The sequence below is a fragment of the Girardinichthys multiradiatus genome, chromosome 23, assembly GCF_021462225.1.
Source record: "Girardinichthys multiradiatus isolate DD_20200921_A chromosome 23, DD_fGirMul_XY1, whole genome shotgun sequence".
NCBI classification, from domain to species: domain Eukaryota; kingdom Metazoa; phylum Chordata; class Actinopteri; order Cyprinodontiformes; family Goodeidae; genus Girardinichthys; species Girardinichthys multiradiatus.
In genome coordinates this window covers 8,446,627-9,023,342 of record NC_061815.1, presented here as the reverse complement: position 1 = coordinate 9,023,342, position 576,716 = coordinate 8,446,627, and the positions used below count along the sequence as shown (strand labels likewise).

At 40.9% G+C, this 576,716-nt stretch overlaps 1 protein-coding gene, 1 long non-coding RNA gene and 3 other non-coding genes across 7 annotated transcripts; all 5 read right to left on the bottom strand.

Annotated features, from left to right (window-relative positions):
* Positions 1-280,480: 280,480 nt before the first annotated feature.
* LOC124859948 lies at positions 280,481-287,114 on the bottom strand. The gene is made up of 3 exons (XR_007036229.1): positions 286,825-287,114; positions 280,917-280,960; positions 280,481-280,826 (listed from the first exon to the last, which is right to left on the bottom strand). It is a non-coding gene; the product is annotated as an uncharacterized LOC124859948 (long non-coding RNA).
* A 46,946-nt stretch (positions 287,115-334,060) lies between these two features.
* trnas-gcu lies at positions 334,061-334,142 on the bottom strand. Its single transcript has one exon. It is a non-coding gene; the product is annotated as a tRNA-Ser (tRNA).
* A 1,549-nt stretch (positions 334,143-335,691) lies between these two features.
* On the bottom strand, positions 335,692-335,773 carry trnas-gcu. The gene has a single exon. It is a non-coding gene; the product is annotated as a tRNA-Ser (tRNA).
* Positions 335,774-337,321: 1,548 nt separating this feature from the next.
* Positions 337,322-337,403, bottom strand: trnas-gcu. Its single transcript has one exon. It is a non-coding gene; the product is annotated as a tRNA-Ser (tRNA).
* A 155,766-nt stretch (positions 337,404-493,169) lies between these two features.
* On the bottom strand, positions 493,170-499,748 carry slitrk4 (SLIT and NTRK-like family, member 4). 3 transcript variants are annotated; one of them, XM_047354618.1, is made up of 3 exons: positions 498,546-499,748; positions 495,345-497,874; positions 493,170-494,751 (listed from the first exon to the last, which is right to left on the bottom strand). In XM_047354618.1, the coding sequence occupies exons 2-3, from the start codon at positions 497,830-497,832 to the stop codon at positions 494,744-494,746; spliced, it is 2,496 nt and encodes an 831-aa protein (XP_047210574.1). In that variant the 5' UTR covers positions 497,833-497,874; positions 498,546-499,748; the 3' UTR covers positions 493,170-494,743. The 3 variants fall into 3 exon arrangements, with proteins under 3 accessions (XP_047210574.1, XP_047210572.1, XP_047210573.1); XM_047354616.1 differs by having other exon boundaries at positions 493,170-497,874; XM_047354617.1 differs by having other exon boundaries at positions 493,170-497,874; positions 499,007-499,748.
* Between the last annotated feature and the right edge of the window lie 76,968 nt (positions 499,749-576,716).

Genomic DNA, 576,716 nt, shown 5'->3' with positions numbered 1-576,716 from the left:
GTCTGTGAAGACTGGAGACAGCTGATCAGCGCAGTGCTTCAGGCTGGCTGGTGAGACAGAATCCGGAGCAGCAGCTTTCCGGGGGTTCTGTCTCCTGAAGAGTTTGTTTACGTCCCTCTCCTGGATGAAAAGAGCCGTCCTCGGCGTGGGTAGGGGGCTGGTGGGGGGGAACTTCAGGGTGGGGGTTGGAGGTGCCAAGGCCCCTCTTGAGGTTGGGGAGGTGGGGGTGGTGGATTGTGGCTGCTGCTGTTGGGGGGCGTCGTGGGGGATGGTTGCAGGACTGCCCCTTTGTCTTTCAAAGCGGCAGTAGAACTCGTTCAGGTCGTTGGCGAGGCGTCGGTCGTTGATGGAGTGGGGGGCTTTCGGCTTGTAGTTGGTGATTTGCTTGAGCTCTTTCCAGACAGACGCAGAGTCGTTGGCTGAGAACTGGTTTTGGAGCTTCTCAGAGTACAGTCGTTTGGCCTCTTTCACTGCCTTGCCAAACTTGTACTTTGCCTCTCTGTATATGTCTTTGTCCCCACTCCTGAAGGCCTCTTCCTTATCCAGTCTTAACCTTCTGAGTTTAGCTGTGAACCAGGGTTTGTCGTTGTTGTAACTCACCCTGGTGCATGATGGTACACAGCTGTCCTCACAGAAGCTGATTTAGGAAGTCACAGCCTCTGTGTACTCGTCCAGACTGTTGGTAGTAGTCCTGAACACATCCCAGTCTGTACAGCCTAAACACGCCTGGAGATTCTCCACAGCCTCACTGCTCCACTTCCTTGTCGTCCTCACAACAGGTTTGCAGAGCTTTAGTTTCTGCCTGTATGCAGGAATCAGGTGGACCATGATGTGGTCGGATTGGCCTAGTGCAGCACGTGGGACGGCATGATAAGTGTCTCTGATGGTGGTGTAACAGTGATCCAGAATGTTGTCCTCTCTGGTCGGACATTTTATAAACTGTCTATATTTGGGGAGTTCATGGGTGAGATTACCTTTGTTAAAATCACCAGCGACGATTACTAAGGAGTCCGGGTTGGTCCGCTCCACACTCAGTATCTGGTCGGCGAGCATGCGCTGTGCGACCTGCACGTTAGCTTGCGGCGGGATGTAAACACCGACCAGGATGAACGAAGCGAACTCACGGGGGGAATAGAAAGGCTTACAGTTTATGATGAAGGCTTCCAGGTCTGGAGAACAGTGCTGCTGAATCACTGTCACGTCGTTGCACCAACCACTGATTGAGGTAAAAACAGATTCCTCCACCTTTTGCTTTGCCGGAGAGTTCCGTGTCTCTGTCCGCTCTGTAGAGCTGGAATCCTGCCAGCTGCAGCGCAGAGTCTGGTACTGTTGTTTTTCTTCAATTTCATATCATCAAACGTTCAAGTGATCGCCGATCACGATCACTCAGGATTTTTTTCCGGCCACATTTCTTCCTCGGAGACGATGGGTCCCCACTGTCCTTCGAGTTTTTAATAATGTGTTGGACAGTTCTTAACCCAATTTTGGTGGTTTCTGCTATCTCCTTAGATGTTTTCTCTGCTTGATGCATGCCAATGATTTGACCCTTCTGAAGCAGACTGACATCTTTTCCAAGACCACAGGATGTGTCTACTGACATGGTTGTTTAAGAAATGAGAAGCAAGTCATTGTACCAGTTGGGGTTAAATAACTTGTTGCCAGCTGAAACGTAATTGTTTAATTGTTTAAATGTTACATGTTCCATGCATAGTTTCATGTTCATGCTTGACTAACCAATTGGCTGTTTAGACCTTGGTCGGGGTTATGTTGTACATTGTATTTGCATTAGAAGGGTTCTATAAGGGCATTTTAAATTGAACAAAAAAAAACTGTTTTGTTTGTTGTTTTTTTTTTTCTCCATATGCAGTCAAGGCGAGAGCAGCTAGAACTGTGTTCCTCAGGACAAGCACAATGGTATGGATTTTTTGTTAAGAATTGTTGCTATCTCCATGTTCATGTAGGAGTGAGACTATACCAGATCTGTGTGTCTGGGGGACATTTACTGTCAGGTATGTGCTTGTGATAGTTTGTTTGTATCAGACAACACCCTGATTGGCCAAATAAACCAGTCTTAAAGATATTAGATATGCTAATGGTTGTCTAGGTAACTATGTGCGCTGGAATGTAAAATCCCTTAATGGTCCAGTGAAATTTAGGAAAATTATAACACATTTGAAACAGCTTAATACTAAAATTGCTTTTTTACAAGAGATGCAGATAGTATTGATCTTAGTAAAAGATGGTATGGTCAAGTGTTTCAATCTAATTTCCAATCAAAATCAAGAGGGGATGCCATCATGATTAGCAAGCAGGTACAATTTACAGCTTCCATTGTACATACAGATACTGTTCAACATTATGTTACAGTGGTAGGGAAGTTACATACACTCCCAGTGATCTTAGTTTCAGTCTATGCACCAAACTGGGATAATTACCCTTTTTTAAACCTTATTTTAAAGTAAGCCAAATATATCAACACAATTTCATAATTAGGGGTGGTACAAAGTGGATGCTTTCATCCCGTGATTGTAGTACATCTGGGAAAATTACCCTGCCTAAGTATGCCCAATTAATCAATTAATTTCTCAAAACATATGTGGCTGATGTGTGGCACTTCTTTAATCCCACTTTGAGATCTAGTTTATTTTTTTCTTCTGTTCATAAGACATATTCCTGAATTTACAATTTTTTTCTTGATAAACGAATCTTGCTCTTTGTGAGATAATGCGATTATGGGGCAATGGTCATTTCTGACCACGGTCCTTTCATTATGAAACTGATTGTTCCGGTCACGCAATCTGTATATCATCCTTGGCGACTTATAACCCTTTCTTTTCTCCGAAGAGGACTTAAATTATTTCTTGATATTAATTGAATGCAAAGGATGCCACTCCGTAGTCATTGAAGGCTTACTTGAGTGGTCAAATAATGTCCTATTATACAAATAGAAGAAAAGCTTCTAATGGCTAAGAAAGTTAACTGATGACATTTAACAATTAGAGAAAAATACAACCATTCCCCTTCACATAATTTAGTAAAGAAACATTTGTCATCTTAAGCTAAATTTAATGCTTTGTCTTCCCAGCAGGCCTTATATTTAATATCTAAATCTAGGATTTTCAAAGCTTGAAATGGTTTGCGGGGGCAATTTTTGGGTGTGGATTTAGCATGTTTGAGATGCAGGTGCTAACTGGGACGCAAACATGTCTGCTGTCACTTTGGCCAGAAGGAGTCATAGATAGAATGACTGATGACAGGGAGAGAGATTCGTCTGTACATGTGCCGACAGATTTGGGTCGTCAAAAATAAAAATATTAAAATAGATGAGAATAGAGGATTCTATGTAGGATTATCTAAGCTCTGATTTGGAGCCAATCACAAACAAAAGCCATGATATTTTTTTTATGGCAAAACTCCTTGCAACACTTCATTCAACATCATTCCAGTGTACCATCGCTGTCAGTGATCATCTGCTGAACGTGTACAAGCTTGTTCATGGCAAAATGCGCACATAACTGATCAAGTGCGCACAGCCTGTAATCACACATCATGTCAAAGACCCACTGTGCTATGATGTTGATAATATAATTAATAGGAAATAACTAAACACATTATAAGGCATATTAAATCCTTTATTGGCAAACTGGATGCTAAAATCACTTCTAAGCAGGTGAAAAAAATCACCATTTTAAGGCAGCTTTTCCATGTTGTGACAAAGACAGTGTATGCTTTAACCTTGTCCCTAAACAAGCATTATTGACAGTAACGTCATGTCATTGCACGTCAGTTGGAGCTGGATCAGTTTGATTACGTTGTTTAAATGTGAACATATGCCAGGGGAGGGTTTTGTTCATGCAATAAAAAATTATTTTGTGTCACCAAAAAACAATTTAAACAATCAAACTGTCGCGTTCTGAGGTTTAGATTGACCAAAGCGCAGACAAGAGCTAGGCAGCATAATGTTTAAAGAAGTCTTCTTCTTTATTCAAAGAATAATCCAAAACGTAGCAAAAACACTGCAGGTACAAACACAAGACGAGAATTCAAAAACTTACAAAGTTTACTCTACAGAAACATAGTAGACACGCTACTTAGGCAAGGGTAGTGAATGGGAGAAACCAGCGAGGAACTAAGAACACAGACCAACTAATATACAGAGAGAACTGAGAGGGTAACAAAGGGCAGGTAATCAAAGAAACAGGGAACAGGTGTGACATGGAAGCAGGGAGGGAGAGGGAGCAGGTGAACCTAATACAAAGACTAAAACATGAGGAAAGGGACTAATTAACAAGACTGTGAGCATAACGAAACGAAACTGTAGACCAAGATAAATAAAGCATAGAATCAAGAATAAACATGAACTAAAGGAGACTGAGAAACTGGAGGGAACACAACAACCTAAGATCTAAGGACTTAGCAAAACAGAAACCATAACGAAACCCTGACTACAAATGTAAACAAACCTAAACCAACACTGATAGAACAAAATGAGGATAAAGCAGAGGAAACGAGGACTAGAATAAAAGTAAACCAAGATGTAAACAATAACTAAAGCTGACCTAACAGGGAGGCTGGAACTATAGTAACTAAACCGAGGAACTAAACTAGGAAAAAACAAGTACCTAACATAATAAAACACCAATATACTAAATGAGAAACTAAACAAGAGAATCCAGGGAGACAAATGACTTTAATAATAATAATAATAATAATAATAATAATTAAACCATAACAAGAAATAGGGAAGCAACCACAAAAGGAACTAGGAGCGAGGGGAGAGAAAACAACAAACACTAGGAGGCAGTAGGAGGAAATAAACAAACAACCATGGCTAGAAAGTCAAAACACAAACCACAACAAAGTCCAAAATGTCACACCATGACACAAACATGTTGTATATTGTTCAAATATTGGCAAAACAAACAAAACAAATTTAGTAAAATCATTGGAAAATAATTTATTTTAATGTATATAAAAGTTCAATTTAACTTTTTTGGAGGACAGTTATGTGACGTTGTTTTTTAAAATTAGCAAAGTTATAACATACAGATTGCCAACTCCGACAACAATCTATTTTTATGTTGCTAATAGTACATTCATTCTTAAATATTGTGGCTGTTTATTATAAACTGCGATCTCTTCAAACATACAGGTCCTTCTCAAAATATTAGCATATTGTGATAAAGTTCATTATTTTCCATAATGTCATGATGAAAATTTAACATTCATATATTTTAGATTCATTGCACACTAACTGAAATATTTCAGGTCTTTTATTGTCTTAATACGGATGATTTTGGCATACAGCTCATGAAAACCCAAAATTCCTATCTCACAGAATTAGCATATTTCATCCGACCAATAAAAGAAAAGTGTTTTTAATACAAAAAACGTCAACCTTCAAATAATAATTTACAGTTATGCACTCAATACTTGGTCGGGAATACTTTTGTGGAAATGACTGCTTCAATGCGGCGTCGCATGGAGGCAATCAGCCTGTGGCACTGCTGAGGTCTTATGGAGGCCCAGGATGCTTCGATAGCGGCCTTTAGCTCATCCAGAGGGTTGGGTCTTGAGTCTCTCAACGTTCTCTTCACAATATCCCACAGATTCTCTATGGGGTTCAGGTCAGGAGAGTTGGCAGGCCAATTGAGCACAGTGATACCATGGTCAGTAAACCATTTACCAGTGGTTTTGGCACTGTGAGCAGGTGCCAGGTCGTGCTGAAAAATGAAATCTTCATCTCCATAAAGCTTTTCAGCAGATGGAAGCATGAAGTGCTCCAAAATCCCAGACCCCAGACCATCACTGACTGTGGGTACTTGACACTGGACTTCTGGCATTTTGGCATTTCCTTCTACCCAGTCTTCCTCCAGACTCTGGCGCCTTGATTTCCGAATGACATGCAGAATTTGCTTTCATCCGAAAAAAGTACTTTGGACCACTGAGCAACAGTCCAGTGCTGCTTCTCTGTAGCCCAGGTCAGGCGCTTCTGCCGCTGTTTCTGGTTCAAAAGTGGCTTGACCTGGGGAATGCGGCACTTGTAGCCTTTTTCCTGCACACGCCTGTGCACGGTGGCTCTGGATGTTTCTACTCCAGACTCAGTCCACTGCTTCCGCAGGTCCCCCAAGGTCTGGAATCGGCCCTTCTCCACAATCTTCCTCAGGGTCCGGTCACCTCTTCTCGTTGTGCAGCGTTTTCTGCCACACTTTTTCCTTCCCACAGACTTCCCACTGAGGTGCCTTGATACAGCACTCTGGAAACAGCCTATTCGTTCAGAAATTTCTTTCTGTGTCTTACCCTCTTGCTTGAGGGTGTCAATAGTGGCCTTCTGGACAGCAGTCAGGTCGGCAGTCTTACCCATGATTGGGGTTTTGAGTGATGAACCAGGCTGGGAGTTTTAAAGGCCTCAGGAATCTTTTGCAGGTGTTTAGAGTTAACTCGTTGATTCAGATGATTAGGTTCATAGCTCGTTTAGAGACCCTTTTAATTATATGCTAATTTTGTGAGATAGGAATTTTGGGTTTTCATGAGCTGTATGACAAAATCATCCGTATTAAGACAATAAAAGACCTGAAATATTTCAGTTAGTGTGCAATGAATCTAAAATATATGAATGTTAAATTTTCATCATGACATTATGGAAAATAATGAACTTCATCACAATATGCTAATATTTTGAGAAGGACCTGTATACTCTCAAAAAAAGCAGCTGAACCCAGTGAGTCTTAATTATTGAGAATTAAAAGATCAAGGGAGAAAAATTATTCAACAGACATATTTGTCTTTTACATTGTTAATATTTATCCGTCAATTTGTTGCAAGTTACCTCAAGCAAAATAAGAGAAATAATCTTGTCAGGGCAGATGACAAACTTGCTGTGAGTAGCCCAACAAAAGTTAACTAATTGTAACAGTCCAGAAAAGCAAGGACCGAATGGAACGGAAGGAAAAATCAGCAACTGGATCCTTTATAATGATGCATCGTAACAATCCCTGCATATTTCTAGCAACACAGCAGAGGATCTGTTTGCTTTTCCTCTTGTTCCAGCCAGTAGCACACCCAATTTCAATTTCCATTTGGGATTAATAAAGTATTTTTGAATGTCTGAATGTGAGGGATAGATGGATGGAGATATGACCGTCTACCAACAGGTAGATAAGTGATAGATCAAAGCAACTTTCTGATTCTGACAATATTGGGGCAATTCTTTATATATTTATAAGAATGTTTCAATTTAAGGAGAGAGGCATTCAAGATTGTTATGAAATCATATTTAGAGTTAATTTATTTGAGTTCTGTTTATTAACCTCTTGATGTGAAGTACTACCTGATGTAATGTTATGAAATTATGGGTACTCTGTACTGGAAAAGACGATGAGTAATACCTTCTATCACTTTCTTTTAGTAAAACCAGAAGCCAACCAGGTTGCATTTTCTCTTATTTCATCTCCAGTGTTGCAATAACCACCAACTTCCAGGAGATGTTAAATCTTTCAGGCAATCAGTATTTTTCAAACAGCACTGGTCTTTGAAAAATGGGTACTTTGTGCCCTTACAGATATTTACTCAAATGGGGAAGTTTTTTTTTTTCCATAAAATACAACCAAATGGGAAAACTGTGTAGAGCAGGGGTGTCCAAAGTTTGGCTTGGGGGCCATTTGCTGCCCCTGGACCAATTTTGTGTGGCCCGCGGACTCAAAGTTTTGCACAGGTTGTTGATGCAGACATTTTACATTTTATTTTTAATTAGGGCAATATTATTACTAACTAAATAAAATATTTTTACAAGGGAACACATAAGGTACATTACACAGTATTTGTGTTGTAGTAAACACATTTGCCACTTTAATTTCATAGTAAATATCCGACGACTTATCTCAAAAGCAGACAGTGGTTCACTCAAATCTTCTTTTAATTAATTTATTAAACTTGCCTTATACAACAAATATGACTCAAAACTGTTTTTTATGATTATTATTATATATTTTTGGCCCAGTAGTTGTTTTAACCTGGTGACTTGATCCATATGTCAAAATGTTCCGAAACCCATGGTGTAGACGGATGCTGTTTGCTTGGGTTTGCAATTTAATGTGCAAATCTGCCTGTGCAACTCTTGAGGGGATCCGTCTGTCAGCAATGTAGTTTATCCGAAATGTGTGTCTATCTTACCTTGCACAAAAAAAATTTATATAATTTCCTTATGTAGTGAGAGCTATTTTGCTTCTTCTATTTGTTCTCTGTCATACCTTGCCTAAAATATGTCCAGATGTTATTTTTTTTATATTCTAGCTGCTGAGTGTGAAGAATTATGAGATACTCTTCTCTGCAATGAGGATTTCCTTCCAAGTCATTTGAATGATTAATATGCATCATTTTAGCTGTGCAGCTGCTGTCTGGCTCAAAGACTTGTTTTTAGAGGGGTGATAATAGAAACTGACCATCTTACAAGATTAGCTCCTCAATAATTTTTCCAGTCAGCTTAAAGTGAAAGTGGTTTGGAGTCAAACAGGATTGTATTGATCACATCTGAAAAAGCCAGAATCACCTCATGCAGAATGATCCTGGTCTGAACAAGCTGAGACGCACTGAAAGAGTTATTCTCATTTTCTCACAGTATTGATGGACACAATAGTCTAATCACAAGCTAAAAAAAAAAAAAAGAAACAGAGGGGAAAAGGGAACTATTGAGAGAGATGAGAAAAACCTTTTCTATCTAGCGTAAGATCACAACCCCTGAGGAAATCATTGTCATTTCTTAGAACTGCATTTTTTTCTCACGCTAATAAGATCCACTATCCTCACTCTTTGGGTCAAACAATCTTAATATCACCCAAGTCGAAGCTCCTTTTTTTAGGAATAAAAAAAAAAAAAAAAAAATCAGGAAATCTCCTTACCCTGTGCCTCAGAGAAACAATGGGGGTTGGGTGCAGTGCATATGTGTGGCGGTCAAGGAGGGAGGGCGAGGGGGATCCTTGGGATGTCTTTCTGGCTTGTGGGACATGTCATCTGGTCACTTTAATAAAATCCAAATTTTGTTGACGCATATTGTCCCAGGAGCTTTGTTTTACCCTGGCTGTCCTGGGTGCATTTTCACAGTGGGGTCCAAAACCAGGCTCTTTATTATGTAAATTGAGTCTGCTTCTGCTGAGTTTGGCCTACTCTAGCCAAAGTGTTGCCACTTTAGCGTCCATGTTCCGTGGACACAGACTGTGATAGCATTGATGTCAAATTGTTTTTGAGCAGTTATGGCTTAAAACCTTACTAGAACCACCCAAAATGTTGTGGCCATTTGTAACTATAGCAGATTTTAAATTACATGCATTGCTCACTACTCCCAAGTGTGTGAAGGTGTGGGAGGAAATAAGTTGTAGTTACAAAATTAACAAAATGGGCTGAGGAAAAGAACAGGATTTGTACGAGTGCTTGACATTCTTGAAAATGCTTTAATTTTAACAAGGTGTTTTCAAGGTTTGAAAAGTGCTTGATTTCTGTATAAAGTCCTTGAAAGTGCACTGTTTTGTAATAAGAGCACCCTAACAGTTCGATTAAAAACCTCAACTTGATATTTTCATGTTAAAGGCACAAAATAGAGAGCGATCATTTTGCCTTTAATGAAGTCTCAGAGTCCGGAGTCCTCTGGCATAGCTATGATGTAGGCCTACTTTGAGCATGTAACCGTGTCTTGCTTGTAGCGCACATCTCTAGGGACCAGGAGGAAACAGCATGCCCAGTGGTAACTTTTTGTTTTGACTGATTGCTCCCATGGTTGAAATGATGACCAAATCCTTAAGTAGTTTCCTGTAAGATATGCCAGAAGTGACCCACCACCATGTTCAGTGTTGGAATAATTGTATATAGATTTATCTTATATTTTTTCCTTTTTCTTTAACTTTACTATTTGATCTTTATAATGTTTCATGTATGTGTGAATAAGGATGTGATCAGTTGTTTGCAAACAAGGATCAAAGGTGAAGTGGGGAAGGAAGCAGTCACAGTTGAGGATGTCATAAAGATGGTGGCTGATTGTGTTGAACAAAGGACACACAGATCTTAAGATGGGGGAGACTGTGGAAGTGTGCTGTTACAAGATAATGGTGTTTATGACCTGTTTACGTTGCAGCTGTTTATCCCACCCTTTAGAGCAGCAACGTTCATGTAACTAGGGACCAGCCTAAAGATAATAAAAAGAGAGGATCGGACAGATGTGTTTTCAGAGCGGTAGGAAATTTGTAACTGAAGCACATCTCTGTCCGTTCTCCTCGCAGCGAGTAAGAAACTAATTATTTGTCTTTCTGTTCTTTTTGTGATGTTATAAGTATTTTAGGTTGTTTGAACCTGACATTTTTTGGTCCTTCGAGCCGGATTCCAATTACGCCTGAGGATCCCAGCGGGTTGGTGGGATCCAGTAAAGACCATGCGCACGGCAGGCTTCATCGGGGAGACTCTCAGACCCTTTCCGGGACTGGACCTCGGCCCACCCGCTGGGGTCTGATGGCTGACGGAACTCCGAGAGAGAGGGGAAAGACAAGTGGTGAGTTGAGTTTGGATTAAAAAGTGTGACGAATGACTGGGGGTCATTGCGTGAATAAAACCCTGTGAATCCCAGGCCCTAACAGGTAAAAGTAGGACGGCGGAGTCCTGAAAAAGTACTAAGAGTTAATACTGAAAATTCCGTGTTTAAAAAGGGGACGGCGGAGTCCTCAAACGTATTAAGAAGTAATACTGAAAATTCCGTGTTTCAAGGATGGCGGAGTCCGCGTTTAAGTATTTAAACAAAAAATACTAATAGAATTCCGTGTTTAAAAAAAAAATTTGTGAATGTGAGAAATGAATGGAGGATTTAAACCACTAGGTTTGCCTCATACCAAAGCAGTAGGATTGTAAGTCACTAACTTTTGTGGATGCAAAAGCAAGAATTCTCCACTCGAAAGAGTTGAAGTGAGAATTACCACAAAAGGAGATTTTTCTTGTCACCCTATTGAGCAGAATAAGCCAGCATTTAGAATACCCTAGGTATTGAGATACTGGACCAAATTTAAAAAAAAAAGGGAAAAGGGGCAAGTAAAAATAAACTAAAAAACGAATTACAATGTAAAGATTGGAAATTAAACTCTCAAAAATTAGTTAATCTACAGATGCAATAATTAAAAGTACAAACATGACCCAAGAAAAATGGAAAAAGAAGGTTATGAGGATGTAGATTATTGGTTCAAAGTCGCTATAAGGAGAGAGGAAGGAGTAAAGAAGCGTAAGGAGGAAGAGAAAGAAAAGGAAGAAGAAAATCGTAGGAAACAATTAATGTTTCATAGAGCAGAAGATAATGAGACTGGTTGTGTCGGGGCTCGACAACCAGGAAATGCAGCTGTACTACCACAAGGAGAGCAAGAGCAGGAAGAACAGATAGATGAGCAAACACAGGCACATACAACAGCAGTAACCTCATCTATTTATCCAGGCTTGCCCCTACAAGATCCACCACCTGAATACCCCACTCCACTGCAGACTAGGTCTAATAAGATCTCCCTAAGATGGTCTTGACAGCATGGGAAAATGTTTTCTCCAATTTTAACTCACTCCCCAATAGTAGTCCCCACAGCTTTTAAATTATCTCATGACGAAAAACCTAGTCTAGCAGAAACATATCCCATGATACAGGTGGCCAATCCAAAAGTTGGAAATAATCAACCTCCTGCCTTTTTGGTATATAGAACATGGACAATGGAGGATGTTAAAAAGGCTGTGGAGGGAGTAACCTCCCCCATTCAGAGTGGAGAAGATTTAGAGAGTCTTAGGAGATCTTATCATTTGAATGGTGAGGAAGTTCAACAAGTATGGATGACAGTCACAGGGACTGACTGGCATCACGTTAGGGGAAATTGGACTACATGCTGGTTCCAGGGATGCAATAAATACCTGGGTAAGGAGACATTTTATAGGGTTCCCTACAGCAACTCTAGAAGACTATGTAAATCATGCCCTCCATGCAGAGAAAGTAACGAATGATAAAAAACAGAAAAAGATAACCAGCACCTTTTTTCAGCAAGAAGAAGATGAAGAACAGATTTATTATCAGAACAAAAGAGGAAGAGGATGATTTAGAGGCAGAGGACAAAATTGCAGGGGTCAGAGAGGAGGAGTAGGCAGAGGAAATTACAGACAATACACCTCAGGGTGCTGGTGCTGTGGAAAAGAAGAACATATGGCCAGAGACTGTCCTGAAAAGAGAAATAATAATTCAGCATGACTAGGACAGAAAACAAGATAAATTGTTCCTAGTACGTCAGACAATGATGGAAACAAAAAAACAAAAAAAAACTCAGGGGCAGGATGTCCTCCTAGATTTCCAGGACCTTCTCTCCCTAGATAGCATTAAACCTGAAGTTACCTTACTGTTGAATGGAAAATCAATTACTTTTCTTTGTGATACCAGAGCATGCAGGACCACCTGTAGAGAAACAATCCCAAATTCCAGACTTAGTGATCAGCAAATAACAGTAAGGTCAGCTGAGGAAGTCTGTGATTATGAACCAGTTTGGATAAGAGATCCCAATGGACAGTCATGTCAGCTATCTATTCTAATGTTCCCTGAGTGTCCGGTGAATCTATTGGGACGAGATGGATTACTACATCTGGGGTTAGCATTAATTCCGACCTCAGAAGGACATATTGTAGTAAAGAGAAAAGCAGAACTCAGTCAAGGAGGTTTTTTCGTGTTGAAAGGAGTAGGAGCACCTTATTACTATTATTCACTGGATGTTCCGAACAAACCACCCCTAGACATAGGGACAGCTTTATTAGCAGAAGGAAGAAATGTCATTACTCGACTACAAGATCAGATGACACCAGATGACCAACATATTACCATGTGGTATAAAAATACTCCTGGACCAGATAAAACTTATGAAGAAGCATTAACTAAAGTAACCCCTACCAAAGTCATGGTAACTTATGTTTATTCAGATGGGAACAGTACGTCAGTTGCTGAAGTAGTGTTAGCGGAAGACACTAGGAAGCTCTGCAAAATGTGGACACCTCCACACATATCTTTATTCAAGGATAAAGAACTCAAGTGGCAGGACATGGGAAGAATAGTGCAGAGGGGAAAAGTTGCCACAGACTGGTTTGTAACAAAAATTGAATACAGAAATCAGTGCATCCACAGAATTAACTAGGAAGCCATTATTCTGGACAATGACAGTGCAGGAAGGGATACATTTGCATACAAGGCAACAATGAGAAAGATTCCTTACTGAATAGGAGGAACAGTTCTTGAGTGAAGTCCCTGATAAGTTATGGTCAAAAGACCCTACTGACGTAGGCTTAGTAAAAGGAGCAGTACCTGTCCAAATCAGAACAAAAAAAGAATACAGGCCCAGTGTAAAACAATACCCTTTGAAACATGATGAACGTGAAGGAATAAAACCAATAATAAAGGATTTAATAACTGCAGGGGTGATAATAAAATGCGAGGACTCACCATGTAACACCCCCATTTTTCCAGTTAAAAAACAAGCTCCATCCACAGGATGGCGCATGGTACAAGACTTACAGGCAGTTAATAATGCAGTTGTTCAGAGAGCACCATTGACATTGTGTGGATGTTGTTGTATTCCCTGTCTTCGTTCTCTTCTTAACCGTCTCATCACCACAGCTATTTGTCCTATGGAAGACAGAGTCACCCAGCTCTATCCATTACTTAAACATCAGGATCATGAGGATGATGAAGACCCGACTGACCACTTTTCTGACCTGTACCCAGATCAATCTCTATATGATTATGTGGTTTAAATGTCAGTAAGTGCCTCTGAGTGTAATTATATTTGTGCTCATGAAAAATTATCTTACAGTTAAAAATCCAAAGGAATTGGCTGTTTAAGTGATTTGAGAATATGAACAAATATAAGATAAACAGGGGGAAATGTTGGAATAATTGTATATAGATTTATTTTATATTTTTCCTTTTTCATCAACTTTACTATTTGATCTTTATAATTTTTCATGGCTGATTGTGCTGAACAAAGGACACAGACCTTAAGATGGGGGAGACTGTGGAAGTGTGCTGTTACAAGATAATGGTGTTTATGACCTGTTTACGTTGCAGCTGTTTATCCCACCCTTTAGAGCAGCAACGTTCATGTAACTAGGGACCACCCTAAAGATAACAAAAAGAGAGGATCAGACATATGTGTTTTTAGAGCGGTAGGAGATTTGTAACTGAAGCACATCTCTGTCCGTTCTCCTCGCAATGAGTAAGAAACTAATTATCTGTCTTTCTCTTCTTTTTGTGATGTTATAAATACTTTAGGTTGTTTGAACCTGACATTTAGCTGTAGAAAAAATACCTTAAACTCTCTTTTTCTACCTTGAAATTTTAAGACTTTTCCTAAAGTGACCCCATCATTTTAAAAAGTGATACTTTGTTTTTGTTTATTTTTCCATGTGGGCTGTACACCACTAGGGAGAGTGGAAGGGTAAATTTTCATGCCACAATGCCGCTGAAAATCTTTCAAATTTCTCAAGAATGCTGAGATTTACTCGTACTCGTACACGTACTCGTCATGTCCACTTTATCCGGGACCAGGTCGCGGGGACAGCAGACTCAGCAGAGACGCCCAGACGTCCCTCTCCCCAGACACCTCCTCCAGCTCCTCCGGGGGGAGCCCAAGGCGTTCCCAGGCCAGCCGAGAGACATAGTCCTTCCAGCGTATCCTGGGCCGTCCCCTGGGCCTCCTCCCGGTGGTACATGCCTGGAACACCTCCCGAGGAAGGCGTCCAGGAGGCATTCGGTATAGATGCCCGAGCCACCTCAACTGGCTCCTCTCGATGTGGAGGAGCAGCGGCTCTACTCCGAGCCCCTCCCGGATGGCCGAGCTCCTCACCCTATTTCTAAAGGAGTGCCCGGCCACCCTACGGAGGAAGCTCATTTCAGCCACTTGTATCCGGGATCTCGTTCTTTTGGTCATGACCCAAAGTTCATTGCCATAAGTGAGAGGCTCAGCTCTCTCTTCACCACAACGGACCGGCACAGTGACCCCATTACTGCGGCAGCCGCACCGATTCGTCTGTCAATCTCCCGCTCCATTCTTCCCCCACTCGTGAACAAGACCCCAAGATACTCCTCCACATGAGGCAGGAACTCCCCTCCAACCTGAAGAGGACAAGCCACCCTTTTCCGGTCGAGAACCATGACCTCTGACTTGGAGGAGCTGATCTTCATCCCAGCTGCTTCACACTCGGCTGCGTACCGCCCCAGCGCATGCTGTAGGTCTCGGCTAGAGGGGGCCAGCAGGACCACGTCATCTGCAAAAAGAAGAGACGAAATCCACTGGTCCCCAAACCAGACCCCCTCCGGCCCTTGGCTGCACCTAGAAATCCTGTCCATGAAAGTTATGAACAGGACCAGTGATAAAGGGCAGCCCTGCCGGAGTCCAACATGCACCGGGAACAGGTGCGACTTAGTGCCGGCAATGCGGACCAAACTCCTGCTCCGCTTGTACAGAGACCTGATTGCCCCTAGTAAAGGGCCCCCGATTCCATACTCCCAGAGCACCCCCCACAGGGCATCACGAGGGACACTGTCGAATGCTTTCTCCAGGTCCACAAAACACATGTGGACCAGTTGGGCAAACTCCCATGAACCCTTGACCCTGTAGAGGGTATAGAGCTGGTCGAGTGTTCCACAGCTGGGACGAAAACCACACTGCTCCTCCTGAAGCCGAGGTTTGACTATCGGCTGGACTCTCCTCTCCAATACCCTGGCATAGGCCATACTAGGGAGGCTGAGGAGTGTGATCTACCTGTAGTTGGAACACACCCTCCGGTCACCCTTCTTATGAAGGGGGACCACCATCCCAGTCTGCCACTCCAGAGGCACTGTCCCCGACCACCACGCAATGTTGAAGAGGCGTGTCAACCATGACAGCCCCTCAACATCCAGAGACTTGAGGTACTCAGGGCGGATCTCATCCACCCTCGAAGCCCTTTCACTGCGGAGTTTTTAACCACCTCGGTGACTTCAGCTTGGGTGATGAAAGAGTCCAACCCCGAGTCCCCAGCCTCTGTTTCCACCAGGCAATGCGTGATGGCAGGATTGAGGAGATCCTCGAAGTACTCCTTCCACCACCCGATAATGTCCCCAGTCGACGTCAGCAGCTCCCCACCCCCACTGTAAACAGTGTTGGCGAAGCACTGCTTCTCCCTCCTGAGGCACCGGACGGTTTGCCAGAATCGTTTCGGGGCCAACCGCCTTTTGCTGAGATTTAACAACCGTAAGTCAAGACTAGCAAGGCATGTGACAGACAAACTGGCAGCCTTCCGAGAGGTCTGGGAAAGTGGGTTGTGCATCTTCCATACCTCTACAACCCTGAATTCACAGTAAATGATCAGTTGGTTCCATTCAAATGTATTTTTTTATTTTAATATATGCAGTGTTACTTACCTAAAATATATTTTTTTATTTTATTGTGATGTAACATCCTTGATTCATGCAGCTTTCTGTAACACTCACACTGAGTGATTGTATTCTCTTTTTTTTTTTTTTATCAACAGGTCGCAGCCCTTTCCGGCAGTATATGCCAAGCAAGCCAGCAAAATATGGCATCAAAATTTGGGTGGCCTGTGATGCAAAATCCTGCTATGTATGGAATATGCAAGTGTACACAGGGAAGCTGCCAAGTGGAGCATCAGAGAAGAACCAGGAGATGCGGGTTGTGCTTGAATTGACAGTTGGACTGAGGGGCACAATGTCACATGTGACAATTTTTTCACCTCCTATGAACTCGGCCAGCAGCTCCTGAAAAGGAAGATGACCATGGTTGGCACTATTTGGAAGAATAAGCCTGAACTCCCCCCTGCACTCCTCGCAGCAAGAGGCAGAGTGGTCTTCTCATCAAAAGACATGATTAAAAATGAATTAAATTGAGTTGAATTGAACAGGTTGTTTGATCATGCAAAATAGATTTTGGATTTAAAATTAATTTAAGCTGCTTTATTTTGGGGCTTTGGTAGGGCAGGTCATTTTTGACCCATAGAACAAGGTGAGTAAACAGAATGTTAAGATGTTAAACTTTACTGTGGGATAAGTGTACAAACCATGAAGGAATGAAATGATGGGCAAAACACGGTACATCCCAGAAAACTAGAGTAACGAGAAATTGAAATTGCCAGGATTCAAATCCTTGAAATCCTAACGACTATTTCACCATGCAGTCCATTTTATTTTCAGTTATATTATTTCGAATGTACAAGAGATAAAGCTAAAAGTTAAAACAATGTTTCAATCTAAAGTGCATGCCATAATGTGGCAGCAACCATTACCACTTTTTGCACCATCAATGCAAGTTACTACTGTATGTGTGCTTATACAGATAAGACAGTCCACCAAATGTGTTAGAAAACTGGATGTGTCACATGTACTTTTGGCAGAATAATGTACTGCATTTCCTGTTCACTGTTTTTCACCCTTCTTTGTGTCAATCATTGTTTACAAGGTTCTGGTTTCTGTTTGTTTTTCATGGATTCATTGTGTTGATGTTTCAGCGCTCTGAACTAAAAGTCACGCTGGCTATAATTATCCATTATGGCCAATGTCTAATATCCCTACATCATTGGTGTCTTGAATTATTGTTTTTTTCATGCTCTTAAAATGAAAGATCTAAGTACCAATGTGTTGTTGCCTCAAATAACTTAACGCATAGTTTCAAACATCTGAGAGCATTTCCTTTGAGTTACCACTAAATTGCATCACTGTGCTCCCTCCCTTTTTTCTTCTCATTTCTCTGGTTGTCTGTGTTGTTGTTCCTTCTTCACAAACACATAAGCCGTCCTATGCTTCACTTCATATTGATGACCAAAGCTTAATAACAGAAGGCCATGGTTGACTTGTTTCTAGCAATTATCCTGTGGCCCATTATTGGCAGGTAGGGATCATTTGGACAGTGTATGTGTTTGTGTGGTGGATATGTGGGGAGAAAAAAACCCTGTCAATGGCTTTGTGTGGTTGTGTAACTAAACCTGGCATGTGTGCAGCCTTCCAAACTGATATGTGTACGTGTCTGTAGATGTACCTGAAGAGACTAATGGAAATTGGCAGCCTTGATGACATTAGCCAATTAGCTAGTATGCCCTCATGAGCACTGAAGCAAAAGTCCAAGGTTAAGCTAGCAAACTTTTTTAACATAACTGCTACACATTAGATATACCAACTATATGATGGCATTTCTAACTTGTAGGTATTCTAGCTAAAAAGTCAGATCTATAAACTCTACATTCATAAACAGGCTTACCCTAAAAAGGAAATTTTGGAGGGTTAAAAGTGTTAGCTATTAAAACTATTAAACCGTCATGATAGGCATTATGATGCCGAATATGAAAAAAAAAAAAAGGCTAGTGTTTTTATGACGTTCTAATATGATGGTAAAGTTCAAAAAATGCTTTTTTTTTTTTAAATGTCTACAAAAAAGAGTTTAAGGCCTCTTCGAAGTCATGTGACAGCATGTAAAATACTGCTATTGGTTGTTCGCTGTTTTTTAAGTATTGCATCGTTTAAGGAAAAATTGTAGATATTTGACAGGCCAAATTATTGTACAATATTGGAAAATAATGTACCATAATGCAATTCCATCAAATAATTAGTTTACAAATGCAGTGTGCCATTGTGGTTAAGTTCTTATATGAACTATTTTTGTAACAACTTAGAATTTAACTGATGATGTCAGTTCAGTCAGCTGTTATGCTCATTTCGTATTCCTGCTATCCAGCAGATAATCTAAGCCTCAGTGGTTTATATGGATTGTATTATGAAAGAAACTTTGATAAGAACAGCGGTTAAGCAAGAATGTAAGTTTGTATCCTGGATAGCATTTAACGACTTCTACATGCTAGTGCATAACAGCTAGCAAGCTTAGCTGCCCCTGACACATTGCGAATGAATGGCACAAATTAATTGTGGTTGGCAGAGAAAAGATATAAATGCCACATTGTTAGGATAGATTTAAAAATTTGAATATTATTTTAGTAACGTTTTATACTTTAACTACAAGTTTTTAAAAAATGTTGCTTCTTTTTCACTTAAAAGGAAAACCAAATGATTTCATCAGAGATGGTGTTTATTTTCTATGATTATACTCTTAAGAAGGAGAGAAGACGTTGTGAAACAGGGGATCCTCCGCAGCCAAAAAAACTTCCTGTATGCATTATATCCTGCCGATGTGAAGCTGTATTACTCACTGATTAATTGGAGGTTTTGAGTTTTAAAGATATATTAAGGAAAGTGATTTTTGATTGGGAAAATGTAACTACATATTCTCTGTAATTTACAAACTGCTTATTGTACAGATGTTTTTTACTTCCATTTGATAAATATAATATACCTTGACAAATGTTGAGTCTAAAGTTCAAAGCACTAAAAAAAAAACAGAATAGTAACCTAAATAATTTAAAGAGTGTTAGAATTTGCCATATTTTGCTGAGGACTATAATTTAAAATTGGTTGTTATTTAAATTAATTTATTATTTTTAATTGACCTAATTTAGATTATAATCTACCAAAATAAACTGAATGCAAATTGTTATATTAGGTTTCTAGGCAGTTTGTTTTATCAGAGTGCCGTTAGCTCAAGCTACGTATAGTGAGAAAGTTCTTTAAAATCTTAATGAAGTCCACTATAAGTCAGCAAGTAGTGATAAAAACATTTGGATTTTAAAACAGGCTGACATTTAAGCAACGGCATTAAACAACTTTCTTGGGCTTTGCCATGCTCGTAGCTCGGGAAATTGTGCTGTTCAGATTCATGAAAGGCTTACCAGTCAGAAAAACTGATTCATTTTAAAGTTGCTAAATTGAAATCTGTCTGAGTTTGCTCCAACATAACCTAAAGTCTAAAGCTCTCAAAAGGGTAGCTTTAGACTTCCTGCAAGATTTGGACTTTCAGGTGGATTTATACATTCAGACAGTCTCAGCAACGTTAACTTAAGCATTCTTACAAGGAAGTTGTTTGTCTAGGAATGGAGCATCAAACATTTTCAGCTTGAGTTTTATAAACAGGAGGTTCTTCTGACTAGCTGCTAATGGACAATAGAGAAGCACAGTAAAACATACACCCCCATTATTTTCAGTTAAAGAACCAACAACGGTTGTTTCTGGTCAACAACTGGGTGAACCTGTCAAACCTGCTCTTTTCAGGAGTGTCCATGTTTCTGATTAACCATCTAACACTGAAGTCTAATCGTCTGTTCTGTCTGCATACTTCAGCACAACATGTCCAATATGTGTTAAGGGGTGCCAATTGAAATACATCTGTAAATGTGCCACGCTGCTGATGTCCATTACCCTTTTAGCTTTTCACATCTCTGAGGTTTTATTCATTTTTGTACAAACTAACGGTAATGGTAAATCTTTATACTATAGGTATAGGTATGGTACATTTTCTATTACTGATAGTATCTTCACAGAACCTCACTTCAAAAAATATGAACTATCGCTTATCCCTTAGGTAATATAAAAGCCAAAAAATATATATATATATCTCCTGATTATTCTTGTTGGGAGTATGATTATTGATTGAATAATCTTGATCAATAATTATAATTACAAATCATAATCTGACAAAATCAATTTCTTAACCATAAATCCTCATTTACGAATCGAGACCAGAGATGTTTCTGGTGTTGTAATTGTGGCTCAACGCCTCTGACAATTACAACCGTTAAACACTCCGTAATAATTAATAACTATGGCCGGAGATGTCACTGTTTAATCGACCGTTTCTGCCGAAACGTGTGGAACTTGAACCTTATTTTGACTGACACATCACTTTTTGCACACAATGAAACACCAAACGCTCTCTCTTTATCTATGTGAATATTTATTAATTTTCACCTACTCAACATGCAAAATTCTACACACACAGGGGTAACACATCTAAATAAGCAAAATCAACAAACGGTAGTGGGTATGTATTGAGTCAACCAACAGTTTATGGCACTACAGATGAAGGGAGAGGATATGAAAGGAGGGTGTGGTGATGACTGGTGGGGGTTGGAGTGCAGCTTAGAGTGTCTTTTATGATCTTCTCATCATAAAACTTCCCCCTAACTCCTGAACACAAAGGATTGATATATTTTGGCGGCAAGCTAGCACAGTGAGATTGAAGACAAAGGTAAAATGGAGAATTTTACCATGAGGTCGTTTTAACAGTCCAGTCTTGCAACGCACCCGCGTTCAGATAGTAAACACAAACAGCTCTGGGGAACATGGCGGATCCCGATATTACATAACACATCAAAGTTTCAACAAGCAAGGTTACATGCACATATTATTCAGAACACATGAGATCCTAACCAGCGATTCTGATCGCTTCTACAACCTCTGACCCTGCCCAGGCCTTCTAATAAATAAATAAAAGATTAAAAAAAATGGGTTTTACTTGTGTCGTCTTCTTCCGAATGAGGGAATTCGAGCGAGGAAAAGTGGGATTAAGTTAATGTGCGTCCACAATTAACTTCAGGGGAGTGGTCAGTCTTTGTCCTTTGGTCTTCTTGACAAAAAGGAAAAATATGATCTGACCATCAAAGTCGACTTGAACATGAAACACGGTAGCGGTTCGTCCCTCCGAAGCTCCGTGTCTCCAGTTACGTGTTAACTCACGTCTTCGACCGGCAAAGTGAAATCTCTGGCCTTCTTAGTCCACAGACTTCAGTTATGAATGGTTCGTTGTCCAACGAGAGAGAATGAATGAAACTCTTCACAGAGTTCTTCTCTTAAAGTGACGCGCTTCAATCACCAGATCGGTTTCCAGCAGAAGGCAAGTTTTCAAACATGAGCGCCTCCTATATAGCACCCTGTGACGTCAGACTGGGGACGCCCAGTCATATCAGTCGCAATGCTTGATGGGATATGTAGGAGCGGGCTGTCCTGGGTACAAAATGGCCGATGCCATTGGAGGGGCACAGTGACGTCCAACAACGTGCAGATAATCCAATACTCAGCAAACAAGTGGTCCAACATTCTGGAAAAAGAACAAACATCACAAAGACTTTTATGCTCTGTTTTTCAATGTCAAATTGGAAAGGAAGAACAAAAATAAATTCGAAACTGGGGCAAGGAGTCGTAACAGGAAAATGGCGTCGAGCAGCGTTACAAACCTGAACTGGGATTTATGCACATCTTTTTCCAGCTTTGCAGATTACAGCATTTTCAAATGTCAAACTGTGTTTTTCCGAACTTTTATCTGTCAAACAAAGCAGGCTAGATGCACCTGTGAATGTTTATGTCAGCATGTGCACGTTTGGCCGTCCGCTCCTCTGTGTGTCTAAAGGCCAGTCGGCAGTGGACTGTTCCTGGGAGAGCTAACCTTTGCTTGTTTAGAAGACAGAAACACACAGACAGTCTGAGGTAGAACTCCCCATGGAAGCTGATACACACACAAACATATGGAAGCTTCCTCTGCATGCAGAAACACAAAAGTAGCAACATAGATACATGCTGGGTATCTGCAAAACTGGGGTCTGGAATGACAAAAAAACTGTTTAATCGCATACACAGATTATACACACATATTTTTCAAAATACCTTTGCAGACATAAGGTTATGTTGGCGAATATGTGTTTCTCTTTTGATTCTAATATAGATTGCATTTTTAGGAATCAATTCTGTAGACAAATCAAGTCAGACAGAATTGGTCAATCAAAAAGAACCATTGTTCAAAGATCTTGTCACAGTGAATCGTATGGAAAACTGTTCTAACCACTTAACTGCAGAATTAGAGCTTGTATTTGGACTGCCATCTCACAAGAATCCAGTGACGGCTAACTTGAGTATTTATTGTTGTGAAAAATGCATTATCTGCTGAAAATTTCTTGACTGAAGGTTAATTGCTCTCTCATGACTAGCTAGTGAAAAAATAGGACACTTGATTTGTTGTTTTTTTTTTTACATTTATTTTACCAGGAATAAGACTCTTAAAAATTGTCTGTTAGGATATTGTTACTCAGCATTTTAAAGATTTGCTAAAATTCTAAAAGCTATTTGGGGCCTTCAGACATAACATTGTAGCAGTTTATGAGTCTTGTAAGGAAGGGGTTTAAAAAGAACAAAATTGTTTGAAAACAGTTATTTCTACAAGTGGAGAAAATTCAAAACAAATGCTAACGTTCTCAAGTTTGGCCATTCAGTGAAGTTCACCATGAAAGAAGACCACAAGATGCTAAAAGAAGTCTGCAAAAACCCTAAAACGCCATCACGAAACCTACAGCAGGCTCTTACTACTGTTGCCATGAACGAGTATATCTGTAAAATCTGACTAGCTGGGGGGAAGTGTGTAGTAACTTTTTCCTCAGAAAAACTTTTTACTGAAATCTTTTGTTTAATGAGGAAAAAACAATAAGTTGGGTAGTTTTTCTGTAATAAAATCGCTTTCTTTTCAATAAAAAAAAAGTATTTATAGGTATAGAATTACATATTACATGGGGGTTGTTCACATTACTGTATAGTTGAAAAAATACAGTGACTTTGACCTTGTTCCCCCTGTTCACGGATCTTTTCATATATACAGGTCCTTCTCAAAATATTAGCATATTGTGATAAAGTTAATTATTTTCCATAATGTCATGATGAAAATTTAACATTCATATATTTTAGATTCATTGCACACTAACTGAAATATTTCAGGTCTTTTATTGCCTTAATACGGATGATTTTTGGCATACAGCTCATGAAAACCCAAAATTCTTATCTCACAAAATTAGCATATTTCATCCGACCAATAAAAGAAAAGTGTTTTTAATACAAAAAACGTCAACCTTCAAATAATCATGTACAGTTATGCACTCAATACTTGGTCGGAAATCCTTTTGCAGAAATGACTGCTTCAATGCATTGTGGCATGGAGGCAATCAGCCTGTGGCACTGCTGAGGTCTTATGGAGGCCCAGGATGCTTCGATAGCGGCCTTTAGCTCATCCAGAGTGTTGGGTCTTGAGTCTCTCAACATTCTCTTCACAATATCCCACAGATTCTCTATGGGGTTCAGGTCAGGAGAGTTGGCAGGCCAATCGAGCACAGTGATACCATGGTCAGTAAACCATTTACCAGTGGTTTTGGCACTGTGAGCAGGTGCCAGGTCGTGCTGAAAAATGAAATCTTCATCTCCATAAAGCTTTTCAGCAGATGGAAGCATGAAGTGCTCCAAAATCCCAGACCCCAGACCATCACTGACTGTGGGTACTTGACACTGGACTTCTGGCATTTTGGCATTTCCTTCTGCCCAGTCTTCCTCCAGACTCTGGCACCTTGATTTTCGAATGACATGCAGAATTTGCTTTCATCCGAAAAAAGTACTTTGGACCACTGAGCAACAGTCCAGTGCTGCTTCTCTGTAGCCCAGGTCAGGCGCTTCTGCCGCTGTTTCTGGTTCAAAGGTGGCTTGACCTGGGTAATGCGGCACCTGCAGCCCATTTCCTGCACACGCCTGTGCATGGTGGCTCTGGATGTTTCTACTCCAGACTCAGTCCACTGCTTCCGCAGGTGCCCCAAGGTCTGGAATTGGCCCTTCTCCACAATCTTCCTCAGGGTCTGGTCACCTCTTCTCGTTGTGCAGCGTTTTCTGCCACACTTTTTCCTTCCCACAGACTTCCCACTGAGGTCCCTTGATACAGCACTCTGGGAACAGCCTATTCGTTCAGAAATTTCTTTCTGTGTCTTACCTTCTTGCTTGAGGGTGTCAATAGTGGCCTTCTGGACTGCAGTCAGGTCGGCAGTCTTACCCATGATTGGGGTTTTGAGTGATGAACCAGGCTGGGAGTTTTAAAGGCCTCAGGAATCAGCGATGCAGCAGGAGGTGGAGAGATGAATTGGGTCCTTGTCAGCAGTTATGCTCATCTGTTGTGACTAAGAGCTGAAACAAAAAAATAAATAAATAAACACTGATTAACAGTTCTCGCATATCCAACCCTCCCCTATAATTCTGAGATATGGATCATGAATAATCATCTTCGCATCAAATGCACTGTTGAGCAGATTAAAGCATCAGAAGTGTATTTATTAGGTTTTTATTGTATATATTTATTTAATTTTGATCTCACAATTTTTGTACTTGGACAATGTGTAACCAGCACAACCTGATATTGAATAAGCGGAAGAAAATGGATGGATGGATGAAGACTTTGATTAGAATACATATGTACTTTAAATTTGTACCCTTTAAAAGAATTTTGATGACTTGCCAGTGAGAATGATCTCTAGACAGAGATTGAGTTTCATCAACAGTTTCTTTATCCCCTAGATAAAGTCCTGAGTTTGTGTACAGCTAGCTTGGAAACCATAAAAGCATGCACGCACCTCTAGATGTTTAATGGCTAGATGTTACTCAGATGATGGAACAGGTAATGACAAGAGTGAACTTCTAAGAAAAGGAGTAGAAAAGTGATCATTGGTCTGATATCGCCCTGCAATGGACTGGCAACCTGTCCAGGGTGTACCCTGCCTCTCGCCCATAGACTGCTGGAGATAGGCACCAGCTTCCCTACAACACACTATGGAAGAAGCGGTAGAAAATGACTGACTGACTGACTGGGCTGATTTCACATCAACCAATAAGGTTGATTGTCCCGCCCGTCCTACTGTGCAGAGCAGCAATGCTGCTCAGATTGCATCAGACTGCTTGAGAGAGATCTATACTACTGGTCTCTTCTGTTAATGGCCTTAAAAACTACCTTGAAAAACTTGGAAATCGGTAAGAAAAAACCCTAAAACCGATCTGCAAAATATGTTATTGAAAATAGTAATGTCATGTTTCTTAAACTCTACAGCATTTCGGTTGTGAGCAGATTGTAGTCCGGACATCCCCATTCCAGCCACGTGTAGCAACGTTGAGTGATCACATGGTTAGCATTATGGCACAGAAAATGCACTGGAAAGTAGTTACAATACTTAGTCATCGCCATAATTTTGTAAAACTAAAATAGTCCTTCTGCAGGTTCTCACTTCCTCCCACATTCCAAAAACATGACTGTTAGGTAAGTTGGTTTCTCTAAATTGCCCTTAGGCATGAATGAGTGTGTCTGTGTTGCCCTGTGATGGACTGGTGACCTGTCCAGGGTGTACCGCCTCCTGCCAATTGACTGCTGGAGATAGGCACCAGCTTCCCTGTGACCCACTATTGAAGAAACGGTATAGACTGACTGATTGCTGTAAGGTTTGTGTATAAATATTGTTGCGTGTATATGTATTTTTTAAATGACACATGTACTAGTATTTTCAATTGTGTTAATTCAGTTCATAGTGCTTATCAATGCAAAGTGCCTTTCTTTTAGCACTTGCTAGTATTTTTGCGCATTGCTACTATTCTTATTAAATTAGATGTACTGTGATGCTTCCAATCCACATTTTGATGCTAGATCATTATGTCACAGATATGTATTTCATTAGCACTTTAAAATAATATAGAAATAATATTTTTTCTGTTGCCACATATAAACAATTTGTTTTGGTTTTATTAATTTGTTGGTCATAAGCAACTGTGATAGCTTGAATTATATTGTTGTACAACATGGAAAGTTAATGGGTTTTGAGCTACTTTATTCTGGCCTTGTTCTAGGTCAGTTTTTTTTTTTTTTTTTGTGGGTGCACTATTAAACTCATAGTGCCTCCTTGAAGACAGGATCATTTTCAGAACTGGATAGCGAGCCCCAGCCCAAAGATCGAACAAACTGATGAAATGAGACACTGACTGAATACCTAACAGACATACTGAAAAAGACTAAAAAGACTGGGTTACTTTATTTTTTTATTTTATTTTATTCAATTTAATTTTTTCCAAAAAGCGCACAGTTTTGTTTATGTGTGCACTTTCCTCTGTTGTTACGTACCTCTAGGCTCTCATGAGTCCTCTGATCAGGTGTAGTACTGGTGTAGTGATTACAGTAAACTTACCTTGTCATATCTGCTAACTGCAAAGGGACACTAGAAAGCACATACAAGTGTATTGCATTAGGTATAAAGGTAACACTAACAAATGAGATCCAGCTAAAGTGTTGACAAAAACAATTAGGTCTTGTAATATTTTCTTTATTTGAAAACTACCATCCATTGCACATTTCCCCAAATTATCACTCACTGGCCTCTTGAGATAGAAATGTAATAGGGCTGAAGCATTGAAATCATAGGAACTGCAGCACTCTCAAGCAAAATCGTCCACAGACATTCCCAAAGGAAAAACGCATTCAGATTGATTTACCCTCAAGCAGCAGTTACCAAACACACACAAGGATCCACACAGTTGGTGTTACTTGCGGGTATAGGGCCAGGCAGATACTCTGCTCTCACACATCTAAAATGCATAACCACATAAACAGACAGAGAGAGCTGAAGTCAGTTCTAGGGTGTGACCAATTGAATTTCTTCATTCTTCATGTCCGCAGGCCAAAGGCAGCAGCTACCGCTGAGCACCGCAAATTTCGTTGCTTCCTGTGCCAGCATCATGGTGCTCGTTTGTGTGTTACTGATATTCTGTCAGTGTGTATTAGGTGGTATTCTGGCTGAACAAGCACTTTTTTGCATGTACAAGGAAGCTGGCTGGCACAGTACATGATGTGTTCAAGGTTCTCAACAAACCTTGGGGTGATCAAGTGCAGTATTCAGTATTCTTACAGCAGTTATGAAGCTGGTTTAAAGGCAGCAACCTCATGAGTTACTTTAGCTGTGATCGATTTATGATGACCGTGAATTAAACTTTTGAATTTGGTAAAAGCCTTTCAAGTGCATCAAGACTGATGAAAATTCTCAGCTGGAAGAAGTAAGAAAAAAAGTATCCAAGAGGGCATTAAATATTCAGATACTACACTACAAATAAACACAGTAGAAAAAAAAAATAAATAAATTCCGGACAATCTCAAGACATCAGCCACAGTGGCACATTTGAGTTTCATAGTGGAAAATCCCATGGAAGCACCAAGCCTTGAAAAGACATGTGTGGCAAAGCATTAAAACAAACTGTTTCAAGCACAAACCTGCATTATTTTATTGGGATTATATGTGATACACAAAAAATTGTTAAGTGAAGAATGATACTTGTTTTTGTTATATTTTTTCACAAATAAAAATGTCAAAGTTGGAGCATAAACTTTTTTTCAACCCTAAAATAAATCCACTACAACCACTTGCCTTAAGAAGTTACCGTACCAGTAAATAAAGTCCAGTTGTGTTTAATCTCTGTATGAATACAACTGGTATGTTTCTGGCCTCAGAGGTTTGTTAAAGAACATTAGTAAACAATCAGCATCATCAAGACCAAGGTACACAGCAGACAGGTCAGGGAGAAAGTTGGGGAAAAGTTTGAAGCAGGGTTAGGTTCTAAAACAATATCCCAAACAGAGTTTTGTTCAGTCTCTCATGCCGTCCACTTAAAAATTGTGGCTTTCATGAAAGAGTGACAAAAAGAAAATTGGTGACAGAAACACCCAAGTCAAGTCAAGTTTATTTATATAGCTCTTTTCAGCAACAAGGCACACAAAGCGCTATACATTAGGAAAAACAGTACATTGATACAGAAAATCAAACACAGAAAAACAAATCAAATGACATTAAGAATCCTCGGGACTTTACTGGTAAGAGCTGGTTCTAATCCAATCTTTCTAATAGAGGTAATTAGCTCATTAAGTCATCTGTGGTAAGGAATTCATCCTGTGCTAGAAGAAAAATTATAAAATTAATCCTTGAGGTCGCTGGTATGAGGCAGTTATGGTCCCATCATTCAAATAAGCTGGGTCACTGGTATAAAACATTTCTAGTCCAAATCTTTTAAATACTAATAATGTTTGGCTTTCACTGGTATGAAATTGTTGTAATACAATCCTAAGAAATCTAAAAATCTCTGGTCATTGCTGTAAAAACTGCTTTATTTAAATTTTCATATACTAATAATATTTAGCTTTTGCTGGTAATCCTTAAGAGAAATCTGAAAATCTATGAAAAGTAATGAAATCACACATGTAGGTAAAGTAAGATAGCAGGGGAACAAAATAATATTTCAGACTGTATTCTGGGCAGAATACAGTCATGTGTGCAGTTTGCCTAAAGTCATCAAGGGGACACAGCAAACGTGGACGAATTTGGTCTTAAGACTCAATACATTTTTGGTTTTCCTCCAAAACACAATATTTGGCAGGAAACCAACACTGCACATCATCCCGAACACACCATCTTCCCTGGGTAAGTTTTGAGTTAATGGGGAAATGGATGAAGCTAAACAGAGATCAATCATCTAGGCTTCAGCATTGTAAATGAGAAATAGTTCTCAATTGTTCATCTGGTTAAATAAATATACAAAAAAGACTGGGATGGAGTTTCACCTTCTGGCTGAACATACAATAACCTAAATATATGGCCAGAACAAGAATGGAATGATCCGGATGAAAGCCTAATCATATATTAGAGGCCTTGTTTACCTGACAGCTTTTTCTGGTGAAAGCAGAAAAGTTTAGTTACATTTCTACTGTCCATCAACACAACTACCATCTATGAAAATGATACAAATTGAAAACAGAGATTGAGATGCTAGACATTTGCTACATGTACAAGAATCTCTGAAACTTTAGTTGCTCTCAGAACAGCTGACAGATTCTTAAATTGGTGTAACAACTTTCATTGTTTACACATCAATCAAAAACCCAAAATAAAGTCAGTCATTCATTTTCCACCGCTTATTCCATAGTGGGTCACGGGGGAGCTGGTGCCCATCTCCAGCAGTCTATGGGCAAGAGGGTACACCCTGGACAGGTCGCCAGTCCATCTCAGGGCAACACACAAACAACCATACACACACTTATTCATACACCTAAGGGGCAATTTAGAGTTACCAATTAACCTAACAGGCATGTCTTTGGACTGTGGGAGGAAGCCGGAGTACCCGGTGAGAACCCACACATGCATGGGGAGAACATGCAAACTCCATGCAGAAAGACCCCAGGGCAGGAATTGAACCCAGGACCTTCTTGCTGCAAGGCAACAGTGTTACCAACTGCCCCACCATGCAACCCCCCAAAATAAAGTGCAATACTAAATTGTACCAGAATTAATATATGTGAGGTCTTTTGCAGATCAAGTTGTGTCAGACAGCACTTCTTTAAAATATGTCACTGATTCAGCAAGCTTTTCATGCATTGGCAGGAAATTGCAGAGGGGGCTTGAGTGTAAACGTCTGACCAGCTTTAATCTTAAACTGGGTTTTAATAGCAGCCAGTCAGTGTCGCTGGGATGATCTGGGGCAGCATCCAGACACAGGTTGGAGTTAAATTTAATAATGAAGCTTGAAGAACCGTAGGACACTTATACATAATCTCTGACTGTTAGCCAGCAAAGACTATAAATAAATCTTTTCTCTCTTTTGATTTCTAAAATATTTTTTATTCTATGTCCCATTTCAGACATTCATAACAATCAGTATCAAAAACTGTTTATAATTAAATAAATAAAAAAAAAAAAACAGTCCAAATTTGACATCATTTTGAATACATGCAAACCAATAATGCATGTGTTAGTATGTTAATTTGAAAGAAGCTGGCAGGTCCAGTACAAGCACCAGAGAGCAATTAGGGTGCCATCAAGAGTTGAATAATTGTGGTAAGTGATCAAAGCGTCTTTCAGTTAGTCAAAACTGAATTTCCAAGGAAACTTAGCTCACCACTCGACTGATGAATCTTTTATTCTAAAAGGAAGACCGCTCACAAGTAAGAAAAATCACAGGAGAGTAAAATGTAATCAATCAACCTGTATTAGTTCAGAAAAGAGTACAGGTCCTTCTCAAAATATTAGCATATTGTGATAAAGTTCATTATTTTCCATAATGTCATGATGAAAATTTAACAATCATATATTTTAGATTCATTGCACACTAACTGAAATATTTCAGGTCTTTTATTGTCTTAATATGGATGATTTTGGCATACAGCTCATGAAAACCCAAAATTCATATCTCACAAAATTAACATATTTCATCCGACCAATAAAAGAAAAGTGTTTTTAATACAGAAAACGTCAACCTTCAAATAATCATGTACAATTATACACTCAATACTTGGTCGGGAATCCTTTTGCAGAAATGACTGCTTCAATGCGGCGTGGCATGGAGGCAATCAGCATGTGGCACTGCTGAGGTCTTATGGAGGCCCAGGATGCTTAGATAGCGGCCTTTAGCTCATCCAGAGTGTTGGGTCTTGAGTCTCTCAACGTTCTCTTCACAATATCCCACAGATTCTCTATGGGGTTCAGGTCAGGAGAGTTGGCAGGCCAATCGAGCACAGTGATACCATGGTCAGTAAACCATTTACCAGTGGTTTTGGCACTGTGAGCAGGTGCCAGGTCGTGCTGAAAAATGAAATCTTCATCTCCATAAAGCTTTTCAGCAGATGGAAGCATGAAGTGCTCCAAAATATCCTGATAGCTAGCTGCATTGACCCTGCCCTTGATAAAACACAGTGGACCAACACCAGCAGCTGACTGTGGGTACTTGACACTGGACTTCTGGCATTTTGGCATTTCCTTCTCCCCAGTCTTCCTCTAGACTCTGGCACCTTGATTTCCAAATGACATGCAGAATTTGCTTTCATCTGAAAAAATACTTTGGACCACTGAGCAACAGTCCAGTGCTGCTTCTCTGTAGCCCAGGTCAGGCGCTTCTGTCGCTGTTTCTGGTTCAAAAGTGGCTTGACCTGGGGAATGCGGCACCTGTAGCCCATTTCCTGCACACGCCTGTGCACGGTGGCTCTGGATGTTTCTACTCCAGACTCAGTCCACTGCTTCCGCAGGTACCCCAAGGTCTGGAATCGGCCCTTCTCCACAATCTTCCTCAGGGTCCGGTCACCTCTTCTCATTGTGCAGCGTTTTCTGCCACACTTTTTCCTTCCCACAGACTTCCCACTGATGTGCCTTGATACAGCACTCTGGGAACAGCCTATTCGTTCAGAAATTTATTTATGTGTCTTACCCTCTTGCAAGGTGTCAATAGTGGCCTTCTGGACAGCAGTCAGGTCGGCAGTCTTACCCATGATTGGGGTTTTGAGTGATGAACCAGGCTGGGAGTTTTAAAGGCCTCAGGAATCTTTTGCAGGTGTTTAGAGTTAACTCGTTGATTCAGATGATTAGGTTCATAGTTCGTTTAGAGACCCTTTTAATGATATGCTAATTTTGTGAGATAGGAATTTTGGGTTTTCATGAGCTGTATGCCAAAATCATCCGTATTAAGACAATAAAAGACCTGAAATATTTCAGTTAGTGTGCAATGAATCTAAAATATATGAATGTTAAATTTTCATCATGACATTATGGAAAATAATGAACTTTATCACAATATGCTAATATTTTGAGAAGGACCTGTATATTAACAGTTAGTATGCATACAAATGACTTTTTTCATTGCACTGAACGCAGTCAGCTTGTCCGAAGCCAAAAAGGATGCCTGGCTTAACCTTACACAGCCTTAGATATCAAAACATGACTTTCTGACCTTTAGTTAGGATGGGGAGATAACAAAGGCCTTAAGCACACCAGTAACTCCACATCTGAATTGCTAAAAAAAAAAAGTTCAGACTCAAATCCATTTGGGAAGCTTTTCGTCACAGAGTGGTTTGGGGTTGGACCAAAGTGCAGACAAGAGCTTGGAAGCAGCATTTCAAAGCAGTCTTCAGCTTTATTCAAAATATAAAAAAATTAAAAAAACGTAACAAAAACACTGCAGATATAAACCAGAGTCAGATCCAAACTTACATAAGTACTGCAGGTACTCAAGGCAAGGATGCGGGTAGTGCACAGGGTAGTGAACGCGAGGGACCAACAATGCATAATGAAACAAAACCAACTAATATACAGAGAGAGACAAAGGCAAGTAATCAAAGGAACTAAGAACAGGTGAGACAAGGAGCCAGGAAGGCAGAGGGAACAGGTGAACCTCATAAAACTGAGACATGAGGAAAAGGAGTAATTAACAAAACAGTGAAAAAGACCTGAACAAAAACTATAGACCAAGATAGATAAAACATAGAATCAAGAATAAACCTGAACTAAAAGGAAACGGAGAAGCTAGAGGTAACCACCACCTAAGACCTAAGGACTAAACAAAGAAACCATAAAGAAACCCAGACTACAAAAGTAAACAAACCTAACCCAACACTGATAGAACAAACTGAGAATAAAGCAGATGAAACGAGGACAAACAAAGATGTAAACAATAACTAAAGCTGACCTAACTAGAACTATAGAACTAAACCTAAGGGACTAAATAGGAGAGGGAACAGAATGCCTAACATAAATAAACACAGAGAATCCAAGGGAGATACAGAACTATAATAATGACAGATATAAAGAAACTATTCTAAGTGAAACAACTAAGCAAAGAGTAAACAACAAAGTCACAAACAAAGTCCAAAAAATGTCACACTCTGACACTTTTAGATGACCTTCAATGGGCCATTCAAACTGTAGCTAAATTGTCAAAAATGTAAAAAAAGACAAGTGAGCCAAAATTCTTCCACGGTGATGCAAAACACTGATTAACAGTTATAAATACTTAATGGCAGTTTTTGCCCCCGGGGGTCGTACTAGGAGGCAATTTCTTTAAACACATCTTTCTTTCTTTCTTTCTTTTGACACAGCTTATTTTTATCTGATTTGACAGTTTTATGATCAGAAACATTTCAGTGGGACCAAAAATAAAAACAGGAGAAATCTGTAGGGGTTGAATACTTTTTCACTACACTGTATTTCAGTAAAATCTTGTCATGTTTTTTAGCCTAATAGACTTCAACAATAAGTAAAATTGGACCACATAAATCTAATAGTATCAGCTAATTTTTTGTGCCCTCAATTTTTGGCATTAGGCCATTGTTGCCTTCACTTCACAAGGATAGTAATTTGCAAAAAGGCTATTGAGCGAATGAGTAGCACATCTTTATCATCATGACCTCAAATTGTTTTCAGATTGAGTCCATTACAAGTTATGGTGTTCCATTTGCAAATCTCCATTCCCACTGAAAGCAATACTGACCACTGACCACTTCAGCTGTAGATTGATTAGCAGGATAGCTATTGGGACTGAAAAAACATAAGGAGACTGATGAGTCAATTTCTGTAAAGATCACAGGCTTGTTAATTTACTTTCACTTCAATCAAGTACTTGCCTCAGGTCAGTTGGTTTCCTCAAAGAATTGGTTGATGTCCCCTTTAACTTTGTGGTGCTTTGAATAATTTTATAAATATACCATATTATGAAGAGACAGTCTGCATCATCTGAAGTAGGCATGGGCTGGTAACTGATATCAATGTTCAGTGCCTTATCAAAAAAAAAAAAAACTTAAAAGCCTCTCATTGTAAAGCTATTTAACCTGGAATGGTGCTGTGAGTAGATTCTCATTTCATAAACAACCATATCAGAAGGCATATTCTGTGGTCAGACAAAAGATGTCAGTCTGTTTCAGTAGGGTCATAGTACCGAAACAAAGTGCTGAACATCAAACAAAATAACAGGTAAGAAAACAACAATGTAAATCACTTAAAAGCTCAACACAAACATAGTAAAACCAAAAAAAAAAAAAAAACAAATAAAATCAATATCTATAAAATCTGAGTAAAATCAAGTCCCAGTTGTGTTGAAGGCCAATGAGTAATAATACATTTTAAAAATAGACAGTGAACATTTCATGGACATTTCATTGACAAGAACTGTGGTCAGAAACAAATCTCAATTGATCATGATCAGCAAGAATTTCAATGTTTGGTGAAATCAAATAATAAAAGAACACGGATTCACGGCTTGGTCCTGTAATAATAGTAATATTATTTCCACAAACACACAACTCTGGGGAACAAAGTATTTATTTTGCTTGGCAGAATAAAGATTGGACTCTTGAGCAATGAAAGAAAGCCGTGTGGTCTAATAAGTCTAGATTTAATCTGTTCCACGGTGATGGAAGCATTAGTGCAAGAAGAGAGGCAGATAAAGTGATGCACCCATTATGCCTAGTCCCAGCCTGTGGGGGCAGTGCTATGATATGCAGTTGGTCTGGTCTACAGGTCCTTCTCAAAATATTAGCATATTGTGATAAAGTTAATTATTTTCCATGATGTAATGATGAAAATTTAACATTCATATATTTTAGATTCATTGCACACTAACTGAAATATTTCAGGTCTTTTATTGTCTTAATACGGATGATTTTGGCATACAGCTCATGAAAACCCAAAATTCCTATCTCACAAAATTAGCATATTTCATCCGACCAATAAAAGAAAAGTGTTTTTAATACAAAAAACGTCAACCTTCAAATAATCATGTACAGTTATGCACTCAATACTTGGTCGGGAATCCTTTGGCAGAAATGACTGCTTCAATGCAGCGTGGCATGGAGGCAATCAGCCTGTGGCACTGCTGAGGTCTTATGGAGGCCCAGGATGCTTCGATAGCGGCCTTTAGCTCATCCAGAGTGTTGGGTCTTGAGTCTCTCAACATTCTCTTCACAATATCCCACAGATTCTCTATGGGGTTCAGGTCAGGAGAGTTGGCAGGCCAATTGAGCACAGTAATACCATCGTCAGTAAACCATTTACCAGTGGTTTTGGCACTGTGAGCAGGTGCCAGGTCATGCTGAAAAATGAAATCTTCATCTCCATAAAGCCTTTCAGCAGATGGAAGCATGAAGTGCTCCAAAATATCCTGATAGCTAGCTGCATTGACCCTGCCCTTGATAAAACACAGTGGACCAACACCAGCAGCTGACACGGCACCCCAGACCATCACTGACTGTGGGTACTTGACACTGGACTTCTGGCATTTTGGCATTTCCTTCTCCCCAGTCTTCCTCCAGACTCTGGCACCTTGATTTCCGAATGACATGCAGAATTTGCTTTCATCCAAAAAAGGTACTTTGGACCACTGAGCAACAGTCCAGTGCTGCTTCTCTGTAGCCCAGGTCAGGCGCTTCTGCCGCTGTTTCTGGTTCAAAAGTGGCTTGACCTGGGGAATGCGGCACCTGTAGCCCATTTCCTGCACACGCCTGTGCACGGTGGCTCTGGATGTTTTTACTCCAGACTCAGTCCACTGCTTCCGCAGGTCCCCCAAGGTCTGGAATCGGCCCTTCTCCACAATCTTCCTCAGGGTCCGGTCACCTCTTCTCGTTGTGCAGCGTTTTCTGCCACACTTTTTCCTTCCCACAGACTTCCCACTGAGGTGCCTTGATACAGCACTCTGGGAACAGCCTATTCATTCAGAAATTTCTTTCCGTGTCTTACCCTCTTGCTTGAGGGTGTCAATAGTGCCCTTCTGGACAGCAGTCAGGTCGGCAGTCTTACCCATGATTGGGGTTTTGAGTGATGAACCAGGCTGGGAGTTTTAAAGGCCTCAGGAATCCTTTGCAGGTGTTTAGAGTTAACTCGTTGATTCAGATGATTAGGTTCATAGCTCGTTTAGAGACCCTTTTAATGATATGCTAATTTTGTGAGATAGGAATTTTGGGTTTTCATGAGCTGTATGCCAAAATCATCCGTATTAAGACAATAAAAGACCTGAAATATTTCAGTTAGTGTGCAATGAATCTAAAATATATGAATGTTAAATTTTCATCATTACATTATGGAAAATAATTAACTTTATCACAATATGCTAATATTTTGAGAAGGACCTGTAGGTTTAGCATGTTAGATGCCCAAGATGACCAGGTTATTCCATCGCTAAATGTCTTCTTCTCTGATGGCGCAAGCATATTTCAAGATGACAATGCCAGGATCAAATTTTCCTAATGCCACAGCAAATGTGTGCTGTCATCAAAATAAAGGTGGAGCAACAAAATATTGGACTTTGTGCCTTTTTACTTTGGGACAGGCACTGTGTACCAAGGTTAAAACCATTTAATTCAGCCATCATATTGTTTTATTGTCTTTTTAAATGATATGCTAGATATAATACTGCCACAACTAGTTTTCTTCGGATACATGCATCACATAATAATGCAGCACTGCCCCTCTCAAATCTTAGCTACTCTAAGGCTACTCCACTTCTCCCATGCTTACAAAAAAGACTAAAACAGCTGTATATCTGGTCATAAATTAAAATCACAAAACATGATGGTGTGAAATCTAAATGAGCATCAACCATTACTCTGATTAGGATACAACTGTTCAAAAACTACAGTTGTCAAGCTGCAACTATTCTGAGTGTTAAGCAGTTGACTGCAGCCATGACCCATTATGGACAAATAAACAGGCTGATATTGTCATGGCACTTAAAATTAGACCCTAGCGCAGGCAACACCCATGAAGGATTTATTTAGGTAAAAAGGTAAATGATAGTTTCTTCCATGCTTGGGTTTTGGTTTCAGAATGGCGCTGAGGAGGAGAGGCAAGTTATTGTCTGCAGGAGTGTTAATATAGAGGTCAGTAATTGAGTACTCCGTCTGATGGAGGCTTACTTGTCGAGGAGGTGATGAGGATCCAGAGGAGAAGGTGATTAAGGGGTTAAAGAAGGTGGAATAAATTGTTGGAGGAGGTAGCAAGAAATGCCAGAGTGGTGCAGGTGGTGGACCCAGGAGCAGAGAGGAGAATCATGCAGGTTCCCTGCGATGCCAAAAGGGAGCTTCACAAATGATTTCTAGGCAAGGAACTTCTAGGGAGTCCAGGAGGCAGTGCTGGCGGATACTAGAGACCAGAGATGGACAGCGACAGGAACTGAGCATCTTCCTGAGATGCTCTCTGGGAACTTGACAAAACGCTATACAAGTGCAGGCTACTCACCACTAGCTGATGAATAAGGCCTGATTGTAGGCTGCACGGTGGCGCAGTTGGTAGCACTGTTGCCTTGCAGCAAGAATGTACTGGGTTCAATTCCCAGCCTGGGGTCTTTCTGCATGGAGTTTGCATGTTCTCCCTGTGCATGTGTGGGTTCTCACTGGGTACTATGGCTTCCTCCCACAGTCCAAAGACATGCCTGTTAGGTTAATTGGTAACTCTAAATTGCCCTTAGGTGTATGAATGAGTGTGTGCATGGTTGTTTGTGTGTTGCCCTGCGATGGACTGGCGACCTGTCCAGGGTGTACCCTGCCTCTTGCCCATAGACTGCTGAAGATAGGCACCAGCTCCCCTGTGACCCCACTATGGAATATCACTGTTGAGAGACAACTATCTTGCATCTGTCCTAGGAAATCCACTCTTTTAAATACTCCTTCTGTTTAGCCCAATCAGTGCTTTTTGTGTTTTCCTAAAACCCACTGTACTCACACACTTGTATGCTCGCTGTTGTGCTATATCAGACTGTGTAATCAGCTGTGTAGCTCGCTCATACTGTCCCCTCAGTTCATTTATTCTTCTTGTCCTGATAGCTTTGGTTAAACTTCTAATGATGCCTTTTTAGATCTCCACTCTTTATAAGTCTAACTAATTCAAAACATATGAGGCAGACTGGCCAAACACCTGACGGAAGTAAAAAGGAAAGCATATGCTTCTGTCCATTCATTTTTAAATGTGCGATTTTCATAGTCCACTTTACATATTTTTGACAAAGGAGTCTTCTTTTATTCACTCATCTGTGCACCACCAGGTCATTATACTGTCAGCAGGCATGAGCTCCCAAACTAGTAACGTAGCAGCTTTTAACAGTAACGATAATAGCAACACAGAGCACTACACTGATGGCTGGAGGCAGAGGTTCCATAGCTTTAGCTGTCAGTGGGTCAGTGGAAATAGAACTGGTACCGTATCAAGTAGAGAGAGATTGTGTGGAGCGGAGCCATGGCGCCTACAAACAGCGAGTAGAAAAGGGGCATTAGACACTAGCATTCAAGAACTCCGAATAGCTTTTTCTTTGTCGTTTTCCGGCAGTTGGCATACAACGACGTGGTGCATCACCACCATCAGTTGGCTTTGAGCATGGACCAGAATGTCATAAACCAACATAGCTGCTCGTCACACCTGTTCAAAAGTCAGACACAACAGTTGGCAGGTCTAAAATGTCAATATCTACATAGTAAATAAAACAATGCTTTGCAGTCTGGACAAAAAAACATTGGGTCTGGACCGGAGTCTGGGGTATGAGGACACCTGCTTTAGACCTTTTAACACTAATTAATCACATGACACTCATGATAGAAAATGGCAAATTGAACTCAAAAATTTACATTTCCACTGAAAGGGATTATGATTATTGATTATAAATCAAAAATTATAATTAAAAATCATAATTTAGAAGAAATAAATTCTAACCAAAAATAATTTCTTAGACCTAAAGATTAGAGATGCACTCTGGTGGTGTGATTATCTGGCTCACAGCACTTAATAATTGCAATTAGTTAATTATCATTAAGAATTGACAACTATTAACCAAAACCACACCAAATGTCATTGTGTTATCAAGCATTTTCACAAATGGTGGGAGACACTAACCTTATTTTGACAGGTCACTCTTACACACAATATACACAAACACTGTCTCTTTATCTATTTATTAAACCAATTGTCCCTCTTACAACCAACAACTTCCACCTAATTGAGCATGCACTATTCTAAAAAAAGGGGTAAACTACAAACTATACATAATGAAAATAAACAATACAGTATATGCGCACTGAGTGTCTGAAGATCACACAGACAGTTTATGGACAAATGAGAATAACAACAATTTGGATTAACTTGGAAAGTGGAACAGAGCCACTACACGGTGAAACCTTCCACCGTGGGTGCGTCTCCACAGCGACTATCAGCTGGAAAAATGATAGGGCTACGCCCCAGATGCAGAGCATCAAGCATCCAGAACCTTAGCCAGTAACAGCAGATAGAACTAAATCTCGACCAAAGGGGTTGTAAAACTCTGAGGCGGGAGCTCGGTGGAAAAACCCCAAGGGTAATAAAATGATGGAACAATGAGATGGCCCGACCACGAGGCCCAGACCCGAACTGCAGTCTGCTTCGAATGAAAAACTTTCAGCTTTAACTCCTGGCAGATTGGCTATCAGCAGGACGAAAACATACCCAAACTTTGTTGATGGCAACTGCGCTTTGCAGTTCAACAGAATTCAAACAGCAAATCAAAACAGTTCAGCATAAATACTTCAATCAATATTTCATGCAACCAGTTAATATGTTGGATTAACCCAAGGTGATCCTAATTCACCTTAACTATGCCTCACTCTGCCTAGACTTCTAAATACACCTATCCGATTTAGTATAAAAAGAACGAAATCACTTTAATGTAAATTAAATAATGTAAAAATAATGTAAAACCTCGTCTTCTTGGAAACAAATCCTCTGTGGGTTTTACCTCCACCTGGGTTGCGTCTGACAGTCTTCGATCAAGATATGGATCTTCCGATCTTCTTGTTTCAGACAGAATGCCAACTTTCAAGCTCTTCCGGGAAAAACCAGTGTGGAGGAAAAAGTGTCCTGCCAAAAAATGGCAGTTAAGCAATTTTTTTCTGCAGGTTTTAATAAACTCTGGTGACATCAGAGCTGTGATGCTTGTTGAGCTGTGTTTCATGCTGGGAGGTGTAGTAACAGTCATTAACCCGACCAAAATGGAGGATGACCCAACATCACTTAAGGTACTACTCATTTTTGCTGCCTGGACTTTAGACATCATTGGCATTATTAACTCTTTATGACCGGCGGGAGCACCGCCGCGTCCATTCGCATATCTATTATTAAACGCCTGTGGAATTGCGACCAAATAAGCTAGAACAATACTTTTGTTTGCAAATGAAACCGGAGAGTTCAACTTAAATATTCTACTCACCACGTGTCCCAGAGCACAGTTTTTATTTTCCAGAAACTGATGCAGAAAAAAACTAACATTAAAATCCAGATCAAAGTGTACTTCCTACATCGGAATATGCATGATGACGTTGGTGGATGAACTATCACATGTTTTTTTTTTTCGCACCAATGCCCGCAACAACCGGAAGTGATGTCATTTTCTGGTTGTTTTTTTCTTGGGAGTGGTCTTTTTTTTTTTTGCAGAAGTTGTAGATTATTCCCGGTGAACTTCGCTCGCACTGTCGCTTTCATTTTCGTTGTTATTTGCACTTTTTATTGTTTAAAGATGGTCTTATGAACATATATGTGTGCTCATAGGTATCTGGCACACTTAGAGATTTAATTACACTTCTGTAAATAGTTTATTTTGATGTACATATTATCTTTTCTCAAACTGTTCACAATGTACATTTTGTATTGGCTTTGGTCTCTGTTCATAAAAATTTGTGTATTTCAAAAATTAAGTTATGGACACACTCCAAATAAATTCCCTGTGGTTTGAAAGGGTTTTGTGCAACTTTTTTATTTTTCAATTTTTAAGGGATACAGCTTTGATACAGCTCTGTATTTAGGAAAATATGTCCAAAAAAAAAAAAACGATTTACATTTTTCTGGTGGTTAATTGCACTTTTTAGCAATTTACTTAGTTAATATGGAGTTATTATATACACAATATTAAAATGTTGGATGTAACGGGTGTGTTGACGTATAACAAATTGAAATGCTCCACAAAATGGTTCTACAGCATGTACAAATGTAAAAATATGCTCTGGCGAACTTGTTCTATGGTAGGTCATAAAGGGTTAATAAATAGAAACACTTTCTCATGGTTTTCTTTACATTTATGACTAATTACATTGAACATAGATTATCACCCAAGGCATGAAAACTGTGAATAACCATAAGTAATTATCTAGCACACAAAAATTGCAAAGGAACTTAAGATGTTATGCTTTATATTTTAGAATTCTTAAATTAGCCACCCTTTGCTGTGATGACTGAAATATTAACTTTAGCTCTCTCTCAAAGAACCTTTGGGAACTTATTTCAAGACTGTTTGGAAGACCCATTCAGGTGACCACCTCATGAAGCTTATCAAGAGGATGCTAAGGGTGCAAATCTTCATTCCTTTATTATAGGGCGAAACCAACAATGGAACAATTAGGCGGTCATTTAGCAAAAACATATAATTCACCTTCCTGCTTGGCAAAACAGTAGACAAGACAATACTTAGTATAAGTGTCAATATCCTTTATAGAAGTGTTTTACCTTTGACATAGTCCTGTAATTATTTTTATTTTATTATAATGGCTTATCTTTAGTGTGCGACTGTTCTTTCAATTTGATGTTGAAGTTACTGCTGAGGGACAAATAAAGGATCATTCGAATTTATTTTGTATATAAAGCATTATATTTTCTCAATAATAGATGGCAAAAATAAAAAAAGCCTTAAAATAGTGACATCTTTTCAAACATTTTAACATACTTCAGCTTTGTGTAGATTTGAAACCCCCTGGCATTTTGTGTTTATGGTATAAAGTTGCATCTTTTTCCTTTATTTAATTCAGAATGTTTTCTGTGTTCTTTTTACCTTAATGTGAGCCATGTTACATTTTGTTGTTCTTAATAAAGTTTGAAAAAAAAAAAGAATATGTTTTTTTTGTCTGTCTGTCATGTTAGCAGAGTTTAAAACTTACAGCAGCAGCTGACGGAGGAAAGCTGCTGCGTCTCTTTTATTAGTGAGTGTCTCTTTTATTAGTGAGTTATTAGTTGTTAGTGCTGCTGCCAGAAAAATTGTGACAGGCAAATAAGAATGGGTCAGTCTATATAGATTTTATCGCAGATGAGTATCTTTGAATAATTTTTTTTAATATCAATTAAAAATATATCGATATTCGATTATTTCACCAACCCTAATATCTACATATATCTATATATAGATATATCTATATCTCTCTCATATTTATATATATATATATATATATATATATATATACATATATATATATATATATATATATATATATATATATATATATATATATATGTATATATATATGCTTATATATTATAAAACACCATCTACCAGACTTAGTGTTTTGGAAAAAGTAGTTCACAGAAGATATTTGGGTATATGTAATATAAGATGCATTAATAAGACAAAACAATTTAACATATAAATCCATATAGAATTTCCCTGTTTTTATCGGTTTTGATATTTAACCTGCATCCATCACAATGACTCGAAGGGTAAAATCACTGACCTCTAAATACGACTAAAGGAGCTTCTGCCCATTTAGATGGATCCAGCGAGAATCTGTCTTAGACATAGATTTCAAGTCATATTACTTGAGCTAAGAGGAATAGGGCCCACTGGCTAATCATTATACTGTACTGGCCTTCAAACTTACAAGCTATTGATTTCTCTAAAGCCTGGAGGACAGAGAAGACAGTAATATGAGACAGCCTGGACAAAGGGGTTTACTCCCATCAACTAAACCTGATGAGATCACAAATCTTCATTAAGTCCTGTTTTCAAACTTAGACCCATTCTGTTTGCCAAATAAATGTAAGAATCTCCTTGTTGAACAGAGTTTGATATCTTAACTTTCACACAATGTCTACAGTGTTCTTTGGTTTATTTTTCAGAGCTGTGATTGCTTCGATTTTACATAAATAAAACAACATCAAAACGTACAATCAGATTACACTCAACAAGACGTCAAAAAGATTCCTTGAGGATACTAGTCTATATTGACATCAAAGCATCATGCTGTTAATGAATATTAATCTCCTCTTCCAATACATCCCAAGGGTTCTCTATTTGATTTGGATCTGGTGACTGTGACTGTGGAGGCCATCGGACTAAAGAAAAATCACTGTCATGTTTAAGAAACAAGTTGGAATCTATTTGGGCTTTGTGACATAGTGAATTATCCTGCTAGAAGTGTTGGGACCTTCGCCATGGGTTACAACATTAAAGGCCAGTAGGAACATTTCTGGAACTTTCAAAATAAATGGTATTAATATTATGTCTTTGACCCATAGATACCTTCCCCCCTCCACTCAGTCTCATTCCAGCTGCAGACAGCGACTACTGAAACTCCCCGGCGAGTAAGGCTTCTACTTTGAAGAATCCTTGGATCTAAAAGTGACTAACATCACGCCGATTGTATGCAACAAAGTTAGGTAATGATTTGCTGTTTGAGTACCCAGCAGTCATTCATAAAAAGGGGGTAATTTAGACAAGCTTAATATTAACCTCCGAGGCCTGCAGAAGCAACTTGTGCCCCAGAGAACTCCCCAAAGTAGGTCTAATTGAAGTGGTTTTTCCCCACAACCTGAAGGAGAGGCCGGCTGAATACAGCGCCCCTGCAACAAAAGTCCCTTTGTTGAGTCCGCACGTAGATTACCGGTTTACAGTTTTGCTTCTCAACCTGTTAGGTATTATTTAGTCAACTCAGAGGCAAGAACGATACAGTCAATTTTACTTGCAAGGGTAGGTCACACTCTGCAGTGCAGACTACAAAGTATTGGCAAAGAGTATGTGGGTGTTATCTCAACTTAAAAAAGTTTGTGCTTTACGACCCTAAACTCTCCTCGGGTCAGGGGCAACAAAGTTATCTATGAGCAGACCCATCTGCTCTTCCTGAGACATCACCCTAAAGGAATGGGTTTTAACCATTAAACGTCTGATACTGGTTTTTACAACTTCCTCCTCTAATACAGATATTCTGAAGAAAGACAGGTAACCTAAAGGTCATACACTTTAGAACTCCTTAGAGCACTTAATACAAGAATTTCCATTACAACTCCTTTCTTCTGATTACAAGGTAATCACAAGTAAAGGAAAAATAAATTCTTCAAAACCATCACCCCTCTCAGCTAACAGATAATCCAAAGCCATTCTACTTTGCAAACTCATGTTCTAAGAGCTTGCTGCTCCTTGGTCAGAACAGTGAACCCTTCCTCTCTAATAATGGGCTGATTAAATTATAAGTTGTGACTGTAGGTAGTAAGTGAGCTAGATAACATACTCCAGACCAATTAGAAGGCAGATACAGATATTATCTATTTCCACACATCCAAACCATTTTCTTAAGACATGAGTACCCATCTCTACTAGGAAAAGTAACAAGAACCCTGGTTAATTTACCTGCCTGGTCATACAACTTACTTCCATTCGGTACGGCTGTCAGATTAAGAGTTAACACAAAGGGCTCTGGGACCAAAGATCCTGAAATGGTAGAAGCAGCAGTTCTGATAGGACATGACTCAAATTCATGTCTGTTGATTAAAGCACATGAAACAGACATAATAGATTTGCAACCTTCTGTCTTTCCAAAGAAATAAGGTGTGTGTTCCTCCTGTGCGATACAAATATCTGTACCTATATGTGGATTTCCAATTGAATCCTATTACCCCAAAGTCTATAAAAAATTCCTGTAGTAGCACATATTAAATTAGTCTCACTAGAAAATCTACTAACATTTCTGCTTTGCCTTACAATATAATTCCTCACCCAAGGAAAAATGACCTCCACCAGCTGGTTATGTTGCCTATCTGAAAAGAAAGTAGTATCAATAGGAACACGTACTAAAAATGGTTGATCATTAATAGCACGTGAAATCAGACAACATATATAGCAACTGTCATTTCTTATCTTCCTCACGGTTTGATGCATCAGTTGCCACCAGACATTATCAGCATGATCAAGGTAGTCAGAAAAGTGATGAATCTCTCTTCAAATCAGCTGATGAGTATTATTGGCACAATTACTCAGATTAGCCACACATTGTCTTTGCTGTACCTTTCTTCAAATGAACACAGGAGTAATAAAAATACTTGCAATACCAATCATTAGCATCAGAACAGAACATCTTCCATTTAACTGCATCGTGACCTTGAAGTGGAATGTCCTTTCTTCTGGTACTGAAAACAAATAATATAAACAAAACTTAAAAATCCTGCTGCCTCTCCTGAGTGGCTTCTGCGCTTCAAGCTGCCCTGTTACCAGTCTGGTACAAGTGGGCGGTCGTATGAAGCTCCTCTAGAAATATGGTTAGAAACAGGAACTCTAACCTGCTGGAAGTTAGGCTTCCATAGTCGAACTAAACAGCAGTGGAAATGAACACATTTCAAATTTGTACCATAATGATAGATATCAAGCAATAAACATGAAAGTTAGATAAAAACAGCCGAGATTTCCTCCTCAGAGTCAGTTTCGCTGTCAAAGTGGGAGAAAGGAATTTGGCTGACCCTTGCTGTCCAGGCAAAGGAGCACCTAGTAGCCACCAAATGTTAAGAAATTAAGGAGAATAAGCATCATGGCGCATGTTTGACTGTCTCTCTGTTGCAGACGTCGCCAGTCCATCATCCAGAGAAAGGTTATGTGCAATGTGTAGAGGTCTTCCCTGTATATTTAGTATGTGTCTCTCACTGTGGTGTGTGTGCAGTGAGGCAAATGACATTATGATTTCTAACTTTCAGGCAATGCGATGGCCTTAAGTAGATTCTGAAATAATGTTGCACTGCCCAAGAGATTGTGCCCTTGTAAAAACAGTGTTCTTCAACCACCTCTTCAATCACTCGCCAGTTATCAGCTTACAGTTCTTTGTCTTGTGGTGGTCCGCTGTCCTCACACCTTTCAGGCTGTGGATGATCCAGTTGGAAGATGACCTGTGTCCTGGAAGCCAGATGAAGCTGGAGGAGCTGGAGCTTTCATGCAGCTTTCCTGGGTGACTAGTAGGATCTGATATGGGCCATTCCAGTGCCTGGACTTCCAGTGTTTTCTCCTAGATTCTCTGACCAGAATCCAGTCGCCAGGAATAAAGGACTGGAGGGTGGAGGTGGCTGCTTCTGGTAATGCAGCCTTCACCGTCTGTGAAACTTGAGAAAACACATTGGACAGGTTTTGACAGTAAAACAACATCCTATCTTCACACAAAGATGTGGAAGAAATTGATCTTAGCAATATCCCCATGTTACTTTATTCTGACATTCCCCCCTTCTGGCGCAGGGTCCAACCCATGCGACAATCCAGCAAAAGGTTTAAACAAGAATGTTCTAGTAACCAAGATCACATTACATAGAACCAAAAAAATGAATTCTGACATAACTATGTGTCTCTATGAATTTAACGAAATCAACATAAATAAAATCCAGATGTTTTTAACTGTAACTCAATTCCATTAACAACAAAACACAAACTTCAGTCGTTGTACAGTTCATCAATATTTCACTTAGAAATAAGTAACATATCATCCTGATTTGTCTTGTATGAAGATAAGTATTAGATTAATGGAAATCTAATGTAATTCTGATGCATACACTCTACAAATTTAATCTAATAAATAATTCCTGTCAAGTATGAAATCATAACTCTGATTCTTTATCAAAAATATATTCCTTACTTTTGGCATATATTGAACTGTCAGTTAGCTTAATGGCACCAGGGAAAACTTTCAATCTAATAAATCACCAATGATTCTGTATTATTATTATTATTACTATTTCATTAACCTTTTAATAGTAAAACACATAAATCTAAAAGTCATGCTACATCCTTAATTATTATACAAAAAACATGTTATTAAGGCAACAATCACTACAAGCATTTTGATTCTATTGTCTCTTAAACAGTGTTGATAAATTTTGTTATGACAATCTTCAGGATCCTTTTTAAGATGAGTGTACATAGTCCAAAGAGATCTCAAACTATTTAGAAGCACAGCAACAGTTTCCTCTTAAATAAATCCAAATTCATGGATGCTGAAACCTGTTGCCAATTCTTTTTACTCTAACTCTGTAATAATAATAACTACAATCCTGAGAGTTATTGTTATAATTCTCTTTTTGTTTGGCTCAATTTGATTGCAGCTGCATTCAAGAATTGCTCTGCTCAGGTTAAATGCAAAGTATTTTAAGCCGGCATTGACATTTTTATGGTATACCCAAACAAAACAAAAACTGCCGAAATTAAGATATTAAGAAATTAAGATAAGAAGCTTGACTCCAAACTGGACTTTTTCCCACATAGTGTTTCAAAGGGAAGACACACATCATTTTCCTTAATTTGGCTATTTAAATTTTGAGAGTTGGGGAGAAAATTATTACTAGAACCCCTCTTTAATAATCCAAATGCTGATAAATGTTCCAAATTTTATGATTTAGTAATCTGAAATTACCTTGTGTACCTTTGTACTCCTATGTATTCTTTTAATCTTTAAACCCTAAGAAATCAAACAAGGAGACTGGAGTTTGAGCCAAACATCCTCTTTAGTGTTGAGAGGGCCTTTATTTTTATTTTTCTCTAAAATGAAGGATTTTACTTGTCTTTATTCTATTATAAAAATCCTAACCTTGGTTCCAAAACAAAACTCTTCAACCCCAATCTGTGTTCCCCAGAGTAGAAATTATTGCATTTCAAAGCCACCAAATGACTGGAACTCATCATTGGCTTAGATCTATTTTAAAAGGTAATCGGTCTACCTTTAATTAAATATTATAATTTTATGGACCCAAAATCTATGACTCACGGGCTTCAGGAGTCCAGGAACCACAAGTTGAGTACTACTGCATTGAACAATGGTGTTAGCTTTCTGCAGAGATTGAAGGATTGGCTAAATATATTATTTCTGCTTGGACAATAATCAGATTTAAAATGATTAGTTCACAGCTCCTAATTTACCTCAGATCATATTTGCTTCTAACCCAGTTCATAAGACGCTTCAGACAAACATTATGCTAAAAAACCAAAAACAAAACAAAAACCAGATCTGTTTTAAAATAAAGAAAAAGCATGCTTAAAAACTTGGTACTGTGGTGGGAAATAATTCCACGGTTCTGAAGGCCTTTTCATGCAGTCTTTTAGGAAACATGAGATTAGTTTAATTTTTGTGTGGTACCACTGTCCAATCAGATTCTTTCTTACCTTCAAAAATAACCCAATTTTTCCCATTCTCATTTTAAAGGTTTGTTTTATCAAGGAAAATGTGTTTAACAAAACCATTTACTCTCAAAAGTTTTAAAAGTTTTAGCCAGTGATATCTTAGAAAACAAGTGTTTTAATATTTTTATGCAGCACAGAACTGATTAGGTTTCCTTTCCTTCCCCAAAGGGAGAAAAAAGAACCTGCAGAACCAAGCCTTTCATAGTTTTTGTCAGGACCTGATATAAGGTACAGTGTAAATCAACACGCTGCATGAATCAGAAGAGCGAAGGAACAAAATGTATTCAACCTCTTCCCAGCAGCTGCTGTGAAAAACAATGAATTTGTACTTTCCACAAGCGTCAGTTGGCACTTGCTGACATAAACTGCACCAAACTGTAAATACTGTGTCAGAGACTGTATGAAGACCATCTGCAGTAAAACTAAGCCTGTTTTAATGAGGTCTCTACCCATTAGATTTATGGGATACAAACTCTGACAACAGAAAATAATGGCTGAAAGAGACCCATCAGGTTTTACGCATGCAATGGGTTTTGAAAATGCTCCTTCATGAGATCTGTCCTGAGAATAACATAGAAAACACATGGTTACTGCTGTGTTTTGGAGATGTAACTTTCTCTGCATTTTAATAACTTTTAATAACTATAATAATTGACCCTGAATATTCCACGACGAAAGAGAACTTGTTTCTCTAAAAGAATTAACTGGAAAGTATCAAATGAGCTAAGTTATCACCCTTTAAAGATACTTTTCTAACCCTAAAATAATATTTTAACCCGCTATATCTGTCAACGTCAAGCCAGCGTGTCACATGAGCAGCGGTTAATAAGCATTCTTCGTTGCAGAAAATAAGAAAAGATGTATTCAAATATGTGTGTCTGTACGTTACCCCCCTCAGTTTCTTAATCACCCCAGAGTCAGACTGTCATGGCACAGAGTTCTCTATCAGTTCAAAAACAACACAAGCCTTTCAGGTTTGTTGGTGGGACATTCACTCCTTGTCCACTTTAACTTCTCCAGGAGGGAGAAAGAAGAAACGTTGCTCTGGCCTGTTTCTCTTCTGCCCGCATAAGATGTGCTTTCAATATAAATCCAGTGTATCACTCTTCTGGCTCTGGCAAACAGCATGGATCGTTGTCTATCTCTGTGGGTTTGGGCCAGACTTCTTCTGAGTTTCGTTCTGGTGGAAACTCACACTGTCATTTGCAGCAAGCAGGCAGGCATGCAGGCAGGTCCTCTCTCCTTCAGGCCATGATGAAGAGTGTCTCTGGTGGAGTAGCCATGGGAAGGGAAGGTTTCTAAAGTCCAGACTCAAAAACGCAGATGTTGAACTCAAATCCCATACATGGGTGTATGTGTGAGAGAGGCAGATGAAAAAGTTTAGTATAGGTTCAGATTTTGCACACAGAAATATTCAGTCAGTCAGTTGTCCACCATAACATGCACTATACTCCTTTCTTTTCCGACTGATCGCAATATTTAAGACAAACGAAACTTCCTGCAGGAAAGTTTTAACTCTTTAACACCTTAATTGATGCACTCTGTGCTTTTTAATCTTTTTCTTATGTTTTTTATTTTCCTCATCTCCATCCATCAGCTGTTTTACTTGAAACTATTTAAACTATTTAACTTATTTACACCCCTCCTTGAACCGTCACCTTAACGTGGTGGAGGGGTTTGAGTGCTCAAATGATCCTAGAGGCTATGTTGTCTGGGGCCTAAATGCCCCTGGTAGGGTCTCCCATGGCAAACAGGCTCTAGGTGATCGGTCAGACAAAGAATGGTTCAAGAACCCCTCATGAAGAACAAAATATCGAGGCACGTGACGTCGCCCGGTAAGGCAGTGCCGGGGTCCCACCCTGGAGCCAGGCCTGGGGTCGGGACTCGTCGGAGAACACCTGGTGGCCGGGTTGCTCCTCGCGGGACCCGGCCGGGCCAAGCCCGAACGAGAGACGCGAGGCCATCCCCCAGTGGGCCCACCACCTGCAGGGGGAACCGTGAGGGACCGGTGCAAAGAGGACTGGGTGGCGGACGAAGGTGGACACCTCAGCGGCCCGATCCCCGGATCCTTAGGCTGGCTCTAGGGACGTGGAATGTCACCTCGCTGGGGGGGAAGGAGCCTGAGCTTGTGCGGGAGGTCGAGAGATATCGACTAGAAATAGTCGGGCTCGCCTCCACGCACAGCATGGGCTCTGGAACCCATCTCCTTGAGAGGGGTTGGACTCTCTTCTACTCTGGAGTGGCCCACGGGAGAGGCGGGGGGCTGGTGTGGGTTTGCTTGTTGCCCCCCAGCTCAGCCGTCTCGTGTTGGGGTTTACCCCAGTGGATGAGAGGGTCGTATCCCTGCGCCTTCGGGTTGGGAAGAGGTCTCTGACTATCATTTCAGCCTACGGGCCGAGTGGTAGTGCAGAGTACCCGGCCTTCTTGGCGTCCCTGTCGGGGGTGCTGGATAGTGCCCCTCCCGGGGACTCCATTATTCTGCTAGGGGACTTCAACGCCCACGTGGGGAATGACAGTGACACCTGGAGAGGCGTGATCGGGAGGAATGGCCTCCCCGATCTGAATCCGAGTGATGCTTTGTTATTGGACTTCTGTGCTAGTCATGGATTGTCCATAACGAACACCATGTTCAGACATAAGGATGTCCATCAGTGCACTTGGCACCAGGACACCCTAGGCAGGAGGTTGATGATCGACTTTGTTGTCGTATCATCAGACCTTCGGCCGCATGTTTTGGACAATCGGGTGAAGAGAGGGGCTGAGCTGTCCACTGATCATCACCTGGTGGTGAGTTGGATCCGCTGGAGGAGGAGAAAGCCAGACAGACTTGGCAGGCCCAAGCGCATAGCGAGGGTCTGCTGGGAACGCCTGGCGGAGCCCTCGGCCAGGGATGTATTCAGCTCCCACCTCCGGGAGAGCTTCGACCAAATCCCGGGGGATGTTGGAGACATAGAGTCCGAGTGGACCATGTTCTCCGCATCTATTGCCGATGCTGCTGCCCATAGCTGCGGCCGTAAGGTCTGCGGTGCCTGTCGTGGCGGCAATCCCAGAACCCGGTGGTGGACACCGGCAGTAAGGGATGCTGTTAAGCTGAAGAAGGAGTCCTATCGGCTGTGGTTGGCTTGTGGGACTCCTGAGGCGGCTGACGGGTACCGTGAGGCCAAGCGTGCTGCGGCCCGGGCTGTGGCAGAGTCAAAAACTCGGGCCTGGGAAGAGTTCGGTGAGGCCATGGAGAAGGAATACCGGTTGGCCTCGAAGCGATTCTGGCCAACCGTCCGGCGCCTCAGGAGGGGGAAGCAGTGCTTTGCCAACACTGTTTACAGTGGGGGCAGGAGACTGCTGACCTCGACTGAGGAAATTATCGGGCGGTGGAAGGAGTACTTCGAGGATCTCCTCAATCCTGCCATCACGCATTCGCTGGTGGAAACAGAGGCTGGGGACTCGGGGTTGGACTCTTTCATCACCCAAGCTGAAGTCACCAAGGTGGTTAAAAAGCTCTGCGGTGGCAAGGCTTCGGGGGTGGATGAGATCCGCCCAGAGTACCTCAAGTCTCTGGATGCTGTAGGGCTGTCATGGTTGACACGCCTCTTCAACATTGCGTGGCGGTCGGGGAGAGTGCCTCTGGACTGGCAGACTGGGGTGGTGGTCCCCCTTTATAAGAAGGGGGACCGGAGGGTGTGTTCCAACTACAGGGGGATCACACTCCTCAGCCTCCCTGGTAAGGCCTACGCCAGGGTATTGGAGAGGAGAGTCCGACCGATAGTCGAACCTCGGCTTCAGGAGGAACAGTGTGGTTTTCGTCCCAGCCGTGGAACACTGGACCAGCTCTATACCCTCTACAGGGTGCTCGAAGGTTCATGGGAGTTTGCCCAACCGGTTCACATGTGTTTTGTGAAAATGGAGAAGGCATTCGACTGTGTCCCTCATAATGCCCTGTGGGGGGTGCTCCAGGAGTATGGAATCGGGGGCCCTTTATTAGGGGCCATCCGGTCCCTGTACGAGCGGAGCAGGAGTTTGGTCCGCATTGCCGGCGCTAAGTTGGACCTGCTCCCAGTGCATGTTGGACTCCGGCAGGGCTGCCCATTGTCGCCGGTCCTGTTCATAACTTTTATGGACAAGATTTCTAGACGCAGCCAAGGGCTGGAGGGGGTCTGGTTTGGGGACCAGAGCAGCCGAGTGTGAAGCGGCTGAGATGAGGATCAGCTCCTCCAAGTCCGAGGCCATGGTACTCGACCGGAAACGGGTGGCTTGTGCTCTTCAGGTTGGAGGGGAGTTCCTGCCTCAAGTGGAGGAGTTTAAGTATCTTGGGGTCTTGTGCACGAGTGAGGGAAGAATGGAGCGGGAGATCGACAGACGGATCGGTGCGGCTGCCACAGTAATGGGGGCGCTGTGCCGGTCCATTGTGGTGAAGAGAGAGCTGAGCCGAAAAGCAAAGCTCTCAATTTACTGGTCGGTCTACGTTCCTACCCTCACCTATGGCCATGAACTTTGGGACATGACCGAAAGAACGAGATCACGGATACAAGCGGCTGAAATGAGCTTCCTCCGTAGGGTGGCCGGGCACTCCCTTAGAGATAGATACTTTGGTTGGCCAATGGTTATATAATACCAATATTAAACTGCACTAAATGCATTTTCTTCTTTTTCTATATTGTATGTAGCTCTGCCCCCAAAACATTTAGTTGAAACGAAATGGCATAGATAATTTTTTTTCTTCCATCTAAACATGTAAATGTGCTTAACCCTTTATGACCTACCATAGAACAAGTTCGCCAGAGCTTATTTTTACATTTGTACAGGACTCAGAGAGAACGTCAAGCAATGCTTATACCTTAATTTCTCCTTTTAATGAATGAATACCAGATTCTTTCAACGGTAATTCATCAGTACTTAACTTGTGCATATGATCGCATGATCTTATGACACCCTTGGATCCAGTTTGAAGAGTTTATGTCTGTTTGCCAGCAAAGAGACATTAGCGCGCTGTGCCTCCCCTGTCCCGATGATCACTGGTGTGGAAGAGATCGGACCATTGGGAAGGTGGGGGTTGTATACGGCCATTGGCATCATGGGAAGTCCGCTGTTACACCCCTTCCCCTTCTGTAGTAGTGCAGTAAGTCGGTTAAATGCCCCCGGGACCGGGTCGCAGGGGCAGCAGACTCAGCAGAGACGCCCAGACGTCCCTCTCTCCAGACACCTCCTCCAGTTCCTCCAGGGGGAGCCCAAGGCGTTCCCAGGCCAGCCGAGAGACATAGTCCCTCCAGCGTGTCCTGGGCCGTCCCCTAGGCCTCCTCCCGGTGGGACGTGCCTGGAACACCTCTCGAGGAAGGCGTCCAGGAGGCATCCGGTATGGATGCCCGAGACACCTCAAATGGCTCCTCTCGATGTGGAGGAGCAGCAGCTCTACTCCGAGCTCCTCCCGGATGGCCGAGCTCCTCACCCTATCTCTAAGGGAGTGCCCGGCCACCCTATGGAGGAAGCTCATTTCAGCCGCTTGTATCCGGGATCTCGTTCTTTCGGTCCTGACCCAAAGTTCATGGCCATAGGTGACGGTAGGAACGTAGACCGACCGGTAAATTGAGAGCTTTGCTTTTCAGCTCAGCTCTCTCTTCACCACAACGGACTGGCACAGCGCCCCCATTACTGTGGCACCGATCCGTCTGACGAACTCCCGCTCCATTCTTCCCTCACTCGTGAACAAGACCCCGAGTTACTTAAACTCCTCCACTTGAGGCAGGAACTCCCCTCCAACCTGAAGAGGACAAGCCACCCTTTTCCGGTCGAGTACCATGGCCTCGGACTTGGAGGAGCTGATCCTCATCCCAGCCGCTTCACACTCGGCTGCAAACCGCCACAGCGCATGCTGTAGGTCTTGGCTAGAGGGGGCCAGCAGGACCACATCATCCGCAAAAAGAAGAGACAAAATCCACTGGTCCCCAAACCAGACCCCCTCCGGCCCTTGGCTGCGTCTAGAAATCCTGTCCATAAAAGTTATGAACAGGACCGGTGACAAACAGCAGCCCTGCCGGAGTCCAACATGCACCGGGAACAGGTCCGACTTAGTGCCGGCAATGCCGACCAAACTCCTGCTCCGCTCGTACAGGGACCGGATGGCCCCTGATAAAGGGCCCCCGATTCCATACTCCTGGAGCACCCCCCACAGGGCATCACGAGGGACACAGTCGAATGCCTTCTCCAGGTCCACAAAACACATGTGAACCAGTTGGGCAAACTCCCATGTACCCTCGAGCACCCTGTAGAGGGTATAGAGCTGGTCCAGTGTTCCACAGCCGGGACGAAAACCACACTGCTCCTCCTTAAGCCAAGGTTCGACTATCGGTCGGACTCTCCTCTCCAATACCCTGGCGTAGGCCTTACCAGGGAGGCTCCACCCCAGTCTGTCAGTCCAGAGGCACTGTCCCCGACCGCCACGCAATGTTGAAGAGGCGTGTCAACCATGACAGCCCTACAGCATCCAGAGACTTGAGGTACTCAGGGCGGATCTCATCCACCCCCGAAGCCTTGCCACCGCGGATCTTTTAACCACCTCGGTGACTTCAGCCTGGGTGATGAAAGAGTCCAACCCCGAGTCCCCAGCCTCTGTTTCCACCACGGAATGCGTGATGGCAGGATTGAGGAGATCCTCAAAGTACTCCTTCCACCGCCCGATAATGTCCTCAGTCGAGGTCAGCAGTCTCCTGCCCCCACTATAAACAGTGTTGGCGAAGCACTGCTTCCCCCTCCTGAGGTGCCAGACGGTTTGCCAGAATCGCTTCGAGGCCAACCGGTAGTCCTTCTCCATGGCCTCACCAAACTCCTCCCAGGCCCGAGTTTTTGCCTCTGCCACAAGCCAACCACAGCCGATAGGACTCCTTCTTCAGCTTGACAGCATCCCTTACTGCCGGTGTCCACCACCGGGTTCTGGGATTGCCGCCGTGACAGGCAGCGCAGACCTTACGGCCGCAGTTACGGGCAGCAGCGTCGACAATAGATGCGGAGAACATGGTCCACTCGGACTCTATGTCTCCAACATCCCCCGGGATATGGTCGAAGCTCTCCCGGAAGTGGGAGTTGAATACATCCCTGGCCGAGGGCTCCGCCAGGCGTTCCCAGCATACCCTCACTATGCGCTTGGGCCTGCCAAGTCTGTCCGGCTTTCTCCTCTTCCAGCGGATCCAACTCACCACCAGGTGGTGATCAGTGGACAGCTCAGCCCCTTTCTTCATCAAGTGTCCAAAACATGCGGCCGAAGGTCTGATGATACGACAACAAAGTTGTTGTCATTGACCTCCTGCCTATCCATCAGTGCACTTGGCACCAGGACACCCTTATGTTTGAATATGATGTTCATTATGGACAATCTGTGATTAGCACAGAAGTCCAATAACAAAGCATCACTCGGATTCAGATCGGGGAGGCCATTCCTCCCGATCATGCCTCTCCAGGTGTCACTGTCGTTTCCCACGTGGGTGTTGAAGTCCCCCAGCAGAATAATGGAGTCCCCGGACAGGGACACCAAGAAGGCCGGGTACTCCGCACTACCGCTCGGCCCGTAGGCCGAAATGACAGTCAGAGACCTGTCCCCAACCCGAAGGCGCAGGGATACGACCCTCTCATCCACTGGGGTAACCCCAACACGAGACGGATGAGCTGGGGGGAAACAAGCAAACCCACCCCAGCCCACCACCTCTGCTCGTGGGCCACTCCAGAGTAGAAGAGAGTCCAGCCCCTCTCGAGGAGATGGGTTCCAGAGCCCACGCTGTGCGTGGAGGCGAGCCCAACTATTTCTGGTCGATATCTCTCGACCTCCTTCGCACAAGCTCGGGCTCTAACGATCCGGGGATCGGGCCGCTTAGGTCTCCACCTTTGTTCGCCGGCCATTCCTCTTTGCACCAGTCCTACAAGGTTCCCCTGCAGGTGGTGGGCCCACTGGGTACCGCAAGGAGCAACCCAGCCACCAGGCGCTCTCCGGTGACTCTCCACCCCAGGCCTGGCTCCAGGGTGGTATTAAACACATATAAAATAATATAGTAGGCATTACAATAGCATGGACTGTATTCCTAATAATTTTATGATGAGCAGTTAAAAGGTTCTGATTAAAATCCTGAAATTTGAACGTTCATAACTCGGTCAGTTTAGGTATAAATCAATCAGTCTCATAATCCATCAAAAGCCAGTCTGAAGGATTAATTGTTTCTCTTTTTTTTCATTGAGTGATCTTGACTAAAGGAAATACCCAATATTTCTGTATATTTCTCAGACCAAAGATTTACTTTCAAATAACCCAAAAGGGATTCCATTTCCAAAAAAATGAAAGGATTATAAGAAAGATCAACATGAAAGTAAATTAAAAGATGTAATTACTATAACATAAAAATTAATCAAACGGAAATTGAATTTACTAGTTGTTTAATTAACCAAATTAACCCAAAAAAAAAAAAAAACAAGTAAAATTGAATCTAAATACAATGATTAAAGTCTAACATTTATCAGGAACTTAGCAGTCTCTTGGTGGTCTACGAAGGTAAACTCTAATTTGATCTAAAGGGGGAAGGCTTGGGAGAACAAAAAAGAACAAAGCCAAGGTTCAGAACCAGCTCAGCTTCCAGTACCAAAACCACCAGGGATATAACTGAACAGAGTGCCTTACTGGTCAGACGTAGCTGTTTGGTGTTTCTGAGTTGGCAGTTCTGCCACCTTCATTTGTTTCCAGATTGTCCCATATGGCTACAACACTGGTTCTGGCATGTTTGGCACTGATTTAGAATGCCTGAAGGTTTCCCAGTTATCATTTTTTCACCAAAGGAATTCTCGTTCTTGAACCGGTTCAGTTTGCGTGTCTTTTAAACTTTGGTGTTTTGTTGAACACCAATGCGCATTTGCATACGTTTTGGAAACTAAGCATGAGTGATCAACAGTGGGCATCCATAAACTACTGTTAATACAAAAAAGGAGACACCAACTCTATGCAAGATCAATGGAATGTACAATGTTTTCATCAGCATATGTTTAGCATTTGCGATTGTAACAGAAATGAGTAGATATACAATGCATGTTTAGTGAGTATTTGTAAACATACAAATGATGTTTATATGGTACGTTCTTCGTCTGAGCCACAGTACTTGTTGCTTCTATTGTCTGCAGCTTTGACCCGCTCACAGATGATGGTATGGTTTGCACAGAAGAACCAACTATTCCGTGGTGCTCGAGTTGAACTAGTTTGTGCTCTGGAACCTCTTTTCGTTGGTGAAAACACAAGACAACACATTGAGATCACGTTCGAGAACTGAAACGGGCTTCAAACTGCGTTAGTGGAAAAGAGGTAAATGTGGACTTGGAGCCTGGTGAGATTTACTCTGCCAGACAAAACATAACCAAGAGGTTGAGGAAAACAAAACAAAAATTTTATTTTCTCAGTTTAAATATGTATAATACAGCTATTGACCTAACATTCACATCAGAGGTCACCACATTAATTGGCAACCCAACCCAAGTAATCCACACAAGCAAATAAATCAAAGCAATTAGTCCAAAACATATGGAATACAACCTGGAATAGTTCTGCACATCACCCCAAAATGACTATGCCAAAAGTGAAGTTTGCTTGCAGGAGGGAATCTAATAGTGTGGAATAATGAACGGAGAATGTACTGAGACATTCTTAATAAGAGTCTGATGATGAAATGAGTGTGGATTTTCAAGCGAGACATAGTAAATCCTTAATGGATTTCAGAGAAAGTAAAAGTACTAGTGTGGTTCAGTCAGTTACCAGACATGTATCCAAAGGAAAATATATGAAATGAAGTAAAGATCAGGGTGTATAGACTGATGATGATTGGTACATACTGTTTACAAAGAAATGTAAGAAGAGTTTCATAACTCTTTATAAAAGAAGATTAATGCCTTTGGTTAAAACTAAAATATTAATAGTGCATTTAGTGGTATATACATGCAGGGAAATTCCTGCCCAAAGATATGAAAATTGACCATGTTTTTGTAGTATTCAGTGTGTTCATTATATTTCTCGGTGCTACTAACTATATGAGTTTCAAGTTGGCTGTAGTACTGATAAATACTGATACTATACACTGCACCATGTTTATGTTTTATATTAATGTTAATATTAAATTACTGTTAGTACATTTAAAGAGAAACTAAACCCCATATAAAAGAATAACTCCCTCAAACAAATAAAAAAAAAAATACAACCAAAGTGGGCAGTGCCAAGTGTGAAGATAAGCTGAGGGAATTAAGCGAGTGTGTGGTCACGAGGATGAGGGAAAGTGGCAACTAGCTTAATTTGATATATTGAAACCTTGAGAGTGAGCTGAGCGAAGATGGTAGTTTTGTCATGGACAGATCTTTTAAGGTGGAGGATTATTTTAGCCCCTCATCATCAGAGGTTAAGATAGGCTTTATGGAGCCCAGCAGGCCTGAGCCTTATCAGTTTGAGGTGCTGACTCAAGGCAATGACTCGGCGATGCCCAAAGCCGGTGCTGGCGAGGCAGTGAAGAAGCAATTCCAACTCCTGACCTGCTATGGGGTGTGTGTAGATGGTTTTATGTCCGAACATGGAGGCTGTGACATAGACGTGTAACAAGCTGTACCATTGAACCAATAGTAAAATGCAACTGCAGTACCCATCGTTCAACCCAAAGAGGGCAGCACTAAGACAGTTTTAGGACATATATTGCCGAATTTAATTAGTTTACACTGGTTCCCATACATTGAAATTCCCAAAATAGCACAGTAACATAAAGATAGCAACTTTATGGCCCGGTTTATACAGTTTATGTGCAAAACAAAAGTTGATTTGGTGTTTAATTTCTCTTTAATTTACATTTTAGCACAATAATGTGGTAGCAGTCAATTTTCATTACTTAACTAAATATAACTCCCTTGTTCTGTTGGGGGACTTCAATGCTCACGGCAATGACAGTGAGACCTGGAGGGGGTGTGGTTGATTCTCCCGGACGAGCTGGCACAAGTGGCTGGGGAGAGGGAAGTCTGGGTCGCTCTGCTTAGGCTGCTGCCTCCGCGACCCAACCCCAGATAATCGGAAGACAATGGATGGATGGATGGAACAACAAAGTTGGAAAACACAAATGTTGGGTTAATAATGATGCTGATTAAGACATTAGGACCTTATTGTTGTCCCACAGTCACTACCTCACTCACTGTTTTACTGTTACTACCTACCATGTAGTCAACTACTCTCTCAAAGTGGTGCTTTGTACTTTGCTTTGCAAGGCATTTTGGATTGCAACTACATACTTAAAAAAATATTCAGATTATAATGTGCAATTGTTTTAAAAGGAAATGAGTAACTTAAATATTGATTTTTTAGACCTCTGTAGTGTTTTGGGAATGTCATTTTTGAGCAGAACTCCCTAAACGTGGCCTAATGTTTAAGGGGTTAAGAGAAGTGACTGGGACAGCCAAATGATGCTAACATGCTTAGTCATTTTCATGAATATGTTTTCTTAAGTTCTGTTGCTTTTTCTTTAGCATTAATAACCACGCTCTCAGCCGTTCTGGCTCTCATTTGTCTAACCATTGAAGCTTAGATTGTATTCAAGGTTAAAAGACCCATTCATGTCACTCTCACCTAACAATCCAAATCCCCTTAGATTCCAACTGCACATGTAACTACTAAATGCATGTGGACTTACAAGCGCCTCTTCTTCATTGACATCCAGTACATGTAGCTTGTTGAATCCTGCTTGCTTTGAGCGTTTCTCTTCTTTTAACCCCATTTCAAACTTAGCCCGCAAGCAACAACTCTGCATTGTAAAAGAAAAAAACTAGAAAGGCCAACCAATAGGCAGGCTTTTATTTCCTGTATTATGAAAGGACAGAAGCCCAGCACTAATTGGTTTTTATTTTGATCTCAGCAGCCTCTGAATAAGTCGTCCACCCCCAGGTAATGGAATGGCCCGACCACTTTAATTACTAACTACCATACAAGGAGAAAGACAGCGAGAGAGAGGGTGAGAGATAGAGAGGGCGAGAAGCCCCGAGTTGGAATTAAAGAAAAGATGATGGGTTTAAGAATAAAAAACTCATTGAAAACAACAACTGAGAGGAGAGATAGGACAGGAGTCATACCTTAGTTGTATGGATCTAACCCCAGGAAATGATTCAATGTTATATGGCAATGAGGCTCTAATTAATTACTGTGGAGGTAAAACGTTTAGGTATAAATCTGGATTGACTGGGTATTGTGATATCCAACAGCACCAAGTCGTCACTGCTTTATTCATCTTGTAAGTGAATTATTTGGCATTATTACAGAAATTTTGTAACTTTATATGGACATCACATAAATGCCTTAGCAATGAAAGATCCATAACAATAGCTTAGCAATAATGTTACACAATCTCTTCCTATGCTATGCAAATGTTCTGTCTGAACTGCCACTGTATTGTGAGTCACTTAGCCGTAGCTAGTGCTATTATTTCTTAACTGGGATAAATTACTATTGTAATTTACTATTTACTATTGTAAATCTGTCTGGTCACATGATGTGGACATGCTAATTATAGCCGTTACTCTATAACACATCATCCTAAACTCCCTATGCATTTGACACTGAAGCTTAAAGAATTTATTTTCTTTCTTATTCATGCAAGTTCTTCACCAATTAAGCCAGGCTGCCACAGATTATTTGGCAACTCTGAGACACCCCATTTGGAGCAATGCAATATATAATATATACCAAAATGTGTAATATGTGCTAGTATATAGTGCTACTCAAATGTCACACTTGTTTTAAAATTCCAACAACATTATAAAAGGGAAGTTTTAGATGAAGGGAGATTTCATGGGATCCCACAGTGTCAGGTGTCATAGGTCTTTGAGCTAATCCTGTACTCCTGATGAGTTTGGGACTTTTTTTTTTTTTTTGCACAGTGTTGTTCTGTGTGCTTAATTTGGGGTGAGAGGAGGGTAGAGAGTTGGGATGAGACCCTGTTTAATTTAGAGTGGTTCTTGAACATCTTGAACATAAAGTCACATCTGTATATCATTGCACAAGATAATGTTACAATTGTGTAGGGTTTTTTTCAGCGTTGTAACCTCATGCCTCTGTTTTTTTTTTTAGACCCGTTATCAGGAAGACACTGATGACTGATTCACTTTATCCCAAGATGAATAGAACATGTTAATATGCAAACTATGCATATAATGTAGTATCAATACAATTAAATTTTCTTTCATGAAAGTACATGAAACAATAGTGTTAAAGTAATTAAATATGATTAGGTAGATGTAACAGGTGGCAGTTTCCTTTTTATAGTGCACTGTGAAAATGATATGTGTTTAATATACAAAATACATCTGAGGACTTTATGTTTTACATAATCCACTTCCTTTGTTCATGGTTGGATCCAAGCGAATAGCTGACAAATATAGGTGGTGTATCAAGAACAGAATGACAGTAACTTTAGGTTCAGCCTTTCTCTATAGGATCCATATTTAGTCATATTTGAGGTCTCACCAATCATCCATTTGATTTTAAATAGAACTGTCATTTCTGATGCTCATCTTGTTTTTTTGTTTTTGTTTGTTTCATATATCATATCATATATCATATAGATATATTCATATATCTTCATATATCTATTAAATAAATATTCAATGAATTGAGATTACATTTTTAATATGTGTGTGTTTGCTACAAGCTATGTGGTTCTCTTCATCAGAGTGGATGGAAACGCTGGAGCAAAATTCAGCACAATTCCACAAGAAAATCTGTTGGAGACTGCAGAGGATATGAGGCCGAGAAGGAGGTTCACCTTCCAGACTTTTAATTCATTTAATAAGAATCTGTAGCAAGATGTTCTTTGTCCCAGTGATTGTTGTGATTCTATAATGTACTTAAAAACAATGTTGAATAAAGATGCACACCATACTTTTACTTATATATAAAACTATATGATGCTGAAATTAGTGACTTAAACATAATAACCAAGGGTTACTTGTGAGCTGTCAGTAAAAAACCCAAAGCGAACCAGGGTGTGCAGAGAGCGAGACTTTAACTTTCTGATCTTAAGAGTAATCTTCTAAAGATTCTTCTTCTTACAAAATCATAAACGCACTGATGTATATCAAAATGCTACAGATGAGTCTGTATGACTTAGTCATGTACCAAGTTACGTGGTGGATTTTCACCAGCTATGTCAATGTCAAATGAAATGTTAAAATGATCAGTTACACTATGAGCTGCAGATCCCTTGGAGCAACTTCCAATTTCTCTTTTCATTTTTGCCTTTGAAGTGTCACTTTCCAGCTGAGAGGCCACTGTGATTCTGTTGGTAAATGACACTTCAAAGATGGACTAAACCCAGTGCACCTCCCAGGTTATAACACAAAACGCCATGAAAACGCTCAAAAAGCCAACTTTTCTGAACTTTTGCATTTAATTCACCCTACTTGCATGTGCCAGTGAATAGTTTTAAAGCTTTTTCTTCAAATCATGTATAATACTTATGGGTGTTATACAGTTTAGTTCAGTTACAAATAAATCACCTGATTTATTTATATCCTTGCAGTGTGAATAAACCTTAACTCTTTACTGACCCAAATTATCTACAACTATATTAACAAATAAACTGTGTTACAGCTGTCAAGCAGATGGTTAATTAATTTGAACATTTTAGTTTGAATATCGTATGCAAGTTAGAAAACTTGGGCATAATTGGCTATAATTCCAACTGCTAGATGGCAAATTGTTCCCATACAATGCTTGGTATGTATGGAATTAACATCAACTGGCATTAGTAGGAGACATAGTTGGAAGAATTAAAAACATAAGTGATTCAAAGGAAATTAGCAGCAAAAGTCCAAACTGGGTTAACACAGAAAAAAAGTCTAATTCAGGGGCAGGGTGGGAGAGTTAACCCCCTTCAGAAAGCACATAGACAACTGTGGTTGTTGTACACTTTTATTTTTTTCTTTTACATGTTTTATGCGAACATTGTGTTTTTCTGAAATATATTTTTACACATTTTAAGCATCTGTGCTTTTTTAAAAGATATTTTTTACACAGTAGCTTTTTTTTTACACATTTTCTGTTTTAACACCTCACACCACCATGACCCCATTTCTTGCCTTATCTTAGTGGGAGCAATGAGTCTGCTTCTTCGAATTGCACTGGCGCCTGTTTCGGGGATGCACAGTTGACAAGAATAAACATATACAGGTCCTTCTCAAAATATTAGCATATTGTGATAAAGTTCATTATTTTCCATAATGTCATGATGAAAATTTAACATTCAGATATTTTAGATTCATTGCACACTAACTGAAATATTTCAGGTCTTTTATGGTCTTAATACATGATTTTGGCATACAGCTCATGAAAACCCAAAATTCCTATCTCACAAAATTAGCATATTTCATCCGACCAATAAAAGAAAAGTGTTTTTAATACAAAAAACATTAACCTTCAAATAATCATGTACAGGTATGCACTCAATACTTGGTCGGGAATCCTTTTGCAGAAATGACTGCTTCAATGCGGCGTGGCATGGAGGCAATCAGCCTGTGGCACTGCTGAGGTCTTATGGAGGCCCAGGATGCTTTGACAGCGGCCTTTAGCTCATCCAGAGTGTTGGGTCTTGAGTCTCTCAACGTTCTCTTCACAATATCCCACAGATTATCTATGGGGTTCAGGTCAGGAGAGTTCGCAGGCCAATTGAGCACAGTAATACCATGGTCAGTAAACCATTTACCAGTGGTTTTGGCACTGTGAGCAGGTGCCAGGTCGTGCTGAAAAATGAAATCTTCATCTCCATAAAGCTTTTCAGTAGATGGAAGCATGAAGTGCTCCAAAATCTCCTGATAGCTAGCTGCATTGACCCTGCCCTTGATAAAACACAGTGGACCAACACCAGCCCAACACCAGCAGCTGACACGGCACCCCAGACCATCACTGACTGTGGGTACTTGACACTGGACTTCTGGCATTTTGGCATTTCCTTCTCCCCAGTCTTCCTCCAGACTCTGGCACCTTGATTTCCGAATGACATGCAGAATTTGCTTTCATCCGAAAAAAGTACTTTGGACCACTGAGCAACAGTCCAGTGCTGCTTCTCTATAGCCCAGGTCAGGCGCTTCTGCCGCTGTTTCTGGTTCAAAAGTGGCTTGACCTGGGGAATTTGGCACCTGTAGCCCATTTTCTGCACACGCCTGTGCACGGTGGCTCTGGATGTTTCTACTCCAGACTCAGTCCACTGCTTCTGCAGGTCCCCCAAGGTCTGGAATCGGCCCTTCTCCACAATCTTCCTCAGGGTCCGGTCACTTCTTCTCGTTGTGCAGCGTTTTCTGCCACACTTTTTCCTTCCCACAGACTTCCCACTGAGGTGCCTTGATACAGCACTCTGGGAACAGCCTATTCGTTCAGAAATTTATTTCTGTGTCTTACCCTCTTGCTTGAGGGTGTCAATAGTGGCCTTCTGGACAGCAGTCAGGTCAGCAGTCTTACCCATGATTGGGGTTTTGAGTGATGAACCAGGCTGGGAGTTTTAAAGGCCTCAGGAATCTTTTGCAGGTGTTTAGAGTTAACTCGTTGATTCAGATGATTAGGTTCATAGCTCGTTTAGAGACCCTTTTAATGATATGCTAATTGTGTGAGATAGGAATTTTGGGTTTTTATGAGCTGTATGCCAAAATCATCCGTATTAAGACAATAAAAGACCTGAAATATTTCAGTTAGTGTGCAATGAATCTAAAATATATGAATGTTCAATTTTCATCATGACATTATGGAAAGTCATGAACTTTATCACAATATGCTAATATTTTGAGAAGGACCTGTAGATGTGAATGTGATGAATAACTAGCACTTTTTTGTAGACTGGGTGTCACTGGGAATGAGAATAAATTTCTCACCCATGGATTTGCCAAGGTGTCCTCTCTAAAATACTCTGCAAACTGCTCACACAGCCTATCCAAATGTGCAACGATCACCTGCTATGCAGTGTCTAGTTGCAGCTCTGCCCTCCCCACAAAATCTTAAAAATGTCAGAAACATTTCCAATGAGCCCCGTTTAACACAAGCACAGCACAATTCCAGCTTTTTCCTGAATGCAGATACCATGTGCCAAAAAGACATGGTTCTATTTGCTCAGCAGAGAGGTATTCATTGTGTTTATTTGGTCAAAGATATTCCAACATTGCAACCCAGTTCATGTCCTCCATATGCTTCACAAGTGGAGAACTGATTTTGGCAAGGAATAGGAGCACTTCCTCACACAAATGATACAAGCAAGTGACAATCTTGCCCCGGGACAGCTATCGGACCTCAGAGTGCAGCAGCAGCTGTTGGAAGTGAGTGTCCATCTCATTGCAGAGGAGGGAGATGAGCATTCATGGCACATGACTTTATTAGGTTTACAATTTTTACTGCATCATCCAGCACCTCAAGCAGCTCTTTTGGCATCTTCTTTGTTGCAAAGCCCTGGCAATGGATGATGCACGGCTCTCAAACACCCGCCAGGGCAATCGCTTGCACCTGCTTTACCAAACCACTGTGGCGGCCTGTCATTGCCCTTGCACCAGCAGTATATATTCCACAACAGCAGCTCCAATCAAAACCATTCTCCAACATGAAATCATTCAAAGCCTTGAATATTTCTCCTGCTGTAGTGCGAGTTGGTAGAGGATGACAAAACAAAGACTCCTCCACACTGAGCTCTTTAATATACCTCACATACACTATTAATTGAGCACAACCAGTGACATAGGTAGACTTGTCCAGCTGAATGGAGAAGAAAGGGCTCTCTTGAATAGCATCCAGCACCTGTTCCTTCACATCCAATGCCATTTCTGAGATTTGGGGTTGGGTGGTGTTATCAGACATCAGTATGGCCTCCAGCTTGGTAGTAGCAGCTTCACTGAACACGTGTCTTTGGCAATAGGTTAGATTAATGTTTTACTGATGTTGTGGGGTTTATGTGTTTTAGCTGTGCATAACACCACATGATACAGTATAAAGCTTCAGTTACCTTGTCATATACAGTGCTAAAAATATTAATTACATACTGCTTTGGCTGAAAGCCCTGGTCTAATCAGTTATACAACATCAGTCTGGCTGTCTGTCTTATTATTATTCAAATTTGTAGCTTTAGTTGTTCCAGAATCTAAATTCAATTAAATTCAAATTCAAATTCAATTCAAAAATAGAAGGGGGAAGACAGGGGGAAGAAAAGAAGGGATTTAGTGAGTTTGAGGAGAGAAAAAAAAAAAGATGTAAAATCTGCATGCATATATTTCATTAAAGATGACTAAAAACTTAACTGGTTTTATGAATACATACTGTTGTACTCACAGGTGAAACTGTCTGGCAGATGCGTGTCAGTGTTGTGGGAGATGAAGCCAGGCTAGGGGTCCTTACAGAGGATGGAGAGGGGCCTGAGGTCCTCACAAAGGAAGGTGTCAGGCTAGGGGTCCTAAGAGAGGATGGAGAGGGCCCAGAGGTCCTCACAGAGGAAGGTGTCAGGCTAGGGGTCCTCACAGAGGATGGAGAGGGGCCCGGTGGTTTCTGAGCAACCAGGTTGAGCTTCAGTCAATCCTTATGAGACCCACCAAAGCGTGATTTAATGAACTGATAGGACAAAAACAAAATGAAGCAAATACAAAATGAAAGTGCTATCACAAAAAATAGGTAAAAAATATTATTACAGCTTGCTGCACAAGACAGAATTAATCTTGTGAAGTAACCAAAAACATTCACCATTGACAAAGACGGAGAGGACCTCAGGAAAGACCTGGGGACATAAGAGGTGGATTCTGAACCCACTGATTTCGGGGCCACAGGAGGAGGCTGGAATGCAGGCTACCAAAGCATACAGGGGTTGGACAACGAAACTGAAACACCAGGTTTTAGAACACAACAATTTATTAGTATGGTGTAGGGCCTCCTTTTGCAGCTAATACAGCGTCAATTTGTCTTGGGAATGACATATACAAGTCCTGCACAGTGGTCAGAGGGATTTTAAGCCATTCTTCTTGCAGGATAGTGGCCAGGTCACTACGTTATACTGGTGGAGGAAAACGTTTCCTGACTCGCTCCTCCAAAACACCCCAAAGTGGCTCAATAATATTTAGATCTGGTGACTGTGGAGGCCATGGGAGATGTTCAACTGCACTTTCATGTTCATCAAACCAATCTTTCACCAGTCTTGCTGTGTATATTGGTGCATTGTCATCCTGATACACGGTACCGCCTTCAGGATACAATGTTTGAACCATTGGATGCACATGGTCCTCAAGAATGGTTCGGTAGTCCTTGGCAGTGACGCGCGCCCATCTAGCACAAGTATTGAGCCAAGGGAATGCCATGATATGACAGCCCAAACCATCACTGATCCACCCCCATGCTTCACTCTGGGCATGCAACAGTCTGGGTGGTACGCTTCTTTGGGGCTTCTCCACATCGTAACTCTCCCGGATGTGGGGAAAACAGTAAAGGTGGACTCATCAGAGAACAATACATGTTTCACATTGTCCACAGCCCAAGATTTGTGCTCCTTGCACCATTGAAACCGACGTTTGGCATTGGCATGAGTGACCAAAGGTTTGGCTATAGCAGCCCGGCCGTGTATATTGACCCTGTGGAGCTACTGACGGACAGTTCTGGTGGAAACAGGAGAGTTGAGGTGCACATTTAATTCTGTCATGATTTGAGCAGCCGTGGTTTTATGTTTTTTGGATGCAATCCGGGTTAGCACCCAAACATCCCTTTCAGACAGCTTCCTCTTGTGTCCACAGTTGATCCTGTTGGATGTGGTTTGTTCTTCTTGGTGGTATGCTGACATTACCCTGGATACCGTGGCTCTTGATACATCACAAAGACTTGCTGTCTTGGTCACAGATGCGCCAGCAAGACGTGCACCAACAATTTGTCCTCTTTTGAACTCTGGTATGTCACCCATAATGTTATGTGCATTTCAATATTTTGAGCAAAACTGTGCTCTTACCCTGCTATTTGAACCTTCACACTCTGCTCTTACTGGTGCATTGTGCAATCAATGAAGACTGGCTATCAGGCTGGTCCAATTTAGCCATGAAACCTCCCAAACTAAAATGACAGGTGTTTCAGTTTCATTGTCCAACCCCTGTAGATCTTTGTGTTAAAACCACTGTTCAACTGAATTGTGAATCACTTGACAAAGCTGTAAAAGTGACTAATAAGGGATTATAATCAGATGCTATATTAAACTAGATTACCTTGGCAGCATGATAGCAACAATCGCAGGTTGCTGGCAATCGAAAAAGGGCGGTCTGTCCCCCTGATTGGATGGGGCATTTTTCTATCAGAAACAGTACATTATCTCATAAATGATAATTAATCATGTCTCACCTTTTTCATGTGCTTCACTACACATACAGGTGAGTAAAACAGTGGGTAGGCCTTACCTTCTGATAGAGAGCATGCCAAACCCCCTTGCTGGCAGATGCCCTAAGCCTTGCCATCCACTCCTCATCTCCCCATGCCTTTATGGCTCTTTGGTTTGAAGGTCATCTGAAGATAAAATCAAATGTAATAAAATAATAACGCAATTTTACTGCATTCAGCAAAATAAGTAAAATATCTCAATGTATATGATACCAATTTTCAAAAATCCAAAGCAAAGCATCATTTTGTGTCACTAATAAATAACAGTTAATAATAACAATAATAATAACAGCACACTTAACTTATAGTGCACTTATTACAAAAAAATATACAAAGTAACATTAGTGACAATTTACTACAGTGTCAGTTAGGATTATATATTACATCACAAAAAGAGGACAATTATCCTTGTACATCTTGCATTTGTTGGATATGTTGTTTTTCCAAAAATATCCTTGCAACTTAATTTCAAACAAAAATACTTAAAAGTTTTTTTGTTTAATCTAAAGAGGCCCGTTCACCTTGATTGGCTGTCCTCCATTGTGAGCTCGTACGTGGATTGGCTCGTAGAGCTTCGCCTCGATTGGGTGACGTCCATTGTTAGATTCGATGGTCCATTGTGAGACGAAGCGAGATTAGCTGATCCGTCCAAAGTGAGAATGGAGAGGCGTGAAGCTCTTTGGAGGAGAGTAACAGACTAACGTGAGTGAGGTAGGGGAGCCAGATTCAGATAACAACAATTGTTTTGGGTCAGGCCGACTCTTAGTTTTCCGTCTGCCTTGAAAGTCTCGCCAGATCCGAGCAAACAACTTTCTCCAAGATTTATACCATTTATCCCGAGTCCAGGAACCGCAACCTGCCTGCGATCCTGTGTAAGGGTCACATCCAGTCTGTGATTCAGTTCACATAACATCTCATTCCGATTGTTGATTGACCTGCAGATCCCATCATACATGCCAGGCAGCCTTACAATAGCCAGAACAGCTGCTGACGTTTCTCGAATTTTTCAATATGCCAGATAACCGCCGACTCCAAAAAACAGAAATCCTGTTATTAAACATCCAATTGTGTGCACATCTTTGACATCCTCGACTGACATTATCATCAAACACACAATTCTCCACTTCTGCCAGGAGTCCGTCATGTATCTGGAGAAAAATGTCCCGTCTGGACAAGAGGGTTCCCCTTCACCCTGTCTCCTCGTCAAGAAAATTTGATCAAGTGCATTGAGAGACCAGCTGACCAAATCCATAACTCAGAATTTTGGAAGATATGTAAAGAGAAGCTCCAAAAATCTGTTGAAATAGGGTATAATACAAAATGTTAAGAAAATATACAAATAAATTACCCCTCCTTGAACTGCCACCTGGTTGAGGCCACGTTGTGGAGGGGTTGAGTGCTCGAATGATCCTAGAGGCTATGTTGTCTGGGGCTTAAATGCCCCTGGTAGGGTCTCCCATGGCAAAGGTGATGGTAATGAGTCAGACAAAGAGCGGTTCAAGATGCCTTCATGAGGACCAAAATATCGAGGCACGTGACATCGCCCAGTACGGAGCCAGGGTCCCACCCTGGAGCCAGGCCTGAGGTCAGGACTCATTGGAGACTGCCTGCTGGCCAGGTTGTTACTCGCGGGACCTGACAGATGCGAGGCCATCCCCCAGTGGGCCCATCACCTGCAGAGGGAACCATGAGGGACCGGTGCAAAGAGGATTGGGCAGCAGACAAAGGTGGAGACCTCAACAGCCTGATCTCCGCATGCTTAGACTTGGTCTAGGAGCTGGAGGAGGTGTCTGTGGAGAGGGAAGTCCGAGTGTCTATACTGAGTCTGCTGCCCCCGCAACCCGGTCCCCCGGATGAAGCGGAAGACGACGAATACGAGTACAAAAAAAGTAAATACCACATAAAATGTTTGCATTTTTAGGATTTTAGCATTTTGAGGATCCCTACTTCATGACTGGTAGCAACCGCTCAATAGTTTTTGATAAAACAAAATGGGTGACACAAATGTTCTGAGCAGGCAAGCCCAATGTCTATGAACTCCACATGTATAAATTGTTCTACCCGGGAATGCATTCACTAAACTGCATAAATGAAAGTACAAAATATAATGAGCATAAACAACTGCAATGGCCCCTGTATGCAAATACATAAGCAAAATGAACAAAAGACATACTTACAAGCTTACATGAGACACTCACTCAGTACTCAAAACTAAATATGCTTTCCCCCACTCTTTCCACCATTTACTGTCTGCCTACTGTCAAAAAATTATAAAATAAAGGCCACTAGTGCCCTCCAAAAAAAAAACTGAAAATAAGGAAAAAATAAGGAACTTGCAATGGTTTATTGTGGATTAACCAAAGTGAGGTTCTAACCTTGTTATTGTTGGAAAATTCCAATGAATGTAAACCCAAAGTCTGCAGTACTACATTGGTCATGAACCCTATACATTTGTCATTAGTCAGTATGTTTAAAGAAAATCAATCACTACATGCATCTCAGGTAAAAGCAGTTGCATTTTTATCTTTTACGAGAGCTCTAATGTATATATCATGTTGTTACTGTTAAGCACAACTAGAAGCTTTGCTATATCCAGAGTTGCCAATGTTTCACCAGCTGAGCACGCAGATCTGTACTATTGCTGTTCTCCTTATGTCTTTTTCTTTAAAGTATATATATGTTTTTATTTCCCTTTAAAGAAAAATGTGTGAAAACATGTTATGTTAACAAACTTCATTTGTGTGAACTCACCTCTAGCCAAAACGGAAAGAAACGTTTTAATGTGTCAGAGAAACCAGTGATGTCATTGAGCAGACTTGGGAATGTTCTAAAGGAGAGGAGAGTGGATTATAAAAACCTGAAGAGTTGAATTGTGTTTTGATTCTGACTTGCTTTAAGGTTTTAACTGAATGACCTTGGTTTTCCTCTGTAAGGTTTTAGGTAGGTGGGTTATAGCAGGCTTAGTTTGTGTTTGACAAGTGTTGAGCTCCTGTGGAGAGATGTGTATTGCTGCTCTGGTGTAAATCAGGAATTGTCCAGAAGATCAGGAGAACACTCAGGAGAAATCTTTAAGTATTTCTAGGATAGAAAGAGAACACAACCATGAATGTCATTTTTTATGGTTTTTAATGCTGGCCAGTCATTGTGTTTACTTAGCCCTGAAATAAATTTTTAGCCTTAAGGTCCAGTCCAAATTTTGCCAAAAGAAAATGTTGAAAGTCAGGTTTGCTTTGTCCATTTGATAGGCCCAAACCACTTTTCAACCACATTATGTCATGTTTGTTTTGTTTGAGACCATCGAGCAGGCAACAACTATAGACAATAATGAATGGTTTGAACAGTTTAGTGTCACCAGTAAATGAATGGATTGTTCTTCCAGCCTTGGTGGGAAAGTCCAGGATGGCACTAAGGAGGAAAGGTTGTTGAAACTATGGTATGATCAGTGGAGATGATGGAAGAGATGGTTATCTTACTGTTGAAGAGATGGTGGAGTTTCCGGGGGTGAGTATACCCACAGAGGCTGAGATCGGCGGGTGGTGGTGAGTGGTGCTGGATGGTCCAATTCAATTCAGTTTTATTTATATAGCGCCAATTCACAACACATGTTGTCTCAAGGCACTTCACAACAGTCAGGTACATACATTCCAATTAGTCCTAACCATTGAACAGTGCAGTCAGCATTAGATATTTGTTCAAACTGGATACAACTTTTTTTCTATCTAAGGAAACCCTGCAGATTGCATCCAGTCAGTGAGTTGCAGCATTCCCTCCTCCCGGATGAGCATGTAGACAGTGGACAGTCACTGGCATTGACTTTGCAGCAATCCCTCATACTGAGCATGCATGTAGCGACAGTGGAGAGGAAAAACTCCCTTTTAACAGGAAGAAACCTCCAGCAGAACCAGGCTCAGTGTGAGCGGCCATCTGCCACGACCAACTGGGGGTTTGAGAGAAAGAACAGAGCAGAGACACAAAGAGAACAAAGAAGCACTGATCCAGGAGTCCTTTCTTTGGGAAGGAGAAGTAAATGTTAATGGATGTAGCTCCTTTTGTCGTTTCACCTAGAAAGAAAGAACAGATAAACTCTGAGCCAGTTTTCAAGGTTAGAGTCTGAAAAAGAGCACATATAATTAGTTACAGTAAAGCCCAGTCAATCACCATGTCTAGGAGAGAGAAAGGGTTAAACACTGGTAATATTTTCCTTGTTTTTCCTTCCAGAAGAAGACACAGAGACAGTAGATCCTTGGAGGGTGGACAGGCAGGTAAGTATAGTTGTTGGACATGAGGACGTCCTTGCCAATCACACCCTGCAATCATAGTAGGTAAGGCACAAACATACCAATCTGCACACAACACTGTGGATATGACAAATTTAGACATCAAACAATAGCGATATATATAAACTTTTCACTTTTAAAACACATTTTTCAGATTTTTGGAATGTGACCTTTCAGTCAATTTAATAAACCTCCAATTCATCACTGAAAACAAGAGTTTTAAACATTGTTTTTTTTTTAAATCGATCATTTAAAAGAGTCATCCAGTGAACGCAGTTCTCAAAAACCTGACACAGGCAGATCATGACAAATACACTGTAGCCGGTTCTAAAGAAGAAGACAAGATTTTTGTAGTCCTTTTGGGAAAACTCAGAATTGATGTTTACACAGAAAATGTTTTCACAAGTAAAAGTTGTTTTAAGGAATTTGTAATTAATACAAAATAATAAAGTTCAGGTTTGACTGGTCCATGTATTGCAGTTTTAATGCTTATCTAATTGTAATGCCAAAAAGGTATTTATAGATCCATTCATTCTTCTATTGTCTTCTTCTTATTTCAGATCAGGTCGCAGGTACAGAAGAGAAGCCGAAACATTCCTCTGCAGGGTTACACCCTTTAGCTTATTCTGGGGATCCCAAGTTGTTTCCAGAACAAAAGGGGTACATGTAGCCCTTATAAATCCAGAGTGGGTTCTCCTCTTAAGGAAACTTGCCTGCACACTGTAAGTCATGGCCTCAAGATGCCAACAAAACAATAGCATAAACCATAGAAAAAGATGTGAGACACTGACCCCCTTCTCTCCACAGCTATGTCTTAAGATCCATTAACAATAAAAACAGCAATAGGGACAAAGGGCATCCCAGACAGAGACTAATCTATACTCAGAACAAGCTTGAATTTGTGGCAACAATGTGGACACAGTTCTATGGCAAGTTAAAAAGCACATTAGAACATATCTGGCATGCTGCACTCCCCCAATATCTGCAAAACATGTCCTCAGTCTTCTCCAGATCCACAAAACACATGTAGACCAAATAAACTAACATGACCACCTCAGATACTACGAAAACGTAAAGATCAGGTTTACTGTTCCATGCCCAGGACAAAAGCCACACTGCTCCTAATGAAAGCGAGTTGCAACAGTTATCCACTTTAGGTGTAGGGTGTAGGGTTTTAGAGGTTCATCCCTTGATTGTTGGAACACTCTACTGGTCTGAAACTTCACAGATGTTGTCCAAGCCCTTCGTGCAACAATAAAGAGGAATGTCAGTGACAACAGCCACAGAACTTCCAGAGCCTTCAGCATGAGAACTACTTTGGTGACCTTTGCCATAATGATGAACTTGCCTTCCCCAGAGTTCTCAGACTTTGCCTCTACTATAGAACATGGTGACTGGAGTAAGGAGATTGTCAAAGTGTTTTTTCAGCTTCTCAACAATATCCTCATTCTGGGTCAGCAGTAAGCCCACAAACAAATTAAAGGCTGGGGTGGGCACCGCTTTCTGGGTTCTGGGTGTGCCTGAAGTCCTTATCCATGGCCTCTCCCAATTCCTTCACCACCTGAGTTTGAAGAATCTAGGTGTTTAATAACTATGCAATATTCTATGTGTTAAATAATAAATATACTCTGAAATATTTTAATATTGTATAAAGAAACCACATGCTTAGCTTCCCAGCCTCTTACATGCAAAGCAAGCGCTCTACCACTTGAGCAAATTCCCCTTCAACAAATGCTTCAAAACTACAAAGTTTATCCAACCCTAAATATGAGTTGCTGTAACAGTTGCTAATGTGGATTTGTAGAATCCTTTCATAGTGGATACTTTTTAAAACACTATTGCAAAATAAAAATATATCTATCTAAATAATAAAATAATACCAATGTGGAAAGAAAGTATTCTATAGCTATAACTTGCCTCCTTTTAAACTAACAAACCAGCTATATTTCCATAGATGTTTCTATCACCTGGAAATTAGATTAAACTTTCATTGTTTGGGTTGTTGCTCTCTCCTTTCTATTCATCAGCTCTTGCTTTAATCTTTTCCATGCCTCTTTCCTCCCTGTTAACTCACCTTTACTGCCTCTGCCTTTTTGCCCCTCAGCACTGTGTCCTATTTGTGGCTGTCTGCTAGCACAGGCTGCTGCTGAGGGGTCCACCTTTGCGTTTCTGAGTTTTCTCAGAGGGGTGTCACTGGCTTGAAGTGAAATATTTGTACAGTTCTTGCAACCTTAGAATTTCAACCGCCCTAAAAACTAGTATAGAGATACACACACACACACACACACACACACACACACTCCTCCTCTGCTCTGTCAAACAGAGTCGGTGTCCTGTTTTTATGCCTGTATGTATAACTCTCCCCATTGTACTTTGTTTTCTGTTTTTGTTTATGCCACTAGCAATTTCTACAAAAAAAGACAAAAGCCTTGGGTTTGTTTCATGCTCATGTTAGGGTGTTTTGTATGGAAACATTTTACCTGATATCATGTACCTGTAAAGACTTGATCCTTGTGAGGCTCCAAACACACTGTAACCTTATACTTAATGTCTTTCACTTAAGAATTAATTTGATTTCTGTCTCTTTATAAGTTCTTTCTTGCCCAGCCTCTCTGAGCAAAGGTATACATGCCTGTTAAACCTTTTATACAGTTTGTTATGCTACCATAAACTTAGAAATAGAATAGAAATACATTGGAAATATCTTTTATTGTCCCACATTGGGGAAATGCAGAAAAATAAAGGTGTCATAGTTTTTAAGGCCGACTTGACCCACATGCAGAGAACACTCAAACGGAGAAACGTTTCAACAATTTATTTACAATTCAGGAATGTATGTGGAGCGTGGGAACCAGCCAGGCCGTCAGACTGAAAGGGGAAAACGACAAGGTGAGTTCAGATTGTGGAACTAAACAACTAATTAGACAGTTAGGCTTACTATTCGGGTGGGGCGATCCACCAGAGGGAGAGGGTTGTGAGTCTGGGAACAGTGAAGCCGTGCTGAACCCGTTCCTCAGGTAATCCTGGAGGGACCATTGGAGGGTGGACAGGGTTTGCTTCACCGGACAGGTGAATCTCCAGGGCGAGCCGCCAGCCGGGGAATGATCCAGAGTCCAGACTGTGGTCTAAGGTATTCTTCAAATACGCTCTTTGTCTGGAAAATGTTTGCAGCAGGCCAGGTGACAACCAGACTCTGTCAAAAGGTGGAAAAAAAGAACACACTGCACTTTCCAGTAAAGTGCTTGTTGGGCCATCATCGATTTCGACAGGTAAACGAACTGCTACTACGCCTCCCAGCATGGACTGCAGCACTGACATCACCGTCAAAGGTGATAAATACCAGCTTAAGCTAACACTAGCTGACATTTCCAGCCGTAGTGTCTTATCAATGCTATACGAGGAGACAATCTCTGAAGAAATAAAAGCTTTCTGTGGGTTTACTTTTGTTCGCCACACTGGCAACTCTTGGAAGAGCTTGACAAAGCTGAGGGTCATGCTGATATAGAAGATTGGAAGATATACTGATTGAAAACCTACTGGGTGCACTGCTCCCCAAGGTGAAGTTAAAAAATACCACAGAGGTTTCTTTTCCAAGGAGATGAAATTTCTTCCATGTTTGAATCAGTCCACTGCCAACGGTTTGTTGGGGGTCATCTGGGGGTTATAAACTGGCTGGGCTGCACAATTCGACATGGGCAGTTCAGCAGACGTCAGAGCTCTGACATCACCCGGGATTATAAAACCCGCAGAAAATAAATCTTCATTGCCATTTCCAGTATGTCTCACGGGACAACGCAAAGGAGGCGCATATCTGGAACGAAAGAAAGTCGCAGGTGAGTTACTTTTCCCTCCACACGGCCATAATAACGATCAGTAAAGTGGATGTTCATGTTTTGTCCAGCTGATTCCATATCAGCCAGGAGTTAGAAGTTGGACTTTTAACGTTTTCCATTCAAAGCAGCTGCGGTCTGGGCCTCGTGACCTGACCACTCCTTTGTCCCAGTTTTATTACTGGAGTTTTTCCACTGAGTTTCGCCTCAGAATTTTATGACACTTTGTTCAAGATTTGGGGCAATCAGCTAGTGGCTAAGGGCGCAGCTCACCATCTACCAGCTGATCGGCGAAAATTGAGACATCAGCACACCAGGAGGACTTCTCTTTCTAAGGTAACCCAAATTACACATTTTGTCCATAAAACTACTGGTTGGATCTTCCCAGTGCGCATATATTTTCTTTTATTATTATTGTCAGATACTCATTTTTATCCCCCTTTGTGTAGAATAGTGCTTATTAGTTAGGTGAAGGTTTTGGACCAGAATTGTAATTATATCAAGGCTATAAGGTCAATACATGTTCACATATTTAATGGGAAGGATTTGTGTTTATTTTGTGTAAGAGAGATTTATCTGTCAAAATAAGGTCAAAGTTCCCCCACCTTCAGTGACCAGTTGATTAAACAATGATATTTAGCATGGTTTTGGTTAATAATTATCAATTATAAATGATAATTAACTTAATTGTAATTATTAAGGGCTTTGAGCCCATAATCACAACACCAGAGGAGATGTCTGAAATCTATTCATAAGTAATGATTTTGGTTAAAAAAATATTTTTCTGAATTATGATTTTTAATTATAACTTTTAATTAATTAATCAATAATCATAATCCTTACAGGTTCATCATATTTTGCCTGTTTGAACGATGGAGAAGTTAATAGCCGCTGTCAGCTGATAGAACCAGGCCAGATCAGACGCAATATAGAGCCCAGCAGCCGGGCTCCTTAGCCACTAACAGCTGATAGTGAGCCAGTCTTGAAACAAAGGATCATAAAACTCTGAGCAGGAAACAAACAGGAGGAAAATTTGTCTCTTTGGAAAAGAAACCTCTCTGCTTTACTTTAACTTCACCTTGTTTAGTAGAACTATGTGACACACTTACAACTTTTGGTTTGACTCTAAATGTTAAACAGCAAACACACAATCAGGGACATAATTTGGACTTGATCATCACTTAGGGTCTAAACATTTCCAAGGTGTCTGTAACTGATGTTGCCCTATCTGAATACTTTTCTGTTATTTTTGAAAGCATTATCTCCAATGGCTCAGTTAGCCAAAGAGACATGATAAGAAGATGCATCTTTAAGGATGGTGCTGTTGAAACCTTTAACCAGATTTACTCTTCATATTGCTCCAAATAAAGTCAAGGTCATTTCTGGGAAGAAAAAGTCTCCCTGGACAAGTGCTCCACTAGTCATAAGTAAAAAACAAAAAGGGAGTGTCAAAAAGCTGAAATCAGGTGGTGAAAGACTAGACTCCAGGTTTACTATAACATCTATAAAGAGAGACTCAACAGATATAATTTCCAACTGAAAAATGCGAGAGAATCTTTCTTCTCTGAGATCATCAGCAAAAACATTAACAATGCTTGTGCTATATTTACCACGGTCAACAAGTTAACAAACCCTCCTGTTACTGTAGCATCTGAACTCCACTCTACCAGGGCCGGCAACAAATTTGCTAACTTCTTCAATGAAAAAACCCAAAAGATCTTCGATGTCTTCCAGTCAGGCTTCCTGCTCACCACAGTACAGAGACCGCCTTGTCATGGTGTTCAAAGGCATCCATATAAATGCAGACTGTGGAAGAACCACAGTGCTGGTATTATTGGACCTTAGTGCAGCGTTCAACACTTGATCACTCCATTTTATTAGAGTGCCTGGAAAACTGGGTCGGACTTTCTGGAACAGCACTTGATTGGTTTAAATCCTACTTGAAGAACAGGTACTTTTATGTCAGTAGGTAACTTTACAGCAGATATCACAAAAGTCACATGTTGCGTTCCACAAGGGTCCATCTTAGGGCCCCTCCCATTTAATATCTACATGCTCCCCCAACTCAGATTTTAATAAACAACAACATAAGTTATCATAACTATGCAGACAACACACTGCTATACATTACAATGTCACCAGGTGATTATGATCCCTTTTAAGCGCTTGGTAAATGCTTAGAAGAAATCAATGCATTGATGTGCCAAAATTTTCTTCAGCTGAATCAAAACAGAAGTAATCAGTTTTTGTGGACCAAAGGAAGAGTGTTTAAAGGTTAGAACACAGCCTTGGTTAATAAGTTAGAAACCCCCAATCAGGCTCGAAATCTAGGTGTGGTGATGGACTCAGACCTGAACCTTCAGAGGCACATAAAGACAGCAACAAGGTCGGCCTTCTGTCACCTAAAGAACATCTCCTACGATTAAAAGACTAATGTCTCATCAGGATCTTGAAAAACTAATTCATGCGTTCATATTTAGTAGAATTAATTACTGCAACAGTGCAACACAGGTCTGCCAAAAAAGTTGATCAGACAGCTGCAGTTGATCCAGAATACTGCTGCCCGCGTTCTCACTAAAACTAAGAAAGTGGAGCACATCACCCCGGTTCTAAAGTCCTTACACTGGTTCCCCGTATCTCAAAGAATAGACTTTAAAATACTTCTGTTAGTCTATAAATCACTGAATGGCTTAGCACCAAAATACATTACAGGCTTGTTGTCTATGTATCAACCACCCAGACCTCCCAGGTCTTCTGGCTCAAATCTACTTTTCATACCCAGAACCAGAACCAAACATGGAGAAGCAGCGTTTAGTTCTTATGCTCCACTAATCTGGAATAAACTCCCAGAAAACTGTAAAAGCACTTAAACCCTTGCTTTAAATAGAGATTAAAAACTTTTGTTTAGAGTGGCCTTTGTCTGTGCTATCTAATTATTAGTTAAGTCTCAGTCCATCTTTCCTTTAATTTTCTTATAAATCATTTTATCATCAACATGGATGTGAGGGGGGTGTGGTGGAAGACGACCATAGGAGGCTCTACAGGTTTTGGACCAGTGCTGCTCCACAAAAAGAAAAAAGGAATAAGTCCTGGAATTCTGAATAAACTCCTGTTAGCAATAGCCGGGGAAAGGACTCGAACTTGTCTGATGGTAGCAAACAAACAGCCACACAGAGAATCGACCAGGTCTGGCAAACAGGGGCATCTTTATCAGCTGTGTGCCTGTGGGATTGCACGCCAAGCCTGGAGAAGGAAAGCTGCCGAAGCCGCCGAAGAACAATAAGAGATGAGTTATTGTTTGTTATTATGGTTTTCCAAGACAAAAAACGTTTTATTTTTTGTTGTTTTTTTTTTCACTGGATTATTTTTTCAAGCACTAAGAGTTTAATGTGTTGAACTGAGGACATTTGCCAAAGCTTTAGTTTTATTTATAAAATGACACTGGCATTTGGTTGAACTAATTCCTCCACAGGGAACAACCTGATGTTGCCAACACCAAGCTTTCTTCTTGCCTTCTTTAAATCATTAAATCCATGTTTTGAGTGTCAGTGTATGCTGCATCTCAAAGTTGGGACACACATCCAGCATGTTCAAAAATTACAGGAGTATAGCTTAGATGAAGATCAAATTGTATATCCTACACTGTCAAGAGCGTAGAAAGTATTCATTTGTCATTGTGAACAAAACAATTCTTGGATTCGGCTCTTTCAAGTGAATGACAGGAGCCGGCTCATGATTGAGAGGTGATTTTTTTCCCCACTCACTCTCTCTCTCACTTTTTTCCCTTATCAGACCGCACGTGGTTGGTCATCATGTGGGTTGTCATCTCTGTCTGCAAAAGCAGAACAGTGGAGGGTCAGCAGTTATACACCTTAGATGTCTATTTGGCAATGGGAATGGCTAGTGCTGCAACACCATGACAAGGCTGATTTTACAATTAATGGGGTTTGTCCAATGTTGCTGCTTAGGACAGTTTTCAAGGTTAATAAAGTTAATAAAAATGATTTGGTCTTCTGGCATCTTGGCATACTGAATTTTAAATAAATAAACCAGTTTGCACATATATTTACTCTATTGTGGGCAATAAATCAATTCAAGCGACAAAAATCTTAAGACCTTTTCGAGTCGAGCCAAAAGAACCGGTTCTCTAAAAGGAGCCGGCGTTCCCATCACTAGTAGAAAGGGGAAGCTGGAGTGTTATTTACTTAAAGCTGCATAACATCTTATGCCATTAAAATACAAGAAAGGTATGTGACTGGGTTAATAAAAACCATTTGGGTTGACAGGTGAGACTGCAACTACACAGAAACAGCAGAGTCAAGTCAAAGGCAAACACTTTAAATTATCTCCGATTGAAAGTTTTCTGTGTTGATACATATAGTTGACATAAGAGCAGAAAAAGAGGTAAAACGATTTGTGCCTACAGCACTGAAAGCAACTCTGAACCTTGAAACATAATTTCATTGATTACAAGTCTACATTTGACCTTGTGGGAGAAAAAGCTTCAATAAGCAGAAACTTTTACACTATTATTCAAAAAACTTCAACAGAACTCGCTTCATTCAGAACAAGCTCATTCAGTGACTGTGAATGGCAGGTAAATAGACATTGATTGTCGATAATTGTCACTGTGCTCTTTGGATTTGTGCCGACTTCCAGAAAGGGCAGATGCTATCTCTGTCTTGACCATCGGCTGGAGCTAAATGGAGAGATGCCGATATCTCACTCAGAAGGGAGTGGATTGACGGATGTCTCGTCCCAGGCGCTTTGTGTCTGCTTGCATTTACTGATGGTTGTCACTACGCCTCACATTTAAAGTCTGCCGGTTATGTTGGTCAGCTCTTTGTTGTAAATAAAGGTTTCTGCCACTACGATTACAGTGCAGAGGTTCCCGCTGCAGACGAATGGCTAAGACGAGCAGGGAAATGTGATTACAGCAGCAAATGACCTGTAAATGGCAAAAATACACCGAGAAGAATGTAAATAATGTACATCTAATTGGTTGCTATTGTTCTGTGGTAAGTGTAAATTACTCTGTCACGCGGTGCTGTGGCAGGGTTTGGGAATACTGTGCTGTGGTCGCAAAGATGCACAAAGTGAACTGAGCTGAACTTAATTTTGTCAGCTTCAACCGACAGATAAACACAAAGCAGGAAGGCAACCCTGTGAGTATGTCATTGAAGCAAATAACATATCTGACTGAGAAAGGCCAGAGCCTGTGGGACAGCATGCGGCCAAGGCAAACACTCAGTGCTCAGCCCGTCCAATAATTCTAAGATGCCATGAATATAAACTCCTATTTGTTGGATTTCTGAAAAGTTATACCCCTTTATCATGGTTGTTTTCTCCAAAGTTCCATCTCACCTGCACTGAACCTGAAAGAAATGACAAAATCAGAGAATGAAATAGACTCAGATCCTGAGTGGGAGCGACTCAGAGATTGATTCAGTTGTTTTCTCTGAATGTGGAAGCGAAAGAGGTAGAGAGGCCAAAGGAAAGATAGTGTGATTTGGACAGACAGAGAAATGGAAGAGCGAGCACTGTAGATAGAGATCCAAAGTGACATAAGAGGACAAAAAAGCAAAGTCTTGAAGCAAAAAAAATGAGATAGTGTGATGATAATGGCAATCAGTGTGGAACAGCGAGAGCGGGATGAGAAATATAAGCAGGGACAATGGGGAAAACTAAGAGAAGGGTAGAAATAGGGCATAGTGCTGAAGCCAGGAAGGTTACAAAATCATACTGTTGATGTTAAGACCTGAAGAGGAAGCACACATAAACTTATTTCCAACATGTTCAATAAAAAAAAATAAAAATAAACATGTAAAATTTATTTTATGTCATTTAAAGTTAACAGAAAATATGACAGCCAGAGGAGGAAATGACTGCAATGAAACGAGGAATATTCAGTGTAGATGCTGTGGTTATGCAGCTGAAATTCACCATTATTTGTAATTTATTTAAATGTAATTCAGGTAACATAAAGGAAGATTTTATGTTAAACTATTTCAGGAAAAAGTGCATGTTCCATTCTTTGTAATTGGAATATAATGTGTGTTGTTTCAAAAGTTTACTAATTATTATTATTATTTAATTTATCCTTTTTTGATAAGCAGTGTGTGGATGGAATTTGTTGGGGTGGCTTGTTGGTTTGTTGAGTTTTTCCTTATTTTTGTTGCAATTTCCGTGGTTCTAGGACAGAGCAAAGATTAGTTAGTACACATTAGACTTGAATGTTGTTTATTGGTTTAAATTAGACCTGACTTTTCCTCTATAATCTTTAGTTAGTGTTAATTTTTATCACTGATTTTGTTCTCTTTCATAAATATTAAACCTTAGAACAAACATAACCTCAGGTAAAACAAGCCAATAAAATCAAGCCACACATAGAAACGTTTAAAATACTAACCACTGTCTCATATTTTCCCAATAAAACAAACAGCACGAATAAACCTTGGACTGTCTGGAGAACTACATGGGCAAATGTTTTGAAAACATTGTAATGTGCATCCATGACCACACCAACATCAAAACGCACCCATTCAGAGTGCTCGGCCAGCACCTCCACTATCTCTTCAGAGAAAAGCTATGTTGATGCTCTGGACTATTGACAAGAAGCTAACCAGCCTGGATGCTCTCCACAGGGAATTCCAACCTCTGAGGGAGTCTCTGTAGTACAGCCAGGAACAACTAGCTTCAGTCAGAGCTGAGAACCAAACGCTGAGGGATAACATGAAAAAACGTACCGATGGAATGTCGCAGCTGTCTGGAGAAAATAAAAAGGTTAAGGAGACCATCTTGGATATACAAGCACGGGGCATGCAGGACAACCTTGTTTTCTCTGGCATCCCAGAACAAGCAGAGGAGGACATTAAATCCATGGTTCATGAATTTCGAACCTCAGCTGAAACTCCCAATTGACGAGGTAAAAAATATCACCTTCCATCGTGTTCACCTCGGCCAATTGTTGCACAGTTTGAGCACAACAAGCAAAAAGAGCAGGTCAGAACTCGGGGCGGAGAGCTACTGGGAACGAACTTCAGCATTAATGACGAGTTTCCATAGGAGATCCCTGATCGGAGGTGAGTATCATTCCCAATCAGGAAGAAATATATCACCGAAGCCACCAGAGTTACAGTGGCTGTAGATAAACTCTATGTTAACGATCAGTTGTTTAGGGAGAGGGAGATCACTCCGAGGCTTTATTAGGAGCAACAGCAGGTTAGCCTAATACATGTAACACTGGTTAGTTAAAAAGTTAGATAACAGGCAATTGTAATCTAACGTAAAACACAGCTCAGCATGATGTTTACGTTGTTAAATGTTGGCAGGGCCAAAACCAGGCTTTGGGTATCCGTTCTATTTTTTCTCCTTTCATTTTGTCTGTTGCCCTACTTCTTTGTCACTCTTTTTTCTTTGCTGTCTCAGGTTCGAGGCTGGGTAAAGATGCTGGCCTTCTGGTCAGGGTCTGGGCTGGTGTTGGGCGTCAGGTCTTGGGGGCGATTGGTGCTGGGGCTGGCGTTTCGGCCCTCTCTGGATCGTTTGAAGTTTTTTTTTTATCTCAGTCCCTGGCTTTAGGGCCCGGTCAGTCGGCTGGGTGGGGCAGCCATGCTCTGGAGGGGTTGGCTGGGCAGTGTGTGGTGGTGATTAGGATGTGGCTTCACTTTGGTGCAGGGGCTGGCCAGCCAGCCTGCTTGGTGTTGCGGGGTAAGCTGTGGGGTAGTGTGTGTGGGCTGCAGGGTGGCGTGGATGGGTTGCAGTGTGTGGGGTGGGGGGTAGTGTCCTCTTTTTGGATGTGGGGTCACTGGCATTTGAATTGGCTGAGCGGTGACGGTGGAGCTGAGCTGGTTGATGTTTCTCCCTGGGCTGTCCTTGCAGTGGCAGCGATGTGCTGTGTTTGCAGGGACACGGTGGGGACCGCCAGCCCCAAGTTCGTGACGCCGGCTGGGGACCTCTTGTTTGTCCCGTCTTGGTGTGCAGTCAGGGGTCCACACGGTGAGCATGGTGCTCAATGGTGTATGCTCTGTTGCACTTGTGGGCGGAGGATGGGGTGGCAATGCATGGGTCCCTTGCGGGATGTGGGATGTGGCCAAATAATGTCCACTTTTATGCGTTTCTGTGACTCTTCCAGTGTCTCTGTATCTCTGTTGCAACTTGCTGATGATACTCTGTGACACTCTAAGCTCAGTGGCAACTTCCATCTTAGAACATCCTGTTTGAAGCCTCACTGTGGCGAGGTACTGTTGATCAGTTGTTAGGTGTCGACTTGCTCTCATTATGCCAAAATGTGAACAGCATGACAAGGACTCTGATTGAACCAGGAAAGGTATTGGTTGATTCATTGATCAACACCAGTGTAGGATCTCTGCTCCTCCCCTTCTGGTTGGTTCTGGCAGCTCATTGTCTGCAGCTGCAACGCATTCTCCTAATGAGCTCATGGGCTTCTTAAGGTAGCTGCTGATACAGACCTTTGCTGGAACATAACCTCAGTTATGTGGACTCCTGTCTGTCTGCCTATCCGTCTGCCTGCCTGTCTGCCTGTCGACCTGCCTATCTGCCTATCTGCCTACCTGCCTGCCAACATCTGGTAATACTCCCTCCTAAGGACTGCACTGTAAATATTCTCATCACCAGTACTCTCTCTCTCCTTGGATTCCTGGGTTTGCCTCCTTCTCTGGCTTCTGGACAACTCCAGCTCAAGATTCCTTAAACAAAGTCTACAGTAGAAATAAACCTCATTTACCATCTTATCCTGTGTGCTGAGTCTGTTTCATCCTCTGGTTTTGTTCTACTTCGACTATCTAAGCAATTCATGATAGTATGTTCCAGCCATCTAACATGTCGAAGAACAATTCAGATGATGAACAGACTTCCTTAAAGGAACACCTACAATCTACTGAAACCATGCTTCAACAGCTACTGCAACAACAAAGGACTATGGATTCTCACCTCACAGAACTTGGTGGTATGGTTCACGCTTTAAGCGAATTCATAACCAAACTCTCACCTGCCTCTTCCAATCCTCCAGCTCGTTTAGAGAATGCTCAGCCACCCACAATTCTATCTTCTGGGATCCGAGAGCCTGACTTCCGTCCGTCTGAACTGTTTGATGGTAATCCTAATAACTTTGGTGGTTTTTTTCTCCAGTGTGAATTAGCATTTAGGGGCCCTTTTCCCTACTGCTGCCTCCAAGATTACTTATATTGTTACCTCGCTAAAGGGATCTGCTCTGCGCTGGGCGCACGCCTATTTGGCATCTAACCCTGTTGAGTCTCTTAGTTATGCCATTTTTTTCAGTCACTTTAAGAGAGTCTTCGATCAACCACTCCAGCAGGAGGCAGCGGCTAAGAAGATACTCACCCTCAAACAGGGAAGGAGAGCGTTGACTGAGTTCGCCATCGACTTCCGGGTGGCAGCGCAGGAGGTGAGTTGGGATGAAGCAGCACTCAAGGGTATTTTTGTTAATTCCCTTGCAGATCAAGTAAAGGACCAGTTGGTTTTGAGAGATGAACCCGAAAGACTGGATGAATGAATCAACCTATCGATCCGCATTGACAACCGTCTAAGAGACAAACAGAAAGGAACTACAATTCACAGTGGCAGCACTCTCTGTCGCCTCGAACCACTTTCCTCGACGCACCCACTTCCTCTTCAGAGGGATCTGCGGAACCGGAACCGATGCAGATTGGTCACACTTGACTCTCCCCAGAGGAACGACAACGTCGCTTTAAGGGTGGTCTTTGCCTATATTGTGGACAAGGAGGACATTTTATCACAAGATGCCCCAAGAAGGGAAAAGAGAGGGCTCGTCAATAGGTCAGGGGACTTTGATGAGCATATCCCATTCTTCCCCTGTCTCTCGTCTGTGTTTTCCGATCACTATTATTGTTGGCCAAGAGAAGTTTCCTGTTGACGCTTTTATTGATTCTGGTGCTGAACAGAATCTTATTTCCTCGGATCTGGTTGATAAACTTCAAATACCCTCTCAGCCTCTCATTCGTCCGTCTACCTCCCCTGTTGGCGCCGGATTCTTCTTCGTGGGTAAGAAGGACGGCACATTAAGACCCTGTATTGATTATAGAGGATTGAATCAAATCACTATTAAAAATAAATACCCACTACCACTTATTGATTCCATACATGAACAATTACATTCTGCCAAGATCTTCACTAAACTCAACCTGCGCAATGCTTACCATTTGCTCCGGATCCGAGAGGGTGATGAGTAGAAAACAGCTTTCAAAACCCCCCTAGGACATTTTGAGTATTTGGTTATGCCTTTCGGGTTGACTAATGCACCCGCTGTTTTCCAGGCTCTTATTAATGATGTTCTTCGTGACTTTCTCAACCTCTTTGTTTTTGTTTATCTGGATGACATTTAGATTTTTTCCCAGGACATAGAACAACATTGCCAGCATGTCAGAACAGTTCTCCAGAGGCTTTTTGAGAATCAACTCTTTGTTAAAGCCGAAAAGTGCGAATTCAGTGTCTTCTGTGTCTTTTGCCTATCCGTCTGCCTGCCTGTCGACCTGCCTATCTACCTACCTGCCTGCCAACATCTGGTAATACTCCCTCCTAAGGACTGCACTGTAAATATTCTCATCACCAGTACTCTCTCTCTCTCTCTCCTTGGATTCCTGGGTTTACCTCCTCCTCCTCTGGCTTCTGGACAACTCCAGCTCAAGATTCCTTAAACAAAGTCTACAGTAGAAATAAACCTCATTTACCGTCTTATCCTGTGTGCTGAGTCTGTTTCATCCTCTGGTTTTGTTCTACTTCGACTATCTAAGCAATTCATGATAACCAGTAAGTTGTGCAAAAGGTACTGAAACACTGGCAAATTGAACGTGTGCATTCAAAAGTTTACAGGTGTCATTTAGTTCACCTATGTTATAGTGCATTTTAGGATTATCCTTACATTTCATCCGAAAGCCGAATATATATGTTTTTGTTATAGATGTACAGACAGACAGACAGGTAAATAAGTTGTTACTACCACACTTAAGACATCCAGAAGGTACACAAACCTTCGCTAGACTTCTTTGAATATAGATTCTGAACTGTCCGGTCTCAGTGAGCGAAAGTACATGAGGTCCTTTCTGATGTTCCCTTTTCTGCCGCTGGGTCTCCACAGGCCTGTGCCCTGGCACCTCTTGTATTCATTTTGTACACTAAGCACCCTTAGTAACAAATCTTAAAGTTTACTGACAACACAGTAATTGTATCCTTTTTCAGCAGTAATAACCCTGAACACAGGTCAGTGAGTTCATAGACTGGCTTGTTAAAGTTTAACATTTCCAAAACAAACAAGGTGATTGTAGACTTTGGAAGAAATTGTACTGTGCCACAACCTTTAGTAATTACTGACAAAAATGTCAGTTACATATAATTACAAGTACCTTAGGACAGGATTAGATGGCCCTTGCACCCATGTGGACTTTGTGTAAAAACATAGAAAGTATATTCTTCTATTGTAAGCTTTGTGGTTTTGATGTGGATTTTACTTTTTTGGGCATGTTCAATTCTTGTTTTATGGTGTCTATGTTCATTTTGATGGTCTGGACAGATAGGAACAGACTGCAAAATTATTACATTGTGTAAATAATTGTTGGGATAAACCTGCGGGACCTCACTCACCTGTACAAGACTCGCTCAACTCTAAAGCAATAGAGATATTGGTGCAACAGGATCAATTTCTCGATAATAACTTCCAGCTGCTTCAATTTGGATGCAGGTATCTTTTTTCAAGGTGTAGGACAAATAGATTTAAAAAATCATTTCTTTCTCCAGTCACAAAATTTCTTGATGATCTTTCAAAATGACCCAATATGTTTTCAGCTGTCACCTAATATTAGTGCAACCTACCACTGTGTAACATAGTTCATAAAGAGTTGATATTTCTCTTAGAAAGACCAGAAAATTAAGGTTCTTACTAAACTGTTAATGTTGGTGTTTATGGTCAACCAGCATGAAAATGAAAGTCCACTATCAATTATAGCCTTTGTTCAAATTAAGGCCTAATTCTACCTTACTCCAGCCCTTTGTAAAACTGTATTAGACTGATTAAGCTTCAATTCAAATAAAAATCCAAATTTACAGGGAAAAAAGTGCAAATGTAGTAAAAGGAAAAAAGAAGGCCTGGCTCAGTGATCCATTTACATGCTTAAACCTATTTTATACTGCTGCGCCTACTCATTCCCCAGCAACAATAGGCAATAATTTCCCATGTGTTGATCCATTACATGGCTCTCTTCATAAACAGAGCGCACTGCCGTACTCTCATGACTCAAAGCAAATGCTGCTTAGACCAACAGAAGCATTTTGGCCATCAAAATGACTAGTATACTGAGCTCAGAAAGGCGGGAGAGTGGGATATTTAAATGTGAAATGAAGGAAACAGAATGCAACATATAGTTAATTATTTTACCATGACGTGAAATCTGTGCTCAGAAAAAAAGAAAAAAACACCACCTGGGGATTAGAAAACATGTAATAATCAGGAACCAACTGTTAATCTGGAGGGAGAGAATGAAGAAAGAGGAGTGAATGTACCAGATTGTGTGGGTGGACTAATTACTAACTACTCTCCACCAGAAACATCAAAGCATTAGAGACAATAGAGGACAACAGGGGCTTTTTTAAATCCATGTTTCTGAACCCCCCCATGCACATGCACCAGCTATATATGATAGCAGAAAAATAAAAGATTAGTTTGACTTTGTTTTTTGGTTTAAGCTCCTGTGTTTTGATGTAACCTAGAATATACTGGGAGACAAGATGTAATTTCACTGTTATTTCTTAACATTTACACTCCCTCATTGTATGCTTTAATTTTGTTTGCACATTAAGATATTATGTAAATAAAATTTGTGCCTCAGGGCCAACAGCAGAGACTGATAAGGTGGGGAAGTGGTACAGAGTAGAGGCACCAATTGGCTCTACCTGCTGCTGCTCTTCTTATGTGTGTGTTTGGTGAAAATGTTCTATAAAATGGGCAAGAATAGAGGAACTAGTTGGTTGTTTCCTCACAGATGACCAGCGAACAAGATCGGACGGAGAAAGACGCTACAATTAATGAGAGGACCAGAGACACATCCCAGCTGATCAGCTGCATTAAAAAGGGATAAACCTGTGTGCCCTGGAAGGACTGTGGTTCGAAATTGAGAATCTGAAAAAAAAAAAAAAAAAGGAAAATCCACTTGTTGTTTCCGAAAGAAACATCCCCATTGGGTGCATGGATGAGCCTTCTTCAAAGTTTTCCAAACTCACTACTTTCAGCATCAGGAAAAGACAGGTTAAGTTGATTGATTAATTTCTATTATTGAAATTATTATGTGTTGCTGAATTTAAGCTGACTCCTGCAAGAGCGTTATCAATTAAAGAAAGCAAAGAAGAATTCTAGATAAATTATGGACGATCAGTTATTTGAGTCACCTTATTTTTGGTTTTTCAGTGGTAGTAAAAAGTCTTGTTGCCTGGTTCTAAGAGATTTTAGGTTTTTATAAGTTACCTTAAGCCAAACTTGTTCAAATAGTGCCCTTGGGGCTCATGCCGAGTCACTAAAATTAACCTAACCCATATACCAAGTGCCATTTGTAACACAGAAGTATCTGTCGAGGAGTGGATGACTGCTGTAGGCTACTCGGTTGTCCAGACCATCAGTTGAAGAAGGGTGAGACTTCTGGATATAGGCTGTTAGAGGTTAGGCCTGTCATTTCCTGACACCAGCTTAAACAGAACTTTCAGTAAACCTGCTTAGTAAAACCTTTCAGGTTTAGGGAAGTCCGGACCTGTCGGATGGGAAGTAGGAGGGAGGGGTTAGCTAACCGGACAACGAAAAAATATATACAGGTCCTTCTCAAAATATTAGCATATTGTGATAAAGTTCATTATTTTCCATAATGTAATGATGAAAATTTAACATTCATATATTTTAGATTCATTGCACACTAACTGAAATATTTCAGGTCTTTTATTGTCTTAATACGGATGATTTTGGCATACAGCTCATGAAAACCCAAAATTCCTATCTCACAAAATTAGCATATCATTAAAAGGGTCTCTAAACAAGCTATGAACCCAATCATCTGAATCAACGAGTTAACTCTAAACACCTGCAAAAGATTCCTGAGGCCTTTAAAACTCCCAGCCTGGTTCATCACTCAAAACCCCAATCATGGGTAAGACTGCTGACCTGACTGCTGTCCAGAAGGCCACTATTGACACCCTCAAGCAAGAGGGTAAGACACAGAAATAAATTTCTGAACGAATAGGCTGTTCCCAGAGTGCTGTATCAAGGCACCTCAGTGGGAAGTCTGTGGGAAGGAAAAAGTGTGGCACAAAACGCTGCACAACGAGAAGAGGTGACCGGACCCTGAGGAAGATTGTGGAGAAGGGCCGATTCCAGACCTTGGGGGACCTGCAGAAGCAGTGGACTGAGTCTGGAGTAGAAACATCCAAAGCCACCTTGCACAGGTGCAGGAAATGGGCTACAGGTGCCGCATTCCCCAGGTCAAGCCACTTTTGAACCAGAAACAGCGGCAGAAGCGCCTGACCTGGGCTACAGAGAAGCAGCACTGGACTGTTGCTCAGTGGTCCAAAGTACTTTTTTCAGATGAAAGGAAATTCTGCATGTCATTCGGAAATCAAGGTGCCAGAGTCTGGAGGAAGACTGGGGAGAAGGAAATGCCAGAAGTCCAGTGTCAAGTACCCGCAGTCAGTGATGGTCTGGGGTGCCGTGTCAGCTGCTGGTGTTGGTCCACTGTGTTTTATCAAGGGCAGGGTCAATGCAGCTAGCTATCAGGAGATTTTGGAGCACTTCATGCTTCCATCTGCTGAAAAGCTTTATGGAGATGAAGATTTCATTTTTCAGCACGACCTGGCACCTGCTCACAGTACCAAAACCACTGGTAAATGGTTTACTGACCATGGTATCACTGTGCTCAATTGGCCTGCCAACTCTCCTGACCTAAACCCCATAGAGAATATGTGGGATATTGTGAAGAGAACGTTGAGAGACTCAAGACCCAACATTCTGGATGAGCTAAAGACCGCTATCGAAGCATCCTGGGCCTCCATAAGACCTCAGCAGTGCCACAGGCTGATTGCCTCCATGCCACGCCGCATTGAAGCAGTCATTTCTGCCAAAGGATTCCCGACCAAGTATTGAGGGCATAACTGTACATGATTATTTGAAGGTTGATGTTTTTTGTATTAAAAACACTTTTCTTTTATTGGTCGGAAGAAATATGCTAATTTTGTGATAGGAATTTTGGGTTTTCATGAGCTGTATGCCACAATCATCCGTATTAAGACAATAAAAGACCTGAAATATTTCAGTTAGTGTGCAATGAATCTAAAATATATGAATGTTAAATTTTCATCATTACATTATGGAAAATAATGAACTTTATCACAATATGCTAATATTTTGAGAAGGACCTGTATTGTATATAAAAACACCATTTACATACAATATAAAGTGTAATATTGCATAAAAAACAAGATATATATTTTACAATATAGGAAAAGCGGCAATTCCTTATGTATTATTCAATATATTGTAATTGTACATTGTAAAAGGCAGGAATATTATTGACAGAAAATATATATGGAAACATATTTTCATTGTAGGGGAGGGTCATATCAGATTACTGGGTTAAGACTCTGCCATAGTGAAGGCCTTGTAGGGAGGTAGTACTTTCTTGATGGGCCTAAACTGTAGGTGGAGCATTGTATGAATTGACAGTGGTGCAAGCAAGAAGACAGGAAGTGGAGATGGATGTTGCCAGATTTCCACACCTCTAACATTGCTTTGCTGCTTCAGTTCAACACCCTCCAGTCCTGCGCTGCATCACTGTTACATGCCCAAACAAATTCCACATGGACACACCCCTCCTTAAAACACATACACAAACAGCAACAAGATCGTTATAAATACTGGTTATTAATATCCGCCCAGATTAATTTATCAGACCGATACTGATATGGTAAAAAATGACTTACATCGCCCAATACCGATGTCAATGCCGACATATTGAGCATCCTAGAAATGAGCAGCTCAGATTGAGCAGTTTGGAGTTGAAGTGAGAGAGGCAAGGTCAAGATGGTTTGGACATGTGGACAGTACAGACAGAGGACATATTGAACAAAAGATGCTGAATATAGAGCTGCCAGGGAGGTGGGAAAGAAGACCACAGAGAAGGAACATGGAGTTTATGCAAATGGTTCTTGTAACAGAGAATATGTTTCCCTCCAAACAGAGAGACAGTATGTGTCCCAATAAATGTTTTATGGAATGTTATATAAAGGTCCAGATCTAAGCATCTGTTAACTGTTAAGCTAGCTTTGAGTTTTTCAAATTACTGTTGATTTGTTTCGTTTTCTAAAAAGAGTTACCTCTAACAATTAAATATGATGTTCTTGTTTTTTTTATCTGTATCTTATGTGTATTCTTTTCAGCTAATACCTTAAACATGGAAAATACATAATGTTATTTTAAATCTCTTTAAAATATTAAGAATTTTGCTATTTTAAATTAGGAAAACAGATATGTTGGGGGCATACTGTTGCCAGAAACAAAAAAAAACTCACAATATTTGATATTTTTAAAAGACTTCACAACTTTCCTTAAATATATTATTAAATATGCCTAAATCTGTTAATACAGTAATCCTGCCAGCTTCATTAAAATAATTTTTTCTCTCTTTCATCAACTTTTTTCCTTCTTTTCCCTGTGGTTTAGTTGTTATTATTATACAAGAAACTGGCACAAAATAGACAACAGGGCTAAAAATATGTCCAACAAAGGCTATAGACTCATTTGAGTCAGTTTTGAACATTCTCTTTTATGCAGCTTTGTTTTGGTTTCTTGTCTTCATTTTGCTCGAAAGCTGCATCAGACCACACCTGATGTATGACTAATGCCCTTAGTAACATACTTTTACTTACTATTTAATGTTGCTGAAATACTAATGTGTCAGATCTAATTGACATGCTGTTATTTAACCATCTTAGACATTCCAGGCTCTAAACTTTCGATATATTAATATGAGTGTGAATAATTTATCTCGCATTTTCTCATTGCTTGCATTTGCATGCAGTAGATAGGCAGTTTATCAGCTGTACTGATTTGAGGGGTAGTAACATCAAGTGAGATATTAAAACACCCCATTTTATTTATTTTGTTCATAAATAAATAAATAAACGTACCTTCAACCCTGGTTAAGACATCCTCACTAGACGGGACTCCTAACCTTTCAAAATAAAAGCACTTGTTTATTCAAAAGAAAAATTAACATTCTATTTTTTTTTTTTTTTCACTAAATTATGTCATTTTTACTGGAACATACCACTTTGACTTGACAACAAACATTTGCAGTGCAGATTTATAACACAGCTTCCTAATAATTTTGCAAACCCTTTGACTCAGTGGAGAAAAAACTCCAAATTCTATTTAGTGCAATAAATAGCAGATTGGACATTCACAACAGAACAGTTAGCAACATCATAACAAACAGTTTTTTTTCGAAATAAAAGCACCCCTTGTTTGATTCATTCAGAAATTCAACAATATCATGTGTTAATCCAATTTTACTATTTTTCTTTGAACAAAATGTATATTTATATTTTCAATGGGGTACATACCTTCCTTTAGTAATCTTCTAACTACCTTACACCAGTCTAGAACAGTTTTGTCTATAATGAATTAACTGTTTTGGCAAAGATAGATGCTCATTAGGACAACACAATATATATTGAATTCCTAATACACAGCAATGCAGGTTTATATACAAACTATCCTTAGAACATTGGAAAAATGACTTGTGAACGTACTTGTCAAATCCCAGACATATGACCATAATTACTCATATTTAAAACATTTACTAGGATGAATATTGCAACCCTACCTTGCTGTTAAATAACCCTATCAATTTTCTCTGGTTGGTGTGATAAGAGTCTGTGGCACCTATAAGTAGACTGACATCAAACATCACTTTAAAGGCAGTTTGCATTAGAAAGTGTGCAGTGCACATACCTTGTCTTCTCATCATTGTATGGCATCAGTATTGTTTGATGAATTAAGTTTGGTCTGTTGATAAATCACAATATGTTCTGTTATTGCTTGTAAAGACCTGTACAATTTGCCCTCAAGGTTCTTCGAAGGGATGTAAGTTTCCATTTAAAATGTCTTCACTTGAAAAACAGATATCCATGATTTTGGTATGTATTTACTGCATAAATGACTTTAGCTTTTATTCATTTTCCTCAGTTTACCTTGAGGCATATATTGATTTTATCTGACCATTGCTGAACATATGTGAAGAAGATAAAATAGGCTTAGTTTTAGGGATGAGATGATTTTACAGAGTCACAACTTCATTGCAAACAACCAAAATATCACAGTTACAATATTGAATACCAAAGTGTTTTTGGAGCCAAAGGAGGTTACTTTGAAGAATACAAAGTCTAAGCAAGAAAATAATCCAGGTACATGATAATTATAGTACAAATGCATTCTGATAAGCGACTATATCTAAAAACATAAGTTTATTTTGTTGCAATATATACCAGGATGGTCCAGAAAGGTTTGGTCCCATTTGATCATTCTATCAGACCTTTGGCCTGTTGTAAACCTTCAGATTAGGTGCTTTTCTTTGCAAACGCCTCTCTTTACTTTGCTTTGCTCTGTGCAGGATGAAGTGGTAACATTTCTAAACTTGTCCTCTGAGAGTCTGTCCCTGGTGGCTTAACCATAATGTTTTATGCACTAGTTAAACACATAATTTCCAAAGTCAGCCAAAACAGAGGTAGCTCATGTCCACACTGTGTGTTTGAACGTTTATGAACAATTGCACTTGCTTCTGCAAAATGGGAACTTTGCAAACAGTTGTAGAGTGTAATGACAAGTAACCAGTGAAGCCCTGCATCAGGTACACTGAATGCAAATGTTTTAAAGATGAGCAACATCAAACTGTGTGTAACGTAGGTTGGTACGCCTGCTGAAATATTAATGGACTGAAAGGCCTGAGGGACATATGCAGAACTCTCCCCCTGTGTGCCAACATGCACCCTGTGGGGGATAAATGAGGTGCCAGCACTGGAAGTTTGTTTGAAATGTGAAACACATGAAATAGCTGAAATATTTCCCCTACTTCTGAAATACATGACTGTGTACAGAAACAAAACAGTAAAGTGTCCCATGTTTTTTATTGTATGTTGTGTATGTTTTAAAATAGCCTCCTTTTATATGAACTTAAAAAATAAAAAAACTTCAGTTTTTAAAAACACTTTTAAAAAGTGTTAATAGAAGGATAACTCATTTACTTAACAAGCAGAACTGGTAAGAGAGTTAATATCAAAAACTAACACTAGTTAGTGCTTAATATTACACAGAGATAAAGGACCAGCTCACTATAAAAGGTAGTCCCAATTCTGTCACCTACAATGTAGCCTACCACAGTGTATGAATGGGTGAATGACTGATTGTAGTTTAACACACTTTGAGGTTCTCGGACTTGATAAAACGCTATACAAGTGCAGACCATTTACCATTCAATGAAAAGGTAGAAATGACATCAGTGCTGGTCTTAAACACAAAACAGTAGATCTGTAAAATATTTTGCTTATTGTAAGTCATAAAGTTTGTATTCTGTTACATAGGACATACTGTGACAGTCATTTATTCCACGAAACATTCATGTTGTAACATATTGTAGCAAACCGCCTGGGTTCAAACGAGCCTTTAACAGTTGAACACTTATGCAGTGTACAAATATAAATTAGGTGATAGAATTTGTATTGATCACGAGGAAACCTTTTCGACCCCGGCCCAGACACCAACCCCCTCTCCGATCGCAGCCCCCAACGACCCCCGTTCCCATCCGGAGACGGGGCCATGTACAAAAGAGGGGTCTACCTGGTCTAAACGACCTTGACAACCAGAGCTGTCCCAGGATGAAACAGTCCCAATTGAATTCCGATCTTAAGAAGCTTGGGATGCCATGCCTCAGCAGACAATAAGTGGATTTCTGAACAGCAGGAGACATCATTGTCAAGCTGTAGTTGATGCTCAAGGGCACATAACATATTATTGAGACATTGACATTTTTTGTTTGGGTATACCCACCACTGTTGTTGGTTTTAGTTTCAATAAATTGTGTGAGATGAGGAAATCACCATTGCCTGCTTCTACTTAAATGCCATACTTTCATGATATAATATTACTGTAGCATAAACTTGTTATTTTCTGTTAAAAAAAGCTAAATATCCCTATCTTTTGGTGAGTGGTGTATATATACAGTATATATATTAGGGGTGAAATGGTATGTTATTGGGTTTCTTTTTCTTCAACACTTTTTTCACTTTCTGTGATCTTTTTTTTTTTAACACACTAAAACACAATTGTGTATTTAGAAGGAAGGATCCATATACTGGTGTGATGCAGTTTCCCAGCATGTGGGGAGTACAGATGTAAAAGAGGAGACAATAATAGACTTACCCCTTTGTGCAGACAATAGGGGCAGTTGATGCGTACAGAAATAAAAAAGAAAACTCAGCCTTGGTGGGGTCTGTCCTGAGCAACCAAAACAATATTGTCTCCAAACCTCTGGAGCCTGGTCTAGCTGTGCCAGTTTATTGCAAATCAAGTCATTTTCATAAGCAAAGCGGGTCTTCCTATGTCCTATACTAGGTCCTAATTAGACCATTCTTTTTTGGGAAGCTCATAAAAACACATTAAGTGCCGTGCTGTTGATTATAAGCTCGATTTGTGTAAGTGGTCATTTTACATTTAGGAATTTATTTTGTCAGAATGAGAAGAAAACATAATAAAGCAATACAGAAAAAATTGCCTCTTTCTACAGTTGCAGTGCAGTAAAAGTACAAATTATCAGGCAGCTACCTAAGAGTTGTTGGGCTATTGCATAATGCATTATGAAAATAAGTTTTACTTTTCAATCTGATTGATTTATGTGCTGCGTTTTGCAAACAAGGATCTGCAAAGTACTACAGTGTTAAAAATGCAGCTGTTGTGTACCATTAATAAAGATGCATTCCAGCATATCCACTGTCACTGACCTCATCGGGAAAATCTGACCACTAAAGAAATAGCTGTGAAAAAAAAGACAAACAAACTCATCTTTATTATTTCCTTTTAGAGATCTGAAGTAAGGTAATGAGGAAGTGAGGTAATGAAAAAGGCAGGGCTTTTACAATTAAGAACAGAACATGAACTATGTGTGATCTTTTCAGTACTATCATAAATCATGGGCAGAGTCAATCACACTGGCTGATCAAAACATGTGCAACATAATAATTGACCTTAAACAATAACTTATCATTAATGACCATGGAAGCACTGCAAACAATTAATCGTTGATGAATTCATGCAAAACTATTTCTAATATCAACGGGTACATAATTAACATACAGAGAAATAAGAGGTACGGGCTGAATAGTGGTGTGGAGCTTTGTACTCTCCCCTCACACCAAAAAGTCTCAATGGTTTTAAATTGATCTCTGGTCTGGGTACATGGGTGCATTGCTGTACAACCATTGACAAATCTTTGATTTTCTCTGGGGATTCTGAAGTGTTCAATCAAATATGGAGACAGAAATATATCTAATGTCAAGTTAGTCAAGTTAGTGAGCACATACATTTTTAGATGACACCCATTGCATCTTAGTAAAGTTTAATTCAAAATTAGTTGGATCTGGAAGGTGTTTTATTGATTTTTACACTCCCTTTTATATTTAGTTTGGACTCTGACCAGACAGGTCCTTGTTTAAATAAAATATCAGCTTCTTCATAAAAAAATACAATATTATTCACATCAACTGTTAAAGTTTGGAAGGATTGTTTTTTTAACTGCAGCAGTCTGCTTTAGTTTTGGCCTCCTTGGTCATTAGCTTCAGCTTCTGGGACCAATTAATATAGATTGATATTACATGCTATAAAACTCATTTACTTTCGGCATTACATAACTGCCTCTAACAGAACCTAATTTCGGAAATGTTGTCACCCATGTCACCAATAATGACTGGTGCTGTCAAATAAGATATCACTCTGCTAACAGAACCAGTGGAGTTTAACTGTCATGTCAAAAGACTGGCTGATGATCAACATTCCAGTAGTGAACAGGTTGGCACATTAATAGGACCATGGTACACCAAGTCCACTAGGTTCACATCATTCTTTTAAAACTATCCACAAATAGTAAGACTTGGTCCCTGCACCTCCCCAATACTGGCATTTACCATAGAAGCACCACAGGGATGTGTGCACAGACCCTGCTCTATATTACCTTTATACCTGTGTGCAGTTAAAGGTACAGGTCCTTCTCAAAATATTAGCATATTGTGATAAAGTTCATTATTTTCCATAATGCAATGATGTCAATTTAACATTCATATATTTTAGATTCATTGCACACTAACTGAAATATTTCAGGTCTTTTATTGTCTTAATACGGATGATTTTGGCATACAGGTCATGAAAACCCAAAATTCCTCAGTCAGTCATTTTCTACCGCTTATTCCATAGTGGGTCACGGGAGAGCTGGTGCCTATCTCCAGCAGTCTATGGGCGAGAGGCAGGGTACACCCTGGACAAGTCGCCAGTCCATCGCCAGTCCATCGCAGGGCAACACACATACAACCATCCACACACTCATTCATACACCTAAGGGCAATTTAGAGTTACCAATTAACCTAACAGGCATGTCTTTGGACTGTGGGAGGAAGCCGGAGTACCCGGTGAGAACCCACACATGCACAGGGAGAACATGCAAACTCCATGCAGAAAGACCTCAGGCCGGGAATCGAACCAAGGACCTTCTTGCTGCAAGGCAACAGTGCTACCAACTGCGCCACCATGCAGCCCCAGACCCAAAATTCCTATCTCACAAAATTAGCATATTTTATCCGACCAATAAAAGAAAAGTGTTTTTAATACAAAAAACGTCAACCTTCAAATAATCATGTACAGTTATGCACTCAATACTTGGTCGGGAATCCTTTGGCAGAAATGACTGCTTCAATGCGGCGTGGCATGGAGGCAATCAGCCTGTGGCACTGCTGAGGTCTTATGGAAGCCCAGGGTGCTTCGATAGCGGCCTTTAGCTCTCTATGGGGTTCAGGTGAGGAGAGTTGGCAGGCCAATTGAGCACAGTGATACCATAGTCAGTAAACCATTTACCAGTGGTTTTGGCACTGTGAGCAGGTGCCAGGTCGTGCTGAAAAATTAAATCTTCATCTCCATAAAGCTTTTCAGCAGATGGAAGCATGAAGTGCTCCAAAATCTCCTGATAGCTAGCTGCATTGACCCTGCCCTTGATAAAACACAGTGGACCAACACCAGCAGCTGACACAGCACCCCAGACCATCACTGACTGTGGGTACTTGACACTGGACTTCTAGCATTTTGGCATTTCCTTCTCCCCAGTCTTCCTCCAGACTCTGGCACCTTGATTTCCGAATGACATGCAGAATTTGCTTTCATCCGAAAAAAGTACTTTGGACCATTGAGCAACAGTCCAGTGCTGCTTCTCTGTAGCCCAGGTCAGGCGCTTCTGCCGCTGTTTCTGGTTCAAAAGTGGCTTGACCTGGGGAATGCGGCACCTGCAGCCCATTTCCTGCACACGCCTGTGCACGGTGGCTCTGGATGTTTCTACTCCAGACTCAGTCCACTGCTTCCGCAGGTCCCCCAAGGTCTGGAATCGGCCCTTCTCCACAATCTTCCTCAGGGTCCTGTCACCTCTTCTCGTTGTGCAGCGTTTTCTGCCACACTTTTTCCTTCCCACAGACTTCCCACTGAGGTGCCTTGATACAGCACTCTGGGAACAGCCTATTCGTTCAGAAATTTCTTTCTGTGTCTTACCCTCTTGCTTGAGGGTGTCAATAGTGGCCTTCTGGACTGCAGTCAGGTTGGCAGTCTTACCCATGATTGGGGTTTTGAGTGATGAACCAGGCTGGGAGTTTTAAAGGCCTCAGGAATCTTTTGCAGGTGTTTAGAGTTAACTCGTTGATTCAGATGATTAGGTTCATAGCTCGTTTAGAGACCCTTTTAATGATATGCTAATTTTGTGAAATAGGAATTTTGGGTTTTCATGAGCTGTATGCCAAAATAATCCGTATTAAGACAATAAAAGACTTGAAATATTTCAGTTAGTGTGCAATGAATCTAAAATATATGAATGTTAAATTTTCATCATTACATTATGGAAAATAATGAACTTTATCACAATATGCTAATATTTTGAGAAGGACCTGTATATTAATCTTGCTAACATAAAGTTCACAAATAACACAACCGTCATAGGCCTCATCTCAAGTACTGATAAGAATGGTGTAGGGAAAGGTCTGCCCACTGATTATGGTGTGCAACAATGAACCCTAACACCAAAAAAATAAATAAAATTGTGGTGATGTGTCCCTGCTACTAAGCATAGGATAGCAGGAGTTAGAGCAGGATATCATCTTGAAGTTTTAGGGACCTACAATAGCAGTAACATAAAATGCAGTACAAAACACACTGTTGAATTTGAGAAGGCAATTGAAAGAATGCCTTTCCTCGAGACTTTTAGAAAAAAAGTTTGCTAAAGACATTTTTTATCACTGATCTGCAGAGACTGTACTGGCTTACTCTACTCTGGCATGGCTCTGAAACCTTACAGAGGCAGCAGTCCGAGCTGTCTGTCTCTTTGGATAAAGGGTGGTCGACACTGCACAAAATAATAATTGGTACCCCCCTTCCCTTACTGAAAGAAATTGACAGGTCACTCTGCATTAAGTGTGGTAAGGCGTATTTGTCGCTTACTGTTTTCACTGTTGCACTCTGTGGATTATTTGGTGTGTGAAGGTTCTCTAGATTGATCTGATTTTTCTTTACAGTTATATATCTGACTCGTTCTAATAAATAAACACATTAAAACACATATTTTCTGTTGTCGCATTTAACGTCTGAGGACCCTCCATGGTTACATGTTTTTTTCTCGTAGTGGTAAGGGGTCGCTAGCTTAGCGTTAGCTCCACCATGGCTACCCATTTTGCTGTTTCTCTCTGTGAGTCTCCTCCTCTCTCCTGCTCTCTGTGTCAGATGTTCAGCTACTCCTCTGCCTCCTTTAGTGATAATGGTATGGGTAATAAATGTAGCATTTTTGTAGCTTTGGAGGCGAGGGTGTCGGAATTGGAGGCCTGGCTCCGCTCTGTTGAAAAAGTAGCAGATAGCCAATACCCCTTAGCCAACGCGGAGCCACCGAGGGTAGCTCCCCCTAGCAGTCCTTCAGCAGAGCCCGCACAGCCGGGGCCTCAGGCCGGCTAGGTGACGGTACGTAGAAAGCATAGTCCTAGATCCCAGCCAACAGGTCACCACCAACCCATCTGTGTTTTTAACAGATTTTCCCTGCTCAGTGACACAGCCGCTGAGAAGCCAATTCTGGTAATTGGCAGCTCCATAATCAGAAACATGGCACTACAGACATTAGCGACCATAGTGAAATGTTTGCCAGGGACCAGAATGGGCGAAGTCAAATCCTACTTGAAACTGTTGGTTAAGGATAAGCGTAAATACATTAAGACTTTTATTCACGCTGGCGGTAATGGCACCCGGCTTATGCCAATCGGAGGTCACCAAAGTTAGTGTTGCTTCGGTGTGTAAGTTTGCCAAAACAATGTCAGAATGCCGAATGGAGGACATAATGACCACTTTCACTCTCTTTGCTACATTCTCATACTGCTCTCCAATTTAGCATTATTTGTTGTTATTTCAGCTTTTAACTTTATGTTCTTTCTCTTTTCTCTTCCTAGAAGCTACACCTGGCCTGACTATGTATCTATCTGTGACACCTTCTTGGAGGGCGGCATCGTCCGAGCTTCTGCTCTCAACAACTTAATGCTCATCTTCTACCAGTGATAAACTTGGCCCTGTCTTTCAGTGTTTAACCCTATTTTTGGAATCAGGTTTCTTCCTGTTAAAAGGAAGTTTTTCCTCTCCACTGTCGCTACATGCATGCTCAATGTGAGGAAATGCTGCAAAGTCAATGCCAGTGACTGTCCAGTGTCACTACATGCTCATCCAGGAGGAGTGACTGCTACAAGTCACTGACTCGATGCAATGTGCTGGGTTTCCTTAGATAGAAAGTTTTTTAACCAATTTGAATAAATAACTGAATCTGACTGCACCTTTCGATAGTTAGGATTAATTGGAATGTATGTACCTGATTTGAAATCTGTATAAAACTGTCTAAAATTCTACCCAGATCACTACAAACTTTTTGTTAAATATACCAAAGGAAAGGCCCCTGCTTCATTTCCATCGCCCGTCTCAATGGTCCTTTTTGCCCATTCCTGGCAATGTTCAAGTTCGTTCTCAAAAGACAGAAACTAGGCCCTCCTAACATGCCCCTTTTCCTCACTCCAGAGAAAACTCCCATGACCTCATCTTGGTTCCTCAAACATTTCAAGCAGGTCCTAGTTCAATGCGACATGCCCCACAGCCAATTTTCAGATCATTCCACAATTGGAGCAGTCACTACTGCAGCAACCCAAGGTCTCTCTTCAGCCACTCTCCAGCAATTGGGTCGCTGGTCTTCTTCATCCTTCTCTTCCAATGTTCTCCTGGATTTCCACATTGTTCTATCTGCTCAACATTTTCTCAGTTCTCAGGTAAAAGCTCCCTTCAATTCCTGGTGGTGATTGGCTTCATCCATCATTTATTTTTTCTCAAATCTTCATTTTATTTGCAGAACTCTTCCCTTCAGCATCTATCAGTCATATCTAATCTTTCTCCCTCGCTCTAGATCAACTATGTTCTTTTAAAGGTACTTTTCTATTTGTTTTGCCCTTCTTTAATTGGAGGCGGTTTATTCTTTGTCTACTTAAGCTTTTAATTGATCACGTCTATTCTCCTTCCTCCTTCACTGGTTTTAGCACTATTTACTAAAACCAGCCGCCACAAAGACAGTTTCTTCCCCCAGGCTGTTTCTCTGATGAACATTCAATAGAGTACAGAACAACAGCATACAGATGTTGCAAATGCACCTCTTATGTTAGATATGTGTATATTGTACATTGTAAATTTGTATATTCTGTAATGCAGAATATTGCATTGTACATTGTATATTGTTCATTGTAAATTGTAAATTTGTATATTCTGTAATGCAAAAACAGAACAAAAGAGCAAAGTGTACCGGAGTCAAATTCCTTGTTTGTATGCACGAACTTGGCAATAAAGCTGATTCTGATTCTGCTTTCACGTTCATTTATCTTCCAACCCCTAATTAATAGATCTGTATTATAACTTTATTTCATGTCTTCATCTGCGTTTCTTTCATGGCATTTTCAGCATTCCATACCTCTTACGAAATGTCTTCAAATTGTTTTTTTTTTTAATCCAATCCTATTTTCCGTTTCATTTAAACTCCTTCTTCCCTTCATCTACCCTCTCATTTCCCGCCTTTATTCCTTCATAACCCAATCTATCTATTTATTTTTCTTAGCTAATCTTTTCATAAATTTATTCCATATCTTTATCTGTATATCCACTGTGGAATATACACATCATCATCCATTGCCCTCAAGGCATATCTATCATCTCTCATTGCTCTCTAAGCATATCATCATCATCCATTGCCCTCACGGCATATCTATCACCTCTCATTGCTCTCTAAGCATATCTATCATCTGCTTTGCTTCCATATTATTTTCTATTTACAAACTTCTTTTCTCTGCTTAATCCTTCATGTGGCTTTCGCTTCACTCTTCCTTTTTTATTTTCATTCTATTTTTCTGATAGATGCCTCCTTTAGTACTCAATTAAGCCTCATCTCGGCCTCGGCCCTTATTTTGAGGGAAAGACATCTCTAAATCTAAACCTTACAAGTGTTCATATTGACTCATGTCATTCTCACCATTCATGGCTTCCTGCCAGCTCCGAGCGCCAAAGAAATAACCTTGTAATTTCACATCATTAAAACTTTTCTAATTGCCATCCCTTTTCTTTGTGAGTCTTTTCAGATTGAAATAATGTTTTATCTGATCTTGCATTGTGAATGGTTGTTTAAAGGTATACCAATTATTGCCTAAGTTGGTTTCAAGACTAACTTAACTTATTTTCCAGGTTCTACAAGATATTTATTGGTTCTTAAGCATAAATATTGCATAGTAATATTGCATCACTACTTAGGTCAGGGTTGTCAACCATCTTTGATCAACTTGTTTATATTGTACATAACCCATTAGTCTTTCTTATTCTTTCATTCCGCTTGGTAGTTTATTTGGATTGTTTTAGCATAGAAAATAATTTGTTGATTGAAATTTGTTTGACTTTGAGTTGACCTTTGTTTGTTAATAAATTCTTGTATTTTAAGAAATTGTATGAATTCACTCCGTGTATGTACAGAGTTTTGCTGTTCAATAATGCCAGAGCTTGGCTCATCCCTTTAAATTTTGTCCTAACACCACTGCCTTATTGAGCTGGTATTCACAGGACAATCCTGAACAGACCAAAATATTATTTAATAAAATATAAAAGTATTAATATTAAATAATATATAATTATGTTTATAATCACGACATGCTGCATGGTGGTACAGTTGTTACAGTTGCACTGTTGCCTTGCAAGAAGAATGTTCTGGGTTTGGATCCCGACCAAATTTGCTTACTCTGCAATTAATTTATCTAATAATGGAGTTTTGATGAAAATTCAGACTGAAAGACTCACCCTCACCACCTGTTCCATCCTATGACTCCTCCATGTGTCTCCCCTCCATCCAGTCAGCATCAAGTCTACATGCCTCTTCAGCCAATCACCCTCTGATGCTTCACTTTTAAGGACTGCCAGTCACGGTTCCCTCCTGCTCTTCAGCCGACCTCGACCCTCCTCCACCCCACCTCCACCATCTTCCTTCCAATCTCCTCCCGGTCTCCTCACCTCCTCTGGCCTTCACCCCACCACCAGTCGGATCCCAGGGGGGGAAGACATCTCTAATCCTAAGCCTAAAATGTCCATTAAACCTGATAATATTCTCAGCATTCATGTCTTCCTCCAGGGTCCGAGCGCCAAAGAAATAATCATTTGCCAATAAACCTCTCTAATCGACATCTTCGTGTTTCTTATTGTGTGTCTTTCAGGTTGAATTTACCTTTATCTATTTTACCTGTATGCCCTCGTCATACTCTCTGCCTGACAATTCAATGGCAAAGGATTCCACCAGAAAGTAATGCTCTTGCATTGCTTTGCTGCACATTTGACCCAATAGCATACGCATTTTAATCACCAGCTAAGCCATAGATTAACATACTTAAACAATTAGACTATCTAATGGTATAACATGTCCCCTTATTTTCCAAAAGGTTAGATCCATACATTTATATGCATAACTTCCAGGATGCATCGCAAGAAAGGAAAGAGAGTGACAGCTGCTTCATTGGCAGAATAAAATAAAATTCTTGTGTATTTTGACCTTCTCAGCAAGGACTGATTTCTACTTTCAAACAGATGAGTTTGTTATTTGCTTAGTTTGAAAAACTTTGCACCATATTGTGTTGTTTTTAGTGTGTTGGAGTGCCTTGCAGTAGGAATGTGTCATTTTGGCAAAAGCTCTTCAGATATTGGTGTTGAACTGCTTGGCAAATGGAGCTTCTGTTGTGAAATATATCCTTGGGTGATTGAAAAACCCACTGTGCAACAGACAAAATGTTTGCACTTGATACAGTCACATGCCAATGGACATTTATCAGGTTGTACCTCCTCCTACTGCTCACATCAAAAAAGCATTCAGATTTATTTCTATTTCTATCTCTTTAACACACAAACACACACACGTGCAAATATTCACCACTTCAGTTATCTCTGAGACAGTCAGGGGTTGAGGAGATTAAAGAAAGACTAACTGCAGAGGCCTAAATGAGTCCCCTGTGATAACTATCATTTCAGAGCGTGATAAAGGGGAATCCAAGGAGGAGACAAAAGGTGGGTGTTGAATAGGAAGATAAAATAACTTAAAGGACGTACTAATTTACAGTTTTGTTTCTCTTGTGAGACTGATTACTCTTAAATAATCTGTAAGAGAAAATATGGAAATGGAAACAGAAAGATCTCAACAGTCAGCAATAAAGGAAAGTTAAATTAGCAGAAATTGTCTGATGTGTATAAAAGGCTAAATAAAGTAGTTTAAAACAGAGCAATTTTTAACCATTGATGTTGCCAGTGAAATGGCTGATTTAAAATCTCCCCAGGTGTTGTTCTACTGTTCTGCCTGTAAATGGCGAGGGACTTATTTACCTAAGGCTCTTTTAACTGAAGTTAATTATTTTCCAATATAAGCTCAAGAACAGACACAGGATGTAACATAGAACCTGATTGCAGTTCTGTTGCTAATGTTTTTGTCCTGAGCAATGAAGACAAATGGCCGCAAACAGGAAAATAGTCATGGCTTGCTTTCTGGTATCAAGGTATTCTTGTCACCCTACTGTGCATTCAACGGCATCCGACGACATGATCCTATGTCCCCTCCCTACACATCTGACACTGTAGCATCCACAATTAGATCAGTATATAAGATAGGAAGCAAAGATTTTCTTTGGACTAGTCGATAAAATTAACTTCACAGTGCTCAAATGCCATGTCTACCCCACATGTATGTTGTTGCTACAGAATCAATGCAAGTGCGAGTCAAATATAAGAGCAATGGCCAAGTAACATTTTCTAATCAGATGTTACAAAACAAAAAAAGAATGTCATGACAACAGGAACGTACTCGAACCCGACTCAAAAGAACACTGGATTCCACACCCTTGATCCAAATACACACGCTTTAACCAGAATGGGAGTGATTTAAGATTTGATAGGGCTTGATGTCCCACAAAGGCAGTTTCATTTCTTCACATTTAGCCCAATGTAAGTGTTTTTCAATATACCAGTATACATGGTAAAATAGGAAAAAGTGGCGGAATGAACACTTTTTTCCACTAACACTTCGATCACCTGTTTCCGTACAGTGTCAATCTCTCCAGCACTTTTTCCTTCCTTGCAAGAAAGGAAATTAATGATTTATGGAACTGTGCATGGCAGGTAGGACAGTCACACAAAGGGACTGACATTCTCTGCTGTTTGTGGATGTATAGACCCCAGAAAAATTCAACTTAATCCTGCCTCCCACAGAATCGCAGAGAGAATAAATATTTTGAACACAAACAATAAATCACCAATAGGAACCACAGGATTAAGATATGAATATGGTTGCCTGAGAGATTGATAAACATGGCTTAATAATTCATAGAAGGCTAAAAACATCAACATAAAAAAAGGATTATAAAAGCTCCACACATAAAATGCCTGGTATAGGTATTCAGTGTTTCATTTACCAGGCGAACATAACACAGCACAACACAACACATAATTGTGAAGTTAAAGGAAAATGATACATGGATTTTTTTTGGGGGAAAAAGCCAAGGTGTGGTATGTAACCAATTCTACCCCCTTTTCTCTGATATCCATAAATAAAATCCAGTATTACCAATTACATACAGATGTTGACTAAATAGAGTCCACCTGGTTGTAATTTAAACTCATTGTAAATAAAGTTGCTCTGTGAAAGCGTCAGAGGTAATTTTAGACAATATTTTTGAACAATCAGCATCATGAAGACAAAGGCACACAGCAGACAGGTCAGGCATAATGTAATATAAACAGAACAACTTCCAAGGCCAGGGGCCTAATGTACAAAAGAGTGTGCAGATTTCATACTAAAAGTTTGTGGTAGGAAGACATTCTAAGCGTAGATATGAAACTAAGCGTAGATATGTCACCGCACATGTAGCCTTCATACCTCCCAATTTGCGATGGATGTGATGCAGCGGCACGTGGCACTTGGACCGCTCTGTCCCTGTCCCTAAATAAATATGCAAAGTAATATAAATAGCTGGAAGTCACACAACACGTGCCCAAATAACCATGGCAACGGTGCTGTGACAGTCAAACAGCCGGTTCCTGTCAGCGGAAAAACGAGAGATTGTGATTGTGTCTGGACATCATGAGGGATGTTTGTAGTAAATTACAGCAAACAACAACTTCTTGAATGACATCAGTGACCCAACCTGACTTGAAATAAAATGTTTGTTGGCTCGAACCCGTTTTCAACAATGTCTGCATCAAATCTACACAGCACTCTAGCTGCTGCACTAAGCTCAATTACAGCTCAAAGCTGACCCTTATAATGACGTGAATAGTCTTACTATATTTCTTTTAGGAAGACTGTTACCACACGTAATGTGAAGATCTTTAAATCTTTACAACCATTCAGGACGCCACGAAAAAAAATTGAAAATCACCTAGAAGCCAGCCATCGCAGATGTAGTCTGCTTGAAGTTTGTTCCCAAGGAGGCCAACATGCCACTGCATTAGTGAGATGCATTAGCATGTCATGAATAGGAAGCACATATTTCGAATATAAATGCCTTCTATTCATAAAATCATATTCACTTACAGATGGGGCCCTTAAAGTGCAGTCCACAGCTCTGATTACATTCAGAAATCAGCTCCTTGCTGCAAATGAGAGCCACAGTTTAGGGGAACGTTTTATAAGTGAGCAACATATGGATGAGGCCGACCTATATGCGTGGCATGGCCCGGCTCTGGGATGACCGTTAAATACTCGATCTGTCAATCAGCTCTCTCTGACATCTCTCTCCCCAGACACTTCCTTCAGCTCCACCGGGAGGAGTCAGCTGAGAGACATAGACCCTCTAGCATGTCCTGGGTCATCCCCTGGGCCTCCTCCCAGTGGGACGTGCCTGGAACACCTCACATGAAAGGCGTCCAGGAGGCATCCGGTATAGATGCCCGAGGTACCTCAACTGGCCCCTTTCGATGTGGAGGAGCAGCGGCTCTACGTTGAGCTCCTCCCGGAAGGCTGAGCTCCTCACCCTATCTTTAAGGGAGTGCCCGACCACCCTTCAGAGTATGCCCATTTTAGCCGTTTCTATCCGGGATCTGGTTCTTTCAGTCATGACCCAAAGTTCATGGCCATAGGTGAGGGTATGAATGTACACCATCCCCATTACTGTGGCTGCCGCACCGATCCGTCTGTCGATCTCCCGCCCCATTCTCCCCTCGCTCATGAACAAGATACTTGAACTCCTCCACTTGAGGCAGGAACTCCCCTCCAACCTGAAGAGTGCAAGCCACCCTTTTCTAGGCGAGAACCATGGCCTCCGACTTGGAGGAGCTGATCCTCATCCCAGCCGCCTCACACTCAGCTGCAAACCACCCCAGTGCATGCTGTAGATCTTGGCTAGAGGAGGCCAGCAGGACCACGTCATCTGCAAAAAGAAGAGACTAAATCCACTGGTCCCCAAACCAGACCCCATCCAGCCCTTGGCTGTCCCTAGAAATCCTGTCCATAAAAGTTATGAACAGGACCGGTGAAAAAGGGCAGCCCTGCCGGAGTCCAACATGTACCGGGAACATGTCCGACTTAGTCCCGGCAATGCAGACCAAACTCCTGCTCCGCTTGTACAGAGACCGGATGGCCCCTAGATGTTGTAGAGCTGGTCCAGTGTTCCACAGCATGGACAAAATCCACACTGCTCCTCCTGAGGCCGAGGTTCGACTATCGGCCGGACTCTCCTCTCCAATACCTTGGCATAGGCCTTACCAGGGAGGCTGAGGAGTGTGATCCCCTATAATTGGAACACAACCACCGGCCACCCTTCTTATGAAGGCAGGACCAACCCCATCTGCAAGTTCAGAGGCACTGTCCCTGACCGCCACCCAATGACCTCCACCCAACCCCCACTGTAAACAGTGCTGGCAAAGCACTGCTTCCCCATCCTGAGGCACCGGACGGTTTGCCAGAATCCCTTCAAGGCCAACCGGTAGTCCTTCTCCATGACCTCACCAAACTCCTCCCAGGCCCGAGTTTTTGCCTCTGCCACAGCCAGGGCCGTGGCACGCTTGGCCTCACGATACCCGTCAGCCGCCTCAGTAGTTTCACAAGCCAACCACAACCAATAGGAATCTTTCTTCAGCTTGACAGCATCCCTTATTGCCAGTGTCCACCACCAGGTTCAGGGATTGCCGCCATGACGGGCACCGTAGACCTTATGGCCACAGCATCGACAACAGACACAGAGAACATATTCCACTTGGACTCTATGTCTCCAAACTCCCCTGGAATCTGGTCAAAGCTGGTGGGAGTTGAATACATCCCTGGCCGAGGGCTCCGCCAGACGTTCCCAGCAGATCCTTACTATGCGCTTGGACCTGCCAAGTCAGTCCGGCTTTCTCCTTTTCCAGCGGATCCAACTCACCACCATGTGGTGATCAGTGGGCAGCTCAACCCCTCTCTTCACCTGAGTGTCCAAGAGATGTGACCAAAGGTCTGAATACATGACAACAAAGTTGATCATCGACCTCCTGTCTAGGGTGTCCTCGTGCAAAGTGCACTGATGAACACCCTTATGCTTGAACACTGTGTTCACTATGGACAATCCATAACTAGCACAGAAATCCAATAATGAAACACCACTCAGATTCAGACCGTGTGGGACATTCCTCCCAATCACGCCTCTCCAGGTGTCACTGTTGTTTCCCACAAGGATCGTTGAAGTCCCCCAGCAGAATAATGGAGGGGAACTAAGCAGTACCCGTGACATGGACGCCAAGAAGTCCGGGTACTCCGCACTAATGACAATCAGAGACCTGTACCTGACCCGAAGCTGCAGGAATGCAACTCTCTCATCCACTGGGGTAAACCCCAACAGGAGACGGCTGAGCTGGGGGCAAAAAGCAAACCCACTCCAGCCTGCCGCCTTTGCGTGCAGGCCACTCCAAAGTAGAAGAGAGTCCAACCTCTCTCGAGGAGCTGGGTTCCAGATCCCACGCTGTGTGTGGAGGTGAGCCTGACTATTTCTAGTTGATATTTCTCGACCTCCCGCACAACCTCAGGCTCATTCCCCTCCAGCGAGGTGACATTCCATGTCCCTAGAGCCAGTCTAAGCATAAGGAGATCAGGTCGTCAAGGTCTCCACTTTCGTCTGCTGCCTGATCCTCTTTGCACCAATCCCTCATGGTTCCCCCTGCAGGTGGTTGGCCCACTGGGGGATGGCCTCGTATATCTCGTTCGAACTTGGCCGGGTCCTGCTAGAAGCAACCCAACCGCCTGGCACTCTCCAATGAGTCCCGACCCCAGGCCTGGCTCCAGGGTTGGACCTCGGCTCCACCATACTGGGCGACGTTACTTGCCTCAATTTATTGGTCCTCATAAAGGTGTCTTGAACCACTCTTTGTCTGACCTGGGTGATGACCCAGAGCCTGTTTGCCATAGGAGTCGCTGCCAGAGGCATTTAAGCCCCAGACAACATGGCCTCTCGGATCATTTAAACACTCAAATCCCTTCACCACGTTAAGGTGGTGGTTCAAGGAGGACCTATTGAAACTAAACTGTAATGTTGTTTTACTCGTCCTCTGGTGCACATCATTTTCTGATGTGTATTATGTTATTGTATGAGGCTAAATTTATTCAGTTTAATCACTCTGGTTCAAACCATAAGTGCTCAAACTCATGAAAAAAGCATCGGGTATGATCCTCCATGAATTAAATAAAACTTAATGGAGTCATGTTTCAGTGGATTTAGGTGAGTTTTAGTTTTATCTGCTTCATTATTGTCAATTGAAAAAGTTTTCCTAACCCTAACCCTTTTCACGGCAGGTCAAATGTTTGTGTAGATTTATGCATACTTTCATGCAACGTTCAGTTCAGTACATGCCGAGTTGTGTGTAAAACATTGCGCCGCAAGATTTCTGTGCGTAAATACACTTCGTACATGAGATGGTCATCCACCTAAGGAAAGCATTAATCAGAGATGAAGCCCATGGTAACTGGAGGAGCTGAAGAGTTCCACGGCTCAAGTAGGAGAAGACTAATGGTGGGGGAAGCAATAAGAACATTTTTGTTGAAAAAAACCTCCTGTTTGCCATTTGCTACAAGCCATGTAGAGAAAATCCAAACATCTGGAAAAAGGCCATCCGGTGAGATAAGAAAGTGAACTTTTTCACCAAAAGTGAACTCTTTTAGGCCTGAATGCAATGTGCTCACTATGCACATTACCTAACATATCATTCGCATGCTCAGTTACAGTTTTGGCAGTATCATGCTATGGGAAAGCTTTTCCTCAGTGCGGAAAAGGGATGCAGGTCAGAGTTAATAGGAAGATTGATGGAGGTAAATACAGGACGACACTAGAAGACAACCTCCCTGCAAAAGATTTAAGATTTACGCAGAATTTCTTCTTCTAGAGGGTCAATAACCCCAAAATCACAGCCAGAGCTAAATAAAAATATTAAGATCAAAAGATATGTTAAAATTGACCTAAGCTCAGACCTTAATCCAATTAAAAATCTGTAAAGGTTTTTGAGAACCTTACATTCACAGATGTTCTCCTTCTAATTTGACTGAGTTTGAGTAACTTTCCAACAATGAACTGGCAAAGATTTTGGTCTCTATATGTTCAAACGAGGTGGAGGAATACCTGGACATGCAAGTCCAAAGTCCTTTAATGGAAGTCATTTGGTATTCCTTTTTCTGGTTTCTTAATGTCGTTTTACTCTTCATCCGAGAACTTTTTCTCTCATCCAATTTTCAGTCTTGATGTGGTTAGAACTGGATGAGTCCAGTTTCCTTTTCCTCACATGACACTTATGTTTTAATTCAGTTCAGTTCATTACAGTTAAGGTTATTTAGGTCCAATTCAAAACAAGTCATATCAGGGCAGAAACAAATTTAATTCAGTCTAGTCAATTTGTTTTCAAGACGTTTGGTTCAGTCTAAAGGAACATAAGGGCATTGGTGTTTTTGTAAAACATAATACTAAAACTATAACAGTAAAAGATAGCTTTAAACATTTGTTTTCTCAGACACGTTTCTTTGTTCAGCTAGCTTTTTTCTGAGACTCAGGACTTTATGTCTAAAGGACATAAAAAGCCAAAGAAAGGGGACTATAACGCAAATAACACACAGATGTTGACTTCTGTTTTATGCTGAATCAAATAAGTTGGAAAGATTTTGCTGGTAAAACGGGGGAAGTCAGTGAAAGGTTAGCTTGATCTGTTAGGTCATGAATGTCATCTTTGCAGCAAAGTGTAAATTATGGGAACCTTTATACACTCACCAAACTAAATCTACTTCGCATTTTAATATCATCGAACAAAATAATGCTCCAGCATTGCTTTCCTGTGCATCCGATACTGCAGCATACTTAATTTGATTTCCAGCTAAGACAGACTGGCACAGCTTTTTGGAGACTTTTTTGGAGACACTCCATGTATACTGCATATATGTATCGAATATGAACATTACTTAAAGTGGAGCTAAACCCCATGTCAAAGAGCAACTCTGCCGCCAGACAAATTTTGAACAATGCCACCAAAGTGGGCAGCGCCAAGTGTGAGGATGAGTGGAGGGGGATAAGTGGGGGTGTGGTCAGGAGGATGAGGGAAAGTGGCAGCTGGCTTAATTTGTTAAATTGAAACATGTAGAGTGAGCAGAGTGATGCTGGTAGTCATGGATATATCTTTTGAAGTGGAGGACGTTTGACCCCCCTCATCATCGAAAGTTAAAAGAGGCTTTATGGAGCCCAGCGAGCCTGAGCCTTATCAGTTCAAGACGCTGGCTCAAGGTGCTGACTCAGCGATGCCCAAAGTTAGCGTTGCCAAGGCAATGGAGGAGCAATTCCAACTCCTGACTCACTACTGGGGCGTATGTCTGGGTGACATGGTTTTATACCCAAACACTGGGGCTGTGACTTAAGCGTGCACCAAGCTGTACTGTTTGAACCTATAGGAAAATTCAATTGCAGTAGCCACCATTCAGCCCAACGAGTGCCGCACTAAGATGGTTAAAGGTAAATATTCCTAAAACAAGTTTACATTAAAATGTAAGAAATAGTAGAGTAACATAAAGATAGCACACTTAAGGCCCAGTTTATACAGTTTATCTGCAAAAAAAGTTGATTTTGGATTTAGGTCCTCTTTAATTTAATGATATGCTGTGAGGACATCCTGTCTGCACTGATAAAGGTTCACCTCACCTCAGCTCTCTTGGACTGTCATCCCGAGAGGGTCAGTTGATCATGAATAGAAAAAAAGAGCCAGATAAGCTGGTGACTTTATAGCAAAAGCAGCAAACCCTGTGCTCACACAGGAAACTGTGAATTTTGCTCTCTTCATGACACACACTATGAAAATTGGTACTGCCTCATAAGCAACACATTTCACAGACATTACATGACTTGATGTTTTACAAAATGCACTTAATTTTTTCATAAGACCTGCACAATATATGCTCTTCAATATGCCGACTTACATGACAATGTAGAAAAACTGTGTGACAGCAGCTTAAGGTACATTTGGCTGTTTTTTCTTATATCTTGAGCAAAGATATTTGACCAAGAGACAGAAGGTTTGACAGATAGTGTTAAACAAAACTCTAGCTGTTCTATCTACATAGAAATATGTTTCAAATAAAACATCTGGTCACCAAATGAGGAAAATACTTCACGGAAAGTATTTACAAAGTTGAAATATGAGTTACAATGTATGTTTCTATATTTAAAATTACTGCAACAAATAAACAAAAAAGAGCAAAGGTTGTCACAAAAGCTACTTACTAACCCATCGATTTAAACCTGCTGTGCTGCAACAGGGAAACATCTATAACATGCAGGGCAGTGTGCCTGTGGGCTAGGATTGAGAAACATTTATTTAAGCCACACTATGAATACTGTGGCTAAACAATCTGCTGGATAAAACCCCTAAGGGCCACATTCAATTTGACTGACAGGTTAATGTTATACTACAGAGGAGCTGGAAAACAACACAAAACATTAACAGGTTTCCAAATACAACTGCTTTTTTAAGGTCCAACCAGCCTGATTGTCAAGTGACTGCACAGGTGATCATTAACATGATATTATGGCAATGAGCAGTCATAAAAATCGTCTTTTATATGCAGCTAATGGTATGTTTACACCTAAATATCAGTCAGAGGGCAGTGAACACATTCAAACCAAGATGATGGGTTTTATAAACATGAACAAACCCTGTCTGTGGGTCAAATTCTTATGTATTTCTTTAAAAAATGTAAGCAATTGAATGACTGATCTGTAACTGTGTGATGTTTTAGCTTTAAAACCCCATCACTCAAGATAAATTCAATAAGTTACACTAGACAAAGCAAAGAAAATAGTATTTGTGTTTCTTCCTTCATATTAAAGCTGAAACTGATAATGGAGACACAGAAACCTCCCATATAATGGAATATTCCACAGATTGCTGGAAAGGATACAACAGATCATAGTGCATGTGTTATACCAATGGCAGTAGTATTTTTGGTAGCAGGACAAAACTTATTGGGTGAGTACTGCAGTATCAGCATAATTGTCCATGCTGAAATGATGTTTTCCAGATTAGGTACAATTTAAAAAGGTTCAGATAGTACTAAAGGTCTTGGAGATAATAGGGTGGTCTTATTTTGATGTGATGGCCGCATTAACACATAACCGGAACACTGAATAGACTTATTCTGTGGCATAACAGACAACAGTTTGGGACTTGTAGTGATATAGCATAAGATTAAAGCATGTCCTATTTTTACTTAAGTCTCCATAGCTTTTGCCTCACCCTAAAAATGAAGAAGACAAACCTTTACTGTGGGAGGTAGAAATGGCGATTTGGAAGTCGGCGTGTGAGTTGTGTGGGAGGGTTGGCAGGGTTGTTTTTGTGCAGCATTGCCTGGCAGTTCGATGTCAGGGCTAACAGGCTCAGCATAGTCAAAATCTGTTGTGTAAAATATGCTAAATCTTGTGTACAGTAGATTCTAAAAGCTTCTTTATTCCTAAAGTTTCTGCAAATAAAAAGAGGGGACACATCTGAAATCAGTTTTTGCAATGCAACACAGCAGAGCTTAATCCATTTAGCATACATTATTGTCACTAGATGTGTCTCAAGCTGCTCTTTTGAAGATGGTCTCGATTGTGTTGAACAGACAGATTCTGGTCCTTCTGGGAAGGAAAGAAATGGCATTTTTTCTACTCAAAGTCAGCAGCTCAATTAAAATGGATCTGTCACTTCCTTTTGGTGTCTTTTGGGAATAAGATGAGAGACAAATGATTAACTATGTGTTTGTAGTGACCTGTAATGATTTTTGTTTTCTGGATGGTTTTCTTGGATTTAGTGTGAGATATATATCAGCAAACAAATACAAACATTAGATTTATTGTTTTACCTTAAACCAACCTTATTGTTTATTGTTTTATCATCATTTGTTCTCATAATCTCTTTACATACCTGTTTTGGCTAGCCTGCAGAATTTGTTAGTTGACTTTGTTCATTACCACTGAAATGTTTAGCCATTGGCTGAAACAAAAAATTAATGCATCATAATTATTTAATCATAAATATGAAAACAGCTCCTTGCAAAAGTATTCCTAACCCTTCAACAATGTCACATTTTATATTTTATTGGGATATTTCTATGATAGATCAACACAAAGGACTGCATAATTGTGAAATGGAAGGCAAGTCATATACAATTGTGAAAAATGTGTTGTGCATTTGTATTCAGCCCCTCTTACGCCCCTTTATCCACTAGTCCCTACTCTACTCGCATTTTAGGCTTTTCCATTAGTAACAGCTACGTGGAACCGTTACTATTTTTAGTACCTGGTTCCAACCGTGTGGAGTTGTGATGGAGGCACAAGCCCAGAAGACTGTCCGTCACTGATCGGTACTCGGGCGGCGTCACTAGTCACAGCTTATTTTCATAACTAATATCTTCAACTGTTAAATCATTGTACTCTGGGCTTCTCGTCTATATGATGACTATAGCAAGCTAGCATTAGATAGCGTTAGCTTACCCTCACAAGTTTTCTAGCTTGCAAAAACCCACAAAAAAAAAACAGTGCCTGGCACTTATACTGCTCTATGGCTTCCCTCGGAGTGCTTTGTCTAAGTCTGAGAATTCAATTCAGTTTTATTTATATAGCGCCAATTCACAACACATGTCGTCTCAAGGCACTTCACAAAGTCAATTTAATTGAATCATACAGATTTCAAGTGAGGTACATACATTCCAATTAATCCTAACTATTGGAAGGTGCAGTCAGATTCAGTTATTTATTCAAATTGGTTAAAAATACTTTGTATCTAAGGAAACCCAGCAGATTGCATCAAGTCAGTGACTTGTAGCAGTCACTCCTCCTGAATGAGAATGTAGTGACTCTGGACAGTCACTGGAGTTGACTTTGCAGCATTTCCTCACACTGAGCATGCATGTAGCGACAGTGGAGAGGAAAAACTTCCTTTTAACAGGAAGAAACCTGATTCCAAAAATAGAGTTAAACACTGAAAGACAGGGCCAAGTTTATCACCGGTAGAAGATGAACATTAAGTTGTTGGCAGCAGAAGCTTGGACGATGCTGCCCTCCAGGAAGGTTGTCAGAGGTAAATACAGAGTCAGGCCAGGTGTAGCTTCTAGGAAGAGAAAAGACAGATAACATAAAGTTAAAACCCGAAATGACAGCAAATAATGCTAAATTGGAGAGTAGTATGAGAATGTAGCAAAGAGAGTAAAAGTGGTCATTATGTCCTCCAGCAGCCTAACTAACTATAAGCTTTATCAAAAAGGAAAGTTTTAAGCCTAGCCTTAAAAGTAGACAGGGTGTCTGCCTCACAGACTAAAACTGGGAGCTGGTTCCACTGGAGAGGAGCCTAATGATAAAAATATCTGCCTCCCATTCTACTTCTAGAGACTCTAGGAACCACCAGTAAACCTGCAGTCTGAGAACGAAGTGCTCTGTTAGGAATATATGGAACAATAAGATAGATATCTAATATATGATGGAGCTTGATGGGTAATGGCTTTATATGTGAGAAGGAGAATTTTAAATTATATTCTTGATTTAACAGGGAGCCAATGAAGGGAAGCTAAACTAGGAGAAATATGATCTCTCTTTTTACTTAATTGCCGGAGGTCAATTTAATGCCATCCAGGTTAAGTGGTTGACTAAGCAATCTCTTTTTCAAAGACCCCAATCCAAAGATGACAACTTCTGTCTTGTCTGAATTTAGAAGCAGAAAATTTAAAGATATCCAAGTTTTTATGTCTTCAAGAAATGCTTGTAGTCTATCTAACTGATTGGGCTCATCAGGATTTATGGGTAAGTAAAGCTGAGTATCATCAGCATAACAGTGAAAATGTATCCAGTGCTGCCTGATCATTTTACCTATTGGAAGCATATATAGTGAAGAAACGTGTACCATGTACTGAACCCTGTGGTACTCCACAATTAACCCTGGGGTTTGAAAATGATTTAACATTTACATGAACTAACTGTAATCTGTCAGACAAATAAGATTTAAACCAGCCTAGTGCTGTTTCCCTGATCCCTACAGCATATTCCAGCCTTTCTAAGAGAACATTGTGATCGAATGCAGCACTGAGATCTTACAGGACAAGTAAGGACAGAAGTCCGTTATCTGATGCTAGGAAAATCATTAGTTACTTTCAGCAGAGCTGTTTTAACGCCATGATGAGCTCTAAAACCTGACTGAAACTCAGATCAGACAGATCAGTGCTGTAGAATGCTCACACATTTGATTAGCAACTATTTTCTCAAACATTTTAGATAAGAACAGAAGATTGAATATAGGTCTGTAATTTTTTAAGTCATCTTGATCAAGCGAAGTTTTCTTAAGTAAAGGTTTTACCAAAAGCGCACTTTTTGGTAAAAAAGCTGTTAATATGAATGTTTTTGCAGGTGCAGAAGCGAGCAGGGTGTTATCTTGTATTCTCTTCATCCTTCTTTCTTTCCTCCATTCTTTTCTCCTTCTCTCTCCTTTTCCTTTTTGCCCCACCTCTCTCTATTTCGTGTTTCTTATTTTTTTTTTCCTTTTTATTTCTGTCTCCATGTCCATAACAATTGAAATAATCCCAAAGCACTTTCTAATAAAGTTTATTTTAAAGCAGAGCTTTAAAGCGTTAGCTGTAATGCTCCACTTGTGAAAGTAAATCTGTTGGGCTTTATTTTGGCACTCAGACAACAATTCTGAGTGCTACTCTGCCAGACAGGACACAGTAAAAAAAAAAATAAAAATGGATGGCTCAACGGAGGTATGACTCTGTAAGTTTAGCAACTGTACTAAAGAGAAACATAGTATTATTCTTATTATCTTCTATTAATGATGAGAAATAAGCTGTTCTAGCTTGGTGAAGAGTATTTTCATACAACAGTAGACTATTTTTCCAGATTAAGTAGGAATCGTCTAGGGGTGTAGAGCGCCATTTACTCTCAAGGTTTCTAACATTGTACTTTAGAGTACACAGCTCTGAATTAAACCAGGCAGCCAGCCTCCTATAAATCATTATCTTCTTTTTAAAGGGGGCTGCATTGTCTAATGCACCACGCAATGAGGAACACTATGAACAAAAGAATCAATATGTGAAAGGGAAGAAACAAAATCGTTGCCCTCCACTGTGTTTTTCTGTGATAATGAGGAAATTAAAAGTGGAGTACTCAGTTCAATTAAACTCAAAGGTTATTAAAAATGGTCAGACAGAACAGGGTTATGAGGAAATACTGTTATTTCTTTACACTCAATGCCATATGTCAGCACAAGGTCCAGAGAATGAAGACAAAGGTGGGTGGGTTTGCTAATGATTTGAGCAAAGCCAATTCTATTCAATTAAATTCATTTCAATTCAAAGATACTTTATTGATCCCCGAGGGGAAATTAGAATTCCAGTACCACCCATCCAAACATACATCATGACACAAGACAAGGGGGGACGGGTCACCGAGGCTTTGCTGCCCACTCACAGGCGCTGCCCTTGCTAGATGAGAAAAGAGACCACATTAGGTAAGTAGAGGGAAAAAAAATCATATTTCACACTTTATCCCTAGTAGGATACAGTTTGAGATTGCAAAAAACCTCAGCACAAAGAAGCGACAAGTTTAAAAAACAACATCATGCTGGGAACGTTGAAGGTGGTGTGAGGGGGTGCATATGTTTATCTTGAGCATGCGTGTGTGTGCAAGTGAGTGTGTGCAAGTAAGTCCATGAAGCACTGTCCCAGAGGCCATTGTCCTTGATGGTACATTGGAATGTTCATCAACCGGCCACAAAGTTCTGAGCAGGTCCACAGATGTCCTCAGGGAAGGGAGGGGGCAGAGGGAGCAGAGCGTCATGTTTACATAACTTCCAGGAGAAGTTGAAGATAGCCAGCCATCAAGGCAGTGCACGGGAGCCAGATTCAGAAAAACAATAATTATTTGGGTTAGGCTGATTTTTCCGTCAGCCATGAGAGTCTCGCTGGTGCTTCTCAAAGGCGAATCCAAACAGCCAAATTCTGGGTCTTTTGCCAGATCCAAGCGAACAACCTTCTCCAAGATTTATCCCATGTCACCCCCGAGTCCAGGAACCGCAACCTGCCTGCGATCCTAAGGATCACATCCAGTCTGCGATTCAGCTCACGTAACATTTCAGTCTGAGTGCTGATCGCCTTGAAGATCCCATTACACATGCCAGGTAGCTTCACAATTGCCAGAACAGCTGCTGACATTCTCCGAATTTCTCGATATGCCAGGTAACCGCATAGCAGAAATCCTGATATCAAACATCCAATTATATACATATCTTCCACATCCTCGACTGACATTATCGACAAACACACAATCCTCCATTTCTGCCAGGAGTCCATTGTGTATCCAGAGAAAAACAACCAGTCTGGACAAGTTGGGCTCTCCTTCACCCTGGCTTCTGGTCGAGAAAATTTTATCAATAATTGAGTCTAAGATAGCATTAAAGGCTATATTTAGGCTATCACTTTCAGTGTTAACATGAATGTTAAAATCCCCCACTATAATAACTGTATTTAACACTAAATCAGATTAAAAGTCTGAGAACTGATCTAAAAATTGAGAATAGGGGCCTAGTGGATGGTACAAAACAACAAACAGAAGTGGTTTTAGTGCCTTGCAATTTGGATGATGAAAACAAATGATTGAATATTTAAAAAAGTTGTAGCTATTAATTGGTCTGGGACTAATCAATAAATTGGACTGAAAGATGGTTTCTACTCCTCCTCCTTGGCCAGTATTTTGTGGTATGTGAAAATTTAAATAATTAGTAGGAGTTGACTCATTTATAGTAACATAATCCTCTTGCTACAGCCAGGTTTCTGTGAGACAAAATAAATCAATCTGATTTTCACAAATCAAGTCACTAACTAGCAAACTCTTTGAAGGGAGATATATATGTTCAGTCCACATTTAATTGTTTTATTTTTCTTTTTAGTCTGAGTTTGGTTTATTTTTATGAGATTTTCCAGATTTCCTCCGTTTGGATTATTTTTTAATCAGATCAGACCAGGTTTTCCCCAAAATGCTTGCTAATTATCAATGTAGCCCACATCGTTTTCTGGACACCACCTAGACAGCCAGAGGTTGAGTGACAGCATGCAGCTAAACATGTTTTCACTGATCATATCAGGGATGGGACCAGAGAAAATTGTTTTGACAAACATCAACATTGTTTTGGCAAACTTAAACACCAAAGCAACACTAACTTTGGTGACCTTCGACTGGCGTAACCAGGTGTCATTACTGCCAGTGGGAATAACAGTTTTACTGTATTTACGCTTATCCTTTGCCAGCAGTTTCAGGTAGCATTTGATTTCGCCCATTCTGACCCCTGGCAAACATTTGACGATGGTCACTGGTGTCTATTCCCATGTTTCTGACTATGGAGCTGCCAATTACCATAGTTGGCTTCTCAGCGGGTGTGTCTTTGAGCGGGGAAAATCTGTTAGAAACACAGACGGGTTGGTGGTGACCTGTGGGCTGGGATCTATGAGTATGCTTTCTACGTACCGTCACCCAGCCGGCTGTGCGGCTCTGCCTGTGCGGCTCTGACTTCAAAGCTACAAAAATGCAACATTTATTACACGTACCATTATCAATAGAGGAGAGAGGAGGGGACTCAGAGAGAGATACACCAGAACGGGTAGCCATGGTGGAGCTAATGCTAAGCTAGCGACCCCTTAAAACGATCAGAAAACCGTGTAGGAAACGGAGGGTCCCCAAACGTTAAATGCAGCAACAGAAAATATGTGTTTTAACGTGCTTATGTATTAAAACAAGTCAGAGATATTACAGTAAAGAGAAATCAGATCAATCGAGAGAGCCTTCACACACCAAACAATCCACCGAGTGCAACAGGAAAACAGGAAGTGATGACTATGCCTTACCACGCCTCACCACACTTATGTTACAGCATATATCTGTAACATAGATATTCTGAGAATAGTCATAGACTAAGTAGCAGGTCCTCCATTTTTGTTTTGTTTGTGTCACAAAAATAACATACTATTTCAAAATATGGGGCCGCCTTGCTATTGTTGATCCTGTCCACACTGAATTGGTACTCATTTGTCACAGAAACAAACCAAACCATGTAGGGTAGAACTAACCAGCTGTCCAAAATAGCTCAAGTCCAGCTAGATTGGATGGAGAACATCTGGGAGCAGCAATTTTCAGGTCCTGGCACATATTCTCAAATGAATTAAGGTTTGGACTCTAACTGGGCCATTCTAACACATGCATATATATGAATATGCTCTTAACTTAAGCATTCTATTAAAGCTCTGGTAGGTTCATCTTTCTGGTTGAAGGGGAACCTTTGTCCCAGTCTAAAGTTTTTTGCAGCTTCTAACATATTTCTCCCTGTATGGAGATCCATCTTTATGTTCATGTTTATGCATTTGGCAGAAACTATTCTCTAAAGTGACTTATAAACAATACAGTAAATATCAAACCTAAGGTTCTTAGAAGGAAGTCAATGGTCAGAACCTGTGAGAGGTGACTGGGGTGACACTGTAGAAATAGACTGTAGGTATACAAGAAAGTGCATGGAGAGAGTGGAGCTAGGGTAGGAGATTCCCAAAAGACCTGGGTTTTCAGGAGTTGTTCTGGTAGTGTTCAGTAGGTCATTCCATCATTGTAGAATAACACATGAAGAGTCTGGAATATCTTGAGCGTGGTGTTAGCTGCTAGTGGACAATCCCTTGACGACTGGAGTGAGAAGAAGCTTGTTGGCTAACATCGGTGACTTGAATTTGATGTGTGTGACTAAGAATGGCCAAGTGAAGCTCAATGAACAGCTCTTTTAGATTGACTGAAGAGCAGATACGCCGCCGACCCGTCTCCTACTTCAAGTAAACTCCATGATGCTGCTACCGCCATGTTTTTACCCTGTTGATTGTGTTTTAAGGGTGATGTGCAGTGTTAGATTTCCACCACACCGAGCATTTTGCATGTAAACCAAAAAGTTTATTTTTGGTGTCATTAACTAGATATTCCAAATATTTGATGTTTCCTCTACATGGCATATGTAATGTTGCAAGCTGGAACCTGCCCATTTCCTGGTCTGCTCTCCGCTCTGCCACTAATTGCATTCATTCTGTCCACCTGTGCCTGATTGCTGTTTGCTGCCTCTCACTCAGGTCTCTGCCTACAAAAGCTCCTTCCAGCCAGAGGTTCGCTGCCAGATTACCTTAAGCCTGACAGCCTGCAGATATCTAGCTTTTCATCCTTGCCTTGAATTTTTGCCCAGCTGTATTTGACCTTAGCCTGTTGCCTGACCTTGATTTAAGAATTACAGATAGGAAAACTCTGCTACTGGAAAACTGGACTTCTGGAATGTGCCTTTAGGATTGCCCCTGACTGACTTTCTTGGGCTGTGTTCTGCACCTTGTAGCTGATTCTGGATCAGTGTGGACCAGCTCATCATAAGGAGAAGACTCCAGATTTCTGTAGAGACCAGCTTCTGTCCAACACCAGTGGTCAAACAAACTTTTTTACATAACGTTACTGTGTCCGGCTGAATTATCCATAAATGCTGTTTTTTTTTTTATAATGCATGACTAATAGTCAAAAGATATCAAGAGATAATGATACTTGAGCGCTGGACTTCCATTTTATTTAGGGATATCTCCCTAAATTGTGCTGAACACAAATGCATGCTACACTTTGGATTTTTATTTGTAAAAAATATTTTTAAACTACGTGTATTTTCCCAGTACTTCACTATAAACTATTTTGTGTTGGTCTGTCACAATAAATCCCAATGAAAAACGTTGAAGTCTGATGTTTTAACCTACAAGATACGAGAGGCAGTATTATGTTTGCAAGGTACTGGATATGGTTGACATTTGGAGCATGTACTCATTTTCTCATGGGAATTGTACAATACTTTCTATAATTGATTGTTTTGCACATAATACTGGACACGAAGAATCCCGTGAGTCTTTCATACAGTTGCCTTTCTTTAGGGAAGTTTAATGGCTGAGTAACAGCTGAGCTTGCCAAATCAAACAAAATACAACAAGTGCTTAACAGACTATTTTTTGTTTTTTCTTGCATAATGCAAAATATCAAAATCTGTCATATTATGATATAAGAGGCACCAGATGAAGACTCCTACTCTTCCAATATTGGCATAAATAACTGTGGACAGTTTGATTGTGCCATTTTGTTTTGAAGCTATCTGAGCCAGATTTGGGTTATGTGGTAGACTGGTGAACTGTTCGCTTCTTCTCGCCCATCACTAACTGGGACGGTCTCCAGCCCACCACCAACCTGTCCTGCATAATTTGTTTTGAGACTGGTGCCATATAATGTATAGCTGGCATCATATTAGAGCAGTCTGTAACATTTTAATTAGTCCTTGCATTCATTTTAGTTGAGACTGAAAGCATTTGTTTTTCTTATGTAAATACCACTCTTTGTTGTATTGATTTTTTTTCTGTCCTAATGCAAGAATTAGAGTTTATATGGTTGGTTTAAGGTAAGCAACGGAGTTAGGAAGGTGAGTAAACATGGTTGCTCTTAAATGTGTTTTCTGCAAACAGTTTAAGCTGTTTTTCATTTGTTACATCGAAGTAGGAAAATCCTCTAGACAAAACAGTCATTAATTATCCTTGGATTCCTTCCACAACCTGGAAGTTTATGCACATCTATTGTATCACTATTTTACGTTAGCTAGTCCATTTTTAGTCTAGAGGTTTGTCTTTGTAACATTTTTGAAACCATACACTTACATACAATATATAAAACACATAAATATATAAAAAGACAAATAACATGTGACATTAAATCAGAATAAACTCTTCAGGTTTATTACAAAATAATCTTTATTGGCTAAATTCCAAAACCCTGAGAAATCTTCAGAAGATTACTCTTATTAAGATTACTATTACAGTCTGTTAACAATTTAATAAAACCTAGATGATAATGACATTGCTTTTTCTTTTTTTTAGCTCTGCTTCCATATAAATTAAAACAAAAGAAAACAGAATATAAATCACAAAGTAAACTCTTTGGTTTATCCTTGGGTACAGTTTCAAGACGCCAGGTCTTGTGGACTGATGACACTAAATCTGTAATATTTTACCATAATGACTAATGTTACATTTGGGGGGGGAAAGTAAGGAATCTGGAGGAATGGCATTTTCACATAGGTCAGCTATATTTTGGATAAATGTTTCCCCTCATAAATGAAATCATCATTTGAATACTGTTTGTAATCACTCATGTTGTCTTTGTCTGATATCAAAACTTGTTTGAAGCTCTGAAACATGTAAGTGTGCCTAGAAAGCAACAACAGAAAGCCAAACAGGTGTCAAAGAACTTCAAAGAATTGTATACTTCTACATTTTTGTTATTCAGTAGATTAGAAGAACAATATAATCTCCATGTAAAATACAGTAAACATTATTATGTTTTACCCAACTGGTGCTAGCAAATAATTAAAAATATTGTAGATAGGGGGAAAGGCCAGGCAGATAAAAAAACACCTTGTTTTTTAAATTAAAACCTCCAAATAAACAATTACCTATCTGTGTAACTGTGTCCTTAGTTCATTGGTTATCTGAAAAACCTGTTATAGGGTTGATGCAGAGAGAAGGAACAAAATGACTGCCCTAAGATCGAGGTACAAATAACACGAAGAAGCAGAAAGCAACAGAACCATCAGCCATTATGTTGGTCTGAACGTACCTAATTATCCTCATCCAAAGCCTCCTTCCCTCCATCACTCTACCTTCTCAGATTGTGCTCCTTCTGTAACTATGGATTCTGATTAATTAACAGAACTATAGCTTAGCCCATTAACAGTGTGTTGTATCACTCAGTATTTTTAACAACCTGCACTTTACAGTCCCACTTTACACTTTTCAAGGCAGTGGTGACCTATTAGGCCAACTTCTGACTGTGCCTTGTTCTCTCTTGCTGAGTTTATGCTGCTCTAACTTCTGCTTCCTTCTCTCTCTCTGTCTATTTTTGCCCTTCTGCCTCCCATTCTGTCTTTCAGTGTTTCCTCTCCAGATGTCTTTCTTGTTGCTCTGTGTGGTTGATTTTTATCTTCCTGTCCCGCCTTTTTTGGTCCCATTAGAATGGTCATTACCTTGGAGTAATCATCTAATTTTGCCCTACATGTCTTCAAAAATAATTAATTGAACAAATTCAGGGCATATATTTTATCTTTTACTTCTTGTGACTATTGACTTAGCCCTCATGGAAGTTGTGATGCAGTGGAATAGCTCTCTTCACCATGCCACTATGTTAACTAAACAATGTTAATAGATGCTTTATTAATACTGTTGGCTTATTCGACTTTATTTGCCAATTGCATTTCATGCAAAATAACAAATAATTGTACATAACAATGTTGGGACCCCGGCCATGGATACAAAATGAAAGGCCAGTAAGAACTTTTCCGGAACTTTCAAAATAAATCGCATGAATCTACTTCCCGCACAGCCAGGAACAGGGAATAACAGCGGACATCCCATGACATCATTGTTTGAATATAAACCCCGCTTTTGGAACAAACTGACCGCTTCCACACAGGTTCCCAGCGGAACTGGACAGAGGGACACAGCGCGCTAATTTCTCTTTGCTGCCAAATAGACATAACTCTTCAAATTGGATCCAAGAGCGTCATACAATCCCACGATCATATGCACTAAGTTAAGTAGGAATGAATTGCTGTTTGTGTATGCGGTATTCATTCATGAACGGGGGTAATTAAGGTACAACCGTTGCTTGACTTTCTCTCTGAAATCTACAGAAGCAAACTGTGTTCCAGAGAGTTCCCAGCAGAGACCCTGTCTCTACAACGCCGAGTGGAGCAGTTTTCCCGATCTGAAGGAAGGACAACGGAACTGCATTACCGTGGTTACAGCTGTAACGTGCAGTTTGGCCAGCCGACAGAGCGAGCCACCCCACCCCACAGCTACGGAGGTTAGCTGCAAGTTAACCCTTTTTTCACTGTGTATGCTTTCTTCAACTTCGTCAGCCCGGACAACTTTTTCTCAGCACAGTTCACGTAAGAGGTTGTGTTTTGGGCAGAGAGAAGTAGTTTAGAATGAAATAATCTAAACATTTTTCGTTTTATGACGTTTGGTATTGTTTGTGTTGAAAATCTGCTCAGTTTAAGTGTTCTGTGTTTTTGTTTTTTTAAAGTTAGGACAAACTTCATTTAAAGGGTGATTTTAAACACAGACGACCGGCCATAACGCGCTATCCGTGCTTATGCATTTTAACTCTTTTATTAGTGGTATTTTATTCTAATGATAAGCTATAAGCTTCTTTTGTTAGCTCCAACCGCTAATAGCTAAGAACACGTGCTTGCCTACTAAAGATAATTTACCCAAAATGGTTGTTAGTTCTCAAGCTAGGAAATAATATTTCCCTAAATATTATTTTCCTAAACTTGATAACTAATTAAACACCATTAAGCCTCACTTCTCAAAGATTTGGTTCTTATTTAAAATATTTCCTTAAATATTTTACTATTTCCTTAATATTTCTTTAAATATTATTTTAATAAATAAAGGCAGCTAATTAAACACCGTTGAGAATTGGTCATCCAGAAGGTTGGTTTTATTCAGCAAATCATTCTTTAAAATATTATTTTATTAAAATAATATTTTATCTGATCTTGCATTGTGAATGGTTGTCTAAAGGTATGCCAATTATTGCCTAAGTTAGTTCCAAGACTAACTTAACTTCACTTCCAAATCCTTCAAGATAATCCTTGGTTCTCAAACATAAACATTGCATGGTAATGTTGCATCACTCTTTCGGTCATGGCTTTCAATCATCTTTGATAAACTTGTTTACATTGTACATAACCCATTAGTCTTCCTTATTCTTTCATTCTGCTTGGTAGTTTAGGTGGATTGTTTTAGCATAGTAAAGAGTGTGTTGATTGAAATATGTTTGACTTATGTTGATTTGAAATATGTTAGTAAATTCGTGTATTTTTTGAAATTGTGTGAATTCATTCCATGAGTATGCAGAGGTTTGCTGTTCAATAATGTCAGAGCTTAGCTCATCCTTTCAGTTTTGTCCTAATATCACTGCCTTATCGGGCTGGTATTCATAGGACAACCCATAACAGACCAAAATATTATTTGGTAAAATATTAAAGTATTTATCTTCAGAATTACAGCAACAAAATAACAAATAATTGTTGCTGCTCCATTTAGACATAAATATACTGTATTCACTCAATATGAGTTATTATCACAAATAAAAGAGGTTCATTGTAAAGCAGCTGTTGATGCTCATTAAATATGTAATCAAACTGTAATTGTCCACCTAAAAGAAGAATTACAGAGAGTGTAACAATAGGTGCGTTAGAAACGAGTAGATGTGTCCAATCGTTTGAATGATACCTTGAAAAGCTGCAGAATACACATTGTTTGATTTACTGGATTAGAAGGTAAATCCAAAATAACTCTAGGTCAACTAGCTTGGATGGAAAGCATATGTTAACATCAATTTTCAGGTGTAGGTAAAGATTATCTATTGGATTTAGATCTGTTCTTTGAGTGGGTCATGAGAGAACATAAATAAGCTGTGATCTAAACCATCCCATATTAGTTCTGGTTGTATCTTTAAAGAGGTTTTGCAGCTGGAAGGTGAATCTCTGAATGGGAATCTTTCCCAAGTTCTTTGATCCCTCTAACCTATAACTCTGACTAAATTCCTTGTTTCTTATAAAAGAAACATCCACATAGAATAATGCTGCCTTTTTACTGTGGGGATAGTATGTTTAGGGTAAAGTGTATTGTTAGCTTTCTGCTCAAACGTTTTTATGTTTTGGACAAAAAGTAAAATTTAGGTGTCATGTGACCAAAACACCTTCCTCCACATGTTTGCAGTGTCACTGCTGGCTGGAGTTATGGCTTGAAGTCCCACTTGCAGCTGTCAGCATCATGTGCTGTGCTGCTATTAACCCTTAGTGTCTTATGGTTCAGTGTGAGCCTAACAAACCTTAGAGAAGCTTCAAGTACAGACACACAAAGTAAAATAAACACTCACTACCACACACCATGTCCTTCAACCGTGATTTCGAAACACAGCTACGGCTTTCATTTTGACCTACTACGGCTATTGAGGTCCCTAATATTTTTGTAGTCACTCTTAAGTTTGTTTTTTTTTTTTTAGCTTTTCCCGGCCTTGCGATGTGCTTTACAATCCGTGGCTTATCATTCTCTCTGCTGCTTCTGTGAAAACTTTCTTGTGCAGCTTACGTACAGTTGACCATGCTAATCACCAAACAATAAACAACAGCCTGTTTTTGTCACTTTCAGGCCCTGCTCAGCCCCGACTGGAACTGCTGATGAGGAGGTACCAAGAAAACCAGTACAGGGCCAGAAAAGCCAATAATAAAAACGGTCACAAAAAAGGGTGAGTGAAGTGGAGCTGGTCACTCATGGAAAAAGCGCAATAGTGAACCTGTTAACTGAGCTGTGGAACTCTGTAGCCAGAATTACCATAGGCATTTTGGCTGCTTCTTTGATTAAGGCTCACTTTGCTTGGCATGTCATTTTAGGTGGACCGCCATGTCTTGGTAGGTTTGGAGTTGAGCTTTATGCAATTACATTTCAGATAATGGATTACAAAATGCTGTGTGAAATGTCCAAAACTCGGGATATTCTTTTATAACCAAAACCTGCTTCAAACGTGTTCACAACTTTCTCTCTGACCTGTTTGCTGTATTTTCTAGTCTTAATGATGCTTTTTGTTCACTAATGTTCTCTAACAACCCTTTGAGGTCTTTACTGAACAGCTGGATTAATAATAAGAATGAATTTGATGAATACTTTATTAAGGTACTGTACAAACTGATTACAACATTGTTGTACCTCCAAGAAAACATGTCTCTTGCAGACTATAAAATAGGGGAAAATGTTCAGATGTGAAAAACCCATTGCTTTTTTCCCCATATCATTCCCAATCACTACAATTTTACTCCACTGCCTAAACGTATCTGCCACAGTAAATGCCATTCATAAGCCATTAGCTTTAAGTGGGAGTGGGTAATGAAGTCTATTGTGTCTGGAATGGAAGAAGTCCCCAAATATGAGCTCCATGTGGTTATTTAAGAAGATCTGCCAAAATAACAAATAAAAGAAATTGACTTTCTTTAAAGCACTTCAAGGAAGGACATATATTGCATGCACGAGTGTATGGTGTAATGTCTTGTTGTGATCAGTTCTAATTAAATTAAATACATGTTTGTTGCAACATTAAGACGATCTAGTAACTTCTGGCTGAAGCTACAGAAATAAAGGGCATTACATAATATAAAAAAAAAAAATGAAAATGTCTAAAAGCTTGCAAGCTTAGAGCTTTAAATTTTGACAGACTAAACATTCTCTGTAAAGATATTTACAATTAAGCAGCACTGAGCATTAGATAACTTAAACAAAGACAACTCTTTGAATTACAATTTAATGAAGAAATCACTCAAAGTTGTCAGTTACAAACCTATGGGATACCAGTTGTTTAAAAGGTCTTGTCTTGCCACTATGCATCTCTTTTTAATGTTTTTTTTTATTCTTGGCCTAGTTTTGGCCTTTGACAGTAGTTGAACTGTTTTGCACTGGTTTAAAAAAATAATTAACAATATAATGTCATCGTTTTTAAGGCTGATTTGACCCATATGCAGAGAATACTCAAACAGATAAATGTTTAAAGAATTCATTAACAATTTTGAAATGTACAAGGAGCGAAGTTTCCTGGAAGGCCATCCAGGAAAACAACAAGGTGAGTTCAGATCGGGATAAAGACTTGCTAATTCTGTGGTTAGGCTTACTATTCGCGTGGGGCGATCCGCCAGGGGGGAAATTGTTGCGAGTCTGGGACAGTGGGATAGTGCTGATTCCGTTGGGGCTTCTTGATGATCCAGGAGGAACCGTAGGAGGGTGGACAGGGAGAGAGGTATCGAGACAGAGAGGTATCCAGGGCAGCCTGCTGCATGGAATGAATCCAGAGTCTAGACTGTGATCAGAGGTTTTCTTGAGATCTCCAATAAGGAGCAAGGCTGAGGTACCCAAGACAAGGTAAACACACTGTTAGTAAAAATCCTCATAAAACAATCACAAGATACAAGGTATATGGCCAGGGAGTACTACCACGAAGGGCAAAAACACTCAGGCGCAGAAGTGCACGTGAGCCGCCCTCATATAGTCCTCTGAACTGATGAGTCAATGAAGAACACCTGTCACACCTTCGGTCCTCCAGCTCCGTGGCCCCTAGTGGTAGAAAAAGGAAGCAGCAGGCACAGAGACAACCAGACTCTGACATATAACATATAGGGAAAAAGCCAAATGCTGGCCTAGTGCTTGATTCACACGGTAAGATAATTATGCAGGTTTTTAACCCTGTTCTTCCCATTCCGACAATCTTAAGGAAACCCTGATTATCATGATGGAAATAAAGTTTTCTTATGAGATGTTCTTGCTGTGTGTGGTGTGTTAAGAGTGATATAGTCTACTCGGCATTACGCTGGGTCTGACCTCAAATGGGGGAGATTATTCCAGGTTAATTCACTATTCCACACTTACCATGAATAATAGGAATTGCTAAAGCTTGGGATTCTTGGAATTTTGCAAATGTTCTGGTCCAATTTGTGATGCTCTACGATTCAGTTATGACAAAGGTACGATAATGATAAATCGTGAGATTCGGCTTGATTTCCATGAATACTGTAAAAATTCAGTATGCTTTACATTAAATCTATTAAGAACACTGCATGAATGTTAGGATTAGGATAACACTATGCCAAATGCATCTAAGAATCAGGTACGATAAAATCTGAATTTGTTACTATTCTTGGCAATTCATGGAAGTTTCAACCAAGATATAATAAAAAGTGAGGAGGGACTAGCAGGAGTGAATGTTCTTTGAATGATGAACGTTAATATTTAGAAGTTAAAATGTTTTAAGTGAAGTGATTATTTTTTCCCAGTAAAATGTATAAACTAAAGTGCTTGTTTTTTTGACATAAAATGTCCCCATAGTCTAAAAGACTCAATAAGGTAGTCACAAGAAATTTCCTTGCGTTAAAAGAAAAACATGGCCTGTTTCTGAAGAAAAAAAACAAATTTTTGTTTCAGTTTTTTCAAAAGATTCTCAACATGAGCTTTAACAGTTACGGTTTTCATCAATCACACTGTTTAATATTTGTAGGAAGACGCATGTTTAATAGGAGAACCTACTGAAAATAAATGAACAGGGTACAACAGAAGGATTTTTTTTTTTGTTGTTGTTGGAAAACCGCATGACCCTAGTTTTGTCAAATGTTTAATATCAGTCTGAGTTGTCATAGTTGTAACTAAATGTGATCCAAGGCAAACTGCAGATTCTCAAAAGCTTGTGCAACAGTGCAAGCACAACAGTAGACACTGAGGACAAACACGAAGAGCTGGAATGGAGAAACAAATCCCCACATAAATTGTCAGTTGAATTTATCAGTTATTTCTCCCTACTAAGTTCAAACAGATAGACTAGTTGTCCAAAAGAGAGACTGAGTTGTAATTGGCTTTCAACCCCACATGGTCTTGTAATTAGATTCAACACTTGTGTGAATATAACCTTTCGCTTTGCTAATCTAACTGCTGACCCAAAAACACACTTTCCACTGCACATAGTAACATTTTTGAATATTCCACAGATAGTGTGTTAGGTCAATTGCTGAGTTAACCTTGTGCACTCTATGGGCTGTCCTATATAGTGGGACTCATTTCAAAGATAATGTAACAGATTCTCAAAGGTTTAATGGTTGTTCATGCTAAGGAGACACGCTTAAAGTGCTTTTCTTGCTGTCATTTTAACCTTTTCTTAGCCAAAAAACTCCCCCAAACTATTTGTCCCAAAACGTATCAAAGGCTGTGAATGTGAACTCAATGGGACCCAAAGCTAATATTTTGCATCTGGAATGTTTAACTCAGCCATTTCTTTGCTGTTTTAATACTGAAGTCTTGATCACAGATTACAAACCTCACTTTTCATTGAAGTGTCATGAGATAGTAGGAGTGGAATGTTACTTCCAGTTCGCAAGACAACATAACACAAGTTATTGCGTTGTCAAGAATGAAATGAGACAAGATTTTGGTGATATTTTATAGAAAAATAAGAAACACAATATTTATTTGTTTTCAAAAATGAATTGGGGGTTTTTACAAATCACAAACTGTGTTTCAAAGTATCAACAATCAGTGCAGAATAATCCAGTCCAGGGTTATCTGGTTCTTATTTTAAACAATCTATTTTCCATGTAAAATGATATGAGGCGTCAAAGTAGCAAAAAAAAAAATAACTTGAAGGTGTAAAATACTGAACATGGTAAAATTGAGTGCCATAAAAACTAACTTGTAATTAATCTCGCCTCTGTGAAAATTAGAATTTGTGAATTTGTTGGTCATTAAAATGATAACATGGTAAATATTAATGTTATAAATATTAAGGTTATCAAATTTAACATTGCCATTTTCATTCACTGCCTTGATTTTAGTGCCTCCATTTTTACCACTTCAGTTTTATCATTCATCACATTCACAGTGTAATTTTTGTTTCTTCCGGTAGATCGGAATACGGCATCAGCCCCGGTGCGACAGCAAAGTACTTGTAGTCCATAGAATTTGCATGAATTTTCAATTCAACCTGGAAAGACTCAAAAAGGGAGAAACAACGAGATAATGATTAGCAGGTTTATTAATGAAAATGATCTATTTGGCGCTAGAAAGTCCATTTTAGGATTAGGATTGGGTACGTCTTCCCCCCGGGAAGCCGATCCTGGTGGTGAGTGGCGTGAAGACGTTTGTAAGGAATATGGGAGCCAGATGGTGGAGAAAGGGGAAGAGGAGGTTCGAAGCTCAGCAACAAGCAGTGTCTTCCATGATGAAGGTCTTTAAATATAATATCGTGGGAGTTGATTGGATGAGGAGAAGAGCGGACTCGTCTCTGATTGGAGCGTTATGGAGGAATAACAATGCGGAGGGGAGGTGGTGAAGTTGAGTCTTCCATGTTGAATTTTCGTTAAAAACTTCATTAGTACGATAGTGATATTGCTCACCTTTGTATGGAAATGGGACAATAAACGATTTGCTGGAAGTTCTCTAGGGTTCACAACTTGGCATACAGCACTCTCAAAAAATGCCAATATGAGTGTGATGCTGTAAGATTATTTTCAGGCTATGTGTGGTGACTTTTGTCAAAGGAAACAAATAAACAAAACTAAAGACTTAACTCAATCACTGTTGCGCACCATGGGTTTCTGGTTTAGGCAATAGCCTGTTATTCAAAAGAGTCCAATATACACACAAGAGTATATCTTTTCAAAAGGTAATTTCCATGGAAACAAGGAAAAATACTATGACAAATGTCGGTTCCACCCTTGAGATCCAGTAGTTAAACCCAGTGATAGGTTCAACACGATGAGCCGGGAATCAGGCACCTTCTCCGCAAGAGGGAGGTAACACTGCTCGGTCGGCTGACAGCTGCCGAAGCGAGCTGGCGCCGAGAAACGCCGCACCTCTTTTTTTAAATTAAGTGGAATCTTAATAAACCGAGTAGAACATCTTAAAAGAGTATTTGAAAGCGCATTCTTTACATTTTTTATTCACAATATTTGCCGCCATTGTTGCTCGAGCTCAACCAATCCGCTTCAACCCGCAACGAACCATGGGAAATTGTGGGTCACGGACTCCAAAACTCTGCTGTCGCATCGGGGCTGCTGCCATATTCTGAACTAATGCAAGTAACAAAAATTACACTGTGAATGCAATCAATGATAAAACTGAAGTGGTAAAAACAGGGGCTCTAAAGTCAAGGTAGTAAATGAAAATGGGCAACGTTAAATGTAATACACTTGATGATGATTCTGAAGTGGTAAAAGTGGAGGCGCTAAAATCAAGGCAGTAAATGAAAACAGGCAATGTTAAATTTGATAACCTTAATATTCATAACATTAATATTTACCATGTTATCATTTTAATAACCTCCAAATTCACAGATTCTAATTTTCACAGAGGCGATATTAATTGCAAGTTAGTTTTTATGGCACTTTTTGGAACTTTTGCCATGTTCAGTTTTTTACACCTTCAATTCATATTAAGTTAATTTTGTTACTTTGACCCCTCATACTTTAACATCAATGGAAAGCTTGGAGGCCGATGCAATTTTCAGCATCATTAGCAGCTACGGTTAACTAGTAGTGCTTACAAATCATTTATATCTTGTTTGTCACTTGGTCACCTGTCAGATGCTGTGAGACAAGTGATTTAAAAGTGGTGGAGTCAACTATGTCAACACAACAGGGCATCTAAGGAAATATTTATTTTATTATTTGAAAATATGACCATCAAACAGGGTGCCAAAAAGCATTGACTTCAGTTGCACAAGTTGTATTAAATATCACCATTTCATGTCATCAATTGCAATGCTCTTATGAGGTCATCTGCAGCTTTTCCAAGAGTTTTCATTAAGTTCTCACATTTGAGTCCCTTCGGCTCTTGGCCCTCTCTCCGCAACCCCATTTCATCCAACTCAGTCAAGCTCAGAAACACACTGTGGCATTCTTCACAAATGTCACCTAAAATAATTTGTCTAATGTCCAGAACAGTATTAAAACAATGATTACAGATAACTTGAAATGTTTGATTCCCAAAGGAAAAACTACTTAATGCTGTTGCAAACAACAGAAATTCCACCATGTGCTTAAGCGGTTCTGTTCATATGTAACCAAACCTTTTTGTTGTTTTTTGGCAGCAGTAATTGCCATTATTTTTCACATTGTTTCAGAAAGAAACCTGATGGGTAAGGCATAGAGAGAGGGGGAAGACATGCAACAAAGGTCGCCTGGGCCAGGAGTCAAACCCGCAATGGCTGCATCAAGGACTGAAGGCTCTGAATATGGGTCACAAGTTTTACTCCCTACACCACCACTAAGCCCGTAACCAACCTTTGAACTTGAAGGAACAAGCATTGTGTCCAGTGTGGACCCCTCCTTTAACCCATTGACTGGATAAATGGATAGTTGGACTCCACCACTGACAGGACGATGGCATTGAGTCTTAAAAACCTAGACTACATGGCTAATTTGAACACAGCATAAACACTAATGATGTCGTGATAGTAATGAAAAAAAGAATCAATTAATATGCAAATACATAATATGCATCTCTCATTTGAATTAAGTGTCCACCATTATGTCCTCCTCACTGGAGGACATTTTTGACCCTTTAAAATCATGTAGTTACAATTAATTAAGGGTGACTGAACACAGCTGTGACCGTCTGGGTCTCAGCTACTAATGTGAGATGTTTTTTGTCTTTCAGGTTTTAATTGCAACAGTGGGACTGTTTCACTTTCTACATGTGGGACTTGCAATTCCACATGCACATGCTGGCGTTCCCCCTCTCTGCCTGAGTGAAGATGGCATAGGAACCCTGTGTGCCAGTCTGGGAAGCAGAAGCTGGCCCTAGCTGCTAGCCCAAGAGCAACTAAGTATAATTTGCTTGTAGTTTGTACTTTTTAGGTTGTTTACAAATGCTAAACTATTACTGTGAGTGTGGTTTGATTTAGGCATTTTATTCTATTACATTCGAAATCCTATATGTTACTGAGAAAAAAAATATATTAAATCGAACCTCCCCACATAAAAAAATAAGGGAAGCAACAGCAGTGATCCTTTGACTAGTAATCTGATCCCTACATGGAGGCACATCTATCAGACACTAGAAGTCTAGTAGGGATAAAAGATCTGTTGCTGTCAAGGAAATCATATACCACAGTGTTCGTACTGTCATTGGTGAGTGAGTAAATACTAGTAAAAAGCATATAATTATTTCACTGCATTTTAAAACAATAGAATCTTCAAACACATACAGGTCCTTCTCAAAATATTAGCATATTGTGATAAAGTTCATTATTTTCCATAATGTCATGATGAAAATTTAACATTCATATATTTTAGATTCATTGCACACTAACTGAAATATTTCAGGTCTTTTATTGTCTTAATACGGATGATTTTGGCATACAGCTCATGAAAACCCAAAATTCCTATCTCACAAAATTAGCATATTTCATCCGACCAATAAAAGAAAAGTGTTTTTAATACAAAAAACATCAACCTTCAAATAATCATGTACAGTTATGCACTCAATACTTGGTCGGGAATCCTTTGGCAGAAATGACTGCTTCAATGCGGCGTGGCATGGAGGCAATCAGCCTGTGGCACTGCTGAGGTCTTATGGAGGCCCAGGATGCTTCGATAGCGGCCTTTAGCTCATCCAGAGTGTTGGGTCTTGAGTCTCTCAACGTTCTCTTCACAATATCCCACAGATTCTGTATGGGGTTCAGGTCAGGAGAGTTGGCAGGCCAATTGAGCACAGTGATACCATGGTCAGTAAACCATTTACCAGTGGTTTTGGCACTGTGAGCAGGTGCCAGGTCGTGCTGAAAAATGAAATCTTCATCTCCATAAAGCTTTTCAGCAGATGGAAGCATGAAGTGCTCCAAAATCTCCTGATAGCTAGCTGCATTGACCCTGCCCTTGATAAAACACAGTGGACCAACACCAGCAGCTGACACGACACCCCGGACCATCACTGACTGTGGGTACTTGACACTGGACTTCTGGCATTTTGGCATTTCCTTCTCCCCAGTCTTCCTCCAGACTCTGGCACCTTCATTTCTGAATGACATGCAGAATTTGCTTTCATCCGAAAAAAGTACTTTGGACCACTGAGCAACAGTCCAGTGCTGCTTCTCTGTAGCCCAGGTCTGGGGAATGCGGCACCTGTAGCCCATTTCCTGCACACACCTGTGCACGGTGGCTCTGGATGTTTCTACTCCACACTCAGTCCACTGCTTCCGCAGGTCCCCCAAGGTCTGGAATCGGCCCTTCTCCACAATCTTCCTCAGGGTCCGGTCACCTCTTCTCGTTGTGCAGCGTTTTCTGCCACAATTTTTCCTTCCCACAGACTTCCCACTGAGGTGCCTTGATACAGCACTCTGGGAACAGCCTATTCGTACAGAAATTTCTTTCTGTGTCTTACCCTCTTGCTTGAGGGTGTCAATAGTGGCCTTCTGGACAGCAGTCAGGTCGGCAGTCTTACCCATGATTGGGGTTCTGAGTGATGAACCAGGCTGGGAGTTTTAAAGGCCCCAGGAATCTTTTGCAGGTGTTTAGAGTTAACTCGTTGATTCAGATGATTAGGTTCATAGCTCGTTTAGAGACCCTTTTAATGATATGCTAATTTTGTGAGATAGGAATTTTGGGTTTTCATGAGCTGTATGCCAAAATCATCCGTATTAAGACAATAAAAGACCTGAAATATTTCAGTTAGTGTGCAATGAATCTAAAATATATGAATGTTAAATTTTCATCATGACATTATGGAAAATAATTAACTTTCTCACAATATGCTAATATTTTGAGAAGGACCTGTACATGACATTAAATTTCAATGAAGTAGCATACTGGGACTTGGTATCAACAAACTCCTATTCTTAAATGACTCAGATCGCTGTCACCAGAAACATTCTAATTGGATATCCCTAATAGAAATAGTACAGCTACACAGATATGGGAATATGTCATTTAATCAATTAGAAATGGTTGGGTAAGCATTCAAAACTATAGCATCTATCCTTCTACCTTGATGTGGTGAACATTATTCATGATCTCGGACAAATTTTAACAGTCATGTAAAGTCAAACAATGATTTGTTGTTACTGAATTGCAATAGAGAGCGCTTATAATGAATTTCTAAAAAAATCACAAGAAGAATGTATATTTAAAACAATGTGTCAGCAAGTTCGTCTTGCTCACATTTGTGTCTGCTTAATCTTGTGGAGATTTCCTCTTTCATTCCTTGGCTTCCTTTAAAGCCTCCTGATTTATCCCCATAAAGTCGAATAATTCTAAAAGCAAACTTGAACAATCCCTTCTTTATATTTTTGTTTTTTTTAGTTTCTGTGTTAAAGCTTTTCTGCATTACCGACTTGCAGTTACCTCCTCTCTGAAGTCACTGCCTCCCTCAACTTTCTTCAATTTTAGGTCTCCAAACCAATAATGATTGCTCCACTGCCTTCATATATTAATGTGTCATATGCCAATGGCCTGACTGGGGCACAACTTTGACTGACTGGGCCACAGAAACACTTGGGGTGAGAAAACAGACAGAAATAGATTTGGAGAGAAACAAAGAAATGAGAAAGTTTTAAGTACTGTTTCAGAAGTTGTGAAAAGTGATTTACAGGTTCAGAGAGCGTGGTGGCCTCTGGGAAATGAGTTTGTGTTGCTAATTTGGCCACATTTATGTGCACTTAGCCATATGCATCTGCTTGTTTTTCTTTTTCTGTCTGTAAATCCTGATAATCGCTGCTATTTGGTTCTTCCATTGAGAGATATTTATATGGATTGGGCTCTAATTATCTCTGTGGTGATTTTCACCAAGTGGGTAATGTTTGCTGTTGGGTGCATTTAGCACTGTTATGTTTTCCATTCATCTTTGAATTCATATTTTTTCAGCAAGTATTTTTGAATAATGAGGTGATAATTAAAAGTGTCTGGACAATAGAAGGCCCCAAGAGAAATAACTTTGTGGAGCTTAGTTAAAATGCAAAGGGAGGAGCCTGAGCAGGAAAGACTGGGAGATGATTTATAAAGGTTTGTAGAATTTTAAATACACATCTTTGGTGTTCATTACAAGATTTCTCAATCAAATAAAAACTCAATATCTTACTCTAAGCCTGGGCCATCACAGCTGCCAGCTGATAATCCCCTTTTACTACATCCATATATATATATATATATATATATATATATATCAAAAGGATGTCTCACATCTAGGGATGTAATGGTACACTTATACATGTGCCAAACAAGTACTTATCCTGTAGTAATTTAATAAAACATCTCCAGTCTGTTCTATAGTAGAGATATTTTTTTTTAGTTTCTCGCGATTGAAGTGAACTGAAAATGTACCAAACAGTAACTTTAAAACTGAAGTGCTGAGGCTGGTTTGTGCAGTGGTAGCCAATTACTTAACTTGAAGACAAGGGTCGACAGGCAGGCAAGAGGCAGCAGAGTGAATATTCATAAAGGGCTATCGAAAAGCTGAAATGGAAGCTTGGGAGGTAATTATATAGGCAATGTAGTGAGGAGGGTAACTAAGAAGTCACTTGAAGATTATGTAGGTGTTTCAATGGAGGCTCGAGGGTACAGTAACAGGTGAATCATTTTAATATACAGGGAAACAAGGGGTAAACATTGAGGAATTACTGAGATCATTGGTGGAGGGAAACTGGATTAGGTTGCGCTGTATTTGGACAGTCTAGTGATGGGCTTGTAGCACTGCTGGATCTCTTAAGTAGAGGCGGTCGAGTTGTGCTGGCAGCTTGGGATAGCATTGCTGGCTCCGCCATACCTTTGGAGGAGATTAGCTCATAAGAGATGAAAGAATGAGACATAAAAAAGCAATACCGACTTCATCTGTCAACACTGTGTAATCCTAATAAATTAGTCCGTTATTGCTGTAATGTGTTATGCTTGTATAAGTTGATGGAAGCGCAGTTCCTATTTTCGCCACGTTGCGTCAGTCTACTAAACCTCAAAGTAATAAACGCTCTTCTTTCTGACTTTTTTGGTTGTTTTTATGCTGAACCTGCACTGAGAAAAGAGGAGAAATGGGAGGTAAAGCTTGACATGATTTTATATATATATATATATATATTACTATCTCTTTGTAGGCACAAATTGTTTAATGTTGGTCCACCACTGATCTGTTTGTATTGCTGATTTCTCCTTAGAATCTCCAGTACAGTCTTCATGCACAGACACACTCTCTCTATCGGTCATCAGGTTCTTCAGACATTTACCCTTCATTCATGACCCCTAAAAGACAATCTATTGATAGCACCTTGATGATCTCCCCAAGAAGAGATTCAAGTGATGATATTTCCTTACAGGCCAAAGAGGTGACATTTTCACTTCATTTAAATGAAATTATTTGGTTTAATTATGTGAGAAATAGTTTCTGGATGGAGTGGGACAAATCTAATAGCTGTGTGAGACACATACTGCATTTCTCCACTGTTATACCTTTCAAAACTAACTACATTCTATTTAAGCTGCAAACTGAAAACAAAAGGGGGGGGGGGGTGGATAAATGTATTTGGATGACTTAATATACCTGTACTTAAATAATTTGGGTTGTTTTAGATGTTTAAGCTAGTCAAAACACTACTGGGAACTAAGCCAGGAAGAGAGAAAATACACAAATAATACAGACAAACAAGGGCGGTTAAAGACCCATTACGGTGGAAACTGGTCAACATACTGGTCCTTCTCAAAATATTAGCATATTGTGATGAAGTTCATTATTTTCCATAATGTCATGATGAAAATTTAACATTCATATATTTTAGATTCATTGCACACTAACTGAAATATTTCAGGTCTTTTATTGTCTTAATACGGATGATTTTGGCATACAGCTCATGAAAACCCAAAATTCCTATCTCACAAAATTAGCATATCATTAAAAGGGTCTCTAAACGAGCTATGAACCTAATCATCTGAATCAACAAGTTAACTCTTAACACCTGCAAAAGATTCCTGGGGCCTTTAAAACTCCCAGCCTGGTTCATCACTTAAAACCCCAATCATGGGTAAGACTGCCGACCTGACTGCTGTCCAAAAGGCCACTATTGACACCCTCAAGCAAGAGGGTAAGACACAGAAAGAAATTTCTGAACGAATAGGCTGTTCCCAGAGTGCTGTATCAAGGCACCTCAGTGGGATGTCTGTGGGAAGGAAAAAGTGTGGCAGAAAACGGTGCACAACGAGAAGAGGTGACCAGACCCTGAGGAAGATTGTGGAGAAGGGCCGATTCCAGACCTTGGGGGACCTGCGGAAGCAGTTGACTGAGTGTGGAGTAGAAACATCCAGAGCCACCGTGCACAGGCGTGTGCAGGAAATGGGCTACAGGTGCTGCATTCCCCAGACCTGGGCTACAGAGAAGCAGCACTGGACTGTTGCTCAGTGGTCCAAAGTACTTTTTTCGGATGAAAGCAAATTCTGCATGTCATTCGGAAATCAAGGTGCCAGAGTCTGGAGGAAGACTGGGGAGAAGGAAATGCCAAAATGCCAGAAGTCCAGTGTCAAGTACCCACAGTCAGTGATGGTCTGGGGTACCGTGTCAGCTGCTGGTGTTGGTCTACTGTGTTTTATCAAGGGCAGGGTCAATGCAGCTAGCTATCAGGAGATTTTGGAGCACTTCATGCTTCCATCTGCTGAAAAGCTTTATGGAGATGAAGATTTCATTTTTCAGCACGACCTGGCACTTGCTCACAGTGCCAAAACCACTGGTAAATGGTTTACTGACCATGGTATTACTGTGCTCAATTGGCCTGCCAACTCTCCTGACCTGAACCCCATAGAGAATCTGTGGGATATTGTGAAGAGAACATTGAGAGACTCAAGACCCAACACTCTGGATGAGGTAAAGGCCGCTATCGAAGCATCCTGGGCCTCCATAAGACCTCAGCAGTGCCACAGGCTGATTGCCTCCATGCCACGCCGCATTGAAGCAGTCATTTCTGCCAAAGGATTCCCGACCAAGTATTGAGTGCATAACTGTACATGATTATTTGAAGGTTGACGTTTATTGTATTAAAAACACTTTTCTTTTATTGGTCGGATGAAATATGCTAATTTTGTGAGATAGGAATTTTGGATTTTCATGAGCTGTATGCCACAATCATCCGTATTAAGACAATAAAAGACCTGAAATATTTCAGTTAGTGTGCAATGAATCTAAAATATATGAATGTTAAATTTTCATCATGACATTATGGAAAATAATGAACTTTATCACAATATGCTAATATTTTGAGAAGGACCTGTAGTTGTAGCACATGATTTAGCAGTATGGGTATGTTGTTTTTGTTAGGCTTTTAAAGACAGGATAATCAGCCACACATAAAAATATTAGGCCATGGGAAAAAATAGAATACTCATCAAAGACTAATCTTAAGATCTTAAGGACTGCTCCGTAGATGGATGTAAGGACACGTTATGCATTGGAAATTGGTCACCATGTTCCCTTGTCTGTAAGATCCATACTCTGAAAAAGGCTGAGGTGAGTACTGAGTATTCATTACTGTGGAGTTCAGTTTTAGAGAGGCATTGTGATGATAACTTCACAATTAAACACTATTTTTACCTGGCAATTACGATTTTATTCCCTATAGGAGCACTTTTTTGACTCCAAAAATAATGAAGGCTACATTGCTTGGAAACTAGAAAACATGCAGCGCAAACTCAGCAGTGGTAACAGCAGGAGGAGCAGCAGCAACAGTAGTAGTAGTAGCACCATCAAGCAAAAGAGGACCACAGTTTGCAGGGTCTGTGAATGCAGATCATCAGTTGGAGGGTGATCAGCGCAGAGAGGCCATTTCCCTTCTGAGGCACACCACAGATGAAAGGCAGATCTTCTTGAAAATGCAACAAACATTTCAGTACTGAAAAGCACTAATTCATGATTCAGAGAAGTGTGACAGCCTCATTAGTTTGTTCCCGAGATTCCTTGATACAAAATGCCTGGTGAGTCCTCTATGAACAGAAAATCTAAAGATGCAAGCTTTGCTCTAAAATCTCTTCGTTCTTTACAGCTGCTTTGACACAAAGCACATCTCTTTTCTTATTGCTGACATGCACACCTCAGACCTAGTAAGGTTTTGCAGTCCATTTTCACTTTACCTATTTAAGGTCTTATGAATAGTGGCTTGCCAAGTTATCTTTTCACCTTAGTATAGCTTGTCATGTTTTCTTATCAATCTCCTGCTTTGATGTTATTAACTTATAGATTAATTTAGGTTTGATTTCTGTTCTTTTTTTTTTGGTGCTACAGGATTACCAAATGATGTTTGGAGAGGAAATTTCAACAAAACTAATGGAAAAATGGGGAACCTCTTTGAAGCAGAAAGTCATCAAAGAAGCCAATAAGCTCTCTAGGACATCAATGCTGGAATCTCTAGTTCAGTCTGCAGAAGAGAACCCAGAGGACAATGAAGAATCATCAGGTTAGTCCTAGCTTTGTCATACTTCTTAAAAAATGTGCAGAATATTGGAATTTGTTTTTCCATTTCAATGACGAAATATCCACACTTAGTTGAATGATGCATTAATTCAATCTGAAAAGTCTCAGAAAGAAAGAGATGGCAATTAGAAAAGTTTTAATAATGTGAAATTACATGGTTACTTTCTTTGGTGCTCCGACCTGGGAGGAAAACATGAATGCTGAGAATGACCTGAGCTAAGATGATCATTTGTAAGGCTTAGATTTAGAGATGTGTTCCCCCCAAAATAAGGGCAGAGGCCGGGACGAGGCCTAATTGAGTACTAGAGGGTGCATCTATCAGGAAAGTAGAATGAAATAAGAAAGGAAGAGAGAAGCGAAAGCCGGGGGAAGGATTAAAGCAGAGAAAATAAGTTTGTAAATAGGCTATGAAGGAAAGAAAATAATAGAGAAGCAAAGCAGATAATATATATGATGTGAGGGCAATGCAAGGTGATAGATATGCCGAGAGGGCAATGCAAGGTGATAGATATGCCATAAGGGCAAAGCAAGATGACAGATATGCCATGAGGGCAATGCATGAAGATTATGCTTAGAGAGCAGAGTAAGGTGATAGATATGCCGTTTGGCAATGTTTGATGATCATATGCTTAGAGAGCAGTGCAAGATGATAGATATGCCGTGATGGCAATACATGATAAAGTGTATATTCCGCAGAGGATATACATATAAAGACATGGAATAAAGCTATGAACAGATCAGCTGAGCCTAAGAATAGATAGAACAAGTAAATAAGGAATAAAAGCAGGAAATGAGAGAGTAAATAAAGGTAAGAAGGAGTATAAATTGAACGGGAAATAGGATTGGATAAAGAAGGAAAAATAAAGTGAGAAGAAGACATTTCAGAAACTGTGGAATGATGAAAATGCCATGAAAGAAATGCAGATGAAGATATGAAATAATAGCTATAATAAAGATCTATTAATAGGGTTTGGAAAATAAATTGAATGTCATGGCAGAAAGCAGGAAGGAGAATAAACGTAATCAAATGAAAGCATAAGAAGACAATTAAAGAAGGGCGAAACAAATAGAAAATAACTTTTCGAAGAACATAGGTGAGCTAGAGTGAGGGAGAAAATTAGACACGACTGGCAGGTGCTAAAGGGAAGAGTCTTGCATAACAGAAACTTGATGATTGAACAAAGCCGATGATGGAAGTCAACCACCACCAGGAATTGAGGGGAGCTCTTACCTGAGAGCTGATCAAACATTGAGCAGATAGAACAGAGTGGAAATCCAGGCCAACATAGGAAGAGAAGAATGAAGAAGACCAACGACCCAATTGCTGGAGAGCGGCAGAGGAGAGACCTCGGGTCGCTGCAGTAGTGGCTCCTCTTATTCTGAAGGAATGGCCTGAAAACTGGCTGGGAGGCATGATGCATTGAACTAGGACCTGCCTAAAATATTTGAGGAACCAGGATGCAAACATGGGGCTCCTTCTCGCGTGAGAAATGGGGGAATGCGAAGGAAAAGGATTTGAAAGTAGAAAAGGCTAAATCTGATAAATAATAGAATTCGGGTTGATATTAGCAAGGATAAAGAGATGGATTCAATCAAACCATAACACATTGAGAGGAGAAATTGGATTAGGCTGATGGGCAGAGACGGCAGAAGGCCGAGGAACTAAATTGAATAACCTGGAACATGACGAGCAGGAATGAAGTTATGAGTTATGAGTTATGACTTGCCAGGGTGCACCAGAGGCAAGGCATAATGCCTTAGAAGACAGGCGGCTTTGACTAATGGGATTGATCACTGCTGCATTATCAGATAAAGCGGCGATGCGCTTCTTCCAGAAATGCCCTTGATGCAGTGGGCTACGGTGAAGAGATGATCTCATAGAAAGCTGGGGATTCGGATTGGGAAAGGAAGGAGGCCTTACATCAGAAACGAATTGCCCTGAGAAAAAAACCCAAAACCCACGGACAGAGCTACGTCCGTGCAAATGACCTTACTAATATTGACTGTTCATAAATTGTTTCAGAAGAGTTTGTTATTCTGCTGTGGAAGTAGCGCAATTATTGCTTGTGTTGAAACGCATAGTCCGGGGAGGTGCTGTAAACCACTGAACAGAGCAGGGTGAAGCAAATTTGGTTACTCAATGATCTGCAGTATTTTAATGTCTCTGAAAACTATGCTATTGACATTATGCATGACATATTGGAGGGTGTCAGGCAATTGGAGTTGAAGTTCCTTTTTGGCTACCTCTCTGACAATAAAAAAATATCCAAATATGAGGCCATTGAAAGAATATACTCATACAACTATGGATATCTTAAACGAAATAATCGTCCCAACAGAATAAACTTGGAACAAATGAGTAATTCAATAGGTCTAAATGCTATTCAGACATCTTGTTTGATGAGAAATGTCCCACTAATATTTGGAGATGTAGTGCCAGAAGGCAATTCATATTGGAGACTGTTGCTGCTGCTGCTTCAAATTCTCAATATTGTGTTTTCACCAGTCATTACAGAAGGGATGACCATTTGTCTGAAGTATCTCATTATTGGTCATCATCAGTTATTCAAAGAGCTCTACCCAAAGCAAAACTCGATACCCAAACACCACTTCATGATTCATTATCCCAGGATCATACGAACAATTGGCCCCAATTCTTCACTTCTGGTCAATCAGATTTGAGGCGAAGCATAGCTTTTTTAAGATCACTGTAAAAAATTTCAAAACCATCACAAAGACATTGGCCCAAAAACATCAGATGGCAATAGCATACCACTGGGAGTCATTGCCTTTGAAAGGCATTGATTCTGGACAAGTAAAGATAGTGAAAGTACAGGTCCTTCTCAAAATATTAGCATATTGTGATAAAGTTAATTATTTTCCATAATGTAATGATGAAAATTTAACATTCATATATTTTAGATTCATTGCACACTAACTGAAATATTTCAGATCTTTTATTGTCTTAATACGGATAATTTTGGCATACAGCTCATGAAAACCCAACATTCCTATCTCACAAAATTAGCATATTTCATCCGACCAATAAAAGAAAAGTGTTTTTAATACAAAAAATGTCAACCTTCAAATAATCATGTACAGTTATGCACTCAATACTTGGTCGGGAATCCTTTTGCAGAAATGACTGCTTCAATGCGGCGTGGCATGGAGGCAATCAGCCTGTGGCACTGCTGAGGTCTTATAGAGGCCCAGGATGCTTCGATAGCGGCCTTTAGCTCATCCAGAGTGTTGGGTCTTGAGTCTCTCAACGTTCTCTTCACAATATCCCACAGATTCTCTATGGGGTTCAGGTCAGGAGAGTTGGCAGGCCAATTGAGCACAGTGATACCATGGTCAGTAAACCATTTACCAGTGGTTTTGGCACTGTGAGCAGGTGCCAGGTCGTGCTGAAAAATGAAATCTTCATCTCCATAAAGCTTTTCAGCAGATGGAAGCATGAAGTGCTCCAAAATCTCCTGATAGCTAGCTGCATTGACCCTGCCCTTGATAAAACACAGTGGACCAACACCAGCAGCTGACACGGCACCCAAGACCATCACTGACTGTGGGTACTTGACACTGGACTTCTGGCATTTTGGCATTTCCTTCTCCCCAGTCTTCCTCCAGACTCTGGCACCTTGATTTCCGAATGACATGCAGAATTTGCTTTCATCCGAAAAAAGTACTTTGGACCACTAAGCACCAGTCCAGTGCTGCTTCTCTGTAGTGCAGGTCAGGCGCTTCTGCCGCTGTTTCTTGTTCAAAAGTGGCTTGACCTGGGGAATGCGGCAGCTGTAGCCCATTTCCTGCACACGCCTGTGCACGGTGGCTCTGGATGTTTCTACTCCAGACTCAGTCCACTGCTTCCGCAGGTCCCCCAAGGTCTGGAATCGGCCCTTCTCCACAATCTTCCTCAGGGTCCGGTCACCTCTTCTCATTGTGCAGCGTTTTCTGCCACACTTTTTCCTTCCCACAGACTTCCCACTGAGGTGCCTTGATACAGCACTCTGGGAACAGCCTATTCGTTCAGAAATTTCTTTCTGTGTCTTACCCTCTTGCTTGAGGGTGTCAATAGTGGCCTTCTGGACAGCAGTCAGGTCAGCAGTCTTACCCATGATTGGGGTTTTGAGTGATGAACCAGGCTGGGAGTTTTAAAGGCCTCAGGAATCTTTTGCAGGTGTTTAGAGTTAACTCGTTGATTCAGATGATTGGGTTCATAGCTTGTTTAGAGACCCTTTTAATGATATGCTAATTTTGTGAGATAGGAATTTTGGGTTTTCGTGAGCTGTATGCCAAAATCATCCGTATTAAGACAATAAAAGACCTGAAATATTTCAGTTAGTGTGCAATGAATCTAAAATATATGAATGTTAAATGTTCATCATGACATTATGGAAAATAATGAACTTTATCACAATATGCTAATATTTTGAGAAGGACCTGTATGTGAGTTAAGAAATGGGTACATGGTAGCAGATAACCTACAAGCTGACATGAACTGTGAGGTTGATGTGGTGTTATGGGTTGCATGTTATGCCATGGAGTATCGCCTTGGTCTCATTGTGTGCTCCAAGATTGAGGATGGAATGCCAATATTTAGTCAAATAAGTGACATTATTGTTTTTGCTGGTTATTGTTTTCTTGCAGTTGCATTTTCACTCCTACCATGTGGTGAAGGAAATTAGTTTGATGCTTCTCTGCTGAGGGTTCACCAGTTGCAGTTTTTCCAACTGTTTGACTTTCAGACAATGTATGTTTTTGAGAGGAATGATCTGTATGTCGTTCTTGTGCATGTGTTGTTGTAGAAGACATTGAAAGAGGATTTTTTTGAATGTTTGTTTAGAATAGCTTTTTCGCATTAAATTGTTTGGTACAAACTTAAGCACATTTGTGTTGCTTATGTTGTAGTTAAAATTGCACAATATAGTCCTTAAGTGTACCATTTTGATGAAACTAATGTTGCATTTTTTCGGTAGCTTACATTTGGTTAATTGGGGGTTGCTTGGTTCACAGTTGATAATTGCTAAGGTGTAGTCCAGTGCTAAATATTTAGAAAATTTTGGCAATTGTTAAAATTGGATTTTTTTATATGAAGGATGTCCTTTGTTTCCTCAAGTTGCTGTATACTTAAAACTTGCTGTTTTAACACTGTTAGTGCTGCATGTTTAAAAATAAAGTCTATTTGGACTTTGTGTTTGGTTGCTTATTCATGTGTAATTATCTTTAAAGTTAGAGATAATGTTGCTAGTTTGGGATTTTTAAAAGCTAGAGTAAACATTATGATACAAGTGTCAAAGATCAACTGTTACAAGCTAGAATTCACTCGGTTTTGATGATTAAAAACTTCATTTCTATTGTACATTGGACTCTATATCGTACAGATTAGACACTGTCAGAGTTTATTTTTATCCTCTGAGTGTACTGTCAGGCAATAGAAGTGTTACGGGTAGTCTGAAAAGAGTCAAATGTTATTGGTAAAAGAGTTCATTTATACTCTCAAAGTGTTAGAACTTTTTATACTATTCTGGTGTTACGTATTTAACTCCAATGTCCAGTGTGGTTTCAACTCTGGGAATTTGGACCCAAATAATCACCAAGTTTGGTGTAAACTTTACTCTAAAAATGTTAAATATACACTTCACAATTTGCTGTGTACAAATGTAGGAAGTGTTAACATTGGAGCATAAATGCCAACCTAAGTTAATGTATTTTGCTCTATTTTTTCTATTGCTGCCACAAATTTCTAATGAAGGTAGACCACGAGAATTAAAGGGACAGTAGGGCAATACCTTATTTTTAGTGCACTCAGCATCCTTGCCAGGCCTTACCTCCTCAGACAAAAGCACAGTTCTTATTTTGGCCCCCTATCAGATACTTTCTAAAGATCAATGGACAAGTGTAATCCCTTTAAACTTCAACACTCAAAACATGGAGAATCATAACCCCCATAAGAACATTTATTCACACATTCATTCATCACTTGATTGAGGAATGTTAAATAGCCCTCACACAAACATGCTTAAAAATAAATGAGCATATGACCTTGAGTGCTGACACTTCGCTAGCCAAGTTATTTGGAAATTCAGTTCAACTGATGCCTTGTAACACATAAAAAAAAACTTTTAGAACTATACACATTCTTTTAAAAACAGAAAGAGACAGATAGCAGCATGGGAATTCTGAAATCCTGCAACAACGCTCTATCTTTAAAGGTGCATTGAAAAGATCATATCTTTAATAGCAATTAATTACACTTGGTAATTAACGTTTGCTATTATCACAATCTTTCACTGTATACTAAAGGAAGAAACCAGTCAGTTTGACACATATGGTTTCATGTCGGTGGGATCTATAGTCCATGTTTATGTGTAGCTGAATGAATCTTAAGAAAACCCAACTCCTTTGGAGAGGAAGCTTTACAAAATCCTAATAAATGAATTGCATAACAAGTGGATATTCAAAGCAATGTTCCAGCGGCTAAAATGTGCAAAAGAGCTGCAGATGTTGGTCGAGCCACTTTTTATGGTGTTTCTAAAATTTATAATAAACATTTTCAGAGCAACGCTATATATCTGAGAGAAAAACTTTAACAGCTCACCCATGCTGTGAAGAAAACACCCTCTGGTTAGTAACTAAGAAATGATTAGCAGGTGAAATGGTCCATCTAAACCTACTTTATTATCCATTGCAATTGGTCAACTATGCAGTATACCATCAAGATTTCAGTGTAAAAAAACTGCACAGAAGAGGCTGGCTACTGCTATCCAAACCCAGGACTACAGCAACATACAGCATTTCAATCGGAAAAGACTCTCAAAGAAAAGGGATAGCAATTAGAAAAGTTTTAATGATGTGAAATGACATGGTTATATCTTTGGTGCTCAGACCTGGGAGGAAGACCTGAATGCTGAGAATGACATGAGCTAAGATGATCATTTGTAAGGTTTAGATTTAGAGATGTCTTCCCCCTGATCCGACACTGGTGGAGGATTGGCGGCCAGGGAGCGAAGAAGCCAGGAGTAGATGTGGAGGAAGATGGTGGAGGAGGGATGAGCTCAGCTGACAAGCGAGGATGAACACTGCCGAAGGTCCTTTAAAAGCAAGGCGTCGGAAGGTGATTGGATGGAGAATCAGGCGGACAGGATGCTGATTGGAGGCCGGGAGACGCACAGAAGAATCATTGGAAGGTGGAGGCAGTGAAGGTGAGTCTTTCATTTTGAATTTTCCTTTAAACTCCATTTAAATTGGAAATATGCATTTTTTTTCCCATTGGTATATTGAAAGAAAACCATTTCATTTTATTATTTGGATCATTTTAAAATATAAATGAAATGTTAAAAATTGTGAAACAGTTTACTTTTTTTCAAGACATGCACATAGGAATTTTCAGGTGACCAGAATTTTCAGCATTATCACCCCTGACCAGTGATCATGCGGTCTGAAGCCTAAAACATGATCTTTTTCTGATCAGACAACAGAAACACAACAAAACTCTTTTGTGTGGAAGTTATTGCAAATGGAAGAAGGTCCAAGTTGGCTGTTAGTGAGGTGTTAAAAAATAGAGTCAAGGAAAGACAAAAGATAAAAGAAGAAGAATTAAAAAGCAAACTTATTTCTTAAAATAAGTCAAGACATATCTGCAATGCTTTCTGGGTGTGAGAGATGAAAACTTTAGAAGATAACAGAAAGGCTAAATGGAGAACAGCACAGTTATCTGTTTTACCTCAAGCTTTCAATCTCTGCCTGCTATTGAACAGGCTTGATTTGGAAATATTCACAACATCTTAAAAATTTTATTCTTAATATAAGGGTCTGAATTATCTAAGGAATACAGTAAGTAAAGGTAACCATGCTAATAACTAATGTAAGATGCTACATACTCCAAATATACTAATAATAATAACTCCCAATAAGTTTTTCTTATAATTGAAATAGTAATACCCTGCTAAATACTAGGTGCCCTAAAATGTGCCTCTGCTCCTGATATACAGCTCTAATTCCAATGAAGTTGAGCTGTTGTGTAAAACATAATTAAAAACAAAAACAATGATCTGCAATTCCTGTTCAACTTATATGCAATTGAATAAACCTTATTATTTTTGGCAAATATTCACTCATTCTTAATTCGATGCTTGCAACACTTTTGTTGTTGACATATGGCGTTGGCTTTGCATGGTAGAGCTTTAACTTGAACGAACAACGAACTGTGTTAACTGACAATGGTTTTCTGAAGTGTTTCTGAGCCCATGTGGTAATTTCAGTAATTACAGAATCATGCCAGTTTTTAATGCAGTGCCTCCTGAGGGATCAAAGGTCATGAGCATTCAATGTTGGTTTTTAGCCTTACCGATTACATACAGGGATTTTTCCAGATTCTCTGAATCTTTGATGATATTATTGACTGCTGATGATGAAACTCCATAATTCCTTGCAATTGTATGTTGAGAAACATTAATTACATTTACATGCACAAAATTTCAAAATCGGATTAAAAAACAAAACAATTATGTACATTTGGACTATTTGCTCAAGCAGTTGTTCACAAAGTGATGAACCTCGCCCCATCCTTGCTTGTGAATGACTGAGCTTTTTGGGGATGTTCTTTTTATACCTAATCATGACTCCACACACCTTTTTTTAATTAACCTGTTCACCTGTTGAATGTTTCAAACAGGTGTATTTTGAGCATTCCTCAACTTTCCCAGTCTTTTGCTGTCCCTGTCCATGTTTTCTAGAACATGTTGCAAGTATTAAATTCAAAATGAATATTTGCAAAAAAACAATAAATTTTATCAGTTTGAACAAAAATATCTTGTCTTTATACTGTATTCAATTGCATATAGGTTGAATAGGATTTGCAGATCATTGTATTCTGTTATTTATGTTTTACACAACGTCCCAACTTCATTGGAATTGGGGTTGTAAATAGCTAATAACTGCACACAACAGTAAGGCTGATTAAACATGCCATATATGTTCTTACAGAGTCATTTTTAAAAAAGAAATCAGAAAATCTTTTTTGTCCGGTCGAACCTTTAGAAAATGTTAAATACCTTAGAAGTTACAAACGGCTATTGTGTACATTTTGCAAATTAAATGTTTGCTCAGGTTATATACTAATAAACAATATTATTGGCTTTTTTAGATCTATAAATAAAAATCACTGATAACTGCTGATAATTGCCGAATTATGTTTCATTGCACAGCATATTTTTCTGTGTCAGGAGAGCCCATCTCTTCCAACAAACAGTAGCAACAGCAATTAAGAAATGTTGCTGGCTGTTGATTAATGGGTCATTAAGTAACATATTGAGTGATCCAACTGCAGAGCTGACTCTAATATACAACTGCAAATACTCGAACACCTTAATAAACATCCAGAGAACTATTTATGGTGAACAAGCTGCAGTTGTACTTTTTAATTTTGTAAGGTGTGAATGAGATCAGTTTACACATCTATTTCTTGTAAGTGCTGGTAATTAGACACAGGTCAAATCTAAATACAATGAGCAATAGGTATTTGTTCTGTCTGTGAAGGAAAGTTCTATTAATAATATTCTAATCATCTACATGAGTTATATTGACTCCTCCTTTTGTTTTTGAGTTGTTCTCTAAAAAGGAGTGACAAATATAGCTTAAACCAGATGGGTAAAGCGAAAGACATGCATTTGGTTTCCTCACTCTTTGACCATGAATGAGGTAAAACTTTCCTGTTTTAGGTCTCTGACAATACTGGTTAGATTCCCTTAAAATTTAGAAGGTTATATACTGTACATGCCTTGTGATGGCCTGGCAATCTTTCCAGGTTGTACCCTGCCTCTTGCCCAGCGGCCGCCGGAGATAGGCTCCAGCACCTTTGAAACCCTGCAAAGATGAGCGGGTCTAGACAATGGACGGACGGACCCACATACATTTCTTCAGTATTTGGCAGAAATGTCATGCTTGGTTTTACAATGGTAAGCAATGTTGACACAAAGAGAAGCAGACTTAGGACCGATGTAGGGGAAACAGGCAGGGAAATGGAGCAACAGAATAATCCAGCTGTAAACATAGAGAAATCAGGAGCTTAAACACTGAGGCAGGAGTGGTAGATGACAGAAGAACCAGATGAGCTGACCAGAGGTAGACTGAAAGGAGGGAAACTAAGGGAGGGAGTCTAATCAACACCAAGGAAGCTTAACTAAGACATAAAGAAACTATGAAATCACGGTAAGACAAGTTAAGCAAAAATCCAAAATAAATAAATCCAAATGCTCAAAGAAAAGAACACAAGCAAAACTAAGAACCTAAACACATAGGAATTAACTAATATGGAAACATCTTACTGTCATGTCACGGAGCAAAGCACAGGTTTGTGTTGTCATGTGTGTGGTTGTCTCTTACCTCAACCTATAGGGTGGGACAGGTAGGTGCAGCCACAGCTGTGGAACATCACGACTAATCAGGAGGAGCATTCTTAAGCTGCTGGAACCCTGAAGGAGGCATCAGATTGTTAACTCCCATGAGTATTAATCAGACCTGTTCTGTGTGCTAACTTTTTATGACCTTGCGTTGTACTTACCTTGCTCTCTTCTCCATAGAGTAGAAGGGAATTCTGAGAACCTGAACCTGGTTCCCTTGCTGTCCATGTTCCTAGATTGAGTTCTCATGTGGCCAATAACACTTCATTGTGCTTGACCTGTGCTAAGTCTCCTTCAGTTTTCCGGAACCTGCTCGTGTAGAGAAGGTATTCACATCTCCTCCTTGGGTCCTCAACCCACAAAAACTCTTGCCTGTCCACCCTCCCACCTGATGCCAACTAAATTTGTTCCCCTTAAGCCTCTTTTTTTATTGATTTGGCAGTATTAACAGGGTCATTGTTCATTTGGAAGATACACTTGCACCCAAGCTTTAACATGACGAGCGATGCACACATGGGAAATGTGTTTTTTAACCCATATTTGTTTCAAGAAAGCTGAAGTTGAAAAGCAGAAGGTTTAGCATATAGCATATTTAATTAGACATTGTTTATATCATTAATTGGGTTTAAGCCTATCTAACTGATATACCCTCCCATGCAGAAACAAAACATACAGGCCCTTCTCAAAATATTAGCATATTGTGATAAAGTTCATTATTTTCCATAATGTAATGAGGAAAATTTAACATTCATATATTTTAGATTCATTGCACACTAACTGAAATATTACAGGTCTTTTATTGTCTTAATACGGATGATTTTGGCATACAGCTCATGAAAACCCAAAATTCCTATCTCACAAAATTAGCATATCATTAAAAGGGTCTCTAAACGAGCTATGAACCTAATCATCTGAATCAACGAGTTAACTCTAAATACCTGCAAAAGATTCCTGAGGCCTTTAAAACTCCCAGCCTGGTTCATCACTCAAAACCCCAATCATGGGTAAGACTGCCGACCTGACTGCTGTCCAGAAGGCCACTATTGACACCCTCAAGCAAGAGGGTAAGACACAGAATGAAATTTCTGAACGAATAGGCTGTTCCCAGAGTGCTGTATCAAGGCACCTCAGTGGGAAGTCTGTGGGAAGGAAAAAGTGTGGCAGAAAACGCTGCACAACGAGAAGAGGTGACCGGACCCTGAGGAAGATTGTGGAGAAGGGCCGATTCCAGACCTTGGGGGACCTGTGGAAGCAGAGGACTGAGTCTGAAGTAGAAACATCCAGAGCCACCGTGCACAGGCGTGTGCAGGAAATGGGCTACAGGTGCCACATTCCCCAGGTCAAGCCACTTTTGAACCAGAAACAGCGGCAGAAGCGCCTGACCTGGGCTACAGAGAAGCAGCACTGGACTGTTGCTCAGTGGTCCAAAGTACTTTTTTCGGATGAAAGCAAATTCTGCATGTCATTCGGAAATCAAGGTGCCAGAGTCTGGAGGAAGACTGGGGAGAAGGAAATGCCAAAATGCTAGAAGTCCAGTGTCAAGTACCCACAGTCAGTGATGGTCTTGGGTGCCGTGTCAGCTGCTGGTGTTGGTCCACTGTGTTTTATCAAGGGCAGGGTCAATGCAGCTAGCTATCAGGAGATTTTGGAGCACTTCATGCTTCCATCTGCTGAAAAGCTTTATGGAGATGAAGATTTCATTTTTCAGCACGACCTGGCACCTGCTCACAGTGCCAAAACCACTGGTAAATGGTTTACTGACCATGGTATCACTGTGCTCAATTGGCCTGCCAACTCTCCTGACCTGAACCCCATAGAGAATCTGTGGGATATTGTGAAGAGAACGTTGAGAGACTCAAGACCCAACACTCTGGATGAGCTAAAGGCCGCTATCGAAGCATCCTGGGCCTCCATAAGACCTCAGCAGTGCCACAGGCTGATTGCCTCCATGCCACGCCGCATTGAAGCAGTCATTTCTGCCAAAGGATTCCCGACCAAGTATTGAGTGCATAACTGTACATGATTATTTGAAGGTTGACGTTTATTGTATTAAAAACACTTTTCTTTTATTGGTCGGATGAAATATGCTAATTTTGTGAGATAGGAATTTTGGGTTTTCATGAGCTGTATGCCACAATCATCCGTATTAAGACAATAAAAGACCTGAAATATTTCAGTTAGTGTGCAATGAATCTAAAATATATGAATGTTAAATTTTCATCATTACATTATGGAAAATAATGAACTTTATCACAATATGCTAATATTTTGAGAAGGACCTGTACCATACAACCCACTTCATCCACACTTTTCAATTACAGACTGATGACTTAACAATCTTCAATCAATCAAATTTATTTATAAAGCACTTTTCATAAAGTCTGCCATAAAACAAACAGTGTTACATTGAACCACTGGAGGCACACACAATAAAATGATCAAATCAAGTAAGCAGATCAAACAAATAATTGTATTAACATTTTGAAGAAATTAAAGTTAGAGAAATCAATCAACCATAGAGGAGGAGAAACTGTAGAGATATAGGTATATTTTTAAAAGCTAGAAGATAAAATGTTACAAATAAATTACACTTACTACACTAATACCTGTAAGAACACCTTTCTGGTCAGCATTCGTTGCTGAGTTTAGAAGTATCTGTAATATAACTATAGTTTGTTTAGAAAGACCAGAAAGAACACCATTACAATAATGTATCACACAATAGTTCAATAAGAATGAACCAAAGCCTCTGCATTGGACTGGGAGATGAATGGCACTCTGTCAATATCCTTCAGTTGATGAAATACACTGATGATTTTCAACATTGCTAATGTGGTCTGACAAACTTAAATTTGAATGACTAAAACTAACATACAAAAACTTAATTAAACAAATACTGGTCAAAATAATATAAATAATTTTTAAATAAAACAAATAATTTTGGAACAGAACTAGCTCCCCAAAACAGAAGAAAATTAAACAAATTAACAAATTACCCCTGCCTTTACAAACAAATGGTATGACCACCTGTGGAAGTTAAGCCAGCCATATAAGGAAGACAAAAGATGCTGGAAAGTGTGGCCCTCCACACCTAACAACAAAAAGAAATAAATCAGTCACAATCATAGCAAACTGACAAATAAAGTTAACTAAATATGTGCATTGTAAATAACTACAAAGTCAGACTAATAAAAACAGTTTTAATTCAAAAAGAAAGTTTAAATTCTCCAATATTTAATAAATAAACTCATTTTAAGAATTAACAGAAACAATCACCATTCAACACCATCTTGGTTGCAGTTTTTAACGGTGGCCCTGAAGTGCAAAGCACATCAACAAATCACTAGTCACAACTACAAATTTTAAAACACAACAACATATCCAAAACACTACGAAATCTTACAAAAACACAACATTAACTAAGCACAATAACAAATAACAAAAACACAACATTAACTAAAACACAACATTAACTAAGCACAATTACAAATAACAAAAACACAACAACATTAACTAAAAAGCAACATTAACTAAAACATGACATTAACTAAGCAAAACGACAAATAACAAAAACACAACATTAATTTAATGGAAGAGCATAGGTCCTAGTGGGAAAACCTCGGAAATCTGATTGGATGAGGCCACTTTTGGCTTTTGAACCGGAGGTTAGGGCTTTGGCGCATTTCTTGTAAACATGAATATTGCTGTTGATCCAGATGTATCCACCGCTATCAACGAATATTTTGAGTCAGGACATACATACATGGTGTTACTGGACTTGCTTAGGACTAACCACAACGTTTCAGTTAGTGTGCGTACACTGAAGATGCATGTAAAAGAAGCTGGGCTGTACAGACGACGCAACTACTCACCATTTCATGAGGTGAGACATGCCATTATGACAGAGCTGAGAGGACCAGGGCAATTGTTCAGCTATCGGACCATGTGGCAAGTTTTCAAACAAAAACACACGGTATGTGTCAGACGTGATGGGGTTATGATACTGCTGAGACAGTTGAATCCTCAAGGAATCGCTCTGTGGACTCGCAGGAGATTTACAAGACGCACGTATCACTCCTCGTTCCTCTGCTGCTTGGTGCTAGAAGCCTCGTGATCAATTGTGGTCAGAGCTGCGGATGGTTCTGCCCTCCAGAGGCTGTGCAAGCTGCTTTTTCTTCCAGGTTTTCTGGTAAGTTTGGCTCACCGGTGGCGTTTTCTGCTCGTGCTGAGTCTGTTCATTTTTTTTTTTGGCAGTAGTTGCTTTCCGCTTACCTGCTTTAATTGCAGCGTTCTGCTCCAAGCGGTGCGGTTGGCCTGGCTGTCCGCGGTGGAGCAGCCTGCTCTCTGTCCAGCAGGATCCGTTGCCACCAGGACAGGCTGCGGCCTCAACAAAGTGGTCTGCTGCAGATGTGCCTTTGGCATCTTGGAGGAGAGCCAAGCGGCACAGGCCCGCGGGACTGTCCACAAGAATGGATCAGCTTTTGACAGAGTTGGCCCAGATGAAGGCCCTCCTTCAGTCTCTCCGGGCGGATAGTGGCCGCGGCGAGACTTCCCCTCCTGATCAGGGTGGGTCCTCGAATTGTGAGTATGATGCTATTTCGGTCGTGGCCTCGGGCACCCTTTTTCAAGAGGACTTTCCAGAGTTGGGCTCCCGGACCTCATGTTCGGGCTCCAGTGCCTCTCAGGGAGGTGCAGGGGAACCGGTGTCCGCGGCTATTAGAACGGCTCTGGGCCGTTTGCAGCTGGATGTTACCCCAGCCCAGTCTGCTCCATTTAGCGCCTTCTCTAGGCGTCGTGATGCAGAGGCCGCCTTTGTCGTTCCTCCCTCGGTGGAGTACGTCCAGGAGCTGCATGCTTGCTGGACGGACACGAGGGCCTTTTTCTGCCCAACGGCGGATGGCAGGGCCCTGGCTGCCATGTATGAGGCGCCCAAGTTTGGGTTGGGCTGCATGCCCCCTGTCGAATCTCCCATTGTCTCTCTTATTGTTCCTCCTTATCTGGAGGCGTTGAGGCCTAATGCCCGTTGTCAATGACCGCAATGCCATGTCACAGAAGGTTTACTTTGTAGGGCCTACAACTCGGGTGCCCGGATGGGCCAGATCAGAAACTCACTCTCCCATCCAATGTTGGGCCTCTCCTCTTCTTTGGAGTCGGTTCCCTTGGACCAGTCGACTCAGCGCTTGTTGGATGCACCCCTGCAGGCCTTTACCCTGATGACGCGTGAGCTTAGACGCACGCTCTCTATGCTGGTCCATGCTCTGCGCCAGATGTGGCTGGCGCAATCATCCTTAACCGAGCCTTGCAGTAGAACAATGAGGGCTCTTCCTGTGGTTCCAGGGGAACTCTTTGGTTCCGCCACGCTGGAGGCCTTAGAACGTGCAGCCCAGGCCTCCCGAACAAGGCAGCAGCTGGCGGGTGCCCATAGGCCTCTTGCTACTGGGGCAGTTGGGGGCTTGTTGTGGAGTTCCTTCCCCCCTCCTGTTCCTTTCTTGGGGTCCACGAGCATGGCTCCTAGACCGAGACCGGCTAGGGCCCAAGGGGACTATGGTGGGGCCCAGGGTTCGCATCCAGTTCGGGCTGCTCAATCTGGTCGGTGTTTCCATCGGACTTCTGGGGGCCAGGGGGCCCGCCGGTGACGTTTTGGAGTTTTTTTTCCCAGGCCAGCTCAGTTATTGGGGTGGTCATGCCCTGGACTCATGGGTGTTGTCCACTCTGTCCCAGGGATACCGTCTTCAGTTCCGCCGCCAGCCTCCCGTCCCCAGCCGAGCCAAGAAAACGGTCATCTGCGACCCGATGAAGGCTCAGGCCCTGGACTAGGATATCAGCACCTGACCGGGGTGCCTCTAGAGGCCATTTGTGAAGCAGCTTCCTGTACAGCGCCGAGCACCTTTGCCAGATTTTACAGAGTAAACGTCGCCACGCCACATCCCCTGAAGGGCATACTGGAGAAACCGCCTTCTGCATCCCGCTGAGGTTGGTGGTGTTGCTGTGTTCCTTTGGGTGTCCGTGGGATCCCTCGGGACCTTGTTGGTATGCGTCATCCAGTGCTTGAAGCACCGCCTCTGGCAGTCAGTAGGGATGAAATAGAACGAAAGTTACAACTGTAACTACGGTTCTCTGAATCCCGGATGCCAAAACGCTTGGTCCCTCAGTCTCTGCGTGCTCGCGAGAAGATTGTCAGGACTGGGCTCCCAGTGTCATGTAAATATATAGACTCATGTGAGCCACCGGTTGGTCACACGTGACCATGTTGTCATTAAATTCTCGACCTGCGCATGAGCAAGAATGGTCATTCAGTACTTGAAGCACTGCCTCTGGTGGTCAGTAGGGATGAAATATAACTCTTGGCACAGTTTATACAATTGAGAGCAATGACAGAAGGATTGTTGTTTGTATTTCCACAAACAAGCCACATCATTCTTCTTGAAAAACCTTCTATTTATCCTGAGAGCGCCAGGCCGAATGGCTTCAGTTTGTCATAACCATCTACATGCCATATGTAATTAGACCCCATGGAGTGATACGTGTGTCTTGTAAATCTCCTGCGAGTCCTCAGGGCAATTCCTTGAGGATTCAGCTGTCTCAGCAGTCTCATAACCCCATCACGTTTGACACGTACCTTGTGTTTTTGTTTGAGAACTTGCTACATGGTCCGATAGCCGAACAATTGCCCTGGTCCTCCTCTGTCATAATCGCATGTCTCACCTCATGAAGTGGTGAGTAGTTGCGTCGTCTGTACAGTCCAGCTTCTTTTAAATGCTTTTTCGTTTTACGCACACTAACCGAAATGCCGTGGTTAGTCCTAAGCATGTCCAGTATCACCTCGTATGCATGTCCTGACTCAAAATATTTGTGGATAGCGGTAGCTACATCTGGTTCACCAGTAATATTCATGTTTACAAGAAACGCGCTAAAGCCCTAACTTCCGGTTCAAAAGCCAAAAGTCCAATCAGAGATTTCCCAGGTTTTACCACTAGGACCTATCCTCTTCCGTTTAGTTAATGTCGTTGTTTTAGTTAATGTTGTTGTGTTTTTGTTATTTGTAATTGTGCTTAGTTAATGCGTGTTTTAGTTAATGCTGTTGTGTTTTTGTTATTTGTACTTGTGCTTAGTTATTATTGTTGTGTTTTAATTAATGTTATGTTTTTGTAAGATGTCAGTGTTTCGGAGATGCTGTGTTTTTAAATTTGTAGTTGTGACTAGTGATTTGTTGATGTGGTTTGCACTTCAGGGCCACCGTAGTTTTTACTTTGAAACGCTTTATTTATGAAAAAAACAACAGTAACTAATTTTAAGGGCAGTTTAACATACCCTATTAAATATTCAGTTCTAGATGAAAAAAAAAAAAAAAATTTCCTAAATCAAATTCTAATCTACTCTTTTATCTGTGGAAAATAAAGTGATTTATTTGTACTTTAAGAAAAATTAACCTCATTTTACTCACAAAGCATATCATCAAACATTTACACTTACAGAAGACTCCACCACTGATAGCTAGTCTAAAATAACTTCCATAAGACACTTCCTATAGCCATCTACCCGTCCCTAACATCAGTCTGAGGAAGGCTTGCGCCATTCCTCATTTTCAGCTGTGAGATGTTTGAGAAGTTTTAAGTCGCTCCACAGAATCTCAATGAGAACAAAATCTGTAACTGACTTTGCCCAAGACATTCCAGATTAATTCTTTAATACTCAAACAGTCCTTGGTCAATTTCCTGGTATGTTTTGGAATGTCATGCTGCAGGGTCCGGTTCTGCTTCAGCTTTAATTTTCGAAAGATTGTTTCACATTTTCCTCAATCTCTGATGCCCTGTAGAATGTTGTGGATTCTGTGATGGTGAGTTTAACAGGTTCTACTGCAGCAAAGAATCCACAAACCATGGTACTTCCACCTCTGTGCCTCACAGTTTTTAGAAGGTTCTTTTCCTGAAATGCGGTTTTGGTGGGCATCAATTATTTGCTCTGTTATGGTGTCCAAATAACTACATTTTATAATAATTTGTCCAAAGAACATTACTGTACAAGTCCTAGGGTCTCAAGTACAAAAGGGTGTGCAGTTTTCATACTAAAGGTTTGCGGTAGGGAGAAAATCTGAAACTTGGGGTGCACAAAAAAATGTAGATGTACGAAACTGTGCACAGACATGTCACTGCACAAGTATCTTTCATCCGGTGATGTGACAGTCAAAGAACATAAATGATTCCTGTCACTGGAAAAACGTTGGATAGAGCTAAATAAATCCACAGTTTTGGCTTTTGTGGAAGAAGGACAATAATAAACCCTGTTTGCAGTTTGCAACAAACCATGTAGGGCATACAGATAAAATACCAGCCTCACAGTGAAACAGGGTGGTGGCAGAATCATGCTTGGGGAAGCATTTATTTATTTATTTATTTATTGCATGGGCAGGAAAACTGGCCAGAGTTGAAGGAAAAATGGATGGCGCTAAATGCAGTTTTGACGAAAATTCAGAATGAAAGACTCACCTTCACCGCCTCCACCTTCCAGTGACTCTTCGGTGCGTCTCCCGGCCTTCCAATCAGCATCCTGTCCGTCTGATTCTCCATCCAATCACCTTCCGACGCCTTGCTTTTAAAGGAGCTTCTACCGTGTTCATCTTTGCTTGTCATTTCTCATCATTAAAACTTTTCTAATTGCCTTCCCTCTCTGTGTGAGTCTTTTCAGATTGAAATATAGGACAACCCCATACAAAAACCTGTTAGAGGCTGCAGAAGACTTGAGACTGGGGTGGAGGTACAACTTGGAACAGGACAACAGCCCTATTCAACAAAACATACAAGCAGTATCACAACTGAATGATTTAGATGTGTCAGAATGGCCCAGTTAAAGTCCAGACTTAATTTCAATCAAGAATCTTGAAAGGCTTGGAAACTAATCTTGTGCAAAGCCAATGGACAAAAACGTTAATGTGACAAAAATTGGTAACATAAAGTACTGAATCAGGGTGACAGAGTACAATACCACAATTATGCACCATTACATGAAGGTCTATCAAACAGAATATCAATCTAATAGAAAAAATACTTTTGATAGGCAGTGTATAGTTTGAATCTTCTTCCTTATTGTCTGAGATTATGAATGCCTTAAATCTAGGAAACATTCTTAAAAAAACATGAGAGCAGTAACTTCAAACATCTTTTGAGGATCCAGCTGCCATGTATACATTCGCAGATGAGGGTGTGTCTTCAGGCTTGATGGTGATGGATAATGAGATAAGAAAAGATCATGATACGAGGATTGAAAAGAGGAGGATGTACAAAGCCATTAAAGCCTGTGCCGGTGACAACCTGAGAAATGTATCTCTGTCTTTCCCACAGTGACCCCAGGAACAGCCTCTCCAGTACCATGTGAGATTTTCTACATATTTTCTCTCTCCTTCCCCATTCATTCTCCATGCCTTCTATCTCTGTTGCTGAACCCTTCTTTTCTCTCATGTATTTTATCTTCTAACAGAAAGGCTCTCACAAAAATCTATGTGGTCTATTTGTGTCAGTGCTGCTCTCATTGTCCCCTCGCAATAATTCCTTTCTTTTACCTCCGTGACCTTTTGTATCTTCCCCACCTGACGCCAGGGTTCCTCCACTGTACCCTGGTAATATAAATGACTAACGGGAAGTTCTTTGTGATATCAAGGCAAGGCAGAACACTGCTGATATTCTCAACTACTACCTGCAAATCACACTCTGAGCATCATAGGGAAACAGTTCAGGGGCTACAGACAGCACAGTTTGAAATGATAGAAGAGTTAAGGTTTCTATTTTAAACATTTATACTCTCTAAAAAAATAAATTCAACATTTCAGTATGGACTTATCTTATTTTTAGGTATTTCTGTTTTTTCATTTATTTGAATACATTTGAATAAGTTACAATACTGCTTTTTTATCCTTATGGTATTTCAAACTACGGCATATGTCGGTGGTGCTGATAAAGTAATTATAGCTGAGATAGTCAGGGTGGACAACATCTGTGAACATCAATTTTCAAGTCCAGCCACAGATTCTCAATTAGGTTTACATCTTTAGGAATTGCACTGGGCTTTGACTGGACCATTCTAATACATTGAAATGATTGCCATGTGTTTAAGTCCTCTCATCTTTACATAAACTCTGACCAGCTTTTCCATCAGAAAAGTTATTCCCACAGCACGATGCTGCTGCCACCATGCGTTAGCGTAGGAATGGGCTGGTAGAGCTAAAGCGTGATTGTTTTTTTTATGACATAAAGGCCCACAAGGTAAACCTTTGTCATGATATGTGGGTGTTGAGTTTTGTTTTGGGTCTTGCCTTTGATCATGATTGTTTGTTTTGCAGGTGGTGCTTTAGTTCATTTAGGTTTAGTTTCTTAATTCTTCTGATTATGGTGCATTTTAGTTCTATTACTTCTGTAAAATGTATCCTTTGTTTCTCTGTTCAGTTCAGTTAATTTCCAATCATGTTTTGTTTCTATTCTCAGCAACGGCCACTATAATCAGTTTCATTCAGTCCACCTGCTTCATGCCAATCAGTCTTACTGCTTCACCTGTGCCATGCTCCATATATACTCTTCTGTTCACTCCTTGCTGGAGAATACAGTTTTGCCCATGCTGTCAGCCCAGGTTTATGTCTGCTTCTGCTACCTCATGCTAGAGGCTGATATTTTTCGGAAATCCCACGGGTCACGGAAATCCCATGGGAAACCCGTGGGATGGGAGACAGCATTAGTAAAGATCACGTGATTGGGACGCAACAGGATAAAAAATGAACGGGAGCAGATGGGAGCGGGAGCTAACCAATAGGAGGGAAAACAAACCATGATCAATTGTCTTTGGAAATGTAAAACTTAGACTTTGTTATAAACTTTAAGAAAAAAAACTTGGACCGCCATTGTGTAGTTTTTTTCCAAGAAGCCCATACTATAATGCGAGTCCAACGAACTACACAACTCACAAGCCACAGTGCTTCTGATCAATGTTTTCCACCTGCGTTCAGAACGTATCACAGGGCGCAAACACAGGTGGAGAACTGGAGGTGGTAAACATGGGTTTGCAATGTAAATTCAACAGTAAGGACTTATCTATTAAACTCAGAGCTGACAGGAAAGTCGCAAATATTACCCAACTTCAGGAGAGTTGAATGCAGCGGTGTTAACACGCAGTATGCTGCTTGTAAAACGTGTTTAGTCGGAATCAAGGACACCAGTGATTAAGGCACACTTGTAAAGCAAATTCTGGATTGAATCAGCCCTGCATCTCTTAATTTGTCAAACGAAAAGTAACATCACGTGTCAATTCTCATCTGACCAACAAAATTGCTCGCATGTGCACTAAAGATTTAAGAGCCTTTGCCACAGTGGAGGGGAAAGGCTTCATCAAGGGAAGATATTAAATAAATACATTGTGAAATAGAGAAAAAATTAATGTACCATTAAATGTACAATTTATTTAATACATCATTAAATGTTAAGTGTACCACTAATTACGTCATGTCGTCTTTAAAATAATACTTAATTATTCAGTGGCACATTTAATTGCATAATAGTCAATTTCATGATATAATGGTCCATTTATTGTTTCTAATGATGTATTAAATAAATAAATGGTACCTTTAATTTAATGGCACGTTATTGTTACATTTCTTTCATGTTACATTTACCTTACTTGTGGGACATTCACAACATTTATTTATTTTATGATGATTTTATTGTATTAATTTTTTCCAGTTTGACCCTCCATTCTTGATGCCTGTATAGAAGGTCATGTCAGAATTTGAGTCAGGTGTTCTGGAGCAGACACACATCTAAAACTTGCAGGAAAGGGGTCCGTGAGGACCAGGGCTGTGAACCATTGAGGTACAGTTTCTAAAATGTGAAGGTAATGCCTTTTTGCACTTTTGTCCACCAAGTACAGTTCTCTTGCTAGGTGCATTTTTCTTTCGTTCCAGCAATTTAAAACATAAAAGTAATGTCATTGTTCAAAGGAAACAATCACTTAATAAATGAGTAAAATACAATTACGTACAATTGTTTATTCAGCTAAGATAGGCATGGTCATATTTTATTATTTCTTCATTATTATTCTTTTTACTTTAACCGGCCTTTAGTACAGCTAAAAAAAGGGACCTAACTAGTCCTTCAAAGAAATTGCCAAAAGTCTAAATGAAGAAAACAAAAATGGGAATGGCACGGGAGTGGGAGTTGTTCTAAATGGGAGTGGGATGGGAGTGGGAGTCAGTTTACCAGGAGTGGGATGGGACAGGATTTTTTTTTTATGCTGGCCTGGGATTGGGATGGGACAAGACATTTTTCTGTGGGAGCGGGATGGGACAGGAGAGAAAATCCACTCCCGTGTCACGCTTTACCTCCAGCCAGCTGTGGGTCTTCTTTTTTTTTTGGTTATTTCTTAAACCTTTTTTACTCACACCATGCTATGCAGATATTTCACTCACAATGATGGGATCCTTGAAACTGAAAGCTAAATTTATGCCATTTTTTACTATCCAATTAATTTGACTAATTATTATGCTGTGGCCATCTGGGGACACTCATTGAGCATTTTTGATCTTTTACAAAAAAATAAAAAAGACACTGACATCCACTAAAAGTAACATTACGTCTTGATTTATGGGTTGTGAATGACCCAAATTTAGACAGATTGTGGTAACACAGAGTTAATAAAAAATAAATACGGAGAACTTACAGGGAAAATCGGTGGGAGACCAGGTCTTGGGTGAACATGCAGTCTAATAGAAGAATCCAGCAATTGACGATGAAAAACCAGGAGCTTAAATACTGTGGCAGGGGTGGAAAGTGATAAAGGAACCAGAAAAGCTTACTAGTGGAGAAATGGAACAGCTGTGGAAGAATGAAAGCAGGAAAGTTGAGGTAGGGAGACTAATTAACACAGAGAAACTACTAAACAAGTGGAACAGACTCACACTGATTTACGTGACATAAACTAGAATACACAGAGAACAGTACACAATAAATAAACTAAGAAAGTAAACAGAAAAGGGATAACTAATATAGTAATGCCTTTCTGACACAAATGAACAGAAATGAATAAATAATAAGAACTAAATAATGCAAGACCATATAGAACATAAGTAATCATCTAACACCCATGACCCATGTCATGATATAGCAGAACCCTGTGAATTCTACTCTACTGGTCTCAGTAAACACAAACTTAACAAAACGACCTTAATTTCCTCATGTTTAGACCCTCATAACATATTTTTACACACATGCATAACCAGCAAGACAGGAAACAGTGTGACGACATTTTTATTTTACTTTGCACAGCCCCACCTCCAGCCGCCAATAGAAACACAACAGGTTTCATGCTGAGTAGGGCAAGGTAGCACAGGTATGTGGTGCTGGAACTGTGAGGCATAAGAGTTTTAGCTACTGCAGGTGAAATATTAAATGCTTACAACATGAATTATCTCTTTAATATGGGTTCACATTATATACGGCATTAATTTAGTAGATTACCACAAGGCCAGATCCAATGTTCCCAAGCTAAATTCAACAAAAGTCCCAAGTATCAAATGTTTTCAGCACTCTATTGTACTATAATTCGAGGTCGTTCTGATAGCATCAATGTCACCTTCGTACCGTTTGTGGCTAGGAGAAAGGAGGAGATGGCAAAGAAGAAAGAGATGAAGCTGGGATTGGGAGTCCCAGGGAGACATGGTCTAATTGAAATGAATTCTGACTAAAGCAATGACTTTAATGACATTTTGAATCCAGGACTGAAGTAATGACATGGACGGGCCCCCGAGGGAGAGTTGCACTTTAAAAAGCCAGAGTTAGACACAGGGAGGTAGGATGGAAAAAGACATGACCTGCAGGGGGACTTTATTGGAAAAAGAGACAAAAGGGAGCAGGTTAGTCAGGGGAAACTTGAGGATAAAGCATTTATTAAGAAAGCCAGGGGTGACAGAGAAAGCCAGAGAGTCATACTGTAATAGAGGCAGCAGGATGGCAACAGAAAAGTTTAACACCATAGAGGAAGTAGCTGAGTTTAAAAGGCATCCAAGGAGGGAAGAGGCTTTTTTTTGTTCGACATTTTCCTCGGCCTGTCACTAGCTTCTCTTTTTCAGCTCATTTCCCAGGCTGTGATAAAGTGTTGAGTCAATAGGTCAACCTTATAAAGTCCAACCAACCGAGGCCCTGTCACCACATCACAATGATCTTACAAGTCATCTCGCAACTCCCCACTTGGTGCCTCCCGAGCCCCTTGCAGCGGTCCCATCCCCCACTCTGGGAACCCCTGTTCTATTGCATTGCTGCATCCAGCACGGTCTGAGACAGAGATAATTGCACAATATTGTGACTTGGCACAATTGTGGATGTACAAGGTAGGGTCAACATGAGAACATGCTGCTGATATACAGAGCATACACTGTAAAAAAGTAACTGTAAAATGTACAGTAAAGCGCTGGCATCAGGGTTGCCAGCCAGTTAATGTAATTTTAACTGTAACCTGACTGTAATTTTTTTAGTTTTACTGTAATCCTATTACAATTTTACTGTAATTTTATACAAATCTTACTTAATTTTATTACAATTTTACTGTGATTTTATAAAAATCTTACTTAATTTTATTACAATTTTACTGTGATTTTATACAAATCTTACTTAATTTTATTACAATTTTACTGTGATTTTATAAAAATGTACAGGAATCCTATTACAGGATTACTGTGATTTTATAAAACAAATTACTGTAATTCTATTACAGGATTACTGTGATTTTATAAAAAAAAAAACTGTAATTCTATTACAGGATTACTGTGATTTTATAAAAAAAAATTACTGTAATTCTATTACAGGATTACTGTGATTTTATAAAAAAAAATACTGTAATTCTATTACAGGATTACTGTGATTTTATAAAAAAAAAAAAAAAAGTAATTCTATTACAGGGTTACTGTAATTTTATGACAGTAAGAAAATGTCATAAAATTATAGTATCCCTGTAATATAATTTTATGTTACAGTAGCCTAAGAGCACCTCCTAAATTGTAATTTCAACAGTAATTGAACTGACTCTGCATACTTTGGCTATTTCTGTCATCGTTTTGTGAAAGCTCACATGCAGGAAAACTCTCAGGAGAGTCAGAATCAGTTAAATGATATTTATTGAATGCAATAGTTAATGTGCAGCAGAGAGTCTGGTCCAGGGGGAATTAGTGACGTGGAGAACCGGGAGCTCTGAAAGAGTGACACTGGTGAGAAGGGGAATCCAGAGAACGGAGAAGGGTAGAAGAAAGGAGCTTATAAGATGATGTGTGCTGGTCCGCCAGGGGGAAGGTGACTGTTCGATGGGTTGTTAACAGCGGGGAGTCCAGTGAATGGATGTTTGTTACACAGCGTTGATGAAATCCAGAAGGTAATGAAGACTGCAGTGGTGCTGGACGAACAGGTAATGCAGAAAACGAGGTTGAAGATGGATAGGCTGGTCAGCGGAATGGAAGCCAGCTGTGGGAATGTGATCCATGTAACAACGGAGGTCCTTGTAATGGCGGAGGTAAGTTCACAGGAGAAACTGCACGTAGGAACTGGAACTGGATAATACCTTCAGGAGAGGAGAGGCACAAGGATTACTGTTGGTTCTTCAGGTGAGAGATCAGATGGTTGTGGTAGGATGCTCAGGTTGGTTCACAAAAATCTCAGAATAATGCTCAAGGGAAATGCTCAGAAAAATGTTCAGAAGGAGGCTTGATGTTACCAGTGATGGTTAACACTCCAGCAAAGAGTGACTGGCTTCCTGCTCCTTTATGCTGCCAGTAGTAGGAGGCTGATTGCACTCGATGAGTTGCACCTGCGAGGAGGTGCAGCAGGAGGTGGCACGCCCAGCCCAGCAGCCGACTACAGGAAGCCCTCTGGTGGAGAATCTTCAGAACTGGAACCAAACAGAGCACGGAGCCAACAACCGCATTTCCTGACAATCGCTAGCTGTTGAAGTTAAAATGTCAAAATGAAACTTAATTTAACAAACTCAATAAATCTCAATAATTCTGAAGGAAAAACAATAGCTTTTAAATCTACTTTATTTTACTGTCAATTTAAAACCAACAAACAGCAGTATAACAAAATACTAAATTTTTTAAAACAGCAACATTTGCTTTTTACATAAGTATCAAAAGTATGGTGACCTGAATATAAAAATATACTGGCAAGAATTGATCCAAAATATTATAAATTCATAAATATTTTAATGCATAACTCCCATGGTGATAACATTATAATGCATACAACCTATTAAATAGGCTGGAAAATAGTGCCAATAAAAGAACCCTGCCGGTACATCTTTAACATTGCAGCCAGTTTAAAACATCAAGGACAAAGAAAACAAAATTGAACAAGGACTGAGTCCTGAACACACCTCTCAAAATAAAGTTGAGTGATCTGGGTCCTGTTGCAAATTTCATGGAATTCATCAAAGGGTTGCTAGAAGATAAAGAAAGGAAAAATGTGGGGCGAAACAATTAATCGGATTCATCGTGACTAATCAATTATTGAAATAATTATTAACTAATTTAGTAATCAAATGATCGTTAACTGGATTATACAGACTATAAAACATGCCATTTGCTAAAAGAACAACCCACTCAGAGCAGTAATCATACATATATTAATATAAATATGTATATTGCATTAAAGATGAAAACCTTTTTGTAAATATGCTCTATCCAGAACTCCTCAAGTGGCAGAACTCTAGCTTTACATGGTTCAGATTCTGTAATAATGGATTAACAGAAACAAAATAGTTGACAGATTAATCAATTAACAAAATAATCGTTAGTTGCAGTCCTAGAAAAATGTGTCAACACATGAACTGTATAGCAAATTTAACCACATTTATCACAGGTAAATACAGAGAGGAGGAAAAAGAAAAACATGGTGGACACTCTTTCTCTTACCTTAACTTCCCTTGTCTGTGTCAAGAGAAAGTCAGGAGAGAGAGCGATCAGTGATGAAGAGAGTCTAAAGTGGTGGACGATCCTGGTCTACTGAAGCTGGTACAATATAGAAACAAAACAAAGAGCACATAATCAGAGAGAACAGGCGAGAACAACGGCATAACAAGGGTGCCACGCCACGCCACGCCACGCCACCCCAGCCTCAGCCCACAGGCGCAGCAGAGCAGGCACCACGGAGTACCGTGCTCACAACGAAAACAAAGAAAACTTACAGTTGAGGCACTCTAACCAAAGGCAGGAAGGAAAAAATTGCATAAATCTATTGTCTGGTCCACACCTAAATGTTAGTTGTCATCTAAACAATAAAAAATAAAAAGAAATCTGTCTATTTTACTAGAATAACGCAGAACCGATATCTTTTTGTTGCACACCTTAAACTCCGATAAGGTAGCAGCAACCCATTACTAAATTTAAGAACACGACAAAAAGGAGAAGCAACAGGTCAGAATCACTTCAGCCATATTTTCTACAGAGGGACAGCCAAAACTCTTTGACATCAAATCATCTGAGTGACATGCGCTTGTCAACACATCAAGTGGACGCACACAGCATAGTAAACTTTCTGATTAAATGCATTTATTCAGAATAGCAAATTAAATTATTTTTTCACGGGTGGAGGACGCTCATGGCAATTATATTTGATTGAGGGTGATCACACTGAGAAGATCTGTCTGGTCTGCAGTCATAAAATACCACAATGCTACTTCCTTAAACATATGTGTGAAATGCACATTTTTGGGGGTCGAATAATGACAAAGGAAGTTTAACTGAGCAAAGAACAGATTAACACACAACTGTCTGGATTATGCTGATTTAAAAATCACTTTAATGTCGCCTGATACACAGTATGGCAGAATTAGGCACACATTTAAACATGTCAGTTTAATGCTGTCACTAAAAATAACAGAAAACGTAAAAGATTCACCATAATGCCAAAATTTGTGTTAGTTAATAATGTAACCACCTGCATATTCTGGGTGAAAAACACGTAATAACGCAACTAAAAAACATTCTCTTGCACATGATGCAAGCAAACAAACTCATAAAAGCGCTAGAACAGTTCAATATAGTAGTTTTGACCACTAACACACAAACAAATGCAATAAAAATGTTTGATTATAAAGGTATTTACCCAGTTAAAGTCCCTCTTTAAAGTTAAAGTCCCTGACTGCCTACAGGAGCCCCCCCACCCATCCTGAACAGAATCCTCGCCTGGCCAACCATCTGAATGGCTTCTACTGCAGACATGACAGGAAGCTGTTCACACCTCAAACCATCTCCTCCACATCCCATTCAGGAACACGTTCTTCCCACAAAGCTACCAACCCCCTACCTTCAGATCCTCTGCCTGCACTAAAGATATCCGAGGAAGAGGTAAATAGGCTCTTTCATCGCATGAAAACAAAGAAAGCTGGAGGACCTGATGACGTCTCCCCATCATGCCTGAAAGCCTGTGCAAATCAACTCGCCCCAATTTTCACCCGGATTTTCAATAGGTCACTGGAGACGTGTGAGGTCCCCTCCTGCCTCAAACAATCCACCGTCATCCCGGTGCCCAAGAAACCCACCATCCTAGGATTAAATGACTACAGGCCTGTAGCCCTGACGTCTGTGGTCATGAAATCCTTTGAGCGGCTGGTGTTGAAGCACCTGAAAGACATCACTGGCCCCCTGCTGGACTCCCTGCAGTTTGTTTACCGAGCAAACAGGTCGGCAGATGATGCTGTTAACTTAGGTCTACACTTCATCCTGCAACACCTCGACCGTCCAGGGACGTACGGGAGTGGATTTTCTCTCCTGTCCCATCCCGCTCCCACAGAAAAATGTCTTGTCCCATCCCAATCCCAGGCCAGCATAGAAAAAAATCCTGTCCCATCCCACTCCTGGTAAACTGACTCCCACTCCCATCCCGCTTCCATTTAGAACGACTCCCACTCCTGTGCCACTCCCATTTTTGTCTTCTTCATTTAGTCTTTTGGGAATTTCTTTGAAGAACCAGTTAGGTCCCTTTTTTTTAGCTGTAGTAAAGGCCAGTTAAAGTAAAAAGAATAATAATGAAGAAATAATAAAAATATCAAACAAGGAAACAGACCATGCCTATCTTAGTTGAATAAACGAAATGTACATAGTTTTAGTTTACTCATTTATTAAGTGATTGTTTCCTTTGAACAATGACATTACTTTTATGTTTCAAATTGTTGAAACGAAAGAAAAATGCACCTAGTAAGATAACTGTACTTGGTGAACAAAAGTGCAAAAGGCATTACCTTCACAATTTAGAAACTGTACCTCAATGGTTCACGGCCCTGGTCCTCAGGGACCCCTCCCCTGCAGGTTTTAGATGTGTGTCTGCTCCAGAACACCTGATTCAAATTCTGACATCCTATACAGGCATCAAAAATGGAGGGTCAAACTGGACAAAATTAAAACAATACAATCATCATTAAATAAATAAATGTTGTGAATGTCCCATAAGTGAAGTAAATGTAACATGAAAGAAATGTAACATTACATGTGCCATTAAATTAAAGGTACCATTTATTTATTTAATACATCATTGGAAACAATAAATGTACCATTATATCATGAAATGGACTATTATGCAATTAAATGTGCCACTGAATAATTAAGTATAATTTTAAAGACGACATGACGTAATTAGTGGTACACTTAACATTTAATGATCTATTAAATAAATTGTACATTTAATGGTACATTCAATTTTTTTCTATTTCACAACATATTTATTTAATATATCCCCTTGATGAAGCTTTTCCCCTCTATTATGGCAAAGTCTCTTAAATCTTTAGTGCACATGCAAGCAAATTTGTTGGCCAGATGAGAATTGACACGTGATGAGTTCTTACTTCTGACTTTATGCTGCAAATGCAATTTTAACAAGGTTCTGATCGCAGGTGGAAAACATCGATCAGAAGCACTCTTGGCTTATGGGTCGTGTAGTTGGTTTGACTCGCATTATAGTATAGGCTTCTTGGAAAAAAAACTACACGATGGCGGCGTCGATCCAAGTTTTTTTTTCTTCAAGTTTATAACAAAGTCTCAGTTTTACATTTCCAAAAACAATTGATCCTCGTTTGTTTTCCCTCCTATTGGTTAGCTCCCACTCCTGTCTGCTCCTGTTCATTTTTTATCCTGTACTGTCCCAATCACGTGATCTTTACTAATGCTGTCTCCCATGGGAATCCCATGACCCGTGGGATTCCCGAAAATGTCAGCCTCTAATTTGGACATGTGAAGGTTCCTCACAAAACATAAAGGAATCAGTAACAGGGAAAGTGAATAAAGCAAGAACTGCATGAACCGAGAATGGTGAGGGAGAGGTAATAACCTGGTTAAATTTCTTCTGTTGTATTAGCTTGTTGTTCCAAGTAAAAATAGCTGTCTTTCTTTTCTAAATATAGAAATTTTGACATTTCATCCGCAGGGAAAACTGATTATTTATTTATTTAAGAAAGGCTAATATTAATATTTATAAGAATATATTAGGATTATCCTAGTTTCTCATACAAAAATAACCAATTTTTAAACGTTATCTGGAACAAAAATCCTATTTTCATCAGAAATCTGGTCACCTTACAATAGCAAGTTACACGACTGAGTTATGCTCCTGTTTGTTAAAAGCAGCCAATGTTTTTTTTTACAACTGTCGGCAGTATGCACTCTCAAACATCAAGACTTTATTTTAGAAACAAAATATTAAAAAATAAAATGTTTGAGTGGCTGGTTAAAAGATTTTCTCCACCAGCCAGAGTGGCTGATGGAGGAAACGATTTTATTTTCATCCCTAGTTCTAGTGCCTGCTTTCCATTTGTCCTTATGTACAACCTGAAAGATGGTTGCACGTGAAAAATCCCAGTAGATGAGCAGTATTCAGACCACCCTGTCTGACACCAACAACCATGCCATCACAGTCACTTAAATCCTCCCCCCATTCAGATGATAAGAACATCAGCAAGTTGTTCTCATCACAGATAGATGCCCAGCTGCATAATTAGCTACTTGTGTTACTAAGACAGAACAGGTCTACCTAGCATATTGCCAAGCAAGTGCAGTTTTGTTGTTTACAGGGCTTGTGTTATTGTGCAGTCTCATTTTCTATCTAAAAGTTCCCAATGAATCTTTACTATTCCACAGAGAGAAGGAGTTTGACTAATAGAGCAAGGGAAAACAGAATTGTATCCAAAAAATATAAGATCCAGAAAAAAATCACAAGATTATGACAAATGTCAGTGTTAACAATGAGCTGCAGCAGCATTTATCAGTGAGAGCTGCCACCTCTAAATATCTTTGTTTGATGAGCTATGTTTTGTTCAACAATCAATCCCTCCCTTAGCTCTTCTGCTGACCCCACCATCACAAAGAGCTGTGCATGTTCTCACATGCAATTCCACAATTTTTTTGAAGCATAATTTGTTGAAACTCACGCCATCAGTAGAAGTGATGGCTGTTTCCTGAATAATGAAAGTCACTGAAAGTGACGGTTGAAACAATGGCAGCGGCATGTTGTGGTATTAATATTAGGGCTGCCTTTTAGGGCAAAGAGAGAAGACAAGGAAGCACCCATTCAAATAGTAATTGCTCACAGTTAATCATCGTTGCCTGTGTGTCATGAGACTGGGCAAATTTCGCTTCAGGGGGAAATTAGAATGTGATTGTACATCTGCAGCCATCACAAACGCGTCAAATTAAACAGGAAGTAGTATAGGGATTTTATTGCTTCGGATTCATTAAATTCCATAGTTTGACACAGAATCCAATTCCCTCGGGAAGAGCATTTGAGGAAACTTGGTTAAAAGGGGAATACCACTTGATTTTGTAAACTACTGCGACATTAGCAGCTTTCCTTGCTTTTCCCCCAGGTTCCTTAATTGATTTCAGAGCAAATGCTGGTGAATATCCTTTATGGCAGCAGATGTGGGGTAAAAATGGAACTGTATGTATCATGAATTGTGTAAATAGTCGAAGTAGAACAAAACCAGACGATGAAACAGACTCAGCACACAGGATAAGACGGTAAATGAGGTTTATTTCTACTGTAGACTTGGTTTAAGGAATCTTGCGTTGGAGTTGTCCAGAAGCCAGAGGAGGAGGAGGTAAACCCAGGAATCCAAGGAGAGAGAGAGTGTACTGGTGATGAGAATATTTACAGTGCAGTCCTTAGGAGGGAGTATTACCAGATGTTGGTAGGCAGGTAGGCCGATAGGCAGGTCGACAGGCAGACAGGCAGGCAGACGGATAGGCAGGCAGACAGGAGTCCACATAACTGAGGTTATGTTCCAGCAAAGGTCTGTATCAGCAGCTACCTTAAGAAGGGGAGGAGCAGAGATCCTACAGTATGATTGAGGCAGTTGATTCCCAGTGTGGAACTGACAATGGAGAGGAATCTGTTTTCTGACATGTAACTTCTGTAGATAAGATAAATATCACAGATGACTTGTCTGTGGTCTTGCTAAGAGTTTGACTCAGCTCCATCGTAACTATGTCAGAGCTAAGCATTGACCTCATTACTGCAGACAAAGGTCCTATCATGTCTCTACAAGACTCTGCCATTACTCATGAACACAAATGAATTTTAATACAGACAATTCCATATACTGCTCATATAGTGCACAGTTTATGTATACTCAATTCTTGGCACCTTTTGCAAAAAATACTGTACCAATGCATCATCAGAATCAGCTTTATTGCCAAGTTCGTACATACAAACAAGGCATTTGACTCCGGTACACTTTGCTCTTTGGTTTTGTTTTTGCATTACAGAATATACATATTTACAATGTACAATATACACATATATAATAATAAAAATGTGCATTTGCAACATCTGTATGCTGTTGTTTTGTACTCTATTGAATGTTCAACAGAGAAACAGCCTGGGGGAAGAAACTGTCTCTGTGGCGGCTGGTTTTAGCGAACAGTGCTCTGTAACGGCGGCCTGAAGGTAAAGCTCTGAACAATTTATGTGCAGGGTGTGTGGGGTATGCAGAGATTTTAAGCAGCTCTTTTCCTGACCCTAGACCTGTATAAGTCCTGGATGGAGGGAAGATTGTCTTCATGGGATGAAGACGATCAGTATGTGGCTCTGCTACTTAGTCTGCCTCTCCCCTTCAACTCTACATTGTTGGCCATGGGGATTCTCATCTTCCTGGGTGCAGGGCCAGGGTGCAGCAGAGCAAAAGCCTCTGTCCCCCATGGTTCTGAGCCTGGTAGATGGGACCTGGAGGAGCCGGCCACTGGACAACCTGAGGGTGTAGATGGAGGTTTGGAGTGAAATGAGTTCCTGCAGATAATATGGACCATGGCCATTGATGCAGCTATGGGTGAGCAGAATAATTTTATATTGGATGTGAAATGAGACTGGGAGCCAGTGGAGAGAGTAAAGGATTCTGTCAGAAAGGTTTTATTTGAACCACGGTAAGGTGCTGCCCACAAGTCCGGCAGTGTCATGGAGGCGGTCCAGGAGGATAGCATGGTCCACTGTGTCAAAAGCAGCAAACAAATCGAGAGGAATGAAGAGAGATGGTGACCCAACATCAGGTGCCATCAACAAGTCATTGGTCACCCCAAGCAATGCTGTTTCTGTGCTATGTCCTGAATGAAAACCTGACTTGAAATTTTCAAATAAGTTTATGTTCTTCAGATGGAGTTGGAGCTGGCAGGAAACAACTTTCTCGAGGACCTTGGACAAAAAAGCAAGAGTGGAAATAGGCCTATAGTGTCATGATTCCAGCCCTTCAGCTCACCTTGACTGTGCAGATTACTCATTGCCTTCACCTGCACTGAGCTGCTCCTATTTAATCAGCTGCTCATCACCAGCTCAGTGCAAGATCGTCTGTTGCCTCTGTCACAGCTTTCAAGCCTTGATTCATGTTTCAAGAGTTTTTTCTGGTTATCTGATCCTGCCTGTTTTTTGACCACAGATTTCTGCCTTGTCCTTCTGCTGTTCGGAAAAGTCCTGACCTCACGTTTCTGAAACCTGCCTGTCTCTGACTTTGTCTCTGGATTACTGGACTATCCCTGCCTGAAACCCTCCAGTGCTTTACCTTGGATTGTCTCCCGCTTCTGCATCTGGTTGGTGGAAATATTCTCTGTCTCCTGTTTGTTCCTGGAACCCCCAAGACCTCCTGTTGTCCACTTCCCCTTCCTCCCCGGCTGGATTTCAATTCCCTGTTAAACCTCCATTCCTGTCCTTCCTGTCTGACCGCTTCAGTGGAACCTCTTCGACCCAATTATTATTATTATTTTTTTATATGAAAACTTTTGGTTAACCATTCTCTTGTCTGGCTGCGTTTTGGGTTCTGGTTGAGTTGCATCATCGTTACAGTACGATCTCGCCAGTATGAACCCACAGCCGAATCCCGATTGGTGTTCTAAAGTAGAGGGGGCTATTACTGGCCTAGAAAGAAATGTCCAGGAGCTTTTACGGGGACTTTCTTCTCTTAAAATCACCCAGGTCCAAGCTAGTTCCTCAGTTGCTCAACCACTCCCCTCTACTGTTACTCCGACAGCTAACGCAAACAACAAGCCTAAGCTTCCCCCCCCTGAGCATTTTAATGGGGGTTCCGAACAATGCAGACCTTTTTTGACCCAGTGTTCCCTGCTATTTAAACTCCAGCCCACTGCCTTTCCTTCGGAACGGGCCAAGGTGGCCTATACAATCTATCTACTGTCTGGTAAAGCTAAGCTTTGGGGAACTTCTGAGTGGGAGAATGATGCTGACTGCTGTGACTCATTTATAGAGTTTTCTGATGAGATGAAGAGGGTTTTTGATCCTATTCGACCTGAGAGAGAGGCTGCCAGGAGACTGTTCTCTCTCAGACAGGGCTCTCGACCTGTTACTGACTACATTATCAATTTCCATGCCTTGAAGTCTAGTTGTTTTTGGAATAATGAAGCCCTGTTTGACGATTTTTACCAGGGTCTGTCAGATGATATCAAGGATGAAATTGCTACTCGTGACCCTCCCAAGACCCTCGAGGCCTTAGAAAGGCTGGCCACACGGATTGACCAACGCCTTCGTGAACGTAAGAGGGAGAGGTCATCATCTAACTATCAAAGACGAGTCTCAACCGTCCAGGTCAGTTCAAGCACTATGCCCCAAGTCTTCACTCCTCCTCCTGTTAACACTGAGGAGCCCATGCAACTGGGCAGGACCAGACTCTCCACTGAAGAGAGGGATAGGAGATTCAGGAATCAACTATGTTTTTATTGTGGAGAGAGGAATCATCGGGCCTTTAACTGTCCGTTAAAAGGGCAGGCTCAGTACAGTTCCGGAGGCCTTTGCTGAGCCCTATCCTCAGGTCTCAGAACCCTCCCCATAATCGGTGCACCATCAGATTTCCCGACTCTCCTGAAAATAAGGAGGTACCAGTTTTCATTGACTCTGGGGCTGATGCTAACTTTATTGATGTCAGCCTAGCTCATAAGCTTGCACTGGAGTTGGAACTTCTAGAGAGACCACGTGAGATTTTTGCTATTGATGGGCATCTCATTGATCAAGTAACTCGCTGCACTAAGCCTGTTTCTGTACTCATTTCAGGAAACCACCACGACAGGATCATGTTTCTTCTAACCAGGTGTCCAGAGATTCCTGTGATTCTGGGACGCCCCTGGCTCATCAAACACAGTCCAGTCATCAACTGGCTCACTGGTGAGGTTCAGTCTTGGGGGCCATCATGCTCTACTAATAGTTTGAGGGAAGCCCCTATCATGACATCTCCCCGTGAGATCAACCTTGTTTATCCAGACTTGTCTAAGGTCCCTAAGATTTATCATGATTTGTGTGAGGTATTTAACAAATCTAAGGCCACTTCTCTACCACCCCATAGAGAGTACGACTGTGCCATTGACCTTCTCCCTGGTACTACCTCTCCTCGAGGCAGAATCTATTCCATTACAGGTCCTGAGAGAGAGGCAATGGAGGAATACATTTCTGACGCCCTCAAGGCAGGACTTATCAGAAAGTCTTCTTCTCCTGCAGGTGCAGGATTCTTCTTTGTTGGCAAGAAGGATGGTTCACTTAGACCATGCATCGATTATCGAGGTCTAAATGAAATTACAGTGAAGAACAGATACCCTCTACCTCTCATGACTTCTGCTTTTGAGCTCCTTCAAGGTAGTACTGTCTTCACCAAACTGGATCTGCGTAATGCCTACCATCTGGTCCGCATAAGAGAAGGAGACGAATGGAAGACAGCTTTTAACACCCCTTCAGGTCATTATGAATACTTGGTCATGCCTTTCGGGCACACCAATGCCCCAGCCGTCTTCTAGGCATTGATAAATTATGTTTTAAGGGACATGCTAAACAGATTTGTTTTTGTATACCTTGATGACATCTTAATTATTTCAAAGGATCTTTCTACCCATATCAAACATGTTCGTGAGGTTCTTCTCAGGCTTCTCCAAAATAAATTATTTGTTAAGGCCGAGAAATGTTCATTCCATCAATCATCTGTATCCTTTCTGGGCTTTGTCATAGCTCCTGGCAGAATTCACATGGACCCCTCAAAGGTGGCTGCAGTCCTGGAGTGGCCGGACCCATCCAGTTTGAAGGAACTTCAACGTTTTCTTGGGTTTGCCAATTTTTACCGCCGTTTTATCAAGGGTTATAGTTCTGTGGCCGCCCCTTTTTATCAACTCACTTCTATAAAGACTCAGTTCAAATGGTCCTCAGAAGCCAAACAGGCCTTTGACAAACTAAAACTTCTCTTTACCTCAGCTCCTATTCTGCGTTTTCCAGATTCATCGAACCCTTTTGTTGTGGAGGTTGATGCCTCAGAGACTGGGGTTGGCGCTGTCCTGTCGCAAAGGGTTTCAGACGATGCTAGGTTACATCCTTGTGCTTTTTTTTCTCGCCGGCTTTCGACCTCCGAGATAAACTATGATGTTGGGAACAGAGAACTATTGGCTATCAAACTAGCGTCAGAGGAATGGAGGCACTGGCTTGAGGGATCCACACATCCTTTTACTGTGTGGACAGACCAAAAGAACCTGGAATATCTCAAATCTGCCAAGAGACTTAACCCACGCCAGGCTAGATGGTCACTATTTTTTAGTAGATTTAACTTCACCCTAGCCTATCGACCTGGCAGCAAGAACATCAAGCCTGATGCACTTTCTAGACTTCATCAGTTTTCTGTCTGTCCTTCTGATTCTGTTGATCACGACTACATCCTTTCCCCCAAGACCAGGCTAGCTCTTACCAGTATCGAAAGCCTGCTCAAGAGGAGTCATCAGAGAGAACCACCTCCTGTTCAGTGTCCTAAGGGACTTCCGTATGTTCCTGAGGAAATGGTGTCTAAAGTCCTTCAGTTCTGTCATGGCTCTAAACGTTTCTGTCACCCAGGTATTACTAGGACCCTGGCAGTGGTCCAGTCAGGTTTCTGGTGGCCCACACTCAGAAAGGACATGCGAGAGTTTGTGTCAGCATGTACCACCTGCTCCAGAGTTAAGCCCTCAAGACGCCCTCCAGCCGGTCTACTAAGGCCTCTTCCTATTCCACACCGACCATGGTCCCACATCTGTATGGATTTTGTCACCGGCCTACCTCCTTCTCATGGTAACACTGTACTCCTCACTGTGGTTGACAGATTTTCCAAGATGACCCACCTCATTCCTCTCCGCAAGTTACCCTCAGCTCCTGTACTCGCTGATGTAATAACCCGAGAGGTGTTTAGACTTCATGGCATTCCCCGTAACATCGTTTCAGATAGAGGACCTCAGTTCATTTCCCGTTTCTGGGGTGAGTTTTGCACCCTTCTTGGCATTGACGTCAGCCTTTCTTCAGGTTTCCATCCTCAGACGGACGGCCAGACAGAAAGGATGAATCAGGAAGTTGAGACCAAATTACGCATCCTATGCATGGATGCTCCCAGTCGCTGGTCACAGAATTTACCATGGGTGGAGTACGCCATCAATGGATTGCCATCAAGTGCCACAGGTCTGTCACCATTTCATGTTGTTTATGGCTATCAACCGCCTATTCTCTCTGTTCAGGAAGGGGTTACCCAGGTTCCTGCTGCCCATTTAACAGCACGTCGTTGTCTCAGAGTCTGGAGAAAGGCCAGAGCATCTCTCTGCAAGACCTCAGCTGTCTATGCCCGTAATGCCAACCGTCACAGATCCCAAGCTCCAAGATACCTGGTGGGTCAGAAGGTCTCGTTATCCACTAAGGATTCACCCATCAAGGTAGAGAATCGCAAGTTGGCACCCCGTTTTGTGGGTCCTTTTCCTATTGCCAAGGTCATTAACCCACTAGCTGTGCGTCTCAGTCTACCTTCTTCATTACGTGTGCACCCCACTTTCCATGTCTCCAAGGTCAAACCTGTAAGGTCATCCAGGTTTTGCCCTCCTTCCAGACCCCCTCCACCCCCCCGACTCATAGATGGAGCCCCTGTCTTCACTGTAAAACGCTTGCTACGTTCCCGACGTTGGGGCCGTGGCATCCAACACCTGGTGGACTGGAAGGGCTATGGTCCTGAGGAGAGGTCTTGGATACCTTCTCGCCTGATCCTGGATAAGGGCCTTATCCGTGATTTTCATCGCCGACATCCGGACCAGCCCAGAGGGGCGTCAAGGGCCGCCCCTTGAGGAGGGGGTGATGTCATGATTCCAGCCCTTCAGCTCACCTTGACTGTGCTGATTACTCATTGCCTTCACCTGCACTGGGCTGCTCCTATTTAATCAGCTGCTCGTCACCAGCTCAGTGCGAGATCGTCTGTTGCCTCTGTCACAGCTTTCAAGCCTTGATTCATGTTTCAAGAGTTTTTTCTGGTTATCTGATCCTGCCTGTTTTTTGACCACAGATTTCTGCCTTGTCCTTCTGCTGTTCGGAATAGTCCTGACCTCACGTTGCTGAAACCTGCCTGTCTCTGACTTTGTCTCTGGATTACTGGACTATCCCTGCCTGAAACCCTCCAGTGCTTTACCTTGGATTGTCTCCTGCTTCTGCATCTGGTTGGTGGAAATATTATCTGTCTCCTGTTTGTTCCTGGAACCCCCAAGACCTCCTGTTGTCCACTTCCCCTTCCTCCCCGGCTGGATTTCAATTCCCTGATAAACCTCCATTCCTGTCCTTCCTGTCTGACCGCTTCAGTGGAACCTCTTCTACCCAATTATTATTATTATTTTTTTATATTAAAACTTTTGGTTAACCATTCTCTTGTCTGGCTGCGTTTTGGGTTCTGGTTGAGTTGCATCATCGTTACATATAGTTCCCAAAGTCATCTGGATCCAGACTAGGCTTTTTGAGTACAGGGCAGATGACGGCTGCTTTCAGCACAGTTGGAATTCGCGTAGACTGAAGAGAGAGATTAACAAAGTGGGTGATGTCTGGACTAACAATGGAAGTCAGCGATTTCGACAAAGCCGTTTGAATGGGTTCTAAGATGCATGATTAAGCTTTCATTTTCTGCAGGATTTCCTCAATGTAGTCGGACCTCAGTGAACATCGAGAAGGATGGCAGGAGTCCCAGATAAAGGTTCCAAGGCAGGGCACAGAAGAGGAACCCGTTAACCTGTTGCTAACTTTTACTCTGAAACAGTTAATAAGTCTGTTACATTGCTCCTCAGTTGTTGTATTGATACAAGGCACCTGTGGCTTCAACAAAGAGTTTATTGTTGAGAAAAGCAGCTTGAGGTTTCCAACATTTTTGATAATAAGGTTGGAATAGAATTTAGAGCGCACATCCTTCAGCAGTTTGGCGTAAGCCTTATGATGATCACGGAAAGCAAGCTTGTGCACTGTAAATCCGCTGCCAGCAACAGAAAATGTTGTTTTATTTATATACTGAATGTTGGATCAAATAGCTACATTATTATTTTTCTTCTCAATCTATGTTTTTTTTTTTTGTCTGTTTTAAAACCAAGTAATGTTGTTGGACATGTTATAATAAAAACTGTTAAGTTATACCGCTGGCATTTTTTTCAGTGCTTTGAACATATAGGTATCGGTATGGGATGGGTCTCAGCAAGACTAATCATTTAAAAATGGATTGGATCGAGAACCAAAAAATCAGTATTGGGACATCCCTACCTCAGTGAGAGGTAGAAATAAATTATAGCACTAATGTTACATTCACCAATTGGACATAATCCCATTCACCCACCCAGGAACAGGTTCAGATCAGTTTCTACAAGCTGAAGTAGAGATAAACCTAATGATCCTTTCTGGATGTACTAAAGATGACGCAACTATATTGAGTACTGAGTAACATTCGAAAAAACAAGTGGTTGCCCCTTTAATCTCCTTTTAGAGTACACAGCTATAATTTTTGGTTGTTCCTTGTCATTCTGTTTTCCAACAACAAGCCTACTTGAAGCTTTGAGTAGCGCTAGATGGCTGATTGGACTTGTCCATTAATCAACACCAATCAATGTAAGCCAGACAAAATGTGGTACTTCTTCATTAAACACACTCAAAGTTCTGCAAAGGCTTTTATACGTAGCTAATTGATTTGCTTGATTGTCTGACAAACTTGATGAATACTAAATTACAAAGAAGTGCGCTTTTAAGAATCTAAAACAACCCATAGAAATTGTCCAAATTACAGCACAATCGGCTGAAAGCAGTTATCTGTAATCATAGTCTACTGATTGCCACAAAATTGCTGAGTGAACACAGAGTTTTTGAGCTCTTAAAAATCATGTTTTTCCATCTGTAATTCCTAGAAAGTTAGTGACATTAGCTATGGCTCAAAAAGTATTAGCATCCATATCATTTTAATTTGCTAAACAAGGCAGAAAATTGCATTTATTGCCCCATCTCATTGTGAGAGATACTGACCAAAATGTCATCTAACAGAACCTTGTGATTATTGACCTCTTTAAATTGCAAATATTAAGTTATTAGTAAATTATCACTCTTCAGTGTGGAAGTTGTTACTGAAGGAAGAAGACTCAACGTTAACTATTTTAAGTGTCAGTGAGGTGTTTGAAAAAGGAAATATAAGGAAGCATAGATATATGTAAAGGTAATTACAAAGAAATAGTTTTTGTCTGTAGGTGCATGATGACTGTGAAATCAGGATACTTCAACTAGAGTTCAGCAGATGCTGGTGCTATGTTATACTTTATTGTCTAATTTTTGTTGTTTTGTACCACACTTTTTTTGGAACAGCATGGAGCCGTCTGTCACAAAATTATAATTTGTACCTACCCTGAGGAAATTTCCCTCAATTGACTTGAATTGAATGTATTAAGCTCCTCTGTTTTATTCTTTTGAGCCTTCAACCTCTGTCTGATTAGTCATGGAACATGCTGGATTTGTAAAAGTTTGCAGTTTTTTTGAAAATCTCAGTTCAGATAACTGTCTGCCTTCTCTAGGGAAAAAAACATGGCAACTGATGTCTACAGTTATTAAAGCTAGATGTGTTAATTACTAATATGCTCTAATAGGGCTGAGCGACATGGCCTAAAATCAAAATCATGATATATGAGCAGTTCCCCTCGATAATGATAAATGGACGATAATACAAAGCGACCCCAAACATTACAGAATTACAGCATCTGCCTTCCCCTCCTTGAACCACCATCTTAATGTGGTGGAGGGGTTTGAGTGCCCGAATGATCCTAGAGGCTATGCTGTCTGGGGCTTAAATGCCCCTGGTAGGGTCTCCCATGGCAAACAGGCTCTAGGTGACAGGTCAGACAAAGAGCGGTTCAAGACACCCTCATGAGGACTATACAATCGAGGCATGTGACGTTGCCCGGTATGGTGGAGCCGGGGTCCCACCCTGGAACCAGGCCTGGGGTCGGGACCCATCAGAGTGCACCTGGTGAAAGGGTGGCTCCTCATGGGACCCTGCCGGGCTAAGCCCGAAGGAGAGACGCGATGCCATCCCCCAGTGGGCCCACAACCTGCAGGGGGAACCGTGAGGGACCGGTGCAAATAGGATTGGGCGGCAGACGAAGGTGGAGACCTCGGCGGCCCGATCCCTGGATGCTTAGGCTGGCTTTAAGGATGTGTAATGTCACCTCACTGGGGGGGAAGGAGCCTGAGCTTGTGTGGGAGGTCGAGAGATATCGACTAGAAATAGTCGGGCTCACCTCCACGCACAGTGTGGGCTCTGGAACCCATCTCCTGGACTCTCTTTTACTCTGGAGAGGCCCACAGGGAGAGGCGGTGGGCTGGGGTTGGTTTGCTTGTTGCGCCCCAGCTCAGCCGTCTAGTGTTGGGGTTTACCCCAGTGGATGAGAGGGTCCCATCCCTGTCGTTTTGGCCTACGGGGCAGGCGGTAGTGCGGAGTACCCAGCCTTCTTGGCTATTCAACTCCATTATCCAGGAGAGAGACATAGAGTCCGAGTGGACCATGTTCTCTGCATCTATTGTCAATGCTGCTGCCCGTATCTGTGGCCGTAAGGTCTGTGGTGCCTGTCACGGCAGCAATCCCCAAACCCGGTGGTGGACACTGGCAGTAAGAGATGCTGTCAAGCTAAAGAAGAAGTCCTATCGGCTGTGGTTGGCTAGTGGGACTACTGAGGCGGCTGAGGGGTACCGTGAGGCCAAGCGTGCAGCGGCCAGGGCTGTGGCAGAAGCAATACCCGGGCCTGGGAGGAATTCAGTGAGGCCATGGAGAAGGACTACCGGTTGTCTCGAAGCGATTCTGGCAAACCCTCCGGCGCCTCAGGAGGGGGAAGCAGTGCTTCGCCAACAATGTTTACAGTGAGCGTGGGAGGCTGCTGACCTCAACTGGGGAAATTGTTGGGCAGTGGAAGGAGAACTTTAAGGATCTCCTCAATCGTGCCATCACACATTCCCTGGTGGAAACAGAGGCTGGGGACTCGGGGTTAGACTCTTTCATCACCCAGGGTGAAGTCACCGAGGTGGTTAAGAACCTCTGCGGTGGCAGGGCTTGGCAGGGCTTCGGGGGTGGATGAGATCCGCCCTGAGTACCTCAAGTCTCTAAATGTTGTAGGGCTGTCACGCCTCTTCAACATTGCGTGGCAGTCTGGGACAGTGCCTCTGGAATGGCAGACTGGGGTGGTGGTCCCCCTTCATAAGAAAGGTGACCAGAGAGTGTGTTCCAACTACAGGTGGATCACACTCCTCAGCCTCCCTGGTAAGGCCCATGCCAGCGTATTGGAAAGGAGAGTCTGGCCGATAGTCCAACCTCGGCTTCAGGAGGAGCAGCGTGGTTTTCGTCCCGGCCGTGGAACACTGGACCAGCTCTATACCCTCTAAAGGGTACTTGAGGGTTCATGGGAGTTTGTCCAACCGGTCTACATGTGTTTTGTGGACCTGGAGAAAGTATTTGACTGTGTCCCTCGTGATGCCCTGTGGGGTTGCTCAAGGAGTATGGAATCAGGGGCCCTTTATTAGGGGCCATCCGGTCCCTGTACAAGCGGAGCAGGAGTTTAGTCCGCATTGCCGGCACTAAGACGGACCTGTTCCCGGTGCATGTTGGACTCCGGCGGGGCTGCCTTTTGTCACCGGTCCTGTTCATAACTTTTATGGACAGGATTATTAGACGTAGCCAAGGTCCGGAGGGGGTCTGGGCACTCCCTTAGAGATAGGATGAGGAGCCCGGCCATCCGGGAGGGGCTCAGAGTAGAGCCGCTGCTCCTCCACATTGAGAGGAGCCAGTTGAGGTGGCTTGGGCATTTATATTGGATGCCTCCTGGACGCCTTCATCGTGAGGTGTTCCAGGCATGTCCCACCGGGAGGAGCCCCAGGGGACGGCCCAGGACATGCTGGAGGGACTATGTCACTCGGCTGGCCTGGGAACGCCTTGGGCTCCCCCCGGAGGAGCTGGAGGAGGTGTCGGGGGAGATGTCTGGGCGTCTCTGCTAAATTTGCTGCTCCCGCGACCCGGTCCCGGATAAAGCGGAAGATGACGAGTACGAGCATCTGCCTTATCGTCCTTGCTGAACCCAAAATGTTGCCAAATGATTGAAAATGCATTTTTTGGGAATGAGCTGCTCCCCTTCCTCCTCAACCATGTCTACCACTGCCGCCACTTCAATATTTGAAATTTCCTCCATTTTCTCAACCTCAACGTCTCTTCCACTTCTTGTTACAGACTGGATGGGGTGGAGACATGTGACTACAAATTGTACACATAGTGCAGCATCTTAAAAGGTCCATGAACATAGCCTACCTATACACAGCTAAATAAGAAAAAATTACACTGAAAATACCAACATGGGCAAAATGACGTTGGTCATTGTTGTAAGTTTCGACATCTGTAAATTTTTGGTTTATTGCCCGGACCAAGCTTTTGATATAGATAATCAAAGCTAAAGGTAGGGAGGCTGGAAAACCCGATCTTGAATGTTGTGAATTTTAGTTCTTAAAGAGAAATACAAATTGTCAAAAATGTATGCCAGCATGTCAGACATTATATAATTACCCACAAACATTCAGATTGTTTCATCTCTTGTTAAAACTGGCTAAAGGATAGAAGTAGAGAAGTCAAGAAAGCTACCATGAGGTACTCCAGAGTCAGGCTTATCCTGAAAAAGTCTGTTTAAAGCAGAGCTGACAGTGATTACATTAAAATAGTAAGGCATGAGATAATAATATAAATACTTTAGCCAGTTCAACAACTGTGAAATCAAGCATTCAGAGGGTGTTATCATGTGTTTAACCAACTCACTGTTCAGTTCTCTATTTCCACATGCATGCTGATACAAATGGACACAAAGAACTTAATATTGTTAATTGTAGGGACAATTCTTGCTGGTTTGCTGTTGAAATATCTCCTGCTGTCTTAAGATTTTGGATCTGGTACTCCACCCAATCTGCCACTTTTCATTTACTGAACACTGTTCATGGTTCAAGAACTTCAAATTGGACATTGATTATTTGTCTGTTTTCTCTTTCACTGTGTTGCTTGACTAATGTTCAACCCTTCTAGCACAGAAAGTACACTTGTCCCCCAAAACAACAATGTCACTTTATTTGACTCTCAGCCAGCTTAAGGTCTCCCTGCTGAGGAGGATCCAGATTGTTGTGGTATAGAACGTACTGGATCATGAAGCACTCTTACAGCTGCCAGCAGAAAGTCTCTGCCATACAGTTTTTATTCAGCATCATTTACAGAAACAGTAGCACATGCCAACAGATAAGCTCAGGTTATTCATTGATTGAAGTTGTGTGTGAGTGTGTGTTGCAGCACATTGCATCATTTGTCTTCCTGACAGTTTGTACAAAGGGCTTGATCCCAGGTCCTGCATATTCATGAGGGCGAGTGTCTGATGGTTTTTGTGTAAGAGCAATAAAGATGAGACTGATGAAACACGGTAAAAGAGTCAGATAAAGAAGAGAAGGTAAAACTATGCTGGAAGTCAGGTTTGCAGGTTGGCAGGGTTATTTTTGATTAAACTCACTAAATGAATAAATATAATATAAATAATATTAACTATTAATCATTCTGTATAGTATAAAATGTATTTATACATTCTGAACAGTGTATTTTAGGATATGATGTGACAGACTAACAAAGTAGTGCATAATTATGAAGTGGAAGGAAAATATTGCATGTTATTTTATTTTTTGAGATAAAACTCTGAATAGAGTGGCATGCATTTCAATCCATTCCTCTATACTCTGACAGCCTTAATACAATTCAGCATAATCACTTGCATTTGAAATTCCATGTCTGTGTAATTTAACTTTAGTATAAATCCAGCTGTTCTGCGAAGGCCTCAGCGGTTTGTAAGATAACCTTAATGAACAAACAGCACCATGAAGACCCAGGAATACAGTAGATAGGTCAGGGAGAACACTGTGGAGATGGAAAGAGAATGTTGCAACTGCAACCCAATCACAACGTAGCCCACCTATACCAACAGGTCAGGCAAAGGGAACATTAGTCAGAGGAGCAACTAAGAGACCAAGGGTAACTGTGGAGGAGCTACAGAGGTCCACAGCTCAAGTGAGAGAATATGTAGACAGGGCTTTTCATTCAATCTAGGCTTATATCGAAAGTGGCAACAAGAAAGTCATTACTTAAAGACAGCCATAAGAAATCTTCTCTGTCCCAATTAAATTTTTATTATTTTTTGTTTTATAAAGTGCGTTGAGACTTGAATTGTCATTGGCCTTAAGTCATGCAGGGCAGTGGTTCTCAACCCTGGGTGTTCAGGGCCCACAGTCCTGCATGTTTTAGATGTGTCTGTGCTTCAACAACCCTTATTTAAATTGTAGAATTGCCCAATCAGCATGCCATCAAGTGCTTCAGAACCCGTTTAAATTACCTATTAATTTTAGTCAGGTGTGCCGCAGGAGGGAAACTCCCAAAACCTGCAGAATCGTGGGCCCTGAGGACAAGGGTTGAGAAACACAGTATCGCAGTATCATGTTGTGGAGATGCTTTTTTTTTTTAGCAATTCGATTAAAACTAGTTAGTTTAACTGATCAGAGTTGATAGGAAGATTAATTAGTCTGAATAAAGTGCAACTGTGAACCCTAAACAGTCAGTGCTACAATAGAGCTACAATAGATAGCTTATTTAGATCAAAAAGTAGCAGCATAAAGAACTTGCAGACTTGCAACGATAAGTATCTTGCTTTATTTACACCTTGTAGCATGAACACATCTTGTTACATTTTACTTACAGAATGGAGAGAAAAAGTCAGGGTGACTAAGAAACGTCTTAAGTGCATAAACGGGTAATCTTTATTAAATGATTAGATTATTTAATAAAGCAGACAGCATTCTGCTCTCGGTGGAGGAGGACGCTTTTTCTCTGTCTCCCACCCCCTCCCATATCTGCCCTACAACAGCTCTGTGTCTTGTCTTTGGAGCCGCTTCTGGCATATCTTCCAAATGCTTAGTTATGGATTTGGTCAGCTGGTCTCTCAATGCAATTGATCAAATTTTCTCGAGGAGAAGACAGGGTGAAGGAGAGCCCAACTTGTCTGGACTGGATGTTTTTCTCTGGATACACAATGGACTCCTGGCAGAAGTGGAGGATTGTGTGTTTGTTGATAATGTCAGTCGAGGATGTGGAAGATATGTATATAATTGGATGTTTGATATCAGGATTTCTGCTTTTTGGAGTCAGCAGTTACCTGGCATATCGAGAAATTCGGAGAGTGTCAGCAGCTGTTCTGGCAATTGTGAGGCTGCCTGGCATGTATGATGGGATCTTCAGGGCGATCAGCACTCAGACTGAGATGTTACGTGAGCTGAATCGCAGACTGGATGTGATCCTTACACAGGATCGAAGGCAGGTTGCGGTTCCTGGACTCAGGGGTGAAATGGGATAAATCTTGTAGAAAGTTGTTTGCTCGGATCTGGCAAAAGACCAGGAATTTGGCTGTTTGGATTCGCCTTTGAGAAGCACCAGCGAGACTCTAAAGGCTGACGGAAACTTAAAAGTCAGCCTAATCCAAATAATTCTTGTTTTTCTGAATCTGGCTCCCCTGCATGGCCTTGATGGCTGGCTATCTTTAACCTCTCCTGGAAGTTATCTAAACATTACGCTCTGCTCCCTCTGCCCCCTCCCTTCCCTGAGGACATCTGTGGACCTGCTCAGAACTTTGTGGCCGGTTGATGAACATTCCAACGAACCATCAAGGACAATGGCCTCTGTGACATTGCTTCATGGACTTACTTGCACACACTCACTTGCACACACACGCATGCTCAAGATAAACATATGCACCCCCTCACACCACCTTCAACGTTCCCGGCATGATGTTGTTTTTTAAACTTGTTGCTTCTTTGTGCTGAGGTTTTTTGCAATCTCAAACTGTATCCTGCTAAGGATAAAGTGTGAAATAATTTTTTTCCTCTACTTTCCCAATGTGGCCTCTTTTCTCATCTAGCAAGGGCAGCGCCTGTGAGTGGGCAGCAAAGCCTCGGTGACCCGTCCCCCCCTTGTCTTGTGTCATGATGTATGTTTGGATGGGTTGTACTGGAATTCTAATTTCCCCTCGGGGATCAATAAAGTATCTTTGAATTTAATTGAATTGAATTGAATTAAACTAGTGAGGTTGATGATAAATTATGGGTTAATGGTTTGTCATTATTTCTAATTAGCATAGATTAATAAATTACACTCCTTCTCTCGCAGCACCTTAAACTTGTTGGAGAGGTGAGACTTGCAGAGATTAATTTCTAGCAGGGATTCAGGCAATAACCACTGTCTGTTTCGCTCAGCTAACAAGAACACCTTCGAACAAAGTGAGCTGTGTGCATCAAATTGCGGTTTACCTTGAGTTTGACTAATGAGTGTGTGTGAAGACACCACAAAAAAGATGTATGACAGAGAGTTATTTATCCAAAGATATGCACTAAGTAAAGATATTCAACTACAGGTTACTGGAAGCCAAATTGTTGAAAAGTTGGAGACAATGAAGGTCTGATTTGGGCACCTTCAGAGCACCATTCAGGGAGATGGACCACCAGCCTTCATGAACAAAATGCCCCCTGACTGAAAACAAATGCTTGGCAGAAGTGTACAATATTAGCCAAGGTTTCACCTTCTTAACTAGTGAATCCCCCTGATCTAATAGAAATCTTGACATGCAGGGTCTGTGACTGTGTTTAAACTTCTTGGCTGATTTCATCACTGTAGGCAGTTCTATGTACAGATGTGAATGCATCTCAGTTGCACTGAGGATACGCTGAGTTCCTATCCCCCAGATTAGGTTCCGAAATAATCTGAGTTGCATTTGGCTACACTTTTTTGTACTGACAATTTAGAGAAGTATGAAAATCAAATATTGCAGCAGGCATCAGGTTGGCAAGAATAATGCAACACTCAAGTATCAGGAAATGGCACATAAGTAACGATGAGATTCTTCCCTAACCTTAACCCCTACATTTGACCCCAGGCCTTATCTCTAACCTTAGTATCAAACTACATGTTTTTTTGCCTTTGCACCAGAGGTTGCGTTAACTGAAAATTTTCAGTTTTTGAATGTTTTTTTTCAGCAGTGATGAAAAAATCTGAAGGCCATCATTCATTTTGACAAACTGTAATTCACACCCCCGTCTACTTGGTGGTGAGTTAGCAAATTAATTAGCTGTTTACTCCTGCTGAAGCAAGTGCTTGCCAGATCAGGAAACCCCTCGTCCAGAGAGTCTTGCCGACTTCTAAACACTTTCTAAACAATTACAAAATTGTTCTCTTATATCAAAGCTTTGGCTGAAGTTTTGCTTGTAATTCCAGTTTCTAGTGTGGCGACAGAGTGCAGATTCAGCCTTCAGAACAACATCAAAACAGCCACCAGAAGCTATCTGTTCGAGGCAAATGTCCAATACCTTACTGACAGTAACCTCTGCAGCAATCCCACTCCAGACATTTGATTACGCACATACATGCGGACCAGGAGTAAGTTTTGAGACTGTGCATTCAGGTCACAGCAGAAACTGAATATTTGGATCTGTTCATATTTTAAGTGCAATTAATTTCATTGTTTATATGTAAGTACTGGGACCACAGTCGGTATTTTTTGGTCACTGAGGAGAAAAGTTAAGTGTGGTTATGTGGTTCTGACTCAGTATTAATTAAAATGAATGAAAATAAATGCTAATACATTTTTAATTATCATAAAAAAATAAAGTGACTGGTAAAAAGAGATTATGCCACAATTTTCTTTACCCAGTCAGTTAAAATGACCGGCAACAAAAAAGTCTAGCGCAAACTCGGCTTTGCACAGTTGTGAACAGAAAGAGTATTTGAAGATGTCTTCTTCTGTACATTTGTTAACCAGACGTAACATCATTCATGAACCAGAAAGGGATTCTGACTATGGGGCAAGTACATAGACTGTCTTATTCCCTATTTACATTAGTACCAACTCATTCACATTCATATTTGATAAGATAATAAAACTGCTTTTATAGCTTGGCACTAAGATGTAAAGCTGTAAAAAGGGTGGTTGATGAAGACAGATTTATTCATAATTTTTGGGGAGTACTGTAATTGCATGCAGGTTTTCTAATGTGGACCTCTGCTCAAGTATGAACATTGGTGTTCTTATCAGAAGAGGACTATAGACTGTGTTTAAAGGGCATACAAACATGCACAGCTTTAAGATAATATTGTCTTTCCATTACATAATATATGTAAACGATCTACAGCTATGTCAGGCTAATTGCTTTGGACATTTTGAACAATTCCTTGATATGTCGTGCTATGTATAGTAGACACAGGCACCACTTCTATAGAATTTATGTATGATTTATCAACAATGCTTGTTCTGATAAGATATGTATATCAATGTGTTGTAAGCTGTCTGAACTGGACCGAGGGATCAACTAAGTGATAGTTATTTTTATCAGTTTTCAAATCTCAGTGTATCTGTTTTTTTGAAGCCTTTTTAGTAAAGTTATAACTAGTACACACATTCGGGTTTCATTAGAAAGCTAACTGTTAGCATGGTGGACCATAATTAATTGGAAAACAAACTTTTGACCAAGTGCTCTTTGGATCCAGGAATATTTTGGTAAAGCAGTTTTTTTCCAGTGACCACTGGACACTGTTAATACTCAGCTTTTAAACCCTCTGTCAGTTTTTGTGAGTTGAGGGTTGGATTAAATTGCAGACAGGCACTTGGGTTGAGCATTTTGGTAGTTTAATCATTTAACAGAAGTTGCACAAGAGAAGCAGGACAAGAATTGTGGGCAGAACAACAGGCGGTGAAAGTCTATGGAAGTAAAACAGAGAATGGGGTAGAAAAACCAAATAATGCAGCAGGGAACAATAAGAAACATATATTTTATACTGAGGCAGGGTTGGAGAAATGATAAGGAAACCATATGAGCTAATCAGAGGAAAAGAATGCCAAGTGACGCACAGAGACAGGTAGAGTAGCTAAAGGAGGGAGACTAAATAACCACAGCAGAGCTGAGCAGAAACATGGAGAAACCCACAAAAGTATCTAGCAGGAATCTAACAGGAAATTACTCTAGATGTCAAAAGAGCACTAAAACACAAAATAATGAACTAATAAGAAAAACATCGAATGATTAAGAGCAACGGGAAATGCACAGAAGAAGACAAGACCTTAAAAACATGAACAGCAAGGGAATGGTCAAAATATACACAAATAAGTAAGTCAAAACCCAAACAGCTCAGGATCATGACACTCTCTTAATCCATATTTACAATCCTAAAGTTTACACACCTGTTTTTCTCCTTGCTGGATGTTAAATCAGTTGCCAGACATACCACTATAATTGGAAAAAAAATAATTTCTGGGAATATTTGTCCATAGAAAATTTATGTTAATGCCGAAGCTTGTTTTAGCTGTACATCAGGTTGTACAGTCTGCTCAACAACAATTATTAATATTTTAGCAAGCCCATCGCTTGTCTGCAGCTTTCTTACCCTCCAAGAGCTCTTGCTGACATATAATTAGCGTTCAGATTTATAGAGTATTTCCCCAGATAGATCCAAGGTTGGTTGGGTTCTCTACTGAGTGCTCATTATGGGCAGGAAATGGTAGTATGCACGTCCCTTGTGTGATGATCTTGTTTTTCTGTGAAGGACTAAAGAGATTTTGGGTGATTAGCCAACTGTGAGGTGTCTTCTTAAGACGCTGACCTCATGGTGCTTGGCTAACACTCTGTTTCATGCTTGAATGGACTAATTGGACTATAAATCTTTTAGCATTCCAACTGTGACAGTCAGTGTCCATCTGACCTAGTGGGGATATGTGCTGCTTCCTGGTTGAAGACCCCAAACAGAAGCAGTAGGCCAAAAAAGTATGATTTTTGAAACCAGTCAATGTGCAGTTTGGGTGAGTGCATGGCTGGTGTGAACCTGTATTTTAATAATCCTTTTAGGATCATCCACAGTGCCACTCTCATCAAGTCAATGTGTAACTATATGTATAATTCTTTTGCTGCATAACAATTATTATTTTACGTCTGTAATCACACCTGTGTACAACCTACCAAGGAATTTTCAAATCAAATTACTGAGCAGTTTTAACATCAAATAAATCATATTAGCACGTTAGCATGGGTTTTGCATCAATAAAAAGGGTTTAACTCTGCATGTAACACTACTCCAGATGTGTTTACACTGACGTCTAGGTGCACTAGGTTGACAAGGAATAACTGGAAGCATATATATGGTTGCTGTTACATATCATTAGTTCTAGATATAAACAAGGAGTTAACAGGTTAACGTAAGTTGCAATGAAAATCTACATCCAGCCAAAGCTCATAATGTATCATCGACTCTCAGCTTATACACTGCTTTGCAATAGAATTCAAACATTCTGAACTTTTTCCACTGTTTCTCTGTTACAGACTCAAACCTCTATTGGAATTTTGTGTGACAGACCAACACAAAATAGCACAAAATTATGAAGTGGAGGGAAGGAATAGAAGGTTTTCACATATTTACAAAAAGTGCAATGTGCATTTGAATCTACCCCACCTGAGTCTGTACTTTCGCATAACCACCTTTGGATGCAATTACAGCTACAATTATTTTGAGGTATGTTTCTACCAGGTTTATAGATATATAAACTGATTTTTTACTAATTCTTATTTGCAAAATACGTTAACCAAAGTCAGATTGGATATAGAGTTTGTGAACATCACTTTTTAAGTTTTGTCACAGATTCACAGTTGGATTTAGGTCTGGACTTTGATTGGGCCATTCATAAAGTGCCCCTTTTCCATTGCTTGTGGAAAGCTCAGGGCGGTTTCGATACAAATTTACCTGGACTTCTCTTTCCTGGGGAATAATTTCACTGGTAAAAGGTCCTGGTCTAAGGTAGGACTCTTCAGATTTCCCAGGGATTGTTAAAGAGGTTGGAGATATGGCACCACCAGTTGCAGTAGTGGCAAAAGAGAGTACCTAAATTAATCGTTTTTATATCATTAATTTGTCACAAAATGTAGTTAAGATGTTTATTTGTGCAGTCAATTCAAGAAGAATGACCCTAAATTAAAATGTTCTTTAAAAGTTTTTGGAGCAGTGAAGCTCTGCTTACAGACTGGTATGGCGGCTAAGCTAAGCTAACTGGACTGTTGGACTGGGACTTTCTGGCACTCTGGGATTTGCCACTACCTGTTGTCTTTTTGTGGTGGCTGAAAATGAATATATGGCATTTAGGAGGTATGTAGTGAAGAACTGTAGGTACCAGAATATAAACAGAGGAACAGCAGGGAACAAAGAACACAGACCAACTAATATACAGACAGACATGAGGTGGGAACAAAGGGCAGATAATCAAAGAAACAGGGACCAGGTGTGACATGGACGCAGGGAGACAGAGGGAGCAGGTGAACCTAATAAGACTAAGACATGAGGAAAGGGACTAATTAACAAAACAGTGAAACAGGCCTAAACGATAACTATAGACCAAGATAAAATAGAATCAAAAATACACATGAACAAAAGGAAACTGAGAACTGGAGGTAACACAACAACCTAAGATCTAAGGACTTACTACAAAAGTAAACAAGCCTAAACAAACTCTGATAGAACAAACTGAGAATGAAGCAGAGGAAACGAGGACTAGAATAAAAGTAAACAGTAACTAAAGCTAACCAATGGAGGGACTGGAGAATAAAGATAAACAAGAGGAAACATAGCTAAGAGGGACAATGAATGTAAAGGGGACAAAAACTGAGTAATTAACAACTAAAAGAGGAAAACTAATGACGAGAGGAGTAACAGAAAAAGAAACTAATAAATAGGAGAGTGCAAAGGAACATAAAACGAGAGCAAAGCTAAGGAACCAGAGGACTATAATAATAATAAAGAAACCATTCAAAGAGAATAAACAGGAAAGCAACGCCAAGGGAACTAGGAGCGAGGAGAGCACACTGGGAAGCAGAAGATAACCAAACAGAAACCACAACTTACATGAATACAAAACACAAATAAGAAACATCTAGCTAAAGGTAAACTAAAACACAACACCAAAAACAAAGTCCCAAATGTCCAAACCCTGACACATTTTCCTAAGACTGGCTTTTTGTGTAAACATATCTTAGTGGAGTATGAACCCTTTTAATATTTTCCATAGTTTTATGCAGATAGCTTTATAGGAGGAGAGACCGCAGATCCAGGTTTGGATGCAGTTTCCTAAAAGCTTCCACTGATGCTCTTCATCCGCTACTCCACTGTCTATACATCTTCTTCTTTATATAAATATTTGCTTATGGTTATGGTCTAGCATTGCTAGACCACGTTCTCTATCCCTGCAGAAGAAACGGATGCCCACAGCACGATTCTGCCACCTCCATTTTTCACGGTGCAGATGATTTGTTTGCAGAGATGTGCAGTGTTAGTTTTCCTCTACATAGTGTTTTGCATGTAGACCAAAAGTGTTATTTTGGTCTCATCTTACCAAAGCACCTTCTTAACACCTTTGCTGTGAATCCTACATGGATTGTGGTGAACTGTACATCTGAATTCACATGGTTTACTTTCAACTATGACATTCTTCTTTCAACTCTTCCATAAAGCCTAGATTTTTGTACGGCATGACTAATACTTCTCCTGTTGACAGATCCTCCCCATCTAAGTAAGTTTGCAATTAAGCCATGCACTTTCTGTTTACTTAATGCAGTCAACAGTCCTCTGTGAGATGTTGGGATATTGTTTTCTAACCCAACATGTTCCGTAACCATGTTCCTGACCCTGCCTGCTTTGCTCCTTGGTCTTCATGATGCTATTTGTTCACTAATGTTCTCTAACCCCTGTGGTACTTAGAGAACAGATGGATTTATACTGGGAGTAAATTACACACAACTGGACTCTGTTTTATAACTAGGTGACTTCTGAAGGTCATTGATCATGCTGGATTTTATTTCAGTCTGACATTTAAAGGGACTGAATACACATATATGCCACAAGACAGTTTTAGTTATCAAATAAACAAAATATATGAATATTCCTTCCCTTCACGACTATGTTCTACTTTGTGTTTGTCTGCCATTTAAAACCTTCATAAAGTCTGATAAAGTTTTTGGCTTTAACAAAATGTGAAAAAGGTCACGGAGAATAAATGCTTTGCAAGGCATTTCATGTGCTAGACTTTGTTTGAAAAAGAGTATTTCCCACACTTTACTTGTATGTGAGTATTTTTTAAAAATGAAACTCATGAGGGTTGTTTTGGTGCCAATGTGCTGGCAGTGTTAAATGGAAGGATAATGGTCTAGACTGCTTTTTTTTTTGTTTGTTGAATAAACTGTCGGTAATGTAGATCACTGCAGTCCCACTCTGCTTCCTCTAAAGAGATTGGACAATAAATTGCAATCTTTGGACAAAATGAAAACCATTAGAATCCAAAAGGTTTGCTCACACCTGAGAAAATAAACAAAAGGGGAAAATGACTTCATCCAGACTTCAGAGTCTGTATGTATTTAAGGCTTATTTCCTTTATAAAACAATGTCGTATGTGCTCAGCCTATCCTTCCCACTGACTTATTCTTTCATCTCAATGACTAATGGAGTTTAAACGAAAATTCAACATGGAAGACTCACCACCCCCGCCACGTCCAATCACTCGTCACTGGCTTCTCCAATCAACGGCAGGTCCGCACTCCTCCTCAGCCAATCATCTCCCAGGGCATCACTTTTAAATAAACTCTGCATGGAAAACACCGCTCTTCTGCTGTGCTTCGACGATCAGCTGCGACATGTCCGACTAGTTTCTGGCGACTTGGTGGTTCCTCGTACTGTTTGTGACGAATTCCGCCCTCCTTCCTCCTCCTCCGCTTGTAGGAGCGTTTGACTGGCCTCCTGCCTAATGACCCCTTTTCCCCTCGTTTCAACTCCGGGCATGTGGAAAGCGCCTTAAGAACTCCTCCAATCCATCTACTAAGTGTTGCTGAAGTCGCCCTTCCTTCACCCCGGCTCCCGCCGCCGCGTCACTCGGCCCGGCTTCTGCATTGGTTCTCCTCTGATCTCGTCTCTCAAACCGATCTTCCTACTCCCCAGGCTCCGACGTCTTCTTCTACTCCGGTCATCCCACAATCTTCCCTGCTTCATTCATCTGATCCATGGATTCTCTCCAGAGTTTCATATCTTCTTTACTCAGCTCCTCCGGGGGTTCGCCTCCAATTCTGCCACATCAGCATTTCCTCCGCATTTACATTCAGGTAGATTATATACTTCCATGCATTCTAACATCCCATCTCACTCAGGCGCCGCTCCAAACCCTGCAGGGGCAGCTCATTCATCTATTTTCTCTAATATTCTCTAAGGTGGATCACTGTTTCACTTTCCCTGATGGCTATAATGCTGTGTTTAAATTATCTACTCCCCACCTTTCAAGAATCCCTTTTTGGCGAGCTTTCGGCCGCCTTTAAGCATTTCAGAGACGTCTTCTGCTCTGTTATCTGAGCGTAGAATAAGTGTGATACCTATTCCTCTCTTATCCTCGACCTTCTTTTCAAACATGGTTTCCAGATTTTTCTATTATATTACAAATTCTTCTCTGCCAAAGCTGCGTCCAAACTCGCTCAATCAGGAGCTGCCTACACTGGTTTATTCTCGCCACTGAATTTTGTCATGACCCAAGCTACCTCTGATTCCTGCGGCTCAGTTTGGCTCGTTTCAGTTCTTTTACGTTTGCTCCATCTCGGTTTATAAAGAGGGTCTCTCATACGTATGGTTCTTAATCCCCTTGTTGTCAGAGCCTTGCATGTGAACACATCGTTGTAGCTAAAACATATACAGAACGTAAATACCTTCAGTAACTCTATCAATATGCTGCTTTAAATGTTTTGCTTTATTATTTACCTTAAAAATGTACAACCCCCGTTTATCTTTGACAGTCATTCCTGTTAGGATTATTAATCTGAGAATATTATTTAATATTTAATATCAATATTTTAATAATTTATCAAATAATATTTCGGTCTGTTAAGGATTGTCCTGTGAATACCAGCCCAGTAAGGCGATGGTATTAAGACAAAATAGAAAGGTGTGAGACGAGCTCTGACATTATTGAACAGCATAAACTCTGCAAACACATGGAATGAATTCACACAATTTCTTAAAATACAAGAATTTATTAACAAAAATAAATCAACTCAAAGTCAAACATATTTCAATCAGCAAACTCTTTACTATGATAAAAAAAAATCCAACTAAACTACCAAGCAGAATTAAAGAATAAGGAAGTTTAATGGGCTATGTGTAATATAAACAAGTTGATTAAAGATGATTGGAAATTGGAAATTATGACCAAAAGAGTGATGCAACATTACCATGCAATGTTTATGTTTGAGAAACAAGGATTATCTTGAAGGATCTGGAAATGAAGTTAAGTTAGTCTTGGAACTAACTTAGGAAATAATCAGCAACATCTAGACAACCCTTCACAATGCAAGATCAGATAAAATATTATTTTAATAAAATAATGTTTTAAATAATGATCTGCTGAATAAAACCAACCTTCTGGATGAATAATTTCTCAACGGTGTCTAATTAGCTGCCTTTATTTATTGAAATAATATTTGAAGAAATATTATTAAGAGTGTATTTTGGAAAAGAGCCAAATCTTTCTGGAGAAATGGGGCTTAATGGTGTTTACTTAGTTGTCAAATCTAGTAAATAATTTTTAAGGACGATTATTCACTAGCTTGAAAACTAACAACCTAATAGCTTAGCACCAGAAACAAACACATACCTTTAAAATACCGTTAATAAAAGGGTTAAAATGCATAAGCGCGGACGGCACGTAATGATCAATCTTCTGTTTAAAATCACCCTTCAAGTAAAGTTTGTCTTAACTTTAAAAACACACAAAGAACACAACCTGAACACATGTGCTGCAGATAGCCTGCTAGCACCAAGATAGCTGAGTTCAACACAAACAAAACTTCATAAAATGAAAAACATTTAGATCATTTCATTCGAAATCTGTCTCTGCTCAAAACACCTAACCTCATGAACTGTGGTGAGGAAACGTCCAAGGGCGAAGTTTGAAGAAGGTATCCACAGTGAACAAAGGGTTAGCTTCCCGCTAACCTCCTCAGCTTTTCACGATCAGAAGGTGCGTTCGCTCTCTGAACAAAAGGGTTAGGTCCGGAACTGTAGCTGGGTGGCCAGTCCTGTCCGCTGCGGTCTCTGCTGTCTTCCTTCCAGGCTGGGAGACCGTGTCTTTGCAGGGGGGTTTCTCTCGAACACCGTTGCTCCTACAGGACTCGGAGAGACAGTCAAGTAACACTTGTACCTTAATTACCCCCGTTCATGAATGAAAATACCGGATACACAGACAGTATTTTATTCGTACTTAACTTTGCATATGATCGATGATCGTATGACATCCTTGCATCCAGTTGAAGAGTTTGTGTCTGTTTGCCAGCAAAGAGACATCAGCACGCTGTTCTCCCCTATCCAGTCCCTCTGGAAGGCTATGTGGAAGAGGGCGGATGTAGCAACAGCTGTGCTTTTATTCAGGTAGTGGCGTCACAGGAAGTCCGCAGTTATCCCATTTCCTGGCTGTGCCGGAAGAAGGTTAATGCACTTTATTTTGAAAGTTCCAGAAAGGTCTGTACCGGAGTTGAATGTTGAAATCCATGGCTGTGGGTCCCAACATTCTTTTGTGTGCTTTTACCACATATATTTATTAATTTGTAACCATCGCCTTCTATATTTTCTCCGTACAATAAATTAAATGCAATGCAAATTATTTTAATCGCCTGCGACTTTACTTAGCTTATTATATTAAAACTACTAAACCTTCATATTAGCTCCCTCTACCGGGGGGATGTACTTTTAAAAGCAACCTGTTTGCGCCATAGAACATTTAAATCATTTACACATTTGAACATTTATACCAACCTTCTTCCTTTATTAATCAAGCGCTAAGGAACCATTTACTTTTTAATATACATCTTATCTATATTTTATCCCATCTAATTGTGGAGCACACTTTCTTTCTGCATATCGGGTTGGCGCTGCGTTGTTCAGTTTGAGTCAACTGATTTACAGCACCTTCCTGGTTTAAGCATTTTCAAATTTAAGCATTAACTGCATTAGTGCAAAATAACAAACTCTTATTAAACAATCCATGTATTGTCAATATTAGTAGTTCATTTAATGGACGTAGCTCTTACCGCCAGCGAATCCCCGCTGGCCATGACTCATAACTCCATAATTTTTGCCAGTCATGTTCCAAGTTTCTAATCCAGTCCTCATGCCCTGTCTCATTTTAAATTTTCAGGTCTTCCGCCATCTCTGTCCATCAGCGTACTTTTGCCCTTCTTCCTCTCTCCTTCCTCTTTCGCAATTTGCCAAACACTGCTGTTTCTCAGGTCTATCTCTTTCTACTTTCAAACCTTATTTCTTCGCCTGGCCAACTTTGAGAAATTTTGAGCATTGTTTTGCATTCAGTCCCAGCTTCATCACTCATTGCTTGAACTTCATCGTTTTAATCCCCCCTACAGCCACAGCTCTTTTGCAGACATCGATTTTCAAAAAAAAAAAATCATATTTCTGAGCCCACTCCGAGCCTTTTCTCTCATTACGCATTAACTTCTCCTCAAATACATCTCAAAACATTGTATACCGTAATGCGCTTAATTCACCAGGTCACTCCTTTATTTCTCGCCTTCTGAATCTGGTTAATTCCGTCCCCTTTCTGCTAGATTTGGTTTCTTTAGATGAGTTTGCCACTCTGACCTGTTTTTCTGGTCCTCTGTTCTGCACAACTGGAATGGTATATCTTTCCTACAGGGTAGATGTAACGAAAAGAGCTTATAGCAAATAATATAAATAATAATAATAACTAGAAACCTGCAAGCAGCTTTGAAGGCCCTCGCACCCCTCAGCGCAACTTGGGCTGTTGAGCGACCGCAGGAGCCTGGCATCACCTCATACACGCCACATACAATGACACCGCGTCACTTCAACACGTCGCCAGTAGGTGGCACTTTGAGCGACATGTCATATGATCTTCGGTCATGCAGTTTCAGTCTGGCAAAAAGCATTCAAAATTTGGAGTAAATCGGACCTTCCAGATGGAAGCTGCACTCACTTGTTTGTTTGTGGGTGGGGCTAAAACGACATAATCAATTGACTGTGTCAACATGTCCATCATTAAGTCATGATCATGTATACTACATTTCAAGTGGATCCGATGATGTATGAGGGAGATATAGCCCTTGAAGTGTCCTAGGGGGCGCTGTTGATCCAAATTTAAATGTAATCCAATAGAGCTGTTTGGGGGCTGACAAAGATCAAGCATATTCAGTTTGGAGTGAATCGGACCATGCATGTGTAATTTAGAGCCAAACGTATAGCCGTGGCCACGCCATCATATTCACACCCTCCCGCTAAAGCAGTAAGTACTGTCGACTGTCTAAGAGCATCATGTTATCTGTTACTTGGGACATTTTCACATTGATTAGGTGAAGAACATCAAACATTGACTCTGTAAAGGAAAACTTGCTACTTCCTGTTCTCAGGGGGCGGGGCTTCGATGATGTCAGCATCTGATCAGTGAATATTGTTGAGGCCTAGAGGCAGATCAATCCCAGAAGGTTTCATTTGTCTGTGACTTTCCTTGTAGGAGCTATATAAATTTAGTGTTTTATGGCGAGAAGTCATATTTTGAGGCGTGGCCACGCCCACACCCTTTCATGTATCAAAAAGCTTTTGATAACTTTTGATCCCCAATGCCTTAAGAGTATACTGAGTGATTTTCAAGTTTCTAAGTCAAAAGCTGTAGGAGGAGTTTGCTCAGATATGCGGGCTAGAAACGCCCACAACAGGGTCAAAAAGGCAACTTCAATCCAAAATGGCCGACTTCCTGTTGGGTTTGGACCAATGCTCCAAGAGAGTTTTTTGTAGGTCCTGAGAAGTTACAGATGTGTCCCAAATTTCAGATCCCTCGGTCAAAGCATGGCTTGGGGCTGATTTTTTGAAATCTTCTAGGGGGCGCTGTGGACGAATTAGGCCACGCCCACCAAATATGTCATCAGATTTCTGTTGGGGACTGGACAAGGTTAAATCACATTGAATTTGGTGCAGATGAGGTAATGTATGTGAAAATTAGAGAGAACGTATGGCTATGGCGTGACATCTGAGTTTGCTGCGCCGCCATGGCCACGCCCTTTTATGAAAACTCACTGTGCTTCAATCGAAGTTAGACCCACTAGTTATCTGTCTTGTGACACAGTTTGAAGTTGATTGGGTCAAGAGGGTCAGAGAGGCACCTTTCCAATTTAAAAAAGGAACTTCCTGTACTGAGGGGGCGTGGCTTTGATGATGTCAGCATATGACCCCATAGGATTGTCGCGAACCCAATGGCCCTCCTTCATGCCAGTTTTGGTGTGACTTGGAATTTATTTGGGAAAGTTATTGCAATTTTTCACTTTTGGCGCGAACGCCAAGTTCGTGCCCCTGCCACGCCCCCTAAACATGGGCAAAAACTCACGATTTTGATAACTTTTAATCCCCCATGCCTTAACTGCATATTGACCAAATATGAAGCCGATGGATGAAAATCCCTAGAAGGAGTTCGTTAAAGTTCGAGGTGAGTAAAAGTGAAAAACGGGCAAAAATCGGCGTTTGACCCAAAATGGCCGACTTCCTGTGCATTTGAGGGCATACCCCCAAGATACTTTTTTTCCTGGTTTGAGGAGTTCTAGCATTGTGCCAAATTTCAGATCTGTACAACTTATGGTTTGGCCTATCTCACGTTTGGGGGCGTGGCTAGGTGGTTTGGCCACGCCCACTGACGACGATATTAAAGAACAAAAATTTCACGCGGGGGACAATTTTGGGTAAAATTTGGTGAGTTTTGTGATATGGAAAAGTCCCCATATTGCGCTGCCAAAAGTCCCCGGAAGAATAATAAGAATTCGAGCGATTACAATAGGCCTTCGCAGCTGCTTTGCTGCTCGGACCTAATAAATCTTTATTTATCCAGATGAAACCTAAGATTTAAAGCATCACCATTTACAAGTATCAACAATTAGATTGATAGAGTGACATACATAAAATAATAAAATCGTCTAATAAAAACATGACTGACTCAAAAGCAATTGCAGTTATTAAAGCTGTCTTCTTTGTGGTCTTTCAATAGTGCTTTTAGCTCACAAAGTGTCATGAGCTCTGTCAGTTTGGATCTTTGCTGAAATTCATTCCAGTATGTATTTAAACCCTTTGTTACCCAAGAGCCCAGTCCTTACCTGGTGTTGGGCCTTAGTCATAAAAGGAAGCCGGTAAGAAGCTAGTAGTTCCTGTACATACACTTACAAATAAAGGAGCAAGTGTGTCTGTTTGTGAATAGTAAGGGAATAATGACCAGCAGCTTCATACAGATGACAATGGTGAACACACAATATCCACAATCAGTGATAAATCATAGAGCACACTGAGTCCAGTTTCTTGAGTTTTTGCTTACTTGAATTTATAAACAAGTCACCATAGTCCAGAAGAGGAAGGAATGTTGCTGAGATTAAGTAATCTCAGACAGGTTGAGAGATATGAACAATAAACTGCAGGAAGATCTTCAAGGCACTCTAACAGAACAGAACTTCCTTGTGTTCTGTTACAGTGCCTTGCACAAATATTCATCCACATATAACTCTTTTTTGTTTGTTAGGTGACAATTAGAGTACTTTACTGGCATTTTATTTGACAAACTAAAATTGAGGTAGTGCATCATCAAAGTGAAGTGCTTGGAGTCAACAGTTTATATAACCACCTTTCAGTTCAAGCTCACTCAGATCAGATGAAGAGCGTCTGTGAAAAGCAATTTTATTACTAGTTGTTTTTTGGTCTAGATTTTGACTCGGCCATTCTGTTTTGATCTAAACCATTCTATTATATAATTGTCCTAATTGTGGGTCAGTCCATTGTGTGACATGATCACATACAAGATCACAGTATATTTAATTGTTGAGTTTATTGTTCCAGTATTTTAGTTGTGTAGTTATGATCCAGTGTTAATAAATTGTGGCTCCTAATACCCACATTTGTCCTGAAAATGCAGAATTCTTCTAACCCATCTGTTAGGTTTCAACAATGTTAGTCAATACAAGCTTGGCAAACCCGATGCCCTTTGTTCCTTTATTTATGTTTTATACTGAGTGACAGTTTAGCTGTTGGCATCTGACCATTGGCCATTTTACCCTCTCTTTTACTGTGCAGTCACCATGGGAACTGGCAACATGAAAAACCGTCTGTATAACTAGCTTCTATCCTGTCTATAAGGAAAGATAGAGAGAGAAATGAATGAGGCCAACAGGCATAGGAAGGAAGAGTAGTAAAAGATTGAGGAGAGGAAAGAAGGGGGCAGCCTGGGATCCCTTTGCACCACTCTCTCATTATTACAGTGGAAAAGATTGAGAAGAAAACCAAAAAGAAAGCTTTAAGAACAGATCAGAAGGGAAATGTCAGCCAAGGACAAATTGATAAAAGACACAGAAAAAGGGTGAAAGTCGAAGAAATGAATACAAGTTATAATAAGCGGGTGGACAATGTAAGAGGAGAGAAAAAAAAAAAAACAGACGAAGGGGGGATTTCAAAGGCAGAAGTGTTTTGAGCTGTGACATCAAGCACAGATGACAACATGAATGAGTGCACGCAAGTGTGACATGGGAAGATAAAGAGATTGAAAAAGTGCACACATAAAGCAAAGAGAGACAAATGGGATTTGAGATGTGACAAACTATAAAAACAAAAGTAGGTGAAGGATGGAGTAGTAACTCCCAGCACGGATAAAAGCTGGATTTAGATTGATGTCAAAATGAGAGCAAGCGTCAACATGAGAAGAACTCCATAAAAAGCCTTTGTCGGTGAAAAACCTATAATTGGAAAGCTGTTTCAGATCATCACAAAGACTTTCCAGGTCATTCTGGGCTAAAGGTTTACTGGTGTTCCGGGACTGAGGCTGATGTTGGACTTTCAAACAAACATCCTAGTAGAGACCTGCATTGGGACTGGGATCCCATGGCACCTGCAGGACCCAACAAAAATCTCATGAGAACAGGCGGTGCAAAATAGTCACTCGGTACCATTATTGTTGAAAGGATGGAGAGTATAACTGAGGTTGATAATAAAATCAAGACTGGAGACAAATAAATACCATAATTGAATAATATAATTATTAATTTGAAAAATTATTCAAATTAAAAACAGATCGAGAGAATCATAAATCTCTTTATGAAATAAAATATGCCCAATTTCATCCAAAGATGCAAAACAAATCATTCAGAACATGGGTTTTGATGGGGATGAAGTGGTGTTAGAATTATGATTATTGATTAATTAATCTTTATCAATAATTATAATTAAAAATCATAATTTGACAAAATAAATTTCTTAACCAAAATCCACATTTATGAATCGAGACCAGAGATGTCTTCTGGTGTTTTAATAATTGTGGCTCAACGCCTTTGATAATTACAACCGTTAAATACTCAGTAATAATTAATAACTATTACCAGAGATGTCACTGTTTAATCGACCGTTTCTGCCGAAACGTGTGGAACTTCAACCTTATCTTGACTGACGGATCACTCTTGCACAAAATAAACACAAAACGCCTTCTCTTTATCTATGTGAACATTTATTAAATCACAGCCATGATACACTCGCTCTTCCGATTTAATAATCTTCACCTACTCAAACATGCAAAGTTCTACACAAAAAGGGGGTAAAATATCTAATTAAACAAAATAAAGCAAAACAGCAGTGGGTGTGTATGGGATCAAACCAGCAGTTATGGCAAAAATGATAATATGACAAAGGGGTGTGGTGGTGAGTGGAGATGGGGAGCGGAGCTCAAACTGCAATTCAGTCATAAAACATCCCCCAACTCTGTGCGGGGTGAGCACACAAAGCGTTATAAAACTTTTGGCAGCAAGCTAGTAAGCAGTAAAGTTGAAGACAAAGAAAATGGTGAATTTCACCATGAGGTTATTATAACAGTCCAGTCTCACAGCGCACCTGCGCTTGCTCTCAGGTGGTAAATAACCCCGCAAAGCACACGCAAAGCTGGGTAGCACAGCGGCTTCCAGACATCCAACACGGCACATCAAAGTTTCAATAAAAAGGTTGCATGCACATATCATTCAGAACACATTAGATTAAATGGCGAATCTAATTGCACTAAAAATCTCCTCTACCCTGCCCGGCTATTCCTAATAAAGAAATAAAAAAATTATAATAAAAGGATGTGTTTTACTTTGTTGAAGCCTTTCTTCTGAGCGGAGTTGAGAGAGAGTGGGGTGGAAGTTGGAAGTTAATGTGCGTCCACAGTTAACTTCAGGAAAAGCGGTCAATCTTTGTCCTCTGGCCTCCATGGCGAAAGGGAAAAATATGATCTGACCGTCACAGTCGACTAGGACAAAAACAAGGTGGCGATTCGTCTCCTTGAAACTCCGTGGTTTTTTTTGTTTCGTGTTAAACTCACGTCTTCGATCGGCAAAAGTGAAATTTCTGACCTTCTCATTCCAGAAACCTCAGTTATGAATTTTTCCTTCGCCAATGAAGGAGCATAAGTGAAATCCACTTGGGACTCTTCTCCAGATGATGCTTCAGTTGCGTGGTCACCGTGTCACAGTCTCCAGCTGAAAATTGGCGCCTTCCTATATAGTGTCTTGTGACGTCAGACTAGGGACGCCCCGTCATATCAGACGCGGTGCCCGTCAGGATTTGTAGGAACAGGCTATCCTGCGGTACAAAATGGCCGATGACGTTGAAAAGGGCATAGTGGCGTCCAGCAATGTGCAAATGGTCCAGTATTCAGCAAACAAATGGTCCAACAGTGGGAAGAAGATTCCTCCCTCACTTCAGGCCGAAAGGCTGTTAAAGAAATAACAAATAACCTCAGTGCCCAACCGTTGGACAATCCCATCCCGAACCCATGTGAGTAAATTTTTACAAAGAATGCTTTCCTGCACTGTTTAAGCTTGCTAGGTTCATTTGGAGTGCAAGTACTGTACGCTATTAGAGAGAGCATTCGGTGTCTGTGTCTGCATTTCAGAAGAAAGTTCAGGACTTATGAATTTAGCCTATTCTTTCAAACGTTTTTCAGGGTTTTTTCTGTTTTTGTGAGGTTTGTCAGATTTTCTAAGATATATATTTATTTTCCTACTGCACAGATTATTGTATTTTACAATATTATTGTTTTTGGACCTCGGTTTATATCAAAACATGTGATTCAAAACAAAAAGATTTTTGTTGAATATATATTTATTCTGCTCTTGTTCAACTGCAGTAAAACATTCAGTGGATATGCAAATACTGAGTGAGCTCGCAACACTGACAGAGACAGGCAAGTGGAGTGCCAGTAATAGTCAGATATTCAGTGAAATCGTTATTCAAAAAACAGGCCCATGCAGGGCTCTACCTCATAGCATGAGATCATTCCATAGTAAAATGTTATTTCTTGGGAAGGTGAAGTCTTTTAACCTTGGGTCAACTGCTCCCTTTGCCAAATTATATGGCCATTGTGTACCTTACATCACCGTTGCATTCTACCTACTTCCACTTCGTACCTGCAAACAAGTCATTTCATAGCAATGAACTGGACCCAATGAAGTATAGGTTTATTCCTCATTGTAGTATAATATTTTAATAAATTATTCTGAGAAATAATCATACAAATGCTCAAATCGCACATATAATTAAATATGACTGATACTTATCTTAATACTGTACAACTCTATTTTGCCATTAAAACCTTACTAAAATGACTATTGAATATGTCACTGATCTAAACTAACTCTAGATAAGATTTTTATTACTTTGAGTAACATAACCACATTTCTTATATTAGACTATGGATCAAAAGCAGAAAATAATGACCAAAACTGCACAGGTCAGAAATGGTGTAAAGACTAAATGACCAGCATTCAGTCTGTCTTGGAAGCGCTCTCCATTCCCTCAGCAGGCCCGCTGACAGGTTTGCCGGGGCCCGGGACATCCATCTGCCTTTCACACCCTCCCACAGAGTGGTCACAACAGAGTTGGCAGTCTCACAATGTTCCACCTGAGTGGTTGATGAAGTTGGCGGCACATTTAAATTAAGCTATGAGCTTGATTGTGTCTCTCTCCTCCATGGTGGGCAGCCGCTCCCACATTGCTTTCGTCCGCTCCTCTCTGGTTTTCACACTATAGACCCTTAAAACAATGTAAGACTTATTTTTGAAAAAAAAAAAAAAAATCTGGAAGAATTTCTTGAGTTGCCCTGCTGTGTTGGTGGTTTGAAGAGCATCAAAATAGCCTCCGACACTTTGTAATCATTTGTGTTGCAGCATTTTGGAAACTTGACTGGAAATAAAACATGAAAACAATTTGTAAGCACTGACATTAACTGACTAATAGTTGCTAAAGGTGCTAGAGTTTAGATCTGTATTGCGTGTGATCACCTCTAGCACAAAATCTAAAATACTTGATCTAATACTGAATCTGAACTGGATATTTGCACACTTAACTAAAGTTCTTTTATACCTTGTTCGAGAAAAACAAAACCTTATTTCCACATGCAAAAACATTAAATGGGGAATGCTAGTGTTTTATTGGTTGTTACATTTGAATTAGATAAGCATCAAAAACAAATATAGACAAATTAAACATAAACTGGAATATTCTAATCTGATCATTGGCTCTTTAAAATACCATTGGTGATCCATAAAATTTTTACCTTGCTTGAAAAACACAAAGTTCTCATCTCTCACCTCGTGAATCCAATATTCGTACAAAAAAAGTTTGTGTGACAAAAACACTTTCTGCTCTATCAAGGTCAGACCCCTTGATATGTTAAAACGTGGGTCCGCTTAGTTGGCATACAAATTATGCATGACATCATGAAGCTAGAAGCATTCAAATGGGTTGTGGTGCCTAAATGTTTGGAAACTATATACAGCATTATCATTCATTTCTCCATCATCATTACCGAAACCTCTGATTTTCTATCAATGTGTTTCAGTCAGATGAACAATTTAGCAGTTAACAATAAAATATTATTTATTACTTATTAATCTTACTTTTTGGGGGCTCATTTGCCCTTTTCAGGATCGCTGGAGAGCCAGAGCCCATGCCAATTTCCAAGACGTTTGTCACAGATAGACAAATTGTAATTAGCAAAACAGGAGTATCATGTTGTACAAGCTATCCATCAGATTATAACTACAGCAGGTATAATTATTGAAATATTTTCCTTAAACTACTAAAACTGTTTAAAAGACACTAATAACACCAAACTCTGCCACTGGGTTTGCAAAAACAACTTAAATTACTATTTTCTTCTAAGCTACTAATGTGTTTTATGTGTGTTGACGTGCTGAATCAGTTTTAGGTAGAACCAGACTCACAACCAGTTTTAGGTAGAATCACACTCACAAACACTCACACATTCATACGCACCTCAATGGGCAGTGCTATCATTGAGACTGAGTCAGCCAGTTAATATAAATGGTGTAAAGCAGGCTGGATGTGGTGTTTCTGTGTGTTGTACATTACTGTCAATTAGAATTTATCCACTGCTTTATTCTGCTTCATTTTATAATTGGCTTCACTGTTCAATTAATGAACATCTAATAGATGTTTTGACTGCTCAGCCATGTTTTGAGTTGTGGGAAATTTCTTCACTCGTCCAATTATTTTGGTTGGTTTAATTACATTTTTTGAAGTAGATGATGGTTGTAAGTAACATAGAGAAACACTTAAATTACCATCAGGGAGATATGAAAATCATTTATTGGAGGTTATTGTTGGTGTCGTTTTCTTAAGATGGCCATACAATAAAAACATGTACGCTGTAACATGTTCATGTCATATTTAGGTCTTCCACACCTAGACATTTTAAGTCAACATCCTAAAAGAATAAAAGGAAGCGGAACATGGAGCAGAATTATGAGGCAGCAGTGAGACTTGTTCTGATTATGATGCATTTTAGTTCTGTTACTTTTAGATTTATCTTTTGGTTCCATTGTCATAGTTTCTCTGTTTGGGTCTTGTCATGTGTTGTTTTTATTCTCAGCCACTGCCTCCATAATCAGCTTCATTCGGTTCATCTGCTTCATACCCATTAGTCTCCTTGTTTTCACCTGTGACATACTCTTTATGTACTCTTCTGTTCTGTTTACTCCTTGCTAGAGTATCCTGTTTGCCATGCCACACCTGTCCAAGAATGCTTTACTTGTGCCTTTGCTTTAGTCCATGCCTCTGTTCTTGTCCATACTCCATGCCTTATTGGCTTCATCCCTACCATAAGTTTTTGACTTTTACTTTATTGAACTTTTCAACTCACCATGTTCCTTCTGCCTGCCTGTCTGCATTTGGGTCCTACTTCAGGAGATTGCCATAGATCTGCTTCAAACTAAGTGGTTAACTTAATGAAGTTAAGAACACTGCTTTAGTTGAGGAGGGTATGAGCCACAGTGTCAATCTCAGGCGGTTGTAATTATATTTGGCCCTCAAGATCATATCAAATGTGCATTACAGCTGACCCGCCGAATGTTCCGCTAATACTACGAAACCCAAAATTCCTTGCCACTGTATTGGTGCATAGTCACAAACAGCAAGCGCCGCTCATTCTCTGTTGACAGTCATTAACAACCATGCTACAGTCACATCAGACAAGTTAATTACACCTTCCACAAAAATGGCCAAATGAAAGATAGACAATAGGAGCTTTTAAGACAGGTGGGAAGCAGATTATTTGTTAACGAATATAAACGACAGAGCTGTTTGTCTTGTGTGCAGAGCTGTAAGGAAAGAATAGAACATAAGAAGACACTATTAAATGAAACATCATGAGAAGTACAAGGACCTGGACGTAAAGCAGAAGGTCCAGAAGGCGGAGGAGATGAAAAAAAAGTCTGGTTTCCCGGCAGACTATGTTCATGAAAGCAAAATCAAAAAGTGAAGCTGCTGTATTATGGCAGCAGAAATCGCAAAATCTGCCCGGCCCTTTAATGAGTTAGATATTGTCAAAAAGTGTATGGTCAAAGTTTGCAACAACCTGTGCCCAGATAAATTTTTTAATGTGAGCCTGAGCAGGAACACCATGGCTGAGCGTGCATGTGAGCTTTCCACTAATCTACATGAACAACTAATAAAAAATGAAAAGATTTTAATGCATACTCACTTGCTGTAGATGAGAACAGCGACATGTCTGATACTGCTCACCTGTCAATCTTCATCCATGGAGTAGACTCGAGCGTATGCGTTACAGAGGAACTTTTAGGATTAAAATCCATACATGGCATGACCACAGGAAAAGATGTCTTTGAAGAGGTATACAAATGCGTAAATGAAATGAAGCTTCCTTGGGAAAAACTTGTGGGACTGATGACAGATGGGAAATGCAGGAGGAACATGCAGGTGAGCATACAGTTTTTCACTGCATCATTCATCAGGAAGCGCTGTGTGGCAAAGCCCTGCAAATGGAACATGTTATGAGCACCGTAATACAAGTAGTTAACTTCATAAGATCCAAAAGTTTGAATCACCACCAGATCAAGTCTTTCCTGGAGGAGTTTGATTCAGAATACAGAGGTACCATATAGCACAGAAGGGAGATGGCTAAGCAGAGGAAACAGATGTTTTGAGCTACGTGAGGAAATCTGTCAGTTCATGGAAAGCAAAGGGAAAAACACAACAGAGCTCAGGGATGAAAGGTTTCTGTGTGAGCTCGCATTTCTGTGGGACACCTTGAGCCATTTCGATGTGCTTAACTTGCAGCTTAAGGGACGGGGGCACATCATTACAGACATCTACACTGCAGTGAGGGCCTTTAAAGCTAAGTTGTGCCTGTGGAAGACTCAGATGCTGCAAGGAAACTGGAGTCGTTTTCCATGCTCCCAAACCATGAAAGAGCAAATTCTCCTGCCATGCTGCCTAGCACAGTTTGCTGAAAAAATCAACGTACTCAGTACTCACTCCTGTGTTCAAGCAAAACTAAAGTTTGTTTCCATATGAAAAAGGTTGAACATTACATATCAGTTGCAGTTAATTTTTCAATAAATATTCAGTTTGGCCCATGACTTTATCTCAATTTTATACTTTGGCCCACTGTGAATTCCAGTTTGACACTCCTGGTATAAGGGGATGGGTTGGGTGGTTCGGGAAAGAACAGTGTACTATGCACAATTCACTCGCACTCTAAGTTTTACCTCATTATAAAGGGGCCGTTCGCTTTCTAAATCTGCAACGGAATCAAAGACCATGGGGTTGAAAAATAGTCCTAAATATCTATGTGTCTGTTATTCGGAAGTACTACTAACAGTTTGGTAAACATAATTTGATAAATGTTTGCTTTTGTTGGTCCTGCTTGCTCATATTTGTCATGTTACTATGGAAATAATAGTTTATATTTTTTGCTAATGATACATGTAGTTAATAGTAATAAAAATATTTTGAAGCATTTTAGTTACAGTATCATAACTAGTATGCTAGGGATTACTTTCTCTAATGATTAGAATTATTTAAATCTGAAACCTAATAACAAAAACTACAAAATTCTCCAGACTCGCCTTCAATGACACAGTGAGGACTGAAACTTGAATGATTTCTCTGTATTCTCACCATTTTGCCCTGCTTGTGACAGTACCACGTGCTCTGCGTGTGCAATTACTCTACTGCTGACATATTTAGGTGAGCAAAGTGTCACACTGCAGCAAGAACTACTCTGTGTTTGTTGGCTGAGTTGAATATGAATCCAAACATTGTTCAATAAAGGAGGTATAAAAAAACAGTGGTGTTGTGTTGTACTTTGGTAAATTAAACTTCAACACAAAGAGACATTTGATTTGTTTCTACCACTATTGCCTGATTATTTTAAAGGATGATTGGGAAAGCAAGTACAAACACTTGCATCTTCAGACAAGAGTTAATTCTCTCTGTGAGCCTTGTGTAAAGAAACTGCTAGAACCCTTCAGACTCTTTCTGTTGGCTTCCTTTTGACAACTTTTCTGAGTCACCCTTATAAATGATAATGGATGTACTCAAATAAGCTAAATCCAGATATTGACCAATTTATTATAGGATAAAAAAATAAGTTTCTTGCCATTTACAGATAATAAGGAAGATCCTGACAGCCCAAGAATTCCAGAGGATGCAGGGGTATGTGTGATGTAGAGTGGGCTAGGTGCCATGGTATAGGCAGGTATTTCCTTGGCGATGGAAAACTGGCTTAAGGTAGGTAGGCAGAAATTCAGCAATAGAGTACAACATGATAGAAACATGATAGAAAACAGGATACAGAGTAATCTCAGTGGACTGCTTATGCAGTCTTAGATGGAGAACAACATCTGAGCTAAACAACCAAAGAGATTTGTAAAACTCTGAATCCTTGGTGATAGCTAAAAAAATTATCTTACGTATGGGGAAACTAGACTCTGTGCCTACATATGCTTTCTGGAAGGGAGGAAATGCTGGGGTTGTGTCCTCTTCTTGGATATGGGGTCACTGGCATTTGGGTTCCGTTGTGGGCGTTGAGCTCGGTGGTGTCTGCCTTGTTGCGCCTGTGGGCAGAGGCTTGGGTGGTATTGCATGGGGCCCTTGCCTTGCTGGGGTCGCTGAGTAGTTCCCCTGGGACTCCCCCCTGCTCTTCTCTGTGGGGGTTGCGGTAGTCCCCAGGAGAGGTGGCGCTCCTGGGGTTCCTGCGTTCTGGGGGGCCTTTGGATGTCTATGGCTCGGATATCCGTATCTGTCCCAGGTCCAGGGTGGCAGGTCTGTGGCTCCAAACAAAAAGAAAAAACAAAACCAAATGGCCAACGCAGGTAAACTGTGCTAGGCAAGTCGTTCCAACTAAAGTCTGATGTCTGGAACCATTTCAGATTCAAAACAACAAAAAACAATGCACTGCATAAAACCAAAGTGATTTGCAAGATCAGCCAAGCAGATGTCAGTTATTGTATAAATACTACTACCTCAGGAATCACTTGACAAGGTATCATTCTATGCTAACGCTAACATCCGACAACAAGCCTTCCTGGCCAAAACAAAAGGAAATGAGGGACTCATTAACATTTGTAGCCATTTCTCTGGGGGGCATTAAAATAACAGAGGCCTTTCCAACTTCAGTTTGCAAATATTTACACCTGTACTTGGTAGTGGAAAATGAAAGCTTCCAGCGGCTCGTTCTTTTGCTTGAGCCATACTCCGTTATGGTGTAACTAAAACATCTGACTGAAACTGCTATCCACATGATGTGCACGTGTAAAAGACAACATCTAAGCAAAAATGCAGTCAGCAGAGAGAGTCAGCATAACATGTGACAATTGGACATCACTGCCAACAGAGTTTTCCATGACAGTGACTTCTCACTGCTTCGACAATGAGTGAGGCCTCATGTCGCAAGTGTTACAGACCACCGAGGTCTCGAGCTACACCGCTACTAATATAGCTGATTTGTTGAGGCCATAGAGAAATTGGGGCTGACCAGCAAAGACCCAGCAGTTATGGACAATGCTGCAAATATAGTTTGTATGGTGGACATAATGCAACTATTACATGTTGACTGCTTCACTGACTTACTGAAATTAGCTGGGATTTTTAGACCTGCTTGTGAGGCTATGTGACAGATGCTTGCTCGTGTGAGGCATGTAGCAATGTTATTTTAAAAGAGTACGATAGCCAACCACATACAAAAAGAAAAACAAAATCTGCTTTAACTGCCAGCACATGAGCTAACAGTGAACTTTATGACTACGTGGAACAGTGCGCTGGACATGCTGGATCGCTTTTTGAAGTAACAGCCAGCTATCACTGCCACTCTCTGTTCACAAGGATTGTGCAGGAATAAAAATTATCTGTGCACATTAACAGTGAAGAATCCAAAGATTGCTGAAGATTGGGTGTGGGTGTTGAAACTAATGAAAGAAGCTACACTGGCAATGTCGGAGGACAAGCAAAGAACTCTCTCCTTCTTCCCCCCACCTATGGCGTTGTGCAGGTTTCATCCCCAGCCTCACAGACAACATGGTGGTGAGGGACTTGAAGGCTGCTGTAAATAATTACTTGGGGACAAGGTATGCCAAAATCTGTATTTTTGTGTGTGTCTTGATGTAAGAGTCAGGCATAATTAAAACTGTTTTTTTATATTTTATATGTGCATTTTCTTTTTACTGACTAGTTGTAGCAGTTAATGATTTAAAATCCATGCACATTTATGCATGTGTTCTATTTTAAATGCATACTATATTTATTTTCACTCATACAATTTATAAAAAAAAACATTTTTGAAATTTGATGAAGATATGATGCACATAGGGGGCATTGTATGCAGCATCGGTGCTGTTTTTTTGCTTTAAGGCCCTTCCATTCCTGTCTGCTGCAGAGCAAAATGACACCTTCTCCTGACTATAGACTGAAGCTGCCACTGCTGCATGTGATGTAAGTATTTAGAGAAAAAAATGCTTGATTTAATATGTTTTCATTGATCATTAAGATTCTTAATTGAATTAAAGAAGGAATTATTATACAATGTAAAGGAGTTCATAAATAATTTATTTATAAATTCATTAATGATCGATTTTAGTTTTTTCTGTTTTATTCAACAGCAAAATACTGATGCAGATGAAGGAGGTGAGGAGATAACAGAAGCAACTGTGTCCAAGAAGCCCAAGAAATCCGGCACACTGGAGTCTCTCCTTGGGAGTAGAGCAAAGTATCATGGCCAAAAAACTCCAGCAATAAGGGCTAAAGAGGAAATCAGAAGATACAGGACAGAAAAATATTGCTGGGCTAAATTAAAATCCTCCGACCTGGTGGATGTCAATGAAAGGGAGTATCCATTGTTGACTCGCCTTTCGAAGAAATACCTTTGTGTTCCACAGACCAGTAATGTGTCAGGGAGAGGGTGTTTTCAACTGCGAGTGATCTTGTCTCTGCAAAAAGGAGCTGCCTGACTTCAGATCATTTCAATGAACTTGTTTTCCTTCACAAGAATCTCAAAATCAATGAACAGTAAAATCGTAATCCTCCCGCAGTCTTTATTTTATGGGAGCGAGCCAGATTTTATGGGAGGCGAGAGACAGTTCCCCCCACAAAACCAAGACATAGAGACAACAAAAAATAAAAATAACAAATAGATAAATACATAAATACATAAAACATAGCCGGGTTCCACTCAACCCTATCTGGGACAGCGAACGGGGAGGAAAAAAAAATAAATGAACAGCATAACTGTGTCCACTCGACCCCTCTGGAACAGTGGGGAGAAGTAAAAAACAAAAATAAAATGAAAAGCATAGAGCATAGGAGCGGTGTCCACTCAACCCCCTCTGGGACAGCGGCGAAAAGTACAAATAAATAAATATCTACTAAAATAATATAAATAAATATCTACACCACCTAAGCTTCCAGGGTTGTGACGGGTTATAATACACCTTTTCAAGATCTGTTGTTTTCTCATCTCTTTTTCTTAGAGACACCACTTAAGCAATGACAAGAGCAACTCAGAAGATATATGTTTTATTCACTCAATCAAAAGACAGTATACATGAGAAGGTTCACTCAGTGTAAAAATAATTATAAGGCTCTCCAATAGAAAACATTTCTCTGACACGATAAACCTCACAAGTGTTTAAATACATCTCTAGAATCGCTGCATAAATTCTAGATGAAGATTTCAGTTCATACAAGACTGTCTCCAATATTATTTTCACACACTTATCCTCTGCTTTTTAGGCTTCATAGTGTCAGCAGATTCTGGATAGCAGGGACGAGCTGCATAGTTCGGAGTCAACGCATGATGGGGTCATAGTGGAGGTGATAATATTCCTCATCAACAGCATCCAGGCATTGGTGTTGATTTTGGCCGGAGCGATTTGTGTCACAGCCGCAGCTTTCTCAGCAGAATTTCAGACAGGTCACGTTGAGCAGATGAAGTAACGCAGTCATCACTGTAGATATGAGCACGGAAGACATCCATCCATCGACTTCATCCCGCTCCTGCGTAGCTTGTAGAATCGCGAGTTGCCGGAAGCCTTTTTGTCAACCTCATCCACCAGTCCCGTGGTACTATCGACAACACGCTCCCCTTCCTCTTTGATCTCTTCATGCGAGGTACTTAATAAAAAAAAAACGCTCGGAGACGGTGCTCTCGACGAAAAGGATAAGGAGAACATAGAGAAGAAGAAGGAGGGAGACGGTGGGAAGTACGGGCCCATATTGAAGCTTACAGAGGAGTCAGGAGAGAACACGGTCTCCTCAGACCCGGTATATGCAGGCAACTCGAGAAGTCACTCTTTGCTTCAGAAGAGTGAAGATGGCATCTGACATGACACAGCTTTTATTTACTCAAGCGACCCAACTGCGAACAGAAAAAAAAAAGCTCCAGAAATCTATGTACAAGGTTTCCAACAGCAGCTACTAGTGGATAAAAACGATTAAGAACCAATTGAAACAGAGCCCTAGTTGAGCATCGTAGTCTGTGAGGATGATGACAATAACATAATAGTGGATCTTCAATGGAAAAGAGGTACTGCCTCAGAACGCAATGCTTGACCCAAACGACAAAGAGAAGTACAAGAGGTTGTAGGAGAAGGAAAGGGAGAAGGACGAGGGCGAGGACGACCGGGGGGGATGCCAACGCCAAACAGGAGTGCACGAAGTCGTAGAAGAAGGAGAGGGAGAAGTTTAGGACAACCGGGGTGACGCCAACAAGGAGTACCAAGAGAGGGAGGAGGAGGTGGAGAAGGAGAGAGAGGAGGAGATGGTGGTAGAGGAGAACGAGACCTCAGACTGTTCATCTTTCTCTAGAGTGCTCCTTGGTTCTCTTTTGCTCCTTAGTTCTCTTTCGCGACTGCCACGCGCCCCCCTCTTAGTTCTCTTTACCCCTTAGATCTCTTTCGCCACGTAATCCTACTTCCTCTTTCACTGAAGGAGGTGGATTACGAGCATATGGGTTCTGAGAGGCACCAGGTCCTACAAGCTGGATGCACGCACGCACGCAAGGTGGTGAGGGAATACGGCAAAAAAACCCAAAAAACAACAATAATAAGAGAACAGAGGCAGACAGGAGGTCTGTACATAAACACAAGTAATACACACCCTGTCCGTATGTCCGTATATACACAAGAAATAAACCACTACCCTGTCTAACCCCGACGACCGATCCCTCCCTCCAACCCCAGTGGGGTCCACATGACCCCGGGTGGCACAGGAGGGGTTGTACATGAAGACAAAATCCACGCACACAAACACATCCACTTCTGCGGATGGTGCCGGGTGTGACAAGAACACACTAGGGGTCACCCCACTCCACTCTCACCCCCCTTTGGGGAAGGCAGTGAGACAAACTCACTCGGGGGGGAGAAGAAGGGCATAACACCAGGGGTCCATATTACCCCCTTCGGGGAAGACACGGGCTATGACATGGGGGGTCCATGTGACCACCCCCACTCAACTCTCCCCTTTGGGGTAGGCGGTGAGACAAACGCACCAGGGGTCCATACGACCCCTACTAATAATTTTTTTGATGTGATACAGAGGGCTTGCTGCAGCCCGGCTTGTGGGAAGACCACGAAAGAGACAGGATGGGAAAAAAAAAAAACAACAAAACTTGAGCGGGCAGCACACAGGGTCCATGCGACCCCTCCGGGAATGTGGGAGGATTAATGCAGTATGCCGTAATGGAATGTCGTAGTTCAAGCACACTTTCAAACAACTGATTTCTCATTTCAAGGTTGCACTTTTGAGACCAGGAACAAGTCGGCAGAGCACAAATGGAGAAAATGAGGAAAAACCGTCAATTTCTGAGAAAATAGTGATTTTCGTTTTATTGCAAAATGTGCAAGTTGAAATTATGAAGTATCCACTCAGTTCTTTAAATGACAGTTTAGGAGGTTTTAAAATACATTTTTATGTTTAATCGTGGCTTGTTTTCAGCCTAAAACTCAGCCAGCTCGTATTCACATTTTGGGGAGGGGAAAAGCCTCAGCTCATTTCTGTAGTGGTTTTGTTTGGCTCTGCGCTGGCTTTGTTCTTGTCAACCAATACCCAGCGTGCTTCAAGAAACCTCATGGCTACTTAACAGCTCCTATGAAAAATAATGTGTTTCTTCACGATGGGCCAAGCTCAAAGTGTTGCAAATGAACTGAATCGCACCTGTTACATGTTCAGTAGTACCGCTGCCGGATTCTCCTCAGATTCTGAATCAGAAGGAGATGAAGCGGAAGATGATAGCGACTGCATTACTTTGGAGAACATTCCTAGTTTGCAGTTGTCTTCAACCCCAGACGAGGATGACGAAGAAAGCTTTGGCGGCTAAGGAGCTACAACATAAGATATCAGAAGCCATTTCTATCACAACATTTGAGGAAAACAGAGAAACTTAAATTAAGAAGATACTGATACTATTGAGCTCGGCTTTGTGTTAGATGTTTATTTCTATAAACATACTTATATGCAGAAAAAAACGTAGTGTATTGTCATCCCAATTTTGTCAATACTCGTCGATGTAAACCATAAGCTGAATATTTCCTTTGCTTCCCCTGTTCAGAATTTGTAAAGACCCCGCTTGAGGAAAAAGAGCCAGTGGCCACAGGATCCCCATTTTATCACCAGTGAGCAACTCCACAGAACTACACTGAGGATCACGCCATCATGCTGCCTGGTCGACATCCTGGCCACAGGGATTGGCATGTGAAGCTACTGCCAACACGTGTCAAAGGCCTCTGTGTGGCGTCTCTATATGATGTCAGCTAAGGAGCTTTGTATGTACAAAAATATATTTTTGTAGAACAGTGAAATTCTTCTAATGACCAGTGACATAAAACTTCATCAAAAATTAATAACCCTGTGATATTTTTCTTTCAGGTGAGCATGCAATTTGCAAATCAAGTTTCAAGGCGCTTTGGACTCAGCTATTCCCACACATAAGAAGCTGTATGCCCGCACCGACCTCTGCTGGCAGTGCCAACAGAATAATGACCAGCTCATAAGAAGTGCAAACCTTCCAGAGGAGAGGAAGACTGCAGCAATCAAAAAACAACAGGATCATGTTCAGCTTGTTCAAAAAGAGAGGGCCATCTAATACGAGGTGACTGCTGCCTGCAAAAAGACCTGCGACGACTATCAATTGTCCATCGGCCCCTCTCCTCCTTCAAGTAAGAACATCAGGATGCACAACAGCTTTGACTTTGCACAGCAGGTATTTGTTCCACATTGCACTTTTTTTTCTTATAAAGTATAAACATAAGACTGCTTTAATGATACACAGCTTTTGTTTAATCTGATCCTTGTTTTTTTTGTCCTCTGTCTTTTCGTTGTCCGATGAGCTAACCCCTCCCTCCTACTTCCCTATGTCTAAAGTGATTGCTCAATCCAGTTCTCCATCCAACGGGTCCGGACTTCCCTAAACCTGAAAGATCTTACTAAGCTGGTTTACTGAAAGTTCTGTTTAAGCTGGTGTCGGGAAATGACTCGCCTAGCCTCTGACAGCCTTAATACAAAAGTATCGCCCTTCTTCAACTGGAGGTCCGGGCGACTGAGTAGCCCACCGCAGTCATTCACACTTCAACCGTCACTTTTGTTCACAGCTGCTCATTCCCTAATATTACAACTGGCTCTTGGTATATGGGCTACGTTAATTTTAGTAGCTCAGCACGAGCCCCAAGGGCACTGTTTTTACAAACTTGACTAAGGCAACCTATAAAAACCTCCTAAAATATCTTAGAACCAGGCAACAAGACTTTTTACCACCAATGAAAAACCAACAATACGGTTACTCAAATAATTGAATGTCCACGATTTAACTAGAATTTTATATGCTTTCTTTAATTAGTAATGCTTTTGCAGGGGTCAGTAACAGCTTAAATTCGGCAACACAAAATAATTTCAATAATAGAAATGAATCAATTAACTCAACCTGTCTTTCCCTGATGCTGAAACTAGTGGGTTTGAAGAAGCTTTGAAGACGGAGGCTCATCCATGCACCTGATGGAGAAGAATTATCCTGCTAACAACGAGTGGTTTCTTGAAGGGAATACAATTTAATCTTCAGTTTTCTTCCTTTAAGTGGCAGGTACTGATGCTCCAGGCTTCGATGGTTAAACAGGATCTTTGTTGTCATATGTCTCCGTAGACAGTAGTTTCCAGAGGCTGAAAAGTTGAAGGAAACCCGGAGACATAAATGAGGTTGATTCAGGACTTCCAGAAGCCTGAAACTTAGAGCAGTCAGCTGTTCACCGATCAAGTTCACTTCTGTTGTCTGGATAAAAAGGCTGTAGATGAAATCAGATTCTTAATCTCGAGGCACAGTCCTTCTAGGGCACAGGTTGATCCTCTTTTTAATGCAGTCGATCATCTGGGCTGTTTCTCTGTTCCTTTTCCATCTGAGCTTCTTTTCTCCGTCCGATCTTGTTCGCTGGTCTTCTGCGAGGAAACAACCGCAGTTCCCTCCTTCAGTATTGCCTTTATAGTGCAGATGCTCTCACCAGTCAGCCCTTTATCAGGCTTCTCAGTTATTGCGCAACATACTCTGCTCAGCTTCTCAGTTATTGCTCAATACTTTAGTCATGGTCCTCGTGACTTTCTGGTGCTGTTTTCCGGCCTTGGAGATGCCATTAACAGCCACGCAGCTGGCTGTAGTCGCATCCTCCCTTCCTCCCGTTAGCCTTCAAAAGGTTCGCTGTCAGCATGCAGCTGGCTCTCGTCACTCCTAGTAATCCTACAGTTCTCTCCCTAATCTGCTCAGTCTTAAACTTTACACAGTAGTACACATTTAATTCTCAGCTTTCTGCATTTGTTATTAAACCATCACTTCATTCTTTTTATTCATACATCACAACTGATCAACATTATATCTTTTTCATATATATATAGCTGATTGAGAAATTTTAAATCTTAAATGTTTTTTTACCTTAATTATCCGTTCTTTATCATATTTCAATCATACATCTTTTTAACTTGATAATCAAAGATTACTGATTTCATTTAATACTTGTAAAATCATGGAAAATCATCATACATAATTTCTTTGGATGCTTGTTGTTTATAGTTCTGCAAAAGATAAGACAGTTAATATGTGGCTCCATACAGGCCTCTCCAGTCTTCCAGTCCCAGAATATGAGAATATGCTTGTTTCATTCTCATGCTTTCTTCACTCTCTACTGCTTCAACTGTGTATTTTAATAATTATTGGATGGATTATACATAAGGATATTTATTGTAACTTTTATGGATTTAATAATTGTTGCATGGATTACATGGAAAGATCTCACCTTATTTTGACAGTCTTTATCAGATGCACTTTCCCTTCGAACCCACTGCAGCCTGGGCCAATGTACTTCCTGACACCACGGATATGTGGACTTTTTGGTGTATCTTGTGAAGGCCTGGAGAAACAGGTGAATTTCCTGATTGATGAAGGCATGTCATCAGGGAAGGGGAGCAATGAAGTCATCAGCTACATGCACCACTTCTTCACTCATTTCGGAGTTGGAGAAACTGAACACAATGATCTTCATTTTGACAACTGCACTGGGGAAAACAAAAACAATTTTATTCTGTGGTATGGCGCCTGGCGGGTTGCACACAAGCTTCACTCCACACTAAACATCCACCTGATTGGTGGCCACACCAAATTTGCCCCAGACTGTGGCTTTGGGCTTATCAAACAAGCATACAAGAGGACCAGGGTCAGCACATTGGCAGATATTGCCAAAGTAAGTCTATTCCATCTGATAGAAAATCAAAGAAGAAAGTCAATCATATGCATGAAACTAATATGCTTATTTCTATTAGTGACCTTCTGTGTACAGGTAGTGGAAAACAGCTCTCCTGAAAGTCGCCTCAACATCCCACAGCTGGTCGGACTGGAAGATGGCACGGTGTTAGTCAACATGTTTGACTGGCAGACACACCTGAGTCCCTACTTCCGAAAGCTCCCACAGATCAAGAGTGATCAGCACTTCAGGTATCTATTACGCAGACTTCCACAATCTGTATTTGTCAATAAGAAAAATACATGCAATATTTTAATTGTCTTTTGTGTGCTTTTATTAACATCTTTGATGCCAAAAGACCTGGTGTGGTCCTAGCTAGGACTCACAGCCACACAGAGCCTGTTAGCTTTCAGCTGCTGTGTGACCCGGAAGTTCTACCCCCTGTTGTCTGTGTTCCTGCCCTGCCTGCACCTGGACTGGCCACGGACAGGCAGACTTATCTTTATTCAAAGATCAGGTCTTTCTGTTCCGATGAAGCAAAGGACATTACATGCCCAGCACCATAAAGCACAACAGAATAGCATACAGAAGAGGATGATGGTATGTCACTGTGACATTGGTGTTTTGGCTATTTGTAATGTGTATAGAGTTGCAAATAAAAATCCCATTTGTGACATGATCAAAGTCAAGTTATTACCCATTTCTCTTCCTGGGTCCATTAAAGTCAAGAGGTTTGCAGACAGAACATTTGATGGGTACAGATTAAGTAGCTGCAGCACCAGCCTCTTCTAGATTAACACGTATTCAAAAGGTGTAAACTATTAGCCCATAGCTCTATTCATACCTGCACACATAAAATGAAGACTGATAAACAATATTTCTGCATGCTACAATAATCTTTGGACATTTCATATTACATTTTAAGAAGAACACATCCATATTTCCCTGATATTTTGCTAATTGCTGTGAGATAGGATTTCAAACTCTGCCCAAGGCAGAACATTTAATAGACTGGAACTTCAAGTGAGACTTATCTAAAAACAAGAGGAAACCAAACCAATCACCAGGATGCAGACATTATGTTGCAGTCATGATGCAATTTGCAGACATAAATAATATAAATAATACATTGTAATGCAGTGCTGTAAATTATCTTTACATAGAAAAGTGCTACTATGAGTTCAGTGACAGTCTGTTGCAGTCAGTTGGAGTTTCTGTTGACAAACGATTGGGGGAGGTGGGCTATTCAAAGTAGAGGCTGACATTTTTTCGGGAATCCCACGGGTCACGGGATTCCCATGGGAATCCCGCAGGATGGGAGACAGCAATAGTAAAGATCACGTGATGGGGATGGTACAGGATAAAAAATGAACGGGAGCAGACGGGAGCGGGAGCTAACCAATAGGAGGGAAAATAAACTAGGGTCAATTGTCTTTGGAAATGTAAAACTGAGACTTTGTTATAAATTTTAAGAAAAAAAAAACTTGGATCGACGGCGCCATTTTGTAGTTTTTTTTCCAAGAAGCTTATACTATAATGCAAGTCGAACAAACTACACGACCCACAAGTCAACAGTGCTTCACCCACAACCCAACAGTGCTTCTGATCGATGTTTTCCATCGTGGACGTGATAAAATTGGATTTGCCATGTAAAGTCAGAAGTAAGGACCAATCTATTAAATTAATAGAGCTGACAGGAAAGTCGCAATTACCAAACTTCAGGAGAATTGAATGTAGCGGTGTTAACATGCAGTATGCTGCTTGTAAAACGTGTTTAGTAATAATCAAGTACACCAGTGATTCCGGGACGAGCGTTCTCAAAAGACACACTTGTAAGGCAAATTCTGGATTAAATCAGCCCTGCATCTTTTCATTAGTCAAACAAAAAGTACCATCATGTGTCAAGTCTCATTTGACCAACAAAATTGCTCGCATGGGCAGCCAAGATTTAAGACCCTTTGCTACAGTAGAGGGGAAAGGCATCATCAGCGTTGCACAGGATCTGCTCGACATTGGAGCCAAATATGAAGAGATGCAGGTGGAAGACATACTACCGTGTGCACGCACAGTCTCCCGCCATGTTGAAGAAGAATATGACAAAGTTAAACAACTGGTCATGGAAGTGCTTTGTTAGGTATGTCACATCCCACTATTTTGTAAAGCAAAAAACTTTACCTTTATCACTCAAAAGTCCATCAGTAATTGTCCTAGCAGTAGATTTCTTTCCCCTTTTTTAAACTGCTCAATTTTTCAATATTCTAAACTGGTCATCTATTTTATGTAAGATATTGGAGGCCTAATGACACAATACTTAATACCTTTTGTGCAGACTACAGACCATGCTGTAACCACAAACCTTTGGACAGAGGAGAGGACCAGCAAACACTACATCACTGTCACAGTTCATTACATTGTGAATTGGAAGATGATGAACTGGATTTTGGCCCCAAGGGAGATGGAGGGTGTCAAATCCAGTGACAACATCAGAATAACTGTGGAGGAAATTCTTCAGGTAGCTCTCTCTTTCAAATCAGATTGCCTTTACTTATATGGCATATAAAATAAAACTTGCCAGGATACATGATTATTTATCATTCCGTTTTATGATGATCTTATGCCTGGGCTTATCTTTGCTAAGGTTTTATGTGTTGCTTTTGTCAAAAAAAAATGTACCAACAGGAATTTGGCATCCTAAGCAAGGACACTGTCTTTGTGACAGATAATGGCTTCAACGTGCTTTCAAGGATTATGTCAGAATCTCCTGTGCTGGCCAAAATATCAACTTGATCTTAAAACATGTATTTGACCACTTGGATGAGGACACCCAGTCCACAGTAGGATCATCAAACTGTTTAGGGACACAAAGACTCTTGTCACACACTTCAAAAGAGCAGGGTAAGATAATATAAAATCTTGTCATGTCTGCCTGATAAGGGTACTATTTATAAACCATAGGTGAATTAAATGAGGAAACATGACCTGCTGTAATTAATATATGCAAGCATCAAAGTTATTTAATTTTGTTGTGATTATTAATCTTACAATATTATTTAATATTTAATATTAATATTGTTTATAATTTATAAAATAATATTTCGGTCTGTTAAGGATTGTCCTGTGAATACTAGCCCAGTAAGGCGATGGTATTAGGACAAAATAGAAAGGTGTGAGACGAGCTCTGACATTATTGAACAGCATAAACTCTGCACACACATGGAATGAATTCACACAATTTCTTAAAATACAAGAATTTATTACCAAAAATAAGTCAACTCAAAGTCAAACATATTTCAATTAACAAACTCTTTACTATGCTAAAACAATCCAACTAAACTACCAAGCAGAATTAAAGAATAACGAAGACTAATGGGCTATGTACAATATAAACAAGTTGATTAAGGTTGGTTGAGAACCATGACCAAAAGAGTGATGCAACATTACCATGCAATGTTTATGTTTGAGAACCAAGGATTATCTTGAAGAATCTGGAAATGAAGTTGAGTTAGTCTTGGAACTAATAATCAGCAAACGTCTAGACAACCACTCACGACGCAAGATCAGATAAAATATTATTTTAATAAAATAATGTTTTAAATAATGTTCTGCTGAATAAAACAACCTTCTGGATGACCATTTCTCAACAGTGTCTAATTAGCTGCCTTTATTTATTAAAATAATATTTAAAGAAATATTATTAAGGGAGTATTTTGGAAAAGAGCCAAATCTTTCTGGAGAAATGGGGCTTAATGATGTTTACTTAGTTATCAAATCTAGTAAATGATGTTTAAGGACTATTATTCACTAGCTTGAAAACTAACAACCCTTCTGTTAAATACTCTTTAGTAGCAAGCACGTGTTCTTACCGGTTAGCAGTTGAGCTAACAAAAGAAGTTAATAGCTTAGCACCAGAATCAACACATACCTTTAAAATACCGTTAATAAAAGACGCGCGGACGGCGCGTTATGAGCAATCTTTTGTGTTTAAAATTACCCTTCAAGTAAAGTTTGACTTAACGTAAAAACACACAAACACAGAACACAAACAGGGCACATGTGCTGTAGATAGCCTGCTAGCAGTAAGATAGCCGAGTTTCACACAAACAAAACCAAACTTCATAGAATGAATATGTTCAGATCATTTCATCCTAACTGTTAATCTGCCCAAACCTAACTTCTGACAATGGTGAGGAATTGTTGTCCAAGGGGCGAAGTTTGAAGAAACGTCCACAGTCAACAAGCTTCGCTACTGAGCTAACCGTTGAAGGTGCATTCGCTCTGTGAACAAAAGGGTTAGCTCCAGAGCTGTAGCTGGGCGGCCCGTCCTGTCCTCTGGCCACACGGGTTAACACGATGAGGCAGTCTCTGGTGTCTTCCTTCCAGTCTGGGAGACCGCGTCTATGCAGGGGCTTCTCTCGAACACCGTTTGCTTCTGCAGGGCTCGGAGAGAAAGTCAGCAATGCTTATACCTTAATTTCCCCTCTTTATGAATGAAGTTACCGGGTACACAAACAGTGCTTCACTCATACTTAACTTGTGCATATGATCGTGTAATCTTATGACACTCTTGGATCCAGTTTGAAAAGTTTGTCTTTTTGCCAGCAAAAGACATTACCCCGCTTTGTCCCCCTCCTATCCCGATGAACACCGGTGTGGAAGAGAGCGGATGTAGCAACAGCTGTGCTTTTATTTGGGCAGTGGCAACACAGGAAGTCCGCAGTTATCCCGTTTCCTGGCTGTGCTGGAAGAAGGTTAGTGCACTTTATTTTGAAAGTTCCAGAAAAGTCCGTACTGGAGTTTAATGTTGAAATCCATGGCTGTGGGTCCCAACAGTTTCAACTGTGAGCCTCTTATGAAATCCAATGAAATAGTTTTTTCCAAAAAGACCAACAAATTTGTATTCACTGTAATCCTGTCTCTCCTCTTTGAATTCCAGGTTACAAAAAGAGCTGGACCAGTCATTGAAGCAAGCTGTGGAGACAAGGTGGAATACCAGTCTAGCATGGCTCCAATCTGTAAATGATGCTCTGAGGTCTGGTAAGCTGCATGAGATCATGCTTCGCAGAAACGAGCTCCGTTACCTAAACAACATAGACTGCGATCTTCTCAAGGACATCATCAAACTCCTGAAACCTTTTGATGAGGCTACCAGAGACCTCTCTACAGAGCAGACACCTACCCTTCACCTTGTCCTCCCGACCAAGGCGACAGGGGTCTGTCCATCCAGGATGGAGGCAGTGCTGTTATGAAAGAGGTACTACAATACATTAATGATTTTTATTGTTAAGGTGGTGGTGACTGACATTGCTGACAGGAGCTTATCCAATAACAGACAAATTAACACAAGAAAATAATTGTGAGTTTGATGTTGTCAAAGATAACATGTAGTTTAATTATTATATAAATTCCTAAATGCTCTATGAGTAAAATCAAGCATGGTGCTTGTCTGCCTGAGAACTCATGCTCCAAAAAAATATATTGCATATTTTGTCATCATGATATCATTGCATGTATCATTATGTGATTTCCCTCCTCCCCTACGTGAAAGTGAAGTTAGCCCAGGCAGTGGAGTTGAAGTAAAAAATCCGGCAGTACCATAAGCTAGCCACAGCTTTCTCTCCGAGCTTAAGAGGTTTCTTGAGGAAAACTCTCCCTGATCAGGAGTACGAGGAGGTCATAAACACCCTGGCAGCACTCATAGAAACAGGGACAGAGGAGAGAGTGAGAGGTTGTGTGGAGAAAGAGGGTGAATAATACTAGCATCAGCTGAGCACTTACACAGTAATTGTAAATGACAAAATGCCTTCCTTTATGTTATTTTGAGGCATACATTTACACACACGTATGTGTGTATTATCTGTTAGGTAATGTTTAATATAGGTAAGACGTGTTGGACCAAAAACAAATTGTTAGATCAGTGGTTTTCAAACTTGCTCCTCAGGACCCACTGCCCTGCATGTTTTACGCATTTTCCTACCTCCACACACCTGACTTAAATAACTGGGTGATTAACAGGCCTCTCCAGCCCTTGGTGGATGCTGAGGAGGAGATGTAATCATTTGATGCAGGTGTGCTGGAGCAGGAACAGATCTAAAATGTGCAGGACCTGCGGACCGAGCTTGAGAACCACTGTTAGACTGCAAAGAACTATATTGCAAATGGCAATGTTTTATATGAGTGTATTCACACCTGCACAAAAGGTCCGGACCAAGGGTGGAAACGAACTCTGGTCCGTTTAAAGCAGACCAAACGTGGCAAGTGTGTATACACCCATATGAGTCTGTCTTCTTTAAGGTTCATCCCCATCCAGCTCATCCACAAGGGCCACAGAGGTGCATAACGTCTTTGCAAGTTGTGTTGTAGAGGAGGAGAGGGAGGAGGACAGTGGCAATATGGAGTCTCTTTTTGACTTCTGGCAGGAGAGGTCAGGTGGGCTAGTGCCAGTTGCCAAGAAGCTGCTAGAAATCCCAGCAACAAGTACTCCTTCTGAGCGTACTTTCAGTGCTGCTGGAAGACTGATTGAGGAGAGACGTTTCACCCTCAATCCAGAGAATGTAGATGCACTTTTGTTCCTACACAGCAACATAGAACGTTCCTGGACATATCCAAGAATGTGTTTAATTTTAGATGGATGTGTTTATTCTTTCTAAATTGTGAAGGTAATGAAGGTAAATTTTGTGATGGTAAATTCTGTTCACCAAGTACAGTTCTCTTGCTAGGTGCATTTTTCTTTCGTTTCAGCAATTTGAAACATAAAAGTAGTGTCATTGTTTAAAGGAAACAATCACTTAATAAATGAGTAAAATACAACTATGTACATTTTGTTTTATTCAACTAAGATAGGGATGGTCTGTTTCCTAGTTTGATATTTTTATTATTTCATCATTATTATTCTTTTTACTATTAACTGGCCTTTACTACAGCTAAAAACAGGGACCTAACTGGTCCTTCAAACAAAGAAATTGCCAAAAGACTAAATGAAGGAAACAAAAATGGGAGTGGCGCAGGAGTGGGAGTTCTAAATGGGAGCAGGAAGGGAGTGGGAGTCAATTTACCAGGAGTGGAATGGGACATGATTTTTTTTTTATGCTGGCCTGGGATTGGGATAGGACAAGACATTTTCCTGTGAGAGTGGGATGGGACAGGAGAGAAAATCCTCTCCAGTGTCGCCTTCTAATTCAAAGTTATTCAAATTAGCAGCTTTTTTCATCGCCCTGATTTCATGGAGAAAAAACAAGGAATCTTTTAGGGCTGATTTCTCAGAAAAGTAGTCTGGCGAGTGCAGACATTCAGATGGTCATATCTTCTTCAATTCTTTTTCAATTTCCACAAGTCTGACATCACTGAAAAGCCTAGACTCCACTCTTTCAGGACCTGTAAATACCTCAAAACGACCCCGGGTAGGCTTTTTCCTGACGGCCAGTCACATTTGTATTTGTAATACAGCTTAGCCATTTTCATTATTTAAGAGCAGATTTAATTGAATTGAATTGAATTGAAGTGAATCAATCGCAATTAATCGATTCTGAACCTGAATTGGAATTGAATCAACTTAGGAATACCCAGCCCTACTAAATTGTCCTTAAAATGTGCTAACGTCTGTCTTCATTAGCTGCTAAAAGCTAATACCTCTGCTATTGCTAAATGGTAGTCATCAGGGCTTGTTTTGTTCATGCTACAATCAGCACTCCAGCTTTCAGACGCACATTAATATTTACATTAATATTTATATTAATGTAGTTAAAGGTATATGTGTGACTTAAAGGAGTTGCTAAATAAACTATTAGCTTTTCCTTGCTAGCTAAAATGTTCCTCTTTGCCATGTCAGTAGTCCATCACTCCATTTTAAAATTATCTACTGTGATGGCTAGTTAACAACATTAAAAATCAGTTGTCCAAATGGTTATGGTCCAGTCCTTTGTTCCATTTTGTAGTTTTCCTCATTGTTCCCGTTTTTACTTAGTAGTGTAGTTGAGTGTTACAAGTCTATTAGAAGAGTTTTTTAACTGAAGTATTTTTTAACTTTAAGTTGAATTATTTTTGTTAACCCTGACTGAATGGGAGTGCTCCCATTTGCATATCCATTTTAAATACCTGTCAAATTGCAACAAAACAAGAAATAGCAATATTTTTTTGAAAATCAAACAAGAGTTTTAAACTTAAATATTATATGCACAATGTGTCCCAGTGCACTGTTTTTTTTTCTGCTGAAACTTTTGCAGAAATCCAGTAAAAACTGCAAAAAACAAACATTCTAATCCAGACTTCTCTGTGCTTCCTACATCGGAATATGCGTGATGACATTTGAAGATGAACTACCAAGTGGTTTTCTGGCACGCCAATGCACGCAACTCCTGGGAGTTGTAGGTTTTCCGTGGTACACTGCGCTCGTACCGCCGCTTTCATGTCATCTCTGAGTATGTATTGCTCTTTTACACACACACACATGGGCGCACGCTCGCACACACACACACTAGACACTCAACACACACTTACACACTCACGCATTTATGGAGCCGAACGCGCCAAAGGGTACTTTACCTCCCTTGAAGCTTTGGAGTTATTACAGCACGAAGGAAGGTAGGATTCTGTCCACTCATCTGGTCTGGATCCTGTCAGAGTCTGAGAGTGTATGTGTGTGTGTGTGTGTGGGAGTGTGTGTTTTGTGTACTTGTTTAACTAACCACTCAGTGTTCCAGTTGGTGCTGGAATTCTCAGGTGCACTGGACGACAGGTGTTTCCTATCTGCTGATTGCTTGGAGGAGTACTTAAGCGGGAGGCTGCCAGCACTTCGATGCCAGAGTGTTTGCCTTAGTGGTAACAAGCTCAGCCACTTCTAATTTTGTGCTTTGTTTTTGAACTCAAGTAATCTTGCAGTTTTGTTCCCTCGCAGGTTTCTACCTGAGGCTTTGTTTACCTTGCTGAGTTCCAGCTTCGTTTCCAGAGTATCTCTGAGCTTCCAGATTATTAACAACTGAGTTAAGGAACTACCTTCTTGTGGATTTCTCTCACTTCCGTCTGAACCTTTTTGACACGGACCAAGCTGGCGTCTTCCCGTTTCCTTCGACTCCAAGACCCAGGCTTCAGCTTTCACCCCCATGAGAGACTAAATGTACATCCTTCAATCAAACGAGGTGTGAAAATTTTTACAGGTGGGCGGGACTTCCGGTGGCTGGGACATCCTAGGGTGGGACTTCCGGTGGTGGGCCTTCCGGTGACCAGATATTGTCATTAACCGGATGTTGTCATTAGCCGGATATCGTCATTGGCCGGATGTTGTCATTAGCCGGATGTTGTCATTACAAGGAAGCGAATCTTTCTAATTGCATGTTTTTAGATGTTTTTTACATCTAAAAACAAAACATGTAGTTTATCCACTTTAAAAGGTCACTCAGGTTAATGCAGGCACATCACACAAAATTCTGATAAAAAGAGAACCTGACAATTGTAATTTTATTTTGTTTTAACACAGGGGTTATTTAGATGGATGTTTTTACATCTAAAAAACAAGGAGACAAAAAGTAGATACAGAACATTTCTTCCTCTGCTCAAATGTTTGAGTAATCTAATCTGCACCAGCAACTTGTAGAGATGATCTAAAAACAGAGAAACAAATGAACTGAAAAAAAATAGTGAAAAAGTAAGCCAAACATGGAATTATCAAAAATGTTATGAGTGCTCAGTATGATGTTTCCAAATTAGAAATGTACAGGTCCTTCTCAAAATATTAGCATATTGTGATAAAGTTCATTATTTTCCATAATGTCATGATGAAAATTTAACATTCATAAATTTTAGATTCATTGCACACTAACTGAAATATTTCAGGTCTTTTATTGTCTTAATACGGATGATTGTGGCATACAGCTCATGAAAACCCAAAATTCCTATCTCACAAAATTAGCATATTTCATCCGACCAATAAAAGAAAAGTGTTTTTAATACAAAAAACGTCAACCTTCAAATAATCATGTACAGTTATGCACTCAATACTTGGTCGGGAATCCTTTTGCAGAAATGACGGCTTCAATGCGGTGTGGCATGGAGGCAATCAGCCTGTGGCACTGCTGAGGTCTTATGGAGGCCCAGGATGCTTCGATAGCAGCCTTTAGCTCATCCAGAGTGTTGGGTCTTGAGTCTCTCAACGTTCTCTTCACAATATCCCACAGATTCTCTATGGGGTTCAGGTCAGGAGAGTTGGCAGTCCAATTGAGCACAGTGATACCATGGTCAGTAAACCATTTACCAGTGGTTTTGGCAGTGTGAGCAGGTGCCAGGTCGTGCTGAGAAATGAAATCTTCATCTCCATAAAGCTTTTCAGCAGATGGAAGCATGAAGTGCTCCAAAATCTCCTGATAGCTAGCTGCATTGACCCTGCCCTTGATAAAACACAGTGGACCAACACCAGCAGCTGACACGGCACCCCAGACCATCACTGACTGTGGGTACTTGACACTGGACTTCTGGCATTTTGGCATTTCCTTCTCCCCAGTCTTCCTCCAGACTCTGGCACCTTGATTTCCGAATGACATGCAAAATTTGCTTTCATCCGAAAAAAGTAATTTGGACCACTGAGCAACAGTCCAGTGCTGCTTCTCTGTAGCCCAGGTCGGGCGCTTCTGCCGCTGTTTCTGGTTCAAAAGTGGCTTGACGTGTGGAATGCGGCACCTGTAGCCCATTTCCTGCACACGCCTGTGCACGGTGGCTCTGGATGTTTCTACTCCAGACTCAGGCCACTGCTTCCGCAGGTCCCCCAAGGTCTGGAATCGGCCCTTCTCCGCAATTTTCCTCAGGGTCCGGTCACCTCTTCTCGTTGTGCAGCGTTTCCTGCCACACTGTTTCCTTCCCACAGACTTCCCACTGAGGTGCCTTGATACAGCATTCTGGGAACAACCTATTCGTTCAGAAATGTATTTCTGTGTCTTACCCTCTTGCTTGAGGGTGTCAATAGTGGCCTTCTGGACAGCAGTCAGATCGGCAGTCTTACCCATGATTGGGGTTTTGAGTGATGAACCAGGCTGGGAGTTTTAAAGGCCTCAGGAATCTTTTGCAGGTGTTTAGAGTTAACTCGTTGATTCAGATGATTAGGTTCATAGCTCGTTTAGAGACCCTTTTAATGATATGCTAATTTTGTGAGATAGGAATTTTGGGTTTTCATGAGCTGTATGCCAAAATCATCCGTATTAAGACAATAAAAGACCTGAATTTTTTCAGTTAGTGTGCAATGAATCTAAAATATATGAATGTTAAATTTTCATCATGACATTATGGAAAATAATGAACTTCATCACAATATGCTAATATTTTGAGAAGGACCTGTATTCTACAGCTAAAAGACCTTGTTTGGAATCATGAGAGACTCCATTTGGTAAAATGGATGATAATTTTAGTTACCTTAAGCTTTTCTTTTTTCATCTTAGATCAATAGTTATTGAGGATTTAGAGAAAACAGTTTTCTCCTCATCCCACGTGGGAGCCAGAGGTTGTAACCTGTATGTCTATGTAAAACGTCACAAGAAACTGAAAAAATAAAAAATAAAGGTTATAAAGTCCTCAGACATGTCACTGTTTATTGAATTAAGGCAGACATCCACAACTGTTTCTTGTGTATTGTCTCAGACAAAGTTTTCACACTGACCGTGCTCTTTTCCTGGACCAAAGTCTCGACCATTGTCTCAGTCAATACACATCCACTGTTTAATGAATAGGTGACCAGACCTCAGACATCCGCAGCTGTTTCTTGCGTAGTGTCTCAGACAGTCTTCACACCAACTGTAGTCAAATTAATTAAGAGGACTGTGCTTTTTTCCTGGCCATAAGTCTCGAGCATTGCCCCTGACAATTCCCATCCCCTGTTTATTGAATTAACACGTCTGCGCTGTTGCTGAGGTATCTCGGGGGGGGTGTGGCCAAGGGGCGTAACTATGCGCGCTGATAGGATTTTGTCATTAGAAACAGAGAAGGTAGCGTAGTCAGTCATCCTGGTTCTATCGAGAGATACAACGCAATCTTTACTGGGAGATCGGCTTCAAATCTGGTAGCTAAAAGTTTATTTTTAACCAATTACACTGAAATATTTTTAGAACACTTGTAATGAGAAGCAAAAAAAAATGTCGGAACATATTTTAGGAAACGAAGAAGGTGGTGAACATTCTGCTTCTATCGAGAGATACAATGCAATCTTCAGTAGTAAGTAATCATCTTTAAGAATTCTTTTAGTGCTTGTGAATGCTCGTTGGATAATAATATTGTTTAACTTATATTCTTTAGAACCCACGAGTGACGCGACGAGCTGGATGGTATCGTTTTTACACAGTCTGACTATGGTAATTATTAACTGCAACAACATCTGGTTTAGTCAACTGGTGAATGCTATTTTGTGATTTAAAAAATAAATGAAATAAATTCTATTTACAGACTTAACAAGAGATGTATTCCTGAACGTTGGAGAGGTCAGCGTTTGTAACCGTCTGCCTCCGAACAAAATAAAAGTTGAGACGGAAACTTGTCTTTAAAAAAGACAATCCGATCCCAGCTAAACATGGAATAGAGGGTGAAGCCATTCATACGCCACAGTCCCCTGACCGTGCGCCGGAAAAATTAACATCTTCGGAAGAGGAGAGTAAGTAAAAAAAAATAAATAAATAAAAAAAAAATATATATATATATATATATATATATATATATATATATATATATATATATATATATATATATATGCATATGTTTTCACAGGTCTATGCGATATTGCAGACTTGTTTTAACCCCTCATAAAATATTTTACAGATATATCGAATTATTTAATCCAGAACCCAAGCATCGATAACATTCATCAGAACTGTACCAGTTCAGTGCAGGAAGAGTTGGAACCGCCCGGAACCGTTCAAATACCCCATGTACAGAGTAAGTTATAGTATTTCAAATTCTGTTCTATCCAAATCTTCACAGAAACCAGATTTTTTTTTTTTCAAAAGACCTGCATTGTAAGGTAACTTTATTTTGTTTCGCAGAATATCTTAAATTGAGGAAAAGACGGCGACTCTGTGCTTTGTATACCAGGGCGAAGCTTGTTAGAGGTTTAATTAATGGTAAGTTTAATTCTTCTTATACTCTTACCTACTGAATTAATTCGTATATTTCATTAATTTATTTTTTTCTTTATCTTTCCAGAGGCAACGTTGATGGTGGAGCAGATTTCATCGAGACCTGGACAGCAACAGCGCAGACAGAGAGTTCCCCTATCCTTACGTGACCGTTGTAATAAAGCATCAAGTTTAACGCTTCTGGCTGCATGTCAGACACTGTTACTGAAACATTGCGCTGATATCAAGGTAATTTAAACTGATCCCTGGGTCTTAATCTTCTTCTTCTGATACTCATGTTAATATGGATAGCCAGATCACACATGCGCTGAATGAGATAAGGAATGTTGTTGCTCAACTTAATGAAATTCCTGTTAATGCAGAAGTAGCTGATAACATCAGGTTAAATGCATCTCCTGCTAACAGTGAAAACGTAATAAATCAAAATCTGTACGGTGACTTTTTAAGCTCGCTAGAACAGGCTGTTGTAGATTTAAATAGAACACCATCTCCATCCAGCATTCAGCAAAATGAATCAGCTGGCTTACAAATTCCTTCAACGTCACACGCCGCTGATCATACTGGGCAGCATGGCGGTAATTTCAATCCGGAGGTTGCAGTCAACCCTGATCAGATTGAGGGAGATCCTCCTGTGACTGTTGAACGTGAACGTTTTAATAACATTGAAATAAGGAGACCTTTCACCATCCCACCTCCCTGCCCTGGTAATGTCCCTGATCTCGCTGCAGTCTATATAAACATCATGCGTATTCTCACTGAATTAGCCGATACTGCAAAATCTTTAGCCAGACGTAACGATGTTGTGCAGCTAGAATTAGTCGGGGAAAATCTGAACCGTAACATCACGTTTACCATTAACGATGATGGGAATATGATTCTGCCTGCTTTTGAGGATTTTTTAGATGAGTTAGTACAGTCCAACGCTGAAATGCCTGCAGATAATAACTTGGAATTTGTTCTACAGGTAGTTAATGACCCTTGCTGAAGAACCCCCTCCGAGAGGTCTTCTGCATGTTCGTTTATTCACCGTAAGCTGAAAGAATTCACACCCATTGAAATAACACACTCAGACACCGTTGTATTGAATTCAAAGTACCTGGCCCAGGGGAAGCTCTCATGTGATCTGAATACACACCGAGACGACTTCGGGGCTTCTCACTTGGGCTCATTGCTTTTATTAAAACACACATGAAAATGGGCAGCGCCCCTGTTTACAGTTTTTTCACACATATAGTTACGTACACACTTTTCCGGCTTACCATATTAAGAAAGTTATTATTCTGCATATCCTGCACCTGCACTCTGCTTTTCTGCTGATATGAGAAGGGAGTACTTGGCCTGTTAATCTTTTCACATCCTTTTCCCACCCCTACAGTTCTTCAGTATTTTTCTGCTTCACCACACTCAAGGCCAAGTTTGTGTAATAACAATTCTGCAGGCCACTAACACGGGATATACATTTTATTTCCCACACTGGTTATGAACATAATAATAATAATGCACACACATAATATATCTCCACAATTTCCCCCTTTTTAAGTCACCTATGTGACTTCACCACTACTTGGAGATGCTAAATAAAAGAGTTTAGCAGTCATTGCAACCTGTGGAGCATAAGGAAATGTTTGTCATAATGCTTTTTGACCCTGCCTCCAATGCCACGCCCTGTTCCCAGGGACTATTGCCTGTCGGGCCTTTGTAGTCCCAAGGATGCTTACAACCTTCTAAATCTTGACAGGGAGTCGTGACCCCTCTAACTGGAGAGTGTCCATCCGTGCTTTATTCCATAGTCTGTCAAATGTTGCCAATATAATATTCTACCATCCTTTTGTTCCCTAGACAGTAAAGAATTAGTTCCCTAAAACGTTTTTGCACCCTAGACAGTAATACATGTTAGACATGTTTTTGCACCCAAACAAGTTTTAGCACTCAAAAAGTATTAGCACTCCAAAACGTATTAGCACTCAAAAAAGTATTAGCACTCCAAAAAGTATTAGCCCTCAATAAAGTATTAGCCCTGTGACTTACTCTTACGGGTTAATCTTCGTCCTCCTCCTCGTTAGCAACAACCGCAAGCAAAGGCATCATATGGGAAGGAGGAGAAGGTGCGTTTTTCCCTTCTATGGTTGTAGTAATAAAGCGAACAATTAAAGATCTTATACATGGCACACAGCAACATCCACAGGTAACCATAATAGCTACGAAAACAGCAATGGATATGAACAATGACATAATCAACCCTTTCCAGTGTCCAAACATTCCTGTCATCCAGTCTTCTAAAGGATTGTCTATACCTGAGTGCTCATGCATCGTGGCCAAAAGTGTTTTTAACCCTTCTAAGGCTTTTGAGACTGAACCATCCAGTGCAGTGTTGTTGGGAATAAAAGTGCAACACATATCCCCAAACATCGCGCAGACGCCCCCTTTTTCTGCTAACAACATATCTAATGCCATTCGGTTTTGCACAGCCATGAGGGAGGTTGGTGCCAATTGTTCGGACAGGCCTTCTACTGCATCCCTGGTTAGGTTAGCTAGACGTAAGACATTGTAATGGATGTAGCTGATGCAGTCTACGTTTTTATTTGGGGTCACCGGAAAAAAGGCTGCAATTATTGGGATATTTTCAAAACCTGCTGGGATTTGGTCCGCGATTTTATATTCATTTGGCACTCCCCGAGGTACTCCTATAGCATCAATGTAAGTGGGGGAGCCTTGACTCAGGTCAAAAGGTTCCTGCGCTCCTTTTCATGACGTGCCTCCTTCTTCTACGTGTTAACGCCCTGGTCTTATCCTGTGTGGTCGGGGCAGATGTTATATTAGGTCCTATCAGGATCAGTGGTGCCTGTAGCCTAACCATGGACACAATCCTACAGTGTCTTGTGGTATATTAGTGAGCAGTCTGTGGTTGTGCAATAATAGTAGAGTCCTGCTCTTGCCCAGGGACCTATCACTGAGCCTGGCACCGTGATGTTACACCAATCGTGAGGAATTTTTCTTACATTTGCCTGTGGTTTTGTGGAAGTGAAGTCAAAACAAGTGTATGTGCCATTTCTCCGTAGAGGGGTAAATGGTCCTGTTTTAGTGTTATTTGGGATGGGAGGAAAAATGCTGGCTAGTGTGGCGCAGTTAGCTGGTGTGGCCTCATTAGTTAGTTGTATCATGCAATTGTAACCCCACGTGTCCTCTGGATACAGAGGTGCAGGTTCAGTAGTTAAATGTGGTCTTGCAGCCGTGCATGCTATACAATCTGATTTACTTTGTTCTTTGGCAGTCTGAGTTATCCATTGGAGCCAGAGGTTATCTTTAGTATATCCCGTGGCCATCTGGATAATTTCTATGGGTTTTAAGGTGTTGTAGTCTATTTGTATCCTCCCCTTGTCTGACTCTGCCTGATTGGAGTGATTTACGAAATTTATCTTGATGCCTTCCGGATTCTGTGTGTTCCATCCTCGTCGAAGACCAAACATGAAATAGGCGCTGTGTGTTCCTAGGGGGTTGTGTGTCAAGGCTTTAAGTGTTAAAAGAAATGGATGTGGGCCGTTTGAGGCGGTATTCGGTAAACTACCGCGTATCAGAGAAATGTTTAGTGCTTCAAGTTTAGGTGTCGGGTCAGGGTTAAAAATATCGGTATTCCATGGTCCGCTGTAATATATAGTATTTTTCCACCCCCTACCGCACAAAGGGGTGGGTCTGTCTGTACTTATGGATGCGCAGTGTGTGGAGAGTTCAACATTAGCGCATAGGTAATAGTGGAGCCTCGTCAACCATGTGCTGCCTGGGATTTGGTAAGAGCTACAATTGATGACGTCGCAGAGATCAAATTGGAAAGTCGTGGTCGCGCCGAGAGTGTAATTTAATTATATTCCCCCAAACGCCTGGAGGCATTTATCTGGACCCTGGGGTTCGGATTGTCTTTTATTGATCCTGGGATGACTGGAGCATGTCTGGAAAGGAAGTTCACAGAACAATCCGAAAATCAATGTAACAATGAAGAATGCTAAAACACCTATACCTACCATGACCCAACCCTTAAGGGGCCTGGGTCCTAGATTTTCACCTCCCATTCTTTTCAAAGGTACCTGCAAAGGGAGATAAGGATTAACCATATGGTAAAACAACAAAATAACTTTTTATTTATTTATTTATTTTTTAAAGTTCAGAGTGTTCAGTTCAGTTCTCGGTGGGAGAGCAGCTACGACCACCAGTGAAAGAGAGGAAAGCTCAATCACATCCGCCTCTTCTGTGTGATGTCCTGGTCTTCACTCACAGGTGTAGACTGACCTGGAGCTAAGTGGTCTCACCAGGGGATTATTCTGCCCCTATTTAGGCTGTACAGACTGGGATGTGTTCAGGTCTACTACCAACAGTCTGGACGAGTACACAGAGGCTGTGACTTCCTACATCAGCTTCTGTGAGGACAGCTGTGTACCATCATACACCAGGGTGAGTTACAACAACGACAAACCCTGGTTCACAGCTAAACTCAGAAGGTTAAGACTGGATAAGGAAAAGGCCTTCAAGAGTGGGGACAAAGACATATACAGAGAGGCAAAGTACAAGTTTGGCAAGGCAGTGAAAGAGGCCAAACGACTGTACTCTGAGAAGCTCCAAAACCAGTTATCAGCCAACGACTCTGCGTCTGTCTGGAAAGGGCTCAAGCAAATCACCAACTACAAGCCGAAAGCCCCCCACTCCATCAACGACCGACGCCTCGCCAACGACCTGAACGAGTTCTACTGCCGCTTTGAAAGACAAAGGGACAGTCCTGCAACCATCTCCCACGACGCCCCCCAACAGCTGCAGCCACAATCCACCACCCCCATCTCTCCAACCTCAAGAGGGGTCTTGGCACCTCCAACCCCCACCCTGAAGTTCCCCCCCACCAGCCCCCTACCCACGCCGAGGACGGCTCTTTCCATCCAGGAGAGGGACGTCAACAAACTCTTCAGGAGACAGAACCCCCGGAAAGCTGCTGGTCCGGATTCTGTCTCACCAGCCAGCCTGAAGCACTGCGCTGATCAGCTGTCTCCAGTCTTCACAGACATTTTTAACACCTCACTGGAGACATGTCATGTGCCAGCCTGCTTCAAGTCATCCACCATCGTCCCTGTTCCCAAGAAGCCAAGGACCACAGGGCTTAATGACTTCAGACCCGTCGCCCTGACCTCTGTGGTGATGAAGTCCTTTGAGCGCCTTGTGCTCTCACACCTAAAAGACATCACTGACCCCCTCCTTGACCCCCTGCAGTTTGCCTACAGAGCAAACAGGTCTGTAGATGATGCAGTCAACCTAGCCCTTCACTTCATCCTCCGGCACCTGGACTCCACAGGAACCTACGCCAGGATCCTGTTTGTGGATTTCAGCTCTGCCTTCAACACCATCGTCCCAGTTCTGCTACAGGAGAAGCTCTCCCATCTGAGTGTGCCCGACTCCACCTGCAGGTGGATCACTGACTTCCTGTCTGACAGGAAGCAGCGCGTGAGGCTGGGGAAGCACGTCTCTGACTCCCTGACCATCAGCACCGGTTCCCCCCAAGGCTGTGTTCTCTCTCCTCTGCTCTTCTCCCTGTGCACCAACAGCTGCACCTCCAGTCACCAGTCTGTCAAGCTTCTGAAGTTTGCGGACGACACCACCCTGATCGGACTCATCTCTGATGGTGACGAGTCCGCGTACAGATGGGAGGTGGACCATCTGTTGGACTGGTGCAGCCAGAACAACCTTGAGCTCAACGCTCTAAAGACAGTGGAGATGGTTGTGAACTTCAGGCAGAACCCAGCCCCACCTGCCCCCATCACCCTCTGTGACTCCACAATTGACACTGTGGAATCTTTCCGCTTCCTGGGAACCATCATCTCCCAGGATCTCAAGTGGAAGCCAAACATCAGCTCCCTCATCAAGAAAGCCCAGCAGAGGATGTTCTTCCTGCGGCAGCTGAAGAAATTCAACCTGCCAAAGACTATGATGGTGCACTTCTACACAGCCATCATTGAGTCCATCCTCACCTCCTCCATCACCATCTGGTACGCCGCTGCTACAGCCAAGGATAAGGGCAGGCTGCAGCGTGTCATTCGGTCTGCTGAGAAGGTGATTGGCTGCAGTCTACTGTCGCTCCAGGAACTGTACACCTCCAGGACCCTGAAGCGGGCAGGGAAGATTCTGGCTGATCCCTCCCACCCCGGTCACAGACTCTTTGAGACTCTCCCCTCTGGCAGGAGGCTGCGGTCCATCCGGACCAAAACCTCACGCCACAAGAACAGTTTTTCCCCATCTGCCACCAGCCTGGTTAACAAAGCCCGGAAACCACCCTGACACTGTCCCTTTCCCCCACACCCCCCCTTTTTTTGCTGACAGGACACCTGTAACCTGTAACTCTATGCGTTACATTAACGCTCAGCTTGGACTCCTGCTTTACTTGCACTGCTTTACTTGCACAATGATCACCTGCACTGTTGTATTGCTCTTGCATCTTATACTGCTCTATATTTACTCTCACTCACTTAAAACTGTGCACATATATTTATATTATATTGTAGATATGTTTATACTGTTTAATTTGTACTGTATTGCATCGACTACGTCAAAACAAATTCCTTGTATGTCCAAAAACGTACTTGGCAATAAAGCTTTTCTGATTCTGATTCTGATTCTGATTCTGATTGGTGGGACCACTGATCTGACGGTGCACCTAAGGTGTAGACTAACCTTTAGGTGTAAATGAACGCTTTCTCACCCTAAGGGATTATTCTGCCCCTTGAATTGGGTGAGAAAGGTCTTCTGGTGTGCTGGTGTTGTCCCTCAGGTTCTGCTGGACCTCTGGCAGTGATCTCAGTGGTGCCTCTGCTGCTGCACACTGGCTCCAAAGATACCACGTGTCTCCTTTGCCCTTGACCCTCACCGCATGTGAGGTTCTCTCTGTGACCTGGAATGGACCCGTCCACCTGGGCTCTGACCACTTCTGTTTGATGACTTTCAGAAGGATCCACTCTGCGTTTGAGGTGGTGGCTCGAACCTCGGATGGTTGGGCGGCCACCTGTTTTGAGAATGCTGCAACCAAGCTGTGGAGAGATCTATAGTAATCACGGTCAGACATAGATTGTTCACATTCAGTCAAAAAAGGTAACCTACTTTTTGGGCCTGGAAAAGGTCTTCCAGTCTGCAGTTCATGGGGCGTCAACCCATGTCTCTGGCTCACTGAGCTTCTTACTGACATCAAAGCTAAAGGTAATGCTGTGACCCAATTCATTTTGGTCTGTGCACAGATTTTAGCCAATTTAGTTTTGATTGTCTGGTTAATCCTTTACACCTTCCCTTGAGTTTGGGGGTGGTACACTGTTCCAAAGGAATGTCTCAGTCCCAGGAACTTTTCAACCTCTCCAAGTTCTTCATTTTTGAAATGTGTGCCGTTATCTGACCTGATTTTCGCTGGAAAACCGTGCCTGGGGATGTAGTGATTAATCAGACAATTCACCACTGTTTTGCTGTCTTCCATTTTTGCTGGCCAGGCTTCTGGCCAACCGGTGAACGCATCCACACACACCAAAAGATATGAACCCTTTCACTCTCTCAGTCATGTCTGTGTAGTCTATGATGATTTCCTTACCTGCTACCGGGTCCACAGGGAACTTACCTGGTGCAGGCTTCAGAGTGGGTCTCACATTGAATTGTTGGCAGGTGCTACACAAGCTTATCCAATGACCCAATGACCTACCGTCTGTTTCAGGTATGGATGCCACCAGTGCTCAAGACTCTTCATCATTTGTGCAGTTCCTCCATGTCCCGGTCCATGTGCTTCTTCCAGCGCTGTTGTGGTCAATCCTGGGGGTAGGATGGGATGTCCGTCTGGACTTCTCCATAGTTCATCCTGGTCTTTTCTTCCCCCTCTTGCCTTCCAGACTGATTTCTCTTCTGGTGAGGCCCCCTTTTGCAGTCTACTCACCTCTTCCAGAGTCGGTTCTGGTGTCCATTCAACTTCAGAGTTCATCAAGAAGTGTATGGGCAGATATCCAGCTTTGGTTTTGGCTGCTTGGTCTGCAGCTTGATTTCCTTGAGCCACCCTAGTGTGGCTGTTATCATGTCCTTTGCATTTTATGACCGCTACTTCTTGGGGAAGTAGTAGGGCCTCAGCTAATCTTCTCATGTCTTGCTCATGTTTAATTGGTTTTTGTCCTGCTGTTCTAAACCCTGTTCTCATCCATTGCTTTAGTTCCACGTGCGCTGCTCCAATGGCATAAGCTGAGTCTGTGTAGATGTTCACTTTTTGTCCTTCCCCTAGTTCTAGGGCTGTTATTACTTCTAGCACCTCTGCTCTCTGTGCTGATTGGGTGTCTGTCAGCCCTTCTGCCTTAAGAGTCACAAAGTTCGTTCCTGTGTCTTCCACCACCGCATAGGCTGCTTTCAGACCCTCTGTGTCATGTCTAAAACAACATCCATCTGTGTACAGGTTTCTTGCTTCTGTCAGTGGTTCTCCTTGTAGGTCTGGTCTGATTTTCTCACTTACCTCAACTTTTTCGGCGCATACAAGGGGCTCTCCTTGTGTCATTCTGTCTGCCATGTTGATCCCTTCATGGCTGTAGATGATATTTGGCACCTCCAGCAGCTTACTCAATCTCTGTTGTCTCAATGGTGAGAGTGTGAAAGTTTTGGAATTGACAAATGCCACTACCCCATGTGATGTTAGAATGTGTAGTGGATGTCCCATCACTATGTGGGCTATTTTTTGAATTATTTTTTGCCAACCCTTCTGCATGTCTGGTACATTCATGGTATCTTTGTTCCATGTTGTCAAGCATCACGCTAATGTACATTAGCACTGTTCTTACTCCCCCTTTTTTCTGGAACAGCACCCCGTTCGAAGTATGTGCTGTTACAGAAACATCCAAGTGAAAGGGCAATGTGTAGTCTGGATGTGCCAAGTGAGCAGCTTGGGAAAGGCTGATTTTAAGAGCAATAAAGGCTTCCTCTGCTTCTGTTGTCCATTCTAGAGGCGCCGTCAAATTGCGCATGCCCTGTTTCTTCACTAAGTCGCGGAGTGGGCCAGTTAGGTCAGTATATCCTGGAATAAATGACCTGCTGTATCCAGTGAGTCCCAAGAAGGAAAGCATGTCTTTCACCCGCACCGGTTTTGGATGAGAAAGGACAGCAGTATGATGTGAAGGGGACATTCCTGTCCCTGGCTGGGAGATCACCCTGCCTAAGAAATCCACCTGTTTCCTGCAAATTTGCAATTTGGCTTTGCTGACCTTGTACCCAGCTTTTGCCAGGTGTGAGAGTACCACAGCCGTGGCCTCCAAGCATTCAGAAACAGTTGGTGTCGCCAAAAGAAAGTCATCCACGTATTGGATCAATGTGGTGTTTGGTGGGAGGGGACAATCTTGGAGGGATTCCTTAAGGACCTGATTAAATATTCCTGGTGATAGAGCAAAACCCTGCTTCAAACGAGTGTAGCGGTACCTGTATGACTTATATGTGAATGCAAAAACATCTCTGCACTCCTCAGCTAGAGGCAGGCAGAAGAAAGCATTGGCCAGATCGATGCAGGTGAACCATGCATGGTCAGGGTTAAAGTTAGTGAGAGCAACATATGGATTAGGCACTGGTACTGTGGGAGTGGACAGTGCTGCATTTACAGCTCTCAAGTCGTGGGCCATTCTCCATTTCCCAGTGCCCTTCTTTTCTACTGGTAAGATGGGTGTGTTCCAAGAAGAGCCGTCAGCTGGTTCCAGCACCCCAGCGTTCCACAGGCCTTCTATGGTGTCAGAAATTCCACTTTCGGCTGCTGGTTTGTGAGGGTACTGGGATTTCCGAATGGGTCGGTCAGTGTTAAGCTGGAAAGTGATGGGAGAACACTGAATGAGTCCCACGTCCGTGGGGCCCTCAGCCCAAAGTGAAGATGGCATGCTCTGAACTACAGCTGCAGCCATTGGATGATCTGTTTTTTCTCTGCCATGATGTCTATCAAGTTGCACATGTTCCAAGGTGCCAACGTCTGTGGACATGTTTGTAATGCGGTAGGTGTTACCTGAGGGGGAATAAGATAGATTGGGTGTGGATAAAGAATGCCAGTCAGTGAGAGCTAGGGAGCGTTTTAACACTCCTCCCAGCTCGCGGGCTTCGTGGGCAGGGTGGAGGGATAGTGAAACATGGGGTACACCATCCGACCACATTTTGAACCAGTTGTCCCTTTCTGTAGACAGCTGCACAGAGGCTATGACACCTTCAGGGGCTACATAAATGTCTGTGGTGGCAATCTCCCAGGAAGTCCCCTCCAGCTCCTCAGCAAAGCTTTCCTGATAACACTCAGTTATTCCTGTCATAGTAGAGGGTGACATGTGGCGGGTCAGGGGGAGAGACGTAGGGCGCCAGGGTCGAGATCCAGGATTTCCACCGAAGGAAAGACGAGAGAATGCCTCCGCCCCAGTGTCCACCAAAAAAGGAAGGTTTTGTCCATACACCGTCACGGACAGTAAGGGGTCCTCAGTCCCTCTGTCCGGGGGGGTTCCGTGGGGGCCCTCAGTAGTGGTCCAGGCCAAGGCTGGGTTCATCCCAGGCTGGCAGCTGAAGTGAAGGTTGCTGCTGTTGACCTCCACGCGGTAGACCACCCCGTCCTCAATAAGCGCGTCGCCCTGGGCCTCCTCTGGGTCCATACCCACGACCATATGCCTCAAGGTTGTATGGACATTCTCGGCTCTAGTGACCCTGCTCCTCACAGTAGTAGCAAACGTCAGCACCCCCCCATCGCGTCAGTGGTCCTCCACGGAATCCACGGCCCCTTGGCCCGCCCCTGCCCCTGAACCAGCCTGGTTGGGCATGATAAGGACCAGAGGTTGCAGACCTCGGTGCAATCGTGTCCTGATGGCCAGGAAAGGGAGGAGGCTGGGGACCCTGAGAAACCGCACCTTCATACATTATTTTGGGGGTTTTATTGTCTTTATTCTTGTCTCCTGCTTTTTGCTTGGCTTCAGCTAACTGCATTTTTAACAATTGGGTCTGCAGAGTTTTAAGTTCCTCCTCATCTTTCTTATGTTCCTCTCTTATTTTGGACAGGTGGTGAATCAGATGGCGATCCCGAGTTCCAGTGTCCGCTCCAAGCATGTCAGGATTGTCGTCCATAATGGCCTTCACCTGTTGGGGCAGTCCCTTAAGGACAGCATCTCTGAACCAGTCTCGCTGTGCCCCCTCATTAGCTGGGTTAGTTCCTGTCTGAGTTTGCCACATGGATTTGCACTGGTCCAGGTATTCCCTGGGGTTAATTTTAGGGTCCCATTCAAACTTAGGAATGGTGCGTCCCCTGGTTACAGGGTATGCTTGTCTCAATGCATCACCTAGCCAGTGGACATGCTGGGTGAAGAGGTCAGAATCTGGGGCTCTTGAGGTAAAAGCAGCTGTCTCAATCTCTCTACATGTGTGGTGTGGCATGCAGCGTCCTGCCACTGCTCCATAATCCCCCAAAGCTAAAGTGGTGCCAGCGGTTAGGGTGTCTAAAGTCTGGAGCCACACTGCTGCTCCTTCAGAGATGGGGGGCAACTTGTCACAGTGAGCAGTAATGTCGCCCAGAGAGAAAGGTTTATACCTACCGGGGGCTCCAGAGCCTTGTTGCTGTAAAAGGGGATAATTGGTTTTTGGGGCATAACTAAAGCCTTCTGGTTTAGCTGCAGCTGTGCGGGGTAAATGTTCCCTTAACTGTCCAACTGTGTGACAGTGTATTGGGAATCCGTCCTCAGGATGGTTTTGCTGCGGACCTGCTCTGTTTTCTCCACTTTCCTGTGGCATGCTGTGCCTGCTTACCTGCACCTCTACAGCTGGGGTAGAGGTGTAACAAGGTGTGGGTGTGAGAAAAGGATTAGGACACAAAACCCTATCTGGCCTCCAGGATCCACTTAGCATTAAAGCCACTGAACCTTCCGCATCAGTCCCTGCTCCTTGTAACCCAGAGCCTGGCCCCCGTGCCCCAGCCTCTGAAATTAGACATGATTCTTGTGGGGGTGAGCGAAAGGGATTTGTTTTGCTCAGGCTTCTTTGATTTTGTTCTTGTCTTTCTCTTACCTCTCTGTCTTGAAAGGCTGCTTTTTCTGCATCCTGAAATGACCCATCAGATGCCGGCATAGATAATCCAGAAGTTCCACTGACAGATTCATTCCCCTCTTTTGGAATGTCCAAGCCATGCACTACCAATGTTCCATTTTCTACTTCCAATATGGGGTACAATCCACCAGGGGGCGGTGTGGGTGCACCAGTGAGGGAGCTGCATGAGGAGGAGGGTCTATATGGTGGAGGTGTGTCTGAACACGTCCCCTGAGCTGATTTTGACCCCTCTTTCTTGTCTCCCTCTCTGGGTTTTTTCCGCTGCATTGTGTGAATTCCACTCTTGTAAATCAAAAGAATATCTCCCCAAAATCGCTTGTCTTTTTCATATTTATGTATGTTTGTGTTGTGCTTACCTTTGGACCAGACAGAAGCGTCATTCAACTTACCTTGTGCGTCCTGTTTGTTTTTCTTCGCTGTGTTCAGTTTCTTTCTAAACCAATCACCTAAATCGCACTTGTCCGTCAAAGTAATTCCTTCCGCCTTCGTTGTTTGTCTTACCTTTTTTACGATCTTATTTTTAATCTTCTCAGCCTCGTCTTTACCCCTGGTTTGGAGAACCAGTGCTTGTATGTTATTTAATTGTGTTTCTAAATCCATCCATGCTGTTGTGTTCGGAAATTTACCTTCCATGTTGTTTAAAATCCTGTGAAATAAATGTTCAAATAACGGTTCACAATATGCATATAAAATCCGCTTATCACTGTATTGTCCTTTGTTAACAACACAGTGTTTTTATTCAATCCGCAATGGTGGCTGCCACCCAGACATACACACTCACACAGACACAGTCAGCACTTGTGACAGTCAGTCCCGTGTAATATCAGCAAAAACAGTTAACATTCATATTTCTTCTTTAATCCGCACCACAGATAGTTATATCTAGTACTTTGTCTTTTTATTTTACCCCAAATAATCATCCAGGTCGGTCGGAAACACACACATTCCAGCTCGTATTTCCTCAATTCAACACAACAGTCAGTGACAGACACTCGCACACAGGAAATATGCATAAATATGCAAAAACAATCCACTACAAGCCACTTCCCCCTATTTTCAATAAATGCATTTCATTTTCGCTCAAATAATTAAAAATTCAACCGCATTTTTAAGTCAGAATGTGTGTTCAAAGATTTAAATTCGACTGCACTCACAGTCAGTTGTGTAATTCCTCCGTGTGACCACTAGATGGGACTCTAACCCTTCATAAATTTCTGACTGCACTTCCAGTCGCTTGTGTAGTTCCTCCGAGTGACCACTAGATGGGACTCTAACCCTTTGTAAGATTTCTGGATGAGCCTCTAAGTCTTTTTTGTTTGTTTTTTTTATCCAGAGATCTCTCTTTTTTAACCCTTTGTGGTTTGCCACTTCCACAGGACTTCAACCTGGCTTTCTCTTATCAATCCGTCAATTAATAAGTTGAGACGCCACGCTCAGCAATATAAGGACTTTAACCTTCTTAAAGGACTTTAACCTTTGACCTTTGACCTAAAAGGACTTTAACCTTTGGCCTTATTTCAGCTTTTCATATCTGACTCCATTTAAACGCGTTCCCTTAATGCACACTCTTTTACAGTTTTGCAGAGTAATAACATTCAGAACCACTGACATCCTAGAGATAATTTAGCCTATACATAAATTCAATCGGCAGAATTTAATACAGTAGGCTCTGCATACCTTTGTGATTGATGATTTGTGGGTGCCCCTGGATGTCAGGAGGTTCGTCTGTCACACTCTCTCTTTGTCCGAATTCCCCGATTCAGCGATTCAGCCGTGAATCACGTCGGAGGTGACCAATTGTTGAAGCACCCCCTCCGAGAGGTCTTCTGCGTGTTCGTTTATTCACCGTAAGCTGAAAGAATTCACACCCATTGAAATAACACACTCAGACACCGTTGTATTGAATTCAAAGTACCTGGCCCAGGGGAAGCTCTCGTGATCTGACCACACACCGAGACGACTTCAGAGCTTCTCACTTGGGCTCATTGCTTTTATTAAAACACACATGAAAATGGGCAGCGCCCCTGTTTACAGTTTTTTCACACATATAGTTACGTACAAACTTTTCCGGCTTACCATATTAAGAAAGTTATTATTCTGCATATCCTGCACCTGCACTCTGCATTTCTGCTGATATGAGAAGGGAGTACTTGGCCTGTTAATCTTTTCACATCCTTTTCCCACCTCTACAGTTATTCAGTATTTTTCTGCTTCACCATACTCAAGGCCATGTTTGTGTAATAACAATTCTACAGGCCACTAACACAGGTTATACATTTTATTTACCACACTGGTTATGAACATAATAATAATAATGCAAACACATAATATATCTCCACACCCTGGAGGAGGGTCAAAACGTAAGGTTAAAGGAACGTTAGACTGTGAACTGATTAATAAGAAAAAACGTCACCTGTATATTGTAGATAATACCGGTAATCAGTTATGCTTTGCCATAAGTCTTGCACACGTCTCTGACTCTAACCTTACTGATAATCAGGCTTTAGAGCTGGGGAGGGAGTGGCAACACAGGGCTGGTTTAGATGATCAGACAGCAGTAACTTTCAGCGACATTGGTAAATTTGAAAACATTCTAAAGAGAAAAATTGTAGTGTTTCACAGAACCGTTACAGGCTCTGCAGCTCTGTGTAAATTTGAGACCAGTTTCCCTGATTGATCAAACCCTCTCTTTCTGCTGTTATTTCAAGGTCACTACTATGGGATAAAACATCTCAAGGGTTTTATAGGATCGAGATACATCTGTGCATATTGTTACGGGAGCTATGAAAAGCCAGACACACACCATTGTGAAGGCTATTGTCCGGTGTGTCACTCATACCAGTGTATGCGCGAAATTAACGAACCTGTCGCCTGTGCAGGTTGTCACAGAATCTGTCGTAACTCTTCTTGTTTCAGCAGACACAGGGAACCCCGCAAAAGACCTAGTGCTGACAGGCCTATGAGTGAATGTGAGTTGGTAAAACTGTGCAAGGTTTGCAAAAGGATATACGTTATTCCAATCAGCAAGCAGGATAAACCACACGTGTGTAATGTAAAATGCCGTATTTGCGGTGAGAATATACTGTACCTCCTGATTTAGATGTGACGTGCGATGGTCATCTGTATTACATTCAAACCACCCAAGCCTGTAATCAGTTAGATGATAAACTGTTTTTTTTATGATTTTGAATGCTTCATTGACGAGAACGTTGTGCACATCCCCTATCTGGTCTGTGTTAAAACGCTGAAAGGTGTGGAATGGCATGCTTATGGATTTAATTGCACCCAAAAATTTCTTCTCCATTTCAGGAGACCGATGTACAGAGGCTTTACCTTAATAGCTCATAACGCGCGTGGATATGACAGCTACCTGATTCTCACAGCTATGCTGCAGTTAGGCATTAAACCTCATCTCATCATGCAGGGAAGTAAAGTTCTCTGTTTAACCGACCCTGATTACTGGTTAAAATTCATTGATAGCCTGTCCTTCATGTGTATGAAGCTTAGTGTGATGCCGAAAGCATTAGGTTTTAGTGATCAGACCAAAGGTTTTTTCCCCCACCTATTCTCCTCTAACAACATCTCCAGTATGTGGGGTCTTTTCCTCCTCCATCCTCCTACGCTGTAGAACGCATGAGCCATCAAGAACAACAGGTGTTTAACAGCTGGTACAGAGAAGCAAGCAAAGGGGTCTTTGACTTTCAGAAGGAAGCTCTTCGTTATTGTAAAAATAATGTGGACATTCTATTTCAAGGTTGTGTTAAATTCAGGGATGAGTTCTTTAAGGAGACAAGTGTGGATCCGCTTAAATGCGTCATGATAGCCTCAGCCTGCATTAAGGTTTTTGTAACCAATTTCCTTCCTCCTAAAACCTTGGCCATCCCCTCACCTCTGTACTACAGGCGTAGCAGTAAGACGTTTTCTAGCACGTCCATTCAATGGCTTTGCTGGATTTCAGACAGCAGAAAAATTGACATCGAACATGCATTAAACATGGGAGAAAAGAAAATTGGTCCATATTCTGTGGATGGGTATGCAGAGATTAACGGAGTCAAAGTTGCATTTGAATTTTACGGCTGTTTTTTCCTCGGCTGTAAAAAGTGTTACATGCCTCATGACAAATGTCCGTTGAGAGGGGTTGCATTTGAACAGTTTTACGCAGCCACTGTTGAGAGAAGCAAGGTACTCCAAACTGTGTACGGCCTTGAGGTCATCTGGGAGCATGAGTGGACTGAAATGAAAAAATCAGACCCGGGGGTGATCAGCTTTCTTGAGAAAGTTAACGCACCCGAACCGCTATTACCCCGAGATGCTCATTATGGTGGACGCACCTGTCCTATGAGGTTGAGTTATACAGCGGGGCCAGGTGAAACTGTACACTATGTGGATTACACATCTCTGTACCCCTATGTAAATGCTAGCTCCGTCTTTCCCCTCGGGCACCCCACCATCATTTACAAAAATGTTGATGACCCCAGCAGCTACTTTGGCCTCGTCAGAGCTGTGGTCTACCCCCCACGAGGGCTCTTTTTCCCTGTTTTGCCTTACAGAACATCTCAAGGTAAACTGGTGTTTACGCTCTGCCGCACATGTGCTGAAATAAATAACCAGTCAGGTCCCTGCAGGCATAATGATGAGGACAGAGCTCTGACAGGTGTGTGGGTGAGTGTAGAGTTTTGTAAAGCGTTGCAGTGTGGTTATCGCCTCGCCAAATTCACTGAAGTTTGGAATTTTGAGAAGAACAGTGACACAATCTTTAAAGGTTACATTCACTGCTTTTTAAAGGGTAAGCAGGAGACTTCAGCTACCCTTCTGAAGCGGTGGATGAGGAGAGCAGGTCAAAGTATGTAGCAGACTACAAACTCCACCAGGGTATCCAATTAGACGCAGGCAAAATTGAGGTGAACCCTGCCAAAAGACAGGTAGCGAAACTGTGCTTAAACAGCTTTTGGGGAAAGTTTGCGCAGCAAAGTGATCTGTCTCAGACCACAGTCATCACTAACCCTGATGAGTTTTTCAGCTTCATGTTCTCGAGTAAATACAGGGTTAAATACGTCCATTTCTTCAACCATGAAATGTGTGTAGTGCAGTGGAACTACATCAAACGTGTCATCTCTCCCCAAGCAAGGTAAACAATGTGTTTATTGCAGCATTCCCCACCGCTTATGCACGTTTAAAACGTCTCAGCAGCATGGAGCAATTGCAGGACAGATTGATTTATATTGACACGGACAGTTTCATTTATGTGACAAAAAGTGGTGAAACTCCTTTGGAGCTTGGAAATTATCTGGGTGATCTTACTGACGAGCTCACGGGAGACAGCATTTTGGAGTTTGCATCAACAGGACTCAAGAGTTATGCATATCAAACCAGAAAAAGCTAGTGATACGTGCTAAAGGTATCACTCAGATGTATGAATGCAGCGAGAGGGTCAATTTGGACAGCATCAAACGGCTGGTCGAGGGCTACTTACAGGGGTCAGGTGAGGGTGTCATTGAAATTCCTCAGCACACGATCAGGAGGGATGAAAAGAGATTCCTCTTAAGAAATGCTGCATTTGTTAAAAGGTTTCGGTTGGTCTATGATAAGAGACGTCTTTTTTCTGACGGGAGAACTCTGCCTTTTGGTTATTAGAGCATAAGAACAAGAAGAAGAAAGATAAAATAAAAAAATAAAAATTTAGCATTCTGCCGATTTACAGGAGGTTGATTTTGATCCTAGATTTAGAGCGTCTTTCTCATGTATGATAATAGGACCCAGCGGTTGTGGAAAAACCTTTTTTGTAAAAAGTGTTTTGCAGAATTGTAACCATGTCATGGATGTTGTTCCAGAAAATATTGTATGGATTTACACATCTTTTCAGCCGATGTATACTGAATTGCAGAAGATGAATAAAAATATTACATTTGTGGAAGGATTGCCTCATTCTTTTGAAGATGAAAACCTGTTTCCTCCTGATCAGAATCATCTGATCATTCTAGACGATGTTATTGCCCAAGCCTCAGATGATAAAAACGTGATGAAAGTCTTTACCCAGTTTCGTCACCATCGTAATATGAGCGTCATGATGCTGACTCAGAATGTTTTTCACCAGGGAAAGTACAGTCGCACCATTAGTTTGAACTGTAATTATATGGTGTTGTTTAAAAACCAGAGAGATAAACTGCAGTTGAATATACTAGCGCGCCAAATGTTTCCATCGCAAAAGGGTGCCTTCCTGGAGAGTTTTGAAGACGCAACGAGAGAAGCTCATGGTTATTTAATCATCAATTTCACACCTACCTGCCCAGAACATTTCAGACTGAGAACAGGCATACTTCCTCACCAGTGGCCTGCTGTATACGTACCCAAAACAAAGTAAATAATCATGTCTGCACGTATAAAAAGGAATGTCCCATTATTCAGAGCCAGTCCACAGAAACGTAAAGATATTCTCGCACACTGCTCACCCGACTTTCCTCAGGCTCTGTGTGAGATTGCTCTGAATATTTTAAAAGGTAACATTAAACTATCACCCTCTCAACACCGGAAATTGAAGAAGCAAAGAAAAATCATCAGATTGTTGGCTGATAAAAGAACTGGTATCAAGCGGAAACAGCTGGCACTCAAAAGTCAAGGAGGTGGTTTTATTCTCCCCATCTTAACGGCTCTTGCTCCCTTGATCGGTGATCTAGTGGGTGGTATAATCAGGAGATAAAGTCTCTCAGAACATCGCAGAAGATGCTTCTCATTTCCCCTCATCAGTTCAGGCGTCTGACCCAATCAGACACGTCCATCAGACAGACGGCAGAGGAGAATTTGGATGCTGAAATGAGAGCAATATTAAACGAACCCGGTTTGACTTCTTATGAAAAAATCAAGCAATACGATGCGCTTTTGCAGAGGTATCTCACTCTACTCAAGCAGGGTGTGAAAGAAGAACAGCGGGTGAGTTTGACGCTTCAGCATGACACATTGAGCGAGACTCCAGACCATGAGCAGCATGAAGAAAAACAGGTCCCGGGGCAGGACCGGGTTGCTTCGGATCAGATTGTTGTGGATGTACTGAAAAGCCTACCGAAGCATAACCGTAAAAATGCCGAGTACATTTTGATGAAATTATCCGAAAGAAGTGAGAGTTGGATTTTGCGAGGTGAATTTGTATTTAAAGGAAATGTTGTAAAGGGGTCCCACATGATTGACTTGTTGAAAAATCTCATCCTTCCGTTTAAAACATCTGGAGCACCGCTACCCCGAGGATGGTCAGACTTTCTACATACCTTGTCAGAGGTAAACATCCCCATATCTTCAGTCATTAACCCTTATGCTCATGATGAATATAGACGGTTCAAAACAGAGGGTACATCGATTGAAAATGGGGGTACACCACCCAGCGTTAAGCACAGAAGAACAAGAAGAAGAAGGCAGATAACTCTTTCTCACCATTGCTCGAGATCCGAGCTGAAAGATCCAAAAAATGCTGATGGGAAGTCAAAAAAGTCTCTTCGTAAGACGACACTACCACCCCGATGGATTACATTTTCACCATAAACCGTTATAAGAAAATGAAACATGTAGCCTATTTCTTTTATTTAATGAAATATTTATTTATTATATTTTCAAGTCTAGCTTCGTTCTCTACTTCACACACTAACATATGATGTCATTACACAAATATTAAATCATAAGAAAAAACAAACAATGAAAAAAAAAAAAGACAATTTAAATTCCATAACAATCCAGAAACATCTCCAAAGAGCATGTTCCGTGAGTATAAAATGTACAACTTTGATTAATGACACATTTCTGATATTTTTTCACAAAGTTAGATACCATTAAATCATTCTTAATCACATCTCCGGTGTATTTTGACAACACTTGCTGCAGTGATAATCCGCACGCTCTATGACATAGATAAAAAATGCAATGGTGACCGCACACAGTGGACAGAGTGTTTTGAAGCTGATTATTATGATACAATATTTTTGAGGATCTGTCTTCTAAAAATGTTACGATGCTTGATGGGTAGAACTCGAAATCCGGAGAGAATCCATAAGAGTCAAAAAAGCTGGATTGACCATTCTCATTCAATGTCAGAGCTAACCAGTGTTCTCCCGGCATGTGTGAAGGATGTGTGTTCTCAATAAAGTAGGTCGGCCCTGGGAATTTGTCAGCTAGCAGCGGCAGCTGGTCACACGGCTATACACCACAAAACAAATCTCCCAGCAGATGATGCAGCAGGTTCTCAATTTCATGATTATTCATGTCTGATTAGATTAATAATAATCCACCAGCACACGCCTCTTTGAATCAATCTCTAAAATAGAGTCATAACAAGCGTAGAAGATCAGCGTGGTGGTATGAGGCAACGGGTTTCTGAAACGCATTTCCAGTCTTAAATTCCCACTGGAAACTGGAGATAGAGCATCTGTGTCCTCACCCGGGTTAAGATTAAATGCGAATAGAGAGTATCCTTGATTAAATTCCTGACGTGTTATACTCAGCGGAAGATCTTTTAGATGTCGTCCTGTAGCCGTAAACAAGTTGTAATACTCTCTCACTGAACTACCTTGGTTAAAATTGGACTGGAAGGCCTCAGCTGGAATTTGTCTGCCATCCTTTCACAAAGCTAAATATTCCATATCAAAATGATTAAAGTCAAACGGATTGAGATCGCGTGTTCCTGTAAAAGCGTCATGATCCACTAATGCAATCACCACATACTTGGGAAAGATGCCTAAGAAAAAATTATCTTGGTTGAATACCCTTGAATTTTCAGGGATGGAATATGTTTTTATATTCACACGTGAAAGTGGATAGAGAGCCTTTCCTTTCATTAAAGCTGTAGTGTGACCCAGTCGTACAGCTGGAGAGACGGTAACTTTTTTGATGAAAAGAGATGCTCCTAATATCCTGAGTTTGAAAGTGGAGTCTCTTGCGGCCATGAGACAAAAATAATTGTTGGCTCTTGTAAGTTTAATTTTGAGGTCAACAGAGTTTAAAAGAAGTCTCTTGCAGAAAAATATGTCTGCATGCAGGGGGCCTAGGAGATGTACCTCCCTGGAATTTTCCATAAAGCCTGCTCTGCTGTTAAGACCTTGGTTAGGGCCGTTAGTTGTAACAATAGAGTTCAGAGCCCCTACAGTGTCTTTGAAAAAAAGACCAGAGCTAAACTGGCTTTTTAAAGAATTCTCAGAAAAGTTTAACAATGTCTCAATCATGGCTCTATATGGATGTGTAGCGCTGGATTGTGAAATCCATTGATCTCCGAGAGTGACATCACACTGACTGAAGATGGTGTTTAACGGGTAGTTGATGAGCCCTACAGGTGTATCATCTGGCAGGTTTGTTTCATCCTCGTTAGTAATTTTCACTCTGAGATGCAACAGCGTATCGTTGAGATCTAGATACTTTTCTCCGTCTCCCGGAATGAAAAACTCGATTGGGCCTCCATCGGTGATTGCTGATAAAGGCTGGATATCGGTGTAAATTTTATCTTCAATCGATAGCTGCGTCATCGGGGCAGAAAATAAGTCCAACTCTGCCAGCGTGCACTCTGATGATTTGTTTATTATTATTATTATTATTTAAATATATCAAAACTTGCGGATAACTTCCTTCCTCTTCGTTTGTCAGCTCCAACTGATCTCCTTTTTCGCGTTTGTCGTTGTTTTTTAACCGTCCTTTGGATAAAACCATAATTCCTGAACCTTCTTGACCTTCGGTGCGTGTAGAACCACTCATTTTACTCATGGCCCTACCTATGACATCCGAAGAGATATTTGATGCAGCCGTTTTAAGATGGGGTTTTGCAATAGCAAATCCTTTTTTAACCAGAGGGGATACGAAGCGGAATAATTTTGAAAATAATGATCCAATTCCGTGTCCGTACATGACCAGGGCCCCATAAAACCCTGGCAGATTACCGCCTGATTGACTTACATAGTAATTTACAAAGCGATTTGGATCACGTCTCAGACTTAGCTGTGCCATGTTCTCTCTTGCTTGCTTGATGCAGTGTTGAAGGACCAGGGTAATATGAATGATAATCAATCAGTCTTAGAGGTTATATATATCTCTGGAATAGTTTATACAAATACAATTTATCTCATGCTATGTTGTGATATCACCGGTCTGAAGTGTAGTCTTACGATGGTCTTTCCATAGACGAAATTTATAGGAACGTTTTGGTCCGATTTAATTTCTAAACGGATATTTTCAATATGTCTTCTGGAAACTGGAAGTTAGTGGGCGGGGTTAAACGTCACAGTAACCATATCACTGAAGTCGCCTTGTACTTTGACTGTCCGCAGTAAAGGTGCAAAAGTGTCGCCTACTATTTGCGGGCTGACCACGTCGCTGTAACAGTATAGGTGATAGAAACCAGCCTTTATATCTGCCGGAAAAGGAGCCAGTTTTGGTTCAGATACATGAATCCATTCCCCTGGTTTCACGCCCATCATATAAGCTAGAGTGTTGAAGAAGCATATTTCATACGGACCGCTTGCTTGAAATGCAAATCTCTTTTGAAATTTGCTGAATTTAATGTGGATACCCGAGTTCCTTTTTTTGAAAAACAGTTCCATCTCTGTCTCGAGTTGAATAACGCTGTTATAGTAGCCACCTCTGATCCTTTGCATATTGATCTCCACATCGCCAACCTTCCTCCATTCAAAGTAGGCATCATGATCCGGTAAATTATGCCATGTATGAGGGTATGAAATCTCTGCTAATGGAACCATCCATTGGCCTTCTAAATCAATATGTTGAGCTAAATTTACACGGAAACTCGAACTGGTATTATTTTTAAACACTTCCTTGCTAGCGTTAGAGGGAAGGGTAACGTAAAAACCGCCATCCTCTGTCTTGCTGTTCATGATGCTGTATGAATCGTTAGGTTTTAGCACACACCTATTTTATACGTTTTGTAGTTCATCAAACTTGATCCAACTGTTGAATTTCTCAGACCAATTTTTCCAGCGTACAAAAACCTGTTTGACACCTTTGACGGTGCATTGATTTAATATTTTCTCCACTTGATACATCTTGTCCTTAAATATTTTTACTTTTTGAAGTTCCTCAGCGTAAAAAGAACGCTCAATAGGTTCTCCATCCAAATCTTTGAGTTTGTATACAGGAGGAGATCGGGGTATCCACTCATACACTGTAGACACTTCATCTGTAAAACTCTGTATTTTTTGTCAAACACTCCATGTACCTTGGATATTCTGACAAGATCCCCCTGTTCAAACATTGTCACTGAGGCCCTGCAATATCTGTTGGAGGTAACACCGTACAGATTCTGAAACACTTGAAAGGCATTTTCTGAGGTCACTTCCATTGGGCTCATCTTAATGCTGGTGTGGTAGCTGTGGTTGTAGCTTCTAGCAAAATTTTGCAGGACATCAATGTACCGCCGGGTGTTGTTAGCAGTAAAATATCTCCACATCCTTGTTTTTAACGTACGGTTAAACCTCTCAACCACAGAGGCTTTTGCTTCACTTGCTCTGGCAAAATGTTCAATACCGTGTTTCTCCATTAGAAGCTTAAATTTCTTGTTAAAAAATTATTTCCCTGCATCTGTCTGAAGTTTTTTTGGGACCTGACTTTCTTTAAAAACCGATTCAAAAGCCTTTAGCACCTCTGCATCAGTTTTCCTCTTCAAAACACGTACATACGCCCTCTTTGAAAAGATGTCAATGACTGTTAATAAGTAATTGTAACCGTCATTTTCCTTGGCCAGAGCTTGCATGTCAAAGAAATCGGCTTGGAACTGTCTCAATGGTCTGGTGACAAAAACTCTGTTTCTCGGGAACTTTATTCTTGCTGGTTTATGTAGAGTATAGGTATCTTCTCCAGATAAAAAATCTTTAACTTTTCAACCGCTACCTTCTTCCCTGTTTCATTTTGCAAAACCCTCCTCAACCTTTCTAAACCCCCTAAAATTCCTGGATTTGATGGGTTGTAATATAATTCAATTCAATTCAATTTTCAATTCAGTTTTATTTATATAGCACCAATTCACAACACATGTTGTCTCAAGGCACTTCACAACAGTCAGGTACATACATTCCAATTAATCCTAACAATTGAAGTGCAGTCGGAGTTAGCTTTTTATTAAAATTGGATAAAAAGGTTTTCTATCTAAGGAAACCCAGCAGATTGCATCCAGTCAGTGACGTGCAGCATTCCCTCCTCCCGGATGAGCATGTAGAGACAGTGGACAGTCACTGGCGTTGACTTTGCAGCAATCCCTCATACTGAGCATGCATGTAACGACAGCAGAGAGGAAAAGCTCCCTTTTAACAGGAAGAAACCTCCAGCAGAACCAGGCCCAGTGTGAGCGGCCATCTGCCACGACCAACTGGGGGTTTGAGAGAACAGAGCAGAGACACAAAAAGAACACAGAAGCACTGATCCAGAAGTACTTTCTATGGGAAGGAAAAGTAAATGTTAATGGATGTAGCTCCTTTAGTCGTTTTACCTAGAAAGAAAGAACAGATAAACTCTGAGCCAGTTTTCAAGGTTAGAGTCTGAAAGAGAGCACATATAATTAGTTACAGTAAAAGCTCAGTCAATTTTCATGTCTAGGAGAGAGAAAGGGTTAAACACTAAAAGACAGAGCTATGTGGATCATCGGTAGAGGGTGAGCATTAAGTTGTTGCCAGCAAAAGCTCGGACGATTCCCCTCTCCAGAAAGGTGTCACAGGCAGACACAGAGCCAGGCCAGGTGTAGCTTCTAGGAAGAGAAAAGAGAGAACAAGGTTAAAAGCTGAAATAACAGCAAACAATGCAAAATTGGAGAGTAGTGTGAGAATGTAGCGAAGAGAGTGAAAGTGGTCATTATGTCCTCCAGCAGCCTAAGCCCATAGCAGCATAACTACACAGATAGTTTCAGTTCAGATTATTTAGTTAAACGGCGCTTATTTACAACAATGTCGTCTCAAGGCACCTCACAAAGGGTCCTACTGATGGTCATTGTTATACTAAAAACCACAATGATTGGGATACCTCCCTCTGTCAGACTGATTATAACCATTGGAAAAGAGAAGGGGTCATACAGGTAGCAGAAATGGAGGGTGTGTTTGCACCTCAACCATAACTGAGCCGGTTTAGGATAAACCTGACTCCCCCTTACTCCAACCAACAGGGAGGGAAGAAGACGGAGGTAAAAAATAAGGAAGATAGCTCAGGATAAACTAAGCCACTCTAACTATAAGCTTTATCAAAAAGGAAAGTTTTAAGCCTAGCCTTAAAAGTAGACAGGGTGTCTACCTCACGGACTAAAGCTGGGAGCTGGTTCCACAGGAGAGGAGTCTGATAACTAAAGGATCTGCCTCCCATTCTGCTTCTAGAGACTCTAGGAACCACCAGTAAACCTGCAGTCTGAGAACGAAGTGCTCTGTTAGGAACATATGGAACAATCAGATCTCTGATGTATGATGGAGCTAGATCATTAAGGGCTTTATATGTGAGGAGGATAATTTTTTATTCTATTCTGGACTTAACAGGGAGCCAATGAAGGGAAGCTAAAATAGGAAAAATATGATCTCTCTTTTTAATCTTCATCAGAACTCTTGCTGCAGCATTTTGAATCAGCTGAAGGCTTTTAACTGCATTTTGTGGACATCCTGATAGTAACAAATTACAATAGTCCAGCCTTGAAGTAACAAATGCATGGACTAGTTTTTCAGCATCACTCCTAGATAGGATATTTCTAATTTTGGCAATGTTCCGGAGATGAAAGAAGGAAATCATAGAAACCTGTTTAATATGGGATTTAAATGACATGTCCTGGTCAAAAATAACACCAAGGTTTTTTACTTTATTATCAGAGGTCAATTTAATGCCATCCAGGTTAAGTGATTGACTAAGCAGTTTCTTTTTTAAAGACTCCGGTCCAAAGACGACAACTTCTGTCTTGTCTGAATTTAGAAGCAAAAAATGTAACGTCATCCAAGTTTTTATATCTTCAAGACATGCTTGTAGTCTATCTAACTGAATGGGCTCATCAGGATTTATGGATAAGTAAAGCTGAGTATCATCAGCGTAACAGTGAAAATTTATCCCATGCTGCCTAATAATTTTACCTATTGGAAGCATATATATATAGTAAAGAGAATTGGCCCAAGTACTGAACCACAATTAACCCTGGAGTTTAAAGATGATTTATCATTTACATGAACAAACTGGAATCTGTCAGACAGATGAGATTTAAACCAGCCTAGTGCTGTTCCCCTGATCTCTACAGCATATTCCAGCCTTTCTAAGAGAATTTTGTGATCGAGTGTATCAAATGCAGCACTGAGATCTAAGAGAACCAGAACAGACACAAGTCCATTATCTGAGGCCATAAGAATATCATTAGTGACTTTCAGCAGAGCTGTTTCAGTGCTATGATGAGCTCTGAAACCTGACTGAAACTCTTCAAACAGGTCATTGCTGTATAAATGCTCACACATTTGATTAGCAACAATTTTCTCAATACTTTTAGATAAGAATGGAAGATTGGATATAGGTCTGTAATTTTTCAAGTCATCTCAATCAAGCAAAGGTTTCTTAAGTAAAGGTTTAATTACAGCTAACTTAAAAGCCTGTGGTACATATCCATTTACTAAAGATAGATTAATCATATCTAAAATGGGGCTGGTAATCAGAGGGAACACTTCCTTAAATAATTTGGTTGGGATTGGGTCTAACATACAAGTTGAAGGTTTAGATGAAGCTAATATTTCTGATGACTCAGGAAGATTCACAGGATCAAAACAGTCCAAACACAAATCAGGTTCTGCAATTATTTCCAATGTTGTCTCACTTGCTGTGGATGATGTAATCATCTTCGAGAGTATGTCAAATATTTTCTTTTTAATAGAATCAATTTTATTTAAGAAGAATCCCATAAAGTCATGGCTGCTAAGAGCTAAGGGAATGGATGGCTCAACAGAGCTATGACTCTGTGTAAGACTAGCAACGGTACTAAAGAGAAACCTAGGATTGTTCTTGTTCTCTTCTATTAATGATGAGAAATAAGCTGTTCTAGCTTGGTGTCTTTTTATACAACAGTAGGCTATTTTTCCAGATTAAGTAGGAATCCTCTAGGTGTGTAGAGCGCCATTTTCTCTCCAATTTTCTAACATTGTGCTTTAAAGTACACAGCTCTGAATTAAACCAAGGAGCTAGCCTCCTATTAATGATTACCTTCTTTTTCAAGGGGGCTTCATTGTCTAATGCATCATGCAATGATGAAGAAACACTATGAACAAAAGAATCAATTTGTGAAGGGGCAGAAACAGAATTATTGCCCTCCACTGTGCTTTTCAGTGATAATGAGGAAATTAAAAGTGGAACAGATTCTTTAAAGGTTGTTACAGCATCGCCTGATAATGATCTACTATAATGAAATTTTCTTTCAGGTGTGGAGTACTCGGTTAAATTAAACTCAAAGGTTATTAAGAAATGGTTCGACAGGACAGGGTTATGAGAGAATATTGTGTCTTTACACTAAATGCCATATGTCAGCACAAGGTCCAGAGAATGAAGACAAAGGTGGGTAGGTTTGTTAATGTTTTGATCAAAGCCAATTGAGTCTAAGATAGCATTAAACGCTATATTTAGGCTATCACTTTCAGCATCTACATGAATGTTAAAATCCCCCACTATAATAACTTTATCTGTATTTAACACTAAATCAGATAAAAAGGTCTGAAAACTGATCTAAAAATTGAGAGTAAGGGCCTGGTGGACAGTACAAAACAACAAACAGAAGAGGTTTTAGTGCTTTGCAATTTGGATGAGGAAAACTAAGGATTAAATATTCAAAAGAGTTGTAGCTATTGATTGGTCTGGGGCTAATCAATAAATCCGACTGAAAGATGGTTGATACTCCTCCTCCTCGCCCAGTAATTCGAGGAATGTGAAAATTTAAATAATTAGTAGGAGTTGACACATTTATAGTAACATAATCTTCATGCTGCAGCCAGGTTTCTGTGAGGCAAAGTAAATCAATCCGATTGTCACAAATCAGGTCACTAACTAGCAATGTCTTTGAAGAGAGAGATCTTATGTTCAGTAAGCCACATTTAATTGTTTTATTTTTTTTTTCGGTCTGAGTTGTGTTTATTTTTATTAGATTTTCCTGATTTCCTCCTTTTAGATTATTTTTTTATCTATTCAATTTTGGCCGTGGGCGAGACACTGTCTTAAAAGGGTAATGGGTGGGTAGCAGTACAGAAGCTGCAGAGAGGAGTGTTAAACTACGACCCTGCTTCCTGGTCTGAACCCTGGGTTGTCAGAGTTTTGGAGAACTAATAAATTCAGCCAGATTCCTAGAGAGAAGAGCAGCTCCATCCAAAGTGGGATGGATGCCGTCTCTCCGGATCAGACCAGGTTTTCCCCAAAATGTTCGCCAGTTATCAATGTAACCCACATTGTTTTCTGGACACCACCTAGACAGCCAGCGGTTGAATGAAAGCATGCGGCTATATATTTTTCAAGATCCTTCTTTCAGATATCCCAGTTTTATGCTCACTCTGATGACTACTTGTCAAATAATGGAAAAAAAAACACCTGAGGGTATATTTATACTTCTTTTTATATTTTGTACCCGTATTTAATAGAGAAACAGAAGAAAAAAAACACATTCAGATAATAAAGATAAATTCAGACATTGCAATCTTTAAAAAACAAAACTGTTATATATGTATACCAGTAGAAAGCCGAGAGAGAATACAGAAAAGACAAAACAAGTCATCAGTCATCTGCGATCAGATTGTAGCACTCTGAAACAGAGTTAAGCTGCTTGAGACAGTCATTACCATTCATCTTATTGTACATATCCGTGATTGCACTATGGAAGCCTTGTACCGATTTCAGTTCATATAAAACCGTCTCTGCAATCGTTTTCACTCTGAAGTCATCTGCTTGTATGCGTCAAAGTGTCAGAAGTTTCTGAATAGCAGGAAGGAGCTTGGGTTTTATGAGTCGTCGCACGATGCGTTGAAAGTTGATTTGGTAATACTCCTCCTCCAATATCTCCAGGCACTGATGCTGTCGTTGGCTCGGGTGGTTCGTCATGCACCCGTAACAGGTTTCTTTGACATAGTTCAAACAGGTTATGTTGAATAAATGAAGTATGGCTGTTTTCACCGTATTGATGAGAGCGGTTGAGATCCAGCTGTCAATTTCATCACCCTGATTACTCTCCTCCTCCTCTGGTGAAGGCTGAGGGACAGGTATCGGGTCTGGAGTTTGTGGGGAGGGTGAGTATCTGATGGTTGCCTCGTCCTCCACGATCACCCTCTTGTCTTCAGGTTGGATATCTGTGTGTACAGACTCAGCCACGCATAGCGGTGAATAGAGGTTGGGAGAAGGCGAATGATACAATCTGAGGTTGTATCCTGTCGGTGTCCATGGACTGAATAGGGACTCAAAGAGCTGCGACGATGAGATGGCTGGTGAGTAGAGGTCTGGAGAAGGTGGATGATACGGCCCGGTGTTGAAGCTTTCATCATGATCGGGAGAGAAGACGGTCTCTTCTTGCTGGTTGTAGAGGTCCCAGTATGGTGTTTTCCCGTACATTCTCAAGGTCTGCTGCTCGCCGTTGTGAAGAAGAAGAGTCTGTGAGCTCGCAGTTAGACCCTGATATATAGCGCAGGAAGGTGGGAGGGTCCTCAAGAAGGGGAGTGGGTCCTCAAAAGAGGGTGGGTCCTCAAAAGAGGGTGGGCTTTAGATCCACAACAGGGAACGTCAGCACTCCTTTCACTGACATAACATCAATCCAGCAGCGTGAATTTTGGAAAAGGTTGGAAAGACGCTGTCCAATTTCATTCATCTTCTCAACCCAAGCATCATATGGTAGAGCCAGCACAGTCTTGAATACACCGCAGTTCTGATTGAATGCCTCCAACACAAACAGATCTGAGGGGGTTGTCTGGTTATTCCAGGGGGGCGCCCGTTGAGGGGGAGGTAATGTCAGGGCTCTGTGTGGGTGCGCAGTGTATGTGTGTGTGTGTTCCTTTCCACCCTCTGCTCTAGAGCATTTCCTGGCAGGTGCTGCAGATCAGGGCCTAATCACTGGCCTTCTTAAGGAGCTGAGACCAGAAGGGAGACGTCAGCTCGTTGCTACATTTTTGTGGTACTGACCGTGATATGCAGTGCTTGTGCATACATTTTTGCTGAACCTTTATCAGAATTTTTTCTTGTCTTTTTCCCCAGACCTTGCCTGATGGGTTTTTAAGGCTCCTAGTCCTGTGATTTTTTTTTCTGAGCTTAAAGGTTTCGTTCCTCATCTCCCACCATGAGTCTCCCTGCCTTCTCAGCTTCTGGCCCTGGCTTGGGTGAGTTTTTTTTTGGAGAACCTTACTTCTGTTGTCACCTGCCTGTCCACCCTCCTACGTGGAAACGCTTAAACTGAGTCATCACTTGAGAGCTAAAGGAAATAAAGGAAACTGCCTACCACACTCATCCTGCCAACCTCCATCTCAGAGGAAAGACTTACCTCCCCAGCTAAACCACAACCGCTTTGGCTGTAAGTTCTTGAACAAACCCTTCTAAAAGAAAACACCTTGAAATTCTCCTGGGATATCCATAACCTTGTCATCTTCCCTTCCAGAGAATAACCAGTCTTCTGCTGTCATTACCTGGGTCCCTGTCTCGCCTTGTTCCTTTTTCTTCACAAAATAAATCTGTTAAAATGCTGTCCTGAATCTGTGGTTGTGTTCTCCTCAGAGTTTAAAGAAACGCTACATTATAACACCAATGGTTCCAAACTAAGCATAGCAGTGCTGTTTTCATAGAGTAATTTGTAAATTTGAAATTTTACAAAGTCTTTTGACTGAGGGAGCACCTTTTGCAAGAGAGAGAAGGAAATGTTCATCCTCAGAGCAGGGAGTTGCTGTTAGCGCTCTGGTCTTTAGCACCTCCAACCCTCCTTCTCAAACTCCGTGGGCTCCAATAAATCTTGTTGACTCCTCCGGACTTTCTTTTTTGGTGGACCTGCAAAGCAAACACTGTAATCAGACTACTGAACATTAAAATGTGTTTGCAGTTAAAATTGCAATTATTTATTTTGCACAGCCAGTGAGCTCCCAAAATATGTTGTAGGCACCACAACATGACATTTCAGACATGTTGGTCCTTCATTGACATTGTATTATATTATAATCATGTGCAATAACCAGGCTAAGTTCTAACATGTCTGATGAAGGGCTAACATATCTCAAACACAATGTCATGGTGCAAAGAAGAAATATTTGGGACGCTCACCAGCTGTGCAGAGTTATTCATATGAATTTTTTACAATTATTACAACATACCATATTAAACGTGTCTAGCCGAATCCTTACACACCTGTTGGTGCAGCAGCAGAGGATGGACCAGCCTGCACTGGAAAGAATGGAGCAGCCAGCACAGAAGAAGCAGCAGAAAGATCTGGAACGTCTGGGCCTGGGATGTGAATGGCAGGCACTGTTTAGGTTTTTTCTGTCATGGGAATTATTATATTTTTTTATAACAATAATGACAATTACAACAATGCAGCAAACTCGCTCAAATGTACCTTGTGAATGTGCAGTTGAATGACAATAAAAGTCTTAAAAGTCCTAAGCTGGGGAGACAGAAAAGCATTAATCTTTTCAACCTGCTGCATTTTTGTTGCTTCACTAAACAACAGACCTCATGTATCTGATAGCCCTGTTGCTGCTTCTTCTGACTCTTCTGGGTGGTTGTACCCAGCAGCCTGCTCCTTCTCGACTCCTCGCTGCATGTTACCGGTGGTGTCTTGCGGAGCGATGAAGGGTTCGAGGAAGGACAGAACCACCAGGTTCTTCCATCTCTGTGCTGTCCCTGCTGCTGCACCACTCTCTTTTATTTCCTTCTCCTTTTTATACTCTTTCCCATATGTGTCCCTCAGGCTCTTCCTCCATTTTCTGCACATTTCCTCTGAATAAACCCACTGATTCATCATCTGTGTGCAGTGTTGATGGTGAAGAGGAAGAAGATACCTCCTGGTCCTTGGGTCCCCAGTTCTCTGGAGAGGGTCATAGAGAGAGAAATAGGAGCTGAAGCAGTTGTTCCACTGGCGAGCAAGTAACCGTGGACCGGAGCTGTCTCAAGGCTTATACCAGCTCCACTGGTCAAATTGAAATCTAATGTTTGTGTGCCTGTAATTGCACTTTTGTAAATAGTTTATTGTAAAAAGTTAATCTTTTGTTTTATCTTGTGAACTGGATGTGTTGTTAAAACCGTACTGCTAACATTAATTGGAAATAAAAAGCGACATTAATATAGAGAGCTTGCTATGAAATCTGATCAAATATTGGCCTGGTTTTAACGTGTTTTTTTTTTTTTTTTTAAGTTGGACAACTGATTTTGTTCCCCCGTTTTTATAGTTTCTTAGCCTGCTTATTTACATTTAAAGAAGAAATAACTCTTTCTTCAATTCCACAAGCTGTGTTCTGGGAAATGTTGCTTTAGGAAGCTTGTGTCACCTGATTCTGCATATGCCTTTGTGTATTATTTCTCCTTTGTATCCTGCCCTTTTCTCCTTCTCAGTGCTGGCAGCAGGCTGGGGGACACGAGCACAGAGGCAGATGCATCTCTCTACAGGGAACAGAAGGAACGAAGCAGACTGAAGTGAGAGGAGATAAGAAGAGGGGAGAGCAAATGAAAGATGAAGGAGATTGAAATGATGGAAGGAAGAGAAGTAGAAGAGAGATACATGGAAAGCTTCCAAAGTGGCTCTTAAATAGTTTTAAATTGATCATTAGTGTAAGCAGGAAGAAAGGCACTGCAAAAACCTTCTCCATTAGGGGGACTTGTGCCCCCCCCCCCCCCTTTCTTTCTGTCACTTCCTTTCTCATCGTTTACTTTTATGCATTCTCATGAGTTTCTTCCAAGACCCATTTATCTTATTTTGCTACTCAAACAGAGAAAGAGGGTGGATTTTGCTGTACCTGCTGGCTCACATGCAAAACACTCCCCTGCTGAGGAAAGCAGTTGTGTTGTTATACACACATTTTAAACATGTTAAAATGAACATGACACCCAAAGCTGTGGTCAGCATTGTTCTTTTTTCAGTTAGGTTTCAGCACCAACTTTGTTCTGCATTTGCTATGGAGCTTGCTCCCACCGTTTTACGACTGTTAGGCTATTAATGTGATTTTCAGTGCGGCTTAGTGTAAATATTTCTCCATCTTTTGATGTTGGATGATTTGGCTTGGTGTCTCATTGAAATGAGAACATAGCCCCTACATTCAGTTTTAAACTTTTTATACACAACATAGGTCAAAATGACCTAGTTAAGATGTTTTACATCTTCGAAATTTTTTTTTATCTCTCAGTAATCCATGTAAACGTACATTACATTGCTTTGGGTCATACTTCTTTCTAATTGTTTTTTTAAGTAGTTTATTATTTACTGTTTCAAGTTGATTATTATTAAATCATTATTTTTATTTTTCCTTTCCTGCTTTATGAAAAAGGAAAACTTTTGTATTTCTACATCTACTTTATGACCAACTACATTTACATTTGATATATGTGTCATACCTGCCTGTGTTTTTGTAATTTTACCTGGTCTAGTCCTTTGTTTTCTGTCTCCTGCCCCCTTCTCTGCTCGCCTGTCCGTTTCCAGCTCATGGTTTAGCTCCTGATCATCGGCGCTGCTTCTGACTCCTAATCCTGTTCCTGGTTCTGTTCCGGAGGGGTTCATGGATGAAATGCCTCCACGCCCCGATTCTGTTCCTGGTTCTGTTCTGGAGGGGTCCCAAGCCGAGCCGTCCTCACACTTTGTTCCTGTCCATGAGGGTCTCATGGATGGACTGCCTTCACTCCCTGCTCTTGTTCCCGGTCCTGTCCTGGGGGGCTCCGAGGACAAACTGCCTCTATCCCTGGTTCCCTTTCCGGAGAAGTTCGTGGAGGACCTGTCTCGACTTCCTGTTCCTGTCCCTGAGCGGTGCGAGGACGCACCCTCTCTGCCTGCTGTGTCTTGGCGTCCCAGCGGTTGAAGGTCCCAGCGGTCTCCTCAGCGCGTCTCTGAGCTCCACTGTGGGTTCTCCAGGTCCCACTGCCGGCAGTCAGATCATCAGCTCTTACGTCATTGGCCTGCTGATAGCTTGCCCTTAGGTCGCCCGCCGGCTGATCGCCGGATCTGCCCGGGACTGCCTCCGGGCTTGCCGTCTGAACTCTGGATCTGTCAGGGACAGCCTCTGGGCCGTCCGCCTGTACAATTGATACACTTGTAACTGATACAATTGTATATGATGTAATAGGCAGAACTGTCGATTCAGGCAGACGTCCAGAACAAGAGGTTTGAGGGGCGTTGGATGAAACATTGTCCAGCTGTTATACAGTCAGATCAGACAAACAAGTTAGTATCCAGTATTTTATTCACACAACTAGTGAGCCCATACGGTACAGCTCATATATTAATATTTATATTAAATGTATGTGACTTAAAGGAGTTGCTATTTTTCCTCTGTTGATGACTGAGCTGCTGACTCCACATATGACATCATCAATTTAGTTTGCTGTTTTTTTGCCATCTTGTGAGAGACCATAACAGTTTCTCGCTGCCAATTTCAGTAGTCGCTCACTTTCTGTGATGGCTGGTTAACCACAATTAAGAATCAATTATCCAAAAGGTTTTTGGTTTCTAATTTGGCTAAATCATACTTTGAGATATTATTTATTTAGATATATATTTTTTTTCTCTTTTGGTTTGCATTCTGAACTGGTTGTCTGCTCTTAATTAGTTAAAACTAAAAACTAATTTGGCCTTATTCCAAATTCCTCAAAACAAACCTTGGTCCTGAAACAAACGCGTTCACACTGAACTGTGTCATCACTGCTTCATTTTATTGGTTATGGTTTATTCCTTTGCTCCCTTTTTGTAGTTGTCAGTTTTTCTCAATCTAATTTCTCAATCTTCTCATTTTTACTTAGTAGTGTAGTTGATTGCTGCTAGCCTAGTTAAAGAGTTTGTTAATTTTAAGTACTTTTAACTAGAAGTTTATATACCTTTGTTAATAAATTCTTATATTTTGAAGATACATTGTTATGTGTTTATTATGTAAATGTGTGCATTGCTTGCTGTTACTGAACACCAGTACTTGAATTTCTTCTTTCAACTAATGTTCTATAATAGCATGCCAAATTTGGCTGAAATTAACAGGACAATACCCGACAGACCGAAAGTTGTTTGGCTAATCATTGTTGATTAGGGCGTGCCCTGATTTGTCAGTCTGACAAAAAATTGTAAATAATTAATAATAGTTGCTAATAGTTAAACCAATCACTGTTGCCCAACAGTGGTGCTTTGATTTAATAGTGTGACTGAAAATGTTATATTGTAACTTTATAATTTTATTAAAAGTTGTTAATTATTAATTATAATTATGTATAGTTGCTAAAAGCCAAACCAAAATGTTGCACATTATCAAAGTAATTATTGGAATTTTTTTTGTTGTTATTACTGAGGAACTTAATTTTAAATCACACTTGGATAAATGGGTACTTTTTGACACAAGTTTGTAAAACTGATGTAGTTTTTTATTTTCAAATAAAATGTAAAAGACAAAATGAAAATAATTATTTCTTATCAAAAAACAAAATATTTCAAAGATCCTTGGAATGTTCAAGTAATGCAATCAATTGATTTTTTAACATTTGGTCCAAATGCAGACAGGCAACCAGAAACAGGCAGGCAGAAGCAGCCTGGTGAGTAAAAACTATTTAATCAAAAATTGCAAAGGAAAAACCTACAGGCTGATATGAGTTGCAGTCGCAAGCATGGACATGGGCTTGACATAGCATGGGAAAAACTGTCTTGGATCAGACGAGCAAACAATATAAACCAGTGAGGAGCAATGAGAAATGGGAAGTATAAAAAGCACGGATAACAGGTGGAAAGCATGAGTCTGATGAGCAGGCAGCAGCTGGCCTAAATGAGTTTCATTGCAGGGCGGATGAGTGACAAATAAACATGAATGGAAACTGCATGGAATTAAAAGAAAACCAAAAAGAAATAACAGATCTAACAAAACATAAAAATGCATCATAACAGAAAGCAAGAAATAAGAAACCAAATCCAGAGGAAAAGCAAAGCCCAAACATGTACAAATCGTGACACAAACACTATGGTAACAAATATGGGTAATTTCTGGCCTATGTTGTGCATTAACGGATTAAACATAGTTTAACTGGCATACTTAACCCATTCTAGTCTTATCTCTAAACCTACATTTTGTCTGTACATAATGGGATAAAGGGCATCAATGATGACAAGAAGGTATGGGTTTTAGCTCCAGAAAATATTGATTTTTAGGGGGAACAACAAGAAAATGAGTAGGAGCAGCACTCAGATCCGCGCTCACACAAAAACTCCAAATCCACACGTCTTGATTTCATTATCTTAAAACAAATATCAAAGTATTATGAGATATTATGTGTTTTCTTTTTTACAAATAAAACTGTTCCAAAAATTAATATTAATAATATTCATAGCATATGAATTGAATATTTTCAATATTAACAACAAAGGGCAAATACTTGTTGAAGCTTTACACATTTTGTCCAAATACAATCATAGACTTCAGAGTATTTAGTTGGGATTTTATGTGATAGACCAAAACAGAGTTGTGCATAATTGTAAAGTAAAAGTGAAATAATTTTTTTTTTTATTTAATTCTTTTTTTTTTTTATAATGTAAAAAGTGTGGTGTGTATTTGTATTCAACCCCAGTTAATCTGCAAATAAGTGCATTTAGAAGTCATGATAATTATGAATAAACCTAATTTGAAGTAAATAAAGTCAACCTGTGGGTAAATTAAGAAACAGTACATAGGTATACAATTTATATGGTACATCACCCTAAACACACCATATCCACTGTTAAATATAATGACAGCATCATCCAATGGGGATACGTTTGTTCAGCTGGTATACAGGTCCTTCTCAAAATATTAGCATATTGTGATAAAGTTCATTATTTTCCATAATGTCATGATGAAAATTTAACATTCATATATTTTAGATTCATTGCACACTAACTGAAATATTTCAGGTCTTTTATTGTCTTAATACGGATGATTGTGGCATACAGCTCATGAAAACCCAAAATTCCTATCTCACAAAATTAGCATATTTCATCTGACCAATAAAATAAAAGTGTTTTTAATACAATAAACGTCAACTTTCAAATAATCATGTACAGTTATGCACTCAATACTTGGTCGGGAATCCTTTGGCAGAAATGACTGCTTCAATGCAGCGTGGCATGGAGGCAATCAGCCTGTGGCACTGCTGAGGTCTTATGGAGGCCCAGGATGCTTCGATAGCGGCCTTTAGCTCATCCAGAGTGTTGGGTCTTGAGCGTCTCAACGTTGTCTTATCAATATCCCACAGATTCTCTATGGGGTTCAGGTCAGGAGAGTTGACAGGCCAATTGAGCACAGTGATACGATGGTCAGTATACCATTTACCAGTGGTTTTGGCACTGTGAGCAGGTGCCAGGTCGTGCTGAAAAATGAAATCTTCATCTCCATAAAGCTTTTCAGCAGATGGAAGCATGAAGTGCTCCAAAATCTCCTGATAGCTAGCTGCATTGACCCCGCCCTTGATAAAACACAATGGACCAACACCAGCAGCTGACACGGCACCCCAGACCATCACTGACTGTGGGTACTTGACACTGGACTTCTGGCATTTTGGCATTTCCTTCTCCCCAGTCTTCCTCCAGACTCTGGTGCCTTGATTTCCGAATGACATGCAGAATTTGCTTTCATCCGAAAAAAGTACTTTGGACCACTGAGCAACTGTCCAGTGCTGCTTATCTGTAGCCCAGGTCAGGCGCTTCTGCCGCTGTTTCTGGTTCAAAAGTGGCTTGACCTGGGGAATGCGGCACCTGTAGCCCATTTCCTGCACACGCCTGTGCACGGTGGCTCTGGATGTTTCTACTCCAGACTTAGTCCACTGCTTCCGCAGGTCCCCCAAGGTCTGGAATCGGCCCTTCTCCACAATCTTCCTCAGGGTCCGGTCACCTCTTCTTGTTGTGCAGCGTTTTCTGCCACACTTTTTCCTTCCCATAGACTTCCCACTGAGGTGCCTTGATACAGCACTCTGGGAACAGCCTATTCGTTTAGAAATTTCTTTCTGTGTCTTACCCTCTTGCTTGAGGGTGTCAATAGTGGCCTTCTGGACAGCAGTCAGGTCGGCAGTCTTACCCATGATTGGGGTTTTTAGTGATGAACCAGGCTGGGAGTTTTAAAGGCCTCAGGAATCTTTTGCAGGTGTTTAGAGTTAACTCGTTGATTCAGATGATTAGGTTCATAGCTCGTTTAGAGACCCTTTTAATGATATGCTAATTTTGTGAGATAGGAATTTTGGGTTTTCATGAGCTGTATGCCAAAATCATCCGTATTAAGACAATAAAAGACCTGAAATATTTCAGTTAGTGTGCAATGAATCTAAAATATATGAATGTTAGATTTTCATCATTACATTATGAAAAATAATTAACTTTATCACAATATGCTAATATTTTGAGAAGGACCTGTATAAGGTCAATGAGAGAATGGACTGAGCTAAATGCATGCTAACACTGACAGTAAACTTGTTGGAGGCTGCAAAAGACATGAGACTGGAGAGGAGTTTCACCTTCTAGCAGAACAGCAACCCTTAATATAGTTGGAGAGCTACAATGCAGTGGTTTATTATGGGGGGAATTTACTGCCAGTTCAATTTAAAGGCAGGATTTTATTCTGCTCGTACTCAAACTTAGTAATGCTTGCACTCTAAACATCTGCTCAAATATATTCTTCTCTTCCTAATTTCTTTGTTTCTGGGCTCAGATTGATTGCTTCTTGAACAGATATTTTCTCCTCCCACATGGTTCCTTCTTCTTGCACGCAAACTTGCTCTCTGCACAGATCAAACATGGGCTCTCAAACCCCTCTTCCCTGCTTGTGGATTTGTTTTGCTCTCTCTGGGATTGGAGCGGGACCATCGCCGTTTCCAACCAATAGAATGACAGTGTGCAACTGTGAGGTCACAGCCTTAGTTGGGGTGCATTTGTTTTTCCTTCCACCGGGTGTGCTTGTGTGGCTACTGTAGATTCTACATCTCCTCTTCCAATGCTGCCCACTGCTAGTAGGGAACCGCGATTAAACCGAAAAAGAACCGGCAGCAGCAATAGCAGCTACTTGTTTGGCTTGGAGGCATCCCTTCCTCGTCTAAACTCGTAAATTCTTGTAGTATTGTGGGTGTGCTGGGTCCTAGCTGATGCTAATTTGCTGTAGCATGACTGCATTGAGCCGTTCTTAAGGTGAGAATAGGTATTTTTGAGAATTAAGATGAATCTATACAAGTATCCCATTTTCAGAAGGAGCCGATTATAAACACGTGAACTGTTTACTTTGCAGTAGATAGTATTTAGTAGTGTACTGTATTTAGGGCCATTACCATATTAGACTTGCTAACATCAGCGTAGCTTTGTGATTGAATTGCTGTATTAGCTCGTTCACACAGAACACTAACCTGTCTTTTTAATAAAGATAATCTGTATTCAGGTTTCTGTCACAGTTATTGCTACAGACCAGGAGACTCTAGTGCAGGCAACAACCAAAGAGGCAAACTTCAGTTTTATTGAGTCAGAAACAGCTGAATCATGGGTAGAAGAGAAACAAAAATCGTATTGTTCTGTAGTTCTGATGTTTCCAGGGGAACAGGTAAGTCACACCATGATGATAGGGTTTGACAGGAGAGGTTGTTGTGTGGTGATTGGGGTTCTCTCTCTTACTTTCCAGCCAACTGGACGGGATGTTGGAGGGTGGACAGGCAGGTGAAAGGCTGAATCCAGAGCTGATGGTGAGGTGGGTAATCTCTGGAAGTGGTTCTTTAATGGAGGAGGAAGGAGGCACTTGGTCCAGCAAACACAGCGAGGTGCCTTGGGCAGAACCACGATTAGGACCTGAATCCACTCTAAGACAGGCAACACAGGCTCAGTTAAGTCACCAAGATTTGACAATACAGAAATATATTGTCCAGCCGCTTAAAAGCAGTATGCTTGACCTCTGATGGTTCTCAGCTGTGTGGAAGCACCCGCGTGTCAACCCCTAGTGGAGAGGTAAGAGAGAGAACATAACTGCATTTGCAAACAAACCAACCTGTGCTCAGGTCTAGTGGTATGACAGTCACAGTGATATGATTGCAGCTGTTGCTGGTTTCTAATCAGATACTGATGGATCAGGTTCTAACACCACAAATCGGTCAACAAACCTACTTTCAGTGATGCTGCTGTCTGTATCTAGGCTGCTTGTTTTTTTGTTTTTTTTTTCTATCCTAGAAACAACCCAGCTGATTCAAAACAAATGTTTCACCCTTCTTCACTGGAGGGTGTTTTCCAACTACAGGGGGATCACACTCCACAGCCTCCATGGGAAGGCCTACACCAGGGTATCGGAGAGGAGAGTCCTGCCGATAGTCGAACCTTGGCTTCAGGAGGAGCAGTGTGGTTTTCGTCCCAGCCGTGGAACACTGGACAAGCTCTATACCCTCTACAGGATACTCGAGGGTTCATGGGAGTTTTCCCAACCGGTCCACATGTGTTTTGTGGACCTGGAGAAAACATTCGACTGTGTCCCACGTGATGCCCTGTGGGGGATGCTCCAGGAGTATGGAATTGAGCAGAGCAGGAGTTTGGTCCGCATTGCCGGCACTAAGTTGGACCTGTTCCCGGTGGATGTTGGACTCCGGCAGGGTTGCTCTTTGTCACTGGTCCTGTTCATAACTTTTTTGGATAGGATTTCTAGATGCAGCCAAGGGTCAGAGAGGGTCTGGTTTGTGGACCAGTGGATTTTGTCTCTTCTTTTTGCAGATGACGTGGTCCTGCTGGCCCGCTCTAGCCAAGACCGCTTGCAGTCTTGGCTAGAGGGGGCCAGCGCTGGGGGACTATGTCTCTCGGCTGGCATGGGAACTCCTTGGGCTCCCCCCGGAGGAGCTGGAGGAGGTGTCTGGGGAGAGGGACGTCTGGGCGTCTCTGCTGACTCTGCTGTCACCGCGATCCGGATAAGCGGAAGATGACGACTATGAGTACAAATGTTTCATTGAATAATTAAAATGCTATTTTTGACAGCAGTGAATGTCACTAATCTTTACAGTGTGAACCTGCTTATCTGGAGGGCAACAGCAGCTAATTCCCTGTCCTCTTCTGTGCCGTGTCTTCCATTTCAGTCAAAACTAATTATAGATGTAAGGATTTTGATTATTGATTAATTACGATTTATCAAAATTATAATTAAAAATCATAATTCAGAAAAATAACTTTCTCAACCAAAAATTATTACTTACGAAAATAAATCAGATATGCACTCTGGTGTGGGCTCAAAGCACTTAACCTTGGTTTAGTTCTTATTAAAAAATAAAAACTCACTCACTGATGAACACAAAAAATGAAGGGCATATTATATCTTATAATTTTAGTTTGCTTACCCAGTTTTACAGATACACCGTACAGTTTCAGTCAGCTTTGTATTTAGTTCAAGTAACTAAAGTTTGTTTCAATTAACTCAAGTTTTCTCTATTTCAGTCCAGTCCAGTAATTCTGTTAAGGTTCATTTCATCTTATGTTAAGTTTGAGTCTAATTCGATCATTTTGAACCTGGCTGGAAAAAGTCTAAACGTCTTTTAAAATCTTTTTGTTTTACCATAGAGAACTGACCTAATATTATTATGGTACTGTTGAGGACTCTAATTTTTACATAACATGAAACAGACATTTATTTCCCCAAAACAGACAGTCAAATACAGACATGTGGCCACATGAAAGTTTAAATACCCTGTTTGTAAAACAATTGTGAAAAATTGAAGATGGGTCTATGAACTTTCCTTTGGTTATACCATTTTCAATACAGGTAGAACCTTTGCTATCTTTATATGATATTTCAGAAAAGATTCTGGAAATCCTGTTAAGATATAAGTTTGGCAAAGATCATCAGAACATCAGACCTTTATTAGCGCTTTTAAGGTCCCTCAAAGATGCATTACAATGACATCAGTCATTCCCATTCACACACATTCACACACTACTTACTTATTTCTCTGTCAGAGTAGTTTTATTTGCAAAAATTTGAACATAATTTGACTTCTATTATTCTTAAAATGCACATCGTTTCCTCATAACACCTTTTGTTTCCACCAGGTCTGTTTTGAACGCTTCAATTCTTTTTTATTCACCAAGAATCAATAAGGTGGTCTTAGTGGGATCCACCTTAAAGATGTTGTCTGTTGGGTGTCATGTTATCATTGTCAGGTCAGTGAGGTTCATACGTCAGTCAGAACCTTGGTCATTTGCTCTGTGCACATAATGTTTTATAGATCCAGGCTATGATTAGTCAGCAAAACTTCCACCTATAGGAGAAAAATTGATTGTTAATGAATGAGCTGCATTTCCTAGGAACACTGTCTTCCTCCTGGATGAGCATCACCTGTTGAAAAACTTTCATCATTGTTTGTTTCACATATTCACTCAGATCTTTATATTATACCAGTAGGTGAAGTTGTTAGTATCTCATGTAGACTGACATATACTGTTGCATTTGGAGAGGATCTCAGATTAAATAAACATAGTTAGAGCTTCAATCCAGGTTAATTTTGTGTCTGCAGACTTTAGCCAATTTTTCTTTTTGTATTCATAAAGAGCAAGATTCAAATAATCTTCAAAAGACATATTGTGGCAGAATGTAGACAAAACCGCTTATTGATTAACAAAATAACATTCAAGCACACAATCACCATATTAAAAGGCTCTACTTCTAGAGAATCACATAAACCTCTGGGGGCCGGTTTTGGCCCACGGACCTTGAGTTTGACACATGCAGGGTAGAGTTACAATCTTTATCAGAGCTTTCAGCAGAGACAGGCTTATGCTGTTTGCAGAAGTTTTATCTTTGTTTTCAGGCAGCTGCATTTCCTGTGTCAAGGTCGTTTCACAGAGCTGAAATTTTACTTCTCTCAAAGAGGAAAAATCAAGAATGCACACAATCTGAGCCAAATATGGAATTATTTCCCTGTAAAATGAATCTTTTGCATGTTATCATGGTGTCGTTGGTAGTATAACACCATAGAATGATTTTTAAAGCACCTGTTTCTCACTAATACCTGCCTACAAAATCTTTTACTCTCAGATTACTTCTTTAACAACATTCTGTTCTCCCTTCTCTAGTCATTGTTCACTGGGTTGTCCTGTTGGACAGTGTCCACGTTGTCCACATTGTCACCTCCTCTTTTAACTTCCTTTACCACATCCTCTAAAACCACCTCTTAGTCCTTATAATTTGGGGCTACCTTGGTATTCAGTTAGCTTAAAGTTTTTTCCCCTGTGCTTTTCTTAAGGTCTCAGTATTATGGTTATGTCAGTTAAAGGCTGCTCTTGCTGTTTTTTAATTCGTCTTTTTGTTTTAATCTGTTTATCAACTCTGTCCACGCAGGGACTGAGAGGTCCCCTTTGAAATTATACAGGTCCTTCTCAAAATATTAGCATATTGTGATAAAGTTCATTATTTTCCATAATGTCATGATGCAAATTTAACATTCATATATTTTAGATTCATTGCACACTAACTGAAATATTTCAGGTCTTTTATTGTCTTAATAAGGATGATTTTGGCATATAGCTCATGAAAACCCAAAATTCCTATCTCACAAAATTAGCATATCATTAAAAGGGTCTCTAAACGAGCTATGAACCTAATCATCTGAATCAACAAGTTAACTCTAAACACCTGCAAAAGATTCCTGAGGCCTTTAAAACTCCCAGCCTGGTTCATCACTCAAAACCCCAATCATGGGTAAGACTGCCGACCTGGCTGCTGTCCAGAAGGCCACTATTGACACCCTCAAGCAAGAGGGTAAGACACAGAAAGTAATTTCTGAACGAATAGGCTATTCCCAGAGTGCTGTATCAAGGCACCTCATTGGGAAGTCTATGGGAAGGAAAAGGTGTGGCAGAAAACGCTGCACAACTAGAAGAGGTGACCGGACCCTGAGGAAGATTGTGGAGAAGGGCCGATTCCAGACCTTGGGGGACCTGCGGAAGCAGTGGACTGAGTCTGGAGTAGAAACATCCAGAGCCACCGTGCACAGGGGTGTGCAGGAAATGGGCTACAGGTGCTGCATTTCCCAGGTCAAGCCACTTTTGAACCAGAAACAGCGGCAGAAGCGTCTGACCTGGGCTACAGAGAAGAAGCACTGGACTGTTGCTCAGTGGTCCAAAGTACTTTTTTCGGATGAAAGCAAATTCTGCATGTCATTTGGAAATCAAGGAGCCAGAGTCTGGAGGAAGACTGGGGAGAAGGAAATGCCAAAATGCCAGAAGTCCAGTGTCAAGTACCCACAGTCAGTGATGGTCTGGGGTACCGTGTCAGCTGCTGGTGTTGGTCTACTGTGTTTTACCAAGGGCAGGGTCAATGCAGCTAGCTATCAGGAGATTTTGGTGCATTTCATGCTTCCATCTGCTGAAAAGCTTTATGGAGATGAAGATTTCATTTTTCAGCACGACCTGGCACCTGCTCACAGTGCCAAAACCACTGGTAAATGGTTTACTGACCATGGTATCACTGCTCAATTGGCCTGCCAAATCTCCTGACCTGAACGCCATAGAGAATCTGTGGGATATTGTGAAGAGAACGTTGAGAGACTCAAGACCCAACACTCTGGATGAGCTAAAGGCCGCTATCGAAGCATCCTGGGCCTCCATAAGACCTCAGCAGTGCCACAGGCTGATTGCCTCCATGCCACACCGCATTGAAGCCGTCATTTCTGCAAAAGGATTCCCGACCAAGTATTGAGTGCATACCTGTACATGATTATTTGAAGGTTAATGTTTTTTGTATTAAAAACACTTTTCTTTTATTGGTCGGATGAAATATGCTAATTTTGTGAGATAGGAATTTTGGGTTTTCATGAGCTGTATGCCAAAATCATCCATATTAAGATAATAAAAGACCTGAAATATTTCAGTTAGTGTGCAATGAATCTAAAATATATGAATGTTAAATTTTCATCATGACATTATGGAAAATAATTAACTTTATCACAATATGCTAATATTTTGAGAAGGACCTGTAATCTGGCAAGGTTTTTCATTGTCTCTTAAATCTTTTGAATGCCTAATCTCCAGTTTAAGATCCCCGTGTAGTTTTAGGATTTCAGTTATAATTAAGTTACCTGAAAATCCGTATTTTTTATGCCATTGTTTACATATTTCTTCGGCCCCCTTCACATAATTTTCCATAAACTTTACATCTCCTTCTAAATCAAAGCTTTTGCTCTGTCCCTTCCCCATTGTTTTTTGTTATTTTTCTTCAAACTATGAATGTTCCGGATAGAATTTCACTTACATGAGATCACAGAGAGGCCATTAACACACCCTTCGACTGCAGCTATCCCGCAGCGGTGTTAATTTTCAGGGATGAAACCCGTCCTGTATCTCATAGTGATCGTCAGTACGTAATTTTATTCGGGCAAAAGAAAACACAGGACTAGCAGAATCTTGCTAATATTCTTTCAAAATGCTTAGTCCTCCAAACACACACAACACAGTCACACAGATAGTATTTTAATTACTCCACAGTTGTTTAAGGTTAACCTGGTTTATTTTGTGAGCTCTACTATTCTTTAACACTTATTTTCATTTCCTTACGGCGGAATACTACCTAGTCGTTTTCTGATCCCCTTATGGTGGGATCCTACCTAATTTATCGCTATTCCTTTCCAGCGGAATAATACCTTTCCAATTGCTGTCTACTTACAGCGAGACACTACCAACGACTTGTCGCTTGCGATCCCCTTCCGGCGGGATCCTACCTAATTTATCTCTATCCCTTTCCGGCGGGATATTACCTTTCCATTTGCTGTCTCCTTTCGGCAAGACACTACCAGCGACTTCCAACTTTCTTTAATATTAAACAAAATGTCTCACCCCTGAGCTGACTTCTAGGAGACTCTGTCGGACCCCCAGAGTCACCCGACGTCAAGCAAGATGATAACCCACTGGCCTGATGAGAATTTACACACCGGGACTTTCAGCCACCAGGCCCAGGTGTGGCTGCGTGGCAGCACTTAACTCGACGTCAGGCTGTTCCCCGGGATCCGCCAGTCACTGCAAAGACAAATAAGATCAGATTAGTTCTTAAATTCTCCAGCTCGAAGGACCAATTAATTGTTGGGGTGTGGAATGAGTGATCAGCTCAAACCAACAGTCAATATCAGAGGAACGACACAGAGACTCTTTCTACTTCTGCGAGGGTAATCACACTGATCTGCAGTGGACTACAGAGGTGTGATCACCGACGGAGTTGATTTTATACAGCAATGTAAACCAACATATCAGGTTACAAAATAGGGGTGCAAGACAGGTCAGGCAGAGTTAGAGTGTGGAAAGAGGAACAGCTGGTTCTGCTTTTGGGTGTTGTGAAACCAGCTACACATAGACCAAAATAACAAGTGAATGCAGAATGTTTCAGAATGCTGGGTTACATCTGCATCTGACCTTTTAGAATAGACAAGAAATATATGTGAGTGATAATGGTGAACATTTAATGTATATACATTCAACCTAACATTAATTTAGGACACACTTTGTCATGTGAGTCTCATCTGTGATTCCTCAAGGTAAAATGCTGGGATTTCTGCTGTTTCTTTGTTTCGTTTTGTTTTGTTTTCTCTTTATCTCCAGGCTTGGGGTCCTGTGCTGGACCTTTGTTGGATCCAGCTGCTTTTTTATTTCTGGTAATGCTGACTGTGTTTAAAATGTGTATTTGTAAAACAATGTAAAGGTTTAATGTTATGTTTTTCACAGTCCTGATGATGATGTCCACATGCTATAAAACAGTCTATCCAACCTTATTCTGGGGAACTTCACGTACTTCTAAAATGGAGCTGAATTACTTCCCCACCAAGGTTCAGATAGGTTCAGTGTCTGCTGTACTGGTTGTTCTGGGTTTTATTTAATGTTTTAGCTTTAAACAAGACAGTTTAGAAATGAAAGTCACGTCAAATGTCTCCATTTTCTGTGTTTGCATTGCTAACCTTCAGATATGTTACTGTGCTTGTATTTTGCAGAAAGAAGGTTGAACATTTTCACTAGTGTTACTGTCAGCCAGGTTACTGCATGTCCTTTAACAGAAAAGTTAAACTATCACGCATTCCTTTGAGAAAACTATAAGGGCAGATTTCCTAATAAAAATCAAACCTTTTTAAATAAAGTCTTGGATTTGTTATATTGTTAACACAGTTTTGAGTTCTTATAAAAATAATTGCTACCTGTGAAAAATCCCACACTAACTCTCCTTATGGACTGTTTTTTTCAAATTCGCATCAAACCAGCACAAAGCTAAGGTGGAGTATATGTATACTATTGATCCAGATTCCATATGTACAAAGAATCGTATTAGAAGCACATTGTTGTCATCTAGTGCTACGTTATTCAGCCCAAGGCACGCTGCCCTATATGTTTTTAGATGTTTTCCTGCCTTAGCACACCTGATTTCAGTTGATAGCTGATTATCAGGTGTGTTAAAGCAAGGATACATCTAAAACATGTGTGTTGTGATAATGAATCTGAGAATATGATTTAGAATCAGAATCAGCTTTATTGCCTAGTTCGTACATACAAACAAGGAATTTGACTCCGGTACACTTTGCTGTTTGGTTTTGTTTTTGTATTACAGAATATACATGTTTACAATGTACAATATTCACATATATAATAATAAAAATGTGCATTTGCAACATCTGTATGCTGTTGAATGTTCAACAGAGAAACAGCCAGGGGGAAGAAACTGTCTCTTTGGCGGCTGGTTTTAGCGAACAGTGTTCTGTAATGGCGGCCTGAAGGTAAAGTAAAGGTAAACTGAACAGTTTATGTGCAGGGTGTGTGGGGTCTGCAGATATTTTAGCAGCTCTTTTCCTGACCCTAGACCTGTATACGTCCTGGATGGAGGGAAGGTCAGCCTTAACGATTCTCTCTGCATTCCTGATTATTCGTTGCAGTCTGGACCTGTCCTGTTTTGTGGATGAGCCAAACCACACTGAGATAGATGAAGACAGGACAGATTGAATGATGGCAGTTTAGAAGATGACCAGCAGCCCCTGTGGAAGGTTGAACTTCTTGAGTTGCCTCAGGAAGTACAGTCTCTGCTGGGCCTTCTTTCAAACAGTGTCTATGTATGAAGACCATCCCAGGTCCTCAGTGATGGTGGTTCCTAAGAACCTGAAGTGGTCCACGGCCGATACAGTGTTGTTGAGGATGGTGAGGGGGGTGTATGGGGGTGGTGTTCTCCGAAGGTCCACCACCATTTCCACAGTCTTGAGTGGGTTGAGTTCAAGGTAGTTGTGACCACACCAGTGTACCAGCCGATCCACCTGCTGTCTGTATGCAGACTCATCACCGTCCTGGATCAGTCCAATGACAGTGGTGTCATCTGCAAACTTAAGGAGTTTCACAGACGAGTCCAATGAGGTGCAGTCATTTGTGTACAGGGTGAAGAGAAGTGGGGATAGAACACACCCCTGGGGTGCACCAGTACTTATTGATTTGGTTCGGGAGAAGATGCTCCCCAGTCTCACCTGCTACTGTCGGTCTGTCAGGAAGCTGTTGATCCACTGACAGGTGGAGGCTGGGACGTTGAGCTGGGTGAGGTTCTGGTGGAGGATGTCTGGTATGATGGTGTTGAAGGCCGAGCTGAAGTCTACAAACAGGATCCTGGTGTACGTCCCTGAGTGGTCGAGGTGTTGCAGGATGAAGTGTAGACCTAAGTTAACAGCATCATCTGCCGACCTGTTTGCTCGGTAAGCAAATTGCAGGGGGTCCAGCAGGGGGCCTGTGATGTCTTTCAGGTGCTTTAACACCAGCCGCTCAAAGGATTTCATGACCACAGATGTCAGGGCTACAGGCCTGTAGTCATTTAATCCTAGGATGGTGGGTTTCTTGGGCACCGGGATGATGGTGGATCGTTTGAGGCAGGAGGGGACCTCACATTTCTCCAGTGACTTGTTGAAGATCCTTGTGAAGATCGGAGCGAGTTGATTTGCACAGGCTTTCAGGCATAATGGGGAGACGTTATCAGGTCCTCCAGCTTTTTTTGTTTTCATGCGCTGAAAGAGCCTATTTACATCTTCCTCGGAGATCTTTAGTGCAGGCAGAAGATCTGAAGGTAGGGGGTTGGTAGCTTTGTGGAAAGAACTTGTTCCTGAATGGGATGTAGAGGGGATGATTTGTGGAGTGAATGGCTTCTTGTCATGTCTGCAGTAGAAGCCATTCAGATGGTTGGCCAGGAGACTTTGTTCAGACCGGTCCATACAGCTACTGAAGTGTCACCAGTAGAAAGGCTGTTCTTAAGCTTCTCACTGTAGCTTCTCTTAGCTGCTTTGATCTCTTTTGTTAGTATGTTCCTGGCCTGCCTGTACCGCGCCCAATCTCCACTGCTGTGAGGTTCTTCCTTTTCCCTGCACAGATTCCTGAGGTGTGGAGTAAACCATGGCTTGTTATTCCCAAAGGTGCAGAAGGTCTTGGTCTGCACACACATGTCCTCACAGAAACTGATGTATGATGTCACCACATCAGTTAGTTGGTTTAGGTCAGTGGCTGAGGTTTCAAAAACAGTCCAGCCTGTGCATTTAAAGCAGGCCGGTAGCATCTGCTTTTGATTCCTCAGTCCACTTCTTAACAGTGTGAACCACGGGTTTGGAAGCTCTATAATAATGATCCAAAAAACCCAGAGCAGCCCTGGTAACAGCATGATATGAGTCCTTTAAAGCTGTGTAACAATGGTCCAGTGTGTTTTTGTCTCTGGTGAGACACTTAATATGCTGTCTGTATTTGGGGAGTTCATTTGAGAGGTTTGCGCTGTTAAAATCTCCCAGTATTATGATGCAAGAGTCCGTGTATTTTTTCTCCACGTCTGTAATCAGCTCAGCAAGATGTTTTTCTGTGGCAGAAGTGCAGCCATGCGGTGGAAAATATGAGCCAATTATGATAAATGAGGAAAACTCGGTGAGTAAAACGGTTTACAGATTATGGAAAATGACTCCAGATCCGGACTACATGTTTTTCCTATCACTTATACGTCTCTGCACCAACCTTCATTTATATAAAAGCAAATTCCGCCTCCTCGCCTCTTCCCCAATAGCTCCGCCCTGTGATCCGCTCTGAGCAGCTGGAAGTCCGGCAACAGCAGTGCGCTGTCCGGGATGTTTTCACTCAGCCATGTCTCGGTGAAGCAGAGAACCGCTGATCCGCGGAGGTCCGTGTTTTCACAGGTGAGAAGAAGCAGGTCGTCCATCTTGTTGTTTAAAGAGCGGACATTTGCCAGGTGGATTGAAGGCAGTGGTGTGCGAAGTCCTCTTTTGCGGAGCTTTACCAGCGCGCCAGCATGCTTTCCCTTCCGCCGCTTTCGGCGCAGTATCCCGTATAGTGCCGCAGCTCCACTTGCCAGGAGCCCAATGAACCTCGGATCGATGAAAGATGGTGAAAAAATCCCAAGAGAGGACTCTCTGATGTTGAGACGTCCCTCTCTACTGAATGAGACCACAGGATTGTGGCCCGACACCACAGTACTGTGGCTCAAAAAACATAAAAGCACACAAACTACAAAAACAAAGAGAGAGCGAAGCTCCGAGGCTGCCATCGTTGGCGCCAAGATGGCGCCGCGATATTATTTATCAAATAATATTTCAGTCTGTTAAGGGTTGTCCAGTGAATACCAGCCCATTAAAGCAATGGTATTAGGACAAAATAGAAAGGTATGAGACGAGCTCTGACATTATTGAACAGCATAAACTCTGCACATATATGGAATGAATTCACACAATTTCTTAAAATACAATAATTTATTAACAAAAATAAGTCAACTCAAAGTCAAACATATTTCAATCAACAAACTCTTTACTATGCTAAAACAATCCAACTAAACTACAAAGCAGAATTAAAGAATAACGAAGACTAATGGGCTATGTACAATATAAACAAGTTGATTAAAGATGATTGAAAACCATGACCAAAAGAGTGATGCAACATTACCATGCAATGTTTATGTTTGAGAACCAAGGATTATCTTGAAGAATCTGGAAGTGACATGATAAAATATTAGTTTAATAAAATAATGTTTTAAGAATGATCTGCTGAATAAAACCAACCTTCTGGATGACTAATTCTCAACGGGGTCTCATTAGCTGCCTTTATTTATTAAAATAATATTCAAATAAATATTATTAAGGGAATATTTTGGAAAAGAGCCAAATCTTTCTGAAGAAATGGGGCTTAATGGTGTTTAAAATGTGTTTAAAATCACCCTTTAAATAAAGTTTGTCTTAACTTTAAAAACCCACAAACACAGAACACAACCTGAACACGTGTGCTGCAGATATTCTGCTAGAACCAAGATAGCTGAGTTTCACACAAACAAAACCAAACTTCATAAAATTAAAAACGTTTAGGTCATTTCATCCTAAATATCTCTCTGCCCAAATTCTAACCTCGTTTGAATTGTGTTGAGGAGGAGTTGTCCGGGCGACGACGACATTTGAAGAAAGCTCCGTGAACAAAGGATTAGCTTCCAGCTAACCTCTGTAGCTGTGGATGAAAGACAGCTCGTTCTGTCCGCCAACCAACTGCACATTACCATAACCACGGTGATGCGGGGCCGTTGTCCTTTAGAGTGAGTACTTGATTGAGAATCGGCATGTGTCTACTATAATTCTGCCTTGTGTTCGGGTCCACCACTTTTCATCTAACTGGGATTAAGCTGTGGACCATCAGGATGGATGATGAGATGATAGGCAAGAGGTTCAACATTAGATATTTGCATTAGATTAAATTCCATGCCCCTGTCAGACCTCTGTGTTGGTGTGCAGTTTGTATGTGTGTTTTTTCCACCCTCTGCTCTAGAGCATTCCCTGGCAGGTGTGGCGGATCAAAACCTGATTACAGGGCTTCTTAAGGAGCTGAGATCAGGAGGGAGACACCAGCTTGTTGTTGCTACCAGTGTGCGGTGCACATTCTGGTGACCGTGTCCTGATTCTCTTATCCTGGTCTCCGTGTCATGCTCAGGTGAGTTATTGGAACACTCCTTACAGCTCCAGCCATGAGTCTCCCTTCCTCCTCAGCTCCTGGCTTGCCTGCTCAGGATTATATCCCTTACAAGAAACCGTACTCCTGTCCACCTGCCTGTCCACCCTCCTACGTGAGAACGCTCATGCTGAGACATCAAGCCTCTCAAAGGGAACAGAAAGAAACTACTCCTGCTTGCCGCACACATCCTGCCGATCTCCTCCACAGTGGAAGTACAAATCCCCCAAACATCTATCTCTTCAACCGTAAGTGCAAAAATAATCCTCCAGAAGATATCACCTCTCAACTCTCCCGGAACAACAGTAACCCTGTCGCCTTCCTTTCCAGTGAAGATCCTGTTACCTTGCTGTTGCTGTCTGGGTTCCTATCCTGCCTTAAACGTGGCAATATACAAATAAATCTGTTGAAACGCTGCCCGGGTCTCGTGCTCAACTCAGAGTTGAAAGAAACACTCCATTATGACAGGCTCTTTTTAGTTGGTATTTTCATATACTTCATAATTTGAAAAAAAGTGTCTTAGGATCAGATTCTGATCTCACATCAGGTTTAATACAGCTGGAAAAGACCAATCAGGCTCAAAATTTGGGTGTAGTGATGGACTCGAACCTGAACCTTCAGAGGCACATAAAGACAGTAACAAGGTTGGCCTTCTATCACCTAAAGAACATCTCAAGGATTAAAGGACTTCTGTCTCAGCAGACCCTGAAAAACTAACTTATGCATTTATCTTTAGTAGAATTATTCACTGCAACAGTGTCTTCACAGGTCGACCTTAAACGTCGATCAGACAACGGCAGTTGATCCAGAATGCTGCTGCCCACGTCCTCACTAGAACTAAGAAAGTGGTGCACATCACCCTGGTTCTAAATTCCTTACACTGGCTCCATGTAGCTCAGAGAATAGACTTTAAAATAATTATGTTAGTCTATAAATCACTGAATAACTTGGCACCAAAATATATTACAGACTTGCCAGTGTATCAACCACCCAGACCTCTCAGGTCTTCTGGGTCAAATCTACTCTTCATACTCAGAACCAAACATGGAGAAGCAGCTTTAATTGTTAGGCTCCACAAATCTGGAATAAACTCCCAGAAAACTGTAAAAGTGCTGAAACCCTAAGTTACTTTAAATCAAGATTAAAAACCTATGTGTTTAGAGTGGCCTTTGACTGTGCGGTCTAAACATTACGTTTTCAGTCCAACTTTCCTTTCATTTTCTTATCAATCATTTTATGCCACTGTAATGTACTTTTTCTATTATGTCTTTTTTTCATGTACAGCAATTTGAATTGTTTTGCTACTGATAGGTCCTATATAAATCAACTTGCCTTGCATTTAGCATGTTTGTCTGCAGTGAGTCTGATTCCAGGATAGCTCCTCAGAGGCTCCAGCCCAACCTCTCTCTCTCTCCAGACTCCTTTGCTCAGCCCAAAACTGAAGTAAAACATCAGAGGTTGGAATTAACAAAGTATAAATACTTTGTTACTGTACTTAAGTAGCTTTTTTCAGGTATCTGTACTTTACTTGAGATTTCTTTGCTAACAACCTTTCCTTTTACTTCCTAGATTTGATCACACATATCTGCACATTGTACTCTTAACATTCTTGAAACCGGCTCCTTACTTTTACACGTATAAATAACAACATGACAGTCGCAACACAACAGAAGGAACATCAACCACAGGAGCATGGTTTATGAAAGAAAAACACTAACAGTGACAGGGATGAAGACAGTGGTCTGGGAAACATTGTAAAGGACGATTGAACAGATTCAGAAAAGCAAGACATTCCCCATCCATAGTCTTATTTAGGAAAACTCTTCAATGTTGTTGGCTCCAAAAATGATTCATGCCAAATGTGCTGTATTTTATGCCAACCTAACAACTATGAGCTTCTGGCATTTAAGAATTCTCCATCAAATCTAAAAAAACAAACACATACCGGTTAGTGTGAATTTTTAGATGTCATTTGGAGCTAATTTAGCATGTGGTTTGGATTTTAAAAATGCATTTTCTGGCAGAAAAGACTTTCATGCAAAAAACCCAGAAAGCTAGCATCCCTATGTTCCAGTATAGTAATCTGTGTCAATTCCCCTTAAACAAAATGACTTGTACTTATGTACACTGAACTATTTTACTCTTCTCTTTGTGTGTATGTCTGTGCCTTGTATGTGTACATTGTCATACCTATAGAAACCACATAAATCACCTGAAAAGGTTAACAGCCTAACTTTACCTACCTTAATGAGGACATTAGCCACTGATGAAGGCCCATCCAAACAATTTAAACTGTGGGAAACCAAGAGATTGTGACAAATAGTGGATTGGCCATTAAAAACATGTTGCCCTGGGTTTGCACCCTCTCAGCATTCGGCAGGGTTGACTTACATCAAGATTAAATTAATTATAAACTCTCTATAACTTAATGCGATTAGTTCATACTTAGTGGATCAGGAATTAGGGAATGTAAATCAAATTAGCTAAAAATACTTGGGAATTGTTGCAGTTTAATTCCATGACCATTTATTAATTGAAGTACTCCAAAGGTGATGTATTTAGTGGGAAATCATACAATGTTGGCTTCATCAAATGCCATCTGAAGGAACCGGTGGTGCATCCAAGTGACACATCTCTTTTTTTAGAGGAGGACAACTTATTTTCCTTCAAGCAGGACAATGTTCAGAAAAAGTCCAAGCAGCTACAGTCCTACCTGGCCTTCCCAGTAGAAACCATGGATGTGCTGAAATCTTTCCCATCAGCGTGCAAATTGTCACTGAAGCTCAACACACCCCTGCCTGCCTCAGCCAGGCGTTTTAGAACTGCGGTGCTCATTTCTTAGACCCGAAAGGGCGCGTCGTGATTGTAGGAACTTTAAGAACCATCTGCTGAGGCTCAATAAAGAATTTTGCTAGTCTTGGAGAGATGAGTAAATTCCTAACAAAAGAAAAACGACTATTAGATTCGAAGTTATATCTTTCTACTTTAATTATTTTTTTTTTTTTTACAGATTGAAAAGTATTAAAATAAACTCATAACATAATTAGTTGTTGTACTTAAACAATTCTCCTGTGCCAAAGACCTATAGATATTTATCATTATGGATCTTTTTGCTTTTCACTGTTACTCCAAATAAGTTTGGATTAACTTTGAGTAGATTTATGTTATGTTATTTTTGTCATAGTATTATAAACCGACTTGACCCACATGCAGGAAATGCTCAGGAGAAACAAGAAAGTTTGTAAATAAGTTTATTAAATAAAGGAATACTGGATACTCTGGTACATGGCGGGGCTGTAAAGACGAAGAGAGCAGTAAGTAGGAGTGAAATTAAGAATTAATGAATAAGTATTTCCTTACTAGGCTGGGTGAGTTCTCCGCCGGGAGGAGAGGTATTCAGACTGACCAGAATGAGCACACAGTACGGTGAGTACGAAGGCTTCCAAAACAGGAGTGTGCAACAGCGAGTGGTAGTACGGTGCCGGAGCTGGGTCGCTGGAGAGCGGTGGAGGATGGACAGGTTCATTGGAATCGATGTGAGGCAGGAGGTACTTGGCGGAAGCCAGCAAGGTTAGTCCTGTAGAACAACAACAACAAAGTGGCGTCTAAAGCGCCGAGACAAAGTGGGCTTAACAAAGCAGTTCGACGATCCAGCCTGGGTAGTATCCTGGTAGTCTCGATCTAGCATACAAGAAGACAAAAATTGGTTAGCAAAAGTCAAACGAGAAATATTTAACTATACGTGAGAAGGCTGGAGCTCTACCACTGAAGGCTAACACTCGAGCGGTGAGATGCTGGCTGCCTGCTGCTTAAATACACCGAAGCTCATCAGTGAAGATAGGGAACGCCTGTCACCTCCACCAGCACTCCAGCACCTACTAAAAACCAAGCACATACACAATACCTAGCCATGTGCCCACCACGGCAATTTTAATATAATACGTGTCATTTTTCATTCAGGACAACAATGATTTAGTTCACCTAGCTAAATGTTTGAGGTTTGCTTGCCTTGTCTTTATTAGGTGAATTTTTATCTCACCTTTTCATCAGTCACAGACTCAACACCACAACCAGCAGTGAGAGCATCCTGCTCAAAAAACAATACAATTTTGTAAAATTGATATTACAGATATTTATACACAGGTATTGGTAGTTGATAGCTTTTTTTTTTTTACAAGATTTTTCTAGACATGCTATTTGAAGAACACCCTTCTGAGTACCCTAGTGAATAAGATGGTTGGCTCTTTGCACCTTAAGGTTGCAAGAAGGAAGGTTCTGACTGTTGTATGTGCTTAAGCACTTAATAGCATTTCAGATTACCCAATCTATGTTGGTGGAGTGCTCCAGGATTGTGGGATTTCTGGATGGGCTTTAAGGGCTATTCCAAGCAGGTTGGAATCCACAAGAGCTATCTCTTGTCGGCGATCCTATTTGTGGTGTTCATGGACAGGACCTCAATGTGTAGTGTTGGAGAAGAGGGTGTATGGTTTGGAAAACGTAGGTCCTTATGTTTAACGTTTAGCAGATGATGTGGCTCTGGTTGCTTTATAAAGCCAGAACTTTTAGCGTGCACTGGAGCAGTACACAGCTCAATATAAAGTGGCCAGTATGAGTGTCATCTCCTCTTTCTCTGAGGCCATGGTTCTTACCTGGAAAGGGGGGACTCCTCCCCCAGGGATATTGGTCGGTTTTTGCTTCAAGTGGTATTATTTAAGTATCTTAGTGTTTTGTTTGTGAGTGACAGAGTAAGAGGTGGACAGACAGATTAGGGCTTTATCTGCAGTTATGCAGGCACAGCTTAAATCTGTGGTGGTGAAGAAAAAGCTGAGTCAAAAAGTGCAAGTCTGGATTTACTGTTCTGTCTAAAATTCTACCTGATTAATCTGATTAGGATGCCTTGAAGGTGCCTCCTTTTACAGGTTTTCCAGCCAAGTACAACCCACACTGGGAGGAGACTGCGGGGAAGACCTAAAACTCACAAGAGGAACTATATATCCCATCTGGCCTAGGAACACCTTTGGATCACCCAGAATGAGCTGGAGGGTGTCGCTGTGGAGAGGGATGCCCGGCTTTCCCCCTTGGAACTGTTACTCCAACAACCGGATGGATGGATGGATGGAGATGGATGGATGGATGGATGGATGGATGGATGGAAAACACACGCACTACTATTTACTAAACTGTCTAATGAGGAAAGAAGCCAAAATAAGACCCACTGTCGAGCTAACACGTTTACCTCAATGAATAGGCAGTACTGGGTGTTTCAGTGCAAAGTTGTCCAATTCTGGGAGGAGTGGATTGAAATATGTCTATTTAACACGAGATTCACAAAAGCTGCAAATAATGCATTTATTGTCTGTCATTATTTTCCCAAAAGCAATAACAACACACCTGATTATGATTATTCTACGGGTTTGTGTATCAATGTAGGTCTACAAATTGATCTTATAAGATTGGTTTTGGGAGTATTAATAGCGGTATAAAATAGACAAAAACATACACATTCAAAACTATTTTATATAAAACATGCTATATTTGATCTCAGTTATAAAATCAAGGTAACATATTGTAAAAAAAGTGTGTGCCCCCAGAAAATATTTGGATTTCATGTATGCTCCCTCTGGAGCTTTACTCACCATCTCCCATGTAAGACGACCGGGTAACACCGCAAGTTTATTTCTGCACCGCTGTACAAAATTGTGCTACCACATGCTTTGTGTCCGTGCATACCATTCACTTGTGTTCACTTTTTTCATAGTCAGAAATTGTAACATTTATAAAGTACTTGTTTTTTTTACCAATAATCATCATTGCTAACAAATTATTTGAATAACAAGCGTGGCAGGTGAAAAGTGGCTGCTGCAGCGTTTTCAGAACCGCAAAAGTGTGAACAGTGTTGATGAGGGACCATCATACAGTGGGAAGCTTTTTATTTCACTAATAACACACTTTACCTCTAATAAACACACTCTTCTCTGAGAAAAAAAAGAGTACCTTCATATTCATGAGTCCCGCATTTCGTAGTTATTTCTGTTTTTAAAGACAGACTAGTTGCAAGCTACTTTTCCATTTGATTTGATGATTGTGACTAAAAGTACTCACTGACATTACAGTATGACAAAACTGAGTGTGACAGTCATTCAAGTGAAGATGACGCATGACCCCACTGCCCACCTACCAAATAAATCTTGTATTAGTCTTTCTTTTCCCCTTTTCATTTGATTTGATTTGATAATTTTTGGTTTGTTCAGCTCCACCTAAGTTCTCTCTGTGTTAAGGGCAATACATAGCCGGGCGTACTTGACTTCGCTGAGATCCGTGCAAAGCTTGTTTTTTATGTCCACGTACACGGTGTCACGCAATAAACTCCTCAGGCGGAAAAAAGTGTCCACATTAAACTGTTTTATATCTGACACACGGCTCTCAGCAACCAGTCGCGAGTACAGGTTCCTTCTAAAAAAATTAGCATATTGTGACAAATTCATTATTTTCCATAATGTCATGATGAAAATTTAACATTCATATATTTTAGATTCATTGCACACTAACTGAAATATTTCAGGTCTTTTATTGTCTTAATACGGATGATTTTGGCATACAGCTCATGAAAACCCAAAATTCCTATCTCACAAAATTAGCATATCATTAAAAGGGTCTCTAAACAAGCTATGAACCTAATCATCTGAATCAACGAGTTAACTCTAAACACCTGCAAAGGATTCCTGAGGCCTATAAAACTCCCAGCCTGGTTCATCACTCAAAACCCCAATCATGGGTAAGACTGCCGACCTGACTGATGTCCAGAAGGCCACTATTGACACCCTCAAGCAAGAGGGTAAGACACAAAAAGAAATTTCTGAACGAATAGGCTGTTCCCAGAGTGCTGTATCAAGGGACCTCAGTGGGAAGTCTGTGGGAAGGAAAAAGTGTGGCAGAAAACGCTGCACAACGAGAAGAGGTGACAGGACCCTGAGGAAGATTGTGGAGAAGGGCTGATTCCAGACCTTGTGGGACCTGCGGAAGCAGTGGACTGAGTCTGGAGTAGAAACATCCAGAGCCACCGTGCACAGGCGTGTGCAGGAAATGGGCTACAGGTGCCGCATTCCCCAGGTCAAGCCACTTTTGAACCAGAAACAGCGGCAGAAGCGCCTCACCTGGGCTACAGAGAAGCAGCACTGGACTGTTGCTCAGTGTTCCAAAGTACTTTTTTCGGATGAAAGCAAATTCTGCATGTCATTCGGAAATCAAGGTGCCAGAGTCTGGAGGAAGACTGGGGAGAAGGAAATGCCAAAATGCTAGAAGTCCAGTGTCAAGTACCCACAGTCAGTGATGGTCTGGGGTGCCGTGTCAGCTGCTGGTGTTGGTCCACTGTGTTTTATCAAGGGCAGGGTCAATGCAGCTAGCTATCAGGAGATTTTGGAGCACTTCATGCTTCCATCTGCTGAAAAGCTTTATGGAGATGAAGATTTCATTTTTCAGCACAACCTGGCACTTGCTCACAGTGCCAAAACCACTGGTAAATGGTATACTGACCATCGTATCACTGTGCTCAATTGGCCTGTCAACTCTCCTGACCTGAACCCCATAGAGAATCTGTGGGATATTGTGAAGAGAACGTTGAGAGACTCAAGACCCAACACTCTGGATGAGCTAAAGGCCGCTATTGAAGCATCCTGGGCCTCCATAAGACCTCAGCAGTGCCACAGGCTGATTGCCTCCATGCCACGCCGCACTGAAGCAGTAATTTCTGCAAAATGATTCCCGACCAAGTATTGAGTGCATAACTGTACATGATTATTTGAAGGTTGACGTTTTTTGTATTAAAAACACTTTTCTTTTATTGGTCGGATGAAATATGCTAATTTTGTGAGATAGGAATTTTGGGTTTTCATGAGCTGTATGCCAAAATCATCCGTATTAAGACAATAAAAGACCTGAAATATTTCAGTTAGTGTGCAATGAATCTAAAATATATGAATGTTAAATTTTCATCATTACATTATAGAAAATAATTAACTTTATCACAATATGCTAATTTTTTGAGAAGGACCTGTACATGCAGTTTCTCTCGCCACTCTCAGGAGTATCCCCCTCTTGATTCCTAGTATGGTTTGATGGCCTTTAACACCACCTTCTTTCTTTTTGTTTTCCGAAAGCTACAAATTGAATTAGCTCTTTCTTCTCATCCGACATCATACGTCATGGCAGAAAGTGTGGGAAATGTAAGAATTTGTCACCAGAAATGGGGAAGATTGGTGAGCTCGACTATGAAACCTTAAATTTCCATGGACAGTGCGCGCAGAGTCCAATCTGCTCACAGTACAGCCAACTATGTTCTGCCCTTTGTCTCCTTCGATCAGTTACCCCGCTCAGCACTCTTCTCCATGTGGAAAGTTTCTGTTGTTTTTTTCATCTAAAATCCTTCAGTCACACTACGCTGTTTTTGGTCTGCATCTGTTTGGGTCAAACAAAAATATGGATTATAACAAGTTTAATGTTGGTATTATACTAAAAATGCTGTGACTGTTAGGCTATCATGCAACACTAATGTTTTGTCTGGATTGTGTAAACAAACAGAAAATAACATATGCCACTTAATTCTAATTAGAATAATTATCCACTCATGTTGACTAAACTTAACCCCAACTTTTTCTGCCAACTTGCCCTGCCAAATGTCTTTTACTACTGCAGAACGATGCAGACTTTTCTTGACTGACAGTAAAAATTTAGTACTTTGTTCCCAGCTTTAGACAGTTGTCACATTTGCATTAGGTAGTTATCTACTCAGACGTCAATGATCATTTAGATGGAAAACTTGGGCTGACATTTCTGTGTCTGTCATATTCACAGGGCTGCATGGAGGTTTTCTGGTGTTTTCTCTACTCCTCCTTCTTGTGTGAGAAAGTGTGACTGGCAGGTGCAGGCACCAGAGCTGGGGCTCATTAAAATTCATTAGGAGGACTGTTGGAATAATTGAATAAAGATTTGTCTTATAGTTTCTCCTATTTATTAACTTGACTATTTGATTATATAACTTTTCATAATGTATGTGTGAGTAAAGGATGTGTGAGTAATTTTGTCTGCAGGTTAAGGTCACAAAGTGGAGCTGAGCTTGCGAGAAAAGAAGCAGTCCAGTTGAGGAGGTCATAAAGAGGGTCTGATTGCACTAAACAAGAGGCCAGAGTTGACCCTGCAAAGTTGGAGGAGACTGTGGGAAAGATGTTAAAAGATAAAGGAGTTTATGACCTGTCTAAGATGCAGCTGTTGTTTTCCCCCATCCTTTAGAGAACAATGTTTTTGTAAACTAGGGACCCCCGAAAGACAATAAAAAGAGGAGGCGGACAGATGCTGTTCAGAGCGGTGCGAGATCTGTAACTGAGCATATCTTGACCGTTTCTCCTCGCAAAGCGAGTAAAAGGAACTAATACTTTGTCTCTCTTTTCTTTTTGTGTTGTTATAAGTATTGTTAGGTTGGTTGAACCTGACAAGGACCTCACCAGGTCCTACCTGGAAAGGAAAAAAGACAAAACCTCACTGGACCACCAGACATGTGTAAATGTGAAAAAAACATGGAGCTGAATTAAAAGATGAAAACTATATTTGACCAGATAATAAACCTGTCCTACCAAAGAACCTATAAATGGAAGCAATATTTGAGCCATCGTGTTTCATAATGTCTCAACAGGGGGGAATAGTAGGACAGATATATTAATATTATATAACATATTGATTAAATTCTAAAAAATTCTTATTAAAAATTTTTGTAAAACATGTTTAGCATGTGTAAAACATTATCCACAAGGGAATTTAAGACAACGAAGGGGACAATTTGCAAAACTAAGATACCCTTTTCAAATAATTCATATGGATTTTATTGAGTTAAACCACAGTGAAGGAAACAAGTTCTGTTTAGTCATTATAGATGCATTTTCTAAATGGATAGAACTATTTCCAACTAAATATTACAACTACCTCAGGGTTAACACCCTATGAAATGTTATTTGGAAGACCATACAGATTACCACAGTTAAAAAATAAGTGGGAGTTAGATGAAGAAGCTAACCTAGTTGATTATATCAGGAGTATGTTAGAAACCAACAGAAATATATTTACACTAATGAGGAATGTTCTATTTCCCAGCAGGAAAACTAACTAGTGAAACCAGGAGACTGGGTGTTAATAAGGAGTGTAAAGAAGAATCATTGGTATTTCACCTAAGTGAGAGGATCCATATTAGTTATTATTAACCTCTGCCAGGGCAGTAAAATAACTGAGACATGAACCTGGATTCACCTTACACATTGTAAAAAGATCCTTTCGGTTGAAAGCTCCGTCAGGGGAAGTGATTTATAGACTGATAATAGGGTGGACCCAGACATTTAGAGTCTGGAGAGATCTGAAAGTCAGTGAAGACAATTAAGACACTGGAACCATTTAGATGAGTGACAATTTCAGCCAAAATGATTTCTAGATGGATGAGCAATGCTTTCCGATGCTGGGTGTTTATATTTTTTTTTTTATATTGATTTTTATTTTTCTGGTATTTCTGGAAACCAGTCAAGATGAATTAGAATGTAACAACATCTGTTATGAGTTATATGAAACAAGTAGCGCTAAATCAAGGTAGGCAAGATAACCTAACTATGTGCACTAAACAAACTTCTTATACTTATGGTATTCAAGAGTGCGTGAAATCTAAAACCATAGCTGTGGTGCTGATCCCACTCATTAGCTTGACCAAATGAGGAAGGAAAGGACAGGATTATAGAAGTTATAAATGGTACTTAACTAATGATAGAAGAAACACCTTATGGTCCATGAAGTAGATGATGAAGGAAATAATTGGACACCAGAGTGGGGCACCACTGCTTATGCTAGTTATTAAAATAAGTTGTTTAAGTTCCATAAAGCTGATAATGCAATCCAGGTAGCAAAGCGAAGAGAGTGAAAATTATGTTAGGAAAGTTAACCATAGATGACTAAGTTCCAGGTTATTACAGGAGTATCAGGAACAAATAATAACTGATTATTGATGGTAGAGCAAGGGCTAACATGACTAAAAGAGATTGTGTTGTGTGTATGGGTTCAAGGCTTTTATTATAAATAATTCCAGCTGTGATACCACAACTCTGTGTGATGGAAGTAATGAATCAAACTAATCCTAATGAAATGTGTCAGCATAAGGATTCTGTTTTTTCTGTAATTAGAGCAGATAAGGATAAATCAGTTTTCCATAAGCGAGTCACCACTGGAAACTATACATGTATAAATATGACAGAGAGAGGTAATAAATTGGACTGACCACATTTCTGACCTGTATGCAGATCCATTTCTATATGATTCTGTGATTTAAATGTCAGTAAGTCCCTCTGAGTATAATTGTCTTTGTACTCATGAAAATAATCTTACAGTTAAAAAATCTGACAGAAGTGGCTGTTAAGTGATATGAGAATATGAGCACATATAAGACAAACAGGGAGGAAATGTTGGAATAATTGAATAAAGATTGGTCTTATAGTTTCTCCTATTTATTAACTTGACTATTTGATTATATAACTTTTCATAATGTATGTGTGAGTAAAGGATGTGTGAGTAATTTTGTCTGCAGGTTAAGGTCACAAAGTGGAGCTGAGCTTGCGAGAAAAGAAGCAGTCCAGTTGAGGAGGTCATAAAGAGGGGCTGATTGCACTAAACAAGATGCCAGAGTTGACCCTGCAAAGTTGGAGGAGACTGTGGGAAAGATGTTAAAAGATAAAGGAGTTTATGACCTGTCTAAGATGCAGCTGTTGTTTTCCTCCATCCTTTAGAGAACAATGTTTTTGTAAACTAGGGACCCCCGAAAGACAATAAAAAGAGGAGGCGGACAGATGCTGTTCAGAGCGGTGCGAGATCTGTAACTGAGCATATCTTGACCGTTTCTCCTCGCAAAGCGAGTAAAAGGAACTAATACTTTGTCTCTCTTTTCTTTTTGTGTTGTTATAAGTATTGTTAGGTTGGTTGAACCTGACAAGGACCTCACCAGGTCCTACCTGGAAAGGAAAAAAGACAAAACCTCACTGGACCACCAAACACTGAACTCCTGTCACCTCGGCTCTCTGGATGGCCTCGTCTTCCCCTGGAACTCCAATCATCCCTGCATCAGTAAGTCCAGCTCACAAATATCTGCTCATTTCTCATCATCTCCAAACAAGATCTAACCACTTACCTCTCTTCCTAGTGTCATTCTGGAAACCGGTCCCGATACCTGCAGAACATAACTTGTTTACATATTTTAAAATAAATGCTTTTCTGAATTGTTGCTGTTGTGTCTGTAATTGCCACCTGAACCAAAAACCATGACAGAACAATCTGACCATCAAGTCTCTGCAGCACAATAATGTACAGCCCTTTCTGACCAAGGAACCGTTTTAGATTATCATAATTTCAATCAACATTTCAGCAACAAGCCTCCACAGCTCACGCCACAAATAAATTATCACATCAAGTTAATCAGATGACAGCTTGTGTTTCTAGTTTCAATCCTCTTCCTCTGCCTTCAGCTTCCTTCATTCCGACTGCCTTACCCACTATTGGGACGCCATCTCCCGAACTCCTGAGCCTTTTTCTGAGTAGCTCATCAGGTGCCAAGGTTTCCTCTTCTAGTGTCATCCATCTAATCACTTATGATGAATTCTTGGAAAATTTAAATTACTATTTTTTATTTAAAAAATGGATGAAGAGTCTGTCAAGAAGCTTTGGAACCTCAGGCAGGGAAACAGATCTGTTGCAGAATTGGCGAATGTATTTCGCAATCTAACGGCTGACCTGAATGATCTCAGTGATAAGTCAAAAGATGGACTGGCCAGCAGAGACGATCCATAGACATATGTCATTGATAACAACACAAGAGAAGGAAAGTCCAATCCTGGTCAGGTTTCTAAACCTGTCAACTCAACAAACACAGTAATATCAGAAATCAGTTCTCCTCTGCCCCACCAGGGAGCTTCAGAGCCCATGCAGATTGGATGCACTAAATTTTCCCCAGTAGAATGTCATTTGGAGAATGCCTTTATTGTGGTTTGCCCAATCATTTTGTTTCTACTTGTCCAGTCCACCCAAAAGCTCATGCCCGCCAATGAAAATAGCAAGATACTGATGAGCATGATCCAGCAAACAAACTCCCCGCTTCGAAATCTACTCTACAGTCTGTTTAGATCAGCATTTATTTTCCATGTGTTCTCTCATTGACTCATTGGCTTTGAACAAAATCTTATCAGTCCAGATTTTGTTAATCAGTGTAACATTTCTCTCCAGCAGTTAGCACCTCTAGTTTTTGTTTCAGCCTGGACGGCAGCTCTCTTTAGACCATTACTCACCATACCTTGCAATTTGTCTCCAGTAATCATCATGAGGAAATTTAAATTTTTTGTTTTCCCTACACGATACTCCTTGTTATTCTTGGTTTCCCCTGGTTACAAAAACATAACCCATATATAAACTGGTCAAATTCATTCATTGAGTCCTGGGGATGTTCCTCTTTGTCTACTTGTTTGCAGTTCGCCATCTCACCAATATCTCAACATACTGTTATGTGAGACTCATCCTCCTGACCTCTCTAATGTTACACCAGAATATCGTGAACACCAACGTGTGTTCAGTAAAGATATTGCCCCATCATTGCCTCCACATATGACTGTTCTATTAACCTTGTTCCTCGTGCCACCTTCCCCTCCAAGCATCTTTATAACCTCCTGCCCTGAAAGAGATGCGATTGTAAAATACATTAGTGACTTACTTAATGCAGGTATCATTCACCCTTCCTCATTTATCATGGGAGCTGGATTCTTTGTTCTTTAGCTGTCATTTCCTCTTCTTTTGAATCTGCCCAGGAAGCCAATGTCTTCTCAAAACCAGACTCACGCAAGGCTTACTATCTTGTTCAGATCAAAGAGGGAGATACAGCAAATGGGAAGCGGACTTCAAGACTCCTGTAGGTTATTGCAAATATTTTGTAATGCATTTCACTGCCTGGCCAAAAAAAAAAGTTGCCAACTGGATTTAACTGAGCAAATAGGTACGAGCCTCCCATTGGATAATTACTGCATGGGTGATTATGTTTAGCTGGCAACAAGTTATTTAACCTGAACTGGTGCAGTGAGTTGCTTCTCATTTCTTAAACAACCATGTCGAAAGCACATCCCATGGTCGTGGAAAAGATGTCAGTCTGCTTTAGAAAGGTCAAATCATTGGCATGCATCAAGCAAAGAAAACATCTAAGGACATTGCCGAAACTACCAAACTTGGGTTAAGAACTGTCCAACACATTATTAAAAACTGGAAGGATAGTGGGGACCCATTGTGTTCGAGGAAGAAATGTGTCCGGAAAAAAAAACCTAATGAATGATCATGATCGGTGATCACATAGATGTTTGGTGAAATCAAATCAAAGAAAAACAACAGTAGAACTCCAAGCTATGTTTAATAGTGAAACTAAGAGCATTTCCACACACACAATGCGAAGGGATTGGGACTGAACAGGACTGTGTAGCCTTAAGAAAACCACTAATCAGTGAGGCAAACAAGAAAAAAAGGCTTCAATTTGCTAGGGAGCATGAAGATTGGACTATGGAGCATTGGAAGAAGGTCACGTGGTTTGATGAGTCCAGAGTTACCCTGTTCCAGAGTAATGGGTGCATCAGGGTAAGAAGAGAGGCAAGTGAAGTGATGCACCCACCATGCCTAGTGCCTACTGTACAAGCCTGTGGGGGCAGTGCTATGATCCGGGGCTGCTGCACTTGGTCAAGTCTGGGTTCAGCAACAGTTCAAAGAATGAGGTCAGGTTATTCCATCAATGGATTTTTTTTCCCTGATGGCATGGGCATATTCCAAGATGACAATGCCAGGATTCATCAGGCTCAAATTGTGAAATAGTGGTTCATGGAGCATGAGACATCATTCTCACACATGGATTGGCCACCACAGAGTCCAGGCCTTAACTTCATTGAAAATTATTGGGATGTGCTGGAGAAGGCTTTGCTCTGTGGTCAGACACTACCATCATCAATGCAAGATCTTGGTGAAAAATTAATGCAACACTGGGTGTAAATAAATCTTTTGACATTGCAGAAGCTTTTCCAAACAATGCCACACCGAAAGCTAAAGGCGGTCCAGTGGAATATTAGAGTGTGTGACCTGTTTTTTTTTTGTGGAAACTTTTTTTTGGCCAGGCAGTGTATATGCCTTTCCTGTGTTTTAGGTGCTAGTAAATGGCATTCTCAAAGATTTACTTACACAGATCAACATGTCAGGCAAGTCCGCCAGAGGCTCATGGAGAATCAACTTTCTGTATAGGCTGAGAAATGTGAATGTCAGACCACTTCCTTACCTTTCTCCAGTATATTTGTGAGGATTGAGAGGTGTGACAGATCCTGAGAAGATCTGAGCTGTTCAGGAGTAACCTGTTCCTACATCCAGGAAGCAGCTGCAAGGCTTCATGTGGTTTGCCAACTTTTACAGAAGGTTTATCAGAGATTTTAGTATTGTTGCAATCCCTCTAACTGCTCTCACTTCCACCAAACGATCTTTCATCTGGTCCAAAATGGCTGAAAAAAAAAAAAAAAGTGTGCCCTTGAATTCGTTTTAGAGTTTGATGCTTCAGACGGTGGTGTGGGTGAAGTCCTCTCCCAGAGATCTCCATCCGAAAGCAAAATGCACTATTGTTTTTTTGTCCGCCAGTCTCGCTGGTCTTTATTCTTTTCCTGTTTCAATTAACCATCACATACAGATTCCGTTCCCATAACATAAAACCAGATGCTATTCACAGCATTTTTCAGCTGATGAGGTAACTAGAGATACTAAACCCATTATTCCTCAATACTGTACTGTCAGGGCTCTATCTTGGGATCTGGAGAATCAGATTCAACAGGCTCTCCAATGAGAACCATATCCTGGATAGGGTCCCCCAGGTCAGCTTTGTTCCTGCTCCATCAGGTCCAGGGTCATTCACTACACTCATGTTTACCGATTCTCCTGTTATCCTGGATTTAACCACATTGTTAGACTTCTCTACTACTTTTGGCAGCCATCAATAACAAAGATGTTATTTGATATGTATCTGATTGCACCGCCTGTGGTAAGAACAACATTTCCCATCATCCACCTTCAGGTCCTCTCCATCCCCTTACTGCTCAGACCTTGGTCCCACATTGCATTAGATTTCGTTATTGGTCTCCCCACATCCAAATAGGTCAATAATACTTACCATTATCAACCCCTTTTCTAAGGCTTGATACCTCATACTGTTCTCCAAATTTTTATCTGCTCCTGAAACCGGTAGACTCAAGATGAGTTCAGGCCCCATAGTATACCCAGAGAGAACGCATGAGTCAAGAGCTTGAAAACACTCTGTGGTGTTTGTGTTTTTAATCCAGCAACATGGAGTCAACATCTTCCATGGGTTGAATATCTCACAACTCAGACATCTCAGCCACACCTGGTCTTTCTCCTTTCAAAGCATCCTCAGGCTATGAGCCATCCCTTGTCACATTGTTCTTCCAAGACCCCATTATTCTTTTTGTTTGGACTCATCTCTTCCATTGTCAAAGAATGTGCAATCAGAATAAAATGACCCTTCAAATAACTTCTGCCCAAAATAGGAAACCTGCAGCATCTCAGACCCTGTATATTCACTTGTCAAAAGGTTTGGCTTTCAGCTAAGGATTCTACTCTCAAGACATGCACTTGCAAATTGTGTCCCCGGTTCCTTGGTTTGTTTGAAGTAGAGTCTGTTATCAGTCCTTTTAATGTCTGTCTCAAAACATCCATCCCACTTCCATGTCCAATACAGTTTTTTATGTCTCATAAGTGAAACCTGTCCAATCTATTCCTTTGTGCCCTCCGGCCAATCCCAAACCCCCTGTCCAGGTCCTGAAAACACACTGATTATACTTTCCATCAGATTCTTGATGCCCATTGTCATGGATGGGTTTCAATACTTTGTGGACTGGGAGGGTAGACCTTTCCATGGTCATCTGTCTAAGTCTTCCCTTTCACTTCAGGTTGTTCACCAGGCAGTGTCCATTAAAGGGTGGGGGTGGTACTGGCATATACCCAGACTCAATTGGATTTAGGTGTCATGTGTTACCAAACAGTTACATTTTGGTTTTATCTAACCAGATCACACTCTACTGTATTTTTGCTTTGTTCCCTGCATGACTGGTGGTAAACTGCAAACAGGACCTGCTTTTGTTTTCTGTCTCCTATGGCTTTCTTCTTGCAACTTTTCTGCAAAGGCCAGAGGCCTCATGTACGAAAGAGCACGCAGCCTTCATACTAAGTTTGCGGTATGGAAATTCTGAAACTTGCAGCACACGAAAAAAAATCAGATGCACGAAACTCTGTGTAGACATGTCACTTTGTGGTGGATTTGACGTAGCTGCACGTGGCACTGAGAGCACCCAGTCCCTGCCCCTAAATACAAATGCCAAGTGGTATAAGTAGCCGGTGGCTTGCCCTGGTGAGTTTTAAAAATCTACAGAAGACTAAGTAGTTACTCAAAGCCATCAGTGAGCTTGGTTGTTCTCTGGAGTTTGAAATAATGTCTTCAGAGTGTTAGCAGCTTTGCTTTAATATGTCACCATTAGACGCTGCTGCTAGCTCCCAGTACGTCTGGCTGCCCGCTTGCTTACTTGCTGTCTGGGGACTGCAGAGGTCAGAAGAGGATGGGAGAGAGTGTGAAAAAGAAGAAAAGACACAAGCAGAGAGGGAAAGTAAAGGAGAGGCAGACAGTGGCATAGCGAGGTGGGAGAATGTCTAAACAGATAGACACAGGACAGACAGCAGGGAGCAAACTGAAAACAAACAAGAAAGGACAAAGCCAGAGATTGGAAAAGATAACTGTGAAAAAGGCTGAGGGACAATTAAAGAAAAAGAGTGGGATGGACAGAGGAAGAGAGTGTGTAACTTGTTGAAGTTAAAGGCAACGCATCATGACAGTGAGGCAGATTGGAGTGCGGGGATAATTTATTTGCCAGTGTTGCCAAGGGGAACAGCATCTATGATGAATGTGTGGGTTGATTATGCAACCAATTGCCTATAATTCACCCAGCTGACACAACATCACGAATAGTGATCTCCTGGAAACTCCCTCATAAGGAGAATATATCAGTCAGTCAGTGATTTTCTACCGCTTATTCCATAGTGGGTCACGGGGGAGCTGGTGCCTATCTCCAGCAGTCTATGGGCGAGAGGCGGGGTACACCCTGGACAGGTCGCCAGTCCATCACAGAGGAGAATATATATTTTTTGAAAAACATTGGACAAAAACGTAAGACCTGCAGATTTATCAGAAGTAGGACAGATGCAAGGAGGAGACCTGGACACTGTTTGATATTAAAGATAGCAGTCTTTTGGATGATGTTCTGCAAAAGCAACTGGATAAATGTTTGTTTGCTCTAGTGAAGCTTTCTCAATAAAAACCCTGCTGGGCTTATCAAAGTAGATCTTGACTGAAAAAAAATAACAGAGCCTTGCAAATGTGTGTGTAAGTAAATCTGAAAACAAATTAATTCCAAGGCCTCAGAAGTTTGTTAGAGAACTTTATTGAACAAACAGCATCATGGCGACCAAGGAACATATCAGACAGGTCAGGGAGGCTGTTGTAGCAAAGATTGAAGCAGGGTGAGTAAATAAAGTGAATTCCAAGCTTTGAGCCTTTCGATCCATCTTCTCAAAGGAAGGAGGGCATTGGAACAGCTGCAAACCTACCTAGGGCCCGGCATCCAACTACAGTGACAGGCTGGGCAAGAAGAAAATTAATCAAAGAAACAGCCAAAAGCCTCATGGTGACTCTGAAAGACCTGTAGAGTTCTACAACTCAGGTGGGAGAATATGTTGACAGGACAACTATTATTTGTCAGTCAGTCATTTTCTGCCAATTATTCCATAGTGGGTCGCAGGGAAGCTGGTGCCTATTTCCAGCAGTCTATGGGTGAGAGGCGGGGTACACCCTAGACAGGTCACCAGTCCATCACAGGGCAACACACAAACAACCATGCATACACTCAGTCATACACCTAAGGGCAATTTAGAGTGATCAATTAACCTAACAGGCATGTCTTTGGACTGTGGGAGGAAGCCAGAGTAACCAGTGAGAACCCACGCATGCACAGGGAGAACATGCAAACTCCATGCAGAAAGACCCCCGGCTGGGAATTGAACCCAGGACCTTCTTGCTGCAAGACAACAGTGCTACCAACTGTACCACAGTGCAGCCATCCTATAGTATTTATGCTTTAAATGTCCCTAGTAAAGCCGTGACCTAAATCCAATCAAGGATGAATGGCAAGACTAGACAACAGCTTTTCATAAATGCTTTTCTTCCTGTTTGACCTTGGGCAATTTTGCAAAGATCTCATATTGTTACTTCACAAGTTCATCCCTATTTCACCTTGTGACCCCAGATGTTCATCAAAACATCACCTTATGACCTGAGATTTTCAACCTAATTTCACCTTGTGACATCACATGGTTGTCTTATTTGCGCCTTCTGACATCATATGTTTATGCCTAAATCATGATGTGAGAACGGACATTCATCCTGGTCTCACCCCAGATATCAGATGTTAATCTTATTCTAACTTAATGATATCAAAGTGTTACAGCAGATGTTCCTCCTGATATCAATGTTTGACATCACATATTTATGCAGATCTGACAGTGTCAGAACAGATGTTCATCCTGATTACACCTTCTGACCCCAAATGTTTATTTTTATTTTACTTTGTGATCCCAACTGTTCTATTGAATTTCACCTAATGACCTCAGGTTTTTATCATGATTTGTTTGTGACATCACATGGTTTATTTGTTCACACCTTCTGACATCAGACCGTTTTGCTTTTCTCACCTTATGACATTGAAAGTCCTTCTTATTTTAGAGGTTCATGCCGAACTCAGCTTGTGACATCAGATGTTAATCTCATTCTTCATTTATGACATAATTTGTTTGTCTTGATGTCATCTTGTGACACCAGACATCATCCTGATTTTACCTTCTGACCCCAAATATTGATCCTGATTTCACTTTGTGATCTCAACTGTTCATTGAAATTCCACCTTATGACCTCAGGTTTTTATCCTGATTTGATCTTTTGACCCCAGATGTTGATCCTTATTTCACCTTGTGATCCAAAATGTTCATCAAAGTTTCACTTTATGACCTCAGGTTTTTATCCTATTTTTTTCTGGCATCAGATGGTTTTCTTGTTCCCACCTTGTGACACTGAAAATCATTCTTAACTTAAATGTTATTGCTGAACTCAGCTTATGACATCCAAAGTTCATCCTGATTTCGCCTTATGACATCGCATGTTCATGCCTACATCACATTGTGCATAAATGTTCATCCTGTTTTCCCCATGAAATGAGGGCCTGTATTCACTAAGAATCCTAAGACTAAAAATAGCTCTTAGAGACATCATTCTAGGAAAAATCTTAGAATTTTTCAAATTTTTTTATTTTTCTTTGAATTTTCCCTCGGCAAGACAGAACTTTTTTACAAAGCATCTTAGGCCTTAAGAGAGCTCCTAATGTGAGGAAATATTAAGAGTAGTTAGGGGGACTTTTAGTGAGTCTAAGAATGTCCTAAGCAGGAAAGACGCTGGAGATAAATTCTCCAAACCATAATAACAGTGAATTAATAATACGCTAACAACTAATTAAATACCATTAAGACCCATTTATCCAAAAGGTTTGGTTCTTATTCAAAATAAAATGTCCTTAAATATTATTTTAATATTTACTTAATAAGGTCCCTATAACTATTATTTTGATAAATAAAGGCAGCTACTTAAACACCATTTAGAACCCTTTTATCCAGAAAGGCTTGGTTATTTTTCAAAATAATAATTCCTTAAATATCATTTTATTATTTCCTTAATAATATTTCTTTAAAAGTTTTTAATAAATAAATCAGCTAATTGGTCATCCAGAAGGTTGGTTTAATTCAGCAAATCACTCTTTAAAATGTTGTTTTATCAAAATAATGTTTTATCTGATTTTGAATGGTTGTTTAAAGGCAGACAATTTTTGCCTTTGTTATGTAATGGAAAATTCTTGTATTAAATGCTCTAAGGTGTTCCAAAGTGTATGACCTGAGGTTACCTCTCTACTCAGAACATCTGTGTTAGAGGAGGAAGCTGTAAAAGCCAGTATCATACGTTTAATGGTTAAAACCTATGCTTTAGCGTGATGTCTCAGGAAGAGCAGATGGTCTACTCATAGATAACTTTGTTACCCCTGACCCGAGGAGGGTCTAGGGCCATAAAACACAGACTCTTTGAAGTTGAGGTAACACCCACATACTCTTTAAATACTGTGTGTAAATGTTGATCGGGGCTCTGCTTCACTGACCAAGCTCAGTGACAGGGTCTTCAAACACTGAATGCCTTTGAATAAAACTTATAAAGACAAAGCCCGGTTTTGCTCTTTTAATGAGTTAATCTCTCTCCCACTTTGAAAAGAAAATTCCACTACAGTTAGTTCAAGACTAATTTAACTTTATTTCCAGATTTTCAAGATAATCCTTGGCTCTCAAACATAAATATTGCATGGTAATATTGCATCACTCTTTTGGTCATGGTTTTCAACCATCTTTGATTCACATGTTTATATTGTACATAACCCTTAGTCTCCCTTCTTCTTTCATTTATTTTGGTAGTTTAGTTGGATTGTTTTAGCATAGCAAAGGCTTGTTGATTGAAATATGTTTGACTTTGAGTTGACTTATTTTTGTTAATAAATTCTTGTATTTTAAGAAATTGTGTGAATTCATTGTGTGTTCAGAGTTTTCAATAATGCCAGAGCTTGGCTCATCCCTTTTATTATCTAATAAAATATTAAAATATGAATATTAAATAATATATTCATATTCATAATCACAACAGTGATATTAGGAAGGATAAATGAATAAAATAAACTATAATAATTAAAGCTGCAAGCAGCCTTGAAGGCCCTCGCACGTCAGAGCAACTCGGCCTGTGTGGCGACCACGGGAGCCTGGCATCACCTCCTACACGCTACTGATGATGACAGCGCTTCACTTCAACATGTCGCCACTAGGTGGCACTGTGAGCAAAACGTCAAATGATCTTCGGTCATGCAGAGTTTTGGAGTAAATCCGACCTTCCAAATGGACGTTGAACTCACTTGTTTGTTTGTGGGTGGGGCTAAAATGATGTCATCAATTGACTGTGTCAACATATCCATCATTAACTCATGATCATGCATGCTACATTTCAAGTGGATCCAATGATGTATGCGGGAGATGCAGCCCTTGAAGTGTGATCCAAATTTCAATGTTATCAAATAGAGCTGTTTGGGGGCTGACAAAGATCAACCATATTCAGTTTGGCGTAAATCAGACATTCCTGAAGGAAGCTACACTCATTTGTTTCTTAGTGGGCTGGGCTAAAGTGATGTCATCAATCGACTGTGTTTGGGGGTTGACAAACATCAACCATATTTTGAAGTGAATCGGACCTTACAAGCTGTTTCATATTTGTTCTAACCATTTTTTGGTGATAAATTAGACACAGGTGGTGGTTAACTGCCATGTATTTAAACCCTAAATTTGATGATGTGTTCACTGCAGCCATGGATTCTAGGAGGAAACCCACCTGGAGAGAAAAGGAAACACTAACACTCACTGAGTTAGTTGAAGAAAGAAACGGTATGTCCTACCTTAACTAGTACAGACAGGAAGAAAGTATGTGAGGACACCTCAAGATTTTTAACTGCATCTCATGTAGCCTGCATTCGCTTCCCATGACTATGAATAAAAATGGTATAACAATGTCTCCGAAAGCCACACAGAAAAATCCTAAGTCCAAAGTCCAACCTTACCCATTGTGTATGTATACCATTTTGTCCTTTATTTCTTTATTTTTGTTTTCATTTATTTGTTTTCACTTAAACACTTTAACATAATTAAGATTTTCAAATAATTTTATCTGTCAGAAATAATACAGACGCATGACGGTACCCAACCCTGCCAGTTTGAGCGCAAGCTCCGAAGCACCTCAAGTCATAAGGTGTCTAAGGAAGGTCTGACAGATGACTCACTCCCAAAAATCCTGCAATAACTGAAAAGGTATAGGTTAAAGCTTCACATTAAAGTAATCAGTATGAATATTACACTCTTGCACTAAAAAAGTAAAATAGTGAAAACTAAATTCTTAAACCCATGCATGTATTCGTGTCTATTTTGTGCTTATTGAGGAAGTTGAAATGCGTACCAGAAATTGAGGTTTCCAAAGTGTTGTCTGAAGACTCTACCATCACAAACGCTGGCCGGGGAGCTCTCATCTCTATCTTCATCACTGTCATCACAGGGGATGTTGTGCCTCTTGCAAATAATATGCAGAATTACACATGCATTTATAATTTGACATACTCTTTCAGGAGTACCAAATATCAAATTGTGGAATAACTGCAATTGCACTAGCCAATGCCTTTTTCTACCACACATTTTGAAATATAGGGAGAGACTAAAGGTCACCCTTCAATCAAAGGAGGTGTGAAAATTTCGACAGGTGGGGGCGGGACATCTGAGGGCGGGACTTCCGGTGCAGGGACTTCCGGTGATGGGACTTCCTGGAGGTGAGTGTTGTGGAATTTTCTTATCAAAGTGGGTAGAAGTTGACTCACAAGAAGAGAAAATCCGGACTTTGTCTTTATAAGTTTTATTCAAAGGCATTCAGCGTTTGAAGACCCTGACACTGAGGTTAGTCAGTGAAACAGAGCCCCGATCAACATTTACACACAGTATTTATACCAGAACATGACAGTGTTATCTCAACTTCAAAGAGTCTGTGTTTTATGACCCCAGAACCTTCTCGGGTTCAGAGGTGACAAAGTTATCTAGGAACCCTTCTGTCCTTCCCGAGATATCATCCTAAAGCATGAGTTTTAGCCATTAAACTTCTGATAATGGCTTTTACAGCTTCCTCCTCTAACACGATGTTCTCAGGAGTGAGGTAACCGAAAGGTCATACACTTTGGAATGCTTACTGCCATTCCATTTTGCAAACTCATTGTTCTAAGAGCTTAGGCTGATGGAATTATAAGTTGTGACCGTAGGTAGTAAATGAGCTAGATAAAATACTCCAGACCAATTAGCAGGCAGATACAGATATGATCTATTTCCACACATCCAAACCATGTTCTTAGGACATGAGTACCCATCTCATAAAGGAAAAGTAACAAAAACCCTGGTTAATTTACCTGCCATGCCATACAACTTACCTCCATCAGGTAAGGCTGTAAGATTAAGAGTTAACACAAAGGAATCTGGGACCAAAGATCCTGAAATAGTATAAGGATCAGTTCTGATAGGACATGATTCAAATTTATGTCTGTTGATTAAAGCACATAAAACAGACCTACTGTCTTCCCAAGGAAATAAGGTCTACTTTCCTCCTGTGTAATACAAATATCTGGATCTTTAATCGGATTTCTATTACCCCGAATTCTATAAAGAGTTCCCGTAGACGCTCATGTTAAATTAGTCTCACTAGAAAATCTACTAACATTTCTGCTTTCCCTAACAGTATAATTCCTCACCCAAGGAAAAATGACCTCCACCAACCTGCTATCTGGAAAGAAAGTAGCTAGGGTATAAGCAGTATCAATAGGAACAGTTACTAAAAATGGTTGATCATTAATAGCATGTGAAATCAAACAACAAACATAGCAACTATAATTTCTTATCTTACTCACAGTTTGATGCATCCGTTGCCACCAGACATTAACAGCATGATCATGGTAGTCAGAAAAGTGATGAATCTCTCTTTGAATCAGCTGATGAGTATTATTAGCATAATTGCTAAGATTTGCCTTACATTGTCTTTGCTGCACCTTTTCCCAAATGAACACAAGAGTTATAAAAATACTTGCAATACCAATTATTAGCATCAGAACAGACCATCTTCCAAATAGCTGCATCGTAACCTTGAAGTCGAATGTCCTTTATTCTGGTACTGAAAACAAACAGTTTTTTCCAAATAAAACAAATTATAAACAAACTTAAAAATCCTGCTGTCTCTCCTGAGTGGCTTCAAGCTGCCCTGTTACCAGTCTGGTACAGGTGGGTGGTCGTAGGAAGCTCCTCTAGAAATATATTTAGAAACAGGAACTCTAACCTGCTGGAAGTTAGGCTTCCATAGTCCAACTAAACAACAGTGGAAATGAACACATTCAAATTTGTAATAATACCATAATGATAGATATCAAGCAATTACCATGAAAGTTAGATAAAAGCATCCGAGATTTCCTCCTCAGGGTCAGTTTCGCTGTCAAAGTGGGAAAAAAGAATTTGGCTGACCCTCGCTGTGCAGGCAAAGGAGCCTAGTAGCCAACAAATGTCAAGAAAGTAAGGATAATAAGCTTCATGGCGCAGGTTTGACTGTCTCTCTGTTGCAGACGTCACCAGTCCATCATCCAGAGAAAGGTTATGTGCAAATGTGTAGAGGTCTTCCCTGTATGTTTCCTATGTGTCTCTCACTGTGGTGTGTGTGCAGTGAGGCAAATGACCTTATGATTTTTAACTTTCAGGCAATGCGATGGCCTTAAGTAGATTCTGAAATAACGTGGCACTGCCCAAGAGATTGTGCCCTTGTAAGAACAGTGTTCTTCAACCACCTCTTCAATCACTCGCCAGTGATCAGCTTACAGTCCTTTGTCTTGTGGTGGTCCGCTGTCCTCACACCTTTCAGGCCGTGGATGATCCAGTTGGAAGATGACCTGTGTCCTGGAAGCCAGATGAAGCTGGAGGAGCTTTCCTGCAGCTTTCCTGGGTGTCTAGTAGGATCTGATATGGGCCATTCCAGCCCTGGACTTCCTGTGTTTTCTCCTAGATTCTCTGACCAGAATCCAGTCGCCAGGAATAAAGGACTGGAGGGTGGAAGTGGCTGTTTCTGGTAGTGCAGCCTTCACCGTCTGTGAAACTTGAGAAAACACAGTGGACAGGTTTTGACAGTAAAACAACATCCTACCTTCACACAAAGATGTGGAAGAAAATGATCTTGGCAATATCCCCATGTCCAAATTAGGAGACCTGCCACACATCACTTCAAAAGGACTGAGATTTGCCTGTGTCCTTTGTCTCAATCTCATATAAGTGAGAACAATAGGTAGAGCCTTCACAACACTTGGCTAATTTTCAATTCAAAGTCCCATTCTCAAACCTAAGTGCTTAACTACATGAACTTCATCAAAACATCCAACAAAATCAAAAGAATTGATCTTCTGACTTCACCTGATATACTAGCAGTGACCATCAGCTAGATATTCTGAATATCAAAAGGGTGACATGATGTTTGAGGAAGGCCTGATTACAGATCAGTATTTCATAGTTTCAGAATACCCAAAAAGAATTTCAAAAATGGTCTAATCTGTGGAGATGTAAAATTTCACAAAAGAATCAACAGCATACTTTCAGAGAGGTTTTCAGAATGTGGTCTTAGGAAGCTATGCACCATTTATATGCACTTCATCCTCCGGCACCTGGACTCCACAGGAACCTATGCCAGGATCCTGTTTGTGGATTTCAGCTCTGCCTTCAACACCATCGTCCCAGTTCTGCTACAGGAGAAGCTCTCCCAGCTGAGTGTGCCCGACTCCACCTGCAGGTGGATCACTGACTTCCTGTCTGACAGGAAGCAGCGCGTGAGGCTGGGGAAGCACGTCTCTGACTCCCTGACCATCAGCACCGGTTCCCCCCAAGGCTGTGTTCTCTCTCCTCTGCTCTTCTCCCTGTACACCAACAGCTGCACCTCCAGTCACCAGTCTGTCAAGCTTCTGAAGTTTGCGGACGACACCACCCTGATCGGACTCATCTCTGATGGGGACGAGTCCGCGTACAGATGGGAGGTGGACCATCTGTTGGACTGGTGCAGCCAGAACAACCTTGAGCTCAACGCTCTAAAGACAGTGGAGATGGTTGTGGACGTCAGGCAGAACCCAGCCCCACCTGCCCCCATGACCCTCTGTGACTCCACAATTGACACTGTGGAATCTTTCCGCTTCCTGGGAACCATCATCTCCCAGGATCTCAAGTGGGAGCCAAACATCAGCTCCCTCATCAAGAAAGCCCAGCAGAGGGTGTTCTTCCTGCGGCGGCTGAATAAATTCAACCTGCCAAAGACTATGATGGTGCACTTCTACACAGCCATCATTGAGTCCATCCTCACCTCCTCCATCACCATCTGGTACGCCGCTGCTACAGCCAAGGATAAGGGCAGGCTGCAGCGTGTCATTCGGTCTGCTGAGAAGGTGATTGGCTGCAGTCTACTGTCGCTCCAGGAACTGTACACCTCCAGGAGCCTGAAGCGGGCAGGGAAGATTCTGGCTGATCCCTCCCACCCCGGTCACAGACTCTTTGAGACTCTCCCCTCTGGCAGGAGGCTGCGGTCCATCCGGACCAAAACCTCACGCCACAAGAACAGTTTTTTCCCATCTGCCACCAGCCTGGTTAACAAAGCCCGGATTGTCACTAAGTCCTCACTTGAGGTCTGAGCTACCCTTTTTCCCATGAGTGCTACAACTTTTGAAACCCCATGTTATTTTATTCTGACATTCCCGCCTTCTGGCGCAGGGTCCAACCCATGCGACAATCCAGCAAAAGTTTGAACAAAAATGGTCTAGTAACCAAGATCACATTACCTAGAACCAAAGAAATGAATTCTGATATAACTATGTGTCACTATGAATTTAATGAAAACAACATAAAGAAAATCCAGATGTTTTTAACTGCAATTCAGTTCCATTAACAACAAAACACAACTTAATTATTCAGTTCATCAATGTCTCACTAAGAAATTAGTCACATATCATTCTGATTTGTCTTGTATGAAGATGAGTATTAGATTAATAGACATCTAATGTAATTGCATAAATCCTACAAATTCGAATCTAATAAATAATTCCCACCAAGTATAAAGTCATGACTCAGATTCTTTATCAAAAATATATTCCTTACTTTTGCATATCTTGAACTGTCAGCTAGCTTAATGGCACCAGGGAAAACTTTCAATCTAATAAATCACCAATGATTCCGCATGCAAAACTAATTCTTCAAACTAGTTTAAACTATTTCATTAACCTTTTAATAGTAAAACACATAAATCTAAAAGTCATGCTACATCCTTAATTATTATACAAAAAACATGTTATTAAGGCAACAATCACTACAAGCATTTTGATTCTATTGTCTCTTAAACAGTGTTAAAACTCAGGAAGGGAGGTACTGAGCGTCACCATGGGAGCAAAGGTGTGAACCAACCTGGTAGGTGGGCGGAGTCAGGCAGAACTAACCTCTGATGGGCATTATGGGCGGACCCACAGTTCCTTCATTCAAACCCATCTTAGTGAATCTTAAACTGCAAAACTGTTAACATGCACCTACCTCAGAAACAAGCTGCTTCTTAACTCTCCTGAAAATTCAAAGTTTAATCAATGTGGGATTTAGAAACATTATTCAAAACATGGATTATTGTTTCATGCAACATATAAACAAACATTCATTCCAACAAAACAAACACAAAACATCAAAGACAGACAAATGGCCAAATTTGAAGCTTCAAGAATTAAAATAAATTTTTAACAATCTCTTTTCAGAATATGTTTTCTCAACCATATCTTTTAATGCTGTAATTGATTAATTTTGTTATGACAATCTTCAGGATCCTTTTTTAAGATGAGTGCACATAGTCCAAAGAGATCTCAAAGTATTTAGAAGCACAGCAACAGTTTTCTCTTAATTGATTCCAAATTCACTGATGCTGAAACCTTTTGCTAATTCTTTGTACTGTAACTCTATAATAATAACTACAATCCTGAGAGTTATTGTTATAATTCTCTTTTGTTTGGCTCAATTTAATCGCAGCTGTATTGCAGAATTTCAGGTTAAATGCAAAGAAGTATTTTAATTCAATTCAATTCAAATTCAAAGACACTTTATTGATCCCCGAGGAGAAATTAAAAAAGCCGGCGTTGACATTTTTATGGTATACCCAAACTAAACAAAACTGCAGTGTTTAACTTAATCAGAAATTAAGATAAGAAGTTTGTCTCCAAACTGGACTTTTTCCCACATAGTGTTTCAAAAAGAACAAACATCATTTTCTTTAATTTGGGCTATTTAAATTTTGAGAGTTGGGGAGAACTTATTACTAGAACCCCTCTTTTACAATCCAAATGCTGATAAATGTTCCAATATTTTATATCTTAGTAATCTGAAATCACCTTGTGTACCTTTGTACTAATATGTATTCCTTTAATCTTTAAACCTCTAAGAAATCAAACACGGAGACTTGAGTTTGAGCCGACCATCCTCTTACTGTTAAGAGGGCCTTTATTTCTTTTCTTTTTCTAAAATGAAGGATTTTACTTGTCTTGATTCCGTTATAAAAATTCTAACCTTGGTTCCAAAACAAAACTTTTCAACCCCAATCTGTGTTCCCCAGAGTAGAAATTTTGAGTATTACTGCATTTAAAAGCCACCAAAATGACTGGAACCCATCATTGGCTTAGATCTGTCTTAATAAGTAATCGGTCTACCTTTAATTAAATATTATAATTTTATTGACCCAAAATCTATGGCTTACGGTCTTCAGGAGTCCAGGAACCACAGGTTGAGTACTACTGCATTGAACAATGGTGTTAACTTTCTGCAGAGATTGAAGGATTGGCTAAATAATATTCGGAGACATTGTTATATATTATTTCTGCTTGGACAATAATCAGATTTAAAATTATTAGTTCACAGCTCCTAATTTACCTCAGATCATATTTGCTCCTATCCCAGTTCATAAGAAGCTTCAGACAAACATTATGCTAAAAAGCCAAAAACAAAACAAAAACCAGATCTGTTTTAAAATAAAGAAAAAGCATGCTTAAAAAAACTTGGTACTGTGGTGGAAAATAACTCCACGGTTCTGAAGGCCTTTTCTATGCAGAGTCTTTTAAGGAACATGAGATTAGTTTAATTTTTGTGTGGTACCACTGTCCAATCAGATTCTTTCTAAATAACCCCATTTTTCATTCTCATTTTAAAGGTTTGTTTTACCAAGGAAAATGTGTTTAACAAAAATTACTCTCAAAAGTTTTAAAAGTTTTAGCCAGTGATATCTTAGAAAACAACAAGTGTTTTAAGATTCCTATGCAACACAGAACTGATTAGGTTTCTCTTCCCTTCCCCAAAGGGAGAAAAAAAGAACCTGCAGAACGAAGCCTTTCATAGTTTTTGTCAGGACCTGATATAAGGTACAGTGTAAATCAACACGCTGCATGAATCAGAAGAGGGAAGAAAAACCTAATATAACCTCTTCCCAGCAGCTGCTGTGAAAAACAATGAATTTGTACCTTCCATAAGCGTCAGTTAGCACTTGCGGACAAAAACTGCACCAAACTGTAAGTACTGTGTCAGAGACTGTATGAAGACCATCTGCAGTAAAACTAAGCCTGTTTTAATGAGGTTTCTACCCATTAGATTTATGGAATACAAACTCTGACAACAGAAAATAATACCTGAAGGAGACCCATCAGGTTTTTCGCATGCGCTGGGTTTTAAAAATGTTCCTTCATGAGATCTGTCCTGAGAATAACATAGAAACACATAGTTACTGCTGAGTTTTGGAGATGTTGTAACTTCCTCTGCTTTTTAATAACTTTTAATAACTAGAATAATTGACCCTGAATATTCCACGATGAAAGAGAACTTGCTTCTCTAAAAGAATTAACTGGAAAGTATCAAATGAGTTAAGTTATCACCCTTTTAAAGATACTTTTCTAACCCTAAAATAATATTTTAACCTGCTATATCTGTCAACGTCAAGCAAGCGTCACATGAGCAGCGGTTAATAAGCGTTCTTCGTTGCAGAAAATAGGAAAAGATTTATGCAAATGTGTGTGTTTGTACGTTGCCCCCATCAGTTTCTAAATTGCTCCAGAGTCAGACTGTCATGGCACAGAGTTCTCTATCAGTCCAAAAAACAACCAGGCCCTTCCCCGGTCTGTTGGTGAGATATTCAATCATTCTTTGTCCACTTTAACTTCTCCAGGAGGGAGAAAGAAGAAACTTTGTTCCGGCCTGTTTCTCTTCTGCCCGCATAAGATGCTTTCAATATAAATCCAGTGCATTCACTCTTCTGGCTCTGCAGCAGCATGGATCGTTGTCCATCTCAGTGGGTTTTGGGGCCAGACTTCTTCTGAGTTTCGTTCTGGTGGAAACTCACACTGCGATTTGCAACAAGCAGGCAGGCAGGAAGGCAGATCTCTCTCTTTCAGGCCGTGCTGAAGAAGCGTCTCTGGATGTCTCTGCATCACGATAGCCTCAGCCTGTATGAAGGTTTTTGTAACCAATTTCCTTCCTCCTAAAACCTTGGCCATCCCCTCACCTCTGGTCTACAGGCGTAGTAGTAAGACTTTTTCCAGCGCGTCCATTCAATGGCTTGGCTGGATTTCAGACAGCAGAAAAATAGACATCGAACATGCATTAAACATGGGGGAAAAGAAAATCGGTCCATATTCTGTGGATGGGTATGCAGAGATTAACGGTGGAAAGGTTGTGTTCGAATTTTACGGCTGTTTTTTCCATGGCTGTAAATTGTGTTATTCACCTCATGACAAGTGTCCTTTGAGAGGGGCAGCATTTGAACAGTTTTACGCAGCCACTGTTAAGAGAAGCAAGGTACTCCAAACTGTGTATGGCCTTCGTCTCGAGGTTATTTGGGAGCTTGAGTGGACTGAAATGAAAAAAATCAGACCTTGGGGTGATCAGCTTTCTTGAGAAAGTTATTGCACCCGAACTGCTATCACCCCGAGATGTATGATGGTCGCACCTGCCCTATGAGGTTGAGGTACACAGCGGGGCCGGGTGAAACTGTAAATGGTAACTGCGTCTTTTCCCTCGGGCACCCCACCATCATTTACAAAAATTTCGATGATCCCAGCAGCTACTTTGGCCGCGTCAGAGCTGTGGCCTACCCCACACGAGGTCTCTTTTTCCCCGTTTTGCCTTACAGAACATCCTAAGTTAAACTTGTGTTTAGTCTCTGCCGGACATGTGCTGAAATAAATAACCAGTCAGGTCTTTGCAGGCATAATGATGAGGACAGAGCTCTGACAGGTGTGTGAGTAAAGTGTAGACTTTTGTAAAGCTATCTTTAAAAGTCACATTCATTGCTTTTTAAAGGGTAAGCAGGAGGCTTCAGCTACCCTTCTGAAGCGGTGAATGAGGAGAGCAGGTCAAAGTATGTAGCAGACTACAATCTCCACCAGGGTATCCAACTAGACCCAGGCAAAATTGAGGTGAACCCTGCCAAAAGACAGGTAGCAAAACTGTGTTTAAACAGCTTTTGGGGAAAGTTTGCACAGCAAAGTGATCTGTCTCAGACCACAGTATTCACTAACCCTGATGAGTTCTTCAGCTTCATGTTCTCGAGCAAATACAGGGTTAACTACTTCCATTTCTTCAACCCTGACGTTCATAGTGCAGTGGAACTATAGCAAACGTGTCATCTCTCCCCAAAGCAAGGTAAACAATCTGGTTATTGCAGCATTCACCACTGCATTTGCACATTTAAAACTTCTCAGCAGCATGGAGAAGTTACAGAACAGACTAATTGATATTGACACAGATAGCCTCATTTTTGTGACGAAAACTGGTGAAACTCCTTTGGAACTGAGAAATTATCTGGGGGAATCTTACAGACGAGCTAGGGTGAGACAGCATTTTGGAGTTTGCATCAACAGGACCCAAGAATTATGCATACCAAACCAAAAATCAGAAAAAGCTACTGATGCGAGCTAAATGTATCACTCAGATGCATGAATGCAGCGAGAGAGTCAATGTTGACAGCATCAAAGGGCTGGTTGAGGGCTACTTAGCAGGATCCAGGTAGGGTGTCATCGAAATTCCCCAGCACAACATCAGGAGGGATAAAAAGAGATTCCACTTAAGAAATGCTGCATTTGTTAAAAGGTTTCGGTTGGTGTATGACAAGAGACGCCTTTTATTTGATGGGACAAATCTGCCTTTTGGTTATTAGAGCATAAGAAGAGGAAGAAAGATAAAAAAAAAATGTTGCATTCCTCCGATTTACAGGAGATTGATTTTGATCTTAGATTTAGAGCGCCTTTCTCATGTATGATTATAGAACCCAGCGGCTGCAGGAAAACCTTTTTTGTAAAAAGTGTTTTGCAAAATTGGAACCATGTCATGGATAATGTTCCAGAAAATATTGTATGGATTTACACATATTTTCAGCCCATGTATACTGAATTGCAGAAGATGAATAAAAATATAAAATTTGTGGAAGGATTGCCTCATTCTTTTGAAGATGAAAACCTGTTTCCTCCTGATCAGAATCATCTGGTTATTTTAGATGATGTTATTGCCCAAGCCTCAAATGATGAAAACGTAATGAAGGTCTTTACCCAGATCGGAGGGAGAAAAGAAGCTCAGATGGAAAAGGAACAGAGAAACAGCCCAGCTGATCAACTGCATTAAAGAAGAGGATCAACATGTGAGCCCAGAAAGGACTGTGCCTCAAAAGAATTGAGAGTTGGACTTCACAACGAGAATTTGTATTTAAAGGAAATGTTGTAAAGGGGTACAATATGATTGACTTGTTGAAAAATTTCATGCTATTGTTTCAAAAATCTGGAGCACCACTACGCCGAGGATGGTCAGACTTTCTACATATTTGTCAGAGGTAAACATCCCCATATCTTCAGTCAGTAACCCTTATGCTCGTGATGAATATAGACGGCTCAAAACAGAGGGAGAGGGATCATTTATTGAAAGTTCTGAAGCATCCCCCCGCATTAAGCAGAGAAGAAAAAAGCAGATAAGTATTTCTCCGCTTTGGTCGAGATATGAGCAGGAAGACATTAGAAATACTAACTGAAGCCAAAAAAGTCTCTTCGTAAAACAATACTACTTCCCCGATGGATCACATTTTCATCATAAACCGTTATAAGAAAATTAGACTTGTAACCTATTTCTTTCATTGAATAAAATCTTTATTGATTATATTTTCTTGTCTAACATCATGCTCTACTTCACACACACACACACACACACACACACACACACACACACCGACATGCATTTTCATTATAATTTAAACAAAATCACAAAAAAAGACAATTTAAATTCCATTTCAGCCTGGAAAGACTCACATAACGGAGAAACAACAAGAAGATGGTTAAAGAGTTTATTAATGAAAGATTATTTCTTTGGCGCTCTGAACCCTGAGGAAGACATAAACACTGAGGATGAAGTGGGTTTGAATAATCATTTTAGGATTATGATTAGGTACTTCTTCCCCCCCTAGGATCCAATCCTGGTGGTGGTGTAGGCTTTGGTATGGAAGGAGTTGGGAGCCTATGGTGGAGAAGGGGTGGAGGAGGGTCAAAGCTTAGCAGAAGAGCGGTGTCTTCCATGCAGAAGGTCTTTAAAAGTGATGCCCTGGGAGATGATTTGCCGAGGAGGAGTGCGCACCTGCCATTAATTGGAGAAGTCAGTGAGGAGTGATTGGACGTGGTGGGGTGGTGAGTCTTCCATGTTGAATTTTCATTTAAACTCCATAACAATCCTGAAACATATCCAAGGAGCATGCACTGTGAGTGAAAAATGCAGAACTCTGATTAATGACAAATTTCTGGTATTTTTTTACAAAGTTAGATACCATCAAATCATTCTTAAACACATCTCCGGTGTATTTAGACAATACTTGCAGTGATAAACCGCATGCTCTATGACAGAGATAATAAATACAATAGTGACTGCACACTGTGGACAAAGTGTTTTGAAGCTGGTTATTGTGATACAATATTTTTGATGATCTGTCTTTTAAAAATGTTATAATGCTTGACGGGTAGAAATCAAAATCCGGAAGAAATCCATAAGAGTCAAAAAAGCTGGCTTCACCATTCTCTTCCAAAGTCAGAGCCAACCAGTGTTCTCCCGGCATGTGTGAAGGATGTGTGTTCACTATAAAGTATGCGGGCCCTGTGAGTGTGTCAGTGAGCAGCGGCAGCTGGTCGCACGCCTATACACCGTAAAACAAATCTCCCAGCAGATGATACAGTAGGTCCTCAATTTCATGATTATTCATGTCTGATTAGATTAATAATAATCCACCAGCACATGCCTCTTTGAATCAATCTCTAAAATAGAGTCATAACAAGCGTAGAAGGTATGAGGCAACGGGTTTCTGAAACGCATTTCCAGTCTTACATTTCCACTGGAAACTGGAGATAGAGCATCTGTGTCCTCACCCGGGTTAAGATTAAATGCGAATAGAGAGTATCCTTGATTAAATTTTTGACGTGTTATACTCAGTGGAAGATCTTTTAGATGTCGTCCTGTAGCCATAAACAAGTTATACTCTCTCACTGAATTGCCTTGGTTAAAATTGGGTTGGAAGGCCTTAGCGGAAATTTGTCTACCATCCTTGCATAAGGCTTAATATTCCATATCAAAATGATTAAAAGCAAATGGATTGAGATCGCATATTCCTGTAAAAGATGATCCAGTAACGCAATCACCACCTACTTGGGAAAGACACCTAAGAAAAGATTATCTTGGTTGCACACCCTTGAATATTCAGGGATGGAATATGTTTTTACATTCACACATGAAAGTGGATAGAGAGCATTTGCTTTCAATAAAGCTGTAATGTGACCCAGTCCTACAACTGGAGAGATGGTAACTTTTTTGATGAAAAGAGAGGCTCTTAATATCCTGAGTTTGAAAGTGGAGTCTCTTATGGCCATGAGACATATAGAATCATTGGCTCTTGTATGTTTAATTTTGAGGTCAACAGAGTTTAAAAGAAGTCTTTCGCAGAAAAATATGCCTGCATGCAAGGGTCCTAGAAGATGTACCTCCCTGGAATTTGCCCAAAACCCTGCTCTGCTGTTAGGACCTTGGTTAGGGCCTTTAGTTGTAACGATATTCAGAGCCCCTGCCGTGTCTTTGAAAAAAAGACCAGAGCTAAACTGGCTTTTTAAAGAACCCTCAGAAAAGTTTAACAATGTCTCAATCATGGCTCTATATGGATGGGTGCCGCTGGATTGTGAAATCAATCAATCTCCGAGAGTGACATCACACTGCCTAAAGATGGTGTTTAACGGGTAATTGATGAGCCTGACAGGTGCATCATCCTGCAGGTTTGTTCCATCCTTGTTAGTAATTTTCACTCTGAGATGCAACAGCGTATTGTTGAGATCCAGATACTTTTCTTCATCTCCCGGAATGAAAAACTCGATCGGGCCTCCATCGGTGATTGCTGATAAAGGCTGGATCTTGGTGTAAATTTTATCTTTGATCCATAGCTGCGTCATCGGGGCAGAAAATAAGTCCAGCTCTGCCAGCGTGCACTCTGATGATTTGTTATATAAAAGAGCCATTATTTAAATACTTCTGTCCTCTTCGTTGTCAGCTCCAACTGATCTCCTTTTTCGTGCTTGTTGTTGTTTTTTAACCATCCTTAAACGATTACCAGCGGGTCTTGTTCTGGGTCTTTTGGATAAAACCATAATTCCTGAACCTTCTTGACCGTCGGTGCGTGTAGAACCATTCATTTTACTCAGGGCTCTACCTATGACATCTGAAGTGATATTTGATCCAGCCGTTTTCAGATGGGGTTTTACAAATCCTATTTTAACCAGAGGAGATACGAAGCGAAATAGTTTTGAAAATAATGATCCAATTCACGTGCGTACATGACCGACGCCCCATAAAACCCTGGCAGATTACCGCCTGATTGACTTATATAGTAATGTACAAAGTGATTAGGATCACGTCTCAGTCTTAGCTGTGCCATGTTCTCTCTTGCCTGCTTGGTGCACAGTGTTGAAGGACCAGGAGAAAATGAATGATAACCAATTGGACTTAGACGTTATATATATCTCTGGAATAGTTTTTACAAATAAATTTATCTCAAGCTATGTTGTGATATCACCGGTCTGAAGTGTAGTCTTATGACGGTCTTTCCATAGACTAAATTTACAGGAACGTTTTGGTCCGATTCAATTTCAATATGGATATTTTCAATATGTCTTCTGGAAACTGGAAGGTAAGGTAAATTTACACGGAAACTTGAACTGGTATTATTTTTAGACACTTCCTTGCTAGCGTTAGAGGGAAGGGTAACAAAGAAATCACCGTCCTCTATCTTGCTGTCCATGATACTGTATGAATCGTAAGGTTTCAGCACACACCTATTTTATACGTCTCGAAGTTCATCAAACCTGATCCAACTGTTGAATTTCTCAGGCAAATCTTTCCAGCCTACAAAAACCTGTTTGACACCCTTGACTGTGTGTCGATTTGATATTTCCTCTAATTGATACATCTTATCTTTAAATATTTTTACTTTTTGAAGTTCCTCTGCGTAAAAAGAACCCTCGAAAGGTTCTCCATCCAAAACTTTGAGTTTGTATACAGGAGGAGATCAGGTATCCGCTTATTCACTGTAAACACTCTGTATTTTTTATCAAACACTCCATGTACCTTGGATATACTGACAAGATCCCCCTGTTTAAATATTGTCACTGAGGCCCTGCAATATCTGCTGGAGGTAACTGTCAGGTTTAAACAACCTAAAATACTTATAACATCACAAAAAGAAGAGAAAGACAAATAATTTGTTATTTCACTCGCAGCGAGGAGAACGGACAGAGATGTGGTTCCAGTTACAAATCTCTCTATCGCTCTGAAAAACATCTGTCCGCACTTCTCTTTTTATTATCTTTCGGGGGGCCCCTAGTTACAAACACGTTGCTTTCTAAGGATGGGAAAAACAGCTGCATCGTAAACAGGTCATAAACACCATTATCTTTTAACAACACACTTCCACAGTCTCCCCAATCCTAAGATCAGTGTCTCTTCTGTTCAGCGCAATCAGCCTTCATCTTTATGACCTCCTCAACTGCGGACTGCTTCCACCTCAGCAAGCTCAGCTCCATTTATGATCTTTGCCTGTAGACAAACTCATCACATCCTTTACTCACACAAACATCATAAAATGGTATAAAATCAAATAGTCAAGTTAAAAATAGGAGAATATATAAGATAAATCTATATTCAATTATTCCAACACTTCCTCCCTGTTCGTCGAATATCTGCTCATATTCTCATATTACTTAACAGCCACTTCTTTTGGATTTTTTAACTGTAAGAGTATTTTCATAAGTACAAAGACAATTATACTCAGAGGTACTTACTGACATTTAAATCACAGAATCATACAGAAATGGATATGGGTACTGGTCAGAAAAGTCGTCAGTCGCATCCTCATCATCTTCATCATCCTGCTGTTTAAATAACGGATAGAGTTGGGTAACTCTGTCTTCCATTTAATAAATAGCTGTGGTGATAAGACGGTTAAGCAGAGAACGAAGGCAGGGAGTACAACAACATCCACACAATGTCAAAACTTGCAGCAAACACAGCAAAGGAAATTATTACTGATGATACTAAAATTTTATACTTCTCAAACACATCTAGCCAGGAGTCCCACATCAAGGTGTCTACTCCAGACTGCTCCTTAAGTTTGCCATTTAGAGATCTCAAACCTTCTACGGCTTTAATGAGGCTGCCATCAGTAGCAGTGCTGTTAGGTATGAATGTACAACATTTTTCTCCAAAAATAGCACAAACTCCTCCTTTTTCAGCTAACAACATGTCCAAAGCAATTCTATTCTGGAATGCCATCAGGGAAGTTGAAGCTAATTAGTCATGGACAGTTTCAAACCCGCTTTGTGTCCAATTTCCTAGTTTTTGCACATTGTAGTGAATGTACTTGATCCTCTGTTAGGGTTTTTATATCTTTTGTATTGTTTATCACTCATGTAAGTGCTTTTCCCTCCATACATGTTACAGGAAGGGAGATGGTCACAAGAATGAGTTATGCTTTTATTATTTTATTAGCAGCATCTGGGGGCTATTCACCAGGTCCCCACTTCCCACTTCCTCTGTTTGTTTATAATCAAGACAAATGAACCCTAACCTTTTCTGACCCACCTTTCTGGCCACCTTGTCCCTGTGTATGCATGCTACAGATAAAAGGGTGATGATCAAATATTAAGGGATAATTCAGTTCACATAATGTAGACCAATTTCTATCCAACATACTGAGAGTTTCACGTCTTTGTTTCCCACTGCAAATGGGGAATTAGCTCAAATGGTAGAGGGCTCGCTTATCCTGTGAGAGACAGTGGGAGCGACGCCCACATTCTCCATGGAAAAAATCATTTAATACGGATTAATGACATTAGGTTTTTTCTTTTCGGTTTAGCACTATGGCTATCCTAATATCCAAAAACAAAAAGATAATAAAAACATAAAATTGTGCGATTTGTCAGATTTCTCAAAATTTCCATCATTGTTCAGTGGTTTTTTGGGGATGCAGAGATAGGCATCATATAACCTTCTGACCAACGCAGATTAAATATACAGTAAACTAGCAGTGTATCCTGTACGAGGACCAATAGGTTTAACACATTCACCAGATAAACAGAATCTTAAATGGTAGAGCGCTCGCTTAGCATGCCAGAGACAGCAGGAGCGACGCCTGAATTCTCCGGTGTTCAGTATTTTAAAAAATAATTGCTCACATTGTTGTAAAATTTATAGTAGAAGGAACGACCAGGGGATTCATCGTTCACACTATCGTTCACACGGCCACCTCGTCCCTGCTTATGCGTGCTACAGGTAAAAGGGTGATGATTAAATATTAAAGGATAATTCAGTTCACCTAATGTAGAACAATTTTTATGACATTAGTTATTTTTCTGTTGGGTTAAAGGTAAAAATACATGCACTAGATAAACAGAGGAAAAAAAAGTATTGTCTGTTGTGTAGATTTATCTTCTAACTTCAGTGATAGCAATTGCTGACATTGTTGTACAGACCAATTGCTGTTCAACATACGGAGTGTGTCAGGTCTTTGTTTGCATCTGCAAGTGTGGAATTTTCTCAATTGGTAGAGCGCTCGCTTAGCATACCAGAGACAGCAGGAGCGACTCCTGAATTCTCCAGTGTTCAGTATTTTAAAACTAATTGCTGACATTGTTGTAAAATTTATAGTAGAAGTAACGACCAGGCGATTAATTGTTTACACTATCGTTCACACGGCCACCTCGTTCCTGTGTATGCATGCTACAGGTGAAAGGGTGATGATCAAATATTAAAGGATAATTCAATTCGGGTGAAGGAGAATAATTTCTATCTGACATATGGAGTGTGTCAGGATGTGTTTTCCCAAGGCAAACAGGGAATTATCTCAAATGGTAGAGCGCTCGCTTATCCTGTGAGAGACAGTTTCAGCGACGCCCGCATTCTCCACGGAAAAAATCATTTAATACGGATTAATGACATTAGGTTTTTTCTTTTCCGTTTAGCACTATGGCTATCCTAATATCCAAAAACAAAAAGATAATAAAAACATAAACTTGTGCGATTTGTCAGATTTCTCGAAATTTCCATCATTGTTCAGTGGTTTTTTGGGGGTGGAGAGATAGGCATCATATAACCTTCTGACCAATGCAGATTAAATATACAGTAAACTAGCAGTGTATCCTGTAAGAGGATCAATAGGTTTAACACATTCACAAGATAAACAGCAGCTTAAATGGTAGAGCGCTCACTTAGCATGCCAGAGACAGCAGGAGCGACGCCTGAATTCTCCAGTGTTAAGTATTTAAAAAACAAATTGCTGACGTTGTAAAATTTATAGGAGAAGGAACGACCAGGCGACTCATTGTTTACACTATTGTTCACACGGCCACCTCGTCCCTGCGTATGAGTGCTACACGTAAAAGGGTGGTGATCAAATATTAAAGGATAATTCACTTCACATAATGTAGACCAATTTCCATCCAATATACGGAGAGTTTCAACTCTTTGTTTGATTCTGCAAATGGGGAATTAGCTCCAATGGTAGAGTGCTCGCTGGAAGATTATGCCATCTTTCAACTGAGACCACAAAGAGAGCCTTCTGTTCATTCTGAGGCACACATACATTAACGCAACAGGTAAACGATGAGGATGGGATTTGAACCCATGCGTGCAGAGCACAATGGATTAGCAGTCCATCGCCTTAACCACTCGGCCACCTCATCCATGTGGATAGATGTCATAGGTAAATGACAGACGACCAAATATTAAACGATAATTCAATTCGGGTGAAGGAGATTAATTTCTATCTGACATATGGAGTGTGTCAGGATGTGTTTTCCCAAGGCAAACGGGGAATTATCTCAAAATGTAGAGTACTCGCTTATCCTGTGAGAGACAGTTTCAGCTACGCCCGCATTCTCCACGGAAAAAAATCATATAATACGGATTAATGACATTAGGTTTTTTCTTTTCGGTTTAGCACTAAGGCTATCCTAATATCCAAAAACAAAAAGATAATAAAAACATAAACTTGTGCGATTTGTCAGATTTCTCAAAATTTCCATCATTGTTCAGTGGTTTTTTGGGGGTGGAGAGATAGGCATCATATAACCTTCTGACCAATGCAGATTAAATATACAGTAAACTAGCAGTGTATCCTGTAAGAGGATCAATAGGTTTAACACATGCAGCAGATACACAGAAGCTCAAATGGTAGAACGCTCAATTAGCATGCCAGAGACAGCAGGAGCGATGCCTGTATTCTCCAGTGTTAAGTATTTTTAAAAGTAATTGCTGACATTGTTGTAAAATTTATAGTAGAAGGAACGACCAGGCGATTCATTGTTTACACTATCGTTCACACGGCCACCTTGTTCCTGTGTATGCATGCTACAGGTGAAAGGGTGATGATCAAATATTAAAGGATAATTCAATTCGGGTGAAGGAGAATAATTTCTATCTGACATATGGAGTGTGTCAGGATGTGTTTTCCCAAGGCAAACAGGGAATTATCTCAAATGGTAGAGCACTCGCTTATTCTGTGAGAGACAGTTGGAGCGACGCCCGCATTCTCCACGGAAAAAGTCATTTAATACGGATTAATGACATTAGGTTTTTTCTTTTCGGTTTAGCACTATGGCTATCCTAATATCCCCAAAAAAAAAAGATAATAAAAACATAAAATTGTAAGATTTGTCAGATTTCTCGAAATTTCCATCATTGTTCAGTGATTTTTTTGGGGGTGCAGTGATAGGCATCATATAACCTTCTGACCAACGCAGATTAAATATACAGTAAACTAGCAGAGTATCCTGTACGAGGATCAATAGGTTTAACACATTCACAAGATAAACAGAAGCTTAAATGGTAGAGCGCTCACTTAGCATGCCAGAGACAGCAGGAGCGACGCCTGAATTCTCCAGTGTTAAGTATTTAAAAAACAAATTGCTGACGTTGTAAAATTTATAGGAGAAGGAACGACCAGGCGACTCATTGTTTACACTATTGTTCACACGGCCACCTCGTCCCTGCGTATGAGTGCTACAGGTAAAAGGGTGATGATCAAATATTACAGGATAATTCACTTCACATAATGTAGACCAATTTCTATCCAATATACAGAGTGTTTCAACTCTTTGTTTGATTCTGCAAATGGGGAATTAGCTCCAATGGTAGAGTGCTTGCTGGAAGATTATGCCATCTTTCAACTGAGACCACAAAGAGAGCCTTCCTTTCATTCTGAGGCACACATACATTAACACAACAGGTAAACGATGAGGATGGGATTTGAACCCATGCGTGCAGAGCACAATGGATTAGCAGTCCATCGCCTTAACCACTCGGCCACCTCATCCATGTGGATGGATGTCATAGGTAAATGACAGACGACCAAATATTAAACGATAATTCAATTCGGGTGAAGGAGATTAATTTCTATCTGACATATGGAGTGTGTCAGGATGTGTTTTCCCAAGGCAAACGGGGAATTATCTCAAAACGTAGAGCACTCGCTTATCCTGTGAGAGACAGTTTCAGCTACGCCCGCATTCTCCACGGAAAAAATCATTTAATACGGATTAATGACATTAGGTTTTTTCTTTTCGGTTTAGCACTATGGCTATCCTAATATCCAAAAACAAAAAGATAATAAAAACATAAACTTGTGCGATTTGTCAGATTTCTCGAAATTTCCATCATTGTTCAGTGGTTTTTTGGGGGTGGAGAGATAGGCATCATATAACCTTCTGACCAATGCAGATTAAATATACAGTAAACTAGCAGTGTATCCTGTAAGAGGATCAATAGGTTTAACACATGCAGCAGATACACAGAAGCTCAAATGGTAGAACGCTCGATTAGCATGCCAGAGACAGCAGGAGCGATGCCTGTATTCTCCAGTGTTAAGTATTTTAAAAAGTAATTGCTGACATTGTTGTAAAATTTATAGTAGAAGGAACGACCAGGCGATTCATTGTTTACACTATCGTTCACACGGCCACCTTGTTCCTGTGTATGCATGCTACAGGTGAAAGGGTGATGATCAAATATTAAAGGATAATTCAATTCGGGTGAAGGAGAATAATTTCTATCTGACATATGGAGTGTGTCAGGATGTGTTTTCCCAAGGCAAACAGGGAATTATCTCAAATGGTAGAGCACTCGCTTATTCTGTGAGAGACAGTTGGAGCGACGCCCGCATTCTCCACGGAAAAAGTCATTTAATACGGATTAATGACATTAGGTTTTTTCTTTTCGGTTTAGCACTATGGCTATCCTAATATCCCCCAAAAAAAAAGATAATAAAAACATAAAATTGTAAGATTTGTCAGATTTCTCGAAATTTCCATCATTGTTCAGTGGTTTTTTTGGGGGTGCAGTGATAGGCATCATATAACCTTCTGACCAACGCAGATTAAATATACAGTAAACTAGCAGAGTATCCTGTACGAGGATCAATAGGTTTAACACATTCACAAGATAAACAGAAGCTTAAATGGTAGAGCGCTCACTTAGCATGCCAGAGACAGCAGGAGCGACGCCTGAATTCTCCAGTGTTAAGTATTTAAAAAACAAATTGCTGACGTTGTAAAATTTATAGGAGAAGGAACGACCAGGCGACTCATTGTTTACACTATTGTTCACACGGCCACCTCGTCCCTGCGTATGAGTGCTACAGGTAAAAGGGGGATGATCAAATATTACAGGATAATTCACTTCACATAATGTAGACCAATTTCTATCCAATATACAGAGTGTTTCAACTCTTTGTTTGATTCTGCAAATGGGGAATTAGCTCCAATGGTAGAGTGCTTGCTGGAAGATTATGCCATCTTTCAACTGAGACCACAAAGAGAGCCTTCCTTTCATTCTGAGGCACACATACATTAACACAACAGGTAAACGATGAGGATGGGATTTGAACCCATGCGTGCAGAGCACAATGGATTAGCAGTCCATCGCCTTAACCACTCGGCCACCTCATCCATGTGGATGGATGTCATAGGTAAATGACAGACGACCAAATATTAAACGATAATTCAATTCGGGTGAAGGAGATTAATTTCTATCTGACATATGGAGTGTGTCAGGATGTGTTTTCCCAAGGCAAACGGGGAATTATCTCAAAACGTAGAGCACTCGCTTATCCTGTGAGAGACAGTTTCAGCTACGCCCGCATTCTCCACGGAAAAAATCATTTAATACGGATTAATGACATTAGGTTTTTTCTTTTCGGTTTAGCACTATGGCTATCCTAATATCCAAAAACAAAAAGATAATAAAAACATAAACTTGTGCGATTTGTCAGATTTCTCGAAATTTCCATCATTGTTCAGTGGTTTTTTGGGGGTGGAGAGATAGGCATCATATAACCTTCTGACCAATGCAGATTAAATATACAGTAAACTAGCAGTGTATCCTGTAAGAGGATCAATAGGTTTAACACATGCAGCAGATACACAGAAGCTCAAATGGTAGAACGCTCGATTAGCATGCCAGAGACAGCAGGAGCGATGCCTGTATTCTCCAGTGTTAAGTATTTTAAAAAGTAATTGCTGACATTGTTGTAAAATTTATAGTAGAAGGAACGACCAGGCGATTCATTGTTTACACTATCGTTCACACGGCCACCTTGTTCCTGTGTATGCATGCTACAGGTGAAAGGGTGATGATCAAATATTAAAGGATAATTCAATTCGGGTGAAGGAGAATAATTTCTATCTGACATATGGAGTGTGTCAGGATGTGTTTTCCCAAGGCAAACAGGGAATTATCTCAAATGGTAGAGCACTCGCTTATTCTGTGAGAGACAGTTGGAGCGACGCCCGCATTCTCCACGGAAAAAGTCATTTAATACGGATTAATGACATTAGGTTTTTTCTTTTCGGTTTAGCACTATGGCTATCCTAATATCCCCAAAAAAAAAGATAATAAAAACATAAAATTGTAAGATTTGTCAGATTTCTCGAAATTTCCATCATTGTTCAGTGGTTTTTTTGGGGGTGCAGTGATAGGCATCATATAACCTTCTGACCAACGCAGATTAAATATACAGTAAACTAGCAGAGTATCCTGTACGAGGATCAATAGGTTTAACACATTCACAAGATAAACAGCAGCTTAAATGGTAGAGCGCTCACTTAGCATGCCAGAGACAGCAGGAGCGACGCCTGAATTCTCCAGTGTTAAGTATTTAAAAAACAAATTGCTGACGTTGTAAAATTTATAGGAGAAGGAACGACCAGGCGTCAGACAAACATTATGCTAAAAGGCCAGAAATAAAACAAACCAAAAAAAAAAAAAAACACAGATCTGTTTTGAAATAAAGAAAAAGCATGCGTAAAAAACTTGGTACTGTGTTGGAAAACAACTCCACGGTTCTGAAGTCCTTTTCTATGCAGTCTTTTAGGGAACATGAGGTTAGTTTTAATTTTTGTGTGGTACCACTGTCCAATCAGATTCTTTCTTACCTTCAAAAATAACCCAGTTTTTCCAATTCTCATTTTAAAGGTTTGTTTTACCTAGGAAAATGTGGGAAAATGTAGCCCTGTTGCCTTGCAGCAAGAAGGTCCTGGGTTTGATTCCCGGCCCGGGTCTTTCTGCATGGAGTTTGCATGTTCTCACCGGGTACTCTGGCTTCCTCCCACAGTCCACAGACATGCCTTTAAGGTTAATTGGTCACTCTAAATTGCCCTTAGGTGTATGAATGAGTGTGCTTGGTTGTTTATGTGTTGCCCTGCGATGGACTGGCGACCTGTCCAAGGTGTACCCCGCCTCCAGCCCATAGACTGCTAGAGATAGGCACCAGCTCCCCCGCGACCCACTATGGAATAAGCGGTAGAAAATTACTGACTGACTGTTTTACGAAGGAAAATGTGTTTAACAAAACCAATTACTCTCAAAAGTTTAAAATGTTTTAGCTGGTGATATCTTAGAAAACAACAAGTGTTTTAATATTCCTATGCAACACAGAACTGATTAGGTTTCCTTTCCTTCCCCAAAGGGAGCAAAAAGAACCTGCAAAACCAAGCCTTTCATAGTTTTTGTCAGGACCTGATATAAGGTACAGTGTAAATCAACACGCTGCATGAATCAAAAGAGGGAAGGAAAAAAATAACTAATATAACCTCTTCCCTGCAGCTGCTGTGAAAAACAATACATTTGTAAGTTAGCACTTGCGGACAAAAAAGTGCACCCCATTATGTCAGAGACTGTATGAAGACTGTCTGCAGTAAAACTAAGCCTGTTTTAATGAGGTCTCTACCCATTAGATTTATGGGTTACAAACTCTGACAACAGAAAATAATACCTGAAAGAGACCCATCAGGTGTTACGCATGCAATGGGTTTTAAAAATGCTCCTTTATGAGATCTGTCCTGAGAATAACATAGAAACACATGGTTACTGCTGAGTTTTGGAGATGTTGTAACTTCCTCTGCTTTTTAATAACTTTTAATAACTAGAATAATTGACCCTGAATATTCCACCACAAAAGAGAACTTGCTTATCTAAAAGAATTAACTGGAAAATATCAAATGAGCTAAGTTATCACCTTTTTTAAAGATACTTTTCTAACCCTAAAATAATATTTTAAACCGCTATATCTGTCAACGTCAAGCAAGCGTCACATGAGCAGCGGTTAATAAGCTTTCTTCGTTGCAGAAAATAGGAAAAGATTTATGCAAATGTGTGTGTGTTTGTGCGTTGCCCCCCTAAGTTTCTTAATCGCTCCAGAGTCAGACTGTCATGGCACACAGTCCTCTATCAGTCCAAAAAACAACCAGGCCCTTCCCAGGTGTGTTGGTGAGACATTCAATCATTCTTTGTCCACTTTAACTTCTCCAGGAGGGAGAAAGAAGAAACTTTGCTCCGGCCTGTTTCTCTTCTGCCTGCATAAGATGCTTTCAATATAAATCCAGTGCATTCACTCTTCTGGCTCTGCAGCAGCATGGATCGTTGTCAATCTCAGTGGGTCCAGACTTCTTCTGAGTTTCGTTTAGGTGGAAACTCACACTGCGATTTGCAACAAGCAGGCAGACAGGAAGGCAGATCTCTCTTTCAGGCCATGCTGAAGAAGCGTCTCTGTGTAATAGCCATGGAGAAGGGCAGGTTTCTAAAATCCAGACTCACAAATGCAGATGTTGAACTCAAATCCCATACGTGTGTGTATGTGTGTGTGAGAGAGGCAGAAGAAAAAGTTTAGTATAGGTTCAGATTTTGCACAAAGAAATATTATCAGTCAGTCAGTCAGTTGTCCACCTGCCTGTCACTTCCTTCCACAAAATGCATTATAGTCCTTTCTAAAACAACTTTCTTTTCGACTCTCTAATGTCCCTTTTAACTATTACCTTCTTTTCCGACTGATCGCAATATTTAAGACAAACGAAACTTCCTTCAGGAAAGTTTAAACTTTTTTTTTTTTTACTTATTTACACTCAAACTTCCACGCTGTGAAAAACCAATGTTATCTTCCAAATTAAAGCACATTTAACACAATCATCCCCACTTTTTCCTTTCATTATTTTATAAATCAGAGTCTGAAGAAGGAGACACCCCTGATGCCTCAAGGTTCCGGAACCATTTTTTTTTCCTTTTTACCCGTGTGGCTTTTCTCCTTTTTGAGGTGTAGAAAATTGCTAAAAACCACCCGCAAAACCCTGTGTTCTACTTTATCCCATTGTTACCAATGAGAACCTCCCTGTATACCTTTACAGGGTGACCGGGCCCTCACCAATGTCCTCCCTCTCGCAACTCCGGAACCTAATTAATTAGTTAGGAGATGATGGTTAATGTGTAATAAAAATAATAATATACATTATATCATACAGAGTAACTTCTCACCCAGATATATTTGAAGACAAATAGTTCGGATCCAATCGGCCAGAAGCCGCAGGCGGGCACCCGGACTCCCCTCCCGTAATATGGAAGTGGACTGAGAACAACTCTCAGGCTGGCCAGGCGTCCGTGTCCCATCCTGCCGTCTCCTCTGGCACGTTAAATCCTGTTCGTGATGCTAAAATTGTTGTGGAATTTTCTTATCAAAGTGGGTAGAAGTTGACTCACAAGAAGAGAAAATCCGGACTTTGTCTTTATAAGTTTTATTCAAAGGCATTCAGCGTTTGAATGACTCTGTCACCGAGCAAGTCAGTGAAACAGCCCCGATCAACATTTACACACACTATTTATACCAGAACATGACAGTGTTATCTCAACTTCAAAGAGTCTGTGTTTTATGACCCCAGACCCTTCTCGGGTTCAGAGGTGACAAAGTTATCTAGGAACCCATCTGTCCTTCCCGAGACATCACCCTAAATCATGAGTTTTAACCATTAAACTTCTGATAATGGCTTTACAGCTTCCTCCTCTAACACAGATGTTCTGAGGGGTGAGGTAACCTAAAGGTCATACACTTTGGAATGCTTACTGCAAGAATTTCCATCACAAACCGACGGCTTGGTTGAGCCGGAATGGTACAGTGTGGATGTGGAGGGTTAGTATAGACCGTGCTTTCTTTCACCGAAATGGGTAATTGGGTGTTGTTGAAGACATATCTACCAGGTTGGCGCTCTTTTCTCTTGACTTCTCTTGACATAGAAGGTGATGTGGCCCAAATTACAGCTCCGGCCATTGAAACTTCATAATATATGCCTTGTAATGGTTCTTGATAATGTGGTCCAAAATCTGATTCCCATAACTGCTCCTTTCACTTCAAGGTGGACTGTATTGAATATCCATGGCAGGTTTTCAGGCCCATCTGGTGAGAGTATAACTTGAGTGTCCAGCGGGTAACGTCCTTTGTTGCCAGGCCAGGACATTGTGCGATATGAGAGGAAAAAGTTACTTACATCCCATGGCAAGGTTTGGCCGTTTCCAGCATGGTCAGGCTTTTGCAGATCTGCTTTCCTCTGATACTCTATATTAGAGACAAAATATCTCTCGGAGTTTGGATAGAAAGGGGCAAAATCCGCTCTCGGTGTGTCCTGTAGAACTAATCATGATGGTGTAATGGAAATTCTTTTATTAAGTGTTCCAAAGTGTGTGATCTTTGGGTTACCTCACTTCTGTGAACATCTGTGTTAGGGAGTAAGCTGTAAAAGCCATTATCAGAAGTTTAATGGTTCAGACTAATCTTTTAGGACAATGTCAGGAAGGGCAGTTGGGTCTGTTCCTAGATAACCTTGTCACCTTTGAACTCAAGAAGGGTTTGGGTTATAAAACAGACTCTTTGCAGTTGAGATAACACTGTCATGTTCTGGTATAAATACTGTGTGTAAATGTTGATCGGGGCTCTGTTTCACTGACTAACCTCAGTGTCAGGGTCTTCAAACGCTGAATGCCTTTGAATAAAACTTATTAAGACAAAGTCCGGATTTTCTCTTGTTGTGAGTCAACTTCTACCCACTTTGATAAGAAAATTCCACAACAATGGCAATTTCAAATAGGGGATTCCATGCATCAGGCCATTCCAGGTGTTAGGCCCAATTTTAACTCTGTTGTCTGTATAGGAACCCGATGGGGAATAACATTCTTCTTTTTGTGTTTTTCTTCTCCTTTGACGCTTGACGACTTTTGTCCCTTTTCCTTGTCGGTCCGTCAATTTTTGTCTTTCCTCATCCATTTCTACTTCTGTGGCAAAGAGTGCCAAGGCCAGGAATGTGAGCGTTTATTCCTGTATGCTGCTGCTGCTTCTACTTTCCCAGAGTCTTCTTTTTGATGTTCTGGGATGACTGTTATTGTTGCTCCTATTGAGTATACACCTCTAAATGGGACTACAACCATTTGCACTGCCAGTTGTACCCTGTGGGTGGAGCTAGGATCAGTGGGCGTGTCTGTCTAATGAGCCACAGTACCTGGAATCTGTAGCACCCTATCACGATGCCAGTTTTCAGAGGTTACTATGAACTCTCCCACCTTCTGTTTGGGCCTGGCTCCCTGACTGCCCCAGGCATCTAGACTGGTGGTGAAGTAGTATAGCCCTGTAATCCGAGCACCCCTTTCCTTGGGAGTGTCGGGCAAGTCCTCCAGGGGGAGGTCTGGATTTGCAACAACTTCTAATATTAACTGTCCCCAGGATGTCAATTCCCAGGGCCCGTGCTGTTTGAGAATAAATCCCCAGTAGGCCATCTGATCCAGTCCTTTCTTCGACCCATCAGTGTATAGGACCCACTCTGGCGGCCTTTCTGTCACAGACAGCTCTAAGGGTGTTTTCTTCTTGGCTGGTTGTGCTGGGCCAATCTCAAGGTCGGGGTCCAGCAGGATGTCTTCCCATCTTCCCCACCTTGTATTTGTTGCATTTATGCTTTCCACCATCCCTTTTCTGAGATACTTGTGGACTTGGCTCTGAGTGATGACTTTAATCTGCTGTCCTTGTGCTAGGTCTTTTAAGGTGCTCCAGTATGTAGCAAGCACTGCTAACTATTTTTCTTCTTGGGGGAATTTCTTCTCTACAGATGACAAAGTGTAACTCCACAACGTTACTAACCCCCCATTTTCATTGCTTACTTTCAGCATGGAGTTCAGCTTCAAACCTGCTGCTGTAATTCTCTCCACCACTGTTTGCAGTCTCTCTAGGTGCTCCTCTTCGGTGTCATCTGCGATGAACACATCATCTATGTACACTGTTGCTCCTAGGTCACCGAAAACTTCCATCACAGCTGACTGGAACACATTAGGGGAGTTCTTGTACCCCTCAGGTAACCTTTGCCACACATAACTCTTGCCTTTGTGTGTAAATGCTGTCTTGCCTTGTGATTGCTTTGCGAGTCTGAGGAAGACAAATCCATTTACTAAGTCAATGCAGGATTTATATTTCTTGACTCTTAGCATCTTCAATGCTCCTTGGGGATTGATTAGGCTGGCTCGGTTTACTATGGTTCTTCGATTGAGGGCATTGAAGTTGATTACTGGCCTCCAACCTGCTGCTGACTCTGGTTTCTTTACTACTTGAATGGAACTGTTATTGATGTGATTTAGCTCTTCTCTGATGATTCCTACAACGCTTAATTATTTTACTATTTTATCCATTTCTTCAACAGCACCCGTGTTCAGGGGGTACTGTCGAACAGGTGGATGCACTCCCCCTTCTATGAGGTGTACATACTTCAGTCCCAGGTCTCCACAGTCGTTCTAGAACCGGGCCACATTAGCTGAGGTGATGATCTTCCGTAACTTCTCTTTCCCAGCCGGGGAGAAGTGGCTTTCTTTCAGCTTCTGTTCAGTTACTTCTGGCACATCTACTGCTTTGTACTACTCTTGAGCCCCGGTTCCACTCTGAGTCGATCCTACTTTTACTAACCTTGACCGTAGCTGGCTCAGCCTTTGAGATAGAGAGTGGCGCTCTCCAAATGGTTTGTTGAGTTCTTTCAAGTCTGTGACAGTGATGAGGTTGTATGGACCCTTCACCCAAATGATTCCTTGCCAAGTTCCATACGTCATCTCTTCTACAGTCCCGTTGGCAAATTGGACCGTAAGGTATCCTGTCGTCTTTAGGCCTCTGCGAGTCATGGATACCTCAGCCCCGGTGTCCACTAGATAGGGTTTTCCTCCCACTTCTGTGTAGATTTCATCCCCCTTCCAGTAGGCATTTTCCAGGGTGACTGACGGCCGTGTCATCATTACTTGGCAGGCCCCCCAGTCCCTGATCTGTGGGACTCGAAGAGGGCCTTCTTTTCTTCAGAGGACAGTTTGTCGTACTCTTCTCTAGGGAGAAAGGTGTTTTTCTTTTGTGGGCCTTGCGATGCTGGTGGTCCGTAAAATCTTCTTTGCGGTTCTTCTCTTCTCTGGAGCGGTGGTCTGTTAGGGGGGTTGGCTGGAGCTTTCACACTGGCCTTAGTTGGTGGTTTGGCCCCTTGTCCTGTCTCTTTCTTTCTTCTTTCTTCATAAAACTGCTGCTCCAGATCATAAGAAATCACTGCTTGATCCATCTGTGGAATTGTTGTACCCTGCATCGGCATTTTGGCAAAAGCTATCTCTCCTCTCCTCCCTTGGGTTACTTCTCGAAGGGCCTTCACATATCTAGCTGGTGAAATTGTTTGCTTAAGCACATGCCACACCGGTGCAAGGCGCTGATCTCCATCCATGCGCAGTCTAGCTCTCCATGTCTTCCAACACCAACCTCCTATAATGGCTTTGAGCTGTTCCTTGCTTGTCTAATGGATGGGCTGTTACATGGCTCAACCACAACCTTTTAGCTTCATCACTTTCAGTAGCATTGGTAATCATCGGCCACACATCTTTGATGTAATCTTCATTACTTTCTTCTGATCTTTTCTCTCTAACTAAGGTCTTGATTTTTTTGTACTCACGAAAAACATCAGCTTTGGGGCTGGATGCCGTGTGTTGTTCAAACATTTTCCTTATAGGCTTGCTTGTGAAGAGTGGTGCTGACGGCTGTGGAGGTTCTTCCTCTTCTTCCTCGGCTGAGAGCTCATCAACCTGTCGCTCGATCTCTTGTGCATACTTGTATGCAGCTTTCTTTAGTCTTCTTAACATCACATCATGCACAACTCCAACATAAGCAGATCTGAACTTGCTGGTCAGGGGCCGATAAGTTGCTAGGGTGTGGTATGATGGCATCATTAGGATGTTTTCCCATTTTCTCTGTCCTACTTTGAGTGGCTTGTGAGGGGTTGCCGGCTGCACTGGGATTGAAAAAAGGCTTTCACTGTCATCACTCTCTGCCCCAGAGCTCTCCTGTTCTGATGGTTCTCCTCTTCACTGTCTTCTCTTTCTGGGTTCAAGGGCTCTATTTTAAATGGACTCAGGATCTCCTCTTGGGCTGGACTTTGTCTTATCTTCTTCTTTGCTTTTAAATCTTTTGTTGGAACCGGCTCTGTTTCATCTAGATCTTCCAGGCTGCAACTAGCTAGGCTTGTTTGATTCTTGATATCTCTAATTGAGGAGGACCTTTCGGCTTCTTCTCATCCATCCTTTCTACTAACGCCAGCTCTCTCTTCCTCTGACTCTCATGCTGGCTAAGGGAAGTGACGATGACTATTTCGGTCAGGGAGGCATCTGTCAGCAGATTCTTGACTACATGGTGTGCTGTTGCAACGGCTACTTTTTCTGCCGATTCCCATGTCAGGTTATGCAATCTCAGTCCGTCTAGGCATATTATTACCCTTCTGAGGCCATGGTTGATGGCAGCATTCAGTCCTTCTTCCAAGGCTACCCACATTTTCTCTCTGTACTCTTTCAAGTCTTCACCCTTTTTGTAAGCGGCAATGGGATAGTGGATTACAGCATAATAAGCGAGGTTGGCCCCACTAGTCAGATGCACTTTGGTTGCTTTGTTCTGGCTCACTTGTTTCCTCAGCTCTCCAACCTCTTGTTTGTAATCTCCCCCTGCCTGGGCTCTTAACCTCTTTCTGAATTTGGTATTGTGGATCTTGAAGTTATCATTTGTGAAAACTAACAGTCCGTCTCCATCTATGCCCCAGGGGTCTCCAATAACTTGGTAGAGTCGAGTCCCGTTTTGCAGGGAAATTCGTCTTGCATCTGTGGGACTCGGCTCCAGGACTTTCCTCATCATGACTCTGTCTGACTTCTGACTAACCTTTCTTGGCTCTTTTCCTTCAAAATCCATCTTTCTTGTAATTTTGGGTTGGTTACTGGCACTGTTTTCATTGGCTTCTTGTTCATACTGGAAGGTAAGGTCTCTTACTTTTCTTTGTGTGGGGTCATGTTCCCTGTGGCTTGAGGTGTTGGCCATACGTTGGAGGCTTCCCTTATGGCGCTCGAGGGCAGCTGATAAGTGGACTCTCTGCCTGGCAGTCTCTTGCAGTTCTTGTCTGGCCAGAGCAATCTGTTGAAGTAGGTCATCCTTCGGCTTTGTGATGAATGGGGTAATAGTTGCTCCTTGGCTGGGTTCAGCTTTTCTTTGGTCTTGCTCTTGTTCTGACTCGATGCCCTCTTCTTCACTCTCTGTTTCTTCAGTCGAATCATAAGTTGGTATCTAAGTGAACTCTGTGGTCTTTTCTTGGATACGGTCCGATAGACTCACTACACTCCTCAAGCAAACTCACTTTGTTGCCGTCTTGGATGGCTCGGAGCCTTTCTTTGAGGTGGCTCTTTTTTCTGATCTCCTTTTCAAACTCTTTGAAGCTTGCCGTGGCTCTGATGTCGGGGTTTGTAGGGTACCCGTTCGGTCCAGAGTCACTACACTCCTCAAGCAAACTCTCTTTGTCATCATCTTGGATGGCTCGGAGCTTTTCTTTGAACTGGCTCATCCTTCTGATCTCCATTTCATACTCTTTTAACCTTGCCGTGGCTCTGGTGTTGGGGCTTGTGAGGTACCCGTTCAGTCCAGATACACTAGAAACCATCTTTACAATTGGGTCATATTTTTCGGATGGACTGTACAGTGAAATCAGTTTCCCCAGTCCCCATAGTTCAATGAACCCTGTCCACCACCGTAACCATTGACCAATTTCTTCCTTCCTCTGGACTGCCTTGGGGCATGGCACCACGGCAAGTCTATATTTATTCTGAACAATAAAATACGCCATCACTTTGGAGGTGATCTGTTAGCTCACTCTCTAGTGCTTCTTTCAATTGCTCTTTGTTGAAACTGAAGAACATTTTCCTTACCGACGGAACCCATGTTGAACATCCGTCCCCACCTAACAGCACCTCGGTAGGTATGCGGTGTAACTCTAACTGTGTTGATGTCTGTTGTTCTGTTGACGGGAGTGGTCCTTCAGCTCCCCGCGCCGTCCATTCCTGTGTTTCTCTCTCTTCGTCCATCACTATGTCTTTGTCGTCTCGAGTTGTCCGTCTCCAAAGCCTCTCGAGGATCCTTCGAGTAGGGATGGATTAAGACTATTTGGCTACTAGCTTTACTGTCTGGGTCTGGTCATTCTACCCTCAATAAAGTCCTATCCTCACCTGCACACTATGCAGTTACTGCGAGGGTTGTGACTGACGGCCTTATCAGTCACAGACAACCTTACTCCCTTTCAGGCTTTTGGTCCGGGGTACTCAGGCAGAGACGTCCTTCTGCTGAGCATCCTTCTTCTGGGGCCCCTTTATCTCTGTCAGGGTCCCTGTTCGGGTGCCACCTTTCATTGTCCGATGAGCTAACCCCTCCCTCTTACTTCCCCATGTCTAAAGGGATTGCTCAATCCAGCTCTCCATCCAACGGGTCCAACTTCCCTAAACCTGAAAGGTCTTACTAAGCAGGTTTACTGAAAGTTCTGTTTAAGCTGGTGTCGGGAAATGACTCGCCTAGCCTCTGACAGCCTTCATCCAAAAGTCTCGCCCTTCTTCAACTGGAGGTCGGGGTGACTGAGTAACCTCTCGCAGTCATCCACACCTTCGACAGTCACTTTTGTTCATGGCTGCTCATTCCCTAATTTACAACTGGCTATTGGTATATGGGCTAGGTTAATTTTAGTAGCTCAGCACGAGCCCCAAGGGCGCTGTTTTAACAAACTTGACTAAGGCAACCTATAAAAACCTCCTAAAATTTCTTAGAACCAGGCAACAAGACTTTTTACCACCAATGAAAAACCAACAATACGGTGACTCAAATAACTGAATGTCCACGATTTAACTAGAATTTTATATGCTTTCTTTAATTAGTAATGCTTTTGCAGGGGTCAGTAACAGCTTAAATTCGGCAACACAAAATAATTTCAATAATAGAAATGAATCAATCAACTCAACCTGTCTTTCCCTGATGCTGAAACTAGTGGGTTTGAAGAGGCTTTGAAGACGGAGGCTCATCCATGCACCTGATTGAGAAGAATTCTTCTGGTAACAACGAGGTGTTTCTTGAAGGGAATACAACATAATCTTCAGTTTTCTTCCATTAAGTGGCAGGCACCGATGCTCCAGGTTTTGATGGTTAAACAGGATCTTTATTGTTATATGTCTCCGAAGACAGTAGTTTCCAGAGGTTGAAGAGTTGAAGGAAACCCGGAGACATAAATGAAGTTGATTCAGGACTCCCAGAAGCCTGAAACTCAGAGCAATCAGCTGTTCACCAATCAAGTTCACTTCTGTTGTCTGGATAAAAAGGCTTTAGATGAAATCAGATTCTTAATTTTGAGGCACAGTCATTTCTGGGCTCACGGGTTGATCCTCTTCTTTAATGCAGTCGATCAGTGGGGCTGTGTCTCTGTTCCTTTTCCATCCAAGTTTATCTTCTCCGTCCGATCTTGTTCGCTGGTCTTCTGCGAGGAAGCAATCCCGTTTCTGCTCTCAGCATTGTTTTTATAGCACTTGATGCCTTCATTGGTCAGGCCCTTATTAGGCTTCTTAGTTATTGCGCAACCTTTTCAGCTCAGCTTCCTGATCATTGCTCAATACTTTAGTCATGGTCACTGTGTCCCACTGATTCTGCTTCTCAGCTTGGAGATGCCCAATAATAGCCACGCTGGTCTGTAGTCGCATCCTGACGTCGCTGTCAGCATGCAGCTGGCTCTCGTCACTCCTTATCATCCTCCAGTTCTTTCCCTAATCTGCTCAGTTTTAAACTTTACACAGTATTACACATTTCATTCTTCAGCTTTCAGCATTCACTTTAAAACACCGTTGCAAAACCATCACTTCATTCTTTTTATTCATGCTTCACAAATGATTTATGTCATATTTCTTTCATATATAGCTGATTGAGAATGTCAAACCTTAATGTTTTTTTCCTCTAATTCTCAGTTCTTAAACACATTTCAATCATACATCTTTTAACTTGTTAATCAAAGACTACTAATTTTACTCAATACATGTGAAAGAATATAAAATCATCTTACATCATTTCTTTGGATATACTTGTTTATATTTTTGCAAAAAATAAGACAGATAACATGTGGCAGATAATATGTGGCTCCACGCAGGCCTCTCCAGTCTCTCAGCTCCAGAATATGAGAACATGCTTGTTTCACTCCTCACTGCTTCAACTGTGTGTTTTACTAATTATTGCATGGATTACACATAAGGATATAAGGATATTTATTGTAACCTTTATAGAGTTAAATTGTGAGCAGTTACTAAATGTTGCATGAATTACATGGAAAGATCTCACCTTATTTTGACACTAGGTGCGGCTGTGCGGTAGGGCTTCCTCGGCGTCGGCTGTCCCCAGGGTCCTTCAGTCACTGCAAAAATAAAAACAAGATTAGGTTAGTTTAAAAAATCCTCCGGCGTCGAAGGACCAAGTTAATGTTAGTTATTAATTAGTCAAACTCAGAGGAAAGAAGTAATGACACAGGGTCTAAGTTCTTATTGCGCAAGAGGTAGCTCACACTCGGCAGTGCAAATCTACAAAGTGTTGGCACCCCTCTCTCTTTATTTATACATGCTGGTTCACACACAGTTCAACAAAAATTCAGGGGGTGTGTGTGCATGGGGTCAGGAAGGTTAGGGTTCATGTGTCTTGATTTTAAACAGAAAGGGAGTGGGGACTTGGTACGAGCAGCCCCTAGATGTTGCTGATAGTAGCATAACTCACTCCTGTCCCCCATCTCCCTTTCTGTGGCATGTGGGAGGGAAAAGCAACTTTGTCCAGACATGAGTGATAAACAATACAAAAGTTTTCAAACCCTGGCAGTTGTTTCCTGAACCTGATCTTCCAACGCAAAGCTGATCTTTTCTGCATGTATCCGTAAAACCCTAGCATCGCCCTCTGGTCCCTTGGTCGGGCGAGCATGTGTTTCCCACGCCATCTGAGCATATTTGCGGATCTCTTGCATGCTCATTGTCTTGGTTATGCAATACATAGTGACATCGTATCGCACACTTTCATGAAAGTTGTGGAGGAGCAGGGATTTAAAAGCATGTTCCTCCTCAATGCTGGGCGCATCGCGTCCTTGGAAGTAAACAGCTCTCAAGCGCCAATAATACTCCTTGGGTGCTTCGCTTTTCTTTTGCTGGATAGTGAAGGCACCAAGTGTGGCGGAGGCCCGGTCCGTGTACACAGAATATTCTTCCCTGGAAGCTTCGCAAAGTGTTGAATAATGGTCTCGGACTGCGGGGGTCAGGCTCTCCATGAAAACATGGACGCTCCTGGATGTTGTCTTCCAGATGAGCTTCAGTTTTTCCCATGCTGATGGGCAATACAAATCTAGAAGACAGCGTTCAACTTTCCTAAGATAATCATCAATGTTTGATTCTGCATTATTAGGATCGAAGCGCTCTATGTCTTTGGCCAGAGACTCAAGCTGGCGGGTGCGCAATCCACTCTCAGGGATTGGTGCCGGGCCATCTGAGTCATCATCGGGGAGTTCACTCCGGCTGCACTCAGGGTGTATCAGTGCATCACGCCTCATCCTCAGAGGAGGCAGTGGAGGCTGCTCCCGGTACAACGGTGGGCCCTGTGCTTCCCGGACTCGGGTCCTATGCAGCGGTTGAGGGCGGTAGGAACCACCTGAATCCCAGGGGCGGCTTTCCTGTCACCTTGGTGGAGGTGAGGGATCGTAAAGGACCGTACTGCGAGTCAAGTTTGAAGGCTGCTCGCATCTGAGCCGTGAACTATTTACACCTGCTGGGTCCCCAGCCAGGTACCGTTCATGGCTGCTGATTGCAGTGGGGTGGGGCACCGCATCACTGAGCCTATTCTGACTACTTACACCTGTTCTTGCCTCGGTGGATGTACAGGGAACCCCATGAGCCTGGAAAGGTAATCTCTGGAGAGCAGCTTCTACATCCTCCAGATCTGACGTGCAGGTTCTCTCAGGGTTTCACAGGTGTGGCTCACATCCAAAGGATTCAACCTGTGAGGTGGGTTTCAGTTCGCCACCCCATTCCTCTAGGGAGGGGGCATGGCTACCCTCTATCGTCTCCAATCTATTTCCAACTTCTGTTAGTTCACCTCTAAGGACATCCACCGTCTGCAAAGTATCATTTGAATAATTTAGTTCACATAATGTAGACCAATTCCTACGACATTAGTTTTTTTTCCTTTGGGTTATAGTTAATATATGCACTAGACAAACAGAGGAAAAGAGGTATTATCTTGTGTATGTTTGTCTTTTAACTTTAGTGATGGGAAATAATGACTTTGTACAATTCATAGTAGAAGGAACGACTAGACGATTCATCGTTCACACCATCGTTCACAAGGCCACCTCGCCCCTGCATATTCGTGCTACAGGTAAAAGGGTGATGATCAAATATTAAAGGATAATTCAGTTCACATAATGTAGACCAATTTGTGGCCTGACCACAAAATTAACTTTGATAGTGGTAGTCCTGTTTCCATTGCCGCTTTTTGGGAGGTTCCCCCCTGGCCAGACCATTCTGGTATTCTAGTTCTGCCCTATTCTGTCTCCATCTCCTGTGACGATTTATGTTTGCTGAAAGCTGATTTGATGGTGAAGATGCTATTACATCAGCAGCAGGTGCCGGAGCTGATGCATGAAGTGGTGGTGTACAGCACTGATGCAATGAAGCTAGAGGAATAGCCAGCAGTGGGAACTGTCCTTGTTCAGATGGGGACCAAACTGGGGATGATGAACAGTAGCAGAAACTTGAAGAAGCAGATTGGAGTTTTGGCATCTGATTCTGCTCATAATAAGGCCAAGCAGGTGATTGTGGCTGCTGACTCTGTGCATACAAGAGGCAGGTAGGAGCTGGGTCTGGTGAACAGTGACCTTGCTGGCATGATAATTATCTTGTATGGGCTGGCAGTCTTCAAGCAGCTGTTTAACATGGCAGTAGGTTTGCACAATTGACTGTGGAATGGGCAGAACTTTTCCCTTGCAGTCTTTTGGTCGGTTCCTCGCTTGTTGGTATACTTTTAGTAGCTTGAGGCAAATGCACTCAGTGATTCTAGTGGTGTCAGGTCTCTGGGCAGTCTGGCCATGGGTCATGAACAGCTTGTGTGGAAAACAGGTTATTAAAGTTGCAGAAAAATTGCAAATTCATTAACAGTAATTTGAATGAAGCAGTAATGAAATGTAATTGAATTACTCTCCTCAGTTTGATCAGCTTAATCTTCTAGTCCTAAAACTTTAAATTACAAATGGGATTTGCAAAACATGACTTGGCTTTCTTTAGTTAATATGCAAGCAAATTTTGCATTGTGTCAAATAACATGTCACCTTTCAGCGGCCTGTTGACCCGGTGCAGAGCCACTGTGTTTCCGGGAAGCTCTCCATGGTCCATGGCAAGGTTCTCTTCTTACTTTTTAGGGTGTATTTGGAGGGCCGCTTGTCCATGGCATATAAAGCAGAATACAGTTGCATGATTTCTGCCATCTCTGTGGTTGACAGCACAGTTATTGTACGATTGAGGCTCAAAACATACTCCGCCAAGTTGTCAATAGCCTCCCATCCTGGAAAACCTCTGGAATCACACCGGGTAGTATCCTTAAAAGAATAAAAACTATTGATATACAGACATACATACACACTAAATCATATAAAAATAAACATTTATTTACATTACCTGAAACATTTTTCTTGGACTGCTGGAGGTGTCATTTTCTGTAAGTTCCCCGCTGATCTCAGACTGGATAATCCATATTTGTAACAAGGAAAAATGCTCACATACCACAGGAAAAAAATTAAGAATTACCTTACTTAGTCTTGATAAACCAAATTGAAGCATAATATCAGGTGCTGAAATCTGTTTCTGATTTATTCATGCTGTTTATAAATGAAGTATGCAGGTGTATATATTGAGAAATGTAAGCAAGCCAACCAACACTAACCCAGCAAATAAAAGAGGCAGAATACTGTACCTGTGGATAGAGCCAAAACAGAGGCTAAGATCGAAATATGATTTCATAACAAGACAAACTACATCCCCACATTTTGCATACAACATAAGTCAGCTACGAAGTGGTGCACGCTCCAAACCCACCGGGGTCACATATTACCTGGGATGAAGCACTGCTTGGTCCACCAAAGGAGCTGTCATCAGTACACGCACAACTGACTGGACCAATAGTATGATTGTGAGAGACAGGGCTTGCATCAAAACTGGTTTCCTGAGAATGTACAGGAGAGACAGGAGAGTTTACTTATATGCTTGGATAGGAAAGAAGCTTTTCCTCCATATTCATAATCTCCATTTATGTTTTAGTCCCTGATGCCAAGGCCTTTCTAACATAAAAGTTTCAGATCATCAAACTGTCCATCAACAGCCATATTCAGTACTTGATGATAGCTTATCCAATTATCATAATCTGGTTAATTAGACAAATACATTGGAAGGGGAAACATTCATGTATAAGCATCCAACAAATGAGTTTAATTGGTTTTGTTAATATGAAAATCCCAAATTAGTCACAATACATACAAATGAACCTTTGTCTTTAAAAATAAATCAAATCATTATAATGAAATGATCAAATTACCTCAGATGAAGTGGAGGATGACCCTTCCTGGAGAAAAGGAGTATTAGGGGGTGACAGCTCCAACTGATCATCATACTGTGGAAACTTATGAGGGCCGTCAGTGACCTCTTGATGGTGACATCAGGACTTTCTTCCTCCAGAACTTGTATCTGTGGCAAAACAACTCCCAGCTTTGCTGTCCTGCTTGGGACCTAATAGGTCTCCTCTGTCTGACTGAGCTAAAAGATACTCCACAGCAATGCGCTCCCCAACAAAGATCATCACAAACGACAATTACAATTGTATTTTAAATTTACTGTATTTTTGTATAATTTCATAGGTAAAAGTTCAGTACCAGTGGGGCTGCCTGGAGGAACGAACTCTGGCAAGACACCCTAGTACTCTGTTGCTAAGGGTGTTGATGTTGGACATCAGACGAACATCATAGAGTTTAGTGTGTGATCTACAACTCATATGTAAAGCATCTTGAGCTCTTTTCATGCTCCATCTGGATCCACCCTCAAGTATATACATTTGAGTGTGCACAGCATTGCTTCTCCATCCTTAAAAAACAATGTTTAAAAGGCATTACAAAGATTGGCTGCATTTATGAAATGATAAAACTAACTCTTCTTTGTCTGCATTTTCTTTTCAGAAATTATAGATAATAATTTCTGAATAATAAATACAGACAAAGAAGAGTTAGTTTTCATAAATGATTATCCGATGAACATTTTTAAATGTACAATAATAACTCAGGCAGGTGTGTCAATAATGAATGACTTAAAAAATACCAAGTTACTATTTACTTGGTATAAAGGTACACTGAGGTCGATGAAAGCTTTCAACTGAAGAAGACCCTCTGCCACATCTGAAGGTTTGCACTTCTTTGTCTCCCTTTTGTGTTGAGCCCAGTTTGGTGTACAGTTCAACACCAGGAGGATCTTGGATGCAAGGTAGGTGCTTCTGCTGCACTTGCCACATACGTGTCATGCTCTCAGGGTTGATCAGGCGTAAACCTAAAGTGTCAGTCAGTCCCCACATGGAGTCTAATAATCCCTGGATGAGGTTTCGGGTTTCTTCTACACCTCCGGTTCTTCTTCGGCAATGTTTAGCAAGCTCACTGGAGCTAATGTTGGCCAAAACTTGTGCTTCTGTGGGAATATAACCAGCATACTTTTTCTTCAGCTCTGACCTCTTGGCTTCTTTAAGGTGACTCACATCATCTTGATCCCACTCATAAATGCAGCAGGACAACTTGGAACAGAGAGTGCCATAAAGAGGATGATGCTTTGTGGTAAGACCAGCTGTGAATCGTCTCATGAAGTGAAAAATGTCCAGTCTCACTTTTGTCTTCCATAGTCGAAAGCACTCAAGAACTGGAGGTTTAAACAAAAAAACTAAATACAACTCAAATAATTAAATTCTGCAGTATTAATTTTTCTGATGACTCAGGGCTCATTTTATTAAGACTGTGACATAAAACATAACTGTTACATAGGCCATAAAAACCTGTTCAAAATATATTTCTCTTAAATTGTGTTAATTATCCAAAATTTATTTTGATTTGGACATTTAAAAAACACTACATTTAAGTGCAAAAAAAAAATAATAATCATAAGATCACACACCTGATGCACCACAGCAGTCTCTGTCAATATAAATGATTTCTGGTTCTGGCTCCCCAGCATTCTGAAAACGCAAGACAATGCCTTGGCATAGCTCCTCTAAACCTGCTCCTTCACCTGTGGTTAGCACACAGTTCAGAACTTGGCCATACTCGTTGGTGACGTTTGTCATCCACGTAGCCGTCTCTGCAATTCCACCAGCAAGTTTTTTGGTGATCTGTTTAGTTTAGAGAAAATCTATAGCAAGAACATCAAAATGTGAATAATAATTGGATTGAAAAATATTTTTGTATTTTACTATACCTTTTTGGTAGAGTCAAGCTTTAAAATCCTGCCATATGTTGAGGTAATGACACCCTTCATCTCATCCAAGTGACAGTGCATGCCAACGAAATACTCTGTCTCAAACCAGTCAGACAGATATTCAATGGTGCGCTTTGCCCACTCCTCGCTGTGCAACTCTTCTAATGCTTGCGGCACATAACTGGAGCTATTTCCAACAGTTCATGGTTTCAGCAATGTCACACACCTTTTGTCCAGAGCCAGCTGTGTTGTGAGAATAGCTGGGAACTTGTTTCTGTGGGCAAGATCTAACTGGCTTAAGACCTCGGTGCTCCATGGACATAAAGGAATCATGCATTTACTGCATCTTGGATAATCTGCCCCAAATCAAGTAATATCTCGAATCCAGGTCTTACCTTTGTGTAGATCCCAGAGTGGTGCATTTGGTATTGCACTGAGGACACATTAGAGAAATACCCCACATCCGCATAGGTGCCCAAAGAAACATTCGCTGCCTGAAGTAGAAATGGGGATCAGGAGGTGTAGTCATTACCTTTGGTGAACTGGGTGGATGAAACCAGTTTTGGGAGAATTGTTGTCTAAATTGGCCTGCAGGGTTGTAAAGGCACTGTGCAATCCATTCCTGGTCTGCTGCCTTGATGACCCGCAAGAACTGCTTGGGAAGAAAACTCACCCAATTCACCTCTGGAGGCCTAAGGTGGACAACATGAAAGGAAGCAGCCAGAGAAATTGGCTGGGGGTGTTGCATTGGTCAAAGGCACTGTTGTGACTGAAGTGGTGGTTGTTGGTGTGGCATTGCAGGTTTCCCATGTTGTGGTTGGTATTGTTGCAGTTTGAATGGTAGTAGTTGGTGTGGCGGAGATGATGATGTTTGGCGTAGTGGATCATGACCTTCTTTAATATATAGTTAAGCAGCCCAACTGCACCCTTGACCTTTTTCCCACAAAGTTCACAATATTGCTCTGCATGAAAGTCAGACAAATGTTCAGAAAAAAGTTCCACATTGATGTTTTCACTACATATTGCACACTTTAGCTGCCCTGGGTTTTGATTGATTGACGAGCTTTGACGCTGCCTGCTCCCTGCATTTGAGGTCCTCTGCTTTGTGGGGTTGGCTGGAACTTTGCCTACACTTGAACTGCTCTGTGTGGCGGGATCTGCTGCAGCTCCATCTAGACTTGAGCTCCTGGGCATGGCAAGATCTACTGAGGCTCTTTTTACATTTGAACATCTCTGTGTGGCTGGATCAGCCAGGGCCCAACATACACTTTGGCTGCTCTGGATGGCTTGGTAAGCTATCCCTGCACCTGACTTGCTTTGTGCTTGAATCCCTGTTGAACTTGCCTGCTCAGCTGACTGTGGGAAAACAACATTACATTTCTTGATGGCACGTGATGGCAACAGGACTTCCAATTTAGTTTTCATCCATGACGAAAACAGTGCAAAGAGTCCCCCCCCCACCGCCCACACTCTCAGCAACCTAGAGTGGTGGTTCATATGTTCAATGGATGAATAGATGAACTGCCTCATCTGCAAGTGGCACATACTGCAGTTATCAGCAGTACTCAAGGAACCATATTTAATGGAGTCCTGGACACCATCACTGAGAAACCGTTTTACATTCTGACAATCAAACAGGTGTCGGTGTGTGTAAATCGGAACGACTAAAGCTGAAGGATGCATATTTTTACGTCCCCATCATCCCCAAACACAGGGAGCTCAGTTCCAGTACAAATGCCTGTGGGCGGAGGCTGGGGTGGCATTGCCCGGGGCCCTTGCCTTGCAGTTGCGGTACACTGTGTGGTGGGGGGCAGGATGCAGCGGGGGTGCTTGGAGCCGGGCTTAATGTGGTGCTTGCGCTGTGTGGGTGTGGCTTCGTCGGCTTTTTGGGGATTGAGCTCAACTGTGGAGGTGCCTCCCTGTGGGGAGCGGGCATGTGATCGATATCTGTCTTCTGGTTGGGGGTGGCCCTTTGGGAAAATCATGTTAGGGTTCATGGGGTGTGGAGGGATCATGGGGTTGAGATCAGAATTCATTGGGGGGTTGGGACTGTTTTATCCTGTGGCGGCTCTGGTTGGCGGGCTCGTTTGGACCAGGAAGACCCCTCTTCTGTACATGGCCCCCTCTAAGGATGGGAATTTTTCATGAGTTTAACAATGTGAAGCGGCAGAATGAGTGTTCTTTAAAGCTGGTCATTGTTCATGACAAGTTTCTAGTTACCATTGATGGAACAAGAGATAAGGATGCATTTTTGATGCAGATGTTATAGTGTATGTTTAATTTGGCTGGGAAGACAAACATTTCAGTTTTAGAGAGGTTTAGTTGCAGATGATGGGCTTTTATTCATTGTGATATGTTATTGATAGTTAATGCAAAACACTTTGATGTGTTAGTGACCACTTATTTACATCTGAAGTTGGAAGATAGATCTTGGAATAACATCAAACTCAACCTAACCATGTTACAGTTGCAAGTTTGCAAACCAGGTTATGGTAACTTTTGTGTTCAGGAAACAAATTCACTGGTATTAGCTATGTGGGCTAACATAAGTAATTTCATTTACTCGTACACTAAAGATATATTTTCACTAGCACATCTTGTACAGTATTACGTGTGAATAATTTATTGACACAATAAAAGTTCTGAGCAGTTTATTACTCCAGCTTTCTCTACAGCCATATTGGATTTTAGCGTTAGGCTTAGTCTGAAACCTCTGACATTCCCACTTGGAATTCAGATCTCAGGAGCACGATCCTGTTTTTATCTTACAACTTAGAACTTACAAATTCTGGCTCCTGGGAGAAGAAAAAGGACAATTACACTGCATCCATTATCCAAACAGGCAGTGCCAGAGATATTTTTTGCTAGAATTGAAAAGGTCAAAATCCTGTTGTTTTCCTGTTTCAAAGGGTCTGCCAGTTTGGTGATACCTGTTGCAAAAAGTTTAAGAACCACTGTTATATATCATCGTCATAACATGCCAGCACTGAACCATTTAGCACAAGAACCACTTATTTTCACACTACAGTTATCCCATTGAGGTGATAAACAAAAGTGTTTTCTCATGACAAGAGCACAATAAGTCACCTCACAATAATAGATTTATTATACTGAACATTGTTCTTTTGATATGTTTTGTGTTTTTAATGGGATTCTCTTATCTCTGTTTATTTTTCTGGAAAGTATTTTGAATTGGGCCAATCGTCTGTACTTGCTGGACAAATAAACTTGCCTTGTCTTTCCTAATGCTTGGACAAACGTTATTATTGTTTCTGTTGAAAAGGATTTTTCAATCATGAAGAGTAGCTTTCCCCATTAAAATATTCAGAAGAGAATGTCTGACATATTAAAGTATTGGTTCATGCCTTTGATGTAAGAGAGGGACTTACCTGCCTAAAATCTCCGTCTCTGCAATGTTGCCGTGTGGTTTGAATGTGGCACTATGTATGTATGTTTTTTGTTCAGGGTCTGCTTTTCTCATTTTGAATCAGAATAATTTGTAAGAGATTCCATCCATCCATCCATCCATCCATCCATCCATCCATCCATCCATCCATCCTCTATACCCGCTTATCCATGCACAGTTGATCACACCATCATTCTGCGGAACAGACTTCCAATAAAAGCATTCCTGTTCATTGCCAAATCATCTTACAGCCAAATACAGTAATACGAGCTGTGACTGTAAAAGGTACCATTCTCATTGAGGATGTTACTTTGTTGAAAATTATGCCTATTTTTCCATTTGTCAAATATGAGTGCGGGAGAATTGTAAATGCAAGCAAGCTTTATATCAACCCATTACTTCGTTAAGTGTATTCCTCTTTTTAATTTAAAGGCACCTATGGGTCAACACACTTGTTTTTTGTCTCCTTATATCAATACGAGATTGAATCCTTGGAGTACAGAAGCTAATTAACCATAACTGAAACAATTACAGTAAGCCTCGAGGAGCACGGCTTATTGAGCCTTTTGTACTGCAACAGGCACTTGGAAGTGTAATCCAATATTTGTTTCTGTAAAGCAAATATAGGTCACAAGGAATGTGGGAGCCTCGTTCAATAGCCAAAATCTATTTTCATACATGCACACATACTACCAAGATACATGCACATGGACAAAAAGCTGGATCTTCTGGAAGTAAAGCAGTTCAAGGTTTTCTCTGTACCCTACACACACACACACACACACACACACACACACACACGCGCGCATCAGCACACACAGGTTCACAGAACCGGGATCTGAGGCAACATGTTGCTAAGGTAATAACACAACCAGGTCACACAGGGCTGCTTGCCGGAGCATGGAAAAATATGACTTGTGACTAAAGTGTTCAAATGCATTCTTGCCGGGTTTGGGAAGGAGGCTTAGGGAGTTTTGGGAGATATAAACACAGTACACTGTCATAATTTATAGGTGTTTGAATTTTGATTAGGGTTTTTCCTCTGATCATAACTATGTATCCAGGTGGTGCTTTAGTTTATTCCCTTACGTTTGTTTTTACTTGTTCTGTTTATAGTGCACATTATATTGTTGCATTTGCTAAATCTTTCTTTGGATTCTTAGATTGTGTCCTTTGATTTCTGTTTAGTTCTAGTCAGGTTTTAGTTACCACTCCCTGCTACTGTCAGACCATAATCAACTTAATTTGGTCCAACTGCTCCATGCCTATCAGTCTAATTGTTTGCACCTGTGCCACACTCTATATTTACTCTTTCATTTGTTTACTTATGCTGGAGTATCCTGATAGCCAGGTCACCTTGGCCACACCTGGTAAATTGGAGGACAAATTGAGGTTGTTTGCTCGTCAGATCAGGATATTCAGAGGATCTATTCCTCTCCACCCCCTCCTGAGCTGATATAAAAGTTAAAGGAGATGGAGCAAAACTATGAGACAGCAGTGAGAGGCTTTTACTGCTGCCATCATCATCATCCTCACCATGTCCCTAGAGAGCTGCTGATGAGCAAGCTTAATGTCTTCAGAGTGTTGCTCCTACCTCTGATAGTCAGTCCGTCCCTGCTGCTCCTGCCTCCAAGGGGTCAGTCTGATGTTGCTGCTTCTGCCTCTCAGGGTCCGTCTCCGGGTTCCATGTTCTGCCAAAAGGTCGAGGACGAACTTCCTCATGTTCCTGTTCCAGAGTTCTGCAACGAGGGTGTCCAGGTGGACATGCCTCAGGCTACTGTTCCAGAGTTTTGCGACCAGGGTGTCCAAGTAGACTTACCCCCGCCCAGGACCCCAGAGCCTCATTGAGGGTTCTCCAGACCTCCACGTCGTTCTCCAGAGCCTCATCGAGGGTTCTCCAGACTTCCATGCTGTCCTCAAAGGTTTCCTTCAGGGTGGTTCCAAGCCTTCAGGGTCCAACCTTGGTTCCAAGCCTTCAGGGTTTCTTTGTGGGTTCCTGAGCTTTGTCATTGGTTCCTGACTCCACGTTACTTCGTGGGTTTCCACTTCCTGAGTTTCTTCGTGGGTTCCCGACTCCAGAGCCTATTTGTAGGTTTCCGCTTCCACAGCTTCTTTGTGGGTTCCCATTACCTAAGCTCTGTCCAAAGGTAAAGTCACAAAAGCTCTTTTCAGAAGACTTCCACGCAGACGCTGGCCACTACGCCACTGCCGACCTCCAGGGCTGCTTCTGAATATCTAATGCTAAGCTATAAGTTTTTGTTTTGAATTCATTAAACATCTTTTCAACTCAACGTTCTGCTGCTAACTGCCTATCTGCATTTGGGTCCTTCTCCAAGAGCCACTTCCTAAGACTTCACTTTTCATTAATTTATGTCTTTTTGTATTGCATGCAAAACGCTGTGTTTGAGAGAAAACTACGCTGTACATCACTATGAATCCACCATCTCCTCTTTGTATCATGGTGGTGGCAGTATCATGATGTTGGGATGGTTTTCTTCTGCAGTGAAAAAGAAGTTGGTCAGTTGATGGGAAGATGAATGGAACTAAATACAAGGCAGTCCTGGAAGAAAACCTGACTCTAAACATACAGATTGAAGTACAATATAATTGGATGAAAGAACATTTATTTGTTAGAATGGCCCAATGAAAGCTGGTTGAGACATACGTTTATCTGTAATTGCAACAAAAGTTTCTCCAAAGCACTGACTCAGGGGTACTGATCACATATGCACAACACATTTCTTAGATTTTTATTTGTACATTTATTTGCACATTTTCTTTTTTTTTTATCATTTTGATTAACTTCACAATTGTGCAATATTATAAAGTTGATGGCTGCATCAATTACGGCAGATTGTCGAGGTCCTAAAGCACCAAAGTAGCTCCAGACTATCTGTTATGTTCACTAACCTCTTTTTCTCCTTTTTGTTTCAGGTCTGCCTTACTGCCCCATCTGACTCAGCCACCGCAAAAATAGTGGCATCTCATAGTGTCATGCTTCTTTTCCCTGGGCTTTGACCTGTAGTAATCTTGCCGGTAACTGTTGTGAACTATTGGTGTTTGCTTTACTTTTCTTAGTAGATGTTTAAATTTAAAACGCAAGTGTATCTGTTTACAGTGGAAGCAGGAAGGGGTTCTCTGCCATTTTTGTTCAGTCATTGTACCTTTTGTCTTTTATTCCAAAGTTAGAAAGGGTGGTGTGTTTGTGGTTTTGGCCTTGGAAACCCTGAAGCTTAAGTCTCTCTGTGTTGAAGTCCTGTAATTGGTTGGCCTGCTTAATTGTAAAATAAATACTTTTTCAACAACTATTCAGTGTTTGAGAGTTTTTTGTTACACTTTGTGCCAGACAACATCTTTGCATCAATCACCACCATTTTTCTGAAATGCTTTCATATGTAAAAGGATGCACACATTTCAATAATGTGGTCACAACACTGGTCCTCAGGGCACATTGTCCAACATGTTTTAGAGGTCTCCCTGCTCCAGCACAACTGATTCAAACAATACCAATACTCTCTCAACATGCCATCAAGTGCTGCAAAGTCTGTTAATCAGCCATTTATTTATGGAAGGTGTGCGGCAGCATGAAAAAACCTCAAACATGCAGGACAGTGGGCAGTGATTGATGATCTGAAACATTCAATGTTTCAGCTCACTCTGTTGAATGGTCATAGAATGCCGCCAGCGCTCATGCACACATTATTATTTGTATTAGTGGTATTTAAAGGTACATTTGGGACTTCGAGGGGTTGCTAAATAGAACCACAGCTGCTATTTTAATGTTGTTAGCTGAACTGCTAATCCCGGATGTGACATTAGCATGCCGTACGTCCGTCCATATATGTTTTTCACCACCACCTTAGTAGTCCATCACTCCTTTCAATCAGTCCCTGTAATGGCTAGTTAGAGCTGCAGCAGGAAACCTTTGTAAAAATTTATTTTTTTACATATTTGTTAAGTGTCACTATGTCCTGACAGTAGAATATGAGTCAAATATGAGTCAGATCATCTGTAGAAAACAATAATGGTCCTCCAAGTGGTTTTTCTGTCATTTGCAGAAATGTTACACTCCTAGTCAGAAACAAACAATCAGAGCCTGGAGGAATGTCTCAGCAGTCTCAATCATGCTCCCCCTCAGATCGCCAATGTGCTGCAGTTGTGCTAATGATTTGAGGACCAAGTTTGTAGTCAAAGTATGGGGAGGCCATAGTCAATGTAAAGCATACCAGTGAATGTGCCATATCTGTTTATGTCGTCATTGGTGGCCCTGCTTTCTAGCTAGTGAGTTCACCGTGGGCTGTAGCATTGGAGAGAGCAAGGTGAGGGACATGCAATGTGTGCTTATTCAAACTTTAAAGCTAAGTCCACAGTTTTCTCAGAACTCCTTACTGCAGTTTTGATACACAACATTTGGAATCAACTGTCCAAAACAATTTTTTTTGAAAACAGTGTTCAACAGTGTTCACAAAGCCTCAAGTTAGTGATTTTAACAGAAAAAAACATTTTAACATAAAACGTTTTTAAGAACTAGTTATAATTTATAAATATTTATAGTTGGCTGATAGCCAAACCAACATGTTATTGCACAACATATTCTTAGGCTCTGTAGCTCTATATTTTAATCTTCCTATAAGCTGAGAGTGCCAGGTACTCTGAGGAGTGTTGTCAGGTCTAGCAGGTGCTGGAGGTGGCGCAGGGAGAGAAAGCAGAAACGAACTCCACCTACCTCTGCTATGTTCGCCAGATGCATTGCAAACAAGATGGATGAGCTACAGTAACAGATTGCCTACAGCCGTCTTATCTGTGAGTGTTGTCTGCTTATTGTTAGCGGATCCTGGCACACCTGCTAATTCCAGATGCCGCAGTATAGCTATTCGACTGCACCATTCACACCACTATCAGACCGAATCCTCCAGCAAGAGCAGAGGAGGAGGACTCTGTGTTTATGTGCCAAAGGACTGCTGCACAGACAGCAGGTTCATAGATATCCACCTGTCACCACACATAAAGGCCATGAGTGTCCAGTGCCAACCTTTCTTTCTGCCATGGGAGCAACTGTAGTCATTGTGACAGCTGTCTACATCCCTCCCGATGCTTTTTTTTTTTTTTTTTTTTACCGTGTCCTGTCCAGCAGAGTAGCACTTAGAATTGTTGTCTGAGTGCCAAGAAATTGCCCAACAGATTTACTTTCACAAGCGGAGCATCACAGCTAATGCTTTAAAGCTCTGCTTGTTATTTATAAAATAAACTTTATTTTAAACTTATTTGGGAATATTTCAATTGTTACGGACACTGAAAGGAAAAGGAAAAAAGAAGCTCAAAAAAGAGAGAGATGGGGCAAAAGGGAAAAAGGGAAGAAAAGGAGGAAAAAGTGGAGGAGAGAAGGAAGGATGAAGAAAATACCAGATTACACCCTGCTTGCTTAAACACCTGCAGCTGTTCTTTTTTTTTTATTTTTATTTTTTTACAAAATAGTACACAGTAATTATAGATGTAAAATGTACTTAGTGAGACGTGCAGCCCAATATAGAACATCTGTGTATCTGTCAACACCTGAAGCTTAACACCTGTGAGTATGAGTGTAGACGCACTTTTGTATACAAGGTTTCTCCACAAAAATATGCAATAGCGAGTGTGAGGACCCACAGACCTGCCCCATGGTCCCTGGATGGACACTGAGGAGATCCGAGCCACAGACATCCAAAGGCCCCCCAAAGCACAGGAACCCCAGGAGAACCACCGCCAGGACTACCGCAACCCCCCCAGAGAAGAGCAGTGGAGAGTCCCAGGGGAACCACCCAGCAGTGACAGTGCAGAAGCCCCAGGGAGCCATAGTGACGAGCCCACAGGCCCCGTCGGCAGCCGTCCACGCCCGAGCAGATCCAGCCATGGACCCAGAGGCCCAAGCAGCCACCAGGAGTGAGCCAGCACACACCAAAGCACCTGGCCCCGGACACCGAGAACCACAAGTACACCAGCGGGCAGAGACTCTAACCACTGGCAGGTAGTGTAGCGGGGAGAAAATAAGCTGATCCAGGAGAGGGAGCAGTCCAAGACCCAACCTGTCACAAAAAAAAACAGGCACACACAGTCACAATCACCCACTCCCACCCTTATGCATACACATAAAATCACTCGCACCCAAAGTAAAGACAGACAACAATGGACGTCATACACTCACTCACACTCCCCATGCATATTCTATACTCCCAGGTCCAGGCGCCAGTACCCCCTAGGGGCAACCAGCCCCCGGACCCAGGAGGTGGTCCCCTTCCCTCCTGGAGCATCCCTCCTGATGCTAAAGTTAACATGGCTCTCAGCCACACTAATGGTGTGCTGTGGACTTCAAAGCAGGCCCCAAGTTTGTCCTCCTCAAATTCCACCAGCACGTCAAGTGTGCGACTAGGAGAGAAAACACATTTGATCTTGTATATACAAACATTTAGCATACCTACAAAGTGTCACCCCTCCCTCATCTTGGACAATCAGATCACCTTTCTCTGCTCATTGCTCTGGGCTAGACCCCCCTGAGGAGTGCAAAGACAACCTGCCAGACAATCCATCAAAGCCTGGCCTGGAAATGCCCTCCTCTAGCTGGAGAACTACCTTCCCGAGCAGAGTGAAGTGTTTTTGAACATTGGGATTACACACGTAGACCAAGTCTGGCTTCTTCATCCATCTCAGTGTGGTTTGGCTCATCCACAAAACAGGATAGGTCCTGACTGCAACAAACAATCAGATAATCATCAGGGATGACCTTCCCTCTATCCAAGACTTATACAGGTCTAGGGTTAGTAAAAGGGCAGCTAAAATATCTGCAGATCCCACACACCCTGCACACAAACTGTTTAGGTTTTTACCTTCAGGCTTTTAACAGACAGCGCTGCAGAGAGCTGACTGTTACCGCCGGGACTACCGCAACCCCCCCAGAGAAGAGTAGTGGAGAGTCCCAGGGGAACCACCCAGCAGCGACAGTGCAGAAGCCCCCAGGGAGCCGCAGCGACGAGTCCACAGGCCCCGCCGGCAGCTGTCCACGCCCGAGCAGATCCAGCCATGGATGTTCGGACTCAGTCTGGTTTCTTCTGTGTAAGATATGACTTGAGACTTGGTTTAACTTCAGTTAACCTCACTGTCCAGACAGTTGCTGCACATCTGTATCCAGAGGCTATATTTTGTGTAAGACCACAATTTGAAACTGCATTAACTTTGCAGTTAATTTTAGTATCTGACCTAATTTTTATGCATGTATCCATTCAGGAACTCTAGTTTGTTTTATGTTTTGAAAGAACAGGATTTATTGCCAGATTAAATCCCAAATTTAATGTAAGCCACCCTGCCATAAAGGGGGGTGAACCAAAATCAAATTGCAATTATTACCCTCAGGAGGTGTAGCAATTTTCTTTTTCCTTTGCATTTAAAAAAAAGAATACCTTAAAGGTTAAGAATAGTGTCTAATCACTAGTTCTCCCAAAAAAAGGTGACAAATTAACACTAAAATCACAAAATATCCTTAGAGAAAGGAATAGCATTGTAACACTTAAGAGCATAGTGTTGTCATAAGTCACAGGTTGAATGATCAACTGGCGCACCCATTTTACAATCAAATGTTTCCAATATATGTATAGTCAGATATACATATATAGCTGGACATACATTTGTTGGATGTTGTTGCTTTTAGCAATTTCTCATAACTTTGTTGTTGTTTTGTAGTGTCTGCCAGAATGATGGAATCAAACTCCATTATGAATTCAGCAGACGTGGAGATGCAGAAAGTTGTTGCTGATCTCATCCGTTTGTCCCCAGATGAGCGGGATGTTTTAAATCAGTTTGACCTTGCCACATGTGATGAGAGGATTCAGGAGTTGGTAAACTTAATTAAGTATCCGACTAAAGAGGCTCTGATTTCAGATGTTCTTTGTCAGCTTACCTTGTTGTATCAGCAGAAATCACAACTGGAAGCTAAAAGACATCTTCAGGTACAGACTGCCCATCAGATGTCTCTTCAAAGGTAGAATGCTGCAATGCTTGAGCTCTCAAAAGCTGAGGAGAGGACCAAGCAAGCTGAAGCAAAGTTAGTGGACCTGAAGGCAGATGAGCTCAAGAAAGCTACATCCCAAAGGGGGGAACAGGCCGCCACCGTTCAGGTACCGGATTTGCATTTTCACTCACAGTACCCACAGCAGGGGGCAGACCCAGACAACAGGCATCCAGCACCTAGGTCAGAGTCTCCCCTTCCTAAATGTAGTCAAAGTGTTCAACTTACTTCCACAGACCTTAACAAAAGTGTTGGAAGTCAGATGGTGTCCAGTGGTGTCCTGCCAAATTCCATTGCAGTGAACAACCACCAAGATGACCAAGTGCCGGACTCGGCGTGCACAAGTTGTCCAATTCGGTGGGAGGAGCACCGTTCCGGCCTGATCGGCACCCCTCTCCCCTCTGACTCTGTGTCAACCCCTAGGGGCCAGGAGAGATGCACATGGTTCTCAGGTGACTCGATCCAACCTGACCCACCACCACTTGCATGAGTCCATTCATTAGAAAGCTCTCATTTAAATAATGAGAAAACTTGTTTTCTTCCACCATTTCATGAACCTAACCAGCATGACTTCTCAGATGGACGTGGTCCACCTAGGGAGCATAGTGTCCATTTCAAACAGCTTGAATTCCTTGCTAAAGACATAGAGGTTTTTGATCCAGGTAGCCAGGAGTCAAATATTGAAGCTTACCTGCTAGAGGTGTAACATTGTCTTCTTGACTTGCGTTTTCCTTCTGATCGTGATAAGCTGAGGCTTATTTGGAAAACAACAGCTAAGAGTGTTCATGTGTTCATAAAAACTCTTCCTCCAGAAATTAGTGACAGTTATCCAGCTCTCTGTCAGGCTCTTAGAGAAGAGTACTATGTATACAGAGATGAAGCTGCAAAAACAGGATGAACCTCCCAGAGAATATTTCCACCGTTTAAAGACAGCTTATTTTCAGGGATGTTATGCTCCAGGTCTTGAAGAAGACCACACTTTTAAGTCATTGTTTCTTCACAACCTCCATGTTAGCGTGCAGTATGATGTGACCATGCACTGCATAACAGAGAATCTCTCCGTGCAGGAGACTCGTAGATATGCTCAGCTTGTGTGGGAAACACGTGTCCGTTCAGACAGACCAGGAAAAGGCAAAGTTAGAGTGTTAAACATTCAAACTGAGAACAGGCCTAAGAAGAAGCGCAATGTAACTCCCCAAGTGATGCAACAGAACCAGGGGGGTGGTAACTGGCGCCAGCGAAAAGGTAAGCAGCCGGTTAAATGACAAACACCTTTTCACAGTGCAACATTGAACTGTAAGGTTGGTGGTAAAGAGTGGAGCCACTCCAAAGATGTCATCACAAAGGAGGAGTATGAGATGATCTGCAGGTGCGTTATAACTGAGGTAACGGCGTTCCTAAAAGACATGGCAAGCCGTTGCAGTCCAGAATCAACCCTGTAAAATCTATCAAACAAGGTATTAAGATGGTAACTAATTTCCAACACCCTATATTCTGTTTTAATCTTTTTCTTTCTTATGGTTTTGAACTTGAGAAATTATTAAGGTTTTAAAAGCAGTATTATTATGGTGTGAAAGTTAGTGCATGAGTTTTGTTTTGTGTTTTTTTTTTTCTTTAAACATTTTATTAGTGTTAGTCTCTGCCCAAACTTGCCTCACTCCTGTCCAAACAGTAACCTCTGAACCAAAATGAACTGTTGAACTCTGCCTAACAACAGGAAACCAGTGACTCTTTTCACATGGCTGAGGATGGATGTTTAGCCCCAAAGAATGTGGACTTCATCCCATTCTTTGGAACTAAAAGGGGGGATGTTGGGACCCAGCCGTGGATTTCAACATTAAACTCCAGTACAACCTCTTTAGAAACTTTTCAAAATAAATTGCATTAACCTTCTTTCCGGCATAGCCAGGAAACGGGATAACTGCGGACTTCCTGTGACGCCACTACCCAAATAAAAGCACAGCTGTTGCTACATCCGCTCTCTTTCCACACGGCCTCTAGTGGGAAGGGTCAGGAGAGGCCCAGCGCGCTAATGTCTTTTGCTGGCAAAAAGACATAAACTCTTCAAACTGGATCCAAGAGTGCCATAACATCACGTGATCATATGCACAAGTATGAGTGAAGCACTGTTTGTGTACCCGGTGATTTCATTCATAAAGAGGGGGAATTAAGGCTTAAGCATTGCTTACTTTCTCTCCGAGGCCTGACGAATCTGTGTCACAGAGAAATCCCCAGTAGAGAAGCTGTTTCTACAAGCTGAATCGGAAGGATGGACAACGGCCCGCATCACCGTGGCTACGGTAATGAACGGTAATGTCTGTTGACGGACAGAACGAGACGTCTTTCAAACCACAGCTCCGGAGGTCAGGTTAGCTAAAAGCTAACCGCTTGTTGACTGTGGATGTTTCTTCAAACTTCGCCCCTTGGACAACGTTTCCTCAGCATGGTCAGAGGTAAGGTTTGGGCAGAAAAATAATAGAAAGATTTAGATTGAAATGATCTAAATGTTTTTCATGTTATGAAGTTTGGTTTTGTTTGTGTGAAACTCGGCTATCTTAGTGCTAGCAGGCTATCTGCAGCACACGTGCCCTGTTTGTGTTCTGTGTTTTTACAGTTAAGTCAAACTTTACTTCAAGGGTAATTTTAAACACAGAAGATTGCCCATAACGCGCCGTCCGCGCTTATGCATTTTAACTCTTATATTAACCGAGGCATTTTAAAGGTATGTGTTTGTTTCTGGTGCTAAGCTATCAGCTTCTCTTTTTAGCTCAACTGCTAACCGGTAAGAACATGTGCTTGCTGCTACAGAATATTTAACAAGAAGGTTGATAGTTTTCAAGCTAGTGAATAATAGTTCCCTAAACATCATTTACTAGATTTGATAACTAAGTAAACACCATTAAGCCCCATTTCTCCAGAAATATTTGTCTCTTTCCAAAATATTCCCTTAATAATTTTTCTTCAAATATTATTTCAATACGTAAAGGCAGCTAATGACACACTGTTGAGAATTAGTCATCCAGAAGGTTGGTTTTATTCAGCAGATCATTATTTAAAACATTATTTTATTAAAATATTTTATCTGATCTTGCATTGTGAATGGTTGTCTAAACGTTTGCTGATTATTAGTTCCAAGACTAATTTAACTTCATTTCCAGATTCTTCAAGATAATCCTTGGTTCTCAAACATAAACATTGCATGGTAATGTTGCATCACTCTTTTGGTCATGATTTTCAATCTTCTTTAATCAACTTGTTTATATTGTACATAGCCCATTAGTCTTCGTTATTCTTTAATTCTGCTTGGTAGTTTAGTTGGATTATTTTATCATAGTAAAGAGTTTGTTAATTGAAATATGTTTGACTTTGAGTCGACTTATTTTTGTTAATAAATTCTTGTATTTTAAGAAATTGTGTGAATTCATTCCATGTGTGTGCAGAGTTTATGTAAGTAAGTAAGTAAAATTTTATTTATATAGCACCTCTCAAGACACAGATCACAAAGTGTTTCACAACACTAATACAAAGTACAATTGGAATAATATATTTATATATGTAAAATAGAAGAAGATATGATAAAAAATCTAAAATAAACTAACCAAACACAAGCCTAAAAAGATGAGTTTTTAGCTGTTTTTTAAAAGACACCACCGAATCCGCAGTCCTTACACACAAGGGGATAGAGTTCCAGAGTCGGGGAGCTACTGTTGCAAAAGCTCTATCACCCTTAGTTTTCAGCCTTGTGTGATGTACAGCCAGTAGGACTTTATTGCATGACCTCAGAGACCTGGGGGGATTGTACGGATATAAGAGTTTAATGATATAAGTTGGGGCTTGTCCATGAAGACCTCTATAAGTCAGGACCAGAATCTTAAACTGAGCTCTGAATTTAATGGGGAGCCAGTGCAGCTGGATGAGTAACGGTGTGGAGTGGGAATACTTAGAAGATTTTGGCTGTTCCATACTGTCAGAGCTCATCTCACACCTTTCTATTTTGTCCTAATACCATCGCCTTACTGGGCTGGTATTCACAGGACAACCCTTAACAGACCATAATATTATTTGATACAATATTAATATTAAATATTAAATAATATTCTCAGATTAATAATCACAACATTCTTAACCAAAAATCCTCATTTATGAATCGAAACCAGAGATGTCTTCTGGTGTTGTAATTGTGTTTCAACGCCTTTGATAATTACAACCGTTAAATACTCAGTAATAATTGATAACTGTTACCAGAGATGTCACTTTTTAATCAACCGTTTCTGCCGAAACGTGGGGAACTTAACCTTAACCTAACAAATCACTCTTGCACAAAATAAACACAAACGACTTCTCTTTATCTATGTGAATATTTATTACATCAACAGCCTGATCCACCTCGCTATTCCGATTCAATAATCTTTACCTGATCAAACATGCAAAGTTCTACACAGTAGGAAAAAAAAATATCTCACTAAACAAAATAAAACAAAACAGCAGTGGGTGTGTATGGAATCAAACCAGAAGTTATGGCAAAGGTGATAATATGACAAAGGAATATGGTGTTGAACGGAGTTTTGGGAAGCGGCCCGCCAGAAAGTGTAGCTTAATTATAGTGAGCCATAAAACATCCCCCGCCGCTAGGGATGTTCAAGAACACAAGGGGTTATAAAACTTTTGCCAGCAACTCATAAAACATGAAGTTGAAGACAAAGAAAATGGTTGATTTTTATGGGGTAAGAACGCTGTCAAAAACCGTCAGCAGAAGAAGAGAAGAAGAAGCAGCAGCACTAGCACCAAATAAACGGACCAATAAACTACGGTACAAACCCAGGTAATGTTAAGAAGTTTATATATGTCTTAATGTCGTTAATATATGCTTTGTATTTATTTCAAGTAACTCAAGTTTTCTCAATTTCAGGAATAGTAATTCTGTCCAGTAATTTTGTTAAGGAGCATTTCATCTTGTGTTAAATTTTAAATCTAATTTGATCATTCTGAACCTGACTGGAAAAAGTCCAAAGATCTGTTAAAATCATTTTGTTTCACCATACAAATTGACCTAATATTATTGTACTGTTGAGGATCATACTTGCACGTATATTTTTTAATTATTATCATGCACATATACCCTATTTTTTACACAACATAAAACAAACATTTCACAAAAACAGACAGACAAAATGGACAGACATTGGCCACATAAAATGTAATTACTCTGTTTGTAAAATAATTTCATAAATTGAAGACAGGTCTTTGAGCTTTCTTATGGTTATCAGTATTTCAATACAGGTAGAACCTTTACTATCTTTAGATGATTTTGGAAAAGTTCTGGAAACCTTATTGAGGTAAAAGTTTGGCAAATGATCATTAGAACATCAGACCTTTATTAGCTCTTTTAAGGTCCCTCAAAGACGCTCTTTAATGAAATCAATCATTCCCATTCACACACATTCACACACTGACAACTTTTCCCTCATGGCTGTCATGATTATCCACTTGATGGTTTTTAGGATTTAGTATTTTTATAATGTAAAGCACTTTGAATTGCCCTGCCTGCAATGTGCTGTACAAATACATTTACTTAGTTACTTCTCTATCAGAGCAGTTTCATTTACCAATAATTCCCATATAATTTTCTTTTTATATATTTTTAAAATGCACATTGTTTTTTCATATCCCCTTTTGTTTCCACTAGGTCAGTTTTGAATGCTTCAATTCTTTTTATCCACCAAGGATCAATAAGGTGGTGTTTGTGGGGTCCACCTTGAAGGTGCTGTCTGTTGGGTCCGTCCAGTCTGGAGAAGTGTCAGGTTATCATTGTCAGGTCAGTGAGGTTCATAAGTCAGTCAGAACCTTGGTCATTTGGTCTTGGGTCGTTTTTGGTCATTTGGTCTGTGCACATAATGTCTCATGGATCCAACCAATGATTAGTCAACAAAACTTCCACACAGTGTGATGTTATTTCTCCAGCTTCCACATGTTGAAGAAAAATTTATTGTTAATAAATGAGCTGCATTTCCTAGAACACTGCATTTCTCCTGGATGAGCACCACCTGTTGAAAAACTTCATTATTATATTAGTCAGTTGTTTCACATATTCAATCAGAACATTAAAAATTGCAGTAGGTGAAGTTATTAATATTTCATGTAGACTGACATATACTGTTGCATATTGAGATGATCTCACATTATCCATGTATGCAGCTGCAATGTCTATCATCTCCTCTTTCTCATCAACTTCCCCTTTTCGTTCTTTAACAACATTCTGTTCTCCCTTATCCAGTCATTGTTGACTGGGTCGTCCAGTTTGACAGTTTCTAGCCCAATGACCATGCTGTCCACAAACCCAGCATACAAAATCTCTTCCATAATCTCTCCCTCTCACTTGCCTCCGTCCACACCCCCTAAGGCCTCCATTTCCTCTGAAAATTCCTCTCATTCTACCCCTCCCCCTACTTACTGGTCCTGCATAAAATATTTCATCTTCAGCATAGAAGTTATCAGTAGGGGGTTGTTTTTTCTTTCCACTGACCACCTTTTCAGCATGCGTTGCCAAGTTCTGCTAACTGCTAACCGAGCAGGTGGGTTGATCAATATTATGTTTTGTGACTCAGTTACGAATCTCACGTTTTTTAACTGCTGCAGAAAAGGACTATCATCAACATTATCATGTTGCCATCCACTATTCCTTTTAAACACTTCTTCCATTCTCAGTCTATACTCAATGATTGGCTCTCCTTTTTTCTGTTCAGTCTGGTTAATGATGGTATAATCTGCTCTCTGTCTAAACTCCCGTTCTAACGGGGGCTGCTTCCGGACGCAGTCCCCCATTTTGAGTTTTTATTTTTATTTTTTTTTATATCTATTAAAATCTATTATTAAGAACTGACTTCTACTTCTATTAATTTATATTAGCACTATTTATTTTATTCTCTGTGCTTTATTATATATACATTTATCCTATTTACTCTAGTTTATTATTATTATTATTATCCAGACTCCGCTCTTTTTTTTTTTTTATCTAACAGGGGTATAGTATTTTTATATATATACAGGTCCTTCTCAAAATATTAGCATATTGTGATAAAGTTCATTATTTTCCATAATGTCATGATGAAAATTTAACATTCATATATTTTAGATTCATAGCACACTAACTGAAATATTTCAAGTCTTTTATTGTCTTAATACGGATGATTTTGGCATACAGCTCATGAAAACCCAAAATTCCTATCACAAAATTAGCATATTTCATCCGACCAATAAAAGAAAAGTGTTTTTAATACAAAAAACGTCAACCTTCAAATAATCATGTACAGTTATGCACTCAATACTTGGTCGGAAATCCTTTTGCAGAAATGACTGCTTCAATGCGGCGTGGCATGGAGGCAATCAGCCTGTGGCACTGCTGAGGTCTTATGGAGGCCCAGGATGCTTCGATAGCGGCCTTTAGCTCATCCAGAGTGTTGGGTCTTGAGTCTCTCAACATTCTCTTCACAATATCCCACAGATTCTCTATGGGGTTCAGGTCAGGAGAGTTGGCAGGCCAATTGAGCACAGTGATACCATGGTCAGTAAACCATTTACCAGTGGTTTTGGCACTGTGAGCAGGTGCCAGGTGGTGCTGAAAAATGAAATCTTCATCTCCATAAAGCTTTTCAGCAGATGGAAGCATGAAGTGCTCCACAATCTCCTGATAGCTAGCTGCATTGACCCTGCCCTTGATAAAACACAGTGGACCAACACCAGCAGCTGACACGGCACCCCAGACCATCACTGATTGTGGGTACTTGACACTGGACTTCTGGCATTTTGGCATTTCCTTCTCCCCAGTCTTCCTCCAGACTCTGGCACCTTGATTTCCGAATGACATGCAGAATTTGCTTTCATCCGAAAAACGTACTTTGGACCACTGAGCAACAGTCCAGTGCTGCTTCTCTGTAGCCCAGGTCAGGCGCTTCTGCCGCTGTCTCTGGTTCAAAAGTGTGAATGCGGCACCTGTAGCCCATTTCTTGCACACGCCTGTGCACGGTGGCTTTGGATGTTTCTACTCCAGACTCAGTCCACTGCTTCCGTAGGTCCCCCAAGGTCTGGAATCGGCCCTTCTCCACAATCTTCCTCGGGGTCTGGTCACCTCTTCTCATTGTGCAGCGTTTTCTGCCACACTTTTTCCTTCCCATAGACTTCCCACTGAGGTCCCTTGATACAGCACTCTGGGAACAGCCTATTCGTTCAGAAATTTCTTTCTGTGTCTTACCCTCTTGCTTGAGGGTGTCAATAGTGGCCTTCTAGACAGCAGTCAGGTCGGCAGTCTTACCCATGATTGGGGTTTTGAGTGATGAACCAGGCTGGGAGTTTTAAAGGCCTCAGGAATCTTTTGCAGGTGTTTAGAGTTAACTCGTTGATTCAGATGATTAGGTTCATAGCTCGTTTAGAGACCCTTTTAATGATATGCTAATTTTGTGAGATAGGAATTTTGGGTTTTCATGAGCTGTATGCCAAAATCATCCGTATTAAGACAATAAAATACCTGAAATATTTCAGTTAGTGTGCAATGAATCTAAAATATATGAATGTTAAATTTTCATCATGACATTATGGAAAATAATGTACTTTATCACAATATGCTAATATTTTGAGAAGGACCAGTATTTTGTTGTACCATCAAACCAACAGAATTCCTCAGACGGGGCCCCAACATCTCCTGGAAAACAGGCTTCTAGATCAAACACCTAGGTTTGATCCGGTTTTCTGCTTTGAGTTCTAATCTTGGAGAATGCAGGAGTTTTAGACTGAGATTTGATGGCACCTAATATCCAAATCAGAATTCCCTATGACACATCTCAGCTGTTAACAACTTTATGTTAGCACCAGCAAGGTTTCGGGTTGTCTCACTGAGTGAATCATGTGATTCTGCATTCATTCACACACCCCATTTATTATCAGGCCTCTTCAAAACACAGAGGATACCGCCTCGCATATTCATATAGCGCTAACGCCAAGCATACCGGCTTGCGTATTTCTTTTAATATACTTAGTTGGTTTCGTCTCACCTGTGCATTCGTTCACACTGCCTGTCAGAACGCGTTGATCCACCTTCCCGGTGCCCCTCGGTCGATTCGGCGGTTACCAACACAGAATTCACTGTGCAGGATTTTTGTTCTCCAGACGTTCTGGAGGCTGTGCAGACTGGAACCCCACACGCACCGCTGGGCCCCGGGGCGGCAGATTTCTAGCACTCCGACTCGAAGGACCAAAGAAATGTTAGAGTTAAAAAGCTGATAATTACAGATCAGTGCAAAAGAAGACACAAATGAACCAAATAACTTTGACTTGCAAGGGAGAGACAGTCCTCTGCAGAACAGCGATTTCCTTCTCACAAAGGAAGAAGGCCTTGCACCAGCCTTTTATTTACGACACATTTTTACAAGTAAAAAGCTGAAATTGGTTCAGCCAATTCTTACAGAGATTTCAAGTTAGAAGAGTGGTCATTCCCATATATGGTATAAGCATGTCATGTCCAGGGATTGATCCACTCCACACATTCCTTAACTTTCCACTCCCTTTTACACACTAAAAAAACCATCACAATGATAACTTATATACATTTTCCCAACACAGACTCATAGCACAGACATCTGTAATCATGAAGTGCTTGGAGTGATCAGTTTCCCAGCACATTTGAAATTGCCTCCTTCCATCCCTAGACCCACACCAGTTTGCTTAATGGCCGAACCAGTCCACAGAGGATGGCTGGTGCTCAGGAAACAACCTGACCCTGAATGTCCAGAAGACCAAATAACTTTTTATGGATTTAAAAGGACCACTCTTCTCTCCTCATCAGTGGAGTACGGGTGGAAACTGTTAGCGCTTTAAGATTTCTGGGCACCCACATATCCGCAGACCACTTCTGGATCTGCAGCAACTAGCCTCTGAGTAAGAAGCCACACCAGCCACTATACTTCCTGCGCTGTGAAACCTGCATACCAGGTTTCACAGCTGAGAACAGGAAGTCAGTGCAGAGAAATCACTCGCAGCCCTCTGCCCACCTTGGAACATGTTTCCACATCCTGCCGCCTCAGGAAAATCAAGGCCTTTGCAGGAGACCCCTCACACCCTGCCCACAATCTGTATGAACTGCCACTCTCCTGGAGACGTTTCAGGTCAATCAGGTCACACACCAAAAGACGGACCAACAGCTTCTTCCACTGGGCCATCAGAATTGATAACATTCTCACACACACACACACACACACACACACACACACACACACACACACACATACACGCACGCGCGCACACACACACACACACACACACAATTATATACAAGTAAACACAAAATGCAGTTTTTAAATGAAGGTTTTTATTCTTAAGGGAGAAACAAATCCGAACCAAAATCCGAACCAACACATGTTCATGTCATAAGAAAGAGACTGGGTAAAATGACCTGCATGGCATAGCTCCTAGATGGAAACCACTGCTGAGCAAAAAGAACATTAGGGCTCATCTAAATTTTTTGAGAAAACATCTTAATGATTCCCAAGACTTTTGGGATTAAACTCTGTGGACTGATGAGACAAAAGTTGAACTTCTTGGAAACTTCTCTGTTGGATTCTTGTTTTCAATTACTTAAGGTGTGTAAATCCATACAAATGTTGGTTGCCCCAGGTAGATACCCAGAGTTGTCCTGCAATTAGCCTTTTACAGAAAATTAGAAGGGATCCACAATGGTTGTTTGGGGTTTGTCATTTATGTTGTTCTAAAAGACGTGCTGTTTATGAACCCTTTTTTTCCCCACAATCCCACTCCAATTGGCATATTGACAGTAATGTGGGATTGGATGACTCTTTGAAAATGTTAAAGGGTGACTACACTATTTCCTGAGGCCAAAGCTCAGCCGATTTACTATTTCTGCACATAATAGCTAAGAGTAAATATTCTCGCCATGCTGGAAGCTCTTAGAATTCATGATTTGGACCTCATAATAACGTGGATTTCATCTTGTGTCACTCCTTATTTTCTGTCTGTAAATGTCCTTCAGGAAGATAAAATAGAGAGGAAGGAAACACACTTGGCTGAAAGTGCAGCTGAAACTATAGGAGGGACAGCCACTAATACAAACTTTCTCTACAAAACATTTAAAGATGCACAAAAAAAGGAAAATAAAATGACACAGAAAACCAACAATTACTCTGTGTTGCAGCCAGTAGCTTTTGTTGATACAAACCAGCACGAATATGTGTCATGTCAACACTCTTCTAACAAGTAACATTGTTGACCTACTGACAGATGCAGTCAATACAGGTGCACTACAACATAAGCATGGACAGGTACACATTAATTGAATTGATTTTGCCAAGTGACTGAGTGATGGCAACTGTGCAGAATCCTAAAAACCATCTGAGAAGATAATTAGAGTATTAATGTAGATTAGAACACAGTGCTGCATCCACCAGCCCTCACATTACATGCACAACCAATTAAACTCATATTTTAGCATACATTAAAAATAAGTATTTTCTCTCTGTTCTGGCTGTTTCCTCCGGTAATCTGACAAGCAAATGAGTGCACTCATAGTTGCAACCCTGTAACATACACATCCTCGCTTATTAGAGGCTTTGTTTGCATTCAAAATTCCTCTGCTAAAAAATGTAGAAGAAAACTCTTTATTCAACCTGGAGTCGTAGTAAAAAGTAAAGTGAACCCTCTGTTCACTTTGAGGTTTTAAGGTGTAAATTAAACTTAGCTTGCCAGATTTAAAAAGTGTGTAAATGTAACCTTGAGTTTTTAAAACCCTAAATGGAAGTTTGCCATTTCATTATTTATTAAACAAAGAAAACTGTACAGAAAATGTACGTACAAAATCAAGAAATCCTAGAACTTGAATGTCTTTTAACTTTCTTTTACCATGAGGACATACACTATATTACCAAAAATATCTGTCTACTTTAAATGTAGAGGAACTGAGAGGACATCCTACTCTTAATTTATAAGGTCCAGTTTGCTGATGGACCCATCATTTCCCACAATAGCAACTTTGACAATTCTGTAAACATCTTCCACAAGGTTTAGGAGTGTGTTCATAGTTAGATGAGAAAACCAGAACTGCAGCTTCCGCTCCAGTTAATCCTGAAGGTATTTAAGAAGGCTCAGGTCAGGACTCTGTGTCATGTGTCAAAGTCATGTTTCCCAACACCAAACTTTATACACCTGCAGCCATGGGAGTGATTGGAACACAATAATTCATTGAGTTGGTGGTGTGAGTTAATCAGTGGCAATATAGTGTACATTTTTGACCAAAATATAAATGTAGCTGACAGCATTTAAGTGAATTAAAGCAAAGTCAAATGAATGTAAAGGTAACCCATAGCTGATTCTTTATGAAAGTAAGGTGAAGATCATCACTGTTATCTCATATGTGGACTATAAATCTGCTATGAATATACAGGTGTACAGGTAAAAGGTAAAAATACAGGTAACAATATAGACAATCTATGTGTTTTTGAGTGTCAATTGCAGTTTTGTGTACTTAGGTCTTTATCAGGACATGTTGAACACCCTGAACTGTATTGAAGAGGGACAAACAGAGCAATGAGCAGTGCACACGGGGAGTTTGGAGACAGAGGATACACACATTAACTTGTTAAATACACAATGTTTCTCTTTGGTTTTTATATTTCAGTAGCAATACATTATTTTTTTTATGACAACCATCACCATTTTCTTCTGTTACTGTTGTGTTTGTTGTCATAATGTTTTGAGTAATTATTGCTCAGGTTGATTACCTCTGTTTCTTCCCTGTATGCAGGATACACATAACTCCAGATCATGCCAGAGAGAATCCAGCACCAAATATGTAAGGACTGTGTGTGTAGTACACATGAAATCCAAAAGAACATCAAAAGACTGCAGGCCATAATGTTCAGTGTATGGTCCTGATTCCCTCACCAGATGATGAGTACAGCGATGGCCCTGATGAGGAGGAGCCATACTGCGCACCTGACGCAGAGCACTCCAAGGATGGAGATTTGTAAGTTCATTTCATATACATTTTCTAAGTTAAATAATATTTTCATTTATTTTTTTATCTCTCATCAATACTTCATGAAAAAACATTTAATATTATCACTGTATTGTCACAAATGTTATTACTAATGAACCTTGGGGAACAGACATTAGTAATAATTGAGAAAGATTTTGGGCTGACTCAGTTGATCATATAATCATTGAACATATTTGAGAAAGACAAATTTGTGTTATTATGATTAGTATACATATCACAATGCAAAATAATAATGAAAGCAGTGGCTATGGACAGATTTTTTGTTGTCCCAGGACTACCAACAATTTTAAAATTGTGTTTTGATGTTGTAGTGACCTTGAAAACATGTTTGATACCTGCCCATCAGCTCAGCGGAAATTTTTAGTATTTAAAAGTTATTTGAGGACCCTGTTTGCTGTGTGTGTTGTCTGTTTCAGAGCCTGCACTGTGATTGTGTGGCAGATCATGGGCACTATGGTGGCTGTAAGGAGTGTCTGCAAGACCACACCAGGGGGCAATTTGATGATTGCAGCTGGCACCATGTTTAGTGGGTGTTCCCCAACAATTGCCCTGAATCTACAGTTTGAAGACATATTTTAATCTGCAGCCACACAAAGACCTTGGAACACCAAAATCCAAATCCTAAGAGTTTTCACTTGATTATGGAGATACAACTGTCAGTTCATGTTCATATTTGTATGGTTGAATATCTATTACTTCCAGGAAGTCTTCCAGCATTTGTTCATATTCAAGAAAGGCTTCTTCTTCCATTTTTAAAACAATAGGAAAGTAACAGCCTTCTTGGTTTTTCCGCGTTCTTTTGGAGCTGGTCTTGGCATTGTAGACATCATGAACCCAGGACGGCATCTCTGCCCCCCTCCCCAATCACCCTATTGACAGCAACGTATCAAAAATGATAAGTTATTTAAGTTTGGTTTCTGTAATATTTTGTGGAAGTGTTTAACTAAATGATATTCATGTATTATCGATATTTTAATTTCCCCATTAAATACATTTTCACAGCAACAGTTGCCTGACCTTGGTGTTTTGGGAGACCTATTTTAGCATCTTGCAGTCTGCTTACAATGTAAACTTTCTTGAAAAGCCAAACATGGGCAGTTTATTAGGATTTATAAAAATGTTATTCACTTGTAAAATATTTTCAGGACAGTGGAACCTCTGATTTCAAATTCATTTTAGACTTTATTTCCGACACCTAACTCAAAAGCTGCTTTCTCTTGTGTCTATTTTACTCGTACTCGTACTCATCATCTTCCGCTTTATCTGGGACCGGGTCGCAGGGGCAGCAGACTCAGCAGAGACGCCCAGACGTCCCTCTCCCCAGACGCCTCCTCCAACTCCTCCGGGGGGAGCCCAGGACGCTCCCAGGCCAGCCGAGAGACATAGTCAATCCAGCATGTCCTGGGCCATCCCCTGGGCCTCCTCCTGGTGGGACGTGCCTGGAACCCCTCCCGAGGAAGGCGTCCAGGAGGCATCCAGTATAGATGCCCGAGCCACCTCAACTGGCTCTTCTCGATGTGGAGGAGCAACAGCTCTACTCCGAGCCCCTTCCGGATGGCCGAGCTCCTCACCCTATCTCTAAGGGAGTGCCCGGCCACCCTACGGAGGAAGCTGATTTCAGCGCTTGTATCCGGGATCTCGTTCTTTCGGTCATGACCCAAAGTTCATGGCCATAGGTGAGGGTAGGAACGTAGACCGACCACAACGGACCGGCAAAGTGCCACCATTACTGTGGCAGCTGCACCGATCCGTCTGTCGATCTCTCGCTCCATTCTTCCCTCACTTGTGAACAAGACCCCGAGATACTTAAACTCCTCCACTTGAGGCAGGAACTCCCCTCCAACCTGAAGAGGACAAGCCACCCTTTTCCGGTGTCTATTTTAATTTGGAATAAAAATGGGGGTCCCCTAAATTGTTCCTCACTAGAATCTGTAATTTAAAGAAAAATTTCAAATGTCTTTTCTTTGTTTTTTGTTGTTTATTACTTCAAAGTCCAAACAGAACCCACCTTACCTCAAAATTACTCTTTACTAAGTCAAAAAAGTAAAAGTAAAAAAAAATAAAAAATACTCAATACTTCTACCTGCACTATGTCCTCCAAAAGGTTCTAATACATTGGTTTCCTCTAGAGTTTAATATTGTGCTGAATTTTGCATAACACTGATATGCAGGGGTGAAAGTAGTTTTAAATTCTTGCCGGTACTTAGGGGCGGGGCGGGGCTGGGGTGGGGGCACTGGGGGTATATATATATCTATATGTGTGTGTGTGTGTGTGTGTGTTAATTGTTACTCTCGTCTGTGGCCCCCTCGAGATCTTTCTCTCTCTCAGCAAAGTCCAAACTCAAACTAATTAAAATGTATCAATATTTTAGTTTACTGTTTGTATATGCAGAAATTAGAATCACTTCACAAAGTAGAATATATATATATATATATATATATATATATATATATATATATTTCAATTGTTAAAGAATTGCCATGTATGAAACAATGATAAACCATTTTCTAATTCATAACTTTTCATCTTCAGTTTCAGTTTTTTCTTTTAAATTAAAAATTTGACAGTTCGGTTACTTTCTGTAGATGCTAAGTGATTTATTGTTCATCCTGTCCTAATGCAAGCGGTGGTTTTTTATGTCAGTGCACCACCTGTGTAAAATCTCCCAGTCCATTAAATCGAACGCACCGGTCTCCTTGGCAACCGCTTTGTTAGGAATTAAGCGCGCATGCGCTCTCATGTAGTATATGTGAAATCTCTGGTGATAAACAGTGTTTTTGAGCTGTACTGTGTTGTAATTCAGCAAAATAACATGAAACACAACTAGTTACTCCATCGTTGCTTTTAACTGGGGTATTAAGCAGCGACCAGACAGACATAAAACGTAGCGGTGCTCGTTTTAAAGGCTGGCCGTTCACAAAAGCCTCGAACTCTGAGGAGAAGCAAATCAAGAACATTGTGGCTCCAGTATAGCAGAACAGTTCAGAAACTATTTGGAATGAGGGGAAAAAAGCTATATTTATAAACAGATTAAGTCGTGTTTTAGAATGCCTATTGGTAGCGGATCTGATCTTCTATGTGTGTTCGTGAGTTTTTGCAGCCGTCAGTGGTTCTGGATGATGGCTTCATAGCAGACAGCCGTTCTTCCCTCTTCCCGGTACTGCGCAGAATCTTTTAGTGGTACGCAGTACTGGACCGTACCGGCTCACTTTCACCCCTGCTCATATGTCACTTAACAAAAATATTCCCAAAATGACTAAATGTAATGTCAACACACAGGAAAGATGTTCTGTTTGACAAGTGTGGGAGTTTCTGTCATAGTTCTAGGAACAGATTTGACCCACATGCAGTAAGCAATCAGGAGACAGAGAATTACGGCAAGGATTTTATTTACAGGAAACAAGGATGTTGGGACCACAGCCATGGGTTTCAACACTAAAACTCCGGTACATACTTTCCTGGAACTTTTCAAAATAAAGTGCATTAACCTTCTTCCAGCACAGCCAGGAAAGGGGGTAAATGCGGACTTCCTGCAAGGACACTGCCGCATATAAGCCCCAACCTTTCCACAAGTCTTCCTCTTCCACACGGCCTTCCAGAGGTACCGGATAGGAGAGGAAAGAGCGCTGATGTCTTTTGCTGGCAAAAATACATAAATTCAACTGGATCCAAAGCCATACGATCATCGATCATATGCAAAGTTAAGTAGAATGAAATACTGTCTGTGTATCCGGTATTTTCATTCATGAACGGGGAATTTAAGGTGTAAGAGTTGCTTACATTTTCTCTTCGAGGCCCCACAGAAGCAAAACTGTTCGAGAAAGAGAGAGACCCCGGCCAGGACGCAGTCTCTCAGCCTGAAGGAAGACGGTAGAGACCGCAGCGGACAACGTTCGTTCTTCATCCACAGCTGGAGGTTAGCGGGAAGCTAACCTTTTGTTCACAGAACGAACGCACCTTCTGATCGGGAGGAACTGAGGAAGTTAGCGGGAAGCTAACCCTATCATTCACAGAGCGAACGCAGAGGTTCCGCTTGTTTGACTGTGGACGTTTCGTCGAACTTCATCGCCCTTGGACAACATATCCTCGCTACGGTCAGAGGTTAGGTTTGGGCAGATTAACAGATAGGTTTAGGATTAAATGATATAAACGTTTTCATGTTATGAAGTTTTGTTTTGTGGAACCTGGCGATCTTTAGTGCTAGTAGGCTAGCTACGGCATGCGCCGGTTCTGTGTTCTTTGTATGTTTTAAAGTTAAGATCAACTTTATTTAAAGGGTGGTTTTAACTAGAACATTGCTCATAACGCGCCGTCCGCGCTTATGCATTTTAACCCTGGTATGTTAAAGGTATGTGTTGATTCTGGTGCTAAACTATTAGCTTCTTTGTTAGCCCAACGGCCAGCCGGTAAGAACACGTGTGTGCTAGCATTAAGGCTAGTCAACAGAAAGGTTGTTGGTTTTCAAGCTAGTGAATAATAGTCCCTGAACATCATTTACTAGATTTGATACCTAAGTAAACACCATTAAGCCCCATTTCTCCAGAAAGATTTGGCTCTTTTCCAAAATACTCAATAATATTTCTTCAAAAAGGCAGTTAATTAGACACCGTTGAGAATTAGTCATCCAGGGGGTTGGTTTTATTCGGCAGATTATTATATAAAACATTATTTTATTAAAATAATATTTTACCTGATCTTGCATTGTGAAGGGTTGTCTAAACATTTGCTGATTATTTCCTAAGTTAGTTCCAAGACTAACTTAACTTCACTTCCAGATTCTTCAAGATAATCCTTGGTTCTCAAACATAAACATTGCATGGTAATGTTGCATCACTCTTTGGTCATAATTTCCAATCATCTTTAATCAACTTGTTTATATTGTCCATAGCCCATTGGTCTTCATTATTCTTTAATTCTGCTTGGTAGTTTAGTTGAATTATTTTAGCATAGTAAAGAGTTTGTTGATTGAAATATGTTTGACTTTGAGTTGACTTATTTTTCTTAATAAATTCTTGTATTTTAAGAAATTGTGTGAATTCATTGCATATATGTGCAGAGTTTATGCTGTTCAATAATGCCAGAGCTCATCTCACACCTTTCTATTCTGTCCTAATACCATCGCCTTACTGGGCTGGTATTCACAGAATAATCCTTAACAGACCGAAATATTATTTGGTAAAATATTAAAATATTAATATTAAATATTAAATAATATTCTCAGATTCATATTTACAACAAGGAGGTGCGGGGAACTGGAACCAGAACCGGGATACCAATAGAATAGGGGTGAGATCTGCCAGGAGGGGGGAGAGACCAAGAAGTTGTGCACCGGTGAGACCTGAGAAGGTGAGTCCTTGATACAAGCTGTTTGGTACTGAGGCTCTGGTGGTGGTGGTGCTGCAGTAGGTGGAGGGTGGACAGGGTTCACTTGAGGAGGTCCGAGGAATGAAGGAATCAGGAAGCTGCCAGCCGGTTGTGTGAGATGAAGAAACAGGAAACTTGGGTCTCGTCCATGAAGCTGGAGATCTCATCTCCAGAAGTCAAAAATCCAAAACAGCACACAATGCTGAGGGCGAAGTCAGGTTCAGGTAATTCAGTCTGCGAAGGAGCACATACGAAGATTACGTAGAGCAAAGAACAAAGCAAAGATAAATTGTGGCTTGAGCTTATACCACTAAGGGCAACACTCTGCCGATGTGTTGCTGGCAGCCTCCTTCTTAAATACCCCTCCAGGGATGATCAGGGAAATAGGGAACACCTGTCACCTCTCCTCACAGTCTCCAGTGCCATCTGGAGGCTAAACACAGTAAACAGCACCAGCAAACAGACAGCACTCAGGTCTTGACAGTTTCCTGAAAACCTTGGTTTCTGGAAAGTATCATCACAGCTCCTCCAGTCTGCAGCGAGTTCACAGTAAGTATTCAGCTCTGTGTTCTTCCTGCTTAAGTTCCTGCCATCAATCTGCTTCTTCTGCATCAGAGATCTGCTCAAATGAGCTGTACCATACACCAAAAGCTCACAGAAAAGCATGGTATCTATATTTATATTTGCCGTAACTGTAGGCATAATTTCAGAAGTAAGGATTGTAGGCAACAAATCAATAAATGACCACTTCTGGTTTTTTATTGCCTTTACCACTGACCTTGTTGGCTATATTGGACTGTAGTATATTTTACAGCCCAAGATGTCTTAACACAAGAAAAAAATAGATTTACAAAAGTCTTATAATAAATTCACAAGTAGAATAAAAATGTATGTTTTTTTTTCTAAATGTCGAAAAAAACTAATAGAAATAACAAAGAAACTAAAAGAAAGCATTGTTAGGGTGGTTCATCTGTTGAGAATTTAGGTTAAAGTTAAAAAACAGCTGACATGATCTCCTACAAAGGGAAGAAAGAGATGAGGAGAAATGAGCTGTTGTCCACAAAACAATCTTCTGTCAAAGGCACCTGCATAGTTGCAATTCAGACAAATTTTATTATTCTCTGCCTTCCTCTTTCTTCCTCTCATCTGCATCTTCTGTCGGTATCCATCTCTTATTTATCACTTCTTCCTCGCCGCACCTCTGGCACTTCATATAGCAGCTCTCACAACAGAGAAAAGTTAAAAGAGCCAGTCACAGTGAAGGCAACATTCATTTTAATCATGGCCCCAGAAAAGCTTTCAACAAGAGTAAATTTGTTTTGGGCACTTTCAGAACTTGCTCATATCATTAATCTTAGATGAATATGAGTGTGGGAGAGATTTAATCTGGGTTATATTAAAACTGTCAGAGAGAAATATTGAGCTGTGTCTGCTGAAAGTCTAGCTTTGTTGTAGTTGTGGATAGGCTAATGTTACAGGAGCTCTTTAAAACCAAGTTGCAATGATTCATCTTGGTATAGTGATGAACAACAGGTTAGTGATAAATCAGTTGTGTTTTGACTTTAAACGATCTAATATGCATTGTAACAAATAAATATGTTATTTACACCATCAGCTGTTTAATAGCCACAGCTCTGGTGTAGAGGTATATGCATAAATCAAGCTGACCCATCAACATTTTTGACAGAAGTGAATGAAGGTCAGAAACATATTCATCTCCTTTGAGTTAGGCTTAACACTACAATGTCCATGTTGTTACAGTCACTGTGCAGCTATAGAGGTTAAAACACCATTAATTTGCTGGATTGTTTGGTTTTAATTGTTTCTTTCTTTTCATTGCTCTCCTTGTGCTATATATCTTCATTACGTAACTTACTTAAGAACTACTACAGCTAACACATCAGAATGCTGTGGCACACCCTGTCAAATAGGACACATGGATAATCTCATCAGAACCACGCTCCAGATCAGATCAATGGGTACAGGTATCAATGGGTTGTGCAGCCTGAAGAAGTGAAGGAGAGAATGTGGTTAAGATGTGGGTTGGTCTTTATGTACATCCGTCATTGTCGATACCCGCCTATTCTTGCAAGGTCGCTAGGGGGGAAAGGGGGCAGGTTAGGCTGGTGCCTATCTCTAGTGGTCAATGGACGTGAGGTGGGATACCTGCTGGACAGGTCGCCAGTCAGTCACAGGGCAACGCGGAAACTCACAGGACAAACAACCATGCACACACACACTCATACCTAAGGGCAATTTAGAGTAACCAATTAAAAGTTTAACATGTTTATAGACTATGAGAGGAAGAAAGAGTTCCCAGAGAAAACCTTCACATGCATAGGGAAAACATGCAAACTCCATGCAGAAAGACCCCAGACTAAGGTTCGAATGCAAGACCTTCTTCCTGAAATGTAAAAAGAGGATTAATTAATAGAAAAAAATACGTTTTTTTATTTACATTTTATTAGGAAATGGCATGTTAAAAAGTATTTATAATGTTCTCCGTGATCAGTGGCAAAATGTTTTCTATAATTACTGACCATCTTTTTGTATTTTTGGTGATGAGCTCCATGTTTTTAAGGTTGGAAGGTCTTCCTGCCCTTACATTAATCTTTAATTCCCTGTATGGATTCTCTATTGGATTTAAGTCAGGACTGTCTGGTCCACTTCAAAGCACATGCACGCGCACACACACACACACACACACACACACACACACACACACACACACATGCACGCGCGCGCACACACACACACACACACATATATATATATATATATATATAAGTGCAGTTGGTAGGACTGTTGCCCTGCAGCAAAAAGGTTGTGGGTTCGATTCCCAGCCGGGGGTATTTCTGCATGGAATTTGCATGTTCTCCCATGCATGCGTGGGGGCTCACCGAGTACTCCGGCTTCCTCCCACAGTCCAAAGACATGCCTGTTAGGTTAATTGGTCTCTCTAAATTGCCTTTAGGTGTTTGAATGATTGTGTGCGTGTGTGCATGGCGACCTGTCCAGGGTGTATCCTGCCTCTAGCCCGTAAACTGCTGGAGATAGACACCAACTTCCCCGTGACCCACTATGCAATAAGTAGTAGTGGTGTATATACAGGGGTTGGACAATGAAACTGAAACACCTGTCATTTGAGTGTGGGAGGTTTTATGGCTAAATTGGACCAGCCTGGTAGCCAGTCTTCATTGATTGCACATTGCACCAGTAAGAGCAGAGTGTGAAGGTTCAATTAGCAGGGTAAGAGCACAGTTTTGCTCAAAATATTGAAATGCACACAACATTATGGGTGACATACCGGAGTTCAAAAGAGGACAATTGTTGGTGCACGTCTTGCTGGCGCATCTGTGACCAAGACAGCAAGTCTTTGTGATGTATCAAGAGCCACGGTATCAAGGGTAATGTCAGCATACCACCAAGAAGGACGAGATGAACCACATCCAACAGGATTAACTGTGGACACAAGAGGAAGCTGTCTGAAAGGAATGTTTGGGTGCTAACCCGGATTGTATCCAAAAAACATAAAACCATGGCTGCCCAAATCATGGTAGAATTAACTGTGCACCTCAACTCTCCTGTTTCCAGCAGAACTGTCCGTCGGGAGCTACACAGGGTCAATATACATGGCCGGGCTGCTATAGCCAAACCTTTGATCACTCATGCCAATGCCAAATGTCGGTTTCAATGGTGCAAGGAGCGCCATCTTGGGCTGTGGACAATGTGAAACATGTATTGTTCTCTGGTGAGTCCACTTTTACTGTTTTCCCCACATCCGGGAGAGTTACAATGTGGAGAAGCCCCAAAGAAGCGTACCACCCAGACTGTTGCATGCCCAGAGTGAAGCATGGGGGTGGCTCAGTGATGGTTTGGGCTAGATGGGCGCGTCACTTCCAAGAACTACCGAACCATTCTTGAGGACCATGTGCATCCAGTGGTTCAAACATTGTATCCTGAAGGCGGTGCCGTGTATCAGGATGACAATCCACCAATACACACAGCAAGACTGGTGAAAGATTAGTTTGATGAACATGAAATTGAAGTTGAACATCTCCCATGGCCTGCACAGTCACCAGATCTAAATATTATTGAACCACTTTGTGGTGTTTTGGAGGAGCGAGACAGGAAACATTTTCCTCCACCAGTATCAAGTAGTGACCAGGCCACTATCCTGCAAGAAGAAATCCCTCTGACTGCTGTGCAGGACATGTATATGTCATTGCCAAGACGAATTGACGCTGTATTGGCCGCAATAGGAGGCCCTACACCATACTAATAAATTATTGTGGTCTAAAACCAGGTGTTTCAGTTTCATTGTCCAACCCCTATATATATATATATACGTTGGGGGTTATGATTTTTGATTGATTAATCTTGATCGATAATTATAATTAAAAATCATAATTTGACAAAATCAATTTCTTAACCAAAATCCTCATTTATGAATCGAGACCAGAGATGTTTCTGGTGTTGTAATAGTGGCTCAACGCCTTTGACAATTACAACCGTTAAATACTCCGTAATAATTAATAGCTATTGCCGGAGATGTCACTGTTCAATCGACGTTTTCTGCCGAAACGTGTGGAACTTTAACCTTATCTTGACTGACAAATCACTTTCGCACACAATGAACACAAAACGCTCTCTCTTTATCTATGTGGATATTTATTAATCTTCACCTACTCAACATGCAAAATTCTACATAACAAGGGTAACACATCTAACTAAGCAAAAATAAAGAAAACAGCAGTGGGTGTGTATTGAATCAACCAGCGGTTATGGCAAAATTGAGAATATGACAAAGAGGTGTGGAAGTGAGTGGAGAGTGGGGGGCGCAACTCCAACTGTAACTCAGTTATTCTGAGTCATAAAATTTCCCCCAACTCCTGAGCAGACAAAGGGTTATAAAGCTTTTGGCGGCAAGCTAGCGAGTAGTGATATTGGAGACAAAAGAAAATGGAGAATTTTACCAGGAGGTTATTTTAACAGTCCAGTCTTACAACGCACCTGCGTTGACTCTCATGTGGTAAAACACGCACAGAGCTAGCACAGCAGCTTCAGGCATCAACACAACACATCAAAGTTCCAATAAGCAAGGTTACATGCACATATCGTTCAGAACACATGAGATCCTAACTAGCGATTCTGATCGCTCTACAACCTCTGACCCTGCCCAGGCCTTCTAATAAAGAAATAAAAGATTAAAATAAAAGATGGGTTTTACTTGGTGAAGCTTCCTTCTGGGCAGCGAGTGAGAGGGAAAGAGGGGGGTTGAAGCGTGGCTGCGCATCCGCGGTTAGACTCAAAGAAAGCGGTCAGTCCCCGTCCTTTGGCCTTCTTGACAAAAAGGAAAAATATGATCTGACCATCAAAGTCGACTTGGGATGAAAACACGGTGGCGGTTCGTTTCCTCGAACTCCGTGTTTTTAGTTATGTGTTAAACTCACATATTCGATAGGCAAAGTGAAATTTCTGGCCTTCCATTCCAGAAACCTCAGTTATGAATTGTTCGTTGGCCAACTAGAGAGAGAGGATAAATGAAATCCACTTCTCCAGGTGATGCTTCAGATGTTGGTGACCGGGTTCCGATCTCCAGCTGAAGGCGGGGTTTTCAAAACGGAGCCCTTCCTATATAGCGTCTTGTGACGTCAGACTTGGGATGCTCGTCATTTCAGTCGCAGTGCTCGACGGGATATGTAGTAACGGGCTGTCCTGGATAGAAAATGGCCGATGCCATTGGAGAGGCACAGTGACGTCCAACAACGTGCAGATAGTCCAATACTCAGCAACAAGTGGTCCAACATATATATATATATATCCTGCCATCACGCATTCCCTGGTGGAAGGGTTTGAGTGCTAAAATGATCCTAGAGGCTATGTTGTCTGGGGCCTAAATGCCCCTGGTAGGGTCTCCCATGGCAAAGAGCGGTTCAAGAATCCTTCATGAGGACTAGAATATTGAGGCACGTGACGTCGCCCAGTATGGCGGAGCCGCGGTCCCACCCTGGAGCCAGGCCTGGGGTCAGGACTCGCCGGAGAGCGCCTGGTGGCTGGGTTGCTCCTCGCGGGACCCGGCCGGGCCAAGCCCGAATGAGAGACGCGAGGCCATCCCCCAGTGGGCCCACAACCTGCAGGGGGAACCGTGAGGGACCGGTGCAAAGAGGATTGTGTGGTGGACAAAGATGGAGACCTCAGCGGCCCGATCCCCGGATGCTTAGGCTGGCTCTAGGGACGTGGAATGTCACCTCGCTGGGGGGAAGGAACCTGAGCTTGTGCGGGAGGTCAAGAAATAGTTGGGCTCGCCTCCACGCACAGCGTGGGCTCTGCAACCCATCTTCTTGAGAGGGGTTGGGCTATCTTCTACTCTGGAGTGGCCCACGGGGAGAGGCGGCAGGCTGATGTGGGTTTGCTTGTTGCCCCCCAGCTCAGCCGTCTCGTGTTGGGGTTTACCCCAATGGATGAGATGGTCGCATCCCTGCGCCTTCGGGTTGGGGATAGGTCTCTGACTGTCGTCTCAGCTTACAAGCCGAGCAGTAGTGCGGAGTACCCGGCCTTCTTGGTGTCCCTGTCAGGGGTGCTGGATAGTGCCCCTCCCTGGAACTCCATTATTCTGCTGGGGGACTTCAACGCCCATGTGGGAAACGACAGTGACACCTGGAGAGGCGTGATCGGGAGGAATGGCCTCCCCAATCTGAATCCGAGTGGTGTTTTGTTATTGGACTTCTGTGCTAGTCATGGATTTTCCATAATGAACACCATGTTCAAAAGGGTGTCCATCAGTGCACTTGGCACCAGGACACCCTAGGCAGGAGGTCGATGATCGACTTTGTTGTCGTATCATCAGACCTTCGGCCGCATGTTTTGGACACTCGGGTGAAGAGAGGGCCTGAGCTGTCCACTGATCACCACCTGGTGGTGAGTTGGATCCGCTGGAGGAGGAGAAAGCCGGACAGACTTGGCAGGCCCAAGCGCATAGTGAGGGTCTGCTGGGAACGCCTGGCGGAGCCCTCGGCCAGGGATGTATTCAACTCCCACCTCCGGGAGAGCTTCGACCAGATCCCGGGGGATGTTGGAGACATAGAGTCCGAGTGGACCATGTTCTCTGCATCTATTGTCGATGCTGCTGGCCATAGCTGCGGCCGTAAGGTCTGCGGTGCCTGTCACGGCGGCAATCCCAGAACCAGGTGGTGGACACTGGCAGTAAGGGATGCTGTCAAGCTGAAGGAGTCCTATCGGCTGTGGTTGGCTTTTGGGACTCCTGAGGCGGCTGACGGGTACCGTCAGGCCAAGCGTGCTGTGGCAGAGGCAAAAACTCGGGCCTGGGAGGAGTTCGGTGAGGCCATGGAGAAGGAGTACCGGTTGGCCTCGAAGCGATTCTGGAAAACCGTCCGGTGCCTCAGGAGGGGAAAGCAGTGCTTTGCCAACACTGTTTATAGTGGGGGTTGGAGACTAATGACCTCGACTGAGGACATTATCGGGCGGTGGAAGGAGTACTTTGAGGATCTCCTCAATCCTGCCATCACGCATTCCCTGGTGGAAACAGAGACTGGGGACTTGGGGTTGGACTCCATCATCACCCAGGCTGAAGTCACCGAGGTGGTTAAAAAGCTCTGCGGTGGGAAGGCTTCGGGGGTGCATGAGATCCACCCTGAGTATCTCAAATCTCTGGATGTTGTGGGGCTGTCATGGTTGACACACCTCTTTAACGTTGCGTGGCGGTCGGGGACAGTGCCTCTGGACTGGCAGACTGGGGTGGTGGTCCCCCTTCATAAGAAGGTGGATCGGAGGGTGTGTTCCAACTACATGGGGATCACACTCCTCAGCCTCCCTGGTAAGGCCTACGCCAGGGTATTGGAGAGGAGAGTCCAGCCGATAGTCGAACCTCGGCTTCAGGAGGAGCAGTGTGGTTTTCGTCCCGGCCATGGAACACTGGACCAGCTCTTTACCCTCTACAGGGTATTCGAGGGTTCATGGGAGTTTGCCCAACCGGTTCACATGTGTTTTGTGGACCTGGAGAAGGCATTCGACTGTGTCCCTTGTGATGCCCTGTGGTAGGAGCTCCAGGAGTATGAAATCGGGGGCCCTTTATTAGGGGCCATCAGGTCCCTGTATGAGCGGAGCATGAGTTTGGTCCGCATTGCCGGCACGAAGTCGGACCTGTTCCCGGTACATGTTGGACTCCGGCAGGGCTTCCCTTTGTCATCAGTCTTGTTCATAACTTTCATGGACAGGATTTATAGATGCAGCCAAGGGCCGGAGGAGGTCTGGTTTGGGGACCAGTGGATTTCGTCTCTTCTTTTTGCAGATGACGTGGTCCTGCTGGCTCCCTCTAGCCAAGACCTACAGCATGCGCTGTGGTGGTTCGCAGCCAAGTGTGAAGCGGCTGGGATGAACTATTGGCTGTTTTGATTTTAATTGTCGATGATGTGGATCTGCCCACCAGCATTTCTTGCAGTCTCCCACATAAGTTATAGATGAGATGGATCAGTCTGGGAGAGTGCTTAGGTGGTTTGACTTCTGGATCATTAGATGTTTTTGGATGAGCAGAAGTCCACAAACAAGGTCCTGATGAAGTGATTTGGAGAGCCCTCGTCTTACACGCAAATTGGAGGGGATCAAGCTGGCATAAAATCGAGCAAAAAACTTTATTCACTGCTGCAAAGCATTCTGGGTCAGGTATATCGCCGATGTCTGATCTGAATTTGCATCCTGTGTTTAAGCCTAAGTCTATCCAAGGTAAGAATAATTCAAAAACAAAAAAGTATTTTATTTAATATCATTTTGTTATTATTTTATATTTTTGTTATATATTCTTAAATTTTCAATTTGTGGTTGTTAAACAATAGCAAAGGTTGAAAGGAAGATGGTGTATCGTTTTCAAATAAAGACTGGAAAATGTTGATGTGCATTTGGATGAGACAAAAATTAAACATTCTGGCCTACATGTAAAATGTTGTATGTGTTGGAAAACTAACACAAGTCACAAATAATAAATGAATAAACATGCACAACTGGCCGAAACACCCCAGCACACCTCCTACAGACAGTGCACATATGCACTTCTGTTGTGAGATGAGGTTCATCAAGACATATGTTACACAAAACATCACACATAATCCTCACTGTGAGACAAGGCAGCATCATGCTCTGGGAATGCTTGTCTTCAGCAGGGACAAAGCAATAATGGAAGAAAGCCTGTTTGAGGCCACAAATGACTGGAGGTTTGGTTCACCTTCACCTGCCAGGAGAAACACCCCAAACATACAGCCAGAGCTACAATGGAATGGTTTAGATCAAAGCCAGTATATTATGTATTAAAGTGGTCTAGCCAAAATCTAGACCTAAATCCACTCTTTTCAGCATATTTGAACATACATTTTCAAGTCTAAATGTGCAACTCATGTTCACATATGTTCTCCGTCTAATCTGACTGAGCTTGAGCTGGTTTTAAAAGAAGAATGGGTGAAAATGTTGCTCTCTACATGTGCAATACTGGTAGAGACATGCCCTAATAACTTGCAGTTGGAATTAAAACTAATTGTGGTTCTACATATTTCAATCATAGGGTCTGAAACCAAATGCAATGCCAAACTTCTCAGAAATGTATTTGCAAAACAAAAATTAAAAACATGTTCGTTTTTCTTCCACTTCACAATTTACAATTTTTTTAAATTTTTTATATCACCTCAAAGACAAAATAACAGCTATGTCAGAGTTGACCTTCTCATTTGCTCATTGTTTACCAGCTTGTTAATGATAGACTGACATTTGCAGAAGTTGTGAAGTAGAGAACATATGTGTCCACTGTATGTATGCTAATGACTCACTGTCAATGAAGATATATTTATAGAAGTGGGAATGATGACTTCATTGGAAAATGTCAATGCCCCCTAGACAAGCAGGCCCACAGCAGAGAACATCAATCATTCGTCAAGTTGAGTCATAATCTGACTTGCTGCTTCAGTGGTAATCAGACCAGAGAAAACCAGCAAATTGTTTAAATGTTCTTTCTGTGCTATAATTGCTTTGTGAAAATATTCGTCCCCCTGGAAATTTTCAACCTTTTGTCACATTTTAGGCTTCAAACAAAAATATATAAAATTCAAATTTTTTTCTGAAGAATCAACAACAAGTGGGACACAATCGTGAAGTGGAATGAAATTTATTGGATGCGTCAAACTTTTTTAACAAATAAAAAACTGAAAAGTGGGGCGTGCAATATTATTCGGCCCCCTTGCGTTAATACTTTGTAGCACCACCCTTTGCTGCAATTACAGCTGCAAGTCGCTTGGGGTATGTCTCTATCAGTTTTGCACATCGATAGACTGAAGTTCTAGCCCATTTTTCCTTGCGAAACAGCTCAATGTTAGGGCTTACAAAATATGACCCCAGAATGCAGATGAGCAGTGTTCTGGAATTTCTTATCAAAGTGGAGAGAAGTTGACTCACAAGAAGAGAATATCCGGACTTTGTCTTAATAAGTTTTATTCAAAGGCATTCAGCGTTTGAATGACTCTGTCACCAAGCAAGTCAGTTAAACAGAGCCCCGATCAACATTTACACACAGTATTTATACCAGAACATGACTGTGTTATCTCAACTTCCAAGAGTCTGTGTTTTATGACCCAAACCCTTCTTGAGTTCAAAGGTGACAAGGTTATCTAGGAACAGACCTAACTGCCCTTCCTGACATCATCCTAAATGATGGGTCTTAACCATTAAACTCTCCAGCATTGGAATTTAGAGTCCATCTGCTCTAAAAAACAGAACACTTAACAAAACACAGAGGTCAGAGGTGAGAGGTAGATGGAAAGTCACCTGTGGGTGATAAAACACAGACTCAAATGAGAGAGGTGAAGGGAATATCAGAGCACTTTAAAAGAATTTTCCATTACACTCCTTTCTTCTGATTACAAGATAATCACAAAACTAAAAGAAAATTCTACAAAAGCATCACCCAAAGCTTATAATCCAAGTAAAACTAATAAAAGAAAAGAATACATAACAAATACATGTGTTATTTCATGGCGTCCTCTAAGATCTACTGTTCGCAATCACAACCAAAACAAAGCAAAAAACAATAAGGATAACAACACTAAAAAAAAACTCCAAATCTCTATATATACCACTAAAATGCTGAACATCAGTAATAACTCCCCAAACACTTTAGAGTTAGCACATCATTAAAGCATCTCAAGCAACATAAAATCCATCGGTATCCATACCATCTGCCACCTTAAATGCAGAATCATCACAATCATGACAAACAGAAATTAAGTTCACATCCTTATCAACAGGCAACACAGAAAAACGTACCAGTCTCATCACCATTCCCCTAACCATTGGAATAATACAACATGAAAGAAACATCAAAATCAAAAAGAAACATAAAAGAATCACTCCAATCTTTACTAACCAAGATGTCCATCCACCAGTAAAGAACCAAGACCAAGGATTCCAAGAGGAACTCATATTCTCCTTCTGTTGGGTCGTCAGCAAGTCCTCAAACTTATCATGGATACTCGTCATGTTCTTAGACACATCGGGAATAAAAGTGCAACATTGTTCCCCAATTAAATGACAAACGCCACCCCTCTCAGCTAACAGATAATCCAAAGCCATTCTATTTTGCAAACTCATAGTTCTTATAGCCTGCTGCTCCGTAGTTAGAACAGTGAAACCTTCCTCAGATAAAGCAGTAAGATTTTCTAACTCAACTGACAACTCATTAATCCTATGGGCGGCGTTAGCAGCACCATAATTAGGAAAAATTGTACCCAAAATCCCTTTCCAATGTGGGATCCTAGCTCTCTTTTGCCGTTTGAGCATTGTCTTCCTCTCTAATAATGGGCTGAGTGAATCATAAGTCGTGACTGTAGGTAGTAAATGAGCTAGATAACATACTCCAGACCAATTAGCAGGCAGATACAGATATGATCTGTTTCCACACATCCAAACCATGTTCTTAGGACACGAGAACCCATCTCTACTAGGAAAAGTAACAAGAACCCTGGTTAATTTACCTGCCATGCCATACAATTGACTTCCATTCGGTAAGGCTGTAAGATTAAGAATTAACACAAAAGGATCTGGAGCCAAAGATTCTGAAATAGTATACGGATCAGTTCTGACAGGACAAGGTCCAGATGTATTACTGTGGATCAAGGCACATGAAACTGGTATAATAGTTTTACAACCCACCGTCTTTCCAAGGAAATAAGGTGTGCTTTCCTCCTGAGCAATACAAATATCTGGATCTTTAATTGGATTTCTATTACCCCGAAATCTATAAAGAGTTCCTGTAGAAGCACACGTTAAATTAGTCTCACTAGAAAATTTACTAACATTTCTGCTTTCCCGTACAGTATAATTCCTCACCCAAGGAAAAATGACCTCCACCAACCGGTTATCTGGAAAGAAAGTAGCTAGAGTATAAGCAGTATCAATAGGAACTGGTACCAAAAATGGTTGATCATTAATAGCATGTGGAATCAAACAACAAACATAGCAACTATCATTTCTTATCTTCCTCACAGTTTGATGCATCAGTTGCCACCAGACATTATCAGCATGATCATAGTAGTCAGAAAAGTGATGGATCTCTCTTCGAATCAGCTGATGAGTATTATTAGCACCATTCCTCAAATTAGCCTTACATTGTCTTTGCTGTACCTTTTCCCAAATGAACACAAGAGTTATAAAAATACTTGAAATACCAATCATTAGCATCAGAACAGACCATCTTCCATTTAACTGCATCGTGACCTTGAAGTGGAATGTCCTTTCTTCTGGTACAGAAAGCAAACAGTTTTTTCTCAAAGAAAACAAATTATAAACAACTTAAAAAAGAAAAACAAAAATCCTGCTGCCTCTCCTGAGTGGCTTCTGCGCTTCAAGCTGCCCTGTTACCAGTCTGGTACAGGTGGGCGGTCGTTGGAAGCTCCTCTAGGTAGGAGGTTCAGAACCAGGATGCTGCTCGGGTGGTGTTCCAGTGAACACCTTGCAGTGCGTAAAATGGACCCAGGTGTCACGTTCCTGGACCTTTACGGCAGTGTGAGTCACCAGCAGAATTTGAAACGGACCTCTCCACCGCTTGTCTTTCCAGTGACGTCTCCTGGCATCTCTAATCAGCACCCACTGTCCTGGCTGGAACTGGTGCAGAGGTCTGTCAGCTACTGGGGGTAAGGCAGCTTTCACCGTCTGATGGGAGAGAGAGAGAGAACGTGACAGAACCTTACAATATTCCAACATGGAATGTTCAAAATGAGCAGTTGTTAGTGTGCTTAGGTTAGTACTCGGTCTTCCCCCTGTATTTGCAGGTCTCCCAAAAAGGATTTCAAAAGGACTCAAATTAGCTCTGGATCTATTCCTCATTCGCATATACATAAGAACCAGAGGGAGCGCTTTTGGCCAGGACAAACCTGTTTCTTCACAGCATTTAGCCAACTTATTTTTTATTGTTCCATTTTCTCGTTCTACTGCTCCACCTGATTGTGGGTGGTAAGCACAATGTGTCTTCAACTGGAAACCTAGAAGCTTACTAATTTCTTGCAAAGCTTTGTTGACAAAATGTGTCCCGTTATCACTGGAAATCACCTCTGGGACCCCCCAACGGGGAAGAATCTCTGTCAACAAAGACTTCGCTACAGCACTGCTGTCTGCGTGTTTTGTTGGAAACGCTTCAACATATTTAGAAAACATGTCCACGACCACTAAACAATATTTCTTCCCTTCAGCAGGTGTCAACTCAATGAAATCCATCATCAAATGCTGAAATGGGAACCGCGGAGGTGGATGTGCCGCCTGTGATTGTGCAGGAACCCTCGAGGGGTTGTGAGAAGCACAGATCAAAAATCGTTTACAATAATTTTCAGTTACCACTGAAAACCCATTTGTATACCAGTATTTTTTAACCATATCCAGCATTCCCCCTTTGGACACATGATCCAATCCATGCGTCCATTTAGCAAACCAGGGAAAAAAATGTTTAGGCAGGCATGGTCTACCATCAGAAACATGCCAGCCAGAACTGCTGTTAAAGATACACCCAGCTCTTCGCCATTTTTCTTTTTCCTGTGAAGTAGCAAAAGATTGCATTTCAGGAACAGTGACACCTTGCGGATCAGTCAGAGAAAGAAAAGATTCATCTGAGGAGAAAGGCCTCAAAGCTGCGGTTTTTGCTGCCGAGTCCGCGGCTGCATTACCCCTAGAAACAAAATCAGACTGTCCTGTGTGCGCAGCACACTTAACCACAGCCAAACGTGCGGGTAACATAATAGCATCCAAAAGATCAGACACTTGTCTAGCATTCAAGATAGGTTTTCCATCTGATTTCAAAAAGGAGCGATGTCTCCACAAGGCCCCGAAATCATGCACCACTCCGAAACAATATCTTGAGTCTGTGTAAATAGTCACAGTCTTTCCTTCTGCCAACTTGCAAGCTTCAGTCAAAGCAATTAATTCAGCTGTTTGAGCTGAGTAATGCGCTGGCAAAGGACCTGAGCGCAAAACAGCTGAGTCAGAGCACACTGCAAATCCTACTTGGTTCAGACCCACTGCAGAACGGGAGGAAGACCCATCTACATACAAGATAAGATCAGGGTTAGTCAAAGGGGTGTCTTGCAAGTCAGGACGAGGGGTACAAACAACATTTAAGACAGCTGCGCCGTCATGACTTTCACCATCCTCCTCAGTAGGCAGTAGTGTGGCTGGATTTAAAGTGTTACAACGTTTAATTGTAATGTTGGGCATGTCCAATAATATTGAAGAATACCTCAACCACCTTGCTGCTGATAGATGAGACGTCTTTTGTTCCAGGAGGATGATGGAAACAGAATGTGGAACAAAAACTGTCAATGGATTATATCCAACAACGTCACGTGATGCCAACACGGCTTTCTCAGCTGCAGCAACAGCTCGCAAACAACCAGGCAGCCCAGCTGCAACTGCATCAAGCTTACTGGAATAATAAGCCACAGGTCGCAATTTATCACCATGGGATTGCAACAACACAGATGACATGAAACCAGATTTTTCATCCACCATTTGAATAAATGGCTTGTCAGAGTTTGGTAAAGCCAATGCAGGCGCAGAAGACAGGGCTGTTTTTAAATCAATGAAAGCCAGTTCTGCCTCATCTGTCCATTTAATTTTGTCTGCAGCTGCCAAGCTCCGCCCATATATTAAACTGGCCAAAGGCGCTTCCAGCTCAGAGTAATTCAGAATGTGAGCTCTGCAATAACCTGTCATACCCAAAAATGACATCATTTGTTTCTTGGTGACAGGTTTTGGGATTTTCAGAACAGCTTCAATGCGCTGAGGGGACAGTTTTCTGCTTTTATGTGAGAGAACATGACCAAGAAATGTCACTTCTTCCTGTACAAACTGCATTTTAGATTTTGAAACTTTGTGACCCTTCTTATGAAGATGTTGAAGCAGTTTCAAGGTGTCTTTCCTACACTGATCCGCTGATCCTGCTGATAATAATAAATCATCAACATACTGTTTAAGGACAGTTCCAGGAGACAGAGTCAAATCAGCCAAAGAGTCCTTCAGAGCTGTGTTAAAAATAGTTGGACTCTCTGTGTAGCCCTGACAAAGACGAGTAAAACAATATGGCTTCCCATCAAACTCAAAAGCAAACCAATACTGACTGTCCTTGTGTACAGGGACAGAAAAAAACGCATTTGCCAGGTCTATTACAGAAAAATATTTAGCTTCTGGTGGAATTTGTGACAGAATTGTAGAAGGGTTCGGAACTGATGGTGCACGGGCCACAACAGACTGGTTAACAGCCTGAAGGTCCATGACAAATCTCCATTCGTCAGGCTCTCCAGGGGGCCTAATTTTTTTCACAGGGAACAACGGTGTTCTCACAGGTGAATTTGGACAGGGTACAATTACCCCAGCTTTAAGGAGGGAATCAAAAACGTGACGAATTCCCTCCAAAGCTTCCTTCTTCAATAAGTATTGTTTCTGACATGGCCTGTAGTTTGATTTAGGAGTAACAACAACTGGCTCACAATCTGTAATAAGACCAACATCATATTTGTGAGCAGCCCACAATGAATCAGGCAGCTCTTCAAGATCTGCATCCGCAGAAGAAGCCGTAGCTAAAAACAGATGTGAATGTGAAATCAGTTGCACTGTACGATTACAGGAAACAACAGTGGGACAATGTATTTTAAAAGCATTTTGAGAAGGAGACACAAACACATATGGGACATCTGTCTCCCTCCAATCCGTGGCAAGGAGACAACGTCTAACAAAAAACCCCACATCCTTCCATTCCATATTTTCAGACTTGGCCAATGATACATGCGGCACCGAACCAGAAACTTGAAAAAAATGCAGCTGTTCAGAGGTCAAAGTCACAGATAAAGCTGCTGTGTGATCATTCCAGTACATGTCAGAGAGGTGCACTTTCTCATTTGTAATTTTGTACCAACTGTCCTCATAATCAAAATCAGGTCCTTCAGATACATGCGAAGTACAATGCAGATCATCTGCACTCATTATCTCACTATCAGGTGTCACAGCATTTACTGCCAATGTGACAAAATGTTGAGGTACAGGACCAACTGGAAGCTTCCACTGATATGCATATAAAGGTTGCTCTGGGGCCCAATGTACTGCAGTGTAGTCATAGTCAAAGTCCTTCTGAGTGTGAACTGTCAGTCCATCAGGGTTTGAAATAATAGCAATATTTAATCTGCACATCAAATCTCTACCCATCAAATTTAAGGGACACAAAGGAGACACCAAAAAAGAGTGTTTTAACTGCACTCCCTGTGGAGTGGAACACTTTAGAGGAACAGAAAAACTTTCCCTAACTGTTTCACCTGAAGCAGAGACAGAATGAACATATCGACCACTCAGTTTTGGCTGCTCTTTGATACATTTAGCTGATAAAACAGAGTGTGTCGCTCCTGAATCTACAACAAAAGAAATTTCTTCATCCATCACCATCATAGAAAACATAGGCATTCTTTTAAAAGCAGGGTTCTGTGTATGGAGATATGTGCCTGGTAAAACTACGGAGGCACCTTCTAAGTGTAATATGGCCTCTGTAAGCAACCTATGTGAATCAGTATCATCATGCAACTGTGTGTGTGTTTGTGAAACCTCACGCTCCTTAAGAGACCCCTCCTCAATGCAAGTGACAGCCAGATCCAGGGTCCCGTCCTCCCCCCGTCAGTTACCGGTGTCCGGCTGCTGCAGTTTCTCTGGACATTCATTCCTCCAGTGTCCCAACTTTCCACATTTATGGCAAGCATCGGAGCGGGACCACTGTCCCCTTCCCCGACCTCTGCCCCGGCGTCCCCGGCCTCGTCCTCGAGGAAAAGAACCACGTTGATTTGTACTGCAGTACAGGGTCAAGGCAGCGTTATGCAAATCAGTCTCTCTTTTGTCCGCTTTTTTCTTCTTCCTGTCGTTGATAACATCATCGCTGTGTAAAGCATGTCTTTTCAGCTCCTCAAAACGCACCCCATGTCTCCAACCAACATAAAGAGTCTTAGTTTGTGCTGCGATCTCAGGGAGAAGTCCTTCCATAATATATCCACACAGCATCTTTTCCCAGGGGCCCAAAACAGTAAAGTCAGCGGGGCGCTCCAAACCTGAATGTTTATTGAACGCTTCTTCCATCCGGTAAAGAAAATCAGCAACAGTCTCATCAGGACGTTGTTTAACTTGTTGTAGCACGGCACAATCACTCCTCTGTGGAAATTTTGTGATCAAGTCAGTGCACAAATGTTCTATGGCATTATACCATGGCCCATTACGATGATTTAAATCACCATTTTCACCTCCAGTTGTCTCTCCAAGGCGCACTGCAGGATCTGGCAATCTCAGACCAACCAAATCTCCAGGTTTGATTTTTGCTGCAAGGAGCCGGCGAATTTCTGTGCCGGTAGGTCTCATTTCATGGCATAAAGCTTTAAATTCCGTAGCAAACTTTCTTCCGTCTCCTACGGGATCCGGAAGTAACGCGGCACTGGCTTGGATGTCTGCTGCAGTCCACGGTCGAAACACCAACTGAGGCTCATTTGTTCCGGCTACTTCCAACATAGGGCATTGATACTCTTCTTCCTCTTTTTTATCTTGTCCTCGTTGTCTTCCACTTCGTAGCCATCTAAACTCAGGAAAGCTAACAGGAGAGGAGAGGAAATGTATTTTGTGGTCCTTTGATGAACCCGGTCGCTGCTCATCTGTAGGCTGGTGCATAATCACACCTTCCACTCCGCTGGGGCCGCTGTGCTGAGTGACATCAGCCTGCACTGCAGGTGGATGTGTGGGTTGACTCACGGGCTGATACTGAAGCGGACTGGCGAGTTGTCCTGGCTGACTTGCGGGCAGATTTGCTGGTTGGCCCGCTGCTGGTTGGCCCGCTGCTGGAGGAGGACGGGAGTCTAGATCGAGGTCTGCCATCTGGAGGGCCCGCAACTCCGTCTGTAAAGATGGATATAGACAGGAGGGTGAAGCATCACTAGGTCTATATGGAGGTGGAAACGTGGGATCATCAACGGCACGACCAGCATTGTCATACCTGTTTCCCACGTCCCCGGACAAATCTTTTCCCCCTGCCATCTGTTTCAATTCGGATTTTCTTTCCCTACGTATAGCCTCCGTAATCCATTCATCCCAACATTTTACCCATTTTTCTCTCTGATCTAAATCTTGTTTTTTAATCCTTTTTTTATTTTTTATTTTCTCCCAATCACCATCCATCAACTGTTTTATTTTATTCAACTGATTTACACTCAAACTTCCACCTTGTGGAAAACCAAACTTGTCCTCCCAAATTAAAGCACATGTAACACAATCATCTCCCCCTTTTTCTTTCATTATTTTATAAATTGCAGAGTCTGGAGAAGGAGACACCCCTGATGCCTTTGAGGTTCCGGAACCCATTTTGTTCTATTTACCTGTTCAGCGGCACGTCTGCCGACTGGCTTTTCTCCTTTATAAGGTGTAGAAAATTGCTAAAAACCACCCGCAAAACCCTGTGTTTTGCTTTATCTTATTGTTACCAATAAGAACCTCCCTGCAATTCCTTTTGCAGGGTAACCGGGCCCTCAGCTGATGTCCTCCCTCTCGCAACTCTGGAACCTAATTAATTAGTTAGGAGATGATGGTTAATGTGTAATAAAAATAATAACATTATATCATACAGAGCAACTTCTCACCCAGATATATTTGTAGACAATTAGTTCGGATCCAATCGACCAGAAGCCGCAGGCGGACACCCGGACTCCACTACCATAATATGGAGGTGGACTGAGGACAACGTCTCAGGCTGGCCAGGCGTCCGTGTCCCCCCTGCGGTCTCCTCTGGCACGTTAGATCCTGTTCGTGACGCTAAAATTGTTCTGGAATTTCTTATCAAAGTGGAGAGAAGTTGACTCACAAGAAGAGAAAATCCGGACTTTGTCTTAATAAGTTTTATTCAAAGGCATTCAGCGTTTGAATGACTCTGTCACCAAGCAAGTCAGTTAAACAGAGCCCCGATCAACATTTACACACAGTATTTATACCAGAACATGACTGTGTTATCTCAACTTCCAAGAGTCTGTGTTTTATGACCCAAACCCTTCTTGAGTTCAAATGTGACAAGGTTATCTAGGAACAGACCTAACTGCCCTTCCTGACATCATCCTAAATGATGGGTCTTAACCATTAAACTCTCCAGCATTGGAATTTAGAGTCCATCTGCTCTAAAAAACAGAACACTTAACAAAACACAGAGGTCAGAGGTGAGAGGTAGATGGAAAGTCACCTGTGGGTGATAAAACACAGACTCAAATGAGAGAGGTGAAGGGAATATCAGAGCACTTTAAAATAATTTTCCATTACAGCAGTCAGCGTAATGGTAAGTAAAAAAAAAAAGATTCAATCAACAAAAATTCACTCACAGATGAGGTAGGAACAAAACAGAAACAGGCTGGCTAGAGAGGCATGGCATGGTCCACAAAGCAAGACATGAGCATGATCTGTAAACAAGACATGATTTGAGAGGAAGGCATGAGCATGATTTGAAAATGATTCCACAACGAATAACTGAACAGATGTGTATTTATGGAGTGTGACCAGGTGAAACAAGAAGACAGATTAATAGGTGCAGGTGATCCAGATAAACGTAATTGACAGAAGAACAAAACGTGGCTGGAGCAAAACAGAGACTCTTGAACACAAACTAACAGAAACTAGAAAAACATGAAACAAAAGCATAACCAAATCCGAAAACCAAACTTGACAAAACATGAATGAGACAACAAAACTAAAGCAGGACCAGAAAAAACAAACAGAAACATGATTCAAAAATCTAACAAGAATAATAATAATAAAAATAATAATAATAAACAGAAGAACGATTCAAAACCTTAACTGTGAAAAACATAAAGAAAAAACAAGAAACCAAAAAACCAAACAAACCCAAATCATAACACTCAATCTCAATGAGGTCGTGAATGGCAGTCTTCAGCTCTTTCCACAGATTCTTGATTGGATTCAGGTCTGGACTTTGACTTGGCCATTCCAACACCTGGATACGTTTATTTGTGAACCATTTCATCATAGATTTGGCTTTATGTTTTGGATCATTGTCTTGTTGGAAGATAAATCTCCGTCCCAGTCTCAGGTCTCTTGCAGACTCCAACAGGTTTTCTTCCAGAATAGTCATGTATTTGGCCCCATCCATCTTCCCATAAATTCTGACCATCTTTCTGTCCCTGCTGACGAAAAGCAGGCCCAAACCATGATGCTGCCACCACCATGTTTGAAAGTGGGGATGGTGTGTTCAGGGTGATGAGCTGTTGCTTTTACGCCAAACATATCGTTTTGCATTGTGGCCAAACAGTTCGATTTTGGTTTCGTCTGACCAGAGCACCTTCTTCCACATGTTTGGTGTGTCTCCCAGGTGGCTTGAGGCAAACTTTAAACAGACTTTTTATGGATATCTTTGAGAAATGGCTTTCGTCTTGCCACTCTTCCATAACGGCCAGATTTGTGCAGTGTATTACTGATTGTTGTCCTATGGACAGACTCTCCCACCTGTTAGGAATAACCTTTATTAATATGCTTATAGCTGTTTTTCCCATTTATACCTTAGTGAAGTAAAGTATAAGTTCTAATGTTTCCCTTTTGTTACAATAGGATAAGAATGCTCATAGACATACAATACAAGGATAAATGGCCCAAGGCTTGTCATAAATGACCTGAAGCTGGGGTACTGGGTTTGATAGTGGAGCAGCTGGTATAAATGGGTTGATTAGAAACCTACAGCACACTTAGATTAAGGATGGACACCCGCTACTACACAATCTAACAGATAGACACCACAATGGTGACACATAGTCTACTGATAATCACTGAGGTAGGGAACATCCATTGCATTGGAGTGCCAGATATGAAAACTATATGTGACCTTCTATTGAGGCTCTTCGTCGTCCTCTAACAGACAGTGACGTTCCGAGACGGGAGCCTCAGCGCTGATTTCTGTAATCATTCCTCTGCCTTAATTTATATTAAAGGAGATAAAGTTAGAAACAGTTTGAGAGTCGTTCCTTTAAGAGTCAAAGTTAGATAGAGTGTGTGATCGCTTCCGGGGTTCCAAAGACTGGAGGGGCTCTGAGGCGTATGATCGCCAACAGGGTGCGGTAGCTTGGACACATCTCAGCTGTAGACCTCTGCAGTTCATCCAGGGTGATCATGGGCCTCTTGGCTGCATCTCTGATCAGTCTTCTCCTTGTTTGAGATGAAAGTTTAGAGGGACGGCCGGGTCTTGGTAGATTTGCAGTGGTCTGATACTCCTTCCATTTCAATATGATTGTTTGCACAGTGCTCCTTGGGATGTTTAAAGCTTGGGAAATCTTTTTGTATCCAAATCCAGCTTTAAACATCTCCACAACAGTATCTCGGACCTGCCTGGTGGGTTCCTTGGTCTTCATGATGCTCTCTGCACTTTGAACAGAACCCTGAGACTATCACAGAGCAGGTGCATTTATACGGAGACTTGATTACACACAGGTGGATTCTATTTATCATCATCAGTCATTTGGGACAACATTGGATCATTCAGAGATCCTGACTGAACTTCTGGAGTGAGTTTGCTACACTGAAAGTAAAGGGGCCGAATAATATTGCACGCCCCACTTTTCAGTTTTTTTCGTTGTAAAAAAAGTTTGACACATCCAATAAATTTCATTCCACTTCACGATTGTGTCCCACTCAAAAAATTTAAATTTTATATCTTTATGTTTGAAGCCTGTGTTGGGACCCAGCCATAGATTTCAACATTAAACTCCGGTACGAACTCTTCTAGAACTTTTCAAAATAAAGTGCATTAACCTTCTTCCGGCACAGCCAGGAAACGGGATAACTGCGAACTTCCTGTGATGCCACTGCCCAAATAAAAGCACAGCTGTTGCTACATCCGCCCTCTTCCACAAAGCCTTCAAGAGGGACCGGATAGGGGAGACAAGCGCGATGATGTCTCTTTGTCTCTTCAACTGGATCCAAGGATGACATACGATCATCGATCATATGCAAAGATAAGTACGAATGAAATACTGTCTGTGTATCCAGTATTTTCATTAATGAACGGGGAAATTAAGGTGTAAGAGTTGCTTACTTTTTCTCTGAGGCCTGCAGAAGCAAATTGTTCCAGAGAAGTTCCCTACAGAGAAGCGGTCTCTATGAAGCCGAGTGGAGCGGTCTCCCAGTCTGGAAGGAAGACAGCAGAAACCGCATCACCGTGTTGGCACGTGTGTGACACAATGAGCCGTTTTTTCATCCACAGCTGGAGGTTATCGGAAAGCTAACCCTTTGTTCACAGAGCACCTTCAACCCCCAAAGCTAAGGAGGTTAGCTGTAGCTAACCATTGTTCACTGTGAATACCTTCTTCAAACTTCATCGTTGCTTGGACAACATTCCTCACCACAGTTCATGAGGTTAAGAGTTTTGGACAGAACAATAATAAAAAGATTTAGATTGAAATGATGTTTTTCATTTTATGAAGTTTGGTTTGTTTTATTGAACTCAACTATCTTGGTGCAAGCAGTCAATCTGCAGCACACGTGCTCAGGTTGTGTTCTTTGTTTGTATGTTTTTAAAGTTAAGACAAACTTTATTTGAAGCGTGATTTTAAACAGAAGATTGATCATAACACGCTGTCCGCGCTTATGCATTTTAACCCTTTTATTGACCCTGGTATTTTAAAGGTATGTGTTTGATTCTGGTGCAAAAGAATATTTAACACAAAGGTTGTTAGTTTCAAGCTAGTGAATAATAGTCCCTAAACATTATTTCACTAAATCTGATAACTAAGTAAACATCATTAAGCCCCGTTTCTCCAGAAAGATTTGGCTCTTTCCAAAATATTCCTTTAATAATATTTATTCCAATATTATTTCAATTAGTAAAGGCAGCTAATGAGACACTGTTGAGAATTAGTCATCCAGAAGGTTGGTTTTATTCAGCAGATCATTATTTAAAATATTATTTTATTTAAATAATATTTTATCTGATCTTGCATTGTGAAGGGTTGTCTAAACATTTGCTGATTATTGCTTAAGTTGGTTCCAAGACTAACTTCACTTCACTTCCAGATTCTTCAAGATAATCCTTGGTTCTCAAACATAAATAACATTGCATGGTAATATTGCATCACTCTTTCTGGTCATGATTAACAATCATCTTTAATCAACTTGTTTATATTGTACATAGCCCATTAGTCTTCGTTATTCTTTCATTCTGCTTGGTAGTTTAGTTGGATTGTTTTAGCATAGTAAAGAGTTTGTTGATTGAAATATGTTTGACTTTGAGTTGACTTATTTTTGTTAATAAATTCTTGTATTTTAAGAAATTGTGTGAATTCATTCCATGTGTGTGCAGAGTTTTGCTGTTCAATAATGTCAGAGCTCATCTCACACCATCCTATTTTGTCCTAATACCATTGCCTTACTGGGCTGGTATTCACAGGACAAATATTATTTGATAAAATATTAAAATATTAATATCAAATACAATTCTCAGATTAATAATCACAACACCTGAAATGTGGCAAAAGGTTGAAAAGTTCAAGGGGGCGAATACTTTCGTAAGGCACTGTTCATGTAAAATTCTTTAAAAATGAATCAATCAAATGTCTCATGTCACTGTCTGAATTGTCCCGCTACTCCCATTTAGTGTGGCTCTCCCATCAGTCACCATAGGCATCATGCGCTTCTCTCTGCCCTCCCTCTGTCCAACAGACTGGTCTTGTAGCTTTGAATGTGTCTATTTCATAATTTCTTCTGTCCTCCTCCCTCCATACTTACTCCCCTCCTGCTGTGAATATCAATGGATCATCACAGTTATGCTGCAATTCATCCACTCATTCAAAAGAACACGCAGGCTTTGTTTTTTTGTGGCACCACATGCAAGTAGATGTCATCTGTTTATGTTTGCTTTGCCCCTTTACACACCGAGTCTGCTTGTTCTCTTTGTCGTGTCTACTTAGAGTTTGAGGGCTTGGTTGCTCTCCCCTAGGGATGAGATGAGAGACAAGAAGCCAATTAAATATTTATGGATCAACATCCATTCAACTGTTTGGCATTGGGGAGATCCTGTGACCGGAAAACTGACATGACTTGTTTGCTCACACCACGCAGCAGGGGAACTGGAAAGCTTGGCCACTGCATATGCCCATGCCCATGTGTGTCTCTGTGAAGTTGTTAATTGACTTTATTGTAATAAGCATATTTTTATTCTGTATTTCAAGAAGATTATTCATGTTTTTTGTCTCCTATTCACTGGAACAGAGATTTCTCGTTTCTGACATGCCAGTTAGAATTGGGCTAGTTTCTGGTTATAAGGTACACCATGAAACTTTCACCTGAGCTATGAATAGTTGCAGCTCCTCCAGAGTTACATCTAAACTTTTGGCTGTTTTGTTCATAATTAATTATATCCTTACACTTTAAACATCTCCACAACTCTCTAACATGTTTTTTCACTAATGTTCTTTAATAAACCTCTGATGTCTTACAATAGCTGCATATACAGGGGTTGGACAATGAAACTGAAACACCTGGTTTTAGACCACAATAATTTATTAGTATGGTGTAGGGCCTCCTTTTGCGGCCAATACAGCGTCAATTCGTCTTGGGAATGACATATACAAGTCCTGCACAGTGGTCAGAGGGATTTTAAGCCATTCTTCTTGCAGTATAGTGGCCAGGTCACTACGTGATACTGGTGGAGGAAAAAGTTTCCTGACTCGCTCCTCCAAAACACCCCAAAGTGGCTCAATAATATTTAGATCTGGTGACTGTGCAGGCCATGGGAGATGTTCAACTTCACTTTCATGTTCATCAAACCAATCTTTCACCAGTCTTGCTGTGTGTATTGGTGCATTGTCATCCTGATACACGGCACCGCCTTCAGGATACAATGTTTGAACCATTGGATGCACATGGTCCTCAAGAATGGTTCGGTAGTCCTTGGCAGTGACGTGCCCATCTAGCACAGGTATTGGGCCAAGGGAATGCCATGATATGGCAGCCCAAACCATCACTGATCCACCCCCATGCTTCACTCTGGGCATGCAACAGTCTGGGTGGTACTCTTCTTTGGGGCTTCTCGACACCGTAACTCTCCCGGATGTGGGGAAAACAGTAAAGGTGGACTCATCAGAGAACAATACATGTTTCACATTGTCCACAGCCCAAGATTTGCGCTCCTTGCACCATTGAAACCGACGTTTGTCATTGGCATGAGTGACCAAAGGTTTGGCTATAGCAGCCCGGCCGTGTATATTGACCCTGTGGAGCTCCCGACGGACAGTTCTGGTGGAAACAGGAGAGTTGATGTGCACATTTAATTCTGCCGTGATTTGGGCAGCCGTGGTTTTATGTTTTTTGGATACAATCCGGGTTAGCACCCGAACATCCCTTTCAGACAGCTTCCTCTTGTGTCCACAGTTAATCCTGTTGGATGTGGTTCGTCCTTCTTGGTGGTATGCTGACATTACCCTGGATACCGTGGCTCTTGATACATCACAAAGACTTGCTGTCTTGGTCACAGATGCGCCAGCAAGACGTGCACAAACAATTTGTCCTCTATTGAACTCTGGTATGTCACCCATAATGTTGTGTGCATTTCAATACTTTGAGCAAGACTGTGCTCTTACCCTGCTAATTGAACCTTCGTACTCTGCTCTTACTGGTGCAATGTGCAATCAATGAAGACTGGCTACCAGGCTGGTCCAATTTAGCCATGAAACCTTCCACACTAAAATGACAGGTGTTTCAGTTTCATTGTGCAACCCCTGTATGTTCAGACAATATCACACAGGCAGACTATTAACAACTTAGACAACCCTTAAAACAGTTTCACTAGATTTTAATCAGGGGTATTTGTGTAAAGAAGGCTGAATGCAAGTACCACACAATCTACTGCCAGATTTAACTGCTCAATAACCTGAGTTGGTTCTAGAGGAGAGGAGCTTGATGACTGAAAGATATGCCTTTCATTCTTTTAGAAACTCTAGGAACCACCAGTAAACATGAAATATGAGAATGAAGTTCTCTGTTAGAAACATATGGAACAATCAAATCTCTGATGTATGATGGAGCTAGATCATTAAGGGCTTTATATGTGAGAAGGAGAATTTTTAATTATTTTCTGGATTTAACAGGGAGCCAATGAAGGGAAGCTAAAATAATAGAAATAACCTGTAGACAAAGATAAATAATCAAATCAGAATCAGCTTTATTGCCAAGTTCATACATACAAACAAGGAATTTGACTCTGGTACACTTTGCTCTTTTGTTTTGTTTTTGCATTACAGAATATACATATTTACAATGTACAATATGTACATATATAATAAAAAGGTGCATTTGCAACATCTGTATGCTGTTGTTTTGTACTCTATTGAATGTTCAACAGAGAAACAGCCTGGGAGAAGAAACTGTCTCTGTGGCGGCTGGTTTTAGTGAACAGTGTTCTGTAAAGGTAAAGCTCTGAACAGTTTATGTGCAGGGTTTGTGGGGTCTGCAGAGATTTTAGCAGCTCTTTTCCTGACCCTAGACCTGTATAAGTCCTGGATGGAGGAAAGGTCAGCCTTGATTATTCTCTCTGCATTCCTGACTATTCGTTGCAGTCTGCACATGTCCTGTTTTGTGGATGAGCCAAACCACACTGAGATGGATGAAGACAGGACATATTGAATGATGGCAGTGTAGAAGATGACCAGCAGCTCCTGTGGAAGGTTGAACTTCTTGAGTTTCCTCAGGAAGTACAGTCTCTGCTGGGCCTTCTTTCGAACAGTGTCTATGTGTGGATACAATATTCTTTTGTTTTAGATGTGAACATCTGCTATCTTTTACTTTAAAATAAAACGAGGGCTGTGAAAAAAAAATGTAAATCCTGCCTTTTCCATCAATATAAAAACATAAAAAAGAAATAAATAATTATAAGATTAAAATTAAAACAGAACTTAAATGAACAATGATGATTCTGACATAAAAAGCCCTGCAGTAACAAACTAATGTTTGCACCACCGTGGCGCTAAGCTTCTTTGTAGCATAGATGCTAACATCAAACCTTCACATCACGCTGTGACTTACCTTTCCGGGTGGGTTTTCAGGTGGCGGATGAAATTAAATGTGGTGGACCTAGCATACTGTATTTTCATGCCACAGATGCTGCAGTTTGCTGCTCTTTTATTTACTCTTTGTGTGAAGTTTTTGTTGCCAAATATAATTACGAATGATGGGAAAGAAACGGTTGTGCTCACTGGCACTACCATGATTGTAATGGTTTGAACATGCGCCCGCATTTGGTCACATAGCTTTATGTCACATAGCTTTATGGCATTTAGGCCCCTTGGGAGACCCTACCAGGGGCCTAAATGCCCCTGGAAGGGTCTCCCATGGCAAACAGGCTCTAGGTGATGGGTCAGACAAAGAGTGGTTCAAGAATCCCTCATGAGGACCAAAATATCGAGACAAGTGACGTCACCCAGTACGGCGGAGCCGGGGTCCCACCCTGGAGCCAGGCCTGGGGTCGGGACTCGTCGGAGAGAGCCTGGTGGCCGGGTTGCTCCTCGCGGCCGGGCCAAGCCCGAACGAGAGATGCGAAGCCATCCCCCAGTGGGCCCACCACCTGCGGGGGGAACCGTGAGGTGCAAAGAGGATTGGGTGGCGGCCGAAGGTGGAGACCTCAGCGGCCCGATCCCCGGATGCTTAGGCTGGCTCTAGGGACGTGGAATGTCACCTCGCTGGGGGGGGAAGGAGCCTGAGCTTGTGCGGGAGGTCGAGAGATATCGACTAGAAATAGTTGGGCATGCCTCTACGCACAGTGTGGGCTCTGGAACCCATCTCCTTGAGAGGGGTTGGACTCTCTTCTACTCTGGAGTGGCCCACGGGGAGAGGCAGCGGGCTGGTGTGGGTTTGCTTGTTGCCCCCCAGCTCAGCCGTCTTGTGTTGGGGTTTACCCCAGTGGATGAGAGGGTCGTATCCCTGCGCCTTCGGGTTGGGGAGAGGTCTCTGACTATCATTTCAGCCTACGGGCCGAGTGGTAGTGCAGAGTACCCGACCTTCTTGGCGTCCCTGTCGGGGGTGCTGGATAGTGCCCCTCCCTGGGACTCCATTATTCTGCTGGGGGACTTCAACGCCCACATGGGGAACGACAGTGACACCTGGAGAGGCGTGATCGGGAGGAATGGCCTCCCCGATCTGAATCCGAGTGGTGTTTTGATATTGGACTTCTGTGCTAGTCACGGATTGTCCATAACGAACACCATGTTCAAACATAAGGGTGTCCATCAGTGCACTTGGCACCAGGACACCCTAGGCAGGAGGTCGATGATCGACTTTGTTGTCGTATCATCAGACCTTCGGCCGCATGTTTTGGACACTCGGGTGAAGAGAGGGGCTGAGCTGTCCACTTATCACCACCTGGTGGTGAGTTGGATCCGCTGGAGGAGGAGAAAGCCGGACAGACTTGGCAGGCCCAAGCGCATAGTGAGGGTCTGCTGGGAACGCCTGGCGGAGCCCTCGGCCAGGGATGTATTCAACTCCCACCTCCGGGAGAGTTTCGACCAGATCCCAGGCGATGTTGGAGACATAGAGTCCGAGTGGACCATGTTCTCCGCATCTATTGTCTATGCTGCTGCCCGTAGCTGCGGCCGTAAGGTCTGCGGTGCCTGTCGCGTCGGCAATCCCAGAACCCGGTGGTGGACACCGGCAGTAAGGGATGCTGTCAAGCTGAAGAAGGATTCCTATTGGCTGTGGTTGGCTTGTGGGACTCCTTAGGCGGCTGACAGGTACCGTGAGGCCAAGTGTGCTTCGGCCCGGGCTGTGGCAGAGGCAAAAACTCGGGCCTGGGAGGAGTTCGGTGAGGCCATGTAGAAGGACTACCGTTTGGCCTCGAAGCGATTCTGCCAAACCGTCTGGCACCTCAGGAGGGGGAAGCAGCGCTTCGCCAACACTGTTTATAGTGGGGATGGGAGACTGCTGACCTCGACTGAGGACATTATTGGGCGGTGGAAGGAGTACTTCGAGGATCTCCTCAATCCTGCCATCACGCATTCCCTGGTGGAAACAGAGGCTGGGGACTTTGGGTTGGACTCTTTCATCACCCAGGCTGAAGTCACCGAGGTGGTTAAAAAGTTCTGCGATTGCAGGGCTTCGGGAGTGGATGAGATCTGCCCTGAGTACCTCAAGTCTCTGGATGTTGTAGGGCTGTCATGGTTGACACGCCTCTTGAACATTGCGTGGCAGTCGGGGTAAGAAGGGGGACCGGAGGGTGTGTTCCAACTACAGGGGGATCACACTCCTCAGCCTCCCTGGTAAGGCCTACGCCAGGGTATTGGAGAGGAGAGTCCAGCCGATAGTCGAACCTCGGCTTCAGGAGGAGCAGTGTGGTTTTCGTCCCGGCCGTGGAACACTGGACCAGCTCTATACCCTCTACAGGGTGATCGAGGGTTCATGGGAGTTTGCCCAACCGGTTCACATGTGTTTTGTGGACCTGGAGAAGGCATTCGACTGTGTCCCTCGTGATGCCCTGTGGGGGGTGCTCCAGGAGTATGGAATCGGGGGCCCTTTATTATTGGGGGCACTGTGCCGGTCCGTTGTGGTGAAGAGAGAGCAGAGCCGAAAAGCAAAGCTCTCAATTTACCGGTCGGTCTACGTTCCTACCCTCACCTATGGCCATGAACCTTGGGTCATGACCGAAAGAACGAGATCCCGGATACAAGCGTCTGAAATGAGCTTCCACCGTAGGGTGGCCGGGCACTCCCTTAGAGAGTGAGGAGCTCGGTCATCCGGGAGGGGCTCGGAGTAGAGCCGCTGCTCCTCCACATCGAGAGGAGCCAGTTGAGGTGGCTCGGGTATCTATACCGGATGCCTCCTGGACGTTCCAGGCACGTCCCACCGGGAGGAGGCCCAGGGGACGGCCCAGGACACGCTGGAGGGACTATGTCTCTCGGCTGGCCTGGGAACGCCTTGGGCTCCCCCTGGAGGAGCTGAAGGAGGTGTCTGGAGAGAGGGACGTCTAGGCGTCTCTGCTGAGTCTGCTGCCCCCGCGACCCGGTCCCAGATAAGCGGAAGATGACGAGTACGAGTATGAGTACGAGCTTTATGTCAACTTTACTTATAAGGAAAATAATTACACACAGCAGGCCTGCGATCAGGCAGAGAAGATATTGTCACACAAAACACAAAAAAAAAACTATAAAAAATTTCTTCACAAGTCTCAAATCACAAGATACCATGGAGACAGAACTGGACAGAAATTTACTATCATGAAATAAACAGTGATTCCAGATTTTATTGTTGCACGTGGTTCGATTCATGAATTTGGGAATTTTGGCAACAAATAACCGCAGCAGTATATTCTTAGTGTTAAATATGATTAAACCCCAAGTGTAGCACCCAGAACGAATGGCTCAATTTCAATTTGGCACATCTGCAGTGATAGGCTTGTCAGTGATCAGTGTTAAATGTGCTGGCATGTCCAGAAAGGGCACCAGTAAGTAATGCTATCATATACATTGTGTCCCCAGCAGTTGCTTCCTAGAGTTGAATAGAGATTGCATGAGCCGAGAAGTTGCACTGTGCAACACTGGGACATGTTGGGCACAAAAATGTTACTCTGGCATGATGTTGGAATCACTGGTTACATAACAGCTCCCACATATGTTGAGTCACCCAGCACAGTGTGGTAAAGGGTATGCCCATACACCCGTATGCCAGGGAAATGCACATTATCACAATCAGAAATAACTTTATTTGCCAGGTTTGTGCACACCTACAAGGAACTTGGCCACAGTTCTACTTGCGCCCAGTGAAGACATATTCATTTTATTATTTTATTAGAAATATAAAAGTGAAACATTTTTTTTTAGTAAAGACAGTGTTTTACAAAAAAATGAAAGACATGGATTGTGCAAAAGCATGATATTGATCTGGGCACCCTGACTGTTCATCAGACAGACAAATGGGGGGGAAAGAAACTGTCTCTGTGGCAGCTAGTTTTTGCAAAAAGAGTTCTGTAGCTCTGACCTGAAGGTAAAAGTCTGAACTGTTTGTGTCCAGAATGTGTGGGGTCTGCAGAGATGTTCCTGACTCTAGATCTGTACAAATCCTGGAAGGAGGAAAAGTCAGCCTTGATCAACCTATCTACAGACCTAATTGTTTGGCCCTGTCCTGGTTTGTTGATGGGGCAAACCACACATTGATGGACAAACACAGGACAGGCTGAATATTGGCAGTGTAGAAAATGACTATGCATTTGACTGTGAAATGCTCTGGAAAATGCATGTAACACAATCACTCCACTTTTTATACCACATGCCCTCTGTGCTGCTGTAGATACAGGTCCTTCTCAAAATATTAGCATATTGTGATAAAGTTCATTATTTTCCATAATGTCATGATGGAAATTTTACATTCATATATTTTAGATTCATTGCACACTAACTGAAATATTTCAGGTCTTTTATTGTCTTAATACGTATGATTTTGGCATACAGCTCATGAAAACCCAAAATTCCTATCTCACAAAATTAGCATATCATTAAAAGGGTCTCTAAACAAGCTATGAACCTAATCATCAACGAGTTAACTCTAAACACCTGCAAAAGATTCCTGAGGCCTTTAAAACTCCCAGTGTGGTTCATCACTCAAACACCCAATCATGGGTAAGACTGCCAACCTGACTGATGTCCAGAAGGCCACTATTGACACCCTCAAGCAAGAGGGTAAGACACAAAAAGAAATTTCTGAACGAATAGGTTGTTCCCAGAGTGCTGTATCAAGGCACCTCAGTGGGAAGTCTGTGGGAAGGAAAAAGTGTGGCAGAAAACGCTGCACAACGAGAAGAGGTGACCGGACCCTGAGGAAGATTGTGGAGAAGGGCTGATTCCAGACCTTGGGGGACCTGCGGAAGCAGTGGACTGAGTCTGGAGTAGAAACATCCAGAGCCACCGTGCACAGGCGTGTGCAGGAAATGGGCTACAGGTGCCGCATTCCCCAGGTCAAGCCACTTTTGAACCAGAGACAGCGGCAGAAGCGTCTGACCTGGGCTACAGAGAAGCAGCACTGGACTGTTGCTCAGTGGTCCAAAGTACTTTTTTTGGATGAAAGCAAATTCTGCATGTCATTCAGAAATCAAGGTGCCAGAGTCTGGAGGAAGACTGGGGAGAAGGAAATGCCAAAATGCCAGAAGTCCAGTGTCAAGTACCCACAGTCAGTGATGGTCTGGGGTGCCGTGTCAGCTGCTGGTGTTGGTCCACTGTGTTTTATCAAGGGCAGGGTCAATGCAGCTAGCTATCAGGAGATTTTGGAGCACTTCATGCTTCCATCTGCTGAAAAGCTTTATGGAGATGAAGATTTCATTTTTCAGCACGACCTGGCACCTGCTCACAGTGCCAAAACCACTGGTAAATGGTTTACTGACCATGGTATCACTGTGCTCAATTGGCCTGCCAACTCTCCTGACCTGAACCCCATAGAGAATCTGTGGGATATTGTGAAGAGAACGTTGAGAGACTCAAGACCCAACACTCTGGATGAGCTAAAGGCTGCTATTGAAGCATCCTGGGCCTCCATAAGACCTCGGCAGTGCCACAAGCTGATTGCCTCCATGCCACGCCGCATTGAAGCAGTCATTTCTGCAAAAGGATTCCCGACCAAGTATTGAGTGCATAACTGTACATGATTATTTGAAGGTTGACGTTTTTTGTATTAAAAATACTTTTCTTTTATTGGTCGGATGAAATATGCTGACTGAAATATTTCAGTTAGTTTGCAATGAATCTAAAATATATGAATGTTAAATTTTCATCATGACATCATGGAAAATAATGAACTTTATCACAATATGCTAATATTTTGAGAAGGACCTGTATAAGGAAAACACCTGAAACCAAAAAACCCCAAATCATAACAGGTAGGACAGAATGGAAAGACAGATGGACCTAAAACATGAGACTTTTGCAGACACTAGGTGAAAAAGACTGATAATGGTATATTGGTATTAGCTTACACCTAAGGACTGCTCACAGAGACATATCACATAGTTCCTCCATGGTCCAATGCAAACTGTCAGATGCCATGATCTCCTATAACACCTCACACATATACATATAAATATACACATTTGTTCTGTGTAAAAACATGCATCCATTCAATTCTCTTTGGGATTAACCTGACTAATTATGGATCTAGTCTTTATAGATTTAGCATCCAAAGAAACTCATATTTAAGCGATATGTATCCAGCCGTGTATGTGTAACTGAATAGGAACAAATAAGCTCTACACATAGCAGAGGCTTCTTTGTAAGACATTAGTCTTTAAAGCTTACATTAGCGTTAAATTGTATATCTTTGGTATATGGATTATTATGCTTTTCATCCAAAAAGCTTTCCAGCGTCTTGATGTCAGTGTGCTAAATTCCACACATCAATGTCTTTCATACAAGTTTCATGGAGGCCAGAGAGTGTGCTGGTTTTCATTCCAGCAAGCCTCTTCGGCAGCTGGCTTTACTCATTAACATAACTCCCACAAAAGAGCTAGAGCTAAAGGGTGAAATGAGCTGCTATAATCTTCCTCCTTTGAGCCACATGGCTGAGAAAAGCTCACATAATGGTAACCATGAGTTTCACAGCAGCTGTTTTTGGCAAGTGAAATATGTTTGGAATACTGTGCCATCTTAGAAACCTAAAATAACTGGCATGCCAACTCTTTTATGTGGAGACTGTTGTAGTTTGCAAGTATTTACCAATCATGTATAACTTTATAAACCATTATTCTCTTTTCATCTCTTCATGGCACCTGTTTTGGATGGGATTTATTAGGCTGCTTGTGAAAGTTTTGTACTCTGAGGGTGTTTTCACAACTGAGGTGTTTAGTCAATTTAAAACAACAAACCTCAACCAGTTTGTTAAATTTAAGAGTGCATAGCCATGAACCAGTCAAGGTTCTCATTCCAACCCCTGGAAACCACCCAAACAATCAACACAGGGCACATCAGAGCATTAGAACTGGATCACAGAGCAATGGGAGAAGGTATCTTTTACAGCACGTGGATGGCCTGTTGTGTGTGTGCCGGTGTATCTGAAGAACATGTCGCCTTAAGATGTATTATAGAAAGAAAACAACCTGGCCGAGACTGGGTGACCTTTTTTGGTAATCCTCTGCTGGTAAACCTAAGGCCCTGGCTTCCGAGTGGATATCACTTGGCATGTCCTGACTAACTAATTATTGTGCGAGACCCTTCATGAAAACGTTATTCCCTTAAGGCTGTGGTCTCTTTCAGCAGGATGATGCACCTTGCCACAAAGCCAAAGTGATTTAGGGATGGCTGAAGATAGCCAACAACAAGCTTTAGGTTTTGACCTGGACCCCATCCAAACTGCAGGCAAATGTTGCCCAAATCTGATTTATTGGGGGTCAAGTGACCAGATAACACTTTTTAGAACAAGTGTGAACGCCCATACCTGGCCCATATCTGACTTTTTCAAGTCAAATTTGATCCACATTCATATGTGGTCCTGAATCCCACCCGTATCTGATCGTTTGGAATGTGACTCCAGTGGGAACGACCAAGGCAGATTAGATGTGACTTTGACATCACTTTCCATTGCATTAGTCAAGAGTTTGGGCAGTAGCAGTTAGCAACACAGACTAGGGTCTGGAATGGTACTACACAGTAGAGAGACATCGAGATGTTAGAGCTCATTAATAAACAGAGATAAAACTTTATTCAAGCCTAGTTGAAAGGCTAATAGGAACCTTCTGGATGTGAGACGTAGTCGGTATTGTAAAATTCGTATACAACCCTTCAAACAGAAGGCTTTTAAATTCTATCAAGGCTACCGAGCATGTGATGATCTGCCCCTGCTGCAGTCCGATACACTGGATTGCATAGAGTTTTCTGCCTGTGGAGTTGAGAGGACAGGAGCTGACATATATGATTAAAAGTTGCCCTCGTCATGATAAAGTTCTGAATAAACTCGGTCTCTGTAAAGCTGTTAACATCCCTGCCCCACCATTGCTGGCTGTATCTCCACCTCCAAACAGTTTGTTGTGCTGAATTGGCAGTCAGAGCTCCCTAAAATGGCACAATAAAGAGTTTCACTCTCCTTTTATTCACGTGTTTTCCACACAGCACCCGCTGACAATAAATGGCTTATGTTGTGCACTTAACCATAACACCTATTTCTCCGTGTTTACTGTTGTGCTGTGCTTGAAAACACATTTATTGTTCTTTTGCGCATGCAGATCAGTTTAGAGCTGCAACATTTTCAACGTAATTGGAAAGCGACCACACAAAAAAATCTGATTCCTGAAAAAAATCGGATTTGAGCATTAACACCTGCATGACCTTGGCCTTTAAGTCTCCCAAATCTCAATTCAGTTTAACACCCCTGGACAGCCTCAATTGGTCAGGACTACTTTTGCACCAAAAGGGGAAACAGACAGCTTCAACTGTACTGTCGCAAGGCTTCAGAGCTTCTATAAAATGCCAATACAAGTGGGTTCAACAGTGTTAAAAATAAGCTTTACAGTGTGTAAGGATTATGATTATTGATTAATTATTATTTATCAAAAAGTATAATTAAAAATCAAAAATAATTCAGAAACAATTTCTTAACCAAAATCATTACTTATGAATAGAAATCAGAGATATCCTCTGGTGTTGTGATTATGGGCTCAAAGCCCTTAATAATTACAATTAGGTATTTATCATTAACAATTGATCATTATTAACCAAAATCACTAAATGTCACTGTTTATTCAACCGCTTCACTGAAGGTGGGGGAACTTTGACCTTATTTTGACAGAGAAATCACTATTGCATGAATAAACACAAACGCTTCTTTTTATATATGTGAACATTTAACTTTCAAGCTCTTCTGAGAACGGCCGTGTGGAGGAAAGGTTCGCCTGCAAGCTTTTGTCTCTCAAGATATGCACCTCTTTTGCGTCATCCCATGAGACACGCTGGAAATGGCAACGAAAGTTTATTTTGCATGGGTTTTATAATCCGGTCTGTTCCCCCAAAATGGATGACATTAACAAGTGTGTTAAAAATATTCGTAAAGATTAACCCCGACATCCCCATCAATAAAAACATCTCTTTGATACAAGTCAAACTTGTATATGCAGGGTTAGGGTTATATGCATATTTGCTCTTTATCACAAAATGGCTAAAAACCCATCAGGCAATTTAGTAATATAATAATTCAAGGGGGATATAGTCATGCAGTGGTGCTATGAATTAGTCAATTGTAAGCCCCTGAAGCTCTTCAAGTCCTGGTTAAAATATTATAGATATATGGTGTATTGACGTTTATTTTGAATTTTAATTTTTACGTTTGGGCAACTATGCTAAACTAATTTATATTTTTTACAACAGACACTGATGACTGCAGTCCTTCCTATTAACCAGACTAAGTTGCTTTGAGCTTCTCTGTTTGCAGACGCTGTTTCTGTCTGCTTGTGGCTTTTGGGGGGGGGGGGGGGGGGGGGGGGTCATCAGACAAAGAGGATGTTTATATCCTCGTGCACAAATCACCCTTGCAGAAAGGCAAGGTCAGCTGGATCCGAGTCCTCAAATAATTTTTCATGTGTACATTAGGTTGTCTGAGGCAGTGAAAACATGATCATCTTAAGAGTGAATAAACAAATCATATTACCAACATTTGTGATTTTTTTACTCAATTTTGCAATTTATCTTGGTTTGTTTAAGCTATCATTACAGGTTTTTCTATTTTGATGTGACATTTAAAACAGGTTTAGATGCCCAAATGTATGCCTACATACAAATACTGTATTTATAAAACACCATTAACCGATTTTATTAAAAGGTTGAGTAATGGTAGACAGGTAAGTGTTTTTACCTCACAGAAAGAAAATCCTGGGTTTACATCCTGGGTGGGGCCTTTCATGGAGTTTGTGGGTTTTCTCTAGGAACTGTAGTTTCCTCCCACAGTTCAAAAACATGCATGTTAGCCTAATTGGAGGAAAGTTTTGAATGTGGGTGGGGAGATATAGCTGATAGAACTGGCACTCTTAATGGCTCTAGAATAGAATAGAATAGAATAGAATAGAATATCCATTATTGTCAATGTCACAAGAACAACAGAACTGAAAAAAGCTATATGGTCTGTGTATTGAGCTTAAATAATTTATGTAAAAAAAACAAAAAAAAAACAAAATAGAAGCAGTTTAAAATCATAAAATAAAAACACAGATAATACACATTCATACTGATTGCACATTCCCATTACTGCATCTCGCTTTACATTCTGGCTGTGTTGAGTTTCGCTATTGTTGTCGGATAGAAACTGTTTTTGAATCTGCTAGTTCTTACTTTAATTGATCTCTAGTGTCTCCCTGACTGTAACAGTTCAAACAGAGCGTGACCCAGGTGAGAGGTGTCCTTTATGATGTTACAGGCTTTTTTGGAGACAGTGGGACCTGTGAAGTTCTTTAAGTATGAGGAGAGGACAGTCAACAATCTTTTGGGCCATGTTAATGACAATCTGGAGCGCTTCCCTCTGAGCCACTGTACAGCCAGTTTACATACAGATGCAGTAGGTCATTATGCTCTCAATAGAGCATCTGTGTTATATCTTATTACACAGAGGTTTCTGGTACCACAGAGATGAAAGATATTTAGGAAGAATATTTGAGTAAGGAGTGTTTTACAATGAATGTCAGATCAGGTTGATTGGACTTACTGAACTGTGAGCAAGTAACAGTCTCATCTCAGTTCTCTGACCCTCGATTACCTAATTCATCCTCATCATCTCAGACTTCTTCCACTTTCTGTTCTTCCTGTCTCCCATCCAGTTGTCTGCCATTTTTTTCTCTTCATCTCTGTCCTCCTCACTCTTGGCCATATCCTCACATTCCTCTATACACATAAACTCCAATAAAAACATTTTTAATAAGATCAAGAGTTTTATACTGGCCTACATTTACACCAGATACACGTGCACATTGACTAGATAAAACATTTCACCTATGACACACACACCTAAAGGTGTAGCTGAAAACCACCATGTTGTTATTTTCTGCCCAATTTTATTGCCTTGCTTACCTCTGAAGCTTTCTGTGCTCTCTCTGAAGCTGACACCTCCAACAACTGCCAATACATGCAGGATGGACAGGTAAGAGTAGGTTAAAAACCCAATGAATATTATTTTCAACGTAAACAACGTCTAATTGAAATTAGCTAGAATTTCACTTGAACCTTTTCTGTTGTCTGATTTAAACTTTAGTCACAGGTTTTAACTTTAAAAATGAAAAAAACAAAACAAAAAAACTCTTCACCAATAAATGGACATAGCAAGAGCAAGAGTCATTGGCCAATCAACATCCATTCTTCCTCAATGATGGTGTCAGGGAAGGGGGGATTTGCAGCCTCAGAGCAGACAAAGCAGGTCCAGAGAAACTGAGCAATGGCAGTGAAGGATTTTTTTTCAAACTACTGAAAAACTCTAGGTATTAAGACAGTCATATCCCAAAGCCAAAGTCTTCTCAAAAAACCCAAAACTCACACAAACACAACAAAGTAGACTGCACCTTTTCTTGCATCCCTAGTTCCTTCTGTACAAAATCACCTTATTTTCTAAAATTAGGATTATTCTGGATTATTCCTATTAAGATCATTCAATAAAATCTACTGTAAATAAAATAAAATAAAATAAAAACACAACACAATTATCTTTTATATAAACTTGTATTGATAAAACTGTTTTCATTAAATATTTGTTGTGGCAGAGGAGGGCTTGTTGGCATCAAATAAATTCTGTCTGAAACATTAGGATTCACTGTACAGACTTAAGCTAGATATTTCGACCAAGAAGCAGACCAGGCATAGCACATCCTTTGAAAAACCGTAGGAGAAGAGCCATGCAGGCATTGTGCAGATTATGTCCTCAAGACGCTGACACCGTATCATAGGTGTGTGCAGCATGCAGATTCAGCAATGGAGCCGTAGAGTGCTAAAACGACAAATGGGTCAATACATTCAGTACATCCAAAGTGCAAAATGACTGGGTGACTCAACCTGGTTTTTAAACACTCCTCCAGCAATGTGATCTTCATTCTTTGTGTCTGTTGCTAAATGGCTGCAGGAGCCACAGAAATCAACTCATTTATTGATGGCAAGTAATATTAAGAAGCAGTTGGCGCAAACAGAGTTTTGTGATGTTACTCAGCAAAATGGATTGCTATTTTGTGACTTGGTGCTTGCATACACAAGTCTTTGTGTGTGTGTTTGTGTGTGTCCTTTGCCTTTTAGATGCTGGCAAATACTGCTAAATAGGGCAACCCACATGACCCAAAAATACTCAGTGCCTCTCCCCAGCTCTGTCTGTTTGCCTTCATCTCTCCCTCTCTGTTTTTCTCTATCTCAAATGGGAGCATTGTATGTGGCCTATCTTCCTCCCAACAATCTCCTTAGGGGCATTATGGCATGCGGATATGTACACACACACTAATGCACACATGCCACTCAACGCTCCAGGCATGCAGCAGACTGGCACAAACTTTTAAACTGGCTTACCAGAGCTTACTACAGCTTAGAAAGGCAGATTGGTTACAGAGAGTGTCCCTCAACCAGAGCAGCACTCATGCGGTCCCCAAAGCGGACAAAGTTCCTATCAACAGCTGATAAGCAAGCAGTACAGATGACACTGAAAACACAAATGCACACTGCCCTTCCCATATGGGCTTACATGCCAGAGATTTTCAGCAACACAATCAGGGTAAATCTAGGTAGTACCCTCATGGGAGCTAGACTCATCAAAACACAGGCCGGCTCATTCCTCTTGGGGACTCACCAGCGCGAGGCCCGTGACCCATTTAGCCTTGCCTCACTGTGTCCTGGCTGGTTTACAGCCACTATCTCCAGTGTTTATCCCAAACTGGGAGGGTTGACGATAGCCCAGGCACATTTGAGCCAGATTTGGATGAAACCAATTAGAGGACTTCCATATGAGGCTGGAATTTTGTAGCCTCCCAAAACCAATAATGCTGTATGGGTTCTAATTGGTGCATTGGCAAAGAGAACACAATACTCATACATGTTGGTGGCAAAATGTGGTTTAAGTTGTAATGCACAGTGCTTGAACAATAAACATAATGAGCAGATTGTCATTTTAGTGTTAATATCAGTTTAATTGTCTGTTTGTTCATAATCTCCTCATCTCTTTCCAAAACCCAGCCTGCTGGCTTTAGAGAATTAACCATTTTTCATTTGGCTTGATGTTAACAGTAGGCGAGGCTTAGAGCCATGAGATAAAAAGGTCAGAGCTGTGAAAATTCAAACGTGGCTGGAATAGATATGCCGCTGGAAAGATTTTTGCACGGCAGTCTAAATTTTTGTCATATTTGACTGATCTCGTGCTCTTCCAAAAGTGTACTGAGACTTTACAGATGACATTCAGATCTGCTCTGGGCTTGATGCTGGCTCAGTTCAGAAATCTGATGTAGATAAGTAGATAAGTAGATAAGTCCCCCCCCCCCCTCTCTCTCTCTCTCCATCCATCCATCCATCCATCCATCCATCCATGTATTTAAGTTTGAATATATGGTATGAGCATTAAATAGGTGGCCTCAGGGACTTATGGGTAATGTTAATGATTATCATAACTGTCAGTCTGTGTTATTGCAGACATGTTGCTGAAATTATTGTTACGTTTGTTCAGGTGTTAACTTGCCTATTCGAATAACAGATTCAGCTTTTCTACTATGTTGATTCATGCGTTAGAAATAAAAAAAAACATGAATGAAAACTATTTCTAAAAAAAACTAACTTGCATGTTATGCTCAATAATCACATACTGAAATAGACACATTGATGATTGTCATTGTCATTGATGATTGTTTGATGATTGTTTGAGCAGTGCACTGGAAATTGTCCAAAGTTTTGGATATTACTTAATAACCTAACGCACCTAAACCTGCGGCTTTTGGAATGTGCAGGCCTTTGCTTAGGACTTTTTATGACTCTGTGGTAGCCTCTGCCATCCTCTACGTTGTCATCTGCCCGAGAGACTCAACAAGCTGGTTAGGAGGGCCAGCTCTATCCTGGGCTACCCACTTGACTCTGTGGAGGTGGTAGGTAAGAGGAGGATGTTAGCCAAGCTCACATCCATCATGGACACAACCTCTGATCCACTGCACCAGACTGTAGAGGAGCTGAGCAGGTCTTTCAGTGGCCAACTGAGACAACCTCAGTGCAGGAAGGAGCGCTGCCACAGTTCCTATATCCCCACTGCTGTCAGACTGTTCAATTCTACTGTATATTAACTAGTGCAAAACCTCTGTATTTGTAAATACTTCCAATCATTGTCACTTCAGTACAAATGACCCCCACTTTTTACTGTACATACAGTACAGGGTGTTGGTCAGGAGCCATTTGGAGCCCTTAAAATAATTTTGTGTGGCTCAAATTTCCAGCTTCGCCAACACTTTACAGTGGGGGTGGGAAGCAGCTGACCTCGACTATTATCGGGCAATGGAAGGAGTACTTCAAGGATCTCCTCAATCCTGCCGTCAAACCTTCCCTGGTGGAAGTAGAGAATGTGCCTCTGGACTGGCAGACTGGGGTGGTGGTCCCCCTTCTTATGAGGGAGGGTGTGTTCCAACTACAGGGGGATCACACTCCTCAGCCTCCCTGGTAAGGCCTATGTCAGGGTAGAGAGGTGAGGAGAGTCCTGTCGATAGTCAAACCTCGGCTTCAGGAGGAGCAGTGTGGTTTTCGTCCTGGCCGTGGAACACTGGACCAGCTCTACACCCTCTACAGAGTGCTCAAGAGTTCATGGGAGTTTGCCCAGCTGGTCCACATTTATTTTGTGGCATTCCACCGTGTCCCATGCATTGTCCTGTGGAGAGGGCTCCAGAAGTATAGAGTTGGGGGCCCTTTTTAGGGGCCATCCGGTCTCTGTACAAGTGGAGCAGGAGTTTGGTTCACATGGGCGGCATTAAGTTGGACATGTTCCCTGTGCATGTTGAACTTCAGCAGGGCTGCCCTTTGTCACCAGTCCTGTTCATAATTTTCATGGACATGACTTCTACTCACAGCCAAGGGCTGGAGGGGTCTGGTTTGGGGATAATTGAATTTCGTCTCTCCTTTTCGCAGATGACGTGGTCCTGCTGGCCCCCTTTAGCCGAGACCTACAGCATGCACTGGGACAGTTTGCAGCCGAGTGTGAAGAGGCTGAAATGAGGATCAGATCCTCCAAGTCCGAGACAATGGTTCTCGACCGGAAAAGGGTGGCTTGCCCTCTTTAGGTTGGAGGAGAGCTCCTGCCTCAAGTAGATGAGTTGAAGTATCTTGGGGTCTTGTTCACGAGTGAGGGGAGAATGGAGCAGGAAATTGACAGACGGATTGGTAAGGCCTTACCAACCACAGTAATAAGAACTCTGTCCCATTAGGAGGAGACCCAAGGGACGATCCAGGACACAATGGAGGGACTATGTCTCTTGGCTTGCCTGGGAATGTCTCTGGGTTCCCCCAAGGAGCTGGAGGAGATGTCTGTGGAGAGAAAGTCCGGGCATCTCTGCTTAGTCTGCTGCCCATGCAACCCGATCCCTGATAAGCGGAAGACGACAAGTACGATCACGATCATGTATCCTTTTTCTTCCATTTCACTATTAATTGCTACTTTATGCTGGTCTATCACATAAAATCCCAATAAGATACATTGAAATTAGTGGTTTTAACATTACTAAATGTTTTACTTTTGCAAGGCACTGTGGAGAGTTGTCAGTACGTTGCCCCACAGTGTTCTGTAGCAGTTTAGGCGTTCCCTCTGCTAAGACATTTTTAAGGTTTAAGTTAGTGCCCAGAGTCCCTGTTAGCAGGACATCTCTGAACAGATTCTCTCTAATTCTACCAACAGAGAATACTATGGCTGCTGTTTACACCAGGTGAGATCCTTACATAGCTCAAAAAAGGAGAACTATTCCATAATTGTTACATATCAGCTGCACATCAGTCAGTCAGTCATTTTCTACCGCTTTTTCCATAGAGGGTCGCGGGGAAGCAGTCTATGGGTGGGAGGCAGGGTACACCCTGAACAGGTCACCAATCCATTGCAGTCAGCTGCACGTACATTTGTTAATTTCTTTTCCAACTTCTTTTCCATCTCTTTAAAAAGTATTTTATAATTTAATACCAATCAAACCTTTGCTTCAGTGTTCCTTGCTTTTACTCACTTTAATATATACACTGCTCAAAAAAATTAAGGGCACACTCAAATAACACATCTTAGATTTGAATGAATGAAATTTCAATCTGAAAAGACTCACAAAGAGAGGGTTGGCAATTAGAAAAGTTTTCGTGATGTGAAATTACATAATTATATCTTTGGCGCTCGGACTTGGGAGGAAGACATGAATGCTGTGAATGAAATGAGCTAAGATGAACATTTGTTAAGGCTTAGATTTAGAGATGTCTTCCCCCCGATCTGACACTGGTGGTGGATTGGCGGCCAGGGAGCGAGGAGGCCAGGAGTAGATGTGAAGGAAGATGGTAGAGGTGGAGTGGAGGAGGGATAAGCTCAGCTGACAAACGAGGAGGAACACAGCCGAAGATCCTTAAAAAACCAGGCGTCGGAAGGTGATTGGATGATGAATCAGACAGACAGGATACTGATTGGAAGGCCGGGAGACGCACGGGTAAGTCATTGGACAGTGGAGATGGCGAGGGTGAGTCTTTCATTCTGAATTTTCGTTTAAACTCCATATTCTCATTGAATACTTAGTTCTGTACAAAGTTAAATGTGCAGACAACAAAATCATACAAAAACCATCAATGGGAATCAAATTTATTAACGGCGGACGGTCTCCTGAGGGATCTCCTCCCAAACCTGGACTAAAGCATCCGCCAACTCCTGGACAGTCTGTGGTGCAACGTAACGTTGGTGGATGGAGCGAGACATGTCCCAGATGTGCTCAATCTGATTCAGGTCTGGTGAACGGACGGCCAGTCCATAGCTTCATTGTCTTCATCTTGCAGGAACTGCTGACACACTCCAGCCATATGAGGTCTAGCATTGTCCTGCATTAGGAGGGACCCAGGGCCAACCGCACCAGCATATGGTCTCACAAGGGGTCTGAGGATCTGATCTCGGTACCTAATGGCAGTCAGGCTACCTCTGGCGAGCACATGGAGGCCCGTTTGGCCCTCCAAAGAAATGCTACCCCACACCATTACTGACCCACTGCTAAACCGGTCATGCTGAAGGATGTTGCAGGAAGCAGATTGCTCTCCCCGGTGTCTCCAGACTCTGTCACGTCTGTCACATGTGCTCAGTGTGAACCTGCTTTCATCTGTGAAGAGCACAGGGCGCCAGTGGTGAATTTGCCAATCCTGGTGTTCTCTGGCAAATGCCAAGCGTACTGCATGGCCTGCTGGAGGTCATTTTGCAGGGCTCTGGCAGTGCTCCTCCTGTTCCTCCTTGTACAAAGGCAGAGGTAGCAGTCCTGCTGCTGGGTTGTTGCCCTCCTACGGCCTCCTCCACGTCTCCTGGTGTACTGGACTGTCTCCTGGTAGCACCTCCAGGCTCTGGACACTACGCTGACAGACACAGCAAACCTTCGTGCCACAGCTCGCATTGATGTGCTATCCTGGATGAGCTGCACTACCTGAGCCATTTGTGTGGGTTGTAGAGTCCGTCTCATGCTACCACGAGTGTGAAAGCACCACCAACATTCAAAAGTGACCAAAACATCAGCCAGAAAGCATAGGTACTGAGAAGTGGTCTGTGGTCCCCACGTGCAGAACCACTCCTTTATTGAGTGTGTCTTGCTAATCGCCAAAGATTTCCCCCTGTTGTCTATTCCATTTGCACAACAGCATGTGGAATTGATTGTCAATCAGAATTGCTTCATAAATGGACAGTTTGATTTCACAGACGTTTGATTTACGTGGAGTTATATTGTGTTGTTTAAGTGTTCCCATAATTTTTTTGAGCAGTGTATATTGTCCTTTGCAACGCTTGGGTGTGTTGTGTTGTAGCTCTTTCTTCTTTGTTGCTGATGAGAAAAAACAATTTTAAGTTCTGTTAACCGTTATTTAATTTCATACTTGTTGAACATCTCTAAACAGACAATGGGACTGACAGTCAGACAGTGTGCTGGGCTCAGTGGGTTAACTTGTCCTTTTTATCTACCTATTAAGGGCTGCCTTGTTTTTATCTAAATGCTGGGACTGGTCAGACGAGGTGTCTAACAAACATTCTTGAACTCTGGATGATCGTGAAACACCCTCTCCATCTTAATTACTATAGGCTCATCAAGTGTGTGCATGCATATACTCAGATGCACTTAGACTCTAATAAACACGCCAATAAGCCACATGTACAGAGCACTCACAATCTCTGTTTCTCATTGAAAGCGACTTGGGAAGCCAACAAGCATGTGACATTGAGAGGGGTGACCAATGCAAAGCACACACACACACACACGCACACACAGACACACACACACACACACACAATCCATCTGTATGCATAAATCAATAGGCATTCTATGGTTGCATTTAGTAAGGTCAAGCTGACTGGAAATAACAGGACACTACTCGTACGTGCGCTTCTCTTTATGGATGATGTAATAGACAGACTGAGGGAGAATGTTGAAAGCTTCACTTAGAAAAAAGCATCAGGGGAATGAGGAAGGAGTGGTCTTAAAAAGAGGGTGATGAGAAAAAATGAGACGTGTGAGGAGAAATAAAGGGATGAAGGAGAGAAAAGACACCCATGATGATGATGGAGGAAGGTGTTAAAGAAGAATCTGTTATGGAAGACAAGGAACGTTAAATTGAGGCTGCAGCAAGCGGAGGTCAACCAGAGTGATGATGGCGAGATGAGCCGAAGAAGGATGAGAGGGGACAAGTCAGGACCGTGAACCCATCTGCTGACCTCAGGTGTTTAGGTGACACTATCATGTCTCTGAAACAACAGTATATTTGGTTTCTAAACTGCCTTTAAAGGCAGAGAGAGCTTTGCTGGCATTTATTTTTTTCACTCTGGTTGGTTATCACTGAAGGAAGGGGACACAATATAATACTGTTGTGACATTCAATGTAGCCTGGAGTCATGCTGAGGGATATTTATTTTAAATCCAACTAGGTCATTCTTCAGAGGGAGTCACATCATGAAAAATGTGTCTGGTAGAAATGTGAACATAGCCACATCCTATTTGTTATTTTGCAGATTACTACAGTATCATAATGTCAATAATAAAGGCTCTGAAATCTGAGATATTTGTTGGTGTAAAGCAAAACAACCTAAAGAAGTGTACAGTGTATGGGTCATGCTTAAACCATCGCTGAACCACTTCAACTACAAAACAGTACCTGTCTTGACAATGTCATGGTTACAATACGCTCCTAGCCTTCTCAACCAGAAACAGTGTCACATAAATTTCATCATCTGTATTTGCTTACTGCTGTCCACTAAGATTTCTTAGCCAGATTTGTGTGACCACACTGACTGTGCATGCAGAGAGGGACAATAATACTTCTGCTCAGAAGGTGACGCCAAATGCACAGTTGATGAAACAAATGACATGTCAGATCATAAGTAGAAGAAGAAAAACAGTAAGAATCCAGTAAGGAGAGATCTGCTGCGTTCCCGAGTTTGCAAAATGTATCTGTTAGAGACAAGAATACAAAAACAACATCGTTATTCTGGTGAGATTCACTTTACTCTTTCTTTCTAGTTCTTTTCTTATTCTCCTCCTCTGAGTAGACAGTGTATGAACAGCTCATAATAGCCATCTAAGAGGTTGTAGTGCATATCTCTCCATGTAAATGAAAACAGAACACGCATACCTAAGCACCACAAGGTTATGACTTTGGTGACATTGTGTTCTGTTTCAAAAAATTGTTGCCCACACCTTCAAGCTTTTTTCCCCTCAGGCAATAACACAACTTTTTAGGGTAAGATTTTAGAAGGCCTGAGGGTTTTTTTGGAAAAAAAGGCTTCTGTCTCACAAGCTTTCATCTCAGCCTGGAGATAAGGAGAATACAGGAGATTGTTGTCATGTCACATCTCATGCAGGTCCTTCACTGGTGCTGAAAGCCTTTCTTATCTGTTTCTATCTACCGTCTCCATATATTTTCATTACATGAAGTTTTTTTTTACTCTAGATAAAAACCAGAGTACTAAAACAAAATTTGAAAAAGAAAATATGATGAACCACAGCCCTCGCTGTAACTTGTGCTAACCACCTACATGGAGTCAGAACTAACTTCTGTACAAATCAGTAGGTCATTGATAAGATCCACTCATAAACCTCCACAGTCCTTTTCCACACAGTATGAATGTTTGCCATAAACCGTTAACTTAAGCAACGGATACTCTGCCAAATTTTACTTGCGAATGGAGCAACAGCAGGTTAATCTAAAACATGTAGCACTGTTTAGATAAGAGGTTAGATAACTAGCAAAAGTAATCTAATGAAAAGCACAACTCAGCATGATGTTTACGTTGTTGGATGTGGGCGGGACAAGGCTGGGCTTTTGGGCTCCCTTTTTGTCTCCTCTCATTTACCTCTCATTTACTCTCGTTACCGCACCTCTCTGTCACTCGTTTTTATTTCTGTCACACAAAAACATGCACACTCACCCACACACAAATATTTCTTAATATGCCCTTATATCTCTCACCCTCTCTTACCCCCAGCACTTTCTTAATTTTCTGTCTTTTTCTCTGCATTACCTCTGCTTCTGGACTTCATATCAGGCAACCCTAAGCACTAACTATGATTTCACTTGGGACTATCTGTTTTTGTGGTGACATGCGCTGTCCAACTTTAGCTACACACGCACAACTATGGGCACAACAAGGTTTGTCACATGGAATGTGTATTGAGCTGGCACCAGAGAGAAAAAATAAAAAAAATTTAATGAGCTTTAAAGACAGGCAGATGTCTACAAGAGATTCATAAATCTGCCACTGCTGCAAATGATCTTAAATAACCTAATTTCCTAATTGGTTTTCTGCCTGCTATAATTCTAGGCAAAGGGGAGTAGCAATCTTAATTCACAAAAATGTTGACAGTATAAGACACAGTTACAGATCCAGAGGGTAGATTTAAAATAATAAAAATATCTATACATAACCGTAAGATACGCATTGTCAGTATATTTGACTCAAATGTTGATGACCACCCATTCTTCCATTCTTTTTTTTGGTACTGTCTAAACACTTGGATTGCTCACTTCTTCTTGGAGGTGATGCATGGCAATCTCTTCACCCTAATCACAGATAATATACTTTATTGTCACATGTCCATCACTCTTACTCTTGTCTGGATTGTTTATTAGTCAGCAGCTAGTTGTTGACTGACATTTCAGACACTGAGATACACCCTACAGCTGTCAGCAATCATGCACCTGTCTCCTTAACTCTAGTAAATAAGAAAGAATACCCACAAAGCAAAAACTGGAGGTTTAATACATCATTGCTTAAGAATGAAGAATTTATCAAATATTTTAAAGAAGAGTGGACTTCATATTTGGAGTTTAATGACCTAAAGATATTAAAGACATAAAATGCATGAATATTGAACATAAAGTCAGTCTTTATGCAGATGATGTATTACTTTTTTCCAGCATTTGCTTGCAAGCCTCTTTCTCTCAGGTAATTGGATTAATAATTTTTTTCTCAAGAATTTCAGATTATTCTATAAATTGGTTAAAATAGACAGTTCTTCCAATTGTTCTTTCCTCAATTCCCTTAATAAACAACTACAGTCAAGTAATAATACATATTTGGGTATTAATGTTTCTCCTAGATTGGCAGATTTAACAAAACTAAACCACAACCCGCTTTTTAAAAAAGTGGAAGATGACCTTGCTAGATGAAAATCTCTACCCATATCACTCATGGGCAGGGTTGCTTCAGTAAAAATGATGGTCTTGTCAAAAATAAATTATATATTTGAATCAACATATATTTGAAGGAATTCAGTTCATCCCATTTAACAGATTAATTATACAATACAGGATTGATCATTTTTAGAATATCAACAAATTCAATCTAAAATAAAAAATAAATTTAGGCTTAAAAACGTTGGGTTACAAATGCCATCAAGTGTACTAGAGTTCCTAAAACTCAACCCTCCCAAATTAATGTCTAAAATATATGTAATGGAAATTATTTTATTAAGTGTTCCAAAGTGTATGACCTTTAGGTTACCTCACTCCTCAGAACATCTGTGTTAGAGGAGGAAGCTGTAAAGCCATTATCAGAAGTTTAATGGTTAAAACTCATGCTTTAGGGTGATGTCTCGGGAAGGACAGATGGGTTCCTAGATAACTTTGTCACCTCTGAACCCAAGAAGGGTCTGGGCCATAAAACACAGACTCTTTGAAGTTGAGATAACACTGTCATGTTTGGTATAAATACTGTGTGTAACTGTTGATCGGGGCTCTGCTTAACTGACTTGCTCGGTGACAGAGTCATCCCACTACCACTCATGTAGGGCCTTGGGGTGGGCGCGCTCAGTGGCATCAAGAGGGAGTGTATTTTATTTTTTGTGGTGGGGGATGCCAGCCTTAGGTGCATGTCACTGGCTGGGGACCTCTTGTGCAACAGTTTGGCGTTGCGCTGGGCCCTTGCATTGCTGTCGTGGCGTGCTGTGTGGTGGTGGGAGGCAGTATGTGGCAGGGTGCTTGGAGTGGGGCTGTGTGTGGAGCTTGCGCTGTGTGGATGTTGCTTCATGGGCTTTTCGGGAACGGAGCTCACCTGTGGGGTTGTGCCCCTGTGGGGAAGAGATTCATGGTGTTTGGGTTTGGGGGCATGTGTTCGATATCTGTGTCCTGGTTGTGGGTGGCCCTGTGGGGAAATTCATGTTGGGGTTCATTTGGGGTGGGGGGTTCATGGGGTTGGGATCAGAATTCATTGGGAGGTTTGGACTGTTTCATCCTCTGGTTGTCGGGCTAGTTTGGGCCATGTAGACCCCCTTTTGTACACGGTCCCCTCTCCAGACGAGGATGGGGGTCGTTGGGGACTATTTCCTCCCCACCACACTACCTGCCGGTGGTTGGTGTCTGTGCCTGCTGGTGTACTTGTGGTTCTCGATGTCTGGGGCTGGGTACTTTGGTGTGTGCCGGATTACTGCCAGTGGCTGCTTGCTGGGGCCTGGACCCCTGGGCTCTGTTGGACCTCTGCTTGGGGAGTAATATGTCCTGGGTAATCAGGTCTCTGGGTCTATGGCTGGATCTGCTCGGGTGTAGACAGCTGCCGGCTTTCTTGGCATTCTCAGCGCTACTCTGCCGGACAGGACACAGTTTAAAAAAAAAAAAAAAACTCTGAGTGAAAACATGTGATTGGTAAGGTGACTCCATCCCCAAATGTTCACAGTCTGAACAGCTGTATGCTTTTTTCTAAGTATTTGATCTCTTGAGAAAAAGGAAACATAAACTGTCTTGCAAAATCACAGCAGCCCTTTTTAAACCCATTTCTTACAAAGTAGTTAGTTATTTTACACAGGGAGGAATCCAGGATCCTTGTAACACCATGGACACTATGAAAACAGTCATGTAGTAGTTTATGGGGTTCTGAAAGAGCTTTGGCAGGTTTGAGAAAATAACCCTTGTGATGGATTTTGCTCCAGCCTGGACACAAAATTGGAAAGCACTTATTATCAATTCAGAAGTTAGAAAACTGTAGAAATTCACCAGGCAGGGAGGATCCAAAAAGAGATGCTGTCAAGTTGACGAGTAAAGTGTGGGATTATTGTACTTTGAGCGTCCTCTCAATGGTGAATAAAAATCAGGATATTTCTGCTCGAATTCCAGGAATTTGACCAATTATTTTAAAAATGTGTTTCTTCCAACTATGTCTGCTTTACTGTGGAAAACCCTTGGAAGATAGTAAAGAAAAACAAAAAACAATTGGACAACCAACAAAGGTTTCTATGAACGCTCTGCTTGGCTTGGTGAAAAGTCATAGTTAAAGTTATTTTGGTAAAACAGCTTTTTGGTAAAGAAACATTTATTCCTACTGTTTGGAATTGTTTGGATCCATGTGGTGTTTTATGCTGTACTTTAACTTTATCTTCATGCCATCACTGACTTTAAAGTGTGTTTGTTTTTCAGATGAACAGATCAACCTTGAAAATCAAGTTACTAAGGCAACAAGACTTCCATTTCATCTTTTCGGTATTGAATGATCAGCTGTAAGCAGAATTGACTGCAGAATTCAACAGAAAACATTTCAACCCTGACACAAATGGACAAAAATAATGTCATCTATAAATCAGCAGGCATACTGAAGTTAGTAACTGAAAAGCAAGTAGCAAGGCATCACATACCTACCACAGTAGAGTTTTATTTATTAGGGATTGTCCATCTTAGCACCAGGGCACCTACACATCAGTCCGATGAAATCTAAATCTTTTTTGCCCACTTTGAAAGTTGTAATTTTAGATGCAGCCCTGCAGCGAGGTGTGGAAGCCAAAGGCTTTGAGTGGCCGTGAGAGGGAGGTAAAAGCTGAACACAGTAAGAAGGAAAGATTAGAACAGAAGCTGCATTATGTCAGATAAACTCTTACTGAAACCATCCCTTTATTTAAAAGGTAAAATCGTGTGGAATCCTGTTATCCTTCATCATAATCAACAATAGTAAACATTTTAGCTCTCCATAGTAGATGATCTGTCTCCATCTTACCCTGTCTCTGCCATCCACCTCTGCTACACCAACCATCTGCCTAGCTTCCTTCAATAAGAAACTGCTGGTCTTCCCTGTTCTACCTGTCTCCCACTAATTCACACATGTTCTCTGCCTTGTTTCTACTGACCTATATTCCTCTGCAGCGCACACAATGTCTTGCAAAAGTATCCACACCACTTGAATATTTACAATCACAAACTCCAATATATTTTAATGGGGTTTTATGTGATATAATCATGTAATAGATTAATTTCAAAACCACTCTTTCTTCTGACCTGAATACAGTCCACTCCAAACAAATACCTTCAAACAAACAGAAAGGGGCAGTTGTGCATTCCAAAAATCTGGATTTTGTCAAAGAGAGACATGGAGAAGACATTATTTTTAAAAAGGAAGCAGTAAGAAGTAATTTGCAGCTTGTCGCAAACCATGTATGGGACACAGCAAACGTGAAAAAAATGTTCTGGTCAGATGAAGTTAGTCTTTTTCGACAAAACACCGTGTGAGGTGGAAAACTAATGGTTTACATTACAATAAACACACCATCCCAATGTTGAAACATTGTGGTGGCAGCATCATGCTGTGGGGTTAATTTTTTTCAGAAGACATGGAAGCTGGTCAGAACTGGAAGGATAATGGATGGAGCTATGAAACAGTTTCGATCAAAGTTTATTCATGGGATAAAATGCCCCAGTCAAAATCCATTCCTAAATGCAATCGTGAATCTGTGGCACTTCAAAATTTAAGGTCAATCTGTCTGAACCTGTGGTATTTTGCTAAGAGTTGACAAAGATTTCTTTCTCTGTGCAAAATACCGATTAAGAGGAGCAGATTAGAAATGAAAAAAGTATCCTACAGATTTTTATTTGTACAAAAAATGATAAAATCACGTATACTTCTTCATTCACTTAACAACTATGCACTATTTTATGTTGCGCTATCACATAACGTCAAGGGGCTTGAATAGATTGTGATGTTAGCTGCAAGCACCATAGTATGTTTTAAAAATGTTTTTATTTTCAGTCAACTTGGCCTGATCTCTTGCTCTTTGTTAGAGGTCAACGTTTCCACCGTCTAACATTTTCGATTGTTTCCTTATAAGAAACATGCATTTTTCTCCTTTTGTGTCTCCATTAAAGACAAGATGAATATATGTACTTATTTTGTTATATATATATATATATATATATATATATATATATATATATATATATATATATATATAATATTTTACTCTTTTTAATAGCCAGAGTGAAACAAAATGAGGAATAACCTTTTGAAGAATATAGGATTAGACTGACAAAAGTGTTTAAAATACATAGTGGTCTACAATAAGCAAGGAGCTTATTAACAGCAGTTAAAAAAATGCACTACATGCTGGTTCCAGGGATGCAATTAATACCTGGGTAAGGAGATATTTTATAGGGTTCCCCACAGCAAATCTAGAAAACTATGTAAATCATGCCCTCCATGCAGAAAAAGTTATGAAGGAAAAATAAATAAATACATAAATAAATAAATAAATAGGCAACTTTTTTTTTTTCAGCAAGAAGAAGAAGAAGAGCAGATTTATTAAAACAACAGAGGTAGAGAAAAAATTTAGAGGCAGAGGACAAAACAAAACCGCAGGGGTCAGAGAGGAGTGAGCAGAGGAGATTACAGACAAATAACATCAGGGTGTTGATGTTAAAAAAAGGAGTAGGACCACCTTATTACCACTATTAACTGGATGTTCTGTATAAGCCACCCCTAGATGTAGGGACAGCTTTACTAACAGAAGGAAGAAATGTTATTACTCAACTATAAGATCAGATGACACCAGATGATCTACATATTACCATGTGGTATAAAAATACTCCTGGACAAGATAAAATTTTGAAGAAGTATTAAATAAAGTAACCCCTATAAAGTCATGGTAACTTATGTTTATACAGATAGGAAGAGTACCTCAGTTGCTGAAGTAGTTAGAGGAAGACACTAGGAAGCTCTGCAACATGTGGTCACCTCCACAAATATCTTTATTCAAGGATAAAGAACTCAAGTAGCATGATATGGGGATAATAGTGCAGAGGGTAAAATATGTCACAGACTGGTTTGTAACAATAATGAATACAGAAACTAGTGCATCCACAGGATTAATTAGAAAATTATTATTATGGACAGTGACAGTGCAGGAAGGGATACATTTGCATACAAAACAACAATGAGAAATATTCCTTACTGAACAGGAGGAACAGTTTTTGAATGAAGTCCCTAATAAATTATGGTCAACAGACCCTACTGATGTGGGTTTAGTAAAGGAGCATTACCGGTTCAAATTAGAGCAAAAACAGAATACACGCCCAGAATAAATAATACCCTTTGAAATATGATGCTCGTGAAGGAATAAAACCAGTAATAAAGGATTTAATAACTGCAGGGGTGATAATAAAATGTGAGGATTCACCATGTAACACCCCCATTTTTCCAGTTAAAAAACAAGCTCCATCAACAGGAAAGATAGGCAGTTCTGGTTTGCATTTACCTTTGAGGGACAAAGATATACTTATACCAGACTACCTCAAGCCTACTGTGAAAGTCCAACTATATACTTTCAGGAAATGAGTGCAAGTATGGCCAAGTTTGACCCTCCAGGGGGTAGTCAGGTTTTACTATATGTTGATGATGTGCTATTAGCATCTCCCGATGAGGAGACTTGTAAAAGTGACACAATAGCATTATTAAAACATTTAGCAGAAGAAGGACACAAAGTTAGTAAAAATAAACTTAAATTGTGTAAAAATGAGGTTAAATACTTAGGTCATAATTTTAGCGCAGGGGGACGCACAATTGTAGAAGAAAGAAAGACTGCAATATTACAAGTTCTAAAACCAGTAACAAAAAAGCAAATAATGTCCTTCCTGGACTAACTAATTATTGTAGAAACTGGGTGCCAAATTATGCAGAAATAGTAACTCCATTAAACAAATTAATGTATGAGGAAGAGCTGAAAATGACATCTGAATTAAGATGGAGTGTAGAAGCTGAAGAAGCATTTACCAACATAAAACAAGTTCTAGTTTCCAGTACTGCTTTAGCATTACCAGATTATAGTAAACCGTTTGTTCAGATGGTAGATTGCAAGGGACATTTTGTGACTTCAGTTCTGGTTCAACAACATGGAAATAAAATGAAAATAATAGCCTATTTCTTTTCAAAACTAGATAGTGTTGTGTGTGTGCAACTATATTGTGTGAGAGCTGTAATTGCTGCAATAGTGTTGTTTCACCTTTTAACCTTAAGAGTTTCCCATGCAGTTTCAGCATTAATACTGCAGAATTAGGAAAAAAAAAAAAAAAAAAAAGAAGATCAAAAATTAGAAGTGATTTGCAGGATCACGAAATAGTTTATATGAATGATTTCTCTAAAAAGATGAGAGGGAGAAGACACAAACAGGATATGCATTGGTGACAATGGATATAGTGTTAGAAAAGATGCAACTACAAAGCTCACTACAAGAGATAGAAATGTGGAAAAAAACAAAGATTAAATCTATATTTGACCAGATAATAAACCTGTCCTACTAAAGAACCTATAAATGGAAGCAATATTTGAGCCATCGTGTTTCATAATGTCTCAACAGGGGGGAAGGATAGGGCAGATATATTAATATTATATAACATATTGATTACATTCTAAAAACTTCTTATTAAAAATGTTTGTAAAACATGTTTAGCATGTGTAAAACATTATCCACAAGGGAATTTAAGACCACGAAGGGGACAATTTCCAAAATCAAAATACCCTTTCCAAACAATTCATATGGATTTTATTGAGTTAAACCATAGTGAATGGAAAAAGTTCTGTTTAGTCATTATAGATGCATTTTCTAAACGGATAGAACTACTTCCAATTAAACATTACAAGCACCTCAGGGCTAACACCCTATGAAATGTTATGTGGAAGACCATACAGATTACCACAGTTAAAAAATAAGTGGGAGTTAGATAAAGAAGCTAACCTAGTTGATTATATGAGGAGTATGTTAGAAACCAACAGAAATATATTTAAACTAATGAGGAATGTTCTATTTCCCAGCAGGAAAACCAACTAGTGAAACCAGGAGACTGGGTGTTAATAAGGAGTGTAAAGAAGAAGCATTGGTATTTCACCTAAGTGGGAGGATCCATATTAGGTATTATTAACCACTACAAGGGCAGTAAAATAGCTGAGAGATCAACCTGGATTCACCTTACACATTGTAAAAAGATCATTTCGGTTGAAAGCTCCGTCAGGGGAAGTGATTTATAGACTGATAATAGGGTGGACCCAGACATTTAGAGTCTGGAGAGATCCGAAAGTCAGTGAAGACAATTAAGATACTGGAACCATTTAGAGGAGTGAAAATTTCAGCCAAAATGATTTCTAGATGGATGAGCAATGCTTTCCGATGCTGGGTGGTTATATATATATATTTATTTTTCTTATATTGATTTTTTTATTTTTCTGGTATTTCTGGAAACCAGTCAAGATGAATTAGAATGTAACAACATCTGTTATGAGTTATATGAAACAAGTAGCGCTAAATCAAGGAAGGCAAGATAACCTAACTATGTGCACTAAACAAACTTCTTATACTTATGGTATTCAAGTGTGCGTGAAATCTAAAACCATAGCTGTGGTGCTGATCCACTCATTAGCTTGACCAAACGAGGAAGGAAAGGACAGGATTATAGAAGTTATAAATGGTACTTAACTAATGATAGAAGAGACACCTCATGGTCCATGATGGTAGCTGATGAAGGAAACAATTGGACACCAGAGTGGGGCACCACTGCTTATGCTAGTTATTAAAAGAAGTTGTTTAAGTTCCATAAAGCTGATAATGTAATCCAGGTAACAGAGCGAAGAGAGTGAAAATTATGTTAGGAAAGTTAACCATAGATGACTAAGTTCCAGGTTATTACAGGAGTATCAGGAACAAATAATAACTGATTATTGATAGTAGAGCAAGCAGCTAACATGACTAAAAGAGATTGTGTTGTGTGTTTGGGTTCAAGGCTTTTATTATAAATAATTCCAGCTGTGATACCACAACTCTGTGTGATGGAAGTAATGAATCAAACTAATCCTAATGAAATGTGTCAGCACAAGGATTCTGTTTTTCCTGTAATTAGAGCAGATAAGGATAAATCAGTTTTCCATAAGCGAATCACCACTGGAAACTATACATGTATAAATATGACAGAGAGAGGTAATAAATTGGGAAATCTCATTGCAGTATGGTGTATTACAATTTTAAAAGTAAATAAGTGTTTTAAACTAGTCTCTAGAGGAGACATTTGGTGGTGGTTGTTTGATTGATTACCTTCAAAAGTAACAGGACTCTGTGCTTAATTATTTTATGGTTATATCCAATGTTAGTAGATGAAGTAACAGATGGACTATTTAGTGTTAAATCCACATGATTGGTGTAATAGAAAGTGCAGAGAAGCAGCTTGGCAGACTGAGGGAGACTCTACATACATAGAAGCTATAGATGAATATAAATTAACTGATCAAGTAGCTGCAAGATTTGAATCAAGTATCTGTTGGTGATGTACGTTGAACAGAAACGTAGACAGGATCAATTATATCCATTACAATGTACAAAAAAACTAGGAAATTGGACACAAAGCGGGTTTGAACGGTCCATGATCAATTGGTTTCAACTTCCCTGATGGCATTCCAGAATAGAATTGCTTTGCACATGTTGTTAGCTGAAAAAGGAGACGTTTGTGCTATTTTCGGAGAAAAATGTTGCACATTCATACCTAACAACACTGCTGCTGGCTGATGGCAGCCAAATGAAAGCCATAGAAGGTTTGAGATCTCTAAATGGCAAAATGAAAGAGCATTATGGAGTAGACGCCTCGATGTGGGACTCCTGGCTGGATATGTTTGGGAAGTATAAAATTTTAGTATCATGAGTAATAATTTCCTTTGCAGTGTTTGCTTCAATTTTGACATTGTGTGGATGTTGTTGAATGCCCTGCTTTTGTACTGTTAACCGTCTCATCACCACAGCTATTTCTCCTATGGAAAGCAGAGTTACACAACTCTGTCCGTTATTTAAACATCAGGATGATGAAGATGACGAGGATGATATTGACCACTTTTCTGACCTGTATGCAGATCAATTTCTATATGATTCTGTGATTTAAATGTCAGTAAGTACCTCTTGTCTTTGTACTCATGAAGATAAACTTACAGTTACAAAATTTGACAGAAGTGGCTGTTAAGTGATATGAGAATATGAGCAGATATAAGATATACAGGGGGGAAATGTTGGAATAATCGAATATAGAATTATCTTATATTTTCTCCTATTCTTTAACTTGACTATTTGATCTCATAACCTTTCATGATGTATGTGTGAGAAAGGATGTGTGAGTTTGTCTGCAGGCAAAGGTCATAAATAGGAGCTGAACTAGCAGAGAAGGAAGCAGTCCAGTTGAGGAGGTCATAAAGATGAAGGCACAGCTGACCCTACCAGTTGAAGGGGACTGTGGAAATGTGTTGTTAATGTATAAAGCTGTTTATGACCTGTTTACGATGCAGCTGTTGTTTTCCCCCATCCTTTAGAGAACAATGTTTTTGTAAACTAGGGACCCCCGAAAGACAATAAAAAGAGGAAGCGGTCGGATAGGCTTCAGAGCGGTGCGAGATCTGTAACTGAGCAAATCTTGACTGTTTCTCCTCGCAAAGCGAGTAAAAGGAACTAACTTTGTCTCTCTTTTCTTTTTGTGTTGTTATAAATATTGTTAGGTTGGTTAAACCTGACAGATGGCCACTCATTTTTCTTTACTTAGCTGCTTTTTTCTTACCATAATACAAATTCTAACAGTCTATTCAGTAGGACTATCAGCTGTGTACTGTATCCACCTCCTGCACAACACAACTGATGGTCCCAACCCCATTTATAAGGCTTGAAATCCCCCTTATTAAACCTGACAGGGCACACCTGTGAGGTGAAAACCATTTCAGGTGATTACCTCTTGAAGCTCATCAACAGAATGCCAAGAGTGTGTGTAGCAGTAATCAAAGCAAAAGGTGGCTACTTTGAAGAACCTAGAATATAAGACATATTTTCAGTTGTTTCACACTTTTTTGTTCAGTATATAATTCCACATGTGTTAATTCATAGTTTTGATGCCCTCGGTGTGAAGCTAATATATTCATAGTCATGAAAATAAAGAAAACTCTTTGAATGAGGTGTGTCCAAACTTTTGGTCTTTACTGTATATATATATATATATATATATATTATAGCCCTTATTGTTCAGCTTGATTCCACCATGACTCCAGGGTACCTGGAGATACTCATTTGCATATAGTGGTACACAGGCTAAAGGTTTTTTAGGGTGGAACTTATGGGTGTTCAGTGCATACTGCTATTTTTTGTGAAAGACTCAATAGCAGAATGAGAAGTGAAAGTTGATTTATCTAGTATTTGGTATCAGATGTAGCCACACCAGTGTGTGTGTGTGTGTTTCGAGTGGGAGGCAGTGGGTTGAAGAACACCAGTGTTAGCAATACACAATGTAACTAAGCTGATTCCACTCTTTCTATATTTGCTAAGCTTCCTCACCCTGGTCCGTCCGATTAACTAACCAGTAATGAATAAACGATGATGTTTTTGTAATTCCATCATGGAGCTACTGCTGCATAAAAAGGACATATTAATTAGCAAAAATTACTGCAATTCAATTTATGTCTTTAAAAAAGGCTTCTTTCTTTCTTTAATTACTTAAAGAGTTGAATCTTATGTTATGTTTTGTTCTCCATGGTCAAGTAATAAAAAAGTCAACAGATACTTGATTCAAATCTTGCAGCTACTTGATCAGTTAATTTATATTCATCTATAGCTTCCATGTACGTAGAGTCTCCCTCAGTCTGCCAAGCTGCTTCTCTGCACTTTCTATTACACCAATCATGTGGATTTAACACTAAATAGTCCATCTGTTACTTCATCTACTAACATTGGATATAACCATAAAATAATTAAGCACAGAGTCCTGTTACTTTTGAAGGTAATCAATCAAACAACCACCACCAAATGTCTCCTCTAGAGACTAGTTTAAAACACTTATTTACTTTTAAAATTGTAATACACCATACTGCAATGAGATTTCCCAATTTATTACCTCTCTCTGTCATATTTATACATGTATAGTTTCCAGTGGTGATTCGCTTATGGAAAACTGATTTATCCTTATCTGCTCTAATTACAGGAAAAACAGAATCCTTGTGCTGACACATTTCATTAGGATTAGTTTGATTCATTACTTCCATCACACAGAGTTGTGGTATCACAGCTGGAATTATTTATAATAAAAGCCTTGAACCCAAACACACAACACAATCTCTTTTAGTCATGTTAGCTGCTTGCTCTACTATCAATAATCAGTTATTATTTGTTCCTGATACTCCTGTAATAACCTGGAACTTAGTCATCTATGGTTAACTTTCCTAACATAATTTTCACTCTCTTCGCTCTGTTACCTGGATTACATTATCAGCTTTATGGAACTTAAACAACTTCTTTTAATAACTAGCATAAGCAGTGGTGCCCCACTCTGGTGTCCAATTGTTTCCTTCATCAGCTACCATCATCCTGTTTGTGGATTTCAGCTCTGCCTTCAACACCATCGTCCCAGTTCTGCTACAGGAGAAGCTCTCCCAGCTGAGTGTGCCTGACTCCACCTGCAGGTGGATCACTGACTTCCTGTCTGACAGGAAGCAGCGTGTGAGGCTGGGGAAGCACGTCTCTGACTCCCTGACCATCAGCACCGGTTCCCCCCAAGGCTGTGTTCTCTCTCCTCTGCTCTTCTCCCTGTACACCAACAGCTGCACCTCCAGTCACCAGTCTGTCAAGCTTCTGAAGTTTGCGGACGACACCATCCTGATCGGACTCATCTCTGATGGTGACGAGTCTGCGTACAGATGGGAGGTGGACCATCTGTTGGACTGGTGCAGCCAGAACAACCTTGAGCTCAACGCTCTAAAGACAGTGGAGATGGTTGTGGACTTCAGGCAGAACCCAGCCCCACCTGCCCCCATCACCCTCTGTGACTCCACAATTGACACTGTGGAATCTTTCCACTTCCTGGGAACCATCATCTCCCAGGATCTCAAGTGGGAGCCAAACATCAGCTCCCTCATCAAGAAAGCCCAGCAGAGGATGTTCTTCCTGCGGCAGCTGAAGAAATTCAACCTGCCAAAGACTATGATGGTGCACTTCTACACAGCCATCATTGAGTCCATCCTCCCCTCCTCCATCACCATCTGGTACGCCGCTGCTACAGCCAAGGATATTATTATAATTGAAATATTTCAAGCCTTTATTTGTTTTAATGTTGATGATTATGGTTTGCAGATAATAAAAATTTGGTGTTACAGAATTCAGTGTTACAGAAAATTTTAATATTAAATAAAAACAAAACAAATTATATTGCTGGCCAATCAAGCACATTAATACTATGGACAATGAACTAGCTTTGGGTACAATTGGCCATGTGGGCCGGTGCCAAGTCCTGCTGGAAAATAAATCAGCATCTCCATGAAGCTTGTCACCAGAAGGAAACATTAAGTGCTTTAATAGTTCCTGGTAGATGGCTGTGTTGACAGAGGACTTCAGAAAACACAGTGGACCAACCCCAGCAGATGACATGGCACCAAAAATCATTAATGAATGCGGGAGGAAGACCACTGAGCAGTTCAAACTTTTTAATTTCTTAAACTTTATAATCCAGCTATATCAGTTTAAAAGAGTCTAAGCTAAATAGATTTTAAACTACTGATGTCTGTTCACAGCCATCTGTGGCAAAAGACAAAGTTTATTCTTCACCCAAAGTAATATTTTAAACAGTTTATGTTCTGAGGTACAAAGAAAAGTCGTTGCAGCCAACTTAAACATTCTCCAGATGCATGTTGGAAAATCAGTGGTTTTTGTTATGCAGTGACCAGACTGATTGATTTTAGCCTATTTCTCTGCATTTGAAGCTGAAGTAAACTTTTTACATACAGAAATGGTATAGTCCAATCTATGAGACTGATTAGAACTGAAAACTAACGTGGAATCACAATGGTACATCCAGCAATGGTATGGAACCTCCGACTTTGGACATAGAACTCCCACATTTCAAACTTCCAAGTCCAAATGGAGTTCTCCAATATGTAGCATTTAGTGACATGTAGGAATTTAAAATACGTCGCCCTAAGAAACCCACAGGAATAGTATCCCTTTATATGATAATATAAAGGGAACAAAGTGAGACCTGTATCAGTTTGGATGAATAGCATCCCTTTTACTAACTTTCATTAGGTCAGAAACACCAACTCGAATTGCACTTTAGTCACAAAAAAATGACTTCAGACTTGACTTGACCAACTACACTTTGACTTGTTCGTTATGTTGTATTTTTTTTCAAGTTAGTAAAACTCCTGGAATACTGATCTGGTCAGTTCAGTAGTAGAAAGGGTTGTTAATCTGTTTCAGTTGTTTTGGTGTTAATGGAATTAACAGGTGCACTAAAGGGACAACAATGAGAAGATCCCAAAATAGGAAGGGTTTTGCAAGTGGAGGCCACAGACATTTTTTCCCTTTTCAGTAGATTTTCATTTGACCAGGGTCAGTGTCACTACTGGTAGCATAGGGCCTTACAAAAGTTGCACAGGCAGTCTAGCTCCACCAAGATGGCACATCAATATGTGCCATTGCAAGAAGGTTTGCTGTGTCTCTCAGCACAGTTTCAAGACAATGGAGGAGATTCCAGGAGACACGCAGTTACCCTGGACAGGGCCGTAAGTGGTCATTTACTCATTAACAGGACTGGTATCTGCCTCTTTATGCAAGGAGGAGCAGGATGAGTACTGCCAGAACCCTTCAAAGTGACCTCCAGTGGGCCACTGGTGTGAATATCTTTGACCAAACGATTAGAAACAGACCTCATGAGGGTGGCCTGAGGGCCCAACATCTTCTAGTAGGCCCTGTGCTCACTGCCCGCCACCGTGGAGCTTGACAGGCATTTTCCAGAGAACACTTGAATTGGAAGGTTTGGCTCTGGCGCCCTGTTCTTTTCACAGATAAGAGCAGGTTCAATCTGAGGTCATGTGAGAGACATGAAAGAGTTTGGAGAAGCTGCTGCAATTGTGATACTTCCTGAAATATTGTACAGCCCAGATTAAGCCCTGTGTGGGTTGATCATTTTCATCAAATGATGTGGCATCCTTTTGTTCCAAACACATTGCCTATTCCATATCAGTATGGATATCCAGCATCCAGAGTTTTTATTCACTTGAGATCTGACATGTTTTCAGAGTGTTCTTTAAATTGTTTGAGCAGTGTATAATGTAGTGGACAATAAAAGCACCTTGTTTGATTAATTCAGAAATTTCAACATTTATAGGTTTTTCTTCGAGAGAATATGGCAATTTATATTACAAATGGGGTAAACATTACTTTTGGATGACTAAAAGATATGTGTTGATAAATATTAAACGATTGAAACACAATCAAATAGTCATGTAATAATTTAGGCCTAAGGACAAACAGTGCAGGTCTTGAATCCTAACCTACAGCAATGCAGACTTAGAAATTGCCTAGATCTCATGGATTTGAAGAGACAATGTTTATTTCAGTTGTTAAAACATTGAGATTTGACTTAGACTTAAGGCAAAAGACTTGAGACGTGACTTGGACATGGAAAAAACTACTTGTGAACACCTCTGCATTAGGCAGGTAGAAGACACAATACTAACAACATTAAATTATTACATTTCATTTGGGTGGTGCTTCTTTTGAGGGTTAATATTTAATACATATAAATCCTATGTTAGGAGACAGAATGTTTACTTTGTAAAACATTAATTTCAGAAACATTTAAATGAAAAATAAAATACAATCAAAACGAAGTAAAACAGATTTCATAGTGGCCTAATTTTTTTCTTCGATAGATCTTCCCAAGAGAAACATTTAGCGCCAACATTATTTTTCATTATTAAAGAACTCTTTTAACCTTAATTACTACTGAAATGAATAACCAGCTGCATAAACAGCACAACAGTGGAGAGAGAGATAAGTCATTTTCTGAGTGTCTACAGAGGAATACGCATCACAATGAATCGCTACAGATTGACTTTCAGGCTGAGTGCAGACGTTTAATTATATGGGAACTTGCCATTTAGATTGCTGTGTTTATGGCATCAGGCGCCTGATGTGCTCGTCTTACCTTTACCCTCCCAGTCAAATATTTCTCTCACTGATACAATTCACATCTTTCTGCCTACAAAGCATGTAAAGGTTGATATTAATCATGACCTTTGATGATGTAAGTGACAGAGGTCTTTGGCTGGACCTATTGTGTTAGCATACTAATTACAATGAAACACACTCAACTGTTCTCCTTTCCTACTGGATCATGCTGTCAAGTCACATTTTAACATCATTCGCCTATTCTCCTTTTCACAGAAAAGGCAAATAAAAAACCTGCATAAAGATAGTATATTACACACACAAACACACACTTATATGTATGTATATATATATATATATATATATATATGCAAGAAGAATGGCTTAAAATCCCTCTGACCACTGTGCAGGACTTGTATATGTCATTCCCAAGATGAATTGACGCTGTATTGGCCGCAAAAGGAGGCCATACACCATACTAAGAAATTATTGTGGTCTAAAACCAGGTGTGTCAGTTTCATTGTCCAACCCCTGTGTGTATATATATATATATATATATATATATATATATATATATATATATATATATATATACAGTACAGACTAAAAGGCATAAAAACTATGAATTAACACATGTTGAATTACATACTGAACAAAAAAGTGTGAAACAACTGAAAATATGTCTTCTTGTTACGACCCCACTCGGTCTAGGGGTAGGGGGAAGTAAACATTCAAACCTGGTGTTATTGGTTTTGTGAAAGAAAGAGTAATTTATTTCTTTTTAGTTCAGTTTCCGTTATTTTTAACAAAACAAATAAAAGGAGGGTACTTAACGAAGTACAAACTGTATGAAACTAAAGATATAAGGGGTAAAACCCAAAATACACAATGACTACAAATTTAACAAAATACACAACAATCGGTAATTTAACTAAAAATAATCCCCCAAAAGGAGGGACAAACTAATTCAACAGTTTCCTAAATCAAAGCGTCCCTGCTAACAACAAGCACACAAACAAATCAAGATAAAGCTTAACAAACTTTAAAGAGACTCCTCTGAGCCAAGATGGAGTCAAGCTAACCATCAAGCAGGTGAGCACACAAAAATACCCAAGCTTCCCAACAAGCAGGTGAGCATACAAAATAACCAAGCTTCAAAGTTTCACAACACCAAGGTCAGAAGTGGTGAGCTGTTCAGTCCAAATCACAGCTGCATTTAGTGGCAGGTGTAGAGAGTTTATATAGTGTAGTCCCTTTAATGATTGGCGGCGAATTCGGAAGAACCAGGAAATGAATAGTCCAACGTGAACTCCCGGAGACGTCTAGCAGGAGGAGTGCAGAGCGCGCAGGGAGATCCGAGTCCGTCAGGAACAGCGAAGAAGAGTGTATCCAGCGAAGAAGAAATCCGATCCCATCAGAAACAGTTGTACCAAACGGCGCTTTTCAGCGACATCGGCTGGCCAGTCTGTTGATGATGGTACAAAACAAAACACACACATACGGCCACCAGCCGTAACACTTATATTCTAGGTTTTTCAAAGTAGCCACCTTTTGCTTTGATTACTGCTCCGCACACTCTTGGCGTTCTGTTGATGAGCTACAAGAGGTAGTCATCTGAAATGGTTTTCACCTCACAGGCGTGCCCTGTCAGGTATAAGTGGGACTTCAAACCTTATAAATGGGGTTGGGACCATCAGTTGTGTTGTGCAGGAGGTGGATACAGTACACAGCTGATAGTCCTACTGAATAGACGGTTAGAATTTGTATTATGGCAAGAAAAATGCAGCTAAGTAAAGAAAAATGAGTGGCCATCATTACTTTAAGAAATTAAAGTCAGTCAGTCCGAACAATTGGGAAAACTTTGAAAGTGTCCCCAAGTGCAGTCGCAAAAACCATCAAGCGCTACAAAGAACTTGGCTCACATGAAGACTGCCCCAGGAAAGGAAGACCAAGAGTCACCTCTGCTGCGGATGATAAGTTCATCTGAGTCACCAGCCTCAGAAATTGCAGGTTAACAGCAGCTCAGATTAGAGAACAGGTCAATGCCACACAGAGTTCTAGCAGCAGACACATCTCTAGAACAACTGTTAAGAGGAGACTGTGTGAATCAGGCCTTCATGGTAAAATAGCTGCTAGGAAACCACTGCTGAGGACAGGCAACAAGCAGAAGAGACTTGTTTGGGCTAAAGAACACAAGGAATGGACATTAGACCAGTGGAAATCTGTGCTTTGGTCTGATGAGTCCAAGTTTGAGATCTTTGGTTCCAACCACCGTGTCTTTGTGCGGCGCAGAAGAGGTGAACGGATGGACTCTACATGCCTGGTTCCCACCGTGAAGCATGGAGGAGGAGGTGTGATGGTGTGGGGGTGCTTTGCTGGTGACACTGTTGGGGATTTATTCAAAATTGAAGGCATACTGAACCAGTATGGCTACCACAGCATCTTGCAGCGGCATGCTATTCCATCCGGTTTGCGTTTAGTTGGACCATCATTTATTTTTCAATAGGACAATGACCCCAAACACACCTCCAGGCTGTGTAAGGGCTATTTGACCAATAAGGAGAGTGATGGGGTGCTGCGCCAGATGACCTGTCCTCCACAGTCACTGGACCTGAACCCAGGTTTTTGTTCAGTATATAATTCCACATGTGTTAATTCATAGTTTTGATGCCTTCAGTGTGAAGCTACAATATTCATAGTCATGAAAATAAAGACAACTCTTTGAATGAGAAGGTGTTTCCAAACTTGTGTCAAACTTGTGGTCCCCCACTATATGTGGAGGAGAACAGGTATCTGATACACTGGTTTTCCCAATTGCAAAGCATGTAGAAGTCTTTCATTTTACCATGGCTACTCTTGAACTGTGAGTCATGGAATCTAAATTGAAGATCCAGAAAATCACATTGTGTGACTTTTAAATTCAAAATCAAAAATACTGAATTAAATTTTCTTGTAGCTCATATTATGCAGGTTTCTTCAAGAATACTTGTAGCTTTGGGCAGGAAGGATCTCCTGTAGCGGTCTGTCTTACAGCAGATCTGAAGAAGCCTTTGACTAAAGACACTCTGTTGTTGTATAACAGTCTCATGAAGAGGATTCTCAGGGTTCTCCATAATGTTCTTCATTTTCTGAAGAATCCTTCTTTGCACAATGATCTCCAGAGGTTCCAGAGGAATCTCCTGGACAGAGCCAGCCTTCTTGATTAGCTTGTTGAGCTTTTTTAAGTCCCTGGCTTTGATGCTGCTAACCTACCAGATGATGGCAGAGGAGATCACACTCTCCACAACAGACTTATAGAAGATATGCAGCATATTGCTGCCAACACCGAAGGTCCTAAAATTCCTCAAGAAATACAGTCTGCTCCTTCCCTACTTGTAGATGGCTTAAAAGTTGCATCTCCACCCCAGTATGTTGTTACCAAGGTTTTAATACTCCTCCACCACCTCCACTTCTTCTCCCATGATGGAAATAGTGTAATTAATATGTAATTAATATAGAAAAACATCAGAAAAACAAAAGTTAATATTTGGTACAGACACCTTTGTTTCCAATTACAGATATCAGACGTTTGGCACATACTGCAGCAGGAATTTTGGACCACTCCTCCTTACAGATCTTCTCCAGATCGTTCAGGCTACGGGGCTGTCGCTGGGCCATATGGACCTTCAGTTCCGGACCTTCAGATTTTCGATTGGGTTCAGGTCCGGAGACTGGCTAGGCCACTCCATGACCATGAGATGCTTCTTACGGAGCCACTCCTTAGTTGCCCTAGCTGTGTGCTTTGGGTCATTGTCATGCTTGAAGACCCAGACACGACCCATCTTCGGTGCCCTTAGTGAGAGAAGAAGGTTGTTGGCTAAGATCTCCCAATTCATGGCCCCATCCATCCTCTTCTCAATACGGTGCAGTCAATCTGTCCCCTTTGCAGAAAAGTATTACCAAAGAATGATGTTTCCACCTCCATGCTTCATGGTAGGGATGGTGTTCTTGGGGTTGTACTCAAACTTCTTCTTCCTCCAAACACGGCAAGTGGAGTTTAGACCATAAAGCTCTATTTTTATCTCACCAGACCACATGACCTTATCCTATTCCTCCTCTGGATCATCCATATGGTCATTGGCAAACTTCAGACGGGCTTGGACAGTGCTGGCTTGAGCAGGGGGACCTTGCACTGCAGGATTTTAATCCATTGTGGCATATGGTGTTACTAATGGTCTTCTTTGAGACTATGGTCCCAGCTCTCTTCAGGTCATTGACTAGGTCCTGCTAGGTAGTTCTCAGCGTATCCCTCACCTTCCTCATGATCTCTGATGGCCCACGAGATGAAATCTAGCATGGAGCTCCAAACTGAGATTGGCCGTCATCTTGAACTTCTTCCATTTTCTTATAATTGCAGCAACAGTTGTTGCCTTCTCACCAAGCTACTTGGCTATTTTCCTGTAGCACATCCCCGTCTTGTGCAGGTCTAGTATTTTATCCCTGATGTACTCACACAGCTCTCTGGTCTTGGTCATTGTGGAGAGGTTGGAGTTTGTTTGAATGAGTGTGTGGACAGGTGTCTTTTATACAATGAGTTCAAGCAGATGCAGTTAATACAGGTAATGAGTGGAGCACAGGAGGGCTTCTTAAAGAAGAACTAACAGGCCTGTAAGAGCCAGGTTTCTAGCAGGTTGTTTGGTGATCAAATACTTATGTCATGCAATAAAATGCAAATTTATTGCTTAAAAATCACACGATGTGATTTTCTGGATTTTTTCACTCACAGTTGAAGAGTACCTATGATAAAACTGAAAGACTTCTACATGCTTTGCAAGTGGGAAAACCTGCAAAATCAGGTTGTAAACAAAGAATCCTTTAAAAATGGAAGTGTTAGTAATTTATTTTCATCAATCTACAACATGCAGTGAATGAACAAAAGAGAAATGTAAATCAAATCAATATTTGGTGTGACCACGCTTTGCCTTCAAAACAGCATAAATTCTTCCAGGTACACTTACATACAGTTTTTGAAGGAACTCGGCTGGTAGGTTGTTCCAAACATCTTGGATAACTAACCACAGATCGTCTGTGGATGTAGGCTTTCTCACATCCTTCTGTCTCTTCATGTAATCCCAGACACACTCCATGATGTTGAGATCAGGGCTCTGTGGGGCCATACTATCACTTCCAGTAAGTCTTGTTCATCTTTATGCTGAAGATAGTTCTTAATGACTTTGGCTATATGTTTGGATTTGCTCACTTAACACTTTGTAAATTGATTAAAATAAACAATTACCATTTATATTTCTGAAAGCATTGTTTGTTTACAGCATTTTTTCACACCATTGCAGAGCTTCTGTATACACATGTAATCATTTACATTGCAAAGCAAGCACATATCTGCAGGATTAGCTAATATCATACTCTGATTGAGTTTGCCACATCATCTGCATATTAATGGATGATTTACTACAAATAATATGATCTAATATTAATCATAACGATCACAGCTTTTTAGCCTGTTTAAACATGCAGCAAAGGCAGCAGAAGAAATATCTAGATGTATTTCCTGGTCTACTTCTTTTCCCAATGTTGCTTCAGTTCATTAAAGTCTGTAAGCATTTGCTTGCTAAGTGAAGTCTTCATTATTGCTCTGTTCACATCTAGAACTAACACGTGTTCTGTGATCCGATTGTGTCCGGACAGCACTAAATACAGGTATGAATGTACCCAAGATGCATTGAGGACAGTTTTCTTCAGACAGCCTTCAAGGATGGACTGAAACACTTGTGTCCGTATGTGTTTGGCAGTCTGAAATCCATCCTGAGATACACTGAATGACCACCCACTGACCTGAAGTGACTCCTTCTCACATACCAATCACATGAACCATAGGTACAATTGTTGCAGCAGCTGTCAGCTAATGTAAAACATCTACTAAACAGCTGAGTGACTCTGAAAGATATTTTATCAGATAAAATGAATCACCTATCATGCCTTCTTCTTCAGTCATTATGTAGGTAGATTTGGGATCATTGTGCCATTGTTTGGGCCAAAACTATGTATTGGTATAAAGAATAGCTAGTGATTGACTTATTGACTGCTTGGTACAAGATGCAAAACAAGTGCAACTTATCACCCATCCTCAACCATGCTTGGCTGATGATGCTGTGTTGGTTTTTTCCTTAACATGGCTTTTGGGCTAAAATTTTACTTTGAACTTATCCATCCTAAGAACATTCCAAACATGAGGCGTTTCATTCAGATCCAACCTTTTAAACCTAAGTTATGTTGTAACATTCTTATTAGAGAGAGCAGACTTTCTCCGGGCAGGGCTTTCAAACAAGTCATTATTGCTTAGTTGTTTTCTAACTGTTCTGTCATGCTAATTGCTTTGACCTGCTACACGAGGCCTGTAGAAACTTAGATGAAGCTGTTAGATGTTGGTCAATTCTCTGAGCAGGACCCTGTCAGAATCAGAATCAGAAAAGCTTTATTGCCAAGTACGTTTTTGGACATACAAGGAATTTGTTTTGGCGTAGTCAGTGCAATACAATACAAATTAAACAGTATAAACATATATAAATATATGTGCACAGTTTTAAGTGAGTGAGAGTAAATGTAGAGCAGTATAAGTTGCAAGAGCAATACAACAGTGCAGGTGATCATTGTGCAAGTAAAGCAGGAGTCCATGCTGAGCGTTAATGTAACGCATAGAGTTACAGGTTACAGGTGTCCTGCCAGCGAAAAAGGGGGGTGTGGGGGAAAGGGAGAGTGTCAGGGTGGTTTCCGGGCTTTGTTAACAAGGCTGGTGGCAGATGGAAAAAAACTGTTCTTGTGGCGTGAGGTTTTGGTCCGGATGGACCGCGGCCTCCTGCCAGAGGGGAGAGTTTCAAAGAGTCTGTGACCGGGGTGGGAGGGATCAGCCAGAATCTTCCCTGCCCGCTTCAGGGTCCTGGAGGTGTACAGTTCCTGGAGCGACAGTAGACTGCAGCCAATCACCTTCTCAGCAGACCGAATGACACGCTGCAGCCTGCCCTTATCCTTGGCTGTAGCAGCGGCGTACCAGATGGTGATGGAGGAGGGGAGGATGGACTCAATGATGGCTGTGTAGAAGTGCACCATCATAGTCTTTGGCAGGTTGAATTTCTTCAGCTGCCGCAGGAAGAACATCCTCTGCTGGGCTTTCTTGATGAGGGAGCTGATGTTTGGCTCCCACTTGAGATCCTGGGAGATGATGGTTCCCAGGAAGTGGAAAGATTCCACAGTGTCAATTGTGGAGTCACAGAGGGTGATGGGGGCAGGTGGGGCTGGGTTCTGCCTGAAGTCCACAACCATCTCCACTGTCTTTAGAGCGTTGAGCTCAAGGTTGTTCTGGCTGCACCAGTCCAACAGATGGTCCACCTCCCATCTGTACGCAGACTCGTCACCATCAGAGATGAGTCCGATCAGGGTGGTGTCGTCCGCAAACTTCAGAAGCTTGACAGACTGGTGACTGGAGGTGCAGCTGTTGGTGTACAGGGAGAAGAGCAGAGGAGAGAGAACACAGCCTTGGGGGGAACCGGTGCTGATGGTCAGGGAGTCAGAGACGTGCTTCCCCAGCCTCACACGCTGCTTCCTGTCAGACAGGAAGTCAGTGATCCACCTGCAGGTGGAGTCAGGCACACTCAGCTGGGAGAGCTTCTCCTGTAGCAGAACTGGGACGATGGTGTTGAAGGCAGAGCTGAAATCCACAAACAGGATCCTGGCATAGGTTCTTGTGGAGTCCAGGTGCCGGAGGATGAAGTGAAGGGCTAGGTTGACTGCATCATCTACAGACCTGTTGGCTCTGTAGGCAAACTGCAGGGGGTCCAGGAGGGGGTCGGTGATGTCTTTTAGGTGTGAGAGCACAAGGCGCTCAAAGGACTTCATCACCACAGAGGTCAGGGCGACGGGTCTCAAATCATTAAGCCCTGTGGTCCTTGGCTTCTTGGGGACAGGGACGATGGTGGAGGACTTGAAGCAGGCTGGCACTTGACATGTCTCTAGTGAGGTGTTAAAAATGTCTGTGAAGACTGGAGACAGCTGATCAGCGCAGTGCTTCAGGCTGGCTGGTGAGACAGAATCCGGACCAGCAGCTTTCCGGGGGTTCTGTCTCCTGAAGAGTTTGTTGACGTCCCTCTCCTGGATGGAAAGAGCCGTCCTCGGCGTGGGTAGGGGGCTGGTGGGGGGGAACTTCAGGGTGGGGGTTGGAGGTGCCAAGGCCCCTCTTTAGGTTGGGGAGGTGGGGGTGGTGGATTGTGGCTGCAGCTGTTGGGGTGCGTCGTGGGGGATGGTTGCAGGACTCTCCCTTTGTCTTTCAAAGCGGCAGTAGAACTCGTTCAGGTCGTTGGCGAGGCGTCGGTCGTTGATGGAGTGGGGGGCTTTCGGCTTGTAGTTGGTGATTTGCTTGAGCCCTTTCCAGACAGACGCAGAGTCGTTGGCTGAGAACTGGTTTTGGAGCTTCTCAGAGTACAGTCATTTGGCCTCTTTCACTGCCGTGCCAAACTTGTACTTTGCCTCTCTGTATATGTGTTAGTCCCCACTCCTGAAGGCCTCTTCCTTATCCAGTCTTAACCTTCTGAGTTTAGCTGTGAACCAGGGTTTGTCGTTGTTGTAACTCACCCTGGTGCATGATGGTACACAGCTGTCCTCACAGAAGCTGATGTTGGAAGTCACAGCCTCTGTGTACTCGTCCAGACTGTTGGTATTAGTCCTGAACACATCCCAGTCTGTACAGCCTAAACACGTCTGGAGATTCTCCACAGCCTCACTGCTCCACTTCCTTGTCGTCCTCACAACAGGTTTGCAGAGCTTTAGTTTCTGCCTGTATGCAGGAATCAGGTGGACCATGATGTGGTCGGATTGGCCCAGTGCAGCACGTGGGACGGTGTGATAAGCGTCTCTGATGGTGGTGTAACAGTGATCCAGAATGTTGTCCTCTCTGGTCGGACATTTAATAAACTGTCTATATTTGGGGAGTTCGTGGGTCAGATTACCTTTGTCACCAACGACGATTACTAAGGAGTCCGGGTTGGTCCGCTCCACACTCAGTATCTGGTCGGCGAGCATGCGCTGTGCGACCTGCACGTTAGCTTGCGGCGGGATGTAAACACCGACCAGGATGAACGAAGCGAACTCACGGGGGGAATAGAAAGGCTTACAGTTTATGATGAAGGCTTCCAGGTCTGGAGAACAGTGCTGCTGAATCACTGTAAAGTCGTTGCACCAACCACTGTTGAGGTAAAAACAGATTCCTCCACCTTTTGCTTTGCCGGAGAGTTCCGTGTCTCTGTCCGCTCTGTAGAGCTGGAATCCTGCCAGCTGCAGCGCAGTGTCCGGTATTAATCCACACAGCCACGTCTCCGTGAAGCACAAAACTGCCGATGAATAAAAGTCCCTGTTTTTTCCCAACAGCAGTTGTAGTTCCTCAATTTTGTTGGGAAGTGAGCGCACGTTAGAGAGAAATATTCCAGGTAACGGTGTTTGTAGTCCACGCTGGCGAAGTCGTACCAGCACCCCATCCCGTTTCCCTCTCTTCCGGCGTTTCACCGCGTGAACAAAGGTGAGCGCACCTTTGACCAGAATGTCCAAAAATTCCAGAGCAGTAGGCAGAAAAGTTGGAAATAACTCCTCTGGTATAGCCCTGATGTTCATGAGTTCTTCTCTGGTGAGAGAGCTCCGGGTACCATCACAGAAGACCGTTTTAAAGCAAAAAATAAAACAAAACAATGCGCACCAACACGCCGAGGCGACCATCTGCGGCGCCATCTTGGGATAAATTTGCTGGAATGTCCACTTCACTGAAGATGGGCAGCTTTTGTAAATTTTCTCCACTTGCAAATTTTTTTTTCACTATGGAATAATGGAATTGAAATTCTTTGAAAATGGTCATATAACTCTTCCCATTGATTGATGGACAGCAATAATTGCTTCTGTTGGGTAATTCCTGAAGTCTTTCCTTTTTGGCTTTGTGTTAATATGCACGTGTTTGGATGTGTGAAAGTCAGAAAATCCACTATAGATTTAAACCTGCACAACCCACTCTTGTTTTTAAACGTTTAAGTTGTATGTTGTATGCTCATTTCACCCTGAAAAAGAATAGGTCCAACAATAATCAAAAACTGAAAATAATGTCGTATTCAAGCCCATGATGAGTGTATGTAAACTTCTGATTGGAAATGCACTTTCTTTCTAATTGCAGGACAAACTCCTCAGGTGGTAGGAGTTCATCCTGTAACCTGTGGGTTGCTGGTTCGAACACCCGCTCTGTCTGTCAGTTGTTGTGCCCTTATGCAAGACACTTCTGCCCTTATGCAAGACACTTCACCCACCTTGCCTGCTGATGGTGGTCAGAGGGCCCTGTAGCGCCGGTGTATGGCTGCCTTGCTTCTCTCAGTCAGCCCCAGGGCAGCTGAGGCTACTTTGTAGATTACCACTGCCATTTGTAGAAATACACCGCTTCCAGTCAGTAACAACCAATTAAAACCAGGAGAAATGTCTTAATTGTGTCTGTCACCATTGTGTACGTGCTACTCACACCCCTCCCCCACACAGCGCGTACCGTCATTCAAGCTTAAGATTGCAGTGTGCTGCAGCTGTGTTCATGTCTATTCTAATGGTGCTGTAATACTAAATTGAGGACATGTTTTGTAGACAAAGTATGGGCAGGTCATAGACAATAAAGCATATCATTGATTTTTTGCACCTACCAGTAAATGTGCAATAGCTGTTTATCCGCCGTCATTGGTGGCCCTGCTTACTAGACTGCACATTCACAGTAGGCTCCGTTGTAGAGGGAGGAGCTGTGGAGGGAGGGCTGTAGCACAGCCCAGAGCAAGGGGGAGGGACCTGTAAGGTGTGCTTGTATAAAGTTTTCTCAGAACTCCCTACTGCAGCTATAAAAACACTGTAAAAAATCATATGCTCATTGTGTCCATTAATTATTTTCATTACATCTTCAAATACCCAATAGCTAACATGAGCCCAACTGAGTTTAAACAGTATTGATATTTGGAGTACAAATTAAAATGCAGTCAAGTTAAAAAAACCAAAAAAAAAAACAGCCATGAGCCATGTTTACTCATCCTTTAAGAGCAACAACACAGTATATATATATATGTATATTAAGGTTCCATGTGGTAGTTTCTCTTTATCTTTACACTGATTTATATGTGATATTCAGTGGGCCTGGTAAAAAAAAAGACCACATTATATATTTGTTAAAGACACAAACAATGTATTAAAATCGCAACAGTGATGTTCAAAGATGTTTAAGCTAGGGACTGTTAACCATTCTGTGTTAAAAAAAAGGCAAACAATTTCGCAGTCTGTCTCACTTCAGCCTTGTGGCAAGGACGTCTTCATTTGCTCTGTTGTCTATGCAGTCCAAACCAGTTGAGTTTGTCCCCTTTGGTTGTAAAGCTGCTGCTGACTGAATTTGAGAAAGCTTTCCCAGTGGAGATTGGCCTGAGGCTTAAAGGATTAAACCACATTAATGACTTGTCTAACACTGACAGATTTATTATCACGTTTCACACTCTGAGCAGACACAGAATAACATGTGTTATTAACTATGTCAGTTTACAGTGAAAATCAACAGATGTCTTAGTGATTTAAGTTGTTCTACGCAAACAAAGGCTAAGGAATAGTAAAAGACTAGATTAAGAGGACATTAAAGAAGAAAAGTTTTGATTTCTTCTTCAACACTCATAATGATGATCTGCAGTAACATTTACCATATGAAACAATAAAAGTAAGACCTGTTGCAATATATTAGCTCTGCTCTGTAACAAGCAACAATAACTTCACAGAATCCCACTTTAAAAAATCTGCACTATCCCTTTAAGGTGAAACATTTTTAAGACACCTTATTGTGATGTTCTGAACTGTTTTAGTTGATCAGGTTTAGATACATGGAAAACCTCCTGTTCTACTACATTTTAAAGCTGCTCCATTGAATTGTGATCCTGTGTCAGTGGAGACCATTGCAGTACAGTGAACTCTTTGACATATTCAAGGAACCAGTTTGACATTATTTGAGCTTTGTGACATGGTGCAGTATCCTGCTGGAAGTAGTGATCAAGAAATTGGTATACTGTGTACATAAAGAGATGGACGTGGTTGCTGAAAACAGTCAGGTAAGGTGCTCAGCACAGGTGTGGACTCAAGTCAGGTGACATAGAATCAAGTCAGAGTTGAGTCACAAGTTTAATAAGTTTAGACTCAAATTGATTAAACCATAACTGGCTTTGGACTTAACTTAGACTTTCACATCAATGACTCGTGTCTTCACTTCAACTTGATTCGTTTGACTTGAAAAGACTTGGTACCTTCAACCAAACAGAAAGTGTCTTAAAAAGGAAAAGTGCCTGACGTGCAACAATTGAACCATGCCATGCATGCGATCCAGTATGCTGTGCCCCTCTCCGCTATTTGCCCCTGCATTGCTACAAAAAGCACACTGCATTAAGTGGGCTGCTTACCTGCTTTTCTTCTTCATCATATGATGACAGCAAAGATGCCAACGGTTGTAGAGAGGTCCTGTTTTCCAGTGCTGTCATGGAAATGTTAGCAAAGTTGCAAAAAGAAAAAAAAAAAACTGGGTACGCATTACCCAAACAACAGGTAGGCTTGGACACAGCATAAGTCTGTACTATAATATTAAGACACTTTCAGTAAAAAGTTATCTAAATCCAAACAGAAACAAGTGTCTCAGACTGATTATTAAATAAAATCCCGGAGGCAGTGATCCAGGTGCTGCCAGCAGGAGTTTTAACATTAAGTACGGGATGCCAGAGCTGCCATAAATGTGTGACCTTTGAGTTGGGTGTCTGAGTTAATGCAAAATACTCTACGACAGAAGGCAACCGTGATGACTTTGCTAAAGTCATAATAGAAGTCTTTTTTTTTTCTTTAAAAATTATGAAATAAAAAACAAAAACAAAGAAACTAATCAAATTTTATTATAGGTATAATTAACATGTCACAACTGCAATGTTTGCAGGATTATTGACATTAATACACTAAAAGAATAATTTTATTTTGTATGTTTATTTTTCCACATGTAAATTGTTGGAATGCACATGCTGTTTAAATGTAAATGTAAATCTTTATTCAGATCAAGCTTGCAGATAGCAGCACTATAATTATGTCTGATAAATTTAACTTGATCACAAAATTCATTTTATACAGTTGTATAAATAAGTTATGATTTTGATGATGTGATGTTACTCATAGAATGTTCTGAAGGCAGATTTGTACTGTTACAGTTTAACATAGATTTTTATTTTATTTTATTTTGCCTTGAGTTTTCAAACAACAGACCATTGAAGCACTGGGCTTAGCACTACTGGAATTCACCCAGTGTTGGAAATGGGACTACGTTGGCCCTTTAAAATAAGGCTTACTGAAACTTCCAAAATAAAAGCTTACATTTTCAGTAGTTTATATTACATTTACAGTACATTTAAAGCAGTTAAAATAGTACACTGGGAATATAGCATAGCAGGCAGGTTCTATATAACTAATGGTCCTAACCCAGACATGAAAGACAACTTTGCTGGACTTTCAAAACAAGACAAAACATACTGTACAAAATAAAAGCCTTCATATTTCACACATCAGATAATTGCAGCATTGGTCTTAACCCTACTGCTGGAAGTGATGGAAATGGGTTTACTTTATCCTTTCAAAATAAGGCTTACTGGTATTTTCAAAATAAAAGCCTCAACATTCCTTAATTGGGGCCTGCCATATCAATTAAGGCAGAGCAGTGAATGGCCTTGTGAAGCCTTCTACCCTCAATCATGATGCACACTGGGACTACCTCATCCACTACACCTTTGGCTCTGGTCCAGGAAGTATGCAGCAAGAGGCCGGCCCCCGTCTAAACATCTTCAGAAAATTTCTAGCTCCCCCATACAATACATGGCTATTTTGTGCAACACTAATAGTTGGCATGTCCTTTTAAGATTTTTACTTCTAAAAAAAACATTTTTCTTCCACTTTAGAATTGTGGAGTACACTGTGTTTGATTATCACATGAAATCTCAATTAATCAAGTAGATCAGTACACCCTTCCCCCTTCTCTGTCTTCTTGGATATTCAATTATTTGACAGGTTTCAATTACATCACTGCCATATATTTCTTCATATCTCTTTCCGCACTTCTCTCTCAAAGAGTTCAAAACATTTATACATCAGAAAATCTAACGGCACGATGCCAAGTACATGGAGTTTTTACACCATTTCATGCCACTCCCAACGCTGTCTAGACAGACTCTTTGTCACTCTACTTAGCTGTCTGTCACCATGGAAATTGTTTTGCTAATTGTGTAAAGTAGACAAAAATCCATGTTGCAACATAGGTAGCCTGAATAGTTTTTAGACTGTTTCTACACAACACTGGCCTGGGGTACCTTGCCTTCTTGGTGTGAATCACATTTGAGCCCGACATTATTCATACCCCTACCAGGTATAGATTTTAGGTAATACTTTAATTTTAATAATTAAACAAAAGTTATTTTAATTTGATCAATATCTTTTTCAAACTAGTTTCCTTAAAGAATCTTTGGAGGGCGCTTATGCTTAGGGTGATGACAAGGAGGCCTACCAACCTCAAAGATGTGAAACTGATAGCATAAAAAAAGTGAAAAATATATGTGGGTAATGTCAAATATCAGATTTATTTATATAGCACATTTAAAACCCACGGTTTTCCAAAGTGTTTCACAAACAAACCAACCATAGAAAAGCATGATGGAAACTTGTCAGCAATTGTAAGTTGGTGCTCCTCTGCATCAAAACAAGTCAGTTCACATCCCTGCCAGATATAGATTTTAAGAAATCCTTACATTTTAATATTAAATAAAATGAGCATTTTATCATTTCAAATATCAGATTTATTTATATAGCACATCTAAAAACAACCAAAGTGCTTCACAAACACAGCAACCATAGAAAAGCATGATGAAAACTTGTCAGCAATTGTAAGAACTGTTTGATAGATGTGATGCAAAAAATGGCTTTTCTGTTTATTATAAGAAGGGGATAAATGGTTTTTGACTTGCAATTTTTTCAATTTGAGTTAAAAAAAATCATACCATTTGGGCACTGCTTTGTTATCTTTTAGGAAAGAATTGGGAGGCATTCGAGGAGTATCTTGTTGCCTTGGTTGAATGAAAATAAATGTAATCTAAATTTCCCACTGGTATGAATAATGTTGGGCTTAACAGTATAAGACTTAAATGAGGAGGAAATACACTGCTTCTTGTATTTAGGCTCAAAGTTATGGAAAACTTTTAAATTATTCTTAAAACTAACTTTTTAATTGTTGATTGTTTAAATTTCATTGTAGTTGAATTTTAGATTATTTTGTTCTATGGCCAAGGGTTAGATTTGAAATTATTCTGATTCAACTATGAAGGTCTTCCAACCTAAGAGATGTTGCCATTGCCCTAAGCATCAGCTAAATCAAATTAGAATGCTGTCTGAGCCATTCCAAGAACAGTAATACTGCTTCCAGTCAGATCAAAAATGGCAGAAAAAATAAAAGATGACTTTGAATCTAAATCTGAAGGAGCATGACTATTTTTCGACTTAATAGTATTACCAGTAGATTATAACTGAATGAGCTAAATGATCCGGAGAAAAGTACGTGGTACCATGTCGCTATGGACAAACTGTTAATAAATTCCAAAAATGATTTCCAAATGCTGCCCCCCTCTAGCCAAGACCTACAGCATGCGCTGCGGCGGTTCGCAGCCGAGTGTGAAGCGGCTGGGATGAAGATCAGCTCCTCCAAATCCGAGGCCATGGTACTCGACCGGAAAAGGGTGGCTTGTCCTCTTCAGGTTGGAGGGGACTTCCTGCCTCAAGTGGAGGAGCCTAAGTATCTCGGGGTCTTGTTCACGAGTGGGGGAAAAATGGAGCGGGAGATCGACAGACGGATCGGTACGGCTGCCGCAGTAATGGGGGCACTGTGCTGGTCCGTTGTGGTGAAGAGAGAGCTGAGCCGAAAAGCAAAGCTCTCAATTTACCGGTCGGTCTACGTTCCTACCCTCACATATGGCCATGAACTTTGGGTCATGACCAAAAGAACGAGATCCCGGATACAAGCGGCTGAAATGAGCTTCCTCCGTAGGTTGGCCGGGCACTCCCTTAGAGATAGGGTGAGGAGCTCGGCCATCCGGGAGGGGCTCGGAGTAGAGCCGCTGCTCCTCCACATCGAGAGGAGCTAGTTGAGGTGGCTCGGGCATCTATACCGGATGCCTCCTGGACGCCTTCCTCGGGAGGTGATCCAGGCACGTCCCGCCGGGAGGAGGCCCAGGACACGGCCCAGGACACGCTGGAGGGACTGTGTCTCTCGGCTGGCCTGGGAACGCCTTGGGCTCCACCCGGAGGAACTGGAGGAGGTGTCTGGAGAGAGGGACGTCTGGGCGTCTCTGCTGAGTCTGCTGCCCCCGCGACCCGGTCCCGGATAAGCGGAAGACAACGAGTACGAATACGAGTACGATTTCCAAAAGGAAATCTGAATCTTTGTGGTAGTGTTATGGTTATAATATGCAATCTTGTCTAAATTAGTGATGTAGCAGTTAAAACTGAATTCCGTTTTAAAGACTCTAAAAACACAACCGTACCATTTATTTGTACCCCATTTTTAATAAAATACTGATACATCATTGAGTTTATTATCATTGAAAGCTAATATTGTGTTTTTCACACCTTCCAGTTTAAACATACAGGCTGATCCAAAGGTTTCTGCTACAACTTCACCTACATTCAAGGTCCATGTAGAGTGACAAACATCTGGTAATGTTAGGACTCCAGCAACTAACTTTATTAACAGACCAATGCATTGATCCCATCAGGATCATGATGTTTGCCACAATGAAACATCTTTGTCTATTACTAAAGTTGCCGTATTTCTACTGCAGGTGTTGCAGAAGTCCTTACATTACCTGAAACACGCAAGTTGAAAACATCAGGGCCAAGTACTGAGCCTTGGGGACCCCAAATGTAACAGGGAAACAATGACAGTGATATACATGTCTAGTGCAAAACTGTACTGGTGTTGAGTTTGTAGTCATTTATGCCATTTTATTGCTGTGTCAAAAAGAACAAACTGGATTCATATCCTCTTTTGTAGGATCTAATTGTCACCAGTATCGATGGATCCAACATAACTGTTTATCAATAAACCATTAGCAGACAATAATATATTGCTTATTCTTATCTTATCTAGATTGAACCCTTCAGGTTAGGGCTCGGTCTCTGCTGCAAGCAGGGGAGTTTTAGTATTTTGGTGTCACTGCTCTGGTCGGTTGCAGTAAAGTAAGAGGTGAGCCAAAAGGCAAAACTCTTGATTTACTGGTCGGTTAACATTCCAAGTCTCACCTGTGGTTATGTGATATGGATCACAACAAAAAGAACAAGATCCCAAATACAAGGAGCTGAAATGAGCTCCATCAGTCTTAGAGGTAGGGTAAGATGGTCTGTTCTCTGGAGGGAGCTCAAAGTAGAGTCGGTGCTCCTCTGCATCAAAACGAGTCAGTTGAAATGGTTTGGGCATCCGATCAGAATGCCTCCTGGGTTCCTCCATTTGGAGGTTTCCCAGGCTGGTCACACAGGGAGGATATCCTGGCGCAGACACAGAACTTGCTGGATGAATTATATATTCCTTCTGATCTGGGAATGTCTTAAGATCCCCCATAATGAGCTGGAGAGAGTTGCAGGGAAGAGAGATTTTTTGGTTTTCCTTCCTGGACCTGTTGCCCTCGCGACCCAATCACAGACAGGCAGAACACCATGGGTGGCTGATCTTACCTTTGCTCAATTAGTTGAACAGACCAAGACAACTCAAAGAGGGGCTTGTCTTTGAAAGCATACAATGGAAACATATTTTGTGACCCAGTTAGATATAGCCCTCAACTTGGTATATGGTCAACACACTATGAAGGGTAACATTAGATTATTCTATAAATTCTATAATAGAAAATTAGTCAGCTGCAATGTGTTGTCGTACCTGAGGCCTGCAGCTGTACTCAGGCCGATGTGAAATATCTCTCTTTGTAGACAGTAGTATGTTTGTGCGCCAGTTTGCTAGTTTTTGTTGTTCCATTGGTAACAGAGTTTGAGTAAAGATACAGTCAAAGGACAGATAAGACAAAGTTATGATGGCTGGATGGAAACAAAGTAAAAAAGGAAAGTTTGAAATGTTGAATATTAGCAGATAGGAGAAGAAATGGTAATGTGATCTATGTCTTTGAACTACACGAAAAACACGTTGAGAACCTATTCACATAAGCATTGCTTTGGTGTGTGGGCACAAACACAACACAAACATACCCAAAAATTACTTAACACACACATAGAAAGAGAGAGAGAGCACATTTGGAAGCTTGTATAATTCTCTCTGTGGGTGTCAATTAAAAATCTCAGCTCTGTCAACAGAACAGCACACACAAATACACACACACACACACACACACTCAACAGCTCATGCCTCGTCAACACCGGCTGGCATGGCAAACAGGAGAAAGCAAGAGAGTAAAGAGCTGATTGAGAGAGGAAGAGAGTGATAAGCGATGGAGAACGGGGAACACGAGAGCATGAAAGCACTGGAGGTAAGGAAACACAGCCCAAACACACAGATAAACACACACACACACACACACACACACACACACACACACAAGTGTAAAGTTTTGTTTTTCAGGCTGGAATTGTCTTAATATGAGCTGTAGCTGCTAATTGCAAAGGTAACCACTCACACAACCTAAAGCACCCCATAAATACATGCAAACCAGTAGGTTCTAAACTGTGTGTAATAACGTCCACTTGTGTCATCTTGTCCTAGTTAAATTAGATCAAATAGATGATTCTGTACAGACACAGAGCTGGATAACTGCAATGTCACACTCAGAAAAAGCATCACCTGTATGTGTTTTCAGAGTCGGCTAGAGTGATGTTATATTGCATCTGGATAATCAAAAGACATCTGTAAGTATCTGAGGGTTTTAGAACAACATACTTGAAGTTTTGCTCAGGGGTCCTCATAAAGACTCTACTCTGGGCAGGTACTGCTTTTAAACATTGGTAATATTGGAAATGAGTGAAATCACAGGGTTTTCAGTTTAATTGAATGTGCCATGATCTTTAGTCTTCAAAAACTCCAAATGGATGGATGGATGGGGATTCACAGACTGAACATCACTCACAATAAAATCAGTTTCTGCAAACATGACCGTACTTAGAAGACTTCAAAATCAGCCATTAGTTGTGAGTTTGGTCATATTTTCTTAAAAATCATGAATAAAAACTATGAATATTCCATAAACATGTGGACATCAAGTGGATTTTTTTCTTATACTCTACTAAACCAGGTCCTAGAGGTTCTATGAGTGCTTTAGTCTCGCACAGAGGCATTTTGGAGATGCTTAATAAAACTGAAATGCAGTTCTGTTGTATCGGTTCTTCAAGCCATTCCTTGAGTAGTTTTGCAAAGTGATAGGAACAATTTTATAGAGAAAGCTCTTTCCAACAGGAATCATTAATGCCAATGGAAGATGCCTCTATGTTTTAAGTGCATGGTACATCCCCTTCCACACCAGCACCCCTGGTATACCAGCAATATTGTTTTCTTTTGTGGCATTAGTGCCCTTTATTTCACAGTACATAGATAGCAAATGGGCAGAGAGGGAATCGTGGAAGGTTGGCATATATCAAAGGTCCCAGGGGCGGAAAACAAATCCATGGCTGTGCTGAGCTCTGTATATGGTGAGCATGCTCTACCTCCACACCACCATGTCACGCCTACTCTGTAATTTTACTGTTGCCTCTCAACAGGACATAGATATTTCTTTATTTGACAAATATTAAATAAACTCTATGTTAACTGAGATAGTTGAACATGCTGTCAATTTTCTGCTTTTGAAGGCTGAGATGTATTATGCTTTTGCATGCCATTTATCAGCTTAGTAAAAGCTCAATTAACATGATGGCAGTGCATCTGGTCCTGACCATACTTGGTTAAGCATGAAGGGCCTTTTCTGCCAGTCCTGACTCAGTGTTCATTCAGCAGTTGGGATTAACATGTGCACATCAATGTAGCCCAGTTTAACAAGATATAACTGGCTGTCAACTGAAGGAACATTCAACACTGGGGTAATATTAAACATGGCCTGTTCCTATGTCATTTAAGTCAATAGTTTAAACAATGTACTGCCGAGAAGGTAATGTTTATAGTACTGAGAATCGTGGTATCCAATTCAATGTGGTAAAATATCAAAATTGCAAACAGTGTATTCATAGATATATGGTGGAACCTCTTTTTATGCTTTGAACTGTTTGGCATTGTATTCACACAAAGCAACTTTCTGCAAGGATGAGAAATAAGAATTTCTGCTCTTCAAACGTCTACTAAATTGCTCTGAGCTGATCAGAATAAATCTGACAAGAAAATAATAAAACATTTTGCAAATCAAGATATTTTCACAGTGACAGCATTCATTTTGATTTTAAACATGAGGTGGCAAAGGAGCAAAGTTAACCAGGACTTGTATGTATTGGCTAGTGCTAGAGCTATGGCTTCAGATATTTGTGGGTCACAACAAATCGTTTGCTTTCTAATTGTATGTCTTATCACTGAAAATGTCTTTCTACAACCATCGTATTATTACATCCGATGGTTATATATTAATCATTTTGTTGTTGGCTCACTTTAAGCAGACATCTTGTAGACAGCAGACATCTTGAGACATATAAATTATCAAATACTTTTTACCAGCTACTGCTAGTAGCTATGTTTGTACCCACCAGCTGGTGCAGTTTAGTTTTCATTGTTGATCTCCTCTGTCACAGTTCTACCGCTAACGCCATTTCGTTTGCCTTTTCTGCTTATTGCTCTCTGTCTGTTATGATGTTTAAGGGAGCAGAAAAGTTGGCTGCAGCCACATAAAATCCAGACTTCTTCCAGTAGTTACTAGATTACTAAGGTATTTGACATATTAGGTCGTAATTTTCGGACCCACATGCAGAACCACGAGCAGAAACCAGTAATGTTTTTAATAAGCTTTATTTTCTGACAGGAGCAAAGTCACGGGGCAGTAACAGGAGCAAGAGTCAGGCATACTGTAAAGGGCAGGTGAGATTAGTAGGGGATATTCATGTGTCTCTTGTCAGATGTTTGATGAATAACGAATGGGTAACTTATTGTGCTGGGCTGGGAATGACGCTCGGAGGGATAGCGGCGATGTGGGAGGCGTGCGGCGGAGGAGGGTTAGGATCCGGGTGTCTGAGTCAGTTATCCAAGGAACCGTTGGCAGGTGGAAGTGGTCGGATACTGCGGAGAACAGTCAAGGAATTGTTTGTCTTGTTCAGTTATTGTCTTCAGAGGGAGGCTGGACAGGTTCCGGAAATCGAGCAGCTAACTGGACCTGGAGGTTTCAGCAGGGAGCAGGCTTAGACAGGCTTTTGCAGACAAGAATCAGAGATTCTAAAACGTTCTCGACAAACACAGTTTCTCAGAGGCTTGAGTTACCACTATGTGGGACCATCCAGCGAAGAATGCTTGTTCTGCAGCTCCTTATAAGTGCTCCAGCCATGATTATTCTCAGGTGTGTGGCATTAATCCGTGGGACACGCCCATCAGTGGCTATCCTCAGGGAAGGCAGACTCAGACAGACATACACAAAAACCCACATCGTGACAGTATTGGCCACATGTCGCCTGAACTAATCGTGTTAATGCTAGGTCTTAACGTATTCGGACGTGACAAACTTGTAGTTTTTACTATTTTTTTTGCTGTATCACAGAGTAGCTGCTAAATTTATCCAGTAGTTAGAAACAAAGCATTAAGTAAATATAGAGAACAAAAATAAGTAATGGAAAAAGCTGTTTTCTGATCAGTTATAAAAACAAATTCAGATGGATATTTTTATTTATTTGGGAAAATAATTCTTCTAAACAAAGAGGAGAAATTTATTTCCAGAGACAAATAGGTTTAGTGACATGGGCATGTGTCATCATTTTACAAGTCTGACACGCATTGGACTAGTTAAACCAAGTAGCTTGGTTATAAATCTTATTATTTAAATTGTTTATGCTTCCTACATCTTTGGCTAGCATTTGATGGTAGCATCATGCTTACTTTATCTTTCCTTACCCTAAAATAAGCCTTAATAATGGTTTCTGCTCTAATTTCTCTGCTTGGGTTAGCCTGAAACAAAGCAGTCTATAAATAGTTATTTTTAGGACATCTCAGATGTCTTCCTGTCAGCTAGGCATATACTAGCAATGCTTATGGACAACATTTTGCTGGCTCAAGCTGACTGACCAATAATTGATGGAGTTAAAGGGCCTTCGATTGAACTGAGCCTTACGTGTATCGTTGTCCATAAATAGATTTCTTAAATGTGCTCTGAACGATTTGTTATTCTTTTAAGTGTGAACTATGTAACAACTCTGTATATGTAGGAACGGTTGGCAATCTTTGGTAATGTGTCTTATGTAGTTAAAGCCTCTTTATAACCTTTACAGAGATGAAGGAGACTTCGGATTCAGATGTGTTTTGTTTTTCTGAGCCAGTGTTACGAGTAGAGTAAATCTAGAGCTACCTAAGATAAAAGCTTTAAATGAAATTACTATTTTTTCTATCCCAACAGTAAACAATTGCAAAGTATAAATTAGTCAAATTAGTTTCAAGTGGTTCTCAAATTCCAATATTTCTCTGTGTGACTAACATAATTTGCAACATCATCATGAAAAACAGAATTTTGTTTAAATGTGTCACACTATGAGACAATAATCAAAAAAGCTATTAGGAATGCAATTGGAAGCTATTTAAGAATTAAACCCCAACAAGCTCACTGCTAAGGCCAAATCCAAATAAACAGTGTAAGCGCTAAATCTGTAGTGTCAGGAGTCTTTAAGCTGCCTTCAGCAGAGTCCACATTATTACCAAAGCTGGCCCGCTACACGTCCTTGAGGGGCCAATTCATTAGTTAGCTGAAAACCCCAATCCATCACAATGTATCTGCTAAGACTATGGATCATAATTCTGCTCAGGTACAGCCAAGAGGGAGTGAAAGAGAGAGAGGACAGCAAAATGAGACCATGGATGGACAGAGAGAGAGTGAGAAAGACAAACAAGACAGACTGGCAGCCAGAGAGAAAGAGAGGGAGAAGGATGAATGCAGCTATAACTGGAGGCAGCTTAGGGCGGTTTCCAAGGAGATCATTGGTGTTGCAGTAATTAGAGATGACCTGTCAAAGATTCCAGATTTGCTGCTCTTCAGACATCTTTCCAAAAAACAACAGGACAACAATGAGCTGATAAAAAAAAAAAAAAAAAAGAAATATATATATATATATATATATATATATATATATATTTCATGACGTCTCTTGAGGCCACTTTAATTGCACTTGTGTGTGTGAGCGTTAACAAGTAGCACACATCAGATCTAGATTGCCTTTTTTTAGCTGTCACTTTGGGAATGCTCTTGAACGATTGGGTTCCATTATGTGATATAAGTTATTGATTAGAGAAAGCAAGAGCAGATGGAAAGCCTCTGACGCGTTCCCCTGGCAAACACACACACACACACACATGAAGAGCATGGAGCAACTATGTGTAGTCTCAAAGGTCTCCTCCACTTGTCTGCAATTGCTCCCTTGTCTTCATCGATCTCTCAGGGATCAATGTAATAAAACTGAAACAGGTGTATGTTTGCAACCAGAGGAAACATGAGCAAAATGATCACAACCCTTTGCTATGATGCACAAATAGCTGTCCCACACCTCAAGCAAATAAGTTCATCAATGATGTTGGTCTTTCTCCCAAATAAAATAGATTTTAAAGATCTTTTAAAGCATAACCGTGACTCTTCAGTGCAGTTGTGTTGTTTTATTAAGTCCACTTTAGCTCTGTTCTCCACTCAGTCAAACCAAATGGACAGGATGATGATATAACAAAACAATCAAGCTGGTCTTCAAAGACTACAGGGGGCTGCTGGAGAACAATAGAGAACAAACAAGGCAGGGACAAAGGTGTGGAGAAGTTTATGAAATAATATCCCAAACTTTGAACATCTCACAGAGCCCTGTTCAATCCATCATCTGAAAATGGGAAGACGATGGCACAGCTGCAGATTAATCTATCTATATAGAGGAAAGAATGTTAATATTTGAAGTGGCCGAGACAAAGTCCAGACTTAAATCTGACACAGAAGCTGTGGAGGCACGGAAGGATTAGGGTGATTGCAAAGAAGCTTTTAAACCTCAAAAATCACTTAAAAAATATGGTCAATAATACCATGTTAAAAGTTGTACAGCAATTATGAGAGGCATTTGATTGCTGCAATGCTAATAATAGGGTACAGATATTTTTCAACATGCCATTGTTTGTTAGCATGTGAACAAAAACAGATTTTTTTTTTCTAAAACAGAATATCCCTAGTACATTTTCTTATCTTTTCAGAGATTGTTTTCCATAAGAAATAAGCTTATTGGTTGGAAAAAAAAATCAGGCTAAGACTAAATCTGTCAAGGTTATGAATCCGTTTGCATATAACTATCTCTGTATATAATGATCAGATCTACTATGTGAGTCAACGGTCCCCACTGCTTTACTGCTGTGGGTTTAGTTCAGACATGTACCAATGCAGGATATTAAGATTTGCATCAGAGCCACCATTTTGTTGCTTGAAGAGCAAGAATAGTAATACATTCAAATTGAATCATACTTGATACTTGTTGACTGATGCCTAACTGATTTCTAACATTTGTGCAGTGCTCTTAATAGATTAAATGTAAAATGTTCTTAATTCTTGACAATATTTGTGCAAATCAACCCAAATTTCACAATTTATCTTTATCTATTGAACCTTTGTCTTAACTGAATATTGGGGAGTCACAGATTGGACCAGAAAATCTGCAAAATTCCAACAACCCTCAGGAATTCTAAAATTTAGCAATTCTTGAAGATTTGTATTATTTGTGGTCTATGGGTAATAGTGGCTTCAGAGAGAGAGCCCGGGAAAATAAACTGTGGCGGCCGGTTTCTGCAAATAGTGCTTTGTTGTGCCAGTTGAAGATAAAAGTCTGTGTTCTGGATGTGTAGGGTCTGCAGAGATGTTAGCTGCTCTATAGACCTATAGACCTATAGACCTATACAAGTCCTGGATGGAGGGAAGGTCAGCCGTAATGATCCTCTCTGTTGACCTGATTGTTCATTGCAGTCAAGCTAGGGCTAACCTTGCTGGTTAGCCCTCCATAACACTGAGGATGTATTTACTTTTACCAGTAAGCTCATGGTGATATGATGAAAGCCAAATCTGTTCTTTTTGTGTGTCAAGTGACCAGGTCAGATGTTTGAGAACAAGTGTGAATACTCAGATCTGGCCCATATATGAATTTTTTTAGACAGATTTGAGCCACTTTCATATTTGGCCCCTTTAGATCCGATTCATATCTAATATTTTTAAATGTGACTCCAGTGGGAATAACCAAAGCTGATTTGATTTGACTTTGATGTCACTTTCCATTGACATTTGTCACAACCTCACATGAGCGGGAAGTGATAGCAAGATGGACAACAGCTACAACTGTACTGCACAGTGGAGGGACAGTGAGAAGTTAGACCACACTAATATATGGACCGACACTTCTATTCAAGCCAGATTGGAATTTGGGTTGTCCTCACATCCAAACAGACGTCTGTGAGTCAGCAGCAAAAGCTCTGCAAAATGGCAGAATAGAGAGTTTCACTTTTTTTATTCATGGGTTTCCTTCTCAGCACCTGGTGACAGTTTAAATGGCTTACGATGGACAGATACTTAAGAAAAGCAATAACAGCTATTACTTCCATTTTTGCCGGACCAAGCATACTGCGTGTGACATACTGGAGACAGAAATAGGCAACATTTTTAAAGCAATGTGAATGACGATGCAAAAAAACCATCTGATTTTAGATAAAATTTGAATTGAGCATCAAGAGCGCAGTGTGAACGTAGCCATATTATTCTTTATCAGTTAGGGGAACCAATAAGGCATAGAACCTCACTTCAAAAATCTAAACTAACCCTAAACGTGCTGTGACTACCGCCATGTCAACATAGAGCTGTAAGAGTGGCAGGTTGCCCTTTATTACCCCAGTCCTTTCAGAAACGCACAGAGACAGAGATAAGTTTTCTATATCCTATATTTTTACTCCTATTGTGAGAATCCAAAAATAAATCAACATCTCAGTTAATGTTTTTCTGTGGTCAGATAAGTAAGTAAATTTTTTTATGTTTAAAAATGCCAAAAGCTGCCTATCAGTGTTGCTACAGGATATCGAAAAGGGCAGCTCAGGAGGTCATTGGAAACAAAGATGGAAAGAAGACATAGCTTATCAGATCTGGCACAATCCGTTAATTTTGGCTGATTTCAGCAGCTCATCACAGAGCTTTAAAAACAAAAATTAGGTTTAAAAAAGATGGGAGATGAAGCTGCTTTTAGAAAAGAAAACCTTGTTGAAAAATTTAAGTGACTAAAAAATAACAAATCTTGCATAATGAAATGAAAGCCAACATAAGCCAATGCAGCATCAAAACAGCAGTTCTTCAATCAGACGCACGCAACAAAATTATGTCCTTGGAACCTTCGATTAGACAGAATTATGCACAAACAAAACCCAATCATTACAGTCCTGGATTACAGGCACAGTTGCTTTAGATTTAGCCTAAAATGTCACGGTTTGAATTGAAAACAGAAAAGAGTAAGCCTCAGAAAAAATCTGGTGATTATCCTCACTAAAGAAATGTCAGCTTCACTCAATTATTTGGCCATAAAAGGTGTCACTTTTTAAGCAGGTGAATATCTCCGTTTGGTCTCAATCTCATTGCACTTTACAGACCTCGAAGTATAAAAGAGGAAGGAAAAAAATCTCATTCACAGGGCAGAACTCGAATGAAAAATTTAATTAAATTAATAGTGTCGACATAGAGCGAAAAGAGGCCCTGGAGGATTGTATAAAGAAGCCAAGAGAGCTCCCTCTTCCACTTTGCTCCTAAATTAAAGGCAGAACAAAAAGCAGGAAATAGGAGACTTTTAAAATGTGTCACATTTCTAATGCACTGCAAAACGTCGTTATGTACCAGTTCAAATGTTTTTACAATGTTTGACTTGCTTGACTTGCATGGGTTTTAGGGCAAAGAACACCCAAAGCAAATCAGAATCCATCCGAGAATCTACATTTCAAAGGCTCTAAAGGCTTCTAACATGAGCTAATGGTGATTTGCTGCAATTGGCTTCCACTGATTACACAGTGTTAGACTGCTGGGTTTGTCTACTTATCACAAAGCTGCTGACAGAGAGGAATTTTTCTTTAGGTTTTCCTTTGGATCCACAGAGTAATTTGCAGTATTTTGAAATACCATCTCTGCTTTTAAATGGGTGCTTAAAGACAAAAAGCCTGTTTTTGTAATGATGTCAGTATTCAGCCCACAATATGAACAACAGCTCCTCCAGATATCACCATACAGAAAGAATCGGCACAAAAGATATTCTACATTATAACAAGTGGCATCATAAGTTCAAATGTTTGTACAAATATAGATCTGAAAAGTGTCATCTGACAATGGAGCAAAACACAGTGGTCCACCTAAACTGACAGGCTGGACAAAACCTTGATTTATCAGAGAAATATAAAGGTTGCCTATGGTAACTTCAGAGAAGCTGCAGAGATCCAAAGCTCAAGTGGGTGAATCTCTCAAAAAAAGCCTATTGCTATGGAAGAGTTGCAAGAAGAAAGCAATGGTTGAGAGAAAGCTGTGTTAGATGTTAGAAGCTGCAGAAGACTTAACACTGGGGTGAAGGTTCACTCAAAACAAAGAACCAGACATACAAATGAATAGTTCAAATCAAAGCATATGCATGTGTTAGATTGGCCCAGTTTAAGCGCAGACCTAAACCCAATGGAGAATTTGTGGTAAGACTTGAGAATGTATGTTTACACACACTCGTTCATCAATCTAACCAAGCCTGAAGAGCGGGGAGACTTTCCAGCCTCTACATGTGCAAAACCGTTCAGATTTGTATTAGCACACAACAGTATATATTTGATCACTTATTTTTTGACATTTTAGGGGAAGCAGAGCTTCCCTTGCAGTCTTAGAGCAATCGCCACTGCATAAAATAGTAAAAAACATAATTTTCCTTCTAATTTACAATTATGTAGTACTTTGTTCATTTATGAAATTCCATTAAAAAAGGTTGAAATTTTGAAATTAAAACAAAATGTGAAAATGTTTACCATGTATGAATACTCTTGCAAGTATCTGTATGCTAATTTTAATGACATGCACCTACAGGTCTGGGTATTTTTCACAAGCAAAAACAATTTTGCAGGGCATAAAAGAAGACATTTTTTGAATTTATGAGGTAAAAAAAGAATGCAAACTGTAACTATAAATATAAAAAACAAAACTAATTGGCTGCCAGTAACATGTTGAGGATGAAGCCCATACAGGAAGCAGAAACACAACTAAGGTATGAGTGTTACAAAAAAAATAAAAAAAGATTAAAAAATGAAACTTTAAGCCAAATATGGGAGAAAAATACAATATATAAAGTTATGGGGTTGGGCACCATATGGATGCTGGTCAGGGCGTACAAAGTCATCTACACTTGGAAGAAAGAAGTCCTAAAATCTGATACAAAAGACTTATGTAAAATGTGGAAGACCAAATAAAACAATGGAAAAAGCAAAATAAAAATAAAAAAACTATACGAGACATTAAATCAGTCTTTCTGTGCAGAATGTTTAAAACACAATTATGTAGATGTTACTTGATGTGTGAATTTTGTCTGCTTTTTAAATATCAATCTCAGCTTCTTTGAAAAATCATAATTTCAGCATATTATCCCATCTCTTGCCATCTAATACTTGCAATTAGGAGCAACAATGTGAATTGTTGGATAAAAAAATGAATCTATTTTTTTATGAGAATGAATTTTTCTTAGCGTTGTACAATCATTTAATCAGTTTGTGTACCATACCCCTAAAATAAGACAGTTCAGTCTAATTTAAAGAGGACATGAAATGGGAAATTTGAAGCTAGTCAAGGATCATCACCAATATTAAGCTCACAAATGGACTGCAGGAATCATTTGAAGCTTTGAAAACTCTTCACTACCTCACATAGTATAAAAACAAATTCACCTTCAAGGATATTTTTTATTCTGCATCCATGTTGACACACTGGTCTTGTAAAATATCCATGGAACACACTTTAAAAAAATCCAATAAAATAATTTTTCACTCGGCTGTACCTATGCTTGGCACTCAAAGACAATGTGGGAAGGCTTTTAAAGCAAATAAAAAAGCCTGTTTAGTGAATACCTGCACATTTTCCCAGTCAGTGAGATGGGGCTGTGTTCCAGGTACAAGACTAGACAAGATGGCAGTCATTACATCTACAGCAAAGACAACAGTTAAAAAAGAAATTCTGAACAAACAGGCAATTATTTGAAGAAGGTTTGATGATGTAGGCTAATTATGAATTTTCCCAACAACAAGATGAAAAACCATTCCTTTAGGCATGACATAACTTCTTATATCCACCTAAACCAAAAATGAGAACTTTTATTGATGCCAACTATTATGTTTCTTTAGTGAAATAAATGTCTTAAAGAATTATGAGCAAAGACGATGCCAAGAAGGCAGGGTACTCTGCACTACCACTCGGCCCGAAGGCTGAAATGATAGTCAGAGACCTCTCCCCAACCCGAAGGCGCAGGGATACAACCCTCTCATCCACTGGGGTAAACCCCAACACGAGACGGCTGAGCTGGGGGGCAACAAGCAAACCCACACCAGCCCGCCGCCTCTCCCCGTGGGCCACTCCAGAGTAGAAGAGAGTCCAACCCCTCTCAAGGAGATGGGTTCCAGAGCCCACGCTGTCGGGGGTGCTGGATAGTGCCCCTCCCGGGAACTCCATTATTCTGCTGGGGGACTTCAACGCCCACGTGGGGAACGACAGTGACACCTGGAGAGGCATGATCGGGAGGAATGGCCTCCCCGATCTGAATCCAAGTGGTGTTTTGTTATTGGACTTCTGTGCTAGTCACGGATTGTCCATAACGAACACCATGTTCAAACATAAGGGTGTCCATCAGTGCACTTGGCACCAGGACACCCTAGGCAGGAGGTCGATGATCGACTTTGTTGTCGTATCATCAGACCTTCGGCCGCATGTTTTGGACACTCGGGTGAAGAGAGGGGCTGAGCTGTCCACTGATCATCACCTGGTGGTGAGTTGGATCCGCTGGAGGAGGAGAAAGCCGGACAGACTCGGCAGGCCCAAGCGCATAGTGAGGGTCTGCTGGGAACGCCTGGCGGAGCCCTCGGCCAGGGATGTATTCAACTCCCACCTCCGGGAGAGCTTCGACCAGATCCCGGGGGATGTTGGAGACATAGAGTCCGAGTGGACCATGTTCTCTGCATCTATTGTCGATGCTGCTGCCCATAGCTGCGGCCGTAAGGTCTGCGGTGCCTGTCGTGGCGGCAATCCCAGAACCCGGTGGTGGACACCGGCAGTAAGGGATGCTGTTAAGCTGAAGAAGGAGTCCTAACGGCTGTGGTTGGCTTGTGGGACTCCTGAGGCGGCTGACGGGTACCGTGAGGCCAAGAGTGCTGCGGCCGGGCTGTGGCAGAGGCAAAAACTCGGGCCTGGGAAGAGTTCGGTGAGGCCATGGAGAAGGACTACCGGTTGGCCTCGAAGCGATTCTGGCAAATCGTCCGGCGCCTCAGGAGGGGGAAGCAGTGCTTTGCCAACACTGTTTATAGTGGGGGCGGGAGACTGCTGACCTCGACTGAGGACATTATGGGGCGGTGGAAGGAGTACTTCGAGGATCTCCTCAATCCTGCCATCACGCATTCCGTGGTGGAAACAGAGGCTGGGGACTCGGGGTTGGACTCCATCATCACCCAGGCTGAAGTCACCGAGGTGGTTAAAAAGCTCCGCGGTGGCAAGGCTTCAGGGGTGGATGAGTCCGCCCTGAGTACCTCAAGTGTCTGGATGTTGTAGGGCTGTCATGGTTGACACGCCTCTTCAACATTGCGTGGCGGTCGGGGACAGTGCCTCTGGACTGGCAGACTGGGGTGGTGGTCCCCCTTTATAAGAAGGGGGACCGGAGGGTGTGTTCCAACTACAGGGGGATCACACTCCTCAGCCTCCCTGGTAAGGCCTACGCCAAGGTATTGGAGAGGAGAGTCCGACCGATAGTCGAACCTCGGCTTCAGGAGGAACAGTGTGGTTTTCGTCCCAGCCGTGGAACACTGGACCAGCTCTATACCCTCTACAGGGTGCTCGAGGGTTCATGGAGTTGCCCAACGGTTCACATGTGTTTTGTGGACCTGGAGAAGGCATTCGACTGTGTCCCTCGTGATGCCCTGTGGGGGGTGCTCCAGGAGTATGGAATCGGGGGCCCTTTATTAGGGGCCATCCGGTCCCTGTACGAGCGGAGCAGGAGTTTGGTCCGCATTGCCGGCACTAAGTCGGACCTGTTCCCAGTGCATGTTGGACTCCGGCAGGGCTTCCCTTTGTCGCCGGTCCTGTTCATAACTTTCATGGACAGGATTTCTAGACGCAGCCAAGGGCCGGAGGGGGTCTGGTTTGGGGACCAGTGGATTTCGTCTCTTCTTTTTGCGGATGACGTGGTCCTGCTGGCCCCCTCTAGCCAAGACCTACAGCATGCGCTGTGGCGGTTCGCAGCCGAGTGTGAAGCGGCTGGGATGAGGATCAGCTCCTCCAAGTCCGAGGCCATGGTACTCGACCGGAAAAGGGTGGCTTGTCCTCTTCAGGTTGGAGGGGAGTTCCTGCCTCAAGTGGAGGAGTTTAAGTATCTCGGGGTCTTGTTCACGAGTGAGGGAAGAATGGAGCGGGAGATCGACAGACGGATCGGTGCAGCTGCCACAGTAATGGGGGCGCTGTGGTGGCCATTGTGGTGAAGAGAGAGCTGAGCCGAAAAGCAAAGCTCTCAATTTACTGGTCGGTCTACGTTCCTACCCTCACCTATGGCCATGAACTTTGGGTCATGACCGAAAGAACGAGATCACGGATACAAGCGGCTGAAATGAGCTTCCACCGTAGGGTGGCCGGGCACTCCCTTAGAGATAGGGTGAGGAGCTCGGCCATCCGGGAGGAGCTCGTAGTAGAGCCGCTGCTCCTCCACATTGAGAGGAGCCAGTTGAGGTGGCTCGGGCATCTATACCGGATGCCTCCTGGACGCCTTCCTCGGGAGGTGTTCCAGGCACGTCCCACCGGGAGGAGGCCCAGGGGACGGCCCAGGACACGCTGGAGGGACTATGTCTCTCGGCTGGCCTGGGAACGCCTTGGGCTCCCCCTGGAGGAGCTGGAGGAGGTGTCTGGAGAGAGGGACGTCTGGGCGTCTCTGCTGAGTCTGCTGCCCCCGCGACCCGGTCCTGGATAAGCGGAAGACGACGAACGAACGAACGAACGACGATGCTCATTTCCCCCTTTTAATAGAATAACGGGTGTGTTAACTTCATATGAAAGAAAAAATAACCATCAGTTGGAAATATGTTTAAATCCCAAACATTCAGAGGTTAAATAATATTGTTTGAACAAATCTGTTTTAAGATTTTCCTTAAAACAAAAAGACTAGATGAAAATGATCTGAAAATCTGTGAAAATCTACCATTCACTACAGTTCCAGTAAGAATTTTGCATCCATGCATTGTGGACATAATGGTCATATAATTTTGGGCATTGTATGATTTATTTTGGTAGGTTACATATAGCTAATTATTGCATACAGCTGCAATAATTTTTAAAAACAGGAATAAGGTGCTGAAGGGTCAAAGCTATATATAATCAGGCCAAATTATATCCTTTAACTCTCAGTAGTATTTGGTTAAATATCTTTTAGCAAATGTCTTCTGGACCACACATATTGTGAACCAATCAACAAGCTGTCATTTTGGCTGGATATTTGATTACTATGTTTAAACCTTTAGAATGTATTTAAACTGATTGGTTTCCTTGAACAGGTAAGCATAGTCACACATGTTCTATAGGGTTGAGGTTGGGACATGGGGGAAGGCAAGTTTTAACCAGCTTTATTCATTCCAAAACAAGTTTTAAGGTGTGTTTGAGATCATGTTGCAGCACCCAGTAAAGTGGGGTCCAAGTATTTAAAAAAATCTGCCTGAAACTGCTACCCTGAGAAAAACATAAAAGTAGTAAAGAAGAGCTGCAAAGTGCTTGAACACCAACATAAAGGTGGAGTTAATCAGGAGCAGTTAAAGTGAGCCATGCAAACATAAGAACAATCATGGTGCGGGTTTGTGTTTCTGCAGTTAAAGCTGGGACACTGCACTGAGTACATCGGGTATTGGAGAAGAAAGACTACCTCTGAATTTTTCAACTTCACCTCAGATCAGCAGCGAAACAGTTGAAAACTGGAAAACCAATAATTTCAAATAAGGTTTTGATTCAAAATTGTCGTGGTGCGACATTTTGGTCCTGTTGCGATTTTGTGTTTTGACTTTGGTTTGGTTTTCTAGTCATGGTTGTTTGTTTATTTCCTTTTACTGGCTCCTAGTGTGTTGTTGTTTTCTTTCCTTTTCATTAAGTTTTCTTTATGGTTGCTTTCTTCTTCTTCTTCTTCTTCATATTATTATTATTATTATTATGGTTTCTTGTTCTCCTTGGATTCTTTAGTCTAGTTGCTCATTTAGTATCTCTGTGTTTATTTATGTTAGGTATTTGTTCTTTTTCTAGTTTAGTTCCTCGGTTTAGTTTCTATAGTTCCAGCATCCCTTATGGGTTAGCTTTAGTTATTGTTTACCTTTGGTTTGCACATATTCTAGTTTCTCTGTTTACTTTAGTTAATCATTATTCTAGGTTCTTATGTTTCTTTTGGTTTATTATCTTTGTCCATAGTTTTGCTTAGTTCTGTTTCCCTGAGTTTTGTTGTTTATTGTTTTGTTTTTGTAGTCAGGTTCCTTTGGTTATGTTATTGCCTAGCTTCTCTCATACCATTCATATTCCCTCAGTTCTCTGCAGCCTGGTTCACACGTGTTTTCCATTCTCCTCTGATTACCTGCCTCTGTTTCTCATTGTTTCATACCTCACTCCCCTCCATTTATAAGCTCTCTGGTTTTGATTGTTCTTTGCTGGTTTCTTCCGTTACTACCCCGTTCCCTTCCACGTCTAGGTTTTGTTTATGCTTCGCTCCTGCAGAGTGACTTCTTGTTAGTTTTTGGCTTAGCACCTTTGTACACCTGCAGGGATTTTTGCTACGTCTTGCTTTGTTTTTCGGAATTGTTAAGGATTTCAACTATGCTACGTTTTTGCTACGTTTTGTAAAAGACCTTGGAATAAAGAAGAAGCTTTCCTTTAACATGCTGCTGTCCAGCTCTTGCCTGCACGTCCAGGCACTGGACCCAGCATGAGAGCTCATTTTATTTGTTTGAGTTGTTTTATGAAACATTTTCTGCTTGTGTTTTTGTTTCAAGGCTTAAATATGATATCTGTTCAGCACTCTGGTCAGTTGTGCTGTTTTAAAATGCCCATTAATAAAGTTAGCTTGTTGGAACAATATAGAAAACAGTTTGTGTCCAATCCCGCTTCATGCTCTGCCGTTTCTCAAGTTCCCATATCTAGGAAAAAAAATCTATCAAGCAGACAAACAAGAACTGCATTAAGAATTTGGAGGAGAGTAAAACGTGTATTTGGATTTCCAAAAAGCTCTGTCTGACCTCTCAGAAATTGAATTTAACACCATTGCAGGCTTAAAAAAACACCTGATCATGTTAAATCATATCTACTTCAGGCCAGCGCAAGGCTTAAATAATTTAATCTACTGAATGCAGGGATTGGCCTCAGTAAAGCAGTTATACTTTGCTATTTATTGGACTTTTTTGTTTTTTTTACCAAACATGATGATTGAAAAGATAAAGTTCTGGTATACAACCTAATTGAACAGTCTATGCTTAGAGTCTATATAGGGTTTATAAGCCACCTTTAACTTATTGTTCTTACAACAACTGAAAACACAATGCCACATATGAAAAGGAAAATTAACTTCAAGCAGAAATTCAACCAGCAAATTTTCAGAGCAAATTTGTAAAAATGCCCAGTTGGTAACTAGAAACATTTCCACAAATATCCCCAAATAATTTAAACATTTGATGGAAAAAATTGAGTTTACAAATTACGTCTCATACCCCATTCATAAATGACTTTGGTCATGTCCAAACTAATTGCACGCTGGATTAAACCTTTTCAATTAAATTCAGTTTTATTTATATAGCGCCAATTCACAACACATGTCTTCTCATGGCACTTCACAAAGGGTTTGGAATGGTATAGGGTTGTTGGGGAGGTTTGATTAAACTACTGAGTTTTAGAGTGTGGCCATTTTAGAATGGACTATGTGTAGGGGTGCTAAGTAAAATAATACACTGATAAAGTCTGTCCATGTAGAGCCCACTGGTGGCCATTGTTATACTAAAAATCACAAGGATTGGGATACCTCTCTCAGTCAGACTGATTATAACCATTGGAAAAGAGAAGGGGTCACATTTTGATGCTCTAAATAAAATACTTCATCAGCATGTCATCAGGGAGCAAAAAATTAGTTAAATTGCAGCAGGATTTAAAAACAACCTCTCGGGCTCATAAAACAGGATAACATAACATTTTAGAAATGCCCCAACTTAAAACCTAAAAATGTATGAACTATGCTTAAAGCCATTTCCCTGATGGGAACTAATTAATTTATATGAGCACTATGATTTCTGTTGTGAAGAGTGGTTAATTATCCAGCCATGTCATACTAGAAGTGTAACGGAATGGATTAGAGAACGTCAACAAAAATGTCAAATTTGTAATTGTTTTCAACCAATATGAAAGTATTATCCATGTGACTACAAACATGCTTAGAACATGTAGGAGCGCAGACAATATGTTTACACTGGGCACATTTTTATAGCAGCAGAAAGATTTTAACACTAGTTATTTCAGTCATTGCAAAGTTTTATTCGAACTTTTTCAAGTAAAGGGAAAAAAGTGAGAAAATTGTTTATCTTAGAAACAAAAATGTCCAAAACAAACACAGTAAGTAAATCGTAAAATGACCAAATCAGAAATAAACTCCATGCAATGTTGAGACATTCAATGATTAGACTTTTTTCTTCTTTTCTCATTATGTTTCATTTATTTAAGGAAATGTTACCCAATGAGGCAATCAGTTCATTTCAACACCTCTTTATGATAGTTTCCAGGCATATTAAAGACAACCAAGGGGTGTCCTAACTTTTTGACTACTTTCATCAAGTTGAAAATAGTCACAGATATCACAGTTGGATTATTTTTTTATTATTATTAAAACCCCAGTATAATTTTACTGTGAATTATTATTTCTATCTTTTCAACAGTGAGCTAAAGTGTTTGTGTTGTATATAGTGTTTTAGTAAAACAGACAAAGTAGTCTGATTTTTTGTAGAAAAGGGATCTATAAATCCGTGTAGATTCAAATCATAAAAAGGGACAGGAACATTAGCCTTTTTGAAAGGCAGGAATACAACTTCCTAATTTCCAACTAGAGTCCCAGGCAGCACAGGGTTGGAAATGGCCTGTGTGCTGGGGCAACCCTGATCTTAAACATAAAATCAAATATTACTGAAAGGTTGAAGGCTTTTTATCTTGATTTATATTTACATGATGTTTTTTATCATGTCTGCCCCCTTAAACAGTGTTGTTCAAAGTCTTAAATGATTTGTGATGTTTGATTTAGTCACAGAAAACCCATAGATGAATGCAGTCAGTATAGAAGAAAATCAGCATTTCACTGATTTTTGGGCCTCCAGGTCTGTTTAGGTCAGGGTTTTAAACTGGACTAGTGTAGCATGATCCCATTCTAATTTGACAGGTCCATGTTATAGATTATGACACAAAGCGTATCTAATTTGGTGCAGATGCCGAAAAAACTGAAAAATATCCTTTAACCGCATAGCTGAGTCGGAAATGATTTGTAGAACATACATCAGCTAAGGTCAGTGTTCTATACTCGCATGCCCAAAATGTTCCAAAGACTGATGGTAAAAAAAAAAAAAAAAAAAAAAAACCTCTAGAAATTTGAGTGTAAAAGTATGGAATTTTGAAAGGAAAATTGTGGGAACTCTGCATACTATCATTATTAGTAAACATTTTGCCTACGTTTAATAAGAGAAATCTGAAATGTCAGTGCAAATATGAAAAAAGACAAACATGTTTGGAGGAAAAACACCACCTGCTATTTTTCTTTAGGGTTTTATGTGAAAACAGTAATTAACTATATGCACCTGTTTACCATTAGTATCTGGAAATGAAAAGAAGCTTTATCAATAATAAAAATAAAAAAAATCATTAAAACTGCCTAAAAAGAGACAAAGTCATCAAAACTATACAAATTTCCATTCCTCCTTTAGGCTTTGCAGCTGAAGCTGCTCTTTAGCTCAGCTCAGCTGCACTCTCTTCTGGCTCCCAAGTGCACAGCGCCCCTTGTGGCCGATTCTATACTACTTGTAAGAAAAAAGGCCACTTCTAGCAGTGCTCCATGAGTTCCTCCTCATTTATATTCCTAGAAATCAGTCATGATGCCATTGACAAGGCACAATAGGAATATTAATATGTTCTGGGCAGTCTCAGGCAGATTTTTACACTTAGCATTCAGAACAAGGTTATATAACTGCATTTGCAGCAGGTGGCATGGATAAGGGCAAAGAAAAGAGAGAGTAACAAACAAAAAAACATGCAACCTTTTAAACATGTTTCTTGTTTTTACTTTTGTCTAATGAGTTAAATGAAGAAGAAAATGACTTCTCTGCTCTCAAGTTCCCCTAAGTCACCCTTGATCTTAGAAGTGGCCGCGCACAGAAGCTAAGTCACTGCGGTAAAATGCTGGACTGATAATGCAAGCCAAATTCTCTGCCTTTTTTTGGGCCATTTCTGGGTGATTTATCTGCTCTCTGACAGTGCAGTGTGAACAAGAATTTGACAGAAGGGGAGGAAAAAAATTAGACCAAAGTTTGGAAAGGGTGGACGTATCAGATTCACTCACCCAACTCCCCACATGCCTTTTTTAGTTCATAACTGCCAAGGGTATTAATTATTAATGAGGACAATTCTCTGGCGTGTGGGATGAGTCATACTTTCTGCTACTGGGTCTTTCACAAGCCCAAAAGGTTGGATTACCACAGAGAGAGAGAAAAAGGAATTTTTAACCCTAAAAAGGCATGAAAGTTTGATAGAAGTGCCTATAAACAGATGGTGCTGCAGCGGTTGACAAGAAAAGCTGGTGTGGAAGGAAAAATACGGTTCCAAAATGAAAGAAAGAAGAAGAAATTAGTATTTTTTAATTTTTTGTTAAAAAGGTTGAAATCTAAAGTCGTCCAAAAACAAACAGGCAAAAGTTGCATACTGCACTGCATTTTTTAACATCTGTATGGTTTTGGAGATGGTGTTTTGTTGGAAGGTTGTGAGTTGTCAGCATCTTACCCAGACCCATTTCAATGTCTTCACTTTGTATAGAAGCAGATTAATTTTCACCGGAGGACAAAGCCAAATGCCATCTCTAGTAGGATTGAGAACAAGGTAGATTTCTACCATCTAAAAACAGCAACATCTTTCGCACGAATCCTATAAAGACCTGACTGCAAATGGTAACTGACCGTTACCATTTGCATTGCAGAGTTACTTACAATTTATGAAATGTGACATTATTTGAATAGATTAATTAATCGATCTATTACGGCTCGGGTCAATTTACTTCTTTGCCTATTTAGTGTCTTTTTTTGTACACATGCATTGCACTTTGATTGTTTCCTTCTTCCGTGTCATATTTCATACGTAAATACACAGTTTTGTAGCAATGTACCTAATTATTGCATGTTTATTTTTTTTTATAGTTAAGTATTTGTATGAATTATAAATATAAATACATATAATAATGTTTAAATCTAACCCACAATTTCTTTTAATTGCATATTATTTTCTAAAGACTTTTTCTTACTGCCTATTTACCTTCATTTTAATTCTGATCCCTGCAAACCAAACTAAAACTCTGAGCGCCCTCTTGCAGCAAGACATTATTTATTGGAGTCATGCAGCATTTCCTTACTGTAAACTATATATATATATATATATATACTGCTACACACATTCTTAGCATTCTGTTGATGAGCTTCAAGAGGTAGTTACCTGAAATGGTTTTCACTTCACAAGTGTGCCTTGTCAGGTTTAATAAGTGAGATTTCAAACCTTATAAATGGGGTTGGGACCATCAGTTGTGTTATGCAGGGGGTGGATAAAGTACACAGCTGATAGTCCTACTGAATAGACTGTTAGAATTTGTATTATGGCAAGAAAAAAGCAGCTAAGTAAAGAAAAACGAGTGGCCATCATTACTTTAAGAAATGAAGGTCAGTCAGTCCCGAACAATTGGGAAAACTTTGAAAGTGTCCCCAGTGCAGTCGCAAAAACCATCAAGCGCTACAAAGAAACTGGCTCACATGAGGACCGCCCCAGGAAAGGAAGACCAAGAGTCACCTCTGCTGCGGACGATAAGTTCATCCGAGTCACCAGCCTCAGAAACTGCAGGTTAACAGCAGCTCAGATTAGAAAACACGTCAATGCCACACAGAGTTCTAGCAGCAGACACATCTCTAGAACAACTGTTAAGAGGAGACTGTGTGAATCAGGCCTTCATAGTAAAATAGCTGCTAGGAAACCACTGCTGAGGACAAGGCAACAAGCAGAAGAGACTTGTTTGGGCTAAAGAACACAAGGAATGGACATTAGACCAGTGGAAATCTGGTGCTTTGGTCTGATGAGTCCAGTTGGAGATCTTTGGTTCCAACCACCGTGTCTTTGTGCAGCGCAGAAGAGGTGAACAGATGGACTCTACATGCCTGGTTCCCACTGTGAAGCATGGAGGAGGAGGTGCGATGGTGTGGGGTGCTTTGCTGGTGACACTGTTGGGGATTTATTCAAAATTGAAGGCCTACTGAACCACCATGTCTACCACAGCATATTGTAGGAGCATGCTCTTCCATCCGGTTTGCGTTTAGTTGGACCATCATTTATTTTTCAACAGGACAATGACCCCAAACACACCTCCAGGCTGTGTAAGGGCTATTTGACCAAGAAGGAGAGTGATGGGTTGCTGCGCCAGATGACCTGGCCTCCACAGTCACTGGACCTGAACCCAATCGAGATGGTTTGGGGTGAACTGGACCGCAGAGTGAAGGCCAAAGGGCCAACAAGTGCTAAGCATCTTTGGGAACTCCTTCAAGACTGTTGGAAAACCATTTCAGGTGACTACCTCTTGAAGCTCATCAACAGAATGCCAAGAGTGTGCGGAGCAGTAATCAAAGCAAAAGGTGACTACTTTGAAGAACCTAGAATATAAGACATATTTTCAGTTGTTTCACACTTTTTTTGTTCAGTAAATAATTCCACATGTGTCAATTCATAGTTTTGATGCCTTCAGCGTGAAGCTACAATATTCATAGTCATGAAAATAAAGAAAACTCTTTGAATGAGAAGGTGTGTCCAAACCTTTGGTCTTTACTGTATATATATATATATATATATATATATATATATATATATATCCTCAGTTGTCATTGCAAGAATGAAACATCACCTTAGTGGATACAAACTGATGCATAAATGGGTAGAAAGCTTTCCATGGCTCAATTCTGTGCCCAAAACAGCTTGGATACAAAAGGGTCAAACACTGCAAATATGCAAAATAGAGAAGGGGCACAATGACAAGCACCTGGAACATCTACAGCAAAACAGTACATGCTAAGTACATCCAGACAGAGGACCTGTATTTTTTCTGATAAAAAAAGAGTTCAATCTAACTGTTTTAACATTTTTTAGTTTGTGTGCTGCATTGCTTTCTTAGCAAGTAGATTCTCTGACTGGATACGGTTAACATGGTAGAGATAATGATTCGGACTGCTGAGCCATGCAGCGTTCACTTTAAATAACCACAAAGTTAAAAGGAAACGTGTCAGCTATACAAACATTAACAAAAAACGACTTTGTTTTTGGCCCTGCTGAACCAACCTGTTAGCTTCAGCCTCCACGAAAATCTAATCTCTGATGGTACAAAGTGTAGATAAGAGCTTATTTGGCTGCTGCTAAAGTTTTCACATTAAAACGCTTCACATGGATAGCTCAAATACTTTTAAGTGGTTCCTTTAACTATTGGTAATAGTTCCCTTAGCTGAAGTAGACTGATTCCATGTCACAGTGAGGTTGTGCTAATGTTAAAAAAGGCCAACAGCTAGCCACAACGACTGCTGTTTTTAGCTACTTAAAACGACCCAAACTGAAAACACGTATCATAGCATTTTAGGGGATATTATTCAGCATCACTTTCACAAGAGACCTTTAGTTTTGTCACAGTTTTCTCAGCCCTAAACTTTCTATTTTACTATGCTTACGTTACATCAGTAGATACGGCAGCTGCGTCATTTTGCCTAGTCACTTGGTCTTGAGCAAGCTGGGATAAGTTTCTTAGAAGTACAAAGCCTGGAAAATCACAGAAAAATCACACTTAGCACTTCTGATGTTGTTACACAAATAACAACCTGACGCAGTGTTTGTTCTGCATGGAGGGGGGGCAAGACAAAGCTAACAAGGACTGACTCAACTGGTAGCCTCAGCTAACTGTAATGTTTAGGGAATTGGACTTGTTTGGCTCAGAAAACAGCAATATACAGTATTTAAATCAAGTTATTCTCAATTGAGGGTTCGTCTGACTCTGAGGATTTATTGAGTTATTGACACTCACTTGGAGTTATGACATCTTTCCACTACAGTTACAATAAATATTATTTTTATTAAATTCCCTGAACAGGATTTAAAAAATCTGAACAATAAGCTGAAGAGCATTTTCATAAAATTAAAATCACACATATTTCAAATTCTCCAAGATAAACTTTTTCAAAAATGCTCCAAATGTAACCAGCAGCAGCACATTATTCTGAACAGCCATTTTCTTTTAACAGCCTCATATTACGTTAAGCTTGATGGGCAGCTAGTATTTGCACACACCAAAGTAAGCACAGCATTCTGTCACTTAGCTGAACTGAGTCTGACGCTGCACTAAAAACTACAACAGGTTGAAAAGATGTCAAAGTCAAGCACCATAGAACGGTAAAGAGGATTTTAACTTGGAGAAAAAAGGGGGACACAGTGCAAATAGGTGCTCATTTTAATACCTTGATTTCAACATGATTATACAAGAGAAAATGAACCAATATACAGGAGATTTCTGACCAATAGAAAATTGTATTTATTATACTTTTCATGATACATTCTACTCATTTGTAATGTCAAAAACACTCTTTAACTTAACAATGCTTTTTAAATAAGGACCAAATAGAGGTAAGCTGATAAAAGAATTTCAAAACTGAACTTGTCCTGACAACATAACCCCAAACTAAATAAAATTATTTGAAGCCATCATGTCTGAGCATTTTATTTACTTATATTGCACATGTTGTTTTACGATACGATTCTGTGCAAGTCTAATAATTTAGAGCCTTGATTTGTTTGCTGCCTTATCTGTTGCCTCAGAACGCCTCCTCTCCCAAGCCCAACAATGCCAGAAGCACATCACGTTTAATGCACATTTATTTCGGTTGCATAATAATGAAAATAAACTCTTTTTTTCATAGCATACTGTGGGAGATAGAAGAAGTTTTACAGACCATCAGACTTAGTCTTGTGATCGATGAAAAGGAATGCTAAAGATTTTGCATTTCACTCTTTTTGTCTGCAGGTTCAAGCTGCTCAGCAAAATGGAGAGAATCAAAGACCCACTTAGAACAACTCAGTCCATGTGGCCTAAAGTAACTGAAACATTTTGTCAAGTCCTCTCCGCTCATATTCTTGCTCCTTTTTAAATAATATCAATACTTCTTAAATAATCCTGCATAGAAAAATAAATTAACTATGTTGTTAATTCTTTTAACTAAGAATTGAGAGCTGGCGAGGAGTGCAGGATCACTGATTGAAATATATTATGGGTTGGTTTTAACACTCTGACTCATAGTCTCTCGAAGATGCTCCGGTCGCACAGTATCAGTGTGTATTCCTGTGTAGATGTTAGTCTGTCCTTGTAATTTACAAATCAGTCCCACAGATACAAACAATGTAAGACTTACAAAATAAATTCCAGATTACGCTTACATGGCAAGCAGCTTTGTAACTTTTTTTTTTCCTTCGGGTTTATTTTTCTTTTTTTTTCAAGAAATATTGTCTCTGACAGTGTATGTGCCATTTGATTTCACCCAAAAAAAAAAGAAAAACATACGTTTACTGTAAGTAGCAACTTCAAAGAGAAACACAACTCCATTCAGAAGACACTATATTTAACATGGCTCTTCACACAAGAAAGTAAGTCATTAAATCCCAAAAAAGAGTTTTACAGTGCCGTCAATTGCCATTAATGCAAAACAGGAGCCGTTTATCCTCCCAGCAAAGAGCAGGTGTACTGCTGCTGGTACGGTAATCCCGAAAAGATGGCAGAGAGTTTGCTGTTGACTTCAGAGAGGATACCCAGATGTGGACACCCTCACAATTTAAACAAAAAAGAATTGAAAAAAAAGTAGCATCAAAATGTCACTAGTTGTTCAAAACCCCACTCCAAAATCAACAATTGTTGATTCTCTCCAGAACATACGATCAACACCCGATGCTCCCCCTTCTTTTTCCTTTTGTTAAACACGGCCTGATGGCAGCGAGGTATTTTCTCAAGCACTGTTTTCAAGACCCTTTGATTTGGTTGAAACAACAAAAGGAGGAAAAGAATAAAAAGAGAACAAAAAATAAGTATCCATTCAATAGCAGCAAAAATACTACAACTGTAAAGTTGATTTCTTTTTTTTAGCATCCTGTGGTATGTTTGCGGGATTCATACAGGTAGTGGCATGAATAATCCAAAAGGTCTCTTAATCTGAAATACATCCGTGCTGATTCTAATAATAGCTTTGTAGTGTGGAGCCATTTTGTCTATCTCTGCATTGGTCATTAAGGATTTCCAGAAGGCACTTTTTTGTTCTTTGTGTGTGTCTGTATGTGTGTGTGTATGTGTGTGTGTGTGTGTATGTGTATGTGTGTGAGTGTGAATGTATAGATGCAGTGCTGAAGACAGAAAGCCAGAGATGAGAGGGTCTGAATAGTGTGCATGTGTGTGAGGCTTTAAGAGAACACAGATAAAAGAGTTTGCCTGTCTTTATGTGTCAGTAATCAATTCTGACCATCGAACACAACAGTCCCTACATTTTACTCAGGGCAGTCTGCTCCTCGAGCACCTGCAGGTAATCAGGCGTCCCTTGGAGCTTGGCTTTCAACTCATAATACTCACTTTTCCTCTGCTCCACCACGATCTTACTGTGGTTCCCACCTATCAGCGATGATTTCTTCATCTTTTTATCCAGTGTTTTTTCAGGATAGCGGATTTCATACCCGCCCATCCCTATACTGTTAAAATCTCTTTTGCTGTCCAAGAAGTTGTGGATGAATAGGCTAGGCTCTCGGTTAGGGAGAAACTCCTCAAGTTCATCAATGGTGCTGAGGCGTTTGTTGCGCTCCAAGGTGGAGAGCAGGTCCTTGTCCTTGTCAGGACAGTTTCGGAGGATGATCTTCTGTCTTTGTGAGTCAGCAAACTTGAAGCCGGCATCCATGTCTGAGGAGCGTCCAATGCCGCAGGTGTGGCTCTTGCCAATGTGCTCAATGGTCTGGGGAATGAACGTTTCACCTCCCAAGTCATCCCCTGGGATGGACCCTTTTTTGCCAGATTTGTGGCCATGGCGACGAATCTGTAGAGACAACGAGCCACATTCCTGGTTCCCCAGCCCCTCCTGCCTGCCCACAGGTTTTTTATTCCGCCTCAGGACAAATACTAGAAGGCAGAAGGCCACAAACACAGTTAGGATAAGCACCACAAGTATGCTGAGGATCATAATAGAAAGAGGCACAGGCCCTCCTGGAGGTGCCTTGCCGACTCCTGCAGGTGAAACTGAGGTCAAAATTGGGGTGGCGCTAGTAATGATAAGTGGAGGCCTTGCAAGCCTAGGACAGAGAATCTCATTTTTTATTAGGCGCAGCTCAATATTGGCAAACTGCACAGGTGAGGCACATTTCACCTCTTTAGCAGCCACTCCATCACTTAGCTTCTGCAGCCAAAGCTTGAGTGCGACCAGATCGCAGGAGCACTCCCACGGGTTCCCCTCTAGATCTATCTGGGTCAGTGACCGCAGCTGGTCCAAGACACCACTCACTGGTAGTGTCATGAAATGGTTGTTTTTGAGATTGAGTCTGGCTAGAGGGACACCAGCAAAAATGTAAGCTGGGAGACTTCGAAGAACATTGTTGTTGAGATACAGGAGTTGTAGATTAGGCATTGAATCAAATGTGCTTGCAAGGATCTCTTTGATGGCATTGTATTCCAAATAAAGGTACTGGAGGTTTGTGAGGCCCAAAAACATATCTGGGTGTAACTGTTCAAGTTGGTTTCCATTCAGATACAGCCTCCTCAGATTAGTAAGGTTAGCAAACACACCTTTTTGTACCACTGCAATTTGATTACTGCCAAGATGAAGCAAATCTAAGCCCTCAAAGCCTTGAAAATCAGTTGGACTGATATCAAGGATGTAATTCCCACTTAGATGAAGCTTCTTGGCATTTGGGGGTTTGGAGGCAAGCTCTGCAAGATTTCTTATACTCCTTTCCTGACAGCTTACACTAATGCCAAAGTCAGAGGGTTGAGCTTTACAGCTGCATGGGAGTGGACACGACATTGGGGGAGTCTGAAAGGAAACAATCTGTCTGTTTTTTCCTAAAGGGGGTAAACCAGCCACAATACCATTTCCAAAAAACTTAGACGGGTCGGGGGTTTTTGGGGACCTTGTGTCAGCAGGAGCCACTGTGGTTGATGTTACTATGAAAGACTCCTGCCCATTTTCAGGCAGTGCAGGTGGCATCCTAATATCAAATTCACTTCCTGTTCCCATGGGACAAAGCTCCTGTCTGTTGGTTTCTTTCAGGAGCCTTCCATATAAGTCACTTGGTGTTTCACATATGGCCTCACCAATAAAAATATTGTAGGGCATATTTTCAAGCCATGCCTTCAGAGGTGCTAAATCACAGGTACAATTCCAGGGGTTGTCGTCCAGCTGCAGCTCTACAATGCGGCCGATATGCTCAAGGACCCCTAAATATGGAAGGTTCTGAATCCTGTTTCCTCTTATATCCAAATGTGTGAGAGAGGCAAAGCGGAAAATGTTCTCAGGAAGGGATTGTATGAGATTATCATTCAGAATCAGCACTTTGAGTTTGTGCAGTTTGTTAAATGCTCCCTTTTCAATATATTTTATTACGTTGTAGTCAGCCTGAAGGTATTCCAGGTTTTCAATGCCTTGGAAAGTGTCAGCACGTAGCACCTTCAACTCATTATTGTTAAGGTGCAGCTGCTTCAGCGCGCTCATCCCCATGAACGCTCCGCCTTCAATGTTCTGCAATTTATTGTTCCCCAGCTGCAGTGATACAGCATGGGTGAAGTTTAGGAACGAGTTTGGGTACAGTATGATAAGAAAATTGTTCTGGAAGTTCATGTGGTACAGGTAAGAAGCTGGTGGGATGAGCTGCGTGGGGCGATAGACTGGGATTTTCTCGCAGTTGACATACAGCACATTCTCCACCGACATGCAAGAGCAGGCGCTGCAGGTCTCGGCCATCAGATCCGAGGCGGTCGGGTCCATCATCGGAGGTCCATCTGACATGGAGGAAAGGGATGAGGTGAGGGAGCCCGAGATGGAGGAGAAAAAGGCTGTCAGCAGGGGTATGAGCAGCATCTCGCCGGTTAGAAAACCTTTCCCAGTAAACCATTTACTAACCTTTGGAAACAGAGAAAAAGAGAAAGGCATGCAAAAACATTCAGTCACTCAGGCATAGATATGTGTAGAAACTACATGTATACACACACTCACAAAAACTCACAAACCTTTAAAGTGCATATTTGAGACTCATTATAACACAATACCAGCATCTTATTCATTATGAAGACAGTTTCTTTATATTTCAGAAAAAAAAAAAAAACATTGCAGTATACTGATTCACATATTTTTGCATTGCATTTTTTCATAACAGTCTATGTAGCTCTGGCATTCACAGAATGTTTTGACTTTTTATTGGTTAACTAAAACCACATTGATTACTTAAACATGTTGAATGTTGCGCATCCTCACATCTAATGCATGATGTGTCTCCTTAAAAATGTCAAAGGCAGCAGCGTGACTCTGTTCAGCTTATTCAACATGATCAAAGTCAAACGGCTCTCATTTTGTATGAAGTGTTATCTAAAGCCAGAACCACACGGGTTATTTGGCAATGCAAAGCCGAAGGAGAAAAAACTGGGACTGTGCCCATAGCTAAAATTTTGAGATGCATTCAACCATCCCCTCATCCTTTGGACATAATTTACTGAGATAATGAGAACCTTAAGGAGTGACCTAAGCCGATTACAGGTCTGGGTTATCTTTAAATCATAGAATAATAAAAAAATTACCAAAAGCTGCGGTGGCAATGAGCGCGGCTCCCTCCAGAGATGCGGGGCAGCATTGATGGAGACGTGCGCAAAACGGTCCACCCAGCTCGAGTGTTAGAGCGCAGACAGATTTAAGGGGGCGCAACAAGGTTTCTTCAGCCCCTCTATGTCCCCATGCAGTTTTAACACGATTCAAGCTAAAGTAGAAGGAGGAATGCAGTGGGGGAGTAACAAAGGAGGAAAAGGAAGTGGGGTGGGTGAATAGGGAGGGTGCGGGGGTCTGATTTCATCCGATGCGCCTCTTGCTGACGGGCTCCTTTTGCTTGGAAAAATCTCCCTGCTGGTCATTCGGCCCCCAAGGCGGTTGTACTACCTCCATGGGAGAGGGCTCATTTGCTTACAGAGGAAGTAGAAAATGTGAGAAGAGCACAGGAAGAGTGAGGTGAAGTAGAGAGCTTTTTTTCCCTTTTTGCTTTTTTTACCTTTAGAGATCTTGACAGCGTGTCCACAGATCCAGAAGCAGGGAAAAGGGTGCAAGGTGGATGCAACCAAATAAGTCTTTCATTCTTGAAGGCTGTTTTAATTCAAAAAAGGGAAGAAAGGTGGTTCCAGCACTGAGCACCTGGCTTCAGATCTGTACTGCAACCTTCAGCGATCCATGGAATAATAAATACTGGGTCGTTACAAGCTGAAGTTGCGCAAAAGGGTAAAAAGCAGCTACTGCGCTCCAGTCAGGCAGTGGGTTATTTTCCATCCTCGCAACACAGATCCAATGTTGTTCTTTCGCTAAGAAGAGCTTCTTGTTTCAACCAGAAAATAATGGGTGTTGAAATAAAGATTGCTAATAATGGGGTTCAGCTCCTATTGCAGAAAACATAAACAAAAAAACCACCTGGGCAGAAGAGACATGTTCCAAAAAGAGATTTGCTGTCATTGAGTCCTCAGTCCACTTTGGTGCAAGTGAGGAGCTGGAAAGTCTGCGCTCTCACCGTCCCTTCCACACCCCCAGAGAGTACAGTCAAACACAGCGGATAGGAGGAAATTGGAAGATTGTTAAAGCTCTCCTCTTAGATTGAAACAAAAAAATACTAATAATAATATTTGTATCCAGATAAAGAGATCGGAGATGGTTGAGGAGGAGAGGAGGCTTGCATTACCTCGTCCTATAGAGGCTGAACGGGATCAGGTGCAGAAGTCTGCTAGTCTGCAGCCGCATTCACTGAGCTTCCCACACGACTGACAGAGGAGAGTGCAGAGATGTGGAGAGAGAGAGAAAGAGAGAGGAGGAAAAGAGGGAAGCAAAGGGAGGGGGAAGGGGTCGCTCTTAGAAACTGGAAAAAACCCTCAGACCTTGAAACAGATCCATTATGTCAAGCGCACACTTCTAATGGCTGTATTTCTTCATGTTTGTGCATTCAAAGCTCAATTGCTTCTCATCAGTTTCTTCTCTTATTTGATTAAATTTACTTTTTCTTCCCTTACTTAACCCTCAAAGAAATTCTACAAGCAAACGAAAAGAGGGTGTGCGAGTATGCGTCTGTTTGGACGGACTTGCTGTTGGGTTGGGAAAGAGAGAAAAGCTGCCACACGGTCGCAGCTCCGATTGGAAAGAGAAAGGAGGGGTTAATGTGTACGCGCGTGCATGCATGCGCATGAGCTGCATTTTAAACAGACGAGAGAGGAGAGAGAGGAACCGACCGGAGGAGGAGTAGGAGGAGGCAAGGGGACATTATTGTGGAGTGCTGCAGTCGGAGGAAACCGAGGAGGAGGTGGTGGGATTCAGTCAATCTCCACAGCTCGTTTTTATACTCTCACTCTTTTGTATGTTTTTTGCAGAAGAAAACAGGTGCAACAAACCGGAAAAAAGATAGGAGATGACCTCCTTCAAGAGCCCCCCCCCCCCACAATGAGTAAAAGACGATGGAGCACGGAGGTGGCTCAAGCAGCCGACACCAAAACCCTCTCTCTGCGGGAGCAGTGAGGACCTGAAACCCAACAGCCTTGGCGGAAGTGCCTCACCTCTGGTTTCCTTTTGCAACAGGTGGCAGAGCCCAATGACGCACACACAAGAACCAGGCTGGCAGGCAGGCAGGAGAGAGGGACAGGAGGGAAGTACGATTTCACTGGTGTGGTTTATAGATTTGTTTAACTGCACTGCCTGTGATGATGGAGAAGCACTAATTGTGGAGGCGAGTAGGTCACACCGCAACATTTTTTAGACAGAAGTTATTTGAAATTTCAAAAGGTTACAGATGATAACTGTGACCTTTGGTCGTTTGACTCTTTTTGGCTCTCGATGAACAGAAATATTAGGAGTAAAGGTGTAGATGGCATGTAATTTGAGGTAGATGCTGACTAGAGATTGGGGATGTAAAGAATTTGTTTTGAAAGGTTCGGGGCACATCTCACTGAAGAGGATGACTGGATCTTGAGTGGATCACAAGTGTTCCAATATGACATCATAAAAGTCTGACAGAGATGCCTTTCTGGGTTAGCATTTGGCCCCATGGTTGCATCGTCCCATATGCCAGACAGTGGCATGTGGGGCGAGTATCATCTGTGGTACATCTAAAGAGATTCTCATGGTATAACCTTCACTAAAAATGACACGGTTTCGTGGTATTTATGATGTATCCAGAAAATTGATATGATCTATTTGCTTTTTTTGCTGTTGGGCGAGAAATGGGGTACACATTGGACAGGCCAACAGTCGATCACAGAGCAACAAAGAGAAACACTGGACAAAAAAATAGTTACACTAAAACACACACTCCTGAGACTGAATAAACTGCTTGCTTTTTGAGTTGTGGGAGGAAACTAGAGTACCTGGAGAAAACCAAGGCCAGAATACAAAACCAGGAACTTCTCCCTGAAAGTAAACACTGCAAACACATACACCGTCCTTCCATTATTAAAAAAATACTTAACTACAAAAAAACCCTAATATGCAACAACGTAAATACATGGGAATGAAAAGGCTTGTTGTCAGGGACAAAATGGCAACACTTATATACAAAATAGGGGTAGGAATTGGTGAAGGGGAAAACTGACCTGAAGCCATTCATTGCTGTGCTAATACACTCAAGCTAAAAAAAAAAACGTATGACTCCAAACATGATGGACACCCATCCACGGAAATTATCCTGTCATTTCGGTAAAGCATAATTGTTTAATTCTCAAGGGAAATCCACCTTTAACTGCTACACTATTTATTGCAAACAGGAGGCCTATTTTAAAAGGCTGCAGTGATCCCTCAGCAGTTAACAGCAGTCTTCACAGACGCTGATAATCACAGCTCCTTCAGGCTAGAAGTGTTTTGATAAAACGTTTTAAATTGTTCAGAAGAAAAACTCTCTGCAATGATTAGTGATTGTATGCAAACTAGGGTGTGTCTGAGCTTTTCATCCCAGGTCCTAGAGTAGCCACCTGCAAATAAAGGGAATATAAATCCTGCAGCTTCTGTGTGGGTGTGTGTGTGTGCATTCAAGTGAAGTGAGTACAGATTGGTACAGTGAGTGTGTGCTGATATTTGACAGTGTTTGGCCACGTTCCTACGCTGGCTGTGAGTGGCCTGAGGGAGGCAAGCCTACAAGAGATGAAGCCAGAAAGCTGGCAATGCATCCCCGCCTCCTGTCCCCCCTCGTTCCCCCACCACCGCCCGCTTCTGTCTCTGTTGCCAATAGTAGATTGGCCATGAGGATGAGTCGACGTTTCCTATGTCCAAACACACGAGAGAGAACCTTAGGCTGTGCCTGCTACAATCCTGTTTGGTGGATTAACTTAAAGCATTCTAATGTGTCTTTTTATAGTGAATCACACATTTCATCATCCATTTGTTATTTTTTAAACAGAAAATAGTTTCGGTTGGGAGTGTTCCCTGGGCTGCTGATTTTAGTGGGTGATGTGTTGCCCTCATGTGGACAGAAAAGTAACTACACCCTATTCAGAGCATAGGCAGGTAGATGCTCATGTGAGGCCTCTTGAACTCATGGATGATGGTTTTGCTTTGTTTCTCATGGACATTTTTCCTTGATACATTTGTTTCTCAGCTGCATTGCAAAATAAGTGCTGATCAAAAACTGATAAGCAATTAATGTCAATTAAAAAAAAAAATCCTTCAAATGCAAATACTTTGAAATTCAGTCTGTGTCTTTAAATATGTTTTCTGAAAGAATATCCAGACCTAAACCTGAAAGAATCAGGTCTTAACATCCTGTATAGTACTGAAGTGTCAAACAAGTGCACTGAGGCCTGCGGTCTCTCATTCTAGTTTCTGTCTGCTGTTTATGGCAGTCTAATGTAAGCAGCTAAAACTGTCTTAGGATAGAGGAGCTCTTGCTCAAAACTCTGACTGCAGCTTTTGTACATTCTGTTATGTTAAAACCACAAACCTTAATGTATTTTAATGTTTTTTTCTGATAGACCAACAAAAACATCATTGTGAAGTGGATTGAAAAGAATATGTTTTTTAAAGTATTTTACCAACTAAAATGCATATAGTGTGTTCCACTCTCTTAACTCTGCCATCCCTAAATAAAATGCACTGCAAACACAAGCAGATGGTAAAGAGTCCGGCTGTGTGTAATTTAGTCTTAGAATATATCCAGCTGTTCTATGATGGCCTCAGAGGTTTATTATTTTTTTAGGATATTCTTTGGGGGGGGGGGTTCCTGATGACGCAGAATAAAAAAAAGCTGCTGAGCGCTCTCAGAGGTTATGTTATCTGTCAGCTACGTTTCTCTGCACATTTGGCTAATAAGTTTCTTGTACCTGCATGTGTTGATGTGGAGTTTGATTTTCATTTTGTTTAGTTTTCTCCATCATTTATACAATTGTAGAGGTGGCAATTGTACTGGATTGTTTTTCCCCTTTTCTGTTAACACATCTACATTACGTTTTAATTACAATCTCTGTTGCAATATACTTGGCAACAGTAGAGATGTGAAAATGGTGTAATTCTTCCACCACGCCACTAGTATGTTATTTGAAACTCCACAAAACATGCAAACAATTCCTGCCTACAAAATGGGGAAATAAATGAACACTTTGTTGGAGAACCATCATTAGATTTAATTTCCATTGTTATTGTTGATATCTTCATCTTCTGCGGATTTTAAACTGGTTGACAGCCGTTCTGTAGTGTGCATAAATTTTTACTGATTTCATTCATACTGTGCGTGAGCCAGGGCTTATTACACTATGTAACTTGTTCTCAAATTGTGCCATTTTCAGAGAAAGCGTGCTGTTGCTGTGTAAACAAACAGTAAAAATGCAACTAACCTTGTCAATTTTTAATAGAAAACGTTGTGTAAACAGGGTCTAAATCTGTGAAATATAAAGCATTCCATGTCACTGTTGCTTTAATACAATGTTTCTTCCTCAATTAAAGGTTTTACCTTCCATTTAAGAGCCATTTCTTTCCTGCCAATTATCTTGACATTTGTCCTCCTAGAGTGAAGAATTTACTTTGTTTTTCTCAGATGACGAAGGCTTGACTCGCTCCTTTCCTTTTCTGACTTGCTTGGTTCATTCCTAAGTTGATAGATTTTTTGACACATGATGTTAATTTTAGAATTTAAAATAAGCAGTGACTCTAATAATTTTGCAACAAACAGAAAAAGAACAGAATCAAAGGATGAAGTAAATCAGTGAAAGCAATGTTCTCCGAAACACACAAAAACCTTAATGTTAGAACAAAAAAGTATCAATCCTACCCTTTCCTTGACTGGTTAGCCCAGATTAGTGCCATCTGGCTAAACATTAGGGTGCTGGTTATTTTTGAGATGTAAGGGGATTGTTGGTTACTTGTTGCTTTGCCAAATTTTTTCTCTTTTCACCACAGACATACAGGAAGGATGGAAAGGCGTTCTCTGCATTTTTCCCCAAACACCATCAGGACTTTTTGCACCTGCTTTGACAGCTGATGATTAAAGTAACCCACTGTAATCTCCGCATAGCGTAATGTAAGGATATGGAGTTGTGTGACTCTGATAAAAAGCATCGACCAGTAGGATGTCACTGTTAGTCATTCTGGTTTGACCAGAGGGTTGAATCTCTCATTACAAGAATGAATTGGCTCAAATGGAACATTATCACTACAATGGAAATGCAGTCTACATTAAAATCTTAAAAAGTAATGAGTCACATTTAAGCAATGTTGCATATTTACACACACTGTATGAGAAAAAAAACTTTATTTTTAGGCATAAAATTATTTATATTCCCTAAATTACAAAATGATGATTGAGTTTCTTTAACTCAAGTAGTTTACATTAATTGCCCTAGTATTGCTTAAGAAATGCAGTTTATACTGTATGTCTTGAGATGTTGCTTTCATAATGTTCTTTCCTCATGATTCCATCTACTGTATATTGTGCAGTGCACCAGTCCCTTCTGCTGCAAAACACCTCCATGACATGATGCTGTCAATCCCGTACTTCACAGTTGGGATGGTATTCTCAGGCTTTCCCCCTTTTTTTTTTCAAATGTAATAGTCATGGCCATTCACTTCACTTTTAGTTCAGACCACATGACATCACTCCAAAAATAAATGTTGTTGACATTGCAAACTATAATCTGTTTATTTATGCTGGTTATAGCCCATGATGGGACAGGAACTCTTCCACTGTGGACAATGGCACTCTCCTACCAGCTTCAGGCAGCATCTTGACAAAGTCTTTGTCTTTTGTTCTGGGGCTGATTGGCATGTTTATTACCATAATGAGAACAAAACAAAAAATAAAAGAATTCCAGACAAAATCTTTTTTTAGTCTTTGATTTGAGAAAGATAGATCATTCTGGTACTCATAACTGGCCTAAAACAAGAAAAAGTTTAGTCTTTAGTCAGTGATGACAGAGTTTATACAGTTGATGTCCAGATCTAGTTTCAACTGGAAATTAAAATACAATTCAATTATACAATTTAATTATAGTTCACTTAGACAGAAATCCGTGTGACTATCTAACTCTACAGTTTATTTAAGACTGGTCTGGTCTGCTCTGCTCATACGGCAAGTGTCAAGATTTTGCTCCCTAAAGCCGAGCAGCTGAGGTCCTGCAGTAATATAGCTATATTACATGATCCACAGATTAACAGATTCCTTTGTATTCATAACTATTATGGGGACAATATATGATCAGTTAAACCTCCAAATCAATTTGGCAAACATATGTTTAGAAAGCATAAAAATCACTTATACATTTCCATGGTTACAATATGTCTGTTGTATATGTTTGCATTTCTGCCTTTCTTCTCTATTGGATTTAGTTTAGAGGCACATAAATCGTAAATTAAATAAAATCCCATTAAGTTGCAAATGGAAATACCCCAGAATTGTGCTTACACAGCAAAGAGTAAATTACCCAGTCTTTCCGAAATAAACAAAAATAACGCTCACATTTATTGTTTCATTTCAATTTCCTCACCGCAGTGGTCTTGACGTTCTCTTCAGCCGACGCTGTGCAAACAATAACCATGGTGCGTTTGTCCTGGTCTGTTTTTCTGCCGTGGATTATTATATCGATTGGTTACTTCTGCAGTCACTGAAGGGTGTGTGGAGAAACTTATAAAACATGCTGCCTCATTACTTGTGCCAGAGAAAACCCCACTGATCTGAAGAGAACTTCAAGTTGCAGCGTGTGTGGGACTGAGTGAAGATAAAAAGCCCAGCGCTGGGTCGTGCTAATGAGGGAAGATATTTGTACCACAGTGAGGCTCTGAGGCACGACAGAAGGAGCACATGCATTCCTGCGAGCATACGCAGAAGAGCCTGCTGAGAACGTTTAACATGTGAAACGTGAAGGGCAGCATTGCCAGAAGTCCGCTCTCAAAGAGCCCACCGAGGAGAAGCGTCCTGAGTCTATGTGGCTACAGTGGCCGTAATTGCTGGATGTTTCCTGACTCATTACAGAGCTGCTGGTTTCCCATCCGAGCGGCGCTTGCCAGATGCCCTAGGAAATGTAAATCAGTGCCTGTTTGTGAGGCTTGAAAGATGAGCAGCGGGTCTCTGAATCATGAGGGCGGAGGAGCCCCGCTGAAGATATTTAGTGTTTAGGTCAGCACTACAGCACAGGAAAGGGCTCACACTGATTCCTCAGTGTTCGGTTCAGATTGATTAACATGCACAGCTTGCCGCTGTTTCATAGCAGGTCACCATTCTGAGCTGACCCTCATGTGTTCACAAACGCAAAGACAAAACATGCCCAAAAAATATTAAACATGGAGAAAGCCTAAATTATAGTGGAGGTTATGTGTCTTTGAGGATGTTATTAATGAGGACAAGAGCTGTTATTAAGCATCAGATGCTTAAACATAAAACAGGAAGATTCTGTCTTCTTTTGTTCTTTAATGTTTAAATTAAAACAAAAGTGGATGATTACCTTCAAGCATCACGCAGAGTCACTCTTTCACATACCATATACCAGTCTGCATGTACAACCCAAATTTCACTAAGGTTGGGACATTGTACAAAAACCAATTGGAAAAGTTGAGAAATGCTCATTATACAACTGTTTGGAACATTCCACAGGTGAACAGGTTAATTAGTAAAAGGTGAGTTTTATAGTTGGGTGTAAAAGAAGCATCCCTGAAAGGCTCAGTCATTCACAAGCAAGGATGGGGCGAGGTTCACTCCTTTGTGGGTGAGCAAATAGTCCAAAAGTTAGGATTTTAGAGGTTTCGTCATCTACCGTCCATAATATTATCAAAAGAATCTAGAGAAAGTTTTGCACGTAAGCAGCAAGTCTAATTACCAATACTGAATGTGCGTGACCTTTGATCCCTCAGAAGGCACTGGACTAAAAACATCATTCTGTAACAGATGACCACGTGCGCTCAGGGACGCCAGAAAACCATAGTCAGTAAACACAGTTCATCTCTACATCTACAAGTGCAAGTTAAAACACTATCATACAAAGCCAAAGCCATATATCAGCAACACCCTGAAATTGTTGAGCCACTGAAGTTGCTCATCAAGCAAGAATGAAAAAGAATTCCACCTACAAAGCTTCAACAATTAGTCCTCAGTTCTCAAATGCATATTGAATGTTGTTCAAAGGAAAGGTGATGTAACACATGCCTCTGTCCCAGATTTTTTGGAACATGTTGAATCATCAATTTCAAAATGCGTGAATATTTGCAAAAAAAACTATAAAGTTTATCAGTTTGAATATTAAATATATTGTCTTTGGATTCAGTTACATAAATATTGAACAGGATTTTCAAATCATTGTATTATGTTTTTATTTACGTTTTACACCACGACCTCTGTCGCCAGACCCTCACAGGGCATTTGAGAGACACACAGGACACACAACCATGCACACACACACAGTCATACTTAAGGGCAATTTAGTGTAATCAATTAACCTATCAGTCATGCTTTTCTACTGCAGGAGGAAGCTGGGAATAATATATAACCTCCATGCAGAAATAATCAATAGGCTGGAATTCAAACCAGAACCTTCTTGCTGAAGGAAATTTTTTTAAAGCCTGCACACTTGATTTTTGGTGTTTTTGTTCACCTGCATGTATTCACACTGGCGATAGGTAATACAAAAGAGTGACTGTCTAGCAGATTCCCATAGTTTAAGTAAGCATCCATTTGTGTTTTAATTCAAACATTAAAGAACATTAAAGTCAAAAGACACATTTGCCTTGACAAAGATCTGGTCACAACATTTTTAAATGATTCTGTGAAGATCAAGTGTGAAGGTTTCTTCCATTCACAGATGACAAGCCTCGGCAGCACTGCTCATTCATATGTTTCATTTGTTCTTTCTAATTATTTTCTTTTCTAGTTTTCTATTCTTTTAAATAAATAAATAAAATAAAAAAATCTGTGGTGTGCATTTGCATTCAGCCCCCCTTTTACTCTGACATCCCTAAAAAGTCCATCCTACTAATTGTCTTAAGAAGTCACATTATTATTTAATATTCCAAATGTGTGCAATTTAAAGTATGAAAACAGCTGTCCTTGGCGGCCTCAGAGGTTAGATAACATTAACCCCTAGTTTGGACAAAATGTCAACATGTTCAGGAGGTATGAATGCTTGTGCTGCACTGTAATGAGAATAAACTGAGCAGAGAAAATAAAGTAAAACCTGATAACTTATAGTTTAGCTTAGGTTTAACAACAAAACTTTAAGGTAGAGCAATATTGTAAAGATTCTCTTCATTGATTTTAATAAAAGATAATGCAATGAGGTGTTCCACAGAACAGACTGCGTCAGGGCGGCTGGCACACGTTCCTTCCAGCTTTCCATACAACCAGATATTTAATAAATTATCTCAAAAGTTTAGCTGCCTATTGTTGAAATAAATTAAACTGATTAATGAACTTCAGCTCCACGGATCCCTCAGCATTTTGGATCAAAGCCAATGATTGTTATGTCTGGGTTTCTAGTGATTTTATAGCTCAATATTAGCATCATACTTAACCCCAACAAAACCTTAATTGTGCTTCTGTCAGATTTCCAGTTATGTGTGCAATAAATACATTTATTGTTGTATGTTTTATTAAATTGACATTTTGAATATTTCAATCAGAGCTATGTATAAAATGAATGTCGAGTCTGCATGAAGTCTACATGCAACATCAACATTGAAATTATTTAATTTGCAAACAGATATAGTGTTGTGCTAAATATTATTATCCCATGAACTTTTTTTTTACTTTTTGTCTCCTTAACCTTCAGAGTATTTTATTGGGATTCCATTTGAGAAACCAACACAACAAGCCCTGTCTCAAGTCTTTTGTAACCTCTAACAAGTTTTCAGATCCAATTTTCAGATCCAACTGGCGACCCAATGCTGACCAACATCCGTGTCCCTGCTGAAGAAAAGCAACTCCACGGCATGCCATCACATGCTTTCCTATGGTGATGATGTGTTAAGGGTTATGAGGGGGGGGGGGGTTGCAGGAGTTATGTGTGAGTTTTGCATGTAAGCCAAAAAATATGTCACTATGGTCTCATCAGACTAAATCACCTCCTTCCATGTGTTTGCAGTATCATCTACATGGCTTGCACCAAACAGGACTATATATTACATTGTTGCAAAACTTTTTTTTTTTTTCTAGCCAGTCTTTCATAAAGCCTAGATTTGTCGAGTGCATCACTTATTGGTGTCCTGTCCACCTAAGCTGTGAATCTCTGCAGCTCCTCCAGAGTTACTATGTGCCTCTTGGCTTCTTCTCTGATAGGCCTATAAATCAGATAGATGGCCATCAGCAAACTACGCACAGCAAGCCTTCACACTCCATATACTGTGTTTAGTTATATACAATGTATACTCTTACCTCTTAGATTAACTTGTCCCCTTCATTCAGTTGTGCTGTTATGATAATAAAAGTGAACATAGTGTGTTGACTGATGCACTGTAGTAAAACAGAATTATGCACATAAGCATTATGGGACAGCTTTAACACTGATGAAGACACGCAGTTCTTATAGCATGAAGCCACTCTAAACCAGCGATGAAAGGACTTCCAATGCCAGCAAGTTCGCCATAAATTTGCAGTATCTATTAGCTATTTATTTATTTAGCAGCAGGCTTCGTGGCATGAGGTACAACTCCTATTTATTACAAACAGCTGAGGTACGGAGAGCTCATGGAAATATGCAAATGAGTCTCTGAGGGAAAATCAGGAGTAGAAAGAAGTAGAACTTGGTGTCAGAGAGAGGGAATGAAACGAAAGAGGAGCTGCAGGGAGTAGACCCAGCCTAAATAATACAACAACAAAAATAATTTCTTCTTTCTGGATACATAGAGCTATGTTCAATAGCATTTCAGGATGCTGTAGTCACAGTGTGAGCCTGTCGGGTTTCATCCACTGTGTCCGTGGAGAGGCAGCAAGACAAAGGCAGATGTTAATCAGGCTCAGACGCACCTTGGTGTCCCTGTGGGCCCAGTCTGCCGCTCAGCAAAACAAACCACAGTTTCCACTTCAAGACACACTGCCTCTGCTCACATGTGTTGTGTACAGTGCTAGAGGTTCACAGTCTGGTTACAGGGGCCTATTTTTAAATAGCCTGCCAATATGTACAACTAACACATATTGTTGGTTAGCGCCAGCTGCTATGAAGAGAGGTATGAAAGAAATGGACTTAACGGAGAGTTGATGAACTGTAGTGGTAGTTTAGCAATGAGTATTTTTACTTTTGGTTGAAAACATGAGCTCCACAGTGGCGCAGTTGGTAGCAATGTTGCCTTGCACCCCCGGCCAGAAGTCAAATCCGGTCTTTCTGCATTGAGTCTGCCTGTTCTCCCAGGTACTCCGGCTTCCTCCCACAGTCCAAAAACTTGACTGTAAGGTTAACTGGTCTCTCTGTATTCCCCTTAGCAATACTCTGTACTGTAGACCTACTTTAGACGTTATTGGCAACTGTCATTTAATTATGGATTGAACTATTGGTCTTAGCTGAACCTTGGTATCTATGTTTAAATCTGACACATACTGTATTTCTTTAATACAAATGGAACGAGTACCATCTTTGTTTTTGAAAACAAAATCTACTCTATTACTCATGATATCCAGGAGCCATTGGTTCTCAGTGTCCAGGGATTGAGTTAGTTATGGTCCCTGTGGAAATGAAAGGTGTGTGCGTCTAAATGTTTTTGTGAAACGGCATCTTCCACCTCCTTCCATTCTTTTACAGTGAGGAAGAACATTTCTTTTCTTCTGACTAAAAGTAATGGTAACATTTTGGAGCATTTTTAGAGTCCCAACTTAAACTCAGAGAATCTGTGGAGGGCGCTAAAGATTAGGGTGATGGCAAGGAGGCTTTCCATTTTGAAGCTCATCACAAAAGATTGGGAAAAAAATATGAGGGGAAACATGCAAAAGGCATTTCAACAATTATAGGAAACATTTTATTGCTGTGATGCCAATAAGGACTTTCCCACTCATTGTTGAGAGGGGTAAAAGTAATTTTCAGCATCTCATTAAAAAATAAATATGTATATATATAAAAAAAAACAACACAGAAACTATTTTCTTAGTTTTCAAGTATGCTAATGGCACATACTTTATTAGCATGGAATGCCACCATACCATGCTATAAATTAGAGATTAAAACTTGCACTTCAAAGCAGTGTACTCCAATGATCCCCTATATCAACCCACAGGTTGAATGACACCTGAGATCCATCCAGAAACTATTCTGCCTTCTTCTTCCTTCGTCTTTCAACATCTTTTTGTCTCCTCTGTCTCTCTCTCCTTCTGCCCCGTCTCCCTGCCATGGTGTCTTTTGATATGCTAATCTGCACCCTATTTATAAATCGTCGCAAAGGAAAACATAGTGGGTTAGAGGACAAATAATGAATGCCCCACTCCTGCTAGGGAAAAAGAGAGGGATAAAAAGAAACAGGAGAGGGTTTGGGCGAGCAGAGAGGGGTATCAGTCTGCTTTGCTGGTTTCTGTAACTTGTGTAGCTCAGGATGAATAGTGGCACATATAAGTAAGGTCCCTGGGTACACGTTGATAATGACAGTAGACATAAGTGTATTATAGGTGATAGGTGCAAAGAAAGGGTCCATTGTGCAGTGAGGTGGTGAATCTTGAAGTGTGGGTGGTAGACAAAGCGCCAGGTCTGATTTTGCAGCCTATCAACCTGTTCTCAGTGCAGTGGGTGGAACTTTTGCGTTACTCCACTGCACAACAGTTGTTTTCTTAACTGATTTTCTGTAAAACCATTTATTCTGTCTTTAACCAATGCAGATGTTGAGTTTCCCTGTTGGATCTTGTAAAACATAATCACTTTTTACTTGGCCTACAATTCAAATGGATTAAAAACGTTACCATACCCATGGAATGTTTCTAGAATATACCACAGATTTTAACATATTTTATTGGGATTCGATGTGGTAGACCATTGTCTATCACATAAAGGGAATAATTATGAAGTCAATATCTTTTACAAATAAAAATCTGTAAAGGCTGGCAGTATATTCTGGTTCCTTTTCTCAGATACCCCCAAATACAATCCAGTCCAGCCACATTCTCAGCTCAGCTATGCCCTCCAAACAAATCTGGCCTATAATGAACAGCGTTAAGAATTAAGTCATTCTCAAAGGAAAGCCATTCAAACTCCTGTCTGTGGTCTGCCACAAACCATGCAGGGTATGCAGAACACATGTAGAAGAAGGATACTCTGGTCAGATAAGAGCAAAATGAACCTTTTTGGCCTACTATGTGTTGGAAAATCAACACTTCACATCAGGTTGAACACACTATACCATTGGTGAAACAAGGTGGTGACTGCATCATGCTGTGGGGCGGCTCCCCTTCAAATGGGACACAGAGGCTGATATATTTATAAATACTTAACCCTAAAAATATTCATAACCCTGGTAGATTACTTTAAAGTAAGCTTTTAGTAATATGTTCCTTCTGACTGAAAATAATATTTATGTTTTGGAGCGACCCAGCCAGAGTCCTGACTTAAAGCTAATGTAGAACATCTGGAGGAGCTAAAGATTATAACTTATTGCAAAATATAAATTGTTAAAAATACTAGTGGAAACATGCAAACAACTTTTCAGCAATCGTATGAGAGACTTGATTGCTGTAAAAGGAATATGCCATTAATTATTCAAAAGGATATAAATAATTTTTAATAAGTCATCAGTCATTTTCTACCGCTTATTCCAGAGTGGGTCACGGGGAAGCTGGTGCCTATCTCCAGCAGTCTATGGGCAAAAAGCGGGGTACACCCTGGACAGGGTCTATCGCAGGGCAACACACAAACAACCATGCACACACCTAAGGGCAATTTAGAGAGACCAATTTACCTAACAGTCATAACTTTGCTAACTGCATGCATGTTCAGTATTTTAATTAGATAGAGAGAGAGGGATGGATGGATGGATGGATGGATGGATGGATGGATGGATGGATGGATGGATGGATGGATGGATGGATGGATGGATGGATGGATGGATAGATAGATAGATAGATAGATAGATAGATAGATAGATAGATAGATAGATAGATAGATAGATAGATAGATAGATAGATAGATAGATAGATAGATAGATAGATAGATAGATAGATAGATAGATAGATAGATAGATAGATAGATAGATAGATAGATAGATAGATAGATAGATAGATAGATAGATAGATAGATAGATAGATAGATAGATAGATAGATAGATAGATAGATAGATAGATAGATAGATAGGTAGGTAGGTAGGTAGGTAGGTAGGTAGGTAGGTAGGTAGGTAGGTAGGTAGGTAGGTAGGTAGGTAGGTAGGTAGGTAGGTAGGTAGATAGATAGATAGATAGATAGATAGATAGATAGATAGATAGATAGATAGATAGATAGATAGATAGATAGATAGATAGATAGATAGATAGATAGATAGATAGATAGATAGATAGATAGATAGATAGATAGATAGATAGATAGATAGATAGATAGATAGATAGATAGATAGATAGATAGATAGATAGATAGATAGATAGATAGATAGATAGATAGATAGATAGATAGATAGATAGATAGATAGATAGATAGATAGATTTTACAGACACAGCAACATTTGGCACCTGCTATGTCACACAACAGTGTGTGCTGCTAGGTAGAAGAGGTGTGTTTTCACAATACTTTAATTTAACCATAACTTACAATGCTGAAAAGGATTCCCAAAATGCCTAAATATAGAACATGCATGAGTAAAGTTTTATTGTAGAGTCAAACACTTCAGTAAAACACTGAATGTGCCATTAGTGTGATAATTATAGATACAAATGTACCCAGTAAATTAATAGTGAACAATTTCTGTACTTGATGGGAGTATGAATGCAAATGGGAAAGAAAATAATTGTTAAGATTATTTATCTCTAGCACTGGGTCAGCCTCTCCACACACTTGAGATACAAATATGACACGTATTTGTGTATGAACTGTACCAAATAATCAACTCATGTAAAATACTGCTGAACAAAGTGTTGTGAATGATATAGAGTTGGAACAATAATAGCAAAATAAAAAAAAAATGTCAGAACATGTTGTGGAGAAGATCCCAACCCAGTCTATTGCCATCCTGGGTACAAATTCTCTCCAAGGGTGGCTGGGGCCCAGAATTGGCCCAGACTTAACTATAACTTTCGCCAAGTTCTGGTGCCAGGCCCTGGATCATTGAAGTCTCTGAAAAATGGCTACAAGTGTTTTGTGGTGTGCAGAGGCAGAGCAGCAGTGGTGACAATCCCGAATCCTCGTCCAGGTCACACACTCGGTGAACCGACAACTCCCCCCTCGTCTACCGGCAACACTGGGCAAGTTGGTAGAGTGCCATTTTATATCACGACCAGTCAGGGAAGAGTGGTTGCACTGTCTGAGACCATCAATCCTTTCACTGAGTTCAAAGTTGAGGTGTCTGGAGACACGTTTTGCCTGAGCAGCTCTGACAGACACATCATTTTCTGTCAATTTGTTCTTTCTGCAGAGCAAATGGATTTAATCTTTTAGCTGTTTCAGTGCAAAGACAAAGTCAGATAACTGACTCAAAAGAGTGGAGGAAATCCAGGAGTCCAGTAGGGAAACTCTTTCAGTTTTTATCATTTACAGACAGAATGTATTGCAACTCTGCTTTGTTAAATTTGTCATATTTATATCAAGAACACAGTGAGTAATTAGCACAGACTAAGAGAACATTCTGAAAACAGAGTCCTATTACATCAGAAAGATTTGAACATGACATGGATTTTCTGCTTCGTACTGTAAAATATACCAGTCTACAGGCTTCTGGATTTAAAACATTTTTAAACCCCTCCGATCCATTAAGATCAACTCATTCCATTCTTTTGCTTTTTCACAACAGATAAAGAGACGGACTAATTAAGCTGTTCAAAGATCCATTTGAGGAACAAACTAGCCTCGTGGCTTTTTTATGCATTCTGTTCTTTATCTTGCATAGCAAGGACATCAAGTGTTTTGGCAGAGCCTCATAGCCTGTAGCTCTGAACTAAATTAGACTTTCGCAAGTTAAAACCCATCGACTGTTGCTGGAAAGAAAATCAGGGATTCAGTTTAATCTTCCACAGCCCACTCCTTGGGCCGCTGCCCAGCAAGCGACTGATAAGCACTCTTTTAAATTAGTGCTTTCCAGACATTCTTGTTTTTGAAGACCCTCAAAAAGGACCACCTTCTTTGGTGTGCATAATATGTCCAAATGATCTTTTGATTACGATATTCCAGAACACATGATTTCATCCTGGCTTTCGTTTCCTGTTAGCGTAAATAGAGTGGCACCTAACAGGAATCTGAATTTGGGATCAGAAACAATCTTTTGACTAATTTCTTTTGACATTAAGACATAAGCCTCAGTACTTGTTGCACATGAAATTGATCATGCATATTTTTTACTGCAGCAGTAGGTTACTTATTGGTGTGTTACTGACCTAATTATTGTGTTCTATTTAATCATCAGATGAAACTAACAGAGTCCTTTGCAAAGTATTAAGACCCCTTGAACTTATTCATTTACTGGGGACAGAACAAACCAAAGACAGCACGTTTGTGAGGTTAAAGGAAAATGATACATAGCATTTAGCACTGTTTTTTTTTGTTGTAAAAATCAGAAAATGATGGCATGGATTTGTATTCACCCTCCTTCAACCTGCTGCCCATAAATCATATAAAACAGTTATAGCTATGAGTGGTTTGTGGCATGTCTTAACCAGCTTTAGACATTTCGAGCTTCAGTTGTTTGGCCATTCTTCTTAGAAAATAGCTCAAGCTTGAGCTGCTGTCGCACTGTGTAACATGGGTGTAAGTGTAAGGAAATTAAGCAGATTTTGTGAAATATCTAGCGATGTCATGCATTTGAAGTAATTATGTCACTTTTAAAGTAGTTCCTTACTGATTAGTGCCTGCATATTGGGATCAGGGGATGCAAATTACCTGTGTGCTGCTGTCTAAAGATGGGTTGCATTACTTTTGATGTGACATCATTCGGATCAACTGACCATGTGGAAATTAGGGAAATTAAGAAATCAGAAGGTAGAAAAAAGCCTTTAGCATGAAGGTGAATGAAGCATCTCAGAGCATAGCTTACTATTAAGGAATGTCTTGTAGCATTGGCTCATTTCTGTTTTTTTCTCTTTTTTTGAAGCACATGATATTTTACCATTTTGACTCTGATGGTCTGGAGCATTTTGAGTAGTCCAAAAATACCTGTAGCAGCCTGACTTAGTTGAGGATTAACCTGTGTATGCTACAGTGTAAAATGTGAAGTAAGATGATGCCAGAGCATTATTTTCCTATGGTACAGTCTTTCACTGAAACAAAAGGCATATACACAACTGTGTGAAGAAGTATTATTCAGATAAACTTAATGCAGAAAAAAACAACTGGACTTTAGTTCTTGTAGTTGAAGACCTTTCACTCTTCATCAGTAAGGGCTTTCTCAATTTGAAACTAGTGAGGGAGAAGTTCTAAGCTTTAAATTGTTTAGGATGTGCCATATCCTTATCCTTGAGGTGTAGGTGAACAGCTGAGTCTAAGGAGTTGGCTCTCTTGTGTCTGTGGAGAGGCTGTTTAGTTTTTTCCAGTATAGAGGTCTGGGTATTCCTGCTGCACTGAACTGTTCTCTCTCCTTCCCTTCTCTCTCCTTGGAGAAGTATTCGACCCAACAATGACAGAACGTTTGTGTTCCAGTGGGTTGGTTTCCTCAGACTCAGCAGAGACGCCCAGACGTCCCTCTCCCCAGACACCTTTTCCATCTCCTCCAGGGGGAACCCAAGGCATTCCCTGGCCAGCCGAGAGACATAGTCCCTCCAGCGTGTCGTGGGCCATCCCCTGGGCCTCCTCCCGGTGGGACGTGCCTGGAACACCTCCTGAGGAAGGCGTCCAGGAGGCATCCGGTATAGATGCCCGAGCCACCTCAACTGGCTCCTCTCGATGTGGAGGAGCAGTGGCTCTACTCCAAGCCCCTCCCGGATGGCCGAGCTCCTCACCCTATCTCTAAGGGAGGGCCCAGCCACCCTATGGAGGAAGCTCATTTCAGCCGCTTGTATCCGGGATCTCGTTCTTTCGGTCATGACCCAAAGTTCATGGCCATAGGTGAGGGTAGGAACATAGACCGACCGGTAAATCGAGAACTTTGCTTTTTGGCTCAGCTCTCTCTTCACCACAACGGACCGGCACAGTGCCCCCATTACTGTGGCAGCCGCACCGATCCGTCTGTCGATCTCCCACTCCATTCTTCCCTCACTCGTGAACAAGACACCAAGATACTTAATCTCCTCCACTTGAGGCAGGAACTCCCCTCCAACCTGCAGAGGAATGTTTAAAAGTGTAGGATAAAAAAAAACAAACTATAAAATCTATTGATCCATGGATTTGGGTTTTTCCATTAACTGAGTCATTATAGTGTCTCCAATACACATAACTAAAATCATACCAAGCAGCTCAGACAATTATACTTGTAATAAAGGATGTATTTCAAAAACTAACAATAAATAAAAAAAATATAAAATAGAAATGTTTAAAAACTAAAGAGCAGAGTTGAGTACCACTTCTGTCACCCATGGTTTGTGCCTGCTGATAAATGGACAGCAAATGAAAATTAAATTAAATTAAATTAAATTCAATTTAATGAAAATGAAAGGTCTCAAAACACAGGGTACAGCTTTTATAACATGGGGTAGGATGACACAACATGGATGTGTGCCCTCACCTTTAGGTTCAGACATTGTGCCTCTCTGGCATCTGTAAAATCCACATGCAGGGTAAATTCCCAGAAACAAGCACCTGGCCACATGTTCACCAAGAATGAGGATTCAGTTGAATTACTTCATATGGGAAACAAGGTTGTAACAATATATTATGTTCATCAGACATAGAATTAAGTTCACAAAGACAGGACAATATTTGAGTAATATTTTTAAGAAAATAACACTAATAGGGATTACACAAACTGTGAATATTTATGCTGTGTAGAATTTCCCCACCAGGTTTGAATAGTTCTTATATTGCTGTTTTTTTAAGCTGGACTAATTCTAAGTCAGTTCTAATGTTGGAAAAAAAAAATGTTTCAAACATCTCAAACTTTAGAATATCCAGTTCAGGTTTGACCAGTGTATGTATTTTACATTTTGAACAGGAGATAATCCAATGCAACCCAGATTCATGAAAAAAACAGTGAAATAGCCCTTTAGTTTATCATAGCTAGGACATTCTAAAGCAGATGCCAACTTTTGCTGCGTTAGTGGCTGAAGCTAATGCAGCATTTTTATTATGTTTACAGATCATTTGTTGTATTGATTGGCAGTCTGTTGCTGTTTCTTTTTCTACCAGGTATCCAAAATTTGACAAATGGCACTAAGGATTTACAGGTCCTTCTCAAAATATTAGCATATTGTGATAAAGTTCATTATTTTCCATAATGTCATGATGAAAATTTAACATTCATATATTTTAGATTCATTGCACACTAACTGAAATATTTCAGGTCTTTTATTGTCTTAATACGGATGATTTTGGCATACAGCTCATGAAAACCCAAAATTCCTATCTCACAAAATTAGCATATCATTAAAAGGGTCTCTAAACGAGCTATGAACCTAATCATCTGAATCAACGAGTTAACTCTAAACACCTGCAAAAGATTCCTGAGGCTTTTAAAACTCCCAGCTTGGTTCATCACTCAAAACCCCAATCATGGGTAAGACTGCCGACCTGACTGCTGTCCAGAAGGCCACTATTGACACCATCAAGCAAGAGGGTAAGACACAGAAAGAAATTTCTGAACGAATAGGCTGTTCCCAGAGTGCTGTATCAAGGCACCTCAGTGGGAAGTCTGTGGGAAGGAAAAAGTGTGGCAGAAGCAGTGGACTGAGTCTGGAGTAGAAACATCCAGAGCCACCGTGCACAGGCGTGTGCAGGAAATGGGCTACAGCTGCCGCATTCCCCAGGTCAAGCCACTTTTGAACAAGAAACAGCGGCAGAAGCGCCTGACCTGCGCTACAGAGAAGCAGCACTGGACTGGTGCTCAGTGGTCCAAAGTACTTTTTTCGGATGAAAGCAAATTCTGCATGTCATTCGGAAATCAAGGTGCCAGAGTCTGGAGGAAGACTGGGGAGAAGGAAATGCCAAAATGCCAGAAGTCCAGTGTCAAGTACCCACAGTCAGTGATGGTCGGGGGTGCCGTGTCAGCTGCTGGTGTTGGTCCACTGTGTTTTATCAAGGGCAGGGTCAATGCAGCTAGCTATCAGGAGATTTTGGAGCACCTCATGCTTCCATCTGCTGAAAAGCTTTATGGAGATGAAGATTTTATTTTTCAGTACGACCTGGCACCTGCTCACAGTGCCAAAACCACTGGTAAATGGTTTACTGACCATGGTATCACTGTGCTCAATTGGCCTGCCAACTCTCCTGACCTGAACCCCATAGATAATCTGTGGGATATTGTGAAGAGAACGTTGAGAGACTCAAGACCCAACACTCTGGATGAGCTAAAGGCCGCTATCGAAGCATCCTGGGCCTCTATAAGACCTCAGCAGTGCCACAGGCTGATTGCCTCCATGCCACGCCGCATTGAAGCAGTCATTTCTGCAAAAGGATTCCCGACCTAGTATTGAGTGCATAACTGTACATGATTATTTGAAGGTTGACATTTTTTGTCCAAAGACATGCCTGTTAGGTTAATTGGTCACTCTAAATTGCCCTTAGGTGTATGAATGAGTGTGTGCTTGGTTGTTTGTGTGTTGCCCTGCGATGGACTGGCGACATGTCCAGGGTGTACCCCGCCTCTCGCCCATAGACTGCTGGAGATGGGCACCAGCTCCCCCGTGACCCACTATGGAATAAGCGGTAGAAAATGACTGACTGACTGACATTTTTTGTATTAAAAACACTTTTATTTTATTGGTTGGATGAAATATGCTAATTTTGTGAGATAGGAATTTTGGGTTTTCATGAGCTGTATGCCAAAATCATCCGTATTAAGACAATAAAAGACCTGAAATATTTCAGTTAGTGTGCAATGAATCTAAAATATATGAATGTTAAATTTTCATCATTACATTATGGAAAATAATTAACTTTATCACAATATGCTAATATTTTGAGAAGGACCTGTATAAGACAACTCAGTCAATGTAACAAGGAAAATCAAGTGCTATTTCCTTTCTTACTTCACAATAAGAGTACCAGAAATAAATAAAACAGGGTCACAGTGTTAAAGCATTACTCCCACATCCTGGGACTCATAATAATATTTTACATATACTTGACCAGACAATGTCACATGCAGAAAGCACCTGGATATGCTTTTGCCATTAATTTGGTGACCTTGACACACTGTTTGGCCGGACTGATGATCTGGTAACTCTCTGTAACAATGTTGCTGTATTCTTAATGCCCACACTTCCGCCCTCTGGTGTTCTCTATAGACAGGCCATGTCCCTGCAAATGGAATCATTAACAGCTCCATATGCAGCACTTATCTATCCCGAACTGTTTGGGAACTTAGATGTTTGCGTCAGTAAGTGTTTTTTTTCTCTGAATACCTGCAAAGAAATCCAGTTTGTGTTATAAATGGCAGCACAATACTGAGACCACAGAAAATCAGAAGGTAAGCATTTTTTAAAAGGCAGGAGTAGTATGTGATTGGTTTATCCATTGTAGAATGCAAAGCATAGATGCATAATTCAATGTAATCACACCCAAACTGGTATGAGTCCTAGATTCCAGTGAAATTAATTTGTTCATCTAACAATAACTGTTTGGTATATCATGAAAATTGCATTATCTTTACTGTAACATATTCACATACCTGCCATTTTATGAGATAAAACTGCATATTAACCCAAACGTCTGTACCTCAATGCATCGAGGTATCTAGACCTGTTGATCTGAGCATCAGAATAAGCAATTAACACAGCAATTAACACAGCAACTAACACAGCAATTAACACAGCAATTGAGTGACTTTAAATGTGGCATGGCTGTTAGGGCCAGACGCTTGGGTCCAAGAAGTTCAGAAACTCCTGATCTATTGGGATTTTTACACAAAACCATCTCTCTGGTTTACAGAGAATGGTCTGAAAAAGAGAAACATGCAGTGAAAGGCAGTTGTGTGGATTAAAACACCTTGATAGTCTCAAAAATTAACAGAATGGAAAGATGACAGAAAGACTCAAACAAAGTTGTTCCAACCAAGGTATGCAGAATATCTTCTATGGAGGCACAACACACTCAACCTTGAAGCAGCTCAGCTCCAGCATCAGGAGACCTCAATGGGTTCCCTCCTGTCAACTAAGAACAGGAAACTGAAGTATAAATTCACAGACTGACCAACTGTGGCCAAGTTAGGAAAAGGTTTTCTGTTCTGGTGAGTTTTAATTTCAGCTCCATTGTCCAAATCAACAGTCAGTAAACAACAAAAAACCTTGTACCAGTTGTTCAGGCTTGAGGTGGTGGTGTAACCAGAGCCACATCCTACCAGAGCATCGCTGATGATCTTGTTGTACCCATCTTCTGATGGCTTCTTCCAGCAGGATAATGCGCTGTGTCACAAAACTCAAATGATCTTAAACTGGTTCCTTGACCATTACAATAAGTTCACTGTGCTCCAATGGCCTCCACACACAAGGGATGCTGATCAAATCAAGCCCCTTTGGGTGTAGTGCATGTGCAGCAAAAAATCTGCACCCACTGTCTAATGCTATTGTGTATATATGGGCCAAAATCTCTGGGGAATGTTGCACTCCTTGTTGAATCTAAGCAACAAAGAATTAGGGTGGTTCTGAAGGCAAAAATGGGTCCTACCCAGTACATTATAAAGTTAGAGGTTTTTGTAAGTATAGTCTACCTTTATACAGCTAACAGGGTTGTTTGGTTGGACATTCTATTTAATCAAAAAACACCAGAAACTTTCCACCTTCTAATTTTGGTCTAAAACTATCTAACATTTAAATCAAACCACATTTTCTCTTATTTGTGCTAAATGGTTTTTCCCTTTGAAAACTAGGATATCAACATTTGCATTAATGCAAAAGCAGCCAGTTTAGAGAGGAATATGCACCAATATGTGTTTCTATCAAACTGACTCACTCTGAGTGTTTTATGCTCCACATTTACTCTTTTCATATTCCTTCTTGTCATTAGATATACATATTTCAAGCACAGGCACTGGCATCCTCTGAGCAGTTGGAGTTCTTCCAACCTTTTCTTTAATGGCAACATCTATCTGACCCACGGGCTATCTCATCTATTTCTCCAGGGCTCGAGACACTCTATAAGATTATCAGGCCGTATATATCTTGACAGAAAAATCCTGATCTGAGGTTTGGCTGGAGTTGATGGTCTGACAAGATTATCTGGTGCCTATGTGTGACGGGGTTACACATTCAGACTAAAAGAGACAAAAAGCAGGCAGCAGGAATAGTATAAAATATGCTATTATTGGAATTCAGAGCAGATTCTGACAGTAAGCATCTATTCAGGTCATTGTAGTGTACATCCTCTTCTAAAGTTCTCTTCTGTATCGTTGCCATGTCTGGTGGACGTGCCTTTAAAACTTAAATGACAGACATCAAACATGTATAAAAATTGCTAGTAGCCTTAGTAGGCATTACACGAATGGAGATTAAAAGACAAAATCCTGGGATGTATTTATTACAGCATAACTGAAACACAACGCCATATAATGTGACATTTAGCCTGTACATTTTAACAGAAAAACAAACAAGAGGGTTAAAGGGAGGAAAAAGCTAGAAAAACCTGGTTATGTATATATAAAGTCAGTCAGTTATTTTCTATCGCCCATATGGACTGCACAGTGGCGCAGTATATATATATATACAGGGGTTGGACAATGAAACTGAAACACCTGTCATTTTTGTGTGGGAGGTTTCATGGCTAAATTGGACCAGCCTGGTAGCCAGTCTTCATTGATTGCACATTGCACCAGTGTGAAGGTTCAATTAGCAGGGTAAGAGCACAGTTTTGCTCAAAATATTTAAATGCACACAACATTATGGGTGACATACTAGAGTTCAAAGGAGGACAAATTGTTGGTGCACGTCTTGCTGGAGCATCTGTGACCAAGACAGCAAGTCTTTGTGATGTATCAAGAGCCACGGTATCCAGGGTAATGTCAGCATACCACCAAGAAGGACGAACCACATCCAACGGTATTAACTGTGGATGCAAGAGGAAGCTGTCTGAAAGGGATGTTCGGGTGCTAACCCGGATTGTATCCAAAAAACATAAAACCACGGCTGCCCAAATCACGGCAGAATTAAATGTGCACCTCAACTCTCTTGTTTCCACCAGACCTGTCTGTCGGGAGCTCCACAGGGTCAATATACACGGCCGGCCTCAATAGCAAAACCTTTGATCACTCATGCCAATCCCAAACGTCGGTTTCAATGGTGCAAGGAGCGCAAATGTTGGGCTGTAGACAATGTGAAACATGTATTGTTCTCTGATGAGTCCACCTTTACTGTTTTCCCCACATCCGGGATAGTTACGGTGTGGAGAAGCCCCAAAGAAGCGTACCACCCAGTTGCATGCCCAGAGTGAAGCATGGGGGTGGATCAGTGATGGATTGGGCTGCCATATCATGGCATTCCCTTGGCCCAATACTTGTGCTAGATGGGCACGTCACTGCCAAGGACTACCGAACCCTTCTTGAGGACCATGTGCATCCAATGGTTCAAACATTGTATCCTGAAGGTGGTGCTGTGTATCAGGATGACAATGCACCAATACACACAGCAAGACTGGTGAAAGATTGGTTTGATGAACATGAAAGTGAAGTTGAACATCTCCCATGGCCTCCACAGTCACTAGATCTAAATATTATTGAGCCACTTTGGGTGTTTTGGAGGAGCGAGTCAGGAAACGTTTTCCTTCACCAGTATCACGTAGTGACCTGGCCACTATCCTGCAAGAAGAATGGCTTAAAATCCCTCTGACCACTGTGCAGGACTTGTATATGTCCTTCCCAAGACGAATTGACGCTGTATTGGCCGCAAAAGGAGGCCCTGCACCATACCAATAAATTATTGTGATCTAAAACCAGGTGTTTCAGTTGCATTGTCCAACCCCTGTACATATACAAATCCTTCATGGCATAGATTCAACAAGGTACTGGAAACATTATTCAGAGAGTTTGGTCCATATTGACATGATAGCATCACACAGATGCTGCAGATTTGTCGGCTGCGCATCCATGATGCGAGTCTCCCGTTCCACCACATCCCTAAGATGCTCTATTGGATTGAGATCTGGTGACTATGGAGGCCACTTGAGTACAGTGAACTCATTGTCATGTTCAAGAAACCAGTCTGAGATGATTCGTGCTTTAGGACATGGCACTTTATCCTGCTGGATGTAACCATCAAAAGATGGGTACACTGTGGTCATAAAGGGATGGACATGGTCAGCAACAATACTCAGGTAGGCTGTGGTGTTGACACAATGCTCAATTGGTACTAAGGGGCCCAAAGTGTGCCAAGAAAATGTCCCCCACACCATTACACCACCACCAGCCTGAACCGTTGATACAAGGCAGGATGGATCCATACTTTCATGTTGTTGATGCCAAGTTCTGGCCCTACCATCCGAATGTCGCAGCAAAAATTGAGACTCATCAGACCAGGCAATGTTTTTCAAATCTTCTATTGTCCAATTTTGGTGAGCCTGTGCGAATTGTAGCCTCAGGTTCCTGTTCCTGTAGCCCATCCGCCTCAAGGTTTGACGTGTTGTGCGTTCAGAGATGCTCTTCTGCATGCATTGGTTGTAAAAAGTGGTTATTTGAGTTAGTGTTGCCTTTCTATCAACTCGAACCAGTCTGGCCATTCTCCTCTGACCTCTAGCATCAACAAGGCATTTGCGCCCACAGAACTGCCACTCACTGGATATTTTCTCTTTTTTGGACTATTCTCAGTAAACCCTAGAGATGGTAGTGGATGAAAATCCCAGTAGATCAGCGGTTTCTTAAATACTCATACTATCCCATCTGGCACCAACAACCATGCCATGTTCACAGTCACTTAAATCACCTTTCTTCCCCATTCTGATGCTCGGTTTGAAGTGCAGGAGATCGTCTTGACCATGTCTACATGCCTTAATGCATTGAGTTGCTGCCATGTGATTGGCTGATAAGAAATTTGAGTTAATGAGCAGTTGAACAGGTATACCTAGTAAAGTTATATTATATAGTTTATTTACACACATTTGTTATTTTGAAATGGTACTTTTAATCTGTCAAATGAGCCTCCTTATTCCTGGAATCTGCAATGTGTGCAGATCCGCTGAAACAAGGCATCCTGACATTTTCTTTCCCTGTTCTTTAGGAAATCAGTTAACTATAACGTCTCTGTAATTGTTGCCTGCACTAGAGTCACTATCTCAACTGCTATGACACATGGTGGTGGGAGCATCATGATGTTGGGTTACCTTTTCTTAGATGGAAATGGGGAGGAAAATGTGAACAGTTCCAAATATCAACTAGCTTTGTGGCAAGACCTGCAGGTGTCTGCCACAATTTTCTGGATTTTCTGGATCAGACATAAATAAACAGATTTATAAAGTGCTTTTAAAGTCATAGCAATAACTCACACAGCACATACGTTCAAGCAAACATTGGAAGTAAAAAAAAAATTATTTCATAGGAAGAAAATTAAAGTTTTGAAATGCCCTAATGAGGGTCTAGAACAAGAATTTATAAAACATTTATGTGGCCTCCTGAGAAGGGCTGTGAACAAGACATGTCCTCACAATCTGATTGATGTGGAGAACTTTAAAAAGGTCAAGTCAAAATGTAATGCTGATAGACTCCTACCAAAGAAGACTGAATCCTAAACTCGAACATGCAGTAGTGTAAATGTGTTTTTTCTCTTTTATTTTTGTTATACAGGGTAAATGTCACAAAAGAAAAAAAGTTTCAAAGTTATTTATTCTGGCATAATATTTTACAACAAAGCAACCTGCCCTCTTTAAAAGGTGTGTGTCGACTTTTTAGAGCCACTGTAGCTGTTTGCTTATGGGTTATACAGTATTTGTGCTCCCAAGGCACCTCAGTAATACTGAACTGCTGTACCATCTGGTTAGCAAGCTGTTGAAAATCGTTCTTACCTCTAGTGCTTCTTTGAACATCTTCAGAAGAAGCCAGCATGTAAAGCTTACCGTGACACACAAGTCCTACATTTCTGATGGTGATTAGATAACGCGTGAACATGTCATCTCAATGTTAGAGAGGCAAAGATATGATCTGCCTGACAGGATATCCTTACAGCAGTTCATACAAACAGAGAGTTCAGCTCGTATGCATTGTGTCATGTTTAACAAAAAACATGATGAAATCAAGAAGCTAAAAGACTACAAATGCTACTGCTGCTTTTAGAGGATTTAAGAGGTTAAGGACCTGCTAATCATAATGCACTATTTGACTGATCATCAGCAACTGCTCACATGGGTGACTTCAGGCTGGAATAGAGTCCAGCTTCTCTTCAGTCAGGTGGTTCCAGAGCAAATAGTGTGAATGAAGGTGAATCAAACTATATAAGGCCGGTATCTCTCAACTTTCTGCTCGACCTTTTGCTCTTTCCTCAACAGTGAAGCTACACTCTATGTTAGCCATTTCTGGCAACCATGGGCTGGACCACCTAGTCCTTCACCTCTGATGGTCACCCACCACACATTGCAATGGTTACTTGAGTCAAGTCCTGCAGATGGTGTTTGTCCTAGAGGGGGGCTCTATGTATGGCCTTCAGGCACCAGCCAAAGAGCCAGTAAGAATAATGCTGAACAAGTATTTGTTGTTTGATAGGGTTTCCTTGCTGCCAGATTATGGCAGTTCAGTGCTTCAGTTTTCAAGGCTGTGGTTAAACAAAACCACAAGAAAAATATCCTTTGTACATTCCAACTGGAAGTGGAGACTGTTTGCCTTTTACCTGACTTTGGTAAAACAATATTAGTCTATTGTTATCATTCAAATTCCAGTGACAGTCATTGTACTGCTGAAAGATGGACCTCTGTCTCAGTCTTATATTCTGTAGTCTCTAAGGATGTTCTTCCAGGATTTCATTTTAGGAGCACATTCTATCTTCTAATAACCCCTGACCAGCTTTCACATCCCTGCTGAATAAAAGCATCCCCACATCATAATGTTACAACCACACAATATAAATGTTCACCACACTTTTCACATTTTTATTATACAAAACTCTATAAAAGTATATCACTTTAAATACCAATTAATTACTCCCCACTCCTCTGTTCCCTCTACACAAATAAGTGCACCTCAGCGGACCCATCTGTGAAACTTCAAAGGTTTTCAGATGACACCAATGTTATTGGTCTGATATAGGACAGTGATGAGTCTGCAAACAGACAGGAGGTGGATTGTCTAGTTCACTGGTGGGCTCAGAACCATGTGTAACTAAACACGTTAAAGACAGTGGAGATGATGATGGATTTCCATAAAACACCCCCTAACATGCCTGACATCCTCAAAAACACTGTGTCTCTTGTGGATCATTTCCGGTTTCTTGAAACTATCTATTCTTGTGACCTGAGATGGTCCTTACACCTAGATGCTGTTTGGAAGAAGGCCCAGCAGACACTATACTTTCTACGGCAACTCAAGAAGTACAACCTTCAACAGGACATGCTGGTCAATTTCAAAATTGCCATCATTCAGGGTGTTTTGTGCTCATCTATCTCTGTGTGGTTTCACTCATCTACAAAACAGGACAGGTCCAAACTGTAATGAACAACTAGGTCTACAGAGAAGATCATCAGTGCTGACCTTCCCTCTATCCAGGACCTGCTCAGGTCTAGGGTCAAGAAAAGGGCAGCTGACATCTCTGCAGACCCCACACATCTTGGACACAAAGACGTTTACCTTCAGGGCGGTGCTACAAAGCACCAACGGCAACAATCGCCACAAAGACAGTTTCATCCACCAATTGTATTGTAACAAAATGTAAACAAAACAAAATATTCATATTGTTATCAATAATTTCTAAGCTGCTGTACCTTCAGGTGCCCACTTCAGGAGAGCTTCACCAATGGTTTGGTTTAGTTTAAGTCTAACACTTATTTCCTTCCATTCTCTTTGTGTTTTCTAATCATTGCTTCTATCTTAATCTATGCTGTTGCATCTAATTCGCCGTCAACATTTTTCGAATTTTATCTGTGTTTTATCAAGCTTTAATCGTGTTCAAGTGTTAGCTCATTGTTTGATCAATTTTCTACAGCTTGGTTTGAAAGCTGTTGCTTGCCACTCTATCGTTATAATTTTGTGTAAAATATGGTAATTAAAGCCATGAAAATTAAATTACCATGAATGTATTCATTAAGTACATTCAAAAATTACTCTCTCTCTCCCTCTCTGGCTCTTCCTCCCCTATCGCTATGCAACAATGTCCTAAATATGTCATTTAAGTGCTTAAAACCAATATTGCTCTGTCAAATATTTCTGTCTCATGTTCCCTTCAGCCTCTGCCTCTCTCTTCTTCCTGTCAGTCCTTTGTCCAAGCCATATTGTAAAGAACTGAAATGTATATTAATCACCAAAAATCCCACTTCCATAACTGTCTCATTTGGGGCACTGTCAGCCTTCCTAATCATGCTGTACCCCCCTCTATCCCTCTCCTCCTTTTCCTTTGAAGATCTCACATTATGCATAAATCAAATTTCTATCTCCCAGAATGTCGTACTTAAATGCATCTGCCCCCTTCTTAATCAGCGTCTCACACTTCTCAATCTAAATAGCCTTGGAGATTCGACGTCAGACGAAACAATGGCGGTGTTGGTTTTATTAGTACGAAGCAGCGCATCACATCAAATATTAACAACATGCCTGCTGGGCAGTTGCAACTTGATAACGTGAGTGAGGAAATTGAGTTGGAAGGGCTGATGTTTTCTGTTGAAAGGAGGGCTTGTAATCAGTGTCTGACTTCATTAGGTTGAGATATGCTGGCGAAGAATTACAAAGAGCTACAGGCTTCAGTGGATGTTTATGATTTTTCTTACATCACCAAATCTACATTCCAGGGCTATATTATAAGAATAGAATACCACCTTTATTAAATCCTAATCAAATGACACTACACAGATAACCTTCCAGGGGTTTTAGCGTGTTGCAGCAGATTTGTAAAACTTGGAGCACTAAAGTATTAGATACAATTTTACTTTTAAAACTGATCAGTTTAAGTTTACTGCGCAGAATAAAGAAATGCATTTTAATGCTTATGAGCAAAATACAGTAACTTGCAAAAGTATTCATACTCCTTTAACTTTTTTTGACTGTTTTTTGTATATTAACCACAAACTTCAACTTATTTTATGAGGAATCATAAAACAGTATCTCAATCTTCTCCGACAGAACTGTTCAATCCAGCATCCAAACATGAAAACGTATGGCACAACTGCAAACCTGCTGAGGTACAGCTGTCCACCAAACATGGACAGGCCACCCAAGGAGAGCATTAACAAGAGAAGAAGCCAACAGACCCATGGCAACTCCAGAGGAGCTGCTGAGATTCACAACTCAGGAACACAACTCGTCAACAACTTTTAGTTATGCATCGCACTAATCCGGCCTTTACAGAATAGTGGGAGAGAGAAATCCATAAGAAATCCCATTTGCAGTTTGCAACAAGCCATATAGGGCACACAGCAAACATGTGGAACCTGCTTTGTTTAGATGAACCTACAGCATGATGTTGGACAGTGTGGATGGTCCGAACATGCCATCCACAATGCTCAGGGTTGATGGGAAGATGGGTCAGAAGGAGAATCCCCACCCCCTATGCTGTTTAGACATTTGGCATAATTTTTTTAACAATTTGCATAATTTGAAAAAGCCACCATTAAAAATAATATGTGACATCTTATCTATCGGTTACTATTTTTATTGTTGGTGAAGCTTGCTGTGATGTAAATCCTTATGAGAATAGCTAGCCATGAGGAGAACACCCATCGGCTGTAAGATAAAATATGATTGGTGGATGAAAGATGTTGTCAAAGATGCAAAATAACCAGGATAAGTGGAAATACAAACAAGAAGAAAATTTATCTCATGAGCAGCAATCAAATCTACAAACAAGCCTGTTTTACATTATTATTATAATGCAGAACCATCCCATTTCTTCTTATTTCAGCTAAATGAAAACAAAAGAAACATGTTCCTTTGTTTTACTCTTTGGTCTTGTCATTGCCTTTTCTTAATAATTGGAGTTCCTTATGGTTCACCAGTATAGAGTAAATGTCTGACACCATCTGAAATATTTGTGCTACAGAGCTGATGCTAATACACATAATGATTTGAAAGATGTTCCACCTGCTTGTAGGTTCAGTATGCTATGGTTAGTCTTAGCTGTACCATTTAAGTTTTACTTTCCTTTAGTATCACCAGTGTGATTAGGAAGCAGAACAGCATTAGACCACTATTAAAATGTTTATTTTAATCTTTAATGCTGTGCTTCATTTAAAGCTGCAGTAGGTAACTTTTGTAAAATTGTATTTCTTACATATTTGGTAAAATTGTAACCTGACCTGTAACCTGTCCTGACAGTATATAATAAAACAGATTATATTTTTTTAAAAACAAGCTCCTCGGGCTCCCATTGGTCCTGCTGCTATTTGGAGAAATACACCACTCCTGGTCAGAAAGAGCCAATTAGGGCCAGGAGGAATGTTTTAGCGGTGTCAATCAAGTTTGTGTAAGCACTGCTCTCACTTCTCCCCCGCACAGCACATGCATTCGTTCAAGATTGCCGGTGTGTGGCAGATTTGAGGACCAAGTCTGGAGTCAAAGTATGGGCAGGTCATAGTCAATGTAAAGCATATTGTTGATGTTTCATCCCTACCAGTGAATGTGCCATAGCTGTTTATCAGTCATCATTGGTGGTCCTGCTTACTAGCCTGCATGATCACGGCAGGCGTCACTGTGGAGGAGAAATTGTGGAGGGAGGAGCTGCAGCAAAGCAGAGAGCAAGGGGGAGGGACCTGTAAGGTTTGCTTGTGAAAACTTTCAGGCTAAGTCCATGTTTTTCTCAGAACACCCTACTGCAACTTTAAGCAATTTAATCAGCGTTGATGGTGCTGATCATAGTGATCCTCATTGTACACAATTCTCCTCAAACCCCAAAAAACAACAGGTTCAATCAAAAATCTCTGTCTCATAAATATAAATAACAAAAAATACATTAATAAAGATACGTTGGTTTAAAAGTGGCTGTTGTGGGTTATAGTTAACGCTTATTATGCACTCCACTGCCACTTTCAATATTAGTAACATGTTTTAAAATGAAGTCGGATGAAAAACAGGGATTTATTCAGGCTTAGTGGCTCAGGCTGCTGCTTAAAGAGATTGCAAGGCTTCAGCAGATAACAGAAAGGCTGAATGGTGTACAGAAAAGTTGGTCTGTTTCAACTGTCTGTCAAAGAACATGTTGGAATTGGACTTTCAGAAATCTCATTGTTTCAATAAGGAGCTTGCTGTCCATGGCTGTGATTCTCAAATGTTTTGCATCAAGTACCACGTCAGTAAATACAGAGGAACCTCTAAATACTGTACGTGTTCAATTAATTCCAACTCCCGACCTACACCCCTGCTAAAACGTACCCAGCACTCAACATCACAGCCATTTTCAGCATTTTTAAGTAATTAATGCTCTATTATTACATAGCTAGGAGTAGTGTGCATTGAAATAAGGAAGAGACAAAAAACAGCTCGTCTGGGACACTAACATGTTTGACATGATGGAGATGGTTGAGGTTTTGTGTTGCTTGTATTCATTTGGGCAAGTTCAATTATCACTCAAGGAAAGACTTCATGGATTTACTGGCATTCCATACTAATTGTCTAGAAGGACTGTGAGAAATTGTGTCGCCAACTCCGGGCTTGCAAAAAAATAAGTTTATTGACACTTTACTACTGCCTGCGCTTCAAAATGGCAAAAGAAAAGAATCATGCTGCATGAGGCTTTGTTTCTGTGATTCTGCGCACAGAATCATTGCGCTTTTTCAAAGGTAGTGCAACTTCTTAAATGACCCTGATAGAAAGCACCTTTGCTGGCAGATGCACTTGCAGTGTGATAGTCATACCCTTGGCCACAAAACAATAAAGTCAGCAAAAAATGTGCATTTTCAGTTATTGGTTTGTTCCTTTATGGTTTTCATTCATCCAAACAAAATGATACTTGACAGTTTGCAAAGTTTGTTAGGTGGTTAAATACATTTGTTCTATGAGTAAGCATGCACATTTAGTTCATTAAAGTATTTTTATCAACTAATTTCTCATCAAAAAAATAGAAGTAACTACTTTCAAGAGCCAACTTTTGCAGCAACTGCAGCTGTAAATCACTTTGAATAAGTCTCTAAGTGCTAGCCACATCCTCCCACTATTTCATGTTAGATGGTTTTTGCTTGTGAACAGGAATCTTCAAGTCTAACCACAGATTCTCAATTTGACTGAGGTCTGGACTTTAACTAAGCCGTTCCAACACATTTAAATGTTTCCCCTTAAACCACTCGAGTGTTACTTTAGCAGTATGCCTCCGGTCATTGTCCTGCTGAAAAGTAAACCTCTGTCCCAGTCTCAAATCACAGACAGACTGAAGATCCCTGTATTTAGCACCATCCATCTTCCCCTCATCTCAAACCAATTTTCCAGTTCCTACTGCTAAAAAACATCCCCACAGCATGACACTGCCACCAATCGTTTTCACTGTGGGGATGGTGTTCCTGGGGCGATGGGATGTGTTGGATTTGCACCAGACATAGTGTTTTCCTCTGTAGCCGAAAAGTTTAACTTTAGTCTCATCTGGCTAGAGCAGCTTCCTCCATACATTTAGGTCACCATGTCTTTTGACAAACTGAAAGGGTGACTTCTTATTTTTAGCACTAAGTAATGGCTTTGTTCTGGCCACTCTTCCTTAAAGCCCAGCTCCATGGAGCAGCTTATTGTGGTACTAGGGGCAGATACTCTGGTCTCTGCTGTGGAACTCTGCAACTCCTCCAGGGTTACCTTTGGTCTCTATGCCTCTCTGATTGATGCCCCCCTTGCGGCCCTTTCTTGGCAGTATTGTTGTGGTACCATGTGCTTTCCAATTGAAGATGATGGATTTCATGGAGTTCCAAAATATCTAGAATTTTTTTTTAACCCCACCCAATTTTGTCCCTGACAAGTTTTGTTATTTTGCCTTATTTTTTGTTTGACCCTAGGGCCTTTCAGAAAAGGTGTTTATACTGACAGATCATGTGACACTTTGATTGCACACAGATAAACTTAATTTCACTAAATATGTGACGTTTTAAGGTAACTGGTTACACCAGAACGTTTTAGGGGCTTCATAGCAAAATGGGTGAATACATATTTTTTAACACAATTTCATTTTTTAAATTAATTTAATTCTTTTTGATAGAGACATTTATTTAATTTTTATATATACAGGTCCTTCTCAAAATATTAGCATATTGTGATAAAGTTCATTATTTTCCATAATGTCATGATGAAAATTTAACATTCATATATTTTAGATTCATTGCACACTAACTGAAATATTTCAGGTCTTTTATTGTCTTAATACGGATAATTTTGGCATACAGCTCATGAAAACCCAAAATTCCTATCTCACAAAATTAGCATATCATTAAAAGGGTCTCTAAACGAGCTATGAACCTAATCATCTGAATCAACGAGTTAACTCTAAACACCTGCAAAAGATTCCTGAGGCCTTTAAAACTCCCAGCCTGGTTAATCACTCAAAACCCCAATCATGGATAAGACTGCCGACCTGACTGATGTCCAGAAGGCCACTATTGACACCCTCAAACAAGAGGGTAAGACACAGAAAGACATTTCTGAACGAATAGGATGTTCCCAGAGTGCTGTATCAAGGCACCTCAGTGGGAAGTCTGTGGGAAGGAAAAAGTGTGGCAGAAAACACTGCACAACGAGAAGAGGTGACCGGACCCTGAGGAAGATTGTGGAGAAGGGCCGATTCCAGACCTTGGGGGACCTGCGGAAGCAGTGGACTGAGTCTGGAATAGAAACATCCAGAGCCATCGTGCACAGGCGTGTGCAGGAAATGGGCTACAGGTGCCGCATTCCCCGGGTCAAGCCACTTTTGAACCAGAAACAGCGGCAGAAGCGCCTGACCTGGGCTACAGAGAAGCAGCACTGGACTGTTGCTCAGTGGTCCAAAGTACTTTTTTTGGATGAAAGCAAATTCTGCATGTCATTCGGAAATCAAGGTGCCAGAGTCTTGAGGAAGACTGGGGAGAAGGAATTGCCAAAATGCCAGAAGTCCAGTGTCAAGTACCCACAGTCAGTGATGGTCTGGGGCGCCGTGTCAGCTGCTGGTGTTGGTCCACTGTGTTTTATCAAGGGCAGGGTCAATGCAGCTAGCTATCAGGAGATTTTGGAGCACTTCATGCTTCCATTTGCTGAAAAGCTTTATGGAGATGAAGATTTCATTTTTCAGCACGACCTGGCACCTGCTCACAGTGCCAAAACCACTGGTAAATGGTTTACTGACCATGGTATCACTGTGCTCAATTGGCCAGCCAACTCTCCTGACCAGAACCCCATAGAGAATCTGTGGGATATTGTGAAGATAACGTTGAGAGACTCAAGACCCAACACTCTGGATGAGCTAAAGGCCGCTATCGAAGCATCCTGGGCCTCCATAAGACCTCAGCAGTGCCACAGGCTGTTTGCCTCCATGCCACGCCGCATTGAAGCAGTCATTTCTGCCAAAGGATTCCCGACCAAGTATTGAGTGCATAACTGTACATGATTATTTGAAGGTTGACGTTTTTTGTATTAAAAACACTTTTCTTTTATTGGTCGGATGAAATATGCTAATTTTGTGAGATAGGAATTTTGGATTTTCATGAGCTGTATGCCAAAATTATCCGTATTAAGACAATAAAAGACCTGAAATATTTCAGTTAGTGTGCAATGAATCTAAAATATATGAATGTTAAATTTTCATCATGACATTATGGAAAATAATGAACTTTATCACAATATGCTAATATTTTGAGAAGGACCTGTATATTTATTATTTAACTTCACCAACATAGACTATTTTGTGCAAATCATCACATAAAATAAGAATAAAAAAACATTTTAGGTTGTAATGTAACCAAAAAAAGTCATTGGGGGTGAATACTTTTTCAGGACACTATAGGTCAGTTATGGTTTGTTTGTCTGTGCAGTCAAATAGTTGGTTTGTTAAGCTCAACTTTTTTTTCCTGAATTCAGTTTTGTTTCCCTGGCATCTTATATGAACTCACGATCCACTTTTTGCAAGTGTAACTTTTGGGTTAAAATAAAAACTCCTATTTTTCTAATCGTTCTTGTGACTCTCTCTGCTTCTCAACTTGGTACAGGGTGGTGTGCAGAGGAGAAGCAGGGGAAACAAGAGAAGGAATATCAGGCATGAAGCAGAAACACATTAAGCTGCACAAATAAAGCCATGATTGTCAGAGGTGTGCAGTGGAATGGCTCTTGCACATGCAAAACACATCTTAGACATTGATATAAGGAGGAAAATCCAGAACTGGGTAATTCATTTGCTGTTAGCATCTGGAAAGATTTTTATTCAGATGAGTTCGTCTTCAGAATTATCCCTTCTTTATCCACTTACACTGCATGGTTGGTTAAAGGAAGCAAATTTATTTTCAGGGCTCCAGAAATCAGAATTCCGAGTGGCAAGCATTTCCAAGAAAAATCCAACATGTCCACCTTTCATAAAATATCCACAGCATAGAACGTTTTATTTGCAATATTGAATAATTTTTATCTAAATAAATCAGTCAAGCATAGAGTACCATACAACCATCTTCAGTGAGTATATAGTTACAGTAAATTATACTGTTAGCTTGTCTTCGCAAAAGCAGTTAGTCTAATCCCTGACCAAAGCCATTAGTCAATCCACAGCTGGAAATGGGACAAAGTTGGTATCATTTCCAAAACATATTTCGGACTTTAGAGGTAAATGAAACACAGAATAAGTATTATGTACTAACCTTGCAAATATTTAACGCTAACATATCTGAGCAGCCAAGTAGGACCATTGGCACTTGTACAACAGGTTGTACAACACATGAAGTAAGCTGGTTACAGCTACCAATGCTAATGTTCTCATCTGTATTTGAAATGACATAACATTGACCTCTCACACCAACAAAAAATTATTTATATATTTATTAATTGTAGTTATTCAAGAAAAATCCAAGTCGTCTGAAAAGCGGCATCAGCAGATCATACCAGTGCCTTGCAAAAGTAATCACCCCTGTGGCTTTTTACATATTGTGTTACATTCCGACCTGTAATTTAAACATTTTTTAAATCATATTTTATGTGATGGATCTGCACAAAATAGTCTAAGATGGTGAAGGGAAATAAGAAAAAAATAAATATATAAATAATAAAAAAAAAAAGAAAAAACTGATTATTGGTATGTACACATGTATCCAATTAATTAGTGAAATGAAGTCATCCTGTGTCACAATAATCTGTCAGTATATACACACCTTCTCTAAAAGGCACCAGAGGCTGCAGCAGTGCTAACCAAGAGGCATCACACCATGAAGACCAAGGGACTCTCCAAACAGGTCAGAGACAACATTTTTGAGAAGTACAAGTCAGGGTGGGGTTATGAAAAATATCAAAATCTTTGATGTTCCCCTGGAGCACGTCAAATTAATCTTCTTCAAATGTAAAGCAGATGGTACCACAACAAACCTGTCGAGAGAGGGGCACCCACCAGAGCACACAGACCGGGCAAGGAGGGCATCAATCAGAGAAGCACAAAGACCAAAGGTATCCGTGGAGGAGTTGCAGAGACTGGAATATCTGTCCACAGGACCACACAATCCATACACTTCATAGAGCTGGGCTTTATGGAAGAGTGGCCAGAAGAAATCTATGTGTTTTGAGTTGCCAAAAGGCATGTAAGCAACTCCCGAGATGTATGGAGGAAGGCCACCATAAAAAACACATTATCTGGTGCAAACCCAATACATCCCATCAGCCCAGAAACTCAATCCCTACCGTGAGACATGGTGGTGGCAGCACCATGCTGTGGAGATGTTTTACGGCAGCGGTGACTGGGAAACTGGTCAGAGTCGAAGGAAAGATGGATGGTGCTAAATACGGGCATTTTACTTGACCAGAACCTCAAGTCATTCATCCAGCAGGACAATGACCTGAAGCATACTGCTGAAGCAACACTGGAGTGGTTTAAGGGGAAACATTTAAATGTGTTGGAACGGCCAAATCAAAGTCTATACCTCAATCAAATTGAGATTTTGTGGTTAGACTTAAAGATTGCCGTTCACAAGCAAAAGCCATCCAGCACGAAGGAGTTCAGGAATTAGGCAAAAATTAAAATGGCAAAATGTATCTAGGTCACAGAGACTTATCCAAAGTACCAACTTTATTTTGTCAAATTTGTTGTTTGCTTCACAATAAAAAATAATACATCTTCAAAGTAGTAGGCATGCTCTGTAAATACAATGGTGCAAACTCTCAAACAATCCATTTTATTTCCAGGGCTGAGACAACAAAACATGAAAAATGCCAGGGTAGGGGGGTACTTCTGCAAGGCACTGTAGATGTTCAAAAACTGGAGATTGGAAATTAGCCCCAAAACTGTGCTCAGTAGATCTCCACACCTTACTTTGTTGTTATTGTCACTGGAGCCTTGGATAGACACAATAGGTGAAAAACCAGCTCCTTCCTTTCCTTGAAATACAGGTCCTTCTCAAAATATTAGCATATTGTGATAAAGTTCATTATTTTCCATAATGTCATGATGAAAATTTAACATTCATATATTTTAGATTCATTGCACACTAACTGAAATAGTTCAGGTCTTTTATTGTCTTAATACGGATGATTTTGGCATACAGCTTATGAAAACCCAAAATTCCTATCTCACAAAATTAGCATATCATTAAAAGGGTCTCTAAACGAGCTATGAACCTAATCATCTGAATCAACGAGTTAACTCTAAACACCTGCAAAAGATTCCTGAGGCCTTTAAAACTCCCAGCCTGGTTCATCACTCAAAACCCAAATCATGGGTAAGACTGCCGACCTGACTGCTGTCCAGAAGGCCACTATTGACACCCTCAAGCAAGAGGGTAAGACACAGAAAGAAATTTCTGAACAAATAGGCTGTTCCCAGAGTGCTGTATCAAGGCACCTCAGTGGGAAGTCTGTGGGAAGGAAAACGTGTGGCAGAAAACGCTGCACGAGAAGAGGTGACCGGACCCTGAGGAAGATTGTGGAGAAGGGCCGATTCCAGACCTTGGGGGACCTGCGGAAGCAGTGGACTGAGTCTGGAGTAGAAACATCCAAAGCCACCGTGCACAGGCGTGTGCAGGAAATGGGCTACAGGTGCCGCATTCCCCAGGTCAAGCCACTTTTGAACCAGAAACAGCGGCAGAAGCGCCTGACCTGGGCTACAGAGAAGCAGCACTGGGCTGTTGCTCAGTGGTCCAAAGTACTTTTTTCGGGTGAAAGCAAATTCTGCATGTCATTCGGAAATCAAGGTGCCAGAGTCTGGAGGAAGACTGGGGAGAAGGAAATGCCAAAATTCCAGAAGTCCAGTGTCAAGTACCCACAGTCAGTGATGGTCTGGGGTGCCGTGTCAGCTGCTGGTGTTGGTCCACTGTGTTTTATCAAGGGCAGGGTCAATGCAGCTAGCTATCAGGAGATTTTGGAGCACTTCATGCTTCCATCTGCTGAAAAGCTTTATGGAGATGAATATTTCATTTTTCAGCACGACCTGGCACCTGCTCACAGTGCCAAAACCACTGGTAAATGGTTTACTGACCATGGTATCACTGTGCTCAATTGGCCTGCCAACTCTCCTGACCAGAACCCCATAGAGAATCTGTGGAATATTGTGAAGAGAACGTTGAGAGACTCAAGACCCAACACTCTGGATGAGCTAAAGGCCGCTATCGAAGCATCCTGGGCCTCCATAAGACCTCAGCAGTGCCACAGGCTGATTGCCTCCATGCCACGCCGCATTGAAGCACTCATTTCTGCAAAAGGATTCCCGACCAAGTATTGAGTGCATAACTGTACATGATTATTTGAAGGTTGACGTTTTTTGTATTAAAAACACTTTTCTTTTATTGGTCGGATGAAATATGCTAATTTTGTGAGATAGGAATTTTGGGTTTTCATGAGCTGTATGCCAAAATCATCTGTATTAAGACAATAAAAGACCTGAAATATTTCAGTTAGTGTGCAATGAATCTAAAATATATGAATGTTAAATTTTCATCATTACATTATAGAAAATAATTAACTTTATCACAATATGCTAATTTTTTGAGAAGGACCTGTATATGGGATTTGAGTTCAACATCTGCGTTTTTGAGTCTGGATTTTAGAAACCTGCCCTTCTCCATGGCTACTCCGCCAGAGACGCTTCTCCAGCACGGCCTGAAAGAGAGAGATCTGCCTTCCTGCATTTTGAAAATCGCAGTGTGACTTTCTACAAGAAAAAAAATAAACAAAGCTCAGAAGAAGTCTGGACCCACTGAGATGGACAACGATCCATGCTGTTTGCAAGAGCCAGAAGAGTGATACACTGGATTTATATTGAAAGCATCTTATGCGGGCTGAAGAGAAACAGGCCGGAGCAAAGTTTCTTCTTTCTCCCTCCTGGAGAAGTTAAAGTGGACAAAGAATGAGTGAATGTCTCACCAACAGACCGGGGAAGGGCCTGGTTGTTTTTTTTGGACTGATAAAGGACTGTGTGCCATGACAGTCTGACTCTGGAGCGATTTAGAAACTGATGGGGGTAACGTACAAACACACACACATTTGCATAAATCTTTTCCTATTTTCTGCAATGAAGAACGCTTATTAACCGCTGCTCATGTGACGCTTGCTTGACGTGGACAGATATAGCGGGTTAAAATATTATTTTAGGGTTAGAAAAGTATCTTTAAAAGGGTGATAACTTAACTCATTTGATACTTTCCAGTTAATTCTTTTAGAGAAACAAGTTCTCTTTTGTCGTGGAATATTCAGGGTCAATTATTCTAGTTATTAAAAGTTATGAAAATGCAGAGGAAGTTACAACATCTCCAAAACTCAGCAGTAACTAAGTGTTTCTATGTTATTCTCAGGACAGATCTCATGAAGGAGCATTTTTAAAACCCAGCGCATGCGTAAAACCTGATGGGTTTCTCCTTCAGGTATTGTTTTCTGTTGTCAGAGTTTGTATCCCATAAATCTAATGGGTAGAGACCTCTTTAAAACAGGCTTAGTTTTACTGCAGATGGTCTTCATACAGTCTCTGACACAGTACTTACAGTTTGGTGCAGTTTTGTCCGCAAGTGTTAACTGACGCTTATGGAAAGTACAAATTCATTGTTTTTCACAGCAGCTGCCGGGAAGAGGTTATATTAGGTTTTTTTCTTCCCTCTTCTGATTCATGCAGCGTGTTGATTTACACTGTACCTTATATCAGGTCCTGGCAAAAAAACTATGAAAGGCTTGGTTCTGCAGTTTCCTTTTTTCTCCCTTTGGGGAAGGAAAGAGAAACCTGATCAGTTCTGTGTTGCATATAAATATTAAAACACTAGTTGTTTTCTAAGATATCACCAGCTAAAAACTTGTAAAACTTTTGAGAGTAATTGGTTTTGTTAAACACATTTCCCTTGGTAAAACAAACCTTTAAAATGAGTATGAAAAATTGGGTTATTTAGAAAGAATCTGATTGGACAGTGGTACCACACAAAAATTAAACTAATCTCATGTTTCCTAAAAGACTCTGCATGAAAAGGCCTTCAGAACCGTGGAGTTATTTTCCACCACAGTACCAAGTTTTTTAAGCATGCTTTTTCTTTATTTTAAAACAGATCTGGTTTTTGTTTTGTTTTTGGCTTTTTAGCATGATGTTTGTCTGAAGCTTCTTATGAAATGGGTTAGAAGCAAATATGATCTGAGGTAAATTAGGAGCTGTGAACTAATAATTTTAAATCGGATTATTGTCCAAGCAGAAATAATATATTTAGCCAATCCTTCAATCTCTGCAGAAAGTTAACACCATTGTTCAATGCAGTAGTACTCAACCTGTGGTTCCTGGACTCCTGAAGACCGTAAGCCATAGATTTTGGATCCATAAAATTATAATATTTAATTAAAGGTAGACCGATTACTTATTAAAACAGATCTAAGCCAATGATGAGTTCCAGTCATTTGGTGGCTTTGAAATGCAATAATACTCAAAATGTCTACTTTGGGGAACACAGATTGGGGTTGAAGAGTTTAGTTTTGGAACCAAGGTTAGGATTTTTATAACAGAATCAAGACAAGTAAAATCCTTCATTTTAGGAAAAGAAAAGAAATAAAGGCTCTCTTAACAGTAAGAGGATGGTCGGCTCAAACTCAAGTCTCCTTGTTTGATTTCTTAGGGTTTAAAGATTAAAGGAATACATAGGAGTAGAAAGGTACACAAGGTGATTTCAGATTACTAAGAGATAAAATATTGGAACATTTATCAGCATTTGGATTGTAAAAGAGGGGTTCTAGTAATAAGTTTTCCCCAACTCTCAAAATTTAAATAGCCCAAATTAAATAAAATGATGTTTGTTCTTTTTTAAACACTATGTGGGAAAAAGTCCAGTTTGGAGACAAGCTTCTTATCTTAATTTCTGATTAAGTCAAACACTGCAGTTTTGTTTAGTTTGGGTATACCATAAAAATGTCAATGCTGACTTTTCTAATTTCCCCTCGGGGATCAATAAAGTATATTTGAATTTGAATTGAATTAAATTAAAAATACTTCTTTGCATTTAACTGAAATTCTGCAATACAGCTGCGATCAAATTGAGCCAAACAAAAGAGAATTATAACAATAACTCTCAGGATTGTAGTTATTATTACAGAGTTACAGTACAAAGAATTAGCAAAAGGTTTCAGCATCAGTAAATTTGGATTCATTTAAGAGAAAACTGTTGCTGTGCTTCTAAATACTTTGAGATTTTTTGGACTATGTGCACTCATTTAAAAAAAAAAGGATCCTGACGATTGTCATAACAAAATTGATCAATTATAGCATTAAAAGATATGGTTGAGAAAACATATTCTGAAAAGAGATTGTTAAAAATTTATTTGAATTCTTGAAGCTTCAAATTTGGCCATTTGTTTGTATTTGATGTTTTGTCTTTGTTTTGTTGGAATGAATGTTTGTTTATTTGTTGCATGAAACAATAATCCATGTTTAGAATAATGTTTCTAAATCCCAGATTGATTAAAACTTTGAGTTTTCAGGAGAGTTAAGAAGCAGCTTGTTTCTGAGGTAGGTGCATGTTAATAGCTTTGCAGTTTAAGTTATACTAATGTGGGATGGGATGAAGAAACCCATAGGCTGTCAATCAAAGGTTAGTTCTGCCTGACTCCGCCCACCTACCAGGTTGGTCCATGCCTTTGTTGTCATGGTAACGCTCAGCACCTCCCTTCCTGAGTTTTAACACTGTTTAAGAGACAATAGAATCAAAATGCTTGTAGTGATTGTTGCCTTAAAAACATGTTGGGTTTTTTTTGTATAATGATTAAGGGTGTAGCATGACTTAGATTTATGTGTTTTATTATTAAAAGGTTAATGAAATAGTTTAAACTAGTTTGAAGAATTAGTTTTGCATGCAGAATCATTGGTGATTTATTAGATTGAAAGTTTCCCTGGTGCCATTAAGCTAGCTGACAGTTCAAGATATGCAAAAGTAAGGAATATATATTTTTGATAAAGAATCTGAGTCATGACTTTATACTTGGTGGGAATTATTTATTAAATTCAAATTTGTAGGGTTTATGCATCTAAATTACATTAGATGTCCATTAATCTAATACTCATCTTTATACAAGACAAATCAGGATGATATGTGACTAATTTCTAACTGAGACATTGATGAACTGAATAATTAAAGTTTGTGTTTTGTTGTTAATGGAACTGAATTGCAGTTAAAAACATCTGGATTTTCTTTATGTTGCTTTCGTTAAATTCATAGTGACACATAGTTATGTCAAAATTCATTTATTTGGTTCTATGTAATGTGATCTTGGTTACTAGAACATTTTTGTACAAACTTTTTGCTGGATTGTCGCATGGGTTGGACCCTGCGCCAGAAGAGGGGAATGTCAGAATAAAGTAACATGGGGTTCCAAACGTTTTAGCACTCATGGGAAAAAGGGTAGCTCATACCTCCAGTGAGGACTTAGTGACAATGCGAGAGAGACTTTGTTTATATAAATGGTGCATAGCTCCCTAAGACCACATTCTGAAAACCTCTCTGAAATTATGGTGTTGATTCTTTTGTGAAATTTTACATCTCCACAGATTAGACCATTTTTGAAATTATTTTTGGGTATTCTGAAACTATGAAATATTGACCTGTAATCAGACCTTCCTCAAACATCATGTCACATTTTTGATATTCAGAATATTTAGCTGATGGTCACTGCTAGTATATCAGGTGAAGTCAGAAGATCAATTCTTTTGATTTTGTTGGATGTATTGATGAAGTTCATGTAGTTAAGCACTTAGGTTTGAGAATGGGACTATGAATTGAGAATTAGCCAAGCATTGTGAAGGCCCTGCCTATTGTTCTCACTTATATGAGATTGAGACAAAGGACACAGGCAAATCTCAGTCCTTTTGAAGTGTTGTGTGGCAGGTCTCCTAATTTGGACATGGGGATATTGCCAAGAAAATTTTCTTCCACATCTTTGTGTGAAGATAGGATGTTGTTTTACTGTCAAAACCTGTCCACTGTGTTTTCTCAAGTTTCACAGATGGTGAAGGCTGCATTATCAGAAACAGCCACTTCCACCCTCCAGTCCTTTATTCCTGGCGACTGGATTCTGGTCAGAGAATTTAGGAGAAAACACAGGAAGTCCAGGCGCTGGAATGGCCCATATCAGATCCTACTAGACACCCAGGAAAGCTGCAGGAAAGCTCATCTGGCTTCCAGGACACAAGTCATCTTCTAACTGGATCATCCACGGCTGAAAGGTGTGAGGACAGCGGACCACCACAAGACAAAGAACTGTAAGCTGATCACTGGCGAGTGATTGAAGAGGTGGTTGAAGAACACTGTTCTTACAAGGGCACAATAATCCCTTGGGCAGTGCAACGTTATTTCAGAATCTACTTAAGGCCATCGCATTGCCTGAAAGTTAGAAATCATAAGTTGGACTATGGAAGCCTAACGTCCAGCAGGTTAGAGTTCCTGTTTCTAAATATATTTCTAGAGGAGCTTCCTATGACCGCCCACCTGTACCAGACTGGTGACAGGCAGCTTGAAGCGCAGAAGCCACTCAGGAGAGGCAGCAGGATTTTTGTTTTTTTAAGTTGTTTATAATTTGTTTTCTTTGAGAAAAAACTGTTTGCTTTCATTACCGCAGAAAGGACATTCCACTTCAAGGTCACGATGCAGCTATATGGAAGATGGTCTGTTCTGATGCTAATGATTGGTATTTCAAGTATTTTTATAACTCTTGTGTTCATTTGGGAAAAGGTGCAGCAAAGACAATGTGTGGCTAATTTGAGGAATTGTGTTAATAATACTCATCAGCTGATTCGAAGAGAGATTCATCACTTTTCTGACTACTATGATCATACTGATAATGTCTGGTGGCAACTAATGCATCAAACCGTGAGGAAGATAAGAAATGATAGTTGCTATGTTTGTTGTTTGATTCCACATGCTATTAATGATCAACCATTTTTGGTACCAGTTCCTATTGATACTGCTTATACTCTAGCTACTTTCTTTCCAGATAACCGGTTGGTGGAGGTCATTTTTCCTTGGGTGAGGAATTATGCTGTACGGAAAAGCAGAAATGTTAGTAAATTTTCTAGTGAGACTAATTTAACGTGTGCGTCTACAGGAACTCTTTATAGATTTCGGGGTAATATAAATCCGATTAAAGATCCAGATATTTGTATTGCTCAGGAGGAACGTAGACCTTATTTCCTTGGAAAGACGGAGGGTTGTAAAACTATTATACCAGTTTCATGTGCCTTGACCCACATTAATACATCTAGACCTTGTCCTGTCAGAACTGATCCTTATACTATTTCAGAATCTTTGGCTCCACATCCTTTTGTGTTAACTCTTAATCTTACAGCCTTACCGAATGGAAGTCAATTGTAAGGCATGGCAGGTAAATTAACCAGGGTTCTTGTTACTTTTCCTAGTAGAGATGGGTTCTCGTGTCCTAAGAACATGGTTTGGATGTGTGGAAACAGATCATATCTGTATCTGCCTGCTAATTGGTCTGGAGTATGTTATCTAGCTCATTTACTACCTACAGTCATGACTTATGATTCAATCAGCCCATTATTAGAGAGGAAGACAATGCTCAAACGGCAAAAGAGAGCTAGGATCCCACATTGGAAATGGATTTTGGGTACAATTTTTCCTAATTATGGTGCTGCTAACGCCGCCCATAGTATTAATGAGTTGTCAGTTGAGTTAGAAAATCTTACTGCTTTATCTGAGGAAGGTTTCACTGTTCTAACTATGGAGCAGCAGGCTATTAGAACGATGAGTTTGCAAATAGAATGGTTTTGGATTATCTGTTAGCTGAGAGGGGTGATGGTTTTGAAGAATTTTCCTTTAGTTGTGATTATCTTGTAATCAGAAGAAGGGAGTGTGATGGAAATTCTTGCAGTAAGCATTTCACAGTGTACGACCTTTTTTGTCTTACTCCTCAAAACATCTGTGTTAGAGGAAGAAGCTGTCAGAAGTTTGATGGTTCAGACCTATCTTTAGGACAATGTCAGGAAGGGCAGTTAGGTCTGTTCCTAAATAACCTTGTCACTGTTGAACTGAAGAAGGGTTGGGGTCATGAACATGGACTCTTTGCAGTTGAGATAACATTGTCTTGTTCTGGTATAAATACTGTGTGAAAATAGCGTTCGGGGCTCTGTTCAACTGACTTGCTCGGTGACAGAGTCATTCAAACGCTGAATGCCTTTGAATAAAACTTATTAAGACAAAGTCCGGATTTTGTCTCTTCTTGTGAGTCAACTTCTCTCCACTTTGATAAGAAAATTCCACAACAAATCTTTAGGGGGTGATAGAAGAGATTACATGTGGCTGAAATAAGCTTTTTCAGTAAGGTGGCTTAGCTCGGCAGTACAAAAACACATGAGAGCATCAGTTTTGACCTTGTGCTCATCCCCCTTAAGAGGAGCTGGTTAATGTGGTTCTAGAGTGTAATGCAGAGTCATCCTGAGCACGTTGGTAGGTTTATCAAACCCGGTCAGCTGAGGGAGGCTCTAGTTTAGGTGGAACAGCAATTCTCTTTGTTTACTTGCACCATTTTGTTGATCAGTTTCAGTGAGTGTGTGTGTATGAAAGTACTGCATAGAGTTATGCTCTAACATATGCTTCATAGTGAGGCTAGATGAACTGTGGCTTAGCTCGGCAGTACAAAAACACATGAGAGCATCAGTTTTGACCTTGTGCTCGTCCCCCTTAAGAGGAGCTGGTTAATGTGGTTCTAGGGTGTAATGCAGAGTCATCCTGAGCACGTTGGTAGGTTTATCAAACCCGGTCAGCTGAGGGAGGCTCTAGTTTAGGTGGAACAGCAATTCTCTTTGTTTACTTGCACCATTTTGTTGATCAGTTTCAGTGAGTGTGTGTGTATGAAAGTACTGCATAGAGTTATGCTCTAACATATGCTTCATAGTGAGGCTAGATGAACTGAAGGTCAAGGCTGTGTTCTTAGAGCTTCGACTTGCTGACATTGTCTGTCCAGACTTGAAGAAAAATAGATTGATTGGAGCACACATGCGGATGCTCAGAACCATCCTGCACACGCTCGCACCTCCTAGCAGGCATTCTCAGATTTTTACAGACGCTCTTATGAATTCTGTCCCTGTACAAGATGTACAAACATTCTGTATGTGAGCATTAACATGCCTGCTGGCTATTATCTTCAGCAGATTAATAAATAAATACAAAAAGGCGAGAAGAGACTGCAGCGACAATGCAGCAAGTCTTTGGAAAGTGTCTATAATGTGCCAGTGCTATTAGAACTTTCACAATTTGATTATTTGCTGTATTAAAAATTATGCTTCAGAAAAGCACTGACAGTGATGGAGAAGATGGAGAGAAAGCCAAGAACACGACTTCCTCTCCTGCCCATCGCTCCTTGTCGCAAACAGTATCTGAAATGTAAAATTAATACTGAAGAGCCTGTGAGCTGCTTTCTGTCTTCTCCCCCTCCTCAAGTGTGACTTATCGCTCTGCCAGAGAGACATCGAGGAAGATGTAGATAGTTGTTGAAAATGACAAGAAATGATGGCAAGAGGCACTGAGACCATTAGTTATCTCATCAATCATGAGTATATCTGTTTCTTTTCAGAAATGAAAATGTGTATAGTAAAATTTTGATCTTCTGAGTTAAAAGTTGGGTTATGCTTACAAAAAATGAACCAATTTCCTTGAACCTTGCAACACCTAAAGCCAGGCCCTGATTTTGGAGTGGAACAACATTTCAAACTCAACTTTTTTGCTTACTAGGTTGAATTTGTTTGAGGTTAGAACATTTTTGACCCTTGCAGCTGCTAGTCTGATACAGTTTGAGTGACTGCCTACAACAATGATATTTTTTTATGTTTTTAAGAGATGCAATTTGCACAAATTCTAAATCCATATAGGTAAGTGTAGCTCAAAAAAGTAGACTTGTCTTGAAAAAGGTTAATATTTTTTGTCACTCATTTCAGAAAGTAAAATTATAATATAGATTTATTTCACATAGAGTAAAATATTTCAAGCATTTATTTATTGTAATTATGATTATTATGGCTTACAGATAATGAAAACCCAAAACTCTTGTGAAAAAGTTATAGCATATTTATAGAAAGCTGAGTGGAAAGAAAAAGTGTGATAGGAAAAGGTGCAACAGAAACAGGGATAACTGCATCCTTGAGAGGATTGTCAAACAAAATCCATTCCACAATGTAGGGGAGCTTCACAAGGAGTGGACTGAGACTGGACTCGGCCCATCGAGAGCCACTACGCATAGACAAATTATATACATGGGCTACAAATATCGTGCCAAGCCACTTTTGAACTACAGACAGCATCAAAAGTACCTTACCTGACCTAAGGAGAAAATAACTGGACTGTTGCTCAGTGGTCCAAAGTCCTCTTCAGATGAAAATAAAATTTGCATTTCATTTGGAAGTCAAGGTCCCAGAGTCTGGAGAAATAGTGAAGACGCACAGAATCCACGTTGCCTGAAGTCTATAACCACAAAAATTACAAGAAATAAAGCTTTAATATAATTCCCTGTAAAGGTAATGAATCTATGTAATATGAGTTTCCCTTCATGAGTCTTGTGGTGCTAGTAAACCCCACGTGTGTGCCACAGCTACAGAATCTATGAAACTGTCATTCAACTTTCACAGCCCAGACCAAATAACATCATCATTTAATCCCACTTAATCTCTTTATTTACACACGTAGCATGTGTTGCTAAAAAGGCTAGCATATAAGCTATATAAATATTTGAAACAGTGTGACTGCAAATATAGCTTCCTCCTCTCCCAAAGATGTATCCAAGTCCTCAGTAACTCACCTACATGTATGTATGATAACAGTTATCAACATCACCATTATAAATACCTCTCGGTTTAGTCAGTCAGTGTCAGATCCTCTGTTGTGGCTGCTAGCCTGGTACTCTTATCTCCTGGGTTTGGTTCAATAAAACCCCTATTCATCTTGCTCCTCCTGTCCTCGTTTCTGCGTTTGGATCTGTTTCAAGCAAAAAGGTATGAAGTATTAATCACCTACGTGTGTAATTATGTCTCCATTGACTGTGGACTTGTAGTGACCATCAGTCAGAATTTATTCTAGCATGAATAGTTTCTCCTCCCACATGCTGGGATCTCACAGATCACAACAAAGGACTTTATGTGATTATATGACAAAGAAACATAAAATGTCATTCTGTTGCTTTATTCCCACAGCTTCCTGACTTGCATTTGATGAATACACCAGGGCTGAAAATTTGAGTAGGCGTGTTCACAGCTGTGCCGTTCCCCTTTCTTCTTCTTCTTCTTCTTCTTCCTTCATTTCCCCCTGTCAGATTCTTTTTGGTTCCCCAGTTGTCAACAGGTCCCACTCCTGAGTGGGCGTCTCCACTTCCTATGACACAGCTAGAGCTCCACTCACTTCTCTTTGTGACAGCTCTGTCTTACATTCATTTTTCCCATCAAGTGCTTTCCCACCCCAGAAACTCTACTGTATAATCTTTGTCTTCCAGGTACTTTCAAAGTTTGACAGAGTGCTGTCGTAGCAGGGAGCCTTCACACTTTCTGCACAACCCAGAGAGCAACAGATGCTGCTTCAACTGAAACCTCATTTAGTTACAAATATCTGCAGGTAAATGTGACACTGTTGAGCCCAAGCTGTTTGCTCCTTAATGCCTGGCTCATGCATCACACTGATAATGGAAGTGTGATGCAGAACATAACTTTTATAACTTATACAAATGTACTAGTAGAAAGTGGTGTTGTAATCTGGATGTGTTGAATCTTTTTTAAGTGTTTATTTTTTTCATTGACCCATTAAATGACGAACATGTTGTTAAAGGTGGAATAAACAGTTTTTTTTTTTTTTACTGACAGAACGATGTGCTTATCTTTTCATTAGTTCATTCCATGTTTTTCAAATTTCATCTGTCCTTGTATTCTTATATCTCACTCTCTTCCTTCCTCTATCCTGCTATACCTGCACTCCTTTCATTCTTTCTTTCTTCCTGTCTTTGTTTCTGTATTATAACTTTCCTTCCTTGATCTCTTACCTTCCTTCCTGCTTCCTTTCTCCCTCTTTTCCACTTGTTATTTTTTTCGTTGATCAATTCCGATTTTTTTTTCTTTCCTCACCATCCCATCCTTCCCTGTTCCTTGTTTCATACTCGTACTCGTCGTCTTCCGCTTCATCTGGGACCGGGTCGCGAGGGCAGCAGACTCAGTAAAGACACCCAGACTAATTAGAGTAATTAGTAATTAGAGTAATTAGAGGAGATTTGGAGCAGCTGTGACAGAAGGAACGGCAGAGCAGCTGAAAGAGGGAGACTACTTAAGCAGGGCAGAAGCAGAAATACAAGAAATATATATATATATATATATATATATATATATATATATATATTTCCTTCATATTTTCCATCATTCCTCTATGTCCTCCTCCCCTCCTTAATTCATGTCTTTATTCTCACCTTCCTTTCTTTCTCCTTCGCTTATACCGCCTTTTCCCATTAGTCAAAGGTCTTTTTATTTTTTTACTTTATTCCCTTCTTTCCTTATTTTCTCTTCCCTCCTTCTCTTCCTTCCTTCTAGCCTTTCCTCTTTCTTCCATTCCCATCTTCTCTCCTCTAACCCATTTTTCCAACTTCCTTCCCCCTTCCTGTCAGTTGATACAGAGCTGTGACCTCCATCTCACTAATGAACACTAGTATCTGGGGGCCCCCTTCTTAGCTCTTTATGGTAGATTAGAAAAGTCAGTGTTTTCCAGTGTCAGGTAATGCAAAGTGCTCCATATTAGATTTGGTTGGTTTGGTTCTCTAAAAATGAAGCCCTCTCTTTGTTTATGCCTTCAAAGGCTTCAGAACTGCATCAGCTGCTGCAGCCTGCCTGAAGTCATAAAACACTTCCACAGCTGAAACTATACAACTTTAACTTGGCTGGTACTGTACATGAGTGCATGTGTAGATTGACTGTATGAGGAACATGTACCTCTCCTTTAACAGTGCCAGGATTTTCAGTTTAGAACTGATTACATTTTTTACTAATACGGAATTATATGAAAAATAAATATATAACAATGGGACGTAGGTTTTGGACAAATGGGTTTACCAGCAAAAAAACCCTGGTTCTGTTTAAACTAAACATTTTACAGACATTACATTTGGAGAATGAATATCTACTTGTTTTCATAATGTTAAATGACATTATACTTTTTACTTTAATCAACTACTGATTATTGTGAGTTTCTACAGTACGTTATGTACACAAAGCCCTGGTTATCCAGTCAGTCAGGCTGTGAAGGCATCAGTCAAAAGGAAACAGTCTTCCGAACAGTGGCGATTGCTCGAAGACTGCAAGGGAAGTTCAGCTTCCCCTAAAATATCAAAAAATAAGTGATCAAATATATACTGTTGTGTGTACATGTCATTGACTAAATATGCACTACAACACGCTCAACTTTTGTTCACAATCAGCTTCTTATCACTGGTAACGACGCGGCTTTCCTTTCACTCATTCCCGCATCTTCACAGTGCTTTAAACAGTGAGTTCAATAGCGAAGCATAAATGCTGGGCTTTGTCCCGCCCATCGAACGGTCAGCGTCTCTGTGGGTCTATGGGGCAGTGGGCTGGCCTCGGCTGGCCCGGACGCTCAGCTTCTGCATGATGATTGGATGATCTGTCTAATCCCTTTTTGATTGACAGCGAAATTAACGAATCAGTGATCTTGAAATTGAGCTTCCCCTCCGTGAAAGACCAGCATCCACCACTGCTTTCTGGATCATATAAGTAAATGGAAATGCTTCATGTTGAAACATTATGTTAAGCGAATTTCAGTTCCACTGAATATCTTTGTTTCTGTAGAAAAAAAAAGCTAAACATGAGCACTGTTACTTCTCATTCTAAAATATTCTTTTTTAAGAATTTAAATTCCTCTTGTAGTGGATAAAAATAAAGGTTTTTGGATGATTATCCTCTCTGGTATCAGATGCTATGCAGCTGGAAAGATTTTTGCTGATTCTTTTTTACTTTTGGACAATTGTTATGATGCGTCACCATAGCAACAAGGTGTTTTTTTTACAGTCGGGCGCAGCTGATTAATATCTCAAAAGCTCAAATAATACTTCAACTGCAACCCCAAATCCCTGATGAGTTCAAAAGGAGGTGCCATGGATGCAGAGCAGGAGCAAAGAGATGAGAGAGAAGGAGGAGAAAGTTCAAACCATCTCTTCCATCTAATATGATGGGCAATATCAGATTGTTGGGAAAATAGTTGGATGAACTCCAAGCCCTTCAAAGGACCCTGCCAGAGTATTGTGAATGCAGTACTGTGTTTCATCAATGCCCTGACTGAATGTGTAACCGACTATATAAACCTCTGTGTGGATAACATCACACCCACCAGAACGGTGAGATGCTTCCCCAATAACAAACCCTGGATCACCAATGACCTGAACGACCTGCTTAACAAAAAAACAGCCTTCAGGGAGGGAGACGGGGAATTATTGAAGAGTATACAGAACCAACTTGAAGTCAAGATAAGAGACAGCAAGGAGGTGTACAAGAAGAAGCTGGAGAGCAAGCTCCAGCAAAACAATATGAGATGTGTTCTCAGGAATGTAGAAGATCACGGGCTTCAAGCAGAAGGAAGATCAGACCGATGGAGGTCTGGACAGAGCCAATGAACTAAATACATTCTTCAGTAGGTTCAGTTCAGAAACAAGGTCACCATCCTCCTCTCCTGCTTACAGCCAATCAGATATCCCACCCTCCTTTGACCCACAGCTTTCCTGTCACACCTTTTTATCTTCCACCTCAGCCATGGACCCATCTGCTTCTAAATGTTTGTCTTGAACCAAATCAGAAGGTGCTGATGCTCTCTTTGCCCACCCTTCCAACTGTGTGTCTCAAGAAGTCAGGTGAACAGACAATCGTAGAGACTGAATCAAAATAAGGCTGCAGGTCCAGATGGTTTCAGCCCCAGAGTGCTGAAGACATGTGCAGAGCAGCTCTGTGGGATTCTGCAGCACCTCTTCAACCTTAGCCTGGCCCAGAAGAAGGTTCCAGTGTTGTGGAAGACTTGTCTTGTTCCGGTACCAAAGCAAACTCATCCATCAGTCATCAATGACCATAGACATGTTGCCCTGACATCATGAAAGTCCTAAAGAGACTCCGGTTGACCCATCTGAGTAAGCAAACAATGAACTCTCAGGACCCTCTTTAGTTTGCTAATCGTTGTGGAGTTGGAGTTGAAGATCCCATCATACACTCACCAGCCACTTTATTAGGTACACCTTACTAGTCCCGGGTTGGAACCCCTTTTGCCTTAAGAACTGCCTTAATCCCTTGTGACGTAGATTCTACAAGGTACTGGAAGCATTATTCAGAGAGTTTGGTCCATATTGACATGATAGCATCACACAGATGCTGCAGATTTGTCGACTGCACATCCATGATGCAAATCTCCTGTTCCACCACATCCCAAAGGTGCTCTATTGGATTGAGATCTGGTGACTGTGGAGGCCACTTGAGTACAGTGAACTCATTGTTATGTTCAAGAAACCAGTCTGAGATGATTTGTGCTTTAGGACATGGTGCGTTATCCTGCTGGAAGTAACCATCAGAAGATGGGTACACTGTGGTCATAAAGGGAGGGACATGGTCAGCAACAATACTCAGGTAGGCTGTGGTGTTGACACAATGTTCAATTGGTACTAAGGGGCCCAAAGTGTGCCAAGAAAATGTCCCCCACACCATTACACCACCACCATCACCAGCCTGAACTGTTGATACAAGGCAGGATGGATCCATGCTTTCATGTTGTTGACGCCAAGGTCTGACCCTACCATTTGAATGTCTCAGCAGAAATCGAGACTCACCAGACCAGGCAACGTTTTTCCAATCTTCTATTGTCCAATTTTGGTGAGCCTGTGCAAATTATAGCCTCAGTTTCCTGTTCTTAGTTGACAGGAGTGGCACCCGGTGTGGTCTTCTGCTGCTGTAGCCCATCCGCCTCAAGGTTTGACGTTTTCAAAGATGCTCTTCTGCATGCCCTGGTTGTAACGAGTGTTTATTTGAGTTACTGTTGCCTTTCTATCAGCTAAAAGCAGTCTGGCCATTCTCCTCTGACCAGACAAGGCATTTGCACCCACAGAACTGCCACTCACTGGATATTTTCTCTTTTTTGAACCATTTTCTGTAAACCCTAGGGATGGTGGTGCGTGAAAATCCCAGTAGATCAGCGGTTTCTGAAATATTCAGAACAGCCCGTCTGGCACCAACAACCATGCCATGTTCAAAGTCACTAAAATCATATTTTTTCCCCATTCTGATGCGCAGTTTGTCTTGACCATGTCTACATGCCCAAATGTTGCTGCCATGTGATTGGCTTATTAGAAATTTGCGTTAAGGAGCAGTTGGACAGGTGTATCTAATTAAGTGGCCGGTGAGTGTACACCTGCTTCAACAAACCCACTGTCATCTGGATAAAGCCAGCAGCACTGTGATGATCATGTTATTTTATTTCTCCAGTACACTGATCACAATTCAACCTGATTTGCTTTGTCAGAAACTCCAGAAGACTCAGGTGGTGGCCTCAACAATCTCCTGGATCAAAGACTACCGGACAAACAAACCACAGTTTGTGAAACTGAAGGGTTGTGTTTCTATCCAGGTAGTCAGCAGCACAGGAGCACCACAGGGCACTGTACTCTAACCATTCCTTTTCACCCTGTAGACCTCAGACTTCCAATACAAGACAGACTCCTGTCACCTGCAGAAATACTCGGATGATTCTGCAGTCGTGGGGTGGATCAGAGATGGACAAGAAGCTGAGTATAGAAAGGTGGTGGACCGCTTTGTGGCAAGGTGTGGAAACAATCATCTCATCTTGAACGTGACTATAATAAAGGAGATGATTGTGAATTTTCATAGAAAGAGGAATAGGTCAAACACTATTTCCATTATGGGAAAACAAGTGGAGGTGGTAGAGGAGTATAAATACCTCGGTGTTCACCTGGACAACAGACTGAAGTGGAGATGCAACTGTGAAGGCATCTACAAGAAGGGGCACAGCAGACTGTACTTCTTAAGGAAGCTTAGGTCCTTCAGTGTTTCCAGAAAGATGCTGCATATCTTCTATAAGTCTGTTGTGGAGAGAGTGATCTCTTCAGATCTGCTGTGAGACAGAGTGCTACAGGAGATCAAAAGGTTTGTAATGTCGTCACATATTTTTCTGTTGATGACTGAGAAGGGTAAAAATTATTTCCAACATCCCATTTTTTTTAAAGAAAATGTAAATAAAAACTGCAATATTATTATTTTATCAATGTACATCGCTTCTGCATTGTTTTATAATATGTTACCTATCACTGAATTTGGAAACATAAAATGTTTTATGTAATAGTTTCATGAAACACAATGTTTCTCGGCTTTGGTCCATGGCAGGATCTACATGACCTCGATGAAACATTATCATAATCAGTAAGACATTGGTTCTCAGTTTAGTTTTATTTTATATTTTATTGTATCCTTCAGTGATCTTCTGTTTGGTCCTAGTCATCTTAGCATTTCTCCCGTGTCTTTGTTTTATATTTTCAATATTGTCAAAATAAGGTGAGATCTTTCCATGTAATCCATGCAACATTTAGTAACCGCTCACAGTTAACTCCATAAAAATTACAATAAACACCCTTATGTGTAATCCATGCAATAATTATTAAAATACACAGTTGAAGCAGTAGAAAGTGAAAACAAGAAAATTCTCATATTCGGGGACTGAGAGAATGGAGGGGCCTGTATGTAGCCACATATTATCAATCTTATCTTTTGCAAAAATATAAACAAGTGTATCCAAAGAAATTATGTATGATGATTTTCCATTCTTTTACAAGTATTAAAATAAATTAGTATTAGTAGTAGATTATCAAGTTAAAAGATGTATGATTGAAATATGGTTAAGAACTGATAATTAAAGTAAAAAAACATTAAGGTTTGAAATTCTCAATCAGCTATATATGAAAGAGATATAATGTTGATCAGTTGTGAAGCATGAATAAACTGTGTTTTAAAGTAAATGCAGAAAGCTGAGAATGGAATGTGTAATACTGTGTAAAGTTTAAGACTGAGCAGATTGGGGAGAGAACTGCAGGATGACTAGGGTGACGAGAGCTAGCTGCATGCTGACAGCAAATCCTTTGAAGGCCAGCGCAAGAAAGGGAGGATGAGTCTACAGCCAGCTGCGTGGCTATTACCGGCATCTCCAAGGCCGAAAAACAGAACCAGAAAGTCACGATGACCATGAATAAGTATTGAGCAATAACTGAGAAGCTGAGCAAAGTAGGTTGCGCAATAACTGAGAAGCCTGACAAGGGGCTGACTGGTGAGAGCATCTGAACTATAACGGCAATGCTGAAGGAGGGAACTGGGGTTTTGTTTCCTCGCAGAAGACCAGCGAACAAGATCGGACAGAGAAAAGAAGCTCAGATGGAAAAGGAACAGAGAAACAGCCCAGCTGATCGACTGCATTAAAAAGAGGATCAACCCATTTGCCTTAGAAGGACTGTGCCTCAAGATTAAGAATCTGATTTCATCAACAGCCTTTTTATCCAGACAACAGAAGTGAACTTGATCGGTGAACAGCTGACTGCTCTAAGTTTCAGGCTTCTGGAAGTCCTGAATCAACCTCATTTATGTCTCCGGGTTTCCTTCAACTCTTCAGCCTCTGGAAACTACTGTCTTCGGAGACATATAACAACAAAGATCCTGTTTAACCATCAAACCCTGAAGCATCAGTGCCTGCCACTTAAAGGAACAAAACTGAAGATTTGTTATGATTTGGGGTTTGGTTTTTGGTTTCGGGTTTTTTTCCTTATATGTTTTTCACTGCTCAAGTTTTGAATCATGCTTCTGTTTATAATTTTTCTGGTCATGTTTTAGTCTTGTTCATGTTTTGTCAAGTTTGGTTTTATTTGTATATTAGAGTCTCTGTTTTTGCTGCAGCCACGTTTTGTTCTGTCTGTCAATTAAGTTTATTCGGTTCACCTGCTCAAAGTTAATCTGTCTCTTTGCTCCACCTGGTTTTCACTCCATATATACACACCTGTTCAGTTAGTCGTCGTGGAAACATTTCTTAAACCAAGTCTTGCTTTTTGATCATGCCATGCCTGTCTTGCCTGCCCGTTTGTTGTTTTGTTCCTTCCTCCTGCTGAGAGTGAGTTTTTGTTGTTAAACCTTTGCACTTACCATCACGCTGCCTGCTTGTCTGCATTCTGGTGTCCTATATCTCGCAAACCATAACAAGATTAAGTCATATTCCCTTCAAGAAACCACTCGTTGTTACCAGAAGAATCTCCTCCATCAGGTGCATGGATGAGCCTCCGTCTTCAAAGCCTCTCCAAACTCACTAGTTTCAGCATCATCGAAAGACAGGTTGAGTTGATTGATTTATTTATATTATTGAAATTACTATGTGTTGCTGAATTGTAGCTGTTACTGAGTTTAAGCTGGTGAGTCATTTCCTGACACCAGCTTAAACAGAACTTTCAGTAAACCTGCTTAGTAAGATCTTTCAGGTTTGGGGAAGTCCGGACCCGTTAGATAGAGAGCTGGATTGAGCAATCCCTTTAGACATGGGGAAGTAGGAGGGAGGGGTTAGCTCATCAGACAACAAAAATATGCACTGTAGATCCTTCTGTCCTCTGTTAGCTCCCCTCTGCATTTATTTTCTCATTTCTATTTTTTTCTCTAAATAAGTTAAACCATTGTTTGAAAACTGCATTTATTATTTCCCCAGGTTATTTCTTTCTGATATTAACCTTTGTTTGATTATTTGAAATATTGAAGTGTGACAAAAAAGCATCAACTTAAAAAATCTTTAAGAGGGTAACTACTTACTTAACCAGTCATCCTAGTACTTTTCCAGCTACCAAGTTTCTCCATTATACCAATGAAGCAAGCAAGGTTAACACGTTCTTCTCTCTATTGCTGTCCAACGACCTAAAAGCATTCACAGAGGTGAACACAGGATTTAAATTAAAGCTTATATTCCTTGCAACCTCTACATAAATTCAAGTATTGTGAAAGGTTGGAGCGAAGCAATTACCACTGGAAACTCATTTCTGAGAAGCAGCAGCAACTGAAGAGAAGCAGCCTTGAAGAACTGTTTTACAAAGTAGTCCTGACAATTAACAGAGATTAAACTTTTTACTCTGCTTGGCCTCCAGCTTGCTCTTTCAGACATACCATGTCTTCTAGCAACTTTCAAATACATTTGACCTTATACTCAGTAAATAAAGATTTACAAGCAAGGTGCATTCCTATCTGTTATTTTGGTATCAAAATGTCTTCTGGAATCCTGACTCTCATGAATGCAAACTTTCTCCATCACTCCAGCATTCACTGCTTTATTGCACTTTATTTGGGCCAGCTATTTTTGAAGCACATTGTGTTCAGTGTTTTGTTTTTTTTCACTTTGCTGAATTAAATATTCTAACTGAGCTGGGGGTGATCTTAATGCACTCCAAACAGAGCTTCCATAATGCTTTTAGGAACCATTTAGGAAGCATTAACCAGTACGACTGAGTAAAGTTGGGGAACAATTTGTTGTAACTAATGGTCCAAACTTTTTTTGATGGGTTTATGACTTTAACATAGAGAGGGACTCCTGGAGATTATGCTGAATCTGTGCAGACTGAGTGAGACACAGTGAAAATAGCAAACAAAAGGAGAAATATTATTGTTTCTGTCATCCATCTGGGCTGCCTGTCCAAATATTTATCCAGTGCTCCTCGTCATCAAAGACAAAATGGATAGCCGTAATTTAAAATGATTTGACCACACCATTCAAGGACTTACTGTGGCTGTGCTAGACTCTTTAATAGGATTGTACTTAAATGGAAAACTTAAATGTACAAAACCTTTGAAATAAGGCCCTAACCTGTACTTTCAGGCAGAGATAAAAATCAGTTCACACTTGACAATACTCAAGTCTGCCCTAATATCTGTAAAACTACACTACCTCAAGAATAGAATTATTCCAAGCAAAAAAAAAAAAAAAAGAAACCTGTAAAAAGAATTAACGTATATCTACATATTTAACGTGTCAATCTTGTGGTACAGTGATAAATACTGCATTTTCAGCCTCTTAACACTAGCAAACAGACACACATATGCTTTCATTTAGACTTAGACATAGGATTTCATTTAAACTTAGGAGTCAAAAATTCCAACTAATTTACACCTCTGAAAAATAATCTTGGTTTGAAAGTCAGAGAATAATCACCAGCCCACACCTCGAAATCCAATATGGCTGCTGTGGTGATGCATGCAAAAATAAACCGCTTATTTAGACTTCTGGCTCTATTTAAGTAGCCCCTTTATTACAATCTGATTCTGAGCATGCATTTTATAGTTTGTGTTATAGGATGGTGAAATGTGGTCCCAGTAGACCATTTTTAGTCACAGCTTGTTGGTTCTCTAAGTTCACCCAAAGATGGCGTAAACGATTTTGTGTCAGGCTGTTAATTGGGGAACAGAATCAAACATGGTGGTTTTCTGTTCTGCTCCAGGCCTCGTAGCTGTTTGGAAATTTTCCAGACTATGGGAATTTATTATCAGCTCATCCTGACAAGCTCATCAGGTACTTGGACAGAGATAGCAGTGTCAACCAGCATGACTTAGTAACACAGAGGCCATTTGGCTGGGAAAAGACAGAATTTCTGTGGTGAAAGTGTAGATAGCATGATATTTGTTAATACAGCTTTGTATCTCACATATATAAATGTTTTCAGTTTGAGTCACTGGAATATCTGTCTAATACAATGGTGTCCACAGATTGTACACAAATGTGAAAGTGTGAACATTGGCTGTATGGACCTGTGAGTTCTATTGTAAATGCGCTTTGAAGGTTCAGTGTGACTAGAAAAGTCCTACCAAAGTCCATTCTATTTTGCATTTGGCTATATGAGTTGATCTACGAAAAAGAATCCATGTCAATGCCAGAAATGTGAAAAAAGACCTCAAGTTGTTTGCAGTTTGTTTGGAAATGTTTTTGCACCGTTTATTTTACTAGAATTGTAATATTCAGAATTTTACAGTGTTACACTATGGTAAATTTTATAACATTTTAAAGGAAATTAGGTCTTGCAAAAACTGCTAATTGTTTAGAAGTAATATTTGTTTTTATGTTAATGAGGTCCTATTAACCCTACATAAGAGAAACTAAAAATGCACACTGATCAAAATCTCAGCTCTCAAGTCCTTAAGCTCCTTTGTCAGACACTTCTTATAACCACAAGGTTTAAAGAGTGACTTTGTGGTCCCCTTTATTAGTTTTTTTTCCACATAACCTCATTAATAACAGTATATGGTTAAACACACACACCCTTTTTTTATAATTCAAATCAGTACATTAAAGGCAAATCTGTAAGTGCAGAATAAGCACATAGATATGATGACAAAATGTGACATCCAGTGGTTGTGAAAACCTGTGAGTTGAGTATTTTGGGACTGATCAAGTTTAAAGCTCTAGTCAAAGTCTGATGTCAAATACTTTTGAACAATTAATTAAAACTGAAAACAAGGTAACTTACCTCTAATACTTTTATTTCTAATTCTACCGTATAATTTTATTATGAATAATTAAACAGTAAAGAAAAAAAATCTTACTGACCATTTTATTTCTAATTCTACCTTGGTTGTGTCTCCATTTTTGTGTCTTTAAAAAAAATCTATTTTAACCCTTTCACTTTCTCGGTAACCCTTTGTTTTAATACATGTTAATCTTAAGACACAAGACAAAAAACTTCTTCATATTTTGTTGCCAAAAATCATGTTTCAAGAGACTGATTTCTTTGCTAAGTAGCTTGTATAATAGCCCTTCTACAATTTGAAAGCCTTCCATTCAAGCCTTTTACTCTATAGGGGAGTGTTAAGAATGATGTGTGTGAATGAATCGTTAAGATTTCTGCTTTATCCAGCACATCCTGATTATGGACTTGAACACTCACCTACAGGTCCCCTCTTGACACAAAAACAAACAAACAAAAAAAAAAAAAAAAACAACAAAGGGTTTTAGACATGAATTTAAAGCATGTCCAACAGGGTACCTAAAAAAAAAAAAAAAAAAATCTCCCATTTGTTTTGTAGTTCCCTCTTTGTGAGTGTGTAATGACATCAAAGTCCACTGTTGGATAGTTAGGAACACACACCACACAAACTTGAAACAATTTGTTTCCCAACATTTCTGCTAATGATTCCTAAATTAACAGTGCTACAGACGTGTAGCTCTAGCTATTGCTGGTTTAAGTGCACAAAGGTTTCTAATGAACCAATTAAACAGGGATATAGTGACACCACTAAAAGTCTCACACTGTTGCTCATTTTTTTATTTCCAATATGCCAACCGCTTTCATCTCTTAGCAATTAAGGCAAAATTAAGCTTTTAGCAGTCATTTCAGAATTTTAGTTAGTTCCTGTAGTTCTTAAGAGTCACCAACCACAGTGGGTTCCCAAAGCAAATTTTAAAAGTATAGAAATAGCTTAAAAACATTCTGATTGTGTCATGATTCTAGAAAAGGATCTGGCCCACATGCAGTAATGCACTCAAATGTTTATAGATTTTTAAGAGATTTATTTCACAGGGATGAGTTGGTGGCGAGAGAACCAGGACCGGAAGATCTCCAACTGCACAGAGAAGGGGAGAACAGATACGTACAGCGTGATGGGACAACTAAGATAGTTGAAGTAATAGAAACGCTTACTGGAAGAGATGATCGCCAGGGGGAGAGAGAGATGGAATCTGGGAGCACAAGATCAGAGGAAACTGAGGAGGGTAATATCCAAAGTAAGTTGGACTATGGATGCCTGAAGGAAGTTTCCAGGATGTCCAGTTATGCTTAGTCCGTGGTGTGAAGGTGGCATGGTGCACTGGGTGGTGGGGCTTGCATGGGAGCTCGTTGGAGGGTGAACAAGGTTCGCTTATGATTGTGGCCAATTGATCGCAGAGCCAGGAAGCTGCCAGCTTGGAGTTTGTCTAGAGAAGGAACTGGAGGCTTGAATCTTTGATCCAGAAGTCGGGAAACAAACTGGAAACAGAGCCAGGGCTTGAAAGTAACCTGAGAAGGAGGACACACAAAAGCTTAAGCATAAAGCTAGAGTCTGGCGTGAGTCTGTTACCAGTGTTGGCTAACACGCTTAAATGCTCCCAACAGCAATCAGCAGGATGAGCCACACCTGTCATCTCTGCACCCATGAGCTTCCACGCCACCTATGGACTGAGCAGAGTAAATAGCAGGCAAGAAACAAAAAAACAGATACTCCCAGACCACAACAAATAGCTGTTATTGAGCTTCCAGGGAAACATTTTAAAGGTGGCCTGTCTGTTAAGACACCCATTTAGTATCCCCCCTGAAATTTTAGAATTAAGATCCTGTGTCATTATTTTCAATCTCACCATGTATACTGGCATATGGGCAAGGTTTGTTACAAGGGGTATAAACAGTAAGGAACATTAAGTCTTGTCATGTCTTTAAAGTATGTGTGTCAACTTTATGAAACATACTGCTCTGTTTCGTATTGTGTGTGTACTGAAATGAAGGTTGTGTTCTACTGCATCGAGCGAGTGTATGTTACCTTTGTCAGGCTGTCACCATCTCAATTGCTAACTATCTGGGAATCATAGTTTAGTGCTTTATTAGTGGTCCCCCATCCACCAGTGGTCCAATAATGTTTACCTGAATTTTGTGCTGCCTCCAGGTTAACAATTTGCTGCACAGAGGTGAATGAATCAGACCCCAAGGATTAGTCTCATTTGTTTTGACAACAAGCCTTGTTTTTTCCCCTTCACACTTAATGATCACCTGACCACCATAGGCTGAAAGTTCAATATCCTATATAAAGTCTATGAGTGCCTCCAAGTGATAAAAAAATGTATGCTGAATTAGTTAAACAATTTGTCTCACTACCCTACAGTTGGAGCGTTGTTTAACATTTAGGGATGAGGAAATTTTCATTAGTGCAGATGGAGCTTCTGTATAGCGAAGCATGTGCTTAAGCTATGTATATCATTATTGGGTCATTGCTGCACCTTCTTATCACTTATGTAAATCCAATAGTCTCTGTGTTGTACATGAAGTGTCTAAAAGTTGTGATGCAGAATTTTTTCAATAACTCCAAATCATACATGCTATGTTTGCTTAGCTAGTGATGAGATTGCATATGCTATTATGTCAGATGTGTAGGAAGGTGCTGCTATAGCGTTATTTACTTAAAGCTACGGATCTTCCTTCACCATTGAAATGCTAGGCAGATACTATAATTTTTAATTCGGTGATCTACATGGGACAGCCCAGTCCAGTCGCATTTTGGGGTCCGTTTTAGATCTGCATATTTTTGTTTAAATGTGTACTACAAAACTAAGCATAGTTTGAAAATAGCACAAAAGTCTGAGATTTATTGTTATATGTTTGTCTGTATTGTCAGTATCCAGTTAAACTCGCATTTCTCAGTTTCTGTTGAATAATCTTTTTTCTTCAAGTCATAGAAAATATAAAATTCTGTAACTTTTACAAATTCTAATTTAGTGATTTACCTTGAAGCCTCATGCTGCAAATGGAATGAAAGTTGGCAGAAGCCAAATTTCACAAACTAAAATAAATTATGTGAAGAGAATAAGGAAACTGCAAAGCAAAGTAGGATAATAAAAAGGAAGACATCAAATCATCCCTGTCAAAAAACCAATAAGATGAAAACAGATCAGAAAAGGTGTAGAAATCTGAAAAGGAAAAAAAATAATAACATAGGGGAAAATGTAAGATACCAAAAAAAAGTTGAGTTGTACATTGTGTACAACTCAACAATGGGTAAAGAGAATGTCTGGGAAGACAGTAATAGAAAAGAGAAGGGGTACAGATTGGACTTCAGCGCCAATGCTGGGGATTTGCCACACACAATGTAAACATTATCATTGACTCTTTATTGGAGACCAAATCAGCAGCAGGTCAAATTGGACACACAGCCATGAAGAGAAATCCAATCACATTGGGAATCATTACATAAGATTGTTTCTAGAGCAGGATGCTGCCCAGAAGTGTGTACCTCTGTGTGTTGCTGTGTATGACTATTGTGAGAGTATTCTGTTAAATTGCCTAAAATTAGACACTATGTACTTTATTTAAATTGATGAAGTGCTTTTCGTTGGTACAGTCTATTGCTCGGCAACAGTTTGGACCAGTTATTAGGAAAAAATGAGAATGTCAGCCCAAGGAGTTTATTGGATAAATAAACAGAAGTGACATTCAAATGAGGGAGTGGGTACTGAACTCTGCAGCCAATTAGATTCATTATGAGCAAACAAATGTTAGTCAGGGCTTTTATTGGTGGCTGCTGATGCTTGTATCACTTAACCAGTGACCTTTATTCAGCTGAACTGTTTTATTTCTTCTTTTCAGTGCCCACAGAAGAATATAATTAAATCTGCCTTTCATGCAAAGCATATTTCAAAGTAAAAATGTTGGTTAAAAGGGCAACAGGCAACAACTCTTTTAATATCTTATTTTAAAGCACTTCTCATTTGGTTGTGAAAGACCCCGAGGCTTGAAACATCCTACTCATTACTGTAGGATTTAGAACCACACATTTTACACTATTATGTTTCTGTTCAGCAAGAGATCATATCCCTTTAATTTTCCTGACAGAAACCAGAGGAATGCTCTCCAGCCATGCTGGCTGTTTTCCAAAGGTGGCTGGTGATGGAAACAGAGTATGAAGCATAAACTGGGAGCCTTAGAAAGCCAGAGGGGAAGTAGGCTTTGATAAATAACACAAACACAGACTTCTGTTGAACTGAAACTATTTTTGGTAATGGTTGGAGTTCTTTTCCATTTGTAGTTTCAAAGATTTACACTCACAGTGTGAATTTTCTGGTTTCAGTTAAATGTATTACTTTTGAAGTTTGGACAAATCAAACATTCCTTAGGGGGTTGCTGAGTTCAGAGACCAGTTTGAGAATTTCTAGATCTTTCAACATCTGACCATAAGCTGTTTTCTACTCAGTTTTACTTGGTACAAAAGGATCTATTAGATAAAGAATTGGTTAGGTATGTCAGGGTGTGGTTCTTGGAGTGGACCCAAATACAGACAGGGAGGCAGAAGCGGTATGGGTGAAAAGTTTACTTAATAAAAGAAAAGAAAATCTTAAATATAGGCATGAGATGGCATGAGCAGGAATGGACATAAACAAACTTGGCATGACTATAGCAGTATAATCCAGCAGAAGGCAGAGACTGGAGAGAATAAATAGTGCAGCGCACAGGTGAGACAGAGAGGCTGATTGGCATGGCACATGAAACTGATTACAAGATGACTGTGACTGGGAGTTGTAACTACAGCATGAATGAGCTGAACAGAGATGCTAGGAAACAATCTAACCAAAGAAAAAGTTAGTTACACATGTAACAGAACAAAACTAATGTCCCTGTCCACTAGTCCCTACTTCCATCAACGAGGTTTGGAGCCAGTTTGGAATGTGATTTTGAATTGGTAACATTTGTTTCCTCGATGACCAGAGGTTTCAGAGTGTGAACTCTGGTTCAACTCGGGCACTGCAGAATATTTGGTTTTTCTGCTCAAACTGCAACATCACCCAATTGAATCAACAAGTACAGCACCGAAGATGAAGAACGTGCCATATAAACATTTATATATTTGCAAGAATACTAAACACAGATTGTATAACTACTTGTTTTCATTACACTCGCGGATTATGAACATATGCAAATGAAAACATTGAACAAACCATTGTTCTTGCATGGTTGCCGTCTCCTTTTCGTATTAACTATACAGGTCCTTCTCAAAATATTAGCATATTGTGATAAAGTTAATTATTTTCCATAATGTCATGATGAAAATTTAACATTCATATATTTTAGATTCATTGCACACTAACTGACATATTTAAGGTCTTTTATTATCTTAATATGGATGATTGTGGCATACAGCTCACAAAAACCCAAAATTCCTATCTCACAAAATTAGCATATTTCATCCGACCAATAAAAGAAAAGTATTTTTAATACAAAAAACGTCAACCTTCAAATAATCATGTACAGTTATGCACTCAATACTTGGTCGGGAATCCTTTTGCAGAAATGACTGCTTCAATGCGGCGTGGCATGGAGGCAAACAGCCTGTGGCACTGCTGAGGTCTTATGGAGGCCCAGGATGCTTCGATAGCGGCCTTTAGCTCATCCAGAGTGTTCGGTCTTGAGTCTCTCAACGTTCTCTTCACAATATCCCACAGATTCTCTATGGGGTTCAGGTCAGGAGAGTTGGCAGGCCAATTGAGCACAGTGATACCATGGTCAGTAAACCATTTACCAGTGGTTTTGGCACTGTGAGCAAGTGCCAGGTCGTGCTGAAAAATGAAATCTTCATCTCCATAAAGCTTTTCAGCAGATGGAAGCATGAAGTGCTCCAAAATCTCCTGATAGCTAGCTGCATTGACCCTGCCCTTGATAAAACACAGTGGACCAACACCAGCAGCTGACACGGCACCCCAGACCATCACTGACTGTGGGTACTTGACACTGGACTTCTGGCATTTTGGCATTTTCTTCTCCCCAGTCTTCCTCCAGACTCTGGCACCTTGATTTCCGAATGACATGCAGAATTTGCTTTCATCCGAAAAAATTACTTTGGACCACTGAGCAACAGTCCACTGCTGCTTCTCTGTAGCCCAGGTCAGGCGCTTCTGCTGCTGTTTCTGGTTCAAAAGTGGCTTGACCTGGGGAATGCGGCACCTGTAGCCCATTTCCTGCACACGCCTGGGCACGGTGGCTCTGGATGTTTCTACTCCAGACTCAGTCCACTGCTTCCGCAGGTCCCCCAAGGTCTGGAATCGGCCCTTCTCCACAATCTTCCTCAGGGTCCGGTCACCTCTTCTCGTCGTGCAGCGTTTTCTGCCACACTTTTTCCTTCCCACAGACTTCCCACTGAGGTGCCTTGATACAGCACTCTGGGAACAGCCTATTCGTTCAGAAATTTCTTTCTGTGTCTTACCCTCTTGTTTGAGGGTGTCAATAGTGGCCTTCTGGACAGCAGTCAGGTCGGCAGTCTTACCCATGATTGGGGTTTTGAGTGATGAACCAGGCTGGGAGTTTTAGAGGCCTCAGGAATCTTTTGCAGGTATTTAGAGTTAACTCGTTGATTCAGATGATTAGGTTCATAGCTCATTTAGAGACCCTTTCAATGATATGCTAATTTTGTGAGATAGGAATTTTGGGTTTTCAAGAGCTGTATGCCAAAATCATCCATATTAAGACAATAAAAGATCTGAAATATTTCAGTTAGTGTGCAATGAATCTAAAATATATGAATGTTAAATTTTCATCATGACATTATGGAAAATAATGAACTTTATCACAATATGCTAATATTTTGAGAAGGACCTGTAGTTTATGGATGCTCTCTTTTTGCATTAAAAGGAATATTACGCAGATCTCTGCAAGCTCTTCTGTCTCGCTACCACGATGTGTAGTTCCCACTGTTGATGACTCAGGCTTGGTTTCCAAAACTGGTGAAAACCCATGTTGGTGCTCAAAAGAACACCAAATGTCGAAGGCATGCGGACCGAACTGGTTCAAGAATGAGACTTCCTTTGGTGGAAAAACACTATTAAAGCTGTTTGCAATGGTTCGACTTACTTTTTTAGCTTTTCTGTTATTAACGGTTGCACCTAACCCTTACTATTTTTAGTACCTGCTTGCTTGTAGTTAAACTGTTCTGAGTTGCACTGAAAACGTGACATCAGAAGACTGCTGGTCACTGATTGGGTAGGGAGCGGCATCACTAGTCGCAGCATATTTCAGTTACAAATATTTTCAACTGTTGAATCGTTTTACGCTAGGCTTTTTGCGTATATGAGTACAATTATAGCAAGCTAGCATTAGGTGGCATTAGCTTGCCCTCACACATCCTCCAGATTATAGCCTTCCGTTTGACACGTCATGGCTTCCATCTCTCTCCTGTAGGTTACCTATTCACAGTGCTTTGGGGCTGGCTGCCCAGAACCTTATCTGGCTCTCCTTTTTCACTCAGAGTCTGACAACAGCCATAACCAGAGCAGCAGTAAAGACTGTTGTGTTTTTTTGTGTCCTATCATATTCTTTCAGCCTGTGGGCCCGCCTTGCTATTGTTGACCAAGTTCGCATTGATAAGATACTTAATTGTAATGAAAAATGAATCAAACCGTATTAAACTGACTCGATCTGAGCAGAATAGCTTACGTACTAATGGAAAAGGGGTATAAGTATAAAGAAAACAGAGGACAAAAATAACTGAATAGGACAACACCAGTTAGAACATGAGTAAAATGCTGAAAAACATGGACACAAATGAAAACCAGAACTTAAACACTAGAAAATCAGGACAAGGTAAAATGTTTGGGGGCTGACTATTTAGCCTGACATTCTTTTAACCATTAATATTGCATGAAAATAAATGATTTTAAAGAAACTTGGAAATGGGGAAATAATGGAAATGGCATACTTTTCATATCTTAACACAAATAAACATGTTTTTATCAAAAATCCCTTTGCATTTTTATATTTGAAGACTACATAAAAAAGGAAAAAGTCTGGAAAAAATAAAACTTAAATTACACAGGTACCTTGATTTATTTGAAACATTAAGTGTTTTTCACTATTAAATGCTCACATTCTACATTCAAAACATGTAAACAGAAAAATTATATTAACAGTTATCTTATTCAGAAATACAAAACATTGGGAGCTTTTGCTTTGATTCATTATTCCAATTTTTAAAAGTGAAATCAACTTCTGAGAAACGTGTTTTCTGATTCGTATGAATGAAACAAAAAAACAGAAATGGCTTTATTTTGCTTTCATAATACATTGTAGTTATATAATGTCTAAATGTGTAATACAAAACAAATGTTAAAACATTTATTTTGTATTTCTTACTTTTACATTTTCTGACACGTGTTTGACCTGGAAGTGGCTGAATTTGCATGCACACTACACTCAATTTTTCGTTAGACCGTAGCCAAACGGCTTGTGTTTAAGATTGCTGTCATCGACCATTTTATCCTCTTTAAAGAAAACATCTTTGAAGAGGATAATGTACTTTTTGGGTAAATATTTGCTGTTAAATGTTATAAAGTTGTGCACAGACTATTTGAAGACAAAAGTGTGTCATATTGTATTTCTTCACTCTTTTCAATAGTTTCTGGAACTATAGTCATTGCAGACTTGGTGAATGCCAAACTAAGACCAAGCAGAAGAGTGGTGATCCGTTTTGTAATAATAATTATACATTTTACTTGTATAGCGCTTTTCTAGGAACTCAAAGATGATTTACAAAGGTACAACAATTAAAAACCACACACTTAAAACTTAAAAACGGCAGATTTATACATTAAAAGCAATTTTGAACAGATGGGTTTTGAGTTCTTTCTTGAAGGTAGAAAGGTCGTAGCAGGCACAGACGGGTAGGGGTAGTGAGTTTAGAGGGTGGGAATAGCAATGGAAAAGGCCCTGTCACCCCAGGTTGGAAGCTTGGTCCAACAAGGGGGGGGGGGGGGGTTGGCATCAGAGGAACAGAGGGAGTGAGATGTGGTGTGATGGTGGAGTAAGTCAGTGAGGTACAGATGTGCCAAATTATGTATGCGCTGAGTGACAGGGAGCCAATTGGAGGTTCTGCAAGACGGGTGATGACATTAGCGGGTGTGGCTGAGGAGGTGAGCAGTAGAGTTTTGGATGCATTGTAGTTTGTTGAGGATTTTGGATGATATACCGTACAGATTGCTATTGCAGTAGTTGATTCTGGATTTGACAAAGGCATGGATTCGGGTTTCAGTAGCAGAGAAGGTAAGTGATGGAGTCGTGCTATGTTTTTGAGATGGACGAATGCAGTCTGGGTTATATGTTTGAGTTGGGATTCAAATGAGAGAGACGTGTCGAAAAGAATACCAAGTTTGAGGATGAGTGGGGATGGAGTGGGAATGGTGTTGTCAAAGTTAAGGCAGAAATCTTGAGTGGATTTGGAGACTTTTTTGGACCAAGGAGAATTATGTCAGTTTGAGGAGTTTTCATTTGAGAAAGTTGTAGTTCATCCAGACTTTGATGTCTGTTAAGCAGCGGGTGAGGGAGGAGTGGATATTGGGATTTATGGATATTGGGCCAATATAAATTTGATGTCGTCGGCATAACAATTCAAATGTAGGCATATCGACGGAAAATATTGCCAAGAGGGAGGATGTAGAGGATAAAGAGGAGAGTACCACACACCGAACTTTGGGGAACACCCTGAGATAGTGGGGCTGTGGATGAGGAGCAGCGGTTGAAATGGATAAACTGTTGCTGATTCATGAGGTAGGACTGAAACCAGGACAGAGAAGAGCCATTGATGTTCAGGTTGGAATTGTGGTGGAACAGGCGATGGAGTGACTGATAGTGTCAAAAGCTGCAGTGAGGTGCAGGAGGATGAGGATACTGAGTTGACAGGAGTCAGAGGAAAGGAAAAGATTTGTGACTTGGAGAAGAGCTGTTTCAGAACTGTGTTTTGGATGGAAGCCAGACTGGAATGGTTTAAACAGACTATTGGAGTTAAGGTGGGTTTGAAGTTGATCAGCTATGACATGTTCAAGGATTTTAGACAGAAAAGGAAGATTGGATGAGGGCCGAAAGTTTATGAAGTTATCAGGATCAAGACCAGAGTTTTGGGGTGATGGCTGCCAGGTTGAGAGACTGAGGAACAGATCCAGAGGTAAGTGAGGACTTGATGATTCTCATGGTCAGAGGGGAGATTATGGGAAGACAGCTCTATGAACAGAGAGGAATGGGATCCAAGGAGCAGGTGGAAGTTTTAATGCCAGACGTAAGTTTAGTCAGTTTAACAGGGGAAATTCTTGTAAGGTGTGAAAGCTGCTCACTGGAGCTGGGGGGAGCCGAATCAAGTGGGGCTGTTAGAGCAGAGGGGAGATCAAGGGAAATATTAATGGTGTCAATTTGGGACAAAAAAAAGAAAGCTATAGCATTTGGTGGTGGTAATGTTACGGTTGTGTGTGTGTGTGTGTGTGTGTGTGTGTGATCCTGTGTGGTGTGAGCCACCCTGCCATTCACTAGGAGCTCTGCCGTGGGCATGGTGCACAGCTGATCGCTGCGCACCTGCTAGCAATCTTCAGCTGAAGCTTTTAAAAGGAGCTGCTGGACAAGCATTCCATGCCTGATGGTCCGTGTTGTTGGTTCTTAAGGCAATACGCCTTCTGGATTAACCTGCAGCTCTCTGAAGATTGCCTCACTTCTGGAAAACCCTCCACAAGTTGTTACCCGCAGAACCAAGCCACTCTGAACACCTGCCTGCCCGCTCTCCAAAGTACCACCAGAGTTTCCACAGATCTTAAGGAACCGATCACCACCTGAAAAACACCGGAACCGTAAACCCCCCTCAGAACTATTCCCCGCACCCTGAAACGTAAGCACCTTCGTCTCCTCTCTGCATCTTTATTCAATCTTCATAAAAGCATTCGCCTAACTGAGCCTCTCCTCTGCAGAAGTTGCCAGTTCCCGCTGTTAGTTCCTGCGTCCCGAACCCGAGTTCAAGGGAAATAAACTTTGTTAAAATTTTCTTTGTCTTCTTTTCTGAGTGGTTCTGCATGTAGGTCAGGAAATTAACTCTCAGTATGACAGGTAAAGTATGAGGAAATGTTTTTGGGCTTTGGAAGAGTATTGATGATTGAAAACAAAGATTTGGGGTTATTTAAGATAGAGAGGAAAAGATTGGAGGAGTAGTTTGACCGGGCAGAATTTAGTGCATCTTTGTATTTCTGTATGTAGTCTGTGCAGATGTGGAGAGGTGCAGGTAAATAAATTTTCTTGTACAGTCCCTCAAGCTCGGGGGTGTACCAGGGGGCAGCGTGAGTGAAAGACACAATTTTAGTTTTAGTAGGAGCTAGTTCATCAAGACAGGAGGAGAGAATGTTGTAATAGGTTACCAGTTCAGTGGGACTGTCAGTCAATCATGGAGAGTGAGGCCACTGTGCAGAGTATGCTCAGTAAAGTCCAAGATGCTCTTGGCAGCTATGATTTGTTAAGCCTCACAAACGCACAGGGGAACGAAAGTCTTAATCCTGAAGGAACACAAGTTACATTAATTGTTTTCATTGGTTTTGAATTACAATGTGTAGAGAACTAACTAAACATTTATACTCATGTTTTCTGTGCCTTTGTTCAGTGCAATCTGTTTAAATATATCTTACATGTAAATAGATCAAACTCAACATTGTGCACATTAAAGATCTTAACTATTATTTTCATCAAATCGAAAGTTAACAAAATTTTATTTTTTTCTGTTGAATTAATACAATTTATAGCCTATATGCAATGTCATTATGGCAATTACATCCTAAATTATATAAATATAATCTACTTTTACTTAAGTGACTACAGACTATAGTAAAATATAACACGCTTGTTTTTGGTTTTCATTTGACTTCCAAAAATACAATAATGAATGAACACAAAAGTACATGGACCCCTGACTAAGTGTGGGTTTAATATACAATTTGTTGGGTTTATGAGAGGTTTATGAGTTTTAATGTCAATTGAAAAATGAAAGAACAAATGATTTATGAATTGTAAAGAGTGCATATTCAAAACTGTGGTTTTGAACACAGAAAAACATAAATTGACTGAGATTTTTTATTTTTTTTCACCTCAGAAAACTAAACAAATAACTTGCCTGCACTAATGAGAAGGGTGACACTGAGATCTTGATTTATCAGGAATTATAGAGAAAGGAGAGAAAAAAAGCATGATCTGCTTTTCTGCAAAATCACAAACACGCTGTTAAAACTTTGCAGCCAGAGAAGAGATGTCTGCTGCATACCTCCTCAATTGCGCACTGTTATTATTCTCTGGAATACAGTTTATTATTTTCTGCAGTGATGGGAAATGTGTGGCATTTAGTTGATCTTCTGACAGGTGCCTTTGAAAAAGTTGCAGCTTGGTCGCATTTCTTTGATGTCTGAAAACAATTGGCTTACCAGTACATTTTGTCCCTAAAGGGCTCTTGTTTAGCGCATTAAGATGTCGTATTATGCTAACTGAAAATCCAAAATCAGCCAGCCCAACAGGATCAGACAATTCTGGCGTGGGTTTGTCTCTTTGTTGCCAAGAATTAACCAATTTCTTTCCTAAGAAAGTGGAATTGCTGCAGTGCAGACCCCCGACCGAGACGTCATAAGTCATTATGATACACAGCATCTCTTTATTTAGCCTCGATGTCAAGTACAAACTGTTGTAACTAGCAGTAGCACAGAGCATTGGAGTGAATATAATTAACAGCCTTTATCACCCATTTCATAATATCATCATATTTCAGACCTTTGGCACAGACAACCTGTTGGTGAATGATACAGTGAAGTTTTATAGCTTTGACTCTTTCTTCACTGACTTTGTTACATACTAGGCTTGATAATCCACTTCACTTGTCAGCCATGGCAGGTGCATCATCCATAATAATCCCTGTGACTTTTTTCCATGGTAGATTAATGTCCTCCACAGTTAAAAAAAAAAACAAAAGGCTCTAAAGGTCAAGTAGCCCTTCACTCACGTTAACTCCATTGTCCACTCCTCTCAAAAAAATGGTAACTGAGCGGTGTCAAAAGCATCCATGCTTTCTTTGCAGGTTAATGGAAAAACTGACTCTACTCCTTTTGCTTGTTTAACTGTCTCCTAATATCAGAATAAACTTATTTAATTCACATCGTAACTGTTCTTTGTGGGCATTCAATTTGACTCACAGGCTCTTGTGAAAAAAAGCACTGCTGTGTGGTTACATAAAACCAGTTGATTTAATTTTCCACCATGTTTGTTCTGTTACCTTGTTATAGTTTGCATATTTTGTCTGGTATTGTCTCTTCATATTGGCAAAAATGAAAGTGGTTTCATTTGTCAGTGAAAAAACAATAAAATTTCCACTTGCCCTGGAAGCAGTGGCCCTGCAATCAACTTTACTTTTTTATAGTCTCCATTTTAGAAATAGGCTCGAAAGATTCACGGGACATTGGGAAAGTGTGGCCATAGGTCTGCTGCACTCTTCAGGTGAAATTGAAAATAGCTTTTTTGTACGCGTGTGTTTTATATTTTTATTATTGATTTTTATCACAGAGGCTAAGCGTCAGTAAAAAAAATGCAGGCCACAATTCGTTCCAAAATTCTGAGGGGCAAAGTGATCAGCACCTTTTCTTAAAATATCCTTATCCATGGAAAAAATGACCAAAATTTGTTTTCCTAATTATCACAGGTCTGTTTGTGTCAGTGCCATAGTGTGAGACGTAAAGGGGAGATGGTTGGTTAAATTAATCAAAAGCCATGGAGGTGTTGACAATGCACGTAAATCTTGGGTCTGGTCAGAGGCATGGCTATGATGTCGTACTTTTGATATACTTGAGTATTGTTTATCTTCACAAAAATCCAACAGTTTAACACCTCACCTTATCTGACCCTACAAATTTGATAAAAGTTATAATATTTAAATAAACAAAAATCTTTGGGGACCCCAAAACTCAAAGACCTGGGCTACTCCCCCTGTATGACCTTTCTACAGTCTGGCCCAGATGGTTTGGCTGTTCTATATCCAAATTAGGGATACACGAAAATGTTAAAGGTTAGTTTTAGTTTGATGTCCTAAGTTAACCCAAACACACATGTTTGAAGTACAGCTTTGTTACATTTACTGGTGCAACCCAAATGTAACCATCCTTTTTCTCACTTACCTTAGTGAGCTGGTAGCACTGTTGCCTTGCAGCAAGAAGGTCCTAGGTTCAAATGTCGACCTTTGTGTATGGTGTTTGCATGTTGTCCCAGTGCATGTGTGGGTTCTCTCTGGATACTCCAGTTTCCTTCCATGGTCCAAAAACAGGTTAACTGGTTACTCTAAATTGCCCTTATGTATGAGTGAGTGCCTCCATCTTTGTCTGTCCTGTATGTCTCTGTGTTGGCCTGTGATGAACTGGCGACTTGTCCAGCGCATGCCCCGCCTCTTGCCCAATGACTGCTAGAGCTGAAGGCCTACAACAAACAGAAAGTGTTTATTTCCATGGTATACGATGGTATATTAGCTTATATTAAACATCTACACTTTGTTTCTGCTCAAGTGAACTTTCATCAGAGAACAGCAATGAAGTACACTGGTCCCTTATCCAGCATAAATGCTCCCTGACTCGTGCAAGATGATGATGCCCGTGGCTGGTGGAGTAGCCAGGTACCCTTGCAGGTTGTCCAGCATGAAGACCACACTGATGTAAATGGTTTTGAATAGTCGGATGTGCTGCGATGGACTGACGAGCTGTCCATAGACTGCTTGAGATAGGCACAAGCTTCCCTGCGACCCGCTATGAAAGAAGCGGTAGAAAATGACTGACTGACTGGTCTGATATGACAGCTGACTACCTGTCACCTTCAAATGTGCCTGGAATTATGTGAAATTCATAATCTAGTTTTGCAGGGCACTATTCACAATGAAACAATCATTAGTGTGGAATGTGGCCAAAGGTCGTCCCCTTCTCTGACTTCATGTGAGTCTTTCAGTATATCTGTATCTCTGTTGCAACCTGCTGATGATACTCTGTGACACTCTAAGCTTAGTGGCAACTTCCACTGGAAGGACAAGCTGAGTCATCCAAAGCAGAATAGGTAAGAACCAGATAAAGCTTCCATCCTGAAATCATTTGAAGGAAATTAGTCAAACAATTATTATAAAGTACCCAAATTAAGCATATGATTATGGCCAGAAGAGCTCTGACCTGCTGTGGAATGGACACCACCAAACTCCTAAAGTTGTACTGTGGTACATCTGTTCACTAAGATGTTAGCAGCAGATGTTTCAAGTCCTGAAAGTTGGGAGGTGGGGCCCTCCACTTTTTTTGGCCAGTGCATCTGATAGATGCTGGATTGGACTAGAGTGCTTCCATGGTCTGCAACAAAGTCAAGGTAGGTTTTTCATGTCTAATTAAAATCTACATCAATGGCAGGACCCAATATTTTTAGCACAGCATTGCCCTAAGCATCACATTGCATCTGCCAAGTTGTTCCCTTCCTGGTCATTGTTTTTGTAATAGATCTGACCCACATACAGAAGGACACTCCGGAGTAAGTAAAATTATGTTTTATTTGTGCCAAAAATAATCAGGAACGTGAAAGGACGAATCTCCAACTGTACGGAAAGAGGGGAAGAGAACTGGTGAAAACAGGGAACTAAATGAAACTAAGCTAAGTAATGTTGATAATCAGAAAAGTAGCTTACTAAGTAGTAAGGGGTAGAGGAATTCGGGGGTCCAGGTTGTCGAGGCTGAGTTTGTTCAGATGATCTCTCAAATGTTGTTTTGTGTGAGCTT

Excerpts from the sequence above, each read along its gene's own strand:
- slitrk4 (XM_047354616.1), bottom strand. The coding sequence starts at position 497,832 with ATGCTGCTCATACCCCTGCTGACAGCCTTTTTCTCCTCCATCTCGGGC.